The sequence below is a fragment of the Eubalaena glacialis genome, chromosome 3 (genome assembly GCF_028564815.1).
Source record: "Eubalaena glacialis isolate mEubGla1 chromosome 3, mEubGla1.1.hap2.+ XY, whole genome shotgun sequence".
NCBI lineage: Eukaryota > Metazoa > Chordata > Mammalia > Artiodactyla > Balaenidae > Eubalaena > Eubalaena glacialis.
Genome location: NC_083718.1, coordinates 151,050,053 through 151,563,095, shown reverse-complemented (window position 1 = coordinate 151,563,095; position 513,043 = coordinate 151,050,053). Strand labels below are relative to the sequence as shown.

At 38.5% G+C, this 513,043-nt stretch overlaps 7 protein-coding genes and 1 pseudogene across 19 annotated transcripts; 4 read left to right on the top strand and 4 right to left on the bottom strand.

The window, feature by feature from the left end:
• Nucleotides 1-11,395: 11,395 nt before the first annotated feature.
• LOC133088584 (ski-like protein) lies at nt 11,396-13,424 on the bottom strand (annotated as a pseudogene).
• A 24,692-nt stretch (nt 13,425-38,116) lies between these two features.
• LOC133088583 (large ribosomal subunit protein uL15) lies at nt 38,117-38,637 on the top strand. Its single transcript, XM_061186591.1, has one exon. The coding sequence runs from the start codon at nt 38,136-38,138 to the stop codon at nt 38,580-38,582; it is 447 nt and encodes a 148-aa protein (XP_061042574.1). The 5' UTR covers nt 38,117-38,135; the 3' UTR covers nt 38,583-38,637.
• A 6,420-nt stretch (nt 38,638-45,057) lies between these two features.
• On the top strand, nt 45,058-230,800 carry ZFYVE9 (zinc finger FYVE-type containing 9). 4 transcript variants are annotated; one of them, XM_061184216.1, is made up of 19 exons: nt 45,058-45,361; nt 94,996-95,101; nt 106,968-107,073; nt 110,601-112,702; nt 144,564-144,663; nt 147,097-147,273; nt 148,862-149,031; nt 155,202-155,322; nt 159,733-159,855; nt 161,684-161,839; nt 181,478-181,702; nt 183,565-183,647; nt 191,703-191,807; nt 217,884-218,034; nt 220,152-220,232; nt 223,193-223,355; nt 226,745-226,850; nt 228,953-229,129; nt 230,544-230,800. In XM_061184216.1, exons 3-19 carry the CDS (start codon nt 107,004-107,006, stop codon nt 230,703-230,705), a joined length of 4,272 nt encoding a protein of 1,423 aa, XP_061040199.1. In that variant the 5' UTR covers nt 45,058-45,361; nt 94,996-95,101; nt 106,968-107,003; the 3' UTR covers nt 230,706-230,800. The 4 variants fall into 4 exon arrangements, with proteins under 4 accessions (XP_061040199.1, XP_061040202.1, XP_061040201.1 ...); XM_061184219.1 differs by lacking the exon at nt 147,097-147,273; XM_061184218.1 differs by lacking the exon at nt 220,152-220,232.
• CC2D1B (coiled-coil and C2 domain containing 1B) lies at nt 225,156-250,040 on the bottom strand. Of its 5 annotated transcripts, none has more exons than XM_061184222.1 (25): nt 249,906-250,040; nt 248,248-248,334; nt 246,957-247,101; nt 245,707-245,810; nt 245,176-245,331; nt 244,610-244,735; nt 244,249-244,408; nt 243,872-244,053; nt 243,616-243,691; nt 243,383-243,493; nt 243,170-243,300; nt 242,905-242,977; nt 242,568-242,704; nt 242,023-242,140; nt 241,767-241,939; nt 241,231-241,356; nt 240,183-240,241; nt 239,979-240,095; nt 239,515-239,588; nt 239,309-239,367; nt 239,030-239,081; nt 238,454-238,553; nt 238,197-238,287; nt 236,854-236,983; nt 225,156-225,290 (listed from the first exon to the last, which is right to left on the bottom strand). In XM_061184222.1, exons 2-24 carry the CDS (start codon nt 248,311-248,313, stop codon nt 236,855-236,857), a joined length of 2,565 nt encoding a protein of 854 aa, XP_061040205.1. In that variant the 5' UTR covers nt 248,314-248,334; nt 249,906-250,040; the 3' UTR covers nt 225,156-225,290; nt 236,854. The 5 variants fall into 5 exon arrangements, with proteins under 5 accessions (XP_061040205.1, XP_061040206.1, XP_061040204.1 ...); XM_061184223.1 differs by lacking the exon at nt 225,156-225,290 and adding an exon at nt 231,348-231,381; XM_061184221.1 differs by lacking the exon at nt 225,156-225,290 and having other exon boundaries at nt 236,517-236,983; nt 248,248-248,370.
• A 2,963-nt stretch (nt 250,041-253,003) lies between these two features.
• Nucleotides 253,004-280,443, bottom strand: ORC1 (origin recognition complex subunit 1). The gene is made up of 16 exons (XM_061186590.1): nt 280,352-280,443; nt 279,575-279,702; nt 277,845-278,023; nt 276,341-276,659; nt 269,870-270,239; nt 268,876-268,977; nt 268,071-268,266; nt 265,747-265,844; nt 265,074-265,175; nt 264,480-264,651; nt 263,618-263,725; nt 263,194-263,343; nt 262,378-262,497; nt 257,762-257,931; nt 257,128-257,215; nt 253,004-253,343 (listed from the first exon to the last, which is right to left on the bottom strand). The coding sequence occupies exons 1-16, from the start codon at nt 280,441-280,443 to the stop codon at nt 253,149-253,151; spliced, it is 2,589 nt and encodes an 862-aa protein (XP_061042573.1). The 3' UTR covers nt 253,004-253,148.
• Nucleotides 280,444-286,155: 5,712 nt separating this feature from the next.
• On the top strand, nt 286,156-307,728 carry PRPF38A (pre-mRNA processing factor 38A). Its single transcript, XM_061186589.1, has 10 exons — nt 286,156-286,299; nt 291,133-291,292; nt 292,858-292,979; nt 294,594-294,679; nt 301,048-301,158; nt 304,107-304,219; nt 304,839-304,865; nt 304,975-305,072; nt 305,502-305,550; nt 306,127-307,728. The coding sequence occupies exons 1-10, from the start codon at nt 286,170-286,172 to the stop codon at nt 306,167-306,169; spliced, it is 939 nt and encodes a 312-aa protein (XP_061042572.1). The 5' UTR covers nt 286,156-286,169; the 3' UTR covers nt 306,170-307,728.
• A 4,984-nt stretch (nt 307,729-312,712) lies between these two features.
• Nucleotides 312,713-455,399, bottom strand: TUT4 (terminal uridylyl transferase 4). Of its 6 annotated transcripts, none has more exons than XM_061184210.1 (30): nt 455,228-455,399; nt 423,114-423,996; nt 416,376-416,539; nt 402,822-402,938; nt 374,233-374,410; nt 372,573-372,661; nt 371,361-371,412; nt 369,074-369,143; nt 367,557-367,683; nt 359,165-359,284; nt 358,784-358,996; nt 355,339-355,513; nt 352,929-353,629; nt 350,771-350,921; nt 347,603-347,689; nt 345,585-345,688; nt 342,852-342,909; nt 342,664-342,767; nt 342,272-342,361; nt 340,507-340,620; nt 336,397-336,474; nt 336,078-336,255; nt 335,731-335,778; nt 335,560-335,642; nt 323,091-323,206; nt 321,940-322,163; nt 321,222-321,322; nt 317,887-318,334; nt 314,372-314,530; nt 312,713-312,935 (listed from the first exon to the last, which is right to left on the bottom strand). In XM_061184210.1, exons 2-30 carry the CDS (start codon nt 423,901-423,903, stop codon nt 312,847-312,849), a joined length of 5,028 nt encoding a protein of 1,675 aa, XP_061040193.1. In that variant the 5' UTR covers nt 423,904-423,996; nt 455,228-455,399; the 3' UTR covers nt 312,713-312,846. The 6 variants fall into 6 exon arrangements, with proteins under 6 accessions (XP_061040193.1, XP_061040195.1, XP_061040194.1 ...); XM_061184212.1 differs by having other exon boundaries at nt 317,905-318,334; XM_061184211.1 differs by having other exon boundaries at nt 321,940-322,148.
• Nucleotides 455,400-497,392: 41,993 nt separating this feature from the next.
• On the top strand, nt 497,393-504,286 carry GPX7 (glutathione peroxidase 7). The gene is made up of 3 exons (XM_061186588.1): nt 497,393-497,695; nt 501,962-502,223; nt 503,681-504,286. Exons 1-3 carry the CDS (start codon nt 497,393-497,395, stop codon nt 503,842-503,844), a joined length of 729 nt encoding a protein of 242 aa, XP_061042571.1. The 3' UTR covers nt 503,845-504,286.
• Nucleotides 504,287-513,043: the final 8,757 nt, after the last annotated feature.

Genomic DNA, 513,043 nt, shown 5'->3' with positions numbered 1-513,043 from the left:
CCTGTGCTCCGCAACAAGAGAGGCCACAATAGTGAGAGGCCCGCACACCGCGATGAAGAGTGGCCCCCGCTTGCCACAACTAGAGAAAGCCCTAGCACAGAAACGAAGACCCAACATAGCAATCAATCAATAAATAAATCTTAAAAAAAAAAAAAAAGCAGCTGCGTTTCTATACACTGACAATGAACAATCCAAAAAGTAGATTAAGAAAATAATTCCATTCACAATAGCATCAAAAAGAATAAAATACTTAGAAATAAACTTTACCAAGGAAGCAAGAGACTTGTACATTGAAAACTACAAAATATTGTTAAAAGAAATTAGGATATAAATAAATGAACTGACATCCCATATTCATGGATTGGAAGACAATGTTGTTAAGATGTAAATACTACCCAGAGAGATCTACTGAGTCAATGCAATCCCTATGAAAACCCTAATAAAGTTTTTGGCAGAAATCGAAAAACCCATTCTAACTGTTGGTGGGAATGTAAATTGGTGCAGCCACTATGGAAAACAGTATGGAGTTTCCTTAAAAAACTAAAACTATAACTACCATATGATCTAGCAATTCCACTCCTAGGTATATATCCGGAAAAAATAAAAACTAATTCAAAAAGATACACGTACCCCAATGTTCATAGCACTATTTACCATAGCCAATACATGGAAGCAACCCAAGTGCCCATCAACATATGATTGGCTTAAGATGTGATACATATACAATGGAATATTAGTCATAAAAAAGAATAAAATATTGGCATTTGCAGCAACATGGATGGACCTAGAGAATATTATGCCTAGTGAAATAAGTCAGACAGAAAAAGATAAATACTATATGATATCACTTATATATGGAATCTAAAAAATAATACAAGTGAATCTATATACAAAACAGAAACAGACTCAGACATGGAAGACAAACTTAGGTTACCAAAGGGGAGTTGGGAGAGGGACAAATTAGGAGTATGGGATTAATAGATACAAACTACTATACATAAAATAGATAAGCAACAAGGATTTACTGTATAGCACAGGGTATTATACCCAATATCTTGTAATAACTTAGAATATACTCTGAAAAAAAAGTCTATGTTATACAGCTAACACAATATTGTAAATCAAATATACTTCAGTATTTTTTAAAAGTTATAAAAAGAACATAAAGTATGCTAAGGAAAACAAAGAAAAAGAAAAAGGAAACTCATTCTGAAATTCATATGGAATCTTAAGGGGTCCCAAATATCCAAAACAGTTGAAAAAAAGAAAGTTGGAGGACTCATTTCCTGATTTCAAGACTTACTACAAATTTACAGCAAGCAAAACAATGTACTGGCATAAGACAGACATACAGAGCAGTGGAATAGAGTAGAGACCCCAGAAATAAACCTTTATATGTATGGTCAAATGATTTTTGACAAGTGTACCAAGACCATTCAATGGGGAAAGGATGGTCTTTTCAACAAATGGTGTTGAAGAAACTGGATATCCACATGCAAAAGAATAAAGTTAGACCTGTACTTTACACCACAGACAAAAATTAACTCAAAATGGATCAAAGACCTAAACATAAGACTAAAACTGTAAAATCCTCAGAAGAAGACACAGAGGGAAGCTTCATGACTTTGAATTTGGCAATGATTGCTTTGATGTGACACCAAAAGCACAGCCAAAAAAGAAAAAAATAGGTAAATTGGAGTGTATCGAAATTAAAAACTTGTGTATCAAAGGATACTATCAAGAGAATGAAAAAGCAACTCACAGACTGGGAGACAATATTTGGAAATCATATATCTGATAAAGGATTAATATACACAATATATAAGTAACCACAACTCAACGATAACAAAAAACAGCCTAATTGAAAAATGAGCAAAAGAATAGACATTTCTCCAAAGAAGATATACAATAAGCTTATGAGAAGATGTTCAACATCACTAATCATTAGGGAAATGCAAATCAAAACCACAATAAGCTACCACTCCACACCTATTAGGATTGCTATTAAAAACAAAACAAAAAACAAATGTTGGCAAGGATGTGGAGAAATTGGAACACTTGTGCATTGTTGGTGAGAATGTAAAATGGTGCAGCCACTGAGGAAGACAATATAGTGGCTCCTCAAAACATTAAACACAGATTGTCCAGCAATTCCACTTCTAGATATATACCCCAAAGCAGAGAGATACTGAAAACAGAGACTCAAACAGATATTTGTCCACCCATGTTCATAGCAGCAATTTTTTTTTTTTTTTGGTGGCTGCTCTGTGCAGTATGCAGGATCTTAGTTCCCCCACCAGGGATCAAACCCGTGCCCCCTGCAGTGGAAGTTCAGAGTCCTAACCACTGGACCGCCAGGGAAGTCCCCATAGCAGCAGCATTTACAATAACCAAAAAGTAGAAACAACCCAAATGTCTATCAACAGATGAAGGAATCAACAGAATGTCTATACAGTAAGTCCCCTACATATGAACCTTCAAGTGGTGAACTTTCAAAGATGCGAACATGCATTTGCATGTCTAATCACATAAGTTAGTTCATGTGTCTGGCATACATTGTCATGTGCGTGCATCCTCTACAAGTGGTTGTGCTTTTGTGTACTTTATAGAGTACAGTAGTACAGTATCTTTATTTCAAGCCCAGGATGTCCGGAAGCAAGCGTAAAAGCAGCAGTGATGTAGCCAGTACTGCTAAGAAACGCCAAGCAATAACGATGGAAACAAAAGTGAAAATAATTGAGAGTGGAGCAAGGCGAAAATATGGTAGATGTTGCTCATTCTTAAAATGTGAATTGTTCAACCATTGGCACGATTCTAAAGAACAAGGACAAGATCATGGAACATGTGAAGTCGGCTGTGCCGATGATGTCGACAACAATATCAAAGAAGCGTGTAAAAGTGATGGAGGAGATGGAGGAACTTCTCAGTGTGTGGATGCAGGATCAGCTTCAGCACTGAGTCCCACTAAGCTTAATGCTGATTCAAGAGAAAACCAAAAGACTTTATGAAGACTTGAAGAAGAAACACAGTGAAGAATCAGAGGGCGCATCTTTTAATGCCAGCCGTGGCTGGTTTCAAGGGTTCAAGGCTAGAGCTGACCTTCACAATGTAAAAGTAAGCGGTGAGGCAGCAAGTGCAGATATGGTAGCTGCCCGAGAGTTTCATGAAACACTTTGAGAAATTATTTATGAAGGCACATATTGACTCAAGCAGGTTTTTAATGTGGATGAAACAGGGCTGTACTGGAAGAGGATGCCAGACCGAAGGTACATCAGTAAGGAGGAAAAGTTGATGCCAGGCTATAAAGCAGCAAAGGATAGGCTAACTCTGTTGTTTGGTGACAATGCTTCCGGCAATATGAAGCTGAAGCCTCTCTTAGTTTATCATTCAGAGAACCCAAGAGCCCTTAAAACCATAGCCAAGGGCTCTCATCCTGTTGTGTGGAAGAGTAACCCCAAAGCCTGTGTTACACAGGCCATTTTCCAGGACTGGTTTTTCCACCACTTTATCCCTGAGGTAGAGAAATACTGCTTGGAGAAGGATGTCCCATTCAACATTCTTTTGCTGCTCAACAATGCTCTGGGCCACCCCCCATTCATGGACGACTTTCATCCCAGCATCAAAGTAGTGCATCTGCAACCGAATATTATGTTGCTCATCCAACCTATGGACCAGGGAGTTATAGCGACTTTCAAGAAATATTTACATCACACTTTTCATCAGGCAGTAAAGACGAGTGACAAATCAGGAACAACCTTGCGACAATTTTGGAAGGACTACCATCTACAAGGCCTTAAAAAACATTGACTTTGCTTGGTGTGAGGTTATGGCTGTCACCATGAATGGGGTTTGGAAGAACATTTGCCTGCAATTTGTTCACGATTTTCATGGATTTGGAAGGTGGATGAGGAGTCCAAAGAGGTCTTCAGCAACTTAGTGACCCTCAGTGAGAAACTGGAGCTAGATCTGCAAGAAGACTACTTCACTGAACTCCTTGCTGTGCAACACAAAGAGCTTACTAATGAAGACCTGATGGAATTGGAGGCCCAGAGAAAGGATGAAGAGAGAAAAGAGGAAGAAGAAGTAACTGAAGAACCAAAGAGAGTCATGATGCAGGAAATGGCAAAGGGATTTTCTTTATTTGAGGAGGCACTGTTAGTTTTTGAGGCATAGGACCCAAACAAAGAACAGTGCACGAAGGTTGCAGCAGCCGTTCAGAATGCAATCCAGTGCTACCGTGTCATCTATGACAAAAAAAGAGCTACTACCCAGACATCACTGGATCATTTTTTCAAGAGGGTAGATAGAATTGAATCCAGCAAGGAACCAGAACCTGTGCCATCAGCGTCAGGCATGAGTGAAATTGCAGTTTGCCCTCCATCTCCTATTGCTGACGATCCTTCAGTTCTACCATCTCCCACCTCCTCTCCCTCCTCCGGTGAGTAACTCTTCTTGCCTGTTCACTCAATGCCAGCCCCTGGATGCCAGCTGCTGTACTGTACTACTGTACTTTTCAAGGTACTGTACTGTAAGATTAAAAATATTTTCTTCAGTTTTTGTGTTTTTTATGTATTATTTGTGTGAAAAGTATTATAAACCCATTACAATACAGTACTATGTAGCCAGTTGTGTTAGTTGGGTACCTAGGCTAACTTTGTTGGACTTACGAAGAAATTGGACTTACAGACAAGCTCTCAGAATAGAACTTGTTCATATGTAGGGGACCTAGTATATATAAAATAGAATATTATTCAGCCTTAAAAAGGAATGAAATTCTGATATGTGTTAAAACAAAGGTGAACCTGGAAAACATGCTTAATGAAATAAACCAGACACAAAAATACAAATATTGTATGATTCCATTTACGTGAGGTATCTTGGAATAGTCAAATTCATAGAGACAGAGCAGTGGTTACTAAGCACAGGAAGGAGGGGGAAATAAGGAGTTACTGTTTAGTGAGTACAGAGTTTCAGCTCAAGATGATGAAAAAGTTCTGGAGATGGATAGTGGTGGGGGTTGCACAGCATGAATGTACTTAATGCCACTGAAAAGTGGCTAAAATGGTAAATTTTATGTTGTGTATATTTTACCACACACACACAAAATCAAACTGTCAGTATGCCTCTTGGTACCCTATGTTTAAGAGATCAGCCAACAGTAGGTAAGTGTACCCCATCACAAATACTGTTTACCTCAGCATCAAGTTGTTCCAGGGCACGGTGTTGAGAGCCCTAGGATATGTGCTTTGAGGGGTCAGAGATGGATAGGAGCCAATCCCTGCCTCCTTGGTACTTAGTTAAGTTAGAAAATAGCAAACAAAAAATAAAAGATCATACTTGGTTGCTACAGACTCTGTTTAAGTGTCACAGAAAAAGAGGATATTCATCTCATCTTTATGTTTTTCTGAACAAGGTTGTTAACACAGTGTATCAAGCCCAGTTCACACCCCTTCTGAAGTTGTTTTACATCCACAGATCCTACTTAAACTCAGACAGCCATGTTTTCAGGGTGACTCCACCATAGTCATAGGTGGTCAGACCAAGGTTAGAACATGATCCAAGATCCAACCCATAGGTTAAACTGGGTCAATCTATTTATTTCTAAGGATTTTGTACTAAAAAAAAAAGACCGAGTCAGATGATAATGGAATCTTGAACTGAAAGGTCAAGTAGGATGGGGCTAGAGCACTAATGCCAGGCCGTGAGCAAGCAGTGGAAGCTGGTAAGAATGATATGGAATGAAAAATGAATGAAGCAGAAATGACAGCTTCAGAAAACGGCTTCAAAATTCCTGTCCCCGTGATGCCTGGCTGTCCTTTTTCTGTCCCTGGGTTGCTAACTTTCCAGTGAGATTTTTGTGTTCTTAAAACACCTCCCTTGGGACTTCCCTGGTGGCGCGGTGGTTAAGAATCCACCTGCCAATGCAGGGGACATGGGTTCAATCCCTGGTCCAGGAAGATCCCACATGTCGCAGAGCAACTAAGCTCGTGCACCACAACTACTGAAGCCCGCGTGCCTAGAGCCCGTGCTCCACAACAAGAGAAGCCACTGCAATGAGAAGGTCGCGCACCCCAACAAAGAGTAGCCCCCGCTCGCCGCAACTAGAGAAAAGTCCGTGCGCAGCAACGAAGACCCAACGCAGCCAAAATAACAAAACAAAACGCCTCCCTCTGCCTAGCTTGAGTGTTCTTTGCAACTAAATGATCCTAAAGAGAGGACATTTGAATTTCCTCTGCAAGAATCTCCTGATCATAGATGAAAAGGACCACTTTGAAGAGCTTGTTGTCACTGGCGGGCTTCAAATAGGAATTTAATGTTTAATGAAGGAATTGGAATACATCAAGGTATTTTCAGACTATTATGGATCACTGGAAGTAGCATGAAGGTAGTATGATGTGTGGTAAAAGAGGATTTGAGGTGCCAGAAGTAGCCCTACATTCAAATCTTAGCTGTAACACTTCATATGTGTCTTAGATGCCTTAACTTCCTAAACCTCAGTTTTCTCATGTGGAGAGAGATAACACCTTGCAGAATTTGGGGGGAAAATAAATGTATATGAAGTGTGTGGCATATACACAGTAGGTCTCAGTAATTGAGTTTTTATTGTTAAAGCATGACTGATGTGGCTTGTTCAAATCAAATCATGATGGCCTTGGCCCGATTTGTGGTCGATTTTTAGTTAATAGAATTGTTCTCAAGTTTTTCCCCATTTGGCCCCACTTTGTTACTATCTGAATCCTAGCAAATGCCAGGGTGGAGGAAATAGATGAGTCAAATGGCAGGCAAATAGTAAGAGTAAAATTAGACTGAGCTACTTGGGAACAGAGAATAGGTTTTATTACATCTTTGTGTTTTCAGTGTCCAGGACAGGGCCTGGCATATGGTAAGCACATATTAAGTAAACATGAATCAACTAAATTTAGAAATGCATGAATGTCCAAATATTTGAGCCAAGTGGTGGCCAGAGATTTCATACAGTGTCATTCTCTGTTCCCAGATAGCTCAAGTATCATGGGATCTGTCGAGTCAGAGAGCCCAAGCAGCAGTGTTGATCATATCTCAGTTTTAATCTTTCAGTCCTTTCTTCCTCTGGGCCCCAATCAAAGGTTCCAACCTGTATGGTCAGGCCACTCAAGATGGCTGTTCTCTTGTTCTCTGTAATGCCCTGCTCAACCAGTGCCTGCTTCACCAATACCCTATTCACATGACTGACCTTCCTACCTACTTGCCCCAGGCCCCAGCTAAGGATTGTTCTTGCTTTAGATCAGAACATCTCCACTATGATAGCTTATCAAAGGGGTAGTGAAAGGTGGTGGTGTGCCCCTCTGCTGCTTTTCCTGGTAACTGAAGAGCCAACCTGACATCAATTCGCCCTATAACTGGTAACCTCCCCCTCCCACTGGGAACGAAGACTGCCGCCATGTCCTGCCTGCCACCTGCCACACATGGTGGGGTGTTGCTCCGGTACCTTGCTGCAGACATGTGAGGTCCCCCTATCCATTAAACCATTGATGTCTCTGTTGCTGACTCTGGGCTCTTTCTTTGGTCTTGAAGCTGGGCAAGTACAGGGCTTATAGGCCTGTGGAGTGCAAACCAACAAACCTGTATCTGCTGATAAATGGGTCTTAGCAGTATTTCCAAGTGTAGAATATGCTGCCTCCAAAACTCAAAGAGGCCTACCAAATGTGTTTCTTGGTGGTAAGAGGTGCATTGTGCAATGTTTTTTTGTTTTTTTGTTTTTTTTTTAATGTTGGAAGCAATGTACTGGAATGCTCCAGATCATTCAACCTGTAAAAACTTCACTGATGTGGTAGGCCTCTAAATATTTGTATAGTTTCTCCCCCACATTCTGGAGTATATATGCCTTACTAAGGTATCCAGAATACTTGCCACTTACTTCCTATCACATCTGATGGTATTGATATACTAGACTAATATCATGTTAGAATTTTCAAACGGTTCAGATACCTTTGGACTATAATAAGACAGAGAATATGACACTGGGGCAAGACCATGAATGTATAGTTGCCCATCCTGTGTGATCCTCTTTCCAGATGGGTGTGGAAAAGAACACATTTTCTACATCGATGGCTGTACATGATGTACTGGAGGCTTTGTTAATCTCCTCTAGAAAGATATCACATCTGGCATAGCAGGTGTAGTTGGAGCCACTGCTTGACTAAATTTGCATTAAGTTTGTCATCTGCCATGATCCATCAGTTTTTGCAGAGGCCAGACTGGTGAATTAAATAGGAATATGACAGGGACCATCATTATTTCATTCTTTAAAGTTTTGAGGGAGGTACTAAACTCTGCCATTCCCCTAAAATGTGACAGGTTTTTAATTTATTATTTTGACCATTGTCCAGGAACAGTTTCAGGGGCTTCCACTTGGCCTTTCTTATTACTATTTAGTAGCTCTTATTCTACAGGTCAAGAAACTAATGTGAGAGTTCTGTTGTTTCTATGTACACCCATTCCAATTATACAGTCAGGAATGGGAAATAACTGGGTAGGTCCATACACCTAGTGGAACAACTGTGGTACAAACCTGGCCCAAGCCTTCATTTTACCTAACTCATATATGCTCCTATTCCAATGAGGAGACCATGCTAATGCTTTAGGTCCCCAGGTATCAGTGTTAACTTGGACCCTGTCTCCAACAACCTTAGAAAGATCTGGGTATTTTTCTTACTCCATTGTAGAGTTATCTGAATAAATGGCCATAGATTGGGGAAGGACTGCAGGAATCACTACTATGTATACTTGCTGTGGTTTTATAGGGGGCTTCCTCATGGGAAACTGGTCTCCTACAATTGATAGCTTCTGGGTCTGACAACAGGCAAAGATTTGTGACTTTCCAGTAGAGCAGCTGATCTCAGCCTTCTCATCCATTTTTTTGGTAAACAATTTAAAATTTTTTAAATTGTGGTAAAAAGCACACAACATAAAATATACCATCTTAACCATTTTTAAGGGTACAGTTCAGTAGTGTTCAGTGTATTCACATTGTTGTGCAACGGATCTCCAGAACTTTTACATCTTGCAAAACTGAAACTATGTCCATTAAACAACTCCTCATTTTCCCCTCCCTTTTCATTATATACAATGGCCGTCCATCTATCTTGGCCCTAAGAACACCATGTTCTTTTTTTTTTTTTTTCTTGCGCCACCCAGCTTTCAGGGTCTTGGTTCCCTGCCCAGGGATTGCACTCCGGGAAGTGTGGAGTCCTAACCACTGGATCACCACGGAATTCCCGAACACCATGTTCTCTGAGCCATCACCAAAATCCCTGCTGGCCAGACCCTCCTGGCTACTATTCTAACATTAAGCCCCACCGTTCTTCTGATGGTGAAGTACAGCCACCTGGTCTCTGCTAATCTGAGTTCTTATCCTCATTGCTACTAGGGAGCCCATCTCCTACCATCAGTCCTGACTTAGAGACCACAGCTGCTGCAAGATTCTCAATATGCCGGTAATTTCCCTACCTAGTGCATTTTTCGTTGTCCTGGTAAATGGAGTGTCCTCCAAGCTTTCCAAAAAACACGATTGACTAGTGGATTTTTCAGTCTTAGATAATAAACCCATTATTGCAGGCCCACTTCATTAAGCCTTTTGATTCCTTTTACCATGGCAGTTCTGGCATCTCTATTTATTTAATGTGTGGCTATCACTTTTTTCAAGTTTTAAAGAGCCATTCCAGTAGTGTATAGAACCATCTCTTAGGGGTCCTTGCTGAGTGTTAAATCCTGTGTCACAGCAGAGAGCCCTGATATTGATGAACTCTCCCTTATCCAGCTTTAAATGCCCACCCCCATTTATCCAGCCCTCAGGCATGCTTTCCTGGTACTTGCCATTACATGTAAGTCAGGTGCTATAGCTATTTGGGGATATAATATTGCCTACTTGGGCCATTTGATCCTAGTTATGAGTCTGGTGGCCACGAGGAGAAATCAGAGCAGATACTGAGGAGGACTTACATTGTCTTATAAGGTACCTACAAAGTGGGGAGGGATGGGCCTTTATCTTCCCACCTAGGCCAGAGGGGCACTTCTATAGGCTCAGAGGATTCAGAGGAGTCTTGGGATTCAAGTGTTTCAAATGAATCTACCTAGATATCTTCACCCCAAATCTCAAGGTCCTACTTCTTCCCCATCAGGACCCAACTCTTATGAGGAAACTTTCCTACACTGAGAATTCAGCCTTTTCTAAAATTCTCCCATTCTTAAAATTCTGTTTGATAATTATCTCTGAATACTGGCTGCAAGAGATGAGGGTCTCTTTAAATACTAACAGTGAGGTCCTTTGTTTTAAATTGTTGATTAATAGATCTTAGGTCATTTTCTTTTATCAGTCTTTCATCAGACTCAGCATCAGTCACCCACTTCCACAATCCTTATAGTTGCTGTTTCCCAAATATTTTTCTTTTTTTAACCTTCAAAGTGTTTAATGTTTTACAATTTAAAGGAAAACAAATCCATTAAGGAAAACAAATCCATTATATAAATATCAGTAAGACCCACAACTACATACAGAAACTGTACAGGAGGATTATGGGTTGCATAGAAACTGATGTACATCAGTGGTATCAGTTTTTCTCAAGTACATTAATATTTTCACACCACTATTAACAACATAAAAGTTCAAAAATTATTACATTTTATTCCCTCTTCTAAAGTTGCTACATAAAAATTTTTTTCTAAATATAACCACATTTAAACAAAATTAATTATAATAGTGTTTAGCAGCTGTGTATAAGAAAGCATGTTATCCTTCCCCATGGGGTGTGCTATAACCTCATCAATGAAATTCCTCTATTGACAAAATGTCTCTTAGGAGACATTAAATAGAAGAGAACTGGTGGAAATTCATTCCACAATATGAACAAAATTAAACAAATTTTGATTATAATAATGAGTATACTATATTAACTTAGAAAGGAGATTGTGTTCATGAAAAAAAATGGAGATTCAACTCCTTGAGTAGCTCTATATATGAAATATGAAGCCACCATTGTATCTAAAGTTGAATCTGAAATATGGATAACAAAATTGATCAAAACTATTTTCCATCACACAATGCAGCTTTTAAAAAGTATGCAACTGCTAAATTGCATTGGAAATATAGGCAGATTATCTAATAGTTGAAACCATAAAGTACTGTTACTGAGCTGGTTGAAAAAAAAGTACAAAGAAACACACATTTTCATTCATTTGGAAAATGTAAAAATTTATATACTAATATATAATCTCTTCACTTTCTCTGCTCTACAAATGGATACAATGCCTAGTTATTTTCATGCAGATAAATTGTTCAGAATTCTATTACCAAAGCAAACAAACAAACAAAAATAAACCCTGTTGGGAACACACAGATGAATCTCTTTAAAGGTTTCTATTCTTTAGCAGTTTTTGATGATTTCAAAATTTGCAGCTTTAGCTCTTTTATCATCATCTCTAACTTCTGTCTTGCCTCCCGTTCCTGTCTGAGTTCATCTTGGAGTTCTTGCCTATCAGCCTCAGCATAGTCCAATCTCTGTCTCAGTTCTGCCAGCTGTGCTGCATATTCAGCTTCTTTATCTTTTTCTAAATTTGAGTCACAGGTACATTTTTGTTTCATTGCCTGCTCTAATTTTATGTCTAAATCTGTTCAACATAAAATTCTTCCACTCTTTGAGCATGTTCATTCTGCAAAGATTCAAGCTCTTTCTGTAAATTCTGCTATTCTTCAGGGAGTTCCTTCACAGCTTTTGAGCTACTCAACATTTCAACTTCCATCTGAAGTTGTTGCTTCTTCTGCAAAATTGAGTTCAGTTTTTCCTGTTGTTTTACATAAGTTCTCATTACTTCTTCCATGATTTTTCCATTATCATCCTCACAAATGACATCTTTGACAAGAAGTGGAGATGAAGCTGCAGCATCACGGTCAATTCCCACCTTACTTGTGTCTCTGGCTAAGTTGCAAGTGGTAGACTCAGGTTTCTTTTTGCTTGTAGAATTATTTGAGACTGATGGATCTAAGTGGCTATATAATTCTCTACTTGTTTTTAGATCCATTTTCTCCTGTTCCTCTAGTGAGACATCTGGATAAGACACTGTTTTTTGATGTTTCCCACTGCTGTGAGGCTTCTCCGAATGTCTTAGTATAGATCTACTTGCCTCTGTCTTTGTGACCTCTTTAGGCTAGGATACAGCCGAAGTAAGCCACACATTTGGGGCAACCGCTTTATCACACATGTATAAGTAATAGCTGGGGTGTAGAAATGAATGTGTCTGAGAAACATGGTCACCTTCTTGCTTTATAACTGGATACCGTGACTGTAATTCCACTCCTGGTGGTGTATCTATCTTGGATTGAGTCCTCTTCCCATTTCTCATGCTAAATTTCTCCTTCATTTCTTCTAAAATTATCTTCAGTTTCTTTTCTTCAGGTGTCCCTAAGTATTTTTGGTTCACGTGAAGATAGCAATGCCATTTGGCTGATTCAAAGCCCCAGTGGCAAGTCCTTTTGTCGGGTGATCTGTGAGAATGCATCACAAATGTCTGGGGTGCAAACATTCCACAGCACTCCAGACGCTGAAATACACGGAGCATCTGGCTGAACATAAAACTGGGGTGCAAATAAATCCTGACATTTGCCTAAGCATTCATGTTCCACTTCAAAGGCACTGCCAGTTACCTTCAACTGAGCCAATGAGTTTTTAGCAGGAAGTGTACTACCATTTTGAGGAAAAGTATGTGGCCGCAATAAAGCATTACACAGTCTTTGTGCATCAGTTAATGTGATCAGCCCACAGGATGGGGCATTGAATGGAAGTATTCCCAGGACCTTTAAGATATGAAGATGGTCTGATGTACACCTTGAACAATAGATGTACAATTCATCACATACTGTATTTATTTGTTGGAGTGAAAATTCTCGGAGAACAGACTTTAGGACTTGGGGCAAACAGTCTCTTTTCTTCTCCAACCTGAAAACAAGAAATAGACTCCCCTTCCAACACAGTCTGGGTGAGTTCTGTGGAGCTATCAGAAGGGATGAGCAGTGGACCAGGAAGAACCTGAGGAGATGGAAGAGGCAGAAATACAGTAGGTGACATGCTTTCTTGGGAATACCGAGCGGAAAATGCTGCTGGTCCACCCAGAGATCTCTGGCTACTGAAATGGAATTGTGCCAAAGTGTGTTTCAAACTGGGATTTAAATGTAAAGGTTCAGGCACAGAGGCACAGGTTCTCTTGGCATGCTCTTCATCAGTTTCCATTGGCGCTTCATAGTCATCCAAGTGTTCCTTCTTTACTGTTGGCATCTTGTTTATCATCATTTTTCCGTTTGCGTGAATGTCTATCATCATTTTTTTCACTGGAGGGCTGCCATCATCTCCCATCCCGTTCAGTTTTGTATTTGAGCCCTGAACCAAGGAAAAATTTGTAGGTTTTCCATTGCTAAAAACTGTTGTGTTAAATAAGTCTGAGATTTGCGTTGGTATTTAGTTACTTATTTGAAGAGAGAGAAGCAATGTATACCAATACTTATGGTAACTTAACTCTCACAGAAAATTTAAATTTCCAAAGAGACATCCCCCTAAATTAGTCAATAGATTTTGCAACTTTGTTTTGGTTCTGCTTGTACTCTAGTATAATTTCACTGCAAGTGCTATAAAATTTCTTATTTTATGTCTAATAACAAAGAAAATAATTTTAAGAGGCACACCTCCGAGGAAGCCTTTATTTTCTTAAATTCTTCATATATATGTATTAAAATAAAGTTACCAGTTCTCTCAATTCAAGATGTCCAAGTTCAACGCAACAGTTTGGTTTGGTTTTAAGCACAACATGTGAAAAGTTTATGCAATTACTTGTGTCAGAATTATGCACCCGAATTTAGTATTTGGTACCAAGTACACCAAAAAAGGAGGGAAAAAAGTATCTTCTCTAAAAATGATCTGTTGGTCTGTGTGGACAAAATGAAGGCTTGTATAAGTCCTCACACCAGTAAGAAGAGCTTCTGACTGCACTTGAACTTGTACAATTAAAAATGAAACCTAAAGAAAAATTGCCCAGTTATCTTCAAGGATTACTGTTCATTCTTCTTTTAATTAATCTTAAAACAAACCCAAAGGGTTAAGGACCAAGGCCACTAGCCAACGTACCGATTTCGCCCACTACGGGAACACCTCAGCCAACGCAGGCCAAGGAAGAGGGCAGGCGGCAAGACCTAGAATGGGGGAGCCCCCAAACCCTGAAATCCTTGGCTCACGCAAAGCCACCCACCCACCTCAAACCCGAGGAGGCGGCGGGGGTGGGGGCGGTTGGCCAGCAAGGGACCTGGGACGCCTCGGGGCGTGCAAGGGGGTAGTGGGAAGTGGAGGAAAAGGAGTCCCCTAACACCCCCCCTCCCCCTCCGCGGTCTCGGAACATTCCAGTGCACTCCCAACACCGCCCCAGTGAGGGGACCGCGGGGAAGACTGTGGAAGTCCCCCGTGCACCCTCTCCCCAGGAAGTCCTCGGGTTTACCTCACCACCCATAAGGCTGCACCTCCCTCGCCCGCCCGGGGTCAGAAGAGAGAGGGGCGCGTGGGACGCGGAGCCGGGATCTCGCAGCCGCTGGGCGCCGACCAGCCGGGTGGAGCCCGGGGCATCCCTGCGCGGCGCAGACGGGCGACAGGGGCGGGAGGGGGCGGTGACGGTCGTCCCGGTCTCCGGGGTCCCGACGGCTCCCATATATCTTTCACGTCTTAGACATTGCGCCAGTTAGACTGAGCATCCCCTTCCTTCCGCCTGTATTCCACCCCAATTCGCTATAGGTGAAAGTCTTTGGAATTACATTTACAGTATGCCAGGGAATCTCGTACTCCATCTACCACATTGCCATCCAGTCCTTGCGTGATCCAACTTCAGAATCCCATTCCTAGAATCTGCTTTCTAGGACTACTCTTGGCACCAAATGTCTTAGGTTAGGTTCCCTAGAAGCAGAGCCTGAGGGATTTGCTCTTAGGAAAAGAGGAGAGATAGAAGCAGCATAGGAGAGGGGAGAAAATAGAAGAGGGGAGAAAAACTAAAGAAGAATGTGGTTTCGAAGACCGGCATTGGTCTAATCCCACAGGGAAACTCTAAAACAAGAACTGTGTCCCCAAATTAGTCTTTTGAGGCAAGGGATTATGTCAGACAGTCATTGACAGTTCTTCTCCCCACTTCCGTCACCGCCGAGAGAGGTGGCTCCTGTTTGGTTGAGGGCTAGTTCCAGGAAGGGGACAACTGTGAGTTATCAGCCACCACTGGCAGCAGCTGGAGGATGGGTACATCAACTGGCAAAAAGGATTTGGGTTGATACCAACAGCATCCCTCATAAAAATACATATTTTCTTAAGCTATGGAGACCTGCATACATATAGCACTCATATTATCTTCAAATAATACTAATACCTGTTTACAATCCCTTATCCACAAGTCCAAAACCCCAATTAAATTCAAGATGGTTTGAGAAAAAGTTTATATTTTTAATAAACTTGGTGCAAATGCTGCAGAAATATAAAAGTGTTGGATTATAGGGTACTGCCTCAGACTCTGCTGGGGTGTTACTTATAAGACATATGTCCCATATTACATTTTTTTAATCCAAAAAAAATTCTTAATTCTGAAAAAATCTGGCTCCAAGCATTTTACATACGGAATTATGGACCTGTAGCTACCATTTGTCAAGGTATTAGCATTACATCTGTCAAAAGTAATCCTTAACAATCCTGAAATGGAGACGTCCCCATTTTTCAGATGAGGGATCAGAGGCACAGAAATGTTAACTAACCTACTCAAGGTCACAAGCTAGTGAATGGAAAAGTCCAATCTGTGAGACTTCAAAGCCTGCTCCTTCCCATTATATCATGGCATCTGCTAGTGAAATCATTTCCAGTTTATATAATACTAGCTGTCAGTAATCTGTGAAGTTTTGCAAAGAACACTGTGAGTTCCAGGAACTCTACTACCTGAACATATTTGAAAACCCCTAGATTTGATAACTTTAATGGTCTTTTCTCCCCCCTGGGATTCTGTGTGATTCTATAAATTCTAAGCACACTGCCACCGATGGATTTCTACCATTTTTATTTTATTTTATTATTTTTTTGGCCACGCCAGGCGGCATGCAGGATCGTAGTTCCCCGACCAGGGATCAAACCCGTGCCCCCTGCATTGGGAGCACGGGGTCTTAACCACTGGACCACCAGGGAAGTCCCCTACCATTGTTATTTAACATTTATGGAGAATCTGTGATTTAGCTTTGCACCAAAATGGCAGTTTTCTATTTTACTTACTAGCATTTATTCCTCTCACAGAATAATTTGCATGGGATTAGGAAATGACTGCTTATAAGTACATCATGGTCAAGTGAAAAGAAAATGGGTTTGGGAGTCAGATATAAAATCAAATCTAGTTTTTGCCACTTCATTTATTCATTCATTTGGGCTTCTATTTTGACTGCCAGACTTCTATTATGACTGGATACCATATGGTAGATTTTAATATATGTCTTCTTAATTTTTGCAAAATATGTACCAAGTAATAAATCAAAGTTCCTTTATGCAGATAACAAAAAATGTTTGTGAAGGTGTGACTTTTTCCTTTCACAAAATGAGTATAAGAACATTCATATCTTGTATATCCGTTGTGGAATGATTGACCACCAAGTTCAGGTTATCCTGACGATGACTGTATCCAGGGAGCCAGAATCTAGGCCAATGATTAATTTCCCAATGCTCATTTTATCTAATTAATTCTTACAGTGGTATTGGGATATCTTCCCCACTCACAGCTCCTGGAGCAAATGGGACAGCAAATAGGACACAGAGATGGCTCTGTGTTGCATGGCTTCCTCAATAAGGCTCTGTGCTATCTGCCAGAGGCAATGGTTTCCTGCACCAGGGGCTACCCAGCCCTGACATCCATAAAGGGTGCAAGAGTATTCTTACGTTGCCACTGGTATTATTTTACCTTTTATCTGACTTTTCTTCTTTCCCTCAGAGGCTTGAGGTATATTTTGGGCAATAAAGCAGAACAGTGAAACTCATTTGGCAATTGGTTGTGAGACTCATTTCCTTAACCTTATTGCCTGGGCCTAATAAAACAGAACTAAAATCCAAGGCATAAGAATGTGAAGTTTTCCACAGCTTTGATCGTGCTCTATTCCCCAGACCATCATCCAATCATGACCTCTAATTTACTAAACTACATAATCACTTTTTATATCACTGATGACCTTGTTCAGTGGGTTAGAAGAATTTAATTTTGGCTAATTTCAACTCTCAAGTTTGCATATACTGATCTCCAGGTACTGTTTTGGAGGCAAAATGGGAAGTGGCACTGATAGCCCATCTGCACACACACCCTCATCCACCCTGACTCCAGCTTTTCTTTTTAATTCTGTATAAAACATTTTTTGAGAGCCAGGAGTTCTCGCCCTCTGGATGGCTGTGTCAGTTAGAGTCCTCCAGAGAGCAGACACCAAGACAGAGATAAAATGCAATAAATCTATTGGGTGTAACATCTGTAGAAGATGAAGGAGAGAAGGAGCAGGAATAGTAAGTGACTGAGGGTCAGACATTTTACAGTGTTTCCTTTCCTCTCTGAGTCATTGTTCCTTCCAAAATAAAATTTGGCTAATATCTGGATTTAAATATACTCATCATGAACTCTAGCATTTAAAAAGGCACATATTCATTATGTTTAAGTGATACTTTTCCAAGGGGGTTATTAGTCTGGGCCCTCAAAGAATCCAAGATGGGATTAATCATGCAAAGGTTTTATTATGGGAAATTTCTGGAACAGGCTGAGAGAGCTGTCAGACTACCATGTAAGTCTGACCCTAAGTGAAGGAGAGAGGGAGAACAGATTGGGTGAAAGCACCCTAGGCTTCCTTGCAGTCAGAGGAATGTTTGGCAAAGCCATATGGAATCCCCAAGCCAAAGTCAATGATCAGGGAAGTCCCATGTCTCCCAGAAACAGGTCTGCCTTAGTATTCTGCCACACTCAGTAATTGATGGGCCAGCCCATGGGAGGCATGGCCTCAGTACAAATGCAGTGATGGATTTCACCGTTCAGCAGCTGGAGCCTTGGTCAATTACCCTCCCTGGTTGGAGGTCTCCCAAGTCACATTCTCATGGCTACCACAGAGAAATAATCATGAAAATATATTTTGTAATGCATACATACATGGGCAGCAATCTGCTTTACTTTTTTTTAATCATCATCTAAGGTGAGATCAGAGAGCTTTACACCAATCATTCTATTTAATTCCAACAATAACTTTGAGATGGAAACTAATGTTATCCTTGTTTTATCAATGAGGATAATATGGATCAGAAAGGTTGAGTAATTTGTCCAAGATCACACAGTTTGCAGGTGTCCTGGCTGGAATTTAAACACAAATAGATTTGTCTAACTCCAAAGCCAATGTGAAAAGTATTGTGCTTGGGCCTGCGTTAGTGAACAAGATAAAGTCCAACCTTCACAGGAGTTTACAGTACCGATAATCCTCTATCCCCTAGTCTTGATAGCTATAATTTATTGATTACTTCTCTGTGCTAGTCACTATACTAAGATATTAGCTCACTTAGTCCTCAACACTCTCCCTGCTGAATGGGTATTACTAGCCCTATTTTACATATGAAGAAACTGAGGTTTAGAAAAATTATAGCTATAAAGTATAGCTAATATTTATTGAGCTCTCACAATAACCTTATGAAGTAGTTGCTCTTATTATTTCCATTTCACAGATGAGGAAACTGAATTGAAGCACAGTTGGTTTAATAGCCTTCCCAAGGGAACACAGCTAAGTGAGTGGTGGAGTCAAACCCAGGTACTCTGGTTTAAGAGCTTGCTTACTTAACCACTATACTAAACTGCCCAATGCCAGGAGAGCTGGATTTGCATCCCTAGTCTGTCTGACTCCAAATTATTCTCTGTCCAGGCTATATATTGCTCTTCTGCTCAATTGTTCCCCATTCATTTAGCCTTTTTTTTTTTTTTTTGGAACATCCACTTTCTCAACACTCACTCACTGAGTACCTACTGTATATGATACACACTAGGGAAACAGGATATCCAAACAAAGAAGGATTATGCATCCATAGAAAAGAAAGGAAAGCCTTAATATACAGCATAATCTCTGGGAGATATATATATATTTTTCCCCCCCTTTGGCTGCGCTGCACGGCTTGTGGGATCTTAGTTCCTGGACCAGGGATCGAACCTGGGCCCACAGCAGTGAAAGCATGGAGTCTTAACCACTGGACAGCCAGGGAATTCCCTGGGATATATTGTTAAGTGAAAAAGCAAGGTGCAGAAGAGTACAGTTGGCCCTCCCTATCTGCGAATGTGTAAGAAAGAAGGGAACTATGAAACAAATGGTCTGAACTCTTCAAAAATGTCAGTGTGATGAGCAACCAAAAAAGGTTAAAAGGTAAATATTAAAAGACACTAAAGAAACTTGACAAACTAAATGCAACATGTCATTTCCCAATAGGATCCTGGATCTGGGGAGGAAAACGCTATAAAGTGTTAAGTCCTGAACTATAAATGGTCTGAGATGTTATCTCACTTCCACAGTTTTATACGCGCACACACACACACACACACACACATACACAGAGGAACATGAAACCTCTGGATCTGGATCAGAGATAGAACTGTTTCTACTGACCTAATCTTAGCATCAGTTTTTTATGCCCTATTTTCCCATGGGGTGACAGAAAGAGGGCACATACCGTGGAGTTTGTACTACATAAGAGAAACTCCAAAATTATGAATCCCAGAGCCTATCTAGCACGGCCTTCACAGCTGCCCATCGTTCCCTCTAGAGGTGAAGAGAGATCTTTGCTCTGGAATGCAACAAATCCTATTTAGGGAGAGGTTGGAGAGATCTCTACTTTACCTTCCTGGAGAAAATAGCTATGGGGAGGGAGAAGACTTTTTATGTCTCCAGAAGTCTTTATCTTTAGGGTTGCTGTTCAATCACCCTTTAACCCAGGTTGCCAGAATTTGTTTTCTCAGAAAGACCTAACCATGCAGAAATGCGAAAGTATTTGTGGAGAGGTTGTTTCTTGACCTAAGGGACATTAGTGGGACAATGAGTGAAATTTGCATATGGACTATGTATTAGACAAAAATATGGAATGAATGTTAAATTTCCTGAAATTGATAATCGTATTATGACATATTTTTAAATGTCCTTTCTCTTAGGAGTAAAGGGTCATGATGTCTGCAGATTGCTCTAAAATGGTTCAGCAAATAATAAAAATAACACCATCAATACTTTGAAGAAAGAGAGAGAAATCAAATGGAGGCATGTTAATAACGGATGAATTAGGTGAAGGATAGTTCATTAAACTATTCTTGCATCTTTTCTGTAGATTTCAATTTTTTTAAGTAAAGACTTTTTAAAATTTTTATTGGAGTATAGTTGATTTACAATGTTGTGTTAGTTTCTACTGTACAACAAAGTAAATCCGTTATACATATACATATACTCATTCTTTTTTAGGTTCTTTTCCCATATAGGTCATTACAGAGTATTGAGAAGAGTTCCCTGTGCTATACAGTAGGTCCTTATTAGTTATCTACTTTATATATAGTAGTGTGTACATGTCAATCCCAATCTCTCAATTTATCCTTCCCCTCAACCCCTCTTTCCCCCGGTAACCATAAGTTTGTTTTCTACATCTGCGACTCTATTTCTACTTAGTAAATAAGTTCATTTGTATCATTTTTTTTAGATTCCACATATAAGTGATATCATATGATATTTGTCTTTCTCTGTCTGACTTACTTCACTCAGTACGACAGTCTCTAGGTCCATCCATGTTGCTGCAAATGGCATTATTTCATTCTTTTTTATGGCTGAGTAATATTCCATTGCATATATGTACCACATCTTCTTTATCCATTACTCTGTAGATGGACATTTAGGTTGCTTCCATGTCCTGGTGATAGTAAATAGTGCTGCAATAAACACGGGGGTGCATGTATCATTTCAAATTACGGTTTTCTCTGGATATATGCCCATGAAGTAAAGGACTTTTTAAAAGAAAGAGGAAATAAACACAAACACTGGAAGTATTTTAGAAGCTACTAAAAATTTCTGCCTATCAAGAGAGGGAAAAATGTGGTGGAGAATATGAAATGAAGATTTCTCCAAATATAGTATTTAAAATATTTTGACTTTAGGCCATGTAAAATGTTACATATTCAAGATGTTATTTTAAAAGTAAACACTGTGGGGGGGGGGGAGGGATAAATCAGAAGCTTCAGATGAACACACACATAGTACTGTATATAAGATAGATAACCAACAAAGACCTACTGTATAGCACAGGGAACTCTACTCAATATTCTGTGATGACCCTATACGAGAAAAGAGTCTTAAAAAAAATGAATACATGCATAGGTGTAACTGAATGACTTTGCGCTACACCTGAAACTAACACAACATTGTAAATCAACTATACTCCAATAAAATAAAAATTTTTTAAATAAACACTAAAATTGAAGATAAATTAAAGCATATGGACCTAACTGTACATCAAATTACTATAATTACTAGAAAGAAAAGATTATTTCAAGTTTCTTTTGAACGTGGTGCTAAGTAGGATGTGGGAGAGTGTCTAAGGACAAGATCTGCAAAGAAATCTTAAATTTGATTCTAGTCTTATTGTTAGTACATTGGTATTATAATTTCTAAACTATTTCATGTATATTATAGGATAAAACAAATAAATAAATGTGTTAATGTTATTAGAAACCATGATTTTCATGTTAAGAAAAATAGATATAATAGCAGTTAAGAAAAACTTAAGCTTTAATTGGAAATATCAATATTATCTCATGATTTTTAAAATATAAGTTTTCTAGCTCCGTCCACTGAATAAGCCCAGAATCAGTGACACCCCAGTAGCAATAAGCACATCTAATGCCTAGATCAGGGCTTCTAGGTATCATTCCCCATTAAAAGGAAACAGGGGTCCCTCCAGAAAAATGGCTGATCCCAGGTCTAGGGCAGAGAAAGTATGAAGTGAATATGGAATATCTTTTTGTTCCAGAAAGTAAGGAAATGCTCAAAGAATGATGGAGCCATATCAAAATTATACAGGAGGCAGCTTGAAGGAGTTTGCACTGGCCAAATTTGGGACAATTTAAGCATTAAAATAGATAATGACAAACTAAATGCAATTGTCATTGTTTGTAGAATACTGAATAAGTAAAACTCTACAAACCCAAAGTGATACTAGCTAAAAAAAAAGTAAAAGAAAAAAATCCATTGCCACAATTAGAGGTGACTATTTCACCGACTCTTACTCTAAAAATTGGTAGTAAAAAGTAAAAGAATTAAACATTTTATCATGCAATTTAAGAAAGAACTTTAGTTCATCCCATGTTGGAAGCAAAAAGTTCTTTTCAAAAGAATGCCAGCCATAGATATAGAAGGAATGATAGAATTAGAAAATCACATTTCAACCATCAGTGAAATAACTAATTCACGCAAGGTCTTTCAATAGATCCTAAAACTATTAGGTGAGAGGTTGTTACATGGTACCAAAGTATATCACCATAGATTACTTGTTTATTGCAAAGGTGGGGGTGGGGGAGTGTGGTGATTGGCCGCCTTTAACCAAATGATCATAGCATCACCAAGAGTAGGCCAACTTGACATTATGTACCTCTCAAAGCAATTCAACATGAAGTTCACAGTATTACCTATGAAGTAGTCTTGCCAAAAATGTTTAACCTATATTTAATCAAGCCTTTAGATTTAACTTCTACTTTATAAGAATCCAGACAATCAAGAATGTGGGACACTCTTTAAGAAAATAGGCCTCCTTTTTCTAAAAAGTCATTGTAATTGAAAAAAATGGGGTGACTATTTTAAATGAAAAGAATATTAAGGTACACAATGATCCAATGAGCTGCCTGAATCTTGATTGAAAATTGATTCAAACAAAACTAACTATAAAAGACATTTAGGGACAATTGGAAAAATTTGAACATGGGCTGAATTATAGATGATTTTAGGGAATTAATTTATTAGGTGTGATAATGGTATTGTGGTTCTGCAGGTGAATATCCTAATTCTTAGGAGATTTATGCTGAATTATGTAGTGGTAAAGTGTCATGGTGTCTGCAACTTCCTTATAGTTAAAAAGTATACAATAAATCAAAATGTTGATTATTAAACCTAGGAAGTTGAGTTCATGGATATTTATTTAAACTTTTCTGTATGTATGAGTTTTTCCACAGAAAGAAGTTTTGGGGAAAAAGACATAGTCTCTATTCTCAGGGAGCTCACAGACTCCCTGAAGGAGGGGTCAGTAAATGTTAGTAAACCTGATGGGTGAAACATAGGGAGAGATTCCTAACTCTGAAGCCCAACCTTTTCTTTCTATGCTCATGTTGTTATTTATCTTTCTTCCCAGCTGAACTTTTGTAAGGTATATGCAAGCAGAGACCATCTCTCCTACACTGGTCTAGTTAGTATTCAGTTAGGCCCTAAGCCTGTTCAATATATTTCTGTTGAGCGAATCCCCTACTAATGACACTTCAATGCTTCACCATCACCTAAAGGCAATTAGCTTGGCACTAAAAACCCTCTACTCCAGCCTCATCAATGACCAGGTCTTCCAAAATACTGTTCCCTCTCATGCCTCTGTACTTTTATAAATTTTGCTTCCTCTGCCTGAAATGCCCTTTCCCTTTTCTGATTGTCAGATGCATCCTACCATCAGGACTCAGTTCTAATGTCACCTGCTCTGTATTTTCTTAACACTTTGTATGTGACTCAGCATATCATCACTATCATCATCATCATCAACTAGCATCCCCCATGTGCCTCTTTATACACACACACACACACACACACACACACACACAAACACACACCATCATGAATATTCTGAATCCTCACAACAACCCTTGAGGGAGGTATCGTTATCCTCTTTGCTCAAAGATACAAAGGGGCTTGCTTAGTTACATAGCTAGTAAGTTAATGAGCGTGCTTTTCAAACCCAGGTATATCTAATGCCTAAGTCATTGTAATTGTTTTTTCCACATAATTTCCTCAGAGGAAACTACTTGTGATTTCTTTTTATTTCCCCAGGGCCTACATTGTACCTAGTGAGTTGTGGACACTCCATAATACTTCTTTGTGGAAAAATTGCTAGTGCACACCATGTTAGATCCTACTTCCATAAATGATTAGTATTTTCCCACCTGAAATGCCCTGCCTCCTCTTTGCCTATTTAAATTCTACCTGTCCTTTGAAATGCTTCCTCTGTGGATCCTCCTTGACTGCTGAAGCCTTCACTTATCTCTTTCCCCCGTTTCAATAATGCCGGCCTATACATTTTCGCCCGAATTACATTCTACCCTACATTGGGCTTGTATTGTCTCATTCATGTCTAGCTTCTCAGGACAAGGATAGAATCTTCCATTTGGAATGCCTCGGAGCGCATAACACAGGCCTAATCACCTGGCTCATTGATTAGAAGACTTCTTTCATCTAGAGCCAAATAGCCTTCAGTAACACTGGGAGGTTACATCCAATTCTACACACTTCTCAAAGTGGCAGTTGAAATCCTACTCTCTAAGAACCTTCCTTCATTAAACAGGAAACAGTGATTTTTGCTGAGGCACGATCCTACTATTAACACAGGATAAGGGTTGAAAACTGAGATGAAAACTAACTATATCGAGTTCACCATTATAAGTCCAAGTTCTACTTTAAGTCCCAGAATCCTTCAATTGCACCTCTAGATTGTTCTACTGAAACTCCCAAGTTCTATTTTGTGAACTCCAGATTCAAATAGTGGACCTCCTGGTCTACTCTGAGCATACCTGATTCTACTAATACAAGTCCATATTCTACTATCATTCCATAAAATTAATCTATTGAACTACAGATTCTACTCTGGGAACCCAATAATTTACGTTTGGAATTCCAGGTTGTATTCTGTGAGCCCCATATTTTCCCACTGGGCAAACAGATTCCACTACTAAAGCCAAAGATGCTGCTTTTGGAATTATAGCTTCTATTTTGGCAACTCCAGATTCTATTCCCTAAATTCCAGATTCTAATATTCCAATAATCCCAGATTCTCTTGTCAAAACCCAAGATTCTAATATTAGAACTCCAGGTTCTATTATTTGAATCACATATCCTACTTTTGGAACATGGTATTGTACTCTCTGAACCCAAGATCTTAATATTCCTTACATTCTACTACTTCAATTTAAGATTTCCTTATTGGAATCCCAATTTCCAATCTCAGAACTAAAGGATCCACTAATTCTAGATTCTGCTATTAAAACCCTAGGTCTCCCCAGAAAATTCTACCTTTAAAACTCAAGGTTCTGGGACTTCTCTGGTGGTGCAGTGGTTGAGAATCCGCCTGCCAATGCAGGGGACATGGGGTTCAATCCCTGGTCCGGGAAGATCCAACATGCCATAGAGCAACTAAGCCCATGCACTACAACTACTGAGCCTGAGTGCTGCAACTACTGAAGCCCAAGCGCCTAGAGCCTGTGCTCCGCAACAAGAGAAGCCACTGCAATGAGAAGCCCGCACACCACAATGAAGAGTAGCCCCCGCTCGCCACAACTAGAGAAAGCCCGTGCACAGCAACGAAGACTCAACACAGCCAAAAATAAACAATAAAAAGAAACAAAAACAAAAAAACCCTCAAGGTGCTACTCTCAGAAACTAAAATTATACTATAGAAACTTAGACTTTACTCTCAGAACACAGATTCCATTATTGGGATTAGACCTGAAGGTTCAGAGCTGAGTCTGAAGTTCTGGTAGTAGAATTTTGGACTCCAATTACTGAGATTAAATCAATGTCTTCATTTGGGGCTCTAATTTCAGAATTGAATAATTTATGTTTTATTCAGTTTCTATTGTGTGAGTCCCACATTCTACCATTGGACATAAAGATTACTCAAGATGCTGCTATTGGCATTATAGTTTCTATTACAGTAACTCAAGGTTCTATTTATTACACCTCAAGTTTTACTAATGAAATTTAACGTTCTTCTAAACTCTAGAATCTAGAGGTACTTATCATAGTGCTTAAACGCATGAACTCTGGAGGCATACTTGCTTATGGTCAGATACCATCTCTGTGCTTCCCAGGTATGACCTTTGGAAAATTATTTAACCTCTCTATGCCTTGGTTTCCTCATTTGTAAAATTGGGATGATAATAATAGTACTCACCTGACAGGTTTTTTCTGTGAGCACTACATGTAATAATAATAATAATAATACATATAAAGGACTTAGAACCAGGGTTTAATCCCTGGTTGGGGAACTAAGATCCCACAAGCCACACAGTGCAGCCAAAAAAAAAAGAAATTCTACTTCTGGAATTTCAATAATAGCAACACAAGATGCTATATGGAACACAAGTTCTAATCTGTGACTTTTGTATTTTACTTTTGACCTCCAAGTTCTATCAGAGTCTGAGATTCTAACACTGAATTCCAGGTGCCAAACTTGGAATTTCAGACGTTACTATTTTACTCCAGATTTCATTCCTATAACCCCAGATTTGACTCTTGATTTTCTACCTTCTCTCTAGAGGATGCCAGAAAGGTTTCTTGAGAATTTCCCAGGCATTCTTACTTGAGTCTACACTGTCCTGAGCTGTACTCTCCAATTCCTGGGGTGACAAACCCCCTGATGAATGGAGTCCTCTGGCAATGGCAAAATTAAGTTAATGACAGGTTAGCCTATGGCAAAATTAAGTTAATGTCACTTCCTATAGTTCCCCATCCTTCCCCTACCTGCCATCTCATCTTTGTGGCTCTTCTTCACGTCCCCAGTGCCCTTATAAACACTTATTGCATCCACCCAACCCACTTAGGTCAAGTGGTTCTCAAGAATATATTTTAAACTTTTTACACGAAAATGCAAATGAATTAAAGTATTTCATACATTCCCCTATCCCTACCCTCCATTTAAATATTTAAAATTTAAAGCCTCAGCCAAAGAGTTGACGGTCCTAAAGTAACATTTCACACATTTTCAAAAAAGGAGGGAGGTAATTTGGAAGGAAAATCACAGGGTCTCTGGTGGACCCTTGAAATCACCTTACCTAATTGATTGATATTGTGTTCTGAAAAGATTCTGGGATTTGGAAAAGTTCCCTTATTTCCCTCCTCATTTGTAAAGTGAGGATTAAAAATTCATGTAGATAATATATGTAAAAGAGCTTTGTGAACATTATGCAAATATTAATTATTGTTGTTATCCCTCTCCCTTTTCAAAAGAGCTTTTCCTTGGCTGCTTTGACCATGATTACTGTGCCACCTGTTGGACATAGCTTGAATTACACTGCTATCTTCTAAGTGTCACTCAGCAATCATTTTAGATTTTCTCCGGCATACTTGAAGACCCTTAAGATAAAAAACTCCCTTGATTGGTTTCACTGAATTTATAACAAATGATTTAAGATTAATGAGTTCAACAAATATCTATTGAACATTTACCAGGTGGACAGGGCCAAGGACACAAAGATGGAGAAGTCTCAGTGCCTACTACTGAAGGGATGAGGGATATGCCAGTGTGTTAGGGAAGACTTCACAAAGTAGGTGATCTCCTACCTGGGTCTCATGAAAGGAATTTTTGAGAGGAAAATAAGAGTACTTCAGGCAGAGAGAACAATATGAGCAAAGGCACAAAGCTGTAAAGGTGACTTTGAGAATGATAAGTTGCTCTGTGTAATCAGAGCATTGGATCTAAGGAAGAAGAAGATGGTGATAGTGATAAATAGCCAATTTTCACAGCCTTACTGTGTACAAAGCCCTTTCAAACATATGCCCTCAGGGAGACTCTAGCACAATGGCTTATACCATGAACTGGGATGGCAGCTAGACCTGGGCTTAAGCCTGTGTTATATTTGATAATTATTTAACCTAAGTTTCAATTTTCTCATCTGAAAATAAAAGCACCTACTTTATTGGGCTCTTGTCAGGATTAAATGAATTTGTCAAATTTTTGTGCACTAGCCAGCACTTAATAACTGCAATAATTAGTAGCTATCGTAAGCTACTATTATTTAATGGATAAGGTAGAAATTACTATCCCAGCACCACAGAGAAGGAAAAAGGCTAAGCGGCTAAGGTGGGATGCCAAAACTTACACTTATTTTTAATATACCAGAAGTTCCAGTCAGCAAAAGCAGGTTCGACCAGAGTGTTAAGAACTCTGAATGACAGTATAAAGTTTGGGCTTTATGTCGTGTAGGGTATGGGGAGCCACTGAAGATTTTTAAGCAGGAGAGAGTTTTGAATAGATTTCTGTTGAAGAGAGAATTCAGAACCTTATGAGTGGAGTCAATGGACTTAAAATCAACAATCATAATTATAATGATAATAAAAATGTATTGAACACGAATTATATATTGGACACTTGGAAGAAAAAAAGACTTTTCATTGCATTTTGGTTTTTAGAAAATAAGCAGTTAGATGGTATCACCTCATTTTTTAAAAACTTGTAGGAAGAAAAGAGAGAGACGGCTCTCTTAATATTCTCTATTTCTAATGTGATATTTTTTCCTTAAGTGAAAAGGAGATTACCATATGCTTTCCTTCAACAGGTATTTCACAGATGTTACCCTAATCTTCAGAGCATGCAGAGCTTGGGGATTTGAGGATGAAGGGATAACCTGCCCAAGGTCACAGACCTGGTAAAATGGCGGGGCTAGATTCAAACCCAAGACTACTTACTCCACAACTCTCGTGATTTCATCAGCATCTCACTTCCTCCCAGCGGGGTGGGGGGAGGAGATATTTTAAGGCAGGAAGATGCCTCCCTCAAATTATACTCAGGGTATGAGTGTAAGGACCAAGGGTGAAGGCTGGGGATCCTTCCTCCCTTGAATGCGGAGAAGAAAAAGAATCTGAATCCTAGGAGCTTCCAGTCATCGGCTGTGGCGGACCAGATGAGGATGCTGGGGGAAAGCAGGGAGGGCCCAGCCGTTGATGACATTCCACCTGATGAGCATCCCTTCACCAGGTAACCAAGAGTTCCGGCGAACCTACTCTGTAGCAGGAATCTGGAGTTGTGGGAACTGATAAGTTCTGATCCCATACGATCAGAACTAGCAGGTCCCTCAGAAATTATGTCCAGTATCCTCATTGTACAGATAAGGAAACAGGCCCAGAGAGAAGCAGTGATTTGCCCAAGAGTCACATAGCAGTGGGAGGCAGAATTTAGAGGCCCTGGCTTATTGGGATTTGCTTCTCCTCAATTCATGCCAAAGTAAGTGTCTGATAGAAGATCCTTTCCCCAGAGCATGCTTTTAAGAGTAAAGAGAGAACCTGAAGAAGGAAGGGGATAGAGAGGGAGGAATAGGAGCCTCGAATCCTGGGGACAATCTGGCCCTCTCTCCAGCTTTCCTGGGAGCAGGCTTTGTTTGGGGATTTAAGAGGTTGTTATGTGGGAAGATAATGACTTGTGATTCTGGCAGGGAACTCCTAGGAGCAGAAGTGAGATTTGCCCCCCTTCCTCTACTCAAAAGCATACTTTTCCCCCATGGAATTCATTTGATATGGAATATTTCAGTGTAAAAGGATCGTTGGGCCAATCAAAGAAATAGCAGAGCTCAGTTCTGTGGGAACTGTAGGCTGGGAGTCAGAAGACCCGGTTCTAGCCCCAACTCTGCCACTATCATTCCAGGCAACCCTTGTAAGCCTCTCCCCCCTCTCTGAACTCTAGTTTTTCGTTTTCTCATCAGTGTAGTGGGACGTTTGTACCCAACTATCTGTAAGAAGTCTTTCAAATTCTATCAATCTACAATTACACCTTTCTAGGGCTTAAATTTTTCATGTTGCCAAATAGTCCACACTACTGGACTCTAGGCGTGCTGATGACCTGATCTTGTGCTGAGTCACATACAGTTCTCTAGTTGATATAACCTCCTCTAAACATAGGAGTTCCCTGACTTAGACTGATTTTTTTCATCTGGAGAAAGACAAAGCCTTTTGACAGGAGCTTTATCATGCTAATCACCCTGACACCTACTCTGGGTTCTGAACTTCAGTTTCCTTACTTGGCATGAGATGATCATTGTTATACAGAGGGAAGCATGATATGGAAGCTGAACCTCTCTGAATCTCAGCTTCCTCATCTATAAAATAAAAAATCTGTAAAACCTGTAGAATACCTACATCACTGGGTTGTTGTGAGGCTTAAATAAGAAAACTTATTTGACAATATCTGGCATATATTTCAAATTCATCCACTCAGAGTTATCCATCTCCACTGCTATTACTTGAGATTAGTCCAAGCCACTATCTTGCTTGGATTTCTGAGCCTCCTGTTCCCTGTTTCAAATATTGTTTCTATAATTCCATTGCCTCTCAGCAGCCAGTGATATTTTAAACATAAATTGGATCACATTCTTCCCCTGGTTAAAAACCCTCCAAGGCTTCCCACTGTCTTTGAGATAAAATCCCAACTGCTTGCCATGGGCTACACGTCCTTTGTGACCTGACTTTTGCCTCTCTCTCTCTGGTCTCATCTCTTGCTACTCACTACTTGCTCAGGCCACTCTGGCCACACTGGCTGACTGTCAGTTTCCCAGGCCATTGCACACGCTGTCTCCTGGCTAACTGCTACTTGGCCTTTAGGTCCCAACTTACATGTCACTTCCTTAGTAAGAACTTCCTGGACCCTCCTGAATAACTGCTTCTCAAAGACCTTTCTGGCTCAATTATTCTCTCTCCTAACAACCTACTTTTTATTATTAATGACTATCACTAATAATAATTCTCTGAATACTTCTAGGCCTGTGCTGTAGTACTTTTGTGCCATGGAAGACAACTAAACTTTGTGTCAGTATATCTGGGTTCCAGTCCTAAAATTTGTTCCACGAAGTTGGGCACCCTGTCTCTTTGAGCCTCATTTCCCCATCTATAAAATAGGTTTACTAACTCCTACCCTACTCACCATACAGGGCTATGATGGGGCTCAAGCAGGATGGTGCATGTACAAAGGCCTTATAAACTGTAAAGGGATATATGTAAAAGTAAATTTCTATTATTATTAATAATCCTTGGCTTGCCTCCCAAGGAGACTCTGGGTAAATAATACTGAAGTGATGTTCCAAGTGATTGAGGCCAAGGAGAGAACTTTGGTCTGGAGGCCAAGTTTGAACATGATCCTCTTCCATGGGGCCAGGCCTCTGTTTAATCCCTTATTGAAGAGAGAAGCCTGAATATCTCCCCAATCTCTTTAATGCTTCAGGGTGTAAGGAGAGAAAAGTCCAAAAATAAGGCATGGCTTGTTTACCTGCCCTATTGCTGTCTGCCAGGATAGGGAGAGGCACCTGGCAGGTCTCTTCTTGTGTCCTGATTTTTCTGGCTCCTCGTTCCCCCATGGGAGGTACACAGCATCATTAGAACTCTGGAGAGAAGGGCTTTTTATTAGCTAAACTGATGACAACTGTTTCACACATCTTCACTGCCCATCCTCACTCTGGCATGTCATGGAAAACATATTTTCCTGGATACCCAAGGAGGTGGTGTTAAAGTGTAAAAGAATAGTACATGATTCGAAGGTTGATCATCCATCCATTCACTTGTTTGTGACCTTGGGCAGGTCCTGGGCTTCATGCCCCTAACATGTAAAATGATAAGAGATGCTGGATTATAGGATCATTGATGTCCTTTCCAGCCTATGGTGTGCTGGTACATGTTTAATAACCAGCTCTCTGAGTGCAGTTCCGACATGAATGTTGTTAACATTTTTATGTTAACAAGTAAGATGAAAGTGAAACAACAAAGACATCTATTGGAACATCATTCATTTGTCAATAATATGAGTGACTTATTTGCTGAATCAGGTAATAGTTTTCAAATGCTGGAAGAATATTTCCTCAATTTTTGTTGTGTTTTTCACAACGTAACAGCTATAGATACAACACAATTTTAAGTTTAATCTGCATTATTAACATTCACTCTGTCACTTTCTTAAGTCTAGACAATTAACAAAACAAGCCCTGATTTGTAGCGTTTGCCAATTTCTATAGTATAAATAGTCCCACCATGACCAATTTCAGAAAATTTGAAATTTGGATGAAGTCCAATTTATCTATTTTTTTTTGGTTGCTTGTACCTTTGGTGTCATAACTAAGAGATCACCATGGTCACAAAGATTTATATCTCTGTTTCCTTCTAAGAGTTTTACAGTTTTAGGTTTTACATATAGGTCTTTTTTCCATTTTGAGTTCATTTTGTATATGGTGTGAGGTAGGGGTCTAACTTCATTTTTGCATGTAGATATCCAGTTGTCCCAGCACCATTTGTTGAAAGACTATTCTTTCCCCGTTGAGTGGTATAGCACACTATAATTTTTTTTTTAAATGTCAATCAATTTCTTATTAATTTATTTATTTTTACATTAATTTTTGGCTGTGTTGGGTCTTCGTTTCTGTGCGAGGGCTTTCTCTAGTTGTGGCAAGGGGGGCCACTCTTCATCGCGGTGCGCGGGCCTCTCACTATCGTGGCCTCTTTTGTTGCGGAGCACAGGCTCCAGACGCGCAGGCTCAATAGTTGTGGCTCATGGGCCTAGTTGCTCCGCGGCATGTGGGATCTTCCCAGACCAGGGCTCAAACCCGTGTGCCCTGCATTGGCAGGCAGATTCTCAACCACTGCGCCACCAGGGAAGCCCCTATAATTTATTTATTTATTTATTTATTTTTGGCTGCTCCACGTGGCATGTGAGATCTTAGTTCCCTGACCGATGATCGAACCTGCGCCCCCTGCAGTGGAAGCGCAGAGTCTTAACCACTGGACCACCAGCGAAGTCCCTAGCACACTGTGATTTATAATGTTCAAAACACTGAGAATGAAAGTGTTTTATTTCCTGGCAAAAAAATTATCAAGAGTAATTTAAACAGTGCTTGCCTTCTTGTTATATAACTTACAATATAAATAACCAACTTTTCTTTTTTTTTTTTTTTGTAAATTTATTTATTTATTTTTGGCTGCATTGGGTCTTCGTTGCTGCGCGTGGGTTCTCTAGTTGCGATGAGCAGGGGCTACTATTCGTTGTGGTGCACAGGCTTCTCACTGCGGTGGCTTCTCTTGTTGCAGAGCATGGGCTTTAGGTGCGCGGGCTTCAGTAGTTGTGGCACGTGGGCTCAGTAGTTGTGGCTCGCGGGCTCTAGGGCACAGGCTCAGTAGTTGTGGCACACAGGCTTAGTTGCTCTGCAGCATGTGGGATCTTCCCGGACCAGGGCTCGAACCTGCGTCCCCTTCTTTGGCAGGTGGATTCTTAACCACTGCACCACGAGGGAAGTCCTGAATAACCAGCTTTTCTATGAGTGGAACATGGTCCTATTTCTTTGTAAGTTTGGATCAGCTTTCATCATTTTATTCTTTGCATTTTCAACATTATGAAGTATCTCTAAAATTTTTAAAGTGAAGTTTTTTGCCAGGGTTACTTTCTCTAAGACATCTTCATTCTTTTGGTCACAACCACTTTCCTCATTTATATCAATAAGTTTGCCTTCACTAAGTCCCTCTGGCTGTGCATCTAGTGTCTTTCAAATGGAAGGAGTATCAGTATTCCCATGCTCAACTATTTCTTCCATAATTCCATTTATTTTCAATGAAAGTTCCACTTCCAGCCTTACCACTTTTTGTTTCTTTGCATCTTTCTTTTTTTTTTTTGGGTGGGGGGTCAATTCCCTTTTTTGATTATTCATTTCTGTAAAATGTCATGTGGGTTTTATCACTAGTAGAAGAGGCAACACAATACACACTTTATTGTCTGTGCAAGAATTGAATAACAACAGACTTACAGTGACCAACTACTGACAGACTTCGAAAGAAGTGATGTGATTGATCACAGGTCATAAAGTACATCAGTTATTTACATAGTGATTTGTAGACTGAAGAAACAGCAGCAAAGTTTATACTTTGTGCAATTACTTGCAGTTAATATACTGTGATAAATGAAACTTGAACTGTCTTGTTGGACTGATGTTATTTAACTAAACTGTGGGAACTAAAATTTGCATATTTCAGAACTTTGCAAAGCAAGGGCTGCCTGTATTTATTAACTCTGTTTTTAATATAATTAATTGTGAGTTTATATAGTTTTTCAAAATAGCCACATTTAACAATTGGCTCACAAATTTCTTAAAATTTAACAACTGGCTCTCCTAAGCCAATATGAGCTGGCTCCAGCCCATCACTGTTTTCAGCTTATATATTCCTCAATGCTATGAATCTAACCCTTCCTTCCCTCAGCCAAAACACATATTAACACATACATAAAAATGCATTTAAAACTAAGCAAAAATATTCTTTTTTTTTTTTCAACTCTGTATCCCTATAGTGTCTGGATTATAGTTAGAGATCAGTGTTTGTAGGACTGAGGTGAATTCACATAAGAACACACACATAAGTTATTCACTCATATGCACAACTGGGGTGTAGCATGCCCAAATGAAATAAACCTTTGAGTCATGAGGCTATAATGGATGCTAACTACTTGGTTGGTCTCCTCTGCTCCAAAATATTTTTTGTTTATTTGGTTTTCTGTTTATGAGAGGACACATGTACAGTGGAAAGAATAGGAATAAAGAAGCTGTTAACTCTCTTGCAGAGTTGTTGAGATAGAGATAGGAAACAGTGTTTGGGGTTCAAAAGATGACAAAAGGCAAGGGAAGATAATTAACTTTGAGTGCCTACCATGTACCTGGCACTTTCTTGATAACTCTTTCAACCACATACCATACAAATGAGAAAAACAAGACTCAGAGAGAATAAGTGACTACCTTCAGTCAAACAGCCTGAAATTGGTGGGGCTGTGATTTAAACTTGGATCTGCCAACCCCAAAAATGCAGGCTCTTTCCACTATATTGTGCTATCTCTGTACACAGTCGGTAGTATGGCATAGGCTGGTGTGCCGAATGAGCCCTGATTGAACTAGACACCCTGAGGTAAGGCCAGAGATTCAAATGCCTAAATAACAATTTTCTTCCTCAGTCCAGTCCCTGTTTACATCATTAGAACCCAGGTGTCCAGTCTCTAACCCAGGGTCTTTCCATTCCACCACACCTGCCATGCTGCCTCATATGTAATTGTTATGAAAAACATATCACAAACATTCTCCAGTATCAAAGTATCTCAATACTTTCCTTCTAGGACCAGAGAATGGCAGTGTGAGTCATCATGGACAGAGTGTTAATAATACTAATTATGCTTATGGAAACACCCTCTTGTGTTATTATTCAGTCAAATTTGACTTACATGAAGGTATTTCACTCACAATATAAATCGTTTTCCCCTCCCTGGTGGTTGGTGCACATTCCCACTGTGAGTTTGGGAGGAGGTGCGGTGGTGCTGAAGCAGCAAGGAACCTTGTAGTCAGAGAGACCTGGGTTGGAATCTTAGCTCTACCACTTACAGTCAGTCACCTGGAACAAGTAACCTCAGTTTCCTAATCTGTCAACATGTTGAAACAGCACTCATCATTTTTTCTCTCAAGCCTGCTCTTCCCCCACTGCTGTCTCCCAGTCTGATAGCATGGACTACCCAGTTGCCTAAGCCAGAAACCCCAGTCACCGTTGACTTCTCCCTCTTTTTCACACACCAATCCAATCATGAGTTTGATGATTTCGCCTCGTGAAATCATAGTTCTCCCTACTCTACCGTAATTCAGGTCACCATCGCTTTTCCTGGATTATTGCAATAGACACTTATAAATGGCTTCCCTGTCTCCAAATTTGTGTCCTCTAATCTATTCTCTACCCAGTGGTTAGAGCGATCTTTTCTAAAATCAGACCTATTAATGCTGTTGACCAGCTTAAAAGCTCTAATGGCTTCCCCTCGCCCATAAGGTAAAATGCAAAGTCCTTGATATGGATTATAAGGCCTTTCCTGATTTGGCCTCTGCCTTGGCTGTCATTCCTCCCCAACCTTGTTCTCTCTGCCTCAGCCAAAACTGTCTCTCAGTTCTTCAGACACATCATATTTTCTCTTGCCCCTACATTGTTGCACATTCTATTCCTTCTGCCTGGAACACACTCTTTCTCTATCTACTCCCTTCCTGCCCCTCCACCCAATCTACCTAGCTAAGTTCTAGCCATTCTTCATGTCTTTGTTTAGGTAACATTTCCCCTAGAAAATCTTGCCCACCCCCTAAGTTTAGATAAGATGCCCTGATTTTTGTTCCTATATAACACACTGTGCTTACCCCCTAAAATTCTAATTGCCTATTTTCTCATCTGCCTCCACCAACAGTCTAAACTTAAGGGGAAAGATGGTATCTTGCTTACTACAGAACATAGTGTCTCATACATAGCAGTGTTCAATAAATATCTGACCAACTGACTGAATTAATGAACTGTTCTGTGCGCTCATTGCCTAGACCCCTGGTTCTGTAGTCTAGATTTTAGCATCTGTTTCTGGCCCTCTTTTCTGATTTAGGTGACCTGTTCTCTTCTTGCATCTAGGTCACTCCCACGACTTTCAACTCTGAATATTCTCTCTTATTGTCAACATCCTCTGCAGTTCCATTTAGGATAGTCCAAGGAATCCAGGGTAACTGTGCTGGTCAACCCTGACCCCAACTCACACTTGCCCAGAAATTCAGATAATAACAACGGTTACCATTTAATGAGTGCCTGCTATATACCAATTCCTTGCATATACAGCAGACATTAGCCCCATTTTATTGATGAAGAAAAAAGGTCCTCTGTTCATGTCCAGTAGTTACTTAGGATTTGAACCCAGGACTGTCTTGTTCCAAAGCTTTTTCTACTACAGAGTATTAAAAGTGTTATTCTCTTATGTAATCTCTTATTGTATCAGATTTGACAGAAAATATACGTGTTGGTAGGGGAGATAGACAATGGTACCAGTGAGGCACAACCCTTTGGAAGGGTAATTTGGTGCTATCTAATAATACATATGCATTTATCTTTTGACCCAGAAATCTTACTTCTTCTAAAAATTTACCCTAAACATATATCTACAACATTATAAAAATATAGATGCACTAAATTATTTGTTGCAACATTGTTATGCAAAATACTGCAAACAACCTAAATACCCACATATAGGAGAATGTGTGGAATAATCTATGGGATAATAAACTATAGAAATAGTTCTCAAACATTTTGAAAACAGGCCCCCTTTATCCCTTTATAAATTACTGAGGGGCTTCCCTGGTGGCGCAGTGGTTGAGAGTCTGCCTGCCAATGCAGGGGACACGGGTTTGAGCCCTGGTCTGGGAAGATCCCACATGCCGCGGAGCAACTGGGCCCATGAGCCACAGCTACTGAGCCTGCGTGTCTGGAGCCTGTGCTCCGCAATGAGAGAGGCCACGACAGTGAGAGGCCCACGCACCGCGATGAGGAGTGGCCCCCGCTCGCCGCAACTGGAGAAGGCCCTCGCACAGAAACGAGGACCCAACACAGGCAAGGATGAATAACTAAATAAATAAAGTAGGTGACTTTAAAAAAAAAAAAGTATTTAAAAAAAAAAAATTACTGAGGACTCCAGAGATCTTTTGTCTGTGTGGACATCTACTGATATTTATCATCTTAGAAATTAAAGCTGAGAAAATATTTTAAACCATTATTTGTTCATTTATTTAAAATAATAGTGAACTCATTATATGTTAACATAAATAACTTATTTTAATGAAAAATAACTGTATTTTCCACAACAAAAACATAGTATGAAGACTGGCATTATTTATATTTTTGTAAATTTTTTTTTTTTTTTTGGCCGTGCCACCTGGCTTGCGGGATCTTAGTTCCTGACCAGGGTACCCATGACCCCTGCAGTGGAAGCACGGAGTCCTAACCGCTAGACTGCCAGGGAATTCCCTGTAAATCTCTTTAAAGTCAGTCTATTAGAAGACAGATGGATTATCTATCGTATCTGCTTCTGCATTCAATCTGTTGGGATATGTTGTTTTGGTTGATGTATTAATATATGAAGAAAATCTGTCCTTAACAGATATGTAGTTAGAAAAGTGAGGAGAATTTTAATAGACATTTCAGATAATTAGGGATATTTTCTTTGATACTACATCAAAACTTGACAAGTCCCTTTTTCGTATCGGTCGCTGACATGCCATCCAGACTAAGGAAGACCCGGAAACTTAGGGGCCACGTGAGCCACGGCCACGGCCGCATCGGCAAACACCGGAAGCACCCGGGAGGCCGCGGTAATGCTGGTGGCATGCATCACCACAGGATCAACTTCGACAAATATCACCCAGGATACTTTGGGAAAGTTGGTATGAGGCATTACCACTTAAAGAGGAACCAGAGCTTCTGCCCAACTGTCAACCTTGATAAATTGTGGACCTTGGTCAGTGAGCAGACACGGGTAAATGCCGCCAAGAACAAGACTGGAGCTGCTCCTATCATTGATGTGGTGCGATCGGGTTACTACAAAGTTCTGGGGAAGGGAAAGCTCCCAAAGCAGCCTGTCATCGTGAAGGCCAAATTCTTCAGCAGAAGAGCTGAGGAGAAGATTAAGGGTGTCGGTGGGGCTTGTGTCCTGGTAGCTTGAAGCCACATGGTGGGAGATTCATTAAATGATAAGTGCTTTTCAAAAAAAAAAAAAAAAAAAAAAAAAAACAAACTTGACAAGTGGTAATTTCTTAATGGTTAGCTGCAATGTGGAATCTGAAACCATATTGATTAATTTTTTGCACTCTGTTCCATTAAAATCTTTTGGTCTATATTACACTTTAAAGGGATATTTTACCCAATTACGTATTTGTAACATTATGCGTTGGTCATTTGAAAAAAATACTAGTTCACTGAGTTATGCAGACCTTCCCAATGTTGACATATTTCATTACACAATTAAAAAAAAAAAACACAACATTCCATAACATTTGTTAATAACCACCCATTCCTTCAGAAAGTTTGGGAAGCTGTCAAGTTTATCTTGGTGAATACAAGTTTTTCAATATTCTAATATTTACCTGAAAGCTTGATTTTTATCATTGGCAACAAATCCTGTTAGTTGCTTTCCTTGAAGTGACAAGCTCACTTCAGCCATTTTCTAGAAAATGTCTGCCAAATTCCCAAGTCTGAATACTGGAGTTCATCTGTTCTTTTTTTAAATTAATTAATTAATTAATTAATTTATTTATTTTTGGCTGCGTTGGGTCTTCATTGATACGCGCGGGCTCTCTCTAGTTGCGGAGAGCGGGGGCCACTCCCTGCCGCGGTGCGCGGGCCTCTCACTGCGGTGGCCTCCCTTGTTGTGCCGCACAGGCTCCAGGCACACGGGCTCAGTAGTTGTGGCACGTGGGCTTCAGTAGTTGTGGCTCGCGGGCTCCAGAGCACAGGCTCAGTAGTTGTGGTGCACGGGCTTAGTTGCTCTGCGGCATGTGGGATCCTCCCGGACCAGGGCTCGAACCCGTGTCCCCTGCATTGGCAGGCAGACCCTCAACCACTGCACCACCAGGGAAGTCCCCCATCTGTTCTTTAAAGTAAATAATAATTCCACTGTTGGTGGGAATGTAAATTGATACAGCCACTACAGAGAACAGTATGGAGGTTCCTTAAAAAACTAAAAATAGAATTACCATATGACCCAGCAATCCCACTACTGGGCATATACCCAGAGAAAACCATAATTCAAAAAGACACATGCACCCCGGTGTTCATTGCAGCACTATTTACAATAGCCAGGTCATGGAAGCAACCTAAATGCCCATCGACAGATGAATGGATAAAGAAGATGTGGTACATATATACAATGGAATATTGCTCAGCCATAAAAAGGAATGAAATTGGGTCATTTGTAGAGATGTGGATGGACCTAGAGACTGTCATACAGAGTGAAGTAAGTCAGAAAGAGAAAAACAAATATCATATATTAACGCATATATGTGGAACCTAGAAAAACGGTACAGATGAACCGGTTTGCAGGGCAGAAATAAGAGACATAGATGTAGAGAACAAATGTATGGACACCAAGGGGAGAAAGTGGCGGGGCGGGGTGGTGGTGGTGGGATGAATTGGGAGATTAGGATTGACATATATATATACTAATATGTATAAAATGGATAACTAATAAGAACCTGCTGTATAAAAAAATAAATAAAATAAAATTTAAAAATTCAAAAAAATGGTTAATGATTATAAAATTCACAGAATAAAATAAAAATTTATGAGTTTATCTTGATATAAATCAATAAATTGATAAACGAATAAAAGGGGGGAGAAGCAAAAAGTTTGCCCATACAGTAGGAAAGCAAATAAAAAAATGTATTAGGAATGATAATGATGGAATTAGAAATTTGGCAACTACTATACTAATAACTGTTTCAAGCAAGAATTATCAATGAATGTTAAAACTTGTGATCTCTCCACAAGATATTTATTAATTACAACGAGCAAAATGGTTGCTGACACTGCATAAGCCTGGCAGATACCACCTTAATTAATCAAGTGAACAAAACTGCTATCACCTATACAGGTGTCACATGTCTTCTGATGTGATGCATTGAGAAGGACACAACATCAATTCTGTAGTACTCCTGCCAAATATGCATAACTTGAATCTAATCAAGACGAGACATCAGACATCTCAAATTGAGGGATATTTTACAAAATAAATGCCATAAAAATGGCTAGGTCATATGAAACAAAGACTGAGAAATGGTTCCCGATTAAAGAATATTAAAGAGATTTGACACTAATTATAATGTGTGATCCTGTACTGAATCCTGGGCCAGAAAAAAAAAGTGATTTTCTTTTTCTATAAAGAATATTAGTGGGACAACTGGCAAAATTTGAATAAGGTCATAGATTAAGTCACGGTACTGTATCAATATTAGTTTCTGAGTTTGATAATTGTACTGTGATATTTGTACTTTTTTTTTTTTTTTGCCCCACTGTGGGGCATTTGGGATCTTAGTTCCCCAGCCAGGGATCGGGCTGTGCGACCTGCATTGGGGGCACGGAGTCTTAACCATTGAACCGCCAAGGAAGTCCCGGTATTTGTACTATTTTGAGGAAATATACTGAAAAATATTTAGGGATAAATGGATCGGAAAATAATTACAGTAGTTTCTTTAAATATCTATATTTATATCTACCTCTCTGTAGAGACAGAAGAAAGAGTGAGAATGAGAGCACGTGTGCACACAAGAAAGAGACAGAATAAAGCAAATGTGGTTAGATATGGGTGAAAGATATATGGGATTTTTTTGTAGTATTTTTGCAACTTTTCTTTAAATATGAAATTATTTCAAAATAAAAAGTTAAAAAAAACCCATAAACATAACACTTTGTACTATTTCCTTATAAATATATTTATATATTTTACAAATATATAAAAACATAATTGGGATCATACAATGATCTTTTTTACTTAACACAATTTGATATTGAATCATGAGCAGTATTCAATGTCTTTTAAAATTCTTTAAAAATGCAATTAATAGATGCACAATATTTCTTTGTGTGGAGGTACTGTAATTCATTTAAGGCTTTCCTTACATTTTTACGTTATAAATCTACAGTAAAATATATAATAAACATCTTTTTGCACATATCTTTCTTCATATATTTGATTACTTCCTTATGCTCCATTCCTAAAATGGGAATTGTTTTGTTCCTTTTGAAATGACTCAAGTGACCTAACAAACTCCCAAACGTCCCCAATTTCCTTTTTAAGTTTGTATTGCTTTACTGACTTCTGGCTTGCTCTAGGGCTCTCCTGTTTGGTAACAGGTAACTGTGAATTTTGGGTTTGATTCCTGGCTATGATTGGTCAGAGGGGTGGGGGAGACCATAGCTGGCAGCAGCAGGCTGGGGTCAATTCTGGGCTGCAGGGCAATCGCCTGTTGAAGGGGTGTCTTACTCTTTGGTGGACCCTGGAAGTTAACAGGTAAGGCCTATAAAGTAACTGAGCAGGTGGGATGCACTAGCCTGATGCACATCACGCTAAGCCACAGCTTTGTTCAGCTTATCCCCTGAGGTGTACTCTGTGCTGAGACTGGTTGTGGGCACACAGAGATGAATCAAACATTTACAATCTGATAGGGGAGACATATAAGCAAACACATACTGACAGTGTAGTAATGAGTACTTATAAATTGGGAAGCACAAGGATTATTGGGAGCATGGAAGAGGTTTTGTGCTTTCTTTTAAACCAACTTTTATACAGTATATACTCTTGTACACAAAGATAATATTCATTAGTTCCTCCTTCCTCCCTCCCTTCTTTCTTTTCATTCAGTGCATCTATAGAAGTGGAGTTGGAGAGAAGGAAAGAAATTCAATAAAAGCAAGAAGTAGAATTTATCAGGTTTAGTGACCAGTTGTCCAGGACAGAGACACAAGAGTTAAGGATGATTCCTATGCCATTCACCAAGCCAGAAAATGAGTATCATTTTGGTCTGAATTTTTTCTCCCAGCTATAATTGACAAATAAAAGGCTTGAATTTTAAAGAACAAATTTTAAGGAGCAAAGAAAATTTTGTTTGGGGTGCTACACTTTAAAGTCATTTGAAGAAACCATTCTTAGAATACTGGCTTTCTAGTATGTATATGGTATAAAAGCAAAAGTAGGTTTACCAGGTTGGGAATAAGGAGATATTTTAGAGTCACTGAATAGTAGTGGAAATCAATGCAAAACTGAGGGTAGGGTAACCAAATCAATTGACAGCAGGTCAAGGTAGATTAAAATGAAAGAGATTTACAGTAGGGGAGAAGAGAACAGATGAAAGACATTTCAGAAGCAGAGAGCAGATTGGGTAGGAAGAGTCAAAACAACGGAATAAAATCGTGGATGAAAAGATTTAAAGTGGACTACTATAATCAGGGAAGTGGTAGTGATGATAAAGGCAGCCTCTTTGAGCAACATTAATTTGAATAGAAGGAGGGAAAGCGTGAAGCAAGAGGAAACTGGTCCTGGGAACAAATGAATCATCTTCACATAGTAGCTACACCCTGGGCAGCATGATTATTCATAAACAAGTGCAGATTTCCTGCGGTGATAGTGAACTAGGCTTGGAAAGCACAGTGCTGTTAGGTTGCCAAACTAATCTCAACTAAAGGGCCCATTTCTCTAGACTGAAATTTTTTTAGCAACAGTAACTTAGTCTTATAGTATTTTCTAAATATTGAAGAAAGGACTGTTAGGGCATCAGATGGGAGACTGAAGGAATCTCAGGGTCTACTTCCAGCTTTTCCTTACGTTGGATGCATTTCACATGTAGAATGGTGGTAGTATACTACTTAATTCATAGAGCTGTTGTGAGGATGAATCACAGTTTCCTTCTGAGCCCCAGTTTCTCTTGTTATAAAAAGGGGATAGTGACTTTTTTGCGATATGACTCAGAAGTAGGTGGTGAAGGTACAGGCAGGAAAGCTTTCATTGATTGGAAAAGAGCTGTTAGGTTATATTTTCTCTAAGGTGGCTGCTCAATTATTATTTGAAAATTCCCAGAGACCTTATATAACTTTCTCATTAAGATTTATTATTATTAGGACATAACCTAAGGTAAGGTGAAATTGCCTTATAATTCTTTTTTATACAGAAAACTATACTGGTTCTATGCTGATATCTGCCATGCAACAGAATATCATAGGATCCAGTATACTAGGCTGTATTATTCTTCAGTGGAGGGATGTTACATAAATCCATTGGTGAAATTTAGGGAGATTTTACCCAGACCAAGAATGATGACAAATGATGCACCCATCTTTCGATAGGAACACACACACACACACACACACACACACACACACACAGATTGAGAGAGAAAGAAAAAGATGAGAACAACCTTGAATCTAAGAAATACTGAGAAAGTGTTTTGGAACCAACGATAATAGGAACTAACATTTATTGAGTACCTTCCATGGGCCAGTTCCTTTACATAAATTATCTCCAATCTTCACAACAACCAGCAAGGTAGGCATCAGAAAACCAAGGTTCCGAAATATTATATAACTTGCCCAGGGTCATAAAGTTACACACCACAGAGCTGGAATTGGTTGTATCAGGATCTGTCTGCCACCAAAGTCCCTGCTCATTCTACTATACCACTTTGTGATAAAATAGTGTATAATATTTGGAAAAGTATGGGACCACAGGATTTGAAGAGTTTCTCTCTTTCCCTATTTTCCCTCTGACAGTCTTCTTTTGTTTTTGCTTCTGATGTTGCAGCCTAGAGTTTGAGTGGGATGGAATATGGGGTATCTGTAAACAGAACGATTCCACAGCCCCAGCGATGTAACAATTTCCTTCCTTCAGAGCCTTACCTGGGATTCGGCAGGGATTGGGGGTGGAAGAGTAGAGATGGGGGTGGGAGAGTGGGTTAGTTAGAAGAGATGGTTGTTCTTCTCTTACCTTTAAGTTATTTATGAATTTCAGGACAACTCGTTGGCTATTCCCTTCTCTTGCTCAGCATGTTATTATTATTATTATTTTTCTATTTTGGGGGAGGTTGGGGGTTAAGGGTTTGGTATCCGTAGGATAAATTCCTCAAATGCTCTGCCACAAGATCCAAAAAAAATTAAGGTCAAAGACAATTCCTTCATCTGTTTCGGCCGAGGATTGGGGGAGGGGGGGGAAGGCTGGTTCTGGGTCACTCTTCTTGCATCCAGACACCCTGAAAGGATTAGGAGGGATCCCCCTTGAATCATGAGAGATGAAAACGAGGCGATTCCCTCACACTCCTGCTCTCGGGTGAAGGTCCGAGTGACGGGAACGTTCACGTACCTTCTGGAGAGAAAGAAAAGGTGCAAAGGTGCTCAGGGCCTGAGGACTGGGGAGAGGGGAGGGGACCCACCAGCGTCGGTGGGGACCGAGGGGCTTCCGGCTCCCGGGAGGCGTAGTCGGGGGCGGGCCGGGGGCCCGAGGGCTGCGCAGGGAACACGGGGCCCCGCCAACGCCAGGCCGCGCTCCCTCGCGTTCCCTGCAGCTCGTGCCCGGGCGGCCGCCGCAGTCCCCGCGCCGTAGCCGGGCGTGGGGTCCAGGGGGCGCTGTGGCCCAGCGGCGCCGGCGGCGGGAGCGGCCACGGCGACGCTGGAGGCTTCGCGGAGGAACCCCGCTTGCAGCACCTCGGTTGTCCCGCCGCAGCCTTGCGCCCCCAGCCCGGCTCAGCGGCGCTCCTGCGGGATCCGCGTGGCTGCGGCGGCCCGGGAGCCCGATGCGGCTCGGCGGGCGCTGGGCCTCAGCAGCAGCGGCAACCACAGCTCCTTCAGGAGTGGGAGGCTTCGCGGCGGCGCCTGGGGCCGGGCCGGTGCCCTCCGGAGGAGGCTGTCTGCTCAGGGACGACCCCCACGGCCATGCTGAGGCGGCGGCGGCCGCTGCTCGAGGTGAGTGTGGCGCGGCGCGGTCCCGTGCTCGCTGGCCTTCGGCCGCCCGGGAGGGTCCTGGGTAAGCCCTCGGGCCGGGCGGACGGGGCGTCCTGCCGCTGCGGCCGCCTCCCCTACCCCGCGGCTAGGGGGGCCTCAGCCCTTCTTTCTCGCGTCCCCCGGGAGGCCGGAGGCGAGTGGGGGGCGACTAGGCCCCGCGTCGCCGGGAAGCCCTCGCCCCGGCCTGGGCTCCGGGGCGGCCGGGTGTGTGGAGCGGGGGACTGGCAGGGTCGTTGGCACCCTTCGGTTTGGCCCCGGCGCCGGGCCGAGCGCAGCCTCTTACCCTGGGCCCCGCACGTACATCCCGGAGGGAGGCAGAGGACGCCTGTTTGCGAACAGCCAGGGCTTTTCCGCGCCCCATGCCGAGTCCCGCAGAGTCCCGGGGGGAGGGGCGGGAGGGCAGGGAGAGAGAAAGAGCGCAGAAAGTGCGGGGCCCTGAAAGCCCTAGGAACTCCTGGAGTGTCATTCACCCACCTGACTGGGCTGAAAACAACCGTTTGCGTCTTATTTGAGGTGAAATTTCATCACCTACCGGTAGCTCATCTTTGCCTTCTTCTGTTACATTTTGCTTCTAAGCGTGGTTTGCCTTGGAGAAAGCCCCCTCCCAGCTTTGCGATGTTAAGTTTCCTAGATAAATACAATTAGAAAAATATCTTAAAAAGAAAAAAACAAAACACCAAAGGTCTGGTCCCCCGCCCCGCCATGAGAGAGTGTAAATATTTTAATGCCTCAGTCCTCGTTACAGAATTGTCTCCCTATAATAGATCCATAGGATAGATGACAGGAGGATTTTTAAAAGTCATGCTAATAACAGATACCTGATAGAAATAGGACATATTCTAAATTTTAGTAGTTAAGTGATTTGTTCTGGTATTAATTTTAAAAAAGTTAGTGATTACAGTTTGGTACCATAAGTCAGATATTTGGGTGTTTGTAGTTTATGATAAATGTGGTTCAGGTTATTCTTGTTTCCCATTATGTATGTGAAGGTTGTAGGATTAATAAATACTTATAAAACTTTTATAATTCTGAAAAAAAATGCTTATTGTAGAAAGTTCAGAAAGTACGGAGAGGTACTATGCCAGCCCTCAGTAAATACTTAATAACGGGGGAAAAGTCACCCATAATCTCAGAACATTTTGATGGTCATTTAAAGTTTAAAATGGGCTTGTATTGTTGGTGATTAAATTATTATCTCTGTATTAGGTTGAAAGTTAACTGTTCCATTTTACTGTTGAACATCCAGTCATTTGTATGAGACCTATAAAAATGTTTTACTAAATTACATTGCAGTCATAGTTGAATTCATCAATTAAAACAGAATAACATGGGTACTACCTAAAAGACCCCTGATTTACCTTCTGTGCAGCATGTGAAGCTCCAGGTCTAGGGAGGTTTTGTGTATTAAACGTTTTTGGGGGACCTGTCCTATTTGATGCCATAGCCTTGTATTGTTTTTGTAAGATTTTTGCTTAAATATTTATAACTGTAAAAAATTGGCTCCATTAAAAAATTTGGGGGAGGTAGATGAATTTAGGTTTAAAAAAAATCTGATTCAGTTCTTAGTGTGTCCCTAAACACTACCAACATTAGAATCAGCTAAGAGTGCTTATTAAAATATGCAGATTCCTGGCCACTTGAATCAGAATTTCTAGAGATGGTGGTGGCCCAAGGAGCTTCACTTTTATCAAGCTCCCCAGTTCTTAGTCCTACTAAAGTTTGAGAATCACTGGTAATAAGTTTAAAGTTAATTAACCTTGTCAAGCTGAGTGAAAGTATCTGTTTTCTAGCAAAGCTATAAATCTTAAGTGGCAATACAGTCATTTCTCATAGCGACAGATAATGGTGGTAATCTTAGAAAAATCATATTTCTAGAGACAGCTGATTCAACCAACAATTTCTAGGGACAGCTGATTCAACCAACAAACATTTATTGAGAGCCTTTTCTGGTAGCTGTGGTGTTACAGAAGGATACCTGACCACTTACCTTGGCTCTTAATCTTGGACTTCAATGTCACCGTCTGTAAAATGCAGATAGTTATCATACTTATCTTGAAGGCTTTTAGGATAAATACATCTGAAAAAGCTTTGTAATCTGTGAAAGATCTTTATAAAATTTTAGCTGTTAATATTAAGTGCCAGGTCCTGTCTTTGGTGTTCTGAGAAACACAAAAATGACCAAGGTCTGTGCTAGCAAGTAGCTCATTGTGGAAGCAGGACATGTTTAATTAACTGTTTTTTTAAATAAATTTATTTATTTATTTTATTTATTTATTTTTGGCTGCGTTGGGTCTTCGTTGCTGTGCATGGCCTTTCTCTAGTTGTGGCGAGCGGGGGCTACTCTTTGTTGTGGTGTGCGGGCCTCTCATTGTCGTGACTTCTCTTGTTGTGGAGCACGGGCTCTAGCTGCACGGGCTACAGTAGTTGTGGCACACAGGCTCAGTAGTTGTGGCTCGCGGGCTCTAGAGCACAGGCTCAGTAGTTGTGGTGCACGGGCTTAATTGCTCCGTGGCATGTGGGATCTTCCCGGACCAGGGCTCGAACCCGTGTCCCTTGCATTGGCAGGCGGATTCTTAACCACTGCACCACTAGGGAAGTCCTAATTAACTGTTATAAGGCAGAGTCAGGTAAGTGTTGTAATTGAGTGGAACATGCTGGATCTCTATTTAAGGCTTCTATGTTTAATCCAGTAGCTTGCCCGTTAAGAATATTAATAATTTTTATGTATGGTCATTCCTTTTTCTTCTAGTTCCTGATTCAGTGTTTTATTCTTTAAGGAGAAAATTATATATGTTGCCTGGTGAGCAATAGTTTTATGTTAACTCCTTGAGAAAGACGGTGTGAGTGGAGATGGTCCCATTTCTTCCTGTTACATTCCATTCAGTAAACTTTTATTTGGCACCTGTTATGTGCTGGCTGCAGACTAGTTGCAGGGCACAAAGCTTCTTTAAAAGATAACTGCTTGGATTTTTAACTTAAATTCTCATGTTGCTAAAGGGATGGTGTGTGTGATGTGTTTTGTGGTTGTTAATTGCATGATGTGGTGCAGAATATGGAGTCAGATGTGAGTACAGATCCTTACTGCAGTCTTACTGCACTCTTATAGCAATGTGACATTTAGATCCTGAGTTTCTTCTTATGTGCTATTGGAGTAATGGTACCCCTCAGTAGTCAGGGCAGTAGAACAGGTTCCATGAGATAAAAGTAATCAAAAGCAATAACTCAGTGTCTGTCACATAGAAGGTGCTCAATAAATGCTCAATTCCATTCCTCCTTTTGCAGAAAACAAAAACAAAAGCCAGGCGTTGGAATTTCTGTGTGACTTAAAACTTGGTAGCTTTAATTTTTTAGAGAATGAGTTTACTTTTGGAATTTTTTGAAATTTTTGATAGAAAACAATTTTGATCTTAACTATTACACATATTTTCCATTTCATTTTTAGCGAATAAATTAGTTCTTCCCTGTGTCTAGCTAATAAATTAGCCATTCTCTGTGAAAATATATTTGTTACATTTTCAGAGTTTTATTCATTTTTCAATTATTCATTTTCAGTTTTACATGATCTTTGATTTTACTTGTGTGTACCTGAATTGCATTATATAGAACATTCTTAGTATATAATAATCGGTGAAAGGTACATAGTTGCAGTTACCAAATAGAAATAGTTCATATACTTAGTTTTCAAAAAGCAGTATCAATTTATTAAACTTACATTATTTAAGAATTGAAGAATCTTCAAAACATAGACTTTTCCTTACATAACCGCAGTAGATTAGAACTAGATTTTTATAACCTGTCAGATATGGGGTCCAGTCTTTTCTTATAACCTGTATAACCCTGTACAAGTTTCTTACCCCCTTTAAGCCTCAATTTATTCTCCTGTAAAACGAAACTGATAATACCCATCTTATAGGATTATTGTGAGGATTAAATGATATAATGTGTAAGTCAGAGCTGTAATTCAGTCCCATGAGTCCTGGTAAATCAGTGTTACCCTTGAAGTGGAAAATATACTTCTTGTTTACTTCTGTTTGAAAGAGCTTGAAAGGTCATTATTTATGGAGTTTACTACCAAGAATATAAAATCAGTATGATCAATTTGTCAGTATTAGAGATTGCTAAATTAAGGAGAAACCAAGGTATCAGTATTAGTATTTTAATTGTGTAGTTAGTAGAATGTCTTCCACTTTATAATACTCCGTAAGTTTTATTTAATAAAATAATTTAAATGTTATTTATAAAATATTTCCTGTTAAAAATTTTTATTTTGAATTATTATAAATAGCCCATTCACAGAACTGAACTATTAGAAAAATTAAAACAGTATATACTGTTTTGTATTTATGAAGTACTTTTTGAGAGCCTTTAATAAAATAAGGTAAAGATGAGGAAATTTCTTTGGACACACTGAAATCAAGAAGAAGGCATTGAATTCATATTGGGCAAGGGAGGCTTGATGCATGTTGATGAGGCTGTTGAGGTGTTCAGGATTTTATATTACAGAACTCTTCGTAAAAATCCTGAACTTTTTTCTGTAAATTATCTTTTAGTTTAAATTTCTTACGTTTGTTTATTTAAGCTTAAAAATGCTTTTGCGGCCCTAGCTTTTGACTATAATAGTTTCTTTAGTTGATAATTCTGTAGTGATTTATCTTTTCAACTTTCTGGTTGTTTATGATAATACATCCTCAAGGATATGTGACTTAATATCAATGATGGTAGTTCTGTTGCATTTTTAAAAATACAGAAGTAGTAAATTCATGCCTTAGATTAAAAAAATTAAACTTAAATGGAAATTTGTTAAAAATTCTTTATTCTTTTTTATTTTGGCTACGTTGGGTCTTCGTTGCTGCGCGCGGGCTTTCTCTAGTTGCTTTGAGCGGGAGCTACTCTTTGTTGCAGTGCACGGGCTTCTTATTGCCATGGCTTCTCTTTGTTGCAAAGCATGGGCTCTAGGTGAGCGGGCTTCAGTAGTTGCAGCACGTGGGCTTCAGTAGTTCTGGCCCTCGGGCTCTGGAGCACAGGCTCAGTAGTTGTGCCGCATGGGCTTAGTTGCTCCATGGCATGTGGGATCTTCCCGTACCAGGGATTGAACCCATGTCCTCTGCATTGGCAGGCGGATTCTTAACCATGGCGCCACCAGGGAAGTCCCAAAATTCTTTTTTCTTATATGTAGTATAGTCCCCTGTTGTTTGTTTCCATTCAAAGTATTAAAGCTTTTTCTATGAGGTTTTATAGGACATAGTTCAGAGTCAGCAATAATGACTTGCTAATGTTTCTAAAGCTTTTTCAAACTAGTTAGGAAATTCTGCGGGGAACCATTATTTGAGTAAACAGTGCATTTGGGGCCTTCATTCTACATACAGTGGATCAGCCACAGTGTTTTCCCATTTGATTATGATCATTTTTAGATCTTTTAATACTGATTGTGAACTGAGTGGGCTGAAAGTTATACAAGATTGTATAACTGATTTGTTACACAATCTTATAGTTGCTTTGGATGCCGTAATTTCTATATAAAGCTATAAAAAACAGCAGTTCTGGAGTCTTTTTGCTGGTATTAATGAAGAGGTAAGCATTTCTGTTTGTAACAGTTCTCTTCTAACCTCTCATGGTAGTTTATCTACCAGAATTTGTTTTATTAAAATGAAGAAAGAGTAAATCATATGTTATTATTATTATTTCAAAACACAACAGAGCCTATCTCAGAATTCTGTTTATTAAAATAAAGGATGAGCGGTATCAAAATTTTGTGAAAATATTCCGTCAGGGTTTATGTAATTTTTAATCTCCATTTTTCATTTTCAATTGAATGAGAGAAACAACCTCTAAAAAGTAATTGAAGTAAAACACTGCCAGTTTGAGAAAAAATTTAAAACTTCAGAATACATCATCTAGACCTTTTTGTAATTCTGGTGATGTAATAGCTGCCAAAGTTTTTTGTTTTTGTTGTTTTAAAAAATTAGTAGCTAAAGTAAATTATTTTTGAGATTGTTGTGAGGTCACTCTTGGAAATTTCTGCTCAATGGTTAAAAAACAAGATTAAGATTCTTTATTCTGGCACAGCCCTTCATGGTCTGGTTCCAACCTAATCCATGGGGTCTACTATTCATTGGCCAATGAGTATTGTATCATATTATGCCTATAATAAACCTCTAGCTTGCCTGGGCGTTTTATAAAATGTGTGTGGCTAAAATGGGAAGTAAAATATAAAATGTAGCTGCATGCCCCATTATCCAGTCCTCCCAAGATTCCAGGTTTACAACATTTTCCTTGATTTCTTTTGCCTTTTATTACTTATTTGTGTAATGTAAAAGTTTTGTCAACGGTGTGCTATCTTTCTGGTAGGTGTTTCATGTCTGTTATTTATAATTCTTAAAATGATCCTATAATACCCATGGTATCATGGATGTTTTACAGCTGAAGGAACTGAAGCTTGGAGAGTTTTATTGACTTTCCTAAGTCCATATTCATGATTCAAACCATATAACTCTGACAACAAACTCCACACTCTTTTTCATCATGTGAACTTCCCCATGTGTTCTGTATTTGTTTTATTATAAGATTTTCCATAGTGCTTTAGGAAGTATTCAAATTAGAAGAGCACAACTTTAGTTGATTTGCCTTTGAAGTATGCTATTGGCATGTAGCAATTTGTATAAAAAAAAAGATGTGTATGTGCATGTATTTGGGGAATTTCCGCTTTCATATACTTATTTTTGAAGTAGATAAATGCCTGCTTTGTGATTATTAGATAAGTATACTAACTGATCTCTGGACCTCATTTTTCTGATCTGAAAATGAGTGGTGGGCTAGATGTTAAGGCCCTTTCCACATTTAATATTCTATTCAATATTTCTAAAGAAGAGCTCAATGAAAAGATAGATGGCATGTGGACAGCTCTAGGCAATGGTGACTAAATGTCATTAATGAAGTAACAGCGTGGGGGGGCAGTGGGCTGTGGGTAGCGGCTGAGGAAGATAGGAGAATCAAGACCAAGGGATTGTAATTTACATAAAAATTTTCCCTGTAATGAATAAAGAGAATACATTTCTGAATAAAAACACAAAAACTCTGGAAATTAGCTGGATGAATAGTTTGTGACTGAGGCCTTTTCCCTCTCTACCTGTTATTCCCTTTCTTCTGCCCTTTCTTGTGATGTGTTTTTATGTTTGTGAAAAATGCATGTAGAGCTGTGTTATATGAAAATAACCAGATCACCAGTAGCACACTTGAAATAATTAAAGCTTTCATATTGCTCATAAAGTGAGAATTCAGTAATTAAAATGTGGACCCATTGTTGTAGATCTTAAGAGAATTTGTTGAGAAAGCAAAGGAGGGCATGTTTTGCATTCAAAAAGGATAAAATGCATTTTAGTGACAAAACTTTTATATAGCCTACCCACCCTGGAGGTATTAGAGATGCTAATATTGACGTGTAGGTAATCAGGTGATGTTTTGACTGGTTGGAAAATTGTTACCCAGCTAGAAAATTGTCATACTTTTCCTTGTTAGCTTTTTCTGCAGTCCTTGGATCAGTGAATCTTGACTTGGCAAAGAAATCATCCTCAACCAGGAGCAAGGAAGTGTTCTTTAGTCAAATACAATAAATTTGGGTTTTCTTAGCATACTAGATCCCTCAGGTAGAGATTTGTAACTGCACATTAGTATTTTAAAAACTGAGGAGTAAAAGTAAAGAAATTTGTTTCACTTTATTTAGCAGTGTATTACCCAGACTAATTGGCCGTGGAACCCTTTTTATCCACATAATAGTTAGTAGTACAGCTTTTACTGATCTAGGTCAACTTTTATCTGTTTTATAAAGCCTTACCCTCACAATATCCATGGCTATTTGAACCCTCCGGTGATCAGCCCTGATTACTTCCTGAAGGACTTCATTCTGTTGTTGGTTACTGCTGATTATTAGAAAATTTCTTTTGTATTTAACCAAAGATCTGCTTTTCTTTAACGTCTATCCTTTTGTTGTTTTCTTCTCTAAAATTATACAGAATAAATACTCTCATTTTAATATCTGAAGCTGACAAGATAATATCTTGTCTTCCCTGGCACAGTAATTAAAAGCTCAGACTTTGGAGTTAGACTGCCTGGGTTCAAATTTTAGTTTCACTGCTTTTGCCTTGTGATCTTGGGCAAGTTAATTAATGTCTCTGTGCCTCAGTTTCCTCATCTGTAAAAAGGGAATAACAGTAGTACTTTAGTGGACTAAATGAGATGATCCATATAAAGAGTTAATTACGAAGTGTGTTGGTTTGGTCCTCTGGGAAGCATTGATTTTTTTTTTTTGGCTGTGTTTGGTCTTCGTTGCTGCGCGCGGGCTTTCTCTACTTGCGGCGAGTGGGGGCCACTCCTCGTTGCAGTGCACGGGCTTCTCATTGCGGTGGCCTCTCTTGTTGCGGAGCGTGGGCTCTAGGCGCGCGGACTTCAGTAGTTGTGGCGTGTGGGCTTAGTTGCTCCGCGCCATGCGGAATCTTCCTGGACCAGGGCTCTGAACCTGGCTCCCTTGCATTGGCAGGCAGATTCTCAACCACTGTGCCACCAGGGAAGTCCCCCCTGGGAAGCACTGAGTTGGAGTTACTAGTGCAAGGGATTTTTATGGGGGGGTAGGTAATAGAATGCCTGTGAAGGGAAAGGGAGAAGCTGAACTGACCAAGGAGAACCTCAGTCTGTGATGCAGATCTGGAAAAAAAATCTTGGACAACCCAATAAGAAGCTCCAGAGCAAAAACTGCCTGTTAGAGGAGTCCTGCATTAGGAAGAAATGGCCAGGTTCTAGAAAATCCACTGTGTTTAGTCACTGGCTAGGAGCTGCCCAGGGAGAGTGTGGACTCCCCTGGAAAGCTGAGATGAATTCTTATATGCTGCAGCTGGAGGCTACTAGCTAACTGTATTCCTTGCACCTGAATGCAGGTTCTTTTTTGAAGGGAGATCCAAGTGATTGCCACAGTCCCTTTCTTACGCTGTGTGGATCTGTGTCTCTAAACATTTTCTGAGAGCAGCTCCTCCATTTCCATGGACCTCTGTTCCTAATGGGAAAGTTAAAAGTAGGATAGTGAGACAGGCTTCAGCCTCCATCTCTGTAGCTGGTCTCCAGGTCACAGTGGTTCTCTTTGTCTCCTCCACTATCCAGTCTGAATTCTTGCCATTAGCTATCATTTCTGAAGTTCTTGGTGGTTTGTCTAGTGGTATGACCCAACCTTCATTTTTTATTTAAAATTTTATTTTTGGCTGCGTTGGGTCTTTGTTGCTGCATGTGGGCTTTCTCTAGTTGCCGTGAGCGGGGGCTACTCTTTGCTGCGGTGATGGGCTTCTCGTTGCGGTGACTTCTCTTGCTGCGGAGCATGGGCTCTAGGCACGTGGGCTTCAGTAGTTGTGTCAGGCGGGCTCTAGAGCACAGGCTCAGTAATTGTGGTGTCCGGGCTTAGTTGCTCCACGGCATGTGGGATCTTCCCGGACCAGGGCTCGAACCCATGTCCCCTGCATTGGCAGGCGGATTCTTAACCATTGCGCCACCAGCGAAGCCCCAGCCCTCGTTTCTGAGGGGTCTGAGAACCATGCTCTTCTCAGGCTGGAGTGGTTGCATTTGTCTGTTCACAGTCACAATTGGGCAGGGGAGTATCAAGTGGTACCCAAATGGATCATCTGAATTCCAGATATACTCCTTGATCCCATTATGTAACAGCAGCCCTGCTTCACCTGAGGATGAGGTTTAATTAGCCTCATTGTGGTGATTCTACTTCTTGTCTCCTGGTCGCAGGATACACAGAGTCCCAAATTCCCAGGCTGCAGCTGTAATTTATATAGTTCAGTATGATCCTTGATATGTCTCCTGGCAAAAGTGTGCCTAGAACATTTAACTTTTTTTTTTTAAACATCTTTATTGGAGTATAATTGCTTTACAATGTTGTGTTAGTTTCTGCTGTATAACAAAGAAAAGCAGCTATATGTATATGTATATCCCCATATCCCCTAGCCAGTTGGTCAGCTTGAGGCATAGTGCTGTATTGGGGGCTCAGTGTCGCTCATTGGTTGGATGTTCAGAGTTGACAGTAGCTTGTTTGGGCCTTGGTAAGTGGGCGTCCATGCCTCCTTCTCTGCTTCCATCTTCATTTCTGTTACAGTGGGTTCTCTGTTCATGTTCCCATCATGCCAGTTCTGGGTGGCTAATGTCAGCTGTCTGAGTTATTTTGTCTATTTGGTTGTTCATTGTCTCTTCTGCATTGGATGCTTTCTGATGGGCATTAACACGTGAAAAAGATTTTCACACTTTATGCTCGCTCCTATATGTTCATTCATTTGCCTCCACTCATATCTTCTTGCATCCACTGTACAGTCTTTTCCCTTAAAGACCCCTAACCAGGTAGGTACTCAGTCCATTTGCCATTGCCCATGAGTCTGTATATATTCTCATCTCAGGCCACATTTCTTTCTACACAAAGTACATCACTTGAAGCTCCATCTTAGGGAGACTTTCCCTTTCCACTGTCACGGTCACCCCTAAGTGTGGCTGTAATGAACCTGTTGTTTTTTTTCAGCTCGCATTCACATACTGAGCTGACCTATTTATAAGCCAAGCTTTGGCTTTTATGTCCTCCTTAACTTGGTTGTATAGGATCCTCCAAACAGCTATAGATGTGAGCTGAGGAAGGGTGCTGGCACAACTGTGGTGTCAGGGAAGTCTTGACTGCCTACTTACGTAGCTTACTTGTGCCCTTTGGTTCTGCTTGGGTTTGATTTTTGATGTACTATTTCCATCTCATAATGGATTGTTACTGAGCTCACTTGAGTTTATGACTTGGAGAGTCCTGTTGAGCCCAGCTCATTATGGGCAGTTCTGGACATATGGTGCCCAATGGTCAAGCGTTCTGTCTCTTCCAGAGCCCAGTAGCACAGCAGGAGTTGTTTTTCTAATAGCATGACTTTTCTGCAGAACTCCAGGGGCCTGCCTGCATTGTAATTCTCGCACTTGGGCTTGCTATAAAGTCTGTACTGTGTCTTTCCCCACCATTTATACCTCCAATAGCATAGGAACTGCTTGCACTACAACCTGGACCTACTGCAGAGTTGTTTACTCCACTCAAAGCTGGCAGCCTTTCATATTACTCAGTACATGGGCCACAGCAGTGTATAGAATGTGTTGACTCTAGAATCTGAAGAAACCTAGCAGACCTTGTGCTTCCTTTTTTTTTTTTAATAGTAAGGATGCAAGATGCAGCAGTTTGTCTTTTGCTTTGGAGGGAGTGTGTTGGCATAACCTTAACCACTGGATTCCTAAAACTTCACTGAAATGGCAGATCCCTGAATATTCATAGTTTTTCTCCCATCCTTTGGAGCACATATATCCTTCAGCGTGCTAACCATCTCTTGATCATCTTGCACGATCAACATGATGTCATTGATTTACTAGATTAGTGTGCTATTCTGAGTTCAGATCTCTTCAGACTATCTTATGACAGAGTAGGACAATTAATATAGCCCTGAGGCAAAACTGAGTGTATACTGTTGTTTACTCCATGTGAAAGGAACTATTTCTGATTGGGATAGAAAAGAACTCATTTGCCAAATCAATGGCTGCATGCCATGTACCTGAGGCTATATATATCTGCTGTAGCAAACATATTAACATCCAACATGGTAGCTATGGTCATGGCTGCTACTTGGTTGAACTGTGGTAGTCTTCAGTCATTCTCTAGGATCCAGCTGGTTTCTACAGAGGACAGACTAGTGGATTAAACAAACATATGAAAGGGACCACTACCCCCACATCTTTGAGATCCTTAAGGGTGGCGCTAATCTCTGCCATTCCTCTTACCTCCACCCCCGACACAATATTTTTTTGATTTACTGTTTTGGCCAAGGAGTGGGGAGACATTTTTAGGTCTCATTTGGCCTTTCAATTGGCAAGTATGCCAAGCCCGTTTATGTATTCAGGGCCTGGGAAAATAAGTGCTGGGTAGGTCAGTGGACTGTGGACCTACCATAAGCTAGACTTTGGCCAGAACTCTATTTCTTACTTAGTTCCTATATTCCTTCCCCTGTAACTGGGCCATAATTATGTTCCACGTTTCTGGATATCAACATTAACTCAGCCTCTGTGACCAGTAGTTCTTCAGATGTCTGGGTATTTTCCTTTCCCCACTATACCTATATAGTCACCTGAGTAAATAGTCATAGGTCCCTTTGGAGAAATATATATATATATAAAAAATTTGTTGCAGGGTCCTTACTCCTGGGGACCCATCCATCTCTTTAAGTCCGTCAGTCTGGATCTGAAAACTGGCTCAGGTCCAGGAATTAGGCAAGGGATAGTAGCTTTTTACTGAGGCAACTACTCTCAGTCTTGTGCTTATCTGTTCTTGCCTTGCTTTGATTGTGTATATATTAATAAGCAGCACTGTTGTTGATTGCTTGTCTATTTTGCTCTAATGACACCGAGTTCTGTTAGCTCCCTCCCCGGCTCCCAGTGGGTCAAACTTTATTGGCTGTCTCCCACCTTGCAAGTCATGATGATAGTGTGGTCCATTAGCTTCTGTTATTTTGTTTTTTGTAATAAACTTATTTACTTTATTTTTGGCTGCATTGGGTCTTCATTGCTGCGTGCAGGCTTTCTCTAGTTGCGGCGAGCGGGGGCTACTCTTCGTTGCAGTGCACGGGCTTCTCATTGCGGTGGCTTCTCTTGTTGCAGGGCACGGGCTCCAGGCACGCGGGCTTCAGTAGTTGTGGCAGACGGGCTTAGTAGTTGTGGCTCGTGGGCTCTAGAGCGCAGGCTCAGTAGTTGTGGCGCACGGGCTTAGTTGCTCCGCGGCATGTGGGATCTTCCCGGACCAGGGATTGAACCCATGTCCCCTGCATTGGCAGGCAGATTCTTAACTACTGCACCACCAGGGAAGTCCCTAGTTTCCGGTTTTAAATGCTACCACCTGGCTGCTGTTGCTTCAGAGCCCCATCATTGCCATCATCAGTGAACCAATTTCTGTGACAGCCTCTACTATAGAGGAGAGCCACCACTTAAATTCTTAGTGATGCTAAGGTCTGTCTCACCAGTGTATTCCTGATGGCCTTGGTGTGTGGTGTGTCTAATCGGCCCTCTTATGGAACATAATTGTCTGGTGGGTCTTCTGACCTCACATAATATATCCACTCCAGCATTCCCCCTTTCCTGAGCCTTTAGTCCCATTATCCATTCTCTGCCATGGTAATTTAGGCATGTCAACTTCATTCAGTGTGGGCTGTTTTTTCCAGGCTTCTGGAAGTCACCCTAGCAGTGAGTTACGAAACCCTAAGTCCTTGTCACAGTGGTGATCCCCATGTTCTGAGACAGTGGCCTTCCACCTCCCAAGCAAACTTTACCTTATTCAGTAATGTTTTGGCCTCCTTGATTAAGTACTCTCAAAATCCAGCACTGTGGGTATCCTCACTGATCCGGCTGGTATATGCTGGCTAATTCTTGCAGCAACTTTGGGGTGTTGTCTCTTTTCTCTCTTATCAGGCCCAAGATGTCCTTAACAGGATTAACATTAATTATTATCATGGAACCAGGAGTGGAGGTGGGGGGCAGATCTTGAGGGGAGCTCTTGTTGCCTTGCAGGTGAGAGACCTCTGAAGTGTATTCCTGCACAGTGGGAAGTGCCAGCATCATCTCTGCAGACGCTGGGAGTGCAGAGGAGTCTGGAGAATCAAAATCTTTGGGGGCAACCATCTTAGTTGTCCCTACCCCATCTATCAGGCTTCCATGTTTTCCAAACCAGGACCCTGACCTTAGTATAACAAACCTGCCCTGACTGAGCATTCAGTCATCTTTGAAGCATTTCTGCCTTTAACTATCTTTTTCTGCTTTCACTGTAAGTGATAAGGACTTGTTTGTGAGCTACCGGAGAGCCCTCTGGCTTTCACACTTAGTTTCCAATTGTTAGCTGCCCTTTCTAGGCAGTCAGTACAACTAACAGCCAGCCATTCCATTGTTCTTATTTGTATTGTTCCCCTTACACTTTTCAGACATCACAGTCATTACACCACATGGCACGTTACGCTTCGTTTTTTAAAAAAAATTAATTAATTAATTAATTATTGGCTGAGTTGGGTCTTTGTTGCTGCGCATGGGCTTTCTCTAGTTGCAGCGAGCGGGGGGCTACTCTTCGTTGCGGTGCATGGGCTTCTCATTGCTGTGGCTTCTCTTGTTGCAGAGCACGGGCTCTAAGCGTGCGGGCTTCAGTAGTTGTGGCTTGCGAGCTCTAGAGCGCAGGCTCAGTAGTTGTGGCGAACGGGCTTAGTTGCTCCACGACATGTGGGATCTTCCCGGACCAGGACTCAAACCCGTGTCCCCTGCATTGGCAGGCGGATTCTTAACCACTGCGCCACCAGGGAAGCCCGCGTGTTCCTCTTTGGAAGCATTATCCCAAGAAAGTTTTAGCACTTTTCCCAAGAAGGTTTTAGCATTTGGGCCACCATCTTGTTGCCTGGGGCTGTCTGTTCCTCACATACCACCCAGGATGAGATCCTATTGCCGGTGGGACAGTAAGTGATCTAGTTTCCAAACCCCATTCTTACTTTCTGCTTTCTCAGTCCATTTCTGGTACCCCCTGTGCCAATTTGAGTTCTTCTGGAAGCCGATGTCAAGACAGAGTTAGGAATACAAGAGGTATAAGGGGGAGGGGGAGGATTCCTATGAAAGGAAAGGGGAGGAAACAGAATTGGCAGGGAGAGCCTCAGAGTGTGATTCAGATCTGACAGAGTCTCAGACTCAATGAGGGCTCCAGAGCAAAAATTCTTCATTTAGAGGGTCCTGTATTTGACAGAAATGGCCAGGCCTTAGTGCCATGATATGATCAGCTGCCCAGGAAGAGAGTAGTAGTCTCAGCTTGAGAGCTAGGGATCCTGAAGAGACTATAGCTGGAGGCTGCCAGCTGACTTCTAGGCTATGCTATCAATTATTGGAGGCTTGGAAGCATATCTTGTATTTAACCTATATCCTCGTTGAATCTTCTTGTGCTATTCATGCTCTTTTTAATTCCCTCTTTTCTTTGAAGTACGTTCCATGGAAAAAGTGGCTAGTTGAGTTTGCATAACCAATGATTGTGCAAATGCCTTCTTAAGACAACCGTCACACTTTGGCATGCAGCAGAAGTGCCTTATTTGTACTTCCCATTTTTTCACACAGATCATTAAAAAGACATTTACTCAAGAGTTCAGGTTTAACAAAATTAATAATTTTTATTGCTTCATCGATGAAGTGAAACTGGCATTTTTTTTAAACTGAGAGTGCATGGCAGTGAAGAATATGACTACTAATAAAATTTGGTGTTGCCGCCTTGATTCGTGCTAAAGTGTGGACAGTTCTACCCACCACTGCTTTTGCACTGTGCAAATATGTCCATCAGTACAAATGTCAATACAGTGAAAAAGGCATACTAAGCTGTTATATCTTAGTGTTATTATGAAAAAGTGTTTTTTTAATTGAGATGTAATTCAGATATAACAGTTTCAGGTGTACAACATAATGACTCAATATATGTATGAAAATAGTTTTGACCTCATATACTTCCTGGAAAATCTTGGGGATCTCCTCGAGTCTGTGGACCACACTTTAAGAACCACTTAGAGTAGTCTAAACTCATTCCATTTTGTGCTTGGATGCTTTCAAGCAGCCTGAACTTTACTTTATAAGATTACCTAGCTTGTTTTTAAACTTTCATAACAGCCTGGTTAGATAAGCTCTATTGAGTGTTTAACTGACTTAATCATTAAAAATGTTTTGATATTGCTTAGTCTGCACCCTTCCTTGTTTTTAATCCGAATGCTTTACTGCTTGCTCATACCTATTAACTCTACCCTGATGATTTAAAAAAAAAAATAGTTTTAAAGTTTGCACTCCATACTTAACTCTGAACAAATCTCTTTAAAAAGTGCAGCAGTTGATCTTTTGACATTTAAATCCTGTGAGATTCTTGCAACAAAAATCCTTGTTTCTCTAGCTCCTGTGGGAAAAGGTAAATAAATTTAGGATTGGTGAAATATTTTTAGCAGACTCTTGAAATGAAAGCAAGTAGAAGTTTAGTTGCATTGTAGTATTTGCATTTTGTCACCATATCATACAGTGGTTTCTGTGAAATTTGGGGCTGTTTTAAGAGTGAGATGGGACTGCTTTCATTTAGTATAGTTCTTATTTAAGGGGACTATTAAAATCTCTCATAAGTGGAATTTGAAAATAGAAACAAATTAAGCTTGTGTTACATATTAGATTCCTGAATAGCAAATCCTAGATGGATTATTAGGATTCTTTTAGTATACTGAAATTTTATTTTATTGATTTTTATTGGAAATAATTGGCAGTTGGTCAGCCTTCATCTGATTCTTGCATAAACCTCATCTACTACTCTTCCACTCACTTAATCTTCTCTTTGTCCTTCCTCTTCCCTCTTCTTGGAACTCTTTTCCCCTAGATATTTGTAGAGTTGCTTCCTGACATTTAGGTCTTGACAAAAATTCATTTTCTCAGGGAGACTTTCTCTATGTATAAAATTGTAACCCCCAATCTTTCCTTTTCTTCTTAAATTTTTCTCCTTAACATGTATCATCTAGTTTACCATATACGGTATTTTACATGTTTATGTTGTTTATTCTCCATTTCCACCCATTAATTAGAATGTAAGCTCCACAAGGGCCAAGGTTTTGCCTGTTTACTTGCAGCTTTATCCCCAGTGCTTAGACTTGTGCCAAGAACATAGCAGGTGCCCAAATGTTGGTTAAATGAATATTTATATCATATAAATATGAATTATACGTAGATTTTGATTGTAATTATATTTGTTGTAATGAGATTTGACTGTAAATCTTGCTTTTATGAAGTCTTTGTATCCTAGCTCCCTCTCCTCTTGTTCTCATTTTGATCTCAGCCTCTAGCAAGCTCTTAATTATATGTGTGTCTATATCTATGTATATTGTTTAAGAAGATTTTTTTTTTTTTAAATAAATTTATTTATTTATTTATTTATTTTTGGCTGTGTTGGGTCTTCGTTTCTGTGGAGGGCTTTCTCTAGTTGCGGCGAGTGGGGGCCACTCCTCATCGCGGTGCGCGGGCCTCTCACTGTCGCGGCCTCTCTTGTTGCGGAGCACAGGCTCCAGACGCGCAGGCTCAGCAGTTGTGGCTCACGGGCCTAGTTGCTCCGCGGCATGTGGGATCTTCCCAGACCAGGGCTCAAACCCGTGTCCCCTGCATTGGCAGGCAGATTCTCAACCAGTGTGCCACCTGGGAAGCCCAAGAAGATTTTTTAAAAAATACTTCTTTCAAAAAAAAAAAAACAAAAAACAAAAAAACTTCTTTCCTCTTTTTTTCCAATTCTCCCAAATCTCACGTCTCTTTTAATACTCAGTTCAATGCTTTTCCATGAAGCCTTTTCAGATTATTCTAAGCTGTAATGATTTCTGTTTCCTCTAAGTTTTTATAATATATTAATATTTGTACATCTTTTGCATTCTTTTTTGAAGTTTCTTTCTTTCTTTCTTTTTTTGCTGTGCAGCTTGCAGGATCTTAGTTCCCCAACCAGGGATTGAACCCAGGCCCTGGTAGTGAAAGCACAGAGTCCTAACCACTGGACCGCCAGGGAATTCCCGCTTTTACATTTGTCATGTAATTTTTCTGAATTCTGACTTGTATTTTGCATTTTTACCTAACTTTTCATGAGTATATGTCTTCCTAATTCTCCACTACATATTCATAAGTTTTTTGAGAAAGGAAAATTATATTTCTTAGTAGTGCCCAGTGAAGTACTTTACATTCATTCATTTATTTGCTCATTTAACAACAGTTAATGACACGTTTACTCTGGCAAGACTGTGCTTAAGTGTTGAAGATAGAAAGAGGAATAAGACATCCTTGCTATCAAAGAATTAAAGGGCTAGTTGGGAAGGCAAATATGTAAATAATTAAATGCACCAGGTTCAGCGAGGACGATCAGTTCCACCATGGCTTTACTGAAAAGGTGATGCTTGTGTTCAATATTGAAAAATTAGTAGGAGTTTGCCAGGAGGATAAAAAAGAGAGGGACAATTTAAGCAAAGGAAACCTTGGGCACAAACATGTGGAAGTATGTGAAACAACGTTTTATTTGGGGAACTGCAAATAGTGTGGTATGGCAGTTTTAAGTGAGGACAGGAGAGGAGGTAGAGACCTAGGCATGGAGCCAGATGATGAAAAGCTTCATGTACTATTTAAAAGAGTTAGATTTTTTTAATTTTAGGTAGGGCATGGGGAAACCAGTGAAGACTTAAAAATGGTAGACCAATTGGTCATTGAGCTTTTAGAACAATTATTTTGTTGTCAGTATAGCAGATGGGTTGGAGGAGGACCAGAATGGATACAGGTATACCACTTGGGAAACTATTGAAATCTAAGCCAGAGATGGTAGTATGAATTAGGGTAATAACATCTGAGATAAAGAAAAAAGGTTGGTTGCAGGAGGTATTTAAGACTTAGAAATGTTAGGATTGTTTGGACATAGTTGATGAGGAGAATGGTTCCTAGGTGTCTGGCCTTGGATTATTGAATGTATGGTGAAACCTTTACTTCTGGATGCAGGAGGTATAATAGGTTTTAGGGAGTAGTTAAAGCCACAAGAGTGGATGAAACCATCCAGTGAGAACAAGTAGAGCGAAGACAGAAGAGGTCTGAGAACATAACTGGATAAAAATCATACTTACTAGACACACAGGGGGAAAGCCCACAGAAGGAGACAGAGAAGGAAAGTCAGTAGAAAGTACTATCAAGTTTTGTAGGAGAAAGGAAAGAGAGGTGTTTTTTTTTAATTAATTAATTTTAGTTTTGGCTGCGTTGGGTCTTCGTTGCTGCGCACGGGCTTTCTCTAGTTGCGGTGCACGGGCTTCTCACTGGGGTGGCTTCTCCCTGGGTTGGCTTCTCTTGTTGCGGAGCATGGGCTCTAGGCCCACAGGGGGCTTCAGTAGTTGTGGTGCACGGGCTTAGTTGCTCCATGGCATGTGGGATCTTCCCGGACCAGGGATTGAACCCGTGTCCCCTGCATTGGCAGGCGGATTCTTAACCACTGCGCCACCAGGGAAGCCCCAGAAGAAGAGTTTTAAAAAGGAGTGTTCAGCTGTGTTGGTTCCTCTGGATAGGCTAAGATGAGGCTTTAAAGTGTATATTGGGCTTGGCAATTAGAAAGCATTTAGAGCAGTTTCAGTGGCTTGAAGAGAGAGTGGATCAGTAAATTTTTTTTAAAAAAGCACTTGACTGTGAAGGGAAGGTGAAAAGGCAGTAACTAGAGGGGAATGTAGAGTTGAAGGAAAGGTTTTAATGCTTGCTATTAAAAGAGTAAAAGATTCCTGTTATTAAAAGGTATCTGAAGATATTTATAGACCATTAGAGGAAGAAGTTGAAAAGACAGAGGGCATAGACACTCAGTGCTTGTTGGGATGTAGACTGGTTTCAAAATTAATTGATGTGTGTATTGGGAGATAAATTAATCTCCAGTTAGCTAGACTAATTATGAATGTTTAGGATATATTTTTGTTAAAATTTATTAGAGTAGCAACCACCAACAAATAGAACACTCAAAGTCAATTTTAGAAGTCAGAGAGTAGTTAGAGATTTTCTAGGCTAGTTCCTTCATTGGACAGATGAGTGAATTGAGATCTAGGTTAGTACTTTTAAGTTATTTAAGTCTTTTAAGTTATTAATTTTATCTAAAATTAATTAAATTAAGAAGCTCATGTACTTGAATTTCCTTTTTCAGGACCAGTCTTTTGTTACACATATGCTTGTTTAGATGAAATACTTCCAATTTTTAAGATTTTCTGATTACACATGTGACTTTAAAAAATAACAACAACAAAAGACCAGCCTAGACAAGTCAACATGCGTACTTTAAAAAGAATGACTTATGCAGGAGACTCATGCCTCAGATTCCACATTCACCTCAAATATCTCTTTTGATCTTTCCTACTTTCTGTCAGCTGAACTAAATGCTGTGTCTCTGTATACCCATCTGTCATGGATTATATTGTATTGTCAGCCCCTCCCCCCATTGGGCTGGAAATTTCTTATTTTCAGAGCTCTTAGAATAGCTCTTGAGCATATATAGTAGGTGATCGGTAAATATATTCTTTTTTTTCAGGGGCTATGCCACGCAGCTTGTGGAATCTTAGTTCTCTGACCAGGGATCGAACCGGGGCCTTAGCGCTGAAAGCATGGAGCCCTAACCACTGGACTGCCAGGGAATTCCTAAATATGTTCTTGAGTAGATATATGCTTGGATGAATTCATAGACTGGACAAAAAGATAGACTTTCCTTCTGTTCATGCATGAATTTGCCAGCGTCCAAGGCAAGGAAATGTCCTAAACCTGCAGAGGTACCACTCTCACTCTGGATAAGTTTCAGCAGTCTTGGAATTTATGAGCTTTATTTTCAGTGTTTAGGTGTAGTAGTAGTAGTCTCCCTGCCTGCCACCCGCTTGAAGCTTCATAATCACATGTATTTGTTGAGTTGTCTGCCCTCAGCCTCCATATTTATAATACTGGATGTTTCAAAGATATAATTGATGTAAACCAGTGTCTTCCTTACCAGTTATGAGTTGTCTTTTATTGTGAAGATTAGCCAGAAAATGTGTTTAAGTTTTTGAAAATTGTGAACATACTTCTAGAATTCCTTTATTGTTAGGTGCTTTCCGTCTTCTGTTATTCTTTCAGCTTTGTCTTCAATACAAGCTTGTCAGAGCTTTTCCTTTTATAAAAATAATTTTTAAAAGACAGATAAAGTAGCGGTGGATGGGGCTGTAGGCAGGACATCATGGAGTTTTATAAACTCATGCAACTGTTAGGTAACTTAATACAGTTTTTATCCTTGGGACTATACCTTTCTAGCTGGCAACTTTAAATTAGGTTATTTCATGTTTCTGGTTGTCCTTTTGGTGTTTCTTTAATGACAAGTGTGGATGCCTCCCTAGGGGTTCTTATTTTAGATTGCTTAGGGTGGTGTTGGAGAAAGTGTTACTTTTGCTCAAATATTTTTTTATAGTATTTTAAAAGTAATATTAAACAGGTCAACATGACATTTTTGTGGCTTAACTACTTTCAAAGCTTTAAGGAAAATAATTTTGAAGTCAGCTTTTTCAGATTTATTTATTTATTTATTTTTGTCCTGCTCAAAACCAAAATTCTTTCTTTGCTGTCTAGGAGGATTATGACTGATAATGATCCTTTAGATTTAAAAAGTTAGTAATGTTCAGGGCTTCCCTGGTGGCGCAGTGGTTGAGAATCTGCCTGCCAATGCAGGGGACACGGGTTCGAGCCCTGGTCTGGGAAGATCCCACATGCCGCGGAGCAACTAAGCCCGTGCGCCACAACTACTGAGCCTGCGCGTCTGGAGCCTGTGCTCCGCAACACGAGAGGCCGCGATAGTGAGAGGCCCGCGCACCGCTATGAAGAGTTGCCCCCGCTTGCCGCAACTAGAGAAAGCCCTCGCACAGAAACGAAGACCCAACACAGCCATAAATAAATAAATTAAAAAAAAAAAAAGTTACTAATGTTCAGTATAAAAGAATTGATAAAAAGCTTTGTAAATCCATTGATATACTATTTTTTGTTTTGGGGAGTAGAACCTTTTAGGTCTGTCCCTCTAGGACAGCATCACATGCCCATTCCCAGATTTATCCTCTTCTTAAGAAGTGTTTGATATTTTAATCATCTACTTGTCCAGGCTTTTCATTTAGGAGGTAATAATTGTACCTTACAGAGTGCTTTCTCTTTTGATTTTCATAGCAATCAAGTAAAGGGTTAGGGCAGATAATTTTATTATCCCCATTTAGGAGGAATTAAAAAACAGGTAAAAAGAAGTTAAACAACTTTTATAACGTCACACTATGCTAAAAGATTGTAAATTCACATGGAGAGCCTTATTTTGACAAAATTGTCAATGCTTAGTGTAGGTACTTTTCATGAAATTACAAGCTGGGAAATGTTGTTCAGGAATGTCTAAAATTCCTTTGCTTAGCTTTGTTAGACAATTCATATTAGTCCCTGATAAATCAAACAAATAAAATATGCTATTTATTGAGTTAGAAGTTTTAATGTAGAGCTTTGCTAAACACTTTAAAATCCTTTGTTAAAAATAAAATTGTGTAGTTTCTTCAGCATTTATCATAGTTGGCATTTGATGAATGTTTTGAAGAATATGATTTGATTAAAAATAATAGATTTGAAGAAAAAAATAATAGATTTGTAGTTTTGTACAAAAATAGTTTTGTAGCCCTTAAAATGAATTTGTTGTGAGAGTACTGGTTGTTAATTTTCCCATTTTATAATTGAAGATTCATTACAATGGCTTTTATATGCTAGATTGATGGACATGGCCGAGCATGCATGTTAAGATCAGGCAGATTAGAAATAATAGTTATTTCTAGTTTTATTTAAAAAATAGCTTTATTGAGTTATAATGCACATACCATAAAATTCACCTGTTTAAAGTATACAATTCAATGGTGAGAGTTGTACAACTATCACCACTATCTAGTTTTAGAGCAATTTCATCACCCCCATAGAAACTCCTTTCTGATTAGCACCCATTCCCTGTTTCCTTTCATCACCCTTCCTCGGTCCCTGGTAACCACTAATCTATTTTTGTCTCTATGGATTTCTCTATTCTGGATATTTCATATAAGTGGCATCTGGCTTCTTTCACTTAGCAAAATATTTTAAAGTTTCATCCATGTTTGTAACATGTATCAATACTTCATTTCTTTTTATTACTGAATAATACTTTATTGCATATACCACATTTTATTTATCCATTCATCAGTTAATGGACATTTGGCTTGTTAACACTTTTTGGTTATTGTACACAGCGCTGCTATGAACAGTTGTGTATAAATTTTTATGTAGGCATATTCTCTTGAGTGTTTACCTAGGAGTGAAATTGTTGGGTCGTATGGTTATCTCTATGTTCACCTTTTTGAGGAACTGCCAAACTGGTTTACAAAGCTGCTGCACCACTTTACTTTCCTGTCCAGTGTATCAGGGTTCCAATTTCTCCATCTCATTAACACTTGCTATTGTTTTGTCTTTTGGATTCTAGCCATCCTAGGGGTTGTGAAGTGATAATCTCGTTGTCATTTTGATTTGCATTTCCCTAGTGACTAAATGACTTGAGCATCTTTTCATGTGCTTATTGTCCATTAGCATATCTACTTTGGAGAAATGTCTTTTCAAATTCTTTGCCTGTTTTTAACTGGGTTATTTGTCTTTTTTATTTTTGATCGTAAGAATTTAAAAAAATATGTATCCTATATGTAGGGACTTCCCTGATGGTCCAGTGGTTAAGATTTCACTCTTCCAATGCAGAGGGCATGGGTTTGATCCCTGGTCAGGAATATCAGGCATGCCATGTGGCATGGCCAAAAAAAAAAAAAAAAAAAAAGATATATATACACACACACACACATACACACACATCCTATATATCTTTATATATTCTATAAGTCTCTTATCAGATATGATTTACAAATATTTTCTCCCATTCTGTGGCTGTCTTTTCACTTTCATGGTGGTATTCTTTGAGGCACAAAAGTTTTAAATTTTGATGAAGATTTAATTAATCTAGTATTTTCTTTTGTTACTTGTTCTTTTGGTGTCATATTTAAGAAATCATTGTTTAATCCAAGGCCACAAAGATTTGCTTTTACGTTTTCTTTTAAGAGTTTTAGCTCTTGCATTTAGGTTTAGGGTTTGTCACAGATGGCATTTATCAGGTTGCGGAAGTTCCCTTATGTCCCTAGTTTGTTGGGTGTTTTTATCATTGATGCCGAAAACTTGGCCTCTGTGCACTAGTGCCGAATTGAATCTCAGAGAGAGTTTTGGGTGAAGTAGAAAAGAATAGCTTTATTGCTTTGCCAGGCAAAGTGGGACACGGCAGACTCCTGCTCTCAAAAACTGTGTGTCCCAACCCGGGAGGACTTGGTGAGGAGTTTTATAGCAATAGTTCAAAGGTGGGGTTTCTGATAAGATTAGGGTGTGTGCAAGAGCTACATTCCTTTAATCTGGTCTCAGGTAATCTTTTGATGAGTTTCTCTGGTTCCTTTAATCTGGCTTCAGGTGGTCTTCTCTGGAATGAAGAATGCCTGACATCTTCCATTTGTTGGGGGTTTTAGTTCTATAAAGAGCTTAAAGATATTGTTATGTGTATCCCTTGAGGCAGAACCAGGACCCTGCCCCAAGGCTGCACTATTGTTTCTTGGCTGCTCCTCCCTTGTCTCTGCATCCCCTCCCTTCCCTGATGAGCAACTGTTTGAATCTGCCCTTTGGAACTCAGGGAAGGTCATGGAGGCTGGAGTCTGTTCCCTACAAACAAGGAATGGGGGACATGGAAAGGCTTCCGTGCCCAGGAGCCCCACATGCTCCTGCTCAGTTTCATCATGAAAGGGTGTTGGATTTTGTCAAATACTCTATTTGTCAAATGTGTGTATTGAGAAGAACATGTAATTTTTGTCCTTTTATTAATATAGTGTATTACATTGATCAATTTTTATATATTAAACCAATGTGAACGAGTGGAATAAATGTCACTTGTTCATAGTGTATAATCCTTTTTATATGTTGCTGGATTTGGTTTGCTAGTATTTGGTTGAGGATTTTTCATGTACTATATTCATAAGGGATATTGGTCTGTAGTTTTCTTGGGATGTCTTTGATTTGGTATTAGGGTAATATTGACCTCATAGAATGAATTGGGAAGTGTTCTCTTCTGGGGAAAGATTGGTATTAATTTGCTTTAAAAATATTTGGTAGAAGTCACTGGTGAAACTCCCTGGCCTTGGGTAGGAAGTTTTAAAATTTAATTTGTGGGAAGTTTTGAAATTAATAATTCAGTCTCATCAACTAATTTATAGGTCTGTTCAGAGTCTCTTTCTTTTTGAGTCAGTTTTGGTAGTTTGTTTCTACGAATTTGTCCATTTCATCAAGATTGTTTAATTTGTTGGTGTACATTGTTCATAGTATTCTCTTACAATCCTTTTTATTTCTGTAAGGTCAGTAGTCATGTCCCCACTTTCATTTCTGATTTTAGTAACTTTAGTCTTCTCTCTTTTTCTTGGTCAGTCTAGCTAAAGATTTGTCAATTTTGGTCATCTTTTGAAAGAAGCAACTTTTGGTTTTATTGATTTTTCTCTATTTTTTTTCTACTTTATTTCCATTCTAATTGTTACTGAACTCAGGTTCAGCTTCTTGCTGCTTAAAAGTTAATACTCAAGAGGAAGGTATTGGTTTGAAAACGTATGGCTGCTTTATTCAGGAGGCTGACAATCGGGAGAAGGCACACTCCAAAACCAACTCTGAAGATCCTGCTGGACCATGAAAGTTTTTAAAGGGAGAATCATTTGGGGAGGGAGTCAGAGTCTCTATTATCTTCCACTGTGTGCGGACTTTCTTCTGATCAGTTGGTGGTGAGGTTACAGAGTGGTGTTCCAGGAACCTTGTGCTTAGCTTGAAGTTACCATCCTCCACCTGGGTGGGGGCTTTAGTTCCTACAGAAGAACTCAAAGGCTTTGTTATGTATATTCCTTGAGGAGGAACCAGGACCCTGCCCCAGAGCTGCACTATTGTTTCTTGGCTGCTCCTCCTCCTTCTGCATTCCCTCCCTTCCCTGATATGCAGCTGTTTGAATTTGCCCTTTGGAACTCAGGGAAGGCCAAGGAGGCTGAATGAAACCTATTTCCCACAAACAAGAAATGAGGGACGCAGAAAAGGTTTGTACCCGGGAGGGCCCCACAGGGTCATGCTTTGTTTCATAATCTTTATTATTGATATTTCCTTCCTTCTGCTTGCTTTGGGTTTAGTTTGCTCCTCTTTTTTTTAGTTTCTGAAGGTAGAGAGTTCTTATATGTAATTTTACTTTTTTAAAAAACTGTAAGTGTTTATAGCTTTAGGTCTTCCTGTAAGCACTGCTTTCACTGCGTCCCATAAGTTTTGGTATGTTGTGTTTGCATTCTTAGAGTATTTTCATTTCATCAAAGTATTATCTAATTTTCCTTGTGATTTATTATTTGACATGTTGGTTATTTAGTGTGTTGTTTAATTTCCACATATTTTTGAATTTCCTTCTGTTATTGATTTCTAATTTCATTCCATTGTGGTAAGAAAACATACTTTGTATGGTTTCAATCCTTTTAAATGTGTTGAGGCTTGTTTTATGGCTTAACATAAGGTCTCTCCTAATCATATGCACTTGGGAAGAATGTATATCCCTCTGTTGTTGGATGGAGTGTTCTGTAGATGTCTGTTAGGTCTAGATGGCATACAATGTTCACGTTTTCTGTTTCCTTGCTAATCTTCTCCCTAGTTGTTTTATCCATAATTGAAAGTTGGGTAGTGAAGCATACAGCTATTATTGTTGAATTGTCTATTTCTCACTTCAGTTCTGTCAGTTTATGCTTCATATATTTTGGAGCTCTGTTGTTAGGTACTCTAGCTTTAATTCTGATGCATAATATGGATTGGATGCTTATGTATGTGAACACTATTGATATCTCAATAAAACATTGTTCCATTTTATGTGCTGTGACCAATAGATAGAATTTGTTTTGATATGGCTTTCGTGCTTAAATGATTTTGACTAGTAGTAAGTTATTTTGTCTAGGTTACATAAAGATGCACTTGTCTCTGAGAAGACTTAACTTCACTAGGGCAGTGGTTCATTTTAAAGGTTTATGTGTATGTGAGTCAGTGAACTGCAGCAGTTTAAACATGACAGAGATAAAGTATTTAATAATGACTTTGCCAGTACTGATTTTTTTCTTCTTTTTTCAAAACAACTTCTTATTAAAGTATAGTTGATTTACAACATTATGTTAGTTTTAGGTGTGCAGCAGAGTGATTCAGTTTCATATATACGTGTGTGTGTGTATATGTATATTTTCAGATTCTTCTCCATCATGGGTTATTACAAGATATTGAATATAGTTCCCTGTGCTATACAGTAGGTCCTTGTTGTTTATCTGTTTTATATATAGTAGTGTGTATCTGTTAATCCCAAACTCCTAATTTATCCCTCCCCCCTTACCCCTTTGGTAACCATAAATTTGTTTTCTACCTCTGTGAGTCTATTTCTGTTTTGTAAATAAGCTCATTTATATCATTTTTTTAGATTCCATATATGAGTGATTTCATGTGATATTTATCTTTATCTGACTAGACAGTATTAATTTTCACTGAGATTAAAGGGCAGATGATAGTGTAATGTTCCTTGACTGTCCCTAGAATAATTTGAGTCAGTACCAATTATAAAACTATTAACAGTATCTACCTTTTATACAACTAAGTCCTAAACTATATCTGGCTTTGGAGGAAGAAGGAAATAGAGAAGTATCCATTATATTATATTATATTGATATTATTTCTTTTTAATCCTCATAGCAATCTTTTGACATGGGTGGTATTATTCTCACTTTACAATGAGCAGATTGAAACTCAGAGATTTATTATTTTGACGAAGGTCACTGGTGAGTGCTCTTTTCATTTTCTGTCATTCTTTTAGTCTTTCATTCAACAAATATGCCAGGCTTTGGAGATGCAGCCATGACCCAGTCAGACATGATCCTTGCTCTCATGAAGTGAATTGTCTGGTGGAGGCATTTTACTGAGTCTTTGAGCCCTATTTCATATAGTAGTAACATATATTTGTAGAATACTTTATAAAATATTTCTGCATTTTAATCTAATTTTATAACTCTTATTGCAGCCTTCTGACCCAGGTGGGTTAGATAGTAGAGCTGTTATTCCCATTTGAAAACAGGGAAACTGAGACATAGGGATATTTAGGTCATATAGTTAGTAAATGGCTGAGTTAGTATGCCAACCCAGGTCATCTGGCTCCAAGGATCCTGCACTTCTTCTATTATGCCACATTGTCTCACTATTTCACATGAAACTACAAGCCTATATCACCAAGAGTGATATTCTGGGAAGTAACCAGTCTAGCAGTACTTAGCAAAGCAGAGCTCTACCAGGCAGGGCATGTGGGCAGAGGAATCAGGAGGCCTAAACAGCTGTGTCTAGTGTGCTGGAATGGATTTATTCCTAAATAACACATTGAGAAAGAATGCTTTGGGGAGAGACTAAAACATGAGAAACATTGCACAGACATGGTCTCAGCAGCACCTGCAAGGACTCATGGCACAATAACTGCCAGGGACATTTTTTTTCTAGAACAAAGGCTTGAAACAGACGGTGAATTTAAGACGAAGTGACCCAAACAACACGGGACTCCATACAGAGCTATCTGCAGCTACAAATCAGAGTGTAATCTTTATATGAGGAAGGGATTGCTTCTTTTACATTGATTACCTCAGCTGCCTTCGTGCAAGTACAGAGATAGCAATCTATTCAGTAAAAACATTTGAGTGCTTCCTCTGTGTAAAAGCACTGTTACGCATTGTGGGAGTGATACCAGCATGGGTATGACACCATCCTTGCCCACAAGGAGCTTGTAACCTTGTAAGGAGATTTTGCATTCATTCAAGCAATACTTGTTCATCCAGAGTTTATTATGTCAGACCCTGTACCACGTGTTAAGGAGACAAGAGTGGATGAGATAGAAACTATCCCTATGCCTTTAGCTTATACTTTTCTATCACCTAGAGAGTATTTCCTTACCTCCTTCCCCTAAGTTTAAGTAATTGGAAACCTTTTAAAGTAGAGAGCAGTATATGAAATTCTCTTAGCAAAATAGTAGTCAGTGGTATTCTTGTGACTTGGCCACAAATAGAACTTGATAGCTAATGGGTCAGAACTTAGGTGTCATGCTAGAAAATATTTGCATCACGTTTAGCAGTCACATTCAAAAAAGTACAAAACATCACAATAGAAAAAAATGGACAAAGTATTTGAACAGGAGATCACAGAATAGGAAATAAAAAAGGAAAAAAAAATATGTCAGTCTTTCTAGTAATGAGAGAAATGGTAATTAAATATTGAAATAGTGTTTTTACCGCTCTCATTGGCAAAAATAAAAGTTGATAAGAGCACATTTAGGTAATAATGATAAGAAAACTTTATTGAGTACTTTCTCTATGGCAGGCAAAAACAGTCTTTACAACAGTCCTAGTGAGGTAGGTACTATTATTATTATTGTTTTATTGATAAGGTACTTGAGGTACAAGGATAGTGTAACTTATCCAAGGTCAGACATCTAGTACTTATTGAACCCAAATTTGAACTCAGGCAACCCGTCTCTAGAGCCTGCACTCTTAATCACCAAAAGCGGTGCCTTTGTCTGGATTGGTTATCATAATGCTCAGCCTCTAGAAGTGTCTACCACAAAGAAAGCACTTAAATATTTGTTGAATGGATTCTTAAAATGAAAATGTTTAGGGGACTTCCCTGGTGGTCCAGTGGTTAAGAATCCGCCTTCCAATGCAGGGGATGCAGGTTCGATCCCTGGTCGGGGAACTAAGATCCCACGTGCTGCGGGGCAACTAAGCCTGTGCACTGCAACTACTGAGCCCACGCACCACAACTAGAGAGAAGCCCATGTGCCGCAACGAAAGATCCCACGTGCCGCAACTAAGACCCAATGCAGCCAAAGATAAATTAATTAATTAATAAAAATTAATTAATTAAAAAAAAGAAAAAGTATTAGGCACATCATTTTTGGAGGGTAATTTATCGATATCAAAAAACACATACTAATGACTCAATAATTCTCTTTCTTAATGTGTATCTTAAAAAAAATGTATATAAGGAGGTATGTATTGTACATGGCCGCATTCTTGGTACTTGTAGAAAAATAAGAGAAAATGTAAATGTTCATCAGTGCTAAAAGTAACTAATAATATAACTAATGTATAGCCTTATATAATTATTAAATGACTAAATAAAACTACGATATAGGTATATTTCAGAATTCTATATGCACAGTTAAAATAAATGAAGTATTTGATCTGGAAAGGTATCTAGGATATACTATTGAATGAGAAAAGCAAGTTACAGAACTTTTCCTACCAAAATAGATTCTAGATGATGAAAGAGTAAAATAAACAAAAATAACCATGAAAATAGCAGAGAAAACATGGGTGAATATTTTTATAATATTGCAAGGAGGAAGGCTTTTCTAAGCATGATATGAAATGTAAAAGCCATAATGGAGACTGATGAATTTGATTACACAAAAATGGATGACTTCCATGTAGAAAAAAAAAGAACAAACATTAAACTGGAATGAAGATTCTAAACATGATATATATATAAAGGATATTTATAGGCAATTTGTAGAAAGGCCAGTAGGCATATGAAAGGTAAATAGATGTTCAGCTTTTACTCCTAATTAAAAATACAAATTAGAATATCAGGTCCCGTTTACTACCTGTAAGATTGGCAAAGATTGATAATAGTAATGACAAGAGCTTATAGAAAAAAATTTTACATACTCTTGGAGGAAATAGAAATAAGCACAGCATGTTTGGTGGAAATTTTGGCAACATTTATTAAAATTTAAAATGTATAATACTTTTGTCTTAAATTCCACTTTTAGGGATTTATTGTATATTAAAGTGTAAAGATATGTGTATAAGGATATTTATTATATTGTGTATAGGTATAAAAATATAGAGAGAATCTAGATATCTGTTGATAGGGATGAGAGTTAAATTGTATTGATAATACATCCATAGAATGGAATGCTATTCAGCTATTTAAAAAGACTGTGGCAAATCTATTCACACAGCACTGCTCTGTAGTGCTGATTGATTATACTGCTACATTAAATAACATATGTATGAACATACTATAACAGTAGGCATGTGTATATTTAAAAAGTCCATTATAGTAACCTGTTGATCTATATCTCTTCCCCTGCTCTTTTCTCAGTACTGTTATCTGTAGTGGGAGCGTTAATAAATTCAGACATACTGTAGTCTTATGTTCAGATGTTATTAAACTAGAGTTTCTCTTTCTCTTTGTTTTATTAGCAAAAAGAGTAAGGACAACTTATAGCTCATAGGAGCATTTTTATACTGCAAGTACTTCTGAATGCCAAAGAGTAGAAGTGAAGGAGGAATGTTGTTTCCAAACGTATACATACCTAGAGGTTAAGAGTCTGAGATGTGAAACCAGAATGCCTGGGTTCAAATCCTGGTTTTGCTACTGTGTGTGACTTTGTACAAGTTACTTACCTTCTTTTTGCCTCCATTTCCTTATTATTCATCCAACAAATATTTGAGTGCTTACCGTATGCCAGACACTATTCTGGATGCCAGTGATAAAACAAGGAGGATTAAGACAAAATCTCTACCTTCTTGTATATGTACATTCTGGAGGACTTAATTTTATACCTACTATTTAGGGTTTTTAAGAGAATTCAGGGTTTAATATCTCTAAAGCCCTTGGAATGAGGTCTGGTACATAGTAAGTGAACAATAAATAATATTATTATTATTCTCCCCTCCCAAATAAATAGGCATACAGAGTATGATTTATTAACTATTTTATGGAAGTTTTTGTCAAATACAGTGACATTCAAGGATATATGAAACAATCTATTTCAGTATATTCTTATATTTGTCTGCATTCTAGACGCTCACATACACTCTCAGTCATTGAGCTCTAGCTTGGCGGGTAGTACTACACACTGTTGGCCACTGAACCTTACCATACACCATGTTGCAAAAGCTCTCAGCCTGTGAGTGTTCTACCACCATATTTTGAGTGTGCTAGATGTTGAAGTGCAAAATTTACAGTAGTTCTTTTAAGGAGTCTTGATGGAAATGCTAGAGAAATCAAGAGAGTAAAAATCAGAAAGTTATTAATGGGTAAATTGAAGGTCATCATAAACATCAATGAAGCCTGGGAGGATTGACTAATAATTGTACAGCATTTACGAGGAGAAGTTAAATGTTGTAGTTATATTTATTAATTTGTGAATTGACAAAATCGCAGGATATATTCATAGAACAAATATTTATTTACAGCCTGCTACGTGCTGTGTTAAATGCTGTCAATTCTTTGGTGAACAAAATAGTCATGGAACCTATCCTCATATAGCTGATATTTCACAATGTTACAAAAATAATTATAGGGTTATAAGAGAACTATGCAGGAAGCCTAGTCTGAGAGGTCAAAGGAGGTCTTCCTTGTGGAATTGAGATTTAATCAATTTAATTCAGTTCAATCCCCTGAAGGTTGAGTGGGTTTGTATTAGCCAGGAGGAGAGAGTCATAAGAAATGAGTGGGAAACAACAATGCAAGGAGAGGGGACAGCATCGAGAAAGAATCAGAGGTGGAAAGAACATGATACTCTTGAGGAATGGGAAGATGTCATTGTGGATGGAGAGAAGTAAATGGAAGGGAAAGTGGCAAAAGAATAAACTGGAGAGTTAGGCAGAAGTTAAATTTTGCAGGACCTTACAAGGTCAGAGTAAGGAGTTTTGATATTTTAAGTGCAAAGCAATTGAAGAGTTTCAAGTTGAAGGATCACTTGATTAAATTTTTTAAATTGAGGTATTACTGACATATAACGTTCTATTAGTTTCAGGTATACAGCATAATTATTTGATATTTGTATATACTAGTGTAGAATGATCACCACAATAAGTCTAGTTAACATCCATCACCATGTATAGTTAGAAAAAATTTTTTCGTTTTGATTAAGGACTTTTAAGATCTGCTGTCTTAACAACTTTCAAATATGCAGTACAGTTTTTGGTGAAGTCTTTAGGGTTTCCTATATATAATGGCATGCCATCTGCAAATAGTGACAGTTTTACTTCTTCCTTTCCAATTTGGATGCCTTTCATTACTTTTTATTGCCTGATTGCTCTGGCTAGGCTTTCCAATACTGTGTTGAATAAAAGTGGTGAGAGTGGACATCTTCATCTTGTTCCTGATCTTAAAGGAAAAGCTTTCAGTTTTTCATCATTGAGTACGATATTAGCTATGTACTTGTTATATGTGGCCTTTATTATGTTGAGATACTTTCCCTCTATACCCACTTTTCTGAGAATTTTTATTATGAATGGGTGTTGAATTTTGTCAGATGCTTTTCTGCATCTATTGAGATGATCATATGATTTTTATCCTTCGTTTTGCTAACATGGTACATCACATTGATTTGCAGTTGTTGAATCATCCTTGCATCCCTGGAATAAATCCAACTTAATCATAGTGTATGATCGTTTTAATGTATTGTTGAATTTGGTTTGCTAATATTTTGTTGAGGATTTTTGCATTTGTGTTTATCAGGGATGTTGGTCTATAATTTTCTTTTCTTCTGGTGTGTGGTCTGGTTTTGGTATCAGGGTAATGCTGGTCTCATAAAATGTATTTGGAAATGTTCCCTCTTCTATTTTTTCAGAGTTTGAGAAGGATTGGTATTAGTTCTTCTTTAAATGTGGCTGACACTGGACTTTTGTTGGGAGGTTTTTCATTACTGATTTAATCTTCTTACTAGTAATCAGTCCATTTGGATTTTCTATTTCTTCATGATTTAGTCTTGTAAGGTTGTATGTTTCTAGGAATTCGTCCATTTTTTCTAGGTTGTCTGATTTGTTGGTGTATAATTGTTTATAGTAGATTATTTTGATCCTTTCTATTTCTGTGGTATGTTGTAATGTCTCCTCTTTCATTTCTGGTTCTATTTATTTGAGTCTTCTTTTTTTCTTGGTGAGTGCGGCTTAAGGTTTGTCAATTCTGTTTATCTTTTCAAAGACCCGGCTTTAGTTTCATTGATCTTTTCTATTGTCTTTTAGTGTCTATTTCACTTATTTTCACTCTGATCTTTGTTATTTCCTTCCTTTTACTAACTATGGGCTATGTCTGTTCTTCGTTTTCTAGTTCCTTTAGGTGTAAAGTTAGGTTGTTTATTTGAGATTTTTCTTATTTCTTGAGGTAGGCATTTATTGCTATGAGCTTCCCTCTTAGAACTGTTTTTGCTGCATCCCATAAATTTTGATATGTTTTATTGCCATTTCATTTGTCTTAAAGTATTTTTAAAATTCTCTTTTGATTTCTTTGTTGACCCCTAATTAGTTCTTTTTAAAGGTTACTTTAACTGCTGAGTGAAAATGGACTGGAGGAGATGACAAAAGTACTATGAGGAGATCATTGAAGAGATTATTTCTGTAATCCAGATATGGTATAATAGTGGCTTGGACCAAAGTCGTGGTTGTAGACAGAGAAAATTGATTTTTATCAATTTTAGGACATGACTGAATGTTGATGATGACCGTTATGGAGAGGGAGGGATAGAGAATGACTATATAATGAGCGTCTCGATAGTTAATGATATAGGGAACAGAGAAGAAATGGCATTGATTATTATGAGAGTAGACATACATATTGAATTTGAGATGTCTTTGAGACACAGAGACATTAAATAGGCACTTGTGTATATATATAGGTTTAGAACCCAGAAAAGAGGTCTGAAGTAGAGAAAAGGAAATTAGGACTTGTTAACAGGTAGTGTTTGAGGCAATGGTAGTAGATAGAATTCCCTTGGAAAAGAATATAAATCAAGAGAGAAGAGAACTGAGTACAGAACTTTGAGGAATTTCAACATTTAAGATTGGCTAGGGACTTCCCTGGTGGTCCAGTGGTTAAGCCTCCGTGCTCCCAATGCAGGGGGCCCAGGTTTGATCCCAGGTTGGGGAACTAAGATCCCACATACCGCAACTAAGCCCACACGCTGCAACTACTGAGCCCTCGAGCTCTAGAACCTGTGCGCCGCAACTAGAGAGCCCGTGAGCCGCAATGAAGATCCAGAGCAGCCAAAATAAATTAAAAAAAAAAAAAAGATCAGGTAAGGGCGAAGGAGTCAGGGACGAAAGTGAGAGGGATAAGTCAAAGAAGTAGGAGAAAATCAGAAATTTTAGTGTCACATAAGTAAGTCATGGAAGAATAGTTTCGTAAAGAAGGAGGATGTGATCTACTATAACTGAATGTTGCTAAGATGGGTAAAGAAGCCAGAAAAGAGTGGGGCATGCATGGGAGGTGAAGGGGAGATATTGAGAGTAGAAAACTCTTTTGAGAAAATAGTCCTCTTGGGATTCCCTCGCGGTCCAGTGGTCAAGACTCTGTGCTCCCAATGCAGGGGACACAGGTTTGCTCCCTGGTCGGGGAACTAAGATCCTGCATGCCACACAGCGTGGCCAAAAGAAAAAAAACCAACAGAAAATAGTCCTCTCAAGTGTGAAGGGTTAACTGTCTCAAATTCGAGGTATAGTGGAATATCCAAATGGAGAAGTATTGTATATCAGGTAGGTTAAGCTGTGGCCCTGGAATTTGAGTGAGAGGTGAGGGTTAGAGAAATCTGAGAGTCATTCACATGGAGATGGTAGTTGAAGACTTTAGAAGAAAAGGGAGCCAAAGATAGAACTGTGAGAGCACCTATAGTTAGAGATTTTCTTTGGATTGTTATTAATAAATAACATTGTAGTGTTCATAGTACAAGTAATTTGAGCATGGACTTGTTTCATCCAACTCAGTTATCCCAAGCTTTGGCTGATACAATTCAGGTTTTGCTCTTCTTAAACTTGACATTGTTAAAAGTAAGACGCAGGGCTTCCCTGGTGGCGCAGTGGTTGAGAATCTGCCTGCCAATGCAGGGGACACGGGTTCGAGCCCTGGTCTGGGAAGATCCCACATGCCGCGGAGCGGCTGGGCCCGTGAGCCACAATTGCTGAGCCTGCGCGTCTGGAGCCTGTGCTCCGCAACAAGAGAGGCCGCGACAGTGAGAGGCCCGCGCACCGCGATGAGGAGTGGCCCCCGCTTGCCACAACTAGAGAAAGCCCTCGCACAGAAACAAAGACCCAACACAGCCATAAATAAATAAATAAATTTAAAATATTAAAAAAATATATATATAAATTTAAAAAAAAAAAAAAAGTAAGACGCAGTGCTCTAAATGCCCCCCCCCCACCTCCCCAAGTTGTCAAGACAAGAGCAAGCACAGTATCTATTTTTACTGTAGGTGTTAAGGTACACAATTTTATTTTTGGCTAGTTTTTCATTAGTTGGTAGTTTGTACCAATATATCACTTGTAGTGACTAGATTAATGGTGAGTCATAACCCTGCTTTACACAAACTCTTGCTATTACTTTTGGTACATACAATTTGTGCTGTACAAATTATATCTCCCGGTCAATCTGCTACCTAAAGTGATCCGAAAAATAAGACCCTCGCCCCAATGAATTTATCTCTTGTTTATTATCTACTGTAGATCATAGAATATCTGAGCTAGTGTCTGATCTTTAAAATTTTAGGTTTAGGTGGCGATTAAGGTTGAAACTCTGATTTTGATGTCATTAGTCTCAATTTATTTCGTTCTGTTGGGATATGTTTGTTAAGATTATTGTTGCAAGTTAAAGCAACCAGTTGGAGCTTACTTAAGGAAAAGGGGAGTGTTACAAGGATACTAGGTAATAAACTGGTTAAGTTGATTGGTTCCCCAGAATATGGTTTTATTTTGCAATAAAAATTTATGTGTGTGTATGGAGCAAGAGGCAGGCAATCCTAGAATTCTGTTGGCAAAGATAATCCAATAGATATCTACTACCTAAAAGTTAAAGATAAGGACTTGGGCTAATATAGTGTTAATTAGTGGTTCCAGTCATGGACAAACAATCTATTTGCTACTTTAGGGATGTTGTACATCTGAATAGTATTCCATATATACACAAATTTGTTTTTATGTCTTGAGTCTTATTACTCTAGACTTGAGAATTACGCATGTTACTTGTTTTAGTGCCAATCTCAGATCAGTTGCTGTTCTAAAGGTTTCAGTGCATACATATATTTGATACATCTGTTATCACTTTTCCCAATATTTGTTCAACTCTGCTTTTCTTCAGTGTGTACTAGGAGAAAGCAACTACCTGGTACTAATAGCTCTTGACTGAGCATTCAGTGTTTGTGAAAGATGCCAGATTGATATCCTGGAAATTGAAACCCTCTGTGAATGTGGTGTAGCAATAATGTCAGCTTCCCACATCTTGCTTTCTTAATGTACTTTGGTCTTGATCTGCAGGAATAAAGCTCTTTTCAAAGATTATCTCATTTCTTTTTTCTGCCACTGTGAGTGAGGTTGTTTGTATTCAAAGCATGTTTTTATAGGATCAGATATATTTAGCCTCTTCAGAAAGTTGAACAGTCAGGTTACTTTTTTGTTCCTGTGTTTCATTTCATTGTTCAAACTTGAATTGATTACTTAAGACCAGTGGCCCTGATGGATTATTAATTGTATAAACAAACCAGTCCCCTGGTTGGCTTTATGGTTCAAATCACATTCTGCTTTTCTTTTGTAATTCTTCCGCACAAATTGCTTTTTGATGATGAATAGTAATGGCTACCACTTATTGAGCACTTAAATATGAGACCTAAGGAAGGCACTTTATATAAATACATTCTTCATTATTAAAACTATCCTGGGAAGTACAGTGTTCATACAAAGTATAAAGAAACTGAGACTCAGAAAGGTTTATTTAATTAACCTCCTCAAAGCAGCAACAGCTGTTAAATGCTAGAGCATGAATTCAAACTTGGATTTGCCAGTCCTGCGCTAGTGTTCTTTCACCAAACTCCACTGATGCTCATAAAAATGTTCATTTGGATTAAACATCAGAGAAGCAAGTCTGTTACATATTGGTAATTGTTGATTTGAAAATCTAATCCCAGTTTTTCTAGATATTCCATTGTATTTACAGATACCCTTGAATCACACCTTTTTTTTTTATTTAACGGTGAGTCATCAAACTAATAGAAGCTGTTTGAAGTTGTGATTAGGATAGAAAGCCCTGGTAAAACATAGTTTAAGTTTGAACCTCAGTATACAAACTAATAATTTTATTTTGGCATTAATAAACTTTGAAATAGTAAGTATAATAGAGCCTTAGCAGTCTCAACACAACTCTTGGGATCCTTCCTATGGAAAAATTTTGCAGGTGGAAGTACTTTGAAAGTTAGTCTTTTAGTGATTTTACTTTGGATCACAAGTGGTTAGTGAGCACTTACTCTGTGCCAAGCATTGTGCCATACACACACACACACACACACACACACACACACATACGGGATATAGTGATCAATAAGTCAGAAGTAGTCTCTTTTCTGGAAAACATCAGTATGAGCCTGGAAAGAGGAGACAAACAGTTAAAAAAAAAATAATTCAGCTGGTAAGTGCTGTGATAGAGGAAATGAAAGATATATGGAAAGAAGGAGCACCTGTCCTAGACCTAGAATAGAAGGGCTTCAAGGAAGATGTGATATATAGGGTAGGATAAGGAGGATAAGCAAGAATTAGTCGAGTAATAGTGGTGGGGGCAGAATATTCCAGGCCTAAATAATAATGTGTGAAGGCCTGTTTTTTTCCCAGTAGTTTTATTGAGATATAATTCACATATCATAAAATTGTCTCTTTTAAAGTACACATTCAGTGGTATTCAAGTATATTCACAGAGTTGTGCAACCATCACCACTGCCTAATTCCAGAACATTTTCATCACCCCAGAAAGAAACACCATATCCATTAGCACTCACTCCCTATTCCCTCCTCTCCCTGGCCCTTGGCAACCACTAATCTACGTTCTGTCTCTAAGGATTTGCCTATTCTGGACGTTTCATATAAACAGAACCATACAATATGTGGTGTTTTGTGACTGGCTTCTTTCACTTAGCATAATGTTTTCAAGGTTCATCCATATTGTAGTGTCTATCAGCATGAAGGGCTGTTTTGAGGAATGGAGATGAGCAATATTGAGAATTGAAAGTTTAGTTGATCAGGATGATCAGTGCATAGAGCAAGAATTTGAGAATAAAGAGAAGGTTTCATACTAGAGAGGTAAGCAGAAACCAAATCAACAAAGCTATGTTATAGAAGTATGGACTTTATCCTAAGGGCAATAGGATACCATTGAATGGTGTTAAGTATGAAAATAATATAATCAGATTTGTGATTTTTAGTTATGTAGAGAATAGGCTAGATGGACACAAAATGGGGGGTAGGGAGACCAGTTAGTTTTCTTGCAAAAATCTGGGCAACAGAAAGATGTCAGTGGTGTGGCATATGGCCTGGGAATGTAGAGTAGTGGATGGATATGAGAGATTTAAAAGGCAAGATTGGCAATACTTGGTGTTAGAGTGAATGTAGATGTGGGGGAGAAGGAGAGGAAGTATCTAGAATGGTGCTTAAGTTTTAGGGTTGGTGAGCCAGGTGGATTATGATACATAGACTAATTAAGGAACTGGCTAGATAGATGAATTCCCAGGGTGCCAATCCATAAGGAGTACTAAATTGGCACTGGGAAGTTAATGAGATGAAAAAATGCATTTACCGGAACTCTTTTCTTATTAGTAGAATACTTGGTGTTATACTTGGGGAAAACTTTGGTAAGCTTCTAGAGGAGGTAAGACCCCCTCCCTCATCTAGCTTCTTGTATGAATAATGAGATGTTTCCTAAACTGTACTCGAAGAAGCCCAAAGGCTGTTTTATTGAGTGGGATATGTAAATTTGGAACTGGAGCTAAATAAGTCAGTAGAGGAGAAGCTGCTATCAGGGGTCTTCTTTTTTGCCTGTTCGTCTTCTGGTTCTTACCCTTTTTTCTAGACTATTTATATAAGATCAGGTTGAAGAGTATCAAATTACTAACCTACTGTTGCATGTATCTATTGTTATGTAATAATTTACACCAAAACATAGTGGCTTACAACAACAATTTAATTCTGTCTTGTGGTTCTAGGGGTTGACTGGACTAGCTAAGAGGTTCTCTCTTAGGGTCTTCATGAAGTTGTAGTCACACAGTGGCTGGGGCTAGGGTCATCTTGAGGTTTGCTCATTCACATATGTGAAAGTTCATGGGCCAAATCGCCTACATGTAACCTTTCCCTGTGGTCTCTCTGGCATGATAACTGGATTCAAAGAGTGAGTGTCCCAAGAGAAACAGGCAGAAACTCTATTACCTTTTATGACCTAGTTTTAGAAGTTGTGTCCCTCCTGTTTTTCTCTATTAGTTGAAGTAGTCCTGAAGTTTTGCCCAGCTTTAGAGGAAGGGGACATAGAGTTTACCACTCTTGTAAGAAGATCATGTGGGATGGGAGGTACTGCAGCAGACATCTTGGGGTTTTTTGTTTGTTTGTTTGGCTGTGCTACATGGCTTGCGGGATCTTAGTTCCCTGACCAGGGATCGAACACAGGCCCTTGGCAGTGAAAGCGTGGAGTCTTAACCACTGGACCACCAGGGAATTCCTCATCTTTGGAAATATAATCTGCCTCACCTACCTTGAGAGCCCTGCCCAGACTAGGATAGGAAACCAAGAAAGAGGACTTTGGGATTTTGAAGCAATTTTGTATATATTGAGTTTAACTCTTTGTCATACTTCTTGGTGGAAATGCTATTAAGAAGTTTGCTTACTAAGCAGACACTGAATTTGTTCTGTGGTGAATAGTATTAATTAGAGATAAGACCGGAAACATTATTTAACTGAGAATATTTTCTAGTTTATTCTTTTTCTTTTTTTAAACCTGTGGCCAGGATTTTAGAAATTTTTACCTTAATAAATCTCTTCTGTTGTAAACAAGCCCACATCAGAGATTCCTATAAATTGCTTGTATTTTATATTTTAAATATCATCTTTATTCTTGTCATTTTTCCTTATAGGTTTATTTTTTAAGAATATCTTGGTTTCTTAATTTTAGATGATTCTTCTTTCACTTTCCCCTCCCCATATTATAATTAAAGTTTTAATCGTCTTTGTACACCCCAGGGAGAAAATCTTTTAAAATACTTGTCTTTCCTATTTCCTTCCTTTTTCAGTTTTCATATTTGAAAGTAAAAATTTAAGTAGCTTGGGTTTTTATTAATTGAAATTCATGGATGCTCAATACTCTTTTCTTTTATTAACAAATAATATACATTCATCCTAAGAAAAATTAGTACTATAGATAAGCTTGACTAAAATGTAAACCACCCAAACACTATTGAGACTCTCTATTATATTTTAGTGTATATATTTTTAAAGACTTTTAAGTCTTTCCCCAAATATGGAGTCTTACATTTGTACCATTTTGTAAATTGATACTTCCATTTGACATTTAGATTTTCTCACTATTTACTGTTTTAAACATCAATCTAACAGTTAACTTATTTTACATATTTTGTATTTATCTAATTATTTCCTTAAATTAAGATACATCTCCAGAAGGGTAATTATTATGTTAAAGGGCCTGTGTTTGAATAATAATGATAACATTTCCGAATTATTTAAATCCTTGTCACTTTTTCTCTCTCCTACTAGAAAATTTCTGTTTTTTGTTTCTCTCTTGTATTTGCTTACTGTCCTTCTCTCCTACAACACACACACATTCACAAATATTTATTTCTTAGGGAAGAAGAAATCATCATGAGGTTGATTACTTAAGTATGAACTTTATTAGTTTCATTCAATTTACTTCTTCATGAGACATTTGTTGAACACTATGTGCTATACCCTGGCTTAAAGAGCATGAAGACATAGCCCTGATCTCAGTGAACTCACGGTCCAATGGGGAAGACAAACAGGATTACCCATAATGTAAATTCATTTGGTCTCTGCTGCCATTAGTAGAGAGATGCATGACAGGAACATAAGGTGACTCTTTTAAAACAGTCTGTAGAGAATTGAGGAAGGCTTCGAGGTTGAGCTGAGAATGAGTTGAACCTTGGTAACGCAAGTTAGGCAAATAAAAAGTGGTTCAACATAGGTACAGAACATGCAATGATAGAGAAGCATGGCAGAGCATCTCACAAGAAATATTATTAGTTTGGTATGATTGGAGCTTTGGAAAGTAGTGGGAGAACAGGTTGGAAAACAAGTTCTGAAGGGATCTCTATGCCATGCTAAAAAACTGCACTTCATTCTTGGGGGAAAGGAGGAAGGGGATCCATTTAGTTAGCTAGGAAAGCACAATCAGCTGGGTAGTATATGTAGTAGCAAATGACGACCCATTATTGTGACCTCCAGAGATATGTCCATTAAATAGGTGAGATGGGGAGCTATTTAAGGATTTTTAAGCAGAAGAATAACGTGATCTGATTTTCTTTTAGAAAGCTATTTTGGTAAGCCTACAAAAGGATATATTTTCTAGACCAAAGGAGACAGGGACATTAGTTTGGAATCTATATTGAACCAATCTGGGAGATAACTAATGAGGGCCTAAACTAAGGCAGATGTAGTAGAAATAAAAGGAGGGGGATAAAATTAGAAGCTATTTATTTGGAATCCTTGCCATGGGAGTGTGTTATATGCTATACTTAATGAAATCATCCCACATATTTTTAATACCTACTACATGACAAGCACTGTGCTGAGGTATTGGGATAAAGGGATGAATAAAAAGGGTTTCCTGCCTTGCGTGGTTTATTATTTAGCGGCATGCAACAGATTTATAAAGGGAGAAGCTACCATGTAATGCGAAAAGTGTTGTTGATGTAAATGTACTGTGAGAACATAGAGAACATAGTGATTAGTTGTTAATTTCACATTGGGAGGTGACATTGAGCAGAATATTGAAGGAGTTCTTTTTTTTCTGTGTATCTTGAACTGTATTTAAGGCATTTTATACTGTATTTTATGTTGTATATCTATCCATTTACTGAATTTCTTTTGTTCCTTCCAAAAAAGCAATTCCATAATGCCAAAAGTCAGTGCACTAATATTTGCATTATAGGGGTCCCAGAAGGAGAAGAGAGAGAGAAAGGGCCTGAGAACATATCTGAAAACATAGTAGCTGAAAACTTCCCTAACCTGGGAAGGGAAACAGTCACCCAAGTCCAAGAAGCACAGGGTCCCATACAGGATGAACCCAAAGAGGAACACACCAAGACACATTGTAATTAAAATGACAAAGATAAAGAGAGAATATTAAAAGCAGCAAGAGAAAAGCAACAAATAACATACGAGGGAACTCCCAATAAGGCTATCAGTTTCAGCAGAAACTCTGTAGGCCAGAGGAGAGTGGCACAATATATTCAAAGTGATGAAAGGGAAAAGCTTAAAATCAATAATACTCTACCCAGAGAGATCAAAGGCTTTACAGACAAGCAGAAGCTAAAAGAGTTCAACACCACCAAACCAGCTTTACAACAAATGTTAAAGAAACTTCTCTAGGCAAAAAAGAAAAGGACATAATTAGAAACAAGAAAATTACAAAATGAAAAAAACTTACCAGCAAAGGCAAACATACAGTAAAGGTAGTATATCATCCACACACAAAGCTAGTCGGGAGGTTAAAAGACAAAAGTAGTAAAATCATGTATATCCTCAGTAAGCAGTTAAGGTATATACAAATCAATTAGATGTAAACCATGATATCAAAAACAGTAATCGTGAAGGGAGGAGAATACAAATGCACAGTTTTTACAGTGCATTTGAAATTAAGAGATCAGCCACTTAAAACAAGCATGTATATATAGACTGCTATACAAAAACCTCATGGTAACCGTAAACCAAAAATCTATAATAGATACACACACAAAAAAGAAAAAGGAATTCAAGCATAACACTAAAGATAGTTATCAAATCACAAGAGAAGAGAAGAAGAAAGTGAATAAATCCAAAAACGAATCCAAAACAACAAAATGAGAACATACATATCGATAATTACCTTAAATGTAAATGGACTAAATGCTCCAACCAAAATACATAGGCTGGCTGAATGGATACAAAAACAGGACTCATATATATGCTGCCTACAAGAGACTCCTTTCAGATCAAGAGACCCATACAGACTGAAAGTGAGGGGATGGAAAAAGGTGTTCCATGCCAATGGAAATCAGAAGAAAGCTGGAGTAGCAATACTTATATCAGACAAAAGAGACTTTAAAATAAAGACTATTACAAGAGACAAAGAAGAACACTTCATAATGATCAAGGGATCAATCCAAGAAGAAAATATAACAATAGTAAATATATATGTACCCAACATAGGAGCACCTCAATATATAAGGCAAATATTAACAGACATAAAAGGGGAAATCGACAGTAACACAATAATAGTAGGGAACTTTAACATCCCACTTACATCAGTGGACAGGTCATCCAGACAGAAAATCAGTAGGGAAACACAGGCCTTAAAATGACACATTAGACCAAATGGACTTAATTGATATGTATAGAGGATTCCATCTGAAAGCAGCAGAATGTACATTCTTTTCAAGTGCACATGGAACATTCTGCAGGATAGAGCACATGCTAGGCCATAAAATAAACCTTGGTCAATTTAAGAAAATTGAAATCATAACAAGCACCTCTTCCGACCACAATGCTCTGAGACTAGAAATCAACTACAAGAAAAAAACTGTAAAAAACACAAACACATGGCGGCTAAACAATATGCTACTAAACAACCAATGGATCACTGAAGAAATCAAAGAGGAAATCAAAAAATACCTAGGGACAGATGAAAACACAGTGATCCAAAACCTATGAGACACAACAAAAGCAGTTCTAAGAAGGAAGTTTATAGTTACACAAGCTTACCTCAGGAAACAAGAAAAAAATCTCAAAGAAACGACATTCCATTACACCTAAAGCAACTAGAGAAAGAAGAATAAACAGAACCTGAAGTTAGTAGAATGAAAGAAGTCATCAAGATCAGAACAGAAATAAATGAAATAGAGACTAAGAAAACACTAGAAAAGATGAATGAAACTAAAAGCTGGTTCTTTGAAAAGATAAACAGAATTGATAAACCTTTAGCCAGACGCAGGAAGAAAAAAAAAGGGAGAGGGCCCAAATCAGTAGAATCAGAAATGAAAAAGGAGAAGTTACAGCCGACACCACAGAAATACAAAGGATCATAAGAGACTACTATGAACAACTATATGCCAATAAAGTGGACAACCTAGAGGAAATGGGCAAATTCTTAGAAAGGTACAATCTCCCAAGACTGAACCAGGAAGAAATAGAAAATATGAACAGACCAATTGCCAGTACTGAAATTGGATCAGTAATTTTAAAACTCCCAACAAACGAAAGTCCAGAACCAGATGGCTTCACAGGTGAGTTCTACCAAACATTTAGAGAAGAATTGACATCTCTCCTTCTGAAACTATTCCAAAAAATTGCAGAGGAAGGAACCCTTGCAAACTCATTCTATGAGGCCACCATCACCCTGATACCAAAATCAGACAAAGATATAAGAAAAAAAGAAAATTACAGGCCAATATCACTATGATGAACATAGATGCAAAAATCCTCAACAAAATGCTGGCAAACCAAATCCAACAATACATTAAAAGGATCATACACCATGATCAAGTGGGATTTATCCAAGTGATGCAAGGATTTTTTAATATCTGAAAATCAATTGGTGTAATACAACACATTAACAAATTGAAGAATAAAAAGCATATAATCATTTCAGTAGACACAGAAAAAGCTTTTGATAAAATTCAACATTCATTTGTGATTAAAAACTCTCCAGAAACAGGCACAGAGGGAACATATCTCAACATAATAAAGTCAATATATGACAAACCCACAGCTAACATTATACTGAATGGTGAAAAGCTGAAAGCATTTCCTCTAAGATCAGAAACAAGATGAGGATGCCCAGTCTCGCCACTCTTATTCAACATAGTTTTGGAAGTCCTACCCACAGCAATCAGAGAAGAAAAAGAAGTAAAAGGAATAGAAAATGGAAAGAAAGACTTAAAACTGCCACTGTTTTCAGATGACATGATACTATACATAGAAAATCCTAAAAGCACCACCAGAAAACTACTAGAGGTGATGAATGAATTCAGTAAAGTTGCAGGATGCAAAATTAATACACAGAAATCTGTTGCATTTCTATACACTAACAGCGAAATAGCAGAAAGAAAAATTTAGGAAACAATCTCATTTATCATCACATCAAAGAGAATAAAATACCTAGGAATAAACCTCCCTAAGGGAGGCAAAAGACCTGTACTCCAAAAACTATCACAGTGCTGATGAAAGAAATTGAAGATAGCATAAACAGATGGAAAGATATATTGTGTTCTGGGATTGGAAGAATCAGTATTGTTACAATGATCATACCATCCAAGGCAATCTACAGGTTCAGTGCAATCCCTATCAAAATACCAATGGCATTTTTCACAGAAGTAGAACAAATAATTTTAAAATTTGTATGGAAACACAAAAGAACCTGAGTAGTCAAACAATCTTGAGAAAGAAGAATGAAGCTGGAGGAATCAGCCTCCCTGACTTCAGACTATATACTACAAAGCTACAGTAATCAAAACAGTAGGCACTGGCACAAAAACAAACCTACAGATCAGTGGAACAAGATGGATAGCCCAGAAATAAACCCATGCAGTTATGGTCAGTTAATCTATGACAAAGGAGGCAAGAATGTACAGTGGAAAAGACAGTCTCTTCAATAAATGGTGCTGGGAATACTGGACAGCTACATGTAAAATAATGAAATTAGAACATTCACTAACACCATATACAAAAATAAACTTAAAATGGATTAAAGACCTAAATGCAAGACTGGTTACTATATAACTCCTAGAGGAAAACATAGGCAGAACACTCTTGGACATAAATCACGGCAATATTTTTTTTGGATGTCTCCTCAAGTAAAGGAAACAAAAGTAAACAAATGGGATCTAATTAAACTTAAAAGCTTTGGCACAGCAAGGGAAACCACCAACAAAATGAAAAGACAACCTACTGAATGGGAGAAATATAAACAGCTCATACAACTCAACAGCAGGAAAACAAACAGCCTGATTAAAAAATGGGCAGAAGAATTGAATAGACATTTTCCAAAGTGGAAATACAGATGGCCAACAGGCACATGAAAAGATTCTCAACATCACTAATCATCAGGGAAATGCAAATCAAAACCATAATGTGATATCACCTCACACTTGTCAGAATGGCTATCATTGAAAAGAACACAAATAATATGTGTTGGAGAGAGTGTGGAGAAAAAGGAACCCTCCTACACTGTTGGTGGGAATGTAAATTGGTACAGCCACTGTGGAAAACAGCATGGAGATTTCTCAAAGAACTAAAAATAAAACTTCCGTATGACTCAGCAGTTCTCCTAGTTATATATCTGAAAAAACCAAAAACACCAATTTGAAAAGATACATGCTCCCCAATGTTCACAGCAGTGTTATTTATAATTGCCAAGGTATGGAAGCAACCTAAGTGTCCAACAATAGATGAATGCATAAAGAAGATGTGGTATAGACATACAATGGAATACTACTTAGCCATAAAAAAGAATGAAATTTTGCCATTTACAGCAGCGTGGATGGACTTGGAGGGCGTTATGCTAAGTGAAATAAGTCAGACAGAGAAATACAGATATTATATGATATCACTTATATATGGAATCTCAGAAATACAGCAAACTAGCAAATATAATGAAAAAGAAGCAGATTCCCAGATATAGAGAACAAACTTGTGGTTACAAGTGGGGAGAGAGACAGGGGAAATATAGGGGTCAGGGAGTGGGAGGTACATACTGTTGGGTGTAAGGTAGGCTCAAGGATGTATTGTACAACGCAGGGAATACAGCCGATAGTTCGTAACAACTGTAAATGGAAAGTAAGCTTTAAAAATTGTATACAATTTTTTTAATTAAAAAAATTTAAAAATAAGCTATAAAAAAGGGAAAAAGTAAAGAAAGGTTAACAAAGAAGCTGTAAAGTGCTTGCCTGCAGAGGGAGACGTGATGAGAAGGAAGTCTGTACCCCCCCACAGAACCTTAGAGAGTCTTGTGATGTGGAGGCTCTAGGGATCTCTAAAGGCTTAGTTGAGGTGGGGTGTTGAAAACGGAGATTGTTTGGAAGTCTGTGCTACGAGTGGTTTAATTTTGTAGGTGTTCTACCTTATCTTTTGTAGTCAAGTGACTTTCCTCATTGTCCTGCAGGAGACTAGAGGGTTGTTTTCTGGTAGAAATGAATTATGAAAGCTTTGAATTGAGGGATTCCAGGCATATCAGAAGGTGAAGATGAGGTACAGGGTTGAAAGTAGATTAACTAAGGAAAATGTAGTGTGAAGTCATAAATGTGAAGTTGAGAGGAGTCACCATCTTTTGTGGTTCTCCTTTAGCCACATTTAAGCTGCTTAGGGGAATGTATGGAGTAGGTAGACAGTTGGATTTAACCAGGTTTGAGACTTTACCAGCTGAGGCTAGAAGGTCAAAGGGATCTAATTCCAGAAGGAAAATCTATGATTTTTGAGACAATTACATAATATTATTGGACTTGCCTCACATGTTAAAATAGACACACATACTCAGAATTTGAATTTGAATTTATAGAGTTTATTTTATTTGTTTAAAAAACTCTTTAATTGGCTAGGTATTAGAGGTATTACTTTGACCTCATTCTCATTTTGACCTTGGAACTTCTATCCCATACAGCCCTTTCATACTTCTGATATGATTTAGTCCTTTATTTGATAGATGTTAAGTCTGTTTCTTAGCATCAACAGCACTTCTCATTTAGAGTATATAGCATGTACATGTTTTTTCAGGTTCTCAAGACAGGAAAATCTTTGATCAGTGATTTCCATTCCATATTTTTTATTGTCCTCTGAAAACTTGAATCTCCAGCCTTTTAGAATACTTGCTTATTATTTTAATAAGCACATCATTTTCACATCAGATAGTAGAATTACATTTGTAATAATGTCAGGAAACATTTTTTTTTAGTGCCTCAGTTTATCTTTAAAATTAAGTGATGTTTGGATTTCCCTGGTGGTCCAGTGGTTAGGACTTTGCCTTCCAATGCAGGGGGTGCGGGTTCAATCCCTGGTGGGGGAGCTAAGATCCCAGGCCAAAAAAAAACAAACATTAAGCAGAAGCAATATTGTAACAAATTCAATAAAGACTTTAAAAATGGTCCACATCAAAAAGCAAATCTTTAAAAAAAAATTAAGTGATGTTTATTAGATCATGTCTGAGATACTCTCCTGTTTTGAAAATGCTGTGATTGTAGGTTAGATATTTTATACAGATAATATGAGATACTTAGTTTTATTCTGATTAGTTTCAACTGCTAATCCATTGCTTCTAAGCAGTGGAGGAGGGCTGAAATCATAAGGGACTCCATTTGGAGGAAAAACAGTTGTTTGGCAATAAAAAGTCTCAGCAGGAATCTCTTGGATCTCAATTTAAGAATTCTGTATGTATAGAAAAAAAAAATCACACTAACAGAGGCCATTCTTGTGAAGCAGCAATTTTGTTAGCTTTGGATTCTTGGAGGGCCTATTGAAATATAAATAAGTAGTATTTTTATGAATTAACAGAGTCATTGGATAGAAAGTGCCTCTGCCTTTGATCTTTCACTTTGTATTACTCATTGAAAGTAAGAAGTGTGCACAAATTCTTAACTGTTCATTGAAACGTTTAACTTTGGGCCTTCTTAGACAATATAATGTGTCTGCTGCTGCATTCCCTGCTGGCCAGGTCTTTGAATCTGAAGGTATAATTGTAATTTATTGTTTAAGTCCCATAGCTTTTATTTGTCTGGCTATGATAGGTTGATATGAAGAACATCAGGGCTTATTGCTTTAGGAAATGTAATGAGCAATGTGTTTTTTCTTTAGCATCAAACAGAGCATACTGAAACAGCAGGACTGGCTGGTGGTGCAGCAAGCATCATGAGTAAGCACAGAGAAGTCTGTTCCTTATCACGTGTGTAAGGGAGAAAAGGTAAGAAAACCAATGATCTTGTTTCTCTTAAGAGAGATTGAACTTGAGAAAACAGATCTATAGAAAATAATGCTCACGTATATATATGCTGCTTGCTTCATTTATAACATTGTTCCTTATTAAATCAGGAATATTGTTTTTTTTAAAAAAAAGATTTGACTTAAGTCCAGAAAAAAAGGATATTTTAAAATTCCTGTTGAATTACATCAAAATGCTAATTTCTCTACTAGTACTTGGCTTCTCCCTTTTAGAGTCAGCTTCTACCTTGAGCATAGAAAGGGAATTTCAGCATGAAAAAGAACATGGACTTGAGCAATATTGTTAGGAGAAAATAGTGGTATATCTACCCAATTAATGTCATTAATATTTCTTAGTCAATCACGCAAGAGCTAAGCAGTGAAATCTTATTTTAGAGTGAGGAATCAGAAATACAGATTCAATTATATTATTTTATTTTGTATGTTTAGACTAGTTGTGATGAGCAATCATTTCCAGCAGAAAATTGGAAGTATTTTATTAATTCTTGTAGAGCAAGACTCCTTAATCATTGACTTTTTCCTGACTAAGAATCTTATTTGCTTTCTTTCAAGTGTTATGATTATTTAAGGGGTAGAAAATGGTGGTGGGAGGGGAGGGTGTGTGAGTGAGATTGATTTCAGAAACTGATTATGCCATTCACTCAGGGAGTGTTGCATGCTCTGCTGAGTTCTCTGATTTTCCACATAAGCTTCGAGGATAGAGGCCTGGGTCTTACAGTGTGTGGCAAGAGACTGAGTTCCTAAGCACTTAGCAGTAGTACCTTCCTCACCAGAACTTCTGGGCTTGCAGTTGGCAAGGTATTTCTCGCCCCCTAGCTTTCTCACATGTGAGTGTGAGAGGGAGTGCCTTTGTCTGCCTTCATCTGGCAAAATCTTATTCTTCAGGCATCTCCTCTTTAGGAAGTTTTCAAGCCACTGCAAAGACTATCAGTAATAATAAATAATAATTAGTCAGCAATAATAAGTTATTGGAGTATTTGTCACAGTAGCTCACCCTACCCCAAATAATATACTCCTGCCTCAGTCTGATTTGGATTTACTTCTTCTTTGGCTCCGTAGTACCCAGTGCATATATCATTTAGTACATACCACAGTGTTTCATATTTTAAGTTTACTCATCCATCTTCTATGAAACATTGGGCACCTTTAGGTCAAAGACATTGTCTTAGTTGTCATTGTAACGTAATGACTAAGACAGTGCGTGGTACATAGTAGATGCTCAATAATGTTTTATGTATGAATGCACACATGTTCATTGTAAGTAGTATATGGTATAAAGAGGAAGTAACAGTGAAGGAGATATACAAGGAACAATCAGATAAGTGCTGTAAAAGTCACACCCTTAAGACTGAGATTCAAGACAGTGTCTAAAAGGACTCTGGTCAGTAGAATAAAAAAGAAGAGATTCTCAGGAAGAAACTGTATTGAATTAAGTAATTATATTCCTCTTTGAGATGTACCATTGACCCTTGAACAACGTGCAGGTTAGGGGCACTGACTACTCTGTGCAGTGGAAAATCTGCATATAACTTATAATCAGCCCTCCATATACGTGGTTCTTCCATATCCGAGGTTCTGCATCCATGGATTCAACCAACTGTGGATCATGTAGTACTGTAATATTTACTATGGAAAAAATCCATATATAGATAGACCCGTGCAGTTCAAACCCATGTTGTTCAAGGGTCAACTGTACATATATGATATTTAGTGACTTCTATTTTGAATAAGAGATGGATGCTTCCCTAAGGCAGGTAAAGAATCCTGACATAAGATTTAAATCCTCAGAGAGGGAACTTCCCTGGTGGCACAGTGGATAAGACTCCGCACTCCCAATGCAGGGGGCCTGGGTTCGATCCCTGGTCAGGGAACTAGATCCTGCATGCATGCTGCAACTAAGAGTTTGCATGCCGCAACTAAGGAACCCACATGCTGCAACTAAGGAGCCGGCGAGCCACCACTAAGAAGCCTGCAAGCTGCAACTAAGGAGCCCGCCTGCTGCAACTAAGATCCAGTGCAACCAAATAAGTAAATTAAAAAAAAAAATTCTTGGAGAGGTCCAACTTTTACAGTGAGAAGACTGCTCCTCTCCCATGTCCTTGGGAGACCACAGGTTTTTCTTGGAAAATGAAACTAAAGAGGATCAAGATTTGGGGACATTAGACATAACAGATACCAAGGGATGAGGCACCAAAGTAAAAGCAGGAGGATAAGGGGAAATCCTATATATTAAAGTGAGATCCTTCCCCTCACCCCTTCCTCTACTCTTCTTTCAGACGGTGATTACATCTCTGGTGTTACATCTCTACACCCCCTTACAGGAGATTATAAGACTCTTTTCTGGAGTCCAAAGAAAAGACCTACATATACTGACATTTGGAGGTCTCCCAGTGAAATAGCTGTGTTCCCACCCAATCACCATGCAGTGGAAGCCTCCCAGTTGAGAAGCCACACATGCAGAGCTTCCAGTTGGCTTTTATTACTTCATTTGTTCAATGTTAGGCATTTGGGGAAAGCGTCCAATGTGAAGACGGAGATCAAAACACAAAACAGGAACTTGGAGGAAATAATATTGAAAACAGAAGGAGGTTTGGGGAAAAAGAAAAAAAAAACCAGACTAAATTATAGGTAATTAGAATGGTAAGAAAAAATTTATATCCATGAAATAAGCTCAAGATGTCATAAAAAGGATCAGAAAAAGAAAGTGCCCTGGAAATTAAAAATATGATAGTTTTTGTGCATTTAATGTTTTTTTAAAAAACTATCTCAAGTTTATAGACAGTTTGCAAATATAGTACAGAGGTCTTTTTTCTCTGAACCATTTGAGAGTAAGTTGCTAGCTGCATCCCCTACCACCTTTGAAACTCTGTTTCCTACGAAAATGGACATTCTCCTACATAACCACAATAGAGCCATCAAATCAGGGAATGAGCATTGATGCATTACCACCATCTAATTATCAGACCTTATTCAAGTTTTGCCAGATGTACAAATAATGTCCTTTATATCAAGAGCACCGAGTTTAGAATCACGTTACATTTAGTTGGGAAACCAGCCAGTGTTCCATGCAGTTTCAATCCACCCTCCCCACTCTATTTTGGGAGTAAACAAGGGTGTGTACACTCCTCTTGGGCTTCCCACAGCCCTCCTGTTAGTCCCACCAGCCCTCCAACCAGCCAAGGGGACTTGTCTTCCTGGTGTTGGACCCCAGGGCTGGGGCTCCCAATATGTGGCTCAAACCGCTCACTCCCCAGGGAGGTTCTCCACCCTTGAAATCCCCCTCATCTTCTGAGTCCCCTCCCAGGGGCACAGGTCCCAACCTGATCACTTTTCTTCCCTTCCTGCCTGATTCCACGTGGATCTTTCTTACAGCCTTTGTTGTATAAGGGTCTTTCTGCCAGTCTCTAGTTAGTTTTCAGTGAGAATTATTCCATATGTAGATGTATTTTTGATGTGTTTTTGTGGGGAGGCGAGTTCCACTGTTCTCCTCTACCATCTTGATCTTTCTCTCTTCAATAGACTTTATTTTTTTTAGAGCAGTTTTAGGTTCAGAGAAAAATTGAGCAAAAAGTACAGGGAGTTTCTATACACCTCCTGTCCCCGCTGCACCCCAGTCCTCCCACAGCCTCCACTAGTATGGACATTGCTGTGTCCTTTTCATTGCAATCTGTCAGGGAGCATGGATTTTTGTTTGTCCTATTACTGATGGTGTTCACTTTGATCACTTGTGTAAGGTGGCATCTGCCAGGATTTGCCTCTGAAGTTACTCTTTTTTTTTTTTTTTTTGTAATTAAGTATTTTTGTGGAGAGGAACTTTGAAACTATGTAAATATCCCATTCCTCATCACACTTGGAATTCATTCATTTATGCTGTAAAGACTCATGGCTTTCAGTTTTATCCAGTGGGTTATAATCTGTTGCTACCATTATTTATTTTGATGCTCAAATTGTCTCTGATTTGGTCTGTGGAAGCTCCTTCAAGCTGGTTTCTTTGTCCTTTTGACATGTCCCCATCATTCTTGGATGCTTCCTTTTTTTTTTTTTTTTTTTAATTGAAATGTAATTCACACATCATACCATAAAATTCACCCTTTTAAAGTATATAGTTCAGTGGTTTTTATATATTTACAGAGTCTTGCAATCATCACCACTGTCTAATTCCAGAACATTTTCACCCCAAAGAGAAATCTTTCATCTGTTAGCAATTACTCCCCATTTCCCTCCAGTTCCTCCCAGCTGCTGGCAACCCACTAATTTACTTTCTGTTTCTGTGCCTGTTTTGGACATTTCATATAAATGGAATCATATAATCTGTAGCTTTTTGTGTTTGCCTCTTTCAGTTACCATATTTTCAAGATTCATCCATGATGTAGCATATAGCAGTACTTTATCCATTTTAATTATCATATAATATTATATTTTGTCAATGTATAATACCACATTTTATTTATCCATTTATCAGTTGATAGATCTTTGGGTCATTTTCATCTCTTGGTGTTATGAATAACGCTGCTGTGAGCATTCACGGATAAGTTTTTGTGTGAATATATGTTTTCATTTCTCTTGGGTATAAGCCTAGGAGTGGAATAGCTATGCCATGTGGTAACTCTTTTTAACTTTTTGAGGAACTGCCAAACTGTTTTCCAGGGTTGCCACACCATTTTACTTTCTTCCCAGCAATGTGCGATGGTTCATGTTTCCCTCCATCCTCATCAAAGTTCTTGTATTTTGTCTACTCCAGCTTTGGATCAGCCATTTTTCCATGGAGCCCTTGTTCCTTTTAGTGAATAACAATATTTATAAATCAAATCTGGTGCTAGGTATGCTCATTGCTACATGGAATTGAGCTGAGGATTTGCTGCTCCAAGATTCTTTGTGTATAGCACTAGAGAATATATGTGTATACACACACACTTTTACATTTATAATATGTTTATTGCTATGTTCATTGAACACAAAACTATGTTTATTGCTATAAGTATGTTTATTGAAGTCCATGAGTTCAAACTGATACCCCAGATTCCAAACCAACACTGCAGGGTTCTTTCCAGTTTTCTCTTTTTCTGCATTTTAACCCCTTCTCCAACAGTGAGAAACCTTGCTCCCATTGCCCTTCATGTAGTCACTTATTTGATCCATCTTTCTACATGTAACCTATGTCCTATCACTCTTTTCTCCCCTTGGTCCTTCTAATCCTGCTCAGGCTCTGACCCGCCACCCTGGACTGCCCTCTTATATCTCCTCCTCACCCCTCCTGCATATGAAGCTGTCTTACCCACTTGTGCTCTCTGTCTGCCAGACCATCCCCTTCATGTGGATGCCTTCCTCACCTCTCTTGGGCTCTAACACCCCACACTGGGCTGTCCTGTGTAGGCAGTTTCCTTCCCCCTGGGGCTCTGACACATTATGCCGGGCCACCGCTATGCAAGGACATCTGCTTCACCACACTTGGGCTCTGTCTCCCCCCTTACACAGATGCCCTCTTCATCTGCTCCCTGTTTATTGAATTTTTAATAATTTTTCCCTTTTATTTTAATTTTTTCAACTTTTTATTTTGAAGTAAATATAGACTCACAGGAAGTTGCAAAAATACTGTAGAAAGTTTCATTTACACAGTTTTTCTCATTCGTTACATCTTACATAACTCGAGAAAATATAAAACCCAGGAAATTAATATTTTATTTGTCCATTCATCAGTTGATAGATATTTGGGTTGTTTCTACCTTTTAGCTGTTATGAATAATGCTGCTGTGAGCATATTCATGAGTGTATGTAGTTCTCTCCCATTTATCACAGGTAGATTTATGTAACCACCATTGCAATTTAAGATACAGCACGATTCTGTCACCACGGATATATCCCTTGTGCTACTCCTTTACAGTCACATGCACTCTTCTCTCCCCACTGTCCCATATTTAATGACTTCTTAAAATTAAAAACATTATTGCAAGTCACAGGAAGAGAAGAGCTGAGCAAGTGTAGAGATAAACCATGTTATGTTCATGAATGGGAAGAATTAGTTTCATTACCAATCCTGAGGGAGGAACAGGCTAGGAATTCTGATTTCTGAAAGTTGATTTTATTGGCACACTATTCCATCCTGCACCATTGCTGAGTCTTGGGGCCACTTGGGGCAGTTTTTTCTCCAGCTCCTGACTTTATGCAGAGAGCCCAGTCTGGCACTCTCTAATGCAGAAACTTCTAGAAGTTTATAGCACATAATTCCCATCCTACCTGCTAGCTTTCAAATCCCAGGTCTGAAGGTTGCTGTCTAGTTCTGTAACCTCTGTGAACTGCCACACTTCAGTTCTCACTCATCGCTGTGGCTTGATTTCTTCTTGGTTAATGGCATATTTCTCTTTCTTGTTTTTGAATTTCACTGTATAAACTCTTTAAAAATAATCTATTTTGTCTAGAATTTCTATATTCAAAGTGGGAAGGAATGCTTCCCACCACAAGCTCAGTACACTTTTCACCTTTTCTTTTAAAAAATTTCAAGTCTATAGAAAAGTTGAAAGAATAGTACAGTGAAGACCCATATATCCTTCACCAGATTCATCAATTTTTACCATTTTGTCTCTTTCTCGAACACCTCTCTCCTCTCCTCCTCCACCCTCGCCACTCACTCACACTCACATACTTTTTTCCTGAATTATTTGAAAGTTATTATTTGAAACTTAGTTACGGATAACATAACACTTCTTCCCTAAATAGTTCAGCAGGCATCTCCTACGAGTAAGGACATTCGCATACAAAATTTTAAATACCATTATCACATCCAAAAAAATGATTATTAATTCATTGTAATACTAATGTATAGTCCAAATTCCCCTGATTATCCCTTAAATGTCTTTTTTTTTTGCTGTGTATGGGTATTTGTGTATTGTCTTTTTTTTTTTTAATTAATTTGTTTATTTTTGGCTGCACTGGGTCTTCGTTGCTGCGCTCGGGCTTTCTCTAGTTGCGGCGAGCAGGGGCAACTCTTCGTTGTGGTGCACGGGCTTCTCATTGTGGTGGCTTCTCTTGTTGCGGAGCACGCACTCTAGGTGTGCGGGCTCAGCAGTTGTGGCTCGCGGGCTCTAGAGCACAGGCTCAGTAGTTGTGGCGCATGGGCTTAGTTGCTCCGCGGCATGTGGGGTCTTCCTGGACCAGGGCTCAAACCCATGTCCCCTGCACTGGCAGGTGGATTCTTAACCACTGCGCCGCCAGGGAGTCCCTATTTGTGTATTTTTCTTGATCTAGGATGCAGTTAGTGTTCATGCATAGCATTTGGTTGTTTAATCTCTTTAGTCTCTCTCAATTCAGAATGATCTTGTTTTTCATAACACCGAATTTTTTGAAGAGTCCAGGACAGCTGTCTTACAGAATGCCTCACATTCTAGATTTGTCTAATTGTTCATGATTCAGTTCAGATTAAACAATTTGGAGAAGAATACCTGTAGGTGATGTTTTAAACTTATTGCATCACATCAGGAGATACATATTGTCAGCTTGTTAAACTTTTAGTGATGCTAAGCTTGATCATTTGGTTAAGGTAGTGATTACTGCATCTTTTCACTGTAAACATACATTTTCTCCTTTGGAATTAATAAGTCATCTGTGAAATGATATTTTGAGGCATTGTGAATATTTTCTTCCCCACTAACTGTTTACCTAAAGGCATCTGTTTTTGATGCTTGCCTGAATCAATAATTATAATTGAAGTTTAACACAACTTCTTGAGTGGCTGTTTATACTGTTCGTTTATTCATTCCACAGGTGTTTATTGAATAGGTACCACATCAGGTTCTGTGGCAATCACATGGTGAACACAGTCTAGTGGGTGTCTTTGTGGTGTCTACAGTCTGGTGGGAGAGATTGACATTAATCAAATAATCACACCAATGTATGTTTATAGATTGTGATAATTATTATAAAGGGAAAAGTGGAGGTGCTGTGAGAGATTATAAGGGAAGATCACCTTTTTTAGGGGTTCAGGGAAGACTTCTTGTGAAAGTAATATTTGAGCTAAGAGCTAAAAGATGCAGAGTTATTTTGGCAAGGAGGGGGTGTATTGGAGACAGATAAAAGGTCTGGAAGAGGAAAAGGGCATGGTACATTGAAGAAATGTATATTCAAGTAGTGTTCCAGCACCAAGCATAGTGTCTGCACATAATAGGTGCTCAATAAATATGAGTGGAAGGGAGGATGGGGCTGAAAACTAGCCTGTGTAATCACTGTTGTTAGGTTATTTATTTTATAATAAAATGATCAACTCCAAGGCTTAAAAACTTAAATAATTGCTTATGAAGCACTTATCATGTGCCAGGCAGTGTTTTAAATGTGTTACCTATGTCAATTTATTTAATCTTTCGGTATGTACTATTATTACTCCGTTTTATAGACGAAAATTAAGTCTCAGGTAAATTGATTAACTTCCCCAAAGTCATATAGTTAGTAAGTGAATTAGGAACTAGGATTAGAACTTGGACAGTCGAGTGCTAGAGTTCATGTTCTTATTCATTATGCTACAGTTCTTTCCATTGCTTAAAGTATAAACAATATCCTTCTCAGACTGGCATTCCAGGGCTTCCATAATATGATGCCTGCCTGCGTTTCCAGCTGTGTCCTGCTGTTACCCATGTAAATAAATCCTTGCTCCAATTTCACTGATCCCTCAATAATTGCCCATTCCTAGATCACTCCTTGCATGTCTCTCCCTGTTTGAAATTTCACTTCTGCATCTTCCTATCTGGGATATCTGTTAAAATTTTGTCTGTCCTTCCAGACTCAGCTCAAATCCATAAATAATGCCTTTCTTGACCATCCAGACTCGTGATCTGGTCCATTTCTTGAACTTTTAAAATATTTATTTTATTTATTTATTTGGCTGCGCGGGTCTTAGTTGTGGCACGAGGGATCTTTAGTTGTGGCATGCAGACTCTTAGTTGTGGCATGTGGGATCTAGTTCCCTGACCGAGGATCGAACCCGGGCCCCCTGCATTGGGAGTGTGGAGTCTTAGCCACTGGACCACCAGGGAAGTTCCCATTTCTTGAACTTTTACAGTACTTATTCAGGTACCCTTATCTGTTAATTTTATCTGACAGATTAATCACGTAGTACCTGTGTCTCTTGTGCTGTGTTGTTATTAAAATCATTTATTATTATTTAAATTTTCTTATTTAGCATTGTTTACCATTAAGTAAATGTTAAGATTCTTGATGTTCGGGATGATATCTGAGACTTCAGTTGATCCCAGTACCCTGCATACAGTAGATGCACTATAAATATGTTGGTCTGATTGTTTGTTTACTAATATTTTACATATAATGACCATGAAATGCTAGCTATTGTAGGTGTATATTAAATGTGCTAGATTGTGTGTTGTGAGAAATTTTATTCATTTCTTTGCATTGGACAGTCTAAATATGCAGTCTTTATTAAAAAAATGGCATGTATATGAAAGTTTTTTGAACTGTAAGTCATTAGACACAAAAGACAGATTTAAGAAAAACCATTCATAGACTATGCAGCCTGTTTGTCTATCTAAACTTAAATTACCTAACAGGAGCCAATTAATAAATAGAAGTTGACCATGGTGATCATTTTGTAATTTATAGAAATATTGATAGTAAATTGCTATGTTGTACACTGGGAACCAACATAGTGTTGTAGGTCAGTTACACTTCAAAAACAACAAACAAACAAACAGAAAAAGACACCAAATTTGTGGTTATCAGAGGCATAGGGTGGGAGGAGGGAGAATTAGATGAAGGTGGTCAAAAGGTAGAAACTTCCAGTTATAAGATAAATAAGTACTAGGGATGTAATATACAACATGATTAATATAATTAATGCTGTTGTATGTTATATATGAAAGTTGTTAAGTGAGTAAATCCTAAGAGTTTGCAACACAAGGATAAAATTTTTTTCTTTTATTTTGTATCTATATGAGATGATGGATGTTCACAAAATTCATTGTGGTAATCATTTCATGATGTATGTAAGTCAGATCTTATAACATTGTATTAGTTTAAGTTGCACAACATAATGATTTAATATATGTGTATATTGTGAAATGATTACCACAATAAGTTTACTTAACATCCATCACCTCACATAGTTACACATTTTTTTCCTTTGATGAGAGCTTTTAAGATTACCTCTCTTAGCTACTTTCAGATATATGATGCAGTATTGTTAACTATACCTACCATTGCTGTACATTATATCCCTAGAACTTATTTATTTTATAATTGGAAGTTTGTAACTTTTGACCACCTTCACCTGTTTCCTTCATCCCTTATACCCTGCCTCTGGCAGCCCTGAATCTGTTCTCTGTTTCTGTGAGTTTGGTTTTTTGGAATTCACATATAAATGAGTTCATCTGGTATTTGTCTTTCTCTGTCTGACTTATTTCACTTAGCATAATGCCCTCAAGGTCCATCCATGGTGTCGAAAATGACAGGACTTCCTTTTAATGGCTGAATGATATTCTATCTTATACACACTCATGCACGCACACACGCACGCACAAACACACCACATTTTCTGTATCCATTCATCTTTTGATGGGTATTTCGGTTGTTTCCATGTCTTAACTGTTGTAAATAATGCTGCAGTGAACATGGAGGTGCAGACTCTCTTCCAGATATTGATTTTCTTTCCTTTGGTTGTATACCTAGAAAAGGAATTGCTGGGTTATATGGTAGTTATGTTTTTAATTTTTTGAGGAACCTTCATACTGTTTTCTGTAGTGGCTGAATCAATTTACATTTTTACCAGTAGTGCACAAGGGTTCTCTTTTCTCAGCATTCTCTCCAGCACTTGTTATTTGTTTTCTTTTTGATGATAGCCATTCTGACAGGTGTAATGATATCTTTGTGGTTTTGATTTACATTTCCCCAATGATTGGTGATGCTGAGCATCTTTTCATGTGCCTGTTGGCCATCTTATGTCTTCTTTGGGAAAATGTCTATTCAGATCCTCTGCCCACTTTTAATTTTTTTTTTTTTTTTGATGTTGAGTTGTATGAGTTCTTTGTATATTTTGGATACTAATCCCTTGTTGGATATATCATTTGCAAATATCTTCTCCCATTCAGTAGGCAGCCTTTTTGCTTTGTTGATAGTTTTCTTTGCTGGGCAAAATCTTTTTAGTTTGATGTGGTTCTATTTGTTTATTTTTCCTTTTGTTTCTCTTTGCCTGAAGAGACATATCCCCCCCAAAACTGCTAAGACTGATGTCAAAGAGCATATTGCCTGTGTTTTCTTCTAGTTTTATGGTTTCAGGTCTTAACATTCAAGTCTTTTTATCCATTTTGAGTTTATTTTTGTATATGGTGTGAGAAAGTAGTCTGGTTTGATTTTTTTTTTTTGCATGTAGCTGTCCAGTTTTCCCAACACCATTTATTGAGCAGGCTGTCTTTACCCCATTCCCTTTGTCATAGATTAATTGCCCATGCAAGTGTGGATTTATTTCTGGGCTCTCTATTCTGTTCCATTGATCTATGTGTCTGTTTTTGTGTGAGTACTATACTATTTTGATTACTGTAGCTTTGTAGTATAGTTTGGCATCAGAGAGCGTATTATGGGATGGTTTTTAATTAGTGATCCAATCACCTTATTAGTAATTGGTCTGTTCAGATTTTCTTTTTTTTTATGATTCATTGTTGGTAGGGTGTATGTGTCTAGGAATTTATCCATTTATTCTAGGTTGTCCAATTTATTAGCATATAATTGCGCATTGTAGTCTTAAGATCCTTTGTATTTCTGTTTTACCAGTTGTAATGTCTATAAATTATATTTTAATAATTGAAAGTGTAATACAAATTTGATCTATTTTCTAGATTTAAACAAGTCTCTTGAGTGGTGTTTTCTCACCGATGGAGAATTACTTCCAAGCAGAAGCTTACAACCTGGACAAGGTGTTAGATGAATTTGAACAAAACGAAGGTGAGAATTTACTTGGTGACTCTGTTTGAATGTATTTATGATATAGAAAATGTGGGATTATAAGAGGATGCAGTACTTAAAAAAAAGAAAGGAAGGTCCAATGCCTCAATAATGATAGTATTATATATTAATATTCAGAGGAAGAACTAACATTTTTGTTAGCACTAACTGTGTGCCAGATACTATGCTAAATCATTCACATGGATTATATCATTTAATCTTTAAAATAATCCCGTGAAAGTAAATCTTACCTACATTTTACAGATGAAGATAGAGACACAGAAAGGTTAAGCATCTTCCCCAAGTTAGTTTGTTCATAAGTGCAGGATTAGAATCCAATTTATGGTCAGGAAAAGCTTTAGAATGTGTGATTGTATCTCCCAAGTTAAGAAAAATAGCTTCTTTCATATTGATTGACCAATAAAGCAAGATCCATTTTAAACCTAATTTTAAAAGCTTTACACTTTTAAGTATCTACCAAATGGTTAATTAAATTATATATTCTCAAGGCCCAGTCTAAAAATGTCTGCTAAAGATTCACTTCATTTAGGGAATTTTCCTTAAATTCAACTTTCAGTATGACTAGAATGGGTAAGCCATAATTAAATATCTGTCTTTCACCTTATCCTCCTTCCCTGGTGTTCTTGGTTTCTAACAGAAAATGGCATGTAACAAGTTTACAAAGTGATATATTTCCATCTAAAGCCCATGGTATTAGTAGTAGTCTCCAAACCTTTACTATATCCAGTGATTCAGGTTGTTCTTTGATAGCAGATGGGAAGAGAGATTAGTTTTGATTTTGTTGTTTTGGGCCTATGCTAGAGCAAGCATTAAAACGATATGTGCTCATTGGGGTAAAAAGGGAGAAGAAAGATACCTGGAATGGCCTGCTCTTACATTTTACCATTGATGACCCAAAGCTAACCCGTAACCCTAGCCTAACTCCTGATTCATGTAAAGGTGAAACGGAATCTTTTTGGATTTTATGGGATCTAGGTGGGCTTTATACATACCAAGGTGGAAGGTGTATTGTCCTCTTAGTTTCAGTCATTTATACAAGTATTTTCTCAATCCCTTCTTTGGTTTGGCCCTATCACAGTTATTTGTCATCTACACAAATGCTACACCTAATCCTGTGAATACTGTTCTTCTAGAATACCATTGACTCTCATTAATAAAATTATTAGTTCTTTATATCAGTCTCTTTGTGACTTCTGTAGATTCTAGTAGGGTATTTTGTATATAGTTGATTTGCAATACATTTTTGTTGAGTCAGTAAAAATTGTCATTTTAGTTTGAAATATAGCATTTGCTTACCAAAATAAATCCTTTAAAAGCAGAATAATTTCAGAAGCCAGCTTGTTTGTAACTATGCTCTTCATTTGTTTTCAACTATTTTTTAAACATCTCAGTACTAGTTGCATTAAAACTACCACCTCTAACCTGGTACCTTTCGAAATATATTTTTTTAAAAGTGTTTTCTCATTTCATGTTAATTTCCTCCTTTAAATGAAAAATGTACCACACACAAACTGTGATGACATTAGATAATTAACATTATACCCAGTTGGTTGAATAATGAAATTTTTAATACATGATCATTTCTGTTTGAATATTATTAAATATTCTTGTAAGAGGCAGTGTTTCTTTTTTATTTCCGTGAACCAGCTTGGAAATACGATTTCTTTTTTTAAAGGAAATACATGTTACCAAATCTCAAGTCTCTGCTAGCCCAAATTTGGTAAACTCAGGATTTAACATTTAACACTCAGGGCATATTAAGCCCATTCTCCACACAATCTGATTTTTTATGGCCTTTACAATCTGACCTTTCTAGCTTGTTTTCACTACTTTCTTACACTAATTCTTTTTTGAGCCCAAACTGATTTACTTAATTGCTCTCTCAGATTGTTGTGTTTGGGGCTGTACTTTTACTTGTCCCCCTCTTACGAATGCCCTGTTTTCCAAACTTTTTGTAAAATTGTCTTTGAAGCCCAGCCCATTTCCTCCTGCTTCCATGAATTCAAGCTTGCTGCCTCAGCCTGTAAAATACCTTTGTCCTCTCAATTTATTTTCTACTACTACATAATAGTTTTTGAATACTTATGCTATTCTGTACTGCTAGTTAGCGATTCATGTGTATTGTATCTATTTCTTATTTTTCCAACTAGATTATATACTTCTTGGAGCTATCATTTAATCTCATATTCTGCCCAATGCTTTTACAGTGGTAGATACTCACATAGCATATATTTATGGTGCTACAATAAACATATGCTACGTGAATATGCTACCTACTACATATCAGGTGCTGTGCAAAGTAAGGATTTATATTGATGGAAAGAAGTGGTTTCTGCCTGAAAAAGTCAGGTAAATAAACCATTGCAATGCAGTGTAATAAATGCTTTAATAGAGATATGAACAAGGCGCTAAGGGAGCTTTAAAGATTTATGAGAGGAAAGCATGTCTGTATAATTTCAGGGCTGTGATTATCAGATTTACTATAGGAAAAAGCAGGAAAAGCAATAAGTGCATAATTTCTTATTTCTCTAATTAGACACACACATAGCACAATAACTTGGGAAAATGCCATCATAGTTATGATCTATTAAAAAATAAACAGAAACATTAAATGAGATTATGCTTATTGATAGAATATAAGAAGGTTGTTTTAATATGGCAAATGATACTTTCTGCCAAATTTCCTCAGGTAATAGTGTAAATATGAACCTAAATAATAACGTATTGTGACATGGTTATAAGCAGAATTTCACATGCTGTAACAAACTTTTTAACTTATTATTGTGGGCAAATTTCAAATATATACAAAGTAAATAGAATAGTGTAATAAACTCTAGTGTACCAATTACCCAACTTCAGCAGTGATTGACATGCTGCCATTTTTCATTTATATATCTTCATTTGCTCCTCACTCCCTGCTTCATTGTTATTTTTTTACAATTTTTTGAAGATAAAATTTATACATTAAAATGTGTAGATCTTAACTGTACAGTTTTGACCAAGAGATATATCCATGTAACCACGTCTCAGTCATGATGTAGATTATAGAGCATGCCATCTCCACAGAAAATTCCTTTGTTTTCCTTCCCGCTCAATTACTGTATCCTCATCACTGTTCTGATTTTTTTTCCACCTTAGATTAGCCCCTACCCCATGTTGTGCTGGGCCAGTCCAAGGCCTTCCCCATTATTGCCCTCCCCTCCCCAGCCCCAAAGTACAGCCTGTGGGCCACTTTAATTATGTCAACTAGATTGAGGTAGAATTCTTTTGTTGTTTGGAATGTTCTGAGATATTACCATTTGGTGATATATAATACAGGGAACAGTCTTAAATGTATTTTCTTATCCTTAGCTAAAAATTAGAAACTTCATACCCTAGGAATATTCTGTTTTCACATATCCTAGGAATATTTTAATTTCAGGGCATATTTGCAAATGTAGTTGATTAACTTAGTCCTAGCCTTATCAGTGTTACCAGCAAACTTATTATAATTATTTATTTTTCAGATGAAACCGTTTCTCCTATTTTATTGGATACAAGGTGGAATAAGATTCTAGATCCCCCTTCTCCCCGACTGTCATTTAGCCCTGCATTGGCCAGTGTGAATGAACCTACAGTTTCTGAGTCACAGCCACAACTGAAAGTCTTCTCCCTGGCTCATTCAGCTCCTCTTAACACAGAGGGAGAGGACCATTGTGCTAATGGACAGGACTGTAGTCTGAATCCAGAGATCAACACAATGTGGATTGATGAAAATGCGGTTGCAGAAGACCAGTTAATTAAGAGGAACTGTAATCAAGATGATCAATGCAGTACTGTCGAAGTGGGAGAGAAGAAATGTGGAAACCTAGCTTGTCTGCCAGATGAGAAGAGCGTTCTTGTTGTAGCCGTCATGCATAACTGTGACAAAAGGACATTACAAAGCGATTTGCAGGATTGTAATAATTATAATAGTCAATCCCTCATGGATGCTTTTAGCTGTTCACTGGATAACGAAAACAGACAAACTGATCAATTTAGTTTAAGTGTAAATGGGTCCACTGAAAAAGAAATGAACTCAGAGAAACAAATGGATCCATTGAGTAGACCAAATGCAGAGGGGGATTCTGTTAAATACATATGTACTACTTCATCTGATAATGTAGCCAGTGTCTGTTCCCCTTCACAATTACAGGATGATGAAAATATAGATAGAGACCCCACCATGTCTGTGATTACAAGTTTAACACCAGATTCAGTAATCTCATCCCAGGGAACAGATGAAGGTCCTGCTGTAAAGCAAGAGGACTCTACACCAGATGAGGTTCTCACTGGCAAAACCAGCTCTCCTAGGACAGATCTAGGGAGTCCAAACTCCTTTTCCCACTTGAGTGAGGGGATTTTGATGAAAAAAGAGCCAGCAGAGGAAAGAACAACTGAAGAATCCATCCAGTCTGGTTTACCTTTGCTTCTCAAAGCTGACATGCCTAATGGGTCTGGCAGGGATGATAACTGTGAACAGTTTTCAGATTGCCTTGTGCCCGGTGAAGTTAGAGCTGATGAAAATGAAGGTTGTAAACATGAAGAAATTCTTGGCACTACAGAACTTCTTAATATGACCGAGCATTTCTCTGAATCTCAGGAGATGACTAATTGGAAATTGACTAAACCAAACAAGATGAATGACAGCCAAGTAAATAAAGAAAATGAGAAGTTTCTGCACATGAATCAGCCTGAAGATACTTATGATGATAGTGGAGGAGAGTGTGATAGAATGGCAGAAGCAGGTCTAGATTTAAAACAAACTTGCATGAATGAAAGTGAAGGATGCGATTTCTCCACTGTTATGGATACACCAGCAGCAAATTCACTATCTAATTGTTGTGATTCCTATGGAATGCAGAGCCCAGTTGTTTGTTTTGTTCCAAAGACTTTACCTTCCAAAGAAGATTCAGTAACAGAAGAAAAGGAAATAGAGGAGAGCAAGTCAGAATGCTACTCAAATATTTATGAACAGAGAGGAAATGAAGCCACAGAAGGGAGTGGACTACTTTTAAACAGCACTGGTGACCTAATGAAGAAAAATTACTTACACAATTTCTGTAGCCAAGTTCCATCAGTGCTTGGGCAATCTTCACCCAAGATAGTAGCAAACCTGCAATCTATCAGTGTTCCTTTTGGTGGTGCAAGACCCAAGCAACCTTCTAATCTTAAACTTCAAATTCCAAAGCCATTATCAGACCATTTACAAAATGACCTTCCTGCAAACAATGGAAATAATATTAAAAACAAAAATGATGTTCTTGGGAAAGCAAAATCGGGGGAAAACTCAGCAACCAATGTATGCAATGCCTCTTTGGGAAATATCTCTATTGCTGATACAAATGGGGAACATTTAGAAAGCTATGAGTCTGGGATATCCAGTAGACAGTGCGTTGCATTACCTCCAGAAAGCCCAGATAATGATCTCAGAGCTGGTCAGTTTGGAATTTCTGCTAGAAAGCCATTTACCACTCTGGGTGAAGTGGCTCCAGTGTGGGTACCAGATTCTCAGGCTCCAAATTGCATGAAATGTGAAGCCAGATTTACATTCACCAAAAGGAGGCATCATTGCAGAGCATGTGGGAAGGTAAGTTGTGTGTATCAGCTCAGGAATCTGGCATGTGCATTTTGTAATGCTCAATTAGAAATTAATAAAGGTAATATAAGGTGAACATACTTCTCGTTGAGATGACATCATAAATAGTTTTTGAACATGCAATTCTAGTAAATTTCCAAATGAAAAATGACCTCGCTGATTCTTAGTGTGTATATAATTTTTTTTTGTTGTGAAGATTTAAGCTGAATCAGTTTTCATGAATAGATGAGAACTGAGGAAGTGGTAACTTTGGTTTCTGTATTGATACTTGGTTAATGGAATAGCTTGAGATAAGGAAGTTATTCTTTTGATTTAAGAAATGTTTGTGATTGAATTTATATTTTTTAATTCTTGAGTAATTGAATATTATACTTAGAATCCATCCCAGTTTTTGCTATAGGATTTTTGCCATTGTACTAGACATTCTGGAGCTTTTGGTACACATATACATATATTTTTGTCTTTCCCCCCCATATAACTTTGATACAAAAAAGAGTTGAAGGCTATAGATCCTTGTGACAAGGTTATAAGAATAGGTGATATTCCTTAGCTCTCCCTAAATTCTGTTAGCTAGTACCACATCAATATACTAGTCTGTTTTTTAAACAAGAACTGTAAACAAGGAGGAAATGGGATTTTGTATTTTTAAAAAGAATGTAAGGTTTGGTGTCAGGTCTGGATTTGAACTTCAGCTTTGTTACTTTTAACTATATAACTTTATTAAGCTTTATTTTTTCATAAAAAACGAATCAAAAGATAATTTTCATCGGGCTGTTGTGAAGATTAAATGAAATTACATGTAATAGTAAGTGCTCAGTAATTAACCTCTACTTCCCTTCTTGCCTGATTTATTGGTCTGTCTGTATTAATTCGGTTGCCTTCAAATTCAAGGAACAGCATATCTGGCCCTCAGTTACTTAGACAAAAGTAACATTTATTTCATATAACAAGAGACCTGAAAATAGAGACTCTGTTATGTCTGGGTATAGAGTCAGGATCACTGAAGTTCTCTTGGCCTTTCCCTCGTGGTCTCAAGATAGTGGCACAGCTTTAAGCATCAAGTCCAACCTGACTACTTCCCAAGTGCAGAGAAACTGGTTGGTGGCAAAAGAGCCTATTCCTCTTGCTGCCCTCTCATCAGGGAAGAAAGAATCCCCAGCAACTTCTTTCAACTTATTGGCCAGTTCTAGACCACAGGTCCAATTTAGACCAATGACTGACAACAGGGAACAGGATTGCCAGGATTGGCTAAGATCAATCATGATTCATCCCCTGGGGCTGAGCCCAGTGTTGCCTCAACAAAAGTGGGATTCTCTTAATAAGGAAAAGGTGGAGAATGGTTCCTGGATGGGCATTCAAAAAGGGCTACTATAGGGTCCTAGAACAAAAGAACCAAATGATGGGGAGCAGAAAGTAGTTAAAGCTGAAACTGGGCTGTTAGTCTCTGATTATTAAAATTTGGAGAAAATAATGTGTCTAATTCCTAAATATTTCGCAGTCTGAAGTAAACCTATGGTCAGTAGCCTGAACAGTCAGTTTTCTGTTAGGGGATTAGAGTCATCATTTTTTTGTTGTTCTATGTTTTGCTTACTGTGTATAACACTTTCTGAAATTTTTGCTTGTTTTTTTAAAATTTCCTTCCTATTTATTTATTTAGGCTGTGTCGGGTCTTAGTTGCGGCACACGGGATCTTTCGTTGTGGCGGGTGGGCTCTTTGTTGCGGCATGCAGGCTTCTCTCTCGTTGTGGCACATGGGCTCCAGAGCATGCAGGGTCTGTAGTTGCGGCATGTGGGCTCCAGAGTGCACAGGCTCTCTAGTTGTGGTGTGCGGGCTCTCTCATTGTGGTGCATGGGCTCCAGAGTGTGCAGGCTCAGTAGCTGCGGCGCATGGGCTCTCTAGTTGTGGCACGCGGGCTTAGTTGCCCCACGGCATGTGGGATCTTAGTTCCCTGACCAGGGATTGAACCTGCATCCTCTGCATTGGAAGGCGGATTCTTAATCACTGGACCACCAGGGAAGTCCCAAAATTTTGCTTAAGTAAATAATAAAAATGCTTTTGTTCCAGACCAGCATATACAGATATAATGACTAAATAGGTAACTTAGGTGGATTCAGAAAGAAAATGGGGCAAAATGCCCCATTGCATAAGCTGAAAAATTACATGGAATTTTTGCTGAGTGGAATTTGCAGAATTTATAAATTTATGGCTTCATATGGATTATGGATTCATATTCCATCTTTTTTTCTTTTTCCATCTCCATTTTCCTCAGGGATGTTCTAAGGATTGTTGAGGTAACGTCTGTAAAAATCCTTGAGCTCCTCAGAAGAAAGGGGCTTATAAACTTAGGTATAGTTTTTCTAGATAGTAAATTAATCAAATTATACTTGGAATTTAGCTAGAAAAATACCCCAAGTAATGTGATTTTGTAAAATAATGTTTACTGTTGAAAAAAGAAATTTAGTTTGTTCCATTCTAATATATCTACTATCCAGTTATTTCCAACAATTTCTTTATTTAATATCTATAGCTAATAAATTCTCTTTACTGTAACAAGCATATATTAAGCATCTAATATATGAAAGGTTCTGGGCTAGGTACTGGAGATTCAAGTATACATAAATTGGAATGTATGACCTCATAGAGTTTATAATCAGAGGCACTGATTTCAGTGTGTGGGGAGAGGGGTATCTGGATTTCCTGTAGTTTTTCAAAAATGCTAAAAAAATCATTGTGAACTACTGATCTGAGTAGACAAACAGACCATCCCACAACAATTTATAATACAGTGTATTAAGAGCCAGTTATGTGTGCTTTATATTCATTCTCATTTAATACCCATTACTGTCTTGTAGAATGGGTGGTTAATTTTTTACTATTTGACAGATCAAGAATTAGAGGCTCAGAGAGGTCAAGGAGTATGCCCAAGGTCACACAGCTTGAAAGTACTAGAGCCACCTTTAAAACTAGGACTCTTTGCTTCAGACATACTGCTTTTTCTACCATCTCTCCTCATTCATAATAGCAGTATGAACACAATGCTTTAGGAATGTTGAGAAATGAGAGCTTAATATTTCCCAGAATGGCAGAAGGAGTCAGGAAAATCATGATACAAAAAGTGACTGTTTGGGACTTCCCTGGCGGTCCAGTGGTTAAGACTCTGCACTTCCACTGCAGGGGGCACGGGTTCCATCCCTGGTCAGGGAACTAAGATCCTGCACGTCGTGCGGTGCGGCCAAAAAAAAAAAAAAAAAAAAGTGACTGTTTGGAAATATAAGAAAGTGGATATAATTTATGGATCAAAGTTCTAAAGTATGTGAGGAAAATGGGATCACAGCAGAGCACAGGTGGAGAATTAGCAGTAGGGAAAGGGAAATCATCTTACAGGAGAATGGGCCATGATAAAAATGCACTTGAATATAGAAGGAGTTAATAGAAAATTGTGGGAAATTATTTAGCAAAGCATAGGGCCTATATCCAGGTCTTGATGAGTAGTAGATATTATACTTGTTACAACATTCATTTATCTTGGTATAATGTCATTAAGAAGAATATAAAATAATTATGTTGAATTTATGAAAGTGTTAAAATACTGCAGTTTATTTCTATATTGTTGTAATGGACATCAGGACATCTGGATTCTATTCTTGTCTTCATTGTTAATTGGAAAACTATGTCATACTCTAAAATGCTCAGCAAATGTGAGTTTTATTTTATGATTTCACACATTATTAATTTAGATAATTGTTCCATATAGCAGCATAATCTCTACTTCGGCTGTATGATAGGTGATAAATTACAGAATAGAAAGAGTACAGAGGGGAGTTCCCTGGTGATCCAGTGGTTAGCACTCGGCCCTTTCACTGCCGTGGCCCCAGGTTCAATTCCTGTTCAGGGAACTAAGATCCCGCAAGCCGCGTGGCGCGACCAGAGGAACAGAGAAAGGTACAGGGAACTCCTTTCCAGAAAGGTGCCCTCTAAGTTCAGATGATCACTGTTATTATATATCCATAATAATTTCCTATAGAAATCACTGAATCTAGCAGGATATGGGTATTCATCCTCTGTCAAGTTCCATTTGCCCTGAATATTTTGACCCCTTTTTATTTGATTATTTGACTTCAAAGGCCTAAGAAAAGCTTTTGAGTTTAAGAGTACAGAAAAGAGTTTTTTGAAAGTGGAGAAGAATTTTTAAAGAATTTTAAAGATAAAAAAAAAGTTTTTTATCTTTTATTGGTCATTCACAAGGCTTTATCACACTTTATCCATTACTGTCACTTATGTGGCCGGTTGTTACTTACGAGATGCTAGCTGGTTAATGACTCTCTTCTATCTACTGAAGTAGACATAAGAATAGCCTTTAAAGTAAAAGTACTTGAACTGATACAACGTAGAAACTTTGTTTAGGATGGTGTGAAAGATGAGAGTAACATTTTTTTTAACACTTCCACTTTATGCTAGGCTTATCTGGTCTAACAACACAATTCTCTGAGATACAGTTACAGGGGAGAAAAATGTGCCTCAGAAAGGTTAGGTAACTTGCCTAAATTCTCAGAGCTTAAATGAGAGTGCATGGATTTTAACACAAATTTATCTGACTCCAAAGCCCTTTGCTCTTTTACTACACTGGACATAGCAACAAAATTTATCTGTATTTGGATTGCTTACTAGAAATATAAGTCATGGTCTTTGGGTGAACATTAGTTTTGGACAGTGGTAAAGGATTGGGAATTTGAAAGGAAGACAAAATGCTGAGTGATTGGTGCTATCAGTTGACGGGGGAATCTAGCAAAGGTAGCAGGATTTTAGGTTTTACTTCACCTATCAGGTCTTGAACTACAAATTAGGAAAAGAACAATATGGGTGCTAAGTCCTGGAATGAGGAGAGATTTAGTGACAGTAATATATACCACTCCAGTTTACTTACTATTTTTCCACATTAACTGACTTTAAAAGTAGAATTCAAAATAGATGAGTTTTTTTTACTGTGTTTGAATAGATGGTGATTTGAATAGACAGAATAGAGAAGAGAACTGTAGGACAGGTAGTATGAAAAGAACACTGAAATGGGTATGAAACAGCTCTGGGCTTCTGTTTCCTCTGCTGTAAAAGGAGGGGATTGCATAGACTTCATCTCTGTTTCCTTGCAGCTCTGAACGTCTGTTTAAATAAGGAAGAAAAGGAAATGGAAAGGTTTGTGCTAGCACTGATTTAGCTCTGTAAAGTTATTGTTAAACATACTTGATTAACCAAGGTCACTTTGTGGGAAGAATATGCCATTAAACATTTTGAAATGTGCTGTGCTGAAAGTATGTTTTCTGGAAGTCATCTCAGTTCGACTGGGATGCTATTTATCACAGTACCACTTAAGTGGGCTACACTGGGGGTTTTATTTTGCAGTTACTCTTTCCCTTTTGATTCATTTCCAATAGTACTAATCCTTTTAGGCACACATGATCTTCATCACATTAGTTTAAAACAGATAGCTCGATGACATGTATAATGTCAACTGATCTAGATTAATTTTGAATATAGTTCTAGAAAGCCATCTTCCTCTACACAGTGGGGATTATAGGTATTTAACATATAATGAACGTTTATAAATGTAATTATAAAATGTTATATTTTATATAAATTTATATTTATATAACAAAGATTTTATAGGTTTATATAATTTATATAATATTATATATGTTTATGTATAAAATGGCAAACTACAGTCAGTATTTTACTCTGTGCTTTTAATTTGAATTACTGTTCCACAGTAGTCAGGAGTAATTTTGTCTATAAAGGTATATAAAAGAACTATATATTTAATAATATTTTGATATTTATGTCATTATAGTGTATTTTTAGTTTAAGTGAAAAATACTTTAAAGAATTAAAATATCATGTTAAAAATAACTGTTGAAAATAAAACACACATTTTTAGATGGGATGAAGAGGCCTGGTACTATTTTTATTTTAAACAAAGTAATATTTATATCTTGAAAGATGGCAGTCTTCTACCTACTTTTACATATCCCTAGTCCCTAGTCCAGCTCCCTACTTTAAGAAATTAATAGTCTTTTTTTAAAGTTAAAGTATAGTTGATTTACAGTATTATGTTAGTTTCAGATGTACAACATAGTGATTCAGTATTGTTACAGATTATACTCTGGTTTTTTTGGCTGCACTGCATGGCTTGTAGGATCTTAGTTCCCTGACCAGGGATCGAACCCATGCCCTTGGCAGTGAAAGTAGAGTCCTAACAACCACTGGACCACCAGGGAATTCCCTATATTCCATTTAAAGTTATTATAAATAATGGCTGTATTTCCCTGTACTGTATAATACATCCTTATAGCTTATTTATTTTATGCATTGTAATTTGTACTTCTTAATCCTCTACTCCTGTCTTGTCCCTCCCCTCCTCCCTCTCCCCAGTGGTAACCACTAGTTTGTTCTCTATATCTGTGAGTCTGTTTCTGTTTTGTCATATTAATTCGTTTCAATTTTTAGATTCAATTTTTAGATGAGTGATAACAGAGTTTTGTCTTTCTGTGTCTGACTCTTTTCACTAAACCTAATACTCTCTAGGTCCATCCGTGTTGTTGTAAATGGCAGAACTTCATTCATTTTAATGGCTGAGTAATATTCCATTGTGTGTGTGTGTGTGTGTGTGTGTGTGTGTGTGTGTGTGCGCGCGCGCGCGCGTGCGCGCGCGCACTACATATTCTTTATCCATTCATCTGTTGATGGACACTTAGGTTGTTTCCATATCTTGGCTCTTGTAAATAATGCCATGATGAACATAGGTGTCTATATCTTTTTCAAGTACTGTTTTCATATTCTTTGGATAAATAACCAGAAGTGGGATAGCTGGATCATATGTTAGTTCTATTCTTAATTTTTTGAGGAATCTCCATACTGTTTTCCATAGTGGCTGCACCAGTTTACATTCCCACCAATAGTGTACAAGGGCTCCCTTTTCTCCAAATCCTTGCTGACATTGTTATTTATAGACTGTTTGATGGTAGCCATTCTGACAGGTGTGAGGTGATGATATCACATTATGGTTTTGCTTTGCATTTTCCTGATGGATTAGTGATGTTGAGCATCTTTTCATGTGGCTGTTAGCCATCTGTGTGTCTTCCTTGGAAAAATGTTCATGTGTTCTGCCCATTTTTAAATTGGGCTGTATTTTTTTTTTTTGATATTGAATTGTTTGAGCTCCTTATATATTTTGGATATTAACCCCTTACTGGTCATATCATTTGCAAATGTTTTCTCCCATTTTGTAGGTTGTCTTTTTGTTTTGTTGATGGTTTCCTTTGCTGTAGAAAAGCTTTTAAGTTTAATTAGATGCCATTTGTATATTTTTGATTTTGTTTCCTTTGGCTTAGAAGACAGATCCAAAAAAATATTGCTGTGATTTGTGTCAAAGAATGTTCTCTATGTTTTCTTGGAGTTTTATAGGTTCCAGTCTAACATTTAGGTCTTTAATCCATTTTAAGTTTATTTTTGTAGGTGGTATGAAAAAATGTTCTAATTTTATTCTGTAAAATAAATGTAGCTGTCCAGTTATCCCAGCACCACTTATTAAAGAGACTGTCTTTTCTCCATTGTATAGTCTTGCCTCCTTTGTCATAGATTAATTGACCATAAGTGCATGGGTTTATTTCTGGGCTCTCTGTTTTTCTCCATTGATCTGTATATGTCTTTTTGTGCCAGTACTGTGCTATTTTGATGACTGTAGCTTTGTAGCATAGTCCGAAGTCAAGGAGCGTGCTAACCCCAGCTTTCTTTTTTTCAAGATTGCCTTGGCAACTCAGGGTCTTTTGTGGTTCCATATTAGTTTTAGGATTATTTGTTCTAGTTTTGTGAAAAATGTCATAGGTATTTTGATAGGGATGGCATTAAATCTGTAGATTGCTTTGGGTAGTACAGATTTTAACAATATTACTTCTTCTAATCCACGAACATGGGATATCTTTCCATTTCTTTGTATCATCTTCAGTTTCCTTCATCCGTGTTCTATGGTTTTCAGTCTTTCAACTCCTTGGTTAAGTTAATCCTAGGTATTTTATTCTTTTTGATGCAATTTTAAACGAGATTATTTTCTTGCCTTCTCTTTCTGGTGGTTCATTATTAGTTTATAGAAAAGCAACAGATTTCTGTGCATTAACCTTGTATACTGCAACTTTACTGAATTCACTTATTCTAATAGTTTTTCAGAGAAGACTTTAGGGTTTTTCTATATGTAGTGTCATGTCATCTGCAAATAATGACAGTTTTACTTCTTCCTTTCCAATCTGGATACCTTTTATTTCTTATTCTTGTATGATTGCTCTGGCTAGGACTTCCAATACTGTGTTAAATAGAAGTGATTGAGAGTGGGCATCCTTTGTCTTGTTCCTGATTTTAGAAAAAAAGCTTTCAGCTTTTCACCATTGAATATGGTGTTAGCTATGGGTTTGTCATAAATGGCCTTTATTATGTTAAGATATGTTCCCTCTATACCAACTTTGATGAGAGTTTTTTCTTTTTTTTTATCATGAATGGCTGTTGAATTTTGTCAAATGCTTTTTCTCCATCTATTGAGATGATCATGTGATTTTATCCTTTTGTTAATGTGGTGTATCACATTGATTGATTTGCGGATATTGAACCATCTTTCATCCCTGGAATAAATCCCACTTGATCATGAGGTATGATCCTTTTTATATATTGTTGAATTCTGTTTGCCAATATTTTGTTGAGGATTTTTGCATCTACATTCATCAGAGATATTGGCCTGTAATTTTCTCTCTTGTTTTTTGTAGTGTTTTTGTCTGGCTTTGGTATCAGGGTAATGGTGGCTTCGTAGAATAAATTTGAAAGTGTTCCCTGCTCTTCAATTTTTTTAGAATAGTTTGTTTGTGTCTTTCTTTTTCTTTTTCTTTTTTTTGGCCACTCCACACGGCTTGTGGGATCTTAGTTCCCCAACCAGGAATTGAACCTGTGCCCCATTCGATGGACCACCAGAGGATTCCCTAGAGTAGTCTGAGAAGTAGTTAGCTCTTTTTTATATGTTTGGTAGAATTCTCCTATGAAGCTGTCTGGTCCTGGACTTTTGTTTGCTTGGAGTTTTTTTTTTTTTTTTTAATCAAAAATTCAGTTTCACTACTAGTGATTGGTCTGTTCAGATTGTCTCTTTCTTCCTGATTCATTCTTGGAAGGTTATATGTTTCTGGAAGTTTGTCCATTTTTTCTAGGTTGTCCAATTTATTGGCATATGACTGTTCATAATATTCTCTTATGATTTTTTGTATCTCTGTGACATCAGTTGTTATTTGTCCTCTTTCATTTCTTATTTTGTTTATTTGGGTCCTGTCTCTTATTTTCTTGATAAGTGGGACTATTGGTTTATCAATTTGGTTTATCTTTTTTAAAAAAACAGCTCTTGGTTTCATTGGTCTTTTCTGTTTTTTGTTTTTTCTTTTTAATTTCTATTTTATTTAAATCCACTCTGGTCTTTATTATTTTCTGTTTTCTACTGACTCTGGGCTTTGTTCTTCTTTTTCTAATTCCTTTAGTTGGTAGTTTAGGTTTTTATTTGAGAGTTTTCTTGTTTCTTGAGGTAGGCCTGTATCGCTATAAACTTGCCTCCTTTAACTGCTTTTGCTGCATCCCATAGATTTTTGGAAAGTTGTGTTTCCATTTTCATTTGCCTCAAGGTATTTTCTGATTTTCTCTTTGATTTCTTCATTGACCCATTGGTTTTTTAGGAACATCTTGTTTAGTCTCCACGTGTTTGTGTTTTCCCCATTTTTTTTCCTGTAGCTGATTTCTAGTTTCGTACCGTTATGGTTGGAAAAATGCTTGATATAATTTCTATCTTCTTAAATTTGTTGAGACTTGTTTTGTGGCCTAGCATATGATCTATCCTGGAGAACGTTCCATGTGCACTTGAAAAGAATGTGTATTCTGGTTTTTTTAGATGGAATGTCCTGTAGATATCTATTAAGTCCAAGTGGTCTAATGTGTCATTTAAGGCTACTGTTTCCTTATTGAATTTCCTTATTGAATTGACAACCTAGAATTTTTTACAGCAGAAAAATTGAGCAGAAAGTATATATACCCCTGCCCCCCCTAGTGGACCCCATTATTAACATCTTGCACTAGTGTGGTACATTATTGAAATTGATGAACCAATATTGATACATTGTTATTAACAAAAGTCTTATAAAAGAAATACATGCTATAGTTTTTGTTAGAGTTTACTCTTTGTGTTGTACAGTTCTATGGGTTTGATAAATGCATATTATCTATCCTATTACAGTATCATATAGAATAGTTATACTACCCTAAAAGTCCCTTGGGTCCCCCACTTATGTATTTCTCCCTTACTTTCTCTGAACCGTGGAAACTACTGATCTTTTCACTGGCTCTGTAGTTTTGGCTTTTCCAGAATGTCTTATAGTTAGTATCATACATTATGTTGGCTTTCAAACTGGCATCTTTGACTTAGAAATATACATTTAAGATTCTTCCCTGTCTTTTTTAAAAATTGAGTATAATTTACATATAACATTATATTAGTTTCAGGTGTATGACATAATGATTTGATATTTGTATATATTGTATATACTGGGAAATGATCACCATTAAGTCCAGTTATCATCTGTACCATACATAGTTACAAAACTTTCTTATGATGAGAACTTTTAAGATTTACTCTCTTAGCAACTTTCAAATATGCAATACAGTATTAACTATAGTTAGGATGGCATGCACTACACCCTATGACTTATATATTTTATAACTGCAAGTTTGTGTCTTTTGAGCACCTTCATCTGTTTCACATACATCCTCACCCCACCTCTGGCAACTACCACCAGTCTGTTCTCTGATTCAGTGAGCTCATTATTTGTTGTTTTGTTTCGATTTGGTAGTTTTTAGGTTCCACATATAAGTGAGCTTGTCTGGTATTTGTCTTTCTCTTTCTGACTTATTTCACTAACGTAATGCCCTCAAGTTGCATCCATGTTGTTGCAAATGTCAAGATTTTATTCTTTTTTGTGGCTAATAGTCCATTGTGTGTGTGTGTGTGTGTGTGTGTGTGTGTGTGTGTACACATACATACATAAATACATACCAGAATTTCTTTATCCATTTATCTATTGAGGGACACCTGGGTTGCTTCCATATATTGGCTATTGTAAATAATGCTGCAGTGAACATGATGGTGCAGGTATCTATTTGAGTTAGCAATTTTGTTTTCTTTGTATAAATACCTAGAAGTGGAATTTCTGGGTCATATGGTAGTTCTACTTTTAATTTTTTTGAGCAACCTCTATACTGTTTTCTGTAGCGGCTGCATCAATTTTCATTCCCACCAACAGTGTGCAAGGGTTCTCTTTTCTTCACATCCTTGCCAACATTTGTTATTTGTTGCCTTTTTGATAATAACCACTCTGACCGGTATGAGTTGATATCTCATTGTGGTTTTGATTTGCATTTCCCTGATGATTAGTGACATTGAGCACCTTTTCACATACCTGTTGGACATTAATATATCTTCTTGGAGAAATGTCTATTCATGTCTTCTGCCCATTTTTAAATTAGATTGTTTGTTTTCTTCCTATTGAGTTGTGTAAATTCTTTGTACATTTTGGATATTAACCCCTTATCAGATATATGACTTTCAAATATTTTCTCCCTTTCCATATGTTGCCTTTTTGTTGATGGCCTTTACTGTGTAGAAGGTTTGTAGTTTGATGTAGTCCCACTTATTTATTTTTGCTTTTTTTGGTCATTGCTAAAACCAGTGTCAAGGAGCCTCCATGTCTTTTTGTGACATGATACCTCATTTTTTTAAATTGCTGAATTGTGTCCTATTGTATGGGTATACCACAAGTTTGTTTATTCATTCAGCTATTGAAAGACATCTTGGTTAATTTCCATTTTTGGCAATTATAAGTAAAACTGTTATAAATATTCGTGTGCAGGTTTTTGAGTGGATGTAAGTTTTTTGTTTGTGTAAATATGTAGGAGTGTGATTACCAGAGAGTATGGTAAGCCTGTGTTTCTCTTTGTAAGAAACTGCCAAACTATCTTCCAGAGTGGCTGTACCACTTTTGCATTCCCATCAGCAATGAATGAGAATTCTTGCTGTTCTACATCCTCACCAGAATTTGGTCTTGTCAGTTTTGGACTTTAGACATTTTATTTTATTTATTTATTTATTTGGCCATGCCATGTGGCTTGTGGGATGTTAGTTCCCCTACCAGGGATTGAACCTGTGCCCTCAGCAGTGAGAGCAAGGAGTCCTAACCACTGGACCGCCAGGGAATTCCCAGATTTTAGACATTTTAATAGGTGTAGTTTCTCATTTTTTAAAAAATATTTATTTATTTATTTATTTATTTATTTGGCGGCCCCGGGTCTTAGTTGCGGCATGCAGGATCTTTATTGCGGCATGCAGGATCTTTAGGTGCAGCATGTGAACTCTTAGTTGTGCCATGTGGAATCTAGTTCCCTGACCAGGGATTGAACCTGGGCCCCCTGTATTGGGAGCGCGAGTCTTAGCCACTGGACCACCAGGGAAGTCCCCTCTCATTTTTGTTTTAATTTACAACTCCCTAATGACATATGATAATGAACATCTTTTCATATGCTTATTTGCCATCTGTGTATCTTCTTTGGTGAAGTGTCTATTCAGATCTTTTGCCCATCTTTTAATTGGGTTGTTTGTTTTCTTATTGTTGAATTTTAAAAGTTCTGTTTTATATTTTGATTCAAGTTCTTTATCAGGTATTTGTTTTGCAGATACTTTCATTTTCTTAGACATATCCACTTTAAATTCTTTCACAAGTATCTATGAGTATTAAACTATACACTTATAATGTATTTCAGTAGAATTATTTAGCTGTTTCTTGATTATCAATTCTAGAAATGATCTAGTGAATTTTCAATTTTTCTGTTTATGTATTTTCATGTTTATTATTTTGAGTCTAAAGCTCCAAGAGGGTAAGGATCTTTTCTGCCTCGATTGCTACTGTATCCACAGCTTTAGCACATAATAGATGTTTACTAAATATTAGTTGGTTAAATGAAGAAATGAATACTATCTCTTAATGCAGCAGAACATCTTTTTATACAACACCTTGAGACTTTGGATGATGGCATCAAATACAGAATATAAGGGATGTAAGGACTTTGGAAAATATTTTAAGTTAGTCATATATGTTTTTCCTATTAAAGATAGATTCAAACCAAAACAAGCTTATTTTCCTAATTTTCTATTTACTTACCTATTGATGGGAAACAATAGATGTGAGAGTAAGAAACAGATGCTTTAAATAGAATATTGCATGGTAATTCAGTTTCCCTCATACTCTGCATGAAAACCTGTTTATCCTGTCTTATCATTGATATTATGAGTTTAACCATTCTGGCATGGTAAAACAGGATCAACATTTTGGATTAATCTTGAGTTCTAATGAAGCTAGAAAATATTGTCCATTCACACCCTTCAAAAGGCTGTGTTGGCTAAAAATCAGTCTCATCCATGTCATAATGCTTATCATACAGTATTGTCTTTGTCCTTCTCCCCCGTTGGTCTGTAAAGATCTTGTGATTATGATTTCTCTTTGTATCCCCAGCGTCTAGCACAGTGCTCAATAAATGTTTGTTAATGAACAAATATATGAATCCCAGATCATTAATTTATTCAACAAACACTGAGTGCTTGTTATTTGTCTGTCACTGTGCTGGATGCTGAGTTTATACTAATGACATTATAATCCCTACCCTCATGTAAAGATTAGTGGAAATAACCAAAAGCAAACAAACAGAATTATAAATTGTGATAAGGGATATGAAGGAAATTAACAAGGAGGGATAATATTAAAAACGGAGAAGGGGAGGAAGGTCTGGAAAGTCCTCTGAGAAGTGACAAAATTTTAGGTGATACATGAAATTTGAGGAGTCAGCCATTCAAAGAACAGAGAGAAAAATGCTTCGGGAAGAGTAAACATCATGGACACAGTCTCTGAGGTAGGAAAGCACCTATTCAAGAAACTGAAAGGAATACAGTGTGGTTAAAGTATAGCAAGTAAGAGAAGTCACATAAAAAGAGCTTGGAGAGGAGATCAGGGAATAGATCATGTTGGCCTTTGCAGCTCATGTAGGAGTCCAGAGAGAAGCCATGGGAATGGATGAGCTCACCCAGGGAAGAGTGTACAGAGGAAAGAGAAAGGGCCCAGGGCTGAGCCACTGAGGTCAAGTGGAGAAGGAGGACCCAGTACAAGTGACTGAGAAGGAGTGGCCAGAGAGACAGGCAGAAAACCAAGAAAATGTGTTGTCTCGGAAGTCAAAAGAAGAATGTAGTTTGTCAAAGGATAGGGATTATCACCTATGCCAAATGCTGATCAGGGTCAATAAGATGTGGACAGGAAAGGGACCATTGGACTTGACTACATCAGGGTCATTGATAAAAGCAGTCTTGGTTGAGCTGTGCATACAGAAGCCAGAATGGGTTGAAAATGGAAAAAGAAGTGAGGAGATTGAGATGTCCTTTTCACGTTTTACTAAGGGAGAACAGAAAAAATTGGGGCAATTATTAAATGAAGATGGTGATTATGGGTGAATTTTTTTAAGGATGGGAGATACTACTGTATTTATATAAAATCATGAATGATCCTCTAGGCAAGTTGTTTTAGGAGAAAAAGGGGATTGATCAAAGGAAGAGAAAAATTTTTGAGAAGGTCAAAGGGATGGGATCTATTCATCTGTTGAGGGTTAGGTTTTCAACAAGGGGAAGAAAGGTGGGGAAAGACAGAGGTAGATTTTTATATTTAGTGGTGAGAGCATTAAGAAATTTCTATATCCTTGGCTCATACTTCATATAGGAAATATAAACATTGAGAGAAGGTGAAATAGGGGTAGGTGATGAAGGTTTCAGAAAAGAGAATTAGTTATGTTGGAGTGGGAAAGTAAAGCCTAGTAGAAAATTGTAATTTTCATAGGCCTGTAAGACTTTGTATCAGACTTTCAGCCGGTTTATACTAGTCCAGTCCTGACTTCATGGGATAGGGTCAGTATTTTTCTTTGGAGACATTTTGAGCTTGTTACATCATCTTAGCAATACAAGCACTTTTGAATGGAGAAACAAGAAAAGTCCTATAGGGCCAATCTGTGTTGCCATCTGTTCATTTCCGTTTATTTGTTTACTCATTGATTCATTCAGTGAGAATTATTTAGTGCTTAGTGTTCTGGTTTTAACCAAAGAGATGCAAAAAAAGGTAGAAAAATGGCCACTCTATTAAAACATACTGTTCACGTTTCTATAGATGACAAAGCTTAAGTATATGAAATAAGTAACAAAACAATTACAAAGCTGCAGATGCTTTGCAGTTGGAAGCAGATAGATGGTGATGGTGGTGCTAGTGGCGGCAAGGAGAATGAGATAGGTGATATTTATTGAGTGTTTATCATGTGCTAGACACTTTTCTAAAAGCTGCTTATATTATCCTATTTAATATATGTAACTCCTTATGAGGTAGGTAGTGTTATAATCCACATTTGACAATAGGTCTAAAATGATTAACTTGTTCAAAAATCACACAGCCAATAACTAGAGTTAGGAATCAAACTCAGATTCTTTGACTTCCAGAGTCCACACTCCAAAGCAATATGCAGTGGTTTTAGGAACAAACAGAATAAGAGAATGATGAAATTGAGGTCTGTAGTACTAGGGCCACTTCTCTAGCAACACCAGGACTATGACCACAGAGTTCCTGGGCAGCCAGCTAAAAGAGAATCAGAAGGGAGCTAACATTTATTTAGTACATACTCTGTAATTTGTTTATTATCTAGTTTACTCTTTCTAGTAAACCTTTGTAAAAGGTGATATTATCCTTATTTTACAGTTGAAGAAACTGAGATACTATGAACCAACCAAGGTTTTTTTGGCTGTATAACTCATGCTTTTTCCCCATAGATGTAGTGGAGAGGATAAAAATTAAAAACTCGTTAGGTTTTATGGTGATTTTTATGTTATTTTCTTAGCATTTCTGAGAGGAACATCTGTATTTATACCATGTTTTCAAAGCAAATTTTATACTTAATTCAAAAAGAAGGGTGAAAAATATCTGATTTGTATTTTATTAGATAGCAATTTGTTATTTTAAATAAAGTTATATATTAAATTAGTTGCAATTTACTTTTGAATAACTGGCATTACAGTAAGTTTTGTTTAGCATTTGGGAATTTTGGTGGTGAATACAGAATAACCTTTATAAGACCCGAATTATAAGGTCTTTATAAGATCCTTAATTACATTAAGATAATCTGTTGGCTTATAACTTCAGAGATCAATTTTCTCAAGGTTTTTTTTTTGTCCTCTGGTGTTAAAACATAGCCACTGGCTATACTCCTTGGGAAGCAGAGAGGTAGTAATTTCTCAGACTGGAAGTGGGTTGAACTGTGGTGTTAAGAGCATTGTAATGAGCAGAAGAGATCAATATTTCTAAACAAACCTAGGTTCAGAATACTTCACAGCCATTTATTAGCTTCTTCATGATCTTGGGCACAAGGCACTTTCATCATCTGTAAAATAAAGGTGAAAACACTTAAGTTGCACAATTACATATAATAAAGATCTGTTGAATGAATGAATTATGAGTATTAGAAGTAATAAATGTTACCTACCACTATATAGTGTGTTATCCCTAAATGGTAACTTATTATTTTAATTATATCTTTATGGAAAGTTGACTGTGTTTCTTTATAAAGTACTGAGTGGTAGAGTTCATTATATATTCTGGGTATCAGATTCCTATCAGATATCTTGATTTGCAAATACTTTCTCCCATTCCATGAGTTGCTTTTTCACTCTGTCAGGAACGCCCTTTGATGCACCAAAGTTTTAAATCTTGATGAAGTTCAACTTACCTGTTTTTTCTTTTGTTGTCTGTGCTTTTCGTGTCACATCTAAGAAAGCATTGGCAGGTCAAATGTCATGAAGCATTTTCCCTATGTTTTTTCTAAGAGTTTTATAGTTTTAGCACTTACATGTAGGTGTTTGATCCACTTCAGTTAATTTTTGTATATGGTGTAAGATAAGAGTCTAGTTTCATTCTTTGATTCTTTTGAATGTGGATATCTACTTTTCCCAACACCATTTTTTTTTTTTTAATTTGGTTGCGCTGGGTCTTAGTTGCAGCAGGTGGGCTCCTTAGTTGTGGCATGCGAACTCTTAGTTGCAACATGCATGTGAGATCTAGTTCCCTGACCAGGGATCGAACCCGGCCCCCCTACATTTGGAGTGCAGAGTCTTAATCATTGCACCACCAGGGAAGACCCCCAACACCATTTGTTGAAAAGACTTTTTTTGCCATTGAATTGTCTTGGCACCCATGTCAAAAATCATTTGACTATCTATACATGTGAGAGTTTATTTCTTTGTTTTCTGTTTTATTCTCTTCTTTGTATCATTATTTATGCTAATATCACACTGTTTTGATTACTGTAGCTTTGTAGTAAATTCTGAAACCATCAAATGTGAATCTTCCAACTTTGTTCTTTGTCAAGATTATTTTGGCTGTTTGGGATCCCTTGAGATTCCTTATGAATGAATTTAAGGATGGATTTTTCTGTTCCTGAAAAAAAAAGTCTTTGGGGTTTTGATAGGGATCGCACTGGATCTGAAGATCACTTTGGGTAATATTGACATCTTAACGATGCTAAGTCTTCTGATCCATGGACATGGCATTTCTTCTTGAAATTTTTTTTGTCAATCTTCTGTTGTCTTCAGTGTACAAGTCTGTCATTTTCTGAGTTAATTTAATTCCTAAGTATTTTATTCTTCTTGATGCTATTGTAAATGGAATTGTCTTCTTTCATTTTTTGGCTTGTTCATTTTTTTTTTTTAACTTTTTTTTTTTTTTTTTTGGCTGCACTGCATGGCATGTGAGATCTTAGTTCCCCCACCAGGGATTGAACCCACACCCCCTGCAGTGGAAGCACAGAGTCTTAACCACTGGACCACCAGGGAAGTCCTTGTTCATTATTATTAAAATATTTTTATTGAAGTATAGTTAATTTACAATATTACATTAATTTCAGGTGTATAGCATAATGAATCAGTATTTTTACAGATTATACTCCATTAAAAGTTATTATAAGATAATGGCTATGATTCCCTGTGCTATGCAATATATCCTTATTGCTTATCTAATTTATACATAGTAGTTTGTATCGCTTAATCTTGTACCCCTAATTTTCCCCTCCCCCCCTCCTTTTCCCCTTTGGTAAGCACTAGTTTGTTTTTTGTATCTGTTAGATCTGTTTCTGTTTTGCATGTACACTCATTTGTATTATTTTTTAGGCTCCACATATAAGCAATATGGTACAGTATTTGCCTTTCTCTGTCTGACTTATCTTACTTTTGGCTTGTTCATTATTAGTGTATAGAAATACAAGTGATTTTTGTGTGTTGACTTTGTATCCTGCAACCTTGCTGAATTTGCTTATTAGTTCTCACATTTTGTGTGTGTGTGTGTGTGTGTATGTGTGCGTGCAGTCTTTAGGGTTTTGTACGTGCCATCTGTGAACAGAGATAATTTTACTTCTTAATTTCCAATTTGAATGCCTTTTATTTGGTTTCCTTGCCTATTTGCTCTGGCTAAACTTCCAAAACTGAGTTTGAATACAAGTGGCAAAAGTGCATGTTCTTATCTTGTTCCTGTCTGAGAGGAAAAGCTTTCTGTCTTTCACTGTTGCATATGATGTTAGTTTTGGGTTTTTTATATGTGGCCCTTATTATGTTGAGGTACTTTCCTTCTATTCCAAGTTTGTTTAGTGTATTTATCATGTAAGCATGTTGAATTTTATTGTGCTTTTTCTGTATCAGTGATCATGTGGATCTTTTTTCATTCATTTAATGTTGTGTATTACATTGACTGATTTTCCTTTGTTGAACCATCCTTGCATTCAAGGAAACAAATCCCACTTGGTTATAATATATAATCTTTTTAATGTGTTGCTGAATTTGGTTTGCTAGTATTTTGTTGAGGATTTTTTGCATCAGTGGTCATAAGGGATATTGGTCTATAGTTTTCTTGTAATGTATTTGTCTGGCTTTGGTATCAGTAATGCTGGCCTCATAGAGTGAGTTAGGAAATATTCCTTCCCTTTCAGTTTTTTGGAAGAGTTTAAGATTTGGTGTTCTTAACTGTTTGGTAGGGACTTCCCCGGCAGTCCAGTGGTTAAGACTCTGTGCTTCCACTGCAGGCAGCACGGGTTTGATCCCTGGTCAGGAACTAAGATCCCATATACCACACAGCATGGCCAAAAAATAAAAAATGTTTGGTAGAATTTACCAGCGATGCCCTCTCATTTGGAGCTTTTCTTTGTTAGGAGGTTTTTGATTACTGATTCAATCTCTTTGCTATAGATGTATTCAGATTTTCTATTTCTTCCTGATTCAGACTTGGTAGGTTTTGTGTTTCTAGGAATCTGTACATTTCATCTAGGTGGGTCACAATTTTTCTAAATCAAAACAAAATTAATTGAAAAACCCAGATTAGGATATTGAGTCTTAAATCAATGCTTCCTTTGACAAAACAAATCAGAAGGTGGTTATAGGATGTCAACTAACAATGTGTCTTTGCTATATAATGCATTCATCACATTTTCAATATATAAATGGGCAAAAGAGATGTTTAAGTGGGTTAGTAAATAGTGGAGAAATATTTAAATTTATATTAAGAAGTAGAAATTAAAATTATGCCTAAATAGCAAAAAAACAGAAAATGTTGATAATACACAATGAAGGTGATGTTAAGTTGAAATCAGCATGGTTATATTCAAAAAGATATATGTATCAATTCTTAGAGTTATTAATTCCTTTTGGGGGAAATAATTCCCAAGGACAAGATTTGTAATCAAAAAGATGGTCATTTTAGTGTTACTTTTTTTTTTAATTATAAAGTTTTCTTTAATTAATTTTTTGGGCTGTGTTGGGTCTTCGTTGCTGCATAAGGGCTTTCTCTAGTTGTGACGAGTCAGGGCTACTCTTCACTGCAGTGCGTGGGCTTCTCATTGCGGTGGCTTCTCTTGTTGCAGAGCATGGGCTCTAGGCATGCGGGCTTCCATAGTTGTGGCTTGAGGGCTCTAGAGCACAGGCTCAGTAGTTGTGGCGCACGGGCTTAGTTCCTCCGCAGCATGTGGAATCTTCCCAGACCAGGGATCGAACCTGTGTCCCGCACATTGGCAGGCAGATTCTTATCCACTGCACCACCAGGGAAGCCCTAGTGTTACTTAAAATAGCAAATAAATTTGAAATAATTTCTGTACAAAATTGGATAGTGATAAGTTAAATATAATAATGTAATTTGATTCCACCATTAAAAATAATTTTTATAAGGCTGTATGGAAAATGCTTATGATGATGTATGAGTAAAATAAAATGCAAACTCATAGTTATACTTTGTTTATAATTATAAAGATTATCTTGGGCATAAAAATAAGTATATCTAAGAGGAACGTGTAAAACTGAAAATGGATCATTTTGTTTGGCGGAATTTTGGATAATTATTCTCTTTTCCTCTCTGTTTTTAATTCTTAGAGTGGTTCTTAATATTGATTCAATTAAAAACAAGTCAGGATCTATAAAATAATCTTGCCCAAGAAAGTCAAACTCAAATCTGATCAAATGTCTAGATTTTGCAATCAATTTTAGGAAATACAGAGTTAGAGAAACTCACGTTAAACAACACCACAAGAAGGCAATCAATGAAATCCAGATTGTGGGAAAGTACAGGACAAATGACTCAATTTCTTCAATAAAAGCTTTGTTTTTTTTTTTAAACCACTGTATCATACACTATTTTAAAATTTTTAAAAATCTTTTTAATTATTATTTTTTTTGGCCATGTGGCTTGTGGGATCTCAGTTCCCTGACCAGGGATTGAACATGGGCCACAGCAGTGAAAGCCCAGAATCCTAACCACTAGGCCACCAGAGAACTCCTTTCAGTAAAATATTTTTGAAGGAGAACCTATATATTAAAAGAGACTTGAGACAAATTCACCAGTCATAAAGTGTGGACCTTATTTGATTCTTGATTCAAGTATAGCATTAAAAAACTAAATAAAATTAAAAATTTAAATATATTCATAAAAGCTTAATAAAAACAGTATATTAAAAATATAAGACTCATACAGCATTGAATGCATATATTAGAAAAGAAAGATCTAAAGTCAGTCATCTAAGTGTCCACCTTAATAAACTAGAAAAAGAAGAGCAAATTAAATCCAAAGTAATCAGAAGAAAAGAAATATTAAAAATTAGAGTAGAAATCAATGAAATTGAAAACAGGAAGTCAGTAGAGAAAAATCAGTGAAACCAAAAGCCGGTCTTTGAAAAGAGCAATAAAATTGATAAGCCTCTAGACAGGCTCATTAAGAAAAAAAAGAGTGGACACAAGTTACTAATATCAGAAATGAAAGAAGGAACATCATTACACATTCCATTAAAAGGGTAATAGAGGAATACTATGCACAACTCTATGTCCACAAAGTTAGTAACTCAGAAGAAATGGACCAATCCCTTGAAAGACACAATTTGCCAAAACTCACACAAGAAGCAGTAGACAATGTGAATAGGCTTATGTCTATTAAAGAAATTGGGTCAGTAATTAATAACCTTCCAAATCAGAAAGCACCAAGCCCAGGTGGGTTCACTGCTGAATCCAAACATTTGAGGAAGAAATTATACCACTCTATAATCTCTTTTAGAGGATAGAACCAGAGGGAATACTTCCGCACTCATTCTGTGAAGCCAGCATTCCTCTAATAACAAAACTAGACAAAGACATTACAAGAAAACTATGGACCAATATCTTTCCTGAACATAGATGCAAAAATCCTCAACAAAATATTAACAAATTGAATCCAACAGTGTATAAAAATAATCATATACCATGACCAAGTAGGATTTATCCTAGTTATGCAAGGCTAGTTTAACATTAGGAAATTAATTAATTTTAATCCATCACATCAATAGGCTAAAGAAGAAAAATCATGTGATCATCAACAGACACAGGAAAAACCATTTGACAGAATGTAACACCCATTCATTATAAAAACTCTTAGTAGATAAGGAAGAGAGAGGAACTTCCTCAACATGATAAAGAACATCTACAAAAAACTGACAGCTGATATGCTAAATAGTGAGAAACTTAAAGCATTCCCACTAAGATCAGGAATGGGGCAAGATGTGCCCTCTCACCACTGCTTTTCAACATTCATACTGGAAGTCCTAGCTCAGGCAATAAGACAGGAAAAGGAAATAAAAGGTATACAGATTGGGAAGAAAGAAATAAAACCGTGTCTTTGTTCACAGATAGCATAATCATTTATGAAGAAAATCTGAAAACATTGACAAAAAAACCCCTCCTGGAACCAGTAAGTGATTACAGCAAGGGGGCCAGATAATAAGGCTAATATGCAAAAGTCAATTGCTTTCCTATATACCAGCAATGAATAAGTAGAAATCGAAATTAAAAACACAATATCATTGATATTAGCATCCCCAAGACTAAATACTTAGGTATAAATCTAACAAAATATGTTGTATGTACAAGATTTACGTAAGGAAAACTACAGAACTCTCATGAGAGATATTCCATGTTCATGGATTGGAATACGCAATATTGTCAAGATGTCAGTTCTATAGATTGATCTATAGATTCGGTGCAATCCCAGCCAAAATTCCAGCAAGTTATTTAGTGTATATCCACAAACTGAATCTAATGTTTGTATATAGAGACTAAAAATCCAGTATAGGCAACACAGTACTGAAGAAGAATAAAGTTGGAAGACTGGCACCACCAGACTTCAAGACTTACTATAATGCTGTAGTAAGCAAGACAGTTTGGCATTGGCAAAAGAATAGGCAGACAGATCAGTGGAACAGAAGAGAGATCCCAGGAAAAGGCCCACAGAAATATAGTTGACATCATTGACTAAGGAACAGAGGCAATACAATGGGCAAACTGGGCATCCGCATGCAACAGATTGAGTCTAGATGCAGATCTTACACCTTACACAAAAATTTACTCAAAATAGATCACAGACCTAAATGTAAAATGCAAAAATATAAGACTCCTAGAAGATAATGTAGGAGAAAATCTGGATGACCTTGGACTTGGTGATGAGTTTTTAGATGCCAAAAGCTCAATCCATGATAAGAATTGATAAGCTGGACTTCATTAAAATTAAAAACTTCTGTGAAATAACTTGTGAAGAGAATGAAAAGACAAACGAGAGACTGGGAAAAAATATTTGCAAAAGACATTTCCAATAAAGAAATGTTATCCAAAATATACAGAGAACTCAATAAGAAAACAAACAACTCAATTTAAAAATGGGCCAAAGACCTTAACAGACACCCCGTGAAAGAAGATATACGATGGCAAATAAGCATATGAATAGTTGCCCACATCATACGTCATAAGAGTAATGCAAATTAAGACAACAATGAGGTACTACTACACACTTATTAGAATGGTCAAAATCCAGAATGCTGACATCACCAAATGATGGTGAGGATGTGGAGCAACAGGAACTCTCATTTATTGCTGGTGGGAATGCAAAATGGTACAGCCACTTTGGAAGACAGTTTGGCAGTTTCTTACAAAGAGAAACATAGGCTTACCATACAGTCTGGCAATCATGCTCCTAGGTATTTATATAAATGAGTTGAAAACTTTTATGTTCACACAAAAACCTGTACGTGAATGTTTATAGCAGCTTTATTCACAATTGCCAAAATTTGAAAGCAACCAAGATGTCCTTCAGGAGGAGAATGGATAAACTGTGGTGCATCCAGACAAAGGAATATTCAGTGCTAAAAAGAAATGAGCTTATCAAGCCTTAAAAAGAAGTGGAGGAATCTTAAATGCATATTATTAAGTGAAAGAAGCCAATCCGAAAGGGCTATATACTGTATGATTCCAACTATATTACATTCTGGAAAAGGCAAAACTATGGAGACAAACAGATTGGTGATTTACAGGGGTTAGTGGAGAGGGAAGGATAAATAGAGCACAGATATTTAAGGGAGTGAAAGTACTCTGTATGATACTATAATGGTGCATAAATGTCATTATACATTTATCCAAACCCATAGAATGTATAAGACCGAGAGTAAACCCTCATGTAACTATGGACTTTAGGTGATAATGATGTATCCGTGTAGATTGATTGATTGTAAAAAATGTACCATTCTGGTGGGGGATGCTGATAATGGCAGAGGCTAGGCATGTAGCCGGGGTAGGGGGTATATGGAAAATCTCTGTACCTTCTGCTTAATTTTGCTGTGAACCCCAAACTGCTCTAAAAAATAAAGTATTAAAAATATATATGTGACTTTTTAAAATGTTGATACCGCTTGGATATTTGATATTAAGAAATTGTTCATTTTTAAGGTGTGTGGTTTTGTTATGTTAAAATAGTCCCTATGTTTCAGAGATTATATATTGAAATATTTAAAGATTAAATGATACCTGAAATGTATTTCAAAATGATTAAATGGGGGAGAAGTGGGTGAGGATTGGCTTTGATAACGGTCTCACCTGGGTAATGGGCACTTGGGGGTTTGTTATGCTGTTACGTATACTTTTATATGATTGAAAATTTCTATAATAAAAATTTTTTTAAATCGAGAATGACCAGAGTATGGTTACAAAAATAGGGATATGTTTTAATTGCTTGCCTTTTTACAAATTAGCACTTTTAACCCACATATTACTCTTATAATGCATTGTAAGTGTGTTATTTACAAGGTAATAACAGGATATATAAAAAATTAATTCAGAGTATAGTAAAGGATATGAATCTGATAACTTCATACAAGTTTAAGGTTTTATGTTGAATCTTATTTTCTTACAACTCTTTCTGTTTATATAGCCTCACTTGGAAATAAAGTTTAAAGGTTTAGTCAGGGACCCTTTGTAGCCAGATACACTCTTAAAATGACTCTGATAATTATTGTTTTCAATTAATAACAGCAAAGTTGCAGCAGGTGTTTAGACAGAAGCAGGGTTCGAATCTGATTGAACTGCTTTAGTTCTTATTACATTGATTTTGGTATTTGTTAATATGCAAGGGTAAAGTACTCTTTTGCACTTAAGAATTTTTACAAGTTATTACTGTCACTGGTCTTTGTGAGTGGCTGGATATTGGTCAGTCACAAGCACTTTCCTCTCCTGGTTTTTGTTCTTGCAAGGCAGTTATTTTTGTCATAATTACAGGGCTTTTTGAAGACTTGGCACATCATTCTTTCTACTTTCTAATTTGGAAAGAAATAAGTGATCATTTGATGATTTGAATTTTCAAGAATTGCAATGGAGTGTTATTCACACTGTAAGGGGGTATAAATAGGCACAAAAAAAGGTACTGAATATGAAGCTTGTTCATAAATTTTGCAGTAGGGTTTGTTATGTGGAAAGCCATGAGTGGGAAATTTTAAAAGGAAAGGGATGTAAGGGAACCATCGTATATTTAGTACCTATAATGTGCTACATTTTACATGGGTTATCTCATTTAATCTTCGTAAAAACCTTACATGGAGGATATTAATATTTCAGTTTTACATATGAGGAGAAACTGAGGCTCAGAGATTTTAAATTATTCCCATAAAATTATTTGGCTAGTGAATGATAAAGTTGAGATTGGAACCCAGAAGTGCCACATTAAAGAAAATTACACACAAACGGAACATTTTAACTAATATTTCGCTGGAACATTATGTAGCATATGTATTATAAATCATCATAATTTGTCTCTTTACAGTTAGTTGGATCATACAGATCCTGTCATTTAAGGTCATTCATAACCATTTGGCCTATAAAACTTGAGGTCACTAATATTAATAAACTGCTTAAAATGTGTTTGTCATTGTTGAAGTTGTGAATTTGAGCATGTATGATATAGCCCTTCCTTGATAAGTGCACATTAATGTTTGTTTCTCCATTCATATATTCATTTGTGCAATCATTTTACTAATCCAGGAAGCAATAAGCATTTATCAAGTACCTATGTTATTTCAGGCACTGTGATATCAGTATTAACAATACTTTCATTCATTGTTCCATGGAGTTTACATTCTAGTTTGGGAAAATGGAGAATAAGTTAAATAAATGCAATAGATTGTGTTAGTTGTGGTAATGAAGGTATATGGTATGATACTTCAGCAATATAAGAAGTTCACATGTACAAATATATAATTCTCTTTATTTCTAGAACTGACTTTACTCATCTGAGCCTATAGCTCAGAGAACTAGGGAAGATACTTAGATGATGTTTGGAATGTGGTGGGTTATTTCTGGTGGTCATAATGACTAGGGTCACTAATGGCATTTAGTAATCTGGGACGAGGACTGCTAAATGTCCTGTGTCAAACAGGACAATGCTGCCCAGTGACGAATTGGCCCACCCAAAATGTCAAGACTGCCTTTGTTGAGAAACACTGACTGACCTGGCTCATGGCAGACAACTTCACCTTGGTCTTCTAGGCAAATTCAATATTATCCAGTAATTTAAAATCCAGGATTATTAACCCTTTCTCAGTCAGTTCATATCTCTTAGATTCTGTCCATCTTTTCCATGGTACTAATTCTAATGACCTGAGGGTCTTATTACATCATAATCTTTGTCTTTTTGAGAATGAGGGTCAGTGTTTCCAGGTCTCTCTTTCATTTTATATTGCAGTACACTATCTATTGATATGTCAGTCATAGGCACTGTCCAGTAGTTTCGTGCTGTTATGTTACACTCAATTTCATGTAGTTCTGTGGCATGGGTAATCCCACAGAAATGTATACCTTTGCCTGTCTGCCATTTCTTTGCCATTCCAGGTAGTCCCTTGGCAAATTATCCACTTTTCTAACTACTGTGTCTTTCTCTGAGCCCATTGGAAACGTAAAGGATTCCCTCAACACTGTTCATAAACCCGTGGGATATTGGCAAGGATCGGTATTCTTGGTTCCTTCTGTTTAACTGCATTATGCTGCACCTTAGCTCGCGCTTTTAAAAAGGTATCTTTGTTTTTTGGGTTTTTTTCATTCTTTTTTGAGGTTATTTTCCCAAAGCACGAGTCCTCTATTTCTGAAAGTTCACAACTGTGCTAGTTTGCTAGGGCTGCTGCAACAAAATACCACTAACTGGGTGGCTTAAACAAAGGGAATTTATTGTGTCACAATTCCAGAGGCTAGAAGGCTGAGATGGAGGTGGTGATAGGGTTGGTTCCTTCTGAGAACTGTGAGGAAAAGATCTGTTCCATGTTTCTCTCCTTGGTTTATAGATGGTTGTCTTTATGTTCACATGGTATTCTCCCTGTAAGCATGCTGTGTCCAAATTGCCCCTTTTATAAGTTCACCAGTCCTCGTGGATTAGGATCCCACCCTAATGACTTCATTTTAACTTGTATGTCTCTGTAGAGGCCCTATCTCCAAATGATGTCATATTCTGAAGTAATAGGCATTAAGATTTCTTATGTATTTGGGGGAGATACAGTTCAACCCATGGCACCAGTTAATATTCTTTTTTCCTCTATTTTTTTTTTAATACAGAAGAAACTCTACTCAAAGTTAAAAGATCCCAATCCAACACCTAAAACATTTATGTAAAGTAAAAGGAGAGAAAGAAAAAGACCCTATTTCCATCCAGCTCTCATCCCCAACTTGACTGTTACTTTTCCATGTCAGTCAGTACATACAGACTATCTCATTTTTTTAATTTATTTATTTTTTAAATTTATTTTTGGCTGCGTTGGGTCTTCGTTGCTGTGCACGGGCTTTCTCTAGTTGTGGTGAGCGGGGGCTACTCTTTGTTGTGGTGTGCGGGCTTCTCATTGCGGTGGCTTCTCTTGTTGCAGAGCACGGGTTCTAGGCGCATGGGCTTCAGTAGTTGTGGCTCGTGGGCTCTAGAGCGCAGGCTCAGTAGTTGTGGCGCACGGGCTTAGTTGCTCCGTGGCATGTGGGATCTTCCCTGACCAGGGCTCGAACCCATGTCCCCTGCATTGGCAGGCAGATTCTTAACCACTGCACCACCGGGGAAGCCCCTATCTCATTTTTTTTAACAGCATGAATTGCATTCCGTTTTATGGTTATACTGCAGTTTAACCATTCCTCTTCTTCCTGCACATTCGGGTTGTTTTCAACTTTCGGCTATTACAAAGTATACAGAGATAATTCTTGTATACATCTCTTTGCATATGTGGGTGTTTTGGTAGGATAAATTTTTTAAATTGCATGTACTGAGTCAAAGGAAATGAACACTTAAAAAATTTAAAGATATTGTTAAATTAACCTACCAATTTATGCTACCATCAGCAGGATATGGGAGAAAGTTCCTCTTTTCTCTAAGCCCTCTCCACCATTGAATGATGTCAGTTTTTAAAAAAACCAAAAATACTTTGCCTGTACCATAGAATAAGAATATCTCATTCTTTAATTTTTATTTTGTCACTAGTGATACTTAGTATTTCTTTATTTATTGGCTATTTTATTTAATTTTCTGTGAATTTATCTCTGTGAGTTCTCTGCCTGTTTTTCCTTGGAGGTATTTGTATTTTTCTTATTACTTTATTGAAGCTCTTTATATGTTATGGATATTAGCCATTTGTCCATTATATATAACACAAATATTTTATCCAGTGTGATATTTTATTTTTTTATGCTATTGTAAATGGAATTGTTTTTGTAATTTCCTTTTTAGATTGTTCATTATTAGTATGTATAGAAATACAACCGATTTTTGTTTATTGACTTTGTATCCTGCAACTTTGCTGAATTCATTTATTAGTTCTAACAGATTTTTTTGTTGAATCTTTAGGGTTTTCCACATACAAGATCACATAATCTGCAAACAGAGATAATTTTACTTCTTTCTTTCCAATTCGAATGCCTTTTATTATTTTTTTTTTTCTTGCCTAATTACTCTGACTAGAATTTCCAGTACCATGTTGAATAGAAGAGGTGAAGGGAGGCATCCTTGCCTTGTTCCTGATCTCAGAGGAAAAGCTTTCAATATTTTACCTTTGAGTATGATGTTTGCTGTGGGTTTTTCATATGTGGCTTTTACTATGATGTGGTAGTTTCCTTCTACTTCTAGTTTTTTTTATTGTTTTTATTATGAAAGAGTGAATTTTGTCAAATGCTTTTTGTGCATCAATTGATATGATCACATGTTTTTTCCCCTTCATCCTGTTAATGTGTATTATATTGATTTTTTTTTCTTTTTTTAAAATTTATTTATTTTACTTGTTTATCTTTGGCTATGTTGGGTCTTCATTGCTGCATGCGGGCTTTCTCCAGCTGTGGTGAGCAGGGGCCACTCTCTGTTGAGGTGCTCAGGCTTCCCATTGCAGTGGCCTCTCCTGTTGCAGAGCACAGGCTCTAGGCGCGTGGACCTCAGTAGTTGTGGCACATGGGGTCAGTAGTTGTGGCTCGCGGGCTCTAGAGCGCAGGCTCAGTAGTTGTGGCGCACAGACTTAGTTGCTCCTCGGCACGTGGGATCTTCCCAGACCAAGGATCAAACCTGTGTCCCCTGCACTGGCAGGTGGATTCCCAACCGCTGCGCCACCAGGGAAGCCCTCTTTTGATTTTTTATGTTGAACCATCCCAAATTTATTCTTGCTCCCCTCTATTTTTTCCCCTACGTTGCAGTCATGCAGATCTGATCATGTCTTTCTCTTTGATTGAAACGTTTAAGTGATTTCCCATTGCTCTGTTAAAAAGACCAAAACTGTTAATACAACCTAGAGAACCTTTGCTTGGTCTGGCCTCATCTTATTCCATGCATCCCTTAACTCTCAGGGTCTCTAGCCACATTAACCCTCTATAGTTTCTTGATAGAGCCATGTTCTAACCCTAATGGCACCCAAGCACATGGTATTTCTTCTGCTTACTCTTGTCTCTCTCCTTGGTACCATTTTATGCATAGAAAACTTTTACCCATGCTTCAGATTTTGTCTCTGTCATTTCCTAAATAAAATCTTCCCTGACCCTGCCAATCTAGGTAAAACCTAGATTACATGATCTTATTTTACCATGTACTTCTTTTGAAGCAAGTAATTTTACACTCACTTGTGTTATTATTTGATTTTAGATTTTAACCTCTGTAGACTGTAAATTCCACAAAAGCAAGGGCCATATCTGTTTTGTTCACTGCTACACCCAATAGGGTAGCCCAGTGCCCAGTACATAATCAGAGCTCAAATATTTGTGGAATAAATGAGTGAATGAAGGCTTCTTGGTTTTACCTCTTGATTAGAAAGGTTATTGAAGGATTTCAAGATTAACAATTCAATTTAATTTTTATGAAGTTCTATCATTTGGTATTTGTGTGAAAGATGAATTGGAAAGACACATCTGAAGGTTAGGAGGACAGATAATAGATTTTGATGATCTCCTAGGCCTCATACAATAAAGGCTTGAATAAAGGCAGCAGCATAGGATGGAGAGGAAGAGGTGGGATTTGGGGAGAACCATTTAAGAGAGAGAACAACGGGACTTAATGACTGACTGGATGTGGTCATAGTGATGGAGAAGGAAAAGTCAGAGTCTCAAAATGATACATGAATAGTATGAGACACTATTACGTAGTGGTTAAGAACAGAGCTTTTGGAGACTTTTTATGTAACTTACTAGCTGTATGACAGCAGTTTTACTTCACATTTGTTTATTTAACTCTGTTAATTATAAATGAATGCCTTCATAGAATTTATGAGGTTGAATGAGATAATACATGTATGTAAAGTGCCTACTATTCATACAGTTTGCTGTGAACTTGAGCAAGTCTTTTAACCATCCAAATTTAGTTTCCTCTGATAGAAAATAAGGATATATATCCCCTGTTCTCCCTGTATCACAGAGTTACTTTGAAAATGTGAAGCCTCTGAAAAATGTAAATTGGTAGTCATGTTAGCTAGGTATATTAATTACATCTAGTAGAAGAAGAGATGATTGCTCTCACTTTGTCTTTAATAGGACCTCATCTCTTGTTTCATCTTTGTAAGATATAGGATACTTACTGTCCATAAAAACTGGATTAGTAAAATTTACACTACTGGGAACACCTTTCTGCCTGTATGAAGCTCTCTGTGATAAGGGACTAATGAGTTCTCAAGAAAATAAATCTTAACAGGGAGCCTAAGGAGATCCTTGTTGCCTGGTATGGAAGGGAGAAGAAAGTAAGATTGTCGGGAACTGACCCTGGAAAGTGGAAATAAAGTGCTGGAAATTGGCATGGCCAGTTTTTGGTTGTCTGCTCTGATTCCCTGTAGCTGGGGCTGTGCATATTTTTATGATTGAGTTGTGTATTTTGATCTTTCCTGGCCTTCATAGCAAACCAGTGAAAGCAGATGGTATGATTATTATTCTGCACATAAGGACAGTAAAAAAAACAGAAGTTAAAGCCCAGAATTCCCAGTCTTTGTTTATTTCACCTGCTATATTGCCTCTTCAAACAGAAATAGCAGATGTTACTATTCTAAACGCCCATGTTATGTGATATTGTGTACAGGAATTTTGCCTAAGGGCAGCTTAGATTTTTTTCCCCTGCTATGTATTTGGTGTGTAATCTTGGCTAAGATTTTTGTTCTCAGCCAGCAATTTCACTTTCCTTATTTTTGACAGACATGTTAATCTCTTTCTTGCTTTTGAATTGGGTCTTGCACCCAGCTTCCTTAATTGCATTTTCCTTTGAAGTTTTTAGTGTTGTATTAGTACGGTTCCCTGTCACTCAGTGTTGGTCAGTATTGGTTTACTTCCTTTATACTGTGATCCTAAGTAAATTTAGTATATTCTTTTTCCTGCAGGTTTTCTGTGCTTCCTGCTGTAGCTTGAAATGTAAACTGTTATACATGGATAGAAAGGAAGCTAGAGTATGTGTAATCTGCCATTCAGTGCTAATGAATGGTAAGTATTAAAACAGGTTGAATTCACAGTTATTGAGACAGAACAAGAGAATTCCAATGAAAAGACTACTGTTTTTTTCCTTCCTTGCTCTACAAGTTGCTCACCTTCTCAAATGTCATAACTTTACCTGAAAAATTTAAAAATACCTTAGCATTTCAGAATTCCTGTGCCTAATTTAATGAATAAATGCTAAAGTCAGGTAAGTTTTGCAGGAAAAAAGGAAATTCTTGTGGAAATCTGGTGCTCTGTGGCTGTTAATGTTCCTGTGAAATGACTGGAGTGGGAGTGGGGAGGGGGCTATTGACCACTGAGATGATGAAATATTAAAATTGGGCTGAGGTTTTCCTTTCAAGGGAAGGTTCTCTTTCTAGGGAATATCTTAATAATTTAGAACACATTCTTATTGACACTTTGGTTCACTTATCTTGTTAAAAATAAATATTTTAGCATCTCAAATCAAATAGAAAATTGCATTTTTCTGTCAGTTATCATCTTAATACTACTTAGATTTGTCATAAGAGTAATAGTTTTTAATTTACTTATGTGGTAAAAGAATATGGCCAGGAGAAGGTAAATATAGCTTATCCAGTGTTCAGCTTTTGCGGGACTGGAAATAAATCCAAGGGCGTTTTAGTTAAAACAAAACTCCCCAAACAAACAAAAACCCCCGAGTATTCTTGTAAAGAGATACAATAAAATTGATCAAGCTGTATAGTATTTTCTCTTTGAGTGCATCTTTGTACAGTTGCCAGAACAGTTACTAATAGACATAAAATGTTGAACTTAGACACCACTGCTGCTTGTGCCAGGATAATGTGTCTCCTGGAGGCTGAAACTTACCTGCTCAAGGCCCCTCCTGCTCTGTGTGTCTGCATTGCTCATAGTGATGTTTTCCTGTTGCTTCCTTATTAACCTATTGCATGTCATTTAATCTGATCTGTTCTAATTTCCTATGGTCCACCCAATTTCCTCCCATTTCTGAATTCTTATAATTTTGGTCAAATATGAATTCATTCTCTTTAAGGGTCATTTTTCAGATGGTGGTTATTTCACTCGGTGATGATTTCATTTTTGGATATTTATCCACAGATAAGAGCATGCTGCTTAATTTCAGTACCTGATACCTCTTTTATTTGTTGAGGTCTTCCAACTTGATGGCTTTTTTTTTTTTTTTAACTTGGCATAGCTAAAGATGAAGGAAATGGCAGAGGATTCATATGGAATACTTACTTTTTATTAAGCCAAGGATGCCCTTAACAGGGGATCCTAAAATAATCTACTTTTGTGGTTTTTCCAACGTCTTTCCTCTCGCATGGCTTAGCCTGGTCTTTTACTGAATATTTAATTTGATGCTTTTCAGTGTTCCCTATCCCTTTTTCCCTTTCTCCTTTTCTCTTCCTTCACTCTTCCTGCCAGTGCTTTCAAAGGAGCATAGCTGTTGTTTCTAGCTTTGTCCTGCAGTTTGGAGGCAATAAGTATTCAAAATCTTATGGATCATTCTTTGATGTAGAATGAGATTTTTAAAAAGATGCTCCAAAAATTGGGTGGTTTCTATTCCTGGGCATGTGATATTACCTGAACCCAGAAGATAAAATTTATATCTTTCATTTCTGTAGTATCTTTCATCTTATTTACTTTAAAAACAATAGGTGATATGTCAGTATTTAGTTAGTAAAATTATAGAGTATACAGAACCTTAACACATTTGTGATCATTCATATTGGTTGATGGCACTTATATGATATTGGCACATTTTCATGTTCAAATGGGTCCTGTGCTTTTGAGACACACCAAAATGTGAAATGGTTGTTTTTGCTGGATACTTTTACACAGGGTAATGATTGCACAAAAGCAAAATTCACGAAAATGTTGAGATGTGTTCTCCTGAGCTTTAGGCTTCAGAATTTTTAAAATGAGATTTTACCTCAACTAAGAAGAGCCTAAAAATCTAGAAATGAAACAAAAGATATCATATAGTAGAGTTATGCTATTTTAGCCCCTGATTTTGATTTTTGATAGAATTTTATAAAATGCATTGAATATTAAACCTGCCCTACCCACCAGAAATGCCTAAATGCTATCCCAGTTGCAAGTCCTTAATAAGTTTAATGTTGTTTTACTCCCTCTTAAGGGAATATATGGTCCCCTTTAAAGATGCCAGGGACCTAGTCATTAACCTCAGACTGATCCGCTATCAGTCTATATCAGAAGTATCATGTAATTCTTATTTGTTACTTCCAAATAGCTTACTTAACTACATGGTCTCCTTTATTGAATAAAATCACCGATCTCCTTAATACCTTCACTAGCTGGAAGAGAGACATACTATGAGTGTTAATTAGCAGGAACTACATTATTTATCCAGTATTGTGGAGGTCTTGATGTCCATATTTTGCAATCCATTCACATTGATTGTGTCTGTATTTGCTTTAGCTCAAGCCTGGGAGAACATGATGAGTGCCTCAAGCCAGAGCCCTAACCCTAACAATCCTGCTGAATACTGTTCTACTATCCCTCCCTTGCAGCAAGCTCAGGCCTCAGGAGCCCTGAGCTCTCCACCTCCCACTGTGATGGTACCTGTGGGAGTTTTAAAGCACCCTGGAGCAGAAGGTAGGGGATCATGTGCTATTCTCTCTCTTTTTCCTCACCAAGTTCCTCTGAAAAGGTGCTGATGTGATTTTACATCACAAGTCTTTAACACACTGCAGATAAGTCCCTTTGGGTGGTTATTAAAGTGCAAGAACAAGGTGAGAAATGTGTTGAGACTATTTCTGGGCAAGTAAAGAAGAATATTGTGTTGCCTGATATTTTGGAGGCACCTCTAAAAATATGCCAGTACCCTCTCCAACTTAAGAATGGAGTAATTACTTTGCTTTTACTTGAAAAGAGTTGCAGAATTTGAAATCAGCCTGCAAAATCCTAGCCTCATGCCTACCTTAGTGTTCTTTGCAGGAATTTAGTAAGTGATGAAAATAAGAATTCTTTTTTCTGACCAGCCCATTCTAGTATTGCCTTTTGGAATATATATTGCCATTTTCTCTTTTCATTTTTAATCTATCCCTGTAAAAATATGAAAATACTGTGTTAGGTACACAGACGTTTATAAAATCCAGAACTTTAATTCTGATTATATCATATGATAGGTAGAAAATCATAGGCTCAACTTATTTTAGTTTATGATATCTTTATGATTATGATATTGTCAGATGAAAGGCACTTTGTAAGTTCAGGGGATTATCAGTAGTAAAAATAACAAATATTTCCTTAAAATGATCTGTCAAGAAGTCTCCCCTGATAATTAAACTCTGTCTTCTTTCATTAATTTTATATCTTTTTGTCTAGCAATATTCCCTTCCCCTTGTTAAATAGCCCTCCTCCCCTTTTGAAGATCAAAAACTTCTATTGACATTATCATACTCTTCTGAGCTCAGGCTTTCGTTCTTAAAGTCTTTATTCTCTTTACTTCATTTGTTGTTTTTGTTGTTCTTTCCTGGTCTCTCTTTGTTTTGGCCATTTGAATTGATTTTCAAAACTGGATTTAAAGAGATCATTTCGTCAGACTCAGTTTTCCAGCTTTTCCCCATCCTTTTACTAAAATGCAGACTACTGCATTTCACTATCTGCACTGCCAGATCAGTCTTTTTCTTCTTCAGTTACACTTTAGCCAAAGATCTGGTCAGTTTGCTTCCTAATTCTTACATATCTGTGCCAACTCTTCTTTTATTAATTAATAATTCTTCAGCATTCTTCAGGGCATCTTTTGCCTTTTAAAAATACCGTATCACTTTTCCAGATATTTTATTCCTACAGAAACCTCATACTTTTAGGAGCTGTGGATGTCTATTTCTAGATATTTTTTCCGGGCTATTAGTTTATTTCCTAGACACTTCAGACACCTTCCCTAGTTTCTCTGTTAGTGATATGGGACAGAGTATGTGACATAATCATAGGCATATTTAATACTTTAAAGCAAAGTGTTTTAAATCTTTACATATAAATTACAGAAGTAAGGAGTATATTTAAATGTGTATTTTTATTAATTTATAACCACTTTTGTACAGTTACAATTATATTTAGAAGTATAAAATGCTAAATAGTGATTTCTTTGTACATCTGAGATTGGTGACCTTCTCTTCTTGATGTTAGAAACCCTATCAATGTCACAGTGTTACCTGTTTTATTTTTCTGGCTCCTCAAGTGGCTCAGCCCAGAGAGCAGAGGCGAGTTTGGTTTGCTGATGGGATCTTGCCTAATGGAGAAGTAGCTGATGCAGCCAAATTAACCATGAATGGAACTTCCTCTGCAGGAACCCTGGCTGTGTCACATGACCCAGTCAAGCCAGTAACTACCAGTCCCCTATCAGCAGAGGTAAGAAAACAAAACAGCAACTAAAATTGAGTACTTACTTTACTCAGCACTGTTCTGCCTCTGTCTTGTCTTTTTCTAAGTTGAGTGACCTTTCTGTGGAACCCTATAGACTTCAGATACAGTTTAGTGCATGTGTGTGTATGTGTGTGGGCATGCTTGTGTGTGTGTCTAGGGGTAAAATAAATGTGGCAAAACCAGTTGTTCTTGTTTGTTCTATATTTGGAAGTTTTTTCAGGAGAAAGATTCTTATAAAGGTTGTTCTCAGGTGAGCTCAGTCTACTACTGTAGCTAGAGGCTGTGCTAGAGCGAATCCTGGTCCCTTGATACCTTGGTTTTCAAAGCATATTCCCCAGGTTCTGTGGTAGCTGCCAGGGAGTTGCCGTGGTGAGGAAGGGCCAGGAAATATGAAGGTGGCTGAGGAATCCTTCTATTCCTTTGTCTTCAACCCGAGCATCTCTACTTTTTTCTGGTCTGCCTATTGTGTTTCCAAGTAAGAATTTTAAAGAGGATTCTAAAGCTTAAAAATAAACCACTGACTTAATGGATGGAAGACTCATATAATTTACCTAAGGAAACTAGCTCAGACTGTGCTGTCACATTTACTTTGTCTCTATAGGATACACTGGTCACAGTTCGGGGGCTAATTTTCAGAAGGGTCAAATACTAGCTACATTTTTTTGAGTCTGTGAAAGAATAGAGCCACCTAGGACCATAATTGGAAAGTATACACGTAGGATCGTTTATACAGTGGGTCCCTTTCTTATTGCTGTTTGCCCCATTGAATATGGTGGTCAAGATTATAATAAGGTGATCACTTCCAACTAAGTATGTGTGTCTGGGTTTTTTTTAAAAATAAAATAAGAGGATCAGAGTTTGGATAAAGTTTTTACTTTTGAAGTTTTCATGGTTACTGTTTATTTACATTTATGTTCAGTAATATTTTTCTAGAAATTTACATAATTTGTGGATTTGGTTATAATTGAAATTGCGTGTTATTAAGATTAGATTTATTGACATACAGAGATAAATGTCCTGTTTGGTGAAGGTACATTTAACCATGTCACTGTCTTTAAATATGTCTAAGTCTGTTTTGGGGGATTTTTCTGTGGCCGCAGAGGACAGCAGCCAGAACTATATGACTTATTCTTCTTTGAATCTATACAATGACTTTGTCAAGAAAATTTCATTTTTTCTCCAATTGTTTATGTGGAAAAATTTCAAATCCACAGAAGAGTTGCAAGAATAGTACAGTGAACCCCCATATACTCTTCACCCATATTCACCAATTGTTGCCATTTTGCTTTACCCCTACACACACACACACACACACACACACACACACACACTTTGTTTTTTGAGGAACCATTTGAGGATAAGTTGCACTTTATCACTTAATACTTCAGCTTATGTTTCCTAAGAACAAGTGATTTTCTTACGTAAGTACAATATAACTATATGAGAAAGAAATTTAACATATAATTCTATGTATTATCAAGTATATAGTCCATATTCAGATTTCCCCAATTGTCCCATGATGTTCTTTATTCTTTCGTTTATACACGTGTGTGTGTGTGTGTGTGTGTGTGTATATATATATATATATTTTTTTTTTTATTAAATAAAGTCTTTTTTAAAAAATTAGGATACCATCAAGGATCACAACTGCATTTAGTTCTCATGTTTCTTTGATTTTCTTTAATTTAGAACAGTTCTCCCACTTTTTTTTTTGTCTTTCACATCATTAACATTTTTGAAGCCTTTACGCCATGTTTGGCATAAAGTCCGTAATTTGTGTTTTTCTGTTTTTTTCCTCATGATTAGTTTCAGATTAAATATTTTTGGCAAGAATAATACTACCATAAGTGATGGTCATTTCTTAGTGGAACACATCAAGAAGTATCAGTTTGATAATTGGTTAAATTGATGTCTCCTGTGTTTCTCCACTGCAAAAGTAGCTTATCCTCTTTGCAATTGAAAAGTAATGTGAGGGGTGATACTTTGAGACTCTGGGTGTCCTGTTCCCCTACAATCTTTCAGTCAATGATTTTACTGTCCTTTATATATATATATATATATATATATATATATATATATACATACACACACACACATACTTTTTAAAGATTTATTTATTATATATTTTTGACTGCTTCGGGTCTTAGTTGCAACACGTGGGGTCTTCGTTGAGGCATGCAGGATCTCGTTGCGGCGCCTGCGCTCTTCGTTGTGGTGTGCGGGCTTCTCTCTAGTTGTGGCGTGTGGGCTCCAGGGCATGTGGGCTCTGTAGTTTGCGGCACGCAGGCTGTCTAGTTGAGGCACGTGAGATCAGTAGTTGTGGTGCGCAGGCTTAGTTGCCCCGCGGCATGTGGGATCTTAATTCTCTAACCAGGGATCAAACCCGTGTCCCATGCATTTACTGTAAGGCAGATTCTTTACCACTGGACCACCAGGGAAGTCCCCTGATTTTACTGTCCTTTGACAATCTTACCTGAATCAATTATAACTATAGTGTTTATACAGTGATGACTTTTTTCTTTCTACAAAACTTCGTTTACATCTCTTAAATTATATGATAGGTTCTTTTTTTTTAAATTTATTTTTATTTATTTATTTATTTTTTTGGGGGGGCTGTGTTGGGTCTTCGTTGCTGTGCGTGGGCTTTCTCTAGTTGCGGCGAGCGGGGGCTGCTCTTCATTGCGGTGCGCAGGCTTCTCATTGCAGTGGCTTCTCTTGTAGCAGAGCACGGCCTCTAGGAGCACAGGCTTCAGTAGTTGTGGCGCGTGGGCTCAGTAGTTGTGGCTTGTGGGTTCTGGAGCGCAGGCTCCAGTTGTGGCGCATGGGCTTAGTTGCTCCGCGGCATGTGGGATCTTCCTGGACCAGGGCTCAAACCCGTGTCCCCTGCATTGGCAGGTGGATTCTTAACCACTGCGCCACCAGGGAAGCCCCTATGATAGGTTCTTAAAGCATAAATTTTTTGAATGAATGAGGAAGCTCTAGTGAATGACTATTATAGGGAAACAAAGTTCAGGTCAGTTTAAGAGAAACTAAAACAAGTTAGTTATTTTATTTCTGTGCTCTCACATTGTTCAACACTTAATTTTAATATTCATCTGGTAAAATGAGGGAAAACAAATTCTTTAGGGCCAGAGTTGAATATATTTTTCTCATCTTTATGACCTAATAGAGTGCCTGGCACTTAAAAGGTGCTCAGTAAATTAAACAACTTTTTTTCATAGATGATATTTAAGTAGAAGCCAGATGACCACTTCTTATGATATCAAAAGGTAGATTTTATGCATCACTAAATAGCAAGTTAGAATACGTTACTTTATTTCCTATTCTAAATCTAACTTTATTGATTTACTTCAAATCAGTAATGGTTAGCCAATGAAATTTTCCAAATTTCCTAATAGGACGATGTACTGAGAACACTGCAAAATTTTTAGCAAAAACCCACTAAAAACTTACAGTCCTAAATTATAGAGAGTATAGACAAAAATATAAGACATAGGCATTTTTTTAAATAGTTTTAATCTTTATTCAAGTATAAAATATATATAGCAGAGTACTTAAGGAGCCTTAATCTTTAGGAAACACATGTTGAACATACATATATGTATGTGTGTCTCTATATATACATATAGACACACACACCCGTGTAACCACCACCTAGATAAAGATACACAGAACATTTCTATCACTATAGAAGTTTCCTTCATGCCCTTTTTCTGTCAATACCTGCCCCCTTTCCCCCAAGGTAACCATTATTCGGACTTGTATCACCATAGATTAGTTTTGCCTGTTTTTGAATTTCATATAAATGGAAAAATATGATATATAATGTTTTGTGTCTAACTTCTTAAACTCTAATACTTAATGAGGTACTTCCCTGGTGGCACAGTGGTTAAGAATCTGCCTGCCAATGCAGGGGACACGGGTTTGAGCCCTGATCCGGGAAGATCCCACATGTTGCAGAGCAGCTAAGCCTGAGCGCCACAACTACTGAGCCTGCGCTGTAGAGCCTGTGAGCACAACTACTGAAGCCCGAGTGCCTAGAGTCCATGCTCCACAACAAAGAGAAGCCACCGCAACGAGAAGCCTGCGCACTGCAGCAAAGAGTAGCTCCTGCTCATCGCAACTAGAGAAAGCCCGCACGCAGCAACGAAGACCCAATGCAGCCAATAAATAAATAAATAAATAAATTTATTAAAAAAATACTTAATGAGATTTATCTGTGTTGTGTGCATCAAAAGTAAATATTTTTTATTGCTGAGTAATATTCCATCATATGGCTATACCACAATTTATCTATTTTCCTATTAATGGACATTTGGATTGTTTCCACACTTTGGCTATTTGAGTAAAGCTGCTATAAACATTTTTATACATGTTAAACAGTTTTTTTTTTAAATGAGAATCCTATGTATTTTTAAAATTTTTTACTTATTTTATTATTCATCTGGTTGTACCGGGTCCCAGTTGCGGCAGGCAGGCTCCCCAGCTGTGGCTCGTGGACCCCCCAGTTGTGGCTGGGAGGCTCCCTAGTTGCAGCATGCGAACTCCCAGCTGCAGCATGCATGCGGCACCCAGCCCCCCAATGAGGGACCAAACCTGGGCCCCTCGCATTGGGAGCACAGAGTCCCAACCACTGTGCCACCAGGGAAGTCCCTAAACATGTTAAAAAGTTTTTATATGCTTTTCCTTTAACTTTGTAAAAGCTTTCTTTTTTAAAAATGGAAGTATTATTGATTTACAATGTTGTATTAATTTCTGGTGTACAGCAAAGTGATTCAGTTATACATATATATATATATATATATATATATATATATATTCTTTTTCAGATTCTTTTCCTTTATAGGTTGTTACAGGATACTGAATATAGTTCCATGTACTATACTGTAGGACCTTGTTGTTTATCTATTTTATGTAAACTGGTGTGTATCTGTTAATCCCAAGCTCCTAATTTATCACCCACCCACCCCCCTTTCCCCTTTGGTAGCCATAAGTTTGTTTTCTAAGTCTGTGAGTCTGTTTCTAGTTTGTAAATAAGTTCATTTGTATCATTTTTTTTTTAGATTCCACATATAAGTGATATATGATATTTGTCTTTCTCTTTCTGGCTTACTTCACTTAGTATGATAATCTCTAGGTCCATCCATGTTGCTACACTTGGCATTATTTCCTTCTTTTTTATGGCTGAGTAATATTCCTGTGTGTGTGTGTGTGTGTGTGTGTGTGTATACCACATCTTCTTTACCCATTCATCTGTCAGTGGATGCTTAGGTTGCTTCCATATCTTGGCTATTGTAAATAGTGCTTAAAGTTCTTTTTTATGGCTGAGTAATATTCCTGTGTGTGTGTGTGTGTGTGTGTGTGTGTGTGTGTGTGTGTGTGTACGTAACACATCTTTACCCATTCATCTGTCATTGGATGCTTAGGTTGCTTCCATGTCTTGGCTATTGTAAATAGTGCTTAAAACTTCTATTTCTTGCTTAAGTTACAAAGAATATAGAGCATCATTTCAATAGATCTTTGAGCATATTCTATTAAATTGTTAATTAAGTGGATTTAACCCCACTCAAAATGTATTTTGCAACATTATACTTTATTAAGTGTAGTTAATGTGATCTTCATATTAATGCAAAGAAAAACGAACTTGAAGTTTAATTTCATGACAAAGTAAATGAAAACTCTTTCATCAAAGTTAATTTTTTTTATTGTGGTAAAAAAGACATAACATAAAATTTACCATTTTAATCATTTTTAATTACATTCACATTGTTGTACAACGATCACCCCAATTCTCAAGGTTCAGAAATTACGAGATAATATTGAAAGTTTGTTTCTGTTGCCACTGCAAGTTTAAAAAATATTTTTCTTTTATGGCAAAAGAAACCTTGGTAAAGGAAGCTTTAACCCAGGTTACAAGACCTTTTCTCTCATTACTATGATTTGATGATGCCAAAAGGAGAAACTATACAATTATAAACATTTTCATAGTATAAGCCCAGTCCTTGGGAAACCACAGGTTAATGAGTATCTTGTGCTGTCTTTCAAAAAGTATGAATTTGAAATTTTCACTTAAATTCCCATTTGTAGTCTGGACTCTATTCTGCGCAAGTCTTCAACTGTGTGTAATGCTCTCTTTGCTAATTTGCTTGTCCTAGACGGATATTTCTCTATTCTCTGGAAGTATAACTCAGGTTGGAAGTCCTGTTGGCAGTGCAATGAACCTTATTCCTGAAGATGGCCTTCCTCCCATTCTCATCTCCACTGGTGTAAAAGGAGGTACGTGGACTTAGATGTTTAAACAGGGATAGTTATATATGCCAAATGTTGCCTTCTAATTAAGGGAAGGAGATAGAATCCAAGTGATAACCACCTTTCTCTTCTCCAACAAAAAAGGTGACTACTCAGTGCCATGAAAAGCATTGTTGCTGTTACTGATTGTTTTAGAGAAGATATTTATGTTTTTATATTATCATTTCATATGTTGGAAGGATGTAATATTATTTTTAATTCCCACTGTGTATAAATGTAGCTTATTGGCAGTTCTTTCTTCATATTCCAAAGCACATAATACTCTGAAGAGTTGCTTATAGTTCTGGGATTGGCCCACATGATACAGTCAGTACATTAATTTAACTTCTTGTTTTGAAGTACAATACAAATTCAGAAATGTGTATATAATAAGTGGAGAGCTCTGAACTTAAGTAGCAATTTTCTGTTAAAAAATATTTTTAGTGAGTCCTGGTAAGACGCAAACTTACTAATCAGTCAAAAGAATGCTTATCTTTTTTTTTTTAAAGTTAATTTATTTATTTGTTTACTTTTGGCTGTGTTGGGTCTTCGTTTCTGTGCGAGGGCTTTCTCTAGTTGCGGCAAGCGGGGGCCACTCTTCATCGCGGTGCGCGGGCCTCTCACTATCGCGGCCTCTCTTGTTGCGGAGCACAGGCTCCAGACGCGCAGGCTCAGTAGTTGTGGCTCACGGGCCTAGTTGCTCCGCGGCATGTGGGATCTTCCCAGACCAGGGCTCGAACCCGTGTCCCCTGCATTGGCAGGCGGATTCTCAACCACTGCGCCACCAGGGAAGCCCAAGAATGTTATCTTTATGCAAAAGTTTCTTGTTGATAGATCCAGATCAGCATCCAGTCAGTACATTTTCAGGAGATGGTTTATCAATAATCTCTCCTCATTTTTGTCCTAGTCTTTTACCTGGTCTCCCTGCCTTCAGTCTTTCTCTCCTTTATTTAATCTTACATATTGGTGCCAGTTACCTTTTTTTTTGAAGTATAGTTGATTTACAATGTTGTGTTAATTTCTGGTGTACAGCAAAGTGATTCAGTTATACATGTATATATATCCTTTTTTTTTTTATAAATTTTATTTTTATTTATTTATTATTATTATTATTAATTTTTGGCTGTGTTGGGTCTTCGTTTCTGTGCGAGGGCTTTCTCCAGTTGCGGCGAGCGGGGGCCACTCTTCATCGCAGTGCGCGGGCCTCTCACTATCGCGGCCTCTCTTGTTGCGGAGCACAGGCTCCAGACGCACAGGCTCAGTAGTTGTGGCTCACGGGCCCAGTTGCTCCGCGGCATGTGGGATCTTCCCAGACCAGGGCTCGAACCCATGTCCCCTGCATTGGCAGGCAGATTCTCAACCACTGCGCCACCAGGGAAGCCCTATATATCCTTTTTGATATTATTTTCCATCATGGTTTGTTACAGGATATTGAACATAGTTCCCTGTGCTATACAATAGGACCTTGTCGTTTATCCAATCTATATATAATATCAATAGTTTGCATCTGCTAGTCCCAAACTCCCAATCCAACCCTCCCCTGCACCCTCCTCCCCCCCTGGCAACTACAAGTCTGTTTTCTATGTCTGTGAGTCTGTTTCTGTTTCATAGATAAGTTCATTTGTGTCATATTTTAGATTCCACATGTAAGTGATATCATATGGTATTTGTCTTTCTCTTTCTGACTTACTTGGCTTAGTATGATAATCTTTAGGTCCACCCATGTAGCTGCAAATGACATTATTTCATTCTTTTTTATGGCTTAGTAATATTCCATTGTGTGTGTGTGTGTGTGTGTGTGTGTGTGTATATACACATACACACACACACACACACACACACACACCCCACATCTTCTTTATCCATTTGTCTATCGATGGACATTTAGGTTGTTTCCATGTCTTGGCTATTGTAAATAGTTCTACTATGAACATAGGGGTGCATGTATCTTTTCAAATTATAGTTTTGCCCGGGTATATGCCCAAGAGTGGTATTGCTGGATCATATGGCAACTCTTTTTTTAGTTTTTTGAGGAACCTCCATACTGTTCTTCATAGTGGCTTCACCAGTTTACAGTCCCACCAACAGTGTAGGAGGGTTCCCTTTTTTCCACACCCTCTCCAGCATTTGTTATTTGTAGACTTTTTAATGATGGCCATTCTGACTGGTGTGAGGTGGTACCTCATTGTAGTTTTGATTTGCATTTCTCTAATAACTAGTGATGTTGAGCATCTTTTCATGTGCCTGTTGGCCATCTGTATGTCTTCTTTGGAGAAATGTCTCCTTAGGTCTTCTGCCCAGTTTTTGATTGGGTTATTTTTTTGATATTGAGCTATTATGAGCTGTTTGTATATTTTGGAAATTAAGCCCTTGTTGGTCGCATCATTTGCAAATATTTTCTCCCAGTCCGTAGGTTTTCTTTTTGTTTTGTTTATGGTTTCCTTTGCAGTGCAAAAGCTAGTAAGTTTGATTAGGTCCAGTTATCTTTTTAAACGTAGGTATTATCATATATTGTTCTTGCTTAGAAAATTCAATGGGTTCCCAATGCCTTCCACATAAATTACTTACCTTGGCATACAGTGTTCCTTGTAACCTTATCTCAACGTATCTAATTTTATTTCCAGCCAACACCCCAGTACTTTACAGGCATGCTACAGATTATTTACTGTTTTCTGAATATTCACATTTCATACCTCCATGCTTTTTCTTATGCTGTGGAATAGTGGGAAGAGAATGGATTTCAGAGCTGGACCAGCCTGAGCTTTAATCCGGTAACAGTCCATTCCAGCTGTATGATCCAGTGGGCAAGTCATTTATCCTCTCTGAATCTTTTTCCTAGATTAAAAAAAAAAAATTAGGTAACTATAGCTAATTAAGAGTCATTATGAATAATAAATCAGATTTCATACCTGAAAGTACATAGCAAGAAAATTGGTACAAAGTAGGCATGTAATTAATATTTTTTTTATCTTTCTTTCCTCTGTCTAGAATAGAATACCCTTCTATATGCTAGACTCCTTGAATAACTCCTCAACCTTTCAAAATCCATATTAATGGAAAACTTCTCTGAATCCTACCTCGGCTGTCTTTGTAGTAGTGTTTTACATCCTCATTTCTGTTCAAATAGAAATTCTTATAGACTATTACTATATTAACACATTTTTCATTGTTATTTAGATATTTTATAGGTCTGATTCTTTATTCTCTGTAGACCATGAATTCCTTCAGTCTGAATTCATGTTTGTGTCTTCTGCTCCTAGCATGGTGCTGGGCCTATTAGGCTCTCAGTAGTGTTGGCTGAATGTATCATACTATCAAATGCAGCTTGTGTCTCAGTTCAACAATGAACTTTCACATAAAGTTAAGCATTCTTTTGATTGTATAATGCCTTTGCTCCTTTACTAGGACCCTCTAAAAATATTCTTTTGTAAGTAAATTTGCTACTTAGGTTTCAAATTTGGGTTATTTTAATAAATCTTTAATTAATAAGAAATTAAATTGGCCTACTCTGCTGTTAAAATAAGATTTCAGGGTTCCATTTTCATTAAAAGCCACATCCATTAAATCTAATTGTCAAAACCTCTCCTACCAAGAAGCAGCAACTAGTTATCTATTGTATATTCACTTTCTTAAATCATATTACTATCTCTTAACCAGAATTTTGCTATTTTGTATTCCAGTGGAAAAACTTAATTAAAAAAATTTTTTGAACGTCACTTAGTGTTTCTCTTTTCAGTAAATATTTTCATTGATAGTGTATACATTTCCAAAATACATTTTGGTTTCTATTGGTCAGTGGGAAATGGTGTTATTTTGTACTGAACTCTTTCTTGACTTATACTTAGAGGAATTGTTTCATAAAACCAGTCGCTTATGATACTTTTATTGTCTGGGTGCATTTTTTAAAGTTTGATTTTTTTTTAATGGTAAAAAATCTCAACAGTACAAAAGCATATAGAGTAAAAAGTAGGATTCCCCTCTGCTTCAACCCCTAGACATCCTTTCTAGAGGTAACTAGTGTATTATCACTTCCTTGTATATCACGGATTATTTTAAATGTTGGTCTTAGAACATGTAATATGTGAAATTCTTATTATGATAGTTGGAGGATTTTTGTTAAATCAAAGGGTTGTTTTTAGACTGTGGCCTAAACCATTGCGTGGAGAAGTCTATACATAGGATAACCATGTTTTCATCCAAACTGGACTAGATCACTTTTAAGAATGAAAGGGGCACTATTAATATGCCACTGGGATAGCAGATATAAACCTATGTTCACCCTATCTATAAATCAATTGCTTATCTCTTTCCTGTGAATAATAAGGCCATTCCTCCATCAGATTTCTGTCTTGATTTGTCTCTTTAACCAATGGCTTACATTGTTTTCTCCCCTTACAGACTATGCTGTGGAAGAGAAACCATCACAGATTTCAGTAATGCAGCAATTGGAGGATGGTGGCCCTGACCCACTTGTATTTGTTTTAAATGCAAATTTGTTGTCAGTGGTTAAAATTGTAAATTGTAAGTTGGAAATTTGTTTTTTTTAATTAAAATGAGATACTGAGTCATTAAATTCATTGCACACAAGTATTTTTATGTAGAGCCACATCTTAATGAAAACTGGGTATGGAAGAAGTTGGTTTGTATAAAATTATATATCCCCAAGGACAACTGTTGGACTAACTGAGGCTCTTGCTTTTAGTCAAAGGGGTGAGATAGGTGAATTCTCCATGGAGGAAAGCCAAACGAAACTTGAACTCATCTGAGTTAAGTTCTTCCTGAGATGGGTATGCTAAGTCACAACTCACCACCAGAATAACTGGAGGTGGATAAATTATCCAGGGGGGTCAATTTACATGCTAGGTTTAAATCCCAGAAACCTTAATCATGGTGCAAAACCTTATTTGGGAGAAGTGTTAACTAACACATAGTAAAACTTCAGTACATCACAATTTAAGATTCAGAAGAAACTTCTCAGTTCTTGGTGCTAGCTTCTTAGGTATCAGAATAAGAGAGAGGATAGTAACGTAGAATCTTGAATCCAGTATGGTATTGGAAAATAGAGAATGCATTTATCCTGGATGAATGTTAATAGGCAGAGTTTTGGAGAGAGGAAGGAAGCATTGGGGAACAGTCCTCCAGTTCCCACTGTGTATTTCTTTTAAGTTGTCCTTGGAAACCAGAAACACCAATATACTAAATTCTTTAGAGTTTCTGTATAAATGAAATGCAGGTTTCTGGTTTGTTTGCTAATCACACCCTTGTATGTTTGGCCAGCTGCTAATGCTTGCCACCTTTCCTTCTAGTATCAAATTTTAAAGTAATTTGCTGGAAATTTCAATTTACCGTATCTAGTTTATAAGTTATACTTAGAAAATAGCTAACCTAGAGTTCCTTAAGTGTGCACCATCTTAATATAGTTGGATTGGGCACCTCTTGTTTAGGTATATAAAGAAACAATTCACAGAATGAAAGAAAGGGATCTTTTATTAGTGTTGATTTACATCGTGATATCCATAATTTTATTTCAACCCTTTTTCAGTTCCATTGGGGATCTTGTTGTGTTGGCATACAAATAATAAAAATATCAAGGATTGAACATTATTTTTGAACTACGTATAGCTTGTGCTGTTGTGACTCTACATAGCCTTAAAGTGACGAAGTAGAAGTAATTAGTCCAGAAAAGCCATCTGTTTCACTGCTTTTTACAGGATGAAGTCAAGTAAAGTCCTGTTGCTGATTATCTAGAATTTTCTCCCAGGAGACTATAAATTTAAATAGCTAGACTCTTTTAGTCACAGGTTAAATTTAATAAGTATACATCAAAATATATTTTCTTTAGGCCATAGCCTGAATCCAAGGCTATAATAATTGCTTTTATTGTTTTTCTTGTTTCTAGTTTTAATTATTTCCCTTAGTAAAGTGATTTATTTATACACACACACACACACACACACACATAGGTGGGGGAATATATCCTTTAATCATTATAGCTGAGGATGCATAGTTTGGTTTAATTTATTTTATTGTTAATGGAATGTTGTTTCTTTTAATACTTACACCTTTTTATAATAGAAGTTAAAAGTTTTTAGTGCACTTTCTTTCACTATTACTTCTTTTACTTCCCTTCCAGTTGTTTTTCTAAGTGTTTGCTTAGAGCAAGAGGCATTGGTATGCTTTATTTTCTGCAATAGTCCTTTGGCTCAGTGCAGTGACAGTTCACAGCTGAATTATACAGACTCAATGTGATCTATTTTATTCTTTGGTGTATTATAACAAAGATTTCTGTGCATTTCTTAAGGGTAAGGATTGAAAAGAATGTCTTCATTTCTTTTTATTTCATCTATAGATGTGAACAGGAAGTGCTGGTGTTTCACAACCAAGGGAATGCATGCAGTGGGTCAGTCTGAGATAGTCATTCTTCTACAATGTCTACCGGATGAAAAGTGCTTGCCGAAGGATATCTTTAACCATTTTGTGCAGCTTTATCGGGATGCTCTGGCAGGTGGGGATACTTTCTGACTTAAACTGCGCCCTTTACAGATGATAAAAAATTTTGGACTCAGTTGCAAAATAATAGTCTTAAATTTGGAAACCTGGCATTGGACTTTGGTAGTATTGGCAAGTTAGAACTTGGCATGGTTTGAGGAAGTTATAAATTTTAATACTTTACGTGACACATTGTTACTATTTTATAATGGCTAGAATCAGAGTTGTAAGATAATCCATTGACCATGATGTAAGAATATTTTCCTTTGAGTGGCCTAGGGGATATAGTATTGGTATCCGGTAGAAGGAAGCATAATGATAACTTACTACTTCAGTTAACAATATTTATATAATCATAATGTAAATATTCATTGAATTTTCAAGTTTCAAAAACCGTTAGCATGGACAACTTTATTATGGTTTCAAAATAAATTGTAAATATTGTTACCTGTAACAATGTAAAAGTAAATGCATAGCTATTAGAAGTTAGAAAAGACTAAGGATACTAATATAAAGACATACTATTAAAAGCTGAGAGAGAAGAAGTATATTTAAGTGTATTATTTGACATTACAAAGTTAACCTTCCGCAGATTTAACAGAGGAGGTAAGAAGTAGTGTAATTGAGCTAAGTTCTCATTTATCATGATAAAAAGTCAAAAAATAATATCTGTAGTTGATAAATAGAGAAAGAGTAGTATAAGAACTAAAGCAAGTGAATAATAAATGAGATTATCCCTGAGAAACAAGGCTGGGGTGGGGTGAGGGTAGCCAAAGTATTAAAATTATTTTCATATATTATTTGATAATGTTTTAATAAATATATTAAAATAATAAATTATTCATACTTTCTGAATGCAGGTAATTCCCTTTGTGGGATTCTATGCCAAAGAAATTATCTGAAATGTAAAATACACTTCGTACATGAAAGTGTTTATTATCGTATTACTTAAATTTAACACAAAAATTTAGAGGCAACCTAAATGCCCAGCTATAGGAAAAAAGTTTAAGTGTGTTATACTTTTTAGATGAATGCATCTTTTTTAGAATATTTTTTAGCTATTAAAATATTTTTATGGAAAATGCTCTTGAAATAAGTACAAAAGCATGATATAAAATTTCATCTTTAATGTGGTTATAGCTTATGCATAAAAGATTATGCCTTTATGTCATAACTATGATATTTTAGGTGAAATATTACATGAAGGCAAGGTGCTATGTTAGAAATTGACCACATGATACCTGTGAAGTACAGTTCAGTATTTACTGTTCAGTATTTGTGTCAGTTCCAAAATGTATGGGGTTAATTTGAAGTCATCTGGAGCCTCTAGGCCTAAATTTCATTCCAGAAATTACTTGAAACATTCTTTTTTTTCCCCTCAGTTTGATTGTATTCAGATTGCATGTTTATATGGGTTTTGAGAGTGCATCAGGGACTAGGGCATGGGAGGTTCATGAATGTCTTGATTAGGAGTTTGTCCTTTATTCTGCAGGCAGTGAGGAGCCATTGAAAGAAATGAATGACATAACCAGATTTGCGTTTTAGAAAGATGACTCTAGAAGCAGTATGAAAATGGATCAAAGTCTGTGTGTCTGGTAGCAGGTAGAGCAGATAAGAAGCAATTACAGTGGATAAACAAACTTACAGTGGATGAGCACTAGAATACTGCATAACAATGAAAGATAAACTGCTGATATATGCAACATGGATGAAGTTCACAGACAGTAATACTGAACAAAAGAAGCCAGACACAAAAAAGTACATATTATGTCGTTACATTTATGTGATTCTCTGGAACAGGCAAAATGAATCTGTGGTGATGGAAATTAGATCATTGTTTGTCTGGGGTGAGGTGTGGGTGCTAGCACTAGAATTGATTGTAGACGGGCCCTGGGAACTCTCTGGGTTGATACAAATGTTCTGTATCTTGATTGGGATAGTGGTTACATGGGTGTTTACATTTGTCAAAACTCATTGAACTGTATAATTAAAATATGTAGGTTTTATTGCGTGTAAATAATACCTCAATAAAATTGACTTAAAATTTTTATTGATATAATTGACACATACGTTATATTAGTTTCAGGTGTACACTATAATGATTTGATATATGTATATATTGTGAAATGATCAATAAGTCTATTTAACATCCATCATCACACATAGTTACAAATTGTTTTTTCTTTGTGATGAAAACTTTTAAGGTCTACTCTCAGCAACTTTCAAATATATAGTACATTATTGTTAGCTATAGCCACCATGCTGTACCTACATCCTCAGTACTTATTTACCTTATAACTGGAAGTTTGTACCTTTGGACTACCTTCACCCATTTCACTTACCCCTCAATCCTCACCTCTGGTAATCACCAATCTGTTCCCTGTATCTATGAGTTCAGTGTATGTTTGTTTGTTTGTTTAGATTCTACATATAAGTGAGATCATACAGTATTTGTCTTTCTCTAACTTACTTCACTTAGCATGATGCCCTCAAGGTATATACGTGTTGTGGCAAATGACAGATTTCCTTCTTTTTAATGACAATAATATTCCATTGAATGTACATACCATGCTTTCTTTATCCATTCATCCATCAACACTTAAGTTACTTCCATGTCTTGGCTGTTAAAAATAATACTGCAGTGAACGTGGGGGTGTGGATATCTTTCCTAGTTAGTGTTTTCATTTCCTTCAGATAAATACCCAGAAGTGGAATTGCAGGATCATATGGTAGTTCTATTTTTAATTTTTTGAGAAACCCCCATACTGTTCCATAGTGGCTGCACCAATTTACATTCCCACAAACAGTATACTAGGGTTCCCTTTTCTCCACATCCTTGCCAACATTTGTTATTTTTAAATTGATTTTTAAAAAAGCTATTGTCAGGATCCAGCAAGAAATTAGGATATTACCAATAATGACAGTGGGAATAAAGAGTATTGAAGAGATATAAAAGAGTGATGCCTCAGTTCAATAAGATTTCATAACTAATTGAATGTGAGGAGTGAGAGGGGACAAGTCAAAGTTGGCTTCAGATTTCTGGCTTGAGCACCTGAGTGGACTTCGTTCTTATTCATTGAGGCAGTGAATAGAGGAAGAAGAGCAGATTTGGCAGAGGAGTGGGAGATGAGTTCTTCGTTCAGTGTGTTGGATTTCAAATAATGGCAACAGATGGTAATATGTAAATGAAAGATGAATACATAAATAGAGACTTCAGGAGGTAGATCTGGGCTAAAATACAGATGTGGAAGACGAGCATTTTTGTGGTAGTTTTAAACTATGGCTGTGAATGGGATAGGCCAGTGTGAAGAGACTAGATCTATGAATGGAGCTCCTAGAAATACCAACAAGGAAAGGATGTGAATCATTACATGAGTCATTAAAATATATGTTTACCATAAATGGTTACTCCTCTTTTAAAAGTATCTTTATATATCAAGAGTGCATTTTGAACTAGCATATTAAAATGCAAAAATTCTACAACAAAAATCACTTGGAACTGATAGTAAGACTAAGGTCAGACTGTAATACATCTAAGCTGTGTTAAATGTTATCTATGAGATGAGGGCATATACAAACATATCTAAGTAAATAATATTTTAAGTAAGCATAAACAAGTGAGCTGTAAGGCTCTCTCTCTGTCTCTCTCCTTGAAAAGGAATCATTTCACAGCTTACAAAATACTGGAGCTAGTAGGGAACTTACATTATCTAGTATAATGCTTCATTTTTCAGATGAAGAAAATGAGACCTAGAAGTGTTAATGGCTTGCCCAAATCACAGACCTAGTTGGTGACAGAATTAGGACTAAAGTATTCTATGCATTATGTCAGTTGCCTATGTGTGTATATTAATAGTATAGCAGTTTTTAAAAAACAGATATGGATAATACATATGTGCTATGCCTATTTTATTAAGAATCCCATGTGTAGATAATCAAGGTAGAAGCTTAGTATATTATTTCACTGTGATTTTTGTATGAACTTGCATGAACTCTCTTTAAAATATTTTTACAGATTTTTAATCTAAACTACATGTATTAGTAATAATATGTGTGTATGTATATATATATATATGTCTATGTATGTTTCTCATTTAGTATATATAAAATTTTTTGGTTACATGTCATTGCTTATGCTTTCCACAGTGAGGGGGAAAATAGTATTTTGTGGAAAATAACATTCTGAGAGTTTCAGGGTGCCTTCTGGATAATGTAGTGCCATGGGAGATTCTAGATTGTATATTATTTCTCCCCATCTTCCCTCCCTTACTCCGTGTTTTTTATTTTTTTAACATCTTTACTGGAGTATAATTGCTTTACAATGTTCTGTTAGTTTCTGCTGTATAACAAAGTGAATCAGCTATATGTATATATATATATCCCCATATACCCTCCCTCTTGTGCCTCCCTCGCACCCTCCCTATCCCACCCCTCTAGGTGATCACAAAGCACTGAGCTGATCTCCCTGTGCGATGCAGCTGCTTCCCACTAGCTATCTATTTTACATCATTTGGTAGTGTATACATGTCCATGCCACTCTCTCACTTCGTCCCAGCTTACCCTCTCCCCGCCATGCCCCGTGTCCTGAAGTCCATTCTCTACGTCTGCATGTTTATTCCTGTCCTGCCCCTGGGTTCATCAGAATCATTTTTTTTAGATTCCATATATATGTGTTAGCATACAGTATTTGTTTTTCTCTTTCTGACTTAACTTCACTCTGTATGACAGACTCTAGGTCCATCCACCTCACTACAAATAACTCAATTTCGTTTCTTTTTATGGCTGAGTAATATTCCATTGTATATATGTGCCACATCTTCTTTATCCATTCTTCTGTCGATGGACACTTAGGTTGCTTCCATGTCCTGGCTATTGTAAATAGTGCTGCAATGAACATTCCGGTACATGTCTCTTTTTAAATTATGCTTTTCTCAGGGTATATGCCCAGTAGTGGGATTGCTGGGTCATATGGTAGTTCTATTTTTAGTTTTTTAAGGAACCTCCATACTGTTCTCCATAGTGGCTGTATCAATTTACATTCCCACCAGCTGTGCAAGAAGTTTCCCTTTTCTCCACACCCTCTCCAGCATTTATTGTTTGTAGATTTTTTGATGATGGCCATCTGACTGGTGTGAGGTGAAACCTCATTGTGGTTTTGATTTGCATTTCTCTAATGATTAGTGATGTTGAGCATCTTTTCATGTGTTTGTTGGCAATCTGTATATCTTCTTTGGAGAAATGTCTATTTAGGTTTTATACCCATTTTTGGATTGGGTTGTTTGTTTTTTTGATATTGAGCTGTGTGAGCTACTTGTATATTTTGGAGATTAATCCTTTGTCAGGTGCTTCGTTTGCAAATATTTTCTCCTGTTCTGAGGGTTATCTTTCCATCTTCTTTATGGTTTCCTTTGCTGTGCAAAAGCTTTTAAGTTTCATTAGGTCCAATTTGTTTATTTTTGTTTTTATTTCCATTTCTCTAGAGGTGGGTCAAAAAGGATCTTGCTGTGATTTATGTCATAGAGTGTTCTGCCTATGTTTTCCTCGAAGAGTTTTATAGTGTCTGGCCTTACATTTAGGTCTTTAATCCATTTTGAGTTTATTTTTGTGTATGGTGTTAGGAAGTGTTCTAGTTTCATTCTTTTACATGAAGCTGTCCAGTTTTCCCAGCACCACTTATTGAAGAGGCTGTCTTTTCTCCACTGTATATGCTTGCCTCCTTTATCAAAGATAAGGTGACCATATGTGTGTGGGTTTATCACTGGGCCTTCTATCCTGTTCCATTGATCTATATTTCTGTTTTTGTGCCAGTACCATACAGTCTTGATTACTGTAGCTTTGTAGTATAGTCCGAAGTCAGGGAGCCTGATTCCTCCAGGTCCGTTTTGCTTTCTCAAGATTGCTTTGGCTATTCAGGGTCTTTTGTGTTTCCATACAAATTGTAAAACTTTTTGTTCTAGTTCTGTGGAAAATGCCATTGGTAGTATAGTCATTTTCACAATGTTTATTCTTCCAGTCCAAGAACATGGTACATCTCTCCATCTGTTTGTATCGTCTTTAATTTCTTTCATCATTGTTTTATGGTTTTCTGCATACAGGTCTTTTGTCTCCTTAGGTAGGTTTATTCCTAGGTATTTTATTCTTTTTGTTGCAGTGGTAAATGGGAGTGTTTCCTTAATTTCTTTCAGATATTTCGTAATTAGTGTATAGGGATGCAAAAGATTTCTGTGCATTAATTTTGTCTCCTGCTGCTTTACCAAATTCATTGATTAGCTCTAGTAGCTTTCTGGTAGCATCTTTAGGATTCTCTATGTATAGTATCATGTCATCTGCAAACAGTGACAGTTTTACGTCTTCTTTTCCGATTTGGATTCCTTTTATTTCTTTTTCTTCTATGATTGCCGTGGCTAAAAATTCCAAAACTATGTTGAATAAAAGTGGTGAGAGTGGGCAGCCTTGCCTTGTTCCTAATCTTAGAGGAAATGGTTTCAGTTTTCCACCATTGAGAATGATGTTGGCTGTGGGTTTGTCATATATGGCCTTTATTATGTTGAGGTAGGTTCCCTCCCTGCCCACTTTCTGGACAGTTTTTATCATAAATGGGTGTTGAATTTTGTCAAAAGCTTTTTCTATTGAGATTATTGTATGGTTTTTATCCTTCAATTTGTTAATATGGTGTATCACATCGATTGATTTGCATATATTAAAGAATCCTTGCATTCCTGGGATAAACCCCACTGGATCATGGTGTATGATCCTTTTAATGTGCTGTTGGATTCTGTTTGCTAGTATTTTGTTGAGGAGTTTTGCATCTATGTTCATCAGTGACATTGGCCTGTAGTTTTCTTTTTTTGTGACATCTTTGTCTGGTTTTCATATCAGGGTGATGGTGGCCTCGTAGAATGAGTTTGGGAGTGTTCCTCTCTCTGCTATATTTTGGAAGAGTTTGAGAAGGATAGGTGTTAGCTCTTCTCTAAATGTTTGATAGAATTCGCCTGTGAAGCCATCTGGTCCTGGGCTTTTGTTTGCTGGAAGATTTTTAATCACAGTTTCAATTTCAGTGCTTGTGATTGGTCTGTTCATATTTTCTGTTTCTTCCTGGCTTAGTCTAGGAAGGTTGTACTTTTCTAAGAATCTGTCCATTTCTTCCAGGTTGTCCATTTTATTGGCATATAGTTGCTTGTAGTAATCTCTCATGATCCTTTGTATTTCTGCAGTGTCAGTTGTTGTTTCTCCTTTTTCATTTCTAATTCTGTTGATTTGAGTATTCTCCCTTTTTTTCTTGATGAGACTAGGTAAAGTTTTATCAATTTTGTTTATCTTCTCAAGGAACCAGCTTTTAGTTTTATTGATCTTTGCTATTGTTTCCTTCATTTCTTCTTCATTTGTTTCTAATCTAATCTTTACGATTTCTTTCCTTCTGCTAACTTTGGGGTGTTTTTGTTCTTCTTTCTCTAATTGCTTTAGGTGTAAGGTTAGGTTGTTTATTTGAGATGTTCCTTGTTTCTTGAGATAGGATTGTATTGCTATAAACTTCCCTCTTAGAACTGCTTTTGCTGCATCCCATAGGTTTTGGGTCTTCATGTTTTCATTGTCATTTGTGCATCCCATAGGTTTTGGGTTGTTGTGTTTTCATTGTCATTGATTTCTAGGTATTTTTTGATTTCCTCTTTTATTTCTTCACTCATCTCTTGGTTATTTAATAGCATATTGTTTAGCCTCCATGTGTTTGTATGTTTTACAGTTTTTTTCCTGTAATTGATATCTAGTCTCTTAACGTTGTGGTCGGAAAAGATACTTGATATGATTTCAGTTTTCTTAAATTTACTGAGGCTTGATTTGTGTCCCAAGATATTATCTATCCTGGAGAATGTTCTATGTGCACATGAGAAGAAAGTGTATTCTGTTGTTTTTGGATGGAATGTCCTATAAATATCAATTAATTCCATCTGGTCTAATGTGTCATTTAAAGCTTGTGTTTCCTTATATATTTTCATTTTGGATGATCTGTCCATTGGTGAAAGTGGGGTTTTAAAGTCCCCTACTATGATTGTGTTACTGTCGATTTCCCCCTTTATGGCTGTTAGCATTTGCCTTATGTATTGAGGTGCTCCTATGTTGGGTGCATAAATATTTACAATTGTTATACCTTCTTCTTGGATTGATCCCTTGATCATTATGTAGTGTCCTTCTTTGTCTCTTGTAATAGTCTTTATTTTAAAGTCCATTTTGTCTGATATGAGAATTGCTACTCCAGCTTTCTTTTGATTTCCATTTGCATGGAATATCTTTTTCCATCCCCTCACTTTCAGTCTGTATGTGTCCCTAGGTCTGAAGTGGGTCTCTCGTAGACAGCATATATATGGGTCTTGTTTTTGTATCCATTCAGCCAGTCTATGTCTTTTGGTTGGAGCATTTAATCCATTTACATTTAAGGTAATTATCGATATGTATGTTCCTGTTACCATTTTCTTAATTGTTTTGGGTTTGTTATTGTAGGTCTTTTCCTTCTCTTCTGTTTCCTGCCTAGAGAAATTCCTTTAGCATTTGTTGTAAAGCTGGTTTGGTGGTGTTGAATTCTGTTAGCTTTTGCTTGTCTGTAAAGGTTTTAATTTTTCCATCGAATCTGAATGAGATCCTTGCTGGGTAGAGTAATCTTGGTTGTAGGTTTTTCTCCTTCATCACTTTAAATATGTCCTGCCACTCCCTTCTGGCTTGCAGAGTTTCTGCTGAAAGAGCAGCTGTTAACCTTATGGGGATTCCCTTGTGTGTTATTTGTTGCTTTTCCCTTGCTGCTTTTAATATTTTTTCTTTGTATTTAATTTTTGATAGTTTGATTAATATGTGTCTTGGTGTGTTTATCCTTGGATTTATCCTGTATGGGACTCTCTGCGCTTCCTGGACTTGATTATTTCCTTTCCCGTATTAGGGAAGTTTTCGAATATAATCTCTTTAAATACTTTCTCAGACCCTTTCTTTTTCTCTTCTTTTTCTGGGACCCCTGTAATTCAAATGTTGGTGCTTTTAATGTTGTCCGAGAGGTCTCTGACACTGTCCTCAATTCTTTTCATTCTGTTTTCTTTATTCTGCTCTGCAGCAGTTATTTCCACTATTCTATCTTCCAGATCACTTACCTGTTCTTTTGCCTCAGTGATTCTGCTATTGATTCCTTCTAGAGTGGTTTTAATTTCATTTATTGTGTTATTCATCATCATTTGTTTGCTCTTTATTTCTTCTAGGTACTTGTTAAACATTTCTTGTATTTTCTCCATTCTGTTTCCTAGATTTTGGATCATCTTTACTATCATTACTCTGAATTCTTTTTCAGGTAGACTCCCTATTTCCTCTTCATTTGTTTGGTCTGGTGGGTTTTTACCTTGCTCCGTCATCTGCTGCATATTTCTCTGTCTTCTCATTATGTTTAACTTACTGTGTTTGGGATCTCCTTTTCGCAGGCTGCAGGTTCATAGTTCCTGTTATTTTTGGTGTCTTCCCCCAGTGTGTGAGGTTGGTTCAGTGGCTTGTGTAGGCTTCCTGGTGAGGGCGACTGGTGCCTGTGTTCTGGTGGGTGGGGTGGCTCTTGTCCTTCTGGTGGGCAGGGCTGCATCCGGTGGTGTGTTTTCGGGTGTCTGTGAACTTAGTATGACTTTAGGCAGCCTCCTGCTAATGGGTGGTGTTGTATTCCTGTATTGCTAGTTGTTTAGCATGGGGCCTCCAGCACTGGAGCTTGCTGGCCATTGGGTGGAGCTCTGTCTTAGTGTTGAGATGGAGATCTCTGGGAGAGCTCTTGCCAATTGATATTGCTTCGGGCCGGGAGGTCTCTGGTGGTCCAGTGTCCTGGACTCAGCTCTCCCACCTTGGAGGCTCAGGCCCGATATCTGGCCAGAGCACCAAGACCCTGCCGGCCACATGGCTTGGAAGAAAAGGAAGGAAAAAATATGAACAGATAAAACCCCAAAACAAATGTTAAAAGCAAAACTAAACAGACAAAATCATAGAAAGTAACATACACATGCACACTCACAAAAAGAGAAAAAAGCAAAAAAAAAAGGAAGCAAACCAATAAACAAACCCACCAATGATAACAAGCACTAAAAACAAAACTAAGATAAACATAAAACCAAAAACAGGTCAGACGCAGAAAGCAAACCCCAAGTCAGCAGTTGCTCCCAAAGTCCACCACCTCAATTTTGGGAACATTCATTGTCTATTCAGGTATTCCACAGATGCAGGGTTTATCAAGTTGATTGCGGGGATTTAATCCACTGGTCCTGAGGCTGCATGGAGAAATTTCCCTTTCTCTTCTTTGTTCACACAGCTCCTGGGGTTCAGCTTTGGTTTTGACCCTGTCTCTTCACGTAGGCCACCCTCAGGCATCTGTTCCCCGCCCGGACAGGAGGGTGTTAAAGCAGTGGCTGATTAGGGCTCTCTTGCTCACTCAGGCTGGGGAAAGGGAGGGGTAAGGTAGTCATAATTGGAATGTGGGACCAGCCTGCGGCGGCAGAGGCTAGCATGACCTTGCAACAGCCTGAAGTGCACCATGTGTTCTCCCAGGGAAGTTGTCCCTGGATCACAGGACCGTGGCAGTGGCGTGCTGCACAGGCTCCCGGAGTGGGTGTGGAAAGTGACCTGCACTTGCACACAGGATTCTTGGTGGCAGCAGAGGCAGTGTTAGCGGTCCATGCCCGTCTCTGGGGTCCGAAATGATAGCCGTGGCTCATGCCCATCTCTGAAGCTCACTTAGGTGGTGCTCTGCCATCTGTGGGCACATGGAGCAGGAAGCCCCTCTCCTTGCACACTCCAAAACAATGGTCTTTGGCCTCTCCAGCTGGTTAAGACTTTTTCCCGGCCTCCCTCCCAGCTAGCTGTGGCGCACTAGCCCCCTTCAGGGTGTCTTCACGCAGCCAGCACCAGCCCTCTCCCTGGGGTCTGATCTCCAAAGCCCAAGCCTCAGCTTCCAGCCTCTACCCGCCCTGGCGGGTGAGCAGACAAGCCGTCTCAGGCTGGTGAGTGCTGGTTGGCACTGATCCTCTGTGCGGGAATCTCTCCGCTTTGCCCTCTGCACCTCTATTGCTGCGCTCTCCTCCGTGGCTCTGAAGCTTCCCCCCCCGCCCACCCCCCATCCCCGCCAGTGAAGGGACTTCCTAGTGTGTGGAAACTTTTCCTCCTTCACAGCTCCCTCCCAGAGGTTTAGGTCCCATCCCTATTCTTTTGTCTCTGTTTATTCTTTTTTCTTTTGCCCTATCCAGGTACGTGGGGATTTTGTTGCCTTTTGGGAAGTCTGAGGTCTTCTCCCAGTGTTCAGTAGGTGTTCTATAGGAGTTGTTCCACATGTAGATGTATTTTTGATGTATTTGTGGGGAGGAAGGTGAGCTCCACATCTTACTCCTGCATCTTGAAGGTCTTGTCCTCCGTGTTTTACTCTTATGTTTTGCAAACAGACATTCAGAACATGAATTTGAATGAATTGTTATCTACCAGATTATTTTTTTGGAGTTAATCTCTGGTTATTTCCCTCTCTTACTCAAAAACCTTTATTGGCTTTGTGTTGCCTTTAGAATAAACTGCGTACTCTGATATTCAGTGCTCTACATAATCTGATCCTATATTTCCAGTCTCATTTCCCACCAGTAGTCTCCCCATACTTACAGTGAAGCCAAACTAAACATTTCTTGGTTTGTTATATATTTTGATGATTTCCTACTTCTTTACCTGTGATCCTGATGCCCCCCGACACACCATGCTATTTCCCAAAACCCCAACTATCTATATCCTATCAGTTCTCTTAACTCGTATCAATGACCACTTTCTCCATGAGTTCTCCCCTGATGATCTTCCCAGATAGAAGCAATTTCTTCTTCTGAATGCCTTTAATTATCTTTAAAAACTATTTGGTATGTAGAAAAGTGTATAAACATGTATATTAGTAATTGTTCAAGTTATAAAGCCTAATAACAAAATAACCACCCACAAACAAAATACCCAGTTTGGGAAATAAAAATGACCAATCCACTGAAACACTCTTTTTTCTTTCCTGATTACATCTTCCTTCCAGACTTCCCATCCTCAACCCCTGGGGTAACCATTGTCTTTAATCTTGTGTTATACTTTTCTTGCTTTTTAAAAATAATTTTATCAGAAATGTTTGCATCTCTAAGGATTATATTACTTCGTATGTTTGTGAACTTTATACAAATGTTATCACACTGTACACATTTTATGTGCTTTGTTTTTTTCACTCTACCATATGTTTCTGGCATTCATTCATGCCTCTAGTTCATTCATTTTCAGGCTACTGTTTTATACGAACTACATAAATTTACCACAGTTTATTAATTCTGTTTATGATGAAGAACAGTTTGCTCTTACCAGTTTACTGTTATTCAGATATGTTCTTTAAATTTTTTTGTACATGTATACTTATGAGTATAAGTTTATAAGGTATGGATTTCTTCAACTTTATTAGATGATGTTAAATTATTTCCCAGAGAGGTTTTCCAGTTTTTATCTATCTGTCCCCATCTTCAGTGTATAAGAGTTGCCAACATTTGATATTATGAGAGTTTTAATTTTTGCCAGTCTGGTGGATATAAAACGGTGTCTCATTTCGAATTGCATTTCACTAACTATTAATGAGACTGAGCATATGTTCATATATTTATTAGCCATGTACATTTTGTATTCTGTGACAGATATGTCCCTGTTTATGTCTTTTACTCATGTTTCTATTATGTTAGCATTTTCTTTGGGATTCCTTTAATTTTTTCAACATAAACACTCAACTATGACCTTTTTCTGACAGAGTTAAGTTATTCAGTATCTATTAGCTTTCTATTACTATATTTCTAACCCACAAACTTAGTGGCTTGAAACAACACAAATTTATTATCTCATAGTTTCCATAGGTAAGGAGTCCAGGCACAGCTTAGCTGAATCTTCGGCTCAGGGTGCCTCAAGGTGTCAGCCATGCTGGGCTTCTCATTTGGAGCCCAAGGTCCTCAGGTTGTTGGCAGAATTCACTTTCTTACAAATCCCTGCTTTCTTTTAGCTGTTGGTTGGGGAGTACTCTCGGCTCCTAGAGGCTGCCTGCTGTTCCTTGCCTCATGGCTCCATAGACAGTTTACAACATGGATGTTTCCTTTCTTTCAGGTCATCAGGAGTGTGTCTCTGCTTTGATTCTCTGACCTCTAGACCTAGATTTAAAGACCTTATGTCAGGCCCACTCTGATAATCTCCCTGTTGATGAACTCAAAGTTTGTTAATTAGTAACCTAATCATGGGAGTGACACCCATCATATTCATAGGTGTTTTCCCCACGCAAGGGGAGGGAATTAAACAAGGCATGTACACCAGGGAGCAGACAGAATTCTGCCTCAGAGCGTTTCTATCCTCCCAAACGTGACACAGACCTAAGCATGCTTCACTCGTTTAATATCTTTACCATTCTTACTATTGTTGTGGTTGGTTTTACCTTTTGTAAAAGAAAAAATAATTGTTTTTACTTAATTCAATTATATTCAATTTTCAATATCAGTATCAAAAATCAGTATCAATATTCAATTCAATCAAAATTATTAAATTTGCCACTATATTTTCTGTATATCTGCTAGTTTGGTATCCCATATTTCCATTAGGACTTGCTTTTCTTGTTGAAATACATCTTTTTATTAGTTCTCTTGGTGAGGGCCTATGGTTGTTAAACTCCATTAGTCCTTGTATGTTTGAAATATTTTGCCATCACTCTTGAATAATTAGTTGACTACAAAATTCTAGGTTAACAGATTTTTTTCCCTTCCTCTCTTCCTTCTTTCTCTCATTCGTTCACTTCTTCCTTTAACCTCCCCTTAGCAAGTACTTTGAAGGTATTACTTCGTTGTCTTCTGGCATCTCCTGCAGTCTAGTTTTTTTTTTTTCTTTTTTTAACAGGTAGTTATTTGTCTTTTCTCTTTGGCTTTTAGGATTTTCTCTTTATCCTTGATTATCTGTAAGTCCACTATTAAAGTTCTCTGTGAGTTTTTGTTAGGTTTATGAGGTATAATTTATATCCAATAATATGTGCCTTTTCAGACATATATTACTGTACATAAATATACATATATTCAGTTCAGTGAGTCTAGACAAACAGATACAGTCAGGTAACAACCACCAATATCAAGATATATAATGTTTTCATCATCTCTAAACCTTGCCTCATGTCCCTTTGTATTTAATCCCCTCCCCTTACCCTCTGTCCCTGGCAACTATTGATTTGATTTCTGTCCCTTTAGTTTTGCATTTTCCAGAAGGTTATATAAATGGAATTTCACTGTTGTGTTTGGCTTATTTCACTTAATGCAGTGCTTTTGAGATTCATCCATATGGTTGAATGGATGTATGTACCACAATTTGTTTATCCATTCACCTGCATTGTATGAAAAGTTCCAATTGTTCTGGATCCTTGCCACCACTTGATACTCCTTTAAAAAAAAAAAAAAGCCTTCCTAATGAGTGTTTAGTGGTATCTCTTTGTGGTTTTAATATGCATTTCCTTAATAACTAATGATATTGAGCATCTTTTCATATGCTTATTTGCCATCTGTAGCTCTTTTTTTGCCCATTTAAAAATTGGGTTGTTTTCTTAATGAGTTATTGGTACTACATAAATTTTGGATACAAGTCTTTTATCAGATAGTGCATTTTGCAGATATTATGTTCCAGTCTATGACTTATGTTTTTCATTTTCTTAACTATCTTTCAAAGAGTAGAAGCTTTAATATTTGATAGAAGTCCAATTTATCAGTTTTTCTTTTATAGTTTATCTTCAGTTTCCTAAAAAATCTTTGCCTTAACCCAAGGTCACAAAAATTTTCACCTGTATTTTTCTGGAAGTTGTATAGTTATAGCTTTTACATATAGATCTATGATTAATTTGGAGTTAATTTTTGTACAGGGAATGAGGTAAGTCTTGAAGTTTTGTTCTCAAAGTTTTGTTTTGGGAATTTTTTTGTGCATTTTGTTTTTGATTTTTTCCTGCTTATAGATAGATATTCAGTTGTTCCAGGGCCATTTGTTAAAAAGACTATACTTTTGCCATTGAATTACCTTGGTCCTGTTTTTGAATATTAGTTTACCTTCTATGCATGGGTTTCTTTCTGGACTCTATTCCATGGGTCTATATGTGTACACATATGTGGATTTATTTTTACTACTGAGTACTAAAAGTGTACTTTTGATCTGAAAACATTTCTTTCTTTACTTTGGAAAATTCTTAATTATTATCTCTTTCAATGTTACTACTCTTTTATTCCCAATGTTGTCTATTTTTGGAAACCTTTTTTTGATGTTGGGGCCTCTGAAATCAGTCTTCAATATCTCTTAACTGCTCTTTTGTATAATTTTTCTCTTTGCTTTTTTGTGCTGGATCCTGGGTACATTGTTCAGTGAATTCTTCCAGTTTAATATTTCTCTCTTCAAGAAGATTATTAAGAGAAATGTTAATGTGAATTGATTAATATTTAATAATCAATTTTAATTATATAATTATTAAGGGTATAATAAGGTTTACACTGTTACTGATTTTCAACTTTTAGATTTAACTTCAGAACAAAGCAAGAAGACAATTATAAGCACAGAACATAAATATTAACCTTGTAGGTTAGATCATTTCTACATTTGAAAACAGCTTTTTGTTCCCTTTAAATTATTCACAATTTTACATTTGCGGACTTGTTTATCTTCTCTCAACTATTTCTTGGGTGTCCTAAATCTAATCCTTATGAATTGAGAGCACATTTGTGTAGCCTAGTAACATGGTGATGAATATGATGGCACAATTAAAGCTGCCTTAAACCTTCCATTGTCTTCCCACTGCAATTAGAATAAACTCCAATTTTATAAAGGTCCTATATGATCTAGTCCTTAAAGGTCTCTTTGACCTTATCTCTTAATACTCCTTAGTTTGCTTTAGCTACATTGATCATCTTTGTGACTTTTGAACCTGTCATACTCATTTCCGATTCATGACTTTTGAATTTACTCCTGCCCGACCTGGAGTGCTGTTCTTTTCAGAGCTTTACTGGCTGATTTCTTCTCTTCATTCAGGTCTGTTCTCAAATGTTTCTTTCTCTGAGGATTTTCCCTGACTCTCATGGCTAAAGAAGTATTCTCTCCCCTTCCCCCATCAATCATTCACATTACCTTCCTTGCTGTATTTTCTTCAAAACATTTATCACTAACTTTACTAACTGAAATTGTTTGTTTGTCTTCCTTCATTAGGATATAAGCTCTATGAGGGCAAGAGTTTTATCTGTCTGGGTCAACTCTGTATACCAACCTTTAGAACAAATGGTCTGGCACGTTGGAGAGGCTTAATTTAAAAACCGTGAGTTGGGGAGTAAATCGGTTGGGGTGATGTCACTAGCAAGCTTTTTTTGTCATTTGGCGGAAAATCACCTGGAGGAAAGGAGTCCTGAGAGAACACTTCTGTTAATAAAAATGCTGTGCTTATTATTCCTGACTTCCTGTTCCCACTGGGACTTGGGGACAAGGGAAAATACTATTTAGATCAGCTTAAGAGTGTTTCTGAGACCCAGTGTGTCTCTGGTCCCTGAGAAAGAAATACCATGGGTCACTCAAGCAGGTCACCTGGGAAGTTTCTATAATTTCAGATCTTTGAAAGATCTTTTTCTTTTTATTATCTCTTTTTTGTCACCTACTCTCATTCTGTAGTCTTCCTTATTTTTTCCTTTAAATTGTAGCCACCTGGGTTAACCCAGATGCACTTTTGATTAGTTTAAATTTCTTTCTTATCCTGTATAGATTTATCAAAAGGCAATGTAAACTTTAAGGCACTATATTACTGATTTGTATGGTGTTAATTGCATTCAACTTCTTTGAATTTTATTTTTATTAATGTGTAATATACTAATAAAATTATAGGCCTCAAACACAATGAAGTTTGATCTTTCATTTTTTAAAAATATTTATTTTTTTATCTATTTACCTATCTATTTATTTTGGCTGCACTGGGTCTTGGTTGTGGCACGCGGGATCTTTTAGTTGCTGGCACGTGGACTTCTTAGCTGCAGCATGTGGACTCTTAGTTGCGGCACGCGGACTTCTTAATTGCGGCATGCGAACTCTTAGTTGCGGCATGCATGTGGGATCTAGTTCCCTGTCCAGGGATGGAACCCGGGCCCCCTGCATTGGGAGTGCGGAGTCTTACCCACTGGACCACCAGGGAAGTCCCTGATCTTTCATTTTTTTAATGTGAAAGTTTATCTCAGCCTAAGAATTAACTTAGACAAAAATGTATTTAGAATATTTTTAAGCTAATTTTTGTACTTAAAGTGTACTTCTGATCTGAAAACACATTTCTTTCTTTAATTTGGAAAATTCTTAGTTATTCTCTCTTTGAGTATTACTTCTCTTTCACTCCCAACATGGCTTTCTTTTGGAATTCTTTTTAATGTTGGAGCCCCAGTTTTAAGTCTTCAAATGAAAGCTTTTTTTGGTCAAATTCTCATACCCTGTATTTTATTTTAGTTGATATCTATACCCAAGGAATGTTACTTATTTTTAGATGAGGTGATAAATGGCAATCTAAACTAAATTATTCATTAGAATTGATAGAGATCTATCAATTTTTAAGAAAGTAAATGCTTAAAAAATAAAAGATATATTTTATAATATAAAGGGACATAAGAATCTGAGTGTGATTGGGTAGGGAGGAGGGTTTTTAGGTGGTAGAAGCAGAAAAGTTATTAGTATCTGTGGAAAAATAACCAGTAATAGATTCCAGTCTCTTATAGGGAGATCCCAAAGGAATAATGAATGAATGCTTTGAGTACCAAGCTTAACACAGTTTTCACCTCTGAGCTGTATTCACAAGGGCATTCTTGTGAAAGATAAACATTATGCTGTCATTAGCGCTTTAGAGGACTCCTGTGGTGTAGTCTCCATTGTGGAGGGAAAAAAATCTTCTCTTTTGTTTCCCATTCTCTCCCCACACCCCAACTCAAGTGAAAAGATGAAAATTTATAAAAACCTTACTCTAAAATCTTTGATAAAGCAAAGAAAGTTGTATAATGTTTGGTTGATCATTCATTATATGTATATTTGCATTATAAAAGTAATAGTTAACATTTTTTGAGAACAAACTGTGCAAGGTGCTGCTTGGCATTTTACATATATTCTATCATTTATTCACATCAGGTCTGAAATTTAGTATAATCTTCCCCTGTTGTCACAGATGTTGAGGCTCACAGAAGTCAAGTAACTTGCCCCCAATCTCATAATAGTAAATGATGGATCTAGTGTTCAAACCCATGTCTCTGAGACTCCAAAATCTGATTTTTTTCAAAATAACATACTACTTCCTTGATATGGGGATTATTTTGTTTTTATAGATCTGGCCCAGCAGCTTAAACGTAAAGCCAGATTTGGGGGGTTTTACCCCCTAGGTTCTCATTTATTTTTTATTTTTTAATTTAATTTAATTAATTAATTTATTTTTTGGCCGTGCCAAGCGGCATGCGGGATCCTAGTTCCCCAACCAGGGATCAAACCCGGGCCCCCTGCATTGGGAGCGTGGAGTCTTAACCACTGGACCGCCAGGGAGGTCCCCCAGATTTTGTTAATCCTGGGGCAAGGGTACTACCCCTAAATGTATTTGGCAGATGATGATGTGCAGGTGAACATGGCTTTCAGTCATAAAGTTTCTGGGTTTTGTGGGGAGGTGTTCCCTTCACTTGTGGTCCCTACTGTCAGCATAGCTTCCACTTCACTCAAGGATTCTATGTTCCATCATTGAACTGTTCTGCAAATAGATTCTATTTTTCAAGGAAAGTAAGCATTAACTTCTCTGATGGCGATTTCTGTATTTGCTGTTATTTCTTTCAGAGGTATCAAAGGAAGCTTGCACATGTCTAGTGAACAAATCTGCTGTTACATTATTGAACAGCTCTTGTCATGAAGTTCTTTTGTAGTTCTAAACTGAGGAAAATGTCTCCTTAATGAAGGGTGATTTGTTGCTGTTTCATTCAGAAAATATTTGAATTAGAAAGTGCTTAGTTAAGAGCATTTGCAACTAAAAAACAAAAGACCTGCCTAATATGAATTTAAATAAACCCTAAGTTGTTTATGTTTCATATTTGTCTCAAACAAAAATAGAATAAATCCTGTCTGTGTTACTACTTTCTCCATAAATTTTCCTCCCTTAATATCTCATATATAGCTGTACTTAATGTCTTAATTCGTTATGTTCATGAATTGAATTTATTTACTCAATGGGATTGTAAGCTCTTGAGAGCAGGTACCTAATCTTAACATTTTTTTTGTGACATTTAAGGCAATAATTTTTATACTGAGACCTCTAAAGTAATTCATACAGTAAGTTTAGTCTAAAGGAAGGCATCAATATTTTTGGCTTTTAGCCAGACAAACTAGAGTGTGATAATACAAGGTATTTTATGCTCACCAGAAGCCCTGATAAAATTGGAAAACAAATTTTCATTTAACAAATGCCATTTATTTAAAAACAACTTTATAAATATATGTGTCTTTCATAGTGAAAGGTTGGGAATTATTGTTTGGTAGTGTCTGGCCCAGTGCTGATAATAATGATTATAAAAAATATGATTGATTTATTGATGGTAATTAATGTACTTTTTTGTTTTAGGGAATGTTGTAGGCAACTTGGGACATTCCTTCTTCAGTCAAAGTTTCCTTGGCAGTAAAGAACATGGCGGATTCTTATATGTGACATCTACTTACCAGTCACTGCAAGACCTAGTACTCCCAACCCCACCTTACTTGTTTGGGATTCTCATCCAGAAATGGGAAACTCCTTGGGCTAAAGTGTTTCCCATCCGACTAATGTTGAGACTTGGAGCCGAATATCGACGTAAGTATAAAATACTCTCTTCTAAGCCATATGACCAAGACATAATGACTAAACAGACTTGAGATATTCAGAGAGCCCCATGGTGATACAATTAAACGGGAGTATTCTTTTGAAATAGCTAAGCTAAATTTGGCCAGTGTCTCTACTTATTTTGGCTATAATGGGAAGAACTCAAAATAACATTATTGCCTTGTAAACTTACTGGTTTTATAGGTTAATTGATAGATACATGATCATCTTCAGAAAAAATGAATATCAACTTAAGTAACTTTATTTTTTATAGTATCTATATATGGTAAGTATATTTTTTGTCACTTGGTTGGAAAATAGTTATGACAAATTATATTTTATATAATGTAACAGATACTGGAAGCTAGTGGTATAGAGATCACTCTCAGCTGGTAAAGTAAGCAACAAAAGAGCCTCCTTGCCCATGGCCGTAGCAGTGCAACTAAGCTGTGATTGTTTTTAAAGACATTAAGGCCTAAATGCAAGCTTTATTTTATTATTATTTTATTTATTTATTTATTTCTGGCTGTGTTGTGTCTTTAGTTGCAGCACGCGGGATCTTTCTTTGCAGCACACAGGCTTCTGTCTAGTTGTGGCGAGCAGGCTCCAGAGTGCGCGGGCTCAGTAGTTGTGGCACATGGGCTCCAGAGCGTGTGGGCTCTGTAGTTGAGGCACGCGGGCTCAGTACTTGCAGCGTGCAGGCTAGTTGCCCCGCTAGCATGTGGAATCTTAGTTCCCTGACCAGGGATTGAACCTGCATCCCCTGCATTGGAAGGCAGATTCTTAACCACTGGACCACCAGGGAAGTCCCGTGCAAGCTTTATTTTAAACTTTATATCTTTTCCTAATCAAGGTTGCCCTGGTCTAGGAATCAGACCACTTGAATAAAGTTCTTAACTCTGCCACTTAACTAGCTCTGTAACTTTGGGTGAAGTCATTCAAGTTGTCTGATTGTCAGTTTCCTTTGCAACTGGAGATAATAATACTTGCCTTTTATATTGCATGGTATTATTAAGAGGATCAAATGAGATAATTAAAAATTATTTTATAAAACATAAAACAGTGTATTATATGTTTTCAGCAGGTCACCTTCAGTCTTTCACTTATTCATTCATTCAACAAGAATTTAATAAAGGCCTACCATGTGTAATAAATCCGGAATTCAGAAATGGCTGAGACGTGGTTATAGGCTCTTGGGAACCTTTGTAAGGAAGACATAGAAATCATAATTATAGTAGTATATTATGTCAAAACACATGTTCAAAGTTAACAGAGTTCTTTGGGAGTTCAAAGATGGGCTCTAACTTCACCAAGAATGAAGGACCAAGGTACCTCTGGACTGAACTGTGAAAGAAGCATATGAATCAGCTAAATGAAGTAGGGAAAGGAAAGGATTGTGTGCAGAGGAAAAACATTTGTATTTTCCTGTGTTGTACAGGCAGTTTAAACCGTAAAGTTCGAGGAGTGAGCCAGCTAATAGGATCACCTGGTGTTTGGCTTGTCTAAGGAGGGTCCTGAGTCAGAAATGTGTAAGAGTGAACTCCTTTAGACTTCCTGAGCACAGAGGAATCAGGAGATACTTGTTTCCTGGAATATATTAATCCAGTTTGGGAAAGAGTGCTTCTTAAGACATGTAGTTCATTTTTGAAACAGCTGCATCAAAAGACTGGTGTGGTTTGTAGAAGGCTCCAAATTTGTCTGTGATGCTGTTATGGTAAATACTTTCTGAGCCCTAAATTTTATGCTCTAATGAGTCATTACTATTATATTTTGAGAACTCTATGAAACATGATGTCTCTTTTACCAAAATTTTAAGCTGCCAAACTTAGTCTGATCATTTCTCATTTCCATAGTTTATCCTTGCCCACTGTTCAGTGTCAGATTTCGGAAGCCATTGTTTGGAGAGACGGGGCATACCATCATGAATCTTCTTGCAGTAAGTTGGGAATTTTTATTTTCTTTTTCCTTACTGGGGTTTGCATGAGAAGGAAGAGAAGGATTTTATTATTTTGTTAATACCCTGCTTCTTCATGTAGGTGAAGATTTATGCTATAGGAAAAGAACAGAACATGTATATTCTTTGGAAAGTATATGGAGGTTTGGAATGAAATAGTACAGGATTCTGGCTCTTGGTTATACACTAACTAAGTGACCTTGCAGGATTATTGTGAGGAGTAGTTATACTTAAAGCACCCAGCATTACGTCGTGTTTTAATTTTAAGCCTGGCATCCTGGTGGTGTCCCCTGTGTCTGTGTAGCTTACTCTTTTGCCAAAGATTGGTCAGAGATTGTGTTCAAATACCTCTAGCCAGTAAGGCATCTATACTTTCTTGATGGATCTGCATGGACTGGGATTCAAACGTCATTCTTTTCTTTTCTGCTGGACTCGCTCATGTCTCCTCTGCACATGCACGGGCTCTAACCCTGTTGACCAAGAAGGTTGGTTGGCTTGGGCCCATTAAAGTCACTGCTGCACATGTGCACAGACTAAGGTCAGTCCTGGGTATTTGGAGAGTTTATGAAGTTCCCTATGTCTGTCTCATTCCCAGAACTTCTTGTTAAATCTCTGGCTAGTCTGCCTGCTCATTACTTGCTCCAAATAGGCTAGCAACCTCAGGCTAACAGAGCCACTGGTCCTTTTCACTAGCCACTGAGATTACCACTTTAACTGAGACACTCCAAATCAAGCAAGATCCTTCAAGCAGCAAAGCTTATTGTTTTCACAAACTACCTTGCCCTGGCTGAACTATGAACAGGGCTAAAGGCAGCCCCAGGCAAGAAAATCACAGATTCAACTCTATTCTTCTTACTTGAAGTTCAGTAGTTTTTATGAATGAACACATCTCAGTGTATTGTATGTCTTTGGTCTAATTCCAGGGCACTGAAATGGTTTTTTTGTTTGTTTGTTTTGTTTTTTTAATAAATCTACCCAACTGTTTAGTTGCTTTTGGGGGACCTATTTCCTCACTCTGTCATGCGATTGTAGTTATAGTTCCAGTTATCTTTTAAAGAGATGTAAACAATAAGAAAGCTTCTTGTAGGTTTACCCATGTAGTTGCCATTTCCAGTGCTTTTCATTCCTTTGTATAAATCTGTATTTCCATCTGGTGTCATTGTCCTTCTACCTGAAAGATTTCCTGTAATGTTTCTTATAGTGTGGATTGGCTGGTGGTGAATTCTTTTAGCATCTGTATTTCTAACAATGTCCTTTGTATTTGAAAGATACTCTTGCTGGATGTAGAATTCTAGGCTGACAGTTTAATTCTTTGAGAATTTTAAAGATTTGCTCTATTGCCTTCCAGTTTGCATTTTTTCAGATGAGAAATATGTATTCCCTCCTTTGTTCCTATCTACATAATGTTTTATCCTTCTCTCTTCGCTTTGAAATTTTTCTTTTTATCACTATTTTTGAGCCATTTGATTATGTGCCTTGGTATAGTTTTTTCCATGTTTCTTGTGCTGGGGTTTTCTGAGCTTCTTAGATCTGTGGGTTTATAGTTTTCATCAAATAATTTTTCTGTCCACCCCTCCTCTCCTTCAGGGATTCCATTGTTAATAGACTTATTAGCCTGCTTGAAATTGTTTCACAGCTCACTAATGCTCTCTTTATTTCTTTTTCAGTGTTTTTTTTCCCTCTGTGTGTTCATTTTGGATAGGTTTTTTTTATTGCTGTGTCCTCAAGTTCACTAATCTTTTATTTTTATTTACTTTTTTCTGAGTTAGAACTTTTTAATTTTTTTTTTAACATCTTTATTGGAGTATAATTGCTTTACAATGGTGTGTTAGTTTCTGTTTTATAACAAAGTGAATCAGCTATATATATATATAACCCCATATCTCCTCCCTCTTGCATCTCCCTCCCACCCTCCCTATCCCACCCCTCTAGGTGGTCACAAAGCACCGAGCTGATCTCCCTGTGCTATGTGGCTGCTTCCCACTAGCTATCTGTTTTACATTTGGTAGTGTATATATGTCCATGCCACTCTCACTTCGTCCCAGCTTACCCTTCCCCCTCCCCGTGTCCTCAAGTCCATTCTCTATGTCTGCATCTTTATTCCTGTCCTGCCCCTAGGTTCTTCAGAACCATTTTTTTTTAGATTCCATATATATGTGTTAGCATACAGTATTTGTTTTTCTCTTTCTGACTTACTTCACTCTGTATGACAGACTCTAGGTCCATCCGCCTCACTACAAATAACTCAATTTTGTTTCTTTTTATGGCTGAGTAATATTCCATTGTATATATGTGCCACATCTTCTTTATCCATTCATCTGTTGATGGACACTTAGGTTGCTTCCGTGTCCTGGCTATTGTAAATAGTGCTGCAATGAACATTGTGATACATGACTCTTTTTGAATTATGGTTTTCTCAGGGTATATGCCCAGTAGTGGGATTGCTGGGTCATATGGTAGTTCTAGTTTTAGTTTTTTAAGGAACCTCCATACTGTTCTCCATAGTGGCTGTATCAATTTACATTCCCACCAACAGTGCAAGAGGGTTCCCTTTTCTCCACACCCTCTCCAACATTTATTGTTTGTAGATTTTTTGATGACGGCCATTCTGACTGGTGTGAGGTGATACCTCATTGTAGTAATCTTTTATTTTGCAGTACTTAAACTGCCATTGATTCCATCCTTTTTCTTTTTTCCTGTAATTTCAGCCATTGTAATTTTCATCTCTAGAAGTTTGACTTGGGTCTTTTTCTATATCTTCTGTGCCTGTACTTAACTTTTTAAACATCTGGAATATAATTATAATAAGTATTATAATGTCCTTGTTTGGTAATTCTAACATGTGTTTCAGTTCTGACTCAGTTGCCATTGATTGATTCCCCCCCCCCAACCCCCGCATTTTGAGTTGTATTTTCCTGCTTCTTTGCATCCTTGGTATTTTTAAAATTTTTTATTGGATGACAGATATTGTGATTTTACCTTGTTGGATGCCAGGTATTTTTATGTTCCTATAAAAATTCTTGAGTTTGGTTACAAATAACACAGTTAATTTATCTAAAAAATAGGTTGATCCTTTTGAGTCTTGCTTTTAAGATTTGTAAGGTGGAACCAAAGTCTTGTTTAGTATAGGGCTGATTATTCCCCACTACTAAGGCAAAACCCTTCTGAGTACAGCTGACCCTTGAACAACGCTGGTTTGAACCGTGAGGGTCCACTTATACGTGGATTTTTTTTCAACAGTAAATACTACAGTACTACATGAGCCATTCTTGGTTAAATCCTCCAATGCAGAACCACGGATATGGAGGGCCGACTATAATTTATACATGGATTTTTGACTGCACAGAGGGGGTCAGTGCCCCTAACCCCCACATTGTTCAGAGCTCAGCTATATTTGTAATGACTTTTGGTGTTGTCTGGAATTAAGCCAAACTTCACAGATTAAGCACAGTCCTTCACAAGACTGCCATTACTTCAGATGCTAGCTGCAAGTTCAGGGGTCCCCAGACCTCCCACAGTTCTGACTAACTAGATACAAGTGTGGGAGATCCCACTAACCCGTCAGGGTTGATAATTCACTAGAATGATTCACAGAACTCAGCAAAGTACTATGCAGTTGACCCTTAAACACCATGGGCTTGAACTGCTCAGATCCACTTATATGTGGATTTTTTTCAATAAATATGTACTACACAGTCCATGGTTAGTTGAATCTGCAGATACAGAACTGCACTTCAGAGAGCTGAATGTAATGTTATACATGGATTTCCAACTGTGCAGGGGTTGACGCCCCAACCCCCATGTTATTCAGGGGTCAACTGTACTTATGATACAGTTTTATTATAACAAAGGAGATATAAATCAGGAGCAGCCGATAGAAGAGACACATAGTGCAAGGTCTGGGAGGGTTCCAAACAAGAAGCTTCTGTGTCTTCAGGAACATGTCACTTTCCGCATACGTTGATGTGTAACAATACATACGGCATGAGCTCCTAAGCATCTGTGCCCTGAGGTTTTATTGGAGTTTCCTTACGAGGCCTGATTGATTGAATCACTGGCTGTGTGATTGAACTCAGTCTCCAGCCCCGCTTCGGCACTCTGCAGAAGTCAGGCTGATATCACGTGCCTCAGAGCCCCAGCCTCTCATCACATGGTTGATGTTTCTGAAATGGCCAGCCGCCACCCCGAGTTATCCTTTTAGCATCAGTGTCATCAAACTGACATAGACTCTCAGAGTCTGCCAGGAATAACAAAGGCACTCATATCACTCAGGAAATTCCACGGGTTTAGAGGTTACCTCCCAGGAACCAGGGGCAGAGGTCAGCCAAATTCTTTATTATACAGTAATACTTTACCCAGTGCCCATGAATTATGAGCTTTTTCTATCTGGGTTTTGGGAATAGGCACTATTCCCAGACCTGTGTATCACATAATGCTCCCAGTAATCATTTCAGGCATTTCTTTCACTAGCCTCAAGAAGTATCCTCACACACATTTGCTAATCAGAACACTGCTGTTCTGATGCGACCCTCTGTGAACCTTTGGAGTTCTCTCTCTGCAGTTTTCTCCTCTCTGTCCTGTGAACTCTAACTACCTTGAATTTTTTCTCGATTTTCAGTTTTGTCTCCTCAACTCAGGAAGTCTGCCAGCCTCTGCCTGGGTTCCCGCTTCCTGCATCTGAGCTTGGAAACTCTCCTAAAGCATAACCTGGGCAGTCATAGAGCTCATCTTGTTTGTTTCCTGTCTTTCAAGGACCACTGTCCTTTGTTGTCTGAAATTTGGTGTCTTGGAAATCATTGTTCCATGTGTTTTGTGCAAATTTTGGTCGTTTAAGGCAGGAGGCTAAATCCAGTCCCCTTTTCTCCATCTTGGCCAGTAGTGAAATTTTTTAAATTATATTTTAATCTATAAGATATCTCTCTCTATTCTTCTATTCCAACCCCCATCCCTTTGTCCCTCCTTGGTAACTTTAGTTTTTAGTCACATTTTTGACAAGATAGTTTTTCTTTCAGATTGTAATCTATTTTGGAATGAAAAGGAGATATTTATCCTGTAATCAAGCAACAGCAGCCTAAGGTTTTTATGGCCTATCTCAATTCATTTTTACAAATATTTATTGGATTATCTACTGAAGCATCTCACTCTACATCATCACTTTCTCCCTAGTTTACCAGGATTTACAACCTATTGATTTCAACACCTTTTCACTGTTTCTCACTCCTCCGGCTTTTCTGTTTATCTACATTAAGAGTCCATGGTTTCATCATTAAAATCACTTTTTTACATAATTCTAGTTCTTTTTTCGCTTTTACCCTGTGTTGTGGTAGCCTGGGAAAAAGTAAACCCTGATTAAATCTACCTCTTTCTTTAAAAAATTTTTTTAAAATTTATGTATGGTAAAATCCACCTTTTTTGGAGTACATTCTAAGAGTTTTGACAATGTATACAGTTATGTTACTACCACTGTCACAATCAAGATACAGAACAATTCCATCACCAGAAAATTTGCTGGTGCACCTGTAATGTCTGGTAACCATTGATCCTTTGTCCCTATAGTTTTAGTTTTTTCAGACTGTCCTATAATGGAAATTATACAGCATGTAGCCTTCTTAATCTGGCTTCTTTTACATATCATAATGCATTTGAGATTAACCTGTGTTGTTGTATGTATTGTTGGGAGGGAAATAAAATCTTTTTCTTCTACTCATCTCAGGTTCTTCAGCTGGGGCCCTCTAAATTAGACTGGCCAAAGACTGATTAACACGAGGCATATTTAGGAGTAGTATATTCTGGTACCTTTCAGTATCAATAGGTCATTCATTTTTATTGCTGAGTAGTGTTGTATTGTATGTTTGAACTACAGTTTATTCATTCACCTGTTGATGCATATCTGGGTTTCTAGTTTCTGGCGACTGGGAATAAAGCTGCTATAAACATCCATGTATTAAATTTTGTGTGAATATTTAGTTTTCATTTCTCTGGGAGTGGGATAGTTGAGCCATATTGTATGTTTAACATTATAAGGAACTGAAATTGTTTTCCAAAATGCCTGCAGTATTTTGCATTCATCAGGTATAAGGATCCTTTTTTTTTGGCCAGCACTTATTATTTCTCCTTTTTGGTTTTTAATTTTTGCCATTCTAACAGGAGTCTAGTGGTTTTAATTTTTGTGATTTTATTTTGTATATTTCCTGTGATGAATGATTTAGAGCATCTTTCATTTGCTTATTTTGTCCTCTTTATATCTTTAGTGAATGTTCAAATTTTTTCAACTGTTCATATTTTTAAAATATGGTTGTTGTTTTCTTATTGTTGAGTTTTGAGAGTATTTCATCTATTCTGAATGTAAGTCCTTTGGTAGATTTGTATCATTTAAAAATATTTTCTCCCAGTCTGTAATTTATCTTTTCATTCTCTTAACAGTGTCTTTAACAGAACAAAAGTTTTTAATTTTGTTGAAGTCCAGTTTATTAATTTTTTTATGGAGTGTTCTTTTTATATCATATCTAAGAACTTTTTGACTGAAACTTATATCACAAACATTTTCCTCCATGTTTTCTTCTAAAAAGTTTGTAGTTTTATGTTTTATATTTAGGTCAGTGATCCATTTTTAGTTAATCTTTATGATTGTTAGGCATTGTTTGAAGTTCTTTTTTTTCCCATTTGTATGTCCATTCATTTCAGTATCATTTGTCATTTACTTGCCTTTGCACCTTTATCAAAAGTCAATTGATTATACCTGGTTGGATCTAATTCTTCCTTCATTCGTAACTTACATCCAAACTTAAATATGAGTGAAGACAAAAAGAGTAGCATACTCACCGGTCTCATTTTAGATTCATGACCAATACCATTAAGGAAGCTCTTGGACCTACCTGGCAGTCCTTCCTGGTCCATAATACATTCCTACTCCCCTAGGTGACTATTTGCATGGGATCTCTTCTCAAATTTCCAGTGCCTCCTCTCCTTTCCTCAGTTTCAGCTGATGGCTTAGCCCCAATTTCCCTGAGTGAATAGAAGCAATCAGAAGATAATTTTCACACAGTTCCATCCAGCAACTTACTAATATCTATACATTTTCTTTTCTTAGCTTCCAGGACACCATTCTTTCTTGGTTCTTCTCCTGCAGTCTTCTGACTTCCCCTTCCCATCATATTCTACATCTCAGTAAATGGCAGTTCCTGTCTTCAACTTGCCCAGGCCATGAAATTCAGAATCATCTCTTTTTTTTTTTTTTCACATTCCACATCCAACCTAAGGGCAAATATTGTCCTTTTTCCCTTTCAAAATATATCTAGAGTTTGATAACTTCTCACAATCTTTTGAACTGTTAACATCTTGGTCCAAGTTATCACTGTCTTTTGCCTGGATTATTTTTATTATGCTTATCTGATATCCTTTCTTCTATTCTTGTTCCCTTTCCATCTATTCTTTACAGAGAAAGTCAGAGAGATCCGTTAAAATAGGTCGAAAGCCTTCTAAAAGTTAAGGCAAAGGTCCTTGTGGTGACCTACCAGACCCTATGAAATCTAGCTGCGTGCTATCACTTTGCCCTTATCTCCTACCATTCTTGCTCATTTTGCTTCAGCCATACTAGATGTGGTGTATATATGCGTGCATGTTTTACTCTACAGGTATTCATTTAGTCCCCAGGATGTTCCAGGCATTTGGGATATAACAAGAACAAAACAAGTGAGCATCCCTACCCTATTGGAGCTTACCTTAGAGGGAGGAGATAGTTAAATAAATACAGAAAATGTTAGGTGGTGACAAAGCAGGGATAAACATTCAAATATTTGTTTAATATTGTATATAAAGGGTATATGAAACTTTTTAGTCTGCTTCTTTGTAAGAGTTTACAGGCTAATCAGAGAGTAGAATATACACAATGGGGCTTTCATTATACATTTTCTTATTATTTAAATGAATGAGATCTTTTAATTTTGACATTCTTTTTATTTATGCTAATTTTATTACTATAAATTAAATCCTGCTGTTGATGAATTCTTTCTTCCACTTCAATCTGCTTTTGCCCAGGACTTTAGAAATTACCAGTATACATTGCCAGTAGTTCAAGGTTTGGTGGTTGATATGGAAGTTCGGAAAACCAGCATCAAAATTCCCAGCAACAGATACAATGAGGTAAGATTTCCCATGAATTTTTCATAATTGAATATCATAAATTAAGATGAGAAATACATGATTACATGTAAATTTTTAGTTAATCGGCAGTGAAATCAGTTCATAATATTATATGAGTTAGATCAGTGATAGGGAATTCCATAACAGAAAGACAAAATGTTAAATTTGTGATTTATTTAGTCTTTGCTTGTGTCATTTGTTGTGTTTTGACCTTTTGATGCCGACAATCAGTGACAGATTTGCTTTTTGATTGAGGTATAAAATTAACTTTATAATATTTATTAGTGGTGGGATCTTGTATTTTTCCCTCTTTCTATAAGTATGTATTACTTTTAACTATACTTAATGTTTAATCATAGCTCACCTATAAGTCCCAAAATTATTTTTAAATAAGTTTTTGAAAGCAAATGATTACATCTTGAATTAAGCTGTATTTTGTAACTAAAATGAAATTGCGCATACTACACATACATTAACAGAATTATGTAATAACTGTTCTTGCCTATTTGCCATGTGAAGTAGTACTTGAATTTAAAAATTTCTTAAAATGGGTTCTGAAGTGTTGGATAGTAATCATTGTGATTTAAAATAGAAAATTTAAAACTTAGTTTGATATAATGTTAAAATTTGTTGTTTTATTAGACAGGGTGATAACTCCACAGTTACTTCTTCCACCATATCTTGGTATAAAATAACTTCTTCCCTCCTTCTCTTTCTTCCTTTTCTTCCTTTCTTTTTTCCTTTCCCATTCAGCCATTTATTCACTTACTCATTTGTACATTCAATAAACATTTTATACTTGATATACACTTAAAATCACAGAAATGTCTTACTGGACTTTTAAGCTCAGGGCTCAGTATTATTATGTGGGAATGACCTATTTGAAGAAAACATTTACCCTGTGGCTTTCTGTCTGATGGCTTTTTTCAGGACACTAGAAAATAGTAGTTAGAATGTATGCTTAATTTTTTCTGGGATACAATTAGCTATTAGATAGTCCTACCTTGGAACCATGCTAAACTAGAGTCAAATCTTTAAAGAGAACTATTTTTATGTAATTTATGCCCTAGTTTTTAAAGGAGGCTATGCTTTGAAAACTTGTTTTATTTCCCATATTTGAAGTGTATTATCTATTTCACAAACGTCTATTAAATATATTCCGTGATATGATACAAAGATGAATCAGACATTATGCTTGCCTTCTGGGAGCTTATTGTCCAGAAGTGAGCTGATCAGATGTCAAGTGGATAACATACATTGCTGTCCTTGGTGTTTCCAAGATGGTACTTTGTGTTTGGTAATTAGATCTGTTTATACAAGTATATTTGTAAAAGCTATGAGGCCCCCATAATTATTTCAGTACTTGACTGAGGACATTCATGACAACAGCTGCCATTCATATTATCTGTCTTTATCTGAATTCTGCCTCCTAGGTTTATGGTTGTGCAGGTTCAGAAATCTTTGTTCAAAAACAGTAACTGTATTTCTTGTCACTTATTACATTTAATTTTCAATAAAGTTTACCAATTATATGTCACTTATTTTTCTTACTTGATTTAGCAGACTGACTTCCCTTCTAATTCAATTTTTGTTTTAACTCAGTGTAATTTTATTTCTCATGATCTTGGACAGTTGAATTGTCTTGTGTCTAATAGTTGAAAAATAATTTCTTATACATTATTTCATTTAGTCACCACAATATTCCACTTTTCCTCTCATTCATTTTTCTTTATTTGTACCTTTAGTTTTTCTTATCACTCCCTGAACTGTGTTTTCTTTTGTTTATAGCCTTTGCACAAGCTATTTTCTTATTGTTGCATACTTCCCCTACTCTTCATTTGCATAACCCATACTCAATTTTCAGGTTTCAATTTAAATGGTATTTTCTCAGATAGGCTTTCATTTTTTCACATATTTATTTCAGATAGGCTTTATTTAATAACACACATTCTATGTGTAATACTCACTACCTTTGTAATTCCTTATTCAGTGTCTATTTTCTCTACTAGACTTTTAGTTCCATGAGGGACTGTGTCTGTCTTGTTTACCACTGTATCATTAGCAGTCTATCTAGTATAGAGTAATTGCACAAGAAATATATATATTGAATGAAGACATGAAACAAATAAAATATAAACAATATAAAATATAAAAACAAAATATAGATATATAAATAATATAAAAATAACTAAAAGATAAAGTAATGTGGAAATAAGTGCTGAAACTTATTGGAAGTTTATGAAAGATTCAAAGAAGGGAGAGCTCTGATAAATGAAGCAGTCAGGAATTTGCTTTATTTCTAAATGAGCCTGAATCCCTAACAGCCAGAGCAGCACATTCCACGTAGATGTTTATAAACATTCATGTAAATGTAAATGAAGGAAAGATTTGAAATGGACAGTGAAGGATGTGTAGGCACTATAAAGTAAAGGGTGGAAAATAAGTGAAAAGAGGGATAGATACCAGCCTAAACAAAAGGCAGGAAAGCACCAGGAATGGGCATGTCTTGTAGGGAGGATGGGAGATATCAACCTGCCTAGTGAAGAAGAGGCTAAAGGCGACTGGGAAATGAAGTTGTACAAAGAGACTGCTGGATATTCAGAGGCTTTCAGAAACCACACAAAGGAGTCTAGACTCTAATATGATAATTTGTAGAGATTTTACAGGTTCTAAAGCAGAAAAGTGAATTAACCAAAGTAGAATTTTAGAAAACTGAGTTTTGGCAGCTATATGTAAAATGTGGAGAGAGGGGACCTCTAAGTGTCAACTGAAAAAAAAAAGAAAAGCACAGCGTAAAAGTTGAGAATTATGTTTTATACAGTGGCCTTATTGAGGACTATAGCCCAGGATACAGCCTCTCAGATAGCTCTGAGGAGCTGTTCCAAAGAGGTAAGGGAGGATCCAGGATTTATAGGAGTTTTTGCTGGGAAAAAACAAAACAAAACAAAACATGTAGTTGAACATCAAAAGAGTACTGCTAATCATAAAAAAAACTAGACATCTCAAGTTAATGATTTTAGTGCTTTTCTATGTATGGGAAAATGCAAGAGTCAGGGCTCACTGAAATTATTCCTTAGACAGGCATCTTAACTCTCTAGGGCCAGTATCCTGTTTTTCTCCATCCTGATTTACCCTAAGGGTGCACTGTTGGTGGCAGGTGCAGTGGCTGATGACTTGATGATAGGCAACATTTGTTGTTTACCAGAATGGCAGGCAACATTCTTTGTTTACTGAAATGGCAGGCAACATTTTTTTCCATATAAGGAAAGACTTTAAGCTTAGAAAGCTAGAAGAAGATAATATTTCTGAAGTAGTAATTTTAATAAATGAAGTAGTCATTGTATATAAATTTTCTAATCTCCTTCATCAAGGCCATGCAAGATCTCTGTTGGTCTAGGTAACGCTACTCATGTTCTTATGATGAGATTATTTTGATCATTGTGTTAACTAACATCTATTGAGGGTATATTGTATAGCAGGTACTATTCTAAGCATATATGTATCTTCACACTATCTCTGTGAAATGAGTAGGGTAATTACCTTTTTACAGATGAGGAAATTAAGGCACAGAACGAGCAAGTGTTGGAGCTAGAATCAAACCCAGACACTCTGATTCCAGTGTCCCTACTCTTAAACACTATACGAAACCAATTTTCATAGACATCAGTTTAATGATTACATCTGATTGTAGGGCTGATTATAGGGTCTTTACAGAGGTAAAGCCCTAATCTAGTATGACTTATAAGAAGGGGAAATTTGGACATAGATATGCATAAAGAGAAGGTGATATGAAGAGACATAGGGAAAAGATGGAAGTCAAGTCAAGTCCTTGACTCTGCAAGTCAAGGAGAGAGGTCTGGAACAAATCTTTCCTTTTACAGCCCTCAAATGGAACCAGCTCTGCTGACGTCTTAATTTTGGATTTCTAGCCTCCAGAATTGTGAGACAATAAATTTCTATTGTTTAAGCCACCAGTTTGCAGTACTTTCTTATAGCAGCACTAGCACACTAACATAGCAGTCCACTGTAAATAGCTAAACATCAAGACAAAATATGTGGGGGGAAAATACAAAGGACAATGGGGCAGAGAAGGTGAGCCCTATGATTACCCTACTTTACTGTCTGGAGTTTCCAGGCCATAGTGCAGTTAGGGGGGGAACCTAAAGTGAGCCTAGAGGTCTCCCTGCATTGAAGACAGTGTAGGGAGGGCATGATGGCTAGAATTTGCAAGACAGATTATGGAAATAAAAGAACTCTGGAGATCTGCAGGAGGTTCCTATTGTGTCTTCAGCTGATTACTAATCAGTGCATGTATGTGAGAAAAACACTGGAAAGGAGCAGGGAGAACATTTCTCCAAGGTCCAGGAATGATTTGTATTCTTACGAGCTAGAGTAAGAAAGGGACAAATAATTCCTGAGGATCGAAGTTATCCATAAATTTAGGCTGCTCTGATCCTACCAACAAGCTTAAAATAAAGCTTCAACAAGATCAAGGCACATACATGTTAAGGAGAGACACAGAAAATATAAAAAAGACCCAAATCAAGCTTCAAGAAACAAAAATGACAATGAGATGAAAAATACACTGGATGAGATTAATGGCAGATCAGACACAGCTGAAAAAATTTAATAAACTTAAAACAGCAATAGAACTATCCAAAACGAAACATGAAGAGAAAAGGCTGAAAAATTAAATGAATGGCACATGATTGAGATGTGGGAAGTGTTGGATGGCCTAACTCTGTAATTGAAGTCCCCAAAGGAGAGAAGTGGGTTGACAGAAAAGATATTTGAAGAATCAGTGATAAAAAATTTTATAAATTTAATGAGAAGTATAATCACATAGATTCAAAAAGCTCAATGAACTCCAGTTGCAGGAAACAGGATGAAAACTACATTAAGGAACATTATGATCATCAAAATCAAATTGCTTAACACCAGAGGTAAAGAGAAGAATCTTAAAAGCAGCTAGAGAAAAAAATCCACATTATATACTGAGGAATGAGTATAAGAATGACAGCAGACTTCTCATCAAAACAGTTCAATCCGCAAGACAGTGTACAAAATCTTTAAAGTATACTGAAAAAGATAACCTGTTAACCTATATTTTATACCCAGTAAAAATATGTTTCAAAAATGAAAAGCAAAATGCTTTTTCAGAAATATAAGAGCTAAAAGAATGTATTACCAGCCACCTATTCCACAAGAAATGTTAAAGGAAATCCTTCATGGAGAATACCAAATAATGGAAATCTGGAACCACACAAAGTATTGAAGAGCAGCAGAAATGGTTAAATATATAGGTAAATATAAAAACTCTTTAAAAGATAATTGTTTAAAGCAAAACTAACAACAGTGTTTTGTGGAGTTTATAACTTACATAGAAACAAAAGGTATTTCCAGGAAAGGGGAAATAGAAGTATACAGATGGAAAGTTTCTATATGCCATGGGATGTGGCATAATATTACTTGAAAGTAGATTGATAAGTAAAGATCTAGAATAAAAATCTAAAAGCAACCACTAGAAAAATTTAAATGGAGAGGTATAGCTAATAAGCCAACAAAAATAAACTGGAACTATATAAAGAAGGCTGAAAAAGAAGAAAAGGAGAACAAAGAGGAGATATAACAAATAGGAAATAAATGGCAAGATGCTAGATTTAAATCCAGCCATATCAATAATCACATTAATTATAAATGACCTAAGCACCCTCAATTAAAAAGGAGAAATTGTTAGATTGATAAACAAGAAAGATTCAGCTATATGCTGTGAATAAGAAAACCACCTGAAATATGAGGATACAGGTAGTTTAAAAGTAAATGGATGGGAAAAGATATACTACAGTAATACTAATCAAAAGAAAGCTTGAGTGGATAGAGTAATATCAAAGTGTATTTCAGAATAAACAATATTACCAGGGATAAGGAGGCACATTTCATAACTATAAAGGGATCAATTCATCAAAAGGGTATAACAGTCCTAAACATTTGTGCATCTAATAACAGTGCTTCAAAATGCATGAAGCAAGAACTGTTAGAACTATAAGGACAAATATAGATAAATAGAACTACAAGGATGAATCCACAAGTATATTATGAGATTTCAATAACCCCCTGTATCAATAATTGATAGAAGAAGTAGACAGAAAATCATCAAGGATATAGAAAACTTGAATAAAATACACACTTCTCAATAACCCATGGGTCAAAGAAGAAACCTAAAGAAAAATTAGAAAATATTTTGAGCTGACTGAAAATGAAAACATGGCATATCAGAATTTGTGGGATGCAGCTAAAGCAGTGATTAGAAAGAAATTGATAGCATTAAACTTCTATATTAGAGAAAAAAGACATCTCAAATCATTGACCTACTCTTCTACCTTAGGAAATTAGAAAAAGAAGAGCAAATGAAACACAAAGCAAACAGAAGAAAGGAAATAATAAAGACCAGCAATTCACAAAATAGAAGGCAGAGAAACAATTTAAAACATGAAATTAAAAGTTCTTGAGATCAATAAAATCAAATTGCTAATCAGATTGATTACATAAATAGTGAAAACACACAGGGTACAAGAAAGGTGGCAGAGTATGAGGACATGGAGCTCACTGCCCATCCCCCCCAACAAACACATCACCAGTGCATCAACATGTGGAGCATTTCTCACTGGAAACTGGCCTAAAGATTCTTGTACAACCAAGGCTCTAAGACAGATCCACAAAATCGGGTAGGAAGGGAAGAGAAGCGATCAGGTCAACCTGTGTCCCTAGAAGGAGACACAGAAAAGTAGGGGGATTACATAGGCTCAGAGATCCTCCCTGGGGAGAGAGCTGTTCAAGCCACATATTGGGCACCCTAACCTTGAGGTCTGACACTGAGAAGATGAGCACCTTAGCTGGTGTGAAAACCAGTGGGACTAACAGGAGGGCTGTAAGACTCTGATTATGAAGTGCATGCACACACTTGCTACTCCTGAAAAAAGGTGGAGGAAGGAGATTAAAGCTGCATAGAACTCTGGCTGGTTTCCCACAACCACTGCAGCGTGCACCCCAGCCTGAGCTGAGTGCCCTTTCCATCCCCAGTTGCTCCATGACACAGTTCCACACTAGGGCAAGGGCTGCTGCAGCCAAGGGGAGTGCACGGTTGTGAGGGACAGAGCCAACGTGGACCCAGAAAGGCATCTGAATGGGGTGGGGGCAGCCATTGCTGGTGTTCATGGAGGCAGTGCATCTGAAGCACTCTAGGACTCGGACTGGGACCAGGACTACCATAGCCCGCATTGCAACCCATGCTGAGCACCCACTCCAGCCCTTCTTGCTCTAGTACTGCTCCCCTCTGGAGCAAGGGAGCTGGTGCTGGGAGTGGGAGATCACACACTTAGAGGGAACTGAGACAGCTTGGACCTGACCCTCAGGGATTCTGCTCCAGCAACCTGGGACCTCACTGCACCCCTAATAGGGTGTTGATGGCCACCGAGCAGAGGAGAAGCCCCAGCTCACACCTGGCTCTCTTCCTAGCCACTCCACCTCCAACCCCACTTTGTACCAGGGTGATAGCTGCCAGCACGCCCTGGGGGAAGAGATGGTTTGTGCTTGTGTCAGATCCAGCACTCCCACCGAAGCCACTTGGCACGTGCACTGTATAAGGACACTCACACAAGGACAGCCCTTCAAGACCAGAATAGATAACTGCCACCTAATTTCATAGAGACAGAGAAAGTTAAGCAAAATGAGAAGACAGAGGAATTTGTTTCTGTTGAAAGAACGAGAGAAAACTCCTGAAAAAACAACTAATGAAACAAATAAATAACTTACCAGATCAAGAGTTCAAAGCATTAGTAATAAGAATGCTAACTGAATTAGGGAAAATAATAGATGAACACAGTAAGAATTTTAACAAGGAACTAGAAAATATTTAAAAGAACCAGTCAGAACTGAAGAATACTATAACTGAAATGAAAAACACGCTAGAAGGAATTAACAGCAGAGTAGGTGATGTAGAAGAATGCATAAGTGATTTGGAATATAGAATAATGGAAATCCCCCAACCAGAACAGTAAAAGAAAAACAAAATTTTAAAGAGAGCAGTTTTAGGGACCTCTAGGACAATATCAAGCTTACCAACATTCACATTATAGGGATCCCAGGAGAAAGAAAGGGGTCAAAAATGTAGTTGATAAAATTATGGCTGAAAACTTCCTGAACCTGAAGAAGGAAACATATCCAGGCACAGGAAGCACAGAGGGTCCCAAACAAGATGAGCCCAAGCAGACCCGCACCAAGACATATCATAATTAAAATGGCAAAAGTTAAAGAGAGGATTCTAAAGGCCTTTAGAATTCTGATTTTTCTGCAGATACTTTGCAGGCCAGAAGGGAATGGTATTATATATTTAAAGTGCTGAAAGGGAAAAACCTGCAACCAAGGATACTCTACAAGCAAGATTATCATTTAGACTTGACACACAGAAAAACAACTCAGACAAGCAAAAACAATGAGTCCATCAATACTAAACCTACCTACAAGAAATGTTAAAAGGTCTTTTCTAAGTGGAAGAGACAAGGCTACAACAAGAAGTAAAAAATCTATAGGAAGGGGAAAATCCAGTATTAAAGGCAAATATATAGTAAAGGCTGAGGATCAACCACTTAAATATACAAGTACAAAGATTAAAAGACAAAAAATTATAAAATCAACTATAAAACAGTGAAGCGATAAACATGAAGCTGTAAAATATGACATCAGAAACACAAAATGTAGATTTTTTAGAATGTGTTTGCACTTAAAGGACTACCTGTTTAAAACAAGTAGACATAGTTAAAGATCAACACGTATGAACCCTATGGGAATCACAAGTCAAAAACCTACAATAGACATACAAAAACTAGAGAGAAAGGAACACAAGCATACCACTAAAGAAAAACCATTAAAACACAAGGGAAGAAACTAAAAGAAGATGAAAAGAACTGAGAAGACCTACAAAAGCAATCAGAAAACAATTAACAAAATGGTAATAAGTACATATCTATCAGTAATCACTTTAAATGTCAATGGATTAAATACTCCAATCAAAAGACATAGAGTGGCTGATTGGATTAAAAAAACAAGACCTTTCTATGTGCTGCTTACAAGAGACTCATGTCAGAGCTAAGGACACACAGACTGAAAGTAAGGGGATGGAAAAAGATGTTTCATACAAAAAGATGTTCAACATTAGAGAAATGCACATCAAAACTACGATGAGGTATCACCTCACACTGGTCAGAATGGCCACCATTAAAAAGTCTACAAATAACAAATGCTGGAGAGGGTGTGGAGAAAAGGGAACCCTCCTACACTGTTGGTGGGAATATAAATTGGTGCAGCCACTATGGAAAACAGTATGGAGGTTCCTTAAAAAACTAAAAATAGAGTTGCCATATGATCCAGCAGTCCCATTCCTGGGCATATATCTGGAGAAAACTAATCTGAAAAGATACATGCACTCCAGTGTTCACAGCAGCACTATTTACAATAGTCAAGACATGGAAGCAACCTAAATGTCCATCGACAGATGAATGGATAAAGAAGATATGCCACACACACACACACACACACACAATGGAATATTAGTCATAAAGAAGAATGTAATAATGCCATTTGCAGCAACATGGATGGACCTAGAGATTATCATGCTAAGTTGAAGTAAGTCAGAAAGAGACACATACCATATGATACCACTTATATGTGGAATCTAAAATATGATACAAATGAACTTATTTTCAAAACAGAAACAGACTCACAGACATAGAAAACAAACTTAGGTTACCAAAGGGGAAAGGTGGGGGAGGGATAAATTAGGAGTTTGGGATTAGCAGATACAAATTATTGTATATAGAATAGATAAATGAGGTCCTACCATATAGCACAGGGAACTATATTCAATATCCTGTAATAAATCACAACGGAAAAGAATATGAAAAAGAATATGTATAAGTATAACTGAATCACTTTGCTGAACACCAGAAACTAACACAACATTGTAAATCAGCTATACTTCAATTTTTAAAAAAAGGTATTTCATACAAATGCAAATGACAAAAAAGCAAGGGTAGCAATACTCATATCAGATAAAACAGTATTTGAAACAAAGTCTATAATAGAAAACAAAGAAGGGCATTATATAATAATAAAGGGACCAATACCAGAAGAGGATATAATACTCATTAACATATGTGCACTTAATACAGGAGCATATAAGTATATAAAGCAAATATTAACAGACCTAAAAGGAGAAATGGACAAATTACAATACTAGTGGGGGACTTTTAACACCCCACTTGCATCACTAGATCATTCAGACAGAAAACCAATAAGGGAACAGTAGTCTTAAATGTCACATTAGACCAGTTGGACTTAATAGATATCTACAGGACATTCCATCCAAAAAAAACCCAGAATACACATTCTCTTCAAGTGCACATGGAGTGTTGTCCAGGATTGATCACATGCTAGGCCATAAAACAAGTCTCAGCAACTTTAAGGGGATAGAAATTAATGTCATGCATTTTTTCCAACCACAACACTATGAAACTAGACATCAGTTACAGAAAGAAGAATGGGAAAAGAACAAACGTGATGACCAAACAACATGCTACTAAAAAAACCAATGTGTCAATGAAGAAATGCAAGAGGAAATAAGAAAATACCTCAAGACAAATGAAAATGGAAATTGAAATGGAAACACAACTTTCCAAAATCTATGGAATGCAGCAGAAGCAGTTCTAAGAGGGAAGTTTATAGTGATATAGATCTTCCTCAAGAAAGAACAAAAATCTCAAATAAACAACCTAACCTACCATCCGAAGCAATTAGAAGAATGAACAAAGCCCAAAGTTAGCAGAAGAAAGTAAATAATAAAGATCAGAGAGGAAGTAAATAAAATAGAGACCAAAAGAACAATAGAAAAGATCAATGAAACCAATGTTTATCTTTTGAAAAGATAAACAAAATTGTTAAACCTTTAGCCAAGGTCGTCAAGAGAAAAAGAAAGAAGACCCAAATGAACAAAATAAGAAATTAAAGAGGAGAAATTAGCAACACCACAGAGATATAAAAAATCATAAGAGAATACTATGAACAGTTATATGCCAAATTGGACATTCTAGAAGAAATGGACAATTTTCTAGAAACACAGAACTTTCAAAGACTGAATCAGGAAGAAATAGGCAATTCAAACAGATGATCACTAGTAGTAAAATTGGATTTCTAATAAAACAAACAAACAAACTCTCAGCAAACAAAATTCCAGGATTGGACTGTTTCACAGGGGAACTCTACCAAACATATAAAGAAGAGCAATACCTGTCCTTCTCAACTCTTCCAAAAAACTGAAGAGGAGGAAACACTCCCAGATTTATTTTATGATGCTACCATTACCCTGATACCAAAATCAGAAAAAGACACTACAAAAGAAGAAAATTACAGGCCAACATCTCTGATGCGTATAGATGCAAAACTTCTCAACAAAATATTAGCACCTGAATACAACAATGTATAAAAAGAATCATACACCATGATCAAGTGGGATTTATTCCAGGCATGCACAGATCAATCAGTGTGATACACCACATTAACAAAAGGAAGGATAAAAGTCACATGATCATCTCAGTAGACACACAAAAAAAGCATTTGACAAAATTCAACGTCCATTCATGATAAAAAAACTCTCATCAAAGTTGGTATAGAGGAAATATACCTCAATATAATAAAGACTATTTATGGCAAACCCATGGCTAATATACTCAATGGTGAAAAGCTGAAAGCTTTTCCTCTAAAATCAGGAACAAGACAAAGGATGCCCACTCTCACCACTTCTATTTAACATAATATTGGAAGTCCTAGCCACAACAATCAGACAAGAAAAAGAAGGAAGAGGCATCCAAATTGGAAGGCAAGAAGTAAAACTGTCACTGTTTACAGATGACATCATACTGCATATAGAAAATGCTGAAGTCGCCACCAGAAATCTATTAGAACTAATAAATGAATTCCGTAAAGCTGCAGGATATAAGGTTAATATACAGAAACCTATTGCTTCTCTGTATGCTAATTATGAACTATCGGAAAGAGAATGCAAGAAAATAACCCCAATTAAAATTTTATCAAAAAGAATAAAATACCTAGGAATAAATTTAACCAAGGAGGTAAAAGACCAGTACTCTAAAAACCATAAAACATTGATGAAGGAAGTTGAAGATGATACCAAGGAATGGAAAGATATTCCAGGTTCATGGATTAGCAGAATTAATATTGTTAAAATCCATACTACTGAAAGCAATCTACAGATTTAATGCAATCCTTATCAAAATACTCATGACATTTTTCACCGAACTAGAAGAAATGATCCTAAAATTTATATGGAACCACAAAAGACCCAGAATTGCCAAACCAATCTTGAGAAAAAGGAACAAAGCTAGAGGTATAATACTCTCTGACTTCAGACTGTACTACAAAGCTTTAGTCATCAAAACAGCATGGTACTGGCACAAAAACAGACACAGATCAATGGAACAGAATAGAGAGCCCCCAGGTAAACCCACATACTTATGTTTAATTAACCTACAATGAAGGAAGCATGATATACACTGGAGAAAAGAGAGTCTCTTTAATAAGTAGTGCTGGAAAAATTGGACAGCTACTTGTAAAAAATGAAATTAGAACATTTTCTCACACCATATACAAAAATAAACTCAAAATGTATTGAAGACCTAAATGTAAGACCTGAAACCATAAAACTCCTGGAAGAAAACACAGGCTGAACACTCTTTGACATAAAGTATAGGAAGATTTTCTTAGATCTGTCTCCCAAGGCAAAAGAAATAAAAGCAAAAATAAATAAGTGGGACCTAATTAAATTTAAAAAAATTTTTTTACAGCAAAGGAAACCGTCAACAAAATGAAAAGACAACCTCCTGAATAGGAGAAAATATTTGCAAATGATATGACCGATAAGGGGTTAATATCCAAACTATATGCATGGTTCACACAACTCAATATCAAAAAAACAACCAACCTGATTTAAAAATGGTCAGAAGAGAATTCCCTGGCAGTCCAGTGGTTAGGAGTCAGTGCTCTCACTGCCAGGACCCAGGTTTGATCCTTGGTCGGGGAACTAAGATTCTGCAAGCTGCGCGGCATGGCCAAAAAAAAAAAAAAAAAAAAAAAAAGGTCAGAAGACATGAATAGACATTGTGTCAAAGAAAATATACAGATGGCCAAAGGCACATGAAAAGTTTCTCAACATTTCTAATCATCAGAGAAATGCAAATCAAAACCCCAGTGAGATACCACCTCATACTTGTCAAAATGGCTATCATCAAAATGTCTATAAGCAGCTATACTTCAATAAAAATTAATTTTTAAAAAAGCCTATAAATAACAAATGTTAGCAAAGCTGTGGAGAAAGGGGGATCCTAGTACTCTGTTAGTGGGAATGTAAATTGGTACAGCTACTATGGAAAATATTATGGAGATTCCTCAAAAAACTAAAGATAGAACTGCCATATGATTCAGCAATTCCACTCCTGGATGTATATTCGAAGAAAACAAAAACAGTAATTTGAAAATATACATGTACCCCAGTGTTCATAGCAGCATAATTTACAGTAGCCAAGATATAGAAGCAACCTAAGTGTCCATCAACAGATGAATGGATAAAGAAGATGTGATACATAGATATATCTCTTTATCTATCTGTCTATCTATGTAATGGAGTGTTACTCGGCCATGAAAAAGAATGAAATTCTGCCATTTACAACAACATGGATGGACCTAGAGGGTATTATGCTTAGTGAAATATGTCAGACAGAGAAAGACAAATACTGTAATGCTATCACTTGTATGTGGAATCTAAAAAATAAAACAAACCAATGAATATAACCAAACAGAAACAGACTCACAGATATAGAGAATAAACTAGTGGTTAACAGTGGGGAGAGGGGGGTGGGGAGTGGCAAGATATGGGTAAGGGAGTAAGGAGGTACAAACTACTGTCTATAAAATAAATAAGACTAGAAGGATATATTGTACAGCACAGGGAAATATAGTCACTATTTTATAAACTTTAAATGCAGTATAATCTATAAAAATATTGAATCACTGTGTTGCACACCTGAAACTAATATTGTAAATCACCTATACTTCAATTAAAAAATAGTAAAAACACAAATTAACATTATGAGATGTGGGAGAGAGGGATATCATTACAAGTCCTGTAAATAGTAAGAAGACAATAGGGCATATTATGAACACATTTATGCTAATACATGTCCAACTTGGACAAAATGGACAAATTCTTTGAACATCAACCTTCATACCTCTGTCAAGAAAATATAGGTCGCTGGAATAGCCCTGCATCCATTGAAAGAGTTGAATTTATTATTATAAACCTTTTCACAAAGAAAAGCCCAGGTCTAGATATGTTCACTGCTGACTTTTACAAAATGAAGGAAGAAATAACACCAGTTCTATACACTCTTAGAAAATAGATGAGGAGGGAATCTCTTTCGATGAGGCCTTCATTACACTAGTTTCAAAACTAGAAAAAATTGGAAGAAATGAAAACTGCAGACCTATATCCCTCATAGGTGGTTGCATAAATACATAACAAGTTTTTAGTATATCCAATTCAGTAATACACAAAATAATAAGGTACTTCATGACTAAATGGGGCTTATTCCAAATATGCTAAATTGGTTTAACATTCAAAAATCAATCTGTAACTCAGCATATTAACAGGATAGAAAGGAAAAACATGTTAAAAGAAAAAGCTGCTGCAGAAAAAGCATTTGATGAATCCATACTTCCATTCAATCTCTCTCTCTCTCCCCCCAACCCTCTCTCTCTCTATATATATATATAGAGAGAGATATCTATCTGTATATGTGTGTGTATATATATATATATATATATATGTATCAGCAGTTTAAAAATAGAAGAGAACTTTTAAAATCTAATAAAGAGAATTTATGAAAAACTTAATATATCTAACAGTGACTGATTGATTGGTTCTTCTTTAAGACTGGGAACAAGGAGATGATGTCTACTCTTATTTCTATTCAGCATTTCAGTGGATCTTCTAGCCAATGTAATAAGGCAAGAAAACAAAATTAGAGGAATACAGATGGAAAAAAAGAAGTAAGATTGTCTTTATTCACAGATAACATGATTGTCTATGTAGGAAATTCTAAAGAATTTACAGAATAGTACTAGATGTGGTCAATGAGTTTATCAGAGTTGCAAAATCACTGTGTAAAAGTCAATTGTATTTCTGTATACTAACAATCAGAAATTGGAATTTTAAAACAATACAGTAGGACTTCCCTGGTGGCACAGTGGTTAAGAATCTGCCTGCTAATGCAGGGGACATGGGTTCGAGCCCTGGTCTGGGAAGATCCCACATGCCATGGAGCAGCTAAGCCCGTGTGCCACAACTACTGAGCCTGCGCTCTAGAGCCTGCAAGCCACAACTACTGAACCCCGCGGGCCTAGAGCCCGTGCTCCGCAACAAGAGAAGCCACCGCAGTGAGAAGCCCACGCACCGCAACAAAGAGTAGCCCCCCTCGCCACAACTAGAGAAAGCCCATGCGCAGCAACGAAGACCCAACGCAGCCAAAAATAAATAAATAAATATTTAAAAAAACAATAGTATTTTCATACACTGAAAACTACAAAACATTGCTAAGAGAAATTGAAGACCCAAATAAGTGAAGAGATATACTATATTTATGAATCAGAATCAATATTGTTAAGATGTCATTTCTCCCGAAATTGATTCATAGCTTCAACACAGTCCCAATCAAAATACCAGCAGGCTGTTTCAAAATAGAAATTGAGACACTGATTCTAAAATATATGTGGAGATGCAAAAAATCTAGAATAGCTGAGACAACTTTGAAAAAGAACATAATTCAAAGACTTACACTACCTGATGTTAAGGCTTATTGTAAAGGTAGATTAATCAAGACAGTATTGTTTTGGTATAATATGTATTTCTAGATTGATGGAACAGAGTAGAGTGATTTCAAGTGCTGTTTATATGGATATATACACATATCAAAATTCATCAGATTGTACACTTTAAATATGTACTAAATATGTATTTTGCCAATTATTTTAAATATAACTAAAAAATAACAAAAATTTTCAAGAAATGTAGTGGACATTCAAACTTTCATCATGTCACAGGGGGAATAGAACCAAAGAGTTAACCTCATGTCAAAGTTTCAAGCAAAAAGGACCAAAATTGTATTAATTCTTTACTCAAAACCAGAGAGAAATAGAGAAATTTATATTGGTTGTGATATAATGCAAGAATCTGTGAAATTGTATATCTATGTAATCCCCATCTTGTATAATTTAGGCTGAATGGCCTCTTGAGAGTCTTTTCCCTGTGCAATTCTAAAGTCAGAGTTTTGGTTTATTTTAGTTCAAAGCTACACATATTCTTCAGAGAAATGTGAAATTACAAAAGCATAATTTTAAAGGTTCATTGTAGCACAAATCAAAACAGATGGCCCTAAAATCTGCTTAAGGAATGTTTTATTTTCTGGCCTTCAAGGAATACATTTCTTTTCTCTTAGGGAGGAGGAACTGATAGTCTTCTTTTCAAAAGAATGAAAGGAGTTGGTGAAAACTGCTCTGGAAAATAGTGCAGAGGAAGGAGGTGCTGTTCCATTGATTATTAGCATAGCTGTTCCCAGTGTTATACATGGAAGACAGTATTTAACCACAGGTTAAATGAAAATATAAGGATCCCCAAGAAGGAGCCCTGGCTGCTCTCCCTCCAGTGACTGCACCAGGAAGTCACTGCTGAACACTGCATGTTCAGAGTAAGATTGTCTTCCCCTTCCTCCAGTGTCACTGCATGCCCATTGATAGGAGTGAACAGTGGCTTCAGAATGCTGTTTCTAGCCAAACCCCTTGCCTTCCCTATCTCCCAGCACTTACAAGCTTGCTGCCACTTTTGACTTTGAGACCACCAGCTCTAATCTCATTGTGTTCAAGCACCACAAGAAACCCTGGACTCCTTCGGCATCCCTCATCTCCCACAATTTAATTTCTATCTCCGTACATCCCTCTTTCTGACCCCATATTTCACTCATTTTGAAAAACTCAAGGGCTCAATCCCTGTAAGTTTTATTTATCTCTATCCATTTCCTTGGTGATCTATCCAATCTCCTGGCCTTAAATACTGTCTCTATACTGATGTCTTCCAAATATCTTCCTTCAGCCTGACTCTCTTCCCTGTTTTGTTAGACTTGATGTCTTTTTAAAAAATTAATTAATTAGGACTTCCCTGGTGGCACAGTGGTTAAGAATCCGCCTGCCAGTGCAGGGGACACGGGTTCGAGCCCTGGTCCGGGAAGATCCCACATGCCGCGGAGCAACCAAGTGCGCAAGCCACAACTACTGAGCCTGCGCTCTAGAGCCCATGAGCCACAACTACTGAGCCCATGTGCCATAACTACTGAAGCCTGCGCACCTAGAGCCCGAGCTCCGCAACAAGAGAAGCCACCGCAATGAGAAGCCCGCGCACTACAACGAAGAGTGGCCCCCACTTGCCGCAACTAGAGAAAGTCCACACATAGCAACGAAGACCCAACACAGCCAAAAATAAATAAATAAGTAAATAAAATTTTAAAAAAACAAATTAATTAATTAATTAATTAATTAATTTTGTTGGCTGTGCCGCGTGGCTTGCAGGATCTCAGTTCCCTGACCAGGGATTAAACCCAGACCACGTCAGTGGAAGCCTGGAATCCTAACCACTAGGCTACCAGGGAACTCCCTGACTTGAGTGTCTTATTGCCCACTTGACATCTCTACTTACATAGGCATCTCAAGCTTAGCAAGTTCCATTCTGACCTCCTGATCTTCCCTCAAAACCTCCTCTTCTTGCAGTCTTCCCTAAGTTAGTGGCAGTGCCATCCTTCCAGTTACCAGGCTCAGAACTTTGGAGTCATCTTTAAGGCTTCTTTCATATCCTATGTCCAATCTGTTAGAAAATTCTTTTGGCTCTACCTTCCAAATATATCTGGAATCCAACCACCTCTCAATCCTTGGGCCAGTCTTGGTCTCAGTTAATCTTGGATTTGTGTAGTGGTCTCCTAACTGGTCTTTTTTTCTTTTTTTAACATCTTTATTGGGGTATAATTGCTTTACAATGGTGTGTTAGTTTCTGCTTTATAACAAAGTGAATCAGCTATACATATACATATATCCCCATATCCCCTCCCTCTTGGCGTCTCCCTCCCACCCTCCCTACCCCACCCCTCTAGGTGGTCACAAAGCACCGAGCTGATCTCCCTGTGCTATGTGGCTGCTTCCCACTAGCTATCTGTTTTACATTTGGTAGTGTATATATGTCCATGCCACTCTCTCACTTCGTCCCAGCTTACCCTTCCCACTCCGTGTCCTCAAGTCCATTCTCTACATCTGCGTCTTTATTCCTGTCCTGCCCCTAGGTTCTTCAGAACCGTTTTGTTTGTTTGTTTTAGATTCCATATATATGTGTTAGCATGCAGTATTTGTTTTTCTCTTTCTAACTTACTTCACTCTGTATGACAGACTCTAGGTCCATCCACCTTGCTACAAATAACTCAATTTTGTTTCTTTTTATGGCTGAGTAATATTCCATTGTATATATGTGCCACATCTTCTTTATCCATTCATCTGTTGATGGACACTTAGGTTGCTTCCATGTCCTGGCTATTGTAAATAGAGCTGCAATGAACATGTGGTACATGACTGTTTTTGAATTATGGTTTTCTCAGGGTATATGCCCAGTAGTGGGATTGCTGGGTCATATGGTAGTTCTATTTTTAGTTTTTTAAGGAACCTCCATACTGTTCCACATAGTGGCTATATCAATTTACATTCCCACCAACAGTGCAAGAGGGTTCCCTTTACTCCACACCCTCTCTAACATTTATTGTTTGTAGATTTTTTGATGATGACCATTCTGACTGGTGTGAGGTGATACCTCATTGTAGTTTTGATTTGCATTTCTCTAATCATTAGTGATGTTGAGCATCCTTTCATGTCTAACTGGTCTTCTTATTGGTAGCCTTTCCCCCATCAGTTTATTTTCAACACGGCAGCCCAAGTGATCCTGTTAAAACTAAGTCAAATCATGTCACTTCTCTGCTCAAAATTCTTCAAAGATCTTTCATACCAGTCAGAACTATCACTGAAGTCTTCTATACCATTTGTACTTCTTAACCCATTACCTGTCTAACCTAACTTCTTATACCTCTCCCTTTTCAGTCACACTGTCCTTAATTAATGTTCGTTTAAACTGCCTGGCTTGCTAACATGCTACAACCACACAGCCATTGCACCAGCTATTCTAAATGCCTGTAAGGCTCTTCCTTACATATTCCCATGGCTTTTCCCTCACTTTTCAGTAAAACCTCTCCTAAGTATCCAATATTAAATTGCACTAGACAGTACTCCTAGTCCTCCTTCATGCTTTATTTTTCTGTATAGCACTTATCAATGTCTAACATTTAAAGTATTTTACTTATTTATTTAATTTTTTTTCCTCCCCCTCTACACACAAGAATTTAAGTTCTATGAGGGAAGATTTGTTTGTTCACACTGAATAAACCAAGTACTAACACAGTGCCTGGTACCCATTAGATGCTCATTGAGTATTTGCTACATGAATGAGTGAAGGTTCATGGTTCATGATGTGTAGACCCATAGGCCTGGAAGGTGGATGCCAGGTTCTAGACACAAGTGAACCCCAGCTAATTGGAAGGACAAATATTTATATCTTCCCTAAATATCTCCAGGGAAGGATATTCCTCCACCTGTCCCATTGTTATTCATTTCAGTGTTCCTTTCTCAGTTCTTTCTCTTCCTTTACTCATGCTTTTCTCTTTATCCAAAGTGTTCTTCCTCTGTACCTGATTTCAAAACCAATTCAAATGTTAAAGCTTTTAGGAAACCTTCCTAGAATTCTCCATTTTCCAGGCAGTATCACTCCTTCTTTCCTCTGTTCCCATCTTTTTTTTGGGGGGCTGCCTTTTCAGATTATTCTAAGCTGTAATGATTTCTGTTTCCTCTAAGTTTGTATAATATATTAATATTTGTACATCTTTTACAGTCTTTTTTAAAGTTTCTTTTCTTTTTTTTTTTTTTTTTCCACCGCGAGGCTTGCAGGATCTTAGTTCTCCGACCAGGGATCAAACCTGGGCCCCGGCAGTGAAAGCATCAAGTCCTAACCACTAGACCACCAGGAAATTCCCCTAGAACTGTATTTTTTTAATTGGTTTTTGTGATTGTGTGAATGGTTAGACTCTGGGGGTGGGAAACACAGGAAAATAAAGCTTATGTACTGCTTCACTTGGTATGTTAAAATGGTCCTTTTGATATAAGACCAAAGTAGAATTTAGCTCAGTGCCTGGCTCATGGTTGGCACTTCATAGATGTTATCGATTTTGCATATACTGTTGTTACAGAAGTTGCTTCCTGCCTGTTATCAGTATGTCATTGTCACTAATTTGTGAGCTCTTAGGAAGATCTGAATCCCATTATCTCATAAGATGTACTCAATTGAATTATTTGCTGCTGACTTGAAGGTTGCTTTACAATTTTATAAGCAGTGTGGAAGAGATGAGCGTACAAATTTTATTTAACAAACACTTGAGCTTATTATGCTCTTGGTGCTGTTCTAAGCACTTTATTAATATTAATTTGTTTAGTTCTCATCACATAAAATAGTTACTTTTTAAAATTTATTTTTATGTATTTATTTTTGGCTGCATTTGGGTCTTTGTGGCTGCGTGCAGGCTTTCTCTAGTTGTGGCGGGCAGGGGCTACTCTTCGTTGCGGTGCACGGGCTTCTCATTGTGGTGGTTTCTCACGTTACGGAGCACTGGCTCTAGGCGCTCAAGCTCAGTAGTTGTGGCTCACGGGCTCTAGAACACAGGCTCAGTAGTTGTGGAGCATGGGCTTCGTTGCTTCGTGGCATGTGGTATCTTCCCAGACCAGGGCTCGAACCCGTGTCGCCTGCATTGGCAGGCAGATTCTTTTTTTTTTTTAATTTTTTAATTTATTTTTGGCTGCATCGGGTCTTTGTTGCTGCACGTGGGCTCTCTCTAGTTGCAGCGAGTGGGGGCTACTCTTCATTGTGGTGCACAGGCTTCTCATTGCAGTGGCTTCTCTTGTTGCGGAGCGCGGCCCTAGGTGCACGGGCTTCAGTAGTTGTGGCATGTGGGCTCAGTAGTTGTGGCTCGCAGGCTCTAGAGCGCAGGCTCAGTAGTTGTGGTGCATGGGCTTAGTTGCTCCGCGGCATGTGGGATCTTCCCGGACCAGGGCTCGAACCCGTGTCCCCTGCATTGGCAGGCGGATTCTTAACCACTGCACCACCAGGGGAGCCCCCAGGCGGATTCTTAACCACTGCGCTACCAGGGAAGTCCCATGAAATAGTTACTTTTATTATCACATTTTACAGAGGAAGAAATTGGGACACAGAGAAATCAAGTAACTTGCCCAGTGACATACAGCTAGTTAGTAGCAAAGCCGGGATTGAAGTATAGGCAGTCTGGCTTGAATCCTTGCTATTAATCAGATCCAGGGCTGAATGTGGATGATGCCATATAAGAAATACGAAGAATGTGCTATGGCAGTTCAAAGAAGGGACTGGTCACATTAGTGTCTGATAGGGAATTAAAGAAGGCTACATGCAGGAGTTGGTGTTTTTCCTAAGCCTTGATTTGGGGTCAGCTTTTTCAGGTGCTTGGATATGGGAGAAGAAAAGGGAGACTAAAAAATTGCATATGCTAAAGCTCAGAGATGGAAAATGGAAGTAGTCCTGCTTGTAAGCATACAGTAGGAAGAGAGGTAATACAAGAAAGTTGGTTTGGGGTTAGAGCATAGGACGCTTGTGATTTGAATGGAGGACAAGGTGGGGAAGATGTGATATGATCAGAGCTGTGCTTTGTAAATGTGGGAACATTCTGTGTGGACTAAAAATTAATCAGTCAATCTAAGAAAGAAAAGAAAAATTTTATTTGAGCCAAATTGAGGATTATAACCCAGAACAGCATCTCAGAAAGCTCTGAGAAATGTTATGCTCATTAGAATTCAAAGCACAGTTATAAGTTTTTTGAGACAGAGTGCTCTACACTAAATTACATATTACTGACAGTTTACACAATCCAGATCTGCAAAAAATGGCCCCCTTACAAGATCCAGAAGCAATGTTATCTTTTAAGTGGTCTTGTTGGAGCTAGGAGAATGTTGCATTCATGGTTAAGCAGGTATTTCTGCCAGTGGGGAGGTTTGGTGGATGCATAATGCCGATTCACAGTGCACAGTAGTAGAGGGGAGAGAGGAGGCCAAAAGGCAGAGAGAATTTTTTATGTTTAAATTTTTCTTGTGTTGCCGTAAAATATGAATTTTATTTCACATGTGGAATGAGTCAGTGCTGCTAGAGACTGACTATAGATAAAACAGTTATAAAGTTGTTATTATATCCAGAAAAGAGGTAATTGGTCTTGAACTGCAGTGGCAATAGTGATAGGTCAAGAGATATTACAGAATTTGAATTGACAGAGTAGAGAAATGGCACAAATAAAATGGAAAATCCAGTATTTATATAACAAGTGTAAGTTTATTTTATGTTCAGTAAGATCCTTTGAATATCTGGGAAATTCTCCTTTTGGTATAAATGAACATAGTTTTAAGAGAAAAAAATCTGTTCATTCATTTCTAAAGAAATACGAAGTTTTTAAAATCTCATTGGGCTTGAAATTGACATCCAGGGAAATGATTTTCTTAGAGGCTAGCTAATTTATTTAGAATGTCTGAATCAAAAATATTTATTTATTAAAAAAAATTTTTTGGCCATGCCGTGCAGCTTGCAGGATATTAGCTCCCCGACCAGGGATTGAACCCAGGGCTTGGCAGTAAGAGCGCTGAGTCCTAACCACTGGACCGCCAGGGAATTCCTGAAAATATTTTTAATCTGTTCAATGTAGACAAAATTAGAAACACTTTAGCCTAATGATTTGGAAGAAATGATGGATATAATATTTTTTTAGAATTGCTGTATATGATTGTATCCGTTTCCTTCATGTGATACAAGTGTAAATTGCAAATGAGAACCTAAATTAGTCTACCTATTGACTTCCCTAAGTAGGAATCTTCTAGCTGACTTATCTTATTTGCAAAAACTTATTTAAAAGTAATCTTTGGAAAACCCTGATAGAACTGGTTTGTTTTAATGGGTTGATAAAAGTTAGTGTGAAGGGAATATTTAATTATTGTTTGGATGCCTCTGGCGATACAGCTATGTATTAAAATATTAACTTTGTAGGAGTTATAAACATAACAAAGTCAAACCAGGAGATGATGATATCTCAGAATTGTATCGATACAGTACCTAGAAGTAAATTTACCAAGGAGTAAAAGACTTGAAACCTGAAAAGTATAAAACTTGTTGAAAGAACTTGAAGAAGACCTAAATAAATGGGAAGACATCTCATGTTCATGTATTGGAAGACTTAATGTTGTTAATATGTCAATACTACCAAAGTGATCTACAGATCCAGTGCAAGCCCTATCAGAATTCCAGTGGCCTTTTTTTTTTTTTTTTGTAGAAATGGAAAGCCAGTATATTTTTTTTTTTTGTAGAAATGGAAAGCCAGTATTCAAATTCATTTGGAAATGCAAGGGACTCTGAAGCCAAAATAATCTTGTGAAAGAACAAAATTGGAGCCTACACACTTCCCAATTTCAAAACTTATTGCAAGGCTATTGTAATCAAAATAGTGTGGTATTGGCATGGAATAGAATTAAGGTCCCAGAAATAAATTCACACATTTATGGCCAGTTGATTTTGACAAGAATGCCAAGACTATTTAATGGTGAAAGAATAGTCTTCAACAAATGGTACTAGGACAACTGAATATCCACATGTAAAAAGAATTAAGTTGTACCCTTACTTCAAACCATGAACAAAGTTTAACTCAAAGTGGATCAATGACCTAAATATAAGAGCTAAATCCATAAAGCTCTTAGAAAAAAACATGAGGGTAAGTTTTCATGACCTTTGATTTGGCAGTGGATTTTTAGATATGACACCAAAAGCACAAGCAAAAAAAGAAAAAAATACATAAATTGGACTTAGTAAAAATTAAAACCATTTGTGCATCCAAGGACATTAACAAGAAAGTGAAAAGACAACCAATACAATGGGAGAAAATATTTGCAATCTATATATCTGTTAAGGATCTGGTCTCTAGATCTAGAATATGTAAAGAACTCTTATAACTCAACACAAAAGACAAACAGTCCAATTTAAAAACGAGCAAAGGACTTAAAGAGACATTTCTCCAAAGAAGATATACAAATGGCCAACAAGCACTTGAAAAGATGCTTAATGTCATCAGTCACTAGGGAAATGCAAATCAAAACCACAATGAGGTACTCCTTCATACCTACTAGGATGGCTATAAAAAACAACAACAACAGTGGAAAATAACAAGTGTTGACAAGGCTGCAGAGAAATTAGGAACCTAGTACATTGTTGGTGGAAATTTTAAATGGTTCATCCACTGTGAAAAACATTTTGGCAGCTACTCAAAAAGTTAAACATAGAATTACCATATGACCCGGTAATTCTACCCCTAGTATATATTCCGAAGTATTGAAAACAGTTCCTCTTAACAAGTACATGTACACACATTTTCATAGTAGCACTATTCACAATAGCCAAAAGGCCGACATAGCCCAAACATTCATGGATGGATGGTTAAACAAATTGTAGTGTATATGCACAATGAAATATTATTCAGCCATAAAAGGGAATGAAGTATTGATATATGCTATACCATGGATGAGCTCCCAAAACATTATGCTAAGTGAAAGAAGCTGGACACAGTAGTCACATATTACATGGTTCCATTTATATGAAATATCCAGAATACAGACAGAATGCAGATTGGTGGTTGGAGGGGGGAATGGGAAGAAACTGGTTAATGAGTAAGGGATTTTACTTTGGAATGAATGATGGAAGTGTTTTGGAACTAGATAACGCTTGAAGAGCGTTGTGAATGTACTAAATGCCACTGAGTTGTTCACTTTAAAATGGTTAATTTTATGTCGTGAATTTCATTTCAATACATTTTTTGAGTATAGTGATACAAGAATATAAAAGGTATCAGAACACTCATCTGCTGTTTTTCACACTGCAGTTTATAATGTAAGAAGAAGAGGGGAGTAAAAGAAAATAAAAGTTTTAAACTAGAGTTTTCAAAAGATCAAAGCCATTTAAAAAGATTGAATTAGAAAGTTTAACAAATGATGACATGAAGGAAAAAATGGGGATAAAAACAAACGAATAAATTATCATTAGCCTATTTCAACGAGAAGCCAGATTTAACATCAAGATTGTATAAGCTCAGATTTATTTACTAGATACAAAGTGGTGGCCGATGAGTTTTTCCAGGTTAGGTTCAGAATTATCACCTTAAATCTCTTTATAAGAACAAAGCAAAATATTAGTAAGTGATTTCATTGAAGATATCAAACATAAGTTAATAAAACTAAGAAATAATGGAGTTCATATATTTGTAGAGGAAAGCACTCCTTTGTATGGATGTAGAAAAAGAAGACAAGATAGACTTAAATGTGGGACATTCTTTTGACTTAGAATTTCAGTGTATATATATTCTCAGAGAATCCAGTGGATAGGAGAAACTATTGTAATTAGCTAAACTAATTTTAGTTACTTGAGTTTAGTGCAGCAATAAAAAGACAGAAAATGAATGCAAAATGTCATGTGTTTGGGTTGTAATATAAATCACCTATAAACTATAGAGAGAATTCAACAAGTATGTGAATTTTTACTAATAGTGACTGATTTTTCACTTTGTTTTCATTATTTGGTAGCTTCTTTGTCACTTTAATTAAATAATAATATTCTCTTTTGTCTTTGAGAAGTTGTGGAGTTGTGCTATGTCAGACACACCAAAAAATGCCCATTCTTGGCAGAATAAGAAAGTTAGCCTTCTTCTTTGATTGCAGATGATGAAAGCCATGAACAAGTCCAATGAGCATGTCCTGGCAGGAGGTGCCTGCTTCAATGAGAAGGCAGACTCTCATCTCGTGTGTGTCCAGAATGATGATGGCAACTATCAGACCCAGGCTATCAGTATTCACAATCAACCCAGAAAGGGTGAGTGTTTGAGCTGATTGAGGTTATAAGAATGGAAGATTGTACTGGAACTGGAGAGTTGGATATCTCAGCCCCATAACACTCACTGTCAGAATAGGTGACCACAGTTTGATTAAATTAACCTTTCCAAGCTTATTCTTTAGGAGTATGTTGACTACCCAGACTTAGAGTTGCAAATGGGATCTCTGTTATTGAGGGGAGCATCTTGAAAATACTGCCTCAGGATACTGACAGAGCCAGCATTGATATTTGAAGGTAGAAGACTAGGCCCCATGGTGAGAATATGCTTAGGTAGATTTAGAGCTTTTTGAATGACCATACCCAAAGAATGTTAATTAAATTAATAGGTTGACAGGATTCTGAAGGAAGCCTTCTAGATTCGGTGGTACTCAGAATGTGGTCCCATCACTTAGGAGATTGTTAGCGATGAAGACTCCATACCCCAGATCTGCTAAGTCAGAATTTGTGTTTTAACACAATTGCTGTGTGATTCAAATACATATTAGAATTTAAGAAGCATTGCTCAATGTGCCATTTCCTAAAGTGTCTTATCAGCTTCTATGGTTTTTTAAAATATTCACATAAATAAAAGTTTCGCTTATTATATTAGACTGAGAAATCCTATGTTAAACAAGTTTAAGCAGATTTCTTTACTGCAGGACTTTTCAGAGCCTTTAACAAACTGATGTGTATTGTGATTTTACAAAAGCAGGATAGTGCCTAGACCTTCCCAAATTTATTTGACCATGAATCTTTTTTTCCCTCAGAATATCTCCTAAAGCTAGCTTTCTTTAGTATGCTTTATGAAACACTTCTCTAGTAGACATACTGTAGGTCATTGTCTTCAGTATATTTTTTAAATCAGTTGTTTAGTAAAGGCATAAAAGGTACTGAGCACATGTATATTCAAATATAATATCTAAAATAGGTTGGTGATAAATCCACTATGCTCCCTATTAGTCAAATCATATCTATAATATTTGAATAAGTTCTGGATATCATTAACGTAATTGGTGATAAAACTAGAGGGTCTTCAGAGGATGATTCAAGGCCTGTGAGAAGTTTAGAAACTAGGTCAAAGGAAGACCTCTTGAATAAAGTATAAATGTTTAACCTGGAAAAGTACAGATTGAAAGAGGGTGAAAAATAGCTATCTCTATTTTTAAGGTTTTCTATTATGTGGAAATAATATTCACCTTACCCTCTATAGCTACAAAAGACCAAAACCAGCACCAGTAGGTGAAAGCTACAAGGATCTAGATTTGGGCTCAATTTGAGAGCACACTCTGTAACACTGAGAGCTATCCAGAAATAGAAATGGTTGCCTTGTGCTTTGTGGGCTCCCTGTCACTAGGAGTCTCTGACAAAGGCTGGATCACCTACCCATTAGAGATACTGTAGGGCCAATGGGTAGGAAGGTGGAATAGCTCAGTCCAGTTTAAGATGTGGAGAAATAAAAAGTGTAGTGCAGTTTTCATAAAGCTAAATGTAATTAAATATCCTTTCTTTCATGAAGAGGTGTTTGTCTTTTAAATAGGTGTTTGTTTTTTTGTTTTGTTTTGTTTTTTGGTGTTTGTTTTTTTAATAGCTCCACTTGGTAAATAAAATAGTTGGCAACCATATCTCCATATTCAAAATATATTTGATCTAAAAAAAGCAATGAATTAGATGAGGGGTCAGCAAACTTTTCCTGTGAATATGATAAATATTTTAGGCTTTGCAGGCCTGTGGTCTTTGTCGCCAGCACTCTGGCATCATACTTCAAAAACTGCCATAGACAATATGTAAATGAATGGATATGGCTGTGTTCAAATAAAATTTTGTTTACAAAACCAAGCTGCAAACCAAGCCCTAATCTTGACCACTAAGATTTCTTTGCTTCTTGATTGAAGGAAGCACAAAACAGAATGGGAGAGTATATCTTAAAACCTCATTCTCTAAGCTATCATTAGTATTTGAATAATTGGTTACTTGTATATTGTGGTGTATAGAGTCGGTGTTGTTTGTTTTCTGTATGATGATGGTTGGAGTTCCCAACTACCAAATATTTCATTATTATTTTCAACCCCTCCAACTCAGAGTCTTTCTTCACTAAACTATTTCTATTGCTATTTTAGTGACTGGTGCCAGTTTCTTTGTGTTCAGTGGCGCTCTGAAATCCTCTTCAGGATATCTTGCCAAGTCCAGTATTGTGGAAGGTAAAGAATGAGTTATCTACTGCATGTACATTAGTTCAGTCCTAACTGTACAACTGGAAAACAAGGGACATTAAAGGAAGCCTTGACACTTCTGCCGTAGACTTTTTTTTTTTTGGATTGACGTCTAATTCCAGCTAGTCTCATTTGTGCTACCTGTCAGTTCTAAACAAATGAATTAATCTGAATACTTTCTTTTTTTTTTAATAAATGTATGTATGTATGTATGTATGTATGTGTGTATTTATTTATTTATTTATGGCTGCATTGGGTCTTCGTTGCTGCATGTGGGCTTTCTCTAGTTGGGGCGAGCAGGGGCTACTCTTCCTTGCGGTGCGCGGGCTTCTCATTGCAGTGGCTTCTGTTGTTGCGGAGCACAGGCTCTAGGCACGCGGGCTTCAGTAGTTGTGGCACACAGGCTCAGTAGTTGTGGCTCGCGGGCTCTAGAGCACAGGCTCAGTAGTTGTGGCACAGGGCTTAGTTGCTCCGTGGCATGTGGTATCTTCCCGGACCAGGGCTTGAACCTATGTCCCCTGCATTGGCAGGCAGACTCCCAACCACTGCGCCACCAGGGAAGTCCTGCCATAGACTTCTGACTCCTATTATTTATTCAATAGCATCTCACTCTTCAGCTAATTAAAACTGTCATAAGGTTGCCTAGCTCTCCAAAGAAGGGGGTAAGTGGTAGAGATATCATGGGACACCGACATAAAAGTTAAGAGTTGGCTTTTCAGAGCTCTGGAATAAGGTACCCAAAGGGTCATAGTCTGAATTCAGGTATATCACTGGGTATGAATCTGTAAATATGTAGATGAAGTTCAGCCCCAATTACCCACAAGAATGCTGCAATCACCATTTGGTGTACAGAATGGGATTCATTTGCTGCTGGTTTGCTATAATTGACGTGACACATATCCTGACAAAAGTTAATTAAATGAAATTTAATGAAAGGCTAATGAGCATATTGTTTATTTTCTTTAATTGATTTTTGTAATTTATTTTATTGAAGTTTAGTTGATTTATAATGTATTAATTTCTGCTGTACAGCAAAGTGATTCAGATATAATATATATATACACACACACACACACACACACACACACACATACACACATTCTTTTTCATATTCTTTTCCATTATGGTTTATCACAGGATATTTATTTTCTTTGTCAACTATTCTTCACTGTTTTTTGATCTAGTTACTCTTGTTGTATAACAAATTAAACCAGAATTTAATGGCTCAAAACAACGATTTTATCATGCTCACTGATTCCTCTGGGTCTGCCCTTGACAGGGCAATGCAGGGTTGGCTTGACCCTGCTCAGTGATGTCTGGGGCCTCAGTTGGGATGACTTGAAGGTTGGTGATTACTTGATGGCCGGGAGCTAGAATTATCTGAAAGTTTTTTGACTCACAAGTCTGGGGCCTGTGCTGGGATGATTTAAAGACTAGGAGTAATGACCAGAGTCCTTATCATTGGACTCCTTAGCATGCAGCTTTGGGATAGTTGGACTTATTATATGGTGCCTCAGAACTCTCAAGCACAACTGCTCCAGCACAAGGCAGCAGCCGCATTGGTTTTTATGACCCAGCCTTGAAAGTCACACAGTGTCATTTCCACCATCCTCTAGTGTTGGAAGTGATCATAAGCCTGCTCAAGGGGAGAGAAGTTAGACTTCATTTCTTGATGGGGAAATGGAAAGGTAGCATTGTAGAAAAGCATGTGAGACGGGACATATAGTGGTCATCTTTGGAAAATATAGTCTGCACACACAGTGACAGGTTTTCATTTCCACAGTAGCTCACTCCAGCACCCTAAGAACACTTTTTCCTGAGGGAAGATTCCATTGTGTTAACTGAAATACATAGATAATCTTATGTGTGTTAAAAGAGATTGACTTTGATCTCCTCTATTGGTAAACTTAATAAAACAGCAAGTGAAGAGCAAAGTATGCTATTATACTACATAGCAGAAACACTGTATTAAGAAATTAAGAAATCTAGGAGCTAAGCAGTTCTTTGGTCTTAAATGACTAATTAATGCCTATGTGATCAAATATTGACTACCTTTGAAATGGTGTCTTTACAAGGTGATTAAAAAGCACCCCTTCAATGTTGTCAAAATGATAAATTGAACTGACACAGATTCTTACAAATGCAAAGCAATGTATTTAAAAGTTATATTTATGTCTTTGGGTTGGGAATTTCTTAGGCCTTACACTTCACTGTGTGTGTCAGTAGAGTAATTAGCTGCCTATTTATGAAATTTTTATTGAAGCTCTTTAGAAATTATTCTAGCTGAGAAAATTTTGTGTCAACGAAGCAGGGTAATTGCTCAGCATGTGACAACTTTCTCCCTCAATTTCAGTATTTGCCTTTGACTCAGGTAGGTAGCAGCCCCAAAATAGTTATCATCTGTTGGCTACATGGTAGCCCATATAAAACACATGTGGTAGGTTTGCCTTATTGCTAGTCAATAAATGGATTTATTCCCCATCCCACTGCTGTAGTGTATTCAGTGATTTATTTAACAAACTGGCTTTCACTGTATGCAGTCATAGTAAGGCGAGAGATGCAAACGAATAAATATGATCAAAGCATGATAGATGCATCAGTGGAAACACGAACAAAATCCTCTGTGTGTCCAGAAGAGGGACGTGACCATGTGTAAGTTTTCCCTTTGAGCAGTCTCAGGACAAACTTCGTTGTGCCTGAAGTGAAATCAACAGGCAAGTGTTTTAAGCAGAATCCATCTTGGCATTTGCTCCTCATAACACTTTCGATGAGTAAGAGGTTCAGCTCAAAGAACAAAACCTCTTTGTATCTGTCAGCTTCAGAGAACAGAACAGAGTTTTACATTTAATCCTAGAGGGATTTGCTAGATGCTAGGTACAGGGTTTCACCTGCCCTTCTACCTGGCTTTGCATTGTTTCCATCTGTGTTGTCTTGGTGCTGATTCTCAGATGGTGTTATGGTCCAGATCACTGCAGAGAACATGGATGCGTTGAGGCAGGCGCTGCGGGAGATGAAGGACTTCACCGTCACCTGTGGCAAGGCAGATGCCGAGGATCCCCAGGAGCACATCCACATCCAGTGGGTGGATGACGACAAGAATGTCAACAAGGGGTAAATGCGGCGACCTTCCCCCCTTGTGGCATTTCGTTATGGGCTAGGCTCTGGGTTTTGTCTATACTGGTGTTTTATAACTTTACTAAAAGCCCTGCCTAAGAAGAAAAGACTGCTTTGTATCATAACATGGAATTTTAAATTTCTGGTTTCTTGGCTTAATTTCTGAAGGAGTTTCTGTGCATATTTTTGAAGGGAGGAGGAAGGAAGGAGTTGATGAAACAAAACAATCCCTTCAAAGTTTTTGAGATAATAGTAAAACCTAAGCCTTTTTTGGTTTACAAAACACTTTTGCTAATTTTGTTTCATTTGATATAACAACTAGTATTGTTATTTCTATATTACAGATGAGTAAATAAACACCAAAAGGATAAATGACTCCATAAAGCTAGGAAGTGGCAGGGCTAGGACTGAAAACCACCTCCTTGGGCTTCAGGTCCTATACTCTTCTCTAGTACATGGCAACTCTCTTCTGATGGTTTAAGCCTAGACCTTTGAGTCATCTTTGACGCTTTTGTCTCACACCCTACACCTAGTCCAACAGTAAATCCTGTTAGTTTTACTTTAAAATATTTCCAGAATCGTACTTCTTCTCACTACCCCTGCTGCCATCATTTGGTCTGCATTATTGCAGTCGCCTCCTAATTGGTTTCATTGTTTCTAGTCTTGGCCTCCTCCTTCCCCCCAGCCTAATCAATTTCCAGTACAGCAGCCAGAGCATTGTCACTTCTTTGCTCAAAACCCACCACTGGCTTCCAGTGTCATTAAGGGTAAAAGCCAAAGTCTTTTACGACATACAAGGCCTTACACAATCCCTCCACCCACTTCTCAGAAGCAACACCTGGCTTCTTGCTTGAATACATCAGCTGTGCTTCTGCCCTCAGACCTTTGTACCTTCTGTTTTCTCAACTTATACCCTGTTCCTATATAGCCACAAGTTACTCCCTCCCTGCTTCAAGTTTTTTCTAAAATGTCACTTTCTCAATAAGGCCTTCCCTGGCCAGCCTACTACATTATAAGCCTCTCATACACATTTCTTCCCTCCCCTGAATTATATTTAAGAGCACCTATAACTCTCTAACATATATTTTTACTTATTTATTTTATTATATTGCCCCTGGGATGTAAGCTCCATGAGGGCAGAAATTTTTGCTGATTTATTTACTTCTGTGTCACCAGCACCTAAAACACTGTCCAGCACCAAGCAGTTCTTTTTTTTTCTTTCTTTTTAAATTAATTATTTATTTTTGGCTGCGTTGGGTCTTCGTTGCTGCGTGCAGGCTTTCTCTAGTTGTGGAGAGCAGGGGCCACTCTTCGCTGCCATGTGTGGGCTTCTCATTGCAGTGGCTTCTCTTGTTGTGGAGCATGGGCTCTAGGCGCAGGCTTCAGTAGTTGTGGCGCTCGGGCTCAACAGTTGTGGCTTGCAGGCTCTAGAGCGCAGGCTTAGTAGCTCCGCGGCATGTGGGATCTTCCCAGACCAGGGCTCGAACCCGTGTTCCCTCTATTGGCAGGCGATTCCCAACCACTGCGTCACCAGGGAAGTCCCCCAAGTAGGTGCTTTAAAAAACTGATTAATTGAATAAATATGTCATACTTCATTGTATTAAGCTTTCTCCCATTCATCCTTCAGGCAATAACTCTATGTGTGGGCTTCTGAAAATACAAAAATGAAGTCCACATGGTCCTTGCTGACAGGTGACTTAGTCTGGTTTTGAACATAGTTATAAATAAGTCCACCAAAGTTCGGAAGACGCTCATAGAAAACTCTGTAGGAGACAGTGAAGATAAAAAAGAAATGAGGAACTCGGTAGAGGTGGTCGGGCAGTATTCAGGAACAACTTCCTAGAGGAATGGCTGCTGCTTGAGCTGAGTCTGGTAAGATGAGTAGACATTTGCTGCACAGCTGTGGCAGAGTGGGCATTCCAGTCTGAGGAACTGCAGAAGCAAAGGCAGGTAGAGGGCATTTATAACATGGCATACAAGATTTTTTTTAAAATGGTTTTAAAACTTTTGTTATTGAACAAAAGGAAGCAATTTCTAAATCAATGAGTGTGTTTGCCTACTTTACAAATAACCCTTTATCTTCCCATACTTCCTGGAAATTTTAATTTCAAAATCAGTTTGTGTTTAATTCTCTATTATATTTGGTTATTAGGTTGATGGTGTGAACTGATGAACAAGCGTCTATATTATCTATCACAACAAATTCCATAGTTATTAGGACAAAAAAGTTGATAATCTGAAAATCTGATGCCTTAAGGTATTGGTAGCTAACAACAAGTAGGTTGCCCTTTCCTACAACACGTGCCAGTGGCAGCATCTTAGAAAAAAGGACAAGAACTAGTCAGGGAAGACTCTTGAACCCAGGAGTTTAGTTTGTAATGTGTAGACTGAATGTTTTCCAGCTTGTTCCACAGTGTCAGGGTATCCTTTCTCAAAAGAGTGTTAATCAACTGAGGCTGCTCTATTTTTGACATTGTCTGATGAGTTAGAAGTTAAACTTAACAGTGGTTAAATAATTTTAATTCAGTCAAATGAAGCGAATCCCAGTTTAGGTTAAATTTGACCTTTTGTACATAGAGATTCAAAAACATAAACAGGTTTGAAAATTGTTAGGAAAAGTTTGGAATCTTTGTGACAATTATTTGGAATCCTCATTGGAATGAGTATGTATCTCCACATATTTATACTTGCTATATTTTGGAGTGGGCACGACCATAAAATGTGGCCTTTCTATTCAGGAATCTAGGAGTGATAATGTAGCACTGAAGGGAGTTTGTTGTGATAGATAATATAGATACATGTTCATCAGTTCACACCAGCACTGTCGTAATTAACATACTAGGTCAAATAATTCCTTTAATCAATAAACACTTATTAATCGCCTACATTCCAAGCAGTGTGTCAGACCTGGAAATGTAGCACACAGAGGTGAGTGTATCGTATACCCTCCCTTTTGGAAGATCATTTGTGAGGCAAATGCACAGACGTCTGGAGAGTATGATGTGATGAGTGTTGTCACAGTCGGGAGCGGAGTGCTGCGGCAGAGCCAGGGGAAGCGGGATCGGGTGGGGCTGTGCAGTCACTGAAGGGAGGAATACTGGAGGAGGAGAGCAGGCTTGAGTAAACAGTTTCTTTACATTAAATAACCAGCTCCTGGAATCAGGACTCCTTTGTCATATGTGTGTTCCCTGAATTATTTCAGTGCATAGGCCCTTCCCTGAGAGCTCTGTCCATGTACATTCTTGTGCAGTGGCTTCTTCTTTTGTGATGTTTTGCACACATGTGTTCAGCAAGGCACCCAGTGTAATTAGTAGCAAGACTTGATAAGAGAAGTGGTTCTTCTAACTTAGAGCTGCTTCCATCTCTTTCCTTTGTCTCTGTTTTAGTGTCATAAGTCCCATAGATGGGAAGTCCATGGAGTCTATAACAAGTGTGAAGATATTCCATGGATCAGAGTATAAAGCAAATGGAAAAGTCATCAGATGGACAGAGGTAAGGAAATGAAACTTGGCATCCTTGACCTCCTTTGAAGACAACTTTTTGCTCGGCCCAGAGACACATTCTGGGCTGATTCTGGAGGATAAGAAAAATAAATAAAATCTCTCTGTTTACCTTCTATACTCCAATTCTCTCTGGTCTATCTTAGCTCACTGGGAAGAAATGCACAGAGTGCGGCCTGTAGCAGTCAGACATCTCCTCCCGATGAACTAGCTTTTAGAGATTTGTTCACATTGGAACTCAAGAAGGGTGTATCTCTGAAGGGTACATACCATCTTTGCTGGATTCTTCAGAAAGCTGGGCTGGTTATGCTGCACTCAGTTATAACTGTCTTGGATAACACCGTCTTTAAAAAATAGACTTATCTCACCAATAAGAAAACTAAAGCTCAGAAACTAACTTGTCCAAGATTACATGGCAACTAAGTAATGGCTGAGTCCTGATTCAAACCCAGATCTGGCCAACTCCTAAGCTCTTTTCCACTGTATTGTTCCTTAACGTGAAAGCTGTGTTAGAGGCTAACTTGGGAATGAGAGGAGCAGGGCAGGAACCCTGTATATGTGTACATGTCAGACAAATCAGAAAGTTTATTTTCTGAGAGTAAACAGGCAGGTCCTATGTCTCAACTTCTTTTGAACCTCATTTACACTTGTCTATAAAATAAAGTATTAAATTATGAGATCTCTAGGATTTCTGGCAGCTTTAAAAATCTTAATTTTTTTTTAAAATCTAAGAAGTTCTGTGACTTCTACCTTTTCCATTTTACACACAGGGTAACTGAGGCCAAGGGAGGTTAAATGCCTTACCCAAGTTTACTAGCTGGTTCCTGACAACACATAGACTAGAGGTTCTTCGGTTCTTGAGCTGTTGTTCCAAGTGATTTATCTTTCATACCATGCTTGGTGTTTTCATATGCGGCTGAGTGGTTTTATCTGCTTGCTTTGTAATGATCATCCCTTTGATATATTTTGAGTAGCGCAGGGTCTGGAACATGTAAATGTCTTTATTGCTTACAAAGTAGTTTGACCTGTGTTTCCTCCTTTTTGCTCCCCAGTAACCCACTGAGGTAGGGAGATGAGAAATGAGACATTACATAATGAGTAAACAGTCTCAGAGAGGCCGGGTGACTTGTGACTTGCCTAATGCTGGTTGCTGGCAGAGCCAGGGCCAGAAGTCTCCTGAGTCCCACTCCAGAACTCTTTCCATCATTTCATGCTGCCATTCTCACTAGTGCATCGGGCATAGGGCTTCAGAGCTGCCCCTTCGCAGTATTCTTATTCTAAGTATTCTTAGTATATTCGCAGTATTCTTAGTATAAGCCGCTGCTTGAGCAGTGAGCTAGGGGGTGGTGTATAGAAGCATTGTGTATTTACGTATCTGTATCTTTTACGTTTTGCTTTTATATCATTTAATTTTTACAGTAACCAGAGAGAATATGTGCTTCCCATTTTACAGAGGCAAACTGGGCATTAAGAAGCCAAAGGACTTGCTCATGACCCTCCTCTACGTGACTAGGACTCAGGTCTCAGTTCCAAATCTGCTATGCTTCTGCCTGCGCCCAGTGCAGTGCTCAGTTCAAGGATACTGACACAGCTCTGGCCTCAGCAGTGGCAGAGCCGTGTGGTGGGAAAAACTGTCTGTGATAAGAGGCAGATTCTGGCCTAGGCCCTGAGCGAGTCACCTCCCTTCTATGAGTAATCAGTAATATGAAGGTGTTGGGCGACATGATCTATGAGGTCCATTCTCTTAGAAAGTTGTCCACATGTTAGGGATTCCTTTTAGAAGTATACAGTGCAAAATGTAAGCCTTTCCCGGTTCTGAGTAGAACATACCATTATGACCATGGCCATGGCTTTCAGGTAGATAGGCAGATAGCAGCTACCATTCTGTGGGTGCAGAGACTGTGAGAGGCAGAGGCTGTTTCTTAGATGTAAGATGTCAGTGCCCTACTTTTCTTGGCCCAAGGACCTCGTGGTGTCTGAGGTCTTCCTGCACATCTTAGGGAATCAGGTTGCTCATACACGTTAGCTGGTGTACTCATTTCTTCCTACATCTCCTAGGCACAAGTTTAAACGTCTCTTTTGTTTGGGGAACAGGTGTTCTTCCTAGAAAATGATGACCAGCACAGTTGCCTGAGTGATCCTGCAGATCACAGCCGACTGACCGAGCATGTTGCCAAGGCTTTTTGTCTTGCTCTGTGTCCCCACCTGAAGCTTCTGAAGGAAGATGGAATGACTAAACTGGGACTACGTGTGACACTTGACTCAGATCAGGTAAAGAGTCTCAGCCTTTGAAGCGGGCCTTGGGCAGTGTCTATTTTCTGACATGTGAGTTTTCCTGCTGCAACCCAGAGAGTGTAAGTCTCTGGACCTTGGGCCTGACCAGATACAATATTTAGCCTTCCCTCTGTTGGTAATACAGCTGGATGTGCTGCTTGGTCAGACTCTCTGAACCATTTGAACTCTGGCTTCCTCACCTGAATTCTTGCAAGGACTTTTCTTTTTAGTGTGGGCTAAGGAAAAGTGTGTGAGGACCCGCCACCTCCGGTGTGAATGACATCAGGGCCAGCCTTTGAGACTCCCCAGCACCGCCCTTTGGGAATCATTCTGCCTCCTTTAGAGAGCAGGTCCCAAGCTGTCCCATATCCTGTCGTTTTCTTATAACTACAGCAGACTTCTGCCGACTGGCCTCTGCAGCTCCCACTCGTTACTGTCAACATTTCCAAGCTAGTTAGTGGACAGGACTTGACCTGTTGCCCCACTGGTTTTCCCGTCAGTTCAGGTCTCCTGTGGCCGGGCTTCCCTCCCTGTCTTACGTAACCGTTTTGTATGCTGTTTGTACTCACAATCCAGTCTTAGTGTGCCCTGCCCCCACTTCCTTTCCCCAGTGTCTCTCTCCTGTGGCCTAGCACTCTAATCTCCCTACATTTCTTTTGGATTTTAGATCCATGTGACATGCCCGTGTTCCTGCTTTGATGCAGTTATGTCATTATCAGGGAAAATGTGAAAGGTTATATATTTGGCTCCATTTCCTGACTCGTCATCAGTCAACAGATAGTTATTTTCTACTAAAGGTCTTGCCCAATGCTGTACTAAGCATGTCAAGGTAATACAAATGAGATTATGGTCCTTTCTCAAATGGTACTGAAAATCTGGCTGGAGAATTACCACACATAAAACAATTTAAGAACAAGCATTTTTCTGCTAAATATGTGGGGCTCTCGAGGGCAGGGGCCCCGTTTACATTCATCCTCGAATTCCTGTGTTTGTAGGTGTTCAGAAGATGGTGTGTGGAAGAATGGATGGAAGAACAAGTGTTCAGTTCCTGTTGTGTTAGGGAGTTTACCCAGTATATTTCTCGTTTTAATTTTCACAACCGAAGGTTTATGTATTACTGCTGACGTTCCATACCTCTCTGTGCCCCACCCCCCCTTCCTGGGAAGCTAAGACCCTAACAGATTAAATGTCTGGCCCAGGGTCTCACAGCTATCACGTGGTAGAGGCAGGATGAATGATAGGATGGTAAGTGACAATTCAGGGAAGAGAAGGAGAAGTTTGTGTCTACTGCCAGTTCTAGCCCCTGGCCAAGAAGGGCATCTCCTTTCCTGCTCAGCCTCCTTGGCCCTCAGCCCTCTGGAGAGATCTTCCCTGTCCAGTAACCTCTCATCCCCTTCTTTCTGCGGTGTAGGTTGGCTATCAAGCAGGGAGCAATGGCCAGCCCCTTCCCTCGCAGTACATGAACGATCTGGACAGCGCTTTGGTGCCGGTGATCCATGGAGGGGCCTGCCAGCTCAGTGAGGGCCCCATCGTCATGGAACTCATCTTTTATATTCTGGAAAACATCGCATAGACAGAGAGGACTTCATTTTTTTCTGTTCAGACCTGTTGCAACAGCAGTCATACCCAAATCATTTGCACTTTAGAACTGGAAAATTAAGATTTTGTTAACACTATTAATGGGGGGGGGTTGGGGGATGGGGTGGGAAAGGGTGGTTGGGGGGACGGATGTTCCATAATTCTAAGTCTTCTATGCATTGTCCACCGAGAAGATCTGGGCAGCTTCTGTTACTGCACCACAGTTACGCTATCCTCGCAGCTAATCCCCTTCTGTTACTGTTTAGACAAGAGTTCTGCTCCTCTGTTTTAAGACTTACTTTTGGTCTTGTGCTCAGAAATGCTCAGATGGGTACAGCCATCACCAAGGGTGGGGTGGGAGGGCAGAGGGGAAATAAAAAATGAAGCATCAGTCTTGAACTCTTTGTACAGGATGGATATAAAAAGGACAGTTACACGCTGATCTTGTCCCAGTTACATCACAGCGACTTCAAGTAGGAGTCACACTTAGATTTTTTGTTTTTACTAGATTATTTATTGAAGTGAATCAAAGACCCAAAGGATTATCTCTCTTCTATCCAAGGAAGGGCGACTCAGTGTAAATGAGGTCACCTGGATAGTACAGCGAAGTACAGGATCTCTCAAGATCTGCCAGAGTGGATGAGACACTGAATTGGGCCTTTCTGTGAAAGCTGACAGAATATACCCAAGACATTTTTAGTTATAATATACACTAGAGGTATTTTATTTTATTTTATGCCATGCCCTGCCGCTTGCAGAATCTTAGTTCCCTGACCAGGGAATCGAACCTGGGCCCTGGCACTGAAAGTGCAGAGTCCCAACCACTGGACCACCAGGGAATTCCCTACACTATAGGCATTTAAAAAAATATTTTATTGAGAAATAATTTAAACTTCCAGGAAAGTGGCAAGTTAAAAAAACCACCACCACCACCACCACCTATGTATGCTTTACCCAGATTCAGCTATTGTTCACAGATAAACTCATTTGCTTTATCAGTGTTCCTTTCTTTTCTTTTCTCTCTCCATAAAAAATTGAGGCACTTGAGAGTAAGTTGCATACATCATAGCCCTTTATCCCTAAATACTTTAATGTTTGTTTCCTAAAAATTAGCACATTTTCTTACATAACCATAGGACAGTTCTCAACTTCGGTGTGATACTTTAACCTACCATCTGTCCAATAATGTCCTTCACAGCATCTTTCCCCTCCAGTGAAGCTTCCAGCATGATAAGACAGACATGGTAAGTTGCTGTCGTGACTCACCTTTATCTTTTATGTCATTGATATTTTTGGTGAATAAGGTTCCCCCAACTCATTTCTTAATAGAAAATGCCTCATTTTGCATTCAGTTGGTATTTCCTCATAATTAGGTGAATTACACATTGTTGGCCACAATCCTACCTAAGTGATGTTGTGTCCTTCTTAGGACATCACATCAGGGGTCACTTAATGTCCTTCTGCTCCTCACTGATGGTAAATTTTCATCACCTGGTCAAAGTGTGGTCGTTTGTCCACTGTATATTTTCCCCCTTGGAATAAATAACCAATACGTGTAGAGATGCTTTCAGATCATGCAGATATCTTGCTCACTGAAATTTCCCCTTAGAGTTAGCATTCTCTGATGTTTCCTGTCTGAATTGATCTTTTACTATGATGGCTACAAATGATTTCTCAATTCCAGCACTTCCTCTACCTTTATCAGTTGCACTTGATTATCTATAAGCAAAAGCCCTTCTTTCTTATTTATTCATGTAATTAGTTTTCATTATGGACTTGGGATTACTTTTTGAATGGTTCTAATTCATTATTTTGGTGCTCAAATGGTCTCAGCTTTGGCCAGAGAGAACCCCTTCAGGTGAGCTCCCACATCCTTGTGACATGCTCCTAACATTTTTCTGAACACTTCCTTTTCTGGCCTAACAAGATGCCCCAGGGCCATCTTGGGCTAACCCTGTCCCAGCCTTGGAATCAGCCTGTTTGTTTTTTTTTTTTTTTTAGAGGAAGTGGTATTAGAAGCCAAGATTTGGTTTACCAAATAATATTATTTGGTTTACCAAATAATGTATGTGATGCACTCTGATCATTTTCTCCTTCATTAAGAATTTATTTGGGTCACAGACCAAATAGATTTCACAACCCCCAGTTTGAAAAACACTGCTCTAGGGCAACTCACTTCCTTGTCACTGGCATCTTCTAAACACCCAGGCCAAGCGAGAGGTTGATCCCTCTGCAGTGAAAGCACAACTCCAAGAAGCCCCTGGAAGCTAGTGTGGGCCTCTGAGACAGTGAGAGGCTGCTCCTCAGCAGCTGGAGCTGGGCTTAGCACTTGGCAATTACAGGCTGTGGAACTACGTTTAGGGCAACAGCTGTTTTCTGAGGCTCAAGTGTGTCTAGCTAGGTTTAGTGCTCTTCCGTGGTGGGGGAAATCTACATTCTACATCTGCCTCTCCGTAGCCTTCGCTGATGGTGGCTGCAGAGAGCTGGGATTGTGACCTTTTCCGTAGACTTGGAGCTTCTAAGGCAAGAAAAGAATGGATGCCCACCGAACACCAGCTTGTAAGGACCGAGCCCTGGGACTGTCACCCCCCAAACCTGACAGGCACAGGATGCACTTGTTAATAACAGGGGTATTAATAACAGGGTTAATGATAATAATAGTAGGTATTTGGGTGTAACATCTAGCTTGCTCTAAATATAAATTGGAGCTTCTGTAGGAGCTGGTTCCCTTGGTCCTGTCTTCCCAGAGAAGTTACCTTTCTTCCTGCTCACCTAAGTAGATCTTGCAGTTATACATACCTTCTGGGATCAGTGCAAACTTTTAAATTCTCCTTTTCTGGCCCTGCACAGTCAGGTCCATTCTCAATTGCATAAAATGTCCTTTATGTTTAGTAAAATCATATTGTGGAATTGGGCCTAAAATAGCCAAAGCTAGTTTACTGTTTTCCCTTGTTTCACTTTTGTTTTTATACACTGTATGTTGTATAGAACTGAAACATCACATTTCCAAATAAGGCAGATTCTTCTATAATGTAAACTTAGATTGAGATATAGAGATCCTTATAAAGAGGAACAGAATTGCCATTCTGGTAACATTAAATTTTTAAAAACTAATTCTTACCAAATGCTCAGCAATGTGGTTTCTCCATTTCTTTTTATCAACTCTTATCTGAGCACTTACCGGACTCTACGTCTACAGAAATATGCAACTTTGCCCTGTATAAGTTCCCATCTAGTGTCTTCCCTCATGCACAGTGTTTCCTGAATGCTGGTGAGCCCAGAATTTCCAACCGAATTTACTTCTGTCATAACTAGTCATCTGGGGAAAAATTTATGCATTTAATGCATTTCAGACAACAAGCAAGCAATCTGCTGAACACTGTTTCTAGAGCAAGTTTGTGATGGTGGTTTCTGTTTTAATAATAATGCTAAAATAATTTTAATAATGACAGTAATGGGATTTGGAGGATTGTAATGTAGCCAGAAGGGATAAGGAGCAGAATAGGAATGATAACGCCCATTTTAGAGTTTGGGAAGCTGAGGCCCAGAGGAGGGAAGAATCTATCTGTGATGGAACTGGACCAGGTGCAAGCTACCTGCCTCTACCTTCTACCAGTCTCAGCCCCACAGTTTCATCTTAAAAGCAGTTGCCTTTACTTAAGGGGCAAGATCTTTTAAGAGCTGCCCACACATATGTGGAAAACAAGCACTCAAAAATTGGGAAGCAACAATGCAGGTTTCAGAATAGTGCTATAAGAAAGGAAAATAATAAAACATAAACTAGTCTGCCCTTTAATTGTGAGCAAGACTTCCTGATTCTGAGATAAATTTCTTCCATATTTTATTCAGTTCACTAATTCAGAAGAAAGTGTGCCTTGCACTAAATTGAAAAGAAATTTTAAAATTTAAAAATGATTTGTGTTGTGGCTGGTTCCCAACTGCCCATAAGTCACTAATCTGCGATGCTGAGTTGCTGCATTTGGATAAATCTTAGGACAAGATGAAGCTGGGCAGGCTCCTCCCATGCCAGTGACCCCTGCGTGCCGTGGCTAAAACAAAGGCCTTTTAAGAACCTTAGTCTCTAAGTCCAGTGGGCGGCTTTGTCTTGCCTCTCTCAGCCTGGAAGTTCTGTTTTCCAAAAAGCAAAGGGCAGTTAAGCAGAATGAAACTGAACAGGTTATGATGGGAAATCTCTGAGCCACAGAAAACTTCCTATCAAATTTCTAGCAGAGGCCTGAGTTTAGAAATTCCTAGGGCTGGCAGAACCTTCAAGCCCTCTTAGCACTGCTGAGTTGGGTGCAAACCCCGAGGGGAAGACTAGGTTGAGTCAGGAACCCTCTTTGCCACCCCTCTTTGCTCTAGGCCACCTTATGAGGGCTAACAACCCTCCTTTTCATTCTAGATGGCTGCTTGTATGACACATAGATATGACTGCATTTGAGGGTTAAGGCTCACATCTATGGAATTTTTGGTAGTTCACTCTGATAGGTAAGTAAGACTGGCCAGCAAGCTCTCAGAAAAGTGATTTGTTGTCCCTGCTCTGGTACCCAGTATAAGCTCTGCTCTTAAGGGCAGGGAAGCATGGTCCAGCTCCATCCCAGAAAAAGACACACACACAAAAGCTCAATCCCTGAGCTGTGCATTTGCAATACTATAGTGATCAGTAAGTTGAATGTATCTGCTTTACGTAAAGCCTTAAAAAATTATCTTCAGGAATGCTTTGTTGAACTTAATGCTTCAAAAAAAGGGGAAAAAAGATGCGGTATTAAAGTTTATTTCTAAGAGATGTAGAATATTGCAGTTTTGAACATTAAATCTATTGCAACTATAAATCCCTCCATTATCTCCATCCATTCAGAAAAACAAAGCCAAAGGAGAATTTCTTGGGAAGAAACTAAGGGATTTCCCTAGGTGATTAGCTGAAGAGGCAAGGCTTCCCCTGCCCTGTCTCAAAAGAGGAAGCCATAGCAGCAGTTTCTGTCAATTAACAAATGTTACTGCCACTCTGGCTTTTAAAAAGTGACAGGGAGCAGCAGGGCTTTTGTTTAGGACTTTGATGGTTACTTTGTGAGGAGAGTGTAAATCCCCTGCAATGAATTAATTAGACCTAGTTTCTTAAATAAAATCAGCTACATAATATATATACACATATATATATATATATATATTTTCTTTCCTAGTTAACATAACATTCTTTCAGTCTTAGGTATATGGACCAAACCCAAGACAACCCTACCCTTACTTCCCACCACACAGTCCTGAACAAACTTCCACTGAGAGCTTTGAGAAGCAGGGAGGCTAGTGCAGCAGCTGTCTGTCAGGAACCAAGGCACAGGCACAGGCAGGGCAGGGGTAAACTGAGTTGTGTGGGATAGGCTGCCACTGGCCACCTGGAGTCATGGAACCCTGCCCCCACCCTAAGCAGGGGGTGTGGCGGGGTGTCCAGATCACACTCGAGTTTTCCCATCCCTTACAGTTCTATCTTTTAAAGGCACATCTAGAAATGGTGCAACTGGGGGCTGGGGTAAGCTGCAAGCAGTTGCTACCCAGGGGTTAAGGGGTTACAAGACTCCATGGCAGAGCAGTGAGGCTGTCCTTGCCCTCCCCCAGATGGAGGGGTAGGGGGAATCTTGGAATCCAGCCTGTTTGGGTGGAGCCCTGGGGAGGGGCCAGCAACAGGAAAGACTAGGGCCGTGGTCAGTAATGCAAGTACTTAACAGGTCTTTCTTTGGTGCTTGTGTAGCAGCATCTCCTTTATGTACAATGACCTCTGTAGCCAGCAGAGCTGGGGGTGGGAAAAGCTGGAGAGGAATTGCTGGCCTGACTCCACTCCCTACATTGACCCTCTGTTGCACACGGGCACAAAGCACAGGAAGTCTAAACTGCAGTGAAAGTACAAGTAGATTTTAGAAAGCGTTTCCTGAAGACAGACCTGGGAAAGTTAACTTCCTTCCCCAGTTCTACTGAAGATCATGAGACACTGAGCCTGAGCGCTACCCAACAGTTTTGCCTCTTGGTCTTCCTCACAGATGAGAAATTCCTAGGCTTTCTCCTTAGATATGAGTTGAGTACTGGAAGGGTCCCTGGGGGGCCCAGGCAGTGAGCAGGGGACAGAGGTTCCAAGGGCCTAGAGAGCTGCCCACCTCACAGGCCCCTGGGCTCCAGGACCAGCCAGTTCTCGGTGACCATCTGCACGTCCTGGCCACTCAGAGGCTCCCGCAGCCTCACCTTCACCTCCAGCTTGCCCCCAGTAGGCTTCCTTCCGTCCAGGACCTGTGAGGACCACGGAGAGGGAGATGGTAACTGAGGGGAAAGGGGTGGGAAGCAGGCAGCTCCCCTATGCTCACAGGTGAGGGGAGAGAGGGGCTAAAAGCATCCTGCATCTCAACACAAGAGTCTCCATTTCAGGACAACCCCACCCTCCTGCTGTTTGGTGGTGGTGGTTTTAGGTAAGTAAGTCTTATAAAAAAAAGTCGTATGTAAATCCAAATAAGCACCAATGCTCTGAAGTGGAAGTGAGGAACCTAGAGCTCTGCTTACTCAGTTTTCCCCACAGTCCCCTTGGCAACTCCTGGAAGAAATGCTCTGGCTTCAAGGTGCAGCCTGAAAAACCACGAGCCCAAACCTTCAGTTCACAGATGACCCAGAGAGAAGTGAATGATACCGTCACACAGCCACTGTGCAGCAAGGTCAGGACTTGCTTGTCTTTCCAGCTGCCATGCTGCTTCCCTCCTATGCAGGAGAGGGGGCGGCTGGAGTTCAAAGCAGTGCTACAGGCTTGTGAAGTCTAACCAGCCTCACTGGGGCTGATACAAAGCAGGCCCCACTTAAGAACTCCCCCAAACAGGCAGAGGCAATGTAGTGGGAAAAGCCCCAGTCTACGAAGGCATCAGCCAGGGTCAGGCCTAGCTGTGCCAGAGATGCTCTGTACGAGCTTGCGGAACACCCTTCTCCTCCGGGAACCTCGTCATCAGGGGCAAGCTCTGGGAGTCCCTGTGAAATTCAGTGAGTTCAGGGAAGCTTAAGGAGCTGTCTGGGGCTGATTCCTAAACACGGACTAGCTGTGTTCTGGTGGGTCCCTCCTCTGCAAATACATTATCAACTTTATGTCCAGAGCTTGTTCTACTTCATCATGTTGCCAGACAACTGCCTCAACCATAACCTGCCCCCAGACACCTAGGAATTTGTGTGTGCCAAGTTGACAGCCATGATCAGGCCCCTCAAAAGCCCCCTAATCCACCATCCCTGGGAACCTGAGTAGTGCAGAGCGTCTTGGAAGGATTGTAGCTACTTCCTTTCTGGGTGACGCTATGAAATTTTCTCAGACCCTCTGAATCTCTTCATTTGTGAAATGGGCATAGCACATACTCTATAGCACACTTATGGATATTTTAAAATTAATGGGCACAAAAAACCTACAACAGGGACTGATGTTCAGTGAACGTTGGCTCTTTTCTTGCCAAGCCCTCCGGTTTGCCCACCCTACCTCCACAATCTCTCTGATCTCACACTCATTCTCCAGACGCTCCAGTTTCAGGTGGGCTGTGCCAACCAGCTTGTCACTTCTGAAGAACGATCTGGAAAGCCAAGAGTCAGCAGAGGATTGGACTGGGCAGGGAAGGCAGAAATGAACTGGCTAAACCCAGCACAAGAAAACTGAATAGTAGCAGGGGCAGCAGCAGCAACAGAAGCCAATCCTTCCTCCCAGCCCACCTTGGCAGTGTGACTGACCAGAGCCCTCACCCTTTGTGGAAGATTTCAAACTTGATTCCTTTGCTTTGAATCACCCTCCTGAAGCCCCGGTGGTTTCGGTTGATGTTTAGTTTGAAGAGCTGATCAAATTCTGCAAGAGTGAGGAGAAGATAGAGGAACTTGGCTCCCAGGGATTTCCTGACGAAGTGGAAACTGGCCCAGGGCTGGCCTCCCCTCTCAATCTTTCTGCCTGCAATTCAGAGTCACTGCCACCAGAGGGAGGTAGAGAGAGCATCGAGGTCCTGGCCTTGAAGTCCACTTGGACAGTTCTTGTTAGACACGGATCAAACCAAAATGGGAAAGGCTTGGAATTTGGAGTCAGGATTCCTGGATTCAAGTCCTGTTTCCACCATCTCCTTGCTGTGAGGCCCTAGGCAAGTCCCTCTACCTCTCTGAGCTTCAGTTTCCCCAGTTACCTTAGAGAAGTAGTAATACCTGCCTTTATCTCCTAAGTTGAGAAGACCAAGTAAGATAATAGATCTGAAAGCACTCTGGAAACACAAGTGCTGCACAAATATATCAGAGGGTGAGAGGGAGGAGAAAGCAGCCCTCAACGTGGGTCCTCACCTGGAGAGTTTGTGTTTTTCATCACAGCTGTTTTGTTTTTTTGAGCCTGGTCCTAAAGCAGTGAGAAGAGAGGAGTCAGGACAGCTTGAAAAAACAGAGATATAGGGCCAGGAACTCTGGGCTACATCAATGCTGAGGGAAGGGACCCATAAAGGGAATGGGCCCAAGGGTCTTCAAACCCCTCCCTATAGCCAGACTCCAGGGATGGGGAGAAATAGAGCACAGGGCCCTGGAAGGGAAGATGGGGTTCACAGGATCCTATTGCTACCTGAATCTCACCGAATTAGGATAGTGGAACTCAAACCGCACAAAAGCATCCAAGTCATCAGGGGTCACCCCTATGAAGGAGAAGCAGGAGTCAGGGTCAGAGGGAGTAGCCAGGAGTCCAGCACTTGATGCAGAGGGAGAGCCAGTGCCTCCCTAAGCGGCCAGGAGTGGAGAGTCTAGACAAGTGCCTCTTAGAGTAGGGGTGGCCCTAGGGCTACCTGGAGGGGCTGGGAGGTTCATTCCCCGGACAACAATCAGATGCATTTCTGTGCTGTTGAGTTCTGCGAAGATCCTAGAGCCAGGAAGCAAGGAGAAAGAGCCCAAAGTGAAGGAGAACAGTAGGAAACGGTCCCCTCTTCCAGTGGCTGCCTACCCAGCAGGGTGGTGGCCAAGAGGAGAGTGGGCCCAGGGAAGCAAAGCTTGTCTGAGTAGAAGCAGCAGAGCTGGCGTGCAGACCTCGGTCTGTGACCCCTAGTCCAGGGCTCCTTCCCCAGCCACCACACAGCTCTGAGCCCCTCCTCACAGACAGGCACCACATCCTACTGCTCCCCAGCCCCAGGGCCTACGTCACGGTCAATCAAGCCTGGGAAGCCTCACTCAAGGGGCCTAAGTCTCCACCCCTGGCTCCCAGCTTCTTGCCCAGTCCCCGCCTGGAGCCACGGTCTCCCTTAGGCTTTGGCACCTCACAGTTTGGAATGTCTTCAACTCAAAGTGGTGGCTGGGAGGGTCAAGGCCCTGGGCCTGGGCCAGCTGCAGGATCTCAAGCTGCTTCTTGCGGTCTTGAGCAAGCTTCTCAAACCTGACAGGGACAGGTGTGCACATGAGCATGGCAGGGCTCATCTTCTGCTCCCCACCCCGCAAGCTCCAGCCCCAGCCCCGCACTTACCGGGTAGTCTCGGCCACATTGCCCTGGTGCATAAACTGCTTGGAGAACAGCACACACTTCTGAAAATGGGGGCTCAGAGTGAATCCAGAGTCCAGAGCGGGACCCGTCTAGGTTGGCCTTCGAGGCCTGACTTCTGAAAGGTCCAACCTTCTGTAGCCTCACCCCTCTCCTCCAACACATACCTCAAGTTCACTGCTCCCAAGTCCCATTGCACTTCTTTGAGTTTTTGCTGTTTCCTCTCCTGAGGATAGCCATTCCCCTAAATTCCCTTAGCAAACACCCATTCTTCTTTAAAACCTAATAGAAAGGGACTTCCCTGGTGGCGCAGTGGTTTAGAATCCGCCTGCCAATGCAGGGGACATGAGTTCGAGCCCTGGTCCAGGCAGATCCCACATGCCACGGAGCAACTAAGCCCATGCGCCACAACTACTGAGCCTGCGCCTTAGAGCCCACGAGCCACAACTACTGAGCCCGTGAGCCACAACTACTGAAGCCTGTGCTCCTAGAGCCCGTGTTCCACAACAAGAGAAGCCATGGCAATGAGAAGCCCGCGCACGGCAATGAAGAAGAGTAGCCCCTGCTCGCCACAACTAGAGAAAGCCCACGCGCAGCAAAAAAGACCCAAGGCAGCCAAAAATAAACTAATTAATAAATTTTAAAAAAAAACCTAATAGAAACAACACTTTAGAAAGCAGACTGGCAGGCAGCCGTTCAGATAGATACACATACACCCAATTATACATCTATGTATATCTTACATATATATATACACACACACACACATATATCTGTCTCCCCAAACACTTCTTCCTCCCGTCTTCAAAGTAATTCCCCCTCCACTCTGTTTGAACTTCATAACCACCCTGCAAGAGGGGCACTAATCATCCATTTTATAGATGAGGAAAATGTGGTTCAGAGAAGGGAAGTGCCTTACCCAAGATCACACAGCCAAGTAAGTAGAAGAGCTAGAATTTGAATCCTATCTTGCCTTTCACCAAGGGGAGGCTGTGGGCACTGAAAGGGGAGGACAGACAAGCAGTCTACTGACCTCATGTTGCTCCAGAAGCATTTTTTGTAGCTGGGCATACACCTCCTCAGCCTTCTGAGAGAGTCGCAGGTCCTCATGGTGGATCAGGATGAAGTCACCCTCCTCATCCGTTAAGGGTGAAGGCACCTGCCCAGGTCACAAGGCCCCTCAGGGGCCTCAAGAGTCAGATTATTCCTCTACTGAGCCTAACAGACACAGGAATCCAAACTAAATGTTTCTCCAGCTTCTATTAACCTCCAGTGATGGGAACTCATTGCCTGCCATCCTATCGCAGGCTGCTACAATGCTCTGCTTTCCACTGGCCTTGCCCGGCCTGGTCAGCTCTCACCACAGGCAGCCCCCCTGGCCTCCCCTGGCCTCTCTTGGGGTCACGGGACAGAGAGACGCATAAGCAAAAGGCTTTCTCAGCTGTCACTACATCCTATTCAGGTCCCACCTCCTGCAAGCAGCAGCCTTGCTCACAGTCTGTGCGTCAAGCCGGCCACCCACCTCTCTGCCTGAGAAGTCCTGCTGCTCATGAACCAGGCGACACTCACCTTGGACAGGTCCACAGGTCGGCCAGCTCGCACCTGGGTGATCTGAGCCTCAAGGGATTTGGCCACCCGCAGATGGGCTTTGGCCTGCTCCAGGTCCTGGCCACGCTTGGCCTGCAGGGCTGCCCGCTGGTACTGCAGTTTCCGTGCCTGCAGCAGGGCCACCTGCTCTCGCACTGGAGGGAGGGGACACTGGTTACAGCCATGCCTGCCTCTCACTAGAGCCTTCACTCCTCCATCCCTCTTCTCCCCGACTCACCAGCTGGACTCAGTGACTCCTTAGAACTCGAGGCTTTGGGCTCAGGCAGGGGCCGGGATGAAGGGACCAGAGGCTGTGTTGGCTTCTTGGCCACTGGGGCCTGGGCTGGGGGCTCATCCTGCAGGTGCCCAGGAGGCTGTCACAGGAGGCTGTTCCCCACCCCGGCCATGGCAGTTTCCAGACTCGGGGTCTCTTCCTAACACTGTACTACTCACTGTGTGACCTGAAATGAATGGCTTTCCCTCGTGGGCCCTAGAGAGTCTCAGGGCTAGAAGCAGCCTCAAAAGCTCTCTGAGCTAACCTCCCAACATGAGACAGCAGGGTAATGGGGATCAAACCTGGGCTCTGGAGTCAGAAACACCTTGGTCTGAATCCAGCTCTGCTAATTCCTAGCTGGGTGCCCTTGCCCAAGTTTTTTCTCTGTAAAGTAGAAGAAAGAATATCTACCTCGCTGGGCTTGTTAGTATGGACACCAGTGTTTGGGTTCACCCCTCACCTGCTGTTTCCCCCCACCAACCCCTGGAGCCTCGGGCACTCAGCCAAACCTTGTCCTCGTCCTCATCTTCCTCTGCGGGGGCTGCATCCTCTGAGGAGGCCAGTTTCTGGGCAGCTGCTAAAGTAGCTGCCACCACATCCTCCTCAGTACCCATAGTGGGCTCCCAGCCAGGTATAGGGGGGAATCCTGTAGAAGAGAGACAACTGGGAGAGGGTTCGGGTAGCCTTGGGGAGGCACCAGATTGCTGCTGGTCCTGTGTGGGTCCTCCTGGGCATGGCTGGGATGGGTGGCTCCCCCAGAGCGGAGGCAGATCTGTGAGAAATCATTTCCCCTTCCCCGCATCCTGCTCAGGGACCTCATAAGACCCCAGGCCAAGCCCCACTCACCTGGAGGAACAGGCAACTCAGCAAAGTCAACTTTCCGTCCTGCTCGGTGGGCTCGAATGGCATCTTGATATTGCTGCAAGGGAAGGAAGGGAGGGACTGATGGTGGGCAGCAGTCTGCAGGCTCCACTCAGGGAGAGACAGGAAGAGGACAAAGACAGCAGCCCCAGGAGGAAAAAGAGCTCCAGAGAGAGACAGATAGATGAAGACTCAAAGACCAGGGAGCAGACAGACAGCAGCCAGCCCAGGAGGGAGGCTGCAGGCCCACCTTGGCAATACGCTCGTGCATCCGGGCCTTGCGCTCATCCCCACTGCCCCGAGCCTGGGTGCCTGCCTCACGGTACTTGTTCAGCCTCTGCTGCAGGGCGTCTAGCACTGTCTGTGGCTCAGTAGGGGCCACTTGAAAGGAGAAAGGAGATGGCCTCAGCTCTGCCTGCCTCCCCCCAGGCCCCCACTCCATAGTCTCATCATCCGGTCCTACCTGGGGTGGCCGGGATGTCAGGGGCCATCACTGGCTGCACTCGCTCCACTGCTGGGTGTACATCTGAGGGTGCTGTGGAGGCCTTGGAAGCCTGTGGGAGGGGCTTCAGGTCTGGGGGACCCAGAGCAGAGGTGTAGGTGTGGGTGGGGTGCCTGGCCAGCCCCAGCCCTGAAACTCCTCCCCAGCCCCAGCCCCAGCCTGAGCAGGCTCCCCCCGCCCATTCCCACACTGACCCTCAGGTGCTGGGGGCATGGCACTCAGGTCCACAGGCTGCCCCTTCTCCAGGGCCTCCAGGACGGCCCCAAATCTCTGCAGTAGGAAGAAAAGCAGGTGTGGGCATAAGCCAGGGAACCCCAAGGATCTGGGCTGAAAAACTCCCCCTCAGGCCAGTCTCACTGAAGCCCAGTCGAGCTGTGTGACCTTGAGCAGGTCACTGCCCCATCTGTGTAATGAGGGATTGGACACAGGACCTCTGAACCAGAGCCATACCTTCCCAATCCTCATGAGCTCTCGGGCGCGATCTAGGTCTCCAGCCCGCTTGGCGTTCAGGGCAGCCACTTTGTACTCTCTCTGTCGGGCCAACAGCAAGGCCCGTGGGTCTGGGTCTGAATCAGGGGGGCCAGAAATACTAGTGCTGCCCAAGAGGCTCGTCTCAGGCTGGGAGGGGTTGTCTATGGAGAAACAAAAAGTCCACAGAGAGGACATGAAGGTCAAAGAAGAAGGTCACCAGTGCCTCCAGGTCTGGTTGGCCTGAGGACCTCTTAGGGAAGGTGTGACTGACAGAAAGGGAACAATGGCAGGATGGGGAGGCAGGCCTTGGGCTCTGACCTTGGGAACCAGGATGGGATTTGACTCTCTCCAGATACCTGGCTCCACGGAAGGGGGAGCTGGGGGTTCTGCTTCAGGGCTCCTGTTGGTTGTTTCCTGAGGGGCCAGGGGCCTCTTGCCCAAGGCCACTGGAGGTGGGATCTCATCCTCACTGATCTTCCTGCCTTTCCTCACAGCAGCCAGCTGGGACTCCAGAGTCTGAGGGAGAGAAGAACCAGAAACCTAGCCAGCCATCACGGCCTGGACCCTGCTCAAGGACAGGCCAAGGATCCTTCACATCCGCGAGGCTGGCGGGGAGGCTTCCCCTCTGCTGGCCCAAGCTCCTCCTGTGCCTCACCCTCTGCCCTCACTGCCCTCAGCCCCACTACTAGCCCTGCTCCCCAGCCGAGCCCAACCCACCTTCAGGCCGCGCTCACAGCGCCTGGCTTTGGCTGCTTCACCTGTCTCCTTGGCACTGGCCACAGCCTCCCGGTAGTTGTGGATCCGATCCTCCAGCAGAGCCTGCAGCCCCTGAGGCCCTCCAGCCTGTAGATACCTGAGTTCAGGGCCTGGCCACTCCAGGGCCAGCTAGGCCCTTGCTGCTCCCTCCCTGCAAGGAAGCTGCCCCGGAAAACGAAGCTCTTGGATTCAAGGAGAAGGAAGAACCTAAAAGCTTCAAGGTGGGAGGCAAAGACTCACTGGAGAGGCCAGAGGCCCTGTCAGAGGCAAACAGAGAGGCCCAGACAATCTGTGGAGGCCAGGAAATGGCTGCAGGGGGCGGTCTGGGAGAACAGAGAGGCCTTTGAGGCCGGCAACCACCAAGGAGTTTCTTGGGCTCAGCCTCTGCTCGGGGCAGCTGCTGAAGGAGGGCCCTGGAAAGGGTTACCACAGTCTTCCTAGGCAAGCCGTGCTCCGTGTGTGTTATACATGGACATGCAGGCACAAAGGACGTGGACAAAGGCACACTGGACCCCTCCAGAACCCACCTGAGCCGCTGGGACTGAAGCTGTTAGGAGAGCTGTCTGCACTGGAGGTTCAATGTTTTCCTGTTCCTTCTCCTCAGAGCCACCTGGGCTGGCTGTCTCATTGCCATCCAAGGGCCCAGCCTCCTCATCTGCACCCAGGACCTCCTGCAGCTCAGTCTGGGGAGACACAAGTCCCAGGAGCTGGGGAGCCTCATGACCATACCCACGACAGGACCTGAGAATCAAGGACACTCTCCCCCAGCAGTATTTCCCAGTACCACTCACTGTGCCTGAAAGTCCCCTTTACCAAAACACTCCTTTAATCTGACCAGGGATAGGCTTAAAATCAGTGAAGCCTCCAAATCTGAGAATCCCCAAGTACAGAGCTCAGACCACACATCAAAGGGGACAGATCTCACACCATACAGTCAGGAAAAGGGCCCAAGAAGGGCAAGGCACTCAGTCAACATCAGAGCACACAGAGGGAAAAACCCCAGGCCTCCTCCACAGGCTTGACCACAGAGCCCTCCAACACCAGCCCGGCAGACGCACCAGCAAGTCTGCATCCTCCTCCAGCCCTTCCTCCTCCTCCTCCTCCTCCACATCCCGCATACAGTCCGCCGCCAACTTCTCGATGTGGGCCATAGGCAGGGGGGCTGGGGGAAGAGGGTCACAACAACTCAGAAAAGATTCCCAAGGAGTAAAGGAGGGTCTTCAATCCACTGAGCTGGCAGACACACCCAGGTAGAAATCCTCCTTCCCTCCCACAGCCAAAGTCCCACCTCTGCTCTTCCTTTATGACCCAGCGCAGAAGACCCTCAGCAGGGAAACCTTTCCAGGCCCTCCAACAGGCAACAAGCTGCTCCCTTCTTGGCACTTTTGCTGTGGTAGTTATTCACAGACATATCCATCCATTCCCCCTAACCACACCTTTCACATATATATAAAGATTTTTAACATTCATTTGAGCTTCACAGTAATTCTGCAAGATAGGTAATACTGGGAATTCCTGGCGGTCCCGAGGTTAGGACTCTGCGCTTTCACTGCCGAGGGCCTGGGTTCGATCCCTGGTTGGGGAACTAAGATCCCACAAGCTGTGCAGTGTAGCCAAAAAAAAAAAAAAAAAAGACAGGTAATACTATCCACATTTTAGGTATGAGTAAACTGAGAACTTTATTAATTTTCCTAACATTGCAATCCTGGTAAATGGCAGAGCCAAGATTCAAACCCAGGCTCATCAAACCCAAAGCAGGTTTGGACTGAGAGAGAAGTGATGGCCATCATTCTCCCAGACCAGTGAGCCCCTTCTTGGGTCCTCTCCTTGTCCTCAGCTCAGGAGCACATGGGATGGGAGATGGTTCTCTCTAAGGGTTCCTGGTTTAGACCCTCTGACCCTCCCAGGCTTCAGGTCTCTGTCCTCTTCCAAGCTGGGGAGGGAGATACCACTTATTCATTCATTTGACACAATTTCTGTGCACTCATTATGTGCCCAATTCAGTCTGTACTGAGCCCCTAGTCTATACCAGGCCCTGGCTAGGGCTAAGGATAGGGACCTGAGTCAGCCTGCGACTCAGACTGCTGACTGTCCACAAGGGAGAGGGCGCAGTCCAGAAAGGAGTGAGCTCCCCATCACACAGGCAAGTGAGCAGGGCAAGATGGCCTCTTGGTGGGAATGCTGCAGAAGGGACATGGATATCAGAAGGACCGGATGATCCGGCCGGCTCCCCACAGCTGTCAGGAGAGGACCCTCCCCACCCCCTGCAGAGCCCACCTGGTCCCAGCATCAAGTGCTCCAAACTCACCCTGCCCCTTGGGTGCTGGCTTCTTGCCTGTGGTCCCTGCTTCCCCAGTGAGGGCCAGCAGCTCAGCCTCCAGGTCCCCATCATCTTCAGTCTCCTCCATCCCCAGCAGCATGTCCTCAGGGCTGAACTCCATAAACAGCCCAAGCTGAGAGGAGACACACGAGGCAGAGGGTGGAGCCCAGCCCCAGAGCCAGCCTCCAGGAGCTCAGCGGCTCCTTCGCTGTCTGTGGGGCCTAATGTGCAGAAAGGGAAACTGAGGCCTGCAACATTACCCCCTGGGACACTTATCTCCCTGGTGACTCTACAAAGAACCCAGTAAGACAACACTACCATTATGATTACTAACAACAATAACAGCACTAGCTGCCAGGCAGGGTATGTAGTAGCACTCTATGTGATTATCTCAGTTACTTCTCATAATCCTGAGATACGTCCTATTTTCTTTTAAATTGTGGTAAAACACACGTAGCATGAAAACTACCATCTTAACAATTTTTAAGTGTAGAGTTCAGTGGCGTTAAGTACATCCACATTGTTATGCAGCTATCACCACCATCCATCCAAAGAACACTTATCTTGCAAAACTGAAACTCTGTACCCATTAAACAACTCCCCATTTCCCCCTCCCCCACCCCCTGGTAACCACTATTCTACTCTTTGTCTCTATGAATTTGACTACTCTAAGTAAAGGTAGGTCCTATTTTTATCTCCATTTTCAGATGAAACTGAGACAGCCTTGTAAGTGGCAGAGCTAGAATTTAAAATAAGGTCTTGTGTCTTGAGTCTATGCCCTTTATCCTACCACCTCCCTTACCTGCCTCTTTTAAGACAATAAAAATGGGCTAAGAAGTCTCAGAACTTGCACCCAGAAGAAATAAAGGGAGAAAATTAGAGACCCCATCAGTCCCCGACTTGGGCCACAGCCCAAGTTGTGGGCAAGCAAAGCTGTGGCCCTAAATGAGGAATCCATGAGAGCACTGAGACTCCATCAGAACACCCTAAACTCTGGCGGTTCTTGAACCCTCCAGATCATTCATATGGAGGTGGCCATGGCAGGAGGAAGCCTGGGTTGAAACACACGAGAGTTCAGGCCTCATGTCCCACATGTGTGTGGCAGGGGCGGGTCAGAGAGTCTCTAAGGGTTCTGCCAATTCCAGGAGGCACGGCTCAAAGTCTCTAGACGAACAGGGAAACCACACAGGTGACCCAGTTTGCCCGAGTTGTCAGAGACCCTCACGCTCAGACTGACCCAGAGGTGAAGGTGAAGGTGAAGGAGGCTGTATATCCGTACCTGCTTGGCAGCTGCCACACCCTGGCCACTGGCCTGAGGGCCCTTCCGAGGTCTTGGCCCTGGCATCTTGGCAGCCTGGACACTTGTCTAGTGGGGAGTGGAAGAGGCTCAGACTGGAGCAGCCTACAAGCCCCGCCCCCAATGGATGTGGTTAGTAAACTCCCAACTCAGAGAAAGAAGGCAATGCTTAACACCCAAGGCTGAAACACCAGCCCTGGAAGTATACCACTGAAGCAAGCACCATGGAAGATGAAAGGGACATGGCCACCTGTTAATAGGTTTAAGGGGGGAGTGTGGACACAATAAAAAGTTACCGAACTGACTGACAAATTTGGATTAAACCCAAGTGGTTGAGTGGTGAGTGGCTTAAGAAGGCAGGTTCAGGGAAGTAACTCTAGGTACAGGGTGGGTATAAGGCTGGGTAGGATTCAGAAAGGCTCTAAAACTGTGCTGTTAAACACAGTAGCCATATGTGGCTATTTATGTTTAAATTTAATCAAGTTAAAAATCCTGTTCCTCATCTAGTGGCTACCATCAGCCAGCACAAATAATGAACATTTTCATCACTGCAGAAAGTGCTATTGGACAGTTCCACTCTAGAGAAATCTGACACAGCATTCTGATTCACTCAGAGACCTCACAACCATTCATAGGACCTACTGTGTATCAGAGTGTCCTGGGCTTTGGGAGCGCAAGAATGAATCTGACATGGTGTCAGTCCTCAAAGAACATTTACATGGCGGAGAGTCCCTCATCACTGGACAAAACCCAAACAGGGCTGCGCCAGGGGCCATGGGTGCCCAGGGGCGGCCCCTTACCCAGCAGAGAGAAAAGGCTTCTTGGAGACGGTGGTGCCTTTGCTGAGTTATGAAGATTCTGGGGGGAAGGAAGGGGAATAGGATTCCAAACATAGGGAACAACCTGATAATGGTTCTGAGGTGACAACAGCTTGACTTGCACAGGAAAACTAAACTGGGATTAGTGGGGCATAAAGTGTGAGACAAGAAATGGTACAAGCGAAGCTGAAAATGTGAGCAAGGGGCAAAAGAGAAAAACCTTTAAGCCTAAAGGAGTTTGGGCATGATTCTGAAGGCAATGGACGTGATGCGATCAGGTCGGCGATTTAGAAACATCCCTCTGGCTGCAGAAAGGAAGGAAGTAGGAGGGCGAACCCAGGCTGGAAGCCGTCCCGGCACCGAGCATCTTGCAACGGTCTCGGCGAAAGGGGAGAAGCTGAGACAGCGTGGGGGCGGCGTTGGGCATGGAGAGAAGTGGACCGACTCGAGTTAGGGGGTAAAATCAACAGGGCTCGGAGGTTAACTGCATGTGCGCTCACGGGAGGGGGCGCTCAGGATGACTCCAGGCGTCAGATTTCAGTGACTTGGGTGAACGGCTGGCGGTCAACTGAGCGAGTGACACGGAGTGAGCGGGTCAGTGAGACGCGCCAAATCTGCGGCTTCGGGGGCACCGGGCTGGGGGCAGCGGTGCTAGACCAGGCCCGGGCTCAGGCGAGAGGAGGGCAGGGAGTGCGCAGGGGAGGGGAAGCCGGGGACCCCACTCCCGAGCTGCAGGACGCGCCGCCCTGCCCTGCCCAGCCGCCTCCATCTCCCCCGCCGTCCCCTCCTCTTCCCTCGCCAGAGGGCGGGATCGCGGCATACCTCGCGGCGGATCCGAAACCGACCCGGGCCTTCTCCCCCCGGGGACCGCCCAGGCCTCCCGCGGCCCCTGGGCCGCCGAAGAAGCCGCGACAGGAAGCGCCCCGGCGGGAGGCGCCTTGCGCTCTAACACGTGACTCCACGACCGGTGCGGCGCCTATTACGCATGCGCAAGGCAAAGTGGGCGTGGCGCTCCAACAGGTGACTCCAAGGGTGGGGTTCTCAGCGCGCAGGCGCCTTGGGGCAGGTAACGCGAAGCTTTCGTCGAGGGTCGTTGTGCCGTTCAGGGTTGTCCGGCTGCTTGTGCAAATGCAGCAGGTTTGCCCCCTGTCCTTGCCCATTTATTAATACAAGTTCCCCGCCAAGCTTCTCTCTCACTCCCACTCTGAGGCTGTTTGGGCGCAAGCTCGCTTATCTAGCCTCAAGTCCTCGTCCCGCCCCTCGGCTTGGAGGTGAGGATGGTGCAGCCTCCGCCCTAGAGGAGCGATTTCTCTGCTCACCATCTTCCTCAGTGTCCTGTGTAACTGAGTCTCTAAGAAAGAGAAATGGGGCTCACCATATTCTTCTTAATCATTCAGCACTTAGATGTACCTTTTCCAGTCAGAAGGCGGGTTGAATACTTAAGATATGACAGGCAGTGTTCATTGCACCTCTTTATAAAGTCACTTCAGACAGTTCTTACTGTCTTTTAACACCAAGTTCTTACTCCCCTACCCTGCAGGGCAATGCAATGCAATTGGAGGGTAGGGGGGAGGAATCTTCCATCTAAAACCTTGCAAATCACTTCCTCCTGCCTATTTCCTGAACTTTTATCTTCCAGTTTCCTTGGACAAAGAGCTTTTCCACCTCCTTATTGCTTTTTGGTGATTTCCTGAAGAAGAGACCGTCTTTACTATTTTAAAATGGAAGGTTCAGGGAACTCCCTGGTGGTCCAGAGGTTAGGACTCTGTGCTCTCACTGCTGAGGGCCCGACTGCAATTCTTGGTCTGGGAACTAAGAGGCTGCAAGCCATAAGGTATAGCAGCCAAAAAAAAAAAAAAGAATGTGAAAAGAAATAAAATGGAAGTTTCACTCCCATATTTCTTCTTATTAAACTTTAAAATGTTTTATAATGAAACAGTTAAGACATACAAAAATATACAATATTTCACATTTGCTAGAATGCAAACTCCATAAAGGCAGGAGCTTTTGTTTGTTCTTTAACTTCAGTGTCTAGAGCAGTGCATGGTACACAGTAGGCACTAAATAAATAGTTACTATTTCTTGTGTGAATTAACAAATACATGGGCACTTACCACAAGTTTAAGAAAAACCAGTACAATACACTTGAAGGCACCTCGCCACCTCTCATGTTACAACCCTTTCCCAAAGAGAGATTCACTCTCCTGAATTTGCTGTTTATTATTCCTGAGCATTTCTACTATGTATGTGTACATCCTTAAGCAAACCATAGTATTTTTTTTTTTGCAAGCTTTGACATTATATCATTGTTATCACTGCAAATATTCTTCAACTCCTTTTTTTACTCGACCTTGTTTTTAGCTTCATCCATTGATACTTATTACTTTATTTTTCATTTCTGTATGTTATCTCACAGTATGAAAATAATTCACTTTTCCAATGGCTTGCCATTACAGTGCTATGAATGTTCTTGTATATAATTCCTGGTGTATACATGTGTTTCTCTAGGGTATATTCCTAGGAGTGAAATTGGGGGCTCATAGGATTTTATAGACTAAATATTTCCAAATTATTTCCAGTGCAGTTGTTCAAGTTTACACTTACATCAATGGGGCATTTGGTTTCCAATTGTTCCATATCACCATGGAAAGATTTTTTTTTTAATAGATGTGAAAGTGTTTTGACTTGCAGGCCTCTTTTACTATGTTTCCATTTTGTTGGTTATATTTCTTATTTTGTGGATGCCTTATTTACCCATTTTCCTTTTTCTTATTGTATAATGCTTTAAAATATTCTGATACTGATCCTTAGTCCATTACGTGCAGTTATAAATATATGTGTGTATCTATGTATTTTTTTGAGCTATTTAATTAGTTGCAGATGTTATATTTCACTCATGTCTTATCATGATTCTCCTAAGAACAAGGACATTCTCCTACACAACCACAATAATTTATCACACCCACAAAATTTAACATTTACATAATCCTATTACCTAATATGAATATAGTCCATAATAATGCTTATAACTGTTTGTATTTCTTAAATCCATGACCCAATCAAGGTTCTTACAGTCTACTTAGCTATTTAGCTCTCATTTCTCTAGTCTCCTTTAGTTTAGAATAGTTTCTCCATTTTTTTCTTCTTTTGTGATATGAATATTTTTGAAGAGGAACCATTGCTTTGTGAATATTTTTCCCTCAATTTTGATTTACCTGATAATTTTTCTCATCAGTAGATTCAGGTCAAACCTTTCTGGCAGAACTATGTCATGGATGATGTATTTTCTCAGTAGCTGACATGAGGTTTTAGATGTCAGTTTGTTCTATTGTTGGTTTATCAGAATTAACTTGCAAAGTTATACAAAAAAACCCTACCAAGATTTTAATTGGAATTGATTTATATTTAGAGATTAATTACATTTATTAGATTTATTCCTAGGTACCTTATATTTTCTGTGCCATCTAAGTATTTTTTATTTAAAGATTTGTTTTTATGATAAATGGTATCTTTTAAAAAATTCCATTTTCTAGCTATTTGTTACTAGGGATTATTTATTACTGATATTATTTCCAGCGGTTCTTTTTTATGTGCTAAGTATATTACACTCACATTGTTCAAAAGTTAAGAGATACATAATGACATACAGTGAATGTCTTCCTCTAACCCTGAAGGTAACCATCCAGTTCTTTCCCAGAAGCAACCAATATAAGTAATTTCTTACTTACTCTCCTGGAACTATTTTATATAGATACCATAATTGTGTGCATGTATTTATATACATGGTATGTTACCAGTAAATAAATGTCAGGGCTACTAACAGAAATAAAACCCAGAGAGAGGGCCTAGTGTAGGAAGGATGGTTTGGTTTTATAATTTGATGTTTGTAATGACTATAAAACTTCCCAAACACTCCAGAAAAAGCAAATGATTTAATGGAAAATTCCAAAATACATGACAGCCATTGCTGTTCAGTATACTTTGCTACAATGATTCCATGTGCTTAGGAAATGGAAATAGGGCTCTTTAAAAACAGCAGATCACAGTTCTTCCTTGTGAAGCCCTTCACTCTTCTTTCAGCGCATACAGAACGTCATCCTGGCTGACGTTGAGCCGAACACGAAGGAGCAGGTCATTCCTGCTGGGCTCCACAAGGAGGAGGCGGCAGGAGCCTAGGTGAGAGCACACCGCCATGGTCTCTGACATGGTGGGGTACGGGAGACCTTCCATCCTGCACAGTGCCACGTGTTGACTGTATACCTAGAAACAAAAAACAAACCTGAGGTCAGCTGCCAGAAGGTAGTCCTGGGTCTGTATCCAATCATTATTTCTTCTTTTGGGAAAATGAGACACTTCTTTTTCAGGATACTCAGTACCCCAGAAGGCATCAAGGGGTGCCCCACTGGGGCACAAACACAGGGGCAGAATGTAGTACTGGCCTCGGAATCAGACAACAGCAGATCTGAACCCTGGTTCTGCCAATTACCTAAATAAGCAACCCAGGCCAGTTATTTCACTTTTTGAGCTTCAGTTTTATCTATTAAATATACTACAATATCACTCATGAGTTAATAGATATAATATGCTTAGTAACTGTCACAGTTATACAAACAGTCCTCATCTCCATGGGCTGAGAGTTCCTACTGAGACTGTCATAATTCAAGTCAAATTTTGCTATAAGGGCATTTTCCTTGGCAGAAACAGTGAGCAGGTGCCAAGGCATGTCCCTTGGAAAAGCACTAAGGCCTAGAGAGAATACAGGTCACTCTCTGCAGAAGAGCTGTCTCAGGCTTTACAAAAACAAAAACGGGCAAAACATGACTAGCGACTAAATGTTTAAAAAAGAATTTAAAGAAGAAAAGCTGAAAGGAAATAAACAGCTGGAAGGAAAATGTTTTCCTGACATCTCTATTTGTCTAAAACATACTCATACACACAGATATACAAACTCCCAGGTATATACTTAAACACCTTTAATAAACCACTAAGGCCCAAGCCCTAATGATTCCTTTTACTTGATATAGTTGAAATTATTCTCAGAGTGTTTGGATTGATCTCTGTGATTTTTTTTTTTAACATCTTTATTGGAGTATAACTGCTTTACAATGGTGTGTTAGTTTCTGCTTTATAACAAAGTGAATCAGCTATACATATACATACATCCCCATATCTCCTCCTTCTTGCGTCTCCCTCCCACCCTCCCTATCCCACCCCTCTAGGTGGTCACAAAGCACCGAGCTGCTCTCCCTGTGCTATGCAGCTGCTTCCCACTAGCTATCTATTTTACATTTGGTAGTGTATATATGTCAATGCTACTCTCTCACTTCATCCCAGCTTACCCTTCCCCTCCCCGTGTCCTCAGGTCCATTCTCTACGTCTGCATCTTTATTCCTGTCCGTTTTTTTTTTTTAGATTCCATATATCTGTGTTAGCATACGGTATTTGTTTTTGTCTTTCTGACTTACTTCACTCTGTATGACAGACTCTAGGTCCATCCACCTCACTACAAATAACTCAATTTCGTTTCTTTTTATGGCTGAGTAATATTCCATTGTATATATGTGCCACATCTTCTTTATCCATTCGTCTGGCAATGGACACTTAGGTTGCTTCCATGTCCTGGATATTGTAAATGCAGCTGCAATGAACATTGTGGTACATCACTCTTTTTGAATTATGGTCTTCTCAGGGTATATGCCCAGTAGTGGGATTGCTGGGTCGTAAGGTAGTTCTATTTTTAGTTTTTTAAGGAACCTCCATACAGTTCTCCATAGTGGCTGTATCAATTTACATTCCCACCAACAGTGCAAGAGGGTTCCCTTTTCTCCACACCCTCTCCAGCATTTATTGTTTGTAGATTTTTTGATGATGGCCATTCTGACTGGTGTGAGGCGATACCTCATTGTAGTTTTGATTTGCATTTCTATAATGATTAGTGAGGTTGAGCATTCTTTCATGTGTTTGTTGGCAATCTGTATATCTTCTTTGGAGAAATGTCTATTTAGGTCTTCTGCCCATTTTTGGATTGGGTTGTTTGTTTTTTTGATATTGAGCTGCACGAGCTGCTTGTAAATTTTGGAGATTAATCCTTTGTCAGGTGCTTCACATGCAAATATTTTCTCCCATTCTGAGGGTTGTCTTTTCGTCTTGTTTATGGTTTCCTTTGCTGTGCAAAAGCTTTTAAGTTTCATTAGGTCCTATTTGTTTATTTTTGTTTTTATTTCCATTTCTCTAGGAGGTGGGTCAAAAAGGATCTTGCTGTGATTTATGTCATAGAGTGTTCTGCCTATGTTTTCCTCTAAGAGTTTTATAGTGTCTGGCCTTACATTTAGGTCTCTAATCCATTTTGAGTTTATTTTTGTATATGGTGTTAGGGAGTGTTCTAATTTCATTCTTTTACACGTAGCTGTCCAGTTTTCCCAGCACCACTTATTGAAGAGGCTGTCTTTTCTCCATCATATATTCTTGCCTCCTTTATCAAAAATAAGGTGACCATATGTACGTGGGTTTATCTCTGGGCTTTCTATCCTGTTCCACTGATCTATATTTGTTTTTATGCCAGTACCATACTGTCTTGATTACTGTAGCTTTGTAGTATAGTCTGAAGTCAGGGAGCCTGATTCCTCCAGCTCCGTTTTTCTTTTTCAAGATTGCTTTGGCTATTCGGGGTCTTTTGTATTTCCATACAGATTGTGAAATTTTTTGTCCTAGTTCTGTGAAAAATGCCATTGGTAGTTTGATAGGGATTGCATTGAATCTGTAGATTGCTTTGGGTAGTAGAGTCATTTTCACAGTGTTGATTCTTCCAATCCAAGAACATGGTATATCTCTCCATCTGTTTGTATCATCTTTAATTTCTTTCATCAGTGTCTTATAGTTTTCTGCATACAGGTCTTCTGTCTCCTAAGGTAGGTTTATTCCTATGTATTTTATTCTTTTTGTTGCAATGGTAAATGGGAGTGTTTCCTTAATTTCTCTTTCAGATTTTTCATCATTAGTGTATAGGAATGCAAGAGATTTCTGTGCATTAATTTTGTATCCTGCTACTTTACCAAATTCATTGATTAGCTCTAGTAGTTTTCTGGTAGCATCTTTAGGATTCTCTATGTATAGTATCATGTCATCTGCAAACAGTGACAGCTTTACTTCTTCTTTTCTGATTTGGATTCCTTTTATTTCTTTTTCTTCTCTGATTGCTGTGGCTAAAACTTCCAAAACTATGTTGAATAACAGTGGTGAGAGTGGGCAACCTTGTCTTGTTCCTGATCTTAGTGGAAATGGTTTCAGTTTTTCACCATTGAGAACGATGTTGGCTGTGGGTTTGTCATATATGGCCTTTATTATGTTCAGGTAAGTTCCCTCTATGCCTACTTTCTGGAGGGTTTCTATCATAAATGGGTGTTGAATTTTGTCAAAAGCTTTTTCTGCATCTATTGAGATGATCATATGGTTTTTCTCCTTCAATTTGTTAATATGGTTTATTACATTGATTGATTTGCATATATTGAAGAATCCTTGCATTCCTGGGATAAACCCCACTTGATCAGGGTATATGATACTTTTAATGTGCTGTTGGATTCTGTTTGCTAGTATTTTGTTGAGGATTTTTACATCTATGTTCATCAGTGATATTGGCCTGTAGTTTTCTTTCTTCGTGACATCTTTGTCTGGATTTGGTATCAGGGTGATGGTTGTGATTTGTTTTTAAACAAGGCTTGTTCTGAAAGCTTTGCCCCACACTATACCATAAGCTGTATCAGGGCAGCAACTTTTGTCTTGCTCATCTTTGAATCTCCCACTCCCAGAAAAGTATCTGGCACATAGTAAAGCCTCAATCTAATATGCAGAAACCATTTGCTAAAGGTCTCTTCTCATGCAACTCAATTAAATATCACATAAAAATAGGCGCTGGTTTGATATTCTTTAGCATAATCAGGTTGGCACAAAATAGAGACAGACTATTACACAGTGGTTAAAATTCCCACATATTATATTTTAAAGGCACCAGACCAAAATAGGATTTTTTAAAAAGTAGATCAATCACCTGTTGAAATGTTGCTTCCTCCAGTCCTGATCGATGGAACTCTGCAAGGATGGCTCTCAGGAAGCTCTGTTCCAGAACGGAGGAATTTCTTAAAGAAAATGAGGAAATGTGAATTCTCCTAAGTGGCTGTACCATCAACCCAAGGAAAGCCAAATAAAACTTCTCTGTGTCTTTAGAGAAGAGAGAGGAAAAAACTTGGGACTATTTCCTCCTATATTCCTGTATGATTTGGCAAGGATTTCCCTTCCCCTCAAAGTCTCAAAATGATATGAAAAATAACACTTTGGAAGTAAGGGAACACAGCAACTATATCTGGACATGTACCAGCACCCCCATTACATGGTTGAGTATATCATTCAATGTGAGAGAAGTAGCTACTTCCTTCTTCTTGTTTCCACAGCACTTTACTTCTTAAACACCTACAGTGTAACTCAATACATGGTAATTATTCTCCTATTATACTAGGATTACATTTCTGTCTCTTTGACTAGACTATGCCCCTTAAGAAAAAGGACAGCATTGTCAGTAAATGCAGGTTGTATGAGTAAAAGCTTTGAAAGGGAAGCATGCTTCCATGGCCCTCTGCAGTGGTCTTCCAAGGGAGGTTCAGGGTCAGGAAGCAGAAGCGTCTTACTTGATGGCAGTGATGTATGACGATGAAAACATCTCCTCTACTGCTTCCAGTAAGTGGGCTGTAGTGACCAGGCCAGGGGAGTCGGGCTTCTGGCAGGAGAACTCACAAATCTCTGTGGCACGCCTACAAATGTCCAGGCAGCGTCGTGCATCCCCAGAGAGGGCTGCTACCTACAAGAGGGAACATTTTATTCCTTGAGATCCCCTTGCCGTCTCAACCCAGGAGAAAAACCAACTGATTCTGTGTTCAGCTAAAAAGGAAGGGCAGGGCTGGGAATGGACTTAAGCATGAAATTAAGTACTTAGCCCTGGCTGAGAACCTGGTGGGAGCTCAGATATAAATTATTATACTGTGTCTGGGACTTTTCCCCAAGTCCACACCTTTGTCTTGGCCTTACAGATAATTCCAGAATGGAAGAGACAGAAATTCTCAACTTTATTTAATATTAGAAAAATGAAGAAATCTAAAAGAAGAGACCTTTGGCCCAAGATCATTACTGAACCATCTGGAGACACAAGGGTCTTGTTCCTTGCATGAAGAGAAAAAGCCAAGAGGCTGAGGTGGAGCCTATTTTGGAGATAAAGCCACAGCCTGAGCCTCCCTCACAGCATGTGATGAATTTTGGAAACTACCTGGTCAATGGCTAAACGAACCAGAATCAAGAGGGAAGGAAGCCATGAAGCTGGAGGACCCAGAGGAATCTGTGGTTAGATGAATTAGACCAACCCCCCATGCCAATGGCTCTGCTTTTGTGCCTTCCTTTCCATGTGCACAGAGGCTGAGGGGCTCCTGGGCTCCCTTTATGGGGAATCCTATACTCTCTCCCAAGATGACATAGGAGGGCTCTTGCATTTTAAATTTAACGGAGGGAACTCCTGGACTCACCATTGCCTGCAAGGATTTCTGTTTCTATATTCCCAGTGCTTGCCAGCAACCCCATCATTCGCCTGACAACCATCGCAGGCAATGACATCCTGCCTGATGGCATCCCAAAATAACTATTTTCTTCCAAAGTTTATAAAACATTAATTTTAAAAAAGCAAATCGTATAGGCATACACATACATGCATGTGCGCACACACACACCAAAACTAAGACATTAAAAGGAGTCATTTCTGGGAAGTGGGATTATAGGAGATTTTATTTTTTTATTTTTTGACTTTTTTTTCGATTGGGGTATAGTTGCTTTACAATGTTGTGTTAGTTTCTGCTGTACAACGAAGTGAATCAGCTATATGTATACACATATCTCCTCCCTCTTGGACCTCCCTCCCCCCCATCCCACCCATCTAGGTCAACACAGAGCACCAAGCTGAGCTCCCTGCGCTATACAGCAGGTTCCCACTAGCTATCTGTTTTACACATGGTAGTGTATATATGTAAATCCCAGTCTCCCAATTCATCCCATCCTCCCCACCCCACCCCTCCCCTGTGTCCACATGTCCGCTCTGTACATCTGCGTCTCTATTCCTGCCCTGCAAATAGGTTCATCTGTACCATTTTTCTAGGTTCCACATATATGCATTAATATACAATATTTGCTTTTCTCTTTCTGACTTACTTCACTCAGTATGACAGACAGGGTTAGAGGAGTTTTTAAATGTTTTGTGTCTATTTAGAATTCAAATATAAGACATTCAAAACAAAAATCACTTTTCCAGTAACCCAAGACGGAAACATGAGCACCAGCCTATATTATTCCCTCCTTCTAATCTCCCATATTCAGCTGTTGAGGATGTCCTGGGGATGTTTCCGCCCTGTCACTCCTCCTTTCCTCTGTGTGAAGCAGCACCATACAGTGGTTAATAGCAGGGACTCAAGGGCTGCTCAGAGGCCTAGAATCAAAGTGGACAGGTGACCCTGGGAGGCTAGAAAACACCCAAAGCACTTCCCACTCTGAGGGTACCTGTGAACCCTGCGACCATAAGCACTCTTTTTAACTGCTGCTGGGGTGAGGGAGACAAAAGAAAAAGCTGGGGCCACCCAACATGGAATCTAAGAAAAGACCTTGCATAAACTTGGGACCCAACCTCCACTACAGCCCCAGTATGAGAGTGAGTGAAAGACTTACAATGCAGAAGGGATGGCAAGAAAAATGGCCTATTGTGACCTTGGTGGTAGGTGGGTGTAGGGTGACAAAAACTCACCGAGTCTTTGCAACCACAAGCCCTCACATGGATTTGTAGCCCAAATTTATGTTGTCTCCTAAAAACCTCAAGTAAAGAATTTTGTTTAAAAATGGTCCCAGTTGGTAGTGCCCCTCAGTAACTGACAGAAGCACAAACAAAGTAAATGAATTCAACTTCAACCCAGGCCTCAATCAACTCTCAGATAAAGCTCTTAAGGAACATGAGCATACAGTTAAAAAAAAAAAAAAAAATCAAGACACAAAAAACAAGGAAACAAGGCCATATAGACACGTGAATCAGTAATCAACAGAAGTAAACCCACAAAGATTTCAGATATCATAAGATAAACAATATAGGTATGTTTATATGTTAAGAAATAGAGAGGTTTGAAATTACAGGGAAGAGTTTTGGGTAAAAACAGCAGCCAAATTTGAAGTCTTCTGAAACCTTAAAGACCAAGAACCCTAAATAAGAAAAGGAAGCAACTGGAGAGCAGTAAACAATATAATTCTGAAAGTTGGAAAGAAGTGGCAAGGTACTGGTTAACCTAGCAGACTGAGAAAGCCCATTCCTAAGCCCGCAGTGAGGAATCCAAGAACAAACCTAAGTTACACTAAAAATCTTCAAAATGCTCAGGAGTTAGTGATACTGGAACTGGAGGTAAAGGGGGAAGTTTGGCTAAAATAAAGAGGACTGGTTGAAAGTTAAGAAACGGATGCCCTAAATCAGGAGTCAGCAAACTATGGCCTGCCCCATGTTTTTGTAAATAAAGTTTTATTGTAACACAGCTATGTGCATTTGTTTACATATTATATAATACATGGCTGCTTTCACAATGCAAAGGCAGAGTTGAATAGTGGTGACAGACCATTATGGCCCAGAAAGCCTAAAACATTTACTACTGGCCCTTCACAAAAAGTTTGCTGACCCTTGCCCTAGACCTCTCCCCCATTTCATGCTGTTGGTGAACATCAGGGTCACTGAGGGAGGGTTTAGGGCTCTGTGAGAAAATTTTGTGCCTTGGTAATTTGTACTGTTTCCATAAAACTCTTTGCCCCGGAGATTATCCCTCTTATGTACCATGGCAGGAGACCAGAAATTTATTCTCAAGCAAGGATAAACAAAAAAGTCTCTGGACCAGTAACACTAGGTATTGTTGCAGAGGAGGAGATGCCCCTTACTAAATATAGATGGTTACTATTTGCATGCTGAATTTGAAGACCTCCACCCTCCCTGACTCCAGCCCACCTCCCCTGATCCTAGAACACTGCCCTGCAGGCAGGACAGGGGAAGCCTACTCTTTGAAATCTGACTATCCCAGAAAATATGGGAATAAACTAAAGATACTGAAATTGGCCCGATCAGATTACCCCTCAGCGAAGCTCTCAGTGAACAAGCCCCACTTATATACTCAGAGCTCCCAATCAGCTCTGTAATCTCCACCCTTAGACCTCAGTGGACCACAAAGGCAGCTGAGGAAAGTCTAACAATGCAGGATAGAGACCAAAACCAACAGATAAAGCATCTTAGAGGAAAAGGGAGAAAACAACCTCAAATAAGTAGGATGGTATATAAAAGGACCATTCAGAGGAAAAAAAAGAACTTTTAGAGATTGCATGATTGAAGAGGTGGAAAAACTCTACCAACAAAAGGGTTAGATAGTAACTTTGAGGATCTCTCTCCTAGAAAGCAAAGCTTGGAGATAAACACCATATCTCGCTCACCTCTGACCCTAATACTTAATATAGTACCCAGCTTTGAACAGGTGTTACAGACGTGTGTTGCTGCTATAGGCATTCAGAGTTCACATCGTTTCCAGTAAGAAACTAGAAATACGTTTATAACTCTTTTAAGTGCTGAAATACTGTGGATGTGTGGTTTCTTTCATTCAGCTCAAGGTGGACATTTAACCTGAGTTGTTCCTCAGCAGCCTCGGAGAAGTCTTAGAGGAATCTCAATTGGCATTCTCCCAGTAAGCCTGGAGGGGGTAGGCATCCCACACTTCATACCTACCATGGAACACGCACCCTGCTAGGTACATTACAGACATGGTCTCATTTAATTCTCACAATGACCCTATGAGGTAACTATTATTATTCCCATTTTTCAGAGGAGAAAACTGAAGCCCAGGAAGTTTTTAAGTAACTTTTCTGTAACCTTCCACATGTTTATTAAAGTATTAGAGCCAGAATTCAAACCAGGTTTGTCTACCTCACTCACTAGGTTGCCCTTTTGATTATACAAAGCTCCCTGAATCAATTAATCTTCACTTGTATATAAGCCCACCATACTCAGAGCCTTCTAATTAGTTATACAATAAGAAGTTTAAGGAATTTTTCAGAATTTTGTTTCTATGTTTTGGTATTTGTTTTTACAGGACTTCGTAATTTTTTCTTCATCTCCAGAGCACCCAGCATAGGGCCTCACATGGGCAGATACTCAGCAAAAACTGTCGGTGTGACTAGGAGCTCCCCAAAGGCGACTTACCTTCCTGGCTACCAACTGGATGGCATCATCCTCAAAGGCCTTTAAATGTTTGAGTCGGGACGCCAGGATCTGTTGCAGTTGGCTGTGAGTATAGGGCTGGAAGGACATCCTGGTTAGACCCTGGGGAGTCAAGATGACAGAGGAACAAGTTCATGGACTTCCCACTCCGAAAGTCCTGGTGGAAAGCCACCTGCAAGTCCCCAAACCTGATTTCCAAGTCCCATGTAACAATTTACACATTTCATCCCAGGACTACCACTGCTTCCAGCTCCTTTTGTTACTGACAATGGCCTGTGGGATCCTGTAGGGCAGTAGCTCTCAACTGTTTTTTCATTTAGCTTAAAAGAATCTTTTATTCTACTGGAATCATTTACAAGTAGATCTGAGCAGAGGTGCTCTCGTTAGAGTGGGTGGGACGATCTTCGCCTCTACAACACGCACCGGCTCGGCTCCCGGTTTCACTCCTGCTGAACCACAAGGTCCACAAGGGCAGAGACCGTGTCTGCCCCGTTCACAGCCATACTCCGTGCATCTCACACTGCCTGACAAGGGTAAGCACTTAAGTATTTTTTTAAATAATTAAACCTTTAGGGCTCTGTGCAGTTTAAGAGTGCGGAGGTAGCAGAACACCAAGAAGATATGTTTGCAGAAAGCCATGCAATGGTGACATATTTAATTCCAACTTAGTAATTATAAGAATTTCAGAAATCACATTTCTTACTTTTCCTATTTATTTTAGATTCCTATGTATTCATTTTTGGAGAACTCCTTGGCCCAACTTATGGGTCTGTAAGAACAGCTTGAGAATGGCCCTACCAGTCGGCTGGACACCCGGTTCATCATGATGCGCTCTGGCAGATCCATGGTGTTGGCGATGGTCAGGACCACAAGCCGGGCCTCCTTGTGAGTGGGCCAGTCAAAGAGATTGTACATTACGTCTTGTTTCTGAGTCCACAGAAGGTCAAGCTGCCAGGAAATGGAGAGAGACGCAGGGTCAACCACAGAGACGGAGCCTGGGCCCCGGAGTGAAGCCTGTTACCACTGCTTTAGCTTCATGTGCTCTCAGGTCACACCACCAGCAAGGACATCAATGGACACATGCCTCTCACCACCAGAGAATGGGCCAGAGTGAAGGAAGAAGGGAGCCAGGACTTTCCTCACGCCCAGTATTTGCTCCCGGGACACGGCAATCAAGTGCCACGCCACTTCTTCTCCAGTCCTTCTGTGGGCGCCTCCTTACCTCATCCACAAGCAGCACAGTGGTTTCCCGAGAGGACCCTCGAGTGCGGAATCGCTTAGCCAGCAGTTCTGCGGCGTGGTGAGCTGTTGCCCTGTGACCCGTCAGCCTCTGCAGTGGGGCGGGGCGGGGCGGGTGGGGGAGTGAGTGGTGAACTGTCAGGACTTTACTGCCCTGGCTTAAAGTTAAATCTGCACATAGAGGAAGCTGTTCAGCCTGAGGACTTCAGTATCCTACCCTCTGCCTTCCACTGGAAGGAGAAGAGAAGGCAACGAGAGACAACAGATAGTGTTTGAAATGCAAATGAGCCACAGGCTGGCCCCAGAAGCCCCTCCAAAATCATTAGTGTATGACTCTGTAACTGGACGTTACTGGTTCCAAGATAACGGTTAATGAATGAAAAAGTGAGATGCAAACTTCGGCCTACCTCTAACCCCTTTTCCGGGTTGCCACAATGCCTGCTGTGTACAAATGGTTTTCACCATGTTGGTAAGTACTAGCTTCCAGAAATTCCTATCCAGCTCCTAGACTTCAAGGTCCTTGAGGGTAGGAATTCTGCCTTCTTTGCCCTTGCTACCTCTACACAAAGGACAATGCTTGGCAAGTTGTAAACATGTAATATGCACAAAATTAAGTAAACCTTTCCCTTTTCATGTGCCACCCAGAAACTGTATTTTCCAAAAAGCCCAAACAGGGGAATCCCTGGCAGTCCAGTGGCTGGGACTCCGTGCTTTCACGGCCGAGGGCCTGGGTTTGATCCCTGGTCGGGGAACTAGGATCCTGCAAGCCACGTGGCCAAAAAAACCCCAAAACCAAAAGACAAACCAAAAAAACCAAAACAAAAAGCCCAAACAGCTTTGCTCACCTGCAAGATTTGCACATAGACTTGGTGGGGCTCTGTCAGCTTCATGCCATTGACCTCAATGTATTGAAAGGGAGGAACATCATTTGCTTGGGATGCCTGCTGCAGGCAGCGTATCACCTCGTGTACAGTGGCAGTCTTCCCTGTCCCAGGGACCCCGGAGATGTACATGCACCTGGGGCAAGAAGAGAAGACCCCGGGCTAGGTCTGTGCAGCTGCCTTACACTATCATCAGTTATGAGTATGAGAATGTGTGCTGAAGGAAGGACAGAGGCCCCTGAAATGTGGAGGTGGGAGCAGTAAGGACCATCCTTGGAAGCTGATCAGAGCAGGACCTGTTTATATAGAATCATTCATTCTATAAGCAAGGCTGTATGCAAAGTGCCCACCCAAAAAAGGCCAGTGTCATTTTCTCTGTAAGACAGAATTCTATAGAATTACTTTGACAACAAAAACTGCTTCAGAAGCTTAGGCTTCAGCAATGGCCTTGCCTGTTCTGACACCAGGGAAAGACCGCTTGGGTGAACTACAGCACCTGAGGTGGTACACTAGCAGGGCCTTCTGCCCTGAGCATCCTGCTTCCTCAACATGACTCACCCTCCAGTATGGTCAAGGAGTTTGCTTTCCACAAAGTTGTACATGTCTTGGAATTCCTGTTCCCGACAGGGAAGAGACGCAGGTACAGCAGAAACATGCAGCCTAAAGTTGGTGGTAAATGAGGGAAAAGGAGGACTTTAGAAGCATTTTACTATCTACTCAATAATAAATGGAAAAGATTTATCTATAGTTTCTATTTGAAACCTTAATCTCACATCCAAGGGAATGCCTTCATTCTTAAACTTCTTCATTTGGCCTTTCTCCACCCAGACAAATCATCCAACTCAGTGGTTCTAACTAAGAGTACATATCACCTGGGGAGGTTCCCCAAATCACATGGGTGGACCTCATCCCACATGAGATTCTGATTCAGCTGATTTCTGGCAGGATCTAGGCTTAAGTATTTTGAAAAAGCCCCCACGCAGTTCTAAAGGGTACCGCAACTGAGAAGCAGTGTCCTGACCCATCACCTTCCAACCCTGAGAAAGTGGTGGCAGTGGACTGCATACTCCTCCCAGAGCCTGTCCACAGTAGCTCACCCAGACACTGCTTGAGGTTTCTTCCTTCTAAACACACACGTTCATCTTACTCTCTACCTTTATTATGTACACCAATGACTACAAAGCACTCCCAGTTCATGTGAATGAAAGCAGGGGCCCCCGAGCGGCGTCACCTCAGCCGGGCCTCCTCCAGCACATTGGCGGGCTCCTGGGCAGCCAGGTTTCGGCTGCGGATCCGGGGAGTGGCGTGACGTGGTGTTCTGGGCTCGGGCTGTATTCAAAAGAGAGAACATTTAGATAATCAACAAGGACGTACTGTAAAGCAAAGGGAACTCTACTCAATATTCTGTAATAACCTATATGGTAAAATAATCTGAAAAAGAATGGGTATATGTATATGTATAACTGAATCACTTTGCTGTACACCTGAAACTAACACAACACTGTAAATCACCTATACTCCAAAATAAAAAAAGAGAGAGACAGAACATATTTCAGAAGGAAAAAACAAAGCAAAACTCCATCCAGGATGCATCAGCAAATCTGATTCATGATGAGCTGATAAAAAGAAGAGAGGTAGTGAATTCCTCTTAGTTCCTTCCTGTATAAATTACCAAGATTCTCCCTTTCTCTCCTCACATTACACATACATTTTGTTCACAGTCCAAACACAATTTCTTATTTCTAATTTACATACAGTATTAGGATTTGAAAACAGTGTCAGTCTGAGGAAAGAATGAATAAAAGTATGGATTAAATACTTTTCAAAGTAAAATACTATCTTCAAAGAAAGGCAAATTATTAAAAAATCCTAAATACTCTGCCCAAATAGGGTACAGTAGCAGGCATAAACGGGGTTTGATTCATAAGATCCTCCTCTATTCCACCCCCACGAGTTGCATTCACTGATTAAAATAAAAAAGCATCTTTAAAAAATATAAATAAAAAAGATCTTCCTCTAGCCTTCTTTGAAAATATGGTCAATCTTTAGCTCAGAACTTCCACGATCCCCTACACAGTACTTGAAGAAACCTCCCCAGATTTTTCCACTTCAAACCATGGGGTCATTCGGTTTAGGCCCACAGACCGATTTCACCATTCTCTTTTTTTCCTTGCTGCTGGCTCATTAGAGCAGGCCTGCTACCCAGTAGTATTCATGGTGTTTCCACAAAGCACTCCCTTTTGTGGGGGGCATTTCACCTACCCACCCTCTGCTTGTAGCCAAGCTATAAAGTGACAGTCTCTACACCTCTTCCCAAACGCAGAAGAGCACTTAGACCCTGTTAACAGCTTAACATCTATTAACTCTGGAGAAAACAGGAAAATAATAACAAACCTTGCTGAGAAGTTTTTTTTTTTTTTAAAAAAAAGGTGGACTTCTGACCTTTTTTATTATGCTAAAGAGGCCCCCCTCCTAAATCCCTTCTTCTGGGTGGGACCCAGGAGATGCAATCAAACCAGATCATTTGGGTGAGCTATTCTACAAGACTGCCTCGTAGAAAGGCGATCTATTGGATTTCCTTCCCTAAAGGTCTTTTCTTTGACTTCAACCCAAGCCCAATCACATTTTTCTTGATATGGAAAAATGGAGATCAGCTTTAGAAAGGCCCCTAATTAGGCATTTCTAAATTGTTCTAAAGAACAAGATGCTCCACGGAAAATGTTTCCTAATATACTAATGCCCTCACAATAACATTAATAAGTTAATGGCCTTGAGAAGTCATGTGATAATGAAACCAATTTAACTTTGTTTAATCCAAACATTTCTCAAACATGTTTGAACACAGTAAGACTCTCTTTTCTTAATGGCTTTCAATGCTCTGCTAAAGTTCCACAGAAAGCAGAGACATCCATTTACCTCTTCCATGTTTCTGTTACACAATTCATCACCAACACCTAGTGTGCTCCCTATTCCTCAAGTGCATTGAGTGGCACAACAAAACCAGTGACACGGCTCAGCAGCCCTGGATTCAATACCCACTGAGCACTGACTGCGCACAAAGCCCTCTGCCAGCTTTCATGGGAAACGCGTTCTTACAGTTCTTGTCCTTCCCTCAGGCAGTCTGGCTCTTGGCCATTCGGTTCTGTATCTTAAAAGGAACTTGGACTCAAATTTTATCACTGTCTACTGGGTTCATTTTCAGTCCTAGGGTTCACGTAGAACCTTTCCTCCATGAATACACACGGAACTCTACTCAATACTCTGTAATAACCTATATGGAAAAAGAATCTGAAAAAGAATGGATATATGGATATATATATATAACTGAACCACTTTGCTGTACACCTGAAACACAACATTGTAAATCAACTATACCCCAATATAAAATAAAAATTAAATTAAAAAAAAAGAAAAAGAACCTTTCCTCCATGAATACTCCAAGTGGCATAGCTTTGAATATGACAGACCTATGCTCAAAACCCAGCTGTTATTAGTTGTGTGACCTCAGTCACCACAATTTCTAAATTACGAGAAATAAACCTAAAAGAACCTTACGGTTTTCTTTGGTGTCTTGGAGGGGGTCTGTAAGGATGACTTCATGGAAGAGTGTAGGTTCCTGGACACATTGCTGCGTGTTCTCCTTGGAAGAGGGGGTGTGGAAGCCTCTTCCTCCTCACTGTCAGAGGCTGAAATCTCGGCTACCGGCAGAAACTCTTCCTCTTCTTGGTCACTTTTACTATTACCTAAAAACCTGAATGGAAGGACACATTATTTTCTGATATTCAATGTTCGAAGTCTACAGAAGAAGCTCCTAACAGATCAGTGTGGATTCGAGGTATTGCAGAGTCTCTCCTGCAACCGAGCAATATCAGGTATGCTCCTCTTCTTGGGCTCTTGCTACTGGGAAGCTCTATTAAGGGCTTTATTTATATTATCTCATTAAACCCTGCAAAACTTTGTGACTTGTTTATTATTATTCCCATTTTATAGATGAGGAATCCAAGGCTTAGAAAGGTTAAGTAACCTTCCCAAGGTTACACAGATAGTAAATGACAAAGCCCAGGTTCAAATCCAAGTCTATCAGAATCAAAGATCATGCTCTTAGGCACCGCACTAACAGTCTTGCTGGGTGTGATGATTATGGGGCCCTGGGAGCCACCTAAGGCCAGGGCAGTGTTTCTTGCCCCTTTCAAACTATGACGTTTATGTGAAATTAACATAATTCCAGACATACTAGGTAAAGGAGAATTTCAATGGATTAGCAAATAACAAACAAGAAATAAAAAGAGGATTTAAGAAATAGGATTATAGATTTCACAAATGGCAGGATGTTTTTATGCCTGCCAAGCAGCAGTCTTACCTAAGCTGCTGCCTCATCCGATTCAAAGTCAAGAGAGAGCTCTTTCTGCGGATACGATGGGGAGTAGAGGTAGCTTCATCCTGAACCGGTTCTTTGGCCTCCCTGCAAGATACCAGCGCAAGGTTATGGAAAGCAGTTTTGGGCACCAGGGATCAACAGCAGGACTAGAAGATAGTCAGGTGGCCTGACTGGCTCCTATTCTTTCTGCAGCTCCTTTGGAAGGAGCTAATCACACTTTGCTAAAAAGTTTGTAATTGAAGTTTGACTCAAACCCAGAGATTAAAGTTTGCCAAAAGCTTATCATTTAAATCGGACTCATCACCTCCCCAACTAGAGATCAGAATATACTAATCCTAGGCAGGGTTTCTTATCCTTTTTTAATTTCTGACATATCAATGAATTTACTGTCCACTCAAGGTTAGCAGAAATGCAGCTATATTTTCAATACAAAGCATTTATCAAGCAAACTAGGTAAGCCAGGTGCTGCAGTTTCTGAGCAGGAAACATTGAAATTTCAGGCTTGTCACATTCCCTGTGCAGCCCATTATTTACAAACATTGCCCAATGTCAAACTGCAGAGTTTTTTCTAGATGCATTATCTTCTTGTACTGTATGTATTTGAAAATGGCTTCCAGTTTAAAAGAAAAAAAACTAAGAAAATCACTGTTAAAATGTGGCAAAGAGCCACAGCAAGTAATGAAATCCAGGACTGTGAAGCAATTCAGGTTTGGGAAATTATCTTCTGGAGCAGTGATCCCCAAAGGACAGCTGGGTATATCAGAATCATCCAAAGAGCGTCTCAAAAATGCAGATTCCTGGGCCCAACACTTGGAGGTTAATTTCCTACATCTAGGGAAAGGCTCAGAAATCTGTATTTTGGAAAAGCTGGTGATTCTGTGACACAGGCAGGTTTATCAGCTGTGACCCACACATTTCACATCACGTGAAGCATCTCAATTTGCTCTGTGGGAGGCAGGGGAGCATCCCCAGTCACCTCTTTTTGATGTTTTCTGGTTTCAGAATCACAGAAGGCACCACCGAGGATTTCTGTCCCCCCTTGATAGGAGTAAGTATTCTTTCTTCACTAGTCTCTGTCGTTTTCAAAGCTGGGACTCGAATTCTCAGGATCATGCACCCATCAGGTGAAGGCTTCTTGTCATCCTCGGCACAACACTGCTGAATCTCTCCAGCTTTCTCTGGGGTTCTCAGAGCTGGAGATGAGTTCTGAGGACCATCAGGCTGAGACCTCTTTGAAGGCGAGGTGATCTCAGAGAAGGCCACTTTCCGTTTCATTCTTCCAGGAGACTCCAACGAGGCCCATGAAGTCTGCTGGGAAATCCTAGTGTTATGCGTCCTAGGGAAACCTAAGTTCAAGAGAAATCACCATAGACAATGTGTGAATTTTATAACTAGCACTATATACACCCCTAATCTCTTTATAAATGCATTCACTGAGTGATACAAAGACATGAGTTATCCATATTTTGAATTATTCTATGCTTTCTTTTCCTGTGCCAGGTAGCTCTTATTATTTTTAGACTCTCTCTTAAATTCTATGAGTAATTTTGCTAGCTAGAACCATAAGTCAACAGTTAAATCAGCTTTTACAGATAAATGTTCAGGTCAGGTTTTCTGTGATGTAATCTACCAGAAGAGTGGTTCTCAACCAGGGTGATACTGCATATCCTCAGGCCCCATTCAACAGCATCTGAAAAAATTTATACCAATGGCTCTGTTGAGTAATACCAAGTCCTAGATTTTTCTTAACCCAGATTATATCTACCAACAGAGAGAAGATGGGTCCCCGGGGTGGGTGGGGGGAGGGTAACCAACTGGGTTCTAAGAATACACAGAGCCACATTTGGATCTGCTCCTCTCTCACCATGACCAAAGGCACCAAGAACCTGGATATTCATTCATAGATATCAATTGAGCTATTAAAAGATATGTGGGACTTCCCTGGTGGCTCAGTGGTTAAGAATCTGCCTGCCAATGCAGGGGACACGGGTTCGATCCCTGGTCTGGGGAGATCCCACATGCTGTGGAGCAACTAAGCCCATGCGCCACAACTACTGAGCCTGCGCTCTAGAGCCCGCAAGCCACAACTACGGAGCCTGCGCACCACAACTACTGAAGCCCACGTGCTCTAGGGCCCGCATGTCGCAACTACTGAGCCTGCGTGCTGCAACTACTGAAGCCCATGTGCCTAGAGCCCATGCTCTGCGACAAGAGAAGCCACCGCAATGAGAAGCCCGTGCACTGCAACGAAGAGTAGCCCCCGCTCGCTGCAACTAGAGAAAGCCCGCGTGCAGCAACGAAGACCCAACGCAGCCAAAACTAACAGGGCAGATGATACACATAAACGTCTATAGTATGAAGTTTAAAAATTGTCCTAAAGCACCTAAGTGCTAATAAACATGGCTTTTGAGACAGACCTTGAAAGAAAGGAAAAATTTCAACAGAGTTGAAAGGGGAAGGAGAGGAATAAGTGAAGAGAATAAATGAGATTGATGTGAGCTAAGGCAACGAGGCAGAAAAGCACTGGGCAGAGGAGTTCACTTTAGTCACAGCACAGGGTGTGTGTGGAATAGCTGCAGACAAGGTAAGAAGTCATCTAGTACCTGTGTGGTAAATATGAGGGTAGCTCATGTCTAGATTAATGTAAAAATGTCCCAATGTCCTGGTCTCCCTCATGCCTCATTTCCCCATCTTTCTGTCAAAAACAATCCAAAATATTTTCATCATATCTGCCTCATCTAATTATGTAACTGTGTCAAGTTTAAATTTTTTACCCTAACTTTCAAGATCCTACAAAATCAACAGTGAAAAAAACACTCAATTATTTCTAAATGGTGGTATTACAAATTATTTCTCTAGTAGTCTTCTGCATTTCCAAAATGTTTTATATGTTTATATTCAGCTCCTAAACATTTGTATTCTTGGTAGCTCCTACTAAGGAGCTACCAAGAATGCAAATAACTTATACTCAATGAACTTGGCACATAAACAGAAAAATTAAGGACACATAATAGGATGAGGATGAGCTCTCAGAACAGTCATGGAGTAGCTTTCAGATATATTATTAGTGAAAAAAGTTAAGACGGAAAAGAATACATCCAGTATAATACCCTACTGGGTAAGAAAGAATGGGAAATAAAACTATAATAAAATAAAAATTATATGCATGTTTGTGTATGACTGTGTGTATATATGTCTGTGTGTGTTTCGATTTATCTGTTGATTTTTGCAAAAACCAAAGGAAAAATAAACCAGAAACTAATAAAATTGATTACCTACAAAAGATGAGGTAGAAACAGGGACAAGGGTAAAGAAAGGAATGGGGCTTATCTGAGTACACTTGTCTTAAATAGTTTTGACCCTTTAACTATGCTAATGTTTTAAATGTTTTGAAAATCAATCAAAGATGGGAAAAGCCCTAAAATTAAACAGAAATGAAAGAACCTAACTGTATATCACCAATAAAATAACCATTAGTGGAAGAAAAAAATTTAATCAAAGTAACATTACTCCCTCAGTAGACTATATTCTAAAGGCATAAAGAACTGCAAATCAATTTTGATTTGGAATTATGGAATGTGGGAAGGATGGAAAGAACCCCATGGTATAGATTAGAAGTACGAGAATGAATTTAAGAGTTTTAACACTATATTATAACAAATATATATATATTTCTTAGCTCTTCCACTAAGGATCTAAAAGCAATGTCACCTTAGTAGCTAAGCTCTTGAAGAATTAGCGAATTACAGGGCTTAACATCACTAATCATTAGGGAAATGTAACAATGACATACTACCTCACATCCATTAGCATAGCTACAATCAAAACCACAGAAAATAACAATATAAAACAACATAATAATAACAAGATCTAAATAGTTGGTGATGATGTGCGGAAATGGAACTCTTGTGTGTTACTGATGAGAACGTAAAATGATGCAGCTGCTATGGAAGAGTATGGTGGTTCCTCAAAAAATTAAACGGAAAGGAAATTTTACCCCAAATAGCCAAAGCAATCTTGAGAAAGAAGAACAAACCTGGAGGCATCACAATCTCTGATTTGAAACTATATTACAAAGCTACCGTAATCCAAACAGTATGGTTTTGGTGCACACACAGATCGATGGAACAAAATAGAAAGCCCAGAAACAAACTCACATATATATGGCCAATTAATTTACAACAAAGGAGCTAAGAACATACAACAAGGAAAGGACAGACTCTTCATTAAATGATGCTGGAAAAATTGGACAGAAGAATTGAAACATGCAGAAGAATGAAACTGGACTACTATCTTACATCATACACAAAAATTAATTCAAAATGGATTAAAGACTTGAATGTAAGGCTTGAAACCATAAAACTCTTAGATGAAAATATAGGTGGTAATAAGCTCCTTGACATGGATCTTGATGATGATTTTTTGGATCTGACACCAAAAACAAAGGCAACAAAAGTAAAAACAAACAAGTGGGACTACAGCAAACTAAAAAGCTTCTGGACATCAAGGAAACCACCAACAAAATGAAAAGGCAACCTACTGAATGGGAGAAAATATTTGCAAATCAAATATCTGATAAGGGGTTAACATCCAAAGTATATCAAGAACTCATACAATAGCAGGAAAACAAACAATGAGATTAAAAAATGGACAGAGGACCCGAATAGACATTATTCCAAATGAAGCTATACAGATGGCCAATAGGCACATGAAAAGGTGCTCAATGTCACTAATCATCAGAGAAATGCAAATCAAGATGAAGTATCACCTCACACCTGTCAGAATGGCTATCATCAAAAAGAAAACAAATAACAAGTGTTGGCGAGGATATGGAGAAAAGGGAACCCTTATGCACTGTTGGTGGGAATGTAAATTGGTGCAGCCACTATGGAAAACAGTATGGAGGATCCTCAAAAAGCTAAAAATAAAACTACCATATGAGGGACTTCCCTGGTGGCACAGTGGTTAAGAATCCGCCTGCCAATGCAGGGGACACGGGTTTGAGCCCTGGTCCGGGAAGATCCCACATGCTGTGGAACAACTAAGCCCGTGCACCACAACTACTGAAGCCCACGTGCTCTAGGGCCCGTATGCTGCAACTACTGAAGCCCGCACACCTAGAGCCTGTGCTCCGCAACAAGAGAAGCCACCGCAATGAGAAGCCCGTGCACCACAACGAAGAGTAACCCCCACTCACCGCAACTAGAGAAAACCCGTGCGTAGCAACAAAGATCCAATGCGGCCAAAAATAAATAAATAAATTTATTTAAAACAAACAAACAAAAAACTACCATATGATCCAGCAATTCCACTTTTGTGTACTTATCTGAAGTAAACAAAAACACTAACTTGAAAAAACAAATGCATCCCCATGTTCACTGCAGCATTATTTCCAATAGCCAAGATATGGAAACAACCTAAGTGTGCATCAATGGATGAATGGATAAAGAAAATATGGTATGTGGGACTTCCCTGGTGGTCCAGTGGCTAAGACTCCGTGCTCCCAATGCAGGGGGCCCGGGTTCAATCCCTGGCCAGGGAACTAGATCTCTTATGTCACAACTAAGAGTTAGCATGCCACAACTAAAGATCCCTCATGCTGCAACTAAAGATCCCACATGCTGCAAGGAAGATCCCATGTGTTGCAACTAAGACCCATGCAGCCAAATAAATAAATAAATATTAAAAAAAAAAAGGAAATAAATGAAGCCAATCTTACATATACTTTAAAAAAAAAAAAGAAAATGAGGTATGTATATACAACGGAATATTACTCAGCCATAAAAAAGAAGGAAATCCTGTTATTTGTGACACAGATAGACCTTGAGGGCATTATGCTAAGTGAAATAAATCACACAGAGAAAGACAAATACCATAGGATTTCACTTATATATGGAATCTAAATTAAAAAACAAAAACGAAAACCAAGCTCATAGATACAGAGAACAGATTGGTGGTGTCAGAGGCAGGGGTTGAGGAAGTGGGCAAAATGGGTTAAGGTAGCCAAAAGGTACAAACTTCCAGTTATAAAATAAATAAGTCATGGGGATGTAATGTACAGCATGGTGACTACAATTAATACTGTGTTGCATGTTTGAAAGTTGCTAAGAGAGTAAATCTTAAAAGTTCTCATCATAAGACAAAAAACTGTAACTAGGTATCATGACAGATGTTTCTTTTTTTTTAAATTGAAGTATAGTTGATTTACATTGTTGTGTTAGTTTCTGGTGTATAGCAAAGTGATTCAGTTCTATATATATATATATATTCTTTTCCATTACGGTTTATCACAGGATGTTGAATATAGTTCCCTGTGCTGCCCAATAGAACCTCATTGTTTATCTATTTTATATATAGTAGTTTGTATCTGCTAATCTCAAACTCCTAATTTACCCTTCCCCCACCCCCTTTCCCCGTTGGTAACCATAAGTTTGTTTTCTATGTCTGTGAATCTGTTTCTGTTTTGTAAATAATTTCATTTGTGTCATATTTTAGATTCCACATATAAGTGATGTTATATAGTAGTTGTCTTTCTCTGACTTACTTCACTTAGTATGATGATCTCTAGGTCCATCCATGTTGTTGCAAATGGCATTATTTCATTCTTTTTTATGGCTGAGTAGTATTCCTTTGTATACATATATATACAAATATATCACATCTTTATCCATTCATCTGTCAATGGACATTTAGGTTGCTTCCATGTCTTGGCTATTGTAAATAGTGCTGCTATGAACACTGGAGTGCATGTATCTTTTCAAATTAGAGTTTTCTCCAGATATATACCCGGGAGTGGGATTGCTGGATCATATGGCAACTCTATTTTTAGTTTTTTAAAGAACGTCCATAATGTTTTCCATAGTAGCTGCACGTATGGTGATAGATGTTAGTTAAACTTACTGTGGTAATCATCTCACAATATATACAAATGTCAAATCATTATGTTGTATACATGAAACTAATATGTTATAATGCTATATGTCAATTATATCTCAATTTTTTAAAAAAGGAAATTTTGACACATGCTGCAACATGATGAACCTTGAGGACATTATACTAACTTTAATAAACCAGTCAGAAAAGAATAAATACTGTATGATTCCACTTATATGAGGTATCTGGAGAAGTCAAATTCAGAGACAAAAAGTAGAATGGTGGTTGCTAGAGGATGGGGCATGAGGGAATGGGAAGTTATTGCTTAATGGTTGGAGAGATTGTTTTGGAAGATGATGCGGATGGTTATACAACAATGTGAATGTACTTAATGCCACTAAACTGTACACTTAAAAATGATTAAAATGGTAAATCTTATGTGATATATATTTCAAGAGACGTCCAATTAGTACTTGGCTCACTGCTGCACTAACTCAATACTGTAGCATGAATTAATATTTTATCATTTTCCTTTAGCCTCAGTATTGCCCACTGTGACCCATTTTACACTTACTGCTGAGCTCCAGCCTCTTCCTTGCCCTTGGGGTGACAGGATGGGAAGGAGTTTGGCGAGATTTGGAGGTGGAGTGCCTTGATTCAATCCTTTTGACCACACGTTCTGCTGTGGTCCAAGAAGGGCTTTCTGTACTCTTAGTTTTGGCTTCCATGGACTTCTGGCATCTAGGGTTGCCTTCTTGTAGCTTATCCAACTGTGCAAATAGTTCTGGAGGTAGTGGTTTGAATTTTTTCTCATTCCAAGATAGTTTAACAAAGAATGTCTTCTCATTTTTCAGATCCATAGGTATCACTTCATCTGGGGCTAAAGCTACTACCTGAATTTAGGAAGTATAGATGATAGAAAGAAATGAGGACCCAAAGAGTCAACGAAGGCTCTATGAGAGCTATGATTAAAGAGCATTCAAGTCTGCATTCTTACCTGGAACAATTACTTTTCTAAACAAAAGAGGCACGGACATGGCACAGCATATTTCCACAGAGTCCTCCTTGCTGATATCCATACCTCATGTTGTTTTCTTTTCTAGTCCATTCTATTCACCCATGCCAAGTTTTCCCATAAAAACTTCTCTAAGCATGCCTCCCTGCTCAATAGTCTACAATGGCTACCCACTCTGCAAGATCAGATTACTTAAACTGATTTTCACTGCCTTCTAAAGTCTGACCCCACTTTACCTCCTGAGACCTCAGTGCTCTTCACAATGGCTTCCCACCACTCGTCGAGCTCGGCTTGTCACAGTCCTGCTCATGCCCACCACTGTGCTCCTGCCTAAACATCCCCCCACCTTTCCAAATCCACCCATCTTGCTGCTTCAACTTCTACATCTGCCTTTCACTTCTTCACTCATTTAACTCAGAGATAAATTATTCTGTGGCACATGATATGCTGGGCCTATAGAGTGGAAAAATCTGACTATAGTCATGCCAAGCCATGGTCTCCCTGCCCTACCAACCACCTAATCACCATGTGACCACACTTCACATCCTGATCTAATCCCATTTGGGGGCCTGAAGTAGCTTGAGAAATAACCCATATCCTAGTCTCCAAACCAGTGTCTCAATTCAGTCTACAACTCTTTAGAACCTGATTTATCATAAAATCTCATAACACACATTTGCCTGGAGCAATGACACTATTTGTACTGATTCACTCAAGGTGAAGGTCTCATTTAAGCAAGCATATTCAGCCTCAAAGTGCTTTATGCCTGCCACAATCATAGCTAAATATAATTTCCCACTGAGATACATCTGCTAATTCCTGCTCATCCCTCAGGCCACAACCTAATGTCACTTCCTCCAGGAGGCTCCTAACACATGGTAAGTGCTCTCAATAAATATTTGTTGTTGAAAGGAAGTAGGCAGGCAAGCAGAGAAGGTGACAAACAGGAAAAATGCGTTTCCGTGAGGTAAATGAGAGCCAGTAATATCCTGGAGATCATGCAGTTTAGGAATCAGCCAGAAATAAGCTTCAAGATAGAACTGAGGATCAAGGCATCACCTACCTGCACGTGGCCAATGATGGTCTCGGCATTAATGTTGCTGTTACAGGTAGGGTAATCATACCAGAATATCTCTTGTGCATCAGGCTTCCGGCCCAGCAAATGCTGTTTACAGACAGGGACTTCACAGAATCGGATAAACCATTGTACTCGAGCACGTTTCTTGGAATAAGGTTCAGAATCTAGGAGGGATAGATGGAAAAGGTAAGGTTAAAGATAATAAACATTACCTTAATCCTCACAATAATCCTACAAGGTAGGTACTATGGCTGTCTCCCTTTTACCGGTGAAGTGATCACATTTCAGGGCCCTTAAATAATTTGTCAAAGGTCACAGGACCAATCAGCGGCAATCTGACTCCACCCAGCACCCATGTTCTTCTCACTTTGCTCCACGTCCAAATGGTGCTATCGGTCATCACATAAATTGTAAAAGGCGTTTGAGAGGAGCAATTCTAATCACAGGTACTGAACAAATTTTGCAAATCAAAACAAAACTCCGAGCAAGACTCAGAGCATCAGCCACTGAGATGACTTCTGGCAAACATATGCTTGCAGTCTTCAGCTTTATCATCATAATATACCATTAACATCACTCCATACCAGTGTTAGCTCCAAGTGAAAGGACATACACTCATTAGCGCCACCATCATCACTGCCTTTTCTCTTCCTTAGCTCTCTTCAGAGAAAGCTGAAGCCATCCAATGTAGCACAATACATGGTTCTAAAATCTATACACAAAGGCCCAAACCTCAAATACAAAAGCCCATCCTGCTGATGTGCTCCCCCTAGCGGATGTTAGTTTGATGAAGTTTTCCTCCATACTTGTTGAATATCCTCCCTATCTCTATAATGTAAAATACCTTCATCCACTCTATCAGTTACTTCTTTTAGGCATACAAACTGCCACAGGACTAGGACTAACTTCCACATACTCCTCTCCTAGCTTTTGGAAGCAGCAGTTTTGTATAGTTTAAATTGCTATCCTTCTTCATCTTCCTTTCGGAGTTCTGCTCCATTCCCACTTTTCTGTGCTCTTCTCTGGTCTGCAGAGTTAACAGCTGAGAAAATCAGCTGCAGCTGTGAGTGTGGCCTTGCAGGCACCAGTTCACACTACCTTCCCTTTTGCTCCTCTAGCCTTAAGGGCAGTAGCGGCTTTCTGCACTTACTGATCTCTGGGAAACACCACTGTTTGCTTCTCCAGCCTTTTCAACACTTATACACAAGTCCCTCTGGGTAAATAAAACACCTAAAGTGTTTCTGTTTTTCTGACTGAAAGTCAATCAACTGATACACCTACCCAATCCAACTTACTGCCTCCCTAGTAAAAGTAACTTTTCATTTGCAAAATTACTAACTTCCTCATGCCAAAATTAAAGGGCACGTCTCTACTAGAGTGCAAATCACCTATTATTTCCCTTCCCCCTTCTTCCAAAATTCATCCTTTCTCTCCACTCCAACAATCCTGCTTTCATGGCCTTTCTTACCCCCTCCTAAAAATGATGCAAAAGCTAAATTCTTGAGCCCTCCATTCCCATTTTTACCCAATATTGCTCTATTGAGTAAAGATGTTCACTAGGTGGAAGAGGGCACAACTGGTGCTTAAGTGACCCCATAGGCACACCCTATATACCGCTATGAACAGAAGAATCAGTAACCACCCCTGTTCCCACCATGGATCACTTCCCAATCATTAGTGACAAGGAATACTTTTCATTCCAGCCCCAAACTCACCGTCTTCAAACAACTCAACCAATTTAGCAACATATGGATTTTCATCATCATCCCCTTCAATCAGCACAAACTGTCCAACTTGGAGGTCAATCTCAGGCAAACGACCTTCTATTTTCACACTCATTTCTCTAGGAAATAACAGAGAAACATGTTAGGAAATCTCTTAGGGTGGGCCAAGCTCTTCAGACCCCTGGGCACAGAGGAATGTGCTCTGTAACTAGAAAACCCCCTGAATAGTTTCTCTCTGCTGACCAATCCTACTAGAAACCAATTTACCAGTAAAGTCACACGCAAGAGTAGATAACATGAATTGAATGAATTGTTTTAGCATGGATGATTAATCCAGAGGCCTTAGGATGAACCCTAACTTCTCTCAGTTATTGACAAAGAACAACAAAGGCTTCCTAAGACATGAAAGCTGCCCAATAACAACATCAGATTGTTCAGAGATGTCTTGGGCTAAGAGGATGGAGTAACAACATCCATCCTACCCTGTTATCATGCAGAATTATACAGAACCTATCTTAAATAGATATGACATTATCATACATATCAAATTTTATTAACCTGACGTAATATCTTCCTGTATCACTAGCTGCTATATTTATGCTAACATCTTCTTCCATCAAACAAACCCACACCCCCTTACAATCAATTCATATTTTCTGTCCCTCAATCCTCAACCTATAGTACCTAGAACACCCTGGATATAAGTTATTAACAGCTCAGCTTGAAGAAGCTATTAGTTCCAGTTCACCAAAGGACTCTATTACTCACTTGTAGGTTTGGTAGTGCAGTTTTCGATCCAATGGCTTGTCAACCCACGAATAAGTTTGTCTGGTCCTCAGCCTTGTAGGATGGTAGGCCATGGCTCCTGTGTAAAAGTCACTAACTCTGAGTTAACATGACATGTTCTGATGGATTCTAGGGCACAGTCCCTGCCTTCAATGGGTTCAGCCTTCTTTTCTGTCCCTGCTACACTCCCACACATTTCAGATTTAGGAAAAAAAAAACTTTTTTGAGGAAAAAGTCAAGCTCTATGAAGATCAAACATAGGCAATTCAGTATCATCTGGTACTATGCCTTATCTCTTCCTATCCAGGGAAACAGAAAGGTCAATGTGTAAAAAACTATAGATGTTTAGAAGTACTTACTAGGTACAAGGCACAATGATAGATGTGAAACATCTAATAATGTGAAACTAAAAGACAGTGATACAGTAGTTGTAAGTATCTTTATAACATTTATAATCTAGGTAGGGATAAAATATAACCACACGAAAGGACAACTAACAGTGCAAAGAGCCAAGAGAAAGCCAGAGAGACTACTGCAAGGTAGAGGACCAGGTCTTGTGACTGTTCAGGGAGGAAGGATTTCTTAAAGGGGTTTTCTAAAATGAATGTTAAATAATGGGTAGCTATTGCTAAGATGGATGAAATGAGGGTTTCCAAGGGATGGAGGCAAAAACATGCAAGGGGCATTTGGGGGAATGGCAATGGATTTTATCAAATGTATCATTCCACTTACCTTAAAAACAAAACAAAACAAAACCCCAGGGTCACTAACCTGTACTGCTCTGGCAGTTGGAAGGGGTCTTTTTCTTTGCAGCTGACAGGTCCTAGATATTAATATTGTGAATAGCTGAAAAGAAACAACTGTATTAAAGTACATGGGAAAAAAGACATTTTTACTGACAATTCTGAAATGAGAATGAAAAATCCAAACATATTTGACAATCCTCTTTACAATTTGGAAGCTACAATCTATTAGTCCTAATAATAATGCCAATTCATTATCTTAAGTTTAAGTTATTAAGAAAACAATCCTTTCCTCTAAATTCAATGCTTTTCTTATAGAGCTAAAGTTTGACAAAACTGGGGTTAAAAAAAAATTTTTTTTAAATCCAGTCTGACAGAATTTCTCTGAATTACTGATAGAGGGACCAATAATTTCAGTCCATGTTGAAAACAACAGAATTAGAATAGCATATTGACATCCTGATTAAATAATCTGGTTTCCTAAAGTCAGTAGCATTATTTCCTACATTCTACTTGGGAACATTCTGACCCATAAGAGTTTCTGCTTTTAAAAAAGGTATTTTTTAATATAATTTGAGGAAACTAATTAGCAAAAAGAAGATATTGAGTCATTAGTAAATGCACAGCTTACAAATGATGCCTGAATGATTACTATTAAGAACATTTAGAGTATAATTCACAACATAGTATTATTAAAATCAATCTAATTTTAATTAAATACATTGTAGAAATGAACCAACAGCAGACTGATGAGTTAAAACAAGTAGGAGACTTGTGCTCAAGTAAAAATGCATTTGGACTCATTATATCTAATAATCTTTTGGTAAAAAGTTAGTAAAAGTGTTTAATCTCAATAAATGTTCAAGGAAATATATTAACTCTAACTTACCTTCAATATACGTTCCTTTTAATGGAAGATGTAACATGGAACTATCAGTAAACTTGTAACTTTTCACCTTTCCGCAATGAAATCAGGCAAAATAGGCTACTGAGATACAGACAAAAGATGCAAGTAAATAAATAAGCTCCATCATTAAAAAAAATTGGAATATCACTGAGAGTGCTTTGTAGCAAAGTGGAATCTCCCAACACATTTTCTACAATTCTCAAAAAATCTAACTGCAGGATAAATGCTCTGATTTGTCACAGTGTCTATGATATTTGATAACACTGGCATAAGGATCACACTTTTTCAAACTAAAAGCTGGCATACAGAAGGACTATCTCCATACTCCTAAGGTACTCATCTATACATAAGGTCATCAAATCCATGCTTTCAACGCCTTTAAATAGAAACCGTATTTTAGTTACTAAAGCAGGCACACTCTTTCAAAAACTAAGCCAAGATAAAATTTAACACTCCTTTTCTAGATCATGAGCTGTGTTCACTGAGACCAGTATAAGCATATATGCGTGCAAAGGTGGATGATTTACCAAAGGGTGAGCAGGCAGGGGTATCGGAAGGCTCTCTGGGCCTGGACCACATAACCTGCCTCAACTCAGCCTGTCACTATGCTCCAGGCCTGCTTTTCCAAACCTCAAACAGACCAAGGTTGTTAGTGCCCTCAGACTTACACAGTTGCTGTTCTCTCTTCCTGAATATCTTTGCAGGGATGGCTCAGGTCTCAGCTCCAGTGAAACTTCCTCAGATAGGCCTTCACTGATACCCAACGGAAAGTTACTCGCCACCCCCTTATACTGCCCAGGGTCATGTTCTATTGCACCAACCTATTATCAAAGCCATAAACATTATATTACTTTCTTATTTGTTGTACTTCCTACATCAGAATGTTAAATTCCAAAAGAGCAGGGATCTTGGGACCTTGTCTGTCTTGTTCATAACTGTGTCCCCAGGGCCTAGGTTAGGACTTTGCACATAATAGCTGAACAAATGAATGAATGAATGAACTGAGTTTTTTTGTTTTTTGTTTTTTTAATTTTTTGGCCATGCCAAGCGGCATGTGGGATTTTAGTTCCCCAACCAGGGATCAAACCCACACCCCCTGCATTGGAAGCATGGAGTCTTAACCACTCGACCGCCAGGGACGTCCTGAATGAACTGTTTGTAAAAAATCATTAGGACAATACCAAATGTGGTAAGGATGTAGAGCAGCCAAAACTCTCCTACACTGCTGGAGGGCATGTAAACTGGTAAAACCACTTTGGAAATTTGGCAGTATATACTAAAGCTGAACATATGCATATCCTATGACCCAGTAATTCCAACAGAATATACCCAACAGAAAAACAAACATATCATCAAAAGACATGAACCAGAATGTTCATAGCAGCACTATACAGCAATGAAATGAAACCAACCACAACTGCACACATGTGGGGAAAATCTCACAAAATAACAATGAGCTAAAGAACTCAGACACCAAAAGAATACATACTATATTGATTCCATTTACACAAAGGTCAAAAACAGGTAAAAGTAACCTATGGTGTTAGAAGTCAGAATAGAAGGAAACCTCGGTGACTGAAAGGAAGCACAGTGGGGGAGTGGAGTGCTTCTGGGATGCTGGTCATGTTGTTTCCTGATCTGGATGTTGGTTACACAGGTATGTTCTCTTCAAGAAAACTCATTGAGCGGTATATGACTTGTGCACTTTCTATATGCAGGTTGTTCTTCCATGAAAAGTTCAAAAAATTAATCAGGAGTCCTTCTAAAGAGGCAGCATAAGGAAATCATAGTATATATCAGGCCTCTTTGCACTGTTACCCCACTTTCCTACCCTCGACCCAGCACTGCATCTCATCCACCATAAGCAAAGAGGTTCCCCAACAGTGGTGATGAATGGAGTGGAAAGGCAGGCCAGACTTGGCCTAGCAAAGGCTTTGGCTTCTAGGAGATACCCACTACAGGCTCCTAATGTTGCAGATACCAGAAATCTGGAACATGCACACTACCCAGTCCAGGAGCCACATCCAGGGAAAACAGATAAGGGAGTTGCAGTAAAAATAATGATAGCAGATATTTATTGATCCAATAAGACAGAGGTAGAACCAAAACTCTTGATACGTTTATCTCATTTAATCCTCACAATAATCCTAGAAAAATGCTAGTCCATACTAAGTGCAAGGTAGGCATTCAGTAATAAATATTTGCTGAATAAAAGGCAGATGCTATTAGCACTTCAAGATGGTAAGTTGTCCCAGTGTTATACAGGATAGCACAGACTTAATTCAAACCCAGAGCAGCTGGATTCCAATGACTGTGCTCTTAAGCACTTACCTTAGAACACCTTGTGTGAAAGTAGATAATGTTAATACATGTCTAAGACAGCTTGCTTCTGGTATGCTTATTACAATAAGGCAGGCTTCCCAGCCACTGACTGAAAGGTCAAATGGGCCTCAATTTCCTTACCCACAAAATGGGGATATTGGATTGGTGGAAAAGTTCATTCGGGAACTTCCATAAGATGTTACGGAAAACCCAAATGAACTTTTTGGCCAAACGAATAGAAACTTTCTTTTATTCAACCAATATTTATTAATCATCCATTCTGTGCCAGGCACTATTCTAGAATTACTGAGGATTAAGTGAGAAAAAGCAAAATGGTCAATTCACTTCCCCAGTGCATTTATGTGTAAGGGACAGTAATTCTTTTTTTTTTTTTAATAATTTGATGAATGTTATGAAACACATACAATTCACACAAAATTTTGCATTTAATTTCAGGGAATTCATAAACCTTCTAAAGTCCATATATTGCCCTTTGTTACATTAAAAACTGTTGCAGAGGGACTTCATAAACATGATCTCACACCAGAAACCTCCAATGGCATTCACAACCACCCAATACAGTAGGGAAGAGGGTACCACTTTTATAGATAACTAAAATCGAAAACTGCCATATCTGATCATTGCAATTTGGCAGGTAGTCCAAGATAAGAATCTCGCATCTCATGCCTCTAAGTCCAGTGCTTTTTCCAACTGTCAAAATAGAAGGCCTTTCTATCCCGGGGTTAGACTAGAGAAAGTAAAAGAGGTGCCATTACACTCTCCTCCTGGAAAGGTGGATGAGAGCCCAGCAGTTAAGAGCAGCTCTTCTGGGGAAAAAAAGACCTGGGTAGGAGCTCAGGCCGCTTAGTCACAAAAAGGGACTTAGACAAGTCTCTTTCTCTCTGGGAGCAACTGCTACATCCGTAAAATCGGGTAATAACTTCTGCTGCTCCGCCTTCCCTGTGGTGCTTGCTACATACACTACGCTGAAATGAGGAAAAGATGCGACTGCTTCACAAGGGCCATGCAGATGGAAGGTTCACATGGTTCAGATCATTACTGAGAGTCTCAGGGCGCTGAGGACAGGAGTGTTCACGCTTTTCTGTTGTGGGCTTTCGGTTTCCCCACTACAAGGGCGCAGTCCCCGGGAGAAAAGCTGTTAGAAATCGCAATGTGGAAAGTAAAACGTTCCTAACGGGCTTAGAACTGCCTGGCACTTAATAGGCGCTTAGTACATATCTGCTAAATGGATAATGGCTGAATGAGTCCACAGAGAACAAATTCCTCAGTCCCGCGGCTCAGATCCCTCTCCAGCCCGTGGGACTCCACTCACCGGGCGCCGCAGTTTGTTGGAGCTGGGCGCAAGCCCTCCGCTTCCCACCGTCCCCGCTTCAGGAGCTCGTGGAGCTGCAGCAAATCTACCTGCTCCAGGGGCACTCCTCGTACAGCTACCAGCCGCGTACCAGAGCCGAAGCGGGGGCCTCCCTAGAAATGGAAAGAAGGTGGAGAAAAAGAAATTTCCCGCCAACGCCGTAGCCCCGCCCCCAGGCTATCTCCACGTTCCGTCAGCAGCCAGCCCTTCCGCCCCGCCCATCTAAGGAGGGGACGCAGGACGTACATCCGTCAACGGGCAGAGGCCATCATTGATTCGGTACGCTGCGCCGTTCGCGCAAGAAAGTGCCCGACTCTAAAACATTTCCGGGTTCAAGATGGTCGCCCAAGCTATTTAGTGAGACTTCCTCCGTCCTTCTCCATTCCACTCCGGTTTTTTAACCTGGATGTGACGTCCTAAAGGACCCGACGGAAATAGAACGGAAGGCGGTCTAAAATGGCGAACCGTACTGTAAAAGATGCGCATAGCATCCACGGCACCAACCCTCAGTATCTGGTGGAGAAGATCATTCGGACGCGCATTTATGAGTCCAAATACTGGAAAGAGGAGTGCTTTGGCCTTACAGGTGAGCAAGAGCGCGCCGATCCCCCAGCCCCAACCCCGGTCGTCTTGTGGCCCAGTTCTCCAGACCAGTCCGATAGGACTGGCCCCCTGGGGGTGAGACTAGAGGGGAATCATTGACAGTCATTCAGAAAAATCTGAGCGCCTACTCTGTGCCTAGTCTTGTGTTGGGCTTTGGGAACACAGATGGATCTGATAGGACCTCATTCGGAAGGGTGTCACGTTGCGGTTCTTTCAGTCATTCCATGTTTAATGGTAACTTGCTGGGTTCCAAACAGTGTTAAGCACAGGGACCCTGAAGGTCTTAAAGGAATGTCAATATGCCTGAAGCCAATTCATGATCTTCCTATCCTCAAATCTGGACCATTTGCAGTATTTCCACATCCCAGTCCTAATATATGCTCTTCAGAGAAATCTTCCAGGTAGTCTTTGACCTTTGTTGAATTCTGGCTTCTCTTTTTGGAGCTGTGTTACCCCAGTGAACCATGGCTTTCTTTACTGTAAAATGAGCATAGTAATACCGAACTCAAAGGTCAAAGGGTTGTTTTAAGGATTAAATGAAATGTATAAAAAGTGTTTGGTATAATAAAAGGAATCCAGATCAGAAAAGAAGAAGTAAAGCTGTCACTGTTTGCAGATGACATGATACTATACATAGAGAATCCTAAAGATGCTACCAGAAAATCAATGAATTTGGTAAAGTAGCAGGATACAAAATTAATGCACAGAAATCTCTTGCATTCCTATACACTAATGATGAAAAATCTGAAAGAGAAATTAAGGAAACACTCCCATTTACCATTGCAACAAAAAGAATAAAAAACCTGGGAATAAACCTACCTAAGGAGACGAAAGACCTGTATGCAGAAAATTATAAGGCACTGATGAAAGAAATTAAAGATGATACAAACAGATGGAGAGATATACCGTGTTCTTGGATTGGAAGAATCAACATTGTGAAAATGACTGTACTACCCAAAGCAATGTACAGATTCAATGCAATCCCTATCAAACTACCACTGGCATTTTTCACAGAGCTAGAACAAAAAATTTCACAATTTGTATGGAAACACAAAAGACCCTGAATAGCCAAAGCAATCTTGAGAAAGAAAAATGGAGCTGGAGGAATCAGGCTCCCTACTTCAGACTATACTACAAAGCTACAGTCATCAAGATAGTATGGTACTGGCACAAAAACAAATATAGATCAATGGAACAGGATAGAAAGCCCAGAGATAAACCCACGCACATATGGTCACCTTATTTTTGATAAAGGAGGCAAGAATATACAATGGAGAAAAGACTTCCTCTTCAATAAGTGGTGCTGGGAAAACTGGACAGCTACATGTAAAAGAATGAAACTAGAACACTCCCTAACACCATACACAAAAATAAACTCAAAATGGATTAAAGACCTAAATGTAAGGCCAGACACTATAAAACTCTTAGAGGAAAACATAGGCAGAACACTCTATGACATAAATCACAGCAAGATCCTTTTTGACCCACCTCCTAGAGAAATGGAAATAAAAACAAAAATAAACAAATGGTACCTAATGAAACTTAAAAGCTTTTGCACAGCAAAGGAAAACATAAACAAGATGAAAAAAGTGTTTGGTATAGTTACAGCTATATGTTAATAAAAAGCACTCAGTGATCAGTGGTGGTGGTGGTGCTGTTACCATTGTTAACTACTCCTGTGCTGTTACTGCTCTGCCACCACCCTAGCTGTGTGTCCATGGACGAGTCATATTGTTTCTCTGAGTTGCCGTTAAATTTTGGAGTCATGTAAGGTTTACTTTGGGGGCTTTTTCTCATTCCATAGTTTTCTTCTTGGATGATCTCCGTACTACAGTTACCTCATATATATAGATGCCTTTAAATTTATCTCTGCAGCCCAAATCTCTCCCTGAGATCTAAGTCTCTGATTCCAAGGCATGCCAACTCCATATGTCCAAAAGTGAACTCATGACCTTTTTCCCCCCAACACTAGGTTATGTTCCCTTGTCATATTTTCATTGCATTCTGCATCTTCTTTCAACTACTGATCACACTTTCAATATTTTTTTTAATGCTTTCTGCCTTGCCTGACTGTAAACTCCATAAGAGTAGTCATTGTGTCCCTCTTCTTTATCCCTCTACCTGTATCTCTGGTACTTGGCACCTAACTATAAATTGCCAACTGTAATATGGAATGAATTAATATAGAATTTTTCCTAAGGGAACTTGGAGAAGTCTGATTTATAAAGTGATTTCCCATTAATAGTACCTAACATTTATTTATTTATTTATTATCTGTGTGTCAGGTAGGTATTAGCATTTGTTTGTATTATCTCATTTGATTCTTACTATAGCCCTTAACTTTGTACCTTTATTATCAAATTTGAACTGACAGGCTCAAAGAGAGGTGAAATGACTTGCCCTAGTTCACACAGCTAGTGTTTGATTTTTTTTTTTTAAATATTCATTTATTTATTTATTTGGCTGAGCCGGGTCTTAGTTGTGGCATGTGGGATCTAGTTCCCTGACCAGGGACCGATCCCAGGCCCCCTGCATTGGGAGTGTGGGGTCTTAACCACTGGACCACCAGGGAAGTCCCTAGTGTTTGATTTTTTTAAAAATTTTATTTATTTTTTTATACAGCAGGTTCTTATTAGTTATCTATTTTATACATATTAGTGTATGTATGTCAATCCCAATCTCCCAATTCATCACACCACCACGCCACCCCACCCCCTGCCGCTTTCCCCCCTTGGTGTCCATACGTTTGTTCTCTACATCTGTGTCTCTATTTCTGCCTTGCAAGTCAGTTCATCTGTACCATTTTTCTAGATTCCACATATATGCATTAATATACGATACTTGTTTTTCTCTTTCTGACTTACTTCAGTCCGTATGACAGTCTCTGGGTCCATCCACGTCTCTACAAATGATCCAATTTCGTTCCTTTTTATGGCTGAGTAATACTCCATTGTATATAGGTACCACATCTTCTTTATCCATTTGTTTGTCGATGGGCATTTAGGTTGCTTCCATGACCTGGCTATTGTAAATAGTGCTGTAGTGAACATTGGGGTGCATGTGTCTTTTTGAATTATGGTTTTCTCTGGATATATGCCCAGTAGTGGGATTGTTGGGTCATATGGTAATTCTATTTTTAGTTTTTTAAGGAACCTCCATACTGTTCTCCATAGTGGCTGTATCAATTTACATTCCCACCAACAGTACAAGAGGGTTCCCTTTTCTCCACACCCTCTTCAGCATTTGTTTGTAGATTTTCTGATGATGCCCATTCTAACCGGTATGAGGTAATACCTCATTGTAGTTTTGATTTTCATTTCTCTAATAATTAGTGATGTTGAGCATCTTTTCATGTGCTTCTTGCCCATTTTTATGTCTTCTTTGGAGAAATGTCTATTTAGGTCTTCTGCCCATTTTTTGATTGGGTTGTTTGTTTTTTTAATATTGAGCTGCATGAGCTGTTGATATATTTTGGAGATTAATCCTTTGTCAGTTGATTCGCTTGCAAATATTTTCTCCCATTCTGAGGGTGGTCTTTTCATCTTGTTTATAGTTTCTTTTGCTATGCAAAAGCTTTTAAGTTTCATTAGGTCCCATTTGTTTATTTTTGTTTTTATTTCCATTACTCTAGGAGGTGGGTCAAAAAAGATCTTGCTGTGATTTATGTCAAAGAGTGTTCTTCCTCTGTTTTCCTCTAAGAGTTTTATAGTGTCCAGTCTTTTTTTTTTTTTTTTAATTATTAGCACCTTTAATTATTATTTATTTATTTATTTATTTATTTGGCTGTGTTGGGTCTTCGTTTCTTGTGCGAGGGCTTCCTCTAGCTGCGGCAAGCAGGGGCCACTCTTCATCGCGGTGCACGGGCCTCTCACTATCGTGGCCTCTCTTGTTGCGGAGCACAGGCTCCAGATGCGCAGGCTCAGTAGTTGTGGCTCACGAGCCTAGTTGCTCCGCGACATGTGGGATCTTCCCAGACCAGGGCTCGAACCCGTGTCCCCTGCATTAGCAGGCAGATTCTCAACCACTGCGCCACCAGGGAAGCCCTATAGTGTCCAGTCTTACATTTAGGTCTTTAATCCATTTTGAGTTTATTTTTGTGTATGGTGTTAGGGAGTGTTGTAATTTCTTTCTTTTACCTGTAGCTGTCCAGTTTCCCAGCACCACTTATTGAAGAGACTGTCTTTTCTCCATTGTATATTTTTGCCTCCTTTTGTCATAGATTAGTTGACCATAGGTGCATGGGTTTATCTCTGTTCCATTGATCTGTATTTCCCTAGTGTTTGATTTTGACAACAGTATTAGAAGGTTATTATTCCCATTGTCTAGATGAAGTTTGCCCAAGGTTGTGTAGCTATTGAGGAGTTGTTTGTTTTGTTTCTTCTCTTAATCTGGCATTTTTTCTCCTAACATGATGCCAAGCACGGACTCTGAAGTTAGACTGCTTGGATTAAAACCCAGGCCCTGCCACTTTCTGGCTTTGGACCTTGAGCAAATCACTTAGTCTTTCTTAGCTCTCATTTTCCTAGCTGAAAACAAGGGCAATGCTAGAACTTACCTCCATGGCTTGTTGTGAAGATTAAATTAGATAATATGAAATGCTTAGCAGAGTACCTGTTATGTAATAATCTTTTATTGTATATTGGCTGCTGCTATTATTATTATTATTAATTATTATTATTACACTCTTGTTCTCCTTGTATTAAACTGTTAATTCAGGAGCACCAAACGTTGAACTAGCTTTAACTTCTCTCCACTTCAAACCTGGAAAAGCTTAGTCCTGATGTGTCTGAGATGCCACTCTGTTTTTGTTTTTTAGCTGAACTTGTAGTCGATAAAGCCATGGAGTTAAGATTTGTGGGTGGTGTCTATGGTGGCAACATAAAGCCAACTCCCTTTCTGTGTTTGACCTTGAAGATGCTTCAGATTCAACCCGAGAAGGATATCATTGTAGAGTTTATCAAAAATGAAGATTTCAAGTGAGTGAAATGTTTATTAGCTAATATAAAAACTTCAATTTCATGGTCCAGAATTTGGCTTTAGTTAAGAGGAGTGAAAACAGTGTATCTCATTTCCACAGAGTTCCACTCTAGGATTTTGCTCTTGAGCCTCTTGAGTTTGTGTTTCGTCTGTTTTGATTGTATTGACCTTCTCCTTCACTATCTCAGTCTTGATGGCTTTTCCCCCAAAAACAGTATTTCACAAACTCACTGAGCATATATTAAGCAGAAGTGAGTGCCTAATATGTTGGTAGCACTGAATGCTGAAGGATGAAGAAAACAACATAGTGTGGTAAACAAGAGGGAAACTTTGGTGTTAAATGTAGGTTCATGTCCAGACCCTGTTACTTATTAGCTGTAACCTTGAAGAAGTTACTTAATTTTCTAAATTTTACTTTATTTACCTATAAAATGAAACAGTAATACCAACTCAGGATAGATGTGAGGATTAAGGAAGACAGAACAGTAAACCTCCCAACACAGTGCCTGTTGCAGGGTATATGGCCCAAAAATATAAGCTGCTCTTATTATTTTATTATCCATTTTCAAGGAGCTCACAGACAAGTATAGGAGACAGACATAATAATAGATTATTATGTGCCACCTTCTATTCTAAAAAATTTAATATAATAATTTATTTAAACTTCACAAAAACCCTGTAAAATTATTATCCCTATTATATAGGGGAGGAAACTGAGGCACAGAGAGATTGATTTCCCCAAGGTCAAATGCTGGTAAGTGGCAAAGCTAGTTTCAGAGTCCATATCCTTTGCCACTCTATCTTGTTTGTCATATACAGAAACTGTTGAGTTTCAAATGCCTACTCTTTATGCAAGTGGAGATTTGAGTGGGTAGTTGGGATATAGGAGAAAGGGAAAAGAAAGGAATCTTACAAACATTAATGGCTAGAAAACAGCTAACTTTTATTAGGTACTTACTGTGTGCTATATGCTATGCTTAGCACCTTACATACATTTTTTACTTAATACACCAAGCCATCGAATTAAAGACTATCAGCTACATTTTATAAGGATTGAGAAAGCAAGTAAATTGCCCAGTGTTACAGAGTTAGTAAATAATGGAATCAGAATTTGAACCCAGATGACTTTGACTTTTTTCCATAACCAGCATTCTGCTTCCTAGCAACAATTTATATATTCATGTCTATGTAAATTGGTTGTATTGTTAGTAAATAAATCTTATACTTTCGGTTGTTAAATTTAGTATCTCATTTGATTCTTAAAATAATCCCATGAAGTAAATAGGTTGTATCTTAGTTTTACAGATGATATAATAGACCCTGAAAGTTGAGCAGCATATCCTAAGTAACCACAGCCAGTAAGTGGTAGAATGAGAACTTGAATACAGGTCTCCATATTTTAGCTATCTTTCTACTGCCCCATGCTGCTTCTAAAAATTTAGCTTTCTCATCTGCCAAAGAGAAGAAAGAACTTGTTTATCCACTACTGTCATGAGAAAAGCCAGTTGTAAAACTCAGGAACTTTTTAGGATGGCCTGTTGTTTCACTGTCATCTATCTGTCAGGTATGTCCGCATGTTGGGAGCACTTTACATGAGGTTGACGGGCACTGCAATTGATTGCTACAAGTACTTGGAGCCTCTATACAACGACTATAGAAAAATCAAGAGCCAGAACCGAAATGGAGGTGAGTATGGTGCCAGGTGTCTAGACCTTCATCCCTGAGCCAGTTTTTATTTCACCAGTATCTGTAGTGTCACATTGTCACATACATTGTGAGTGTTGCTCTTAATCCAGATTGTTACTGTCTTCAGTCAGGTCCTCCTTCTCTCTCATGGGGAGTAGTACTCCATTAGACTACTAGCTTCCTTTCGACCTTACCCAGTCTGCCCATCTGCCTGTCTTTCCAACTGCATCTCATGTTAATCCTTGCTTTGCATCATGTACTCCATCCCATAAAGATCTAGCTCCTGAATGACCTTCGCTGTAAAATCCTTCTCCAGACCTCCCAGACAAGGTTAGTTTTCCATACATTACACCTTCACAGTTCTTTCTACTGGCCTCTCTTGTACGATACTTCACCCTGCAGTATATAGACTGTACTCATACTTATGTAGGAATCCCACTGAAAAATAATAAGTGTATCCAGGAGGGGCAGCTCCATACCTTTTACAAAGAGGCACATTTTGTCGTAAAATGGGATTCAGGGAATGCAGTCAGAACTTTTTCTCACTTAGTATCATAACAAGATTAGTAGCATTTGCCTTTACCGTCTACATATTACACTAAGGAGTAGAAGTTAAGAATTTGGTATTATTCTTTAAACTTTTATTAACTTATTCATTCATTGAATAAATACATATTAGGTGTCAATGTTATGGCAGGTACTATGCTATGTACTGGAAATAATATGGTGAACAAATGGACATGGTCATGGCCATCATGAAATTACTTAGTTATGACTATATTATGTTAAACTAAGATAGGGTTTTTAAACCTAGTGACAATTTGGGCCAGATATTTCTTCGTTGTGGGGAGCTGTCCAGTGCATCATAGGATGTTTAGTAGCATCCCTGGCTTCTACCCACTAGAGCACCCCATAGTTGCAGGGGGCAACACCACTGAACTAAGAACTAAGAACCACTGAACTAATGTAATGTTTACCATAGACATTCTAAAAAGCTATTGCTCCACTTACCATATAAGATACATGATTCTTAAAAATAGCAAATCACTATGTTGTACACCTGGAACTAATATAATGTTGTAAGTCAATTATACATCAATTTAAAAAAAGTTTGCTGACCCATGCAGGGGAAAAGATACATATTCTATATTCAGGAACTTAGTGGGTTCACATGAGAAATTGCACTTGAGTTATAAGTTTTATTCATGAACATTACCCCATTACAATTCAGGACTCTTTGTGCTTGTTTTTGTGTTTGTCTCTCCTGCTAATTGGGACAGCTTCATTCATCCCTTTATCCCCAGCTCCTAGAAGAGGCATGGCACATAAATGGCCTCAGTAAAAGGGAGTTGAATGAATAAAGATAGGTGGTGATGACAAGAATATGAAAGGCTGTAGTTTGAGCCCAGGTTTGACAGTAGTCCCTTCAGTGTAACTGCCACACTGCAATAGCTTTATTAGCGAATGTGCAGGCAAAGGGAAGCTGCAGAGAATTCACACTTTCTATACCAAGTACGCTGTTAGATATCTTACATAAAGAGTCTTACACTTCTTTTACTTTTTGGCTATTTAAATTTATTTCCAAGTTACTTGAGCCTATGATTTTTCTTTCAGAGTTTGAACTGATGCATGTGGATGAATTTATTGATGAACTACTGCACAGTGAGAGAGTCTGTGATATCATTCTGCCCCGGCTACAGGTAAGAGATAAAGGTCATACACACACAATACACAGTACACAATAAAATGTGTGTAAAGATCTCTTTACACGCATACATGATAAAACACCATGGAGCTCAGAATCTTTTTTTTTTAATTGAAGTATAGTTGATGTACAGTATTATGTAAATTATAGGTATACAGTATAGTGATTTATAATTTTTAAGGGTTCTACTCCATTTATAGTTATTATAAAATACTGGCTATATTCCCTGCATTGTACAGTATATCCTTAGAGTTTATTGTATACCTAATAGTTTGTTCCTCTTAATTCCCTCCCCCCTTCCCTCTCCCCTCTGGTAACCACTAGTTTGTTCTCTATATTTGTGAGTCTGCTTCTTTGTTACATTTACTAGTTTGTTGTATTTTTTAGATTCTACATATAAGTGATATCATACAGTATTTGTCTTTCTCTGTCTGATTTATTTCACTTAGAATAATATCCTCTAATACTGTATAGCACAGGAAACTGTGCTCAAAACTCTGTAATAACCTAAATGGGAAAAGAATTTGAAAAAGAATAGATACAAGTATATGTATAACTGAACCACTTTACTGTACAGCTGAATCATTTTACTGTACACTGTACCGTACTATACCCCATTATGAAATAAAAATTTTTAAATAAATAAATAATTTTAAAATAATAATAATATCCCCCAAGTCCATCCATGTTGCTGCAAATGGCAAAATTTCATTCTTTTTTATGGCTGAGTAGTATTCCATTGTATATATATACTACATTTTCTTTTTTGTTCCAAATATACATATATTATTATATTTCTTTATAAAAAATTAATGTAATTATGACAATATACTTTAGTTTTTTTTTTTAAATTTTTATTGGAGTATAGTTGATTTACAAGGTTGTATTAGTTTCAGGTGTACAGTAAAGTGAATCAGTTATACATATATTCACTCTTTTTTAGATTCTTTTCCCATATAGGTCATTACAGAGTATTGACTAGAGTTCCCTGTGCTATACAGTAGGTCCTTATTAGTTATCTATTTTATATATAATAGTGTGTATATGTCAATCCCAATCTCCCAATTTATCTCTCCCCCCTCTTCCCCCTCTGCTAACCATAAGTTTGTTTTCTGCATCTGTGACTCTATTTCTGTTTTGTAAATCAGTTCATTTTTACCATTTTTTTAAGATTCCACATATAAGTGATATCGTATATTTGTCTTTCTCTGTCTGACGGACTTCACTCAGTATGACAATCTCTAGGTCCATCCATGTTGCTGCAAGTGGCATTATTTTGTTCTTTTTAATGGCTGAGTAATATTCCATTGTATATATGTACCACATCTTCTTTATCCATTCATCTGTTGACGGACACTTAGGTTGCTTCCATGTCTTGGCAATTGTAAATAATACTTCTATGAACATTGGTGTGCATGTATCTTTTCAAATTAGTGGTTTTGGGTTTTTTTGGGTATTTACCCAGGAGTGGAATTGCTGAGTCATATGGTAGTTCTGTTTTTATTTTTTTTGAGAAACCTCCATAATGTTTTCCACGGTGGCCGCACCAATTTACATTCCCACCGATACTATATGAGGGTTCCCTTTTCTCCACATCCTCGCCAACATTTGTTATTTGCATTTTTTGTGATGATAGCCATTCTGACAAGTGTGAGGTGATATCTCATTGTGGCTTTTTTGATTTGCATTTCCCTGATGATTAGTGATGTTGAACATCTTTTCATTTGCCTGTTGGCCATCTGCATGTCCCCTTTGGAAAAATATCTATTTAATTCTTCTGTCCATTTTTTTAAATGGGGTTGTTTGCTTTTTTCTTATGGTCCTCCTAATAAGCAGTCTTCATGTCTATGAGAAAGATAGGAGATTGGGAGTGAGAAGAAAACAGAAAAAGTGATTGAAGGGTAGGGCTTTAAAAGTGAATAACAAGAAAATTTTGTTCTTTAAAATGTTATATTAAGGAGATTGTAGTAGAGTAGGTTTTTAAGCTTTGTGAGCAGCTTTTTTTTCAAATTGATCTTCATATAAAAATCTAGGATATAAAACAGATGAAAGGAAGGTCAGGAATGGGAGACTGACCCACCTTAAATATCATCTTTATCGTCTTACCTCCCTTTCCTAGTGAGAAATGATTGTCCGTGAAGCATCTTTCAAGAATGAGTCTTACAGCATATGATTTTAAAAATAATATTGTAAAATACAAAGAGAAAACAGATATAGTAGGTAGCCTAAAGAGAAAGGGAATGGTCTATAGTGGAGAGTTGAAATTTATCCATGTTGTTGCACGTTTCAATAGTTTTTTATTTCATTTGTTGCTGAATAGTATTCCATTGTATGGATGTACCACAATTTGTTTACCCATTCATCTGTTTATGCGGAATTGCAGGGTACAAGGTCAATGTACAAAAATCGGTTGTATTTCTGTACACTAGCTATAAACAACTGGAATTTGAATTTTTGCTAAAAAGATACCATTTACAACAGTATCAAAAAATTTAAAATAAGGATAATTTTGTCAAAAGATGTGTAAGACTTAAAACTATAAAACATTGCATTACTGATGGAAATTAAAGAAGACTTAAGTAAATGGAGATATATTATGTCCATGGTATATTTTATACCGTGACTTAGAATTGTTAAGTTGTCAATTCTCCCAAATTAGTCTGTAGATTCAATTCAGTTCCAATCAAAATCCAAATAAAATTTGATATAACTTGACAAACTGATTCTCAAATTTATATGAATATGCAGAGGACCTAGAATATCCAAAACAACTTTGAAAAAGAACAAATTAGGAGGACAAACACTACCTGATTCCAAGACAGTGTTGTGTTGGCATAAAGCTAGACAAGTAGATAAATGGAACAAAGTAAAGGGACCAGAAATAAGTGTACATATATATGGTCAGTTGGTTTTCTACAGAGATGTTAGGGCAATACAGTTGAGAAAGGATAATCTTTTCCACAAATGGTGCTAAAACAGTTGAATAGCCATATGGAAACCAATGAATCTCTACCCTTAGCTCATAAACTTGAAGGGGATAATAGTCTCATAAAAGCTAAGAGTATAACATAAAGAAGAAAAACGTAGGTGAAAATCTTAGTGACCTTGGGTTTGACAAATTCCTATAATAAGACATAAAACCATGATTTATTAAAAATTAATAAATTGACCTTTATAAAAATTAAAAACTTGCCTTTCAAAAGACACTATTACAGAACTAAAAAGGCAGGCCACAGACTGGAAGAATATATTTGCGCAACATATATCCACCAAAGTTCTTGAATCTATACTATATAAAGGACTCTTGAACTGAGTAACAACTCGGTGGACAAATGAACAAAAGATTCTAATAGACATTTTACCAAAGAAAATATATAGTTGGCCAATAGCACATAAAAAGTTGTTCCATACCGTTAATCATTATGGAAATGCAAATTAAAGGCACAGTAATATACACTACATACCTAGTAGAATGTGTAAAATCAGACTGACCCTATCAGGTGTTGGCGAGGATGTGGAGGAACTGGAAGTCTCCATATCCTATTGGTGACAATATAAAATGGTACAACCTCTTTGGAAAAGTTTGCCAGTTTCTTAAGAAGTTAACCATACAATCCAGCTATTCCACTTCTAGGTTATTTACTCGAGAAATGAAAGCACATGTCCACACAAAGACATAAGCACAGATAATCATAACAGTTTTATTTGTAATGGCCAGAAACTGGAAACAGCCCAAATGTCTATCAAGTGAATGGATACAGATTGTGATGTGTCCATACATTGGTACTACTCAGCAGCAAAAATGAACTATGGATACACAACAGCGTGGATGAATCACAAATTGTGCTGAGTGAAAAAAGACAAAAAACTGTATGTACTGTATAATTCCTTTCTAATAAATGTAAACTATAGTGACAAAAAGGAACAGTGGTTGCCTAGGTGCAGGGTAAGGGAGTGGGGAGGAAAGGGAATGAGAAATCACAAAGGAGCACAAGTAAACTGTTGGGTGGGGTGGATATATCCATTATATTGATGTAATGGCTTATAGTTGTATACAGTACAACTCAACACTCATCAAATTGTATACTTTAAAAATGTACAGTTTATTGTGTATTGATTATACCTCAATGAAACTATAAAATGTATTGCAAAAGTCATTGGAATACCTGTAGAAGAAGGGTCTTTTGCTCTTAGTGCTCTACTATTCTCTTATTCTGATGTCTATGTAAGAATCAGCAGCATTAATGAAAGGGTCGCAGAAACAGTGTTTAAGATGGGGGATGGGAGCAAATTCTTAAGTTTTAAGCAACCACAGAAACCCAAACTGGGAGGATCCAGAACTTCAGGTCTCTTTTTTGATCCTACTGCAGCTCAGTAATTCTGAAGCAATTTGCTGTGTCCCACCTGCTTTGAGGTGCTCATTTCCTTGCTAGATATAAACTATAAGGAATAATTTAAAGATCAAAGGTCACATAGTATATGATTCTCTTTATACGGTATATTCAGACTAGGCAAATACATAGAGACAAAGCAGATGCGCGGTTACCAGTGGATTCAGGGAAGGGGGAATGAGGAGTGATTCCTTAATAGGTATGGGGTGTTTTTCTGGTGTGATGAGAAAGTTTTTAAACTAGTGAGAGGTGGTGATGGAATAGCATTGAATTTTATACTTTAAAATTGTTAATTGTGTATTATGTGAATTTCACCTCAATAAAAAACAGATCAAAGGGATCTGAAAAAGTTCAAAGTAGAGAATAGAATGGATTACAGATACATAATAAATGGGTCAGGTAAATTTGCTCAAGGCAGCAAACCAGATGGATAAAGGTAGTTGGTAGATGAGTGCTCACAGTTAAATGCAATGAACCACTCTTCCTCCACAGTGACTCAGTTACAGAAAATCCTAGAAAATAATTCTGAAAATTATTTCTCCTTTTCCATATTGGCTACTGTAGACTGTGTAGTGAAAAGAATGACATTTCAAATCTGAAAACCTGATTTCAGGGCCCAATTCTCACATTTATTATCCTTAGCTGCTACTATTATTTTTAGAAATACTGCAAGAAATGGAATACTCTGAAGTGCAGTCAGTTGTAACTAAGGGTTCCAATGCTCAGTCATCTCTAAGCAAGCATATTGATGCAAATGAGGTAGTCTGCCTGGAGGCTAGAAGGAAAGACCACAAAGCAACCCTCACTGAGGAGAGAGAAATTGAAATATGACTGATACCTGTTATATCACCAAGAGGTGTGTTCTGGTGTGGGCCTATGTCCTGGATGAAATGACCCTTAAGACCACCTTCTGCTTTGATTTCTGTTCCTATTAAGCAACTCATAGGGCATCAATTTAGCTTCTCATGTGCCCTGACATTGGCAAGGAGTTGCTCTGGAATGAATTCTAATTTTGTCAAACACAAATACTGTAAGTTAATACATTGACTTCAGTCACTTCCAAGTCTGGTGAACATTAGGGATTCTAGACGCCCTGTCTGATGCAGTCCTAGATCCCAGACTGTGGTGATCCTTTCCAAGGAGCCCTTTTTCAAGGGATTGACTTCACTAAATGGCATCTTTGTCTCATTTCTCCTAATCTTTATAGAATTTTGTTAGTGATGAGTGAGAGCAAAATAGAGAACAAATGTTACTGTTTATTTTAGGGCCATCCAATGATCTTTATGTCCTTGGCACAAAAAATGGTAAGGGGTCTTATGACCCAGCCAGTCCATTTGTCAGTTTTAAACTCACCTTTGCCTTTCAGGTCCTTAGACACTCAGTAAGGACTGCTAAGCCACATCTTAGAAGAAATGGAACCAGGAGATGGATTGTTTATATCCTGAGCCTTGTTCAAAATGCATGACTGTAGACAGCTCCCCTAAATCCTGGGTCTAGTCGAGAGTTGGTGCTACTTCAGAGCAGGACCCAAACCCCCAAACTGGGCTGAGTCTCAATGGATCTCTTGGGTTATATTCTGGTCTGAGCCTCTCCTGGCAGAACTACCAGCCAACACAGTCTCAAACTATTGGCCCTTGTGTGTGAAGCCCATATTTTTTATTCAAGGGTATACCTATACTGATTGATATTCTAGAGACCTTAGAATATAAGATCACAGGGAATAGAGGCAATAGAAAAGTGATGCTCTCTTCCACTTTGTATTTATCTCTTTACAGGGGAACTTAAAAAAATATATAGATTCCAGGTATGCTAAACTCCTTAGGAAAATCTTGAACTGTCTAGGATGTCTTTGAAATGAAATTGCCTCACCTCCTGCACCACAGGTTCTCTGTCACTCCCAGAAGCCCAGTGTTGCAGCTTCAGGACATAGAGGAGATAGCAAGCCCCCCAACTCTCACTGTGTTCTCTGTAGAAACGCTATGTGCTAGAGGAAGCTGAGCAACTGGAGCCTCGGGTTAGCGCTCTAGAAGAGGACATGGATGACGTGGAGTCCAGCGAAGAGGAGGAAGAAGAGGATGAGAAGGTCAGACACCTGGGAGCTTAAGGGTTGGAGGAGGGAAAGTTACAGGGAATGGGAATGGTCTTGTTTTGTTTTCAAACTTTAATTTTTAACTTTCTTCAACCAAAAAATGCAATATGTAGTCATTAAGAGTATAGGATTTAGAGTTAAATAGACCTTGATCCATATCTCAGCTTTGCTGTTTACTAGCGGTATAATCTTGTGCAAATTACATAATCACCATTTTCTCTTCTATAAAGCAAGGATTATGATACCTTTCTTTTAGGACTGTTGTGAGCATTAAATGAAATGATATACATAAAGCCATTAGCTTTGGGACATAATTGCCTAATAAGTGGTAGCTATTAAAATAAATACTTGGGACAAAAACAATACTGTTCATAATTGAATGCATACTAAGGAGTAATCCTAGTTTAGGGGAAAAAACCCACCTACTGCATGGTCATGTTCTTTCACTACCTGTTCAAATGCTGAAAAGTTGAAAACAAGCAAGCTGTCAGGGAGCAGTCAGGTAAACTATTATATCAATTCAACAGACTATTAGGCCGCCATTAAAAGTATTATGAGAAGTATATGATAGGGACTTCCCTGGCAGTCCAGTGGTTAAGACTCCACGCATCCACTGCAGGGGGCGCGGGTTCGATCCCTGGTCGGGGAACTAAGATCTGGCATAACGTGTAGTGTGGCTGAAAGAAAAAAAAGTATATGATAATGTGGAAATGCTTGTGGTAAGTTAAAAAAAAAAAAAGGATCTAAAACATTTGTGATTAAAATTATAAGAATATGTATAGAAAAAGGCTGGGGGAAATACAAGAAATTCTGGCCTATGGATACTGAGACAGTGTACATGGAAGTGTAGCTCTGAGCTAGTAGGCTCCATTTAAGTTAAGTGCTAAAGGAAGCGCAATCATTCATGAATTGAAAGCCAGGCAAGACTGAGGTGCTTTTCTGTGGTGAGAGGACCAAAAGTAGGCATTCTTTTTTTTTTTTTTTTAATAATTTTAATTACTCCTTTTTTTTTTCACTTGATTGATTGACTGATTGGCTGTGTTGGGTCTTCATTTCTGTGCGAGGGCTTTCTCTAGTTGCGGTAAGCGGGGGCCACTCTTCATCGCGGTGCGCGGGCCTCTCACTATCGCGGCCTCTCTTGTTGCGGAGCACAGGTTCCAGACGCGCAGGCTCAGTAGTTGTGGCTCACGGGCCCAGTTGCTCCGCGGCATGTGGGATCTTCCCAGACCAGGGCTCGAACCCGTGTCCCCTGCATTGGCAGGCAGATTCTCAACCACTGCGCCACCAGGGAAGCCCTTTTTTTTTTTTTTAATGGAAAATTTAATCGCATACCAAAGTGGAGAGAATGTGCCTCCATCTACCCATCACCTAGCTTCAACAGTGATCAACTCAGCTGTTTTGTTTCCTCCACATCTCTACCCAGTTGTCCCCTATCAGTTACCTTGAAGCAGATCACGATCATATATTTCATAATATATGAAGCAGCAGCCATCATATATTTCATAATATTTCAGAAAAGACAAGGGCCCCTTTTTTAAGCAAAACCATATACCATCATCACCCCCCTAATGAACAATGATGCCTTAATCTCATTAAATATTCAGTGTTCACATTTCCCCAGCTATCCTACATTTTTAATAGTCTGAACTAGTATTCAAACAAGGTCCATAAATTCTAACTGGTTCATCTTGTAGTCTGTCAATTCCATCCATTGTTAATTTTTCCTCTTGCAGATTTTAAATATATCAGGTCATAACATTCTGTACAAATTCTCACAATCTGTATTTGTGTGATTGTGTCCCTGTGGTGTCACTTAACATGTTCATTTGTCCCGTGTATTTTCTGTAAACTAGTTCTTGAGTCTAGAGGCTTTAATTGGATTTGGGGTTTTTATCCCCTTTGGAGTAGAGCAACACTACTTCATAGGTAATAGTGTATACTGCCCCCAGGATGAGCCAAGTCTGGCTGTCTCTCTTTTTGTAATATTAGGAGCCACTGATGATCTTTGCCTAGATCCATTAGGGGTTGTAAAATGGTGATATTCTAATTATTTCTTCATCATTTGTTACCTGTAACACTGCTATAAAGAGAAACCTCCCAAATCAACATTTAGTTTTTCATAGGTACAGTTTATATAAGAAAGGTAAGATAAATTATTGGATTATTTCCCTGTATCAGTTTTTAAAATAATGAGTTGATTTGATAGTATCCTCCCAAGGAGGAAAGCTCTTTTGCCCTTGGTAACATTGTGAGTTCATGGATTTAAGCATATTTGGTGTGTTTTGGACCATTATTGTCCTTGTTGATGCTCAAATTGTCCCATATTTGGCCAGTGGGGGCCCCTCAACTCGACTTGTGAGACTTTTTGATACAATCATAGTAGTCTCAGCCCCTTGCTTTCTGATATATGTTCTAGTCATGTCTTGTTACCTTCTAGCCTGGACCTAGAATTAGCCAGTTTTCCAAGAAGCCCTTGGTTGCATTAATTGGGATATGATATTTAGAGACCACAGTCTGGGCTCATTTCTACAGGTGTTTCTAGGACTTTACAGTTAACAAAGCTAGGGGAAACATTTTTTTACGCTTCAAGTACACTATGAGTTTGTACTTAATCTTATCGATCTTACGTCTGCATCTCTTTTCTTTCACATTGGACATCCATCTTAAGAAGATAAGCATACTTACTTACCTCTCACTACTCTTACATAGTCCCAGAATAACGGTACCAGCACTAGAACAATAATGGGATTATTAGAAACATTTAAAAAAATTTTTTATTTGCTTTTTTTTGTCCTTAGGGTTATCCATGTATTCAAATTACTGTTTTAAAGTCACTTGGAGGTGGAATTTGGGACGGGATGGGGAGGAGAGTGTAAACTGTGTTCCTAGATGGCTGTCTATAAGCCTGTGCTCATCACTGACCCATTCTATCTCTTTTCCAGTTGGAAAGAGTGCCGTCACCTGATCACCGCCGGAGAAGCTACCGAGACTTGGACAAGCCCCGGCGCTCTCCCACACTACGCTATCGGAGGAGTAGGAGTCGGTCTCCCAGAAGGTTAAGGCCCTAGTCATTGGCCTCTTCCAGGGAGACATTAAGCACTGTAGCGTAGAAGTTTGGACTTCATGGAAGGAAAAATGCCAGCCTATGGGGAATGTCTGCTTGTCAATGTATCAGTTGCTACAAAACAACCACTCACAAAACCTCAGTGGCAGACATTTATTTAGTTCACAGGTCTGTGGTCAGTGGTTTAAGCTGGGCTTAGATAGGAGGTTTTCTGAGTACAAGCTGTGTCCCTCATCTGGTGCAGTCAGTTGTCTTTCGGCTAGTATAGGATGGCCTTAGCTAGGGTGACTGGGGCAGCTCATCTCTTCTCTGTGTGTGCCACATTCTAGGCGAGGTTAGGCCTGTTCCCATGGCAGTGGCAGAATACAAGAGCAAACAAGCCCAACTATGCAAGTATCTTTCTAGTATCTGCTTGCATCACATGTACAAGTATCCCACTGGCCAAAGCAAGTCACGTGGCCAATCCCAGACTTGGAGTCAGAGGGTATTAAAGTTACATGACAAAGGACATGGATAACAGAGTTGGGTGAAGAATTGGGGTAATTTTTGCAATTTACGATATCCAGTGCACCTACTGAAGTTCTTCTTTCTCATTTTTCTTTCCGTATAGGCGGAGTCGGTCTCCCAAAAGAAGGAGGTAGGCCTTTAGTCACTTGTGATGAAGGATAGGGATTTGGGGAGGGGGATGCTGTTGTTGTGTTTATACTGTCAGACAGATATGGGAGTCTGACCAGTCATTTCCACAGCCCCTCCCCTCGCCGAGAAAGGCATCGGAGCAAGAGTCCAAGACGTCATCGCAGCAGGTCCCGAGACAGACGGCATAGATCCCGCTCCAAGTCCCCAGGTATAGCATTTGGGCCTTTTGCTATTGGTTGTCTTAAAGAAATGTAATAGGAGCAATGAGCCTCCTGCAGTACAGTAGTACCTTACTTTATTATTGTCTAGAAAAAAAGGAAGTGGATATAGAATTTGAAAATTAGAGTTCACATCTTAACTGTCACTTACCAGCTTTGTTGATAGGAGGATGTGCTTCAGTTTTTTCATCTGAAATTATAGGAGTAAGACTTAACAGATTAGTGGTAAATACCCAATGTGTATTTTTGAAATTTAGCCATAAAGCCTTGTGAATACATATGAAGTGAGTTCAGTTCTCCGCTACCAACAGTGTCCCTACCATAGGCCAAAAAATATTAAGCCAATGAAAGGAATTGGGAGAAATGACAGTGGAGGAATAGGAGGGTAGAATCTCATTCAATAGCCTTTTCTTCCCCAGGTCATCACCGTAGTCACAGACACAGGAGCCACTCAAAGTCTCCTGAAAGGTATGGATTAACCTCTATTTTGACTTAAGAATTTCACTCTTTATTCAGAAATTAAAGTCCCAATTACAACTAAGGTGGACCTGAAATTTTCTTGTATTGATGGAGATACTCAGGAATTCTCCTTAATTACAGGACAAAGTTGGGCTGTTGCCCTTAAAATTACTAGAATTATATATACTGTGTTTTGTTTTTCCTTTGTAGTATTGCAGCTTTCGATAAAGGCATGAGCTTTAATCTCAGGAGACCTGGGGTTCAGTCCCAACTTTTAACACTTAACAGTTGAGTGACATTGGACAAGTCACTTTCATTTGATAAACTCTTATTAGAAACTTCTATATGCTATACACTGTTAGGTGCACTCAATCTCTCAGAGGTCATTTCCTCAATGGTAAATTTTGGAGAATAATGCCTAACTCGGAGTTACTCTTAAACATAAAAACACCAAGTATATTTATGAATGTTGCGTATCATCTCTGTCCCCATCAGTGTTAGCATATCCCAGTCTTCCTCAAAAGTCCTTGCCCAGGTTCCCAAACAGCTGTTAAATTTAATGATTTGTATGTGTTGCCATTTCAGATCTAAGAAAAGCCACAAGAAGAGCCGGAGAGGGAATGAGTAACGGACTCAGTTTGGTTTTAGTCCAAGTGGCCTTCTGTGGAGATAAAGGCATCTGTCTATGTGGAAGAATGAAGATCTACTCCCCAGGCAGCTATGAGAATATTCTGGATTTTTTTTTTTTTTTTTTACCAAAAGTTTCTTCACTTTTTCTTTTTTAAATGAAAGAGGTGCTGAGTTTTGTATCTTGTTTTGAAACATAATCCACATGTTTGTTTGAGAGATAATGCTTCCTAAGGGCTGCTTTTGACCTTTGTACAACCAACCTTGTTTGCACTCAAATTTATGAGGGCAGAATGGATTGGAACAGAAGGTATGAAACAAGGGGAGGATGTGGCCACCTGGTGACCCTCTTGTTATTAAATTTGACACACCCATTTCCTGTTTTTCTGTGGTTTAGTTTGGGTTTACACTGTGATTAGAACTGTTCTGAGAATCCTGAGATTTGTGCTGCTGCTTGCTGTACCGTTAAAAAACCAAGTCAGTAAAATATATTAGCTCCAAGTTTTATTTCTAGCAGCAGCAAGTGGTAATAAACATGAAAACTGACTGGTTAGCAGCAGCTTTATAAGAATGAATTCAGTTGTAAGGCTTCTTCTGGATCATTTAACAGTTGCACTGAATGTTCAACAAACAGTAAAACTTAACACTTTTTATATAGCATTCTTCCACAGAGTTGTTTCTTCTTCCCCACAGCCTTGAATTCCAGATTAAGGTGCTCAGCGCCTTTATACTATGGGCATTGACATTATCAAATCTAGGCAGTAGTAGTAGGGCAACTAGGTTGAAAAAATTTGATGGAGAGAAAAGTATCTAATGCCACTCAGGGTTTTAACCTGAGTTGCTGGACAATAGCACCATTCACATAACCATAAAATACAGCAAGGAAGAGACCAGGTTTTAGAGGGGTAGGTAGTGAGAGTTGTGGTAGTAGTGAAAATGATGCATTCAGTTTAACTTGAAGTTTAATTTGAGACAGCTAAGGTATATCTAGATAAAGCCCAGACATCGTAAATAAGAGCATAGTGATCCAACCCTGAATTGACAATGTTTAGGTAATTGTGGAAAGTGTAAAATTGAATGCAGTGCCCAGGGAGATGTGTGTATATGTAAGAAAAGCCAGTAACAGAATCATAGGCAACACCAACACTGTTGAGGAAGAAGTGCAAACACCGATTGAAAACTGAAATGAATCAGTCAGAAAGGTAGAGGAAATAGAGTGGGTTTAGAAGCTAAGGACACAGAAGTAAAATAAGGACTGAATAGTGTCCACGGGTATTGATAATCAAGAGGGTGTTGGGGTCTTTGCTAGAAGAGTTCTGTCTACCTGTTCTTACCTTTCCTCCTTTAAAAAGGAAAGAATGATCAAATGATTTCCAGCAGCTCTGTCCTTGGCAAGAATTGTGAAGACCAACTGCCTCACAGGATCCAGTTTCTTGGGAAGTCATATCTGGTCATAGGATAAACATCCTATTGCTTGCTGTTGAACTTAAGGACTTCTGCATCAATATTAAAGCATTTTGGGATCATATTTGAGATTTCATGTTCTTCACTGATTGCTCTCCTGATAATATCTGAGCTAATAAATGTTGTCCATAAGAGCTATTATGGTTCATCATACAACTATATATAGGACTGCCTTTAAAAATTAAATATAAGCACCTCTATTTGTATCTGCTATAGAGTCCTAGCGGTTATTTCTTTATCAAAGTGTTCTAAATGGAAAGAAATGTATGCTGGCTGAATGACCTTTGGACCAACCAAGTCATCATCCAGTATACTGTTAAAATAAAAACTTAAAAGTATACTTTATTTTTAAACTATAAAAATTTAGAAACCCACCCCAAAACCCCAATAATTTTTAATACCAGAAATAAACCTCCCCAAGCATAAACTATAAACTTAAAGCATACTTACTTAAGAGTGGGACATGTCAAACCTCTCTCTAGAGATCATTTTGATAAATTACAGAATTGTAGAGGAGATGAATTCAGCACAGACTTTGCTGAAGGACCATTTCTGTCAACTATGTGCTAGCCTACTGGATGAGTGAGGCCTTGGAACTATATAGCTTTACAACTTTTGACTAGCCTATATTAAGAGACACATTTTACATCTTACCTCTGAACTCATACATATTCTGCACTAAAACGAATTTCAGGAAAAAATTCGTATTCCCTGTGCAAAATACATTCTGATATTTCTTATGCAGTATCAGTTTTACTATCGGGTGCAAACCACTAAATTGATTACACTTCCCACAATGTGAATTAATACTACTTTAAAAGCTTTGCCATAGGGCACAATGACCTCTTAATACTAAGGAATGAAGAGATGTGTTCTCAGGGGCAAAGGAAATAATGGATTTGGTGACAGGCTTCCAATATAACAACCCAACTTAAAGTTCATCCCTCTAGCCCCTTTCCATTATTTTTGGTAGACTGACCTAAGTTTAAATAAGCATTAATCAGAAAAGAATGATCACAGATGCTGGCCACTCCCAGCCAAAAGTTAAAGTAACAAGTTTCCACAGACAAAAAAGATAAAATAATCTGTTTTTTAAAATGCAAGAATACAAGTTCAAAGAGATTAAAAGATAAGAGATGGAAATTAAGCATGGCAGAATTTAAGAAACAAAGATTTGAAAATTGGGAAACTGAAAGTCTTATTAGAAAACCCAAAATACAAAATAGACAAGGCATAGAAAAAATAGGCTGGAGGGGGAAAAAAATGGAAAATAATAAAAAGGTATAGAGATAATCAAGAAAAGACATGAAAAGAGATCCTGCATGTGTATAATTGACATTGCTGATAAAGAGAATTGAGCAAATCAAACTTTAAAAATTCAAATAGAAGAAAAATCACCTTGATTTAAAAGATAAAGAATTATATGGGCGTCCAAGCAGAGAAATCAAGTCATGTATAGTGAGGGAAAAGATCAGGATGATCTCAGGTCTTCATTAAGGCAGAGAAGCAAAAGGCTCCAAAGGTCTGAGGAAAACAAAGTGTGCCAGGAACTTTACACCCAGCCAAAGTTGTCCTTAAAATATAAAGGGAATAGACAGTCTCAAATATGCAAGTGCTTAAAAGCATACAACCACTTGGGAAAAAACTGCCTGATAATGAAACTTACTCAGCAAGAAATGAATCAAATTAAGGACTCAGGAAAAAAAGAAGCGGTAAAAGAAATGGTAGTAAACATTTTAGAAATTTTAAATTAAAAATGGGAAATTATCATAAGACAAATGAAATATTTGAACATTGTCTATATACGAATAATATAACCAGGAAGTAGGGGAACTCTTTTAAGTGTCCTGGTTTCATTTTTTATGACAGGAGTCATATACTATCTCTAAAACATACAAGAAGCTAGAAAAAAATTACTCCAGCCTCTTTAATGTTTTCTGTAATTGTCCTTAATTTTGAAGGAGTCTCTTAGAACTAGATTCTCTTGTAGAAAAAATTTTTAAGTTGAACATTTCTTCACTTTTACATTTTTTTCTTTTGTTAAATCCAAGTAAAATTAATTTGCCAGATGTACTAAATATAGCATATGAGCCCACTTTTGTAAAACTTTTCCTATGTGTGTATCTGTATATATGTGTACATATATGTATATAAGGTATATATTTTAAGAGATGGTTTGAAAAAATGAAGTTCACTAGATATTAATAGTATTAATTTCTGGTTTATGGGTTTTCGAGTGATTTTTATACTTTGTTCTTTTACTTAATGCTTTTTTTGTAATAAACACAGTTAAATTATCCTTTACAAGGAAAAATTGAGTTGTTTGGAGTTTAGAGCTTTTTTTATAAGCTTACCAACACAGTTTATGTATCGTTTCTTGGAACTGCAAATTGGTAACCACTTTTTGGCAATACAGCAATTTGGCGATATGTAGCAGGAACCTTAGAACTTTTATCCTTTTTATCTAATAATCCCATTTATAAGAATTCACCATAATAGAATACAGTTGACCCTTGAATAACGCGGGTTTGAACTGCATGAGTCCACTTGTATGCAGGGTTTTTTCCAATAAATATTACTGTCCTACATGATCCAAAGTTGGCTGAATCTGCAGATGTGGAACCATGGATATGGAGGGCTGACTATGGTATTTGAGCATCCATAGATTTTCGTATCTGCCACAGATCCTGGAACCAATTCTCTGTGGATTCTGAGGGATGACTATAATCAAATACACACAAAAATAGCCTTATCCTATCATCATTTTACATATATTTTTATGTAGAGAAGAACTGGAAATAGCAAAAACGGCCATCTGTAGGGGACTGAATGAGTAAATTACATAGTATGTCATTAATATTCATATTTTTAAATAATCTTTAATGGCAAGGGAAAATACTAATCTCTCCAAGTGATTAAACATTATACAAAACATTTCAAAGCAATGTGATCTTAAGTGTGTGTGTTCTCTGCAGAAGATTGATAATTTTACACTTTTCAATTGATCTACAATGAATTTGAATTCATAATCAAAAACTTAAGTTTGTAATTTATATGAAAAATTTGTAAACTTATGAAACTCAGCTACTACTGCATAAATTATCAATACAAACTAAGAGTTTTCTATTTTTCAACTTGGAACAGTTATGCAATTATTGAACACTGGCAATTACTGAAGGAGGAACAAATGAGATGCTAAAAATTACTACATAGAACACTGTTATACAAGTAAAACCTAGGTTACTGGGGTTTATTGCCCCATAAATACCTTTTGCCAGGTGGTATACTGCCTTCCTTTGGGAAGGAAGACTGAACTGGGGGCAGTCTCTTGCTGTAGATTGGCAGATTGTTTTGTTTTGTTTTGTTTTTGGCCACGCCGCATGGCTTGTGGGATTTTAGTTCCCCGACCAGGGATCGAACCCAGGCCCTCGGCAGTGAGAGCGTAGAGTCCCAACCACTGGACCACCAGGGAATTCCCAGATTGTTTTCTTAATGAATATTTCAAATATATATAAAAGTAGAACAGTAAAATGAATACCCTATTCTCTAAGACCTGAAAGGAGATGAAAAACTTAGAACACTGACTTTAAAAGAAAATCTTGAATTCTCCAAGTCACAGTTTAACAGAAAAGTGTATGTTGGGCCAGGTTATCTTATTAACAAAACAAATAAGCTGAACTCCACCGCTTAGTAGGATTCCGCAGCATGCTGATTGAAGTTTTTTTTTTTTTAATTGAAGTATAATTGATCAACAACACTGTGTTAGTTCCAGGTGCACAGCATAGTGATTCAGTATTTCTCTACATTACAAAATGATCACCATGGGATGCTGAAGCTTTAATATGAAAAACTAACAGTAAACACACTTGATCTTAACGTTTAATAAATGCCTTTCCAGGGCTATAAATACCACAGGAAAGCCTTCAACCTCCTGCAATAGATTTCAAGCATCTTCCTTCCATGTTGGAAAATATGGCAAAAGCCCAAGTGCTCTCATATTTAAGGAATGCATATCTGAGGAAGCAGAACAAAGATAACATACTGTTCTTAAAAGACATTCGTACTTACTTATTCTGCAGGTTTCCAAATAAATCTATAGCATGAGTTGGTCTAAAATCCCTGGCAAATCTCTGAGTTGTTTAGACAAGATGACCTCACCTCAATGTATAGTACCAAAAACAGCTACAAAATCTCCCACCAACAACACAAGTTTGAAATCCAACTATAATCACTGATCACAAGGCATTATGGGTAAACACCATCCTCACAAGTATACCTTCCAGGCAGTAGTACAGGACTCAGAATGGATAGTCTGGCTCACATTAGTTCCTCAGTAAATAAGAATTACCTTCCCTCCACTAAACTCTACTTCAAAAGATCTGATTCAATTCTATTTCCAACACATAACTGTGCTAACTTTAGAATTCATTTTGTTTTGCACCTCAGTTTTCCCAATGATAAAATGAGATAGCATCTGCTTCTATCAACCTCATATGGGTGTCGTGACGATCCAATAAAATAACATGAAAAGATTCTTAGATCTTTTTCTAAAACTAAGTCTGTGATTTAGAATACTCTATTCAATGAGAGTAAAACAACTCTCTGAATTGTTACATTATATTCCTATCATCTAAACAACCAGATGAATTAACAAAATTTGACTCTTGTCAAAAAGATTTATTAACTTAAAATAGAATTACTTCAAATACAGACAAAAGCAAATTTCTGTTCAAGTTGGAATATTTTCAATATACAAGAATGTAAAAAAAAAATTCTAAATCTTCATGTTGAAGTTTTATTTTATTATTTTTTTTTTACCTTTTAAAAAGTTTTTGGCACTACAAGGTTCTGTAAAGAATAGAAGTGACAAATTTAAAACACATGAAAGTCTTTCCTAATTCTTAAGAACAATATATATAAAGTCTGAAGCAACCAAAGTATGAATACAGCTAATAGAAAATAAAGAATGTAATTTTTAAATTCTCTCTTTATACAATTCATCAAGGTTAAACAAAACATAAAATTCCCTTAAAAATAGGGTAATAAAATAGATGAAATTTGTATCACTCAATTTGGTGATACTAGTAAAAACTATAGTTCATATTTATATACAAATAATACAGTCTTTAAAAACAGTCTTAGAATTTAAATAAGCTATCTAAACGTGTTAAAATTTTAAATCAGGACCTGATTTGTTTTGCTTTCCATTAAATGTCACTTTTTCTGCTGAATGTAACTGACATTGAGGTACGGATACCCTTGAGACAGCAGGATTGGCTGGTTGCTGTGCATCGGTAGACCAGCTGAAAGAAAATGGACTCGCATTACTCCGACACGTTTCCTCTTGGTGGGTGGGGACAACGCTCTCTACACCGACGGGTGGCACATCTGTCTGTTGGACACAACACAGACAGGAAACTGAAAGGCTTGTGCCTATTTATCTGACAACCTCTTAGAATTAACTGTAGCTAGTTCTCTTTTTTTTCTATTAATATAGTAAAGAGGAGATGAAGCATGTCAAAACATTTAGTGGGGGGAGAAGAAGGAGGAGGGAAGGAAAATGTGGGTATGTGAAAGAAAATGGAGGAGACAAGAGAGATGCAGGGGAGGAATTAAGGGGAAAAAATCCACCAGGGAAGAACTTCAGACTCTCCTCCTCCCCCAAAAGGGCTTGTATGACCAATAGTAATTTCCCTCAGCCCTAGTTCTTTGCTCAGAATAAACCAGCCATAGTTAAGGTTCTGCCATTCTATAATACAGCAATGCCCCACCAAGTACAATGGATAGTTTACGAAGGCTTAAGTGTATCAAGCCTGATTATCATACCAGGGGCTTCCCCTTAGAAGTTATTTTATTTAGTCAACATTCCCAGAGTGCCTTTCTTTACTTTCTTGAACTCCTAGTTTAACTGTATTAACTCTGACTCTAGTTTTCTTAACTCCTAAGTTAACCAAGGGCTGAAGGCCAGATTCAGACATTCCCTATTTGAACTGAGATACTGCTGAGGCAAGTAGGCTAGGTAAAATGCTATTCATTACTTAGATCAAAGCCATTATTGGTACATTAGTACCAACAGAATATAATCAATTCTAATGTCATTCAAGTCTTAGTTTTACTAAACAAATTTGACTGTCACCACTCAACTCAAAAACTTCTACTAGATCCCCACCACTTACTAAGTCCAAACTCCTTCATCATATGGCCTCAGCCTACCTCCTCTAGCCTCATCACCTATACATTTTCCCATTTACCTCATCTAGTCCTATTATTTTCTCTTTTCTCTTTTTTCCTATTCTTTTCACTGAGGCAAAACTCAGTGACTCTGCATGTATTATGGCCTCAGCTAAGAACACTCCTCTCTAATCTCTACATGATCTCTATGAAAAAAATCCCATCTCTCTTTCAAGATCTAGTTTGAATGTCAAAATCTTGTGCAATTTGATCCCTGGTGTCCATATTCTGCTCTCTCTGCTAGGGCAAAGTTAACTGATTCCGCTAAGCTCCTATTCTTTTCTATTTTACAGGTCTGGCTTTCCTAATAAAATATGCATTAAGTGCAGGGGTTTTATTTAATTCTTGCTTGAGCAATAAGCACCTAACAGTCTGACACACAGTATGCTCTCTCAATAAATATTTACTGAATTCATAAATATTCACTCCAAGATCCTGGCCTTTACAAAGGCTTCTTGTCCCAGAACAAAACCCACCCAGCCTGTGACAAATACGTAAGCAATGGTACCTTGAGTATAGAAAGGTTTGTTGGGCTGAAATCTGGCATTTCCCTGATGCATGAAGTTCTGATGCAAACCATAAGGCCACGAAGCTGGGACAAGAGGGAAATGGGGTCGTGGTGCATGTTCCCAAGGAATTGGAGGATTTAGTCCTGGAAATCCTGGCTCTGCATTTCAACAATAAAGGAGAGACATATTTTAAAACATCACTTTGTTCATTCAAATATTCCTTCATTCCACAAAGATTTATTGAGTATCTACCACTGACCAAGAAATATGCTAAATGCAGAGGATACCAAAAAAAATTTTTAAGGAATAAAAACACTGTAATTGTTCTCAAATTATTCATAAAGGAAACATTTAAGAAGACATACACAATAATATGTGGTAATTGCTATAACAGAGCGGTGGAAGGTGTCTAAAGAGAGGACTAACCCAATTGTTCAAGGACAGAGAAGGTTTTCCTAAAATGATGGACTAAATTGAGTGTTAAAGGACAAGGAACAAGTTACGCAAAATGGGACGAGGAGGACATTTTAGACAGAAGGAATAGTGTGTTCAAAAGCCAGGAAGCAGGAAAGTACAGCAAGTTTGGGAAGCTGCAAAACGATTGGCAATACAGAGACAGAGGTAAAGGAAGGCAGCGGTAAGAGAAAAGGCTGGACAGGTAGGTAGGATCTATATTTCAAAGAACCTTAGTACGTCACTAAGGAGCTTAACATTTTATCCTAAAGACAATGCCAACTAACCCAGAATCAATTATATCTTGGCCTGGAAGAAGATCCTATTAGAAGCTGAGGCATTGTGGTGAAATAGCTGAAAACTTGGGCATTGGAGCCAAACAGGTCTAAGTTCAAATACCAGTTTCAAAAATTACTAAGGTTTAATTATGAACCCCAGGTTGTTATGAGGATTAAATAAGATAACAAAAATAAAGTGGTCTGCACAAATTCTGTCATATTAAGTAGGAACTCAAAAAATAGGAGTCCTATTCTTTCTATGGCAAACCACCCCCACCAATCTACTTCCCTTTAAGATCTATCTTTAAGTACGTCTTTCAAAGCACAGTAACCCCTGAATCTTCTGGATCATTTTTGGTGGCTTTTCTCATTCAGGATCACAATGTGGCAAGAAATAATCTAAAAGACACTGCCCTTATTCACTAAACTTCCTAGCAGGAAGTTAGGAGGTACAGGATAGGGAGGAGTAGGGAGCAAGAAAACTAAAACCCATACTAGCCACACTCCTACCAAGCTCAGTCTTCTCAGGAGGTAACCAGGTAAACAAAGCAGCTGGTTCACTGCAAGTTCATAAAGCCAAGTTACAACTAAGAGCTGAAGCTGCAGAGCTCAGAGTTTACAAAAATAAGACTGGGTATACAGTATTGAGGTCCTGACCAATTGAGAAATGTTTTAACATAAAAGTGTATCTTTTAGAATATACTTCAATCTCTCTTGGCCATTTTTCGCAACCAAGTATTTTCATAATACAATTAAAGATAGTCTGAAAAATTATCATTAAAGATAATCTGAAAAATGGGGTAAAAACTACTCATACAACCTCCTACTACTCTAATACAACCACTAGTATCATTTTAATATATCCCCATCCGGTCTCTCCATTTTTAACATAATGTTAACTTTAGCTGTAATATTAACTAGGAGTTGCGCACCCATCCAACAAATAATAAATATTTGCTGTGTAACACTTTATTACATAATAATAATATATTATACAAATAATGCATCTACCTTACATCAGGCACTATACTGGACACCAGGGAGACAATGACAGGCAAGAAACAATTCATAACCTCTAAAAGTTCAGTCTAATGCATTATGGAGACAAGTAGACAGGCGATTTCAACACAGGAAAACAAGTGTTATAATATGGATATCAAGGAAACATGAAGGAGAGAAATGATACCTAATACAACTGGAAGACAGGATCAACAAGAATTAAAGACTTCCTGAAGAAAGTGATCTAAATTTTAAAATGGAGGATGAGTAAGTTAGCCAAGCTTTGGAGCAAAGCAGAAGGAGGTAAGAGTGAGCAGGAGAGTTAATGGAGAGGATATTCCAGGCAGAGGGAACAACTTAGGTAAACAATCAGGGGTAAGAGTACGGTGTGTTTGTAGGATGTTAATTAATTAGTTCATTAAGGCTGAAACAGAGATCAAGGAGGTAGGGAGAAGAAGGAGTTAAAACTGAGTCGATATATCAAAAGGCAAAGCATTGGGTCTGTCTTCATGGTTATATAACTCAGTGACTATCAAGATGCATATCGTGGCATGCACACAATAAATATTTGTTGAATGAGAGAAGCAGAGGCCACATTAGAATGGCCATGTATGACATATATCCTTTGATCCTGGAAATTTAAATGAGTTCCCACATTCTGGAATTTCTGCTCAGCAAAATATATTATCTGTATTATTCCAAAGAGGTCTGAGCGCTTTAAGGAATAATATATATTTGCTTAAAATTATCACTAAAATTATTTTGAAAATTGATAAAGGGAAAGAATCAAGCTTTTAGTCTGCATTTCCTATACAAACAATATTTCAGGATAGCCAAGCAGTTAATAAGGAAAAGAATCACAGACAAAAATTACAGAAGAATCACAAAGAGTAAATAGAAAATACTGATAACTGTTAAATCTGGGTAATGGGGGGGTTCATTATACTTTAATCTCTCCTTTTGTGTACATTTCAAATTTTCCCTAGTAAGAAAAAATCTACATATAAAACTAGATTAATGGAATTTATCAACTATTTTTAAATATGCAAAGATAAAAAAATGACTGGATGGTAATACACCAAAATATTTCTGAGCAGTTCTGTCTAGGAATTGAGATTATATATGATTTTCATTTTCTTTTTCAAATGTTCTACAAAGAATATGTATTACTTAGATATCAGTAAAAAAAAAAAACACTATTCTTTCTTAAGCTACAAAGTGCTACTAATCTTTTTCTTTTTTAAAAATTGCTCCTTACTAAAAGATAGTAAGGATCTAGGGCAAAGATTACAGGTTTTGAAGAAGGAAACTGGTTTTAATCTTGGATCTACTATGATTATGATAGGATGATAGTTATTTAACCCTTCAATTTCCTCAACTGTAAAATGAATGCTAATAATACCTACACCAAGCAAGACTGCAGCAAAAATTTAAAATAATAACAAAATAATAACTAAAATTTATGTTTATTACCTCATTTAATATTCACAACATCCCTGTGAGTTAGGTGCTATTAATGCACCTATTTTACAGATGAAACCAATGCACAAATAGATTACGCAACTGCCCAATGCCACATAATAAATGGCAGAGCCAGGATTCATATCCAGGCAGTCTGAATCCACAGTCTATACTCTTTACCTTTATCTAATGTTATACTGCCCCTCCACAAATATTGCTTGCCATCTTTTTACTCACATTTATTTCCCAGGTTCAACCAATAATACCAATCATCCAACCTTTCTACAGACAGACAGATACAAAAGAAGAAAAGGAAGGGTTACCCGAATTTCCCACTGTACCATTGTTCACCAGGGAATTTGGAGCCACAGTACGAGGCCAGTGTCCATCATGAGAGGAGCTAGGGATTGCCACAGGTCTGGCAGCAGGCTGTGCAAAGATGATGCTGGGATCGTTCAGGCCAATATTGCTGGGGGCACTGCCTGGTGCAGAATGGATCACTGGGCCATGAATAGGCCAGGATGGGGCCGGGATCTGGAGGGGGTGCATTGGCAACAATCCCATATTGTGCATGGGAGAATACTGAGCTGGTGGTGACTGAGGAAAGTTATACATAGGCATCTGGACCTGATGGGGGGACTGGGCCCCCTGCTGAGGTGGGCCAAGCTTGGGTTGGGATCCTGGCTGAGATGGAGGCTGGGTAATGGCAGTGGATTGGGAAGAGTTCTGTGGAAATGGCTGGGGCTGAGGAGAATAAGATGGTGAATCAGACTGCAGAGAAAAAAAAAAAAAGACATTTTAAAATTAATTTACAAACATCTTAATTATATAAAAGCAGAGATTATCAAAATATAAAACTATGGAGTTATTTTACTAGAATATTATAAATAGAACTCTATGATATACATAGTAACAAATAATAACAGAACCTCATTTTATACGAAGGCAGAGTTTTTCCCAAAGTTCTCAAACCCTCTCTCACAGAGGTTTTATCTCATAAACTTTTTTACTGCCCAAAGAAGACAGCCCAGACATCATATCCATCATGTAGAACCCACAATTCCAATTTTAACTAGAAATTTACATCTAAATATCTCAGAGTCACTTTCATTCAGCTCCTCAACAAGCATTTACTGAGTGTCAATTAAGTATTGGGGGGACTTCCCTGGTGGTGCAGTGGTTAAGAATCTACCTGCCAATGCAGGGAACACGGGTTAGAGCCCTGGTCCGGGAAGATCCCACATGCCGCGGAGCAACTAAGCCCGTGTGCCACAACTACTGAAGCCCACGCACCTAGAGCCCATGCTCCACAACAAGAGAAGCCACCGCAATGAGAAGCCCGCGCACCACAACGAAGAGTAGCCCCGGCCTGCCGCAAATAGAGAAAGCCTGCTGGCAGCAATGAAGACCCAACGCAGCCAAAAACTAAATAAATAAAATAAGTAATTTTATAAAAAAGAAAAAAAAAGAATTAAAAAAAATTATGTACTGGGCATTGTTCTAGGTATTAAAAATATAATACTAACATGTATGCCCTCATAAAGCTTAAAGTCAATGGGGGAAAAGAGGAGGAACAGATAAAGATTACATAAGCAATCACAATACAGTATAATAATTACTATGATAAACACTGTATAATATACAATGAAATCCCAGAGCAGGAACACCTAAACCCACTTTGGGAGAAGGAGGGAAGATAAGATGAAGGAAAGTGGAAATCTTCCTCAAGGAAGTGACCTTTAAGCTGAGACTCAAGATAATAGAAAACAGTCTGATAAAAGGGTAGAGATAAGGAAAAGGGAAGATTCAGTTAGAGGGAACAACATAATTAAAGGTTTATAGGTACAAAAACACATGTCCTTTTAAAAAAAAGTAATTGGAATCTGAAATGGTTGCCTAGGCTAGGGAAGCAAATGGTTGTAAGCTATTTTTTACAGATAGAAACAACAGGACCTTGTGACTGACTGGATGTGGAGGCTGAGGGAGGAGTAGTAGTTCAGGAAACTAGATAGATAGCGGGATCATTCAATGAGATGGAGAACACAGGAGGAAGAGGCAAACCTGGGGAGTTGGAAAGAAATATAAGCTACATTCTAGACATGTTGAAGCTGCAGTGCTTTGTGAGACCTCCGAATAGCAATGTTCATTAGTCAGACTCTTACCCAAATCTCAGGTGAGAAAAAAGTGAGTGCTAGAAGCAGAAGATGAAAGTTAGGGGCACCACAGGAAAGTGATTAGAGCACAGGTTTTGGAGCCAGAACCTAAAGATACAAGTTCTGGTTCCATGTGTCTGTTGACCTCATGCAAGAAACTTAAATCTCAGCTTCTTCACCCGTAAGGTATAAATAATAATAGAATCTACATCAGAGGTTTTTGTGAAGATTAACTACAACAATATATGTCAAAAATGTAAACACCAAATTCAGAATAGTAGATACGTTTTAGTAGCAAGGAAGGGATGGTAGGAAGGTTTTAAGATGGGAACAGCATCCAAGAGGAATGCATAGGGCTTGTCAGCTGTGGGTAATTTTTTAATAAACCAAAAACAACAAAGCATTAAGAATTGTTAAAACCTAGTGGTAGTGCATGGATGTTTATTATTTTCTATAATTTTTCAACATTTTAAAAATATTTTTTAATAAGAAACAGGAAGAACGAATGCATATACAGCACATAGCACTCAATAAATATTAGTTAATATAATTGTTATTATATAACTTTTATGAAACTGTCAGGCCCATAGTAGTACATATTCAAATGTTTGAGGTAGGGTTAGTGGGCTCCTAAATGTTTTTCCAAGACAAGCCCTATTGCTGCTCTTCAAATTCTCTAAGAATTTTTTCTAAAATACAGATCACATCAGATTTAGCATGTTTTAACAGATAACAGCTTTGAAGCTACACAGACCTGGGTTTGAATCTTTTAATTTTTCTTACTCTCAGCTTCCCAATTTGTAAAATTTGATCATACCAATACCTACCACTTCACGTGTCCATTCAAAGGATTAAATGTGATAATACGTGTGAAGCACTAAAAGCATAGTGTCAGATTTAGAGTAAGCATTCAGTTAGTATTTATTAATTTAAGAAGTGAAAAGTGAATACAGATTTAGACAAAGGTTAGAGCAACTCAGCAAAGTTAATATGAGACCTGTGAATCTGAACTCTAATTCAATACTCCGTCTTTCACAGGATATATTTCACTAGGTATCCATATCAGCGATGAGAAGACACACAAAATTTCAAGCAAGTGAAGTGCCATGCATGTATTGCCCTAACAGTACTAAACCCTTAATACATCTCAATTTTGGGGGCTATTTTTAATTAATGGTACTCATATTCTTCCATTATGCAAAAGCTAAAACATCAAAGTTATCACCTCATTTTAATCCAACCAACAACCTTATTTGGTAGTTACCTTATTTTACAAATAAGAAATAGGTTCACTGAAGTTAAGTAGCTTGCCCATAGATATAAACCCAGATCTACATTACTCCAAAAGTAATGCTCATTCTAGCTGATGTGCCTAGCAAGGACACCTCTATAAAGCACTGTGTAATCTGGAAGATTGTATTTACCAATCTGAAAGACCCTATCACCTACCAAAATTAGTACTATCTTCCTGCAAAGACCAACCTATCTGCAGGCAGAGTACTTACACATTCTGAGGACTGTCTAGTCCTTATGGACTGATCACCTTGTTGTTGGGCTGAACCAGCCACCTGTTGGGCATTTACAAGATTGCGGACCAGCTGGGCTGCTAAGAGAAGACATCAAAAAGAAATTCAATAGATAAAGAAAATAACAGAGAAATGACAATCAATAAACTCTCTTCTTCGGTACAACAGTCTCAAATCTGACATTTTATAAACTTGGACTTTTAAACTATGATTATGTTAGTGAAGGACTTTTAATAACTCATTTTTTTTCTTGTTTGTTAAGCCATTTCTCAATCCTTAGAGCATTAAAAAAAAATACACTGGTCCTGGAAACAAGAACAAGTGTCATATTGCTTTTCTAAAGGAGACAATATATTTATTTAAGAAAATAACTTCTGCAACAAGAATCTGAATAACTGGAAATCATCGCTTATAAAATATTTTGGTTTTTTCTTTCAATAAACTCTCATTTGGGTTTCTAATTCATAAAATTCCTTATGATACATAACAGGAACAGATCTCCCTCTCTCATAAAAGCAGTGGGAAGAGATATCATTTCTCCTATATGTTCCCAGAAAAAATCTCTCTCTTTGATAAATTATAAGGTCCAAAATCATACAGCTATGTTTAGAACAGAGAATAATCAGGGTCCTTAGAATGACACCAACATAAATGACTTTATTTCCACCAGAAACTATTTTTGGCCTTTTCTATTTACCTGCCACACTGCTATTCCTCTGACGGGCCAGCTTGACCTCTGGGCACTCCCTTCGCACATGTCCTGCATCTCCACAGATAAAACATCTGAGGTCTCTGGGGTCTCTAAAGTCTCGAGTGTCGTGGAGGTCTCGGGGGTCAAGAAGGTCTCGGGAGTCTTTCTCCTCTTCATTCCCTTCCTTCTCTTCTTCACTGTCTTTCTTCTTTAGTCTAAACAGTAAACTGCTGATACCAATAATGTGGGGCTAGGGACTTATAAACTGAATGAACTATAGAACAAACTAAACTATACAAGAGTCTCACAATAAAGGGACTAATGTGCCCATTGTTTCATGCATCATTTTGAAGGCAAGGGTTCTCACATTTATAGCACACCTACTCATATGGCAGAAACTGGGTATTCTAGTAGTTTTATAATACAATATCAATTTTTAATGTTTAGTATCAAATTTTAATCTTGTAACAATCCTTAGAGGTTGGTATTTACTATCTCCATTTTATAGAGGAAGACACTTGAGGTTTAGAGAAGGTAAGTGTCTTCTCTAAATTTAACAAATAGCAGTGATGGAAACTAGGAGTTTACTCTGTCTGAAAAGTTCTAAGCTCTTTATATTAGGCAAGACGATGACTAAAGAAGGGATTATCCTGGCCTATTAACATAGTATATAGAACGTAGTAAAGTATGTTTCATAGATATATTTTCAGGGGGCACAGAGGATGTATATTCCTTAAGGTAAATATTATATAAGCATATCTCACAGCATATACCTCAAAGATTCAATTAATTATATTTTAATTATTGGTTTTCATAACTGTGAGGTCCTCAGCAAGAACCCCGTATCTTGGTCTTTTCTTCCCCTTGGATTCTAGCACAGTTTCCAGCACACAGTAGGTGTTAATAAATGCTTCTTCAGTTAAAAAAAAAAACCTGAGTGAATTAATGAATAAATGAACAAATAAACATCATGAGACACCACTGTACCAGAAATAAATCCCACTCTTTCACAAAATGCCATTCAAACATATATTGACCTAAAGGTTCAACTGAAAGCCCTGAACTTTCTCAACTTAAACATATCTGAACACAGTCATAGCTTCAATTTGTCTCACATTTATTTTCCCTGCAATGTTGATACATAATCATTTGCCAACCTTCTCCTTTTAGGGCAGTCTTTCATGTAGTGGCCTATTTTTCCACACACACGGCAACATCGATCATTGGGAGCCAGTTCTCCATCTGTTAGTACTCTGGAATCAAAGAAGTACTCCTAGGGAGAAAATACAACTTTACTAGAAAAAAAATCACTATAAACTTTTGAATCCAAATGGAAAGGAGACCAAGACGCAAAAGTGATTTTTCGAAAAAGGAAATAAATATCAACAAATATTTCACTGAACTAAAACCATGATATGAAAACAAGATTGAGAATTATCATCATCAATATCACAGCTGCTAACAGTACTAACCACTACACATCCACATTATTTTCTCATTCATCTGTAGCATCTTTGTGTAATATCTCAATGAAAGTAGATATTATTTCCATGCTCATTTTATAGATGAGGAAACTGAGGCTCAGAAAGTTCAAGTCGTTTGCTCACAGAAAAAAGCTGGTAAGTAGCAGATAAAGGATTTAAAGCTAAGTCTGCCTGATTACAAAGCTCATGTTTTCTGCCCCACCAAGCTACTTCCGGGAAGGAATCAGTCTCTTTACAAAAGCTCTATGTAAAGAAATCAGTCCTCTGGTTTATTTAAAATATCATTGGATTTGCATTCAACATTTCAAGAATATATAACATTTACTATATAAAGTAGAATATACCTAAAAAGACTGTAGAGAACCAATAAGAATTAAATCATTTTCCCAAGTCTTAGAAGAATCAGGCTTGTTTTTGCTTTATCCTACTACCTTGCTTATGCTTCTAAGCTTTACCTCAGTTTTGCACTATCACAGAGACTAGTTTGTCCTGATAGTACCCATATCTTTGCATGGCAAGAGAACATGTCCACTTAGCACTCTTTGATTTCTTCTTTAAATCTATCTAATGTCAGGGATAAAAGTATAAGAAACACACCGACTGGGATGGCTATTAAAAAAGAAAAAAGACAATAACAAGTATTGGTGAGGATGTGGAAAAACTGGAACCCTCATATATTGCTGGTGGGAATATAAAATAGCACAGCTCTTTTAGGAAACAGTTTGGCAGCTCCTCAGAAAGTTAAACATAAACTTATCAAAATGACCCAGCAATTCTACTGTTAGGTATAACACCCAAAAGAAATGAAAACATATATCCACACAAGATTTTGTACACAAATATTCACAGCAGCACTACTCATAATAGCCAAAAAGTAGAAACAATTCAAATTTCCAACAAACTGACAGGAATGAATAAATAAAACATAATATAACCATACAACTGAATATCATTCAACTATAAAAAAAAAATGAAGTACTGATACACGTTACAACATGAATGAACCCTGAAAACATTCTGCTAAATGAAAGAAACCAGTCACAAAAGGCTACATATTCTATGATTCCATTTTCATAAAATGCCCACAGTAGGCAAATCTACAGTTGTGAGATGAAAAAGGAATAAGGATTGACTGCTAATGAGGACAGGAGTTTCCTTGAGAGAGGACGAAACATTCTAAAACTAGATGTAGTGATGGTTGCACAATCCTGCAGATATACTGAAAACCAATGAATTGCTCACTTTATTTAGATGAACTGTACAGTACATGAATTATTTCTCAGTAAAGTTCTATTTCTAAAAAAGGATGCAATATAATTCTATACATTTACTATTGATGAAACCAATATAATTAATTAAAATCTTCATCATCGTATTTTCTGACAGGACAAAATGAAGGCCTTTCTCAGTTCACCCAGTTGCTTATGGCTGAAACCTAGGAATCACCCTGAACTTATTCTCCTTAACTCATCACCTCTAATTAATCACCAGGTTGTATCCATTCTACTCCTGAATATCTATCTCTTTAATCCACTTTTCTTCAGCCCACCATCCTAGCTAAAGTGGCCTAGACCTGGGGACAGCAAACTTCTTCTGTAAAGAGCCAGAAAGTTAAAATTTTAGGTGTTGTGGTAAAATTGAAGGTATTATGTAGGTACTTATATAACAAGAGAGAAAGCAAATTTTCACAAATTTTTTATTGAAGAATTTCAAAATATACTAACAATAATAGAGTATAATTTTTTATATAAGTTTATTAATTAGAAAAAAAAGGATACTTTCCGGGGGAGACATTTTGCTTAACTGGGGTTCAAAGTTACTGTTCCCTATCATTAAAATAGAAGGCAAATGTTCATTTGTTAATGCTAATCTGCAATTACATTTTAAGTATTTCATCTTTGAAAATGTTTTTCACAGATGAAGAGGTTGAAGATTTAAGGTAAAGAGAATACAAATGGATCTAGAGTGTATATGGAAGGACTAGTCTCTGATAAAGAAGAGATATCTGGTGATTGGCCGGCAAGATGGCCGAGTAGAATGACATGAGCTCACCCCTTCTTACAAAAATACCAAAATCACAACCAACTGCTGAACAACCATCAACAAAAAAATAAAATAAAAAACACACTGGAACCTACCAAAAAAGATGCCCTACATAAAAAGACAAAGAAGAAACCACAACAAGATGGTAGGAGGGGCGCAATCACGGTAAAAATCAAATCCAATACCTGCTGGGTGGGCAACCCACAAACTGGAAATTAACTATACCACAGAAGTTCTCCCACAGGAGTTAAAGTCCTGAGCCCCACATCAGGCTTCCTAGCCTGAGGGTCTGGTAATGGGAGGAGGAGCCCCCCAAGAATCTGTCTTTGAAAGCCAGTGGGGTTTGATTGCAGGAATTCCACAGGACTGGGGGAAACAGAAACTCCACTCTTGGAGGGCATACACAAGATCCCGTGCAGACCAGGACCCAGGGAAAAAGGCAGTGGCCTTGTAAGAGACTGGGCCAGACCTACCTGCTAGTACTGGAGGGTATCCGGAGGAGGTGGGGGGGCAGCTGTGGCTCACTGAGGAGACAAAGACACTGGCAGCAGCAGTTCTGGTGAGCATGCATTGGCATGAGCCTTCCTGGAGACCCCATTTCCTCCCCAAGACCTAGCCCCAACAAACAGCCTGTAGGCTCAAGTGCTGGGATGCCTCAGGCCAAACAACCAACAGGTGGGAACACAGCCCCACCCATCAGCAGACAGGGTGCTTAAAGTCTTCCTGAGCATGGCCCTGCCCACCAGAGGGACAAGACCCAGGCCCACCCACAAGGGGGCAGGAGCTAGACCCTCCCACCAGGAAACCTGCACAAGCCTCTCAGACAGCCTCATCCACCAGAGGGCAAACAGCAGAAACAAGAAGAACTGCAATCCTGCAGCCTGCAGAACAGAAACTGCAATCACAGGAAGTCAAGACAAAATGAGACAGCAGAGGAATATGCCCCAGATGAAGGAACAAGACAAAACCTCAGAAGAACAACTAAGTGAAGTGGAGATAGGCAATCTACCAGAAAAAGAATTCAGAGTAATGATACTGAAGATGATCCAAGATCTTGAAAAAAGAATGGAGGCACAGATTGAGAAGATGCAAGAAATATTTAACAAAGACCTAGAAGAACTAAAGAACAAACAAACAGAGATGAACAATACAATAATTGAAATGAAAAATGTAAAATATATAGGAATCAATAGCAGAGTAACTGAGGCAGAAGAACAGATAAGTGAGCTTGGAGACCAAATAGTGGAAATCACTGCCATGGAACAGAATAAAGAAAAAAGAATGAAAAGAAATGAACACAATCTAAGAGACCTCTGGTACAACATTAAATGCACCAACATTCACATTATGGGGTCCCAGAGGAAAACAGAGACAGAAAGGACTTGAGAAAATATTTGAAGAGATAATAGCTGAAAAATTCCCTAATATGGGAAAGGAAACAGTCACCCAAGTCCAGGAAGGGCAGAGAGTCCCACGCAAGATAAACCCAAGGAGGAACACGCCAAGACACATAGTAATCAAACTGACAAAAATTAAAGACAAAGAAAAAATATTAAAAGCAGCAAGGGAAAAACGACAAATAACATACAAGGGAACTCCCATAAGGTTATCAGCTGATTTCTCAGCAGAAACTCTGCAGGCCAGAAGGGAGTGGCATGATCTATTTAAAGTGATGAAAGGGAAGAATCTACAACCAAGAATACTCTACCCAGCAAGGCTCTCATTCAGATTCAATAAAGAAATCAAAAGCTTTACAGACAAGAAAGAGCTAACAGCATTCAGCACCACCAAACCAGCTTAGCAATGAATGCTAAAGGAGCTTCTCTAAGTGGAAAAGGCCACTACTAGAAACAAGTAAAGGTAGGAAATTATCTGCACACAAATATGATGTCAAAACCAGCAATTGTGAGAAGAAAAGAGCACAAATGCAGGACACTGGAAATGCATTTGAAATTAAGAGACCAGCAACTTAAAACAATCTTGTTTATATGTAGACTGCTAATTGAAATCTCATGGTAACTGCAAACCGAAAATCTACAACAGATACACACACACACACACACAAAAGGGATCCAAACACAACACTAAAGTTAGTCATCCAATCACAAGAGAAGAGAACAAAAGAGGAAGGGAAGAAACAAGACCTACAAAAACAAATCCAAAGCAACTAAGAAAATGGCAATAGGAACATACGTATCGGTAATTACCTTAAAGGTAAATGGATTAAATGCTCCAACCGAAAGAAACAGACTGGCTGAATGGATACAAAAAAGAGACCCACTTCAGATCTAGGGACACACACAGACTGAAAGTGAGGGGATGGAAAAAGGTATTCCATGCAAATGTAAATCAAAAGAAAGCTGGAGTAGCAATATTCATATCAGACAAAAAAGACTTTAAAATAAAGACTGTTACAAGAGACAAAGAAGGACACTACATAATGATCAAAGGGTCAATCCAAGAAGAAAATATAACAATTATAAATATATATGCACCCAATATAGGAGCACTCCAATATATAAGGCAAATACTAACAGCCATAAAAGGAGAAATCAACAGTAACACAACAATAGTGGGGGACTTTAACACTCCACTTTCATCAATGGACAGATCATCCAGACAGAAGATCAATAAGGAAACACAGGCCTGAAATGACACATTAGACCAGATTGACTTAATTGGTATTTACAGAGTATTCCATCCAAAAGCAGAAGAATATACATTCTTCTCAAGTGCACATGGAACATTCCCCAGGACTGATCACAAGCTGGGCCACAAAATGAGCTTCGGTAAACTTAAGAAAATTAAAGTCATATCAAGTGGAACTTCCCTGGTGGCACAGTGGTTAAGAATCTACCTGCCAATTTAGGAGACATGGGTTTGACCCCTGGTCCGGGAAGATCCCACATGCCGCAGAGCAACTAAGCCTGTGCACCACAACTACTGAGCCTGCACGCCACAACTACTGAGCCTGCGGTCTAGAGCCTACGAGCCACAAATACTGAGCCCGTGCACCACAACTACTGAAGCCTGCGTCCCTAGAGCCTGCGCGCTGCAACTACTGAGTCCACGTGCTGCAACTACTGAAGCCCGTGCACTCTAGGGTCCGCATGCCACAACTACTGAAGCCCACATGCCTAGAGCCCACGCTCCGCAACAAGGGAAGCCACCACAATGAGAAGCCCGCGCACCTCAACAAAGAGTAGCCCCTGCTCACAACTAGAGAAAGCCTGCATGCAGCAACAAAGACCCAACGCAGCCAAAAATAAATTAAATAAAGTAGTTAATTAAAAAAAAAATCATATCAAGCATCTTTTCTGACCATATGCTATGAGATTAGGAATCAACTATAAGAAAAAAACTGTAAAAAACACAAACTCGTGGAGGCTAAACAATATGCTACTAAACAACCAATGGATCACTGAAGAAATCAAAGAGTAAATAAAAAAATACCTAGAGTCAAATGAAAATGAAAGCACAATGATCCCAAACCTATGGAACAGGTAAAAGCAGTTCTAAGAGGGAAGTTTATAGCAACACAATCTTACCTCAGGAAACAAGAAAAATCACAAATAAACAACCTAACCTTATATCTAAAGCAACCAGAGAAAAACAAACAAAACCCAAAGTTAGTAGAAGGGAAGAAACAATAAAGATCAGAGCAGAAATAAATGAAATAGAAAAGAAGAAAACAACAGAAAAGATCAATGAAACTAAAAGCTGCTTCTTTGAAAAGATAAACAAAACTGATAAACCTTTAGCCAGACTCATCAAGAAAAAAAAGAAGAGGGCTCAAATCAGTAAAATTAGAAATTAAAAAGGAGAAGTTACAACAGACACCACAGAAATACAAAGGATCATAAGAGACTACTACAAGCAACTATATGCCAATAAAATGGACAACCTGGAAGAAATGGACAAATTCTTAGAAAGGTACAATCTCCCAAGACTGAACCAAGAAGAAATAGAAAATATGAACAGACGAACCACAAGTACTGAAATTGAAACTGATTAAAAAACTCCCAACAGGGACTTCCCTGGTGGTCCAGTGGTTAAGAATCTGCCTTCCGGGGCTTCCCTGGTGGCACAGTGGTTGAGAATCTGCCTGCCAATGCAGGGGACACGGGTTCGAGCCCTGGTCTGGGAAGATCCCACATGCCGCAGAGCAACTGGGCCCGTGAGCCACAATTACTGAGCCTGCACGCCTGGAGCCTGTGCTCCGCAGCAGGAGAGGCCGCGATAGTGAGAGGCCCGTGCACCGCGATGAAGAGTGGCCCCCGCTTGCCACGGCTAGAGAAAGCCCTCGCACAGAAACGAAGACCCAACACAGCCATAAATAAATAAATTAATTAATTTAAAAAAAAAAAAAAAAGAATCTGCCTTCCGAGGCAGGGGACGCAAGTTCGATCCCTGGTTGGGGAACTAAGATTCTACATGCCGCGGGGCAACTAAGCCCACATGCTGCAACTACAGAATCCACACGCTCTGGAGCCTGCGCTCCACAACTACAGAGCCCACGTGCCACAACTAGAGAGCCCGTGTGCCACAATTACTGAGCCTGCACGCTCTGGAGCCCACGTGCCACAACTAGAGAGAAGCCCACGTGCCGCAATAGAGCTGGCACACTGCAACAAAAGATCCCACGTGCCTCAACTAAGACCCGACGCAGCCAAAAATAAATAAATAAATATTAAAAAGTAATGATAATAAAATAAAAAACTCCCAACAAATGAAAGTCCAGGACCAGATGGCTTCACAGGCAAATTCTATCAAACAGAGAAGAGTTAACACCTATTCTTCTGAAACTATTCCAAAAAATTGCAGAGGAAGGAATACTCTCAAACTCATGCTATGAGGCCACCAACACCCTAAAACCAAAACCAGACAAAGATACCACAAAAAAAAATTACAGGCCAATATCACTGATGAACATAGACACAAAAATCCTCAACAAAATACTAGCAATCCAAATCCAACAATACATTAAAAGGATCACACACCATGATCAAGTGGGATTTATTCCAGGGATGCAAGGATTTTTCAGTATATGCAAATCAATCAGTGTGATACACCACATCAACATGTTGAAGAATAAAAACCATATGACCATCTCATCAGATGCAGAAAAAGCTTTTGACAAAATTCAACACCCATTTATGATAAAAACTCTCTAGAAAGTGGGCATAGAGGGAACATACCTCAACATAATAAAGGCCATATATGACAAACCTACAGCTAACATCATACTCAACCATGAAAAGTTGAAAGCATTTCCACTAAGATCAGGAACAAGACAAGGATATCCACTTTCGCCACTTGTATTCAACATAGTTTTGAAGTCCTAGCCATGACAATCAGAGAAGGAAAAGAAATAAAAGGAATCCAAATTGGAAAAGAAGTAAAACTGTCACTTTTGCAGACGACATGATACTACACATAGAAAATCCTAAAGATGCTACCAGAAAACTACTAGAGCTCATCAATGAATTCGGTAAAGTTGCAGGATACAAAATTAATACACAGAAATCTCTTGCATTTCTATACACTAACAACAAAAGATCAGAAAGAGAAATTAAATAAACAATCCCACTTACCATCGCATCAAAAAGAATAAAATACCTAGGGATAAACCTACCTATAGAGACAAAAGACCTGTCCTACGAAAACTATAAGACGCTGATGAAAGAAATTGAAGATGACACAAACAGATGGAGAGATATATCATGTTCTTAAATTGGAATAATCAATATTGTCAAAATGACTATACTACCCAAGGCAATCTGCAGATTCAATGCAATCCCTATCAAATTACCAATGGCATTTTTCACAGAACTAGAACAAAAAAATCTTAAACTTGCATGGAGACACAAAAGAACCTGAATGACCAAAGCAATCTTGAGAAAGAAAAATGGAGCTGGAGGAATCAGGATCCCTGACTTTGGACTATACTACAAAGCTACAGTCATCAAAAGAGTACGGTACTGGAACAAAAACAGAAATTCGGATCAATGGAACAGGACAGAAAGCCCAGCAATAAACCCACACACCTATGGTCAATTAATCGATTACAAAGGAGGCAAGACTATACGATGGAGGAAAGACAGTCTCTTCAATAAATGGTGCTGGGAAAACTGGACAGCTACATGTAAAAAAATGAGATTTGAACATTCCTTAATACCATATACAAAAATAAACTCAAAATGGATTAAAGATCTAAATGTAAGACCAGATACTACAAAACTCTTAGAGGAAAACATAGGCAGAACACTCTTTGACATAAATCACAGAAATACCTTTCCCAAGCCATCTCCTAGAGTAATGGAAATAAAAAAATAAATAAACAAATGGGACCTAATGAAACTCAAAAGCTTTTGCACAGCAAAGGAAACCATAAACAAAATGAAAAGACAACCCACAGAATGGGCGAAAATATTTGCAAATGATGTGACCGACAAGGGATTAATCTCTAAAATTTACAAACAGCTCATGCTGCTCAATATCAAAAAAACAAACAACCAAGGGGCTTCCCTGGTGGCGCAGTGGTTAAGAATCCGCCTGCCAATGCAGGGGACACAGGTTCGAGCCCTGGTCTGCGAAGATCCCACATGTCGTGGAGCAACTAAACCTGTGCGCCGCAACTACTAAGCCTGAGCTCTAGAGCCCATGAGCCACAACTACTGAAGCCCATACACTTAGAGCCTGTGCTCCGTGACAAGAGAAGCCACCGCAGTGAGAAGCCCATGCACCGCCACGAACAGGAGCTCCCGCTCACCGCAACTAGAGAAAGTCCATGCGCAGCACGAAGACCCAATGCAGCCAAAAATAAAAAAAAAAAAACCCAATCAAAAGATGGGCAGAAAACCTAAATAGACATTTCTTCAAGGAAAACATACAGATGGCCAAGAGGCACATGAAAAGATGCTCAACATTGCTAATTATTAGAGAAATGCAAATCAAAACTACAACAAGGTATCACCTCACACCGGTCAGAACGGCTATCATCAAAAAACCCACAAACAATAAATGCTGCAGAAGGTGTAGAGAAAAGGGAACCCTCTTACCTTGTTGGTGGGAATGTAAATTGGTACAGCCAGTATGAAGAACAGAATGGAGGTTCCTTAAGAAACTAAAAATAGAGCTACCATATCATCCAGCAATCCCAATCCTGGGCATATATCCAGAGAAAAACATAATTTGAAAAGATACATGCACCACAATGTTCACTGCAGCACTATTTACAATAGCCCAGACACGGAAGCAACCTAAATGTCCATCAACAGATGAATGGATAAAGAAGATGTGGTACATATATATAATGGAATGTTACTCAGCCATTAAAAAGAACAAAATAATGCCATCTGCAGCAACATGGATGGACCTTGAGATTATCATACTAAGTGAAGTAAGTCAGACAGAGGAAGACAAATATCGTATGATATTGCTTATATGCAGATTCTTTAAAAAATGATACAAATGAACTTATTTACAAAACAGAAATAGACTCATAGACTTAGAGAACTTATGGTTACCTGGGAGGAAGGGTCGGCGGGAAGGACAGATTGGGTGTTTGGGATTGACATGTACACTTTGCTATATTTAAAATAGATAACCAACTGTATGTATCTGTATAAGGACCTACTACTGAATAGCACGGGAACGTTGCTCAGTATTCTGTAAAAACCTAAATGGGAAAAGAATTTGAAAAAGAATAGATACACGTATATGTATAACTGAATCACTTTGCTGTACACCTGAAACAGAACACTGTTAATCAACTATGCTCCAAAATGAAATAAAATTTTAAAAAAAGAAGAGATATCTGAAGATGTAAGCAGATTTATAGATCTGGTAGCAGAAAGTTGAAGGAGTATCTATCTATCTAATACCATCTTTGTCTCAAAGGGAAAACATGTAAGCGTGAGAAAGGCAGAGAAGAAAGATGGGACAAAGCGAAATGGGTACTGAATTTTGAGTAAAATAAAATCTGAAATAGTTCTTATTGAATGCGAGACACAGGTAACTAAAGAAATGTAGTAAGAATGTCAGGTAGTATTGAAAGTCCAGTTGAGGCTGATGAACATTAATTTATAGTTGTGCTATATAAATAAAACTGCCTAGCTTTAAGATTTTTTTCCATCAGTGCTTAGCCCAAGCATAGAGAGACGGTGGATGGCTGAGTTCATGTTAAGGTTGAACACATAATGGTGCAAAAGGACAATGGTACAAAGGAATATAAGGTATATGCTGGAGGTACCAGGGAATCTGTTTAAATGGGGGAAAAAATGAAGACAGTAGATAGCTGATAGATTGGGAAAAAATGTGTCAATATGTCGGAGGATCTAGTGAATAGAAGAATAGTTGAAGTGGGAATGTTCGAGTGAGCAAGAAAGGTGAAAGAACAGAAAATATACTTGCCTTCATCTTCATTAGAATCTAAGGGGATGAAACACATCTACTTTGTATGCTGTTATAATCCCAGTACACAGCAGAGAAATAGGTACATGGTAGGAATTCAGTAAATATGTGTTGAAAGAATAAACTTTACTATGGAAAATATAAGCATGAAAGACTATGTAACAAGGTTATTTTTCTACTGTATCAGTTATAACACTGATATCAACCTAAATGTCCATCAAAGGAGAATAGTTAAACTGGTATATCCAAGCTATAAAACACCACATATTCACTTTAAAACAGAATAAAGTAGATTAAAAGATGATTGGCAGATCCACAGGTCCTTTGTGATAGGCTCCAAACTGATGTTTGGTTCTTACACCAAATCACATTCAAGACCAAAGACTTTGATATCTATGAGGACTACTTATAACATACTGAATAATTAAGAGTTACTAAAATTTTGTATTCACAGACTAAATTGGCACATTTCCAATTTACTGAGGACTCTACATTAGTATTTTACTAAAAAGTCTGACTGCACGAAACTGCTAGGTTCCTACCAAACATATGCACATACACACACGAATAGAATTCCCACTGTTTTCAGGTAAAATGCTTTATCAGTGCATCACGAGATTTGTTGTGATCTGACTGTGCTTTTCATTTACTGCTATTTTAATTAATATGTTAGTAAAATTATCATTGTATTTTCCTTTTGTTAGACATTTTGTTCCTGCAAGAATTTTATGTTGTTTCAAATTTCCTGTTATTTTATTTCCATTATAATTATTATCACCCCCACCGCCTATTAGGCAGGACTATCAAAAATGTTCCACGGGGAAAAAGCTCTAGACTTCTTCTGCTTTTCTTACCCCACACCCCAAGAAAGAGTGATGAAACTGGACTGAACAAGATCAAGGATATTCATTATGCAAAAATAGAGACCTGGTTTCTCTTTTGAGATTTCTTCTCATTTCTTTCACTGTGAAACTATGACATCCTCCCATTAGAAAGCAACCTAAAACCAGAGTAAGACCTTGCAAGAGGAATGGCGGACACTACACCACCCATTTCAGGCAAAAAGAATCCTCTTAGTTCCATGCTATCTAATTCAGCTTACCAAGGGCTACACCAAAATTAAAGCAGAAGCCTCAGCAAATAATAAAGTATTACTACAGTGTCGACCTCTCTGTTTATATTTTCATCAAGATTTCTAGAGACAGAAGAGAGGCAGTAGGCAGAACCTCAAATTCAAAATTAAAGGATCTTGAGTCTTGACTATCCACCCTCATTTGTTCAACAAATGCTTATTTGATGCATCCTATGTGCCAGAAATTATGACAGGCACTGGAAATACGATGGTGAACCTTACAGACATGGATGGACCCTGTCCTCATGGAGCTATATAGTCTAGTGGGGGATACAGAATTTAACAAATAGATTAAATAAATAAACAAAATTTAGCAAATATATATCTCACTATAGACTATGATAAGTGCAATAAGAACAAATAGACCCGGCAGAGCCAAATCAATAAATAAATAAATATTTTTTTAAAAAGAAAGAAAAAATGGAGTTCTCTTTCCCTATTCCTAACACCAACTTGGAACAGGATTAGGTTTCTTGTACTACAAAAAAAAAAAAAAAAAAAAATTCTATAAGGAAAAAGAAAAGATTCAGAATTCAAATTATGTAAACTTACAGCTTCTCTGCCAATGAGTGGATAAAAGGGGGTACCAAAAAGTTTCCTTCCATTGATAAATGCTTTCATGATGAAATTGGTCACTATTGAAGAAAGAAGAAAAACAATAAAGATGCAGACCTTAATGTGTAAGAGCTTTAAAAGTAGGGGATTTCTATATTTAAAACTTACTTTTTCTAGAAACTCCAGCACCAAGGTTATGATTCAAATCAAAAGGGTCTAGAAAAGAAATATTTTATTTTTTATTTAAGAATTATGCTCGTTGTAACATAAATATAGTTAGTAGCCATAACTAGAGTTTAACACTACGTAACTCAGACCATCAAAGTCAGAAAATTATTCTTTTATAATTATAGATTAAAGGGTGGAAACTGATAAAAACCAAGAGGAAGAATCTTCCAAATTCTAATGTGTTTCAGTTTTCCCCTCAGTTTCACTGGCCAAATAAAACTCTGGCTTTTTGTTCTGTTTTGCTCTGTTTCGTGTTGTTCCTGAATTAATATCAGCTGAATGATTACCTTCAATCGCAATGCATTTGGATGTCCACTGCTTCTCAAAAGTTGTCAATAGCTTTTTCTGCCGAATGCTAATTACATATTCTTTGAAATCAAATTCTTCAGTATAGAAGCGAAGCAGTCCCAACCAAAGCTCTCCTAATGTTTCTGTGTTCTTTCCAAGTGAAGGTAAACGTTTTTTCTACAGGTGAGAAAGAAGAGAGAGACATGTCTATACTTATCCAAAATATGGACCCCCAAGTCCAAGTAAAATTATTAAATTATGCAAATCCTAACATGCATCAGTGAGCATTCCATAACATAAAAACTATGAAAAAATTACCAGTTCTTCTGTTTTATCAAAGAAAAAAGCATTCCATCCATCAACCATTCTCTGTGGAATCTGTTTTCCATCAAAGATCTGCATTAAAAAATCAATTTTACTATTAGATTTCAAGCCATCCAACCCAAAAGCCTAAATACCCTCGTATCATTTTAGAATTTACCTATAATAGACATAGTGAAACACTTATTCCAAAAGGAACATGTCAAGATGGTATAATCTGATGTCAAGTTATTAATGAATAAAATGTATCTGAAAGACCAAAGCTGGGAAAGGATATCTTAAGAACCTCAGACTCTCCAAACGATACATTTGATATTATCTATTTGGCTATCAAAACACATCCAGCCCAAGTTTAATGAAGTAAAAGTAAAGAAAAAGCAGATGAAAATAGCATTTTCATCAAAGGATCACAGACGCAGAAATACATAAGAGATAATACTTATTGATTGTATACCTTAAAGGAAATCGAAGAAGCGATTTGTTGTGGGGAAGGGCTCTAGTACCTTTAATCAGTTATCTGTATCAGATGAGGTTGAAAAGGGCCTGGACATTGATTTTTTAAAACAGAAAATTAGGTAGCTTTCCTTGACATTTTGATAAAGATCGTGAAATCTTCATGATTAATTATGAACAGTAATTCACTGTCCTAAGGAAAGGGGGGAAGGTAATGCTACTTTACTAGAAGAATTCCACAAGATGACTGTACAGGCACAACTGACCTCTACAAGCAATTTTGAGACTTATTTTCTATAGGAGTTTTAAGAAAGAGATGCAATAAAGTAAAAAGTTGGAATAAGTTCAGAGTCAGCAGACCTCATTTCTAGTCTTAGTCCTGCCAAGTAGTGATTCTGGACAAGACAATTATCCTTCCAAATCCTCAGTTTTCCCAATGAAAATAAGAGATTAGCTTAATTAGGTCAGTTTTCTTCAAATTTTATTTTTCTTTTAAGCTGTAGAACCCCTTCCTAAAATGGAACCTTCCTGTAAGTTCAACATGTAAAACAGATAAAAACAGAGGTACTCTGATAAAAGCCTGAGTGGAGAAAACTATACCTTATCTTTTCCTTCCTCCACTCCTCACACATACACTATTGAGCTCCTAGAGCTTACCAAAACATACTTTAAAACCACTAGATAAGGTGGTCCCCATGGCTCCTTCATAGATTAAGATGCTATTATACAAGCTGCCTCTTTAGACCTTGATTACTTTAACAGAATTCTTACTTTTGAGAAACAACCAACATCCAAACCCAATTATGTTGGCTAATAACACAGTAAACTGGACCTGTGGGCTTTGGAGGGCATTTAATCACTGATTTGCAACCTGTTTTAATGAACTCTCTTGTTTCATAGTGCCTAACTCTCCACTCTGTTTCAGCCCTTAGAAGTACTAATACTATCCTCTCTTTCTTTTGCAAACACACAACACATTTACCTTCTCTTTCTGTATCTCTCTTTTCTTTCTCTCAACAGCAATCATCCTCTACTCAAGCACTCAAGCCTTCTCTCTCTAAAACCTCACCAAACAAGTTTGCACAAGGAGTGACCCTGTACATTTCCATATTTCTTATTTTATTATGGTATTTTATATATAAAATAAGCCATATATATATCTACTGCTATATTTAAATTGTAATTTTTTTAGTTGTGGTAAAACACACATAATGAAGTTTACCATCTTAAGTCATTTTTAAGAGTACAGTTCAGTGGCATTAAGTGCATTCACACTGTTGTGCTACCATCACCACCATCCATCCATAGAATTCTTCTCATCTTATACAAATGAAACTCTGAACCTATTAATCAATAATTTGCCACTCCTCTCTCCCGCCAGCCCCTGGCAACCACCATTCTACTTTCTGTCTCTATGAATCTGACTACCCTAGGTACCTCCTATAAATGGAATCATATAGTATTTGTCCTTTTGTGACTGGTTTATTTCACTTAGCATAATGTCCTCAAGGTTCATCCATTCAGTTGCAATTTTTAAGCTGATATAAGCTAAGAAAACACAGTTCATAATATCAAGTGACACTAACACTCCCTAATCCTCTCTTAGTATTAATTTTTATGTGAAAATTTACTTTTACTTATGATGATTGCTGGAATACAGCAAAATCATTCTTAGGAAAGCTCCTTTTGACCTAAAGAACTCTGTATTGTTGATCATGAAAAACACTCTTAGCAGAGCCTTACTTATTACACCCAGTCACTTAAAGTTTAGGTTCAATTACAAAAGGAGTCAAAGATCATCAGCTTCATTAAACATATCCTTACCCTTAAAAGTTGATCGATGCCAATGATCAATACTTAAATGATGCCAGAGCAATGGACAAGGGGTCCCATATGACAAGCAAAAAAGGCCAGAAGCAAAAATCCATATATCATCAGTTCATATGTATCACAAAGCCCCCCACAATCAGAGCTCATTATGATGGAAAACATCCCATGGACTGTCTCTCATTTCATCAATGACTGTCTGTTAAGCAGATAATGGAACAGTTCTTGAAGTTGGCTACAGCAATCCTACCTACATTTTTCCAATAATAATGTTAATAAAGCTGCTAATGATAATAAAAATAATAAAAGTAATAATAAGAGCAACCACCATTTATAAACTCCTACTTTAGCATCTACTACATTCAAAGGCATTTGATGTCTCTGTTCCTTATATCAACACTGAAATAATACTACTATTATTACATTTTTGCTGATGATAAAATTCAGACTAGTGGCAGTCAGGCAGCTTGTTGAAGGCCACATGTCAAAATTAGGATTCAGACCAGTTATCTCTGGCTCCAAAATCATGCTCTGACCGCTGTTTCCATTATATCATGCTGCCTCAATGGTTCCTCATCCATGGGTAACATAATGAGAGAACAGAGACAAACCACAATGAAAACAAAATTTGTGTTCCATTTGGGTTAATCACAGTATTCTATCAAAGTCACAGCAAATTATAGCAAATGGCTGCTGTAATATTACTGGGGCAATTATGCATGAGATCCCCAAATTTAAAGCCTTAACAACAATTAGACTAATACAGAGACTAATCTTGGCCTTGGCAGGCCTAATTAATTCATGCAAAGTTTTAAATATCCTATAGTGAACAACCTTGTTAAAAAACAAACATCACTCAACATAGATTCAAGCAACTTAAATTTTTCTGTTAGGAAAGGACGTTTAAATTTTTTATTTCTCTCCCACTATTTGTTTAAAAGAGGGAAAGAAATGCTGTTAAAACCACATGGCATTCATTAGAACTTTTAAAAACTTACTAAGGCCATCTGACACGCACATATGGCTTGCTATTTTGTGATACTCTTCTTTGCCATGACTATCAAAGTTTATGTGAAATCAGAATGTGATTTTCCAAACAATTCTGATGCTTCTCACCTACCTCAAAATAACCACCTACCTAAGAAATTAGAACCTGATCCACCCCAATGCTTGCAAATCCACTTTGTGCCAAGAATGAGGAGGAACAGATGGATGATTAAGAACTCCTTTGTATCTATTTTAGAGAGTATAAATTGACTACAAAAAGAGACTCTATGAGTCACCAAATCCGAGTAAATATGAGTATAATCTGTTTCTTTTGATGTACATTCTTATGCTTAATGCAATTAACATGACCTTACAGAGATAAGGAAGAATTTCCTTGTGTTTCTTTCTCAACCAAAATTCACAAAGTTGACCAAAGTATATACAGGAATAAATCAAACTTCATTGCCAAGCAGGAGGAGGGAGAATACTCTGAAAAGAAGAAACTTATGTATTTGCAACTGAGAGACTATAATATATAAGTTCATGAATGGCTACAAATTTCATAATCATTGGCAGCATTCTAAGACTGTGAAATACAAAAATGTTGCAAAAGATATTCAATAGTTCTATTCATCTAGTAGTCTTTTGGTAGTCTATGTTCTCCCATAATAAGCTTTTCAAAAAGGTTCATTATTTGATTAAACCATTAATGAAAGAAGAAAACTTAGGATATCCATGATGGAAAAATCTTTCATGATCTCATGAACTGAGCAAGATCTACTATATTTAGAGTGTATACACCTACATAGAAACGCCTTTATAGTTTTCTTAAACATTTACCTCTTGTAGAACTGGGATAACAGGTGGTTTTCTCTGCTGCAGAAAGTACAGCACCATAAGGATATAAGCATATGAAGATAAACTTCCCCTGGAAGCATCTCCAATGTCACATCGCTAAAAAAACATAATGATTGAAAATAAAACTTCAGAATCTTATTCCACGCAGAAGTATTGACTACCTTAAGACACCATTTTTTAAACCCATCAAACCGTCAAATACCCAAAAGTTCAATAACAAGCTGTTATAGAGGGTATGGGTAAACAGGTACTCATACATTAAAGAGTATACAGCAGCATAAATTTCATGAAGAATAATTTGGCAATATCAAAATTATAAAAGTACATTTCCCTTAATGTATCAATTCTATTCTAAGAATTTATCCTGTAAATATGCCGAGAAACATGTGAAATGACTAAATAAAATTTCTGTTGTAACACTATTTTAATAGCAAAATATGAGAAGGAACTTAAAGCTCATCAGTAAAGTACAGGTTTAAAAAACTGATGACTATCCACACAATGGAATAGTATGTAGCCATTAAAAAAAAAAAGGAAACTCTTAGTATACTAATAGGAAATAATCTCCAATATTTATTGCTCAGTTAAAAAAGCAAAGTACAAAACAGTGTTTTCAGTGTGTTTATACCTATAATAAAAAGAGGCAGGAAATTTATGCATTTGCTTGCACTGGAATAACATATTTCTGGAAGGATACAGAGGAACGTTTAACACTGTTTGCCTCTAAGAGGCAAAGGTTGGCTAGGAGACAGATGTGGAAGGAAGATTTTCTGCCATAAATCCCATTAGACCTTTTAATTTTTGAACCACATGAATACGTTGGCTATTCAAAAAAATTTTTTTTAATTAAAAAAAAACCCTGAAAGAATCCTCAGAGGCTTCCCTTGAGTAAAGCTTTAGCTGATATTATATAAAGGGAGAGGAATAATTTTTCTGACATGAACCACTTGATTTCATAACCCAAACTCAATGAGAGTAAGGAACTGTCATGTTGGAGTTATTCTGTGAGGTGAATGTAGAAGACTAGGTATATCAAATGATTTGTAGTATGTGGCTGGATGCCTTCCTTTTCTAAGATGATTCTGTCCATAAAGACATGTATAGGAATATCTAAACAAATATGTCTCCCTTTTGGAAGAGTCGGCTTTATGAAATGAAAATGTAACCAAGTCACTCCCCTACTAAAACCCTTCCACCAACACACTCACAAAATTAACTATTTACTGAGCACCTACCATAAGGCAGGCACTACACTGAAATAAAGATACAGAGGCCTCAACCCTCATGGAGTTGACTCACTTAGCAAAACAACCAAGAAAACAGAATTCAGTATTTTAAGTGTTATAATAGGGGAAACATTAGGTTTTATTGGTATTGCTTTGTTTTCTTGGCCAGAAAAATTTACCACTAAACCCAAACACCAGATTTTCCTAACCCAGACCTTTTTAACTAGAATGGTATGCCAACTCCCATGCCTAGGGTTGGAAATCATTACTGCATTGAGAAATTATACTATGAGAAATTTACTAGAGTGTTACCTATGAGAGGAGAGCAAACACAGAAAAAAACTAAGAATCACCCTACTCTGAAAGGTATAACTTTAAACCATTTAATATTGACAGTTTCTTCTTAAAAGCTCAGGTAAACAAAACTGAGAAAACATTTGTCACAAGTCTGACATCAGCATGTTTTACTTTAATATCATGAGTATTATAACAAAGCAGATCATTAACTTTTTCATAAATACCTTAGCAAACACTTTCATAGTATATCCCAAGTACTGCACTCTAGGATCAATAGCTGCATATGTAGCTAGCATTCTTGTGTTATGCTGAGCCTGAAAAATAAATTACATATTTGAAAGCATTTCAAATTTATTAAAATTAAACTTACAGATCAGCTAAAAAGATAAACTCCACATAGAATATACATAAATGTTAAACTTAAAATACCTGTAAATGAGTCAAGCAAAAATTAACCGTCAATCTGAAGGAAATGTTAAGATGACTGATAAAATTTTTTTTTCCCTATACTAACCACATTCCTAAGTTTTAAACATAAAGGTACAGTCAGTGATCTGTAAACTTTTAAAATGACAACGGTAAACATACCTGGGTCTTTACAGACAGTGAAACTTACCAACGTATTATATAAACTGATATCGCCTTCTAAACCACTTCGTCTGTGTTCAAATTTTACTATAGGCACTTTGGCAGTAGTTATAGGCAAAATGTTTCTTAAACCTGATTTAAAAAAAAAAAAACTTCACTAGGTTAAATAATTTTCATAAAACTAAAAAAAATTTTCTGTTGTTTTAAAGTTCATACCTGGATGTCTCTTAAGAATTTTCGCCAAATTTTCAATTATTTCCTTACAATTTAATTTCTAAAAAACAAAAGAAATAAATAATAAATTAAAGTTTGTCTGACTCAACTTGGTCTTGTGCAAATTCTATTTTAATCTAGACATTTAATATTAGCACTTAAAATCTCTAGCCAGAAGGTCTATATAACCTTGCTAGTCAAAGAACATGGTCCATAGACCTGCAGTATCACCACCACCTGGAAACTTGATAGAAATGCAGAATCTCAGTCTCCACTCCGGTCTACTGAATCATAAACTGCACAGTAACAACATTCCCAGGTAATTCACATCCACATTAAAGTTTGAGAAGCACAAAAACAGGAGAATAATGTTTTCAAATACATGGATAAACAATTAGAGATGGGTTTGGTGAAGGCAAAACAGTATAGTGATTAAGAACATAGGCTGTGAATTTAGACAAACCTGGATTCAAATCTTGACTAGCTGTGTGACTCTGACCAGATCCTTAACCCCTCTGAGCCTCATACTACTTATAAAATCAAGATAATCATCAACTCCTACTCTTTTATAAAGGAGCTGGAAGGATTACATGAGACACCTATGTAAAGCATTCAGCAGCATACTTCATACAAAGTAGCACTTTAAGTCTGTCAGCTATTTATTATCATATGTTGATGAGGAAAAGAAGAAAAATCCTACTATTACCAGCACCTATTTCTTCAAAAAAAAACCTCTTACCTCTGCAAATTTAAATGTGTTGGTTATTTAAAAACTAGGCAGCAAAGTTGATATGGTAATGATAACCCTAATATAAGGAACAAGGAAGATAACGGCATAAATTAACTGGATTAAGCTCAATGCCCACATCTACTACTAAAATCACTTTTGCATATCCCCAACATGCTCTTTTTAGCTACAAGAGAGCAGTAGTCATTGCAGCTTAACCTGGGGATTTCAAGGGAATCTTTAGAATTAACATATAATAAAGGAGGTTGTTTTTCTCTTTATTATACAAAGATACAATTTATGCTAAACTAAAAGTTTCCATTATGGCTCATCTGGAAGAAAATAATTTACTCATTTTCATTGTTTCAACTTTCCAGAGTGAATGGCACAGGTAATATATAGTATACAAACCCTTGGTGATGAGACGTCTGATTATTAAATTTTACATAGAAGGGATCTAAAACCCTAACCTTCTTCCTGGGTAAAAACCACTTCCTATTCCCTCAATTCCTGCCCTCCAGAATGGAAAGGGGAAGCCTCTTTCCAAGGAGATGGCATTGAGTAGAAGTAGGTTAAGGAGAACTAAAAAATTTGTAACTTTTCATTTTCTTTATAGAACAAAAAGATATTAATTAACACCAGAAGCAATTTCTTGGAACCAGAAATAAGCATCTACCAGGTATCACTGCCATCTTTTCTTTGGTTCTAACAATTTAAAAAACACCTTTTGAGAAAACTATTTCAGAAATGCACAGGTACACTATTCTGCTGAATTCTTTTATATTACAACAGAGGCTATACTGACACCACTAAAGATGCCAGAAGCTTGGCCTCACCCCAATCTTGCAAGCAGTCCCTGATTTTGAAACATAAATACCAACAGCTATGCTGTTAAAGAAACGAGCAACTACTGAGATACCCTCCTTTTCTAGTTGCTGCTAGGAAGGCCTGGGACACTTCTTCCCTGTCCATTCAGTCCCTTTCTTTACTGGAGCTCGGACAATCTCATTCCCACTGTTGAGGCGTGGTACACAAAAAAGGAAAACATAAGTACCCACTCTCACTGCTGAGACTGCTCTGGGGGAAGGTTTGCTCCTGGCATCTCACGGTGGAACTCAGAAAGCTTTCAATTTCAGAAAGTAGGGGTTAGGTTCTACAGTACTATTAGTACTATATTTCAACTACATTATGGGTTAAATAAATTACAGAGAAGCAGTGGGATACAATGGAAAGAGCATGAACTCTGGAGTCAGACAGACCTGGGTACGAATCCCGGCTCCAACATTTACTAGCTGTGTGAACTTGAGCAAGTCAGTTTATCTCTCAAAGCCTCAGTTTCCTCATCTGTAAAATGGGGGAAATTATCTACCTCAAAGGTGGTTGTAAGAGTGAAATGAGATAATGTATGTAAAAGTGTATACTGGGGGCTCAAATGTTTAGTTCCCCTCCCCACACAAAATGAGTTTCTAAAAGCTAGCCTAGAACACATAATTTATAACAATGCTTCTACGGAAAAAAATGTGTTTTGAGTACCCCCAAATTATAATCAACTTGTAGAACACAATCCATTTATAAATTAAATGTCCACCTTTATTTTCTATCTTTAGTGATACAGAGACATCACCTAATGTAAGAGATATGAAAAGACAGAGTAAGTGAGATCAATGTTCACCACCAAACTGAAGCAACAGTTTTTCATTGGCTCTAATGAAAAAAATTCCAACTCTATGGTATATTTTTTCCACAAATTCATTAAAAAGCACTTGTAACTATCTGTAACATGGTTTTTGCATTATAAAATCACTGAAACAGTAAATTTACTTACTTAAATACTTGAATGTCTTCTAAAATGATAATGCTAATGCTTTTACATTTCAAACACTGCTATTGCTAATATATTTATACAAAGAATGACACCTTACATTTTTATCAATTCTACATACAAAATTTAAAAAAGACTCATCACTAGGAGAAAATAAACTTCCACATCACTTTCCAAACACTCTTACCTCTGCATTTTCATGGCCTTCAAGGGTCATACAAATATCCAGATCACTATCACGAAATCCAAATCCATTCTTAGAAGAGCCAAATAAGCACAATCTTGCCTTTTCTAAGCAAAGGAAAACAAAAGTCAAAAGTTTTATAATTATCAGGAAAGAGGAGTCTTCTATTAACTACTAATGGCCTACCACAGGATAATCTTATCCAATTCCACGGCTTAAATTATCTACCATTAGCAGATACACTGAGAAATTCCAAAACACTCACCTAAAGCCCAGGTCTTCTCCCCAAAATCTCACACCCATGTATCTAACTGCTTTTCCCATTTTTCCACAGACATCATAAATTCAACAAGTCAAAACTAAACTAGCAACTTCACCTCAAACCTACTATTATTCAGAAATATACATGTGGTTCTTAACACCTCTCAACTTTCACATCCAAACACTTACCAAGTCCTTCACCTTCTTCCAACTTAACGACCTCATAAATTCATCTACTTTTATTCATTCTCCACATCAATACCAACAGTTAAGATCAATATTTAGAGATTTATCTCTTGGAAATAAACTAGTTTCTTCAGGGCACAATTCAAATAGTTTTACAAATATCATCTTCGTATATAGAATTAATTCTCCTCTAAAGTGAGGGATTAATCCATTTGATATAAATTATATATACAATTATTATATATATAGTTATATATATAATAATATTTATATATATATTATTAGGGTTATTCCTTCATGCTTATTAGTGTCACTCAATAAGCTGTGGCTTAACAAGATTGGATTATTCTCCCTATTAATTCTTGTAGCCTACATATTTAGATAACAAATTCTGTATTTTCAAACTTAATCCTCCTATTCAGTTCTGATGCCCTACTTGAAATCAATGACAACTGAGAGATATAAAAGAAGCTACATTCATCAGCAAATAAAAAGTGCATGGGTTTAATATAACAACAACTTAGATTTGGTCAATACTTTATACACTAGCAAATATAATTAAAAATAGAATCCTGTAGCACAAAACAGATCATATTTTAAAGGTGTAAGTTCATTCTGATCATAAATCAACTCTTTATCCTTTTCTAAAATATTTGGCCACAGAACTCTTGATTCTTTACCCCATGCCCAAAACCTGCCCCCTTCTGCTATTTTTTTGCCATCTCAATTAAATAGCACCACCCAACTAGTGAAGGAAAAATCCTGAAACCATCCTTGACTCCTTTCTTTTTGTCACATCTAACATGTAATGCATCAGCAAATCCTGTTGACTCTACATTCAAAATATATCCTCAATCTGACCACTTCTCACCTACTCTTCCAAATCACTATTATGTCTCATCTGAACTTATGCAACAGCTTCTTAAACGTTCTGCTTGCTTCTATTCTTATGGACCTGTACTCATTCTCTCAGATCATGTCACTTATGTGTTAAAACCCTCCAGAAGCCTTCTCATTAGACATTCAAAATAAAATTCGAAGTCCTTCTACCAACACCTATAAGACTCTAATGATCCAAACTCTAGGTTAACTCTCTGATCCCACCTTTCTATTACAGTCTACCTCACACACTCCATTCAAGCCACACTAACTTTCAAGCATGTCAAACATAATTGAGTCATGGGGTACTGTACTTGCTGCTCCTTCTCTCTCGAATGTTCTCTCCTTGAATATTCATAATAATTTGCTCCTTTATATTATTCACGGCTCTGCTCAAATGTCACCTTACCAGAGAGAACTACCATAACAACTCATCACTATCGTTCTAACTCCTGTACTTTAACAGTGTTTATTATTTCCTGATATATTATTTACTTGTCAGTTGACTATCTGTCACCCCTCTTAATATAAGCTTCATGAGAGCCGGTTTCACCTCTTTTATTAGCACTGTATCCCCAGCACCTAGAATAGTACCTAACATATAACATGCAATAAACACTTTTTAAACAAATGAATGAAACTCAGACCAGGTTAACTATAATAACAAAAGCAATCAATTTTGACATACAACATACCATCATATTCTTTTTGAATAAACTTTTCCAAGCCAATTAAAATTTGCTCCCTGTTGTGTTGTTCAGAAAAAGGTGGTGACAATTCATCTAAGTTAAAAAAAGAGAAGGAAAAAGAAAAGTAAGGAGAATGAAATCTGAAAATGTCTTCAATTTTTTACCCTAAAAACTTTACTTTTCTTCATTATTTGTTGACTCTCTGACATTAAAATCATAAATGTTACTGGGGAAGGAAGGAGCAGAGAAAGAACAGAAAAATAACTTTACAGATCTATGTATATTTCACATGATCATTTTCCCTGTGAAACAGCTACAAGATATACTTTCTTCTATAAATTACTTAATTTTTTTTTTCAGACAATCCACTCTCTCCCATATACATGCTGGTTTTTCCCCTCCTGTTAAGACTATTGTCATACTGTTACACTAGGTACCCAACTCAATCAAATCTAACAGTTCCCTCAAATGCCTGGTCAAGATTCATACCTTCCCTATAAGCTTCTTTGTCCAATCACAGCCTTTAATGACCTCTCCTTAATTGAATTTCCTTAGTTCTTCAAACCACTTGCCAGTGTTTATACTGTCCTTTCAGTTTTCTAGTTATTTCATTTATAGTCATCTTATTTTTCCAAATAAGACCATACACTACTTAAGAATAGTCTTTTATTTTTTCTATCTCCTCCTCCAGACTCATACCCAAGAGTTAATATGGTAAGGAATTAAATTAATATTCAGCTTTTGAAAAACAAATGCATCATCAGTGGTTGCAAGCTGAATAGCTGAAATACAGGTGATTTTTTTTTGGATTGGAGAAACTATTCTGTGTGATACTCTAATGGTAATAAATGACATGATGCACGTGTAAACACCAACAGAACTCTGCAGTATGAAGAGTCAACTTTATGATATGAAAATTTTTAAAAATCATCTAGGAGGTCAGGGAATCTCAGGATGAAATGCAGTCTATAACAAAGAATCCAGCTACATTATAAATGTATAAGAAAACTTCACTCAAGGGAGTGGGGGGGGGGGGGAAAGGTGCTAATCTAACTTTGAAAATAAGTGGAGTCTGTAAGACTAAGGGTTAAAGGAACTGCACATAAGCACTGTACTCTAATTGATAAAGTTGCTTCCCATCAGGGTATAGGATAACAGTTCTGATAATGCTATACATGTGTACTTAAATGGAACAATTAAATAAATGGGTGGCACATGGTGGGAGCCAGGTTTCTCACTGTTGGAGTTGGACATTTACAGATAATCAGAAAGAGGAGGCTAGAAAGAGCCATGAGGTAATGTATTAGACTTGGAGACATCTACAAAGACATGCTTAGCTTAATAAAGGTAAGATGGTCACATGGAAATATTTATAGATACGTGTATATACATGGATTAGTATACACACATAAATTTTCTTGCTCGGAGAGGACCTAGAAACAACTATACCCAGTAACACCCAAGCACTCTAAACACATCTTGGTTTCTAACACCATTCTCCGATAAAGGAACCAGGGCTCTTTGGGAAAATGTCTAATTCTAGGACTGAGACAGAAATTTTCATGATGATCCTGGAGTATCTTGCAGGGCCAGAAAGTAAGAAAGTGCTAAAATACAAAGGAACAAACTAACAACAACAACAAAAAGAAACCAAAAAACTCCACACACTGATGGGAATATATCAAAAGGTCACAGGAACCAAATGAAAGCACTCCCAACAGCCAAATTTGGAACAATTTGGGCAACAAAAATAGTACTATTGGATTATAACCCAAAGTATAATACATCTATGAGTCCATATTGAGATAAATATATGACTCAATAAATAAAAACAAATGTAGTGAATTATATCTTAATAAAGCTGCTAAAGAAGAATGTGCCATGGTCCAGCCATTCAACTCCTAGGTATTTACCCAAGAGAAATTAAAACATATATCCATACTCAGACTCATACATGAATGTACACAGTATATTTATTTATAATAGCCAAAATTTAGAAACAAACACAATATTTATCAACAAGTGAGTGGTAAACAAAATGTGATATAGCCACACAACAGAACACAACTCGGCAATAAAAAGAAATAAACCACTGATACACATCACAGCATAGATGAATCTCAAAATAATTAAGCCAAGTGAAAGAAGCCAGATCCTCTCATCAAAAAAAAAAAAAAAAAGTACATTCCATGTGATTCTATTTACCTGGAACTCTAGAAAAATTCAAATTAATCTATAGTGACAAAAAGCAGATAAGTAGTTGCCTGGCAGGAGGTGAAGATAAGGAAGGGTAGAAGGAAGGGATTACAATGGAGAACTAATGTTATGACATCAGAAACTTTATCTTACCTGGGACACAGCAAGTAGTTAAAAAATGTTTGCTGAGTGAAGGTTTATTCCAGGTACACCATAAATGTTTATTGAAAAATGGTATGTAAGGCTTTACCCAAATCTTTATAACCTTATCTCCCTCTATTACCTTTCTTATACTCTACCAAATTTAAGGCAATTATTCTCTCAAACAAATACTACACCCTAAGCTTTTATGCATAATCTCTTATATCTGAAAATGCAGTCCATCTCAAATGCCACATCATTAATTCCAATTCCTCTGATCCACTCCAGTTAAAATTGTGTCTGACTGAACTGCATTTTGTTTACCACTGCTATAGAATGTAACACATTCTGCTTCCAATTATGGCAAGTTTCATACATGTCTTATACAACCATTTAGAGTAACACTGTGCAAGAAAACTGCAATGACGGTAATGTTCTCTATCCAGACTGTCCAATGCAGTAGCCACTAGCCACATGTAGCTACTCAATACTTGAGGTGTGACTAGTATAACTGAGTAACTTAATTTTTTATTTTATTTTAGCTAATTTAAATTTAAATAGACACATATATCTAGTGACCACCATATTAGACAGCACAAATCCAGAGTCCAAGCTCCTTAAAAGCAACACTATGGACTCTGCATTCCCCTTGGCATTTACCACTGTGCCTTGCACACAGTAGGCATTTAATAAATATATGTGGTTGGGTCTGTAAACTATTTTAAAACCTCTACCCAAACAAAATGTAAGCAAACTATTTTCAAATAAGAAAATAAATATTCAAAATCTAAGAAATAATCTAGTCTTAGGAAGTAGTTCTAGTAATAAAAGACTTACCAAAACATCTTTTACATACTAAATCAAGTATTTCCCGAAATCGATTTGTCATTGGTGGTAGAGGCTTTAGATCAATTTTCCTGAAATCCTCTGGGCAATCAGTTTTTGAATGGCCATCCTTTTTGCAGATGCTGCATACTATTGTTGGCGGCTATACAAAGGTTAAAAAAAGAATCTAATAAATACTATTGAGGGACTTCATTATCACTTACAAAGCAGTACAAAAAGAAACTTTTATGCAACTCAGTCTGATAACCTGCACTTTCAAGAGGTTAAAAAAAAAAGCATGTTAATGAAATTCAGTATTAAATGTAAAAAAAAACACATTTTGGGCCAACCACTAATTTTCTTCTCCACTAAAATGATATTACCAAGGATTAGATTTACCTGAAGATGTAAGATAAAGGAAATACCAGGAGATACAAAAGGTATAGGTTAATTCAAACAGTGTGATCAGCTCCCAAAATGAAATGCATACATCACATTTTAACCTATTAAGGTCTTTAACAAAGTAGATTATAAAGAAATTTCAAGTGGCACCTTTCATTTCACTTGAAACATTTTCTATCTTCAGAGTCAGTCATTTATAGAACCATTGCTTGACTAGTTGGTTCAATTTCATTACATTAGCATGGTACTCAAGAAACCAAACTAAAGGGCTGAACTCTAAACGTGACTCAGCTTCATACAAGGAACAACTCTTATGCAATAGCCACAAACTTAACTTTCAAACTCTGCAACACCATTTCGAATGTATTCTAACAGACTACCAGACAGGTGGCCAAAACAGTAAAAATTCATCCCAACTACTTGAAAAAAAAACCTCATACGGTTAAGGAAGAGCACTACTCTTTTCTTTATTGTAATATGCCTAGGAACTTAGCTTCTTCCTCCAGGGTTAGCCTGGACATTTACCTAGCCAAATATATACAGAAACCTCTCTTTGTGGGAATGCTGTGCTGTGGGCTAATTAACAGTACCACAGAAATTTTTATCAGCTTTTTAAAGCTTTTAAAAAATGACATATTTATCAGAAAATTCTAGAAAAGTGTTACAGATAACTAGAGAGAGAAATAAAATTGGAGAAATAGTTACCCTAAGATAAGGTTCCAGGAAAAAAAAGTATTAAGAAACGTAAACTGCAGTTATATTACTAAAAGCTTTTCTAAGTATCTGCCATTTATTTCATCTTTTTTAGTAGTCCATATGCCCTAAATACTGCAACCTAAACAAAATGGGACAGAGTATCCTTACAAAGGATGAAGAAACACAGCTTAGTAATTAGGTTAAAAATTCTAAAGCTTGTCAATAAACAATTATCGATAAATCAATAAGACTTGATGACTTTTCAGGGGTTTTTTTTTTGTATTCTACTTGATTTACACATTATCTATGTAATCATTTTTTCAACCTAGGTGCTGATACTATTTCAATTATGTACACTACACTTGAAGCAAAGTAACTTAGCTAAAACTTTTATTAACAAAGTAATTATTTTCTGTTACAAAGTAGCTTATTTTCTGCTCTCTCAGGTTTTTATTTTCTATAATTTATCAAGTTAAAGTTCAGACTATCCCACTTTAAAAGTGGAAAAGTTAAGACTCCTATAACTCATAAGGGATATGCCAAAATCCAAAGAGAAGCTCAGTGGCAGACACAGGATCTGAATTCATTTTTTTTTTTGGTTCCTGATCTTAGTTTTAACTCAACTATCTTTAGTTAAGTTTATATACCAACCTTTGACCCCCACCAAAAAAACTTTAAAACAGAATACTATTAAAGTTTACAGACACTGTATTCTCCTTTGTGGAAGTAAATATAATCATATGTAAAAAAAATGAGCAAAATTTAAAATATATGCTGCCTTTACCAAACTCACTTTCATAAGATATCTGATGAATCCTTTCATATATGAGAAAGTTAAGCAAACCAACTAGTAATAGAGTGCTGAAACATTTCAGGTTTCATATACATTCTTAAAAGGCAACTACAGGCAAAAATACAAAAAGTAAAAGAAACATATACACCAAAATACCATTCCAAAACAATAGTCTACCATCATAGAAGCTATCTTTACATTTCTGAATCTAAAAACTATAAATACAGAGTCATACAACAACCACAAAACCTTACAGGTTGTTTACAAACTGTATCCTACCTTGCCAGAGGTTAAAATAAACTTATCAAACACAAAATATAATTCCTGGGTGGGGTGGTTATCATCATCATTAAGGTCAGAAGCATCTTCTGTAGCTTTGCAGTTGCAAGAGGTAGCAGATGTGTCAGTGCATACAATGTGCTGTGAACTTTCTGTTTCTAAATTTGACCTGCAGTCTGTACCAGCAGATTCATCTGGTTCAGGGGATTTACAATCAATGCAATTATACTGGGTGAGCTCCTTTTTAAAACAAGTTTCTGAAGGTACTAAAACATCTTGTTTCTTAATTGATTTTGGCTCTAATTCACTGCTTTCATTGGTGGAAAGAGATGAAGATTCCTGTCCATGTTCAGCCAAATCTAGTTCATTTATCAACAAATTATCATCTTCAGTAATACATCTCTGTGATGTACATTCCATTTCTTCATATTTATCAGGCTGACCTCTTTCTGCACTTATTTTTTCTGTGCTTTCCCCAAGGAGAATGCAACAACTGGATGCCATATTTTCAGACTTCACTGGTTTCTTATTGCTTATTTTTCCCTTCTCTTTTTTAATGGAATCCACTGTAGATTTATTTCCACCCTTCCTCTGAGGACAGGCAAAATACCGATAAGCTGCCCTGAATCTCTCCACAACATATTCATAAACAAGCTGGCTGTTTAAGCTCCGTGCAACATTCCTCTTGATTGAAAATGGATCTAGTAAAAAAAAAAAAGGTCAGTAGCTAAGTATCTATTAACAAACTACATTTCCAAGCTTATACGAACAGCTACATTGTCAGCAGAGTACATTTTCCCAAAATTTTTCTAAGGTAAACTCCCAATGAGAGTTCCTGCAAACTGAGTAGTGGAAATAAAATAGCAACATCTTTCCTTTGTTTCTGTCATAAAATAAAAAACTAAAAGAAAAAGAGAGAAAAGAATAAAATAAGGTAATTAATGAGAGGATGGCTGAGGAGGCCAACTCAGTAATTACAAAATTTCAATGATGAAATTGCTAGAAAAAGCTATGCCAATATGCTTCCCTATACTGTCTTTGAATGAAATTTTTCAAGCTCCAGGACCTAGTAATAATTTTCATCTCTTGTCACAATATTCTTCAGTTATATACTCCTTGCAATTTAAACAAATAAAATATAGCCTAAAACTCTCCAGGCTTCAAGTTATACTGATTTTAAGATTTAACTTCAGTAATATCAGAAAATTAAAGAGAGAAAGAAGGAGAAATAATAGAAAGAAAAGTAGAAAAAATCCTAAGAAAGTAAAAATTAAACCAAAATTTAAATTCTGATCCGGTCTAAAATGGCTATGCTGAAAAGGCTTGCGTCAACTGAATCTTCATTATTAAGAGCATAGAACAGAGTTCTGAAAATGTTTCCGTGTTTTTGGATTTTATAAGCCTTAAATACAAATATGCCCCAGGAAAAAAGAACAGTGCCACCCAAAAGACAACACACACTTTCTCCACTACTGAAGATCATTAAGTGAAAGGATTAATAGGCCAGGTTTCAGATTGTTAAGACTGGGGCATCTGTTACTTTTTACTGTTATCTAAATCCATAGGCTTTTAAAAGCTTTACTTAGCCTCTTTCCCTTTTCTAGAAGAAAAAGAAGAAAAAAAAAAAAAAAAAGAAGGCAGAGAGAAATTATGATGGCTGCAGGCTTCAGAGCTCATTTATTTACCATATGTAAGCGAGTACAAGATGTGAGTACGGGTTTGAGTGTATGAGAATATTTGTAAGTCCAACTCACAGTAGAGAAGCCCTGCAGAGGACGGAGGGAAGAGAAGAATGCGTAGTCTAAACAGACTAAAATGATGGACAGAAATTCCATTTCCTATCTATAAAAAGTGAGCAAAACGTTGTGGAATTTAAATTTTTTATTAAGAATTTAGAAGCCATACTATTTATTTCTGTATCTCTAAAGATCTTAATGTTCTTGGGATTTGATGTGAAACCTTATTTGTCAGCATCAATTGTTCTTTTTTCCTTTAGCTTAGCCATATTTAATAAATGAGGTACTTCACAAGACAATGAAAAACTGGATTTTAAGATTATACTTTAACATAATTTTATGACACAAATATATTTAAAAATATCTTACAGTATTCATATAACTATTCTATTTTTCTGTATTTTTGAAATTTTCCACAATTAAAAAATAAAGGCATGTAAACAAGCTAATTACCCTAGCCATTATAATATTTACAGATTGGAAACTTTTAAGTAAGTATTAATTCTATAAAGCTATCAAGGACTTGATAAAGAATTTATCCAAAATATATAGTGACAACCTAGTGGCATATAGTGCTACAAAGCCAAGGGATAAAATTTATAACACTACATTAGAAATAGATGATGAGTGGCACACACAAAATTCTCCAAATGAAATATAACATATCATCTCACCTTCAATGGCTATTCGCCTTTTAGGCCAGTTTTTGTTTTCTCTTGTTAAAATATCTTGTATCCGTACACATATGACGTATTCCTCCAAAGCAAAATCCAGTGTGTAAAATTTTAGCAGCTCTAACCATAACTGTCCCAGGGACACCTGATTTGGTGTTCCCAATGTTAAAGGAGACTGGAAAAGAAAAAATACCTTTCATTTAAGCTTCACAAAACTATAGAATCGTTCAACTTTCAATTTAAAAAGACCTTAGAGATCACCTTTTCAAAAACTGAGGCATAAAAGAATAGGTTGCCAAAAAGCGATTTGTGGCACAGCTAGGAACAGAGTGTCCCAGATTACTGACTCCTAGAATTTTGTGTTCTTTCCACTAAACCAGTGATGCTCAACCTTGGCTGCACATTAGAATCACATTGAGAGCACTAAAATTCACTAACACCTGAGCTTGACACCACTCCCATCTCCCATACCTTTCCCAAGACTGTGATTTAATGGACTGAGATTTTTAAAGCTTCCTAAGTGATCGTCCCGTGCTGTGCAGCCAAGGTTGCTAACCACTGTATAACAACTACTATAGCTCCTCCATTGCAGCAATTACTTTTAAAATCGATATAAATGCCCAGGGCTTTCAAAATCTAATTCCTTCGTTCAACAAACATTTTAGAACCCACTGTGTCCCTGGCATTGTTCTGGGGATATAAAAAAATAATGGGAGCTCCCACTTAAACCATGCATCACTCACTCTTCTAAGTGCTGCACATATACAACTATTAATTCTAACTGCTACGAAGTAGATACTATAGGGCAAAGATTTGACTCAGGACCACCTGGCTACTGGGTCTGTGATGCTAATCATTATAGCATACTGTGACTCAAACAAGGTGAGGTCCTATTTCACAGACTATTAGGAGAGGAAGAGACCATTTAACAATTACAATGAAGGCTACATGCTAAAATGGGTCTCTGAATCAGGGGGGTCTTAACAGAAAAGGTAATACCTGAATTCTAAAGCAATTAGCTAGATAAATGCCAGCTGAAAGTGACCACTAAGGCATATAAAGGCATAAAAATCATTCACTCATTCCATTCTACAACTATTCACTGAGTGCCTACTATGTGCCAGGCACTTGGGATATATCCGTGAAAAAAAACAAAGATCCTTGCTTTAGTGGAGCTTACATTCTAGGGGAAGAAGACAATAAGCAATGAACTTAATAAGTAAATTACACAGTTAAGTTAGAAGAAGAAAAGTGCTGTGGAAATAAGAAAAAGTTGAGTAGGTTTAGTAAAGGGGATGGGATATGGGAGCAGATTTCAGTGTTAAATATAGTCAGGATAGGACTTGTTGAGAAGGTATGATCTGAAGAAGAGGAAAAAGGGTTCTAAGAATAGGAAACAGAGCAAACACACTAAAGCAGGAGTGTAAACAGCTTTAAAAAGAAAACTAGTGTGGCAGAGAGAGGAGAGGAATAGAGGGAAACAAAGAGCTAACCAGTAAGAACTCTGGCTTTTATTCTAAATTAAATGAGGAGCCACTGAAGCATTTCAAGTGTGGGGAGGGAGAAGGGCATGATCTCACATAAGTTCTAGAAGAGCCATTCTGATTGTTGTGTTACTATAAAGGGGGCAAGGGTAAATGCAGGGAAACTTATTATGAGTCTGTGGTAGTAGTCCAGGCCAGAGATGATATGGCTAGGACCAGGATGGTAACAGGGGAAGTGGTCAAATTGTGGATATATTTTGAAGTAGAGATGACAGGATTTCCTGACAGACTTGGTATGGGGTATGAAAGAGAGAAGTAAAGGATGACTCCAAGGTTTCTGACTGAGCAACTGAAAGAATGAAGTGCCATCAACTGAGGTGGGAAAACTGCATGTGGAGCAAGGGGAAGACTCAGAGTTCAGTTTTAGACACATTAAGATTAAGACATCTATTAGACATCTTAGTAGAAACATTAAATAGCAGGTTGGAAATACAATTATAGAGTTTAGGAGAGAGGTGTGGCCTAACATTTAAACTTGGGAGTCATCATCATATAGATGGTACTTAAAATCCATGGGATTGGATGAGATCACCAAGGGAGTGTAGATACAGAAAAAAGGCAGGGATCAAGGACTGAACCCTAGAATACTCCAACATTAAAGAGATTGGAGAGGAAAGGAAGAACCAACAAAGAGACTGAGAAGGAATAATCAGGCATGGGTGTGGTTCCTGAAAGTCAAGTTAAGAAATTTTTTAGAGAAGGAAATAATCAACTGCAAATGTTGCTGATAAGTCAAAAAAGATAAAAATTGTGAAATGACTATTGGATTTAGCCATGTGGAGGATACTGACACTGGCAAAACAAGTTTTGGCAGATTGATAGGGGTCAAAGCCTGAGTAGAGTGAGTTAAAAGGAAACAGAGAAATTGGAAATAGTGTATATAAACAATTCTTTCAAGAAGTTTTCCTGCAAAAGGGAGCGAGGAAATAGCTGGGAGGGGAAATGGTGTCAAGATTTTTCTTTAAAGTGGGAGATATAAAAGCATGTATGATTCAGTAAAGAATGAAAAACTGGTAACCTAGGATGGAAAGAAAAGAACTGCTAGAGCAATGTTCTGGAATAGACAAGAAGGGATGGGACTAAACACGCAAGTTAAGATAATGACTTTAGGTAGCAACACAGGAACTTCCTTTATGAAAGCCGGCAGCAAGGCAGAGTATGTGAGTGCAGATAGTGGGAGATGGTGGTGGGAGTGGGAAGTTCTCTTTTGATTGCTTCAGTTTTCTCAGAGAAGTAATAATAAGCAAGATCATTAGCTGAGAGTATTGATGGTTTGAGAAGAGGATAGAAGGTAGTCTAGGAAAGTGGAAGAACCGAACATGTGTTCGGGAACTACATATACTTCAGTATAGCTAGAGCAATGATTTCTGTAATGTTCACATTTTTGTAATAATGTCTGTCTACTTCAGAAGACTACATGCTTCTGGAGGACATAATCCATGAATATACATCTTGGGTTGTCTAGCACTCAAGATAATGCCTGGCACATAGCTGGTCCTTAATAAATGAAGTTTGAATGATTAAATAAGCAAGCCACCCTCTAAAGGAGCACAAGGCCTTTATTTCTTCACCAGTCTGGCAACATAATCCCCATATGCTAAAGCTTTGGTCACAGCCCAACTCCTGAAGGAAATTTTTCTTATCTAAATGAAAAAGATACAAATAATTACCTTGATATGATTCAAACAATACAAGCCTTTCAAAATGAGATATGTATTTATTAGGGAATCTTGGTACTGAAAAACTAAACCAGATCAACCCCTCACTTTACAGATGAGGAAAATGAGGCCAAGAGGCTTACTCAAGGTCAGTCAGTCAATCTACTATTAAAATAGCTTCAATTGAAGGCATCACAAATTCTACAGATAGAAAAGCCAAAAACAAAAACAAAAAGAGCTTACTTTGCCATGTTTTTCCTTCATGGCATTACTTTGGTTGTCTGTTTCTGTCTTCTTGGTATCATCTTTTGGTTGGTCTGCCTTAGCTTTGTTTTCCTCAGCAATTGAGTTTTTCTCAGTTGCACTACTTGAATTATATTCCCACTTCACAAACTTCTCTTCTACTATGCCCTTCAGCTGAAAGTCATCCATTCTTTTTGGGTCAAAGCCTTCAATCTATATAAAAAGGCATTCCAAATTGGTAGTGGAAAAATTATTAAAAGAAAAAAAAAAAGATGGACAAACAGACAAACCAGAATTCCAGCTTTAAATGTGTGAACAGAGCACTCTGCAAGAATGAACTACATATATACATGTGCATACATGTTACAAACTGATGCTTACCCAACTTCCAAGTAAGCAAGGAAGAAGAGGGGGTTTTCTTTGTTGTAGAAAAAACATCACCATTAAAGCAAAACAGTAAGAAGGGATTCCGCCATCAGTTTGGGAGTCAATATAGCACAACTGCAAAATGAAGGGGAAAAAAAGTACCACCATTTAACTTTCTTTCTGTTCTCCTCAAAATAAAAGTAGCTTTTATTTTCCTACCATAATCATTGTTAAAAGTTCAAATAATGACAAATATAAGGAACGACCTGAAATCACACCACCCTGAAATAACTATTTATATATTGGTAACCATCTTTCCATTCATTTCCTTACTGCATATGAAGATACATATATATTTTAGTTAAATGGAATCATATCACACATAGTGCTTTTACTGTGGACATCTTTTTAAAATCTTATTTTCTTATCTTGCCTCTACTTCCACCTCGATGTTAACGATCTTCTGTGTACTCTTCCATGCCTTTCTCTATACTCAAATAACCATATACAAATATACATACATTCCTATTTTCTATATAAATACAGGGATGATTTTATAGTTTTTGTCACTGTTTTACCAAAATAGACATCTCTCTGTATATTACTCTTCTCCCTTAACAATGCACCAAGAAAGTCCCTCTTAGTCAATTAGTATATATCTAACACATTTTTAAAAATGGTTAAATTATAGCCTATGAGCTGGATGGTTATTCAATAGTTCCCTCAGCCCAGGACTTTCACATTTTGTTCCCAATTTTGCCACTTTAAACAGTCCTGTAATATTTATCCTTATACATTTTCCTAAATACTGGTGCTCATTTCTATGAGCTATATTCCCAGGAATGCGTTTGCTGGATTTTAAAATATGATATATTTAAATTCTAATAAATATTATAAGATTGTTTTCCAAAATCAGTACAGAAATTTCTCTTTTCATCAGTAACAAGAATGTATACACATGCTTCCCAATACTAGGTGTTACAATCTTTTTTTTCTTTAAATATTTATTTTATTTACTTATTTATTTGGTTGTGCTGGGTCTTCGTTGCGGCTCGCCTGCTCCTTAGTTGCGGCCAGAGGGCTCCTTAGTTGCAGCATGTATGTGGAATCTAGTTTCCTGACCAGGGATCGAACGCAGGCACCCTGCATTGGGAGCGCGGAGTCTTAACCACTGCGCCACCAGGGAAGTCCCTATTTTTTTTATTTTTTCTTTTTAATTAAAGTATAGTTGATTTACAAAGTTGTGTTAGTTTCAGGTGTACAGGTGTTACCACTTTAAAAAAATTGTCAACAAGATGGGTGAGATATAATATCTAATAGTTACTTCAATTTGCATTTCCTTGATGCTAAGAGGTTATACAAATTTTCATGTATTTACTAACCATTTGGATTTGCTCTTTTCTGAACTATTAAATTTTTTGCCAGTTTTTCTATTTTCATCAATACATATCGATTTGTACGTGTTCTTTATGTTATAAATAATAACTCTTTATATCTGATATATGCATTTGAAAAATGTTATTTTTTCCTAATCTGCTTTGGCATCATTTATGGTACTTTTTATCATATAAAATGTATTGTTTATATAAATAGTTAAATATGCTTATATCTTCTAGGTTTCCTACCATGGTAAAGATGTTTCTCCAATCCACAGGTTACATATACATACTCTTAAATTTTCTTCTAAAATTTTGAATTTTCATTTGAGTGGAATTTATTTTTGCATTCAGTGTGCTAAGGGTCCAACATTATTTTCTTCAAGAAAGATACAGTTCTGACAGAACCATTTATTAAATAAACCATTGTTTTCTCACTGAAATCTTTTATTCTTTTCATAGATTAAAATCTCATTTACACTAGGACCTACTTATGGGCTTTCTATTCTGTTCCACAGATCTACTTGTCTATTCCTATGCAATGGTATACATTTGACTAAAGCAGTTTTATAGTGGTAAAGTACATCCTCCTTCACTAGTTTTCTTTTTCTGAATTATTTTGGCTTCTCTCAAACATTTATTCTTCCATACTAACTTTAAGATTACGTTATAATTTTTTTCCCCAATTCTTGGTAATTCTAATTGAAATTATTGTACATTTGAAAATTAATTTAAGGAGACTTTACATTTTAGGGATATCATCTCCCTATCCAATAACTTGGTGCATTTGCATTTTCCAAAAATTTAGGAGTTGTCATCAATTACTCACTTTCCCTCACCTCTTGCATCCATTACCTCTGCAAGTCCTACTTCCAAAACTTATCCCAAATCTGTCTACTTGGCTTCATATCCATTCTAACCTAGCACAGATCATTATCCTCTCTAGCTGATCTACCACAACAGCCTGTTCACTGGGTTCCCTATTTCTACTCTTTACCCCCAAAAGACCTTTTCCAAGCATAAATCACGTCAAGTCATATACTGCTTTTAAAACTTATTCTGTGCTTTCCCAATGTAATTAAAATACAAGTTCCTTACCACTGGAAGTGTCTGTCTAACCTCATCCCCTACAACTTTCACTCTCACTCGCTTCATTCCAGCCACTCTTGCCTTTTTCTGCTCCTTAAGAGCTCATTCTCACCTTAGAGGCTTTTTACTAGCTATCGCTTGGATGCTATTCCCTGAGACGATCAAGTGGCTGGTTATGCTGGTCAGAGTTTATATATCACATCCTCAAAGAGACTTCCCTGACCATCCAGTGAAATGTCACTCACTTATCACATCACCTCATTTTAATGGCACTAAATTCTACCAGATATTGTGTTATTTATATATTTGTTTACTGTCTGATTCTTCCAAAAGTATGTAAGCTTCATGACAGTGGGACTCAGTACATCTTGTTAGATGTTTCCAACACCTAAGAACAGTATTTAGCACATAGGAAGCATTTAACAAATGTTTGCTCAATAAATAAATTTGTTCAGATTTTGTTTTCACCATTCAATAATACAATTTTCTTCCTGTACCCTTATTAAATTTATTCGTTAGTATTTTATAATTTGTGTCACTGTCATGAAGATAATATTTTTCCCTGCTTCTATTCTATAAGATTATTTTTATGACAGAGAAAAGCTACTGATTTTTGTATGTTTATAGTGTATTTAGTCATCACAAATTCTAGCAGTTTTTAACTAGGGTTTTCTAGGTATACAATCATATAATTAGCAAAGAGAACATCTTATTGTTTTTCTAATATTTACATTCATTACTTCGTTTTCTTTCCTTGTTGCATTTTTTTTTTTAATATTTAATTTTTTTTTACTTATTTATTTATTTTTGGCTGTGTTGGGTCTTCGTTTCTGTGCGAGGGCTCTCTCTAGTCTCAGCAAGCAGGGGCCACTCTTCATCACGGTGCGTGGGCCTCTCACTATCGCGACCTCTCTTGTTGCGGAGCACAGGCTTCAGATGCGCAGCCTCAGTAATTGTGGCTCACGGGCCTAGTTGCTCCGCGGCATGTGGGATCTTCCCAAACCAGGACTTGAACCCGTGTCCCCTGCATTAGCAGGCAGATTCTCAACCACTGCACCACCAGGGAAGCCCCTTGTTGCATTTTTTAAATCTCCAAAACAATGTATAACATAATTGATGAACATCTCTGTAATATTCCTTATTTTAACACATATGGCTTGAGCAATTCACTTTTTTAATGATGTTTGGTATTGTTTTGTTTTGGGGTTTTTGAAAATAGTGTTTATCATTTAGTTCCATTTCTAGTTTACTTAAGAGTTTTTTTTTCAAGGAAGAACATGACTTATCAGCATTTAGGATGTTTTTTTCTGCTTCAAATTGTTAATATAATAAATTATGTTAAAAGATTTCCTAATATTAAACTAGTCTTACATTCCTGAAATAAATCCTGCATGGTTATGGTATATTACCTTTTGATATACTAATATATTCCACTTGCTTATATATATATATATATTTTATGTTGTGTTTTTTATTTAATTTTACTTTTGGCTGCGTTGGGTCTTCGTTGCTGCGCATGGGCTTTCTCTAGTTGCAGCAAGCAGGGGCTACTCTTCGTTGCGGTGTGCAGGCTTCTCATTGCAGTGGCTTCTCTTGTTGAGGAGCACGGGCTCTTGGCGCACAGGCTTCAGTAGCTGTGGCACGTGGGCTTAGTTGCTCCGCAGCATGTGGGATCTTCCCCGACCAGGGATCGAACCCCTGTCCCCTGCATTAGCAGGCGGATTCTTAACCATTGCGCCACCAGGGAAGTCCCCACTTTCTTTTATTTTATTTAGACTTTTGCATTTACTTAAGTAAGATCAGTCTGTAACTGGACTGTTATTATTTTCTTCTTTACGTAATAAAGACGTAGCATAATCACTAAAGCCTTCATGGCTTAGTAAATTTAAGAATATAATTTGAAATAAAAGAGGATTAAAAAACACTTATAAAAAGAGCTTAGGACTTCCCTGGTGGCGCAGTGGTTAAGAATCCGCCTGCCAATGCAGGGGACAGGGGTTCGATCCCTGGTCTGGGAAGATTCCACATGCCATGGAGCAACTAAGCCCACACGCCACAACTACTGAAGCCTGCGCAGCTAGAGCCCGTGCTCCGCAGCAAAAGAAGCGACCACAGTGAGAAGTCCATGCACCGCAACGAAGAGTAGCCCCCACTTGCCGCAACTAGAGAAAGCCCGCGCACAGCAACGAAGACCCAACACAGCCATAAATAAATAAATAATAAATAAATTTAAATAAATAAATAAATTTGAAAAAGAGCTCGAAATATTCCACTAGAATAAATTCTCATTTATCCAGGGTATTAGGACAAAGGGTATGCTGCCTAATGAATAAGCCAAGTTAACCAGAAACTTCTTTGCAAGTATAAGGAGCTGCTCGTGTAAGCTGTTAACACTATCAGACATCTCACAGAGGACACACACTGAGGTAGGTTAACAGACAGCTCTTAAAACACAGAGATCTCATAGCCAAGATATGGAAATAACCTAAATGTCTATAGACAGATAAATGGATAAAGGAAATGTGCTATATACACACAATGAAACATTATTTAGCCTTAAAAAAGAAGGAAATTCTGCCATTTGCGACAATACAGATAGACCTAGAGGACATTATTTATGCTAAGTGAAATAAGACAGGCACAGAAAGACAAATGTTATATCTCACTTATATGTGGAATCTAAAATAGTCAAACTAATTAGAAGTGAAGAGATTGGTGGCTACTGGAGGCTGGGGTAGAGGGAAATGGGAAGATGTTGGTCAAGGGGTATAAAATTTCAGTTACACAAGATGAATAAGTTATGGTGATCTAATGTATAGCGTGGTGACCATAGTTAACCATACTGTACTATATACTTGAAATTTGTTAAGAAGTTAGATCTCAAGTGTTTTCTCACTACACACACAAAAAAGGTAACTAAAATGGTAACTATGTGAGGTAACAGATATGTTAATTAGCTTGACTGGTGATTATTTCACAATGTATACATATATCAAATCACCAAGTTGTATACCTTAAATATATACAATAAAAAATAAAAATAAAGTAAAAACCCCAGGAATCTCTTTTAGATGTCAGATATTGCTAAAATTAATTCTTATGTTAACCACAAAAAGTGGCTCTGAGTCAGGAACCTTGACTATAATGGACTGATAAGGCTAAGAGTTTTGCTGCCCAGAGTATTAATAGGCTTTCCCAGAAAACAATTTCTTATTAGGAGAATACTAAGAATATAGCTACTTAAGAGTGGAGACAGCCAGAGAACAATCAACAGCAATCTCATGATATCAATTACAAGAATAAACTATATTAATATACAATTTTTCTGAACCCTCAAATCGTGGAAAATCTGTGCTTTACTCAATAACGTACAATGTGGATTAAAACTTCAAGATAAAAAAAAATCTTTGGAAAAAAATCTTTGAGAGGAATTATTTGAGAGGAATCATTTCTAGGTTTCTTACAATAAACTGAGAAAATGAAAACCATTGGGAAAAGCTCTTTGCAACTAACACAGCTGCCAAAAATGAGACACATCCTTCTGCTGGAAACAGAAAGGAACCACTCTGCAACCAGCTTTGTAACACATTTTTTAGTGTCCTTCACTGATGGGTATGTTTAGAATCAATATAAATTTGAGTAACCTTTTCAAAGAGCCACTTTAGGAAACAAAGTTTATAGGCCACTTTTTTTTCCCCAAATGAAAATAAGCTGAATACCATTTATAGTCTTCTAACACAGTCTACTTACTTAAAAGAACAAAAGAAGTGTGTGAGAAAACTAAGACTATTTATGACCACTAAAAAATTAAGGCATAATTAAATAGTACAATCCCAGAGGCAGCTATTTATTCCTTCATTCCTTATGAAGCCACTAACCTTCCTGGAGTTGATAAACTTAGTTTCCTGAGTAATAGCTGGTCCTTGTCTACCAGTCTCATCCCATACTCTGAGAAACTTTAGTTACTAGGGTTGTCACACCAGTCCTGTCCTTGCTGACTTATCGTTGTTTAAATAATCTCACTTGCCAATCGAACAAAAAAGATTTGTGTAGCATTTTAGAATTCAAAGTATATTCTCATTCATTATCTCATATCACTTTTGAAATAATCTCTCCAGATAGAAAAATTGAGGCTCAGATAGATGAAGTGCCTTGCTCAAAATGACATAAATATTTAGTACAAAAATTAGAGTTAGAATTGGTTTATTCCATTTCATAGCACTAAATTTCTGTAGTATGCCAGGCATTATGCTAGGCACAGAATATAATGAGATAAATAAGAGGAGGGATTCACCCTCCCTCAGACTGGTTCACTGCTCCCAGTCACTTCCAAGGATTAACAATCTTTCTGAAGAACTGGGCCATGTAGTCAACAAATATTTATTAAATGCCTACTCTGCACTGGCACAGTAAAATAAGAAGCACTAGGACCAGCCGTGAATAAATAAAACAGACTAAAATTCCTATCCTTGCAGGGTTTATAATTTCATGGAAGAAAACAGATCACAAACAAATATATGAATATGTATGGCAGGTGGCAGTAAGTGCTATGAACAAAATAAAGCAGGGTAAAGGCAGAGAGAGTGATGGAGGCAATGCTATTTTATACAGGGTGGTCCAGGAAACTCTGGTAAGATGAAATTTGAGCAGAAACTTGAAAAAAAGTAAAAAAGTGAAGCATTCTGGATATGTGGGGTAAGAACATTTTAGATGAAGGGAATAGCAAACACAAAGGTGTTAGGTATGAAGACACCCCAACTTAGGCTTTCTGACTGTTCCACACTTTTCAAGCTGTTCCTTACTCAGACAGCTGGTTCTGTCCCAGCTATGGGGAGAATCAAAAGTCGAGACAAATTATTTCTAAAAGAATCCTCTGGCTGTTTTTGTTCTCAAGTTATCACTCCACCACTACCCCTTTAATTCATCTTCTTTGTGTAAGACAGAGAATATACTCATCATTAGTCTAACAAGTAATGAATACTACACTGATGACTACTATACAAAAAAACTAAAATCTCTCTCTCTCTAGTCATTTGGACTGATATTTACAACTCCTCGCCACCTCCAAGGGGTAACCTGGAGCACAGGGGGAACCACAGCCTTTAATAATATGCTAACTCTAATTTAGGAAACTTAGATAACGAATTCTTAGCAGTTGGCCATTCAGAAATTGCTGCAGGTGGGATTTCCCTGGTGGCGCAGTGGTTAAGAATCCGCCTGCCAATGCAGGGGGCAGGGGTTCGAGCCCTGGTCCAGGAAGATCCCACATGCCACGAAGCAACTAAGCCCGTGCGCCACAACTACTGAGCCTGAGCTCTATAGCCCGTGAGCCACAACTACTGAACCCATGCGCCTAGAGCCCATGCTCCGCAACAAGAGAAGCCACCGCAATGAGAAGCCCGCTCACCACAATGAAGAGGAGTCCCCACTCGCCGCAACTAGAGAAAGCCCGTGCGCAGCAACAAAAGACCCAACGCAGCCAAAAATAAGTAAATAAATTCATTTAAAAAAAAAAAAGAAAGAAATTGCTGCAGGTTACCAATAATTTAGAGGAAAGAGAATAATGTTCTAAGACAGAGACTGGGAAAAAATATGCTAACAAAAGAATCTTAACTTGCATAACCATATCTTACAACCTTACAACCTTAACTTACAGTAAGAGTGAAAACTTGAGTCTCAAATACTAAGATGTGAAAGAGAATATTTCTACACTGCATAAAAGAGAATAAAGTATAATAATTAAACATTCTAAAATATATTAATAAACTCTAGATGCCTATGAAACTTTATTTTCATGTCCATTATCAGAACCTGCCACACCACTTTCCGTCCACAGATAACTATTTTGTCCCCACATTATTATGATTTATGTTACATGTTAGTGCAAGAAAAAGCCTCAGTTATCTTAAACGTTAAGTACTTTTTTCCTCTGTTCCACTTACCTTAGCCCAATAGCGAAAGGCTAACACCAAGGGAGTAAAGACAGGTTCCATTTTGCCAAGAGCAGCAAGTAAATCAGTAGTGAGGCATGCCATATCATTTCCTGCACTCACTCTACAAAGTAAACCACTGTGAATGAGAAAGAAACAAATTTTCACTGTACTTATACCTTAAAAACCAGAATACTTCAAATCCTGTGGCTATCCTTTCCAGTCACCACAATTAACACCTAAGAAGTCATAACAAAAACAAATGTTTTAATAAACTTAGAGCTAAGAGAAAACTATATATCATTTCCATCACTAGAGTTCCATACAAATTAAAGATGTTTTAACTATTCATTTATACTTCAGAAATAAATTTTAACCTCACTTAGTATTTAATATTTAAGTTCATGAAAAATTAATTTCAAAAGCAGCATTAAGAGTCACCAAAACTTGATTTATGCGAGGGGAAAGACACTGATATCATCAATGTCAAATAGTACAACATACCTTCCTAGTCCATTCTTTTTGATTTGCACATGATAAAAACAAAAAATGAAATACTGAACTGACTAGCTATACTTCTTGACTCTAATTTTTCCTATCCAAGCTTTCATGACTTTATTGATATGCTATTTTCAGATTAGAGATCAGAAAGAATTTATCTATTAATCTACAAGTAATGCTTATATGTAAGTGAAAACAGGAGCTACCTTAAACAGAGTGACAGAATTGTAGAAGAAACATTTTTGTGGCAGGGAAAAGAATGTGACTGAGGTTGCCGCAGAGGCAATTTGACACAATGTGGTAGGAAAAACACTAGAAGTCAGAATACCTCTATTCCAATTCTGATTTTCCCCTGAATAATTTGAATTTGGACAAATCACTTAATCACTCCAGGTCTCAATTTTCTAATTTAGAAAATAAGGAAGTTGAACTAGATCTCCAAAGATTCTTCTAGCTTTGAATAAGAAAACAGAGTAATCTTAAAATGTAAGAAATAATAATTAATAATCAATAAAAGAATACATTATTATTTCTGTATTGTTTCCATCTCTCCCACATTGGTTTCAAATACAATTATTTTAGTTTCCTTTGTCAAAGGCATGTTGCTCTCTCAGTCCTATAAATATCTGAATAGAAAGCGAAGATCAATCTTCAATGACTCCTTGAATTTCAGTGAACTAAAAACTAGATTCTAATAGACAGATCCTTGAGAACAGAGTCTATTTCTTATTTATGTTTGAAATAAGCAAAGCAGTACCTAACATATAGTAAATGCTCAATACTGTTGCGTGAATAAACAAATGAAAAGTTTTGCATTAGAATGTTTTATTTTTAACTCTCTAATAACTCCATTTCTTGTTCACATGCTTTTAGCAGGCTTGCTAATTTTAATAAATAGAAACTAGCTTAGTCAAATTAATCCAAGGAGAAATCTAAAACAAAACTCTTCTCTCTTACATATATCCACTGCATACTTGGTTGCTGTTAATTTTTTTTAAAAACTTTATTTTCTCTTCATTGTTACCGACCTTTTCCGATCTTTGCACACCACAACAGGAACTTTAGCGTGAAAATCAGATTCCACATCTACATATAATACTAATAAAGAAAAAAAATAAAACATGTAAGCTAATGTCAACATCTCTCAAATGTTTGCTCTATGGTAAACATTAAGTAATAGTTTCCTTCTAAAAATCACTCTCACTGCTTCGGTGGGATAATCCACTCTTCTCGTTATGAGCATCAACCCAACAGAATCTCTTACCTCTCTTGGTGTCATTTGCTGTATTATCACAAACCACAGACAGGCAGAGTCCCAAATACTGTCTGAACATTATAATTATCTTAAGAAGAAAGGTTTTAACATCCCTAAAAGTTTGAATATTTCCAAGTAAATATACTATCTAGTCAAAGTCGTTAAACCTTCATAGATATAGCAAACAGAGGACACCACTTACTTCTGAAGGCTATTTCCACAGGAGTCACGAAACAAGAACCTACAATGCTTTGACAATATAGTTCTTTTAAATCATCCATGGCAGTAAAAGGCTAACTCTACTGGCCCTATTTCCTGTTAATATATGAAGAGTCTGCCAAAGCTCTTAAGGAAGGACTAACAGGTGAAGCACACTTCCACTCTGAAGTCTTTCTCTACATCTCCAAGGTAGGCCCCATGCCATAAAATATCTAATCTAAACAAAAATAGATGGATTAACATTATCTCATTTGAAGTTAAAAAAAAATCTCTTAGTAGTACCTGTTGGAATTATTAATCTATTCAAAACAAATGTGCTGAAGAGCTTTATGTCAGGAGTTACATTATGCATGGTGGATATGACAATGAATAGATACAAAGAGCTCAATTAGGGATCTGGAAAACAAATTTTTAAACAAATAAATCCTGTAGATAACAGGAGAGAGGTCTTTAAAGAGTACAGAGGGCATAAAGGAGGGAATGAATTTTAAAAACCTATGTTATGTGACTTAAAGATGATCTATTCATGTATTTTAGTGGAAAACATATTTAAAATATTTTTGCTACATTGATAGTGTCTAGTGAGTCTAAAGAGGTAAAAGCGTTTATCTATACTATGCTTTAGAGTTTTTGTGCAATGAGAGTCAACTATTTATTACAGAAGAAAACGCCCTTTACAGGTTAAACTGGACCAAAATCATCCCTTAAATATTAATATCCCAGGAAAATGGCCAAAAAGCTGATAAATAACGGAGAGCTGATAGGGCAGACAGAGAGAAGAAAAGAAGTTTAGAACTGACACTAGAGCCAATGAGAGGGTATGGCTAAAATCAATAAGCTATCTCTTCTAAGCCAAAATGGAAATATTTTTGACAGGTAATTTTGATTCATAAAATTTAAGATGACAATAGTAATAATAATAACAATCACGGCAGCAGAAATGTAATAAGAAGGTACTGTAAACCAGGTACTTTTCTAAGCTATGGCTTAACCCATTTCATCCTCATAAACAACCCTCTCATCAAAAAGATACTATATTATTGCCATTTCATAGATGAGAAAACTGAAGCATTAACACTTAAGTAATTTGTCAAAGGACACACAACCAGTAAGTGGTACAACTAAAATTTGCGCCTGGAAAGTCTGGCTCCAGATTCTGGGCTCCTAGGCATTTACTTTATATAACAAAAAAAGCAGTAAATAAAACCAAGAAAATAATATTCCAGACTGTACTACATGACCTGGGACCTGCTTTGAGAAAGTTGTAATTTTTAAAATTTTTATTTAAAAAGTACTGTTACCTTTTTACAGGTAACAATACTTGTTACATAAATGAATGAATGTCCTTTTTACATAAAAATGTCCTTTTTACATAAAAATCAATCCAGACAGATGAGCCACATATGAAAGACTTACTAGGTATAATTTGGTTGACGTACTATAAATGATTAACATTGTTTTAAGTGGGGAAGAAACATATTTACTCAATGCATACACACATTTTTTCCCCCAAGTCTGTCCCTAAATCTTCGTTCATCAACAATCTCCTAATGATTACAGGTTTTCTGTCTCATTTTACACAAGAAGCATCCATAATACTCAAAGGCAACATTTTGAAATTACCCAAAAGGCAATCATTTTTAATATATCAATTTTAAATATGATACTTTTGATGTAACCGACATGTAAATGTTCTAGTACACCTATTAAATACATATGCAATACAATGATGCAAATATGCTAGCAGTTTTAGTTTAACTTGGTTAGGCATACATAAACAACACAATGCATATATCTTTAAAGAACTTTCTTTAGAAAAACAACTTTAAAAAGAAACTCACCACTTTTTTTTAAAATCCCAAGCACTTGTATCAGAAGATCTGGATGATTCATCTAAAAGAAGTTTCAAATTAATAAATACATTAACTTCAAAGTTCAAGTTGCAGAACTTTAGAGATAATTCAATTTCATTAAATACAAATAAAATCATGCTCTGTATTTTAAAATAATGAAAACAGAATAGTGTTCTACTTTTATGTTAAGAAATCTTGTTCATGGAGGCAGTAGAATCTAATAAATCATATAGTGCTATTATTCCAGCAACACTACTAGAATTAGTGAGTTCTTAGAGTGAGAAAAGATTCTGTAATTTCATATCAAAACAAATGAAAAAGAAATCAGTTTACCAAATGATTTCTAAAGAGAAGTTGTTGAGATAAGAAATTTAAGGGATATTGACAACTGGCAGCATGGCCAAAAGGCTTAGATTAAAATACTACTTTAAATAACAAGCATGTCAAATATTTAGCTTAAATATGTACTTTGCTGCTATTTAAAAAGTATTTAATAATCATACCTTACTTGTAAGTTAACGACTATATCAGACTAGAAATTAAAACATCAAATTTTCACCCAAATCAAACCTCCTTGAGCATAAACTTATTATTCAAAAAATTAAAAACACATAAAATATCAACTGATTATTTTAAATGTTTGATATGTCAGTAAATAAGCAATGTTAGCAATGCTAAACAATATTGGTATTTTGCTAATGGTCCTAGCCACTACTTATTAAAAGTACCTATAATGTACCAGGCACTATACAAAAATACTTGGTATATATCACCTTATTTAATATTGAAGTTATTATTCCTATTTTGGAAATTAGAAACTGAGGCTCAAGAAGGTCAAGTAACTTGCTCATTGCAGCCAAGATTTGAACATCTACAGATGTATGATTTCAAAATTCTTTCCTCTTTCTAAACTGCTTACCATAAGCAATAACTGTTCAACATGTTCAAATACAAGCATTTTCCCTTTTTTTTTTGACCGCCTTCCTCGTCTTCCTTTTTTTTTTCTCCCTTATTTTCTTTAATTCCACCTATGTCTGACACCTAAAAAGTACTTTCCAAAAGCACTGTTAAATCATGATGGTAACATTCTACAAGCCAGAGTTTTATATTCCCCTATATCTTCTCTAAAAAGATAATCAATAAACAATACCAAGTACTAATTAAGAACCATACAGAAAAGGGTCTTGTCTAATTACTTACCTTGGGAGGAAATTTTATATCTATATTAACATCACTACTTTTCAGAGCAAACTTAGTCAGAGACGAGCCATACAACCTAAGTGAACACTCTGGAAATGAAGGAAAAATATCATAGCATGAAACAGCATGCAAATATGAGAACTTTAAAAAACAGTGATAGGAAAACTGCATATACTTCAATTCTGTGTCTTCCAATTCTAATACAGCAATTATAGAAGAATAATATCCTTTTCTAACTGATCTACAAAATAATAAAAATGTTTCTCAGTTATAGGGTTCAGGAAGAGAGAAATAACTCATTCAAGTTCAGTGTTTAAACAAAATTTTAGTAGTAATTCATTTAGGAATAACTAGAAGTATGTTTCACATTTAATATGTAACAGTAAAGAATATACTAACTTAGCTATAGCTACTGTCACAAACTACATATTTTTTTAGATATTTATATTTACTTAAGAAAGAGCTCTTTAAATGGGGAAGGGATCACAGACATTCAGCCAATGCTCTTTAAAAACAAAGTGAAGCCAAGTCAATTGATACTGCAGACCTAAAACCAAAAAAAACTCTGGCTTTCAAGAGTCCACAGAACAAAATAAATAGGAATAATAACATGCTACCTACATCTTTTGCAAACTATCAAATATGTTATTTCAAAAATCATAATAAGGTAAATTTTTAAAGGATCTCAGCAGAGGGCAAGTTGAAAAATAACATGATTGGGACTGATCATGGGATGTTTAGTATGCTAGGAAGTGTTAAGTTTGTACTCAGTTGAATATATAAAAGTCTACTTTTCAAGTTCACAAAATGCCTGGAAGTCATCCAAGTCATTAAAATCATAAATATTTCACTTCTATTCTTATAATAATAAGTAAATTATTCCTATGTATAATTTAAATTAGTATCAATGTGTTTTAGATAGAAAACTACATTATAGAAATAATAAAGAAAAATTAAAATTTCAATTTCAATTTTATATTCTTTCTTATAAATCTCACAATGGCTTGATATAAAATTATAATTTATCAACTGTCTAAAGTCCCTTTGGTGGTAAGAAACAAGTCTTACTTAATATCCATTTACCTAAATTCAGTATTAAAGCAAAAAAATGCTGAGGGCTAAGCAAATAATCTATACATAATGTCTACAATAAACCTGACCCAACTCCCCCTTGTGCCCAAAACAATAGCTTTCTGTAAAGAAAGATCAAGAGTCAAAAAAAGAAATAAAAGTGTAAATTTTACCTCTAACGTCCTTAAAGTAAATTAATTTTCCCCACTATCAAGCAATAGGAATTTTATTCAGTAACTAGTTCAACCGTATATACTGAAATAAATATGACTAAAATGTCCATTCAGAAGTCAGTGATACTGAAAATTTAATATAAAATATAATATTCAAGCACTAAGCAATTAATCTTGTATCTGACATTTTAAAAATCTTTTTTTCTTATTACAAAAATTATGCTGTGCCGTAATTCTCCATTTTCCTTTTCTGAAATATCTCCCCCCAAAAGTCATTTACAAATAATTAAATTAAGCTACTTTTAAGATGGAGAAAAAAAGAGAAAGAAAAACATTAAGAATTTACCCTAAGTTCAAGAGGAAGCAAGAGGAAGAGTTGTGTCATTTTAAAAATTAAGTATAAAATGAAGCTGTACCTGGTAAAAATGCTGTTATAACCTTTGACATCTCCTCCACAATTTCCTGACGAACTCTGAGGTCATCATCTGTTATTCCTTGTTCTTTTGCTAATTCAATAACTGCAACACTTAAAGCAGCCAAGTGGGCAAGGGAAGGAGGTGGCAGAGAACGAAGTTCACTTTCTTCCTGTTTTTCCTATTAGTGTGACGTTTAACAACAACAATATAAAAAAGATTTCTATTTTAACGTCCTCGTATTTAGGAGAGAAGGACATAATCAACATATATGCACCTTCTATTGCCAGATTTAAGAAACCTAGGATATGGAACTGAACAAAAGAGACAGAGATCCCTGCCTCTGTGAAGCAGGACTGAAAGAATGAGAGGTGCTGTGGGGGAGGTTGCTATTAAACATTTAAAAAATAAAACCTGTTTTACTTTACTGTCTGCATAAATTCTGAAATGCTACATCAAAGCCAAGATTCCATAAGTAACAACATTTAGCTGATCATTTTGTTGCAGCCAAGAGAGACTGTCTTAGGTATAGCAGAAGGTCTTGAATGTCTCTGATTGGCATGTACAGTACCAGATTAAATGGTCACAGGAAAACATCCTAAACAATATCGCCATGTATTTGATACACTGCCTCCCATTTAAAACTGATTTCGCTGTTATTTTATACAAAACTAGGCAAAATGTTAAAAAAAACAAAACCTCTATTCTGCTAAAAGTTTGAAAGCAATTTAAAACAAGGAGCTGAAGAGGGACTATATTATATATGCACAATGATTTTTTAAATTAATTGATTACTCTCATTTTAAAAACTACATGCTAACTGCAAAAGCTACATGAATTATAAGAAAAGAAGAAAATCACCCACCAGCTCACATCCTACTATTCCATACATTTTTCAACATAACAGACCATACCATTTCTTTAATATTATAACAAAAACATTTTCTATTATCACATTTCAGTCAACAATCTCTTATTTTTTTTGAGATATGGAGCTCCCAAAAGAATGATCAAAAGTAGTTTGTTCTTTCCCCATCCCCCACTCAATATAGTAAAACAAAGACTTTGGTCTATTCCTAATTCTATTCTTTGTTACCATATTCAGTCTTAATGTAAATCAAGTTTACCTATGGTACAGAATAATCAAACATAGAAGTAAGACAACCTTGTTTTTATAAGTTTCTAAGATCATTTCTGCAACCTTAACTATAAACTACATCTTAGATGAGCATCTAAGTTTTCGGGACTACTTTTTTTTTAGGATTTATCCAAGGTATTAACAGCAATATACTTAATGAAAAAATGACACAAAATTAACATGCAACAAAATTATCTTTATTTCTAGATTGAAAATAAGAGGATAAAAGACAGTGAACACACTCTTCTATCTATGCTATCCCGCATGCTGCAATAAGAGCCTGTATGCTGCAACTAAAGATCCCGCATGCTGCAACAATCCTGCTTGCCGCAACTAAGACCTGGCACAGCCAAATAAATAAAAATAAATAAATAAAATTAAAAAAAAAAAAAAAATAAGCCTATTCTACCTCCTTTAGGGTACTGTTCAATCAAACATTCTCATTTATATCCTCATATCATTGCTCATCCTCATGTCAACATGATATCTTCATATATCCTCTGTCATAAATATGATCAATTAAATCCCTACCCTTCTATAACTTACATTCTAGTTAGAGAAAATCGACAACAGATAAATAGATATATATTATGATGTCAGGTAGTGTTATTAAGAAAAATAAAACAGGGTAAGAGGCTACAGACTGTTGGGAAGACGGTATTATTTTAGAATAGAGTAGACAAAGAAAGCCACTCTAAACAGGTGAAGAGACCTGAAAGTGAAGAAGAGAGACATTTAAATTTCTGGAGGAAGAACATTCAAGACACAGAAAACAGTAAATGCGAAGACTCAGAGGCAAAAAAGTACCTAATCTTATTTAAAGAGAGCAATATGTCTGAGGCTGAGTAACAAAGTGGTGACTGTGAAACATGATGAAACTGAAAAGTTAACTAGAAGCCAAATATTGTATAACCTCATGAAACTGGATAAGGGCTTAGAATTTTATTTTAAGTTGTGAAGCTACTGATGGGCTATAAGTAGGAAGTAACATGATATATTTTAAAAGAACAATTCTGGCTACTAAATGAAGAAGACTGGGTGGGGGGGTGGGGCGGGGCAAGAAGTGAGGTAAGTTGGAAATAGTCCACATGAGAGACGGTGGTAGCTTAGACTACAGCAGAAAAAGTAGAGATGTGTGACAAATGACTAAATTTGGAATACATAATATTTTGAAGGTAAATTCTATAGAATTTGCTAATGGTTTGAATGTGGGGTGTAAATGAAAGAGATGAATCAAAGATGACTCAAATGTGCTTATCCTAAGCAACAGGGTAAATGGTGGTGCCTTCTACTGAGATGAGGTAAATGCTGGAAAGAATTAGTTTAGGCTAGGAAAACTTGCCCAAAAGGCAAAAACCTCCTAATTACTCTCCCATTTCTAATCTCCAGCTCTTCATCCCATTCCCCATATTTCTACCAGTTACTCTCCTATTTAAAAACCTTCAATACATCTTCAACAAAATACTAGGAAACCGAATTCACAGAATATTAAAAGGATTATACACCATGACCAAATGTGATTTACTCCTAGAATGCAAGAATGGTTAAACATAAAATAATCAATGTAATATACCACCTTAACAGCATGAAAAGGGAAAAATGACAGATAACCTCAACTGATGCAGAGAAACCATTTGACAAAATTCAACACCCCTTGCAGTAAAAACACTCAACGAACTAGGAATAAAATGAAACTACTGCTACATAATAAAGACCATATATGAAAAGCCTACAGCTAACATCATATCTGATAGTGAAAGACTGAAAGCTTTCCTCTAAGATCAGGAACCAGTAAAGAATGCCCATTTCACTACTTCTATTCAACATATTATTGGAAGGTCTAGCCAAAGGAATTAGGTAAGAAAAAGAAATAAAAGGCATCCAACTTGGAAAAGAATAAATAAAATTATCTCTATTCACAGATAACATAATCTAATATGTAGAAAACCCTTAAGAGTCTAAAAACAAATGTTAAAACTAATGAACAAATTCAGCAAACTAGCAGGATACAAATCAGCACACAAAAATCAGTTGCATTTCTATACACTAACAATGAACAACCTGAAAAAAAATAATTCCACTTAAAATAGCATCAAAAAGAATAAAAGATTTAAGAATTAACCCAGAAGACGAAAAAGGTGTGCAGTGAAAAAGACAAAACATGGCTTAAAGAAATTAAAGAAGACATGAATAAAGAGAAAGATATTTCATGTTCATGGATTGGCAGACTTAATATTGTTAAGATGTCAACAGTACCCAAAGCAATCTACATATTCAATGCAATCCCTATCAATATCCCAATGACTTTTTTTTTGCAGAAATAGGAAAAAAGATCCTAAAATTCACCTGGGCTCTCAAGGGACCCCAAATAGCCAAAACAATCTTGAACAAGAGGAACAAAGCTAGGAGACTAACATTTCCTGACTTCAAAACTTACTGCAAAGCCACAGTAACCAAAACAGTATGGCACTGGCATAAATATAGACACAGAGGCCAATAAAATAAGAGAGCCCAGAAATAGATGTTCATATATAAGGTCAAATGATTTTTAATAAAAATGTTAAGAACATTCAATGGGAAAGAACTGCCTTTTCAAAACATGGTGCTAGGAAAGCTGGATATCCACATGCAATATGGATCCTTGTCTTACACCACATACAAAAATTAACTCAAAATGGATCAAAGATCTAAACATAAGAGCAAAATTATAAAACTCTTAGAAGAAAACAAAAGAGAAAAGCTTCATGACATTGGATTTGGAAATGATTTTTTGGATATTAAACAAAAACACAGGAAACAAAAGAAAAAATAGACAAATTGGACTTCACGAAAATTAAATACTTTTGTGTATCAAACAACACTACTAATAGAGTAAAAAGGCAACTCATATAATGGAATAAAAAATTTGCAAGTCATGTGTATGATACAGAATTAATATCCAGAACATATGAAGAACTCCTAAACTCAACTACAAGAAAATAACCCAATTCAAAAGTGGTCACAGGACTTGAATAGACATTTCTCCAAAGAAGATATATGAATGGACAATAAGCACATGAAAAGGTGCTCAACATCACTAATCATTAGGGAAATGCAAATCAAAAGCACAATGATATACGACTAGGATGATTATTATCAAAACAACAACAACAACAGAAAAAACAACAAGATTTTGTGGATATGAAGAAATTGAACCCTTGTGTATCACTAGTGGTAATGTAAAATGGTACAGCCCCTGCAGAAAACAGCATGGCAGGTCCTCAGAAAATTAAACATAAATTTACCATTTGACTCAGCAATTCCACTTCTGGGTATATACACAAAAGAAATGAAAGTAAAGATTCAAACAAGTATTTCTACACCAATGTTCATACCAACATTATTCACAATAGCAAAAAGTAGAAACAACCCAGATATCCATCCATGGATGAATGGACACACAAAACATGGTATATACTACATAGAATGGGATATTATTCAACATTAAAAAAGAAAGAAATTCTGACACGTACTGTACTACAATATGGTTGAAGCTTAAAGACGTTACGCTAAGTGAAATAAGCAGAAAAGGACAAATATATAATTCCACTTATATGCAGCACCTACAACAGTCAAATACAGAGACAGAAAGTACAGCGGTGGTTACCAGGAGCAAGGGTGAGAGAGAAATGAGGAGTTATTGTTTAATGGATACAGGGTTTCAATATAAGTTAATGAAAAAGTTCTGGAAATGGATATTGCAGATCATTGTACAACAAAGTGAATGTACTTAATGTCACTGAACTATACACTTAAAGATGGTTAAAATGGTAAATATTATGTCATATATATTTTACCACAATAAAAAAATTGTTTTAAACCTTCAATGGCGCCAACAGGATAATGCACCACCTTCTTAACGTGGAATATACAGCAATTTAGTTTCAGCATGCATTTTTAGGCCCTCCTCCAACCGTTCCCTCCCCCTAACATCTGGGGCAGATATCCATAGTTAAATAGTCAGCAGCTTCCAAAGACTATATGTGATATTGGGTCTCCACATCATTACTCACATCATGACACTCTTTCTTGTATCCATCTGGTGAAACTCTAATCCCTGAAGTTGTAACTTAAATGTCAAATAGTCAGTGAAGGCTTCTTAATGTCTTTCCCTTTCCAACATAATGAAATGCTCCCTTTAATTCATGATTAATAACATGCTATGCATTCCATCACTCTTTACCTCCTGAGGTAATCAACTTAGTCTCCTCATTTTAAACACTGCCTCATCTACTGGTTTGTGTTTTCAACAAGTAAGCACTCTCTACCTCTATAATAACAGCAACAACAACCACCATTTATTGAGTACCCACTATGGGCTTGGCATTGTGCCAGGGGTTTTAGAGATATTATGTCACTTACGTCTTAAAATACACCTCCTTAGGGAGCTATTATCAAAATCATTTTATAGGGGGCAGAGTCAAGATGGCATACTAGGAGAACGCGGATTCGCACCTCCTCACAACTAGGGCACTTACCAGGCACCGGTGCAGGACCACGGACACCTAAGGGAACAGGGCGAACCCCCAGCGACCGGGTAGGATGTGGGGCGTGAGGGAAGTGATGGGGGAGGAGAAGTGGAGGCGGGATGGGACTGGTGCCCCTGAGGGGTGGCTGGGGGAGGGGAAGGGATCCCACGACAGAAGGAGGATATCGGGGAACCACTGGGAGGGCAGAGGATCAAAAGGGAACATGGCCAGTCAGGTTTCACCTGCCCACTTGAGCCCCCAGGAACCTGCTGAGATTCATCCTGATCCTCTGCCCACTGAGGCCCCCTCCAGCCGAGCGGGTCCTGAGGGAGTGGGAGGGAGGGAAGGGGGAGCAAAAGTAAAGGCCGGACCCTGAGGGGTGGCTGGGGGAGGGGAGGAGTTCCTACACCCAGAGGGACCCACCCATGGTTAGGGGTCCAGCGGCAACGGTGGAGACCCTGGGGAAGATGGTGGGGAGGAGCACAAAGGAATGGAAGAGAACCGGGCCAACACTTTCCCTGTCCACTTAGGCACCCCAGGCCTAATCCTCTGCCCTGGGAGCCTCCCTCCTGCCGCTCAGAGTGCAAGCCCTGCCCCTACACCCCCATCCAGGGCCCTACCTCTACATTCGGAGACACCCTCCAATGCGTTGGGCCTAAACCCCACCCACACACCCTCACTCAGGGCCCTACCTCCAAACTCTGGAACTCCACACTCCAGAGGCCCTCCTTTCCAGGTGCTGCCCCTCCCCTTCAAAGCCCAGATCCTAAGCAGAGGTCCTGGGCCATGCCTGAACAGCGCCCTGCATAGGCCCCGCCCCACGCTCAAGCATCACCCCTCCCACCCCCCCGCCCCCCCACCCGCTAGGTCCCTGCCTAAGTTCCACCTCCGCCTAAACTCTGCCTTCATAGCCAAGGCTTTTTTTTTTTTTTTCACTTTTTTCCTCTTTTAGATTGGGGTTCTGTCTTACCTTGTTGATTCACTGTTCTTGATTCTTTTATATTATTATATTTCCTAATAAATCTTTTATTTTTCAAATTTTATTTTATTCTTTATACTTTGTTATTGTTCTCCCCTTTTGGCTAGTTCCCCCCTCTTTATTTTATTTTTTTCTTTTTTCTGTTGTGGTTTTATTTTACCTTGTTGCAGTTGTTTCAATTACAGTTTTATTTTTTCCTAATGTGTTTTTTACCTTTCTAACTTTATTTTGTTTTTTATTCTTTGATATTGTACTGCTCCTTTTTTTTCTTTTTTTTTTCTTTTTTTTTTTTTTTACCACACCACGAAGCTTGCAAGATCTTGGTTCCAAGGCCGGAAGTCAGGCCCGAGTTCCTGTGGTGGGAGCTCTGAGACCAAACCATTGGACTAACAGAGAACCTCAGACCTCAGGGAATATTAATCAGAGTGAGGCCTCCCATAGGTCCTCATCTCAGCACCAAGGCCCAGCTCTACCCAACTGCCTGAAAACTCCCGTGCTGGACGTCTCAGGCCAAACAACCAGTAAGACAGGAATACAGCACCACCCATAAAAAAGAGGGAAAAAAAAATTTAACGACAGAAAAATACATTACAGATGAAGGAGCAAGGTAAAAACCTACAAGACCAAATAAATGAAAACGAAATAGGCAACCTACCTGAAAAAGAATTCAGAGTAATGATAGTAAAGATGATCTAAAATCTCAGAAACAGAATGGAGAAATACAAGAAACATTTAACAAGGATCTAGAAGAAGTAAAGAGGAAACAAACAGTGATGAACAAGACAATCACTGAAATTAAAAATACTCTAGAAGGAATCAATAGCAGAATAACTGAGGCAGAAGAATGGATAAGTGAGCTGGAAGATAAAATGGTGGAAATAACTGCCAGAGAGCAGAATGAAGAAAAAACAATGAAAAGAATTGAGGACAATCTCAGAGACCTCTGGTACAACACTGAATGCACCAACGTTCGAATTATAGGGGTCCCAGAAGAAGAAGAGAAAAAGAAAGGGGCTGAGAAAATATTTGAAGAGATTATAGTCAAAAACTTCCTCAACATGGGAAAGGAAATAGTCAATCAAGTCCAGGAAGCACAGAGAGTACCATACAGGATAAACCGAAAGAGAAACACGCCGAGACACATATTAATGAAACTATCAAAAATTAAATACAAAGAAAAAATATTAAAAGCATCAAGGGAAAAGCAACAAATAACACACAAGGGAATCCCCATAAGGTTAAGAGCTGATTTTCAGCAGAAACTCTGCAAGCCAGAAGGGAGTGGCAGGACATATTTAAAGTGACGAAAGGGAAAAACCTACAACCAAGATTACTCTACCCAGCAAGGATCTCATTCAGATTTCATGGAGAAATTAAAACCTTTTCAGATAAGCAAAAGTTAAGAGAATTCAACACCACCAAACCAGCTTTACAACAAATGCTAAAGGAACTTCTCTAGGCAGGAAACACAAGAGAAGGAAAAGACTTACAATAACAAACCCAAAACAATTAAGAAAATGGTAACAGGAACATACATATTGATAATTACCTTAAACGTAAATGGATTAAATGCTCCCACCAAAAGACACAGACTGGCTGAATGGATACAAAAACAAGACCCGTATATATGCTGTCTACAAGAGACCCACTTCAGACCTAGGGACACATACAGACTGAAAGTGAGGGGATGGAAAAAGATATTCCATGCAAATGGAATTCAAAAGAAAGCTGGAGTAGCAATCCTCATATCAGACAAAATAGACATTAAAACAAAGACTATTATAAGAGAAAAAGAAGGACACTACATAATGATCAAGGGATCAATCCAAGAAGAAGATATAACAATTGTAAATATTTATGCACCCAACATAGGAGCACCTCAATACATAAGGCAAATGCTAACAGCCATAAAAGGGGAAATCGACAGTAACACAATAATGGTAGGGGACTTTAACACCCAACTTTCACCAATGGACAGATCATCCAAAATGAAAATAAATAAGGAAACACAAGCTTTAAATGACGCATTAAACAAAATGGACTTAATTGATATTTATAGGACATTCCATTCAAAAACAACAGAATACACTTTCTTCTCAAGTGCTCAGGGAACATTCTCCAGGATAAACCACATTTTGAATCACAAATCAAGCCTTGGTAAACTTAAGAAAACTGAAATCATATCAAGTATCTTTTCTGACCACAATGCTATAAGACTAGATATCAATTACAGGAAAAAAACTGTAAAAAATACAAACACATGGAGGCTAAACAGTACACTACTAAATAACCTAGAGCTCACTGAAGAAATCAAAGAGGAAACCAAAAAATACCTAGAAACAAATGACAGTGAAAACACAACAACCCAAAACCTATGGGATGCAGCAAAAGCAGCTCTAAGAGGGAAGTTCATAGCGATACAATCCTACCTCAAGAAACAAGAAACATCTCAAACAAACAACCTAACCTTACACCTAAAGCAATTAGAGAAAGAAGAACAAAAAAAAAACCAAAGTTAGCAGAAGGAAAGAAATTATAGAGATCAGATCAGAAATAAATGAAAAAGAAATGAAGGAAACAATAGCAAATATCAATAAAACTAAAAGCTGGTTCTTTGAGAAGATAAACAAAATTGATAAACCATTAGCCAGACTCATCAAGAAAAAAAAAGGGAGAGGACTCAAATCAACAGAATTACAAATGAAAAGGGAGAAGTAACAACTAACACTGCAGAAATACAAAGGATCATGAGATATCACTACACGCAACCATATGCCAATAAAATGGACAACCTGGAAGAAATGGACAAATTCTTAGAAAAGCACAACCTCCCGAGACTGAACCAGGAAGAAACAGAAAATATAAACAGACGAATCACAAGCACTGAAACTGAGATTGTGATTAAAAATCTTCCAACAAACAAAAGCCCGGGACCAGATGGATTCACAGGCGATTTCTATCAAACATTTAGAGAAGAGCTAACACCCATCCTTCTCAAACTCTTCCAAAATATAGCAGAGGGAGGAACACTCCACAACTCATTCTACGAGGCAACCATCACCCTGATATGAAAACCAGACAAAGATGTCACAAAAAAAGAAAACTACAGGCCAATATCACTGATGAACATAAATGCAAAAATCCTCAACAAAATACTAGCAAACAGAATCCAACAGCACGTTAAAAGGATCATACACTATGATCAAGTGGGGTTTATCCCAGGAATGCAAGGATTCATCAATATATGCAAATCGATCAATGTGATAAACCATATTAACAAATTGAAGAAGAAAAACCATATGATCGTCTCAATACATGCAGAAAAAGCTTTCGACAACATTCAACACCCATTTATGATAAAAGTCCTCCAGAAAGTAGGCATATAGGGAACTTAACATAATAAAGGCCATATATGACAAACCCACAGCCAACATCATTCTCAATGGTGAAAAACTGAAACCATTTCCACTAAGATCAGGAACGACACAAGGTTGCCCACTCTCACCACTATTATTCAACATAGTTGTGGAAGTTTTAGCCACAGCAATCAGAGAAGTAAAAGAAATAAAAGGAACCCAATCAGAAAAGAAGAAGTAAAACTGTCACTGTTTGCAGATGACATGATACTATACATAGAGAATCCTAAAGATGCTACCAGAAAACTACTAGAGCTAATCAATGAATTTGGTAAAGTAGCAGGATACAAAATTAATGTACAGAAATCTCTTGCATTCCTACACACTAATGATGAAAAATCTGAAAGAGAAATTAAGGAAACACTCCCATTTACCATTGCAACAAAAAGAGTAAAATACCTAGGAATAAACCTACCTAAGGAGACAAAAGACCTGTATACAGAAAACTATAAGACAGTGATGAAAGACATTAAAGATGATACAAACAGATGTAGAGAGATACCATGTTCTTGGATTGGAAGAATCAACATTGTGAAATGACTATACTACCCAAAGCAATCTACAGATTCAATGCAATCCCTATCAAACTACCAATGGCATTTTTCACAGAACTAGAACAAAAAATTGTACAATTTGTATGGAAATACAAAAGACCCTGAATAGCCAAAGCAATCTTGAAAAAGAAAAACGGAGCTGGAGGAATCAGGCTCCCAGACTTCAGACTATACCACAAAGCTACAGTAATCAAGACAGTATGGTACTGGCACAAAAACAGAAATAGATCAATGGAACAGGATAGAAAGCCCAGAGATAAACCCACGCACATATGGTCACCTTATCTTTGATAAAGGAGGCAAGAATATACAATGGAGAAAAGACAGCCTCTTCAATAAGTGGTGCTGGGTAAACTGGACAGCTACATGTAAAAGAATGAAATTAGAACACTCCCTAGCACTATACACAAAAATAAACTCAAAATGGATGAAAGACCTAAATGTAAAACCAGACACTATAAAACTCTTAGAGGAAAACATAGGCAGAACACTCTATGACATAAATCATAGCAAGATCCTTTTTGACCCACCTCCTAGAGAAATGGAAATAAAAACAAAAATAAACAAATGGGACCTAATGAAACTTAAAAGCTTTTGCACAGCAAAGGAAACCATAAACAAGACAAAAAGACAACCCTCAGAATGGGAGAAAATATTTGCAAACGAATCAACTGACAAAGGATTAATATCCAAAATATACAAGCAGCTCATGCAGCTCAATATCAAAAAAACAAACAACCTCATCCAAAAATGGGCAGAAGACCTAAATAGACATTTCTCTAAAGAAGATATACAGATTGCCAACAAACACATGAAAAGATGCTCAACATCACTAATCATTAGAGAAATGCAAATCAAAACTACAATGAGGTATCACCTCACACCGGTCAAAATGGCCATCATCAAAAAATCTACAAACAATAAATGCTGGAGAGGGTGTGGAGAAAAGGGACCCCTCTTGCACTGTTGGTGGGAATGTAAATTGATACAGCCACTATGGAGAACAGTATGGAGGTTCCTGAAAAACTAAAAATAGAACTACCATATGACCCAGCAATCCCACTACTACGCATATACCCTGAGAAAACTGTAATTCAAAAAGAGTCATTACCACAATATTCATTTCAGCACTATTTACAATAGCCAGGACATGGAAGCAACCTAAGTGTCCATGGACAGATGAATGGATAAAGAAAGTGTGGCACATATATACAATGGAATATTACTCAGCCATAAAAAGAAACGAAATTGAGTTATTTGTAGTGAGGTGGATGGACCTAGAGTCGGTCATACAGAGTGAAGTAAGTCAGAAAGACAAAAACAAATACCATATGCTAACACATATATATGGAATCTAAGAAAAAAAGAAAAGGTTCTGATGAACCTAGGGACAGGACAGGAATAAAGACACAGACGTAGAGAATGTACTTGAGGACACAGGGTGGGGAAGGGTAAGCTGGGACGAAGTGAGAGACTAACACTGACACAGATACACTACCAAATGTAAAATAGAGAGCTAGTGGGAAGCAGCTGCATAGCACAGGGAGATCAGCTCGGTGCTTTGCGACCACCTAGAGGGGTGGGATAAGGAGGGTGGGAGGGAGACACAAGAGGGAGGGGATATGGGGATATACATATGCATATAGTTGATTAACTGTGTTATACAGCAGAAACTAACACAACATTGTAAAGCAATTATACTCCAATAAAGATGTTAAAGGAAAAAAGAAAAAATAATCATTTTATAGATAAGAAAACTGAGGCTCAGGGATGTTAAATATCTTTTCTAGAATCACACGGTGGAAATGAGAATTAAATCTAGGTCTAACTCCCATGTCTGTGCACTTTCCACTTCCAATGTAATAATTAGTCAACAAGTATGATGGAGCATCTAAGTGTCAGGCACTGCGCTAGGCAATGGAGATACAACGGGGAAAAAAGAATGGATATAATCCCTGCCCTCATGGAGTTTACAGTCAAGACAGAGATAAGGATTAATTACACAATTACTGAAATTAATAAAAAATTAAAGCTGTGAACCATGATGAGAGTTCCACTATGCCATATGTAAAAAAAAAAAAAAAAAAAAAAAAAAAAAAAAGATCCTGTGTGACACTCCAGCAATCTTCCTTCCTCTTTTTTCACAATGAAGCTTACTGAAGGTTGAGTCCATACACCATTCCTTTAACCTGTTCACTCAAAACTATATCATTAGCTCTAAAACAGAAACTGCTCTTACAGGATTACCAAAAACTCCTTATTGCCAAGTCAAACATTTTTATGTTCTTAGATTATTTTTATCTATATTATCCGATACTTTGGACTATCCTCTTAAAACTCTCCTTATTTTTGGCTTCTGTGATATCTTTCTCCATTTTTCCTATTTTTCTGATCATTTTCCAGTCTATTGGTTGCTCCTCCGCTATTAGTCCCTTAAATGTTTGTGTTGTTTGATCTTCTCTCCTTCTCACTCCCTTGGGTGATCTCACCTAAATCTATGACTTAGATATGCTGAAGATTACCAAATATGATTCTCCAGCTCCTAATATAAATTCCAGATCTTTATATTCAACTGATGGGTGAACATCTCTTCTTGAAATGTCCTACAAGTGTATCAAACTGAGTATGTTCTAAAACATTTTTCTTTTAGTATTTCCTCTAAGTTAATGGTATCACAATCTATAATAACATCTCAAATCAGATACCTCATGATCATTTTAGACATCCTAGGCCTCTACTTCCACAATTCTATATCCTACATTGCTCTTAAAACTCTAACCTCAAGTCCATTCTCACTAACTACTACTTCATATCAAATGTTCCTCATTGCCTGACTAGATTATCATGAAAGACTAACTGGTGGGACGTCCCTGGAGGTCCAGTGGTTAAGATTCCGCGCTTCCAATGCAGGGGGCACGGGTTTGATCCCTGGTCGGGGAACTAAGATCCCACATGCCACAAGGCATGGCAAAAAAAAAAGACTAACTGGTCTCCCCAACCTAGACCCTTCAAAGGCTTCTTTCACACTTATTCGAGGGTGAGTAATGTTGCAAAAATATGTGTCATTAAGCTCCATAAACCTCAAAATAAAATCCAAACACTCTAACATAGTATACATATTCATTCATGATCAGGCTTTTGCCCAACTCTCCAACATCATATATTTCATCCCTCCCTTTGCCAGATTTCTTCAGTTATGCTAAGCTACTAGTTTTTTCCTGAACACAGTCTGCCGTTTCTTGCTTCAGTAACTCTGCACATGCTGGTTTCTCTTCTGTAAAGATGTATTCTTCTTTACCTAGCTAACCTTTTTTTTTTTTTTTTTTGGCTGCCTTGGGTCTTCATTGCTGCACATGGGCTTTCTCTAGTTGCGATGCGCAGGCTTCTCATTGTCATGGCCTCTCTTGTTGCGGAGCATGGGCTCTAGGCACAGGCTTTAGTAGCTGTGGTATGCGGGCTCAGCAGTTGTGGCCCATAGGCTCTAGAGCGCAGGCTCTGTAGTTGCAGCGCACAGGCTTAGCTGCTCCGCGGCATGTGGGATCTTCCTGGACCAGGGCTCGAACCCGTGTCCCTTGCATTGGCAGGTGGATTATTAACCACTGTGCCACCAGGGAAGCACCCTGTCTAACATTTTTAAGAACTAGGATCAGATTCTCTATTCACCATCTCTATTAAGCCTTCTCTGACTCACTACACAAACTTTATTACATAAGTCCCAATCTGCTGTCACAGCATATTCTAAAAACCATCTACTATCACACTTACCACACTCTTTCAACCCTTTGCTTATATGCCCGGTTCCCAATACCTGTGAACTCCCTACATCCACATGTTATAATGCTTTATTTTTTTAGATCTCTATACTATCAATGCCTAAGACAGAAGCTGAAGGTACACAATAAATTATTTATAAAGCAAAAATTTGTACCAGTCTTTTAACTGGAAAAATATAGCTCATTTATCTTTTTGGATAGGTGTAAGATAAATTTTGATTGAGCTTTCTTTTTCATCTGCTTTTGCTGACACCCTCAGCCCACCACCCTACCCCACACACCTGCCCATTCTTTAGGATGGAGGCTTTTTCATTATCTTATTTAATCTTTCTTCCTATACTAGTTTGGAAGCTTTACTCTACCACCCCTCTTTTACTGCTTACCTAGGTATTTCAACATGTATACTTAACTTTAAAATATCTAAAAAATAAGCCAGTATCTTTATTCTCTTCCCAAACCAGAAATTTTTTAAAAGCTGTAACACTGATAACCCTCTCCGAACTTACATCCTATTATTGTTGGGTACTTGAGTTCTACCTGCATTTTTGTCCCTGACAAATTGAATGCTGTTGTTATTGTTGCTGCTACTGTTATTTTATTCAACCAATATGTCTTTAATTCTCCATTCCTTCTCACATCTCTCATGTTTCCCTGAGGATCATTTTCCTTTAATCTAAAATACATCCTTTAGAATTTCCTTTACTGAGGGTCTTTTGGAGGTTAACTCTCTCATTTCATTTGTCCATCAATATATTCTGCTCTCAGTGGTGCTGGGAAAGTTGGACAGCTGCATGTAAATCAATGAAGTTAGAATACACCCTCACACCATACACAAAAGTAAACTCAAAATGGCTTAAAGACTTAAACATAAGACATGACACCATAAAACTCTTAGAAGAGAACATAAGCAAAACATTCTCTGACATAAATCATACCAATGTTTTCTTAGCTCAGTCTCCCAAAGCAACAGAAATAAAAGCAAAAATAAACAAATGGAACCTAATCAAACTTATAAGCTTTTGTACAGCAAAGGAAACCATAAACAAAACAAAAAGATAACCTATGGACTGGGAGAAAATATTTGCACATGATGTGACCAACGAGGGCTTAATTCCAAAATAAACAAAGAGCTCATACAACTCAACCATGAAAAAAAACAACCCAATCGAATAATGGGCAGACCAAAATAGACATTTCTCCAAAGACATACAGATGGCCAACAGGCACACAAAAAGATGCTCAACATCACTACTTATTAGAGAAATGCATACCAAAATTACAATGTACCACCTCACAACAGTCAGAATGGCCATCATTAAAAAGTCTACAAATAACAAATGTTGGAGAGGCTGAGGAGAAAAGGGAACCCTTCCCACTGCTGGTAGGAATGTAAATGGGTACAACCATTATGGAGGAAAGTATGGAGGTTCCTTAAAAAACTACAAATAGAACTACAAAAAGAATATGATCCAGCAATCCCACTCCTGGGTATATATCCAGAGAAAACTCTAATTCAAAAAAATACATGCAGCTCCATTTTTCTTTCTCAGGATTGCTTTGGCTATTCAGGGGCTTTTGTGTTTCCATACAAATTGTGAAATTTTTGGTTCCAGTTCTGTGAAAAATGCCATTGGTAGTTTGATAGGGATTGCATTGAATCTGTACATTGCTTTGGGTAGTATAGTCATTTCACAATGTTGATTCTTCCAATCCAAGAACATGGTATATCTCTCCATCTGTTGGTATCATCTTTAATTTCTTTCATCAGTGTCTTATAGTTTTCTGTATACAGGTCTTTTGTCTCCTTAGGTAGGTTTATTCCTAGGTATTTTATTCTTTTTGTTGCAACGGTAAGTGGGAGTGTTTCCTTAATTTCTCTTTCAGATTTTTCATCATTAGTGTATAGGAATGCAAGAGATTTCTGTGCATTAATTTTGTATCCTGCTACTTTACCAAATTCATTGATTAGCTCGAGTAGTTTTCTAGTAGCATCTTTAGGATTCTCTATGTATAGTATCATGTCATCTGCAAACAGTGACAGTTTTACTTCTTCTTTTCCGATTTGGATTCCTTTTATTTCTCTTACTTCTCTGATTGCTGTGGCTAAAACTTCCACAACTATGTTGAATAATAGTGGTGAGAGTGGGCAACCTTGTCTCGTTCCTGATCTTAGTGGAAATGGTTTCAGTTTTTCACCATTGAGAATGATGTTGGCTGTGGGTTTGTCATATATTTGGCCTTTTATTATGTTAAGTTCCCTCTATGCCTACTTTCTGGAGGGTTTTTATCATAAATGGGTGTTGAATTTTGTCAAAAGCTTTTTCTGCATCTATTGAGACGATCATATGGTTTTTCTCCTTCAATTTGTTAATATGGTTTATCACATTGATTGATTTGCGTATATTGATGAATCCCTGCATTCCTTGGATAAAACCCACTTGATCATAGTATATGATCCTTTTAATGTGCTGTTGGATTCTGTTTGCTAGTATTTTGTTCAGGATTTAGAGGAGCCAGGCTCCCTGACTTCAGACTATACTACAAAGCTACAGTAATCAAGACAGTATGGTACTGGCACAAAAACAGAAATATAGATCAATGGAACAGGATAGAAAGCCCAGAGATAAACCCATGCACATATGGTCACCTTATCTTTGATAAAGGAGGCAAGAATATACAATGGAGAAAAGACAGCCTCTTCAATAAGTGGTGCTGGGTAAACTGGACAGCTACATAGCTACATGTAAAAGAATGAAATTAGAACACTCCCTAGCACTATACACAAAAATAAACTCAAAATGGATGAAAGACCTAAATGTAAAACCAGACACTATAAAACTCTTAGAGGAAAACATAGGCAGAACACTCTATGACATAAATCATAGCAAGATCCTTTTTGACCCACCTCCTAGAGAAATGGAAATAAAAACAAAAATAAACAAATGGGGCCTAATGAAACTTAAAAGCTTTTGCACTGCAAAGGAAACCATAAACAAGACAAAAAGACAACCCTCAGAATAGGAGAAAATATTTGAAAATGAAGCAACTGACAAAGGATTAATATCCAAAATATACAAGCAGCTCATGCAGCTCAATATCAAAAAAACAAACAACCCAATCCAAAAATGGGCAGAAGACCTAAATAGACATTTCTCCAACGAAGATATAGATTGCCAAAAAACACATGAAAGGATGCTCAACATCACTAATCATTAGAGAAATGCAAGTCAAAACTACAATGAGGTATCACCTCACACCAGTCAGAATGGCTATCATCAAAAAATCTACAAACAATAAATGCTGGAGAGGGTGTGGAGAAAAGGGAACCCTCTTGCAGTGTTGGTGGGAATGTAAATTGATACAGCCACTATGGAGAACAGTATGGAGGTTCCTTAAAAAACTAAAAATAGAACTACCATATCATCTAGCAATCCCACTACTGGGCATATACCCTGAGAAAACCATAATTCAAAAAGACATGTACCACAATGTTCACTGCAGCACTATTTACAATAGCCAGGACATGGATGCAACCTAAGTGTCCATCAACAGATGAATAGATAAAGAAGATGTGGCACATATATACAATGGAATAATACTCAGCCATAAAAAGAAACGAAATTGAGTTATTTGTAGTGAGGTAGATGGACCTAGAGTCTGTTACACAGAGTGAAGTAAGTCAGAAAGAGGAAAACAAGTATCGTATGCTAACACATATATATGGAATCTAAAGATAAAAAAAAATTGGTTCTGATGAACCTAGGGGCAGGACTGGAATAAAGACACAGACGTTGAGAATGGACTTGAGGACATGGGATGGGGGAAGGGTAAGCTGGGGAGAAGTGAGAGAGTAGCACTGACATATATACACTACCAAATGTAAAATAGATAGCTAGTGGGAAGCAGCTGCATAGCACAGGGAGATCAGCTCGGTGCTTTGTGACCACCTAGAGGGGTGGGATAGGGAGGGTGGGAGGGAGATGCAAGAGGGAGGAATATGGGGATATATGTATATGTATAGCTGATTCATTTTGTTATAAAGCAGAAACTAACACACCATTGTAAAGCACTTATACCCCAATAAAAATGTTAAAAAATAAAATAAAATAAAATAAAATACCTGGCAAATTAAAAAAAAAATCACACACACACAAAGGAGAGTGGGTGGTTTGGAGACTGCTTGGGAGAAAACCATTTGTCTTTCCTACTCAATCCCTTTAATATGTCAGACTCACCATTAAGTTAGAGATTCTATTTCACAAATAAATCAGACACTGCCATCCTTATCCAGTTCTGAAGAACCTAGGGGCATGACAGGAATAAAGACGCAGACATAGGGAATGGACTTGAGGACATGGGGGGTGGGAAGGGTAAGGTGCGACGAAGTGAGAGAGTGGCATGGACATATATACACTACCAAATGTAAAATAAATAGCTAGTGGGAAGCAGCCGTATAGCACAAGGAGATCAGTTACGTGCTTTGTGTCCACCTAGAGGGGTGAGACAGGGAGGGTGGGAGGGAGACGCAAGAGGGAGGAGATATGGGGATGTATGTATATGTATAGTTGATTCACTTTGTTATACAGCAGAAACCAACACACCACTGTAAAGCAATTATACTCCAATAAAGATGTTAACACGCACCCTCTGTTCATAGTAGCACTAGTCACTGTAGCCAAGACATGGAAACAACCTAAATGTCCATCAACAGGATAAAGAAGACATGATACATATATACAATGGAATACTACTCAGCGATAAAAAAGAATGAAACAATGCCATCTGCAGCAACATGGATGAACCTAAGGATTATCATACTAAGTGAAGTTAAGTCAGGAAGAATAAGACAAATACCATATAATATCACTTATATGTGGAATCCAAAATATGACACAAATGAACTTATTTTTGAAACAGAAACAGACTCACAGACAGAGAACAGATTTGTGGTTGCCAAAGGGGATGGGGGAGGGGGAGGGATGGATTGGGAGTTTGGGATTAGCAGATGCGAATTATTATATATAGAATGGCTTAACAACAAGGTCCTACTGTATAGCACAGGGAACTATATTCAATGTCTGGGATAAACCATAATGGAAAAAAATATTAAAAAGAATGTATATATATGTATAACTGAATCACTCTGCTATAAAGCAGAAATTATAACATTGTAAATCAACTATACTTGAATAAAATAAATATAAAAAATAAATAAGTGTGTGTATGTGTGTGTGTGTGCATGTATATATATATATATATATTCTGTATTGATTATTGTTAGATAATTTCACTGAATATAGAAATAAAGGTTGACAGGAGGTTTTCCTCTCTCCAGAACTCTTAAGATACTATTCAACTGTCTTCTGGCTTCTATTGCTACTACTGATAAGTCAGCCACATTCCCAACTTCCACACCTTTATGAATGACCTTAACTTTTCTTTCTGGCTGCTTTTCAAAAAGCAACTTTACTGAGATATAATTTATATACAACAAATTGCACATATTTAAGGTTTACAATTTGGTTCATTTTTGACATATGTATATAATAAAACCATCGCCACAGTCAAGATAATAAACATATCAATCACTCACAAAAATTCCCTCATATCCCTTTGTAATCACTCCCTCCCTCTTCCACACCCATACTCAGGCAACCACCAACCTGCTGTCTATGACTATAGCTTAGACTGCATTTTCTAGAATTTTATATGCATGGAATCACACAGTATATAGTCATTTTTGTCTGGCTTTTTACACTCAGGATACTTATTTTGAGATTCATCTATGTTGTGCTGTTCATTCCTTTTTACAGCAAATAGTATAACAAGGTATGGATATACCATAATTTGTATATCTGTTCACCTCTTTGGCTATACACATAAAACCGCTATGAATATTCATATACAAGTAAATGTAGAGACATATACTTTCACTTACCTTGGATAAATCCATAGGAATTGAATGGCTGAATCATATATTAGGTGTATGTTTAACTTTTTAAAAACTGCCGAAATGTTTTCAAAAGTGGATGTATTACCATATGATCCAATAATTCCACTTCTGGGTATTTATCCAAAGGAAATGAAAACACTAACGGGAAAAGAAATCTGCACCTCCATGTTCACTGCAGCATTATTTTCAATAGCCAAGACATGGAAACAACCTAAGTGTCCACTGATGGATGAATGAATAAAGAAAATATGGTCCATATATATAACTGAATATTTTTCAGCCATAAAAATAAATAAAATCTTGCCACGTGCCACAACATGGATGGACCCTAAGGGCATATTGCTAAATGAAATAAGTCTGACAGAGAAAGACAAATATTGTATGATCTCACACATGGAATCTAAAAACAACAACAACAAAACCTGAACTCATACAGAGAACAGATTGGTGGTTGCCAGAGGCAGGGGTGGGTGGTTGGGGGTGAGCGAAATGGGTGAAAGTAGTCAAAAGGTGCAAACTTTCAGTTATAAAATAAATTAGTCCTGGAGATATAATATACTGTTTGACATTATAGTTAATAATACAGTATTGTATATTGAAAAGTTGCTGAGAGTAAATCTTAAAAGTTCTCACCTCAAGAAAAAAAAATTGTTATGTGTGGTGGTGGATATTGACTAGATTTACTGTGGTGATCATTTCACAAAATATACGTATATTGAATCATTATGTTGTACACCTGAAACTAATATAATGTTATATGTCAACCAACTCTCAATTAAAAATAAGTTTAAAATAAACCTTTAGGGACTTCCCTGGTGGTCCAGTGGTTAAGAATCCGCCTTCCAATGCAGAGGACGTGCGTTCGATCCCTGGTCGGGGAACTAAGATCCCATGTGCCACAGGGCAACTAAGCCCACGGGCCGCAACTACTAAGCCCGTGTGCTCTAGAGCCCACATGCCACAACTAGAGAGCCTGCATGCCTCAGCTACTGAGCCCATGAGCTCTGGAGCCCGTGTGCCGCAACTAGAGAAGCCCACACACCGCAACGAAAAGACCGTGCATGCCACAAAGAAGGTCCCACGTGCCGCAACTAAGACCCAATGCAGCCAAATAAATTTTTTAAAAAATTTTTAATTAAAAAAGAAAAAAAAATCTTTAAAAAGAAATAAGGGGACTTCCCTGGTGGCGCAGTGGATAAGATTCCGTGCTCCCAATGCTGGGGGCCCACGTTCGATCCCTGGTCAGGGAACTAGATCCCACACGCATGCCACAACTAAAGAGCCAGCGAGCCGCAACTAAGGAGCCAGTGAGCCACAACTAAGACCCGGTGCAACCACATAAATAAATAAATATCTTTTTAAAGTTTAAAAAAATAAACAAAATAAAAAGAAAGTGGATGTAATAGTTCACATTTCCACCAGCCCTGTTTTAGACTTGCCGTTCATTCACATCCTTGACAACGTTTGGCATAGTCAATCTTTTTAATTTTAGCTGTTCTAATAAGTGTAGTGATTTCCCTAATGACGAATAATGTTGAGCATCTTTTCATGTGTTTGACATCTGTATGTCTTCTTTAAAAAAGTGTTGGCTCTAACCTTTGGCCCATATTTTTATTTGGTTGTTTATTTACAATAGTCCCCCCTTATCCTTGGAGGATATGTTACAACGCCTCCAGTGGAGGCCTGAAACCACAGATAGCACCAAACCCTGTAAATACTATTTTCTTTCTCTACATACATACCTATGATAAAGTTCTATTTATAAATTAAGCACATTAAGAGACTACCCAAATGGCCTGCATCACTACTCTTGCACTTTGGGGCCATTATGAAATAAAATAAGGATTACTCAAACACAAGCACTGTGATACCACCAACAGCCAATCTGATAACCAAGATGGCTACTAAGTGATTAACAGGCAGGTAGTATACACAGCGTGGATATGCTAAACAAAGGGATGTTTCACATCCCAGGCAGGATGAAGCTGAACAACATGAGATTTCACCACACTATTCAGAATGGCATGTAGTTTAAAACTGTAAGTTGTTTATTTATGGAATTTCCCATTTGATATTTTCAGACATGGGTGACCAAGGGTAACTGAAACCACAGAAAGCAAAACCACAAATAAGGGGGGATTACTATACTTATTATTGAGTTTTGAAAGTTTTTTATATCTTCTATATACAAATAATTTACCAGATATGATTTGCAAATATTTTTTCCCAGTCTGCAGCTAATATTGTTGTTCTTTAAAAAATATCTTTCAAAAAGCAGAAGTTTATAATTTTGAGGAAGTCCCATTAATCATTTATTTCCTCTGGTATCATACCTAAGAAATTCTGCCTAATCCAAGGTCATAAAGATTTTATCTCATTTTTCATTCTGGAAATTTTATACTTTTAGGTTTTACGTTTAGGTCTGTAATCCAGTTTTGAGTTATTTTTTTACATAGTTCAAGGTATGGATCAAACGTCTTTCTTTGCACATGGATATCTAACTATTCATATGTTTAAGAGAATATCATTTCTCCACTGAATTACCTTTGAATGTCTGTCAAAAATCAGTTGTTCATAGAACTGTAGTCTTATTTCTAGACTCACTATTCTGCTCCACTGATCTACTTGTCTACTTGATGCCAATACCACACTGTCTTGATTACTGTAGCTTTATAAGTCTGGAAATCAGGTGTTGTTAGTTCTCCAACTTTGATCTTTTTCAAAGTTGTTTTAGATTTTCTAGGGTCTTTGCATTTACAGATGAATTTTAGCTTTTCTCTTCTTTTTTATCTTTTTTATTGAAGTATAGTTGATTTACAATGTTTCAGGTGTACAACAAAGTGATTCAGTTATACAGACAGATTCTTTTTCAGATTCTTTTCCATTATAGCTTTTTTTTAAAGATTTATTTATTATTTATTTATTTGTTTGTTTTTGGCTGCGTCGGGTCTTGGTTGCAGCATGTGGCATCTTCGTTGAGGCATGCGGGCTTCTCGAAGTTGTGGCATGCGGGTTTTCTCTTCTCTAGTTGTGGCGCGCAGGCTCCAGGGCATGTGGGCTCTGTAGTTTTGCAGCACGTAGGCTCTCTAGTTGAGGCACATGAGCTCATTAGTTGTGGCGCATGGGCTTAGTTGCCCCGTGGCATGTGGGAACCTAGTTCCCTAACCAGGGATCGAACCCACATCCCCTGCATTGCAGGAGGATTCTTTACCACTGGACCACCAGGGAAGTCCCTCCAGATGAATTTTAGAATCAGCTTTTCAATTTGGGATTTTGGTCAGTTTAGAAAGAAATTTAACAATATCAATTCTTCCAACATATAAAAAAGGTTTATTTCTGCATTTCTTTAGCTCTTCTTTAATTTCTCTCAGGAATGTTCTGTAATTTCTGTACATAAGTTTTGCATATTTTTGATGCTATTGTAAATAGCAGTTTTTTAAATTTCAATTTTATACTGTTTACCATTAGTATATAACAATATAATTGATTTTTGCATATTGAGCTTGTATTCTGCAACCTTGCTAAACTCACTCATTAATTCTAATGAATAACTCTTTTCTAGACTTCTATATAAACAATCACATTACCTACAAATATAGTTTCACTTCTTCTTTTCCAATTTGGATAGCTTTCCTTTCTTTCTCTTGCCTGACTGCACTGTCTGGAACCTCTAATAAAATGCTGAATAAAAGTGGTAAGAGTGAACATATCTACCTTTTTTTCCAATTTTTTTTATTGTGATAAAATATATATAACATAAAATTTACTATCTTAACCATTTTTACAAGTACAATTCAGTGGAATTAAGGACATTCATTTGTTGTGCAACTATCACCATCATTCAGCAGAATTCTTTTCATCTTGTAAAACCGAAACTCTACACCCATTAAGGATAGCTCCCCATTCCTCCATCTCTCCAGTCCCTGACAACCACCATTCTACTTTCTATCTCTATGATTCTGACTACTCTAAGTACCTCATATAAGTGGAATCATACAGTATTTGTCTTTTTATGACTGGCTTATTTCACTTAGCTTTAATTTACTCAAGGTTCTTCCATGTTGTAACATATCAGAATTGCCTTGCCTTTTTTTTTTTTTTAAAGATTATGTTTTTCTATGTGGACCATTTTCAAAGCCTGTATTGAATTTGTTACAATATTGCTTTTGTTTTACGTTTTGGGTTTTTGGCCAGGAGGCATGTCCGATCTTAGCTCCCCGACCAGGGATCGAACCCACATACCCTGCATTGGAAGGCAAAGTCTTAACCACTGGACCACCAGGGAAGTCTCTGCCTTGCTTTTTTTTTTTCTTTTAAATATTTATTTATTTTGGCTGCACCAGGTCTTAGTTACAGCATGCGGGATCTTTGTTGTGGCATGCTTAGTTGCGGCACGCATGATCTGTTTTAGTTGCACCATGCGGACTCTTAGTTGCGGCATGCGGACTCTTAGTTGCGGCATGCAAACTCTTACTTGCAGCATTCATGTGGGTTCTAGTTCCCCGGCCAGGGATCGCACCTGGGCCCCCTGCATTGGGAGCACAGAGTCTTACCCACTGGACCACCAGGGAAGTCCTCCCTGCCTTGCTTTTTAAGGCAGTATAATATTTCACTGTATGTATATGGGACATTTTATTTATCCATTCATCTGTTGATGGACAACTGAGCTGCTTCTGTGTTTAAGCTATTGTGAATAATGCTACGATGAACATGGCTGTACAAATATCACTTCAAGACCCTGCTTTCAATTCTTCTGAGTATATACTCAAAAGTGTAATTGCTGGATCACACGGTAATTCCATTTTTAACTTTTTGAGGAACTGCAACACAGTTTCCCACAGCAGCTATATCATTTTCATACCTGTCTTTTTTCCTAATCTTAGGGAGACAACGTTCAGTCTTTCAGCATTAAGTATAACGTTAGCTGTAACTTCTTCACAGATGTTCTTTATCATGTTGAGGAAGCTCTCTTCTATTCCTAGTCTGCTGAGATTTTTTAATCAGGACTTTTAAATGCTTTTTCAGCATCTACTAAGATGATCATATAGTTTTCTTTTTTGGTTTGTTAGTATGATGAATTACATTGATTCATTTTCTAATGTTAAACCAACAATGCACTCCTGTAATAAATTCCTATTTGGTCATGATGTATTTCTTCCTTAAATATACTGTTGGATTCAATTTTCTAAAATAAGGTTTAGAATTTCTGCATTTATGTTAATGAGGGATATTGGTCTGAAGTTTTCTTTTATTGTAATGTCCTTTCCTGGTTTTGGTATTAGAGTAATGTGGGCCTCATAGACTGGGTTGGGAAGCATTCTTCCTCTTCAATGTTCTGGAAGAGTTTGTGTAGAACTGGTACATACATATCAATTATCCCAGAGCTCAATGATCCTCTTTTCTTTCTTTTTCCCAAGTTCTTTTTTCTTTCTGTTTCATTTTGGATAGTTTCCATTGCTTTATCTTCAAGTTCACTAATCTTTTTTTTTTTAATATAAATTTATTTTATTTATTTATTTATTTTTGGCTGCATTGGGTCTTCATTGCTGCTCACGGGCTTTCCCTAGTTGTGGCGAGCGGGAGCTACTCTTTGTTGCAGTGCATGGGCTTCTCATTTCGGTGGCTTCTCTTGTTGCAGAGCACAGGCTCTAGGCACGTGGGCTTCAGTAGTTGTGGCACATGGGCTAGTAGTTGTGGCTCGCGCATTCTAGAGCGCAGGCTCAGCAGCTGTGGCGCATGGGCTTAGTTGCTCCGCAGCATGTGGGATGTTCCCAGACCAGGGCTCGAACCTGTGTCCCCTGCACTGACAGGCAGATTCTTAACCACTGCGCCACCAGGGAAGCCCCTCACTAATCTTTTCTTTTGCAATATCTGATCTGCCATTAGTCCTACGCACTGTATTTTTCATCTTAGACATTGTAGTTTTCACTCCTATAAGTTCAATTTGAATCTTTTTTTATATCTTCCATGTCTCTATTTTTGGGAACATCAGGAATATAGTTATATTAACTGCCTTAATGTCCTTCTCTACTAATTCTACTGGGTCAGTTCAAGGTCAGTTTTGATTGGCTGATCTTTCTTCTCTTCATGGTTTGTATTTTCCTGCTTCCACGTATGCCTGATAATCTTTGACTGAATGGCAGACAATGTGAACTTTTTGGCAGTGATGGATATTTTGTATTCCTATAAATATTCTCAAGCTTCATTCTATAATGACATGATATACTTGGAAATAGTTTATTCTTTTGGATCTTGCCTTTAAACTTTTTAGTTGGGACCAGACCACACTTAGTTTAGGGTTAAATATTCCCCATTACTAAAACAAGACCTTTCTGAGTACTCTACCCAATACCGCACAAAGTATGAGGCTTTTCAGTCTGGATAGTTGGAAAATACTATTCCCAGCTCTGTGTGAGCACCAAGCACTGTTCTAATCCCCAGATGGTTCTCTCCCTGGCTTCAGGAAGCTTTCCCACATGCATGCACCACAGTATTGTGCTGAATACTCTGAGGGGACTGTCCATAGATCTCTGGGTTTCTCTCTGTATAGCTTTCTCATTTTTGTTATTCTGTCCTACAAACTCTAGCCACACTGTACTCCCTGGACTCATCCATCTCCTCAACCCTGGGAGTCCACTGCATTCTACTCCCTATAATACCATCTAGAAACTCTCTCAAATTGGGAGTAATCATTGAGCTCATCTCATTTGTTTTCCATTCACTGTTGGTCCTTCGTTGCCTAAAGAAGACATTATTAGTGATTTTTGTCTTTTTTTGTTTTTGTTTTTGGTTTTGTTTTGTTTTGTTTTGTTGGTTATTTCGAGAAGAAGGTAAATCCAGTCCCTTTTATTCCAACTTCACCAAAAGTCCAGTACAGCTGCTTTTAAGGTTAGTTTTTTTTTTGTAATATTCTAAAATTTCCCTATAATGTATATAATGTATAATGGCTTTCTTTTTAAGTCTGTTTGGAATTCCCTGAGCTTCCTGCAACTAATGATCAGCATCTTTGAACATTTCTTGAAATTTCTCAGTTATTATCTCCTAAACTACCACTTTGGCTCTGTTCTATTAAGTCTTCTGAAATGCTAATTAAATCAAAATAATAGGCTGATAAAATTTGAATGATTTCTTTTCCTTCTAAGTTCCTGAATTTTTTCAATGCATTCATTGTTTTCAATAAAAATGTGCTGAGCACCTACTATGTGTCAGACACTGTACTAAGCAACGCAGAAACAAAAATAAATAAGAAATTAAACCTGTCCTCTAAAATATTTGGATACTGAAGCCTAGAAGAAGAGAGAAGGCAGACATTTATAACACAGTGTATAAGCTTTTCTGATCAAGCCACTATGGGAGCACCAAGAAAGTGTACCTATAACACAGACTTGTTGGGAAGGTCAAGTAAAACAGTATTTCTCAGAGAAGATATCTTAGAGATAAGTAAGAAGTTACATAGAATTAATATTATAACTTTGAAAAGAAAAAATTAAATAGCTAACATACTAATGAATTTTAAAAAGAAAACATTCTACTTATACTATGTCTATATGAAATGTTCTAATAAAAATCACTGAAAACTTATGAATTCCCAAAGGCTAAACCTTAAAAGGCCCCGCATGATCTGGGCTTCTCCAGCTTCATCTCATACCATTTTCCTCCTGGTTCTCTTTGTTCCAATCATGCTCTTTCAGCTCTTCATATGCCATGTCCTTTCATAACTTAGAGACCTTCATACTGCTTTTTTGTGTAAAATGCTCTCATCTCACCCTTCTATGCCACTCAACCTCTACTTCAAGGTTCAACAAATGTCACTTTCTCAAAGAAACTATCCCTCCTCTAAATTAAGTAAAATATCCTTGTACACTTCCTTAGCACCACAATTGCCCCTTTAATAAAACTCATCATACTTAAATCCTTATTCAATGTATGCCTTCACCAATACTTTAGAAACTCTGAGGACGAGAACCATGACTATCTTATTCACCACTCCCTAGACCTAACACATAAGAACTCAATAAATACTGGTTGGACTAACTGATTGTACCTTTAAGCTTAGGAATCAACATACTTTAGGATGAGCAAACTGGTCTCTGAGAAGGTTCCCCTCCTGATCACCTAAGATAAGAAAGGCAATCACAGCTTTCAACGCTATCATTTCAGTTACTACTATATGACTAGACAAATACTTGATTTTTACTTTCATTAATAAAAAATATTTGATATAGTTTTACCATTCAACAAATAAATAAAATATTTTGTAAAAAGACTTACCAAAATGTTTTTCTTATGTCGTTTCTCTTTTATATGTTTATGAGCTCCCTGGATGTTTTCAATGTGAATTAAGCAAAGTTTGCACAGATATCGGCAATTGGTATATTCTGGTGAGCGCTAAAAAAAAAAGTTGAAAACATTTTTTCAGAAAACAAAAAAAAGTAAAATTTTAACTATATATGTGAAGGATACAACTATGTAAATATATGAGACAAAAATAAGCAATGAACGACTACTTTTCAATAAACAATTCAGAATCCAATGTAAGATAAGAAAGGCAGTATTATTATTTAGTCTTATTCCAACACTGTCTCAAAAACTGGTTTCAGGGCTTCCCTGGTGGCGCAGTGGTTGAGAATCTGCCTGCCAATGCAGGGGACATGGGTTCGAGCCCTGGTCTGGGAAGATCCCACATGCCGCGGAGCAACTGGGCCCACGAGCCACAATTACTGAGCCTGCGCGTCTGGAGCCTGTGCTCCGCAACAAGAGAGGCCGCGATAGTGAGAGGCCCGCGCACCGCGATGAAGAGTGGCCCCCGCTTTCCACAACTGGAGAAAGCCCTCGCACAGAAACGAAGACCCAACACAGCCATAAATAAATAAAAACAAATAAATTTTTTTTAAAAATTCTTAAAAAAAAAAAAAAAAAACTGGTTTCAAAATTTCAGTCTTTTTGATTACCATAAAAAATAAAATTCACCCTCAAATTGGGAATTTCAAAAGAATGAATTGCAAATATGGAAGACAATTCCAAAAGCTGAGCTTCGAAAACACTCTACTCAATTACAATCACATGGGAATAAATGGATAACCTCTTGAGTTAACTACTCTGAAGGGAAAAACAATTATGACACATGAAAAGTATCAGTCACAATACTTAAATCATACTTTATATATGTATTCTTGAAATAATAAAAAATTAGTAATTCCAAAGTGCCTGTTATATGCTAGGCACTATGCTAGATGTTTGACATATAATTTGTCATTTTAACTCCCCTAATAATCCAATTAGATTGGCATTATCTTCATTTTATAGATGTGGAAAAAAAAACTCGTAGAGCTTGCAACTTTCACAAGGATACAACAATATTACATGGTAGATGCTGAATTTAATTTCATGTATATCTGAATCCAAAGCCAAGACTCCACCCATAAGATGATACAAAAAAAATTTACAAAAACACAATACGAGGAACCAAGATGGCGGAGTAGAAGGACGTGCTCTCACTCCCTCTTGTGAGAACACCAGAATCACAACTAGCTACTGGACAATCATCAACAGGAAGACACTGGAACTCACCAAATAAGATACCCCACATCCAAAGACAAAGGAGAAGCCACAATGAGATGGTAGGAGGGGCGCAATCACAGTAAAATCAAGTCCCATAACTGCTAGTTGGGTGACTCACAGACTGGAGAACACTTATACCACAGAAGTCCACCCACTGGAGTGAAAGTTCTGAGCCCCACGTCAGGCTTCCCAACCTGGGGGTCCGGCAACGGGAGGAGGAATTCCTAGAGAATCAGACTTTGAAGCCTAGTGGGATTTGATTGCAGGACTTCAACAGGACTGGGAGAAACAGAGACTCCACTCTTGGAGGCCACACACAAAGTAGTGCGCACACTGGGACCCAGGGGAAGGAGCAGTGACCCCACAGAGACTGAACCAGACCTACCTGCTAGTGTTGGAGGGTCTCCTGCAGAGGCGGGGAGGTGGCTGTGCCTCACCATAGGGACAAGGACACTGGCAGCAGAAGTTCTGGGAAGTACTACTTGGTGTGCGCCTTCCCAGAGTCTGTCATTAGCCCCACCAAAGAGCCCAGGTAGGCTCCAGTGTTGGGTTGCCTCAGGCCAAACAACCAACAGGCAGGGAACCCAGCCCCACCCAACAACATTCAAGCGGATTAAAGTTTTACTGAGCTCTGCCCACCAGAGCAACAGTCAGCTCTACCCACCACCAGTCCCTGCCATCAGGAAACTTACACAAGCCCCTTAGATAGCCTCATCCACCAAAGGGCAGACAGCAGAAGCAAGAAGAACTACAATCTTGCAGCCTGTGGAACAAAAACCATATTTACAGAAAGACAGACAAGATGAAAAGGCAGAGGGCTATATACCAGATGAAGGAACAAGAAAAAACCCCAGAAAAACAACTAAATGAAGTGGAGATAGGGAACCTTCCAGAAAAAGAATTCAGAATAATGATAGTGAAGATGATCCAGGACCTCGGAATAAGAATGGAGGCAAAGATTGAGAAGATGCAAGAAATGATTAACAAAAACCTAGAAGAATTAAAGAACAAACAAACAGAGATGAACAATACAATAACTGAAATGAAAATTACACTAGAAGGAATCAATAGCAGAATAACTGAGGCAGAAGAATGGATAAGTGACCTGGAAGACAGAATGGTGGAATTCACTGTTGTGGAACAGAATAAAGAAAAAGAATGAAAAGAAATGAAGAGAGCCTAAGAGACCTCTGGGACAACATTAAATGCAACAACATTCGCATTATAGGGGTCCCAGAAGGAGAAGACAGAGAGAAAGGACCAGAGAAAATATCTGAAGAGATTATAGTCAAAAACTTCCCTAACATGGGAAAGGAAATAGCCACCCAAGTCCACGAAGTGCAGCGAGTCCCATAAAGGATAAACCCAAGGAGAAACATGCCGAGACACATAGTAATCAAATTGGCAAAAATTAAAGAAAAAGAAAAATTATTGAAAGCAGCAAGGGAAAAACGACAAATAACATACAAGGGAACTCCCATAAGGTTAACAGCTGATTTCTCAGCAGAAACTCTACAAGCCAGAAGGGAGTGCCATGATATACTTAAAGTGATCAAAGGGAAGAACCTACAACCAAGATTACTCTACCCGGCAAGGATCTCATTCAGATTTGATGGAGAAATCAAAAGCTTTACGGACAAGCAAAAGCTAAGAGAATTCAGCACCACCAAACCAGCTCTACAACAAATGCTAAAGGAACTTCTCTAAGTGGGAAACAAAAGAGAAGAAAAGGACCTACAAAAACAAACCCAAAACAATTAAGAAAATGGTCATAGGAACATACATATCGATAATTACCTTAAACGTGAATTGATTAAATGCTCCAGCCAAAAGACACAGGCTTGCTGAATGGATACAAAAGCAAGACCCATATATATGCTGTCTACAAGAGACCCACTTCAGACCTAGGGACACATACAGACTGGAAGTGAGGGGATGGAAAAAGATATTCCATGCAAATGGAAATCAAAAGAAAGCTGGAGTAGCAATACTCATATCAGATAAAATAGACCTTAAAATAAAGAATGTTACAAGAGACAAGGAAGGACACTACATAACGATCAAGGGATCAATCCAAGAAGAAGATATAACAGTTATAAATATATATGCACCAAACATAGGAGCACCTCAATACATAAGGCAACTGCTAAAAGCTATAAAAGAGGAAATCGACAGTAACACAAAAATAGTGGGGGACTTTAACACCTCACTTACACCAATGGACAGATCATCCAAAATGAAAATAAATAAGGAAACAGAAGCTTTAAATGACACAATAGACCAGACAGATTTAATTGATATTTATAGGACATTCCATCCAAAAACAACAGATTACACTTTCTTCTCAAGTGCGCATGGAACATTCTCTAGGATAGATCACATCTTGGGTCACAAATCAAGCCTCAGTAAATTTAAGAAAATTGAAATCATATCAAGCATCTTTTCTGACCACAACGTTATGAGATTAGAAATGAATTACAGGGGAAAAAAAGTAAAAAACACAAACACATGGAGGCTAAACAATACACTACTAAATAACCAAGAGATCACTGAAGAAATCAAAGAGGAAATCAAACAATACCTAGAGACAAATGACAATGAAAACACGACAATCCAAAACCTATGGGATGCAGCAAAAGCAGTTCTAAGAGGGAAGTTTATAGCTATACAAGCCTACCTCAAGAAACAAGAAAAATCTCAAATAAACAATCTAAACTTACACCTAAAGGAAGAGAAACCTAAAGGAAGAGAAAGAAGAACAAACAAAACCCAAAATTAGCAGAAGGAAAGAAATCATAAAGATCAGAGCAGAAATAAATGAAATAGAAACTAAGAAAACAATAGCAAAGATCAATAAAACTAAAAGCTGGTTCTTTGAGAAGATAAACAAAACTGATAAACCATTAGCCAGACTCATCAAGAAAAAGAGGGAGAGGACTCAAATCAATAAAATTAAAAATGAAAAAGGAGAAGTTACAACAGACACCACAGAAAAACAAAGCATCCTAAGAGACTACTACAAGCAACTCTATGCCAACAAAATGGACAACCTGGAAGAAATGGACAAATTCTTAGAGAGGTATAACCTTCCAAGACTGAACCAGGAAGAAACAGAAAATATGAACAGACCCATCACAAGTAATGAAATTGAAACTGTGATTTAAAATCTTCCAACAAACAAAAGTCCAGGACCAGATGGCTTCACAGGTGAATTCTATCAAACATTTAGAGAAGAGCTAACACCCATCCTTTTCAAACTCTTCCAAAAAATTGCAGAGGAAGAAACACTTCCAAACTCATTCTATGAGGCCACCATCACCCTGATACCAAAACCAGACAAAGATACTACAGAAAAAGAAAATTACAGACCAGTATCACTGATGAATATAGATGCAAAAATCCTCAACAAAATACTAGCAAACAGAAGCCAACAACACATTAAAAGGATCATACACCATGATCAAGTGGGATTTATCCCAGGGATGTAAGGATTCTTCAATATACGCAAATCAATCAATGTGATAGACCATATTAACAAACTGAAGAATAAAAACCATATGATCATCTCAATAGATGCAGAAAAAGCTTTTGACAAAATTCAACACCAATTTATGATAAAAACTCTCCAAAAAGTGGGCATAGAGGGAATCTACCTCAACATAATAAAGGCCATACACGACAAACCCACCGCAAACATCATTATGAATGGTGAAAAACTGAAAGCATTTCCTCTAGGATCAGGAACAAGACAAGGATGTCCACTCTCACCACTATTATTCAACATAGTTTTGGAAGTCCTAGCCATGGCAATCAGAGAAGAAAAAGAAATAAAAGGAATACAAGTTGGAAAAGAAGAAGTAAAACTGTCACTGTTTGCAGATGACATGATACTATACATAGAGAATCCTAAAAATGCCACCAGAAAACTACTAGAGCTAATCAATGAATTTGGTAAAGTTGCAGGATACAAAATTAATGCACAGAAATCTCTTGCATTCCTATACACTAATGATGAAAAATCTGAAAGAGAAATTAAAGAAACACTCCCATTTACCATTGCAACAAAAAGAATAAAATACCTAGGAGTAAACCTGCCCAGGGAGACAAAAGACCTGTATGCAGAAAACTATAAAACACTGATGAAAGAAATTAAAGATGATACCAACAGATGGAGAGATATACTATGTTCTTGGATTAGAAGAATCAATATTGTGAAAATGACTATACTACCCAAAGCAATCTACAGATTCAATGCAATCCCTATGAAATTAACAATGGCATTTTTTACAGAACTAGAAGAAAAAATCTTAAAATTTGTATGGAGACACAAAAGACCCCGAATAGCCAAAGCAGTCTTGAGGGAAAAAAACGGAGCTGGAGGAATCAGACTCCCTGACTTCAGACTATACTACAAAGCTACAGTAATCAAGACAATATGGTACTGGCACAAAAACAGAAACATAGATCAATGGAACAAGATAGAAAGCCCAGAGATAAACCCACGCACCTATGGTCAACTAATCTATGACAAAGGAGGCAAGGATATACAATGGAGAAAAGACAGCCTCTTCAATAAGTGGTGCTGGAAAAACTGGACAGTTACATATAAAAGAATGAAATTAGAACACTCCCTAACACCATACACAAAAATAAACTCAAAATGGATTCGAGACCTAAATGTAAGACCGGACACTATAAAACTCTTAGAGGAAAACATAGGAAGAACACTCTTTGACATAAATCACAGCAAGATCTTTTTTGATCCACCTCTTAGAGTAATGGAAATAAAAACAAAAATAAACAAATGGGACCTAATGAAACTTCAAAGCTTTTGCACAGCAAAGGAAACCATAAACAAGACGAAAAGACAACCCTCAGAATGGGAGAAAATATTTGCAAACGAATCAACAAAGGATTAATCTCCAAAATATATAAACAGCTCATGCAGCTCAATATTAAAGAAACAAACAACCCAATCCAAAAATGGGCAGAAGACCTAAATAGACATTTCTCCAAAGAAGACATACAGATGGCCAAGAAGCACATGAAAAGCTGCTCAACATTACTAATTATTAGAGAAATGCAAATCAAAACTACAATGAGGTATCACCTCACACCAGTTAGAATGGGCATCATCAGAAAATCTACAAACAACAAATGCTGTAGAGGGTGTGAAGAAAAGGGAACCCTCTTGCACTGTTGGTGGGAATGTAAATTGATACAGCCACTATGGAGAACAGTATGGAGGTTCCTTAAAAAACTAAAAATAGAATTACCATATGATCCAGCAATCCCACTACTGGGCATATACCCAGAGAAAACCATAATTCAAAAAGACACATGCACCCCAATGTTCATTGCAGCACTATTTACAATAGCCAGGTCATGGAAGCAACCTAAATGCCCATCGACAGACTAATGGATAAAGAAGTTGTGGTACATGTATACAATGGAATATTACTCAGCCATAAAAAGGAACGAAATTGGGTCATTCATTGAGACGTGGATGGATCTAGAGACTGTCATACAGAGTGAAGTAAGTCAGAAAGAGAAAAACAAATATCATATATTAACGCATGTATGTGGAACCTAGAAAAATGGTACAGATGAACCAGTTTGCAGGGAAGAAGTTGAGACACAGATGTAGAGGACAAATGTATGGACACCAAGGGGCAAAAGCAGCGGTGGGGGGGTGGTGGTGTGATGAATTGGGCGATTGGGATTGACATGTATACACTGATGTGTATAAAATTGATGACTAATAAGAACCTGTTGTATAAAAAAATAAATAAAATTCAAAAATTAAAAAAAATACAATAAATACATGTTGAATTTTAAAATATTGTTTCTAGTGTCTTACACTGAAATTGCAGCAATGCTTAATTTTTATCTCAGATTGACTTTCAATAGGCTGTAACTCCTGACAAAAAGATTCTCACTTCAGAATATAACATAATTTCCTTTAAATACGAAACTTGCCCCAAATTTAGAAACAGTCCTGCCACAGACTAAAAATAAATACAGCCTTCATTTATAGAGTATCTATTAACCTTACAACATCCGTATGAGGATTCCCCATTTTACTAGCAAAACAACGAAATCCCTAGAAGTAAATAATTTGCCCAAGGCAACAAGCAAATAAGAAAATTCAGCTCAATCTAGTCATTTCAATTCTTTAGTTTAAAACTATTTCAAATCTGTCCTTATTGCAGAATGAATTAAGCCCTCACAGACTTCTTTCTCTCAGTTTCCAACCACAGCTACTTCTTAATTCACCAAGTATTTTCTGAGCTCATACTATGTCAAACATTTTTCTAGGAGGTGAGGATAATAATGTAAATAAAACAAATGAAAATCCTTGTCTTCATGAATTGACATTCTACTGTAGGAAGACAGGTAATAAACAAATGTACAAAGAAATAAATAGGAATGTGGGGGAGGTGTTATCTCCTTTTTAAAAATAGTCATCACTTATTAATAAAATGACTTGAAGTGAAAGACTGAGCTGTGTGGATATATGAAAAGACATTCCAAGCAGAGATAAATGTGAATGCTAAGGCCCTGAGGCAGGAATGTGCCTAATTTGTTTGCAAAATCGCAAAAAGGCTACTATGACTGGAACAGAGAGGTAATGGGGGTCAGATGACAAGACCCCTCATAAGGACTCCAAGTTTTATCCTACGTGTGAGGGGAAGGTACTGAAGGCTTCTGAGCAAAGAATTACAAGATCTAATTTCAAAGGGATCACTTGCCTTCTATATTAAGAATAGAAACAAGATGAGTCTAATGCAATTATGAGCATACTACAATAATCCAGATGATGTTGGTTGGCTTGGTTCAAGGTAAGAGTGGTGTAAGTGGCAAGTAGGGTTGGATTCAGGAGTTGAAAGCATAAGCACAGAATTCCTAAAGCCATGCATATTGATGAAGTCACTACAGCAGTCATGAGAGCACTCATTAGACAACTTTTTCAATTGCAAAATGTGAGCAGACAATGAAGCGTCTGGAATCTTTTAGTAAGAAAAGCTTGGTATAACACTGAATGGGGAGCCAGAGGCCTGAAATGACATCTCAATTGATCTCGGATAAATCTCTAACTCTTGAGACTGCTTCTATATCCATAAAATGAAATAATAAAAACTGCCCTACTTGGTAAAATAATTCAGTTCTACAAGTAGCTAATCTTTATTTTGTGCTTAGCACATACCAGGCACTGTGTTAAGAACTTTACTTGTATTGTCTTATTTAATCGTCATAGCCCAATAAGCGAGGTGTCGTTATTTTTATCGACTCCATTTAAATGATAAAGAAACTGAGATTTGGGGCTTCCCTGGCGGCGCAGTGATTAAGAATCTGCCTTCCAGTGCAGGGGACATGGGTTCGATCCCTGGTCCGGGAAGATCCCACATGCTGCGGAGCAATTAAGCCTGTGTGCCACAACTACTGAGCCTGTGCTCTAGAGCCCGTGAGCCACAACTACTGAGCCCACGTGCCACAACTACTGAAGCCCGCACGCCTAGAGCCCATGCTCTGCAACAAGAGAAGCCACCGCAATAAGAAGCCCGTGCACCGCAACGAAGAGTAGCCCCCACTCGCCACAACTACAGAAAGCCTGTGCACAGCCACGAAGACCCAACGCAGCCATAAATAAATAAATACATAGATAGATAGATAGATAGATAGAAACTGAGGTTTAAAGAGGTTAAATAACTCATCCAATATCATCTAACCAGTAAGTGGCAGTGCTAGACCTAGTGACTCCAAAAGCCCATACACTTAACCACTAAGCAAACTGTTATCTTTAATTACTGACCAACTACTATGTGCAAGGCACTGTATTAGGCACAACAGTAAATAAGACAAAAATGTCCTCAGTATCATGAAGCTTCTAGTTTCACAGAAGGGACACATGAAAAATGTTTAAATATTCCTTTATTATAGTTAAAATATTTATTTTACCATGAAACAAACATATCAATAAGCCTTCTTTAAAGTTTCTGTAGACCAGCTAGAATAAAGATTTGTCTCCTGAACAACCAACAGATCAAAGAAAAAATTAAAGGGGAAATAAAAACGTTTCTTGAGACAAATAAAAATGGAAAAACAACATACCAGAACTTGTGGGATACAGCAAAAGCAGTTCTAAGAGGGAATTTCATAGCAATAAATGTCTACATTAAGAAGCAAGGAAGATCCCAAATAAACAACCTAACTCTACCATAAGGAACTAGAAAAAGAAGAACAAACTGATCCCAAAGTCAGCAGAAGAAAGGAAATAATCAAAATCAGAGCAGAAATAAATGAATTAGAGATCAGACTCACAGTTATAGAGAACAAACCAGTGATTACCAGTGGGGAGAGGGAAGGGAGGAGGGGTAATAGAGGGGTAGGGGATAGAGAGGTACAAACTATTATGTATATAATAAGCTACAAGGACATACTGTACAACACGGGGAATATAACCAATATTTTTTAATAACTATAAATGGGGTATAACCTTTAAACATTATAGATCACTATATCGCACACCTGAAACTTATATGACATAGAATACTATTCAGCCATAAAAAATGAGAAAATCCTACCATTTGCAATGACATAGACGGACCCTGAAGGCATTATGCTAAGTAAAATAAGTGAGACAGAGAATGACAAATACTGTACGATCACTTATATGAGGAATCTTAAAAAAAAAAAAAAAAACCCTCATAGGAAAAGAAATCAGACTTGTGGTTACCAGAGGAGGGGAGGGGAGGGGAGGGGAAAACTGGAGGAATGTGGACAAAAGGTACCAGCTTCCAGTTATAAGATAAGTAAGTACTAGGAATGTATGAACACTGCTGAATGATATATAAGAAAGTTGTTAAGAGAGTAAATCCTAAAAGTTCTCATCCCAAGAATATTTATTCCTTTTTTTCTTTTTCTTTTCTTTTTATTTTACCTATATGAGAAGATGTTAGCTGAACCTACTGTGGTAATCATTTCACAATATATGTAAATCAAACCATCATGCTATACACCTTAAATTTATACAGTCACGTATGTCAATTATTTTTCAATAAAACTGGAAAAAAATAAAAGCAGTAACTTGAAATTAAAAAAAAAAAAAAAGATTCCTGGGCATGGAGATTCTAAGTATTTCCTAGTCAATATTTAACACTTGCTATAGGGAAATTTACTCTTCTGATCTAACAGTTTGGACTTATTCCTTCTTTAGCACAGGTTAAAAATCTACATCTTTACTCCTCAATTAGATAATCTGTAAGTAAACCGTGAACCAAATACTTGATGCAATCAAAAGCAAGTTGGTGGGCTTCCCTGGTGGCGCAGTGGTTGAGAATCTGCCTGCCAATGCAGGGGACACGGGTTCGAGCCCTGGTCTGGGAAGATCCCACATGCCACGGAGCAACTGGGCCCGTGAGCCACAGTTACTGAGCCTGCGCGTCTGGAGTCTGTGCTCCACAACAAGAGAGGCCGCGATGGTGAGAGGCCCGCGCACCACGATGAAGAGTGGTCCCCACTTGCCACAACTAGAGAAAGCCCTCGCACAGAAACGAAGACCCAACACAGTCATAAGTAAATAAATAAATAAATAAATAAAAGAACGTGAATTTCAAAAAAAAATTATAAAAAAAAAAGCAAGTTGGTAAGAATATTCTTAACGAGTATTTTAAAATTGGTAAAGAAAAATTTTAATTAACAATATACTGGATTGAAAACAAGAGGTTTTGGATGGCACGAAAACCAAAAAGGAGTCAGAAGAAAAAGAGATTATAGACATCTATGCTGGTATTGGCACACTGATTTTACATCATTGCTATCTAAATTCAACAACAAAATGTTTTCCATGCTTCCAAGTTTTCTTTCACCCCAGGCCATTCTTTCCTACTACTATCAAATATCCATTCCACCCCAACTTCTTCCTTCTCCCAAGAACTGACTTTTCCTGCTTCATATACTACATATCTTCCCAACCAGTCCCCTGCTTATATTCCCTGAAAATACATTTTTCACATTCCCTTTATACATGTCATACAATTTACCTACACCAACCATTCCCTAACCCGACTCCTAGCCATTCCTTCAGACTCAGTTCCAATGTCACCTACTTATAAAGCATTCCCCAAACTGATGCCTCTATACCCCAACTCAAGTTGGTTACTCCTTTGTCTAAGATCCTATTTTCAAACAATATTATTACTATTATTATTTGCTTACATGCCTTTCTCTAAAAGAAACTCCTAGAAAGGCAGTATGACGGTTTTTAAAAAACCACGCATGCCCCAATTCAACTTTTTATCACCAGATCATGGCACATGAAAGGTATTCAATATTTATCTTGATAATGCACAGATCCAGACTAATTTCAAACTTAGGAAAGGGAAAGTGAGAGGAAAGACAGAACTATGTAAAACAGCAAATTGCAGGCTTCCCTGGTGGTGCAGTGCTTAAGAATCCACCTACTAATGCAGGGGACACAGGTTCCAGCCCTGGTCCGGGAAGATCCCACGTGCTGTGTGCCACAACTACTGAGGCTGCGCTCTAGAGCCTGCGAGCCACAACTACTGAGCCCACGTTCCGCAACTACTGGAGCCCATGCGCATAGAGCCCATGCTCCTCAACAAGAGAAGCCACTGCAATGAGAAGCCCTTGCACCGCAATGAAGAGTAGCCCCCGCTCGCCGCAACTAGAGAAAGCCCATGTGCAGCAATGAAGACCCAACGCAGCCAAAAATAAATAAATACATTTATAAAAAAATATAAAATAGCAAATTTCAAAAAAGACTTCCTTCTAACTAGGATCTTGTGAGACTAACTATATAATACAAACTCTTTCCTACATTATGGGCCTCTACTCCTTGATATTCCTTCCTACTTTCACAGGGTGACTACTCTGTCATAAATTCTATTAATGACTCAGGATTGCCTTCTTCAATTTAAATATAATCTTGTTTTTCTAAGCTATACAAAATCATACCATTTCTTTCTTTCCTTATTTATCAAGAATGATGACCTGGGCTTCCCTGGTGGTGTAGCGGTTGAGAATCTGCCTGCCAATGCAGGGGACACGGGTTCGAGCCCTGGTCTGGGAAGATCCCACATGCTGCGGAGCAACTAGGCCCGTGAGCCACAACTACTGAGCCTGCGCGTCTGGAGCCTGTGCTCCGCAACAAGAGAGGCCGCGATAGTGAGCGCCCTGTGCACCGCGATGAAGAGTGGCCCCCGCTTGCCACAACTGGAGAAAGCCCTCGCACGGAAACGAAGACCCAACACAGCCAAAAATAAATAAATAATAAATAAATAAGCTCAAAAAAAAAAAAATCCTTTAAAAAAAAAAAAAAGAATGATGACCTATTTCCCTGTATGCATACTAACAAATATCCCAAGTACCTATTTAAGAACAGACTGATTTATGATTCTTTCCTTCAATATCTAGCAGTGTTTTTACTGTTAAGGCTGGGAATGTGTATTTCTAGGTTAAGAAATTAATTAGTACTCAGCAACAAGATACCTATGGCTAGAACAGTTCCTAATACATAGGAGATATTCAGTAAATATGGGAGAAAAAAAGAGGAAAGAGAAAACCAAGGGGGAAAGGAGGAAGTCTGGTACATCCTGTATTATTTGCTAATTTATTTGTCACTCCAAATAGACCGTTAACTTCTAATCGGCAGAAACTGTGCCATTTTCACCAACATATATCCCCAGTGCCTAGCACAGTATCTAGAACATAACAAGCTCTCAGTATCTATTTGATAAGTGAGTAAATCAGGGGTCAGCAAACTTCTTGTAAAGGGACAAAGTTATATTTCAGTAAATATTTTATGCTTTGGTAAACAGTAGATATTTTATGCTTTGTGGTCCACATACTCTCCGTAGCAACTTCTCAAAACTCAACTCTGCCATGGTAGCAAGAAAGCAGCTATAGATAATAAGGATGGCATGGCTGTGTTCCAATAAAACTCTGTTTATAAAAACATGAGGTATTTTACCACAATTTAAAAAAACAAAAACAAGGTGGTAGGCCACAGTTGGTTGAGCCTGGGATGAATGAATGAAGTCAGACTCACAGATGTAAGGATTTGCTGAACAAATGGAGGGAAAGAAGAGAGGGAGAGAAGAGGAAAGGAAATAGGGAAGGAAGGAAAGATGCATGATATCTCTGCCTAAGGAATATAATAAGAAAAATAAAAAGAGCTGTACTTGGGAAAGAAAAGTTATGAAACATGCATTTTCCCCCAAATAACTAAAACACATAGTATACTTTTTCAAGTCGAAAGATGTGATCTCTTTCTAAGCGTTCTTCTGCTTGTTTCAAGCCTAGCCTCTGCTCAGGTGTCAATGTAGATTCATCTATCACAGTGGCATTTTCTAAATAGTCCATTTCTGAAGAATTTTCTTTATTAGATTCATCGTTCTTCATTTTACCTAGAAAAGGAAGCAATCACTTAGTTACTATCATCAGAATTGGTAAATTAAAATTTTTTTAATAAAAGACATTCAATTTATACACATACAGAAAAAATATTCTTCCTTTATGTTTTCCTTCATTGTGCACGTTGGTATACCTATGTAAAATATAAGTAAAAGATATACATGATATCAAAATTCACAAAGAAAACTCTACTTCATGGGTCAAATGCCTATCTTCTTCCAACCAATCTATATCAAAAAAGACAAATATGACTGAGACTCACTATACAAGGGTAACATAACATAACCATTTTGTCGAATCTCTGAAGTAAATATGACATAAAGCTACTTTAAGTCCCAAAGATGACTCACTGGACTGAAGTCACTTCAGTGACTTTATCACTATACAAAAGAAGCTAAAAGAACATATATACTCCAGACCACAGACTCACATGAGGCTCCTTCTTTGCTTTCACTGAACTCATGGATATCTCCACCACACCAATATTTTTTCTTTGCTTCTCTGCCTCCTAACTAGATTGTGATCTCTTTAAGGCACAGACTATGTGCTTTCTTTTCAATCTTTGCATTTCCAGCACCTACCAATATATACTTAGAATATAGTAAGTTGCACCACCAGTGTGATTTTTTTAAATACAAATTGAATCATGTTACTCTCTTGCGTAAAATACTTAACAGGCTCTCATGGAGTTCAGAATAAAGTTTAAACTCTTTAACATATAACACACAGTGCTTGCCCTCTTCAAGGCAGTCAACAGTTTAAATACAATAATCCCAAGTTGTAGTAAGTGCTATAAAGGAAAAAAACAAGTAACTGAGAGGGAAACAAACTTTAGATATGGGGGTCAGGGAAGGCTTTTCTGAGACTTTAAGCCAAGACCTCAAAAAAAGAGAGCTAAGTTGGCTGTATCTCTAATCTTATATCCTGCCCTAACACTTTTCACTTCATTCATACCAAATGTGCTAGAATGGATCACTGCTACTCCAAGTATCAATGCCTGTACATGTTCTGTTCCCTCCACCATCAAGGCCCTTCCCACTTCAACTAGTTATGTTTACCTGTCCTGCAAAATTCAGTTTAAGCATCAACTGTTTCAGAAGACAGTCTGGGACTTCCCCGGTGGTGCAGTGGTTAAGAATCTGCCTGCCAATGCAGGGAACAAGGGTTCGATCCCTGGTTTGGGAAGATCCCACATGCCGCAAAGCAACTAAGCCCATGTGCCACAACTACTGAGCCTGCACTCTAGAGCCCACGAGCCACAACTACTGAGCCCACGTGCCACAACTACTGAAGCCCGTGTGCCTAGAGCCCGTGCTCCGCAACAAGAGAAGCCACTGCAATGAGAAGCCCACACACCACAACAAAGAGTAGCCCCCGCTTTCCACAACTAGAGAAACCCTGCGCGTAGCGATGAAGACCCAACGCAGCCAAAAATAAATTAATTTTAAAAAAAGAAGACAGGGCTTCCCTGGTGGTGCAGTGGTTGAGAATCTGCCTGCCAATGCAGGGGACATGGGTTCGAGCCCTGGTATGGGAAGATCCCACATGCCGCGGAGCAACTGGGCCCGTGAGCCACAACTACTGAGCCTGTGCGTCTGGAGCCTGTGCTCCGCAATAAGAGAGGCCGTGACAGTGAGAGGCCCGCGCACCGCAATGAAGAGTGGCCCCCGCTCGCCGCAACTAGAGAAAGCCCTCGCACGGAAACGAAGACCCAACACAGCCAGAAATTAATTAATTAATTAATTAAAAAAAAAAAAAGAAGACAGTCTGATATTCTTTATATTCTCATAGCACCCGCTATTATCTCACATTTTCACAGCAATGTAATTTGTATTTATTTATCTACCTCTTACAATTAGATAATGAATTCCTTGATGCTAATGACCAGATCTTATTCAACTTTGTACCTTCAGATTTTAATACAATGCCGAGACCAGAGATGACAATAGTGTGTTGAATAAAGAAATTGATTTGGATGTATTTAAAAGCACTTCTAAAAGTAAATGCTCATAGATTATCAATAAACCTCTCCTCTCTGCCCCCAAAAGCCACTCTAGGGCTTCCCTGGTGGCACAGTGGTTGAGAATCTGCCTGCCAATGCAGGGGACACGGGTTCGAGCCCTGGTCTGGGAAGATCCCACATGCCGCGGAGCAACTAGGCCCGTGAGCCACAACTACTGAGCCTGCGCATCTGGAGCCTGTGCCCCGCAACAAGAGAGGCCGCGACAGTGAAAGGCCCGTGCACTGCGATGAAGAGTGGCCCTCGCTCACCGCAACTAGAGAAAGCCCTCACACAGAAACGAAGACCCAACACAGCCATAAATAAATAAATAAATAAATAAATAATTTTAAAACCCTGCTTCCTTAATTATTAAATTAAAAAAAAAAAAAGCCACTCTACATGCCATCTACAAGTACCCTGAAATTCACTTCTCTTTTGATAGCACTAATTTTCTGAATAAAAATAGTGTGCCTCTCTCTGGGGGTGATGTGTCTCCTACCACAAGAGGAGCACAAGAGGAATATTATTAAGCAATGAAAAAGAATGATGCACTGATACATGCTACAACATGGATGAATCTTAAAACATACTAAGTGAAAAAAGCCAGACACAAAAGGCCACATGTTGTATGATTTCATTCATATAAAATAGGCAAGTCTATAGAGACAGAAACTAAATTAGTGGTTGGCAGTGCCTAGGAGGAGAGGGTAATGAGTAGTGACTGCTAATGGGTATGGAGTTTATTTTGGGGGTGGTGAAAATATTCATGATTTAGACAGTGGTAATGTCTACACAACTTTGTAAATATACTAAACCCCACTAAATTGTGTATTTTTAAATGGCAAATTTTATGGCATGTGAATTATATCTCCATAAAACTAATATAAAAAGGTAAATAAAAAATTTTAATTGACAAATGATAGTAAGAACTATGGAGAAAAATTAAAAAGGTAAAAGGAATAAGGAGTGCCAGAGGTGGAGATGAGGTTTGTAAATTTTAGATAAGTGACCCAGCAAAAGGCTCACTGAGAAGGTGAAGGAGGTAAGAGAGCTAGCCATATGGACATCTGGGGGAAGAGTGTTCCAGGCAAAGGAAAAAGCAAATGCCAGCGCCATCAGGTGGACATTTGCCTTCACATTTGAGGAACTGCAAGGATATCATGCGGTTGGAACAAAGAGAAACGATGAGAAGTAGATAAATGAGGGCAGAGAAGTGGGGGGGGAGTGCCGAAGATCACAAAGGTCACAGCAAGGACACTAGCTTTTACTCTGATATATGGGAAACCATTGAAACATGATGAACAGCAGTAACATGATCTGAATAATTTTAACAGGATCATTCTGGCTGCTATGTTGAAAACGCAAGGAAGGATGGTATAAGTGAAAGTAAGAAGACGAGTTAGGTTCTGCTGCTCAAAAGCATGATCCTGACCAGCAGCATCAGCTTCATTCAGGAGCTTGTTAGAAATCCAGTATCTCAGACTCTAGATTTTCTAAATCAAAAATCTCGGAGAGGGGCTTCCCTGGTGGCGCAGTGGTTGGGAGTCTGCCTGCCAGTGCAGGGGACACGGGTTCGAGCCCTGGTCTGGGAGGATCCCGTGTGCCGCGGAGCGGCTGGGCCCATGAGCCACAATTACTGAGCCTGCGCGTCTGGAGCCTGTGCTCCACAACGAGAGAGGCTGCGATAGTGAGAGGCCCGCGCACCGCGATGAAGAGTGGCCCCCGCTTGCCGCAACTGGGGGGAGCCCTTGCACAGAAACGAGGACCCAACACAGCCATAAATAAATAAATAAAATTAAAAGTATGTGTCACATTAAAAAAAAAATTAAAAAAAAAAAAATCTCGGAGAATGGAGCCCAAGAATCTGAATTTTAATACAATTCCCAATTGATTCATATGCACATTAAAGTTTGAGAAGCCCAGATCTAGTATATTCTCCCTTCAAATATTCACCAGGCTCACTCTCTCACCTCTTACCTTCAAGTATTTGCTCTAATGTCACCTTCTCAGTGACAATTTAAATTTGAAACACCACCACCAGACACAGCAGTATCATTCCTTATGACCTTTCCTGTTTTATTTTTCTTATAAGATTTATCACTATCTAACTTATTATATACTTCTGTTATTTACTATATTTGTTGTCTGTCTCCTCCCACTAGAATATTAACTCTATAAGTAAGTATAGTGTTATCTGTTTAGTTCATTGTTATATTCCTAGCAGCTAGCTCAGTACCTGCACATAGCGGAGACCACCCAAAATATTTACTGAATGTACAAACGGCAAAAGGAAAAATGGTGGAAGTACTAGGTGGGAGCTAAAGTTGGACCTAATGGAGATTAATCCACTAATCTTTTGGCCGCACTACACTGTTTGTGGGATTTTAGTTCCCCGACCAGGGATTGAGCCTGGGCCCTCAGCAGTTACAGCCTGGAGTCCTAACCACCGGACCACCAGGGAATTCCCATACAAATCATTTTTTGGTTTTTTCGGTTTTTCTTTTTGTGGGCCACACCATGTGGCATGTGGGATCTTAGTTCCCCGACCAGGGATCGAACCTGAGCCCCCATGCTGAAAGCGCCAGAGTTTTAACCACTGGACCGCCAGGGAAGTCCTAAAACATACTTACCTATTTGGTAACAAGTGTTTTTTTGTTTTTTTTATTTTGGCCACACAGCTTGCAGGATCTTAGTTCCTCAACCAGGGAACGAACCCATGCCCCCTTAAGTGAAAGCATGGAGTCCTAACCACTGGACCGCCAGGAAGTCCCTCATTCTTATTAGTTTGTTAAAACAAGTCTCCCGAAAGGACCTCTACTTGGTCTACTAGCTTCCTTAAGCTATTTCAACTTGTTCTCCATGTTAACAAATAACAAAACTGCATTTAATTGGAGAAATAATAATAATAAAGGATATTCATTGCCATTGCCTGCCTACCGTGTCAGGGACTACATGAAACACTCGATTGAATTATTTCACTTAACCTTTACAACAAAGGCAGCAGCATCTCCACATTTTAAAAAATGAGGAAACTTAGACATATTTTAAAGGATAAGCAACTTATCCAAGATTACAAAGTTATTAAGTGGGGAAGATAAGATTCAAAACCTATGAAATTTTACTCCAGAGCTCACAATCTTAACCACCTCACTCTGTCACCTTATTTTGTCACCTTTTTAAGAAAATAATCTTTAAATCATATTTTTCACTAATTCAAGTGACCAGACCCCTGTAGCTGATCTTATGCACCAGTATTTCCCAACTTCAATCACATACTGTCATGTTTAGATCTGCCATATCTAAACACTAGCAGTACTATTATTTATTTGATATTGTCTTTAAATTGACTTACTTTTTTGGGCCTCGTCCTAAACCATATCTATGAAATTATTAACATTTTTTCTTACATACAAAGGTACCTCTATTAAATTACAAAAAAGGTTTGTCAATAAACCATCATCTGTGTACCACCAGAAATAAAAAGAAGCTATTTCTGAACTCTTTGTCAGTATTTCTCAAAGTGTGGTAAATAATGATTTAGAAATAGCTTTTTCTGTTTATACATCAAGAAAAGGTTTTATTCTTTTAGCCACAGAAACATCAGGAAAAAAGACTGCCAAGGAAAATTCATTAATTTAAACAAAATTAGGATTAAAGTACTCAAAAGACATGGACAATATTTATAAACAATTAAGTAACACTAAGATCAAGATCTCATAAGAAAATGAATTTTACAATGATAATTCTCAAGTAAATTGCAACAGTGTCCTATTGAATCTGTTTCCAGTTTTGCTCCTGTCAAAGAATTTGCTGAAAAGATAAACATATATATTTACATACATATATACATGATCACAGTGCTACCTTGGTTAAAACTCTTCAGTGGCTTCTCAAAACACTCATAATAAAGTCCACACTGTTTATCATATCCTAAAAGGCCCTTTACTTTCCAATTCTTGTGTGCCTTTTCAGCTACAACTTTTGCCACATTCCCCCACAAGTCCCTGTTGCAGTCATACTGAATCTCAGTCACACTTGCAGTCTCACATTTATATCATGCATTTTCTCAACCCAAAGTCTACATACCTCAATTAAATCACGTACTTTCTCGATTCTAAGTTTTTGGCACTGAACTAAATTACCACCTTACTTATCTGTATCACCCTCACCTAACTAGAAGCTTCCTTGAGGTCTGGGGCTGTGTTTTTTTGGTTTTCCACTGTAAACACATGCGTGACATATAATGGGAACTCAATACATACATGTTTGGTGAATGAATGAGCAATGTATTACCAGGACCATTTAAAAGAAGAGTGAGAGAGAGAGAGAGAGAGAGTGTGTGTGTGTGTGTGTGTGTGTACACATCAACTATAGGAGCCACTAAATTTGTATTTGCACAGGCTTTGTACCTCCCATAATAAATGTTTTCAACCTAAGACCCATATTATTAATGTCCTTTTTGCAGTTAAGGTAGTTAAAATCAAACTAAGGACAATCTAAATAACATTAATATTAAAAAATCTCTCCAAAAATGTGACTTGTGGAATAATCTAATTTGTACTTACTCAAATCATCCGATATGTCTTCAGTTCCTGAAGCACTATCATCAGAATCACCAGTAGTATCTGTACATGTTTGTTGCTTCTGAGATTGTTGTGAGTTTTCCAGAGCAGATTTTTCTCCCTCTGCAACATCAATATTCACTTTGTCCAGAGAAGTAAAGGAGCTTGGAATTTTTTTTCCAATCTGCTGTAATTCTGTCTGTCTCATGTTTTCTTTCAACAGTAAACTGGGTACCTTCTCAGCTTCTGCTGGTAAGCTGGGCACCTTTTCTGATTTCATCTGAGAACCAGGTGCTTTTTCTGCTCTCCTCTGAGAATTAAGTGTCTTTTCTGCTGCTGTTGCCTGTGAGCTGGGTGCCTTTTCTGTTTTCACTGGTGAATTAAGTGACTTTGGTGATTTTTCTGTTTTTGCCTGTAAACTGGGTGCCCTTTCTACTTTTGCCTGTGAAACAGGTACCTTTTCTGCTTTCACCGGTGAATTCGGTGATTTTTTTGCTTTGCAGTGACTTTGATCTCGAAGGACTAACCCCAAATCTTTAGGGCCTGGAACACTGGCAGCATTTACTTTACATGATTTAACTTCTGCTTTTTCTATACAAATATCATTTTGCTTATTTTTTTTACTACTATTCCTATTTGGAGAGTTGGTCCCAATTTCTTTTATGGATTTATCATTTCTAGCTTTCAAAGTTTGATTAGTTATAAATTTAACTGCTTTGCTTTCTTCAGAAAGAGCCCAAGCATTCTTCTTTGGTTCATGATTTTCATTTTCAGAGTTCTTAGACTCTTCCATTATTTGAAAACCTGCTTCTTTCCAATTGTGATATTGTAAAGTGGCAGATCTCCAGTAGTCTGAACTGCTTCAAATCCAGTTTAGGCAAGCAAACTATTGGATTTAAAAAAAAAAATCTGTTATTTAAAATGCAAAACCCATTTCTAAAAAATTGGTTAGACATAAAAAAAACTTTTACAATTTATTCTCAAAACTGAATAGCGGGGCTTCCCTGGTGGCACAGTGGTTAAGAATCTGCCTGACTATGCAGGGAACAAGGGTTCGAGCCCTGGTCCAGGAAGATCCCACATGTCGCGGCACAACTAAGCCTGTGCACCACAACTACCAAGCCTGCATTCTAGAGCGCACGCGCCATAACTACTGAAGCCCGCGCACCTAGAGCCCGTGCTCTGCAACAAGAGAAGCCACCGCAATGAGAAGCCCACGCACCGCAACGAAGAGTAGCCCCCGCTCGCCGCAACTAGAGAAAGCCGCGCAGCAACGAAGACCCAACGTAGCCAAAAATAAATAAAAATAAAGTAAAAAGCTGAAGAGTAAAAAATAAAAATTTTTAAACTCTGAAAACTATACGAGAAGGAGTTGAAATCCACTTAGTAAATAACTGCGAAACACCCATAAAGGAGGTTCTAATGTAATTCTGGCACTATGACATCAAAACAAGGGAACTTCAGAAGTAAAATGCTGTTTTACATTACTCAATAAGAATTTCAACTAAAAGAGAAATAAAACCTGCAACTGATGTACCACAATTAACATAAAAGGAAATGGAACAAAAATAACACAAGAATTCCAATCTATATGCAACATAGGGAATCAGCTTATAGAAGACTAAGTGGTAAAAATAACAGAAGAACTGCAATCGATATGCAACATAGGGAATCAGTTTATAGAAGGCTAAGTGGTAAGATCTTTCCCACATGACTTTCCTACTAAATACTACCTATTTATACCGCTAACCTACTTCTAACTTGACGCTCTAAACATGGGGAACCAACGTCAACAGACTTCCTCCAGCTCCAAAGTACAAAGCAGTTTAAATAAATTCTTCTGAGGTAAGAAAATTTTAAAAAACCAACAGGATCCCAGAGTTTAAAAGTTATAGTAATATTCTGTATGATGATACATGTCATTATACATTTGTCAAAACCCACAGAATGGATATCCCTAAGAGTGAACCCTAAGGTAAACTACGGACTTTGGATGATAATGACGTGTTAATGTAGGTGCATCGACTGTAACAAATGTACCACTCTGGTGCAGGGACGTTGATAGTGAGAGAGGCTATTCCTGTGTGGGGGAAGGGAGTTACATGGGTACTCTGTACTTTCTGCCCAACTTTGCTGTGAAACTAAAACTGCTCTAAAAGAATAATAATGTTTAGAAAAAAGATAATAGAAAAAAAAAATCAGAATCCGTTTTGTTCTAAAATATAATAGGAACTATTACACTTTTACCACAGAGCACAAACTACAAACAAATGAAAATACTACATTTTGTTAAATAATTTCTATACTAGAAATAGCTTGTATACTACATATTATGGAAATCAGGATTTTTTTTACTTTTCACTTTGTCCTATATGCCTTAAATTCATACTTAAATTCATGACTCTAAACAAAGATTAATAACATGATTAAAAATTAGAGTCAAAAAAGCAAACTGCATGTAGCATCTTTGATTTTACTTGGTTAAATCTGGGCAAACACTTCTAAATCATATAACTCTACATCATGTAAACACAAAAATATTATCTAAATTCAAAAGCTCAGAACACAATTCATTTACTCCTATCTATTTTATGCCAAAGCATATTTCCAAAAAAAAGAAAAAAAGAAATTAAACTTACCTAGTTATGTCTCCACTGAAATATCTTACTCAACTTGGACCTAGCTTTTATAATTCCTGTTGTAGTACAGTCTTCTACATTCTCTGCCTTGATCTCTGTCCAGATTAACATTATCTCTTATTTTAAAAAGCCTACTAGGGCTTCCCTGGTGGCGCAGTGGTTGAGAATCTGCCTGCCAATGCAGGGGACACGGGTTCGAGCCCTGGTCTGGGAAGATCCCACATGCCGCAGAGCAACTAGGCCCGTGAGCCACAACTACTGAGCCTGCGCGTCTGGAGCCTGTGCTCCACAACAAGAGAGGCCACGATAGTGAGAGGCCCGCGCACCGCGATGAAGAATGGACCCCGCTTGCCACAACTAGAGAAAGCCCTTGCACAGAAACGAAGACCCAACACAGCTAAAAATAAATTAATTAATTAATTAATTAAAAAAAAAAAAAAAGCCTACTAGCTAGATAAGCAACAAGGATATACTGTATAGCACAGGAAATTATAGCCATTATTTTGTAATAACTTTTAATGGAGTATAATCTCTAAAAACACTGAATCACTATGCTGTACACCTGTAACTAAAATAATATTGTAAATTAACTATACTTCAATTAAAAAAATTTACTAGGTGCTTCTTCTAAATTATTTTACAAAATAATATTTAAAGAAATTATGATAATTAAAATTTAAGCCAAAACCATATTAGATTTTCACCATTTCTTTTTTTTTTTAATATTTAGATTTAAATCTACTTTTTTTTTAAATTAATTTATTTATTTTTGGCTGTGTTGGGTCTTCGTTTCTGTGCGAGGGCTTTCTCTAGTTGTGGCGAGCAGGGGCCACTCTTCATTGCGGTGCGCGGGCCTCTCACTGTCGCGGTCTTTCTTGTTGCAGAGCACAGGCTCCAGACGCGCAGGTTCAGTAGTTGTGGCTCACGGGCCTAGTTGCTCCGCGGCATGTGGGATCTTCCCAGACCAGGGCTCGAACCCGTGTCCCCTGCATTGGCAGGCAGATTCTCAACCACTGCGCCACCAGGCAAGCCCCCACCATTTCTTTTTTGAGTAATATTATTTTCCAGTAAAAAGCTGTAGCACTTTTATCTATAAAAGAATGTTTTTGCTCCTGGTTTTTGGATATTTAAATGTATTTAATAGATTTTTCTTTCATTATTCTTGATAAAGTTTTTTTTTTTTACATAACTGTCAAAACAGTTGTCAAATACATCTAACTTCTTGTAGAAACTGCTGCAGGTTCCTAATTTTAAAAGTAATAATGGGTTCTATTCTAAAAGATTACTTTAACTTATCCAGTAACCAAAATATTTTAAATTTTCTAATGCTATTCTACGATAATGACTAGTAATTTTGTAGATGTCATCTCACTGACAAAAGCCTAAACAAAAAAGACTTGATACAGCAATGCTGATCCACAATTCTGTTTATAAAACTTTTTAGACATACTATTCCTCCACTCAAAAAAAAAAAAAAAAAATCAATCTATTTAATACAGATAAATGCTAGTGAGGAGTTAGACTCAGAAAGGTGCCAGGTTTCACTCTGAGTAATTTGTTTCACATAACTGAAATTACATTTAAGTTTTTAATTGGAATAATGTGTTATGAAAAAACAGACCATAGTTATTTTCTTTTTTTCTTTTAATTTATTTTCTTTGTTAATTTATTTTATTTATTTGGTTGCACCAGGTCTTAGCTGCAACAGGTGGGCTCCTTAGTGGCAGCATGTGTGCTCTTTAGTTGCGGCAGGTGGGCTCCTTAGTTGCAGCATGCATGTGGGATCTAATTCCCTGAGCAGGGATCAAACCCGGGCCCCCTGCATTGGGAGCATGGAGTCTTAACCACTGCGCCACCAGGGAAGTCCCTATAGTTATTTTCTAATCTTCCCCATCGTTTCTTATATGAGTAGCAAATGTCCTCTTGCTTCCAAAACAAAGTGTAGTAATTTTACAGCAAAATTGCTATTTTTAACTTTTTCTTTTAAGCTATCAACAGTATAAAATTTTCCCCAGGGGCTACCCTGGTGGCGCAGTGGTTGAGAATCTGCCTGCCAATGCAGGGGACACGGGTTCGAGCCCTGGTCTGGGAAGATCCCACATGCCACGGAGCAACTAGGCCTGTGAGGCACAACTACTGAGCCTGCGCGTCTGGAGCCTGTGCTCCGCAACAAGAGAGGCCGCGATAGTGAGAGCCCTGTGCACCGCGATGAAGAGTGGCCCCCACTTGCCGCAACTAGAGAAAGCCCTTGCACAGAAACGAAAACCCAACACAGCCAAAAATAAATTAATTAATTAATTAAAATTTTAAAAAATTTTAAAAAATAATAAAATTTTCCCCAAAAAGCTATGGTTCCTAGAAACGAAGTTTTCTCTGAGAAGATAGTGTTTTGAAAACAAGGTTCACTGCTTCCCAGTGCACACTCAGCAAAACTGGTTGAATCAAATAAAAATGTCAGACCTACTTTCTAGTTCCTGTTTATATTTTCAGAATGTAGAAAATACGTATTAAATGAGATTCTAACCTTAAATAACCAATTATTAACAAGAAAATACAGAGAATTTTTAACAAATTTATTTTAAAAGTGTTTGAATATTGAAAACAATAGCATTTAGAATGTATTCCATTTCATTTTTAGTAAATCATTAAACATCAGTCCATTTCCTACTTCTAGGTCTAATCATGTCTTCTATCCTCCTTGAATCCTTACCATCAATGTCTACCACAATTCTAGGTACTTAGTAAACACTCAAAATCACTAGCAATTAAAAGAACATCTACTCCAGACTGATGTCTTTACACCACTCTTTACCTGCTGCAAACTGAAGTCTTTAGCAGAAATTGGAATTGTTTCAAAGAGAAGTTTTTGATGCCCTTCTGTAATTATCCATCATTCAACTGGCAGACTGACCTACAAGTTTAGGGGCCTGAGTCTTGTAAGAGTTGTTTGGATACACTAGCTGAGAAAGTTTACCTGAAATAACTGTTGCATAACTAATGGAAAAGCTAGTCACAGAAAGAGTTACTGCTCAAGTAATCCTTCATAGGACAAAGGAAGCTACTGTAAAGCATAATTATAGAAAGTTATCAGAAGCTCCTACTACTTTGGAAAGAAAAATTACATAATTAACCAATATCAGCTAAGGCCTCCAACCACTGAGGCCCACTAGCTACTTACTGAGTGACTTTAAACAAGAGACACTGACCCTCTCTGAGTCACAGATTTCTAAACTATAAAGTGAGTGGCTGAACCAGAGTCTACTCCATCTAAGATGTTATAATTCAATGCAAATCCTGAAACACAGTGATGCCAATGTTATATTGGTTCTGATAATTTTACAATTATAGAAAATTAGCAGGGACCTCTCAGGCCCCATGAAGACACAGCATTTGTATGGATGCTAACTAGACTTACGGTGGTGATCATTTCCCAATATATTCAAATACTGAATCATCATGTTGTACACCTGAAACTAATATAATATTGTGTGTCAATATTACCTCAATTAAAAAAAGAGAGAGAAAAAAAAAGCCCAACATAATGCTCTCCTATAGGAAAAAAGCTTGCTAAGCAACAGGAGTCCACATAAACTAGGACTCCAGAGACTGAATTATTATACATGGTATGTGCTTAATAAATTCTAAATTAAACATTTTCAAAATTACTAAATTCTTAATAATTATAAAATCTGGTATTTGCAGTTGGTTATTTCTAACACCGAAATACTAGCAGTAATAAACCAGGCTTAAAATATTGATTACCTTTAAGGCAATAGTTCTCAAATTTTATCATTCATTAGAATCACCTGGAAGGTCCCATTCCCAGAGTTTCTGATTGAACAGGTCTGGGATTGAGGCGTGAGAATTTGGATTTCTCACAAGTTCCCAGGTGATTCTCATGTGGCTAGACTGGGAACTACACTTGAAAAATCAATGCTCTAAGGAATGTTTCTGAAAGTAGAAGTGAAGGAAAATCAAACTCTTCTGTATAATATTATACACAAGATTATAAGCTCCAAGAGGTAAGAAACCATTTCTCATTTTGCTTACCATTATATCTTCATCGCCTATTACAGTACCTAGTTCAAAGTAGACACTCAATAAATTTGTTAAATGGATTAATAAAAACTTAGCTGAAATTATTTTTAATTGTTAACACTTTAAAAACCAAATATAATAGATCCAAAAGATATTTAATTGCCTCATACTTTATACTGTCTACAATGTAACTAGAAAGTGTCTCGCTTCCCAATCCATCCCCTAGCCTCCTACCACCCAGGGTGGCCTGGATAAGTATGCCTCTTTCTATGGACTTTGTTCTTACCTTTCTCATAGTACTTAGCACTTAACACATTTCATGTGTTTACCTCCTATTTAGACTACAGGAATTTTTTTTTCCAATGTGCTTCTTATAAAACAAATACACTTACACAGTTGAAAAAGTAAATGGCAAGGCAAAACAGCATTCTCCTACCAACTACCAATCTCTCTCCTCAGAAGCAACTACTGTCAACTCTTTTAGCTGTTTCTTCTGAGATTTATCTCCATATTTCTAAATTACATGCTTAAGCTGATACTACCTATTTTGTTTTAGATTTAGATATTATCTACTGACTTCCTACAGACAGAATCGTACACACACTTATGTTCCCATCCTACCACCATCCTCCCAGGATGACTATAATATAATATGCCAATATTATTTATGGCTGAGCCAAATATACCATTGCACAGAGTTTTCTAGATATCTATCAAAATTCATTTTCTCCTTTTTCCTAGGCACGTAGCTAAACTACATTTCCCAACCTTTTCTGCAGTTAGGTGTGTCCTTAAGATCAAGTTCTTACCTCCTCCATGCTCTCCCCTTCTCACTGGATAAAATTCTCAGTCATCCATCTTCAATCACATAGCCAACAATTAAATTCCAATCCAGACCAGTAGGTCTTAAACTTTTGTGCACAGGAATCAGCTAGTTCCTAAGTGCAGATTCTGATTCAGTAGGTTTGGAGTGAGGACTAACACTCTGCATTTAGTCTAACAAGCCCAGGTAAAGTCCACACTGTTAGCCCTTGGCCATACTTTTAACTGGACAAAAATCATCAGTGGAACTTGGTACTCCTGAATGACCACACACAATAAACTATTCATCTGGATCTGGTGACTACTCACCTAGCAACTATTACATGAGACAGAAATAAAACTGTTTCTTAGGTCACTATACTATTGAATCTCTTTATCACAGGAGCCTAGACTTTTGACTTAAGCAACATATATACTATAATCACATTTCTCTTTTGGTATACTTTTCAGTTTTACCTGGAATTGTCTCACTTCTCTTAAGTTTTTTATATATCTGTCAATAATTCATTGACAGAACTGTAAATCTTCTCTCAATGTCTTCAAATACATCAAGCAACCCATGTGTTTGTTTTTATTGTCGTTTTTCTCTCCTTGGACATCCCATCTGGCACCTTCTGGTCACTACTAGATTTCCACCACACTTGTCACCCTGAGACTTTCCTTTTGCTATCATCCTACCAATTCCCATCTACTCTCTCATGCTGACTGACTCTTCTATTTTCCTCTTCCATAAGTTACTCCCTCTTTTTTGGTGTAGCATATCCTCCAGTAGCTTTCTAAGAAAGAAAACAAGAAAGGCATTGAAGAAAATAATTATGCCCTACTTCTGACATTTCATTTCATGTATAGGGACAACCATTATCATAACATTCCTGATTTCTTTCCACTCCATTCATTCCTTTCCTAGGGAGATGGGATAACTTATTTCATCATTGAGTTTAGAAAAATGATCTGGGCAAAAGTTAGCACCTTCCCCTCTCCTTCCTCTTTGCATCCAGCTGTTCTCAGGAAAGAAAATTCCATTCTCTCATTCATACTCTAACATTACAGTTGCAAGCCCCACACAGGGCCTGTCACTGTTCAGCTCTGCCTATGCCTGAGTGGTTAAATCTGTCTATTTCTGGCATTGAGTATTAGCAAGCCACGTGAATATATAAGTCCCATTCTCCAATGTGAATCTTATCCATAATAGAAATAATATTCTGGTCTCCATATGCTTCCTTTATCTCTCCCAATTTGTTCAGAATTCAGGAAGGGAAAGAGAGTGCTATTTATTGGGCTCCCTTAAGCCCCAATAGGAGGTAAGTTTTATAAGACTTTGTATGCGTGAAATGTCTTTATTCTTTTTTCATACTTTGTTTAATTAGGTTTGAAATTCTAGGTTAAAAATCATTCACTCAAAATCTTACAGGTATTGTTTCAACAATTTCTAGTTTCTAGTGTTACTACTGAGAAAATTATGCCATTCTTATTCTCCATCTCTTTTACTGAACTGTTTTTTTTTTTTCTTTATGGAAACTTTTAGGATATTCTCTTTGCCTCAGTGTTCTGTAATTTACAAGTGATAAGTCTTAGTATAGATATTTCTTTATTCATTTTGCTGTGCATTCAGCTGGCTCTTTTAATCTCTAACTCAAGTCCTTCACTTCTGGAAATTTTTTCCATATTATATCTTCCATAACTTCCTCCCTTTCATCTTCTCCGCTCTTTTTCTAGGGCTCCTACTAATTGAACTTTAGGCCTCTTACACTGATCCTCCAATTATCTTTTCTCTCCATTTCCCATCTCTTTTTTGTCCTTCCTGGGTGACTTCCTCAAATTTATCTTCCAACCCTTCTATATTTGGAGGGGGAGCATGGAGAAAACCTTTCGTATTTTCACTTCTAAGAACTCTCTAATTCTCTGATTATTCCTTTTCATAGCACTCTGATCTTCATCTCTTATTTCTGAAAACACTAACAATTTTTCTGGAACTTTTTTCTGCTCCCTGTATTGTCTGGTTCCTGAGTTCCTCATGTGCCTTCCTTCTTCTCTACCATGCATACTAGCATATGCATAACAGGAGTCTCAGAAGGAAAAGAGAGAAGGGGAAAGAAAAAATACTTAAAGAGGGAATTCCCTAGTGGTCCAGTGGTTAGGACTCCCCGTGCTTTCACTGCCGTGAGCCCAGGTTCAATCCCTGGCTGGGGAACTAAGATCCCACAAGCCGTGCGGTGTGGCCAAAAAAAAAAAAAAATTGAAGAAATAATAGCCAAAAACTTCCCAAATCTGATGAAAGACACAACTACACACATCCAAGAAACTCAATGAACTCCAAGCTGAATAAACTCATAGGAATCCACACCAAGATACATAATTGTTAAATTGTTAAAGACAGAAGACATTTTGAAAGCAACAAGAGAGAAGCAACTTCTCATACATGAAGAATCCACAATAAAATTAACAGCTGATTTCCTATCAGAAATCATGGAGGCCAGAAGGCAATGGGATGACATATTTAAAGTCCTGGATGAAAAGCACTGTCAACCAAATATTCTCTAACCATGCAGAAAAACTATCCTTTACTAATGACAGAGAAAGTATGACACGTCCAGATAAACAAAAGCTAAGAAATTTCATTAGCAGACTTGTAGTCTAGCCCTACAAGAAATGCTAAAGGGAGTTCTTAAGGCTGAAATGAAAAGAAATTAGGCAGTAACTCAAAGCCATAAGAAATAAAGGACACTGGTAAAGGTAACTTAGCACCGGTAAACATAAAAGCCAGTATTATTGTACTGCTGGTTTGTAACTCTTCTTTTTTTCCTACATGATTTAAAAGGCAAATACATAAGAAAACAATTATAAACCTATGTTTATGGGCACACAATGTATAAAGATGTAATCTGTGACAATAACAATGAGAGAGAACAGAGACATATAGGATCAGAGCGTGTGTATACTATTGAAACTAAACTGGTATTACTCAAACTAGGCTGTTATAAATTTAAGATATTAGTTGCGCTGTTATCTGCAAGGCAACCACTAAGAAAATAATGTTTAAAAATACAAAAAAGGAAAAAAGGGAATTAAAATAGCACACTATAAAAAAGTCAACTAAATACATAAAAAGGCAGTAATATAGAGAAATTGAGGAACAAAAAGCACAAGACATACAGAAAAGAAAAAACTTAAAGAGCACGAGTAAATTCTTCCTTATCAATAACTACTTTAAATGTATTCGGTTGGCCAAAAAGTTCCTTTGGTTTTTAAGTAAAAATAAAAGGCACATTTTTCATTTTCACCAAGAACTTTATGAACAACGTATGCACCCTTTTGTTCCACTACCTTCTGCCATTTTTCAGGCAACTTCATAATTCCATCTTGCCAAAACTCTTTTATCTTTTTGACCAAAGAATTGTTCCAGGTGCCTTTTACAGTCTTCCAGGGAATTGAAATTTTTTCCATTAAGAGAATTTTGTAAAGACCGAAATAAATGGAAATCTGAAGGTGCAATGTCTGGTGAATATGGTGGATGAATCACAACTTCCCAGCCAAGCTGTAACAGTTTCTACCTGGTCATCAAAGAAACATGCACTCTTGCGGTATCCTGATGGAAGATTATGCATTTTCTGTTGACTAATTCCAGATGCTTTTCATCAAGTGCTGCTTTCAGTTGGCCTAACTGCAAGCAGTACTTGTTGGAATTAATCGTTTGGTTTTCTGGGAGGAGCTCATAATAGAGGACTCCCTTCCAATCCCACCATATACACAACATCATCTTCTTTGGTGTGGTTGGTGGTGATTTACTTCGCTTGCCTCACGATCTCTTCTGTTCCACATCATTGTACAGTATCCACTTTTCATCGCCCATCACAAATTGTTTTAAAAACAAATGTTTTCATTACACTTAAGTAGAAAATCACATGCAGAAATATGGTCAAGAAGGTTTTTCTCACTTAACTTATGCGGAACCCAAACATCAAAGCGATTAACATAACCAAGCTGGTGCAAATGATTTTCAATGCTTGATTTGGATATTTTGAGTATGTCAGCTATCTCCTGTGTGGTATAATGTTGATTGTTCTCAATTCATGTCTCAATTTGATCACTATCAACTTCAACTGGTCTACCGGACCACGGAGCATTGTCCGGTGAGAAATCTCCAGCACAAAACTTTGCAAACCATTTTTGACACATTCGATCAGTCACAGCACCTTCTCCATACACTGCACAAATCTTTTTTTGCATTTCAGTTGTGTTTTTACCTTTCTTGAAATAATAAAGCATTATATGCCAAAAATGTTGCTTTTTTCTTCCACCTTCAACATTAAAATGGCTACACAAAAATTCACCAATTTTGATAAGTTTTTTTAAAGGCACACTAATATGACAGCTGTCACAATACAATCTAACAAAATTGTTTCAAATGAAGTTAAAGACAAGGACTACTAAAGCGATCTTATGGAAAAAACCAAACGAATTTTTTGGCCAATTCAAAAATGAATTAGACTCTCCAATTAAAGGCAGAGATTGGAAAACTGGATTAAAAAACACATGATCCATCTATCATATTACCTACAAGAGATTCACTTTAGATACAAAGAAGCAAAGAGGTTGAAAATACAGGCTGGAAAAAGATATCAAGAGAGAACTGAGTTGGCTATATAATTATCAGAAAAAATATATACTTTAAGTCAAAAACGGTTACAAGAGACAAAGAAGAGCATTATATACTGATAAAAAGTTTAGTCCAACAAGAATATGTAACAATTATAAACATATATATACCTAATAACAGAGCCCCAAAAATAGGAAACAAAAATTAACAAAATTGAAAAGAGAAATAGATAATTCTATAATAATAGCTGGATCCCTATCAAATTACCCATGACATTTTTCACCGAACTAGAACAAATAATCCTAAAATTCATATGGAACCATAAAAGACCCAGAACTGCCAAAGCAATCCTGAAGAAAAAGAACAAAGCAGGAGGCATAACCATCCCAGACTTCAGGCAATACTACAAAGCTACAGTAATCAAAACAGCATGGCACTGGCACAACAAGAGACATATGGATCAATGGAACAGAATAGAGAACCCAGAAATAAACCCACACACCTATGGTCAATTAATTGTCAACAAAGGAGGCAAGAATATACAATGAGACAAAGTCTCTTCAGCAACTGGTGTTGGGAAAGTTGGACAGTCACATGTAAATCAATGAAGTTAGAACACACCCTCTCACCATACACACAAAAAAAACTCAAAATGGTTTAAAGACTTAAACATTAGACATCACACCATAAAACTCCTAGAAGAAAACATAGATAAAACATTCTCTGACATAAACTGTACCAATGTTTTCTTAGGTCAGTCTCCCATGTCAATAGAAATAAAAACGAAAATAAACAAATGGGACCTAATCAAATTTACAAGCTTTTGCACAGCAAAGGAAATCATAAACAAAACAAAAAGACAACCTACAAAATGGGAGAAAATATTTGCAAACCATGAGACTAACAAGGGCTTAATTTCCAAAATATACAAACAGCTCATACAACTCAACAACAAAAACAACCCAATCGAAAAATGGGCAGAAGATCTAAAGAGACATTTCTCCCAAGAAGACATACAGATGGCCAAGAGACACATGAAAAGATGCTCAACATCACTAATTATTAGATAAATGCAAATCAAAACTACAGTGAGGTACCACTTCACACCAGTCAAAATGGCCATCATCAAAAAGTCTACAAATAACAAATGCTGGAGTGGGTGTGGAGAAAAGGGAACCCTCCTACACTGTTGGTGGGAATATAAGTTGGTGCAGCCACAACGGAGAACAGTATGGAGATTCCTCAGAAAACTAAAAACAGAGCTACCATAAGATCCAGCAATCCCACTCCGGGTCATATATCTGGACAAAACTACAATTCGAAAAGATACATGAATCCTATGTTAATAGCAGCACTATACACAATGCCCCCCCTCAAGACATGGAAACAACCTTAATGACCATCAACAGATGAATGGATAAAGAAGACGTGGTACATACAAACGATGGAATATTACTCAGCCATAAAAAAGAACATAATGCCATTTGCAGCAACATAGATGGACCCAGAGATTGTCATACTGAGTGAAGTAAGTCAGACACAGAAAGACATCTATCATATGATATCGCTTATATGTGGAATCTAAAAGAAAGGAGTACAAATAAATTTATTTACAAAACAGAAGTAGAGTCACAAATGTAGAAAACAAACTTATGGTTACCAGGAGATAAGGGGGGAAGGGATAAGTTGGGAGATTGGGACTGACATATACACACTACTATATATAAAATAGATAACTAATAAGAACCTGCTGTATAGCACAGGAAACTCTACTCAATACTTTGTAATGGCCTATACGGGAAAAGAATCTTAAAAAAAAAAAAGAGTGGATATATGTATATGTATAACTGATTCACTTTGCTGTACACCTGAAACTAACACAACATTGTAAATCAACTCTACTCCAATAAAAATTTTAAAAAAACAAAAAAAGATGTGGTACATATATACAATGGAATACTACTCAGCCATAAAAAAAAGAACGAAATAATGCCATTTGCAGCAACATGGACGCAATTAGAGATTATCATACTAAGTGAAGTAAGTCAGAAAGAGAAAGACAAATACCATATGATATCACTTATATGTGGAATCTAAAGTATGACACAATGAACCTATCTATGGAAGCAGAAACAGACACACAGACATAGAGAACAGACTTGTGGTTGCCAAGGGGGAGGGAGTGGAGAGGGCGGATGGACTGGGGTTTGGGGTTAGTAGATGCAAACTATTACATACAGAATGAATGGAAAACAAGGTCCTACTGTATAGCACAGAAAACTATATTCAAAGTCCTGCGATAAACCACAATGGAAAAGAATATTAAACAGAATGTATACATATATTATATACATTATATAAAATATATATGTATCTGAGTCACTTTGCTGTACGGCAGAAATTAACACAACATTGTAAATCAACTATACTTCAATTAAATAAATAAATAAATAAATAAATAAAATAGTTGGAGACTTCAATACCTTTCTTTCAATAACGGTTAGAGCAACCAGACAGAAAACCAATAAGGAAATAGAGGACTTGAATAACACTATACACCAATGAGACCTAACAGATAAATCCAGAAGACTCAACCCAACATCAGCAGAATACATATTCCTCTCAAGTACACATGGAACATTCTCAAGGATAGACTATTACGTTAGACCACAAAACAAGTCTTAATAAATTTTAAAAGACTGAAATCATACAAATTATCTTTTCTTATCACAATAGACGGAAATTGGAAAGCAAACCAATAACAGGAAAAAAACTGGAAAATTCACAAATATGTGAAAATTAAACAATGCACGCAAACAACCAATGGGTCAAAGAAGAAATCACAAGGGCAATCGGAAAATACCTTGAGACAAATGAAAACAATGTATTTTTTTAAGCAATGTATTATTTTAACACAATTTTTTAAATGGAGATAAAAGGATATTTGATATAATTTTTTAAAATAAGGATTATAAAAGAATACTATGAACAACTGTACATCAACAAATTGGATAACCTAGATGGAACGGACAAATTCCTACAAACACACAAATTACCAAAACTGAGTCAAGAACAAATATAAAATATGAATACACCTACAACAAGTAAGTAGATTGAATCAGTAATCAAAAACCCCTCAACAAAAAAAGTTCAGAATCAAAAGGCTATACTGGAGAAGCTCACTCAACACGTAAAGAATTAATACCAATCCTTCTCAAACACTTCCAAAAAATTGAAGAGGGAACACTTCCTAACTCATTCTATGAGGCCAGCATTACTCTGATACTCTGAATATATATGCAAAAAATCATCAACAAAGTACTAGCAAACCAAATTCAGCAGCATATTAAAACGGTTATACACCACGACCAAATGAGATTTATCTTCAGAATGTAAGCGTGATTGAACATATGAATTATCAATCAATGTGATAAACCACATTAATAGACTGAAGGAAAACAAAAATACGTGATCATCTCAACTGATGCAGAAGAAAGCATTTGACAAAATCCAGCACCTTTTCATGATAAAAACACTCAATAAACTAGTAATAGAAAGGAACTTCCTCAACATGATAAAGGCCATCTACAAAAAAAAAAAAAAACACACCCAAAACGAAAACAAAAACACACAGCTAACATCATACTCATTAGTGAAAGACTTAAAAAAATTTCCCCTAAGATCCGCAATAAGACGATGATGTCTGCTTTTGCCACTTCTATTTAACACAGTACTAGAAGTTCTAGCCAGAGCAATTAGCCAAGTAAAAGAAATAAAAGGCATCCAAACTGGAAAAGAAAAAGTAAAATTATCTGTTTGCAGATGACATGATCTTAAATGTAACAAAATCCTAAGAATACACACAAAAAAACAGAGCTAATAAACAATTTCAGCAAGTTGCAGTATACAGAATCAACACACAGATTTCTTTACAGTAGCAATGAACAATCCATAAAGGAAATTACAAAAATGATTCCACTTACAATAGAATCAAAAAGAATAAAATACTTAAGAATAAATTTAACCAAGGAAGCAAAAAAATTTTTACCCTGAAAACATTACACTACAAAACATTACTGAAAGAAATTAAATACTTAAGTAAATGCAGCGACATCCCATGTTCATAGATTCCTTCCAGTCTACTTTCCCTACCTACCTCTTTCTTGCTCTTCCCTTTTCAGACTTTGGTCACTGCCTATGGGTAACTAAGGAATCAGGAAGTATTTTAAGTTCATATGACCTACAGCCGAAGGGAGTAGAACATTCGAAAACACACCTTTTACAATGTTTATCATTCACTTTAAAAGAATTAAGTACTCCACCCCTTGCTTACTGTTATCAATATCAAGAGTCCCCAAAACTATTTAGTCTGCTTTCCCAGTGCTGCCAAAAGCTGGAGACTGGGCAGAATTCATAAACTGCAGCCCACTGTGCACTCACCCATTTGTTTCCTTCACTTAAGTCATTGTCAATGACTTATATTGTTAACAATACTGTTAAGATGCCAATACTACCCAAAGTGATCTACAGACTCAATGCAATCACTATCAAAATCACAATGGCATTTTTTGCAGAAACAAAAACCCATCCTAAAAGTCATACAGAATTTCAAAGGACTCTAAATAGGCAAAACAATCTAAAAAAAGGAAAAAATTAGTTGGAAGAGTAACACTTTCTTATTTCAAAACTTACTACACAAAGCTACCATAACCAAAACAGTCTGGTAATGGCATAAAGAAAGACATATATCAATGGAACAGAATACAGAGCCCATAAATAAACCCCTACATACATGGTCATTCGATCTGACAACAGTGCTAAGAGTACTGAATGGGGGAAAGGACAGTCTTTTCAATAAACGGTGCTGGAAAACTGAACACACGTGTTCAAAAGAATGAAGCTGGACCCTGACCTTACACCAGTTGCAAAAATTAACTCAAAATGGATCAAATAAGACAAGACACTAATTGTAAAAGCAGCAGACAGGAAAAAAACTCAAATGATCATTTGAGTCTTTTGAAAAATTATAGAAAAACTGTCATAAAACAATAAAATATATTACCATACAGATGTAAACTAGACTGAGGAAATCTCTATTCTGTTATGGAGTGATAGTGAAGATATACTGTTAAGTGAAAAAAAGTAATATACACAGGCATGTGTAGTAAGCTAATTTTTTGTAAGAAAGAAGAGAATATATATACCTATATTTTCAGAAATAAACAATGCAAGGATAAAAACAAAAACAAAAGAACAAAGACCTAAATTTAATATCTATACTAAAACTATACCTTATACTCTAAACTACACAAACACACATAAATATAACTGCATAAAAACTATAAATCTTCATGACCTCGGATTTGGCAACAGTTTCTTAAATATGACATCAAAAGCACAGATAACAAAAGAAAAAAATAGATAATTTGGTCTTCATCAAATTTAAAATTTCATCCTTGACATCCATCTTGACAATGATTTTTCTGGATTTGATACCAAAAGCAAAGGCAACCAAAGCAAAAAAACAAAAAACCAAGTGGGAATCCTCATGCAACTGCTGGTGGGAATAAAATGATGCAGTTGATGCAGAAAACAGTTTGGAAGTTCCTCAAAAAGTTAAACATGGAATTGCCATATGATCCAGCAATTCTACTCATAGGCATATATCCAAAAGACTGAAAATAGGGACTCAAACAGATATTTGTACACCATGTTCACTGCAGCATTATTCACAACGGCCAAAAGGTAGACGCAACCAAGCATCTATCAACAGATGAATGGATAAACAAAATGTGGGATACACACAATGGAATATTACTCGGCCATTTAAAGGAAGGAAACTCTGACACATGCTACAACATGGATTAACCTTGAGGACATCATGCTAAATGAAATAAGTCACTCACAAAACGGCAGATATTGTATGATTCAATTATATAAGATATTGAGAATTGGTAAATTCATAGGGATAGAAAGTAGAACAGAAGTTATCAGGGGCTAGTGGGAGAGGGGAATGGGAAGTCATTGCTTAATGGGTACAGAGTTTCTGTTTGGGATGATAAAAAAGTTTTGGAAATAAATAGTGGCGATGGTTACACAACATTGTGAATGTACTAATGCCATTGAATTGTACACTTAAAAAGGTTAAAACGATAAATTTAATGTGATGTATACTTTACCACAATAAAAAAACTTTTAACTCAAAAAATTTAATCGAAATAATGTGTATTAAGCTTATATAAAGTATCACAAACCTCAAATTTTAAATGTCAATCATTCTCTAAAATAGCTAAAGTTTTAAAAAAAAACATAACTTTTTATATGGGTAAATCAACTGACAAGAGTTTTTATGATCAAAGCCAAGTAGAACTGTGCCCCCTTCTCTCAAATCCAGTTTTGTAAATAAATGGGATTTCCAAACTAAATTACCTAGATCCTCATCTAAAGCCCAATTAGCTAGGTTTTCTGGATTACTCAAGCCTTTTCCTTCTGTGTTCATCTGGTAAAGCTTTTTTGGCCACTGGTCAAAGAAGTTTAAGTCATGCTTCTTTTCACAAGCAATTTGTTGATTAAAACAGCCTGAGGTTGCCAACTGTTTTTTGGGCTTTTTTCTAATGAGATATGGAGATCATCTGGATCCCCTAATTATCCAAGCTACACTTTCCTCTTTTTCCTTATAAACAAATAATCAAGAACAAGCTCTATCTATATGAAGAGTTCTGTGATGCAAGATTCACTAGAAAGTTCTTGATTCTTCCAGTATCAGGCAGCTCTTTGGTATTTATGTATAACAATGTAGCTAACACTTTTTAAGTGTTACTTGTTTGTTGGGGAGACAAAGTTTGTCCCATAGTTCCAAAAATTGTGATATGTAACTGTGCTGGTCCTACAATGCTTGTGCTTCTAACACCACACTCATTTTGAAATTTCATATACTGTATCCCTTGGAATGGGCCAGGTTATGCTGCAATAACAACCTCTACAACTCAATGTTTATCACAACATAAATTGATTTAACAACTCATACAAAATCCTCTGTGAATTAAGGTGACTCTCTAAGGCAGCTGTCCTTTATGCATTGGCTCAGCATTCCAAGCTGCTTTAATCTCATGTTACCTCCCATATTAGCAAAACAGAGGGAAAAGGAATAGCACTGGTCACCTTTGCTCACATTTCATTTACCAAAAAAAGCCACATGGCTGCACCTAACTTCAAGGCAATAAGGAACACAACCCTCAGAATGCCTCAAAATAAAGGAGCAGTAACAAGGCTTATCACATTAGTACAAGGTGAAATAAGGCAGTCTCTTTGTCTCGACCCATGTTACTATTTCCCTCCAATCCTTTTGTTCAGGGCTAATTTCATGGTCATGTGATCTGTGCAGTTACACAGGGCTCCATGCTCAGAAAGACGCTGTGCTTGGTTTAAAGCTCTCCTGTCACCAACTTGAAATTCTTAATAATTTTATCTTTGAATTTGTGTTTTGTAGTGAAGTCTAATAGGACAATGGAACATGCACAGGAGCAGGAGATATATGCAAAATGTATACCTTGCCATTTGTTTCCACCTCATTCTCATATAGCTTTGGTGATGCCCTGTGAACACAGAATATCGGTGGATCCATGATGTGTGGGGAGTTCAGCAAGACTCAATGTGAATATTAAGTAAGCATGTTGTCTACAACTAAGTAAGCAAGGGTACTAACAGCCCAAGAAGCCACATTTTGTTTGAACCATAACTTGCTTCAAACACAGAGGAAAGGCAATGGAATTCTAAGAAACATGAATGATCAAAAAGCCTATCATGTCTTTTCTTACTCATGTTACTTCCCTGTATTAACCAACCACTTATGCTAAAAGTGACAACACAGAAGGAAAGGGAAAGATAGAGCAAGCGACAGTTCCTTTTCCTTTCAGTCCTGCCAAATCAAAGGTAAAGACTGTTGGTAGAATGTGCAAGTATAAGAAATGAAATAAAAACAGTGAGTAAGTTTTGTGCAGTGTTTTCCCTGTTCTGGTAAGAATGAAATATATATGTACAAGCTATGAAATACTAGCAATTCCACATAAGAGTTAAATAATCATATATTTGCATTTAAAACTGGCATTGCACAATACAAAGTTGAACAGTAAAATTCATGCTTAATTAACAATTTCAATTGTTCTTTATGTACAATGACATTAAAAAGAAAATAAACACAACGAGCTGAGAGAAAGATCAAAGAAGAAAAAAACTTTGTTTTAGTAACTTTAACAGCACTTTTTTTCCTGCATTTTGAACTAGAGACCCTGCATTTTTATTTTGCACTAGGCCCTGCAAATTATGTAGCTGCGCTTTTATTTGCTCAGGTAAACAAATATAAATCAGGAATTAGTTTTAACAAAGATAATTTCAACATTCACATATAAGGTGCTCAGTTAAAAGCTGGGGACACAAAGATAAATAACAGGCTCATGTCTAAAAGGGGAGATAGTCATATAAACAAATAATGACAATATTATGTGACACATGCTAAGGAAACTCTGAGGAAAGAGCCTAAGAAAAAGCCTTGTACATGGAGATAATATTGAGCTGAGAAAGAATTTCTCACTTAAGAGAAGGAGTAAGAAGGAGTAAGACAAGATTTGTATGTACTAGACAAAATATATTTCTAAAACTCTGACAAGTTTTTTAGGATGTAAAATAGCATGCATAATGATGAATACAGGAGATGAACTGGGAATGTAAATTGGTACACATATTTGCATACCAACTCAAGTTTAGACTTTAGAAAAGAGAAGCCATAGATGATAAGCAGAAGAGTAGCACAATTTCTGCTTTAGATTAACTTCTGCAGAACAGGAAGACAGAGAAGAGAGAAAAAGGCGATGTCACTGAAGTAAACAAGAGTAGTTATCAATAATAGTAAAAAGTATTAAGAGGTTATTTAGGGCCTTAACACAAGCAATTTTAGTGGGATTGTGCAGAGGGAAAAGTTGTGTTAAAGTCAAATGGGTTTCTTCCCAGAAGATGCTTCAATATCCTAATAAGCACTGTAAATCTCTAAGAGTGAGAACTAATTTGCAACATTTCCCAGATTTATTTGACTAAAGAAACATTTTTTGCCAGGACCACCTATCAGTATCTCAAAGGACTGTGAGGAACACAAGTTTTATAACATTGTTCTATGAAACAGAAGGCCAACACTGACTGAGAAAGGCAGAGGGCAGTAGAGGGCTTAAGGCCAGGGTAAAACAATACTAAATGTGAGAAACAGGAAAGAAATCTGACTAAAATACGGCCCAGCTGTGTTAAAGACCTAACTACATATATAACACACCAGTCTACTAGTTTATACAATTTACAGATATTTAAATTCATACTGGGTAGAGGATTGACAGAATGAATAATTCAATAGGGTAAGCGAACACAACAGTAATGGTACTGGTGAGGGGGAAGGATAAAGCCCAAAAGAGGTTATATACAAAGAGATTAGGGATAAATGAGAAAACTAAAGAAATGAGAAAGATGCACATATAGATATTAAAGAGATTTTGGTCAGAAGTAGAACCATTATTGAACCATATGAGTAGGTGTGTCAAGGAAAGTAGAGCTGAATACCACTGGAATACAGAAATTAAGGAAAAATAAAGTTAAGATGTTAGGTAACCTTCAGTACTATGCTTCCAACTGCCTGATATGATATCAAGAATTATACCAAAGTATCAGTGAACATAAGCGAGTGACACAGAGGTTCCTAGATTGAAATAACAAAGTCAGGTAAGAAACAGCCAGTAGGGCACCAGTCTTTTTTTTTTTTTTTTAATTTTTGAATTTTATTTATTTTTTTATACAGCAGGTTCTATTAGTCATCAGTTTTATACACATCAGTGTATACATGTCAATCCCAATCGCCCAATTCATCACACCACCACCCCCACCCCCCAGTCGCTTTCCCCCCTTGGCAGTAGGGCACCAGTCTTAGAAGAAGAAGAATTTTAGCAGAGAATAGAAGAATAAACAGACACTATATAGAAAAACATGGGTCTGGTTTTCTGGCTTTGAGGAAGGAGGTGTGAAGGGAACAAGATACAAACCCCCTTAGAGGGTTCAGAATAATGGTTCTCAATCATTTTTCTAACCCATCTGAGAAACAGAATACACATCCAACAGAAATAAAGAGGAACACAAGAATGCGGGGTGGGAGAGGGTAGCTGTGAGTGGTTTAAAAGACCTTCCAAAGTGATTATGAAACACCTTCCTAAGGAGGTGTACCTCTCATATAATGAAAATCACTGGTTTAAAACTGGTACTATCACAGAAAGCTTAAATACTAGTTCCAAACACAAACTAACAACTTTTTACCTGTATCACACAATTCAAGACACTGTCTCATAACAATACCATAAATTCCTACAAAAAGTCCTGGAGCCCTTACAAATTTTTCAGTTTAAAAAAAAGATTTGTTTAAATAGACATTTCTCCAAAGAACACATACAGATGGCCAAGAAGCACATGAAAAGCTGCTCAACATCACTAATTATTAGAGAAAAGCAAATCACAACTACAATGAGGTATCACCTCACACCAGTTAGAATGGGCAGCATCAGAAAATCTACAAACAACAAATGCTGGAGAGGGTGTGGAGAAAAGGGAACCCTCTTGCCCTGTTGGTGAGAATGTAAATTGATACAGCCACTATGGAGAACAGTATGGAGGTTCCTTAAAAAACTAAAAATAGAATTACCATATGACCCAGCAATCCCATTACTGGGCATATACCCAGAGAAAACCATAATTCAAAAAAACACATGCACCCCAATGTACACTGCAGCACTACTTACAACAGCCAGGTCACAGAAGCAACCTAAATGCCCATCGACAGATGAATGGATAAAGAAAATGTGGTACATATACACAATGGAATATTACTCAGCCATAAAAAGGAACGAAATTGGATCATTTGTAGAGACGTGGATGGATCTAGAGACTGTCATACAGAATAAGTCAGAAAAAGAAAAACAAATATCGTATATTAACGCATATATGTGGAACCTAGAAAAATGGTACAGATGAACCAGTTTGCAGGGCAGAAATAGAGACACAGATGTAGAGAACAAATGTATGGACACCAAGGGGGGAAAGTGGTGGGGGGGATGGTGGTGTGATGAATTGGGAGACTGGGATTGACCTATATACACTAATATGCGTAGAATGGATAACTAATAAGAACCTGCTGTATAAAAAAAATAATAAAATTTAAAAATTTTTTAAAAACAGGTTTGTTTTGAAGATACAGTATCAGCTAATATATGCCTAACATGCCCATTCATTTATCTTTTCACATCTGTAAAGTTAACAGTCTTGCAGTATTTCCACTTTATATATTAATGAGGTACACTGAGTGTATGACTTGCCTAAAATGACACAAATGGGATTGGTTTATGACAAGAAAGAAGAGACATATTTTTTGGTTCAATGCTTAGGCACTAAGGTATGTCCTTAGCCTAAACCAGCAGTTCTCAAACTTTTTGACCTCAGGATGCTTTTATACTCCTAAAAATTACCAAGAATCCCAAGAACTTTTGTTTTTGTGAGTTATAGCTATTGACACTTACATCATTAGATATTAAAACTGAGAAATTTTTCCAATACAAGAATACACTATTAACTCATTCTATGAGGCCAGTACTGCCTTAATACCAAAACCAGACAACGACGTTACAAGAAAACTATACACCAATGTGCCTTATGAATACAGATGCAAAATCCTCAACAAAATACTAGCAAACCAAATCCAGCAACAAAAAGTTATACACCAGGGCTTCCCTGGTGGCGCAGTGGTCGAGAATCTGCCTGCCAATGCAGGGGACACGGGTTCGAGCCCTGGTCTGGGAGGATCCCACATGCCGCGGAGCAACTAGGCCCGTGAGCCACAGCTGCTGAGCCTGCGCGTCTGGAGCCCGTGCTCCGCAACGAGAGGCCGCGATAGTGAAGAGGCCCGTGCACAGCGATGAAGAGTGGCCCCCGCTTGCCGCAACTGGAGGAAGCCCTCACACAGAAACGAAGACCCAACACAGCCAAAAATAAATAAATAAATAAAAGAGCCTTCCCTAAAATTTAAAAAAAAAAAAAGTTATACACCAGGATCAAGTGTATTCTATCCCAGGAATGCAAGGTTGGTTCAATATGAAAATCAATCAATGTAATACACCATACTAATAAAATAAAGGACAAACACCACACAGTCATCTCAAGTGACACAAAAAAAGCATTTGATAAAATCTAATGCCCTTTTACAATAAAAACACTCAACAAATTAGGAATCAAAAGAAACTTTCCTCAATCTGACAAAAAACCCACATGTGACATCATACTTAATGGTGAAAGACTAAATGTTTTCTCCCTTAAGAACAGAAACAAGGATATGTTGTCTTCACTTTTTTTTTTACATTTATCTATCTATTTATTTATTTATTTATTTTGGCCACGTGGCTTGCAAGTTCTTAGTTCCCTGACCAGGGATTGAACGCAGGCCGCAGAAGTGAAAGCACCAAGTCCTAACCACTGGACCTCCAGGGAATTCCCTGTTGTCTTCACTTCTCTTCAACACTGTACCAGCCAGGGCAATTAGGCAAGAAAAAGAAATAAAAAGCATCCAGACTGGAAAGGAAGAAGTAAAACTATCTATATTTGCAGATGACATGATCCCATATATAAAAAATCCTAAGGAATCCTCAAAAAAACCGTTAGAGCTAATAAATTAGTCCAGCAACATTACCATCCAAGATCAATAAACAAAAATCAATTGTATTTCTATATACTAGCAATGAACAGTCTGAAAGTGAAGTTAAGAAAACAATTCCATTTACAACTGGTACTGTAAATTATATCTCAAAGAAAAAGAAAAAGAAGAATACACTATTACACATTCCAATACCATCAAAGTAGTAACAAAAGAAGTACAAGATTTTCTTCAAAAATTGACAAGTGGATCCTAAAATGCACATGGAAATGCAAGGGACTCAGAACAGCCAAAACAATCTTGAAAAAGAAAAGTTCAGTTGGAGAACTCACAACTTCAACTTCGATTTCCCAATTTCAAAACTTTCTACAAAGCTACAGTAATCAAGACTGGGTGGTGGGACTTCCCTGGCGGTGCAGTGGTTAAGAATCCTCCTGCCAATGCAGGGGACACGGGTTCGAGCCCTGGTCCGGGAAGATCCCACATGCCGCGGAGCAAATAAGCCCGTGCACCACAACCACTGAGCCTGCGCTCTAGAGCCCACAAGCCACAACTACTGAGCCGTGTGCTGCAACTACTGAAGCCCTCGCGCCTAGAGCCTGTGCTCCGCAACAAAAGATGCCACCGCAACGAGAAGCCCGCGCACCACAAGGAAGAGGAGCCCCCACTCGCCGCAAATAGAGAAAGCCCGCACACAGCAACAAAGACCCAACGCGGCCAAAAAGAAAGAAAGAAAGAAAGAAAAGAAAAAAGACTGGGTGGTACTGACATAAGGACAGACATACAAATCAATGGAGAATCCAGAATCAATTGAGAAGCCAGAAATAAACAGAGACATTTATGGTCAATTGATTTTCAACAATGACACCAAGATCATTCAACAAGGGAAAGAATAGTCTTGTCAATAAATGGTGCTGGGACAATTGGATAGCCACATGCAAAAGTATGAAGTTGGACCTCTGCCTCACAACACATTCAAAAATTAACTAAAAATGGATCAAAGACCTAAATGTAAAAGCTAAAACTATAAAACTTAGAAAAAAACAGAGGTGTAGATCTTTATAATTTTGGCTTATATTTCTTAGATATGACTCCCAAAGCGCAAGAAGAAATAGATAAATAGGACTTTATCAAAATCTAAAACTTGGGTGCTTAAAAAAACATACTCAAGAAAATGAAAAGAATTAAATGGCAGTTCCTCAAAAACTAAACATAGATTTACCACATGATCCAGCAATTCCACTTCTGGGTATATTTCCAAAGAACAGAAAGCAGGGACTCAAACAGATATTTGTACACCCACATCCACAGCAGCAGTATTCACAATAGTCAAAAGGCAGAAGCAACCAAAGTGTCTATCAATGGATGAATGGATAAACAAAATATGGTATATAAATACAAGAGAACATTATTCAGCCTTAAAAAGGAAGGAAATTCCGACACATGCTAAAACATGGAAGAACCTTGAAGACACTGTGCTAAATGAAATAAGTCACAAAAGAACAAATACTATATGACTCTAATTACATACAGTAGTCAAATTCATAGAGACAGAAAGTAGAATGATGGTTGCTAGGGGCTGAGGGGAGGAGGGAATGAGGAGTTATTGCTTAAGGGCACAGAGTGTTAGTTTGGGAAAAAGGAAAAAGTTCTGGACATGGATGGTGGTGATGGTTGCACAACACTGTGAATATACACTTAAAAATGGTTAACATGGTAAATTTTATGTTATATATATATTTTGCCAAAATTTTTAAATTTAAAAAAAGAAAATGAAAAGACAACCCACAAAATGGGAGAACATTTTTGCATATCATTTATCTGATAAGGGTCTAGTATGCAGAATACATAAAGAACTCTTACAATTCAACAATAAAAATAATCCAATTTTTTTTAATGAACAAAGGATTTAAATAGACATTTCTCCAAATAAGATATACAAATAGCCAACAGACACATGAAGAGATGCTTAACATCATTAGTCATTAGGGAACTGCAAATCAAAACCACAATGAGATACCACTTCACCAGCTAGGATGGCTATAATTTAAAAGATGGACAATAACAAGTGTTGGTGAGGATGTGGAGAAATTAGAACCCTCGTACATTACTAGCGAAAATATAAGATGGTGCAGCCTCTCAGGAAAATAGTTTTGGCAGTTCCTCCATAAAGTTAAACATAAATGTATCAGAACACTCAGCAATTCCACTCCTGGGTATATATCCAAGAGAAATGAAAACATACATCCTCACAAAAACTTTTACATGAATGTTCAAAGAAACATTATTCGTAATAGCCAAAAAGTGGAAATAACCCAAATGTCTATCAAATGATGAATGGATAAACAAAATGTGGTATCTCTATAGAATACATTCCACAGAATGTAGTATTATTCAGCCATAAAAAGGAATGAAGTGCTAATACATGATGTATTATGCACGAACCTTGAAAACATTATGCTTAGTGAAAGAAGCCAGGCACAAAAAGCCACATGTTATATGACTCTATTCACATGAAATATCCAGAATAGGCAATTCCAAAGACAGAAAGAGACAGAAAGCAGTTTAGTGGTTGCCAAAAGCCTGAGGTGGGGGGGATGCAGGGTGATTGCTAATGGGCACAGGGTTTCTTTCGGTAAGATGAAAATGTTCTGGAATTAAACAGTAGTGATGATTACATAACCTTACGAATATACACTAAACTGCATGCTTTTTTTTTTTTTTTTTTTTGGGTCACGCAACGCAGCATATGGGATCTTAGTTCCCCAACCAGGGATCAAACCCGTGTCCCCTGCATTGGAAGCACGGAGTCTTAACCGCCAAACTGCCAGGGAAGTCCCTGAACTGCATGCTTTAGAAAGGTGAGTTTTACGGTACTGTAAATTATATCTCAAAGAAAAAGAAAAAAAGAATACACTATTACACATTCCAATACCATCAAAGTAATAATGTTTTCACATGTATCTATCACTCTACATTCCAGATGAGAAAATGAAAGGGGAAAAGGTAAATATCTTCTTAATATTACTATGAAAACAGTTACAACTCAGAGACCCACAAAAGGTCCCCAAACATAGTTTGAATACCGCTGACCTAAACTAACCCTCAGCACAAGACTGGAGCTATTTGTAGTTAATGACCAATCAATTTTAATGTTAATTAAATTATTTAAACTACAGTGTACAGCTGAGACTGACAAAATGCAATCAGATTTCATTATCATCTAAATTCATACTTTATGTTCTTAACAAAACATTTTTTGACAACCTATGTGACTATACTGAATCTAACATCCTCTGCACACTAAATTTTGACAACCTAAGCTTGAGGTGCAACATAGTATAGTGGTTAAGAGCGCTAACTCTAGACTCAGACATCCTGAGTTCAAATCCTGGCTCAGCAGCAAACTAGCTCTGAGATCTTATCCAAAGTATTTAGTCTTTCTGCAGCTACTTTCCTCACCTATAAATACTGATAATATAAGAGTTGTTGCGAGGACCGGTGAATACTTCTAAGATCTTTAGCAATAAATTAACACATAGTAACTATGCAGTAAGTTACCTATTATCATTGTAAATCAAATACCCATTTAAAATGACCAGATTATTGTGTCTTACAAAATACCTAATTTTTGAAAATACAGATTGCTTTGTATAAAGATCAGTAGGACTTTGCTCATCTTTACTGATGAACACAGAGCTTGTATGAATCCTGCCTCTGCTTTCCAGACCACATTCCCCAATGCCCTATGCTATTGCTTTCCAATGGTAAACTAGAAAGCAGTCAACTAACCCAAGCCAAGGAGTGAAAACACTTCCTGTGTAACGATAACAAGGTGATGTCTCCCAGAGGTATTTTTACCTCAAAAGACTCCTCTAAGAAATTAAACATTCTTAGACAATAAGACTTGGATCACAGGATCCTCAAAGAACCAGTCTGGAATACAGCAACTAGAGAGAGGAGAAGAGAGCAGCATGCAAAAGATGGCTTGACTATCCAATGAAAACAAGGGTAAATCTACTGATGGAGAAGCCAAGGAGAAAGAAATACTAAAATAGGAATCAAAAACCATAATTTTAATTACAGCTCAACCACTATCCCACTTGGTGATCTCACTTGACAAGATAAAAATCCAAAGGTCTTCATTTAACATACACAATAATCTTCACAATCTGCCAGGTACTTCAAACCATTTCTCTCACCACTCTATCCATAACTCAATTCATACCACACTGAATTTCTCACTCTCCCCTAAACACCAAGCCCTATTACAACTTATCACCTTCACACACATTATTCCTTTACTTTGGAATGGCCTCCAGTCTATCCCCTTCTCCACCTGGAAAACTCCTACTCATCCCTCAAGAGCCAGCTTCTTCCCTCCGAACTCCCATAATCTAGTGTGTTGCAATTTATCTGTACGTATTATATGACTGAGTTCCCTGAAGCAAGAGATTGTCTTCAATAATTTTATATCTCTAAAACCTAGTAATGTCTAGCATAAAGTACAAATGCAAATGTTTGAAGAAATAAATGATTAAATGATCAATGAACGAGCAACCTTAGGCAGTTTCTCCTATAAAATTGGGAGAACACTTGATACATCTGAGAAGCAACATGACATATATAATAGGAAGAAAACACAGAGCTGCTTTCAATCTTTCTAACTCTATGATCTTATGCAAATTAACCTCTGAGTCAGAGATTCCTCATTTATAAAACAGGTTTCATAGAGTTGTTACACTGAACAAGTGAAAAAAAATACATAAACATGTCTAGTACAATGCCTGAAACAAAACAGGTAAAACTTAGTTTAGTGTAAAAAAATTCTAATTTACTTAGTTCAGTGTAATTAATCTTAATTCCTCTAAGAAGAAAAAAGTCTATATATCCTGCTTTACTCCCCTTGCCTATTTGTCTTTCTAGAACTGCTCTTTTTAGAACATATTTCTATCTGCAGTAACAATCAACTGAATTCAAGCATTTGTAGTTTACGTTAGGAAGTAACACATCTCACTGAATTTGTTATATCAAAATGGTCTTTTTTTTTAAGGGTAAACAAAATTTACTGGCATCAGCATTTACAGGTAAGTCTTACTTATAGTTTCTCTGAAACCAGAAACTTTCTGCAGAAATAAAATTCATACACCTTTGTCTACCCAAAGATCCTGATTTGACATTATATGAAGAACACAACATAATTAATCCTGCTTATTGTGCATGTCAAGGTTAACTTTGAGGTCAAAAAGAGTCATACAATTACTCTTACTAAAATGACTCTATTCTGAGAACTAATAAAAATTCTCTTTAAACAGCTTTTTATTAATCAGACATTTATAATTACAAATAAAAATTTTTATTTTAAAAGGTCTGAAATTATAATGTAGACACTATACTGTTCCAGCTACATTAACTAAAAATAAATGTAATTCTAGATGTGATTTAGGATTTACAATATTGAACTAAACTTATGTGCATCATAACATCTTGTTAGTTTATCTGTATTACTAACAACTTGACCTAGGACAATGAAAAGACTTTAATTTCCTTTTTGTATTTAGATATTTGCTAGACTTAAAACATTAAATGTCAATAACTTTCACTTCCGCTTCTGTATTATTTCAAGGAAGCTTTATTTTTTCATTTTCCACACAAGTCAAATGAAAAATTACAACCAGCAGGAAAATTTATCTAAAATAGCTTTTTAAAAAAGTAACTCTTTTGTTTGTATTAAATATCACCTTTTTAAAGCATAAAACAACTTAAAATTCTTATCTTCCCCAAAGTATACGGTTTTTAAGCACTCTTTAAAATTTGTTTATAAAAGGATCATAGTACACTAGACACTAGTGAATTCATTAATTATCTTCAGCCCAGTTTTCTAAATGAATCAATATTTCATAATTTTATAAGTTGTGACTAATCAGTACTAGGATGCAATGTAGTGCAGCAATTTCTAAGGAGACATACAAGCGTTCTGAGCCTAAAAAAAATTTCAGCGTACATTTTACTCATATACAGAACACGCTGACTGATAGTAACAACAACAAAAAAAAACTTTTTAAAAAAACCATCCTACAATTCACCACCTTGATATGGCATTCTCTCTAAATTATCATAAGCAGTTGCGATTATCCAATTTTATTAGCTAATAGTTCTCATTATTTTAAAAACAGAAAAAGGATATGTTCCGTTTCACCAAGTGTTACACATTTCGCTACTACAAGACTGGATGGGGGGGCGATCTTTGGAAACAAAAGGTAACCTGATCCGCTCCAGCTAATTATTAAATGCATGCCAACAATACACAATTCGAATTGCACTTCTGGACACTAAGGAGATCACAAAAGGGAGTAGAACGTCAAATGTGTAAGGAACTACTTTTGTATAAAAAATATATCGAAACGAAGAAACATGGTATACCGAAACTAAGATCTCGCGCAAGGTACACAATTCATCTTATTAAAAATTTGATAATCTTCCAAAAAGAAAGTATTTAATCAACGTTGTTAAAATAACAGTAATTCACCACATTCAGGTACAACTTTAAATCCCGATGATATCTTTCTTTCAGGTCTAAATATCTCATTCTTTTGCAATCCGTATACCAAAAGGACCTGAAACCTCTCGCGGAGGCGTACAACACACTCGGCGAGTGCTGTCTGTTTACAAATACGAATCTCAGTTTCCCACGTCAAAAGCGTTCATTACCACCATTCGACCGGGGGGCGGGGGAGAGAGAAGGCGGGCGAGCAAGAAGCGATATCCTCACAGACACCTCTACGTTCTCTCCTCCCGACAAGGGCGAGCCCGGAAAAAAATGTTTATTATGTATTATATGCGTGTTTGTGTATTTACGTGTTATATACGTACGTCTATATCTAAGCAGGGGTGAAAGAAAAGGCACACATGACAAGGAATCATACTGGACCCCAGAAAATGTTCACTCCTATCCCGTTAACTCAAAATCCGCTGCCCGGGTCTACAGGTTTCAGCTCGGGGGCCGAGTGCCCCAGCCTCGCTGTGGAGTTCGGCCCCAAAGCTCCCCGATGCCCTCCTCAGGAAGCCCAGGCCGCCGCCCCTACCTCCCTTATCTCTGCCTTCCCCTGGGACACCCGAAGCGCATTCCGGCAAAGAAAGAAGTGTCAGGCCCCAAGAGGGCGGCTGACACGCGCTCGGGCCGGGCCCGCGACACCTGCGAGCCGCGGCACCTGAGGGCGAAGAGGGGGCCGCCCGGCCTGCCCCGAGCACACCCCCTTGGGCGCCGGGTGCTGCGCCGCGGCCGGAACCTCCGTACCTGCGAGGCCCGCGAGCTACAGGCGCGCGCGGCGCCTCCTCATCTCAGTGGCTCCCGCTCCCCCTCCGCCTCCCGCTGCCGCCGTCACTGCCGCCGCCGCTGGAGGCCAGGACACGACGAGCTCAGGGTTCCACCGCCATGTCCGCCGCGCCGCGAACTGCATTGTGGGGGGGAAGGGATGGGGAGGGGGAGGAGAGAGGGGGAGAGAAAGAGGAGGACCCGCTGAGGGGAGGGGGCCGAGGGAGAAGGGGAGCCGGGGGAGAGGGGGAGGGGAGAGAGGGACGGAGCCCCGAATGGAGTCCTGACCCGGGCGGGGGTAGGGAATAGATGCGCAGGAGACCCCGGAGAAGAGGCGCAGAGGGAAGAGTTTGGGGGTGCCCCCTCCCTCCGTTCTGGGGTCCCCTGGGCACTGGTTAAACCGGGGTGGGGGGTAGTAAACACCAATGGGGGAGGGGCTACGTTCGGGGCCTTGTAGTAGAGACGGGAAACAATGGGGAGGAGGGAAACAACGCCGAGGTGAGAGGACAGCGCACTCACACTCACGCTGAGAGAAGGGGCGAGCGCGCGAGGACGCTCTTTAGCCCGCGGGGGGGGGCGGGGCCCTGGCCCTCTAGCGTTGGGGGAAGGTTGAAGTCACAACGGGCTCGCGGGGAGGGGCGGGGCCACCGAGCGGGGGTCGCGAAGTCCATCTCCCCCGCTGGGCCCCCATGGGGAGCGGCGCGAGGACGCTGGCGTGCTTGAGGAGGCCGGGGTCGCGGGCAGTGCCGCGCCGCTCAGGTCTGCTTCCTGGGCTGTGGACCTCCTTACGGAGGCCCCCAAGCGGGGAGAGGGCCCGAAAGCCGTCCCTCAGGGAAAGGAAGCCCCGGCCTTGAACGTGCACCTCTGAGAGCCTGGCTTACGGACATGACCTGGCCCGCGCCTCCGCGGACCCTTGGCGGCTAGAGCGGGCTTCTGAACACCAGCGAGTAGGTAGACAGAGGAATCCTCCCGGGTCGCCCCACCATTCCCCGCCTATTCACTTTGCCACCAGCCCACCGAAGCTGGAATCCTTTTCTTTTAAAATGCAGCCAATTCTGGAGTTAAGGAGCTCGAGAGAAATCACAAGAGTATCCCACCCTCCACCCCGGTAAAAGATTTAAGAAATCATTTATTTAGTTTCACGTGGGTTTGGAATCAACTACCATCCATGAGCCTTCTCCCCCTCTTGCTTTTAATGTAGGTTCCTCCACGTAGTAATTAAAAGTCCCGATCGGAAAGGATGGTTTGGTTAATTTTTTTTAAGATCCCAGCCTTGGAGATTATTCAACCACCCTCTAACCTCAAAGCTGGACAAGTCACACAAGTACAGTCCTTACATTTGACACATCCTAAGGCAGGAAAAGGATATGATAGGTTGGACGTGAGGGAAAATGCAAAATCTTAAGTCTTTACAAGATGCTGCCTTATTTCTCATGACGTGACTCAGGGGCTGAGACCTGTAAAAGTTTACAGAAGGCCTCTGCGGAATCCGTCTTCTTTGCACCCCAGAACTGGATATTTCTTATTTGTGTATTTATGCCTGCATGAATCTGAAGCTTGGTGAGAAGGGGCCACTAAGTGCTAGTCATTGAGCTAGGGAGTTCACATATTTTACCATTTAATTCTTATAACAGGGAATTCCCTGCCGGTCCAGTGGTTAGAGCTTGGCGCTTCCACTGCAGGCGGCTCGGCTTCCATCCCAGGTCAGGGAACTGGGATCCCAAAAGCGGTGCGGCCAAAAAAATAATTATAATAATCTCATGAGGTCCGTGCTACTGCTCCCATTTATAAATGAGAAAATTAGAGCTCTGAGAATTAAGTATCAATACATTTTACTCCACCTGTCTCATGCCAGGGCGCTCCAGTGTAGTGCATACAGTAGTGGATTTGAAGTCAAAAGCGCTCTACCTGGCTTCAGCACTTATCAGTTGTTTGACTTTGGCCAAATACACCCTCTGAGTTTCTTTATCTGTAAGTTTTCAATGGCAGAATACCTACTTGACAGAGAGGATGTAAGGAAAGTAGCAGGTCCCAAATTTAAAGCCTGTAGAGACATTAAGATGATACTAACATCTTAGTTGCAGAGGAGAGCATGATAAATTCCACTTGGGTGAGGGTTTAAGGGAAGAGGTAGAAGCTGAACCTTGGAGGTTTGCCTACTATGTGCCGGACACAAGTCTGTGATTTGGAGAACATTTTGTCTGGAGTGTGCAGAAGATAATGAGTCTGAAAACAAAGGCTGGGGCCAGACTGAGAATCCCAGTGCCTCTCCGCTCTTATCCCTTCTAGCTAACTCTCTTCTACCACCTTTCCTATTCCTCAAGATCCAGCTCAACTACCTCCTTTATTAAATCATCTTGATCACCACCCCCGCACACATCACTGAATGTGATTCCTCCATTCTCTGAATCCCTACACACTACTTTTATGAGTCTGACTGCAGTAAATTATCAACTTGAGTGCAAATACTTAACATTTGTATTCCTTATAATGCCTACATACTCGTTGAATGGAAAATTTTGGCAACTATACTCTTGCTTATCGTCACAATAGAACACGTATAGAGCAAGTATTTCTACGCGGAAAACGAGGGAACTTAGGGTATAAGAGACTTAATTAGTGGCCAGGGTCATACAGTAAGTCACAGGCAGGCCTAGAATACCAGTTCTGTGTTCTTTCCATTGAATCACCAACAGCTTAATGAGAAATTAAATGGTAAATATCTGACAGCTCTGTATAAATACACTAAGGACTTGTATCTGATACTGCTCTGTATATATATACTAAGGACTTATATCTGATACTTGCAAGGAAGACCTCATGATTGTGGTTAAGTCTCCAAATTTAGCCTTCCAGTTCAGAAGTTCGGGGAGCTCAATTTCACCCAAACTCAGGTGAAAATTACTTACAGCAAAAATCTTATTTCATCATATGTAATGAGGAATATAACTGCCCAAAGGATCAGTATTCATATTCTATTCTCTTCCTTGGTGATAGGAAAACCCAATCCAAAAATCATCATATTGGATGAAAAGGTGATTTGGTGAGTAAATTAAATCAGAACAAGAAAGGTACCTTAGAGATAAGTCTGCTGAAACCAAGATCTACTGGTAAATCATAAAGGGAACAAATCATAAAGGGCCATGTATGTTATTCAAAAAAACAGGTTTTATCCTGTAGTTAATGGGGAGTTACTGAACATTCATAAGTAAGGGAGAGATATGATCAGATCTGCTAAAGTTTTTTTTCTGAGGCTCCTTTTTTTCTATATACCTGATTTCTTCAAGGAGAGAGACTTCAGTGGTTGGTAACCTTTTTTTTTTTTTTTTTTTTTTTTTTTTTAATTAGAGAGAAATTCAAGAATTACAACATTGAATTTTTTTTTAATTTTTATTTATTTATTTATTTTTAGCTGTCTTGGGTCTTCGTTTCTGTGCGAGGGCTTTCTCTAGTTGCGGCGAGCGGGGGCCACTCTTCATCGCGGTGTGCGGGCCTTTCACTGTCGCGGCCTCTCTTGTTGCAGAGCACGGGCTCCAGACGCACAGACTCAGCAGCTGTGGCTCACGGGCTTAGTTGCTCCGCGGCATGTGGGATCTTCCCATACCAGGGCTCGAACCCGTGTCCCCTGCATTGGCAGGCAGATTCTCAACCACTGCGCCACCAGGGAAGCCCGGTTGGTAACCTTTTACAGACCCTGGCTGATGATGAGCTCCAGTCAAAAAGAGTCCTATGATGTGGTCCTAACCATGTCTTCTTCACCTGTGTATTCCCAGCACCCAGAACAATTCTGATGCTCAGAAAGTACCTAGAAATTGCTTGTTAATACTCTAAGTTGTCTGTAAAGCAGATGATAAGTTCAAAGTTTAAAATTATTGTGATTCTTAAAAACAGCATGCAATACCAGAGCCTCTAAGGCTCACCTCAAAGATAGTGTAAAGGATCGATTTCTTTTTGTCTTTTTGCATTCTTAAAATTAAATAAGCTAAAATATGTTTAAATGCCTATTTCGTAGTAAACATTCAACAAAAATTAATTCCCTTTCTCCTTAAAATCAAGTTTCTTCTCAGCTGCCCCAGTTTGGATTTTATGTGCCCACAGACTCACACTAGCACATGTGAGTACTTGCTACCCATTGATTCCATTTAATTTGTTCTGAGGATTCATTGTGTGGAATTTTTAACTACAGCCATACCCTTTAGTGTACTTCCTTGAAGTGTTAAAAACGGTCTGTTTTTTTTTTCAAGGATGCTTTTTCTTTAATGTGAATAAGATCTGAGAGTTAGAAAAGACATTAGAGTTCATATAGTTGGATATATCAAGAACATAGGTACAGGCCAGGAGATGATGCTATAATTGTAGCCTAGGACCACATTATAAGGGCCATGTATGCCATTTTAAAAAGTGGCCTTTTTCCTGAAGTTAATGTCACAGAACATTTGCAAGCAAGGCAGAGAGATGACCAGACCTGCTTTCTACAGCAAAACTTACATGCTATGCAGCCCAGGCCCCAGGCACAGAAACTGTTGTTTTTTTGTTTTGTTATTTTTATTTTTATTTTTATTTTTTAACCATACAAGCTAGTTGTATTTTATCAACAGGATGCCACAAAGGACCACGATAAAACCAGACTGAAAAGGCTAGATCCAAGATGGCAGGCAAAGTAGGCTAAAGGTCACTGCTTTCCTTGCCTTGATTTATCTCTGTGTTTCCATACCAACCCCTGAGAGCTGAAATACACTTGCCCTGATTTATCTCTGTGTTTGTTTCAAAATACCTCCTGGTATTGGCAGAGATGCTTTGCAGCTGTACTTTAAGAGATACATGCTTTCAGAGATATACAGTGGTCAGCTGCTCCTAACCAGCTCTCACTTGATCACAGGAATGTTCCTGCTCAGATGAAACCTGGAGGTATCTGAAAGTTACCTTTGCTTCATTACGATGCTAAGATCTCCACCCAAAGGGGGATTTGTACTATGCTAGGGACAGTTGGTGCATGAAAAGGAAGATGAAAGACTGTGCATGCCCCGGCTGCCCAGGAAAATCTCTGCTCCTTTCCTAGAGCTCTGTTGACCTGTTTGCTTAAAATTCCCTTACTCCTCTCCCTTTGGGGACGGGTGCTTTTAGAGCATGAGCTCCCCTTCTCCATTCTCTGGCCATTGAATAAAAGCCTGTCTTGCTTGTACCAAACTCAGTTTCATTATTGGCAGTGTGAAGCTGAGTGAGAAAGAGCTCCCTGATTGAGCCAGGGGATCTTCAGTTCAGCTAGGGCCCCAAGGGGGGGGCCTCGAATCTAATTCGGTAACACAATTTCTGTTTGAATATTTGTACTTAATAGAGAGCTCATTTCTTCCCACATTTATCTATGCTAGATGTTAGAAGTTCTTCCTTTACTGAGCTGAAATCTTTCTACTATAATATCTGTTTTTTGGTAATTCTTACCTCAAGAGTAACACCGTGTCTCTTTTTCTTCATATATAAAAACAAGCATGTGAACTAGATGAACTAGGGCAGGAAAAGGGTCTAAAGGTCTGTAATTCTGACATGAACTCCCTTTAAGTCAGCTATTTTACTTTCTCTAAATCAAATCTTCTCCCTCCTTTTTCTCCAAAACAAAAATGAGATCCAACTCCATTCTAACAATCTCCTTATGACCAATTCTAATGTGTTAGGACAATCTGCACTCTGATTCATCTTTGTATCCTATAAAATGTCATGCATTCTGTCCAGAAATAAATCTTCACATATATGGTGAAATGATTTTTGATAATGGTGCTGATACCATTCAATGGGAAAAAGTCTTTTTGACTGGGAAAATGGTGCATGGATAGTCACATTGCAAAAGAATGAAGTTGGACCCTTACCTAATACCATATGAAAAAATTAACTCAAAATGGATCTGAGACCTAAGTGTAAGACGTAAAATAATAAAACTGTTAGATAAAAATATAGGGCAAAAACGTCACAGCATTGGATTTGGCAATGACTTCTTGGATATGACACCAAAGGCACAGGCAACAAACAAAATATGGACAAATTGGACTTCAAGAAAATTAAATTTTTGTGCACAAAAGACAGTATCAACAGAGTAAAAAGGCAACCCACAGAATGGGAGAAAATATTTGCAAATCATATATCTGATAAGGAATTAATATCTACAATATAGAGAGAACTAAAACTCAACAACAAAAAAACAAACAACCTGATTCAAAAACGGGCAAAGGACCTGAATACACATTTCTCTGAAGAAGATATACAAATGACCGGTATGCACATGAAAAGATGTTCAACATTGTCAATCATTAGGGAAATGCAAATCAAACCTATAATGAGATACCATTGTATCTCACACCCATTAGGATGGCTACTATCATAAAACAAAAAACAAAAAAAGTAGAAAATAACAAGTGTTGGTGAGTATGTAGAGAAATGAGAAGCCTGTGCACTGTTGGTTGGAATGTAAAAAGATACAGCTGCTGTGGAAAACAGTATAGTGGCTCCTCAAAAAATTAAAAATATAATTACCATATAGGAACTTCCCTGGTAGTGCAGTGGTTAAGACTCCGCCTGCCAATGCAGGAGACACGGGTTCAAGCCCTGGTCTGGAAGATCCCACATGCCATGGAGCAACTAAGCCCGTGTGCCACAACTACTGAGGCTGCGCTCTAGAGCCCGCGAGCCACAACTACTGAGCCTGTGTGCCACAGCTACTGAAGCCTGCGTGCCTAGAGCCCGTGCTCCACAACAAGAGAAGCCACTGCAATGAGAAGCCCGCGCTCCGCAACAAAGAGTAGCCCCCGCTCGCCACAACTAGAGAAAGCCCACATGCAGCAACGAGGACCCAATGCAGCCAAAAATAAAGAAATAAATTAAAAAAATAAAAAGACTCCACGCTCCCAATGCAGGGGGCCTGGGTTCAATCCCTGGTCAGGGAACTAGATCCCACATGCATGCCACAACTATGGAGCTGGCAAGCCGCAACTAAGGAGCCCACCTTCCGCAACTAAGACCAGCACAACCAAAAAAAAAAAAAATTCTACAAACACTGACTCCTTCTTTTAAAAAAAAAAAAAAAAAAAAGAATTACCATATAATTCAGCAATTACACTTCTGGGCATATACTCCGAAGACTTGAAAACTGGGTACCAAAGAGGTATTTTACACCCATATTCATAGCAGCATTATTCACAATAGCTAAAAAGTGAAAGCAATCCAAGTATTCATTGACAGATGAATGGATAAGCAAATGTGGTATATACATGTAATGGAATATTATTCAGCCTTAAAAAGAAAGGAAATGCATACCTAGGAATAAACCTACCTAAAGAGGAAAAGACATATACTCAGAAAACTATAAAACACTGATGAGGGGCTTCCCTGGTGGCGCAGTGGTTGAGAATCTGCCTGCCAATGCAGGGGACATGGGTTCGAGCCCTGGTCTGGGAAGAGCCCACATGCTGCGGAGCAACTGGGCCCATGCACCACAACTACTGAGCCTGCGCGTCTGGAGCCTGTGCTCCGCAACAAGAGAGGCCACGATAGTGAGAGACCCGCGCGCCACGATGAAGAGTGGCCCCTGCTTGCTGCAACTAGAGAAAGCCCTCGCACAGAAACGAAGACCCAAAACAGCCAAAAATAAAATAACTAAATAAATAAATTAAAAAAAAAAAAAAACACTGATGAAAGAAATCAAAGATGACATAAACAGATGGAGAAATATACCATGTTCTTGGATTGGAAGAATCAATATTGAGACAATGACTATACTATGCAAAGCAATCTACAGATTTAATGCAATCCCTATCAAATTACCAATGGCATTCTTCACAGAATTAGAACAAAAAGTTTTACAATTTGTATGGAAACACAAACGACCCCAAACAGCCAAAGCAATCTTGAGAAAGAAAAACGGAGCTGGAGGAATCAGCCTCCCTGACTTCAAACTATACTACAAAGCTACAGTAATCAAAACAGTATGGTACTGGCACAAAAACAGAAATATAGATTAATGGTACAGGATAGAAAGTCCAGAGATAAACCCACACACATATGATCACCTAATTTATGACAAAGGAGGCAAGAACATACAATGGAGAAAAGACTGCCTCTTCAATAAGTGGTGCTGGGAAAACTGGATAGCCACATGTAAAAGAATGAAATTAGAACATTACCTAACACCATACACAAAAATAAACTCAAAATGGATTAAAGACCTAAATGTAAGACCAGACACTATAAAACTCTTAGAGGAAAACATAGGAAAAACACTCTTTGACATAAACCACAGCAAGATCTTTTTTGGCCCACCTCCTAGAGTAATGAAAATAAAAACAAAAATAAACAAGTGGGACCTAATTAAACTTAAAAGCTTTTGCACAGCAAAGGAAACCATAAACAAGATGAAAAGACAACCCTCAGAATGGGAGAAAATATTTGCAAACGAAGCAACAGACAAAGGATTAATCTCCAAAATATACAAACCACTCACGCAGCTCAATATCAAAAAAACAACCCAATCCAAAAATGGGCAGAAGACCTAAATAGACATTTCACCAAAGAAGACATACAGATGGCCAAGAGGCACATGAAAAGATGCTCGACATCACTAATTATTAGAGAAATGCAAATCACAACTACGATGAGGTATCACCTCACACCAGTCAGAATGGCCATCATCAAAAAATCTACAAACAATAAATGCTGGAGAGGGTGTGGAGAAAAGGGAACCCTCTTGCACTGTTGATGGGAATGTAAATTGATACTGTAGAGAACAGTATGGAGGTTCCTTAAAAAACTAAAAATAGAACTACCATATGACCCAGCCATCCCACTACTGGGCATATACCCTGAGAAAACCATAATTCAAAGAGTCATGTACCCCAATGTTCACTGCAGCACTATTTACAATAGCCAGGACATGGAAACAACCTAAATGTCCATCGACAGATGAATGGATAAAGAAGATGTGATACATATATACAACGGAATACTACTCAGCCATAAAAAGGAATGAAATTGGGTCATTTGTAGAGATTTGGATGGACCTAGAGTCTGTCATACAGAGTGAAGTAAGCCAGAAAGAGAAAAACAAATATCATACATTAAGGCGTATATGTGGAATCTAGAAAAATGGTACAGATGAACCTACTTGCAGGGCAAGAATAGAGGCATAGACATAGAGAACGGACATGTGGACATGGGGGGGAAGGGAAGGGTGGGACAAATTGGGAGATTAAGATTGTCATATATACACTACCATGCGTAAAATATATAGCTAGCGGGAACGTACTGTAAAGCACAGGAAGTTCAGCTCGGTGCTCTGTGATGACCTAGATGGGTGGGATGGTGGGAGGGGGGACAGGAGGTCCAAGAGGGAGGGGATATATGTATACATATAGCTGATTCACTTCATTGTACAGCAGAAACTAACACAATATTGTAAAGCAATTATACTCCAATTTAAAAAAAAAAAGGAAATTCTACATATGCTACAACATGGATGAACCTTAATGACACTGTGCTAAATGAAATAAGTCAGTCACAAAAAGACAAATACTGTGTGATTCTACTTACATAACGTACTTAGAATAGACAAAATCATAGACAGAAAGTAGAATGGTGGTTGCCAGGGGCTGGGGAGAGGGGAGAATGAGGAATTACTGTTTAATAAGTATAGCGTTTCAATTTTGCAAGATGAAAAAAGTTCTGGAGATGAATGGTGGTGATGGTTGCACAACAATATGAATGTATTTAATGCTACTGAACTGTACACTTAAAAATGGTAAAGATAGTACATTTTATGTTATGTGTATTTTACCAGAACTTTAAAAAATTGTTAAAAAAAAAAAATGACATGCACTCTGATGAGTTCTGGAGCTGCAAAGCTCTTTTCCCTCAAGGGGCTCTCAGAAATGTAAACAGATACTGATAGAACATGATAATTGCCATAATAAGGTTATGTATGAGAACACAAATAAGGGATAACTAATTTTGTCTGGGAGAGAATAATCTTTTGTTAGGAAAGAATGATCGACAAGTTTGGATAATAAATATTCTTGAGATATCCTTGAAGGGTGAGTGAAACAGCCATCTAAAGGAGAGGAGGAGCATTCAAGATGTAGAGAAGGAAAAGGGCAGGACATGTTTCAGGAATCTGCAAGAAGCTGGCATCCTGGAGGGCAGGGTACAGGAGATGATACTGGAGAGATGGGCAGGGCCAGATCATGAAGCCTGCAATACCATGCTAAGCACCTGGTCTTAACCTGAAAGGTAGTCCTTAAAGGGTTTCAACCAGGAGAATGATGTAGTCATATTTCAATGTTAAAAAAATTAATTAGCAGTGGGTAGATAAGAATAGAGGAGCCAAAACTGAAGGCAGGGAAAACAGTAAGGGGATATTGTAGAAAATCAGGTGAGGGATTATGAAAGCTTGAAATAAGCAGAAGCAGTAGGAATATAAAAAAGGGACAGATCAGAGAGATGTTACAGTGATAGGATAACGAGACTTAAATGATTTATTAACTGTGTTGTGAATGGTAGAGATAAAAGTTCTCATGTAGAAGAGGTTATTCTTATCCAGGGAGGTTTCACTAGTGCCAGCTCTGAACAACCAGTAGTGACTGCTGGTATGCAGTTTAGTAAAGGAGCCTAAAACTCAATCTAGGCACAATAAGAAGGAATGATGAATTAGTAATGTCTGCCATGGATGCTGAATGGGAGAACACTAGCACATGACAGATATTTAACATTCCTATTCTCAGAGGAAACATTAAGATATACTGTGTGTTTTAAGGAATGTATATGGTGTGTTTCCATTTTTTTAAATTCAAGAACAGAAAATTAATTTTTGTTGATGGAAGACAGAATAGTTGTAATCTCTGGGTGGGGATGTAGATACAGACTGGAAAGTGGTACAGGGGAGTCTTTTAGAGTACTAGAAATTTTCTAGAGCTTGATCTGGGTGGTGGTCACACATGTATACATCTGTGAACATCCATTGAGTTGTGCACTTAAGTTTTGTGCTTCTTGCTATATGAATCTTATATATCAATTTAAAAAAGTGAAAAAAGTTAATATGTGTTTAAGGAATGGCAAGTAGTCTGATGTAGCATAGGGTAAGGAAGAAAGAAAAAGGTTAGCAGATTACTGGGAGATAAAAGTTGGAGAAGTAGAATGGCAATAGATTGTGAAGGGTTTGGGGAGCCATATTAAAGAGTTTGGACTTGTTCCTACAGCTGCTGGAGAGTATCTAAAGTTTTAGATAATCCCATATCTGTGTTTTGGCTGTGCAGAGTCTGCTTTGGAGAGAAAAAGGTGAAGAACAGTTTCTCTGACCCAGCTAGGATCTCAGACCCAGTATCTTCTTAGCTAAAGGTTTATCAATTTTATATCCATCCTTGGAAATCACGAAAGGAAGGGGAATTCAATAATTACCTATGAAAGTACTTGGCAAGTGGCTTTAATTCAAACTTTAAATAATAAACCTAACATAACCACATTGCAAAAATCTCAAACCTAAAGAAAAGTGGCATAAACTATGGATAATCCTACTACAGTACTATTAGCATTTTGGTATACTGGACTTCCTACCAGTCTTTCTCCTTTTTTTAAAAAAACAGTTCACTCTTCAAGATAAGGTAGCTGGCCTATGCTGATAGCAGAGTACCAGGGACTAGGTCAGATATGGAGAAGCATAACTAAAAGCAGTCTCTGAACATATTTTGGCAGGAGCAAGGCAGAATCTAAAAGAAAACCAAGTCAGAAATACGCGTCTAAAATGAGGAGGCAAAGGGCAAGAGTGCAAAGGGTGGAAAGGTTCAAGTACTAGCCGCTGTAGGAGGGCAGTATGTATACAGAAGTCCCTTTTACTGGGTGCCTACTGTATATTGTGAGCTGAAGGTAGTTGCTTACAGTGTTGGACTTATTTTCATTTAACCTTAAATCATATGCATTTCTCATGTTGTTATATAGTTTTCACAACCACTTGCATTTTAAGTTTTATTTTTAATAAAAAAATTTAAAATTAATATTTTTAAATAAAAGTTTCATTTTATTCCTTTTAACAATTTTGCTTTATTTCCTTTAACATTTTTTTACAACTTCTAAATTTTTTGTAAAATTATTTTTGACTAAATGACTTACGTTTGTAAATATTTAGTTCCCTGTTTTCTTAAACTTTTAAAACTAAATTTTTATTTTTTCTGATTATAATAGAATTACATGCCCCTTGCAGAAAATCTGGAAAATTTAGGAAAACATAAAGAAGAAAATAACAATAACAATCGACCATACCCCACTGTCTTAAGACATCAATCTAAACAACTTTTTGGCATATTTCCTTTCAGTCTTTTTTTTTTAATGCATTTTAGCATAGTTGAGATCACACTTTGCACATAATATATTTTTACTTAATATTTTATCATAAGTATTTCTCCCCATCATTAAGAATTCTTTGTAAATACAATTTTAGCAACTGCAAAATATTATATAAGAGAAGGTGCCAGAGTTTGTTAACCAGTCCCATATTGTTAGGCATTTAAGTTACTTCTAATTTTTTTCTATTCTAAATAATGCTTTTTGCACAAATGTATAAAGCACTATAAGATTATTTCCTCAGAGAAAATTCTCAGATGTGGGATTTCTATATCAAGTAGTGTGAAATTTTTAAAGGTTCCTGATGTGTACTGCCAAATTGATTTAAAAGGTTTGTCCTAAATTCCACTTCCACTATTATATGGGAGAGAAAACCAACCAAATATTTTCAAGCTTTAAAAATGATAGGCTTCTCAGAATCTCTGAGCAAAGGCTATAGCATCTACAGATATATTTTCCTTCAAAAAAAATACTGACTGGAAACATAGAAGTGCCAGATTTGGGAAGAGGGGAGACTTGCCACACTTCACTTACTTTGCTGTCTCTGAGAGCCTGAGAAACACACCTTCTAAATAGCTAAGTACCCCCACTTTGCAAGACAACAATATTTTAGAGAGAGATTTCCTTAAGGTTAGACAACATCAAAGGAAAATCTTGCTGTGTCGCCAAAGTTCCCCAGAGAAAATGACCCAAGATCACGTACCGCTTTGGGGGGTAGGCTGTCAAAGGGATCCTTGGAGGGATCACCAGTTCATCTTATATGCAGCTCTGATTTTTCTTGTTTAGACAGCCCTTGGTCCAGTTCCAGAATCCTTGCCCTGCCTTAGATCTCTCCCAACACTCCTCCGGGGGCCCTCCAGACTTCTACAACCTTGAGAGAAACCTCAAGGTTCCCCTTTGTCTCTCTGACCCATGAAGACTTACTTGCTGTAGCTCTCCTCTGCACATTCTCACTCCCTTTTCTCCTCTTGTTCTCCCTAGTCTTTCTTCTTTTCCTCCTCTCTCCTCACTTTCACTCTCCTGAGTCTTTTAAGTTTCTCTCTAAGCTTCTCTTTTAATGCTATCTTCTCCTTCTCCCTCTCCCTCTCCCTCTCCCAGTTTTCTCAAACTTTCAGCCCTTTCTTCCTCTTCAACAGGGACACAGCTGACCTTCACTAGGAGCTGCCTCGCTCTATTTTGTCCCCAGACTTCTCTCCCCCGGACTTTTCTATTCTCTCCAAATGGCACACACATCCTCAATTTTGCAGGAGTTTCTCCCAGCATTTTTCACACATAAGACAGCTTTCATATACCCTGTTACCAAGGAATACTCTTAGAAGAGCACTGTTACCCCTCTAACCCAAATATGACTTCCTTCTGGTACTTATCCTTATCATAAAGTCCAAGAAAGGATCACTTATATTATGCCCATGTTTTCCTCTCTATCCAAATTAGGATACGCAAGAGCACAGGTTTATAAGCCTACTTATAGTTACAAGATACAATGTTTGAAATCTGAGCTGTCCTCAAAAATCTGGGACATAATGTTGCTATAAATTCCACCTATCCAGAATCCAGCTCTCAAGCAGTTTCACATGCAAGAAGAACTCTGAACATCCTCAGAGTTGTCAGGAAGTTTGTGTTCTATATATTACACTCAGACTAAAAAAGAAGCGTTCTCCTCTTTTCGTCCACTCTGGAAAACAGAATTTTGACTACATATCGAGTTAGGTCTAGCCTTCCAGATTGCTATCTATAGGTCATACATAGAGTGATTCTTTAACTGGAGCTTTTAGGAAGGTCACAAAAGGATTCACTGAGAAAGACTGAGCCCATGCTCTGAAATGAGAATGTACAGTTTACCACCCATTGACTTACACATCAATCTGTATAAAGATCTTCAAAGGTGGTTTATTAGGTTCTGGTTTAAACTTTCAGTTCTTTCTTTCTAAAAAACTTAGGGAAAGCTCTTAACCAATGTGAATTCCTCAGGTCCAATTTGGACTTTCCTTTTTGCACTATGCAATTTCTATAAATTCTCTTCTGCCTGGAGCCCTTAATCTAAATCTCCATGGATGTATTTGCTCAAGGTTCACTTTAGGCACAGTCTTAATCTATCTTAGTTCTGTGGAAGTTTGCTTCCTCTAATAAGCCTGCAAAACTCTCTCTTCTTATTCCTGATTGTCCCCTGAAATGTTACTATTTGTGAATTAGTATGGCTCTGCCTAGCTCTAGATAAAATCCTAACTTTTTATCGCGTGTCTTGTCTGTGTTGCATTTTCTGCCCACTTTTGTCCTCCCCTACAGTGAAGGGAGTATTTTAAACTTTTTTTGTTTCCAGAGAGAGCAACTTGCTGGTTGGAGGATCCAAGTTTAAAATGGACCCCCAGAGAAACATGTGTGGCTTGAGACATCCTGTGTAATCCAATAAATATCCACCCTACCAGCAACCCACATTTGCTGGCTAAAGCAAATGCGAGAGTCAGAGAGGGGAAGGAGTTATGTTCAAGCATTTTTATGTACAGTCTTGTGCAGTCTGCACATGCTGGAGAGTTCATGCACTTTTCTCCCAGAAGTGACTTTCAACTCTTACTTTACACGCAGTTCCAACAAGTTTGGATATCTAGTTTCCATAACTATAGCAGATCAAAATCAACAACTAGTGGGTGGGAGTCGGGGGTGAAGAATAAGTTAGTAGTGGTTAAGACCACAGATTCTGGAGTCAAACTACAGGTTTGAATTTTGGCTCTGCCACCTCCTAGCTGTATGACTTTGAATAAGGTACTTCACCTTTTTTGCCTCAATTTCCTCATCTGCAAAATGGGAATAATAATAGTACCTATTTCATACAGTTGTCATAAGGATTGAGTTAATATATACAAGGTGACTGCAACAGTAAGTACTATATAAGTGTCAAGTAGAGTGGGTACATGTAACAGTTCTTATGAAAAGTAAAAGAAATAACTTTTTTAAAATGCCTAACATAGACCCTGGAACATAAAAGATTTCTAGTGTCCCTTGCCATTTGCTAAACATGCCTTAGGCTTGCATGCTACTAAACCTTTGCAACATGGTGCTTCCTTGGCCTGATAAGCTCTATTGCCTTTCTTTGCTGGCAAACTGTTCATTCTTCTTCACCCAGCTTAAATGCATCCTTCCCTCTGTATTCTCCCTTGGCTTCTTTGGAGAAAATGAGTCACTCCCTCTTCTTTAATTCTGTAGCACTTACTGCTATCATCACCCTGCTTGATCATGTAGTGTTGTAATTACTTATTTATGAATCTTCTCCCTCACCAGACTTTATGGTCCTCCTCCATGGCTGGAGCCACATCTTATTTTCACAGCTGTCACAGTACTTGTCCCTCAATAAATGTTTTGATGAATGGAGGAATAATAATAGCAAACATACAGTGCTTAGTTCTAGGCTCTGTTCTAATGCTTTACATATATTAACTTAATCTTTAATCTTGACAACAATCCTATGTAGTATTATTATCGTCTCTAACTTACAGATAAGGTAAATGACACAAAAGCATTTATGTAATTTGTCTAGGTCACCTCAGCTACTAATCGTCAAAGCCAGGATTCAAATCTAAGTAGTTGGTATCAGAAACCAGGCTTTTAACCAACCCAATATAAATGCCTTCCAGAGAACAAGAGAACAAACAACTGCACACAAACTTGGCTTTCCCAAAGGTCTCACTTGCTCAGGTAAATGAGCCATTCATTCAACAAATATTTACATAGTGCTTTCTACGTGTACACCACCATGTTAAACACTGATCTCTAATTGCTCCCCGCTTTCTCCCATCACCCCTCCACCCAGTCGCTACTACCTCCCCCCAAACTCCACTGCTCTGTGAACTTCTTTCAGTTTCTTTAATGTGCTGTGCTCTTGCTCAGCTCTGGAACCTCGACTGCTGGTTTGCCCCGCCCACTCATGCTTATCCTTCAGTTCTCAGCTTAAATTACTTCTTTCTGCAAGCCTTACATTATCCCCCTCAAGTAAGTTATGTGCCCCTGCTCTGGGCTGCCCATGGCACTTTACACTTTCCTTATCATAGCATTTGTCATACTTACTGTTCTTGCCCATTTACTTGTTTGCCTTCTGCACTAGACTATAAGCTCTGTGAGAGCAAGGACTGAATCTTATCTGGGTTATCACTGAATCTGCAGCACCTAACTTGATGACCATCACATAGTAGGTGCTTGATAAATACTTGTTGAATGATTTGACTGAAGGATGAGCATGATGAAATCTCTATGCTTAAGAAGTCTAGTTGGGGGGGAAAAAGGTCTTGTGGGGATACAGAACATAAAAATAGTGTATTATAAATGCTATAATAGGGACACAGAGGGGAAGATTTCTAACTCTATCTGGAGTAAAGTGGGAAGTGGACAGTTCAGCAGAGTCTTAAAGGGTAAGTGAGAGTTTATGAAAAGGAAAGAAAGAGGTCATAAGCAAGAACTATACTAGAAATTGCTTGGTTGCCTAAGTGGCTAAACCATTTTTCTGTGTGTCTAAAAAGAACGTTAATCTGAACTTAATCCTACAACTGATTGATCTAATATGAGTTTGGAGGCAATATGCAATAACTCAGAAGGCAATATGATGAAATAATTTTACTCTTTAAGTACCTCTTCTGTGAATTCCCATGAAAATCTCTTCTTACCTCTATCATCATATTTGTCGTGCTGCACAGCCATTGTCAGAGTGGTTCTACCCCACCTGATGAGCTATTTAAGGCCTGGGGTTAAAGTACTTTAAAGTCTGGTTCAATTCTGTATATCCCTGGTACCCAGAACAAAACCAGTCCCAGCAAGAGGATCTATGAGTATTCCAACATGACCATAAAGTCTTAAACGAGCTGACCTCCAGCAGTCTCTCAGCTTTGTCTCACGTCCCATACTGTATGCTCCAGTCAATATGCACTTTTTAGTTTCCTGAATAACATTTGGCTCCTAAAGCCTGTGGGCCTTTCCACATGCCAATGCCATTCCAATTGTCTCTTCCTGTTCATATCCCCAGCTCATCATCCAGCTCTTTTTTTTTTTCTAGCAAGTCCATTTTAGAAGTTATTTAATGAATAATTTGCATATGTTTTCTCATGTAGAAATGAGTACAGGTTTCACATTTGAATTTATCAATTCATAGAGTCTAATATTAACATTATCTAACTGTTCGGTACATTTAAAAATCACTAATCATATATCTTAAGTTGAAATTGAGCTGTAAAATAATATATATGTTTTTTAAGTATGAAAACTTTACTACAAGGAAAATAGCACATATATTTTGCAATACATCCAGCTAACTCTTATTTATTTATTTATTTATCTGGTTGTGCCAGGTCTTAGTTGCAGCACACGGGATTTTCGTTGCCGCGTGCGGGATCTTTATTTGCGGCATGCAAGATCTTTTTTCTTTTAGTTGCGGCATGCGAAATCTAATTCCCTGACCAGGGATCGAACCTGGGCCCCCTGAATTGGGAGTCTTAACCACTGGACCACCAGGGAAGTCCCTGTGTGTATCCTTTCAAACTACTGTTTCTGGTTTTTTTGGATTGTTTTCAGACTGTTTTTGTTTCTTTCAGGAGTGGAATTGCTGGGTCATATGGCAGTTCTATTTTCAGTTTTTGGAGAAACCTCCATACTGTTTTCCACAGTGGCTGCACCAATTTACATTCCCACCAACAGTGTTTGAGGGTTCCCTTTTCTCCACAACCTCTCCAACATTTGTTATTTGTGTTCTTTTTAATGATGGCCATTCTAACAGGTGTGAGGTGATATCTCATTGTTTTTTTGTTTTCTATTTCCCTGATGATTAGCGATGTTGAGCACCCTTTCATCTTCTTATTGGCCATCTGCATGTCCTTTTTGGAGAAATGTCTGTTCAGGTCTTCTGCCCATTTTTTAATCAGGTTGGGGTTTTTTTGATGTTGAGTTGAATGAGCTGTTTATATATTTTGGATATTAACCCCTTATCGGTTATATCATTTGCAAATATTTTCTCTCCTTCAGTAGCTTGTCTTTTCATTTTGTTTATGGTTTCCTTTACTGTGCAAAAGGTTTTAAGTTTAATTAGATCCCATTTGTTTATTTTTGCTTTTATTTCCTTTGCTTTAGGAGACCAATCCAAAAAAATACTGCTGCAATCTGTGTCAGAGTGTTCTGCCTATGTTTTCCTCTAGAACTTTTATGGTTTCCAGTCTTACATTTAGGTCTTTACTCCATTTTGGGTTTATTTTTGTGTATGGTGTTAGAGAATGTTCTTATTTCATTCTTTTACATGTAGTTGTCCAGTTTTCCCAGAACTACTTATTGAAGAGACTTTCTTTTCTCCATTGCATATTCTTGCCTCCTTTGTCATAGATGAATTGATTGTAAGTGCGTGGGTTTATTTCTGGGTTCTCTATTCTGTTCCATTGATCTATATGTCTGTCTTGTGCCAGTACCATACTGTTTTGATTACCGTAGCTTTGTGGTATAGTCTGAAGTTAGGGACCATAATTCCTCCAGCTCTGTTCTTCTTTCTCAAGATTGCTTTTGGCTATTCAGGGTCTTTTGTGTTTCCATACAAATTTTTTAATTATTTGTTCTAGTTCTGTAAAAATGCTATTGGTATTTTTTTTTAAGATTTATTATTTATTTATTTATTTATTTATTCAATTTATTTTTGGCTGCATCGGGTCTTAGTTGCGGCATGCAGGATCTTCACTGAGGCATGCGGGATCTTTCATTGTGGCATGCAGGCTCTTGTTGTGGTGCGTGGGCTTCTCTCTAGTTGTGGCATGCAGGTTTTTCTCTCCTCTAGTTGTGGCATGCAGGCTCCAGGGCACATGGACTCTGTAGTTTGTGGCCCGCAGACTCTAGTTGAAGCACGCAAGCTCAGTAGTTGTGGCACACAGGCTTAGTTGCCCCGCAGCATGTGGGATCTTAGTTCCCTCACCAGGGATCGAACCCATGTCCCCTGCATTGTAAGGTGTATTCTTTACCACTGGACCATCAGGGAAGTCCCCGCTATTGGTATTTTGATAGGGATTGCACTGAATCTGTAAATTGCCTTGTGTAGTATGGCCATTTTAACAATATTCATTTTTCCAATCCAAGAACACAGTATATCTTTCCATCTGTTTATATCACCTTCAATTTCTTTCATCAGTGTCTTACAGTTTTCTGAGTACATGTCTCTTACCTCCTTAGGTAGGTTTATTTCTAGGTATTTTATTCTTTTTGATGCAATGGTAAATGGGATTGTTTCCTTAATTTCTTTTTCTGATAGTTGACTGTTAGTGTATAGAAATGAAACAGATTTCTGTATATTAATTTTGCATCCTGCAACTTTACTGAATTCATTGATGAGCTCTAGTAGTTTTCTGGTGGCATCTTTAGGATTTTCTCTGTATAGTATCATGTCATCTGCAAACAGTGACAATTTTAATTCTTCCTTTCCAATTTGGATTCCTTTTATTCCTTTTTTATTTTGGATTCTTTTTATCGTCTGATTGTGGTGGCTAGGACTTCCAATATGATATTGAATAAAAGTGGCATGAGTGGGCATCCTTGTCTTGTTCCTGACCTTAGAGGAAATGCTTTCAGCTTTTCAGCATGGAGTATGATGTTAGCTGTGGGTTTGTCATATATGGCCTTTATTATGTTGAGGTAGGTTCCCTCTATGCCCACTTCCTGGAGAGTTTTTATCATAAATGGATGTTGAATTTTGTCAAAAGCTTTTTCTGCATCTATTGAGATGATCATATGGTTTTTATTCTTTAATTTGTTAATGTTGTGTATCACATCAGAGTTGTATTCGTAAAACACATGTGACCATATCTCTCTCCTGCTGAAAACCTTTTAACAGCTTCTCTTTACTCCAGGATAAAGTGCAAGCATTAAAGGTCCTTTACGATCTGCCCCCAACTCACATTTCTGCCCTTAAATCAAAGGCAGGAGCAAGGGAAGGGTAGCTCAAGTTTTGGCTATTGTTCAGTGCAAGGGAAGAGGGTAAGGCCTTATCACAAATGTTCATTTTGGCATTGAACTATATATTCCATTTTTAATGAAATATTTCAAATATACAAAAAATTATACAAAATAATATACCCAAATTTCCATAATATTAACATACTACACAATCATGGTATCATTATCAAAACTAAGAAATTAACATAAATGCCATACTATTAATTAAACTAAAGTCTTTATTCAGACTTTATCAGGTTTTCCACTAATGTCCTTTTTCTATTCTAGAATCCAATCTAGGACCCTACAGGCATTTAGTTATCATTGTGTCTCCTTAGTCTCCTTCAATCTGTAAAAGTTCCTTAGTCTTTCCTCTTCTATCATGACTCTGAGAATTATGAAGAGTACTTGTCTTGGTAGAATGTTCCTCAATTTGGGTTTGTCTACGGTTTTCTCATGATTCAATTAAGGCTATGGATTTTGGGGAAGAGTATCACAAAAGCTATGTGCCCTTTTCAATGCATCCAATCAGGCATACACAATACTGATACATCTTATTACTTGGGATATTTATCTTGATCACTTGGTTAACATGGGGCTGCCAGGTTTCTCCATTGTAAACTTACTATTTTTCCTTTTCTAAAAAAATATTTGGGGAGATATAATTTGAAGTTATGCAGTTACCTTGTTTCATCTTAAATTTTAACCCACTAATTACAGTATTTATTAGTGGACCTTGCTTGATGCAGTTAATACTTTGATGTTCTAATGTGATTTTCTAATTCCCTAATTCCTTCTACTTTTATTTGTCGAAATTCTTCTGTAAGGGAGACTTTTTCCTTCTCCCTCATTTGTTTATTTATTCAATCATTTATTTATATCAGTAAGGACTTAGTGATTTTATTTCATTCTTTGGGTTATAATCCAAACTATGATTATTTATTTTGTTGCTCAAATTATTCAAGTTTTGGCCATTGGGAACTCTTTTGGTTGGCTTCTGTGTCTTTTTGACATGTCTCTATCCTAGCACCACAAGATGCTCCAGGCTCATCTTGTATTTTCCCAGCCCTGGAATCAATCACTTCTCCAAGGAGCACTGATTCTTTTTATTGAAAACAGGTAATCAGAAACCAAGATCTGGGTACTAGATGTGATCATTGCTACTGGGGTATTACTGCTTCTAGATGCTCTAAGCAGACAGAGCTAGGAAATATTTATACGTATACTAACCCACATATACATACACATCTATATTTATTTCTACATGTATTTGATAGAGATTTTTCAAAACAAGAGTTGATACTGATAACTTGCATTTTTTAAACTTCATATAAATGGTTTCGTATGTAAATATATTTTTACAACTTGAGTTTTTTTGTTCAGCATTTATTTTTGTGATGTAACCATATTGATACATATAGTTCTGGTGTGTTCACTTTAACAGTTATCTTACTAGTAGCCTTTTGTGTGATAAATCCTCCGTATTTTTTTCTACGAGTCATAGAGCTGCCAACTGTAAAGATTATTGTTAGTCACTCATAGTTATTTATAGGTTGCAGGCAGTTTCCCTACAAAAAGCAAAGTTGGTTGCCCAGCTCATACTTTAGGGACACTGTAACTGTAGGAGAGTATTATTGAACAGCCAACCACTCAATTCCTCTATTAGCAGTTCTTTGTGAATTATTCCTGCATATTGTATAGCTGCATCAACATGGTAAGTTGTCTTCTTTTAGTTTATTTCTTTGTTCCAGTTTTATGTTTCTTAATTTCTAGTCTGCTTCATAATAATTGTCCTTTGCAGTTACTTACTTTCTTTATAGTTTCATTTCCATTGTACGTATTTTTATGTGGGTGTTTTTGTTTGTTTGTTTGTTTTTTGCCACTCCACGCAGCTTGTGGGATCTTAGTTTCCCGATCAGGGATTGAACCTGGGCCTCAGCAGTGAAAGCGCCGAGTCCTAACCACCGGAATGCCAGGGAATTCCCTGTAGCTACTTACTTTTGAGGTCATTTTGTAATCTCTTAATATCCCTACAGTTTTATTTGCCATTTGCTATTTTTCAAATTCACTCTGAATTTTCTAAATTTAGACCTATTCAGGAAGTAATTTAGGTAAAACAATAAGTCTAGTAAACATTGTAGAAATTTAAGTGCTACAGTTTAACATTTTTTCTATTCATAACCATTTTATGATTTGTCACTTTACTGTTTATTCAAAAATTTACCCCCAATTCTAACTAAAATCCATCACCATAAGTGAGGATGAGAGTAGCTGTGAGAAGCTTCAAAGTGAAAAACTGGCCAGGTTGCTTTGGGAGTCTTGAGGGCCTGTTTATCGCACTGCATCATATTTGCCTTTATTCCTGCCCTGGTAGCTCCATGAAAGTGTAGACATGACTGATTCATTGATGAGTCCCCAGCTAATAGCCTTGCACAAAGAAGATGTTCAGTGAGTAGTTGTCAAGTAAATGGATGACTGGTTGGATGGATGGATGAATGGATGGATGGAGAGGTAGGCAAGATCTCCTCAAACTCTGGCATCAGAAGGCTTCATAGAGGACATGGAAACTGCCATTATAAGGATGGGTAGGACTTGAAAGGAATTAATGAAAGAGAAGGGCATCTGTCTACTTTCATCCTTTCTCCTCACCACCACTTGAAATGTCCAGAGGTTCCCACTAAAAAGATAGATGACCCATTGGTGTCAGTTAACAATGGCAAGGCAGAGTCAAGCTAATGGGCTCATCTGGGGTCTAGATCTGTTCTAAGTCTCATCATCATACTGCACTGCAGAGGAGAAAGTGTAGGTTGAGAATTATAAAGTCTGAATTCCAGTCCTTGCTGTGCCACTAACTCACTGTGTGACCTTGTACAAGCCATACCCCCTCTCTGAGCATCCAGTTGCCAATGTGTACAATGATAAACATTGGGTTAGAAAGGCTGAAAGATACATTCCTATTCTAAACTTCTATGAAACATCAGACTTTAGCCAACTGGGCCCCCAGTCACAGAAACATATCAAAGCATCGTTATTCAAGATTCATTCTAGGGATTGAAAAGGACCTTGTACATGGCTGCTCTAGTCCACTTTCCCACAAGAACTTGAAGTCCTGCAATAACCTCCATAAGCAGCTCTTCAAACTCAGTTCTTACATATTTTTTGCTAACAACCCATAAAAGGAAAACTACCTGCTTGCTCATTCACGAATCCAATCAGAGGAGCATAGACTGACAAAGCTGAAAGGACTCAATATCTCCCTCATTGTACATTTGGGGATAATGAGGCCCAGAGAGTGACAGGGTCTTAACCTAAGGTCACTCAGCAAGTTACAGGCAAATAATAAACTCTCTAGTGATACTATCAAAAGAGAGATTAATCCTGGTCAAATTGTTGAATTTCACAGATGAAGAAAGAATTCTTTTTTCAAACAGAAAAAGCAAGTTATCTATAAAAAGGAATAAAATCAGATTCACATCAGACTTCTCCACAGCAAAAGTTTACATCATTCTGAGGGAAAGTGTAACCCATGAATATTTTACCCAACTATGTTGTCAGCTAAATTAAAAAGCAACAGGTGCTTTAACAATTTAAAATTGTTAAAACTATTATTAAAATTGAAAAATTTTAAAGAATCCAGCATCCTTCTCGAAAAAAATTTCTTGATGCTGAAATCTAGCTAATCAAGACACGAATGTAAATAAAGAAAAGAAGCTATCATGAAGCACTGGTGATGAAGATTGCACCTATTTTTTTTTAATAATTTTTAAAATAGATTTATTTATTTATTTTTGGCTGCGTTGGGTCTTCATTTCTGCTCGCAGGCTTTCTCTAGTTGTGGCGAGCGGGAGCTGCTCTTCGTTGCAGTGCGCGGGCTTCTCATTGGGGTGGCTTCTCTTGTTGCGGAGCACAGGCTCTAGGCGTGTGGGCTTCAGTAGTTGTGGCTCGCAGGCTCCAGAGCGCAGGCTCAGTAGTTGTGGCGCACGGGCTTAGTTGCTCCGCGGCATGTGGGATCTTCCTGAACCAAGGCTCGAACCCGAGTCCCCTTCTTTAGCAGGTGGATTCTTAACCACTGTACCACCAGGGAAGTCCCAAAGATTGCATCTATTTAAATCTAGAGCTTAGCCTAAACAACTTGAGGAATTAGTGTAAACATTATGAATATTGGCAAAGTAAAAATAATAACAAAAATTAGACAGTAGGAGAGGAGATGGGAGAAGTATAGAGTATTAATCATCCTTATGATAGACAATAGTCAATATTGTCTAACATTAAAATGTGTAGTTTAAAAAAAAATGACAACTCCAATTATTTTCATAATCTTTTTTATAACTTATCATTCATCAATCCTTTCATCATTTTTTATTTGTTAAATTAACTTCAATAAGGCTTTTTAATTAAATATTTTATTTGAAACATCTTGCTCAGTGTGAGCCCTTTAAAATTACTTCTCTTTGTCAGTTATCCTGTATAAATACATATAGAGATGTTCAGAATGATTTTCACCATATGTTAAAGATGTTATTTTGAGTGTTAGAATTAAGAGTGATCTGTTACTTTCTTCCTTGTGTTTTTCTGTACTGCTTGAATTTTTTATGAGCATGTATTACTATTTTTAAAGCATGGTAAAATTACTATTCTAAAAAACTAAAGCAAGAAGGAGTTTGGTTCTGAGAAAATACTCCCTAACTTTTGAAAAACAGATTCCTTCAATAATATCAATATTAAAAGTTATTTTCATTGAGTGCTTACATTATGCCAAGGATTTTTCATACGGTATCTTTACTGCTCACCACAACTCTAAAGCCTAGGCATAATAGGACTTCGCTGGTGGAGCAGTGGTTAAGAATCCGCCTGCCAATGCAGGGGACACAGGTTCGAGCCCTGGTCCAGGAAGATCCCACATGCCGCAGAGCAACTAAGCCTGTGTGCCACAACTACTGAGCCTGCGCTCTAGAGCCCGCGTGCCACAATTACTGAAGCCGACACGCCTAGAGCCCGTGCTCCGCCACAAGAGAAGCCACTGCAGTGAGAAGCCCGTGCACCGCAGCAAAGAGTAGCCCCCACTCACCGCAACTAGAGAAAGCCCGCACACAGCAACGAAGACCCAACGCAGCCAAAAAATATATATATAAAAAAAAGCCTGGGCATGATAATCCACAGGTTACAAATGAAGCTCAGGGTGATAAAGCCTTTGCCCAAGGTCACATACCTCGAAAAGGTCAAAACCTCTCTATTATGGACATAGTGGTGGCTCAATTGAGCCACCACTATGTCCATAATAGTCAGAGTTAACTCGTAATTAAACTTTCTCTTTGAATTTCCACAGCCTCAGATTAATCTCTGGATGCTTGATGGCAAACAGTGGGACATCCTCAAAAAAACTGAGAATAAGGTTGCCCCTGAAATAAAATCCACTCTCCATAAATGAAATTAACCATCTGTAGGAAGCTAAGAGCCCCTGTGTAAAACTGTCAGAGAAGTTTGGGAACACTCAAAACTCTCACCAAGTGGCCAAGGTGATCTGGAAGTATTCTCAAAGCTGCAGACCTAGAAACTGACTGCGATTTAGTGAGTGGAAACCATATCAATTGTAACATATTCTGTTTGGAGAACATCTGTGTGAATAGAAAAAGGAGGATGGTCAACCATGGAAACTTGAAAAGGGAAAGTCATAGGTATCTCTCCAGACACTGCCCTGGGATGAGAAGTCTTAGCTAACTAACATTAACATTATGATTTCCTTGACAAGACCTAGAAAGCAGCCCTTTGCTTCATGTTAGACTTGCCTCAGCTACTTTTTAAAAAATTAATTAATGAATTAATTTGGCTGCGCTGGGTCTTTGTTGCAGCACGCGGCATCTTTTAGTTGCAGCATGTGGGCTCTTAGTTGCAGCATATGGAATCTAGTTCCCTGACCAAGGTTCGAACCCGGGCTCCCTGCATAGGGAGCACGAAGTCTTAACCACTGGACCACCAGGGAAGTCCTAGTCTCAGCTACTTTTAAAGTAAGATTCCCATTTGGGCTTTGCTGTGACCAACTAAATCAGATCCTCAAAGAGAGCCCAAGCATGAGCGCTTAAGAAATCTCCCCAGATGCTTCTAATGTACAATCAGGGTTGAGAAACAGCTGAAGTGAGTAGAGTGTCTAAGTTCACTGATGGAGAGGTCTCTCTTGAGATTGACTCACACCCCTTGCTCTGATTCCAGGCCTACCAGGCTACCCCCAGATACTTGGCTTCCCATGAGAAAATGCACAGATCTTCTGATGTGTGTTCTGGTCTGCTTTGGGAATTAAACTGGCCTTGCAAATAGTGCTTCTTTTTTGCAAATTAATAAATGGACTTTTGGTTTATGCCTCAGTCACAGTGATCTTTGTTAATGTGAGTCTGAGGATATGTCTCTAATCAGAGATGCAGCCACTTTTCATGTGCCACAAAAATCAAGATTCTGAGCCTGTCAGGATGCTGGACCATGGTAATGTACCAGTCTGTGGGAATGAGTCCGAGTGACCAGCAGACCTTCCCCAGGACCACATCCTTAGCCCCACTGCAGGCCTGTTTTTCTCCACAGCCATGGTTTCTCTTTTTTCATCTCCTACCTCTGCCTAGCAGACCATGGCTTCTCTTTTTTCATCTCCTACCTCTGCCTAGTACAGGGCTGGACAGTTCTAGAAACTTCCAAAAGAGATTGAGAATATTAATGAAGGAATGAATGAATTCAGTGCATATGGGGGTATGTCTCTGTATTGTGGAAATTTGTGTCCAATCTCTGTCCTTAGATCAGGAGGCTGGGGTACCTGGCCAATAGTGTCTACAGCTCTAGATTGGATGCTAATGCCAAGCAGTATCTCATATCAGAGGCTTTGAAAACAGGCACCTGGAATAGTAGGAGGGAGATGTACTTCTTAGCTAGCTAGCACTCCTTTGTCCTTCAGGTCTCAGATGCCATCATCTTTCCCAGAATATCTTCCTTGATTTCTCCTGATGTGAGTCATTTCCTCTTCTCTGTAATTCAACAGCCCCCTCCTGCTTTCCTCCATCATGACCATTATCGCAGTGTATTCAAATTGCCCATTTACTCCTCTGTCTCCCACCATACTAGACTTGGAACTCTTGAAGGCAGTTGCTAGTCACCTTTGTATTCCCAAGGCATGATATTAAAAGTTCAATAAATGTTTGTTAAGTGTAGTGGACACTTGTAATTCTGAGTGCCCCAGCTCTGAATCTCCTTATGTTGAGAGACTTCTTGAGTCTTGGTGGAAGGCAGAGCCTTATAGAGAAGCAGGAAACACAAGATGATTGTTTTTCCAGCCTCCCTTGCAAGTAAGCAAGGGCATGTGTCCTCATCAGATACAGCCACCCCAAATTTGAATCAGGAGCTGGTGACCCAGAGGAGTAGGGGCCATAGAGAATGCATTCTAGTGGCAAAGTGGGAGCAGCAGCAGACATGCTGAGTTGCCAGTGGGGCAGTGGCAGCATGCAGGATCCAGAGACAGCAATTCCACTGGTCACAGCAGCAATGCCCTCACCAGACTGGTTTGGTGATGTGATTTGAGTTGTGGTCTAGTTACTCACTGCCTCACCTCTCTCATTCCTGCCTATTTTCCAAGGCTTCCCTGTGATTCTGTGAAATCCTCAGTGCCCTTTTAATATTTTTTTTTCCTGCTAAAATCAATGAGTCAATTTCTGTTGCTTACTACTTAGAACCCTGTTATGGGCTGAATTGTGTCTCCTTCCATCAAAATCCATACGTTGAAGCCCGAACCCCCAGTGCCTCAGAATGTGACTATATTCGGACATGGGGCCTTTAAGGAGGTGATTAAGTTAAAATGAGGCCATTAGGATGGGCCTAATTCAATCTAACTAGTGTCCTTATGAGAGGAGGAAATTTGGACACACAGTCACTGGGGGCATATGTGGACAGAGGGATGACCATGTAAGGATACAATGAGAAGGTGGCCACATGTAAGCCAAGGAGAGAGGCCTCAGGAGAAACCAAACCTGAAGACACCTTGATCTCAGACTTCTAGCCTCCAGAACTGAGAGAAAATAAATTTCTATTCTTGAAGCCACCCAGTCTGTGGTGTTTTGTTATGACAGCCCTAGCAAACTAATACAAACCCTGATTGCATTTAGTGATTGATCAAATATTTTCTGGTCAGTTACAAACCAGGCATTGGAACAAAATTACTATATGCAGACAGAGCAAGATGAGAAGGAAGAGTCAAGATGCGAAGCCAAGCAGGACCCCAGGAAACAGTGGACTAGGTGGTGCAAAGCAGCAGGTAGGAAGGGAAGCCTAGAGGAATTCCCTAACTCCAGTGCAAGTGTTTATATGGAAACCAACTGAGCCTCTGGTTCCAAGGTATAACACTAATAATGGTTATAATTTATTAGTGATTACTATGTGCCAGGTTCTTTCACATGCCTATTCTCTCTACCTCATAACAATCCTTGGACGTGGAAACTGTTATTTCAAAAAAAAAAAATTTATTTCCTCAAAAGAAATTGAGTTTCAGAGATGGTTAGGCAACTTGTCTAAAACTATACAGTCAATAAGTGGTAGGGCCAGGAGTCTGACATATTTCAAAGTTTGCCTGCTGAAGAAGAGATTTTAAATTGTTGGTAATGTGAAGAAATTTCTAAGAAGGAATTTTCTAATATTACAACAGATCACTTACAAGCACAATATACCTCCTAGGATCTCGATATGCGGCCCAGCTTCAGACCTTTGATACTTCTACCAGAAACTCATATAACAGAGGGCAGCCCTGTGGAATATTTTCCACAGGAAACATCTGCCCAAATATTTCGAAGGCTGCAAAGTGTCCCAAGAGGGAGGAGGGAAAGCTGAGGCCAATCATAAGCGTGGTGGTAAGTCCAGGTACCAGGTGGACTGAAGCAGAGAGAAAATGCAGGCTTCCTGCTTTCCGCTCCCTCTGGAAGCATGCTCTGGTAAAATAAACTCTTTCCGAGACTCAGGTTCCCAGGTTAGTGGTCTGGTTTTCTTCTAATGCGAAGTGAGCTGTCTCTCAATCAGGGAGTGGGGGAAGGGGAAATTATTGCCAATTACACTCAATATGTAGTAGGGGAGGTTCAGACATTTCGCATTCTTACAATTAAGAGACCTCCACTTTATTCTTTAGAGTCAATCACAGTCCAGCCACAGGACAGACATTCTTTCTTTGAGTGTTTAGAAGAGAATCAATTAAAAAAGGTTTTTTAAATCCTTTTTTGTTTAAAGAAACTGACATAATAGAAAGGACTGAGTCCCTGCCAAGAAAAGGCTTTCTGAACCTTCTTTGGCTCACATCGACAGCACTTTAAGGTCTCTCAATAAACCAAGTCACTGGCCCCAAATAGAAAATTGCTACCAGGAAAGAAGAATTTTTTTAATGGGATGTCTTTGAGTTAAATTAGAGTCTGTAATCACCCTGAATGTATTATTCAACTCATTGTTCTTTATATTTCTCCTTCACGTGTGATTAATGAGAAGCACTCCCTGTGTGCCAGGCATTGTACTAGGCACTGAGGAGCCAAGGTATTAATCCACCCTGATCCTTGCTCTCCAAGGACTTCCAGCCTGAGGAGGAGATGGACAGGTACAGATGGTACAAGGCAGTGAGCAAAAGGATGGGGAAAATGGGAAGGTCTAAGGGAAACTGAGCATGTAACACTGAGTCAGTAGGTTGTAAATTGGAATCTGGGGTCCCTGAGTAGGAGGGACAGCACTCCAGTCTTCTCCCAGTGATGAGTGGAAAAAATCCCCTTTCATTTGGGGATATAAAGGGATAGTACCACTGTTTACTAGTTGCTGTCACAAAGCAGAATCAGGCATAGTTCCCTGCCTCCAGGGAACGTATGGTCTTTAGGAGAAAAGACAAGTACAAAATATTACAATCCAGATAAATGACAATATAATGTAATGAATCCGCTAAGAAAAGACATTGTAAGTCTTCAGGGAACAGGAGAGGATGCAAGTCTCCTTGGAATAACTGGGAACAGCTCCACAAGGAGAAGGGACATGTTTGACTGGAAACTTGAAGAATGTGTAAGAATTTGCCGTAAGAAGCTTCTTCCAATTGTCCATGCTGTCTTGCCTTTGAACCTTTACACATGTTGTTCCTCTACCTAAACCAGTTCCCTGTTCCCCCTTCCTGACCTGGTTAACAATACACATCTTTCTGGTAACAGTTTGGATGACACTTCCTCCTGGAAGCCTTCCTTCACATGCCCTTTCTCCATCCCACATCTAGACTGACTTACTGCCATTGTTTCCCATAGAACTGTGTACATATGCAAAGGTTGGAGAGGCATAGAGCTTTTGTTTATTGTATTAGGAGCAGTGAGTTCAGTATGACTAAAGCATAGGGTACATGGCTCAACCAAGAAATATTTGTGGAATGGATGAATGAATGAATGCTTGAAAGAACTTTAACTTCACCTAGGAAAGTAGGCTTCAACCAGATTATTAAATCTCTCCTAAACTCATACATCTAGACATTTGAACTGCCTTCATCACATTCCCCTTGTATCTACCTGATCTCTTACTCATTGTTCAAAATTAATCCCTTTGTCCTAAAATCCTTTCCTGGCAGCCCTACTCTGTCCTTCCAGTCTGGGTCAAGTGCTTACCACTATGTTATGCCTTTCTGGGGTCAGTGAGGTTAGGCAGAGTGGCTGTGGTGTCCTGATGCTGCTGTTCTCTGGATCAAAGCCCACCAATTGGAACCCCAGATACCAAGCTGGAGGGAACCATCAAGGTCATCCTTCTCCCACACAGAACTGGTCTCCCAGCCTTCTCGTTCTTGCTTATTGCTGAAGTACCTACCCCATTGAAGGCTTTGATGGGGAGGGCATCAATGTGACCCACGAACTCCTGAATCACTCCACCTAATGACCTGTGGGCACCCCAGATCCAACTTGTTCAAAATCAAAATACTGGAAAGGGCTTGGGCTTTAAAGCTCTTTTTTTTTTTTTTTTTTTTGGCTGTATTGGGTCTTCGTTGCTGCGTGCGGGCTTTCTCTAGTTGCGGCGAGCGGGGGCTACTCTTTGTTGCGGTGTGGTGGCTTCTCTTGTTGCGGAGCAGGGGCTCTAGGCGCACGGGCTTCAGTAGTTGTGGCTCGCAGGCTTTAGAGTACAGGCTCAGTGGCTGTGGCGCACGGGATTAGTTGCTCCGCAGCATGTGGGATCTTCCTGGGCCAGGGCTCAAACCCGTGTCCCCTGCGTTGGCAGGCGGATTCTTAACCACTGCGCCACCAGGGAAATCCAGGGCTTGGGCTTTAAAATCAGACAAACCTGGGTTTAGCTCTGCACTTGACTTGTTCTGTGGACATTGGGCAAGTTATTTCAAATCTCAGAACCTTAGTTCCCTCAACTGAGAGCTCAAAGGTTTTGGAATAGAGCATGCTGTGTCCGATGCCTGTTTTAGAAAGATCCCTCCTGCAGCTGTGTGGGGGATGGGCTGGAGCGGAGAAACCAGAGGCAGTTCAGAGGCTGCTGAATAGAAATGTTTCCAATTACCTCGGCCTCAGCCTCCTCCGCAGCATACTCTCCACTGTGACCCCGGAGCCAACCTCATGCTGTTGCCTAGCAACTCACCTGCATCACCCAGGGCTCTGAAGCTGGGGCCCCACCAAGGATGGGGAAGTGACCAGTTTAATTACAAAGTCTCAGGGGAATTATGCATCAATTCATTCCTCAAATACTCATTGGGCTCCCACCAAGTGCCAGGCCCTGTGCTAGGTCCTGGGGACTTAAAGATTAATAAAATCCAGTCTCTTTCCTCAAGAAATACAAAATGTAGCAGAATGGACAGATTTCTTCATTTATTCAAGAAATGGTTATTGAGTGCCCATCAACAGTAGAATGGATAAAGTTATAGCATATTCATACAACTTAATAGTATACACACAGTAGGAGAATGAACAATCTACAACTATACACAAAAATATGAAATATTGAAGACTGAGTGAAACATAAGATGAGTGAAAGAACCTGGATAGAAAAGAGTACATTCTATATGATTACACTTAGATGAAGCACAAAAACAGGCAGAAGTAATCTATGCTGCAAAAGTCAGGATTGGGGACTTGGGAGGTAGTGACTAGAAGGCGGCATGAGGAGGGCTTCCAGAGTCCTGGAAATGTTCTGTTTATAGATGTGGGTGCAGGTTATATGGTGTGTGCAGTTTTCAAAAATTTATTAAGGCTGTATGCTTAAGATATATTAATTTTGCTGTACATATATTATTCATCAATAAAAAGTTTTTAAAAAGAAATGTTTGCTGAATACCTACCACGTGCCAGGCTCTACGTGTTTGGCAAACAGACACTTGAAGAGAAATTTACAACACGACAGGGATAAATACACAGGGGTCTGAGGAGCACAGAGAAAGGACTCCCCATCAACTGCACCCCATCTGAGGCAAAGGGGCTGAAGCATGACTTCCCGGAGAAAGGGAATTCTAATCAAGTGGGAGTCTACCAGGCAAGGGAGAGGAGGCAAGGCCTTACAGGCATCAGAAACAAGAAGGAAGAGGCAGAACGTGAGACTGAAGGGCTACATGAGACCCAAACTGTCAAGAGCCTGGGAATAACAATCATGATATCTAAATGTTTGTGGTGTAACAGGCATTGTTTGAAATACTTTACATGTTTACATTTATTTAATCTGCCAACCACAAAATGAGTAGGTGCCTATTATTCCTATTCTATAGATGAGGAAATTGAGGCACGGTAGGGTTAATTAACTTGCTTAAAATCCCACAGAACATGGCAGAACTGGGCTACACACCCACTCGGACAACTCCAGCGTGCTCGATCACTGCTCCACGCTGCCTAGGTCATTTTGTCACAAAGCCACTGAAGGTATATAAACAATAGAGAACCAGGATCAGATTTTTGTGTGACAAAGATTATTCTGGTTCCTCTATGGAAAATTGCATTGGATTGGATGGAGCAAGGGTGGAGGTAGGGAGATGAAGGGGAAAGCTGCTCCAGGAGTCCCAGTGAGAGAAGCTGAGGCCTAAATGAGGGTAGAGGCCAGGGAGAGGAGGGAGATTTTTAGAAATCAATGACGGAGCCTATGTGCTTTGTATTTTACACATACTGCTAGAAATAAAATCCACGAGAAAGCAGAGGTTATTTTATTTTATTTTATTTTTTGACTTCAAGTGCAGAGTGTTGAGTTAAACATATTATTCAGTTGTCTTCTCTGGTCTTCCGTCTTATCTACTTATTTATTCCCTTCTACCCTCTTTCCTCTCCCGACCCCTACAGATAACTCTTTAATGTATTTATTGTGTAACTTTATATTGTTCTTGTAAATGTGTGTTTTCATATTGTGTACACACAGTTTACATTTATGTAAATGGTGCCGGATTATGGTTCTCATTCTGTAACTTACTTTGTACACTTGCGTACATATTTTTAAAGATCTATCCCTGCTACTATGTGTATCTTTAGTTTGTTGTCTCTGTTTCCTAGAATTAAAGAATTGGATTGACAATACAATGCTGTAGAAAGTGCCTTACTATGGAGTGGAGAGACTTCAGCTATAGCCCCTGCCTCTCTACTAACTTGTGGTGTGAACTTGGGCAAGTCCCTTTTCTTAGTTGAGTCTTAGCTTCCCCACTTATAAAATCAGAGGTGCCTTCTACCTCTAACCTTCCATGCAATCTCCCTTACTTTACACACATGAGGCTCTGGGCCAGAGAGTGGGAGTGACTTGATCAAGGTCACACAACAGTTATCAATAGTTCAATTTAATTTAGCCCAAATTTATTGAATGCCAGGCATGCTGCTAAGTGCTTTGGGTACTTAAATAAGTAAGCCCTGCTGAGTCCCTCCTCCCGGGGCCTCTAAACAGAGCTGTGTTAATTTTCCAAGAGCAGGTGCAGAGATAGCCTGTGGGCACTGGTCATTTGCGGTGGAGATATTAATAGGACAGAGCCTCAGATAGAATCTAAGGCAGTACCTCCACCGCTCCAATCAGGCCCCACAACGTTCCTGGCCTCAAGAAAAGGAAAGAGCTTGGGTACACAGCTTCCTATTTGTAAAAGGTTATTTATTGCCATAGCATTTACTAACAATAACTGATCTGAAATAGTAGACAAGAAGCCCTTATCTATCTGTATGCCTAATATTATACAGCAGTAATCACAGGATAAACAAAATTTTATATTCTGCTTTTTTAAAATGTTTTTGTTGTTGAACAATAAAACAGCTGCTGTTGATTATTTACTCTGTGCTAGACACCAAGCACTTTATATATGTTAGCTTATTTCATCTTCATTACAATCCCATGAGGTAGGAGGTACTATTATTAGCCCCATTTTAAAGATAACAAAACAGAAGCAAAGGGAGTTATATTACTTGTCCTAGGTCAGTGGATTTCAAGCATTTTGAATGCAACCCATAGTAGAAACATTGTTTACATTATAGTTTGGATCACACATACCTGTTTCACAATATTATACTAATCCTTACTATACAGGACCCACTCAGTATTTTCTATTCAATTCTTTTTTTTTTTTTCAATGCTGCTCCAAGCCACTAAATTGATTCTATGATGTACTAATGGATTGCAACACACAGTTTGAAAAACAAGGCCCTAGGCGACGTATATACCACAATCCTAATAAAATTACACAAAATGTGAAGTCATCATACTCTTTAATGCCCTGTATCAGGTTCTGTGCTGCATGTTAAAGACACAGGCTTGAATCAGACATAGTCCTGCCCTCAAAGCACTCACAGACTCCTTAAGGAAACACAGGTAGATAGGGAATGAAAGCACAGCAGTGGTTCTCAATTCTGGCTGCATCTTAGAATCACCCGGAGGATTTTTTTTTTTTAAAGCACTAGTTAATGTTGAGGCTCTATTCCCCGACTTTGTGATTCAATTGGTCTGGGATGGGGCCTGGATATCGGTATTTTTTAAAAGCTCCCCAGGTGACTCTAAGGTGCACTTGGGACTGAGGATCACTGCATCTAAAAGGCATCTAACTACCTAAAGGTTTTGAGAAAAGCCTCAAAGAGAAGTTGTTTTTTGAGCTGAGTTTGTGTGCTGAATACCTTCTGTTTGGTCCTTTAGATCCACTGTCCACTCACTGTCTTCCCAGTACACTGAAGCTGTACAGAGTAAGTCAATGGGCTCCTTTGCTCCCTGGCTTCCACTTAGGTATGGGCCCACACCCTTGCAGGAGATTGGTGAGAGGGAGGGGAGGAAGGGCCAGGTAGTAATTCCCTGGCTACCTCCCTGTAAGTTTGCCTTGGGCTGGCTGTGAAACTCCTCTGAAGGTAATTGCCCCTTTCAAGATGGCTTGATGAACAGGACTCTTTCCAGATTCTGTAATTTCTCCCCCCTTCCCCACCCATTCAGGTCAAGGGGTGTTAACAGCCCAGATAGGTTCCTGAACTATCCCTTGTCTTCCTCTACACCCCACGCACAAGTTTGAAATTAGTCCCCTTGTAAATAAACCTCGGGCTTCCCTGGTGGCGCAGTGGTTAAGAATCCGCCTGCCAATGCAGGGGACACGGGTTCGAGCCCTGGTCTGGGAAGATCCCACATGCCGCGGAGCAGCTGGGCCCGTGAGCCACAATTACTGAGCCTGCGCGTCTGGAGCCTGTGCTCCGCAACAAGAGAGGCCGCGATAGTGAGAGGCCCGTGCAGTGCGATGAAGAGTGGCCCCCAATTGCCACAACTAGAGAAAGCTGTCGCACAGAAACGAAGACCCAACACAGCCATAAAATAAAAAATAAATAAATAAAATTTAAAAGATAAATAAATAAATAAATAAACCTTTGTCTAATTATCCCAATCTCAGTGTGTCATCTGTTTCCTTCTGACACTCTGACTGATAAAGCCTAGAAGCAGTAAGGGAGCTTGCTATAAGGATAAGGAAGGAAAAAAAAAAAACAAACCCAGGCAGAGGGAGCAGCATGAGTAACGGCAAAGAGGCATGAAAATACTGTATTTTTGTTTGTTTAATTCCCTTTATTGGTGGAGGACAAATTGCTAGATCCAATGCTCTGTTCTCAGTCCTATTCTTACTAGATTTATCAGCAGCATTTAACCAATTTATCGCTCTCTCCTTCTTGGGACAAATTTGTCACTTGGCCTCCATGACATTGCACTCTTTTGGTTCTTGTTCTTCCTCCGGCTACTCTTGTTCAGTGTCCTCTGCTGGTTCCCTCTCATTTTCCTGATGTCTTCATCTCCCTGAAGCTGAACGTTGGAGTCCCAAGGACTGTCTTTACACTAACTCTCCATCATCATCCAGTGTCATGGTTTTAAATACTCAGTGCTGTCCACTCCCAAATTTCTATCTTTGACCTAGATCTCTCCTCCAAATCCAGACTCATATATCCAACCTAACTAGAGATAAGCGTGGTGTCTGGAGCTGACTCCTAGAGCCAATTGTTACATTTTCAGGAATTTTTTCAGCCTCTTGTTAAACACAGCTATTACTGAAAAGGGCGAAAGACTCATACGATCTGAAGAGGAACCAGAGTATTAAACACAGCCACTACTGAAAATTAAATTATGTAAACTTTAAAGATAAAATAAATTATATTAAAAGCAAAAGTAATATTAAAAACATCACTTTCTAATTATTTTACTATATTTTATTATTTTTATACTCTTGGGGTTATTTACATCTATTCTGTCTGTATTATGGAAATACTATACAACAGTGTGCTACTCTTGCATCCCTTCCTAACTCCGTGTTCAGTGACATCATGTTGGCAGCTTGAAATCAACCATGGTGAGAGTATTACACCACAGAAATTGGCAAATGCTACCCGTGAGAGCTTGATTTATTGTTTTGTTGACTGCTTAGACTTAAGAAAGTGATGGAAAAATATTAATAATGCAGAATAAATTTACAGTGTATTGTGTCTATAGCTATTACACTGTAAATAACATTAAAAACTTGAGGAAATATTCTTCTAGTATTGGAAAACTACTATCCAATTCAGCAAAGAAGACACTCGTGTCATTGACTAGTGAAGTTCCAACATGTCCTTATTGTTTCACTTTCATCTTACGATTAATGCAAATGAAAATATCAACAAACATTCATCCTAGAACTATCCTTGTTCAGCAGTTGCAGCCATTAGTTGGCTGCCAATACAAGTTTGGCAAAAATCGATTAAAGCATTCTATGAGAATAAATTGGCCATGTGGGATTCACAGTAAGGAGTATTGTATATTTTATTATTATTTGTGAATTATTTGCTATGCATCATTTAGATGAGTAAACTTTATAATAAACTTCTATGGGTACACACACGCACGCGCACGCGCACACACACACACACACACACACCTTTTTTCCCCTAGGGAGACAGTTGTTAAACATTTACCAGCAAAGCACTGCTAATAGGCAACTCAAACTTAACATGTCCAAAACTGAACTCCTGATGTCCCATTGCAAACCAGTTGTCCCTGCTGAATGAAGATGGTGTCTTCATCTCAATTAATGGCAACTTCATCCTTCCAGTCGCTCTGACCAAAAACTTTGAAATGATCCATGACTCTTCTGTTTCTCTCATACCCTACATCCAACCTATCAGGAAATCCTTTTGCCTCTACTTTCACAATACATTCAGAATCTGACTACATCCCACCACTTCCACTGCCATCATTTTGATCTAAGCCTCCATGCTCCCCCACGTGGATGATTGCAATAGCCTTCTGACTGGTCTCCTTATTTCAATACTGCAGTCAGAGTGATTCTGTTAAAATAGAAATGTCATTCCCCTGCTTAAAACTCTTCAGTGGCTTCCCACCTCACTCAGATTCCAAGCCTATGTCTTTAAAATGCCTTGTAAGTCTCTGCCCCCACTCCCATCCCATTACCTCTCTAACCTCATCTGCTACGGTTCCCCTCCCTCACTCCACTGCAGCTACACTAGCCTCCTTGCTGTTCTCCAAACACATCACTTCCTGTCTCAGGGCCTTTTACTTGTTTCCTCTACCTGGCATGTTAATTTTCTTCCAGTTTTCCCCATTGTTTGCTCTCTTTCTTTGATCTTTGCTCAAATGCCACTTTCCCAGTGAGGATCCCTGATCCCTTGAATTAAAGTTGCAATCCCTTCCCACCCCACCACCACATTCTCTATCCCTCTCTCTTGCTTATCACCATCTAATGTACTATATGTTCCATATTATAAATTTTAGTTATTATCCTTTCCTGTCCCCACTAGAATGTAACTTCAAGAATGTTTTGTCTGTTTTATTAACTACTATATTCCTGGCCCTTAAATTAGTGTCTTGTACATAGTAGGTGCTCAACAATTTGTTGAACAAACAAAACATTAATAGGTATTCTGAATACCCATAAAAAGCTTGTTTGAGCTTATTATGGGAAAGAGGAATATGGGGGGATCCACAATTGAGTCCTCTACTCCTCCAGGTGCTCAGTGGAGACTGTGTGTGCATTTGTCTGTGCCTGTAGGTCTCCTGTTTGTATAGATGGACCACCTAGAAATAGCTGTGCTCTTTCAGGAACACCAAAAATTCATAGTGGACTGAAAATAAAATGATAAAATATACACTGATGGCTAAAATCAACATTTCATATTAGATTCCAACATAGCCAAGTAGTAAAAGTCACCAGAAGGTTTAAGAAAAATGAGTATTTACCGAGTAGCTAGCACGTGCCAGGGAGCACAAAGATGATTTAGGTACAATCCTGCCTGCCCCAAAGGAGCTCACAGTCTGATGGGGAAGGTAAGCCATGGAAACAGACAACTATACAATATTATCATCAACCCACTAACAGGAAAATGTCCTAAGTACAAAGGCGACAGAGAGGAGAGAATGATTATGTGTATTAGCAGAGGCGGATGATATCTGAGCTAGGTTCTGAAGCATGATTAGGGAGGAGGGAAAAGCCCAGAGAGAAATTTACAAGTGAGAGACATTTCATTATAATTTTTTTTTCCCCCTCTGCTTACTAGAAATGCCTACCTATCTGGACTTTAACAGGAAATAGCCTGGCCAAGCTTGCAAAACTCCAAGTTGTGTGGAGCAGAATTTGAGAACTCCTGGTTATTGGGACACCCAAGGAACGGAGACCAAAAGGTTCACAAGGGCAAAGCAGAGAAGAGGGGACCATTTAATTCCACAGGACCCATCAGAGGCTCAAGACTCCCACAAGAAGGGCGTGAGGAAGGAGTATGAAGGGCAGAAGTACTTTATTTCTGCCTTGGCCCTTGCCTAGAGTACCCTTTTTCCTATTCTCCACCTCTCCGTATAATGTTATCTGCTTCTGAAGAGAGAGGTTGCCTTGGTAGTACGAAAGACCTCATGTTCTGAATCTGAAGTCCCGGGTTTGAGTCCTATTAACTGTATAATCTTGTGCCCAGCTTCAAAATCTTTGCTTGCCACAGTCTAGAGCAGGGGTCCCCAAGGCCCGGGCCACGGACCGGTACCAGTCTGTGGCCTGTCAGGAACCGGGCCGCACAGCAGGAGGTGAGCGAGCGTCGATGGAGTGAGTGAAGCTTCATCTGTATTTACAGCCACTCTCCATCCCTCGCATTACCGCCCGTGCTCCGCCTCCTATCAGATCAGCGGTGGCATTAGATTCCCATAGGAGCTCGAACCCTATTGTGAACTGAGCATGCGAAGGATCTAGGTTGCGCGCTCCTTATGAGAATCTAATGCCTGATGATCTGAGGTGGAGCTGAGGCAGTGATGCCAGCACTGGGGAGCGGCTGCAAATACAGATTAACATTAGCAGAGAGGTTTGACTGCACAGAGACTATAATAAATCAATTGCTTGCAGACTCATATCAAAACCCTATCAGTGAGTGGCAAGTGAAAACAAGCTCAGGGTTCCCACTGATTCTGCATTATGGTGAGTTGTATAATTATTTCATTATATATTACAATGTAATAATAATAGAAATAAAGTGCACAATAAATGTAATGTACTTGAATCATCCCGAAACCATCCCCCACCCCACCCCCAGTCCGTGGAAAAATTGTCTTCCACGAAACCAGTCCCTGGTGCCAAAAAGGTTGAGGACCGCTGGTCTAGAGAGTGAAGTCCAAGCTCCTTGGCTTGGCTCTCAAGACCCTTCTCCATCTGGCCCCTGATGATCCCTCCAGCCTCATCTACCCCAAACCCCTTCTCAGCCAACAGCCAAGCACTTCTCTTGGGCTTTGTGTCTTCACAGACACTGTTCCCTCAGCTGACATCTTTCCCCTCCCCCTTCCCAAACTGGAGAATTCCCATTCCTCTTTCAAGACATGATTCTGGTGTTACTACCCCCAGGAGGCTTTTCCTGACGGCTAGTTTAGCAATGGCCACAAAACCCCAGAGCTTCCTCTGTCCCAGCATGTGGAGCACATCTGCTCTTGCCCCTTACCATCCAGAGGAATCTTTCTACAACATAGGACTCACTGCCTCTCCCCTGCTTAAAAAAGGAAAGAAGTTTCATTTCTTGGCTTAAAGACCATAATCTTCACTGTGGCCTGCCAGGTCTGTGTGACCTCACCCCTGCGCTGCCTCTCCACCTTTCTCTTCTCACCCTTTGCTCTCTCTGCTCCAGCCAAACTAGTCTTTGTTTCTCAATGCACCATGTTTCTCTCTCAGGACCTTTGCACTTGCTTTACCCTAATTTCTAATTTCTACTCATTCTTCAGAGCTCACCTCAAAACTTCTTTCCTCTGGAAAGCCCTCCTTGTGCCCCCTCCCCAGGCTAGTTTAGGTGGCACTTACCACAATAGTAGTTTTAGAGCTATTTATGAATGGTTTGATAACTGTCTCCCCCATGCTGTCTTGTTCATCACTGCATGAGGGACACCTAGAGCAGAAGCTGGTGTAGAATGGGTGCTCAAGAAGTGTTTGTTGAATGACTGTGTAAGTGCTTAGCCTGTACCGCATTACATGAAAGCTCCAGTTTTCTCAAGCCAGCCTGTGAGCTCCTGGAGAACTAGTATAGCGTCAGCACCCAGCACCGTGCTTGGCACTTAGTGGGGCTCCATAAGGGTTTTCCAAGTTTGGGAGACACTGTGAAGTGCTGCCCAGATCCCCCATCAGTGAAGACTTGTAACACCAGCTATTGGGAATGCTGTCAGTGAAGAGCCTTTAACTGTCAGCCCCCCAGGGACAGGGCCCCCTTGGCTCCTGTCATAGCCCTTCCCAGATGGCCCCACAACCCATAAAAGATGAAGGCAGGGATATTAGAGGCCCGGTCTGGTCATCTTAGCTCATCTGGGGACAACTCTGATGGGCCATTCTAGTTCCAGAGCCCCTGTGGGGTCAGCCATGACTGTCCTTGGGCCTGCGTGGACCTCTGGACTTCTGCCCACTCCTGTTCCCTCCCCCTCCCTTCCACAGGTGTGGATCCCAAGGGCACTCCCTCATAAACACCCTGCACTGCAGTCTCCATCTCAGAATCTGCTTCCCAGGAACCCAACCTGAAATAGGCCCTCTCTCTTCTCTTCTCCTCTCTCATCCCTTTCAGGGGACGTCCATTCATTCACCTAAAGTTCGTAGGCACCATTCAGCTGACAAAAAGTTTCACATTCATTTTTCTATTACTCTCATTCTGTACTGTCTAAGGGCGTCAGGAAGGCAACAGATGGAGAAACTGGGGCCCAGAGAGGTGCAGCGACCAGCCTAAGGGCACTGCACTAATTAAAAACTAGCTGAGCTCCCAGATGCAGTTTTCCACCTCCCTTTCCCTACCTAGTCGCTGCATCCTGGAGCAAGAGGGGGCCTCATTGAAACGAATTCCGGTCTCAGTGGGCAGAATCCTGAAACCATGGCTCTAGGGTCCGGGAAGGGGCGCGGAGTCCAACGCTCCCGCAGTACAGATGGGGAGACTGAGGTCCAGAGCCCGGCGGTCCACCGCCCGCGGAGAAGAAGGAGGCGCGTCCTGCCCGGCTGGCCGCTTGGAGCCGGGGCCGCCTCCTCCCGCCCCCCGCGCCCGTGACCCCAGCCCTGCCTTTGCCCTTGCCACGCCGCCTGCTCGGGAGCGAGTCATGGTGGCGGCACTGGCGGCAGGGTGGCTGCTCCTGGCGGCTGCGGCTTGCGCACAGCGGGAGCAGGACTTCTACGACTTCAAGGCCGTCAACATCCGGGGCAAGTTGGTGTCTCTGGAGAAGTACCGCGGCTCGGTGAGTGTCCGCCCGCCGGGCCTCGGCGCCGCCCAGCCGGGGCCTGACGGGGGCGCCCGGCGGCCCGGGACCCTGCCGGGTGTGGCTCCGAGGGGCTCTGGCCGCCCGGCCACCGTGCCCTGGCTCCCCACCCCCACCCAGGCATCCCCCCGGGCGCGGCGCCCCCGGATCCTGCGCCGGGTCTGTCCCTCGACTACGTGGCATGGGCCGGCGCGCGGTGAAACCCGAAACTCTCGCTGCTGGCGCCGATTTCCCTCCCAGCGATTTTGGGCAGCGGGGCCAGCCTCTCACGCGCCTAAAAAGTAACCCTAGCATCCTACGGCCTTTGTCTCTCCCATTCCCAGTTTCCACGTCCGGAACAGAGGGAGCTGGTGATATTAAGTCCAGTGAGAACATTGTGGAAATGAAAGCTCGGTGCAGAGGGAGTTATCATTTCAGACGCACGGGGACCTTACACAGATCATCCTTTTGAGAGTAGTACACTAAGGCCCAGAGAGGGAAGGTCACACAGCGCTAGAAAGCACGGAGCCTGGAGGAGAACCGCTTATCCATCCGTGGCCTACTCTAGGCAAACTTTTAAGCTGGCAGCTCAGGCTGAGATTTAAGTGTCATCCAGTGTAACTGCTACCTCGTTACCGAGAGGGAATCTCAGCTCAGAGAGGACTTGAGAGAGGAAGTGTGCCTGGGTGAGTCTTTGAAACAAGACTGAGTTTTAGCAAGACCAAGAAGAGCATTCCAGGCAAAGAGAACTGTCAAATGCCAAGACTCAGAACTAAACAGCAAGAATGGTGATGCGGGTGGGGAGGTCTTCAAGCAGTTGTGCTTGAAGGAGTATAAAGCATGAGGGTGAAAGATGAGGCTGAAGAGGGTAGGGAGGGACCAAGAGGGGCCTTGAACGCTACATTCAGAGACTGAAATGTTGCACTGTGTGTAATGAAGAGCCCTCCAAGTTCACTTCTCAAGGTGGACCTGAGGCTGTGGTGTGGAAAGGGTGGGGAGTTGGTTTCTAATGGACAGGGAGGCCCAGCATCCAGATTTGGACGGACCACACACACACACACACACACACACACACACACACACAGATGGCTGTCAGCATTCTTCTCCCAGGAGCAAGGCCATCCTTAGTGAAGAAAGTACTCTCTAAGCCTTGGAATTCTCAATTATCCTGGGAATACTGGGGATAGTAGTCCTTGTCCTGATTGCCCCCCCCTCAAGGTATTATGAGTTTCAAATGAGGTGACAATGTGGAAGCACTTGGTAGAGTGCTCTGTGCTTGTGTTTGTTTGTTGGGCCCCAGCAGGAACCTCATCCAGGACTCAGGGCAAAGGGCCAGTAAGAGCAGGGCCCATTCCCATTCAGGCCTTCCCTTCCCTCTGGTGCAGCTCACCAGAGAGCCCCAGGTTTAGCACTTAACCAGCTCTGCTACTCATTAATTCATTATTTATTGTTGAGCACCTACTGTATACTAAGTACTGTGCCAGCCCTGGGGATACAACGGTGAACAAAACAGCTAAGTTTCCCCTTTAACAGAGCTTATATGAGGTGGAGAGGAGAGAGGCAATAAACAAGGAACGGAGAAATGAACAATGTAATTCCTAATAGTAATAGGTGCTAAGACAAAAACAAAGGCTATTTGTTTTCAGAAGTAATAAGGCATCCAGGATGTGAGGAACAGAAATCCTGGAGAAAAATTACCTGGAAAGTAGTCCCAGAATTCTGAGTGTTTTCATCCTCTAGGTCATTGGTAAATCCTAAAAGGCATTGGAGCAAGAGGCCTAGAAATCAGTCAGAAAGAAACTGAAAAAAAAAAAAAACGAAGTCACACACCTGCTACGAGGTAGAGTTAGAATTTGAACCCAGGCAGTCCAGTTCCAGAGCCCATGTCTTAATTTCCAGCTTATTTCCAGCTTTAGAGGGAAACCAGGAACAGTCAGTCCAGGGAACCTGTAAATGAAACTGTGTGTTAACCCAAGCTTGGTTTGCCACTTGGGCAATATGGTCATTCATTCACCTGCAAATAGCTACTGGCTCATTATGTGTATTTTACCATGGGTTTTTAAAAAATTGGAAGCAAAAAACACTGGCTTCTTTATAGGCACTACATGCCTGCCACTGGGTCCAGCCCTGGAGACATAGCCATGAGCAAAATTGTATGGTTTGTGCCCTCACGCTAACTGGGAAGACAGTCATTTAGACCAGTGTTGAGTGTAGATAAATGGGTGACACTCAGGAATGCCCTTGCCTACACTGTGAGGTTAGGTACATATAGGCCTGAGTGTAGTGTGTATGTGAATGGTTATTTGTTTGCTTGCTTCTGTGTACTCATCTGAGTCTGCATCTGTGCTTGTATGTGTATATGTAAATTTACTGTGTGTATTTAGGTGTATCTGTCTGTGTTTTGGTCACTTTAAAGATAAGCTTTTTGGATTCAGGCACGGAAATAGAAATAGGATTTCCCTCCTTCCAAAAGTATGGGCAGACACACAAGATGTAGGTTAGAAATAAACAATCTTTAATGCTCTCAATGCCCAAGGATCCAGTAGAGAAGAAAGAGGAAGACCTCTGACTAGTGAAGGGAGCTAAGAGTCCCGGTTTCTCACCACCACAGGCACAATATGGCATATGCTGACAAAATGGGGGAGGTTGTTCTAACAACCTGTGGCCCCAAGGAATGGGTGAGGGAGATACAGCACAGTGGTTCTCATCGCCTAGCTCAGTGGTTCTCAGCTGGTGGCGATCTTTTTCCCCAGGAGACATTCGGCAATGTCTAGAGACATTTTTGATTGTTAAGACTAGGCATCTAGTGGGTGGAGGCCAGGGACACTGCTAAACATTCTACAATGAACAGGACAGCCACCTCACAACAAAGATTATCCAGCCCCAAGTGTCAGGAGTGCTGAGGTTGAGAAACCCTATCCGGCCTCAGCAGTCTGTGCCAGAGCATGTCCAGTGCCCCAGGCTGCCCCTGGAAGGTGGCCCTCTTTATGGAGCCAGCTGGTATAATCCTGCCTCTTCTAAAAAGTGGCCAGGACTTCCCTGGTGGTGCAGTGGTTAAGAATCCGCCTGCCAATGTAGGGGACACGGGTTCGATCCCTGGTCCGGGAAGATCCCACATGCCGTGTAGTAACTAAGCCTGTGTGCCACAAATACTGAGCCTCCGCTCTAGAGCCTGTGAGCCACAACTACTGAGCCTGCATGCTGCAACTACTGAAGCCTGCGCGCCTAGAGCCCGTGCTCCGCAACAAGAGAAGCCACAGCAATAAGAAGCCTATGCACTGCAGCAAAGAGTAGCCCCCGCTCGCCGCAACTAGAGAAAGCCCACGCACAGCAACAAAGACCCAACGCAGCCAAAAATCAATCAATAAATAAATAAAATTTAAAAAATAATAATAAAATAAAAAGTGGCCAGAGAGATAGGGCTTGGCTACCTAAACACAGGGTGACAATTTAAATCCTTTAATAATATATAACTAGAAGCTAAAAACATAGCATTGGTGCCAAAATTGTAACTGCAGTAATATAATCAAGTTCCATCAGCCAGATTTATATTTATCACCGAACGGCAATAAATAAATATAAGGCAATCATAAATTTAAGGGTTAGTCTAGTGATAGAAGAAAGTGGTATTTGTTTGCTGGAGGGAGAGGGGCAAAAAGGGATTGCCCTGAGGTTCTTGGGATCCTTGTATCAAGAAAACCATGCCTGTCTATGTACCCATTCAGGTGATCATATATATGTGCACACTTACTTATTCATTCAGCACATACTTTCTGAGACTTTTCCATGTGTCAGGCCCAGTAATGAAGTGAACATAGCTCCTGCCCTCAGTGGGTTCACATTCTAGAAGGAAGACCAACACATGTATAGGCAACTACAGTGTAGAATGATGAGCGCTAGTTGACTGAGCCAGAAATTGAACCCAGGTCTGCCTTTTCTCTCTCCTGTATCACCTCCTGATGTGAGTTCACCAGTATGTGTGCCTCTCTCTGTGATGGTGTTCTGTGTGTTTGTGGGCATGTGTGATGTGTGCTAATGTATCTTTGTGTCGTGGGGCACAGGCATACCCATTCATGTGTATTGTGTACTTATTCTCATGAATGTTTATGTATGTGTTTCACACATGTCTGTAAGACCCTGCATGTTTATGAGAGAGAGCATTAATTGTTGAGGGGGCATCACATACGTGGGCATGTCAGGCCATGTACAAGTGTGTGCCTCTTCACTGGTTTGTGTATGTGTCTGGGTTTTGCTTTTGCCACCCAGGTGTCCCTGGTGGTGAACGTGGCTAGCGAGTGTGGCTTCACAGACCAGCACTACCAGGCCCTGCAACAGCTACAGCGGGACCTGGGGCCTCACCACTTCAACGTGCTTGCCTTTCCCTGCAACCAGTTTGGCCAGCAGGAGCCCAACAGCAACAAGGAGATTGAGAGCTTTGCCCGCCGCACCTACAGTGTCTCTTTCCCCATGTTTAGCAAGATCACAGTCACCGGCACTGGTGCCCACCCTGCCTTCAAGTACCTGATCCGTGAGTCCTGAGCCTTTCCCTCACCTTCCCTCAGCTGGCTGAGGCTGTGGCTCCCTGGGCAGCAGAAGCTACTGGCTGGCTGGGTGACCTGGGGCCCCTTAGACCCGCACAGGTGGGTTGATGGTCTGTTCCAGCACTAATCTTTGAGGATGAGCTGAGCAGTATTCCTGCCTAAGAATATCTCCGCCCCTGTTGCCTTGCAGTTCTCCCTCAGAGTCACTCTTGCAGACTTCTCTGGGCTCCTGTTTCCATCTGCAGGGGCTCCTAGAAGGAGACTGGACCCTCAGATTTTAGTCAGTGTGAATTAGTTGAGCTTATGGACTTAGCTGCAGGCAGGGGACGCCACATGCCTGGAGAAGGCTGGCCTGTATCTCCTGTCCTGAGTCAGAGGCAAAGTGTGTAGGCCACAGGAGAGAAACCTTCTGAGCTAAAATACCAGATCTTGGGAATTCCCTGGCAGTGCAGCAGTTAGGACTCGGCACTTCCACTACCCGGCCTGGGTTCAATCGCTGGTTGGGAAACTAAGATCCCGAGCAAGCTGTGTGGTGCAGCCATAAAAAAACCAAACAGATCTTAATATTTGAGAAATAGATTCCTTCTGCAGAAGCCTCAGAACCACAAAATGGGATCATTAGCCAAGCTTGTCATTAAGTCCTCTTTCCTTTCTCAGGCCTTTCCCTTCCTTTGGGGGCTCGATTTTTGCGTTCTCCCACCTCCTATTCCATGCTTCTGGTTGCCTTCATATCCCTCCCTACCACCCCCCGCCAATCCATTTACCTGGAAGAGTAAATAACAAACAACAGTGTAGCAAACAAAAGGTCCCTTACTGAGGCAATTTGAATTTTGCTTTGTGGGTCAATCCTAATATTTGGTTTTTTTCCCTTGTGGTTTTTATTAGTTCCTTCTCAGTTCCCATAGTTATAGATCAAACCTGGCTGTGCTTTAGAAGCACCTGGGGAGCTCTTAAAAATGCATTAGCCTGAGACCTACTGAAGCAGAGCCCAAGAATCTGTTTATATTAAGCCCCCCTCCTCCACCACCACCACCACCATGATTCAGATGCAGAGAGTCCGTGGACTAACATTTGGAAACCATTGAGATTTAATCAGAAAATAGGATATAGACTGTGTAGTAGTTTGAGGTCATTAATAAAGGAAGATTTGATATTGCCTTACCCAGCACTTCACAGAATCGTAAAGCAGTAGTTCTCAACCTAGGCACCAGATTGCAATCTCCTGGAAAGCTTTCGAAAAATACTGATGCCTGAGTCTCACCCCCAGATATTCTTACTTAAGTGGTATGGGGTTATGGACTGGGCATCAGGATTTTTAAAAGCTCTCCAGTTCATTCTAACTAATAGAACCACTACTTCAAGGGAGGGATGGACACCAATAGTGGAATTCCAGGAGAGGGGACACAGGGAAGCACACTTTGCTCTCCTTCTTCCTTTGCTCTAGAGACTTCTGGAAAGGAGCCCACCTGGAACTTCTGGAAGTACCTAGTGGCCCCAGATGGAAAGGTGATAGGGGCTTGGGACCCAACCGTGTCGGTGGAGGAGATAAGGCCTCAGATTACAGCGCTTGTGAGGAAGCTCATCTTGAAGAAGCGAGAAGACTTATAACTACTTTCCCTCCTCTCCCACTGTCCCCTCCCCTCACTGTTCACGAGTGACCAAAGCAAACTCAAATGGTGCTACAAGGGAGAGACTACTGACTCTCCTTCCTCCACTCTTATCCCACCTACCCCATCACTCCTGTCTGGGGAAAATTCTAGTAGTTTGATTATTTGAATCTTAGAGCAACCTGTAAGAACCCCTGACCAATGACAGCTCTTGACCAATGACTCACCAACCAATAAGAACCTCTAGCCCATGAAAACATGTGGCAAATAGAGGTACAAGCAATAATCTCCTACCTGTTATGAACTCTGTAAAATGAGGCCAATTCCTACCTCACAGGGCTGTTGTGAGGATGAGGATGAAAGGCCTATGAAAATGCCTAGGGCAGTGCCAGCTAACTAGGAGGCGTTCAATAAATGTTTTTTGCATATGAACCAAAAAATAAGTTGTGATCAATAAAAACTTGAACCCAACATGAATTTCCAGCCATGAGAATCCAGGCCAAACATTTGTTGTTGTTGTTGTTGTTATTGTTTTCCTATGTATTTTTTTCAATTACCAAAGTAATACAAATTCATTGTAAAATAAGACGTTATAAAATAAAAATGAAACTGTCCCCCTCATTTCCTATATGGTCACTCCCTGGAGGTAAACACTGTTAGCAGTTTGGTACCAAGTCTTCCCAGACTTTTTTTAATCAAGCCTATCATTATTGCCCAATAAGAATTCACTGACCAAAAGTACACTACAATTGCAAACAAGCAAAGGACAAGAACAGATAATTCACAGAAAAATAGAGACGGATAATGAGGATATGAAAAGATGTTCAGCCTCATTCAAGTTGGAAAGATTTTGTTAAATGATAATACCTGTCATTGGTGAGGATGTGGGGAAATGGGCATTCGCATAAGCTGTTGGTGGGACAACAAACTGGCACAAGTTTTTAGAGGATGACTTGTCAATATCTTTTTTTTTTTTTAAAGAAAACTCCCTGTGCTGTTTTTTTGTTTTGTTTTTTTAAAAATTTATTTATTATTTATTTATTTTATTTTTGGCTGTGTTGGGTCTCCGTTTTTGTGCGAGGGCTTTCTCTAGTTGCGGCAAGCAGGGGCCACTCTTCATCGCGGTGCGCGGGCCTCTCGCTATCGTGGCCTCTCTTGTTGCGGAGTACAGGCTCCAGACGCACAGGCTCAGTAGTTGTGGCTCACGGGCCCAGTTGCTCCGCGGCATGTGGGATCTTCCCAGACCAGGGCTCGAACCCGCGTCCCCTTCATTAGCAGGCAGATTCTCAACCACTGCGCCACCAGGGAAGCCCCATCAATATCTTTTAAAACAAAATGTTTATATGCTTTGATCCACCATTTCGCCTTTTAAAAGACTCCCAAACTGTGCAAATATGTGTGTACAATAATATGTGTGTACATTGTTCATAATGGTGAAAATTCGATGCAATCCTTGTGTCCATCAGTATGGTTTGGTAACAAATTATGGTACAAATCCAAATGATAATAATTAATACAGGGCTTCCCTGGTGGCGCAGTGGTTAAGAATCTACCTGCCAATGCAGGGGACACAGGTTCGAGCCCTGGTCCGGGAAGATCCCACATGCCACGGAGCAACTAAGCCCGTGCGCCACAACTACTAAGCCTGCAGTCCAGAGCCTGTGAGCCACAACTGCTGAGCCCGCGTGCCACAACTACCGAAGCCTGTGCACCTAGAGCCTGTGCTCCGCAACAAGAGAAGCCACCACAATGAGAAGCCCGCGCACCACAACGGAGAGTAGCCCCCGCTCGCCGCAACTAGAGAAAGCCTGTGCACAGCAACGAAGACCCAACACAGCCAAAAATAAATAAATAAAATAAATAAACTTTTTTTAAAGGGAAATAACAATAAAAAACATATATAAATAATAATAACTAATACAGTTATTCAAATGAATGAATTAATTTCTACGCTACCATAGAAAGTTGTCCAAAAGTGAAAAAATGGCAAGTTGTAATGAACACATGCACACACAAGAAAACATCCAGTACAAACAAGAATAATATTTTTATTAAAAATTTACAATGTTAAGTGTGAGAGAGAGAGGGAGGGAAGGAGGGAGGGAGGGATGTAGACCAAACTGTTAATGGTGGTTGTCCGTGAGGGCGTGGGGCGGGATAACAGGAGTCATTCACTTTCTTTGTTAAGTATTTTTGTAATGTTTGAATTTTGTATGTAAAAATACGTATTTCACTTTTATATAAATATAGAAAAGAAGTGATGAGCAGAGTCACTGATCGATAATTTATTGGCCAATGAGAATTTCATGTCTACTTCTCCCAAAGTCACTCTTCTAGAAGAAGGAAACTCAGATTCAAGTCTTGGCTGTGCCCTTGACTCACAGACTGAGCAAATTGTTCCCTCTCTGCTGTCTTCCACTTTCCCACTGGACAATGAAAGGGTTGAACTGTGCTCAAAGCCTCCTTTAATGATCCTTCCCACAAGCTGCAAGAGTAAATGAAGGCTTTCTGTGGGCTGACCACACACCACCCTGTGGTGGCCTCCAGCCTGTCCTTACACACCTTCCTCCAACCTCTGGCTCTGCACATGGTCGTTTCCGCGTGTGCGCAGGCACACACACACACACACACACAGTGAAATCCAGCTATCACAGAAATTTTTGTGATGAACACCTCAGAACCACATTCTCAATGGACATCTCTCTGACCTCACCCTACTTGACCTGTCAGCCACTTCTGACATTGCTGATTGTACGACTCTTCTCCCTGACACATTCTCTTCCCTTCTTAGTTTCCCTGACCCTGCCTTCTCTTGATTTTCCCCCATCTCTCTGAGTGCTCCTTCCTTCTCAGTGTCTGTCCATGACTCTTCCTCCTCTGCCCACTCCTTCCCTGTTGGTCTTCCTTAGGCTTCTAGGCGGGTCCGTTTTCTCACTTCGTATACTCTTCCGCAACCATCTCATTTTTTCTCATGGTTTTGACCACCGTCTACACCCTGATGATACCTAAATCTCTACCTTGTATCTATGCTGGACTCATACCCACTTGCCTACTGGGCATGACTAGAGACACCTCAATTCAGTGTTTCCAGAACTAAACTCATCACCTCTCCCTGACACACCCTCTCTCCCTTATCCCCAGCCTTCACAAACCCCCTAAGCCTTTCCTTCCACACACCACTCACTCGCTCACTCACCACATTTCATTGTTTAAGCAACTGCCTTCCTTTCTCTCCTCAGCACAGTGCTTGGCCCTTAGCAGATTAAATTTAATTATATGGGAAGCATTTTGGGCACTGGCTCCATGCTGTCCCTGCCTAGACCCCATCTGGAAAACCAAAGACAAGCAAACAGTTGCCCCCAGCAGTTTAGAGTCCAGCTGAGGATTTTGCACTCCAAATTAGACCTTCATTCCTAGGCTTTGTCAGCTTTCTGCTGTTCCCAAGTCCCCTCTAATGTGCAAGAGTCCTCCTAGGAAAAATCTCATTTTATGTTGTTATCAACTGTTACCTCAGTCATTGGTTAAGCAATATCTGCTAACAACTTAGTTTTAAATTAATCCCTCGGTAATCATCTAACACTTGAATAGTTAATATTTGATTTTCTACTGATGCCTTAATTATCTTCTAACACTTTACTTATAAGCCAAATATTTTATTTATTAGGTTATGTCTTAGCACTTAGCAGTTTAGCTATTTGCCAACACTTAATTATTAATCAATGTTTTAGTTGTCTGCTTAAATCATATTACCGATCACTAAGCTCTCTGCTATTAGTTTAGAGGTGATTAGCAAGCCTGGGACCACCAGTCAGGAGTTTGGGGAAGGGCTCATTTCTGGCTGCCAATACGATAATAGCCTCTGTCTTTTGTTGAGCTCTCTTGTCACCCTCAGATGATTCTCATTCACTACCAACTGGTCCCAGGTCCTCAAAGAGAGGGTGGACCCATTCTAATTGCTTATTTATTTCTCTGAGCTGGGCTGGAGTGTGGAGGGAGGAGAGCGTGACTATGAGGGGAATCTCTGGAAAATTATGGTTGGAAGGGACTTTCATTCATCAACAAATATTTCTTGAGCATTGCCTGTGTGTCAAGTTCTGCATTAGGTTCTAGAGATACATCAGTGAGCAAAACACCCGTGTTCCCAGCTGTCATGGTGCTCAGAGAATAGTGGGAAAGCCAAACATTAAACAAATAATTACACCAATTATTATACAATTACAATTATGATAAGCACCAGGAAGAAGTACAAGGAACCATGAGCATGTATAAACGTGGCATTGGACATATTCTGGAGTTCAGTGGAGGCTTTCCTGAGAAATGACATTTAAGCTGAGAGCTGAAATTGTAATAAGAGTTAGGGCAAAGAAGTAGAGGGGAGGGTTTGTAAACGGAAGCAGTGGCTGGAGCAAAGACCCTAATGAGGGAAGATGCTCAATAGAATGGAGCCAGTGCCGCTTGGAGCGAAGTGATAGGGAGAAGGGTCAGAGAGGTAGGCAGGGGCCAGATCATTCAAGGTCTTGTGGGATCCAGGTGAGAAATGTTAGTGACTTGACTTAGCATCACAGAGTCTGTCTTCAGTCCCAAACCTGAAGGTCAGAAATAAACCCTTGGTGCAGAGGCAGACACTGAACTACAGATAGGAGAAGTAGATGGCTCTGGGGCTACCCAGAGCACTGGTCAGCATGGAGACACCTGTGGAAGGCAGGTAGATCTGAAACCTCCCAGCTCCAGCAGGGCCAGCCTGGTGTTTGCTGGAGGGAATTGCTGAGGCCTGGATCGCTACAAATCACCAAACTTCTTGCATAGATTCCTGGGCCCCAGAGGGATTACATTGCAGGTGGTCAATAGGCTACATTTCAAGAAAGAAACACTGCCTTGGGTATAACAAAAAAAACTCTGCAGCTTCCTCTTCTCCCCACATCTCCTTCAGTCCCTACATCATAGCCCTTACCTGTGACTTTACCACTTTGTGTCGGGATAGAGATTTGGCAGCTACAAGAACCCAAAGTAAACACAGTCTCAAAAAAAGTAGAAGTTTTTTCTATACCATGTAAAAATTGGACCTTTACCCTGCTCCATGAATTAGTCAGGGGCCCGGGCTTATGGCTCTGGCATCCCTAGGACGTTGTCATCAGCCGCATGACCCAGACATAATTTATTTTCACTAAGAAATAAAGTTTTTACTCTGTATGGCCATGTGCCCATATGAAAATTGAGTTCCATTAACATAAAAGAAGGGGAGAACAGATGTTGCAGGGGTCAGGGACAAATAGCCATCTCTGCGCTATATCTTAACATTTTCCAAATCTCTCTCCTCTCCTTTTTCCTGCTACGACTATCCTAACTCAGGATTTATCATCTTTCTGGCTCATATCCTTGGCCCCAATTCCCTCCTTCAATCCATCCTTCATGTCACAAGCTGAATGATGTTCCAAAAAGCAGACCTGAGCATATCACCTCTCTGCTTCAGTGTGCTCCCCAACCCTTATCCTTGGAATAAAGGCTTGGTTCTTTAAACTGTCATTAAAAGTCCTTGTGCCTCATCTTCCTCAATTTCTAACCTTTGGTGTTGCTACAGCACCAAACTGCTTGCTATATTCTCTCTCATTTCTTCCTCCCATTGCAGAGGCAGAAATTCTCTTCCTTTCCCTGATATTGCTGTGCACCTTATCTCTGTTGTATTCTTTGAACATAAGAAATGCCTGGCCCATAGTAGGTGTTCAAAAGTCATATATTGACTGACTACCTTATTGTCATCATCTATGTCTGTTTCTAAGTGTCCTAGAGACTGTCTCAGCCCCTGCATCAGCTAGGCTCCCCCTAAAAGGCTCAATTCCTCCCGTGGAAGGGGTGACCAATCTCAGAAAGATGGGAAAGCCCAGTCAGAAGGCCCCTTCTTCTAATCTCTTGGAATATGAGTGCTCCCCTCTGAGCACATGACCAATTGTGCCCTGCTGGTCATTCTCCAGAGGGGGTCCCAGGGCCACAATCATCCCTGGTGTTAGTGACGATTGCATGGGAAAAACTTATATTTTAAAAATTACTCGTTTTTCGTATGACATTCAAATTTAACCAGCCATCTTGCATCTTATCTGGCAACACTAATCCAGGGTTGAATACCATGCAGTAGGAAGTTGAACTACATAGCCTCTAGGATTCTTTCAACTCTAGGAAACAAAGATTCTAACTCTTCTGATTCACCTTGTAACTCCCAATGAAAGCAGAAACTCAGGATTAAAGTCAAAGAGCTGAGAACATAGTTAATAGACTAATCAACATAACAAATGACAATATCCCCTAACTAGATGTGTAACATTGGGACAGTCACTTAATCTACCTCAACCTCCATTGCTTCATCTAGCCAATAAAAGGAAACCAAGATTTCACCTAATAAATGCTGGGCACTGTGCTAGACACTTCTGTCTATGTGCTGTCTCCCCTGGAGACAAACACAATGTGTGAAAAGGCCCTTTGTAAGTGGAAGTGGGCTGTAACAAATGTGAAACAGTATTAGCATTAGTGTAGCACCTATCTCTAGCTGATTTCCTTTACTGAAACCTTCAGGGGAAAGAAGTTTCCCTAGTTCGGTCATATTGTAGGGGAAAAACATTGTCTAGGACTCTAGTGTCTAGAGCAGTGATTCTTAACTAAGGGTGATTTTGCTCACCAGGGGACATTTGGCAATGTCTGGAGACATTTTGGTTGTCACAACTGGGTAATCGGTACTACTGGCATCTAGAGGGTAGAAGCCAGGGATGCTGCTAAACATCCTACAGTACCCAGGACTGTCCCCTACAACAAAGAATTACCTGGCTTAAAATGTCAGTAGGCTGAGAAATCATGGTCTAGAGTACCGCCAAGCAGAATTTATATCCCAGTTCTACCACTTAGCAGCTGGGTGACTCATGGACTTTACCTCTCTGTGCCTCAGTGTCCTCTTCTGGGACATCTGGGATATTAATAGCACTTACCTCATAGGCCTATTTTGATGATTAAATAAAAATACACCCATAAAGCACTGGAGTACCTGATACACAGTAAACATTCAGTAAATGATAGTTCTTCTTATAGTTATTTAAGTATTACTGTCCCCTCTTAAAAGATAGGAAATTGAGACTCAGAGAGGGGAACAGACTTGACCAGGTCAAGAGAAAAAGCAATTCTAGTCATGGGGTTGACAAACGTCACCAAGAATCTTCTGTAGACAAAGGCTGCAGTTTTCTTGTGTGTGGACCTAACATGAGACACCATCCTTGCTCTCAGCAAAGTGGAAGGAAAAGGAGAACTAACCTTTACTGAGTGCTCACATAACCTATATCTCATCTCTTAAGGTAGGTATTATGATTTCCATTTTACAGATATAACTAAGTGAGAAGTCTAAAGTCTCCCAGCAAGTCAATTGCCAAGTAGCAATTGAAATCCAGGCTGACCCACTACCAAAGTCCCTGCCTCTCCCTCTGTTCTCTGCTCCCTAGACTCTGGTAACACTCCAGCAGGGACAGGGAGGGTTTAGGGTTGGAGATTTTGATTCTGGGAGAAGGCCATTCACTCCAGGGTGCAGCAGTCTTGGAGTAAATTGCAGAAGTGGCTGATCTCAGACTGAAAAAGAACTGTGAATATGAAAAATGCTTAATAACAAATAAAGTTCTGGACTCATGTTGAGACCAAAGAAGGAGGTAGACAAAGGCAGTGTTTGTTTCCTTGAACTTTGGGGACTGGCAAACCCAGGACAAATCCTAGTTTCTGCCATTCCTGGCTGGGTCCTTGGGTGAGAACTTAACCTCTCTGAGGCTCAATATCTTTATATATAAAATACCCATTCAGAATCATTCGTTCATTTATTTTATTTTATCTTTTTAACATCTTTATTGGAGTATAATTGCTTTACAATGGTGTGTTAGTTTCTGCTGTATAACAAAGTGAATCAGCTATATGCATACGTACGTCCCCATATCCCCTCCCTCTTGCGTCACCCTCCCACCCTTCCTATCCCACCCCTCTAGGTGGTCACAAAGCACCGAGCTGATCTCCCTGTGCCATGCAGCTGCTTCCCACTAGCTATCTATTTTACATTTGGTAGTGTATATATGTCCATGCCACTCTCTCACTGCGTCCCAGCTTCCCCTTCCCCCTCCCCGTGTCCTCAAGTCCATTCTCTACATCTGTGTCTTTATTCCTGTCCTGCCCCTATGTTCATCAGAACCATTCTTTTGTTCATTTATTAGTTCTTCCTCCTCCCTTAACCTATATGGCTATGCAGATTTTGAAGGTGGCCAGCAGAAAGGAGAATTAGGAGTTGAAATCTAGCCTGAACTCTACTTACCCAGCCTTGCCTTTGGCATAGAGCTATATAAAGCCAGAGGAAGGGACACGTTTTAAAAAAAAATATTTACTTATTTATTTAGGCTGCACCGGGTCTTAGTTGAGGCACTTGGGATCTTTGTTGACACATGTGGGATCGTTTGTTGTAGCATGTGGGATCTTTTAGTTGCAGCATGTAGGCTCATAGTTGTGGCATGCAGCCTTCTTAGTTGTGGCATGCAGCCTTCTTATTTGCAGCATGCAGGCTCATGGTTGAGGCATGCATGCGGGATCTAGTTCCCTGACCAGGGATCGAACCCGTGCCCCCTGCATTGGGAGCTTGGAGTCTTACCCACTGGACCACCAGGGAAGTCCCAAGGGGCACTTTTTTCTGATTTGCACAAAAGCGCACAAAAGAACAAAGGTGGCACAAAGCAGCAGCTTGAGAACCAGCCCTAGACTAAGTGTGGTGAAACCAGCACCGAGCAGGTATAACTTTTGTCCTAGAGGAGCGCATAGTCTGAAGCTGTGGTTCCTAAGTGAGATGATGGCATATGGAAGTGTTCAATGAATGGTACACATAGACAGAACAGCAGATGCTGCAATAAAGAATGGTGCTTTCGGGGGTGGGGAGTCTTCAAGATGGACCTTGGAGAGTGTAGAGGATTTAGATAAGCAAAAGAAGGGAACCACATAGGCAAAAACTTGGGAGAGGAGGCTCCCTTCCCAGGTCAGATTGGCTGAAACAGAGGCTTCCTGTAGGAGAGAAAAGGCAGATATAGTTGGAGAAGTATGGAGAGTTCAGATTTTAGAGGTCAGACTAGAACCACTGGGGCTACTTCAACAGCTCAGGTCAAGCCTTCAGAGGACCTCTCTGTTGATAAGTGTGTGATGGGAGA

Coding starts and splice junctions, on each gene's coding strand:
- LOC133088583 (XM_061186591.1), top strand. CDS start 38,136: ATGCCATCCAGACTAAGGAAGACCCGGAAACTTAGGGGCCACGTGAGC.
- GPX7 (XM_061186588.1), top strand. CDS start 497,393: ATGGGGAGACTGAGGTCCAGAGCCCGGCGGTCCACCGCCCGCGGAGAA. Junction 497,696..501,961: donor TGGAGAAGTACCGCGGCTCG/GTGAGTGTCCGC, acceptor TTTGCCACCCAG/GTGTCCCTGGTGGTGAACGT. Junction 502,224..503,680: donor TGCCTTCAAGTACCTGATCC/GTGAGTCCTGAG, acceptor CCTTTGCTCTAG/AGACTTCTGGAAAGGAGCCC.
- TUT4 (XM_061184210.1), bottom strand. CDS start 423,903: ATGGAAGAGTCTAAGAACTCTGAAAATGAAAATCATGAACCAAAGAAG. Junction 358,997..359,164: donor CTTGCTTACTTGGAAGTTGG/GTAAGCATCAGT, acceptor CTTTTTATATAG/ATTGAAGGCTTTGACCCAAA. Junction 342,910..345,584: donor AAGGCCATGAAAATGCAGAG/GTAAGAGTGTTT, acceptor TTTGTTTTTTAG/AAATTAAATTGTAAGGAAAT.
- ZFYVE9 (XM_061184216.1), top strand. CDS start 107,004: ATGGAGAATTACTTCCAAGCAGAAGCTTACAACCTGGACAAGGTGTTA. Junction 149,032..155,201: donor CCAGTCCCCTATCAGCAGAG/GTAAGAAAACAA, acceptor TGCTTGTCCTAG/ACGGATATTTCTCTATTCTC. Junction 220,233..223,192: donor CAAGTCCAGTATTGTGGAAG/GTAAAGAATGAG, acceptor GCTGATTCTCAG/ATGGTGTTATGGTCCAGATC.
- PRPF38A (XM_061186589.1), top strand. CDS start 286,170: ATGGCGAACCGTACTGTAAAAGATGCGCATAGCATCCACGGCACCAAC. Junction 291,293..292,857: donor ATCAAAAATGAAGATTTCAA/GTGAGTGAAATG, acceptor TCTATCTGTCAG/GTATGTCCGCATGTTGGGAG. Junction 294,680..301,047: donor TCATTCTGCCCCGGCTACAG/GTAAGAGATAAA, acceptor TGTTCTCTGTAG/AAACGCTATGTGCTAGAGGA.
- ORC1 (XM_061186590.1), bottom strand. CDS start 280,443: ATGGCCTACCATCCTACAAGGCTGAGGACCAGACAAACTTATTCGTGG. Junction 268,267..268,875: donor CGGATGAGGCAGCAGCTTAG/GTAAGACTGCTG, acceptor CCTTCCATTCAG/GTTTTTAGGTAATAGTAAAA. Junction 263,344..263,617: donor CTGTGCTGCTTGTGGATGAG/GTAAGGAGGCGC, acceptor ATTTCCTGGCAG/CTTGACCTTCTGTGGACTCA.
- CC2D1B (XM_061184222.1), bottom strand. CDS start 248,313: ATGCCAGGGCCAAGACCTCGGAAGGGCCCTCAGGCCAGTGGCCAGGGT. Junction 244,736..245,175: donor CTTCAGTCCCAGCGGCTCAG/GTGGGTTCTGGA, acceptor AGGTATCTACAG/GCTGGAGGGCCTCAGGGGCT. Junction 240,096..240,182: donor AATGTGGCCGAGACTACCCG/GTAAGTGCGGGG, acceptor TGTCCCTGTCAG/GTTTGAGAAGCTTGCTCAAG.